General features: G+C 46.1%; 1 protein-coding gene and 1 non-coding gene across 4 annotated transcripts; both read left to right on the forward strand.

The window, feature by feature from the left end:
* Positions 1 to 36,315: 36,315 nt before the first annotated feature.
* LOC135012671 (signal transducer and activator of transcription 2-like) lies at positions 36,316 to 417,966 on the forward strand. 3 transcript variants are annotated; one of them, XM_063952570.1, is made up of 24 exons: positions 36,316 to 36,647; positions 53,583 to 53,677; positions 63,163 to 63,255; positions 82,433 to 82,508; positions 108,848 to 108,930; positions 134,336 to 134,472; positions 144,280 to 144,435; positions 146,318 to 146,410; positions 225,345 to 225,404; positions 262,096 to 262,116; positions 262,217 to 262,304; positions 264,554 to 264,610; positions 264,697 to 264,780; positions 273,968 to 274,066; positions 291,274 to 291,409; positions 293,240 to 293,289; positions 306,881 to 306,975; positions 316,373 to 316,512; positions 316,701 to 316,889; positions 392,876 to 392,921; positions 400,885 to 401,024; positions 409,805 to 409,976; positions 410,475 to 410,617; positions 415,320 to 417,966. In XM_063952570.1, exons 2-24 carry the CDS (start codon positions 53,672 to 53,674, stop codon positions 415,424 to 415,426), a joined length of 2,271 nt encoding a protein of 756 aa, XP_063808640.1. In that variant the 5' UTR covers positions 36,316 to 36,647; positions 53,583 to 53,671; the 3' UTR covers positions 415,427 to 417,966. The 3 variants fall into 3 exon arrangements, with proteins under 3 accessions (XP_063808640.1, XP_063808643.1, XP_063808644.1); XM_063952573.1 differs by lacking the exon at positions 225,345 to 225,404; XM_063952574.1 differs by lacking the exon at positions 53,583 to 53,677.
* Positions 135,880 to 136,007, forward strand: LOC135054247 (U8 small nucleolar RNA). The gene has a single exon (XR_010243449.1). It is a non-coding gene; the product is annotated as a U8 small nucleolar RNA (small nucleolar RNA).
* Positions 417,967 to 576,716: the final 158,750 nt, after the last annotated feature.

Raw genomic sequence — 576,716 nt, forward strand, 5'->3', positions numbered from 1 at the left:
CATTCAGTTTGCCCTTTATGTGGAGTATTTCATTATGTATGTAAGCCCTTATACAGATAACAGACAGAAATACACTAATTCTAGCAGCTGTTCATATCCATAACGCCAGTGCAGCTGATGCAGAGTGGCAGGCCAGTTAGTCACATTCACATTGCGTGCACAAACTAAAGGCTGATAGTCACCCGTAGGGAGAGTTGTGCACATCTGTGTGACAGCACTGCCCCTTGTGTTATTATTATTTGCCATTGTGCTTTACAGTTGGGTATAAAACAGTAATAACAGCTTACCAGTCTATCCATCCACTTGTGGAAGTAGTCATCACTGTCAACAGTCTATTACATGGTGCAAGAGATCTGTCCAAAATCAACAGGATCCCCAAATACACAAAGCTCTGATTAGACTGCAGTTCTCCCAACATGTGATCACCCCATTACAACCCATTTGCGTGCATTCAGCTGAAAGTGAAGATGTGTCTTACCTCTTTGTCTGTTATTACCCAGTCTTGCTTCATTGCTGTTTTGTTGGCAATCGTAAAGCACATTGTAATATGCTGGTGCTGTATGTAATTAAATGTTAATACAGGTTGAGTATCCCATATCCAAATATTCCGAAATACGGAATATTCCGAAATGCAGACTTTTTTGAGTGAGAGTGAGATGGTGAAACCTTTGTTTTCTGATGGCTCAATGTACACAAACTTTGTTTAATACACAAAGTTATTAAAAATATTGTATTAAATGACCTTTAGGCTGTGAGTATAAGGTGTATATGAAACATAAATGAATTGTGTGAATGTAGACACACTTTGTTTAATGCACGAAGTTATAAAAAATATTGTCTAAAATGACCTTCAGGCTGTGTGTATAAAGTGTATATGAAACATAAATGCATTCTGTGCTTAGATTTAGGTCCCATCACCATGATATCTCATTATGGTATGCAATTATTCCAAAATACGGAAAAATCCGATATCCAAAATACCTCTGGTCCCAAGCATTTTGAATAAGGGATACTCAACCTGTAATAAAATGTGACTGAGATGTGCATGGCTGCGCATAGCTGGTCTGGAGCATGTGCAGCGTTTAAAATCACTGACTTCATCTGCAAAGCGGACTTGCATGCAGCTGCATCCGCCCCTCTCTGTGTATTCACAAAACAGGAGGATTTATGTGCAGAATTCCCACCATCATGTTTGTTCCAAATTCCCAGAGCTATCTTATCAAAGTCAGGAGTCTCCAGGACTACAAATCACCACCAGCCAATCACAAGTTGGTCACTTTCCCATGTAGGCTATGACCAATTAAAAAAATAGAAAATATAGGAACATTTTCTTGTAGAACTAAGTGGCATTTAGTGATTCAGATACAAAAGCTGAATCTTGTATGTTTTCTTACATTTTTGATATAAGGGGGAGATTTGATAAAGACCCCTCTCCAATTAACTGGGACACTTGGTACTGTAGAGTCCCCAGACCGGGGATGGTTTCCACTATAGCAGTGGGCCCCATGCTCCGGTTCTCCCTGTTGTAGTGGAAGTCAGCCCATGCACTCTTCGGGGATTGGCTCTTTGCAGTGTACAGTTTTGCATTTATTTGGCTGAGTAAACAAATGAGACGCTAGTTGTACTGAAAATGTGATTATGTTATAGGAAAGATAAGGTAAAGCAGCATTCTCACTGGCGTACAAACACCTGAGAAAACTGTATTATTAGCGGTTGATCAGGACTGGGGCACATATTGGATAACGATTGATCACAGATACACTGTTGATGCTGATGTGCTTTCATCATTGCTCAGGTATATGCTTTTGTGCATTTGTTTTCACGCATGTCCGTTGTTTATCAATGCCTAATAGGGAATGTGTATTTTGCAAAAAAAATGGTGAGAAACATAGGCGTAGGTGTATGTGACTGTTGCCTGGTGTACAACAATCACATTTACTACGGATGCAAATTTGCATACATCTAGCACAGGTGTGTAAATATGCTAATTTTATGTACAGCTTTTTAAAGCATAATTTGCTCCCAACTCTGCCTCAGACTCAAGGTGTACCTTAGCTTCTATCTACACATTTCTATAACATATAACACAATACCACATCATTCTGCCTACTAGTTCTGTATAAAGTACTGTATATAGAATATGTCAATGTCTTATAATATACAGTTCTGTGCAATTAGGCAGGTATGGAAAAAAGCTGCAAAGTAAGAATGTTTCCAAAAATTGAAGTGTTATTCGTTTATTTCTCTTACGTCCTAGAGGATGCTGGGGGCCATATTAGTACCATGGGGTATAGACGGGTCCACCAGGAGCCATTGGCACTTTAAGAGTTTAACAGTGTGGGCTGGCTCCTCCCTCTATGCCCCTCCTACCAGACTCAGTTTAGAAAATGTGCCCGGAAGAGCTGGTCACAGCTAGGGGAGCTCTACAGAGCTTTCCTGGAAAAGTTTTATTTTATTACAGGCGGCTGCTGGCAACAGCCTGCCTGCATCGAGGGACTGAGGGGGGGAGCAGTGTCCGCCCTGCAGGGTTTTGAGCCACTGACTGCGCTGACTGGACATTGAGCTCCAGAGGGGTCAGATCTCGCCCTGCCACAGAGGAACGCTCACCCCGGCGGCCCTTGCAGAGCTGAAGTGTGGCGAGTGAGTCACTGTCCCCCCTTACAAGCGGGGGGTCAGTGTGAAGAGGGCGGCTTGAGGGTAGGAGCGCGGTATTAACCGCGCTCCCGGAGGCTCAGTGGCACTGCGGTGTTGTGAGGGGCACCCTGAGCCAGCGCCTGACTCTAAAACTGACTAAACCCAGCCTGTCGGGGATCTGTGGATCTCAGCCCAGCACCAAAATTCCTCAGGCCAGTATAATCTTCAGAGCGGGAAGACAGCGCCATTAAGGGGGCGGAGCTTCTCCCCAGAGCGGACCCAGCAGCGTTCAGCGCCATTTTCCTGCCTGCAGCTCACTGCCAGTGGAAGAACAGGTCCCTCCAAAGCACCTCCAGCTGTCTGTACGGTACCAGGGGGTTGTAGAAGGGGGGGAGGCTGTGTGAAGACTGTGTCACCTATTAAGGGACACAGTCAGCGCTGGTTTGGCGTCTCCCTATACCTATAATAGCGCTGTGTGTGGGTTGGCTCCAATCTCTGTGTCTCTCTGCCATTCTTGGGGGGGGAAACTGTCTACCCAGTACCCTGTGTGTTTGTGGGGTGTTTGGTGTGTATGTGCAACATGTCAAGGGACACTGTTTCATATGCTGCAGAGGATTTATCTTCCCAGGAAGACGCCATACCCTGTAATCAGGATTGCACTGTTGTAGCGCATATCCCAGCTAGAGAGCCAGAATGGTTGGTCTCTCTGAGGGGGACTATTTCTCAGGTTCTGCAATCCTCTATGGTTGTATGGTCTCATACTGCTTCTCGGAGTCCCCTGCGGTAAATTCTCACAAACGTGCACTTGCAAGTCTTATGCAGGATGACACAGACAACGATTCTGACACTGCAGACGGTGACGGGGATGTGTTGAGGGGGACAGCTTCACTTGCTAAGGGGGTGTAGTTGATGATAGAAGCTGTTAGGGATGTGTTACACATTTATTTTTATTTTTTCCCCCAAATATTTTTTATTAAATTCCTCCAAAATACAGTACAGAATTGAAAGAAAAAAACAGCATGTATATCAAACATACCAATACAGCAGTAGTCAGATAAAGATAATAAAAGTATACAGCATACGTAAGTAAGCGGAGGAAATTTTCTAATTTTCTAAAATAACCAACAAAAAACAAACTGTAAACCACCAGAAGAGCGGCAGCTAAGCTGCATTATATTGAGAACGGAGCTGAATACGACTGACAAAAAACTGACACTCAATTCTGGCAGTACAAATACAGAAGAAAAAAAAAAGGAAAAAAAAAATATCACAAAAACAGTATTCAGTGGAATAAACTAAGTGAATAAAAGCACCTACCAAGAGCCACAGGCCACCGATCCGTACATAGAAGTGTCCGTCCAATCCGCCAAGGGAGAAACAAAAGAAATATGGAGAGAAGGGGAAGAAAAGAAGAAGTGTGGGGAGAGGGACGTATGAGAGAAGAAAAAAGGGAGGGGGAGGATAGAAGGCTCAGTTAGTCAGAGAGTCCTGGCTATCAAGTTGTTGGAAAGAGTACCAAAAGTTGGATTGGAAACATTTATGTATTGCTAGTGTAGTGTGGGGAGGAAGGGTACGAATATATTTATCCCAGCACTTAAAGAGTGTAGGAGTTAGGGTTTCTTTATGGATAGAGGCCTCCAACCAGTCCATATTAAATAAAAAGAGTAACCTAGAAGTAGCCATAGAGAGTGTGGGAGGGGTAGGATGGATCCACTGTTGTAATATCGCTTTTTTCCCCACTGCTGAAAGTAGTACAATCAGCTTTTTATCAGTACGTGGAATCCTAGGTTGGTCCGTCAAGTGACCAAAGAGAGCCCAGGGAACAGTACATTGAAAGGGGATGCCTAAGGTTGAGGTGCCATAGTGATGTAAGGTATGCCAGAACTTTTGAATAGTGGGGCAGGCCCAGAGACAATGAAAAAGATCAGCTTCTACCGCAGGGCATTCATTACATCCAGCCCTATCTGATATACCCATTAAAAAACCCTGTTTAGGTGAGGTATATGCCCTGCGTAACAGTTTATAGGCCATTTCCTGATATATACTCGCCGATATTAGTTTAAGGGTCGCAAGGAAAGTGTCTAATAGGTTTTCTACTGTGAGTGTAGGAACTTGGGAGATCCATTTCGATAGATCAGGAAAATCGGCGTGAGAGTTTAGTTCCAAACGGATTCGGGCATAAATAGAAGATATGGAGTAAGTATTAGAACGTAAAAGAGAATCTAACGGGTTAAAAAAGTCTTGTTCCGTAAGGTGAGGGAGAACGGATGTAAGATAGTGTATAGCCTGGGAGTAATAGAATCCATGCAGGGGCGAGATTTTATATTTCTCAATAGCCTCCTGGAATGGCAGAGGAGTGTGTGAGGGCGTCATCAGGTTACGTAAAGTCATTAAACCAGAGGAGTGCCAAGCACTAAAAGGCAAAGAGTTTCCGAGCAAGGCTAGGGATACTGAACAATAATATTTAAGACCAAGAGCTTTTCTGTGTTAAACATTTCTGACGCTGCTCCTGAACAGGTAGATGAGACTTTTTTCTCTGACGTCCTAGTGGATGCTGGGACTCCGTAAGGACCATGGGGATATAGCGGCTCCGCAGGAGACAGGGCACAAAATAAAAGCTTAAGGATCAGGTGGTGTGCACTGGCTCCTCCCCCTATGACCCTCCTCCAAGCCTCAGTTAGATTTTTGTGCCCGGCCGAGAAGGGTGCAATCTAGGTGGCTCTCCTGAGCTGCTTAGAATAAAAGTTTAGTTAGGTTTTTTTATTTTCAGTGAGTCCTGCTGGCAACAGGCTCACTGCATCGTGGGACTAAGGGGAGAAGAAACGGACTCACCTGAGTGCAGAGTGGATCGGGTTTCTTAGGCTACTGGACACTAGCTCCAGAGGGACGATCACAGGTTCAGCCTGGATGGGTCACCGGAGCCGCGCCGCCGTCCCCCTTACAGAGCCAGAAGAGACGAAGAGGTCCGGTGAAATCGGCGGCAGAAGACATCCTGTCTTCAGACTAAGGTAGCGCACAGCACCGCAGCTGTGCGCCATTGCTCTCAGCACACTTCACACTCCGGTCACTGAGGGTGCAGGGCGCTGGGGGGGGAGCGCCCTGAGACGCAATATAACAGAATACCTTAGGTGGCAAAACAGAATACATCACATATAGCTCCTGGGCTATATGGATGTATTTTAATCCCCTGCCATTTTACACAAAAAAGCGGGAGATAAGGACGTCGTGAAGGGGCGGAGCCTATCTCCTCAGCACACAAGCGCCATTTTCCCTCACAGCTCCGCTGGAAGGACGGCTCCCTGACTCTCCCCTGCAGTCCTGCTTCAGAATCAGGGTAAAAAAGAGAAGGGGGGGCATTGTTGGCAGCAAATAACAATAATTAACAGCAGCTATAAGGGAATAACACTTATATAAGGTTATCCCTGTATATATATATATAGCGCTGGGTGTGTGCTGGCAGACTCTCCCTCTGTCTCTCCAAAGGGCTAAGTGGGGTCCTGTCCTCTATCAGAGCATTCCCGGTGTGTGTGTGCTGTGTGTCGGTACGCGTGTGTCGACATGTATGAGGAGGAAAATTATGTGGAGGCGGAGCAGTTGCCTGCGTTGGTGATGTCACCCCCTAGGGAGTCGACACCTGACTGGATGATTGTATTTAAACAATTAAGTGATAATGTCAGCAATTTGCAAAAAACTGTTGACGACATGAGACAGCCGGCAAATCAGTTAGTGCCTGTCCAGGCGTCTCAGACACCGTCAGGGGCGCTAAAACGCCCGTTACCTCAGTGGGTCGACACAGACCCTGACACAGATACTGAGTCTAGTGTCGACGGTGACGAGACAAACGTAATGTCCAGTAGGGCCACACGTTACATGATCACGGCAATGAAAGAGGCATTGAACCTTTCTGACACTACAAGTACCACAAAGAAGGGTATTATGTGGGGTGAGAAAAAACTACCAATATTTTTTCCTGAGTCAGAGGAAATAAATGAGGTGTGTGAAAAAGCGTGGGTTTCTCCCGATAAAAAACAGCTAATTTCTAAAAAATTATTAGCATTATATCCTTTCCCGCCAGAGGTTAGGGCGCGTTGGGAAACACCCCCTAGGGTAGATAAGGCGCTCACACGTTTATCTAAACAAGTAGCGTTACCGTCTCCTGATACGGCTACCCTCAAAGAACCAGCTGACAGAAGGCTGGAAAATATCCTAAAAAGTATATACACACATACTGGTGTTATACTGCGACCAGCAATCGCCTCAGCCTGGATGTGCAGTGCTGGAGTCGCATGGTCGGATTCCCTGACTGAGAATATTGATACCCTGGATAGGGACAATATTTTGTTAACTATAGAACATTTAAAGGATGCATTATTATATATGCGTGATGCACAGAGGGATATTTGCACCCTGGCATCAAGAGTAAGTGCTATGTCCATCTCTGCCAGAAGAGCGTTGTGGACGCGACAGTGGTCAGGGGATGCGGATTCCAAACGGCACATGGAAGTATTGCCGTATAAAGGGGAGGAGTTATTTGGGGCTGGTCTATCGGACCTGGTGGCCACGGCAACGGCTGGAAAATCCACCTTTTTTACCCCAGGTCACTCCACATCAGCAGAAAAAGACACCGTCTTTTCAATCTCAGTCCTTTCGTTCCCATAAGTACAAGCGAGCAAAAGGCCACTCCTTTCTGCCCCGGGGCAGAGGAAGAGGAAAAAGACTGCACCATGCAGCCGCTTCCCAAGAGCAGAAGCCCTCCCCTGCTTCTGCCAAGTCTTCAGCATGACGCTGGGGCTTTACAAGCAGACTCAGATATGGTGGGGGCCCGTCTCAAAAATTTCAACGCGCAGTGGGCTCACTCGCAAGTGGATCCCTGGATTCTACAGGTAGTATCGCAGGGGTACAAACTGGAATTCGAGGCGTTTCCCCCTCATCGTTTCCTGAAGTCTGCTTTACCAAAGTCTCCCTCCGACAGGGAGGCAGTTCTAGAAGCCATTCACAAGCTGTATTCCCAGCAGGTGATAATCAAGGTACCCCTCCTGCAACAAGGAAAGGGGTATTATTCCACGCTGTTTGTGGTACCGAAGCCGGACGGCTCGGTGAGACCAATTTTAAATCTGAAATCCTTGAACACTTACATAAAAAGGTTCAAATTCAAGATGGAGTCACTCAGAGCAGTGATAGCGAACCTGGAAGAAGGGGACTATATGGTGTCTCTGGACATCAAAGATGCTTATCTCCACGTCCCGATATACCCTTCTCACCAAGGGTACCTCAGGTTTGTAGTACTAAACTGTCATTATCAGTTTCAGACGCTGCCGTTTGGATTGTAGACGGCACCTCGGGTCTTTACCAAGGTAATGGCCGAAATGATGATTCTTCTACGAAGAAAAGGCATTTCAATTATCCCTTACTTGGACGATCTCCTGATAAGGGCAAGATCCAGGGAACAGTTAGAAGTCGGAGTAGCACTATCTCAGGTAGTGTTACGTCAGCACGGGTGGATTCTAAATATTCCAAAATCGCAGCTGATTCCAACGACACGTCTACTGTTCCTAGGAATGATTCTGGACACAGTCCAGAAGAAGGTGTTCTCCCGGAGGAGAAGGCCAGGGAGTTATCCGAGCTAGTCAGGAACCTCCTAAAACCAGGACAGGTCTCAGTGCATCAGTGCACGAGGGTCCTGGGGAAAATGGTGGCTTCTTACGAAGCGATTCCATTCGGAAGATTCCATGCAAGAACATTTCAGTGGGATCTACTGGACAAATGGTCCGGATCGCATCTGCAGATGCATCAGCGGATAACCCTGTCGCCAAGGACAAGGGTGTCTCTCCTGTGGTGGCTGCAGAGTGCTCATCTACTAGAGGGCCGCAGATTTGGCATTCAGGATTGGATCCTGGTAACCACGGATGCCAGCCTGAGAGGCTGGGGAGCAGTCACACAGGGAAGGAATTTCCAGGGCCTGTGGTCAAGCTTGGAAACGTCTCTTCATATAAACATTCTGGAACTAAGGGCCATTTACAATGCCCTAAGTCAAGCAAAACCTCTGCTTCAGGGTCAGGCGGTGTTGATCCAATCGGACAACATCACGTCAGTCGCCCACGTAAACAGACAGGGCGGCACGAGAAGCAGGAGGGCAATGGCAGAAGCTGCAAGGATTCTTCGCTGGGCGGAAAATCATGTGATAGCACTGTCAGCAGTATTCATTCCGGGAGTGGACAACTGGGAAGCAGACTTCCTCAGCAGACACGACCTTCACCCGGGAGAGTGGGGACTTCACCCAGAAGTCTTCCACCTGATTGTAAACCGTTGGGAAAAACCAAAGGTGGACATGATGGCGTCACGTCTAAACAAAAAACTGGACAGATATTGCGCCAGGTCAAGGGACCCTCAGGCAATAGCAGTGGACGCTCTGGTAACGCCGTGGGTGTACCAGTCAGTGTATGTGTTCCCTCCTCTGCCTCTCATACCAAAAGTACTGAGAATCATAAGAAGGAGAGGAGTAAGAACTATACTCGTGGTTCCGGATTGGCCAAGACGGACTTGGTACCCGGAACTTCAAGAGATGCTCACGGACGAACCGTGGCCTCTACCTCTAAGAAAGGACCTGCTACTGCAGGGGCCTTGTCTGTTCCAAGACTTACCGCGGCTGCGTTTGACGGCATTGCGGTTGAACGCCGGATCCTGAGGGAAAAAGGCATTCCAGAAGAAGTCATCCCTACTCTGGTCAAAGCCAGGAAGGACGTAACCGCAAAACATTATCACCGCATTTGGCGTAAATATGTTGCGTGGTGTGAGGCCAAGAAGGCCCCTACAGAGGAATTTCAACTGGGTCGTTTCCTTCATTTCCTGCAAACAGGACTGTCTATGGGCCTAAAATTAGGGTCCATTAAGGTTCAAATTTCGGCCCTGTCGATTTTCTTCCAGAAAGAACTGGCTTCAGTACCTGAAGTTCAGACATTTGTAAAAGGGGTGCTGCACATACAGCCTCCTTTTGTGCCTCCAGTGGCACCTTGGGATCTCAATGTGGTGTTGAGTTTTCTAAAGTCACATTGGTTTGAACCACTTTCCACTGTGGACTTAAAATATCTCACATGGAAGGTGTCGATGCTGTTAGCCTTGGCTTCAGCCAGGCGTGTGTCAGAATTGGCGGCTTTATCATATAAAAGCCCTTACTTGATATTTCATTCTGACAGGGCGGAATTGAGGACTCGTCCTCAATTTCTACCTAAGGTGGTTTCTGCATTTCACATGAACCAACCTATTGTGGTACCTGCGGCTACCAGGGACTTAGAGGACTCTAAGTTGCTTGACGTTGTCAGGGCCTTGAAAATATATGTTTCCAGGACGGCTGGAGTCAGAAAATCTGACTCGCTGTTTATCCTGTATGCACCCAACAAGCTGGGTGCTCCTGCTTCTAAGCAGACGATTGCTCGTTGGATTTGTAGTACAATTCAGCTTGCACATTCTGTGGCAGGATTGCCACAGCCAAAATCAGTAAAAGCCCATTCCACAAGGAAGGTGGGCTCATCTTGGGCGGCTGCCCGAGGGGTCTCGGCTTTACAACTTTGCCGAGCAGCTACTTGGTCAGGGGCAAACACGTTTGCTAAATTCTACAAATTTGATACCCTGGCTGAGGAGGACCTGGAGTTCTCTCATTCGGTGCTGCAGAGTCATCCGCACTCTCCCGCCCGTTTGGGAGCTTTGGTATAATCCCCATGGTCCTTACGGAGTCCCAGCATCCACTAGGACGTCAGAGAAAATAAGATTTTACTTACCGATAAATCTATTTCTCGTAGTCCGTAGTGGATGCTGGGCGCCCATCCCTAGTGCGGATTGTCTGCAATACTTGTATATAGTTATTGTTACAAAAATTCGGGTTATTATTGTTGTGAGCCATCTTTTCAGAGGCTCCTTTGCGTTTATCATACTGTTAACTGGGTTCAGATCACAAGTTGTACGGTGTGATTGGTGTGGCTGGTATGAGTCTTACCCGGGATTCAATATCCTTCCTTATTATGTACGCTCGTCCGGGCACAGTATCCTAACTGAGGCTTGGAGGAGGGTCATAGGGGGAGGAGCCAGTGCACACCACCTGATCCTTAAGCTTTTATTTTGTGCCCTGTCTCCTGCGGAGCCGCTATATCCCCATGGTCCTTACGGAGTCCCAGCATTCACTACGGACTACGAGAAATAGATTTATCGGTAAGTAAAATCTTATTTTTACAGACAATAAAAAGCCCCCCCTCATCTTCACGGTTTCCAAATAATTAAATGCTATCTTTGAAAAAGCCTGGGAATCTCTGGAGAAGAAATTCCAAATGCCTAAGAGGGTTTTGGTTGCTTTTCCCTTACCAGAGGAAGATAGGAAAAAATGGGAGTCCCCGACGATAGTCGACGCCTCTGTCTCTAGGCTGTCAAAACAGGTGGTACTGCCAGTCCCGGGATCTACCGCGTTGAAGGACCCGGCAGATCGCAAGGTGGATGCTACGCTAAAATCCATTTACATGGCTTCGGGGGCTATATTGCGGTCCACTACAGCCTGTGCTTGGATTGCAAAAGCTATTGCCAGGTGGTCAATCACTGTACAGGAGGAATCGACTACGCTGGATAGAGGTGACGTTGATTTGTTTTTACGTAATATTCAGGATTCTGCAGGGTTCCTGGTAGATTCTATGAAGGACCTGGGTTCCATGGCTGCGGGGATCTCCTCCATGTCCGTCTCGGCTCGCAGGGGTCTCTGGCTGCGCCAGTGGTCTGCGGACGCGGAATCCAGGTCAGGCTCTCTTTGGGGAGGCGCTGGATGCGTGGATTGCCACGGCTACCGTGGGTAAGTCTCCTTTTCTCCCCTCAGTTGCTCAGGCTACGAAGAAGCCTTTTACATCAGCCACATCACAGTTCTTTCGGCCTTCGAACACCTTCTGCAGAGGCGGTCGTGCAAAAGGAAAGAAACCTGATCCCGCAGGTTCCCAAAACCAGAAGCCTGCTTCTGATACCCCTAAGTCCTCCGCATGACGGTGGACAGCTAGGCCTGGAGGAAGGTCAGATGGGGGCGAGACTCCGGCATTTCAGCCACGTCTGGGTGTCGTCTGGTCTAGACCCCTGGGTGCTGGATATTGTGCCTATTAAAAAAGTTCACTGTATGTCATTATTTATTCTCATTTGTAATGGTGTTGTTGTTGTAAGGACCTGGACCGTTCGTATCGGTCTAACTATACCCGGTACATCTGTATAGGTGAGGGTCTGACAGATTGCTGCAATTTTTAATTTTTAATATCCTCAAAATTCTATATCTTTAAGGTATAGGTAATAGTTTAAACTTAGTTGTCATGAGTTTCTTGTAACTCTGTCTAGCCCTAATTAAATTGCCTATGTATGATACTGGCATAGGCTGCCGTTAGGCAGTGTTGTGTTCACACCCTATTAGTCATTCATAGCAGAGTAGGGCAGTTGGCAATATAACGGATCGGTCCATTAAACCCCCTATCCACATTAGTGTAATAATTAATTTGTTAGAGAGAACCACCCCTTAAGTCATGCACTGTTGAGGTTCTATTACCTAGTGCGGTAATACTACAGTTGCTTGTATGGGGTTAATCCATTCAGATCCCCTATTAACGTTACTGTGGTGGTTTATTTATTTATTGAGAGAGATCACACTGTAACTTGTTGGACCATACACTGTTGCAGTTCTATTATCCAATGTCGCAACCCTGTAACTCTACAGGGTTGCAACATTGGATAATAGAACTGCAACAGTGTATGGTCCAACATGTTACAGTGTGATCTCTCTCAATAAATAAATAAACCACCACAGTAACGTTAATAGGGGATCTGAATGGATTAACCCCATATAAGCAACTGTAGTATCACCGCACTAGGTAATAGAACCTCAACAGTGCATGACTTAACATGTTATGGGGTGGTTCTCTCTAACAAATTAATTATTACACTAATGTGGATAGGGGGTTTAATGGACCGATCCGTTATATTGCCAACTGCCCTACTCTGCTATGAATGACTAATAGGGTGTGAACACAACACTGCCTAACGGCAGCCTATGCCAGTATCATACATAGGCAATTTAATTAGGGCTAGACAGAGTTACAAGAAACTCATGACAACTAAGTTTAAACTATTACCTATACCTTAAAGATATAGAATTTTGAGGATATTAAAAATCAAAAATTGCAGCAATCTGCCAGACCCTCACCTATACAGATGTACCGGGTATAGTTAGACCGATACGAACGGTCCAGGTCCTTAATACAACAACACCATTACAAATGAGAATAAATAATGACATACAGTGAACTTTTTTAATAGATACAGTATCTTTTATTAGTAAATATTTTTCCATGTATATTTCACATCATTTTAATTGACTGATAATAAAAGTTAAATTTTAGATTCATCATATTTTCTCTCCTCTTTGTGCGCCAACCAAGAGACAATCTTCTCTAACTTTTTTTTTTTTTTTTTTGCTCTCAATCTCATTGTCTATGGCTGCACCCCCAACATATGAATGTGAATTAATATTACAATATATATATTAATGGGGCACTTACTATATCCAAAAGAACATTTACCGATCTTGACTAGTGCAGAAGTTTCCCCCCCTCCCCCTGTCCCCATTGATTATGCTGGATATTGTGTCCAGGGGGTACAGACTGGAGTTTCAAAATCTCCCACCTCACCGTTTCTTCAAGTCAGGCTTGCCAGCTCTGCTGGCGGACAGAGCAACTCTTCTGGAGGCCATCCAAAAATTGGTTGTGTCAGAGGTCATTGTTCCAGTTCCGCCTCAGCAGTGGAACAAAGGTTATTATTCGAACCTATTCGTGGTACCGAAACCGGATGGTTCGGTACGGCCAATTCTGAACTTAAAGTCTCTGAACCCTTATCACAGGGAGTTCAAGTTCAAGATGGAATCTCTGAGAGCTGTCATCTCAGGACTGACGGAGGGGAGTTCCTGGTGTTTTTCGACATCAAGGATGCGTACCTCCACATTCCCATTTGGCCACCGCATCAGGCATACCTCAGGTTTGCACTGTTAGATGATCACTATCAGTTTCAGGTGCTGCCGTTTGGCCTCTCCACAGCACCGAGGATCTTCACCAAGGTGATGGCGGAGATGATGGTTCTCCTCCGCAAGCAGGGGGTGAACATAATTCCGTATCTGGACGATCTCCTGATCAAGGCATCGTCCAGGGAGAGGTTGTTACGATCCATCGCGCTCACGACACAGCTGCTCAAGAAGCACGGTTGGATCCTGAACCTTCCAAAGTCTCATCTGGAGCCGACAAGGAGACTGTCTTTCCTAGGAATGATCCTCGACACGGAAGTGCAGAGGGTATTTCTGCCGGTGGAGAAAGCATTGGTGATTCATTCAATGGTCCGGGATGTCTTAAAGCCTACCCAGGTATCGGTTCATCAGTGCATCCACTTTCTGGGGAAGATGGTTGCCTCCTACGAGGCTCTGCAGTACGGAAGGTTTCATGCTCGACCCTTTCAGCTGGATCTCTTGGACCAGTGGTCGGGGTCTCACCTACACATGCACCAGAGGATACATCTGTCACCGAGAGCCAGGATTTCGCTCCTCTGGTGGCTACAACTTCCACACCTTCTGGAAGGCCGAAGGTTCGGAGTTCAGGACTGGATCCTTTAAGAGGTTGAGGAGCAGTTGCTCAGGGGGAAACCTTCCAAGAAGGGTGGTCGAATCAAGAATCCCTTCTCCCAATAAACATCCTGGAGCTAAGGGCCGTGTACAACGGTCTTCTGCAAGCAGCACACCTTCTTCAGGATCGGGCTGTTCAGGTGCAGTCGGACAACGTGACCACAGTGGCCTACATAAACCGACAAGGCGGCACGAAGAGCAGGGCTGCAATGTCAGAGGTGTCAAGAATCCTCCTCTGGGCAAAAAGGCACGCTGTAGCGATGTCAGCAATCTTCATTCTGGGAGTAGACACCTGGGAAGCAGACTTCTTCAGCAGACACAATCTCCATCCAGGAGAGTGGGACCTCCACCCGGAGGTGTTCAAGGAGGTAACCGGTTGGTGGGGGGTTCCTCACATAGACATGATGGCCTCCCGCCTCAACAAGAAGCTGGGAAGGTACTGTTCCAGGTCAAGGGACTCTCAGGCAGTGGCGGTGGACGCACTGGTAACACCGTGGGTGTTCACGTTAGTGCATGTGTTCCCTCCACTTCCTCTGATACCAAAGGTTCTTCAGTTGGTAAGAAGAACAAAGGTTCTGGCAATCCTCATTGCTCTGGACTGGCCAAGGAGGGCTTGGTATGCAAATCTGCTGGAGGATCCAAGGCCCTTACCTCTTCGAGAGGATCTGCTACTGCAGGGGCCATTCGCCTATCAAGACTTACCACGGCTATGTTTGACCGCTTGGCGGTTTGACGCCAGATCTTAGCTCGGAAGGGTATCCCGAGTGAGGTTATTCCTACCCTGATTCAAGCTAGGAATGGGGTAACGTCTAAACATTACCACCGTATTTGGAAGAAATAGGTTTCCTGGTGTGAATCCAAAAAATTTCTTGCGGTGGAGTTCCAACTTGGACGTTTTCTCCTATTCCTGAAAGCAGGTGTGGATATGGGCTTGAGATTGGGCTCCATCAAGGTCCAGATCTCTGCTTTGTCCATATTCTTTCAAAAACATCTGGCTGTCCTCCCTGAGGTTCAGACCTTTTTGAAAGGGGTTCTGCACATCCAACCTCCCTTTGTGGCACCAACGGCACCCTGGGATTTGGATGTGGTGTTGCAGTTCCTTCAATCAGCTTGGTTTGAGCCTCTACTGGAGGCTGACATCAAGTTTCTCACGTGGAAGGCGGTCACTTTGTTGGCCTTAGCTTCTGCCCGACGCGTGAATTGGGGGCTTTATCTTTATCTGATCTTCCATGAAGACAGGGCGGAACTTAGGACACGTCCACAGTTCCTGCCTAAGGTTGTATCGGCTTTCCATATCAACCAACCTATTGTGGTGCCAGTGGCTACTGACTCCTTAATTGCTTCAAAGGCCTTGGATGTTGTGAGGGCTTTGAAGATCTATGTGAAGAGGACAGCTTGTCATAGAAAAACTGACTCTCTCTGTTTGTCCTCTACGATCCCAAGAAAATTGGGTGTCCTGCTTCTAAGCAGTCGATTTCTCACTGGATCAGGCTCACTATCCAGCATGCATATTCTACGGCAGGACTGCCGTGTCCGAAATCGGTTAAGGCCCACTCTACTCGTAAGGTGGGCTCCTCCTGGGCGGATGCCCAGGGTGTCTCGGCCTTACAGCTTTGCCGAGCTGCTACTTGGTCTGGTTCGAACACGTTTGCTAAGTTTTTACAAGTTCGATACTTTGGCCTCTGATGACCTCAAGTTTGGTCAAGCAGTCTTGCAGGAGCCTCCGCGCTCTGTCTCACGTACTGGGAGCTTTGGTACATCCCCATGGCACTAATATGGACCCCAGCATCCTCTAGGACATAAGAGAAAATAGGATTTTAATTACCTACCGGTAAATCCTTTTCTCGTAGTCCGTAGAGGATGCTGGGCGCTCGCCCAGCGCTTTGTTTTCCTGCATTGGTTTTATTGTTCAGTTCTGCCTGGTTCCTAGGTAAGTTCTGCCTTGTTTACTGTTTCAGTACTGTTTCAGCTGTTGCTGAACTTTCCAGTATGTTAGCCGGTTTGTCTGTTGTGTGAGCTGGTATGAATCTCGCCACTATCTGTGTAATTCCTTCTCTCGAAGTATGTTATCTCCTCGGGCACAGTTTCTAGGCTGAGTCTGGTAGGAGGGGCATAGAGGGAGGAGCCAGCCCACACTGTTAAACTCTTAAAGTGCCAATGGCTCCTGGTGGACCTGTCTATACCCCATGGTACTAATATGGACCCCAGCATCCTCTACGGACTACGAGAAAAGGATTTACCGGTAGGTAATTAAAATCCTATTTTTTATCAATTAACAAAATGAAAAGAATGAACAGAAGGGAAATCAGATCAATATTTGGTGTGAACCCCCTTTGCTTCAAAACATCATCAATTCTTTTAGGTACACCTGCACACCGTTTTTGTAAGAACTTGGCAGGGAGATTGTTCCAAACATCTTGGAGAACTAACCACAGATCTTCTGTGGATGTAGGATTGCTCAAATCCTTCTGTCTCTTCATGTAATCCCAGACAGACTCGATTATGTTGAGATCAGGGCTCTCTGGACGCCATATCATCACTTCCAGGACTCCTTGTTCTTCTTTATGCTGAAGATAGTTCTTAATGACAATATTGCTAAGGTGGCGGCATCTCCTGATGTGCGGGAAAACGTCACACAGCTGAGCTCCCGGCCCCTCTATTTCTAAGGTAAAGGTGTCTCCTGTTATGTCGGATGTCTTCACACCACAGAGCATGTGACCTCCCGGCATGTGTACATGCACAGGAGGTATTCACGCTCTATTACTATGGCAATGGCCACAGAGGGGAGGCTTTATGTTAAACAACACAGATATTTTACTAGCGGTTGGCAGGAGGCAACCCTAATTTCTGCTATCAAGCAGAAATTGCAGTGCAATCGCAGTTTTTGCTTGATGGGTGGGGAGAAGGGAGGGGCGGTCAGCATGCTGGGTGGCCTTGCCCTGCGATGGGCGGCCCCCAGCATGCAATCACAAGGATTGCTAATTCTGCTACTTAGCAGAATTTGCAATCCTTACTAAATCGAGCCCATTGAGTACATAACTTGTGTGGTAGAGGTCGAGCATGGTATCAATTGATCCTAGGTATCGTGGTTACCAGTATGAAAACAAGAAAAAGAGAGCTAAAAGCAGAAAATGTTGGACATAATGGCATAAATCATAAAATAAGAAATTAAATGATCAGTCATTGGGGGTGATTCCGAGTTGTTCGCTCGCTAGCAGATTTTAGTAGCATTGCACACGCTAGGCCGCCGCCCTCTGGGAGTATATCTTAGCTTAGCAGAATAGCGAACGAAAGATTCGCAGAATTGCGAATAGAAAATTCTTAGCAGTTTCTGAGTAGCTCCAGACCTACTCACAGATTGCGATCAGCTCAGGCCGTTTCGTTCCTGGTTTGACATCACACACACGCCCAGCGTTCGGCCAGCCACTCCCCCGTTTCTCCAGACACTCCCGCGTTTTTCCCTGACACGCCTGCGTTTTTCCGCACACTCCCAGAAAACGGCAAGTTTCTGCCCAAAAACACCCACTTCCTGTCAATCACACTCCGATCACTTCAACGATGAAAATTCTTCGTTCGGACGTGAGTAAATCTACCAAGTTTTGTGCTAAAATACTTAGCGCATGCGCACTGCGTACCATGCGCATGCGCATTTTTGTCTTAATCGCTCCGTTGCGAAAATCGGCAACAAGCGAACAACTCGGAATGACCCCCATTGGCTTTCAAGGCAAATTAGCAGGGTTGTCAAAAATATGAGAACTGCAGAGTGTTTCGTGACATTAAAGGCAGCGGGTAGAAAAGAATCAGGGAGAGTCATAGTCCTTGCCCATAACTTCCTCATCCTTCAAGAAGCTCTGGGCATCTTTTGGAGAGAGGAAATCTTTCTTTAGATCACCACAGGATAAACGTAGACAAGTGTACCTATAAGTAAGCATTGATGCTGTTTTGAAGGCACAGGGTGGTCACACCAAATATTTGATTTAGATTTCTTTTCTGTTCACGGTTTTCATTTTGTTAATTGATACAAATAAACTATATACACTTCTATTTTTGAAAGCATTCTTACTTTGCAGAATTTGTTCCACACCTGCCTAAAACTTTTGCACAGTCCTGTATATTGCTAGATTTTTGTAGGATTCACAGAAGCTTGGAAAAATAGTTGATTAGAATTGCTAATTGTAGCATTGTCCACTTCTCCACTTCTTCACGGCTAATTTTGAGTTGCGAGCAAAATAATGAAGAGCAAATAACTTCAGGGGCGGATTTAGGGGTCAGGCCGCCCCTAGGCACATTATTGGCCACCGCCCCCAATCATGTCACTTTCCCCAAATGATTTTTCGGGGCCATTCCGGATGCCATCGAGACCACCAAAGCAGTCCCAACCTTACCCCACTACCAGCTTTTGGACCACAATTTGCTGCCCATTGTCCTACTCCCGTCAGTTGCAATATGAAATATATAAAAAATAAGTCGTAATGACCAACAAAAAAAGAACCACCTAGCCTCATCGGCCTGGTGTGCTGCCCCAAACAAGTGCCGACTCTAAGCACGTGCCTAGTGGGAAATCCACCACTGAGTAACTTAGCACCTGGGTAAAACCATGGCCCTCATTCCGAGTTGTTCGCTCGCTAGCCGCTTTTCGCAGCAGTGCACACGCTAAGCCGCCGCCCTCTGGGAGTGAATCTTAGCTTAGCAGAATTGCGAACGAAGTATTCGCAATATAGCGAAAAGATTTTTCTTTGCAGTTTCTGAGTAGCTCGAGACTTACTCTTCCAGTGCGATCAGTTCAGTGCTTTTCGTTTCTGGTTTGACGTCACAAACGCACCCAGCGTTCGCCCAGACACTCCCCCGTTTCTCCAGCCACTCCCGTGTTTTTCCCAGAAACGGCAGCGGTTTTTCACACACTCCCATAAAACGGCCAGTTTCCGCCCAGAAACACCCACTTCCTGTCAATCACACTACGATCAGCAGAACGAAGAAAAAACCTCGTAATGCCTTGAGTAAAATACCAAACTTCTTAGCAAATTTACTAGGCGCAGCCGCAGTGCGAACATTGCGCATGCGCAGTTAGCGGAAAATCGCACCGATGCGAAGGAAAATAACGAGCGAACAACTCGGAGTGAGGGCCCATGTTAGAAAGCAGGGCGGCAGGATTAGATGTGCAGAGACATTTGGATGTGAGAGGGGTGTGTCCAAACTGAAACCTAAACTCCTATGTAAAAATAAGGCTGTCCAGCATTTGTGGGCTACGTGCAAAAGCAGCCTGTCTTTACCCTGCATGCAGATTTATAAATTGTATTTGCTCCCCTTTCATGGCAGCATTGTTCCAGATACAAAGTTACTTGTTTCTCTTTCCTATCCTCCCAACTCAGAATCAGCCGTAAAGTGTTCTCTGACGTTTTGTAGAGCTGCAATCCAATATTCATTCAATGAAAATGCTTACTATAAACAGTTCTGTTTTACTTTTGTATGTTAACTTAATATTTGTTAATGTTTGAGTGAAATAAAATTATTTTGTTTTAATTTGGATGTTTGATATTTTGCTATGGGAAATGGAACCATCTGGCAGATAAAACCGTCACATGGAACACTGAGCAGGTATGCAATACTTCTGCTTCTGAACTCTTGCTTTCTTCCCAACATCCCCAATTTGATAATCTATACTCTTAAAGATAGTGAATGTACTTGTAGTATTGAGACACGACATAGGCAGCCTTGAAAAAGAAATGGCGATGAGCTCTGGATTCCGCTTAGCAACTTTATAGGCTTTGAGATTGGAAAAGGGTATGTGTGATGCTTATTGCTGCTGTCATCTCTTCCCTGGAGGGGGGGATTGCAGCTCTCAAGCAAGGGTGAGGTTTTCAGGAACAGCCCACGGTCTAGACAGCACTTGGTGAGATAGACCTGCGGGCGGGCCCAACACCCAAGGGGAGTATGCACAGAGCACAGGAAATTCCCAATATTTTAGACCTCCGATTATTTTATTGATGGTCACAATCCAGAGGAAACCTAGTTGAGCAAGAATGGAGATAGCAATGACATGAGAGCAATACATGTTACTAGATTGTAGATTGTGGAGTGCTTAGAGCTCAATTCAGCCCATTAAAGACCAGGTAAAGAAAGGCTTGGGAGTGTGAAGAAAAAGAAGATTGAGTCGATTAGCATTAATTGGCATCCTGGCAATAGTCAAACAAGACCCATTAAGCTGTTTGTAGATAGGAGTACTATAGGCAATAACACCTGTGTTCCATATAATCCATGTACTGGGTTACAAGGAGAAAGCATGGCTATGTCATTTTGATAAGTGTGCCAGCTCAAGAGGTTTCACTATTAGCATGTTGTTGCCAGTTGTCGTCATTTTCCATTTGTGCAAATGGCCTGATTCAGAGAAGTACACTAATGCAGCTGCAAGTGAGATTTTCTCCACAAGGCAACTGCAGATATCAGCAAGTGAAGCTGCCACACAGAAAATAGGATTTTAGTACTTACCAGATAAATCCTTTTCTTTGAATCCATAAAGGGCACTGGAGTACTCTTGGGATATGGACGGTGCAATAGCAGGGATAGGCACATTTAAATGTGTAACCCTGCACCCTCTTCATACTCCCATAATGCACCAGTGTTTTTACTGTGCCGAACAAGAGACAAGAGAGAGATGAACAGTGGAGAATTACATATGACATTATAAGATAACGAGCAACTAGAAAGTTGAAACAACAATAGATAACAATCACCTTAACATTCAAATTAGCAGGTGATAATGTGTTCCATAAGATAAACTGACAAGACAGGTGAAACTGCTCTGGGCGGGTTTCCAGTGCCCCCTATGGATTCAATGAAAAGGATTTATCTGGTAAGTACCAAAATCCTATTTTCTTTTTCATCCACTAGGGGTCACTGAAGTATTCTTGGGACGTACCAAAGTTTCCCCCTTGGGCGGGAGAGCTGATTGGCACCTGTAACACTAGACGGCCAAAGCTAGATGCTGATGCCGCAAAAGTATCAAACTTGTAAAAGCGCATGACCATGTAGCTGCACGACAAAGTTGCGTCATGGAAGCCCCACGACCTGCTGCCCATGACGTTCCCACAAAACGCGTGGAATGAGCTGCAATATATGCAGGCAGTTGTAGACTAGCATGAAAGAAAGCAAGCTTGATGAATGGTCAGCTTAATCCATCTAGCCAAGGTCTGTTTTGAAGCTGGCCAACCTACCCTGGCTGCGTCACAGAGAACAAACAATGTATCTGTTTTATGTACTGTTGATGTTTAAGCTACATAAATCCGAAGCGCACGAACCACATCCAAAGTAGCTGGAGTTCCTGAACCTTCTGAAAAAACAGGAACCACGATTAATTGATTGGTAGAAAAGTGGGATTCGTCCAAAGTTCCGCTCTGTCATAATGAAACACCTGATACGGTGCCTTGCATGACCACGCACCCAATTCAGAAACACGCCTTGCCAAAGGGAATGCTAGGAGAAAAAACTTTTTCCAATTAAGAAACTTGAAGTTCACTTGTAAGGGTTCAAAAATTGAAGACCGCAAGAAAATCTAAAACTAGATTCAAGTCCCATGGAGCTGTAGGTGGTATAAACGGAGGTTGAACTCTAAGTACACCTTGCAGGAAAGTTGAACTGTTGGCCAAATTGTCAAAGCAGATACCTGCACCTTTAGTGTCCCAAAACGCAGTCCTCCATCTAACCCCGTCTGTAAAAATAGTAAAAGACGGGATAACTTGAAAGAAGATGTCGGAAACTTCCGAGATTCACACCAACCAATATAAGCTCGCCAAATCCTGTGATAATAAGCTGCTGTAACTGGCTTCTTAGCTCGTAACATAGTTGGTATAACAGACTCTGGAATGCCCTCTCGTCTTAAGAGAGCGGTTTAAGCAGCCACTCCATCTAACGCAGCCGCACTAAATCGGGGTTAAGAAACGGACCTTGCTGCAGAAGGTCTGGACATAGAGGTAGCAACCACGGATCGTCCACGAGTAGGCTGCGGAGATCCGAGAACCAAAGTCACCGAGGCCAATGAGGCGCCACAAGTATGATGGTTGTGAATTCTCTTTGATCTGCCTTAGCACCCAAGGGAGCAGCGGAAATGGTGGAATAGATACACGAGGCTGTACGGCCACACTATCGTGAGGGCGTCCACTGCCTTTGGACCTCTTGTTCTTGACACCTACATTGGTATCTGGTGACTTCTGGCGAGATGCCATTAGATGCACCTGTTGGAAACCCCTCCACTGGACTAATATCTGGAACCTCTGGATGTAATGCCCATTCCCCTGGATGAAAATCCTGGCGAATGAGATAATCTGCTTCCCAGTTTTCTATGCCTGGAATGAACACTGCTGTTAATATCACTTGATGATGTTCGGGCCAATTCAGGATAGAGCAACTTGTTGCATGGCCATGCAACTTCGAGCCCCTCCTTGTTTGTTGATGTATGCGACTGCCGTCACATTGTGTGACTGAACCTGGACAGGATGAGACTGGAGAATGTGGACTGCCTGTCGCAGAACATTGAAAAGACCTCTGAGTTCCAAGACATTTATTGACAGTACTTTCTCACGGTCTAAACATAGACCCTGAAACTGACAATGTAGACATCAAACACCCCAGCCTCTGAGGCTTGTCTTGGTCGTCAGAGTTATCCAATTCCAGACTCCGAAGCTCTTTCTTGCGGAGAGATTGCTTGTTTGGAGCCAACAGAGTAGCGACACTCTGGCCCTTGGAGACAATCACACTATTTAATTAATCTGTCGATGGGACCCTGAGCACTGTGCTAGAAAATCCAGCTGAAAAAGACGTGAGTGAAATTTTCCGAACTGGATGGCTTCGAAAGACGGCACCTACTTTTTAACAGTTGAATGCACAAGTGCACCGAGAACAACTTTGTTCTAAGCACTAACAGTACCAGATGACGAATAGTTTGTGCTTTCACCTTTGCAAGGTTAAACTCGATCTACCGTATTGTGGATCATTCCCAGAAATTGAATTTGTTGAGACGGAATAAGGCTTGTTTTTTTTTTGTTTTTTTTTTACAATGACAACCCAACCATGCTGTACTAAGACATCGTACTTTAGCAATGCATTTTAAAGGAACATTTGTTGAGACAGAGCCTTGATGAGAAGGTCGTCTAAATACGGAACTATTATCACCCCGAGGGATCTGATATGAGCAATCATCACAGACATGACTTTTGTGAACACCTGAGGCACTGATGCCAAGCCAAACGGAAGTGCCTGAAATTGAGAAACCTTAGGAACGCCTGACGTGGCAGCCAAATTGGAATGTGTAAGTATGCATCTTTGAGATCCCGAGAAATCTTGAATTCCTGTGGTTCTAAACTTGCAATCACTGACCACAGCAAATCCATCTTGAATCTGTAGTAAGTGACGTACTGATTGAGCCCCTTTAGGTTCAATATTGGCCTGACCGAGCCGTCCAGCTTTGGTACCACAAAGAGATTGGAATAAAATCATTAACCTTGTTGACGTACTGGTACTGGACTCAAAACTGCTGAATTTATGAGAGATTGAATAACGGCCTGCAGAACTGCCTTCTTGTCTACTGACACAGGCAGTCCTTTCTTTGAAAAACCGATTTGGTGGTAGACAGTCGAACTCTATTATGTAGTCTTTGAACACTAAATTGCAGATTCACCCATCTGTGGATGTCTGAAACCATGCCATGTGAAATCTCTGAAGATATGCTCCTACTACCGAAGATCCAAGATTGCCTGTAAGGCCGTCATGCCACTAGTTTGTCTTTTGGCTTTGTTTTTGGACAACAGGTTGTGGTTTGTTGAAAACCACAATCTCTGCCATGTCTGTTATGTACGGTTGTTCCTCAAGCATGGCCTCGACAGGACTGAGGTCTGAAAGATCTGAACGCTGGACCGGAATTGGAGGTAACGTTAGGAAAACATATCCCCCCCCCCGGTAGCCTGAGCAATCCATATAAGGCAATGATTCAATACCACGCTTTGACTCAGTCTTGGCCAGCCAAAACAGCAACCAGATTGCCCTGTGGCCGCAACAGTAGAAGCCGAAATCTGAGAATTTTCTTGTCCTACATATATTGATGCAACTACTAAATACTTGGCCAATTCACAGCTGTGATCGGTTAGAAGTATAATGTAGGCCTAACCTGTACTGCCTTGCCCAAGCTAATACAGCTTTTCTAACCCAAACTCCAAATAGAGCAGGTCTAAGCAAAAACCTGCTGCCGCATACATGGATTTTTTTTTTAAACTTGGAAACCGAAGAATCCACAGGTAGCAGATTTTTCCATTTCTCTGGCATAGACTATGGAAACGGGTAATTCGCAAAACCCGTTTTTGCTCTGAATTTTGCCATGCTTCCTTCAACTGCTTATTGAGAGAATCTGACAAAAAAAGGAAAACAAACAGTCGCCTTTTGTCTTTCTGCAAATAGGACCTCATTCTTTGACAGAGGTTCTTCAGTTTCTGTAAAACAGAGAACCTCACAAGTGGCTCTGATGAGATTATCAATTCTGGAAGCATCAGGAATCTGCGCGACAGTGTCTTCACTATCTGACTCCAAGCCGCCATTCTTTTCCTGAGAGAACAGGTCTCTAAAGGCCCGTACACACTGGTGGATATATCGGCCGTTCTCCTGAACGGCCGATATATCGCGGGACCGTCGGCCAGTGTGTACGGCCGATACGTCTGTGAACTCCGTCGTTCAGACGTATTGCGTCGGCCCCGCAGCACAGCCGACAACCAATATATCTATCGATATATAGGCGCGTCGCTGTGTGTGTACGGGGCGGTCGGCCAACCGCCCGTACACATGCTGCGGCGGCCGGCGGTGATTGACAGCTGAACTGGGCGGGTGTGTGTCCATAGACAATTGATCTGCAGATATATCTATTAGTGTGTACCCACCTTTAGAGAATCGTCAGATTGTAAAAAGGACAGTATAGGGACTTAGAAACCCAATGAATACTGTGAGGCGTACGAGTCTTTATAGACTCTTGTAAACCATGCAAAGCACTGGTAAACTGTGGATGCTCAGAAAGCAATGATTTCGCATCAGTCCTTGCACAGTCTCTTCATGTGGTGGTCAATTTTGATGCCAAATCAGCCATTATTCCATCATCAAACAACACATTATCACAAACATTGAAGACAAGCTGCTTTTGTTTTGACCTTGCGGCTGCTTTTCTAGTCCTCTTCACACTGACAGACACAGTTATACAGTGACCTCGACTCAGTAATAAACTGAAGGGTTTGGGAGACAAACGCTTAGCTCTTTGCAGGGGCGGATTGGGACGCCAGATCAGTTTCCGCTTATCCGGTCCCGACGTCCCCTTAGTGGCCTTCACTCACCCCTGTGTTGGGCTGGCTGCCGCAATCGAGCAGCGTTGAGAGACCGCTTCTGCACATGCGCAGAAGCTTAAGCAGCCTCAGATGTGTGGCGCTACCTCCCGTCCCTCTGCTCTCACAAGGCAGGAGGTCCACACTGCCACCGCACTCCCTGTGTCCTGGGACCGGGCTGCGGCGTCCACAGCACGTCAACGTCATGGCAGCGCAGGCTGAATGTCTGCCTGCGCTGCATGTAGCAAAGAAGAGGAGAGCCCCAGGGAGAGTAGTGCAGCTGGTGCCTGCCTCAGCCCACCCACCACGCTGAACAACTGCCGCCGAATTGCCAGGATGCAGACGTCCGCTTTAAAACATAAGATAGTGGTGCGTCTGGCCTGGCTGATCCTAGCTCCTCTCAGCTTCTCCCTGGCCATCTCTGTCTCCTGCAGCCGCTTTTAAAAGGAACCTGCCACCATGGGCGAACCGCCCCCAGTCACAGCCATCCAACTAAAGGTAAATACACAGCTCTCTCCTCCTCACTCAGATCCCCACACACAGCCCTACCCTCCTCACGCAGCCCCCCGACAGCTCTCCCCCTTCCACTCAGATCTCCACACACAGACCCTACCCTCTATACACAGCCCCCCCCCCCACTCAGATCCCCACAGACAGCCCTACCCTCCTCACACAGAACCCCCACTCAGATCCCCACACACAGCTCTCCCCTCCTCAAACAGACCCCACCCCCTCACAGGTTCTTCCCCCTCCCACAGCTCTGCGTCTTCCCACTCAGATCCCCCAACACACCTCACTCCCTCTTACACAGCTCCCACCCTCACAGAGCTCTCCCCTTCTCACACAGACCCCCCCCCCCACACACACAATGCTCTGTGTTGCCCCCGCACTCAGATCGCCGCAAACAGCTCTCCTTTCCTCATGTAAATCATCGCTAAATGTATTTACAGCAGAGGATCTTACACACATGGATGAGATGGTAATGATATCCCGGCGGACGGGATGGCAACTGTCAATATACCAACAGCTGCATCCTGGCCACCAGAGTACCAGCAGCACGCCGAGCATAAAGAGTCCCCTCGCGGGCTTGCTGTGTTCGCTACACTGCAGGCGCAGTGGCTCGCTGCGCTCACCACAGGTTTTATTCCCACTCTATGGGTGTCATGGAAACCCACGAGTGGGAATAGCCGTATTAACTACATCCCACATGGATATATCAGCATACAGTATGTTTCCCTGCACATACAGTAGTGGCCTGTGTCAATTGCTGAGGGGATCAAATGAATAGTAATTTATTTTTTGAGGGGGTGGCCATGCCTCTCCATATTTTGCCACTCCCCACCAGTACTTAGATCCATATCCGTTCTCTGCTGACCTGACCCCACCCCCTATTTAGGGCTGCTTCCAGAAATTTCCCAGGCTGGTTTTGTATCCTAATCCGCTCCTGGCACTTTGCTACAACTATGTTTAATCAAAGTGTGCATCGCTGACCCTACTAACACCCCTGCCCCATCTGGTGGCGGCAGTTAGTAGTACCGACACCGTCACCTGCAACAAAGAAGCAGGAAGTTACACATAAAATGACGTCCATACATGTGGGTAAGCAAGAACATATACATACATATTGTTTCAAATGTTTCTAAACAATACAAATAGATATTTTTTCCCATATATAATGAGAGAACCCTTAAATATGGAACCCTCGTAATATGCTGGCTTAGGGAGCTTACCGAGCGATCCTTGTAATTATACATGTCCACAATCAAGCCCCCAATCCCTGCCGCTCACCCAGCGGGTATACGCAACAATCAAATAGCTAGATCACGCTCCCTGCACCTTCTGTGTGCCGGGAGTGGTGTGCGCTGCAAGCGGCGCCTATTTGGAGCTGAGACTCTTCACTGTGCACAGCAAGCTCACCTAATGTGGAGACCCCGTTCTCCCGGCGGACAGCGACGCTGTAAGCATGCGCCTGGTGCGGCAATACTCAGCGGCTTCCACTGCTATAGTGACAAGGGACCTCCCCTTCTTGCTTATCTTAAAGCCAGTGGAGTCTTCCCCTGGATGAATCTCTGCAGCTGGAGGAGATGGACGCGCAATCCCGGACCCTCACTTCTTAGTAAGTGGGGAAGGTATCGTGTGCTGTATGGCTGAACATTGCAGTGCTTCTCTGCAAGCGCCCACGTGTTGGCAGCGGCTGGAGGCAGTACAATCCCAGACCCACACTTCTCAGTAAGTGGGGAAGGGATTGTCTGTAAACAAAAAAAAAAAAATTTAAGTCGAGCTAAGTCCAGCACGTGCCTTTCCCTGAGAGGCACCAAAAAACACTGGCGAATTATGCGAGTATAGAGTGGGTGGATGGTTACATATTTAAATGTGCTTATTCCACCTATCGCACCGTCCATATCCCAAGAGTACTCCAGTGACCCCTAGTGGATGAAAAAGAAATGAAAAGAGACACCCGCCGGAGCAACTGCAACTCATTCACAGTTGCGTAAACATATGCAGCCTTTACACAAGCACAAGGAACATCGGGAATAAGGGTAGCCCTTTGTATACAGAGACCGGACCTGGCATTAGTCACGCAGGCACCATGTTGTTTTTATCTTAGAGCTCACAGCTGACGTCAGACACACGCCCCTAAAACAGCCATGACACTCCTGCGTTTTTAGAACCCTTCCCTGCTCACACTATGGCCCTCATTCTGAGTTGATCGCAGCAGGAAATTTTTTAGCAGTTGGGCAAAACCATGTGCACTGCAGGGGGGGCAGATATAACATGTGCAGAGAGAGTTAGATTTGGGTGGGTTATTTTGTGTCTGTGCAGGGTAAATACTGGCTGCTTAATTTTTACACTGCAATTTAGATTGCAGATTGAACACACCACACCCAAATCTAACTCTCTCTGCACATATTAAATCTGCCTCCCCTGCACTGCACATGGTTTTGCCCAAGTGCTAAAAAAATTCCTGCTGCGATCAACTCGGAATTACCCCCTATGTTAATAGCCCCAAACAGTCACTTCATATCAATCACTTTGCTATGGAATCCTCATTGCATGTGGGTTCGCATGCACAATGCAAATGCAGCATGTGCCCAGTCTGCAGATAATCGCTCAGTTTTGTGGAACATTAGCTTTGTGTACTTCTCTGAATCGGGCCCAAAGTTGACATGTTAGGAGAGAGGAGGTAGTAAGAGCGTGTGATGGCTAACTGACAAGTATTTCTGCAAGGATACGACAAGGCACAGGTGAGAGACCGAGGCTTGCATTAAAAGGTTACACAGTTACACCAGAAAAATATGTATAGGTATTGTTTGTGTCAGTGGCGCCGCCATGGCATAGTAGTGTGGGACCCCACTACTATGCCCCTAAGCGCACCCCCGACACACACACACACACACCTCCTCCTCCAATCTACCAACTCTGTCTAGCCTCAACTTCTTCTGTCTACCCCCTACCATCCTCTATTAACACCTACAGTCCTCTATTTACCCCTTCCTATCTACTTACCCCCATAGTCTTACACCCACCCCCTCCTGTACTTACCCCCACAGTCCTCTCTCTACCCCATCCTGTACTTACCCCCACAGTCCTCTCTCTACCTCCATAATCTCTCCCTTTCTCCATACACTTCCCATCAATCAGATTTTACTTCTCATTTATCTAGCGCCTTTTAGAAGATAATACTTGGAATCTGGTTGCTATGGGCAACATCCCATCTTAAATAGAACTCCCATCTTAGTAAATTTACCCCAGTGTGTGCAGTCTTCTTTTAACACAGCAGTGTGCTTGCACTGTCTACCTAACCCAAATGCCCCCTGACCTGCAGCTCAGTCTCCTTCCCTGGTGCCCCGGGGGTGCTGCTTTGCCCCCTGCCCGCTGCTCTCTCCTCTCCTATGACAACAGTGAGTGACCTGAGAGAGAAGGAGAAACAAAACTGAAAAGCGGGGAGTAGGTGGAACTTCTGCTCCCAGGACTACACCAGCCCTCTGCTTCTTCCTTCCCCCATGCGTAGTCCTGAGCCTCCCAGAGATCCAGTGCGCATATGTGGTCAGGACTCCACCGGAGGGAGACACACACATGACTCCCTATACACGAAGGAGCTCCCGGCGGCAGCTGTTAATTGACAGCTGATCTGCTGGAGTCTCCTCCGGTTCAAACCGCTGTGTGTGGGGACCACGGGACAACCACCGCTATTACTTCTGCTTTAATCTGGCCCTTTTTCCATTCGCAGTTCATTTGATGATTGGAGTGCTGCACCTTTTGATGTACGTCTACTGTTCATTGTGAGGGTACCCAGCAAATTGCTCTATGTAAGTGGCTGTGCTGGACCCATATGTGTAACACATATAGAAGTTATTACTTGATATGTCTGTCTCCTAGGATCTTCTCAAATTCTGCTATATGGTCAGCTTTATCAGTGAGAACTATCCCTAGAGTGGTATATCATAACTTTGTGGAGGTAGGAAGCACCTGCCCGGGAAAAGGGGGCGTGACCCCAGTAAAGGGTGTGTGGCTTCATGATAAAGCCGCACTCGTGAGCCAAGCCCCCATTTTCCGTCACTATGGAGGTATGGCCAGCGATCTGTGAGCTGCTAGCCATGCCCCCAGTCCCTCTTGTCTCCGTGCAGGGGCGTAACTAGAACTACAACTACTTTGTGGGCCCCATAGCAAAATCTTGGAAGGGACCCCCGACCCCCCCAGCCTTTGTCACTTCAATGCATCTTAGGGGCAGAGGCATGAGAGAGAAAGAGGGTGCCAGCGAGAGAGAGAGAGAAAGAGGCTTTTCTTGGAAAAAGAGGGAATGAGAGAAAGTGACAGGGTCAGGGAGAGAGAAAAAGAGTAGCAAGAGAAAGTGTTAGGGAGAGGGAGAAGGAGAGACACTACTTGACTACTGCAGAGGACGGGGTGGAAGCTTAGGCGGACGGGGCATGGGTGGACTCACGGATCGACAGCGCACCATATGGTGGCATAGACGGATGTTGGAAGCATTGAGGCACAGCCAGAGCACAATATGGGGGCATGGACGGACGGGAGGTGGCATAGACAGACAGAGCCATGGGTGGACAGACAGCACCATGTGGGGGCATAGACGGGAGGGGGCACAGATGGCAAGACCCTCTAACTATACAAGATGCAAATGTTATTGGTCTTGGGGGTGGAGAGGCAAAGTCAATCCAACTGCACCCTCTAAAATGTATTATTATTTCATATTATTTTTTTCTTTCTTTTTTTATTTTTACATATTGACGCTGCACTGGGTTCTGGTCCCGGCAGTGTACTTACTGGTAGGGAGGTGAAGCCGCTTGTTCTAGAGAATCCGGAAGCGTGGCTGCACCTACAATAGCGGCACCGGCTGATGGATGTGGCACTGTATAAGCACAATCGGCTTCCGGATTCTGCAGAACAAGCGGCTCCGCCTACCTCCTCCCTAACAGTAACTACACTGCCGGGTCCCGAACCCGCGCGGCAATAGTGATTAAAAATAAATACATGGTTCTTAGAGGGTGAAGCGGGATTGCCTTTGGGGACCGCCCAAGCCGCTGGGCCCCATAGTAGCTGCATCCTCTGCACCCTCCATTGTTACGCCACTGTCTACGTGAATAGACGCTGCTAAGCAGAGTAGCGAGTGACAGGAGCCTCCCAACTTGCACCCCCTCCCCCACCCCCCACACACACACTGCAGGATACTACGGCCCGCGGGTGGGACAGTAGGACAGTCACAAAAAAACTGGAAAATCGGGACAGTTGACAGGAGGGGTCGGATCCCCTTCAATATTTGAAAGCTTTTTCATGTTTCCCCACTCTTCAACACAACTTTTTTTAATGTCGGTGGTCACTTGGTAAGACACTACTTTTGGTGCAGAGTAGGCAGCACAGAACTCCCTTTATACAAGGCCTGTGTGCAACAAACACCCTACACCTGTTGTAAATACTGGGGAGTGCATATACACAGAGTTTAGTGTGCGTTTAAGGGGGTCTGGTACACTGCAGACAAAAGTGATTGGACACTGACAGCAAATAGATCAACGAGATTTTATTGACTTCAGTACTTTGTCCACCACATACAGTGATTACTGCAGACACCTTTCTTGGCAAACTGTCCACAAGTTCCTGGACAACAGCAGGAGATATGTTTTGTCAAAGTTGTGACTAACTGCGACAATGAAGGATGTTGAGTTGGACTAGAACGCACCTGTCGCTCCAGTTCATCCCAGATGTTCTCAATCGGGTTAAGATCTGTACTCTGAGCTGATCAGTCCATCCGGGTTACCAAATTTTTTGGATACAAGTACAGCGTCGCCCTGGATACATGATATCGCACAACCTACTATGATCCCCATTTCAAACTTTGTTAGCTCCTGCCGGCAAGCCATTTCGTTAGCAAATTATCTAATCCGTGCCCCTCTACCCGTTTTATACCTTCACTAACACGAGTCTGCTGAAGGAGCACACTGTTTCCACTTGCGCACGGGGGAGGGGGGTTTCCAATCACTTTTGTCTGCATAGTGTATAATTAGGGGTCACTTCCTGAAACATGTATCTTATTATTAATAAAGGGTAATGGACAATCTATTGTCTAGCAATGGATAGGCATCTACTAAATATAATCACACAGGAGTCCGCTTTGATGGAAAGTGCATGATATATCAGAGAGACATACCTCCCAACATGACCCCCTCCAGGAGGGACACAATGTTCTGCTTCTGGACTTTTCTCTTAATGTATGATTGCCAGCACCTGTGTTGAACAGGTTAATGGATAAGAAAGGTGTTTCAGCACAGATGATGGCACTCATACATTAAGAGAGAAGTCCAGGAGTAGAGCATTGTGTCCCTCCTGGAGAGGGTCATGTTGGGAGGTATGGAGAGAAGATAATGATTTCTCCAAACGCAACAGGAAACAAAGGTTCAGTTGGTGCAAAACACTCCTCTAGACCAGGCATTCCCAACCACGGTCCTCAAGGCACTCTAACAGTGCAGGTTTTAGTGATATCCAGTCTTCAGCACAGGTGACTTAATTAGTAGCTGTGCAATTTTGATTTAACCATCTGTGCTGCAGCCTGGATATCACTAAAACCTGCACTGTTGGTGTGCCTTTAGGACCGTGGTTGGGAATGCCTGCTCTAGACCATAGATCTGCAAACTCGGTCCTCATTACCCCACACAGTGCATGTTTTGCAGGTCTCCTCACAGAATCACAAGGGAAATAATTAACTCCACCTGCGGACCTTTTAAAATGTGTCTGTGAGTAATTAATACCCCTTTCATACCGCACAAATAACCCGGTATCGACGGGTCGGCGTGCAGTGTGAAAAGGGCATTGCCGAAATCGTGGGTCGTCTGACCCGGCAATTCAACCCGGGAATAAAGCAGTGTTATACCCGGGTTGAATACTGGGTCAGTGGCTGCGTAAATGGGCTCCCGGGTCGATGCGGCCCGGGACCCGTTTACTAAAGCAGGGAGAGGTGGCGCGGAGATGATCTCATCTCCCAGCGCCGCCTCCACCTCCGCCCCCCGCTGCTATGGCAACCCGCCCGGCATATTGCCGGGTCAGGGAAGCCTGCAGCAGCGCCAATGCCGGATCCCACCTGGGAAGGACCTGTTTCCAATTCCCGGGTGGGATCCGGCATTGGCAGTGTGAAAGGGGTATAATACACCTGTGCACCTGCTGGGTTACCTGCAAAACATGCACTGTGTGGGGTAATGAGGACCAAGTTTGCATACCTATGCTCTAGACTAGTGGTTCTCAAACTCGGTCCTCAGGACCCCACACAGTGCATGTTTTGCAGGTAACCCAGCAGGTGCACAGGTGTATTAATTAGGGCTGTACCACACGCGCCGGTTTCTCCCGGATGGCAAAAAGCTGGACAAACTTTGTCCGGCTTTTTGCCATCCGGGAGAAACCGGCAGAGTCTCTCACACACAGCGGCTTTGAGCCGTGTGTGATGCTGTGCGCATGCGCAGCATTAGACACGGCTTGGAAAAAAAACGTGTGTGAAAGCTCCCCTTCACACACACGGTTCACTGACTGCAAAGACGGCTCGGCGCCGGCCCGGCAGCCGGACCTTCCAGTGGATAGTTCCGGCTGCAACCCGGCAGCCGGGCCGGGGCCGTGCAGTGTGTAAGGACACTACTCACACTGTTCATTACAATGCCGGCACGGGAAAAAGCCATCCGGCTTTTTCCCGGCCGGCAAAAGCCGGCTCGTGTGTTTTAGCCCTTACGCACTGACACATTTTAAAAGGTCCACAGGTGGAACTAATTATTTAACTTGTGATTCTGTGAGGAGACCTGTAAAACATGCACCGTGTGGGGTCCTGAGGACCGAATTTGAGAACCTGTGCTCTAGACCAGAGGTTCTCAAACTCGGTCCTCGGGGGCCCACACAGTGCATGTTTTGCAGGTCTCCTCACAGAATCACAAGTGAAATAATTAGCTCCACCTGTGGACCTTTTAAAATGTGTCAGTGAGTAATTAATACACCTGTGCACCTGCTGGGTTACCTGCAAAACATGCACTGTGTGGGCCCACGAGGACCAAGTTTGAGAACCTCTGCTCTAGACTGATGCATTTCGACATGAACAGGTCTTTTTCAAAGCATCAAGATGCCATGAATTATATCACCATCTGGCAAGAGCATTTGGGCTGTATTGTGCAAGTTTATTGTAATTTTGAGATTACATTTTTAATATTTTTTAAATAAGATAATGTGCTCTATGAAGTTTTTATCTTTTTCTCATTGGGTATGGCTTCATGGGTCTAGAGAAGTTTACGTGTGTTACGAACGAGAACTCTTCGGAAGAGAAAGCACATTGATATGCCTACCTTTTTCTGAGTTCTAGTAAGTATACATCAAAGGGAGTGCATTTGGAGGTTTCCCCTATGGATAAAGGGAAATAACACTCACAGACCAACGCATGTGAACATGGGTGGAGGTGTTTCCAAATCATTAATAGTTACTGCGCAATATTTCTCTCTGTAGAACTTTCAAGTTGTGTACACGATAAGCGATGGTCGTCTCGATTTCCCTTGAACTCCCGGACAAACGATATAGGGGGTAATTCCAAGTTGATCGCAGCAGGAATTTTTTTAGCAGTTGGGCAAAACCATGTGCACTGCAGGGGGGCAGATATAACATGTGCAGAGAGAGTTATATTTGGGTGTGGTGAGTTCAATCTGCAATCTAAATTGCAGTGTAAAAATAAAGCAGCCAGTATTTACCCTGCACAGAAACAAAATAACCCACCCAAATTTAACTCTCTCTGCACGTTATATCTGCCCCCCCCCCCCCCTGCAGTGCACATGGTTTTGCCCAACTGCTAAAAAATTTCCTGCTGCGATTAACTTGGAATTACCCCCCATAGTGCATACACACTGTGCAATCTTATAAACGACCTAACAAGATATTGTGCATCATTAGGTAATTTGGCTTTTAACGATATATATATTGTAGTGTATACACACTGATCAATTGGCTCAAAATCAGTCATTATATCATCAGATTGCGCTGCATGCACGACCAACCTGAAGACGTGATGAACGACTCACGGGAGTGCGCGATAGCGCATACACACTGTAAGATGTGGACACGTTTAAAGTACCGGACGTTGGAATGGGGCGCATAATTAAAAAAAATTGTCTGATGTGCAAAGTTTGCTGCATCCTGCCCTTTGTGTCAGTTCTTTTGTGACAAAAATATTTACTTAATGTGCTTAGGGTTTTATTCAACTTGAATTTCAGTTTTGCTAAATTGCAACTGCTGACGATTGCATGTTGGGGGCCACCCAGCACAGGAAAAGGCCGACCAGCATGCAAATGCCCGCCAGCGATGCGATCACATCACTGAATTAAGGAAGCCCCCCTGTCTGTGCAGCCTGGCAGCGGGGAAGCAGGCGCAGAGCTCTGCCATGTTTTCAGTTGCAGCGTCCCCAAAAATGGCGCTACCCTGCCCCCGTTTGAGCCGACCCGCCCCTGCAGCACCGCGTCGTCAATCTGGCAGAGGCGATTGCATCTCACTGTGTGCACGCACAATGTGGCACGAGCACAGGACCATCAGTTTGCAATTTCATAACTGTTGCGTTGCATAATGAATTAGGCCCTTAGTACAAGTATACGTGACTTTGGGGTCTATTCATGAAGCAGTGAAAAGAGTGGAGAAGTAAGCCTGTGGAGAAGTTGCCCATGGCAACCAATCAGCTGCTCAGTACAACTGTATAGTATGCAAATTAAAAATGTTACGTCAATGCTGATTGGTTGCCATGGCCAAATTCTCCACTGGCTAGCTTCTCCACACATTTCACTGATTCATGAATAGACCCCTTTGTGTGTGTGGCTATGATGAGAATAAGACACCGTATTTAGGAAAACTTACAAAAGACCTGGAATTGCTACCCTTGATGGAGCGTCCAAGTTCTGCATAAGCCTAGCACCACACAACGTAAAAAGAATAGGTGCATGACAACTGACATATATGTACAGTATGTGGCAAAAAGGGTCTTTTTAGGAATTATATTTTGCTTTTTATTACTATTTTGTACTGGCATTCGCTATAACACAGCTGCCAGGCAGCGCCCACCACATGTGAAGGAAGTGTGAGGCATCCACAGCTGAATGTGCTGTCACTGCTTTATATAGAATGTTACCCTCACTAATACGGCAGCAGCTACAGAACAGCACATACACCCGTCAGGCACAGAAAAGTTCCCACCTTGCTTTCCTAATCCCACCGCAGCAGCAGCAGCGCATGATGGGAGGATGACCAGCCCGGGAATCGCTGTGTGAGGCCAATCATCTGCCCTCACTAGTGACCAGCCCCGGGAGGGATTTCCCGTGTGCCCCCGCCCCCTGTGCATCGTCCCGTGTTGGAGTTACTGATGCTGGCCGCTGATGCCTAGCAAGGGCAGATACTGTCGCCGCCGCCGCTACTGCTTCCTGCTGGTAGTGTGAGGAGGAGGAGGAGGACGGGTATCTGTGCCGGGCTCTCATACATATACGGTAATTTCATCATACTGACCCGACATGCAGCAGCTCGGGAGTACTGGTGCTGTCAGCGAGTGACGGGTGCCCTAGCCAGCGCCCTACCCCCTCTGCGCAGCTTCTGCATTCCGTGCCAGTCTGGGTGATAAGCCTTTTAGCCGGGCACTGTGCCCCCATACACTAACTCTCTGCAGGCTTACCCCATGCCCAGGTCCTGATAAAGTGTTCCAGCTGCCCTAGGCTAATACAGAAGTGAAAGTCTAGTTCCATAGGTAATGTGCCGTACTTAAATGAAACCAAGCGGACAGGTGGATCCGGCTAGGGACCGCCATGGTGTGCTATAATTCACTCATCACTCATTCAACATAGGAATATATGCTTTCCTTTTTTATATATACGACTGCTTAAGTATACATGAAGATCGGAGAGTTCTCCGCTCCAATGTACTGTACTACACCTGGCGTAACTGGCGGTGAATGTGTGTGGCCATCTGCTGGCAAGGAAGGGATATTACAGGTTCTCACTGTCTCAGTTTCGTTTCTCCTGAACTTTTTAGACTCTGCCAACACGGAGCTTTCTTCTCCATTCTGTAGTACTGTATTCTTATACTTCTATACGGAAATAATAATAAATCAGCTATTATTATTATTGTTATTTATTATTATTACTGTTATTTTATTATATATAAATGTTACAGTATATGTAAAAGTTTGAGATCATCAAAATTAAAATATATTTTTTCCTACACTTGTAGCCATAAGGAGAACATTTCCTTTACCTATCTGTCTTCCTGCCTTTGAATGATTAATTATAGACTTTTAGGGGTTAAGGAGCCTTGTGCTCAGGCCACCAAAATGACCATTTCTTATCACCGAATATCATGGTGATTCAGAGTTTGTTTTTGCCTGTTTATGAATGGCCAGGCACAGTGCAGGGCCGGCTCCAGGCATGTTCCAATAGAGCGGCCGAACAGGGCGCCGCACTTTATGGGCGCCGCTAGCTCTGGCCGCCATATTGGAGCCTGGAGCCGTCCCTACAGCTTCGCTTCAACACTGCAGTGTCTGTCGTGCACTACATGCAAAGCCCGGCGCCGGCCCGTGAGCCAACCAGAGCTCGCGGTCCGGCAGCTGAGGCTGATTGGCTGCCGGACCGCGAGCTTTGATTGGCTTGCAGACCGGCGCCTAGGATGAGAGTCCGGCGGCTGCAGCAGGTAATCCAATTCATACACGCGCCGCCACTTAGCATAATTTATTAGTCCTCCGGCTTATTATAATTACCGCGGGTGTGAGGCAAATACACCGGATTCTGGGTAGCTATAGAAGGCAGAGGAGGCTGGCAGCGGGCAACAGCCCTCACCCAGCCCGCTGCGGAGGGGGGAGCTGCCCGGCCAGTCAGGGGGTGAGGGCTCACGGGGCCCCTCCGGGCTCTCCTCAGGTGCGATGGGGCTACCCGCCCTGAACAATGAGAGCGGCTCCTGGATTATTACTATTATTACTATTATATACCCCCCTCACCCTTATTTCCCGGTCACACAGGTTTGGAAGAATTAGTGCTGTTTCCTCACCCATCATTATTACTATTATCCAGTATTATTACTATTATTATTATTTCCCCACCATTCATCTGCCCGTCTTATTATTATTCCAGCATCTTAGTAGCAGTAGTATTATTACTCAGCCATCTTATTAATATTGTTATTACTAGTAGTACTGTTACCCCACCATCCATCTGCCCCTGTTATTCTCAGTATGCCCTTATCCATCATCCTTATTATAAAATGCACCCATCTGCCCCTCAGCTCAATTATTATTATTATTATTATTATTATTATTATAATAATAGCCAGGACCACTGTGCCCCAAAACTCTCATTATCATCTGTATGCTCATGATCTATCTGCCCCCTATTAGTATTTACCCAACCATCCATCAATTTATTATTATAGTGAGCACCTATCTTCCCCCTTATAATTGTCCCTTGATATATGGATTGCGCTTTCATGTGTCTAGTGACCACTGGCTACTGTCCGAGTCGGTAAAGGGCGATCGGTTTGCTATACAGGATTATAGTTGAATAAAATGCATACGCTCCACTATCTTGGTCACAATCACCATAGGGGTAATACGTTCAGCTGTGTTTCTATTATAGTGTATTAAATAAAATGGCTTCCCCTGAAAATTGGTTATTCTCAGTGATTTTAGAAACAGTGTTGCTATCTAACACGGGTACAATCTAAGATACAAGTGTAGACTGGGTAATTGCGTGTATTTGTGTATAAACCTCTATGAATATAGTTTCATCAAAATTCACAAGCTTTTATTGTATTATGTGTTAATGTTCAATTAATATGTATTTGTAGCTGGTAGTCGCTTATATTGTAAATAAAGTATGTGGTTTTTTCCTGATACAAGGAGAATTGCTGCTCGTCATACACATTACGCAGAGTAGTGGGTAATGGGGGTAGTTCTGAGTTGATCGCAGCAGGAATTTTGTTAGCAATTGGGCAAAACCATGTGCACTGCAGGGGAGGCAGATATAACATGTGCAGAGAGAGATAGATTTGGGTGGGTTATTTTGTTTCTGTGCAGGGTAAATACTGGCTGCTTTATTTTTACACTGCAATTTAGATTGCAGATTGAACACACCACACCCAAATCTAACTCTCTTTGCACATGTTATATCTGCCTCCCCTGCAGTGCACATGGTTTTGCCCAACTGCTAACAAAATTCCTGCTGCGATCAACTCAGAATTACCCCCAATATGTGCTGTGGACAAATAGCCTTTGAATAATAACTACTGCATTATGTAATCGCTTTATCACCACCCTGTCCAATATGTGTCTGGCGTGTGTCTGTGTTTAATAGTAATGTATGTCCCTGTCTCTGTGTCTAACGAGGATGGATGACACTTTGGCCATTTGGAATGACCTTGGAACTCTGCTTATGCTCTTATTAGGAAAAAAATAGGTTCGCTTTTTGCTTTGTTGGTGGAGACTGACAACCAATAATTACAATGAGGCGCCCAGTAGGAGAAGGAATAGAAGATGTGGTTTTCCAGAAGCTTTGGACAAACTTTTAGCAGTCATAGTATGTCATGTTTATTCCAACACACAGGGCGTTTCAGAACGCAGCTGTAACGGTCCAGTATAAGTCCAGGAACGAATTCAATAAATACCATTATACATGTGAATTCAGGAGCTGTTAACCCTATACTGGCCTTTAATATCTAGAGTGACTGGTATTCAAGAATAGCCTGACACAGTGAGTCATAACTTTCATCCAAAGTGGGGCTTATCTAGTCTAAAATATATAAATATATATAGAGGGGGTGTGAAAATATATTTATTTATAGTTTGATGATATGAAGTTACAGGGCCACACCCACTTTTCCAGGAGGCCACACCCACTTCTCCAGGAACGCGCGCGCCTTCGGCGCGCGCATTGGGAGGGGGGCTTTTAAATTTTCTCGCTCAGGGTGCTAGTAGGCCTGGAGCCGGCCCTAGCACAGTGATATTGACTCAGATAAGAGCTCATCCTGGGGAAGTGGAAATAGTTAAGTGATAGCTAATGCCTGCTTACTAATGTGCATGCTCTGGAACCCAGCATCAGCAGGAGCAAGTATGAGCAGTGCAGAGATGGTATATGCAATTGCGGTCGAATTCCGGCTGGAATTCGACCGTTTTTAAATTTGACACAATTCGATAGTCAGACAGCCTCCCGCCGGGACCTGAATTCGACATATTCAATAAAAAACGGATTCGACAGTCCCGCTGTCGAAAAACGGACCAATTAACGGATAGTGTGCGTCCTGGATTCGACTTCATGGACGGCACAAATTGTTTAAAAAACCCTGAAAAAAAATGCGTGGGGTCCCCCCTCCTAAGCATAACCAGCCTTGGGCTCTTTGAGCCGGTCCTGGTTGTAAAAATAGGGGGGGGAAATGACAGGGGATCCCCCCGTATTTTCACAACCAGCACCGGGCTCTGCGTCCGGTCCTGGTGCAAAAAATACGGGGGACAAAAGACGTAGGGGTCCCCCGTATTTTTCACACCAGCACCGGCCTCCACGCCGAGTTGGCGTGTCAACATAAGTAAGTATGTGTGTGTCGGCGTGCATGTATGTAATAAAGTTTCTCTATCGTCCTAGTGGATGCTGGGGTTCCTGAAAGGACCATGGGGAATAGCGGCTCCGCAGGAGACAGGGCACAAAAAGTAAAGCTTTAGGATCAGGTGGTGTGCACTGGCTCCTCCCCCTATGACCCTCCTCCAAGCCTCAGTTAGATTTTTGTGCCCGGCCGAGAAGGGTGCAATCTAGGTGGCTCTCCTAAAGAGCTGCTTAGAAAAGTTTAGCTTAGGTTTTTTATTTTACAGTGAGTCCTGCTGGCAACAGGATCACTGCAACGAGGGACTTAGGGGAGAAGAAGTGAACTCACCTGCGTGCAGGATGGATTGGCTTCTTGGCTACTGGACATTAGCTCCAGAGGGACGATCACAGGTACAGCCTGGATGGTCACCGGAGCCTCGCCGCCGGCCCCCTTGCAGATGCTGAAACGAGAAGAGGTCCAGAATCGGCGGCAGAAGACTCCTCAGTCTTCTTAAGGTAGCGCACAGCACTGCAGCTGTGCGCCATTTTCCTCTCAGCACACTTCACACGGCAGTCACTGAGGGTGCAGGGCGCTGGGAGGGGGGCGCCCTGGGAGGCAAATGAAAACCTTTTTTGGCTAAAAATACCTCACATATAGCCTCCGGGGGCTATATGGAGATATTTAACCCCTGCCAGAATCCGTTAAGAGCGGGAGACGAGGCCGCCGAAAAAGGGGCGGGGCCTATCTCCTCAGCACACAGCGCCATTTTCCCTCACAGAAAGGCTGGAGGGAAGGCTCCCAGGCTCTCCCCTGCACTGCACTACAGAAACAGGGTTAAAACAGAGAGGGGGGGCACTAATTTGGCGTTAGAAATATATAAAAAAGATGCTATAAGGGAAAACACTTATATAAGGTTGTCCCTATATAATTATAGCGTTTTTGGTGTGTGCTGGCAAACTCTCCCTCTGTCTCTCCAAAGGGCTAGTGGGTCCTGTCCTCTATCAGAGCATTCCCTGTGTGTGTGCTGTGTGTCGGTACGTGTGTGTCGACATGTATGAGGACGATGTTGGTGAGGAGGCGGAGCAATTGCCTGTAATGGTGATGTCACTCTCTAGGGAGTCGACACCGGAATGGATGGCTTATTTAGGGAATTACGTGATAATGTCAACACGCGCCAAGGTCGGTTGACGACATGAGACGGCCGACAAACAATTAGTACCGGTCCAGACGTCTCAAAAACACCGTCAGGGGTTTTAAAACGCCCGTTTACTTTAGTCGGTCGACACAGACACAGACAGGGACACTGAATCCAGTGTCGACGGTGAATAAACAAACGTATTCCTTATTAGGGCCACACGTTAAGGGCAATGAAGGAGGTGTTACATATTTCTGATACTACAAGTACCACAAAAGAGGGTATTATGTGGGATGTGAAAAAACTACCGTAGTTTTTCCTGAATCAGATAAATTAAATGAAGTGTGTGATGATGCGTGGGTTCCCCCCGATAGAAAATATGGGCGGTATACCCTTTCCCGCCAGAAGTTAGGGCGCGTTGGGAAACACCCCTTAGGGTGGATAAGGCGCTCACACGCTTATCAGAACAAGTGGCGGTACCGTCTATAGATAGGGCCGTCCTCAAGGAGCCAGCTGACAGGAGGCTGGAAAAATATCATAAAAAGTATATACACACATACTGGTGTTATACTGCGACCAGCGATCGCCTCAGCCTGGATGTGCAGAGCTGGGGTGGCTTGGTCGGATTCCCTGACTAAAAATATTGATACCCTTGACAGGGACAGTATTTTATTGACTATAGAGCATTTAAAGGATGTATTTCTATATATCCGAGATGCACAGAGGGATATTTGCACTCTGGCATCAAGAGTAAGTGCGATGTCCATATCTGCCAGAAGATGTTTATGGACACGACAGTGGTCAGGTGATGCAGATTCCAAACGGCACAAAGGTGTATTGCCGTATAAAGGAAGAGGAGTTATTTGGGGTCGGTCCATCGGAACTGGTGGCCACGGCAACTGCTGGAAAATCCACCGTTTTTACCCTAAGTCACATCTCTGCAGAAAAAGACACCGTCTTTTCAGCTTCAGTCCTTTCGTCCCTATAAGAGTCATATCTGCCCAGGGATAGAGGAAAGGGAAGAAGACTGCAGCAGGCAGCCCATTCCCAGGAACAGAAGCGTTCCACCGCTTCTGACAAGCTCTCAGCATGACGCTGAGACCGTACAGGACCCCTGGATCCTACAAGTAGTATCCCAGGGGTACAGTTTGGAATGTCGAGACGTTTCCCCTGCGCAGGCTCCTGAAGGCTGCTTTACCAAGGTCTCCCTCCGACAAGGAGGCAGTATGGGAAAAAATTCACGAGCTGTATTCCCAGCAGGTGATAATTAAATTACCCCTCCTACAACAAGAAAAGGGGTATTATTCCACACTATATTGTGGTACTGAAGCCAGAAGGCTAGGTGAGACCTATTCTAAATCTAAAAAAAAAAAAATTTGAACACTTACAAAGGTTCAAATCAAGATGGAGTCACTCAGAGCAGTGATAACGAACCGGGAAGAAGGGGACTATCTGGTGTCCCGAGACATCAGGGATGCTTACCTCCATGTCCCAAATTTGCCCTTATCACTAAGGGTACCTCAGGTTCGTGGTACAGAACTGTCACTATCAGTTTCAGACGCTGCCGTTTGGATTGTCTACGGCACCCCGGGTCTTTACCAAGGTAATGGCCGAAATGATGGTTCTTCTTCGAAGAAAAGGCGTCTTAATTATCCCTTACTTGGACGATCTCCTGATAAGGGCAAAGTCCAGGGAACAGTTGGAGGTCGGAGTAGCACTATCTCGGATACTGTTACAACAGCAGGGGTGGATTCTAAAGATTCCAAAATCGCAGCTGATCCCGACAACAAGTCTCCTGTGCTTAGGGATGATTCTGGACACAGTCCAGAAAAAGGTGTTTCTCCCGGAAGAGAAAGCCAGGGAGTTATCCGAGCTAGTCAGGAACCTCCTAAAATCAGTGCATCATTGCACAAGGGCCATGGTAAAAAAATGGTGACTTCCTTCGAAGCAATTCCAGTCGGCAGATTTCATGCAAGAACTTTTCAGTGGGATCTGCTGGACAAATGGTCCGGATCGCATCTTCAGATGCATCAGCGGATAACCCTATATCCAAGGACAAGGGTGTCTCTCCTGTGGTGGTTACAGAGTGCTCATCTTCTAGAGGGCCGCAGATTCGGCATTCAGTTTTGGATGTTGGTGACCACGGAGGCCAGCCCGAGAGGCTGGGGAGCAGTCACACAAGGAAAAAATTTCCAGGGAGTGTGATCAAGTCTGGAGATTTTTCTCCACATAAATATAGCTAAGGGTAAATTTATAATGCTCTAAGCTTAGCAAGACCTCTGCTTCAAGGTCAGCCGGTATTGATCCAGTGGGATAAAACATCACGGCAGTCGCCCACGTAAATAGACAGGGCGGCACAAGAAGCAGGAGGGCAGTGGAAAAAACTGCAAGGACTTTTCGCTGGGCGGAAAATCATGTGATAGCACTGTCAGCAGTGTTTCATTCCGGGAATGGAAACTGGGAAGCAGACTTCCTCAGTAGGCACGACCTCCACCCGGCAGAGTGGGAACTTCATGGGGAAGTTTTCACATAATTGTAAACCGTTGGGAATTACCAAAGGTGGACATGATGGCGTCCCGTCTGAACAAAAAACGGGACAGGTATTGCGCCTGGTTAAGAGACCCTCAGGCAATAGCTGTGGACGTTCTGGTAACACCGTGGGTGTACCAGTCGGTGTATGTGTTCCATCCTCTGCTTTTCATACCTAAGGTACTGAGAATTATAAGACGTAGAGGAGTAAGAACTATACTCGTGGCTCCGGATTGGCCAAGAAGGACTTGGTACCCGGAACTTCAAGAGATGCTCACAGAGGACTTATGGCCTCTGCCGCTAAGAAGGGACTTGTTTCAGCAAGTACCATGTCTGTTCCAAGACTTACCGCAGCTGCGTTTGACGGCATGGCGGTGGAACGCCGGATCCTAAGGGAAAAGGCATTCAGGAAGAGGTCATTCCTACCCTGGTCAAAGCCAGAAAGGAGGTGACCGCACAACATTATCACCACATGTGGCGAAAATATGTTGCGTGGTGTGAGGCCAGGAAGGCCCCACGAAGAAATTTCAACTCGGTCGATTCCTGCATTTCTTGCAAACAGGAGTGTCTATGGGCCTCAAATTGGGGTCCATTAAGGTTCAAATTTCGGCCCTGTCGATTTTTCTTCCAGAAAGAATTGGCTTCAGTTCCTGAAGTCCAGAAGTTTGTCAAGGGAGTATTGCATATACAACCCCCTTTTGTGCCTCCAGGGGCACTGTGGGATCTCAACGTAGTTCTGGGATTCCTCAAAACACATTGGTTTAAAACCAGTCAAATCTGTGGATTTGAAGCATCTCACATGAAAAGTGAACATGCTCTTGGACCTGGCCTGGACCAGGCGAGTGTCAAATTGGTGGTTTTTTTCTCAAAAAAGCCCATATCTGTTTGTCCATTCGGACAGGGCAGAGCTGCGGACTCGTCCCCAGTTCTCTCCCTAAGGTGGTGTCAGTGTTTCACCTGAACCAGCTTATTGTGGTGTCTTGCGCCTACTAGGGACTTGGAGGACTCCAAGTTGCTAGATGTGGTCAGGGCCCTGAAAATATAGGTTCCAGGACGGCTGGAGTCAGGAAAACTGACTTGCTGTTATCCTGTATGCACCCAACAAACTGGGTGCTCTTGCTTTTAAGCAGACTTTTGCTAGTTGGATGTGTAATACAATTCAGCTTGCACATTCTGTGGCAGGCCTGCCACAGCCAAAATATGTAAATGCCCATTCCACAAGGAAGGTGGGCTCATCTTGGGCGGCTGCCCGAGGGGTCTCGGCTTTACAACTTTGCCGAGCGGCTATTTAGTCAGGGGCAAACACGTTTGTAAAATCCTACAAATTTGATACCCTGGCTAAGGAGGACCTGGAGTTCTCTCATTCGGTGCTGCAGAGTCATCCGCACTCTCCCGCCTGTTTGGGAGCTTTGGTATAATCCCCATGGTCCTTTCAGGAACCCCAGCATCCACTAGGACGATAGAGAAAATAAGAATTTACTTACCGATAATTCTATTTCTCGGAGTCCGTAGTGGATGCTGGGCGCCCATCCCAAGTGCGGATTATCTGCATTACTTGTACATAGTTACAAAAATCGGGTTATTATTGTTGTGAGCCATCTTTTCAGAGGCTCCGCTGTTATCATACTGTTAACTGGGTTCAGATCACAGGTTGTACAGTGTGATTGGTGTGGCTGGTATGAGTCTTACCCGGGATTCATAAATCCTTCCCTATTGTGTACGCTCGTCCGGGCACAGTACCTAACTGAGGCTTGGAGGAGGGTCATAGGGGGAGGAGCCAGTGCACACCACCTGATCCTAAAGCTTTACTTTTTGTGCCCTGTCTCCTGCGGAGCCGCTATTCCCCATGGTCCTTTCAGGAACCCCAGCATCCACTACGGACTCCGAGAAATAGAATTATCGGTAAGTAAATTCTTATTTTTACTTTCACGGTGTGCGTGTACTGTTTTTATTTGGGTATTTTTTTTTGCAGTAGAACTACAGGTACCAGCGGGCCTGTTCTTCCCCCGCATGCTGGTACTTGTGGTTCTCCAAGTACCAGCTTACGGGGGAGGCTTGCTGGGACTTGTAGTTCTGCTACAAAAAAACAATATTCTTTATTTTGTCACTTGGCTATCAGCCTCCCTTCCGCAGCCCTTGGATGGGGGGGGGACAGCCTCGGGCTTCACCCCTGGCCCTTGGGTGGCTGGAGGGGGGGGACACCCCTTGATTTAAGGGGTCCCCACTCCTCCAGGGTACCCTGGCCAGGGGTGACTAGTTGGGGATTTAATGCCACGGCCGCAGGGACCGGTATAAAAGTGTCCCCCGGCTGTGGCATTATCTCTCCAGCTAGTGGAGGCCGGTGCTGGTGTGAAAAATACGGGGGACCCCTACGTCTTTTGTCCCCTGTATTTTTTGCACCAGGACCGGACGCAGAGCCCGGTGCTGGTTGTGAAAATACGGGGAATCCCCTGTCATTCCCCCCCCCCGTATTTCTCTGACGTCCTAGTGGATGCTGGGTACTCCGTAAGGACCATGGGGAATAGACGGGCTCCGCAGGAGACTGGGCACTCTAAAAGAAAGATTAGGTCCTATCTGGTGTGCACTGGCTCCTCCCTCTATGCCCCTCCTCCAGACCTCAGTTAGAATATGTGCCCGGCTCGAGCTGGTTGCACACTAGGGGCTCTCCTGAGCTTCTAGTAAAGAAAGTATTTGTTAGGTTTTTTATTTTCAGTGAGATCTGCTGGCAACAGACTCACTGCTATGAGGGACTTAGGGGAGAGAAGCGAACCTACCTGCTTGCAGCTAGCTTGTGCTTCTAGGCTACTGGACACCATTAGCTCCAGAGGGATCGAACACAGGCCCAGCCTCGGTCGTCCGGTCCCGGAGCCGCGCCGCCGTCCCCCTTGCAGAGCCAGAAGCAAGAAGAACATCCTGGAAATCGGCGGCTGAAGACTCCGGTCTTCATTAAGGTAGCGCACAGCACTGCAGCTGTGCACCATTGCTCCCTATGCACACCACATACTCCGGTCACTGATGGGTGCAGGGCGCTGGGGGGGGGGGCGCCCTGGGCTGCAATTAGAGTACCTTACATTGGCAGACAGCACATAATATAGTCTAAAAAACTATATATGTGCAAAAATCCCCAGCCATAATATTAATATAAGAGCGGGAGAAGTCCACCGAGAAGGGGGCGGGGCTATCTCCCTCAGCACACTGGCGCCATTTCCTCTTCACAGCTCCCCAGGCTCTCCCCTGCAGTTTCCAGGCTCAAAGGGTAAAAAAGAGAGGGGGGGCACTAAATTTAGGCGCAAACTGTATATGAAAAGCAGCTATAGGGAATAATCACTTTGTGTTAGTGTAAATCCCTGATTATATAGCGCTGTGGTGTGTGCTGGCATACTCTCTCTCTGTCTCCCCAAAGGACTTTGTGGGGTCCTGTCCTCAGTCAGAGCATTCCATGTGTGTGTGTGTGTGTGTGTGTGTGTGTGTGTGTGTCGGTACGGCTGTGTCGACATGTTTGATGAGGAGGCTTATGTGGAGGCGGAGCAGGTGCCGATAAGTGTGATGTCACCCCCTGCGGGGTCAACACCAGAGTGGATGGATATGTGGAAGGTTTTACACGACAGTGTCAACTCCTTGCATAAAAGGTTCGATGACATAACAGCTGTGGGACAGCCGGCTTCTTAGCCAGTGCCTGCCCAGGCGTCTCAAAGGCCATCAGGGGCTCAAAAACGCCCGCTACCTCAGATGGCAGACACAGATGTCGACACAGAGTCTGACTCCAGTGTCGACGAGGACGAGACTAATGTACATTCCGCTAGGGCCATCCGTTGCATGATTACGGCAATGAAAAATGTGTTGCACATTTCTGACATTAACCCAGGTACCACTAAAAAGGGTATTATGTTTGGGGAGAAAAAGCAACCAGTGGTTTATCCCCCATCAGATGAGTTGAATGAAGTGTGTGAAGAAGCGTGAGCTTCCCCCGATAAGAAACTAGTGATTTCTAAAAAGTTACTGATGGCGTACCCTTTCCCGCCAGAGGACAGGTTACGTTGGGAGACATCCCCGAGGGTGGATAAGGCGCTCACACGCTTGTCAAAAAAGGTGGCACTGCCGTCTCAGGATACGGCCGCCTTAAAGGAGCCTGCGGATAGAAAGCAGGAGGCTATCCTGAAGTCTGTATATACACACTCAGGTACTATACTGAGACCTGCAATTGCTTCAGCTTGGATGTGTAGTGCTGCAGCGGCTTGGTCCGATACCCTGTCGGAAAATATTGATAACCTCGACAGGGATACGATTTTGCTAACCATAGAGCATATTAAAGACGTCGTCTTATATATAAGAGATGCACAGATGCACAGAGGGATATTTGCCGGCTGGCATCTAGAATTAATGCAATGTCCATTTCTGCCAGGAGAGTATTATGGACTCGGCAGTGGACAGGTGATGCGGATTCTAAAAGGCACATGGAGGTTTTGCCTTACAAGGGTGAGGAATTGTTTGGGGATGGTCTCTCAGACCTCGTTTCCACAGCAACAGCTGGGAAGTCGACATTTTTACCTCAGGTTCCCTCACAGCCTAAGAAAGCACCGTATTATCAGGTACAGTCCTTTCGGCCCCAGAAAGGCAAGCGGGTTAAAGGCGCGTCCTTTCTGCCCAGAGGCAGGGGTAGAGGGAAAAAGCTGCACCATACAGCCAGTTCCCAAGAACAAAAATCCTCCCCTGCTTCCATTAAGTCCACCGCATGACGCTGGGGCTCCACTGGTGGAGCCAGGTGCGGTGGGGGCCCATCTCCGGAATTTCTGCGACCAGTGGGTTCGCTCACAGGTGGATCTCTGGGTTCTACAAGTGGAATCTCAGGGATACAAGCTGGAATTCGAGACGTCTCCCCCTCGCCGTTACCTCAAATCAGCCTTGCCAGCTACTCCCCAGGACAGGGAGGTAGTACTGGCGGCAATTCACAAGCTGTACCTCCAGCAGGTGATAATAAAAGTTCCCCTCCTTCAACAGGGACGGGGTTACTATTCCACAATGTTTGTGGTACCGAAACCAGACGGTTCGGTGAGACTCATTCTAAATTTGAAATCCTTGAACACTTATATAAGGAAGTTCAAGTTCAAAATGGAATCGCTCAGGGCGGTTATTGCAAGCCTGGAAGAGGGGGATTACATGGTATCGCTGGACATCAAGGATGCTTACGTACATGTCCCCATTTACCCACCTCACCAGGTGTACCTCCGTTTTGTGGTACAGGACTGCCATTACCAATTCCAAACATTGCCGTTTGGTCTGTCCACTGCACCGAGGGTATTTACCAAAGTAATGGCCGAAATGATGATACTCCTTCGAAAGAAGGGAGTTATAATTATCCCGTACTTGGACGATCTCCTTATAAAGGCGAGGTCCAGGGAGCAGTTGTTGGTCGGAGTAGCACTACTGTAGCTTAGGAAGTGCTACAACAGCACGGCTGGATTCTGAATATCCCGAAGTCGCAGCTGGTTCCTACGACGCGTCTGCTGTTCCTGGGTATGATTCTGGACACAGAACAGAAGAAGGTGTTTCTCCCGGAGGAGAAGGCCAAGGAGTTGTCATCTCTGGTCAGAGACCTCCTAAAACCAAAACAGGTGTCGGTGCATCACTGCACGCGAGTCCTGGGAAAGATGGTAGCTTCTTACGAGGCAATTCCATTCGGCAGATTCCATGCACGGATCTTTCAGTGGGATCTGTTAGACAAGTGGTCCGGATCGCATCTTCAGATGCATCGGCTGATCACCCTGTCCCCGAGGGCCAGGGTGTCTCCGCTGTGGTCGCTGCAGAGTGCTCATCTACTCGAGGGCCGCAGATTCGGCATACAGGACTGGGTCCTGGTGACCACGGATGCAAGACTCCGAGGTTGGGGGGCAGTCACTCAGGGAAGAAACTTCCAAGGACAATGGTCGAGTCAGGAAGCTTCCCTACACATAAATATTCTGGAACTAAGGGCCATTTACAATGCCCTAAGTCAGGCAAGACCCCTGCTTCAAAACCAGCCGGTGCTGATTCAGTCAGACAACATCACGGCGGTCGCCCATGTAAACCGACAGGGCGGCACAAGAAGCAGTATGGCGATGGCAGAAGCCACAAGGATTCTCCGATCGGCGGAAAATCACGTGATAGCACTGTCAGCAGTGTTCATTCCGGGAGTGGACAACTGGGAAGCAGACTTCCTCAGCAGGCACGACCTCCACCCGGGAGAGTGGGGACTTCATCCAGAAGTCTTCCAGCTGATTGTAAATCGTTGGGAAAGGCCACAGGTGGACATGATGGCGTCCCGCCTCAACAATAAGCTAAAAAGATATTGCGCCAGGTCAAGGGACCCTCAGGCGATAGCTGTGGACGCTCTAGTGACACCGTGGGTGTACCAGTCGGTTTATGTGTTCCCTCCTCTTCCTCTCATACCAAAGGTACTGAGGATAATAAGAAAGGCCCCAACAGGAGAATTTCAGCTGGGTCGATTTCTGCACTTCCTACAGTCAGGAGTGACTGGGCCTAAAATTGGGATCCATTAATGTCCAGATTTCGGCCCTGTCTATTTTCTTTCAAAAATAACTGGCTTCACTACCTGAAGTTCAGACGTTTGTCAAGGGAGTGCTGCATATTCAGCCCCCTTTTGTGCCCCCAGTGGCACCTTGGAATCTCAACGTTGTGTTGGATTTCCTAAAATCACATTGGTTTGAGCCACTTCAGACCGTGGAGTTGAAATATCTCACGTGGAAAGTGGTCATGCTTTTGGCCTTGGCTTCGGCTAGGCGTGTGTCAGAATTGGCGGCTTTGTCATGTAAAAGCCCCTATCTGATCTTCCATATGGACAGGGCAGAATTGAGGACTCGTCCCCAATTTCTCCCTAAGGTGGTATCAGCGTTTCATTTGAACCAACCTATTGTGGTGCCTGCGGCTACTCGGGACTTGGAGGCTTCCAAGTTGCTGGACGTAGTCCGGGCCCTGAAAATCTATGTTTCCAGGACGGCTAGAGTCAGAAAAACTGACTCGCTGTTTATCCTGCATGCACCCAACAAGCTGGGTGCTCCTGCTTCTAAGCAGACTATTGCTCGCTGGATCTGTTGCACGATTCAACTTGCACATTCTGCGGCTGGACCGGCGCATCCTAAATCAGTCAAAGCCCATTCCATGAGGAAGGTGGGCTCTTCTTGGGCGGCTGCCCGAGGGGTCTCGGCTTTACAACTTTGCCGAGCTGCTACCTGGTCGGGATCAAACACGTTTGCAAAATTCTACAAGTTTGATACCCTGGCCGAGGAGGACCTTGAGTTTGCTCATTCGGTGCTGCAGAGTCATCCGCACTCTCCCGCCCGTTTGGGAGCTTTGGTATAATCCCTATGGTCCTTACGGAGTACCCAGCATCCACTAGGACGTCAGAGAAAATAAGAATTTACTCACCGGTAATTATATTTCTCGTAGTCCGTAGTGGATGCTGGGAGCCAGTCCCAAGTGCGGATTGTCTGCAATACTTGTATATAGTTATTGCTTAACTAAAGGGTTATTGTTATGAGCCATCTGTTCAGTGAGGCTTAGTAGTTATTCATACTGTTAACTGGGTATAGTTATCACGAGTTGTACGGTGTGATTGGTGTGGCTGGTATGAGTCTTACCCGGGATTCCAAATCCTTTCCTTGTAGTGTCAGCTCTTCCGGGCACAGTTTCCCTAACTGAGGTCTGGAGGAGGGGCATAGAGGGAGGAGCCAGTGCACACCAGATAGGACCTAATCTTTCTTTTAGAGTGCCCAGTCTCCTGTGGAGCCCGTCTATTCCCCATGGTCCTTATGGAGTACCCAGCATCCACTACGGACTACGAGAAATAGAATTACCGGTGAGTAAATTCTTATTTTTTACAACCAGGACCGGCTCAAAGAGCCCGAGGCTGGTTATGCTTAGGAGGTGGGACTCCACGCATTTTTTTCAGGATTTTTAACCCATTCCCACCCCTTCCCACTGAAAAACATGCTCTAATCTCTCCATATTATTTTAGTCAGTAAAAAAAAAAATATATTCTTTTAAAAAAATATATAAATAATACTTGTGGCACCTGATAGACAAACCAAGTACATAATCCCTTCTAATATAAATAGATATGCTATTAGCAATAAAAAAAACACAAAAAAAAACATGTTTTTAAAATTTTTATTAGATCCCGCCAGCAAAATGAGGCGGACTGAAATTGACGAAATGACTGTCGAAAAGCACTGTTGTCGAATCGACATTCTACAATTGAATATACTTTTATTGAAAAGCCACATTTTTACCATTGCAGACATGTCGAATTTGACTACTGTCGAATTGCAAAAAGTCGAATTTGAAACGGCCGTTTTTTTGTCGAAAAGTACTGTATTGCATTGTCGAATAATTTTTTTGTGTCGAAAATGCCCCGTTTTTCGACATTTGCGGCAATTCGACCGCAATTGCATATACCCCTTAAGCATTTCAATAACATCTCCACTTCTGACTGAATGGTCTGCAACAAGGTGTTCTTATGAAATCCCAAAGGGCATATAGTTATAATCAGGGGCTTTGCAGAGTTTGACAGAATGTTAACATATCTGTTTCTATACATATAATTTGCACCATGGTGGTGACAATACGTAAACTAGTGGGTGGTCTTTCACCTGGTGAAAGGCACCTCTAGTGAGCCAGTTGGTGTCCGTGCGCTGGCAGCAACTTCTACTGTCTGCGATTAACAGAATGAGTGCTTTCAGCGGAATGCCACTTTTCTGTCTTTCTGTAAGCCCTATGCTGCTTTCCGGTGCTGCAGACGATGCTTGTGCGCATGCCCTGGTCTGCCGCTGTTTGTGCACATGCGTTGGTCAATGCGCCTTCCAGGTCCATTGTGCATGGACCTTGCAGGTTGCGCAACACTGACAGTCCAGAACACCAGCCATCCGAAGTGCAGCACAGCGTGAGCCCTCTCGTCAAGTTGGTAGGAGCCGCCCCAGATTGTGATGTGGTGAATTTTGCACATATAAGTTTTAATGTAACACAGCAGTGCTGACAAAATGGTCATAGCTGTGAAAAACAACCATAATCCAGCAGGACTGCCATAATCTGTTTTTCTATTTAATTTAATTATTTTTATTATCCCAAATAAGGGTGCCAAATGTATTTTATTAAAGCATTGGTATATATGTGAGGGTTGTCTAACAGACCAATATGATCCCTGTCATTGCAGCATCTGCATGAGGCCTGATCAGAGCTGTCAGCAGGATTTATCCCATATTCTGAACCAGGAGCACCATATTGTTTTTAAAAGCTTACGAAATGCAGGTTTGATATACTGTATGATTTGCAATGTAACCAAGCGTGGGGAAAATGGAGAAGGAAAAAGTCACGTCTCTCACTAGTTTTAGTGTAGCATTTCTTAATATGTAATAATGGAAACATGGTGGGCTATTACATTTGATATGGGGGTAAATGTAATAGCCTGTGAACTGCAGGCATTGTCAGGTTAAACAATGTTGGTTTTGCACCTTAAATGATTGCTGCTTTAAAACATCAGACAGACTCGCCGGGAACCCGCTGATGCCTGCAGTTCACAGGCAATTACATTTACCCCCATGTAGGAAAACAGCTCTTTACAAGGCTTACCTGGATAGAGTGGTAATGATATCTTCTCATGCAGGGGGAGATTTGTTAAAGCTTAGAGAGATAAAGTACCATACGATCAGCTTCTGACAGAGTGCCTTACCTCTCTCCACTTTATCTCCCTCCAAGCTTTGATATATCTCCCCCTAAGTCATAAACTGGCAGCTACAAACTGTTTATTTTTACCCAGTGTGAAGGATAATTGTAGGATTAAAAGCTTGCTATGTACAGTATGTGTTATAGTAACACTTTGGAAAACATATTTCGGTAATTTTTGTATGAGTGACTTTTGGATACTACTATAAATAATGCAAGGAAACGGAAGGTGTAAATGGCTCTATACCACACAGTTATAGCCATTCATTCAGGGACATAACTAGAGGTGTGCAAGCGGCACCATCACTGCCCCATGGCACACACATCAGTCTTGCTTCTTCCTTTCCATGCCCCCCACTGTGTGCTTCATGGTACTGCCATACACTATGTACATGTATCACCTATCTTGTACCAACTATGACATTCTAGACTCTGAATGCTATCTAATTATTATTTGCATTAGAAATAAAACACAATGGGTATAATTGAATTCAAAGTGAGTTGAATAGCGCCAGGACTTAGCTCCCGGTGCTATTTAATTCAGCGCGCAGTGACCACCGCCGCCGCCGGGATTTCTTCTCTCATCCTCGGAGGGGTACAAGCAGAAATCCGACAAAAGTGCCAGCGCAATGCTGATTTCCGCCTTTACCACGGCGGAAACAGCGTTGCGCCGGAAACATCATCACGCTGGGTATTTAAGTTGGAGAATGCCGGTTCTACCAACAAAACACCCTGTTTAGTCCGGAAGAATGGGCATTCGCTAACTTACCATTGTGCAAAATTGAATAGCGCTGGGAACTAATTCTCAGCACTATTCAACTCTTTCAATTGAATCATGCTTATTGACATCAAGCTATCCAGTCCAGCCAAGTGACAGGCACATTTGGAATTGCAGTGTATCCTCCGACTTTTATAATTCTAGTATATTGAATAATAAGTACAGTCTTTGGCCGCATTGAATATACTATTCTCTATAGTGTTTCTAATTTTCTATTGAAGCAACAGCTACCAGCTGGTGCATTTCTGTAAATTAATACGTTGATTGAGTACATCAGGGTATCGAGATTACAAGTTTATTTATTGCATCATCATGTAATATTTTCACAAGGAATAATAATAGACACAAAAGAAATATAAATTATTTCTGCTGCAGGGTACACTGGGCTCCACAAGGAATGGACAATGGGGGTGTAGAGTAGGATCTTGATCCGAAGCACCAACAGGCTCAAAAGCTTTGACCTTCTTCCCAAGATGCATAGCGCCGCCTCCTATATCACCCCGCCTCCGTGCACAGGAGCTCAGTTTGTAGTTGGTGCTTGCAGTGCAAGCATGTGACAGGAAGAGCTGCTCACAGCAGCTCCAGAAAAAGCTTTTTCTGAGGAAAAAAGAAGACTACAAGGACTGCAGCAGAGGCACAGATTGTGCTGGATGTTAGTAGACATTGCCTGCTGCAGCTCCATCTCTCCCCCAGCGGCGCTGTACACTCCTGAGCCCTGGTTGGCGGGTAACTACAGCAGGAGGCTCTGGTGTTCTTCTTGTCAGGCACACACGACGGGGGATCACGTGGCCGCGCTTGCGGGACCCGGTCTTTATCGCGATCCGGCGCGGACAGTGGGAGGCGGGCCGCGCGCGCTGGCGGTGGACACTGTGGCAGTACAGGCGATCCCACTAGATCACCAGGGCATGGGACAGGTCAGGTTTTCTCTATAAACCGTTTTATTAGACCCCGCAGTACCCGGTGGTTTTGCCAGCAGGGAGATAGAGCTTGGACCTGAAGCCCCTCCCCCAGCCCCAGGGCGCCATTTTCTGCAAATGTTCCCGCCCTGGAGCTGCATATCTGTCTCTCCCTCACTCCCTGGCAGTGTCTGCTGCGCCATTATCCCTCAGCTCACTGTTCCTGGGAATGCTTGGGCAAATCCTCCTATGTAAAGCCGCCTGGTTGTCAGTGCTGTGACTTTACAAGACACTTAAGTATTCTACCTGCCTTTTTTAGTCAGTGTTAGTTAAGAAAGAGTGCACTTAGTCAGGGTTTCCTAGTACAAATACCCTGTGATATACATCCAGTTCTTACTCTGTACTGTTATATCTATTGTTATATAGCTGTGTAAGCTAGTCCAGTGCAGTATTATTGCTAGTAATAACCTCTGCATTGTACAGACTGTGACTATTTGTGTGTGCATTTGATAGCTGAGTGGTGTCCATTTCGTGTCTTTCACTCAACCTGCTATCCATATATTCTACAACCTGAGGAGGCTTGGTGCGTCAGGTTTTATCTAACATAGGATTTTCACAAAGATATACTGTATTACGTATTTTTCTCTGTGATTTAGTCACCATATCTCTCCTTTATCTCTGCTGGTGAGCAGGGGTTTGGGCTAGAGGTATTGTGCTGCTGACAAATTGTACTGTGTTACCTGATACTGCAAGTTATATCATGTCTGCTTCTGAGGGTAACAGTTCTGGGGCTGAACACACTGCCGGTGTTGCTGAAGCCACAGATACCTATGAGGAGAATATAGCAGCTTTGGGCTCTGGTTCTGGGGGCTCCTTGCCCCCCAGTGGGATAGTGGCAAATAATGACCCGCCGTGGGCCGCTTTTTCCACGCTTCTGCATACGCTAGTTCATAAACTAACACCCCCTATGGGACCCCCAATGCCGGTGCAACCGTTTGTGGTCCCTGCTGCTAAACCGCCGTGGGCGGACGATTTATCTGCTCAAATAAAGAAGTTGAACCAGTCCCTGACTACTAAAAAGTCTGACTGTCGCTCGCCTACATCCAAGGGGTCCTCTAATCGAGCGCTTGTCTCCTCACAATCCACTGCTGTCACTGACACCTCGTCGGATGAATACGGCACTTACACTGACCCCCACAGGTTCTGACTCAGATACGGCTGATGGGGAGGGTGGTTCACATGTGGGTGTTCCTGATCTTTTGGAGGCTATTAAGTTAATTTTACAGATTACGGATGATCCCGAGCCATCCGTTCCTCCTAAGAAACCAGATAGGTTCAAGCGTCAGAAGGTGATTAAACAAGTTTTACCTCACTCTGACCACCTAATTGATATACATCAGGAACCCTGGGAAAACCCGGGTACGAAGTTTGTGCCTCAAAAGAAGATGCTGGCTTTCTATCCCCTCGCGCCGGAGCTGTCTAAAAATTGGGAAACGCCTCCTCCAGTGGACTCACATGTGGCTAGGATGGTGGTTTCCTCAGCTCTACCGGTCACCACCGTCACGTCTCTAAAAGAGCCTATGGATAAACGTGTGGAGGGTTGTCTGAAAGCGATTTACACCCTCACGGGTGTTGCACAAAGGCCCACTATTGCAGCTACTTGGGCTTCAGAGGCCATTGAAGCAAGGGCCTTGGAGTTAGATGCTGAAATCTCCTCTGACCATGCTAGACAATGCCTGTCTTATATTGTCACAGCTTCTCGTTATATTAAAGAGGCGGCTTCTGATGCCGGTATCCTGGCAGCCAAGGCCTCTACTGCGTCAGTCCTGGCTCGCCGGATATTGTGGCTGAGATTCTGGTCTGTGGATCTGGACTCTAGAAAAACCCTGGAGGTACTCCCTTTTAAGGGAGATATTCTGTTTGGGGAGGATTTAAATAAGATTGTGGCTGAATTGGCTACTGCCAAAACTGCCTGTCTGACAAGTACTGCTCCTTCTGTGTCAAAGGCTAAAGGTACTTCCTTTCGCCCCTTTCGTCCTTCAGGTAAAGCAAAAGGTCGGGCCTGCTTGGTAAGCCTAAGCCCAAAAGAGCCTGGGCGGCCCATCAGCCAGCTTTCAAGGCAGATAAGCCTGCCGCATGACGGGCGGGCCTCCCTCTGGGGGATCCCATGGTGGGGGCCGGCTTCTAGGGTATACCCAGGAATGGTTGAAGACCACTTCAGATGCCTGGGTACGGGAAGTCGTCACGTGAGGTTATGCTATAGCCTTCAAAAACCGACCCCCTCATCGATTTTGCCAGACAGATGTCCCATTGGACAAGACAAAGGCAAACACTCTACATACGGTGGTACAGACCCACCTGGATACAGGAGTCGTAGTACAGGTGCCTCTTGCGCTGAGGGGCCGGGGGTACTATTCTCCTCTGTTTCTAGTCCCGAAACCGAATGGGTCCTCCCGGCCCATTCTCAACCTCAAGGCATTGAACAGGTTTGTGAAGGTTTCCAGGTTCCGGATGGAAACCCTTCGCTCTATAGTTCTGGCCTTGGAACTTGGGGACTTCATGGTCTCCCTGGATATACAGGATGCTTACCTGCATATTCCTATAGCAGTGTCTCATCAGCAATACCTGAGATTTGCGATTGGCAACTGCCATTACCAGTTCGGGCGTTACCTTTTGGTTTAACAACGGCTCCGCGAGTCTTTACAAAAGTCATGGCGGTGATGACGGTGGTACTCCGCCGTCAAGGGGTCAGGATACTGCCGTATTTGGACGACTTGTTAATCCTGGCAAATTCCCCAGAACTTCTCCTGCGTCATCTAGATGTGACGGTCCGGTTTCTGCAAGCCCACGGGTGGCTCATCAACTGGAAGAAATCATCCCTGATCCCTGCTCAGAGCATGGTGCATCTGGGAGCACTATTGGACACTTACAACCAGCGGTTGTTCCTGTCTCAGGAGAAAGTCCTGAAACTTCAGGACAGGATTCGTTGCTTCCTTTCTCGTCCGCAAGTGTCGATACATTCGGCGATGTAGGTGCTGGGCCTCATGGTTTCAGCATTCGACATGGTGGAGTACGCTCAATTTCACTCTCGCCCTCTCCAGATGCTGATTCTAGCCAAATGGGACGGCCTACCTCACCGGATCAGGTCTCAAATGATCTCATTGACTCCGGAGGTCTGTCTGTCGCTGCTCTGGTGGCTCCGGGACCAACAACTGTGTAGGGGCCGTCCTTTCTGGATATCCGACTGGGTCCTTTTGAGGACAGATGCCAGTGTAAGAGGTTGGGGCGCGTTTCTGGAGCAACACTCCCTTCAGGGGCGGTGGACCAAGGAGGAGTCCCTCCTCTCGATCAATATTCTGGAGTTGCGGACGGTCTTCAATGCCTTGAACCTAGGACAGCATTTAATTCAGAACCGTCCTGTTCAAGTACAGTCGGACAACGCCACCACAGTGGCTTACATAAATCATCAAGGCAGCACTCGAAGCCGCCTAGCAATGAAGGAAGTCGCACCGATTCTACAGTGGGCAGAACGCCATCTACCGGCCATATCGGCAATATTCATTCCGGGAGTCCTGAATTGGGAAGCGGACATTCTCAGTCGTCAGGACGTGCATGCCGGTGAGTGGGGCCTCCATCCAGAAGTGTTTAAACTCCTAGTGGAAAGGTGGGGCCTTCCAGACGTAGATCTGATGGCGTCTCGACACAATCACAAGGTTCCAGTCTTCGGAGCAAGGACAAGGGATCCTCAAGCAGCATTCGTGGATGCGCTGGCCGTACCGTGGAGGTTTCGGCTGCCGTACGTGTTCCCTCCGGTGTCGCTCCTGCCCAGGGTTATTCGGAAGTTCAAGCAAGAAAAAGGAATTCTGCTTCTCATAGCTCCAGCGTGGCCCAGACGGCACTGGTTCTCAGACCTGCAAGGCCTATCGTCAGAGCGTCCAATTCTACTTCCACAACGCCCAGACCTCCTCGTTCAGGGCCCCTGTGTCTACCAGGACCTAGCCCGGCTGTCTTTGACGGGCGTGGCTCTTGAAGCTTCCGTCTTGAGGGCTAAAGGGTTTTCTGAGGCGGTCATTCAAACTATGTTGCGGGCCCGGAAACCGGCTTCGGTTCGGATTTACTATAGGGTCTGGCATTCTTACTTTGTTTGGTGCGCATCTAACGATTATGACGCTTCCAAGTTTAGTATAGCCAAGTTGTTGGCTTTTCTTCGTCAGGGCCTGGACTTAGGCCTGCGTCTGGCCTCCCTCAAGGTTCAAATATCTGCCTTGTCATTGTGGTTTCAGAGAAAAATTGCGACCTTACCTGATGTGCATACCTTTACTCAGGGCGTGTTGCATATCCAACCTCCCTATGTCCCGCCTGTGGCGCCTTGGGACTTGTCGGTGGTTTTGGAGGCGTTACAAGAGTCTCCGTTTGAACCTCTTGGTTCAGCTGACCTTAAGTAGCTTTCCCTTAAGGTGGTGTTTCTGCTGGCTATTGCTTCAGCTAGAAGAGTGTCGGATTTGGGTGCCTTGTCCTGTAGTTTCCCATATCTGATATTTCACCGTGACCGGGCGGTTCTTAGGACTCGTCCCGGCTATCTACCTAAGGTGCTTTCTTCGTTCCACCTTAATCAGGAGATTGTAGTTCCGGCACTTGTTTCTCCTGATCTGTCTCCCAAAGAGCGGTCTTTGGATGTGGTACGGGCTCTCCGTATGTATGTGAAGAGAACTGCTCCTATTAGGAAATCTGATTCTCTTTTTGTTGTGTTTAGGTTTCACAAACGGGGCTGGCCTGCTCACAAGCAAACTCTGGCCAGATGGATTAGAATGGTGATTGCTTATGTGAAGGCTGGTCTCTCTGCTCCTGATCACATTAAGGCCCATTCTACTCGGTCTGTTGGACCTTCTTGGGCGGCCCAACGTGGTGCGACCCTTGAACAATTGTGCAAGGTGGCTACGTGGTCCTCTGTGAACACGTTCATAAGGTTCTATGCCTTCGATACTGCCGCTTCCCAGGATGCTTCCTTTGGACGCCAGGTTCTTGTGCCCGCTACAGTGTGTCCCCTCCTATAAGGAACTGCTTTAGGACATCCCCATTGTCCATTCCTTGTGGAGCCCAGTGTACCCCGCAGCAGAAAATGATTTTTATGGTAAGAACTTACCTTTGTTAAAACTCTTTCTGCGAGGTACACTGGGCTCTACAAGGCGCCCTCCCTGACGCACTTAGCTTCTTTGGGTTGGTATGGCATTAGCCGCTGACACTTCTCCTGTCGGGAGAGTGTGGTGTTTGTGGCAACTGGCAGTTGTCATCTTTTTTACTTGCTATTGCATTGGGCTGGTTAACAAAACTGAGCTCCTGTGCACGGAGGCGGGGTGATATAGGAGGCGGCGCTATGCATCTTGGGAACAAGGTCAAAGCTTTTGAGCCTGTTGGTGCTTCGGATCAAGATCCTACTCTCCACTCCCATTGTCCATTCCTTGTGGAGCCCAGTGTACCTCGCAGAAAGAGTTTTAACAAAGGTAAGTTCTTACCATAAAACTCGTTTTTATTTGGCTTTGATAAATAATGTAAGCACACAACCAATAATGTTCTTTTCAGGAATCTCTGATTCCACTTTGCTGCCATAGGTTCTATCACGTGACTTCCAAGACAAGACTGGGGAATTATGTCTCCGCGCCCCCCCCCCCCTCCAGACAGTTTACAGAGACCCTGTGTACTGTATACACCTTCTTCATGTAAAGAGAGAATCCAATACTGCATAAAATATGAACTGAAGTTTTGTGTTACAAAAATACTTTCACTATAATTGTGAATTGCTGTCAAATCACTCCTGTCATAGGGCCTAATTCAACGGCAGCGATTGCAGCCTGAAGCCCATACTGGAGTGCGCATGCTCAGTGGCCGCACATCACGTGCGCACCCAGTAAGACCCAGTGAGATGCGAAAGCATCTCAGTGGTGCGATTGCCTCTGCCTGATTGACAGGCAGAGGTTGGGCGGGAGGGGGCGTACCAACGGCGTTAGAATGCCATTGTTGGGGCGCGGTCCGGACAACGCAGGCATGTCCGGACCATAGCGGGGGCGGGCCGTGGCGGCTGCGTGATGTCACACGCAGCCGGTGCGAACCAGAACGTGGCGGGTAGGCACCTGCCAGCGCAGCTAGGCTGCGCAGGTAGGGAGCTACTTGGCGGGTGCGAAAGCATCATCACCGTGCGATGCTTTCGCACCCGTGCGGGGGTGCGACTCCTGGGCGTCCCCCCGCATGTCAGAGAAACTGATCGTAGATGTGCTAAATTTAGCACATCTGCGATCAGATCTGAATCACCCCCATAGTTTCTTACAGCTATCACATGTTATACAGAGAGATTAAAGTGATCTGTACACAATTCCTATGGAATTCTATGTTGATGATTGTTGGGCAGGTAGTATAACAGGAGGGTTCAGTATGAGAGTGATGTACATATCACTGGTAGGTGGGTTTCAGCAATGGAACAGAAAGTTGATATAATGCTTACATCTAAGGAAGAGAGCAGGGTACCCCAAAGCTAAATGACGGTTATATCTAGTTACGTGAAGGCCTGATTTAATTGAAGACATGAGGAATAGGTTTCTCACCTTGCTGGTATTGTACCACTTTTAATAATATGACAGGAATATGTGTGCGGTAGGAAGGCTGGCATTTGATTCCATATAAAAGTAGGCAAGCATACATGGAAATGGGGAGTACACAACTGGCATGTCTATCCCCTTTTCATTGCACCCCCTCATTTGGGCTGGCTAGCATGGCTGAGGACAATGTCCTACTGTACCTTGGTCTTTTATTAATCAACTAGACCAGAGGTTCTCAAACTCGGTCCTCGGGGGCCCACACAGTGCATATTTTGCAGGTCTCCTCACAGAATCGCAAGTGAAATAATTAGCTCCACCTGTGGACCTTTTAAAATGTGTCAGTGAGTAATTAATACACCTGTGCACCTGCTGGGTTACCTGCAAAACATGCACTGTGTGGGCTCCCGAGGACCGAGTTTGAGAACCTCTGAACTAGACAAATTGAAAAGGAGAATGCAAAACTGATACCTTATTGTCAAATCCCACCCAGATATATTTCCAGTATGATGGGCACATAAAAAAGGACCAGGAAATCTAAAATATGTCTATACATATTTGTGAATGTTATTTATATAGACTTATAAAGCTGTACAATGTGTACTTGAACTGCTGTCGGGCACTGGGAAAAGGGCATAAAATACCACTTTGTGGTTGAGTACAGCTTTTACAGAGGGTGCTTGATGCAGTGCAGCCATGTTCCATGCGTGGTGGCCCTCTATTGGGACCTAGACTGTTCTGGCACTTCATTATTTTGTGTTTTATATACTGAGAATGCTGTTTATCCACTAAACTGTATCATCCTTACAGTCACTGAGTAGGCAGCCGGTGGGGGCATCTGTGGAGAAGAGACAGCAGCGTCCGATTGAGCAGCTCATTAATAAAACAAAGAAAATGACTCTGGTGAGTGATCTTCCCTTCTGTGGTGAGATATATTTACTGTAACAGATTATCTGGTAAAACATACATTTTGCTTTGTTTCATCCTCAGGACAGTTTAATTTCTAAAAGGTCCTGTGGCATTTATAAAGTGCTGTGGAGTGTTCTAGCATTCTGTAAATACACGCTAATAATACTGCCACTTTTTAAAAAGAATTCTTTCTTCATAGTTTAACAGAACGTGTCAAATATTGTGAAAAATAAAATAAAAGTGAGTCTTTTTTCCCCCCATGATTTCTCCACATCATTCGTGGCCTAATGCCTGTTCTTGGTGTTTCTATATAGTTTAGTTTATGTTGTGTCCTTGCTGTTGATGCCCTGTATGATATGTGTGTAGTCTGACAGTCTGACAGACTGCTAGCCATTCCTACTTTCCAGTAGTCTAAACTAGTAGTGAAAATTTGAAGAATGGTGTTTTTATTGTAAAACTGGGATTTATTGACTGTAGAAAAACTGAGAGAGCATATTGGCAAGAAAATGTACAATTACTGCATGAATACATCATAGGGGCGTTCCTAACTGGGCATGGCTTACGTCATATGGTGCTGCTCCAGCCCTAACACCTTGTGCAGAGACCCTGTGGCTTCTGGCTGCCCTCCTTGGTCTGTCTCCTGCTCTCCTCCTACTTCTGTGTAGCTGTCATCTTCTGCTGGGGTCCCGCCATCCACAATACTGGATGGGCTCCTGATTCTTTCTGGTGTGCAGATGGCCTGCGTGACCAGCTGGGTTCCATTACTGCCTTACCTAGAAGTCCTGTAGAGTCGTTTGTCTCCTGCTCCTTCACATATCCTTCTCCCGGATTTCCACTTCTCCTCAAGGACGGTGGACGCTTGGTGCCCGGAGTGTGGTGGACTGCTCCACATCATCACTTGTGATTTGTACGTTTTTATAGCTCTCTCCTGTCTATCTACTCTGCAGTTACACTATTCTCTGTGCTCCTAAAGCTGGGTACACACTGGCCAATATATATCAGCTTTTCTATTGAATATATCACGTCGGCCCTGCAGCACTCAAGATGACTAATATATCCTGGCTGTCAGAATGCCGGCAGGGGGGCGAGCGCAACAAAGCCCCTTGCTGTTCACCGCACTGCGGGCTCAGTGGCTCGGTGTTCTCGCCAGAGGTTCTATTGCCGCTCTATGGGTGTCGTGGACTCCCAAGACTGGGGATAGTTCTGGGCCCCCTGCCAGCACTCTGGCGGCCGGGATCCCGGCATCATTATGCTGACCGCCGGGATGGTAACTGCATCCCTTTAGATGACATTCTCATCTTCTCCGATGACTTATCCTTCCACGGGAAACATGTCAGCACAGTTCTTTCCCAGCTACTGCAGCACAAACTTTACTGCAAGCTTGACAAATACCTCTTCGAACTGAACTCCATTCCTTTCCGACGTTTCATTTTCTCTTACGTCCTAGAGGATGCTGGGGACTCCGTATGGACCATGGGGTATAGAAGGGCTACGCAGGAGACATGGGCACTATAAAGAACTTTAGAATGGGTGTGCACTGGCTCCTCCCTCTATGCCCCTCCTCCAGACCTCAGTTAGATCCTGTGCCCAGAGGAGACTGGGTGCTTTCAGGGGAGCTCTCCTGAGTTTCTCTGTAATAAAGAATTTTGTTAGGTTTTTTATTTTCAGGCAGTCCTGCTGGCAACAGGCTCCCTGCACCGTGGGACTGAGGAGAGAGAAACAGACCTACTTCAGTGATAGGCTCTGTTTCTCTGTTTCTTAGGCTACTGGACACCATTAGCTCCAGAGCGATCGGAACGCAGGTCTCACTGTTGCCGTTCGTCCCAGAGCCGCGCCACCGTCCTTGCAGAGCCGGAAGATTGAAGCCGGGTGAGTATACGAAGACAGAAGACTTCATAGGCGGCAGAAGACTTCGGATCTTCACTGAGCCATTGCTCCCGCACACACACACAGGCACAGATGGGTGCAGGGCGCAGGGGGGGCGCCCTGGGCAGCCATAATCCTCTTGGCTGGCATTATAGGTATAATCAAGCTATGACAGTATGTTATACAACCCCCGCCAGGTTATTTGGTATTTTGAGCGGGACCGAAGCCCGCCGCTGAGGGGGCGGAGCTTGATCCCACAGCACTAACCAGCACCATTTTCTCCACAGCACGCTGCTGAGAAGCTGGCTCCCCGGACTCTCCCCTGCTGAACACGGTGACAGAGGGCTGTGAAGGAGGGGGGCACATAATTTGAGCGCAGTCAATATATTGATATAGAATGAAAAAAAAAAAGCGCTGTGTATTGCTGGGACTTGTGTTTCCAGGGTCATTGGCGCTGGGTGTGTGCTGGCATACTCTCTCTCTGTCTCTCCAAAGGGCCTGGTTGGGGGAACTGTCTCCAGATTAGAGATTTCCCTGAGTGTGTGGGGTGTAGGTACGCGTGTGTCGGCATGTCTGAAGCGGAAGGCTCTTCTAGGTTGGAGGTGGAGCAAATGAGTGTGGTGTCTCCGTCGGCACCGCCGACACCTGATTGGTTGGATATGTGGAATGTGTTAAATGCAAATGTGAATTTATTGCACAAAAGGTTGGACAAAGCAGAGTCCAGGGGAAATACAGGGAGTCAATCCCTGCCTTTCACTATGTCGCAGGGCCCTTCTGGGTCTCAAAAGCGCCCACTATCCCCAGCAGCAGACACTGATACCGACACGGATTCTGACTCCAGTGTCGACTATGATGATGCGAGGTTGCAGCCGAAATTGGCAAAAAGTATTCATTATATGATTATTGCTATAAAAGATGTGTTGCATATCACAGATGACCCCTCGGTCCCAGACACGAGGGTGCGCATGTATAAGGAAAAGAAACCTGAGGTTACTTTCCCCCCTTCACATGAGCTAAATGAGTTGTTTGAAAAGGCTTGGGAAACTCCAGACAAGAAACTGCAGATTCCCAAAAAGATTCTTATGGCGTATCCTTTCCCGGCTAAGGACAGGATACGTTGGGAATTCTCTCCCAGAGTGGACAAAGCGTTGACGCGCTTATCCAAGAAGGTGGCGCTGCCGTCTCCAGATACCGCAACCCTCAAGGATCCTGCTGATCGCAGGCAAAAGACTACGTTGAAGTAAATTTACACACATACTGGTACATTACTCAGAGCGGCGATAGCGTCGGCTTGGGTTTGTAGCGCTGTAGCAGCGTGGACAGATACCTTGTCTGCTGAAATTGATACAATGGATAAGGATACCGTTTTATTGACCTTGGGTCATATTAAGGATGCTGTCCTATATATGAGAGATGCTCAGAGAGACGTTGGCCTACTGGGTTCCAGAGCCAACGCCATGGCGATTTCTGCTAGACGAGCCCTGTGGACCCGACAATGGATGGGTGATGCCGACTCACAGAAGCATATGGAGGTGTTGCCTTACAAGGGTGAGGATTTATTTGGGGACGGTCTCACCGACCTGGTTTCCACAGCTACTGCAGGTAAATCCACTCTTTTACCTTATGTTTCCTCACAGCAAAAGAAAACGCCACATTATCAGATGCAGTCCTTTCGGTCGCATAAGTCCAGAAGAGGTCGGGGCTCTTCCTTCCTCGCCAGAGGTAAGGGTAGAGGGAAAAGAATGCCTGCTACGGCCAGTTCCCAGGAACAGAAGTCCTCCCCGGCTTCTACTAAATCCACCGCATGACGCTGGGGCTCCACTGAGAGAGTCCGCTCCGGTGGGGGCACGTCTTCGACTCTTCAGCCACGTCTGGGTGCAGTCGGACGTGGATCCTTGGGCGATGGAAATTGTATCCCAAGGCTACAAGCTGGAATTCGAAGACGTGCCTCCCCGACGATTCTTCAAATCGGCTTTACTAACGTCTCCCCAAGAGAGGGAGATAGTTTTAGCTGCAATTCAAAAGCTGTGTCTACAGCAAGTGATTATCAAGGTTCCCTTAATACAACAGGGAAAAGGGTACTATTCAACCCTATTTGTGGTCCCGAAACCGGATGGCTCGGTCAGACCCATTCTAAACTTAAAATCCCTGAACCTGTACTTAAAAAGTTTCAAGTTCAAGATGGAATCGCTCAGGGCAGTGATCTCCAGCCTGGAAGGGGGGGATTTTATGGTGTCACTAGACATAAAGGATGCATACCTTCATGTCCCCATTTATCCTCCTCATCAGTCGTACCTGAGATTCGCTGTACAGGACTGTCATTACCAATTTCAGACGTTGCCGTTTGGGCTTTCCACGGCCCCGAGGGTTTTCACCAAGGTAATGGCGGAAATGATGATACTCCTGCGCAGGCAAGGAGTCACAATTATCCCATACTTGGACGATCTCCTGATAAAAGCGAGATCAAAGGAACAGTTTCAGAAAAGCGTGTCGCTCTCCCTGAGAGTGCTGCAGCAACATGGCTGGATTCTAAATCTACCAAAGTCACAGTTGGTTCCAACAACTCGGCTGTCTTTCTTAGGCATGATTCTGGACACAGAACAAAAGAGGGTTTTTCTCCCGATGGAAAAAGCCCAGGAACTCCAGAACATGGTCAGAGACCTGTTAAAACCAAAAAGAGTGTCAGTCCATCAATGCACTCGAGTACTGGGGAAAATGGTGGCGACCTACAAGGCCATCCCCTTCGGCAGGTTTCATGCGAGGACTTTTCAGTGGGACCTTCTGGAGAAGTGGTCCGGGTCCCACCTTCAAATACATCAGAAAATAACCCTGTCCCCCGGAGCCAGGGTGTCTCTCCTGTGGTGGCTGCAGAGTGCTCACCTTCTAGAGGGTCGCAGGTTCGGCATTCAGGACTGGGTTCTGGTGATCACGGACGCGAGCCTCCGAGGATGGGGAGCAGTCACACAAGGAAGGAATTTTCAGGGACTGTCGTCAAGCCAGGAGGCTTGTCTACACATCAACATACTGGAATTAAGGGCCATATACAACGGCCTACGACAAGCAGAGAATCTTCTTCGCGACCTACCGGTTCTGATTCAATCAGACAACGTCACAGTCGTGGCTCATGTGAACCACCAAGGCGGGACAAGGAGCAGAGTGGCAATGGCGGAAACCACCAGGATTCTGCGCTGGGCAGAAAGTCACGTAAGCGCTCTGTCAGCGGTATTCATTCCGGGAGTGGACAACTGGGAAGCAGACTTCCTCAGCAGACACAATCTCCATCCAGGAGAGTTCGGACTTCATCAAGAAGTCTTTGCAGAGATAACAAGTCTTTGGGGACTTCCTCAAATAGACATGATGGCATCACGCCTCAACAAGAAGCTTCGGAGGTATTGTGCCAGGTCAAGGGACCCTCAGGCAGTAGCGGTGGACGCCCTGGTAACACCATGGGTGTTTCAGTCGGTCTATGTGTTCCCTCCCCTTCCTCTCATCTCAAAAATATTGAGAATCATAAGACGAAAAAGAGTACAGACAATACTCATTGTTCCAGATTGGCCTCGAAGGGCCTGGTATTCAGATCTTCAGGAGATGCTCACAGAAGATCCGTGGCCTCTTCCTCTCAGGGAGGACCTGTTGCAGCAGGGACCCTGCGTGTTCCAAGACTTACCGCGGTTACGTTTGACGGCATGGCGGTTGAACACCGAATCCTAGCGAGTAAGGGTATTCCGGAAGAAGTCATCCCTACTCTGATAAAGGCTAGGAAGGAAGTGACGGCGAAACACTATCACCGTATCTGGAGGAAGTATGTATCTTGGTGTGACGCCAAGAATGCTCCTACGGTAGATTTCCACTTGGGCCATTTTTTCTACTTTCTACAGACTGGAGTGGATATGGGCCTAAAGTTAGGCTCCATTAAGGTACAGATTTCGGCCCTATCTATATTCTTCCAGAAGGAATTGGCTTCTCTCCCAGAAGTCCAAACTTTTGTAAAGGGAGTGCTACACATCCAGCCTCCTTTTGTGCCCCCAGTGGCACCATGGGACCTTAACGTGGTGTTACAGTTCCTAAAATCTCACTGGTTTGAACCTCTTCAAACAGTTGTGTCTTACAGCCGCCGCGGCTCCCGTACTTGCCTCTCCGGGGGTGCTGGATCTCCGGGTGGCTGTCTTCGCTGGCGGTCTCCGGCTCCCGGCGCTCTGTCCACAGCTCATATTGTGGACGTTGCGGGTGACGTCATCAAGCGCTCCCCAATCAGACGCTGGCGGGAAGTTCAAATTCAGACGCCGGGCAGAGCTCCGGCGCCTGAGTATCATCTATTCTGCCTACAGAAGTTGTGATCTCCAGTGCTTCCGCATTCCTGTGGTTTCCAGCCCTCCCAGACGGACTCCAAGCGCCTCAGTGTCTTCAAGCGCCTCAGCGCCTCCAAGCACTTCAGTGCCTCCAAGCGCCTCAGCGCCTCCAAGCACCTCAGCGCCTCCAAGCACCTCAGCGCCTCCAAGCACTTCAGTGCCTCCAAGCACCTCAGTGCCTCCAAGCGCCTCAGCGCCTCTAAGCACTTCAGTGCCTCCAAGCACCTCAGTGCCTCCAAGTGCCTCCAAGCACCTCAGTGCCTCCAAGCACCTCAGTGCCTCCAAGCACCTCAGTGCCTCCAAGCGCCTCAGCGCCTCCAAGCACCTCAATGTCTCCAAGCGCCTCCAAGCACCTCAGTGCCTCCAAGCACTTCAGCGCCTACAAGCACCTCAGTGTCTCCAAGCCCCCAGTGCACTTTAGCGCAGTTTGTGCCTCCAGCACCTGGTATTCTTCACTGATTTATCAGCGCCTTTCAAGTTCTGTCTTTCAGGAGACCTTCAGCGTCCACGCGTGCCTCCTGTCTGCCGACCTAATCCTGCATGAGGAAAACTTACATTCGGCCATCTCTGCTACGGTCCAGTTGCGGTTCCTCTTCCCGGTCACCGGAAAAAACCCCGAGTCCACAACACTCCCAAACCAGGTCAGTGATAAGTTGAATTAAAGTTTCTCACTTGGAAAGTGGTCATGTTGGCCTTGGCATCTGCAAGGCGGGTGTCCGAATTGGCGGCCTTATCTCATAAGAGCCCCTATCTCATTTTCCATGAGGATAGAGCAGAGTTGAGGACTCGACAATTTTTGCCTAAGGTGGTGTCATCGTTTCATATGAACCAACCTATTGTGGTGCCTGTGGCTACGGGAGACTTGGAGGATTCCAAATCCCTTGATGTAGTCAGGGCCTTAAAAATTTACGTAGCCAGGACGGCTCGGGTTAGGAAAACAGAGGCACTGTTTGTCCTGTATGCAGCCAACAAGGTTGGCACTCCTGCTTCTAAGCAGACTATTGCTCGCTGAATCTGTAACACGATTCAGCAGGCTCATTCTACGGCTGGATTGCCGTTACCAAATTCAGTTAGGGCCCATTCCACTAGGAAGGTGGGCTCTTCTTGGGCGGCTGCCCGAGGCGTCTCGGCCTTACAGCTTTGCCGAGCAGCTACTTGGTCAGGTTCAAACACTTTTGCAAAATTCTACAAGTTTGATACCCTGGCTGAGGAGGACCTCATGTTTGCTCAATCGGTGCTGCAGAGTCATCCGCACTCTCCCGCCCGGTTTGGAGCTTTGGTATAATCCCCATGGTCCTTACGGAGTCCCCAGCATCCTCTAGGACGTAAGAGAAAATAAGATATTTTTTTTTTTTTTACTTTTTATTTACACCAGGAGAGACAGAGAAATATACAATACAGATTCAATTGCATAATAAAATGTGAAAATCAGTCTCCATGGTGGTAATTTTTCAAATAATTTTGTGCATATTTAAACAGATATACAAAAATTTCTCCCCATGCGGGGAGCATATACATGAAGAAAACAGGAACATCGGAGAGTAATGAGAGAGGGGGGGGGGGGGGGGGCAGATAGAGAGAGAGAGAGAGAGAGAAAAGGAACAACAGAGCCGTTCTATGCCATGAGAGAAGAGAAACGCCCAATGTATCTATGGAGAATGTACACACTATACAATGCATAAGTAGACATTTGGGCTACGTACCATTACATATCCAATATAGACCTGGGAGGGCAAGACTGTGTCCGGAGGGAGGGTCCAGGTGCAGCATGGCCAGAGATTTGGAAAACGGGATCAAAAGAATGATTTGATCCTTATAATGGGGGAGACATCGCAATTAACCAGGGACCCCAAACGAGCTCAAATTTGTGAGGACAGTCATGTAGGTAATAAGTGATTTTTTCCATATTAGCTACGAACCAGATATAATTATTCAAAGCTGGTATAGTGGGAGGGGCGGGGGCTTTCCAGTTTTTAGCTATTAAAGATTTAGCCGCTACTAAAATATGGGAAAACAATTTATTTAATAGAGGGTCAAGGTCTGGGTGTGGACGGGCCAATAGAAACATCCACGGGTCCAATTTAAGTGTAAGTCCAGATAAGGAGTTCAGTATATCAAGTACCTTATTCCAGTAGTTAACAATACGTGGACAGGTCCACCAAATATGGAGGAGAGTACCACGTTGACCGCATCCCCGCCAGCAGACTGGGGTGGCAGAGGGGAACATCCGAGATAGTTTGTCTGGGGTATAATACCACCGATAATACAGTTTATAGGATGTCTCCTTGAGTCGGGTAGAGATAGAGCTTTTAGCGATGCCCTCCCGTACTTCTTCCCAACAGGCTTCGTCTGGAGGGGGACCCAGGTCCCTCTCCCACTCCAGCTCATGGCGGGTCTGCGGCCCAGAGGAAGTCCCAACCAACATAGAATATATCCGCGAGATTAGTCCTCTGCTTATGGGTTTCGTAGTACATAGAGACTCAAAGGGAGTAAGGTCCCGCTGAGCATCGACCTGAGGCAGGGAGAGGAGGAAATGGCGAAGCTGAAAATATTCAAAGAAGGGAGGGGATAGTGAGGGAAATTTGGATTTGATATCGTCTATTGACATCCAGTGGCCTTGTAGAGAGAGATCATGTACCACAAGGATCCGGGCGTTAAACCAGGATGTAAACTTATAGGGTGAGACCCCAGCGGGGAAATCAGGGTTGACCCAGAGGGGTGTGAGAGGGGAGTGTGGAGAGGACAGATTATATTTCGTAAGGGATTTATGCCAAATAGATAGGTGGAATTTAAGGGAGGGAGAGGTGTTTTTTAGTGCCAGCAGATGTGGTTTGCCCAGGCCCCACAGCGAAGCCAATGAACGAATTCCCAAAGAAAGCGCAGCAAAATCGACCCAGGCAATAGAGCCGCGGGGCACAAAGGAGGCCACCATTTGACTTAGATGGCTAGCCAGATAATAAAATTTGACATCAGGAAATCCTCGACCCCCTTCTATGCGGGGGAGCCGGAGCACAGTAAAGGCTATCCGTGGGGGTTTGTCGTTCCAGACAAACTTCACGAATGAGGCCTGGGCATCCCTGATAATCTTCTCCGGTACCCTCACAGGTAGAGTTTAGAAAAGGTAGAGGAGTTGTGGCATAACTGTCATTTTAAGGGCAATAATCCTACCCAGCCAGGATATGATATATGTTCTCCATCTGTTCAAATCAGATTTGATCTTGGTCAGTAACCGCGGGTAATTTTCAGAATACAGGGCATTATAATGAGAAGTAATATAAACACCTAGGTACTTAATCTTATTGGTCTGCCACCGAAGGTCGTAGGAGGATTGCAGGGAGCGTTTGAGATCTCCAGGTACATGTAGTAACATGGCTTCAGATTTGATAAAATTTATTTTATAGCCCGACAGGGAACTATATTCCTCTATAATCTGATACAAGGCGGGGAGGGAAGACTGCGGCTGAGTAAGAGATAGCAGTACATCGTCGGCGAAGAGCGAAATCTTAGACTCCTGCGAGCCCACCTTCACTCCCCGAATTCCACCGGAGTTTCTTATCATAGCAGCTAGTGGCTCAATGACCATGGCAAACACCAGGGGGGAGAGAGGACACCCCTGCCTGGTCCCATTGGATAGCGGGAAGGAGGGGGACAGTATTCCATTAGTGAGAACCTTAGCTATAGGAGAGGAGTAGAGGGCAGAGACCCCAGTCAGAAATTCCGCTGATATCCCAAATACCTGTAGAGTCTGAAATAAGAATGGCCAAGAGATACGATCAAACGCCTTCTCGGCGTCGAGAGAAAGGATAATAGATGGAGTTTGCCTGCTATTCATCAATTGGATAATATCAATCGCTCTTCTAGTGTTGTCCCTGGCCTGGCGTCCAGGGATAAATCCCACTTGGTCATAATGTATCAGACCAGGGAGCACACCATTGAGGCGGGTAGCCAAGATCTTTGCGTAAATTTTGATATCTAGATTCAATAGGGAAATCGGGCGATAGTTAGCGCAATTTCGTGGATCTCTGCCCTCTTTGTGGATGACTATAACTCTAGCCTCCAGCATATTACTTGAGAATGGGGTGCCATGTAGTACAGCGTTGAACAGTACCCTGAGATGGGGGACCAACAAGGGGGCAAATTTTTTATAGTATGAGGCCGAGAAGCCATCAGGGCCCGGGGCTTTAGAAGATTTAAGATTTCTCAAGACGGCAGTTATTTCTTCTTCAGTGATATCTTTATTCAGCTCCGCAGAGTCGATGTCAGATAGTCGAGGGAGATCGGCCCGACGCAAGAATTCTGAAATTAAAGCGTCGGGGGGGCCGGGATCTGGATTAGTGGGGTTTAAATTATAGAGTTTAGTGTAATAGTCCCGGAACACCCTGTTTATACCCCCTGGGTCATATGTGACCTCACCAGATTCGGCGTGCACCGCCAGGATATTATTTCGTAATCGTTGTGCTCGAAGGCGGGAAGCCAGGATTCTATCAGCTTTGTCACCTTTCTCATAGAAGGTCTGGTTAAGCCTCTGAAGAGTCTTCGCCGTACGTTCCGACAGAGAGAGTGACATTGCAGTTCTAGCTTCCAGCAGGGGCTCTAGGTTAGCTGGGGTAGGAGTGAGTTTATGTTGGCGCTCAAGGGCTTGGAGTTTAGTAGAGAGGGAAAGGAAGCTAAGTTCCCGGGATTTTTTAAGCCTAGATGCCTGGCTAATCAGATGGCCGCGTAGCACAGCTTTATGCGCCTCCCATAGAGTAACAGGAGAAGTTTCCGGGAGGTCATTAAGAAGAAAGTAGTCAGCAAGGCAGCTTTTAATCTGGTTGGTAACTTCCTGGCTATGCAGTATGGAATCGTTCAGACGCCAGGAAACAGGAGGGGGGCGTGGGGCAATGGATTGGAGATCGGCAGTGATCGGGCAATGGTCAGACCAAATCATAGAGAGTATGCTAGCAGATTTCAGTTTAGAGGATAGATCCCGGCTGAGTAGGATCATGTCAATCCTAGAGTAGGACTTATGTACAGGGGAAAAAAAAGTATAGTCCCTGGTCAGAGGTTCAGTTAGCCTAAAAGAGTCAAATAGCAAGTGGAGTTTCAGAAGATATAGCAGAGCAAGAGATGCCGAGGTCGGGCGGGGGTGGTTAGAAGAGCGAGAAAAAGGAGGGGAGGACCTATCCAACGAGGCATCAAGCACCTCATTAAAATCTCCTGCAACGATGACCTCTCCTCTACTGAGTCTAGTCAAATGTGCACTCAGCCTCCTAAAGAATGTAGCTTGATTTTGGTTCGGGGCGTAGATATTAACAAGGGTACATAAGCTATCATTTAGCTTCCCAACTAGGATAAGCCATCTACCTGATTTATCTGCATGTCTGTCCAACAATTCAAACGTAAGGTGAGCAGCTATCAAGATGGAGACCCCCCTTTTCTTGTGTGTAGCATCACATGCATGAAATGTAAGAGGGTAAGCTTTGGATTTTAAATCAGGGTGAAGGGATTTCTTAAAGTGGGTTTCTTGTAGGAAAACCAAGTCACCTTTGGCCTGTTTAAGAGAAAGGAATAGCTTGGTGCGTTTGTTAGGGCTGTTCAAACCTTTGACATTATGTGAATAAACTTTAAGAGCCATGGCCAGCTAGTTTTCGAAACGCCTCATCACCTCCCCCCGGACACCGCAACCCTATAAGAAACCAGAACAAAAAACAGTGTAAGTATATGTGGCAATCGGCAAACACCTTTACAAGTTTGGACAAAAAAAAAGAAAAGAGTACTGAAACAGAAACAGGGGGAGCAAAACACGGGAAAAATAGGGAAGAGGGGAAGGTTGGAGACCAGAAGAAACTACATCTGGCCTAGCGTGCCGGTCAGGGGACAACCAAAAGGGGTCACTTAGTGACAACGACCGGACTAGGGTATAAGACCCAGCTGTGGGGACGCGGCCTGGCCGGGCCAGGTGCATCAAGGGTGATGGGCACTCACCATGGTGCCCCGAGTCTGGGAACCAGTATTAAAGGAATACAGGAGCAGGCAACAGTTCCTCATCCCCACTATCATATGGGGTAACTAGTAATATAAAGGTGGCTATCCAAGGCTGAAACAAACATTACCTTGATCGGGGGATAGCACTAACACATATTAAAACAGTAGATGGCAGTTCCAGCACAGAGGGATACATTTCCCTTAAGGGGAGCCTCTGCTCTATACTCTCTTCGAACATGTGACTAGGGTGATAAAAGCTAACTGGCTAGTTGGTTATACCATGTACAGGGGGAGTTGGGCGAGTAGTGAAATAGAAACAGGGGAAAATTACATCACCCCAAAATAAGCATACGTAGAAGTAACAGATTATATAAATGAAACAGTGTTTAAATATTTGTGTGTCCCGATTCTAGGGACCAGTGTTAAGGGTATAAGAAATTAAAGAACATTCCCTAAATCCTACTGCCATACAGAGTAACTAGTAAAATAATATCGACTATCCAAAACTGAGACAACTACAACCATATGTGGAGGATAGCACTAACAAACAGTAAATAGAACATAAGGTGTCCGCTCCAGCGCTGGGGGATGTATTTCCTAGAGGGGGAGCCTCACCCCTACAACCCCCCTGTATACACAGCCACGCTAACAGAAGCAAAGCAGCTAGCTGCATATGCCGGGTACAAGGGAGGTCGGGCCAGCACCGGAACGGAAGAAGAGAGAAAGTACATCTCCACAAAATAAACATGCACCGGGGTAACAAATTACAGAAATTGTATAATATTTAGACACGTGAGGCATCAGGTGGGGGGGCCGTCAAAGGTTGATTTCCGTGCAGACGGTACTCGCGACCAGTCTCGATTCAGAGAACGTCTCGGAGTGGCAGTTGACTCTATGGAAGAGGCCTCGTCCGTCCGCCGTGGAGACTCGGACAATGCCGTAGGCGGAGAAAGATCCAGGTCACGTAAGAGTCCTTTAGCTTCGGCAAGATCTCTAGCCGAGTGGAGTCGGTTATGGTGCCACACCAGAATACGAAAGGGGAAACCCCATCTATAACGGATTCCACTGTCCCGAAGAGCCGAGGTGATGGGTCGGAATTCTTTCCGTTTAAGCAGGGTGCTAGGTGCAATATCTTGAAATATTTGGAGAAAGTGTCCCAGGAATTCCAGCTTGGAGAGCTTCCTAGCCTCCCTGAGCATGTCCTCTTTAGTCGTATAGTAATGGCACCGCAAAATAACATCTCTGGGCTTGGCTGCATCTTGAGAGCGAGGGCGGAGGGCCCTATGTGCCCTGTCCAACAAGAGTTGGTCTACCGGAGTTGAGGGCGACAGGTGTACAAACAGTTTCTTAAGGTACTCGTGTAGGGAGGTCATATCAACGTCCTCAGGGACCCCTCGGATGCGAAGATTATTTTGTCGCGCCCTATTATCCTGGTCTTCTTGATTTTCTAGGAGTAATTGCATTTCCTGCTTTAGACCGTGGATTTCATCCTCTACTCCCTGCTGGAAGGCAACCACTTCATCTATTTTAGACTCTAAGTGGTCCGTTCTGTCTCCAAGGTCGGTAACATCAGCCTTAAGAGAGGCAATGGCCGTATGTACCTCTGCCTGTACCGCTTGTACTGATTTCCTCGTCTCCTGAATTTCATGGAAAAGCTTTTGCAGGTCTTTCCGGGTCAATGGGGAATGATCAGAGTCCTCCGAATCCGATACATCAGGTAGCGAGGGAGCCCCATGCCCCGTAGATTTATCCCTTGAGTAAGCAAATTTTTTCAGGTTTTGGCTCAAATCTCCCCCGTGTTGCTTTTTGCCACCTTTGGGCATGTTGAAACTTGCGTGTAGAACAGCTTTAAAAGATCACTGCATGACAGAGTTAGAAAAGTCCCGGTAGTGGAGACAATATACTTGCAAAAATGATGGTATAGAAGGTCCCCAGACTTAGGGCAGAATCCTGTGAATCACATTGTTGGAAGAGTCGTCTCTCTCAGGCAGCTGGAATCAAACAAAAAACAAAAAAGCCACCAGTAGATGGAGCTCCAAAGTCAGATATCATAAATAGCAAGGCAGCTGTGGCAGAGCAAAAATAGAAATATATATATATTTTTTTTACAATAGTAGCAGTGGAGGCTCTACAGGGTGAACCCCACTTGTAGCCAGCCGTACTGTGCAGTGCGGTCCAGTCCCCAGCGTAGGTAAATGTATAGGAGGGGTGCAGGATGGATGGAGCCAGGATAGGGAAATATGTGATTGGGGATGGAGATCTCCCTTTTTACACCCCCACTCCTTCTCAAGTGCTTCCAACCAGGTAAGGGGCCCCAGCCACGGACCAGCTACAGGCCAGGGAACCCCACTGTGGACACCAGCCAGAGGGAGAGGCAGGAGCACCACAGTGCCCTCAACAAAGATGGCCGCCGGCGTCCGGAGAAGACAGAGCCTCCAGGGCCCAGCACTCCACCAGCTCAGCAGGACGAGCTCCCCGGGTGCAGAAGGTGGAGGACCCGAAGGCGCCCGGCATGCGCTGCAGGACAGGGCACCCCACGGCCCACCACGGACAGCCGCGAGCCCACAGAAGCACCCGGCGGCTGCCTCCGTCACTACAGGTCCCGGCTCGGCGGGCGGAAGTAGGCCCCGGGACGGACGTCGGGGACGGAGTTCGCCTACCCGCCTCTCCAGGCGCTCACATAGGGGACGAACAGAGCAGCGGTGGAGGGAGCCGGGTACAGCAGGAGATCGGATGCCGGACAGAGCAGTGGTCCCCGCGGCGGGGAACTCCCGGCACCGGCCGTCCTCGAAATCGAGCCCCCGGCTTCTGGGGGGTGTGCAGGCCCCAACCTGCAAGGAGGCAGGAGGCCCCCTCCGGCTCCGGGACCCCACACACCAGGTACAGGGGGGATATGGGCGGAATGTAGGGAGCAGGTAGAGCTATATAGGTGCGGGAATAGGGACAGTAAAGGCTCTATAGGAGGCCGAGTGTGGGAGCTCTCCACATACACGTCCTCCCTGCTTGCCTGCCAGACCAGAAAATAAGATTTTAAACCTACCGGTAAATCTTTTTCTCCTAGTCCGTAGAGGATGCTGGGCGCCCGTCCCAGTGCGGACATATTTCTGCATGACTTGTATATAGTTATTACTTACATAAGGGTTATGTTACAGTTAAGATTAGTCGTTGGCTGATACTGTATTGTTCATACTGTTAACTGGTTGCGTATATTCCAGGTTATACGGTGTGGATGGTGTGGGCTGGTATGAATCTTGCCCTTGGATTAACAAAATCCTTTCCTCGTACTGTCCTTCTCCTCTGGGCACAGTTTCTCTAACTGAGGTCTGGAGGAGGGGCATAGAGGGAGGAGCCAGTGCACACCCATTCTAAAGTTCTTTATAGTGCCCATGTCTCCTGCGGAGCCCCTCTATACCCCATGGTCCTTACGGAGTCCCCAGCATCCTCTACGGACTAGGAGAAAAAGATTTACCGGTAGGTTTAAAATCTTATTATCTCAGACACTGATCTCCAAATGACCACTCGGCACATCCTCTGTCAGCCCCAACCAGGGAAGCACTGGGGCCTATTTCCGGCCCTGACATACGTGCGCACGCATGCGACCAGCATGGGGCGCGCGGACACTGCATAGGGAGGCATGCCGCGAGTCAGGGGGCGTGGACTCCCGGCACACCCCCATATTGCTAAGCAACTGGGCATGCGGACAATGCAAGTGGGGGCGTGACGCGTGTCAGGGGGTCGTGGACTCGAGGCACGCCCCCATATTAAGCGCAACGGAATTTGCTGCGCTATATAAGAAACTGTTAATAAATAAATATTGCTAAGCAACAGGGCACTACGGGCGGCAGCAGCGGGGGACGAACCAGAGAGCCGGGAGAACCAGAGAGCTGCACGCGGCCTTCCTAGCTCTCTGTGGACCGTCTCGGCCCTTCTGGCATTTGTCTTCTGGCAAATGCCAGAAGGGCCGATCCGGCCCTGGCCCCAACCAACAGGTCTCGGGTGATTTCTGTGATTCCTTGGGTTTGCTAATTGCTATTGGAAGTTTATATGCGTTATTCTCCACGTCTAACTCCCATCATGGCCCTGACCAAAAAGGAATCCAATTCTAGAGTTTGGCCCGAAGAGTCCATTACAGCTTTTCTTAAGTTAAAGAAAGCTTTCGTTTCCGCTCCTGTGCTGAAACAACCAGATGTGTCTTGTCCCTTCTCCCTTGATGTTAATGCCTGTGATGTGAAAGTTAGTGCTGTCCTTTCACAAAGGTCAGAGGATCAAAAGTTCCATCCTTAATGCTTCTCTTTTAACTAAGGGGGTAATTCAAATCTGTTCTCTGGGCTGCTTTTTTTGCTGCCCTGCGATCAGATAGTCGCCGTCTACAGCGGGAGTGTATTTTTGCTGTGCAAGTGTGTGATGCTATGTGAATGCCGAGCTGCTAAAATTCTGTGTGTGCAGTCTCTGCACAGCCCAGGACTCACTCCTACAGTGTGATTGAATCAGGCTGACTGGGGCCGGAACTGAGATCAGACGCCCTCCCTGAAAATGCTTGGGCACGCCTTTGTTTTTCCGAACACTCCCTGTAAACAGTCAGTTGCCACCCACAAACGGCCTCTTCTTGTCCATCACCTTGCGAACGCCCGTGCGTTTGGATTTTTCGCACCATCCCATAGCTGACCTGCGATGCCCTTTGTTGCTGTCCGACACTTGTGTGCATTGCGGTGCATACACATGCGCTGTTATGACCTGATCTCCCGCTGTGCTAAAATGCACAGCAGCGATCAGATCTGAATTACCTCCTAAATTCCTGCCAGCCAAACAAGAACACAGACACTTTAAGGAGATGCTTTGTCTCAAGCCAGGGACACGTCAGAGGCATCGGTAAAATACCGTTCTCATACAAACCTTTTAGCCAGAATGTCAAACAGAAAACAGCCACTACGAGAATCATCCTACTTCGTGACTAATGGGCTGCTCACCGCTCTTGCTTTGATGGGTATGCCGGCTTTAAAAAGACTGTAATATTAATCATTTTAAATAGAAAGCATTATTATATGTAGTAGAGGTTAATAAAATGCTGATTATTAATAAAGGTTTTGGTTTTACTGTATATAGAGAGAGTCTGTTTACCTTTGTTTTCTTCCCCACATCTCACCTTTTTTATTGGAAGTTTTCAAAACATTATAGGGTATATTCAATTAAAGTTGGATCCATACCGACATGCATTTGTCGGAATGGATCCGACAAGGGCTGTTCAATGACCATCTCAATCGGACTTTAGAAAAAGTCGGATTGAGATGAGGGAACTGAGAGGAGGAGACGGGGAGAGCCGCTGGGAGACACGGGAAATCAGCGGCTACAGCAGCATTTCGGCGTAGCAGGAGGATGTGGCAGCGCCGCCGGACCTCACGGCAGCATCCACCCGGCTCTAGCAAGCGGGACCTCGTTTGCTGGAGCCAGATGGACGCTGCTGTGAGCGGCGGCGGTGCCACATCCTGCTACGCTGCTGTAGCCGCTGCTCTCCCCCGTCTCCCCGCGGCTCTCCCCATCTCCTCCTCCTCCTCAGCTCCCTCATCTCAATACAACTTTTTTAAAGTAGGATTGAGATGGTCGGAAAGGGGGCCAAAACCTGTCGGATTTGGCCCCGTTTCCGACAGGAGCACGCAGATCGGTGGCTATGCTGCCGATCCATGTGCTTTCCGACAAGTCTGAATTGCCGACTTGTTGGATAATTCTGGGATGTATTGAATAGGTCGAAACCCCTTCCGACCTAAAAAAAGTAAAAAAACTGCCGTCTTTTCGACAGACGGCAGCTTTCGACTGCAATTGAATATACCCCTATATATTTGTTTTATAACTGAAGGTAATAACAGCTAGGCTACTCTTATATAGAGGGAGCACCATATGTACCGTAGATGCTTCTGTCTCTAGAAGATCCAGTGTTCTTCCCCAATAATTGTTATAACTGTCAGTACTGCACAAGAGCCAATGGGGTCTATTACTAAGCCTTGAAGAAAGATAAAGTGGATGGAGATAAAGTACCAGCCAGTCAGGTCCTAACTGTAATTTTTCAAACACGTTACATGACAGGTAGGAGCTGATTGGTAGGTACTGTACTTTATCTCTGTCCAATTGATATCTCTTCAGGCCTTAGTAAATAGACCCCTATGGATCAATGATTTGTTGTTTTTAGAAGCCACCATAGTTGTGAAGCAAAACACAGGCTGTCTAGATATGTTCTTACTTCATTAAAGACACCTCTTGATTACTTTGTAAGCAACAGATTAAACAAAGTAATTTTATTGAATAAGATTGTAAAAGAAGAATGGATACAGCACGCCCAATCCATATTTGATTAAAATTGGAAGGCTGCTAACTCTGGGTTAAACCAATTCCCCTTTAGAAAAATTCTATAAACCACTATAAGCAAAATGAGTAGCACCTTAACCAATCCTATAGTTCAAACATCCAACTCGTGTATCAAAAATAATATGTTTAATAGAATAAATAAGATTCAAATCAATTACATAGACAATCAACAGTAAAATATTACTGGATAGAGCTGTGTAAATATCACTTAAAATTATAAACAACAACATATACATGCATGAAGTTCCCTTCTGCTTGTGAGGAAAGAGGTCTTCTTGCATCACAAGCAAAAGGGTACTTTATGCATTTATATGTTGTTTATAATTTTAAGTGATATTTACACTGCTCTATCCAGTAAAGTTTTACTGTTGATTGTCTATGTAATTGATTTGTTTTTTATTCTATTAAACATTGTTATTTTTGATATGAGTTGGATTTTTGAACTACAGGATTGGTTAAGGCGCTATTGATTTTGCTTAAGGTAATTTTGTTGGCTGCTGCTGCATAAAGCACTTTCGTATATATTGGCCCCGTTTAAAAAAAAAAAAGTAGACTCCTATTTCAGTAAAAGTGAATATTACACATAATGTGTTTAATAAGCCTTCACAACATATTTCTTCTTTGTGTTGCAGTTTGTTGAGAACAAAATACAAGTTTTAGAGGACCAACAAGACACATATCTCTTCAGATATAAAACTTACATAGAATGTAAGTATTTTGTAATTTCACATCCTTATATGTTAAAAATATCTATTAAAAATACATCCTACATAATAAAAGGCTAATGCTGCTCCTCACTTTTTGTGGTGTGAAATCAAGTATTTTGTACTCTGGCACCACTAGATGGCGCTTGATGGAGTAATTCAAGTGTTGCTCCATTTGTGTTGTTCCATTCGTGTGCTGACATTACTGTTATGTTGTTCCCTCATTTTGACGTGCTGGTAACTAGTTTAATATAATAAAGCAATGGAAAGATGTTACCATATTTTTTCATGACAGAGAATTGCATAAATCTACTACTTAAATATGTTTAAAACATGGGTAGATAGACCTGATAAATTTCAGTATGAAACTGAATTTGTAAAGCATGGACTCAAAGGGGCTGATTCAGATACAAGTGATATGAGCAATGTAGCTTTGGAACTTTCGCATGACCGCAAAATTTTGCCTTATATCTCTTAGGGGCGCACAGAAAAATTAGCATTTGTAGCACAACCTTAGTTTTCAATGTATGCAGCCGCACATTACTACCACTCATTGTCAAGAATTGATAGGGGTCAATTCAATTCTGAGCCATGTGTTGTTACTTAGCTAATTTTCCTGCAAAATAAGCAGTTGTGGGTGCAGTGTGCTGCTATCACAATGTTCCAATTGCACATCGCACATAGGGGGTCATTCTGACCCGGTCGCACGCTGCGCTTCTTTGCAGCAAAAGATCGGGTCGGAACAGCGCATGCGTGGCGGCTGCATTGCTCAGGCGCATCGTTGCCCGGCGACGGCCGTCGCCAGGCAGCGATGCCGCTAGCGAAGAAAGCGGTCGCAGTGGGGACCGCAAGAAGATTGACAGGAGGAAGGCGAATCCGGGCGGGAACTCACCGTTTTCGGGGAGTGGTGAGTCCAATGCAGGTGTGTCCAGGCGTTTGGAGGGCGGATGTCTGCCGTCAATTCCGGGACCTGCATCGCTGGATCGATCGCACAGGGTAAGTAACTCTTGCCCTGGTCTTCTTTTACAGGAAACTTTTTTAGCATAGCAGGGCTGCGTAAGCGAACGCAGCCTTGCTATGCAGAAATTCACTCCCCCATAGGCAGCGTCTAGTTGATTGCACGAGCAGCAAAAAGTTGCTACGTGCGATCAACTCGGAATGACCCCCATATTACTCAGAATTGAATCGGCCCCAAACTGTCACAAATGTAGACCTGGTACAGTTGGCTTATGTCATTGTGTCTCAGATATTGCTGATGTACAGTACTTGAAATTTAAATGTTGGATTTGAGGAGTGGATTTTATCAAATAACTTCATATGGCCTCCCTGAATTCACATTTAAAAGATAAACCCATAACTGTGAGGTTTTTCCGGGTTTATGTGTGTCTTACCTCTTTGACAAAGGTGACTGTTTAAAACACAGTACACTGGTACCTAATAAGTCTCCAGATCAGAGAATGTACAATGTTCTCTTTATTTTACACAGCATACTATGTGACCATGTAAAAATAGTAAATGTAACTTTATACAGAAATTGCAGTAGTTTGAGAGCTCTCCAGCTCCTATGAATTCCACCAGAATCAGTATATACCCATCATATAGTCATGCTGTTGAGCGATGTCCCACTCTCGTGGTGTGTGACTTGCTGATTCCGGACATCTGGCAACCCTCTACCTACCATGGTAGGGACCAGTGGTCTGTCAGCCCCCGTCCATGGGGTATACCGAAATACACAAGTCCCACTGGGTACTCCAGGTCTTGGCTCAGCCTCCCAGGCTTACCTGCACACCACTAACCAACCTGCAGAACCCAGATGCCCACATATGTAGGTAAATGTATGAAGCAGTGATAACAGTGGAGAAGTGAGCCAGTGGAGAAGTTGCCCATGGCAACCAAGCAGCTGCTCTGTATAATGTTATAGTCAGCAAATTATAATTGTTACGTCAATGCTGATTGCCATGGCCAACTTTTCCACTGGCTCACTTCTCCACTCTTATCACTGCTTCATACATTTACCCCATGGATTCCACCAGCCTCTGTCTTCATGCTCCAGGTATGGTTGGCTATGACCTTCATTCCACAATCCTAATTCTGCCCCAACCAGACCTTTGTACCATCTAGGCCTCTATTTAAAATTGGGTCTCTGTACCGCTAAGGTCCCCTTTTTACTTTCAGATCACCCTCCTGCAACATGGACTACTCTGTACCTCCATCACTTTCTCTCCTCCTGGGGGGTCATTCCGACCCAATCACTCGCTGCAGTTTATCGCAGCGATCGGGTCGGAATTGCACATGCGCCGGCACATGCCGGACGGCCGAAGGGCGTCATTCAGTAGCGATCGCCTCTGCCTGATTGACAGGCAGAGGCAGTCGCAGGGCGGGAGGGAGCTGGACGGCGGCGTGGTCCGGCCAACCCAGGCGTGGCCGGACCGTTGGAGAGGGTGGGCTGCGCCGGCTGCGTAACGACTCACGCAGCTGCTGCGGCCACTGGCAGCGACGATCAACTCCCGGACAGCCGCAGGAGCTGCGCTGGCCGGGAGTTACTCCACAAATACAATAGCATCGCCGCTGTGCGCTGCTTTTGTATTTGTGCGGGGAGGGGGGCCGGACTGACATGCGAGGCGGACTAGCACTGTGCTGGGCGTCCCCCCACATGTCAGGGAAGATGATCGTAGCTGTGCTAATTTTAGCACAGCTACGATCAACTCAGAATGACCCCCCTGATACCTTGACTGACCAGCCTTCTATCTGCAAAACACTTAGCTGGGATCAGTACTAAATCCCTCGAAATACCGACCACACAATCCCGACAGGGGTGGTGAGCGGAACGCAGCCCCTTGCGGGCACGGTGCCTTGCTACGCTCTGCACACTAATTTATTCTCCCTCTATGGGTGTCGTGGACACCCACGGAGGGAGAATATGTCGGGATTGTGCCGGTCAGGATTCCGGCATCGGTATTTCGACCGCCAGGATGTTGACCGCATCCCACCTAGCTGCCTAATAATTGGTCTTCTGAGAACCTTGTTTGCCCAATATCCACATGTCCACTTACTGCTTATCCCACATTTTGCAATCCTATGTAGTGTGCCTAAGAAGGCTGTCTCACCTGGTACTCTCATGGGTGGGATGAACAATTTTTGGAGCACGCAATTCTATGGGCAACCTGTATTTTATAGGTTTTATTTGTAAATTATGTTAGGTTGATGCTTCATATCTCCACATATTACTTACTGTATGTCACCCATTGTAACCTATGTGGTTCAAGACCTGCCTCATCTAGTGCTTACATGGGTGGGATAAAGAATCAATGGAACCGATAATTATGTGTGTATCTTGTAGTTTGTATATTGATTACCAGTTATTTATATAGCGCACACATATTCTGCAGTGCTTTACAGAGAATAATTGTCCATTCACATCAGTATCTGCCCCAGTGGAGCTTACAATCTATATTACCTACCACATGTACACGCACACACATTCATGCTAAGGTTAATTTTTGTTGGGAGCCAATTAACCTACCAGTATATTTTTGGATTGTGGGAGGAAACCGGAGTACCCGGAGGAAACCCACTCAAGTACGGGTAGAATATACAAACGCCACACAGTTAGGGCCATGGTGGGAATTGTACCCATGACCTCAGTGCTGTGAGGCAGTAATGCTAACCATTACACCATCTGTACTTCCCATATTGCATGTTATATTCTATTTCTATCCAAAGTGTAATCGCATCACCATGTGTTGTTCATTCTACCCTTTGCACACTATGTAATGTGCCCAAGATGACTGTCTCAACTGGTGCATTCATGGGAGATGAGCAATCCATGGAATTTATAAATTCAGGTTTATCTTTTTTAGTTTGTATACTGAGGTTTTATTTTTGTATATGCCCAAAGTGTAATCACACCAAGGATGGCTGTCTAGCGTGGCACTTTTGTAGAAGGGGTGAACAATCTGAACAACAGATGATTCTCTGCTTTGTATTTTTACTTTTATATTTTACTTTGTACCTCACTAAACCATCCAATCGGTAGTAGCGTGGGCGGTGTGTACAAAGGGCAGGGACTTAATGCAAGCTTATGACCCGCACTTACTGGGAATTCCTTGTTCATGGGGAATAATTGCAATCCCCGATCTCTATCACGAATGGGGTTCAGCGGGTTACCCGCACATGGCGAAGGGTAGACACATGCTGGTCCGTTCAGTGTAGCGCGCGTGCAGCCCCGGACATCTAAGGGCATCACAGACCTGTTATTGCTCGTTCTCGTGTGGCTGAATGCCACTTGTCCCTCTAAGAAGCTGGATGCGGACCGCCGAGGGTGGTCGCATAGCTAGTTAGCATGCGGGAGTCTCGTTCGTTACCGGAATTAACCAGACAGATCGCTCCACCAACTAAGAACGGCCATGCACCACCACCCACAGAATCGAGAAAGAGCTATCGATCTGTCAATCCTTTCCGTGTCCGGGCCGGGTGAGGTTTCCCGTGTTGAGTTAAATTAAGCTGCAGGCTCCACTCCTGGTGGTGCCCTTCCGTCAATTCCTTTAAGTTTCAGCTTTGCAACCATACTTTCCCTGGAACCCAAAGACTTTGGTTTCCCGGAAGCTGCTCGGCGGGTCATGGGAATAACCCCCGCCGGGACGCCGGTCGGCATCGTTTATTATCAGAACTACGACGGTATCTGATCATCTTCGAACCTCCGACTTTCGTTCTTGATTAATGAAAACATTCTTGGCAAATGCTTTCGCTCTGGTTCGTCTTGCGCCGGTCCAAGAATTTCACCTCTAGCAGCACAATACTGATGTCCCCGGCCGTCCCTCTCAATCATGGCCCCAGTTCCGAAAACCAACAAAATAGGAGACCGGAGTCCTATGCCATTATTCCTAGCTGAAGTATCCAGGCGATCGGGCCTGCTTTGAACACTCTAATTTTTTTCAGTCAAGAGCATCGGGGAGGCGCCGAGAGGCAAGGGCTGGGACAGGCGGTATCTCGCCTTTCGGCGGACCGCCAGCTCGATCCCGAGATCCAACTACACGCTTTTTAACTGCAGCAACTTTAATATAGGCTATTGGAGCTGGAAATATTTTTATTTATACTTGCAACAAAAATTTTACAAACAGTGCATACGATGAAAAACAAAGTCATCACTGTAACTGTACAATATTATGGCACACACTCTAATCCCATTCGGGAAAGCCCCCACACTTGTAAAGTCCAAAGGGCTTATTAGGATAAAAACAGGGCCACTGCAACATAACGCAGAAAAACTTAACAACAATACAAACACATTTACAAATTACTATTTACACTTCAGCTAAAGAAGTAGTAAACAGGCTTACCAGACGTATGCAGAACCATATGCCGGCATACCGACAGCGTGGCGAGCGCAAAGGAGCCCCTTGCAGGCTCGCTGCGCTCGCCACGCTGTGGGCACGGTGGTGCGCCGTGCGCCACACTATTTTATTCTCCCTCCAGGGGGGTCGTGGACCCCCACGAGGGAGAATAGTTGTCGGTATGCCGGGTGTCGGGATTCCGGCGCCGGTATACTGTGCGCCGGGATCCCGACATTCGACATACAGAAGACCACCCCAAAAAGAGAAGTCAGTTGAAAATCTACAGGTAAGTGAAAAGATACTTAGCCAAAGCCAAAGAAGGGCTGGATGTCAGCTACCCACTAAGGGGGCTTCAGGTGGCGCCACAATCTGGACCACCTAACAGCCTCCATCCGCCGCTTCTCCAGATCCCGAATCTTCCACACCTCGTGCAGAATGTCACTCACCACCACTTCACAAGGGAAGACTTTCTGTCTGATGGATACCTGACACCGTGCATTCCCAGTGAAATACCTAACTAGAAAAAGAGTGGATAAATCAAAGTTCCTCACCCTTTTGAACGCTCCGTAAGCCCACTCAGGGTAACTGAGACCCGAAAAGGCACGGGATGCCCAGGGCCCTGGAAACTCTCTTGTAAACTTCCAGCACTCTCTCTCGCTCTAACCTCCGCCCCGTCTGGCCCTCCCGTCCGCGGTGGGGAGCCCGTCGGGCGAACCCTTCCGTGCGGTCGGCGCACAAGGCCCTCTCCTGGGGCTGGAGCCCTTCCTGGGCAGCCTAAGGACGGGCGAAGGCCCCGGCGGGTCCTTTCGCAGGAGCTTCAGGGAACCGGGCTATTCTACCCTGGACAGAGTCCCTGCCCTCCGCTCACCTCACTCGTCCCTACAGCCCAAGGGCGAGCTCGACCCAGGCTTCCTCCTTTCCTCCCCGAACCCCTGGAAGCGCCGGCGGGCCACGGGCACCCCGGTCCGCACTCATCTGTGACACTTCCGCACGGGAGGCCAGCCGCGCCCTCCAGCCAGGCCCGACGCGAGCGGCGGGAAGCGGTGGGCATCCCCGCGCCACCCGGCGGCCAGAGGCAGCTCAGAATGCGCCGCTCAGTAGGAAAACGCTGGAGCGCTACGTGCCCCCGGCCCCCTCGGCTGAACGGACGGGCAGGCGGCGCTTGGGCGGTCTCCGGCCACTGATGCGGCACCCCCCGCTGGCGCCATTGCAGGGGAGAATCCGTGTGTCCTCCTGCACAAAAATTAAGTGGGACGGAGATCCCGACCCGATGGATTGCGGGACACGTGCCCCGATCCCCACAGCAGCGCCCCTCCCGCTGGCCGCCTGACGCCACTGAGGGGAGATTCCATGTGTCCTCCCGAACAAAAGTCCCCCGGGGTGAAAGTGGATGGGACGGAGGATCCCTGCAGCGGCGCCCTCCTGCTGGCTGCCTGATGCCACTGCGGGGAGATTTCATGTATCCTCTCAGGGGGAAAAAAAATTCCCCGGGCGATAGTAAGTGGGACAGATGGCCCGGGCCGCCGGTTGAAGGAAAGAACGAAACGAGACAAAAAGAAAAAAAGAAAAATTTTAAAAAAGCACTCGCCCCAAACAGATGAAAAGTACCCGGGTCGCCGGATGCCCCTCCCCCTTATCCCCGCTGCAGCGCCCCCTGCTGGCCACCCGAGGGAAAACATGATTGATAAAAAAATAAAATAAAGAAATAGACAAAACAAAAAAAAACACCCCACCAATTTTAAATGCAAAGTTCCCGAGCAGCCACGGGTGGGCCCCGGTCCACGCGCGTGGCACACCCTGCTGGCCGCGAAAAATAAATAAAAATCCACCTTTGTGAATTTGCCATTAGTTCGGGCCGCCGGCGGTGGGGAGGCGTCCCCTGGTCTCTCCTCATCGGCGCCCCCTGGTGTGGGGAATAAATAAATAAAAGAAAACATTTTTTTTGTTTTTTTTAAAGACGAACCCGCACACCCCAGATGAATGAAAAGTACCCGGGCCTCAGAGCGCCGGTGGCCGGGCGTCACCCGGTCCCGCCACGGACGCCCACCACCGGTAAACGCTTGAGGGTGGGTAAAAAAAATAAAGGGGGAGGGGGGAGATAAACAAATGACAAGTACCCAGGCTGCCGTTTCCCCATCTGGAGTTGAGAGGAGAGGTAGGAGGAAGAAAAAAATAAAATAAAAAAAGGGGGCAAAAGAATACCACAAAAACAATTCTGTCAATAAAAAACAAGGAGAAACTACCTGGCCACAGAGTTTTTCTCCCCCGGTCCCCGCTGCGGCGCCCCCCCGGTACGGCAGGCTATTTGGAAGAGATGAGTCCTTCAATAAATGGAAAGGGAAGAGATAAGTAAAGACAAGATAGAATTGAAATTATATTAAAAGAAGAATCTGTCTACATCTACTACCTACATACAGTACATACATACGTACAGATAGAAAATGAAATAATGGATGGAAGAGAAGAACAAGCCGGGCTCTCGCCGGCTTCCACAACCCGGGCTCTCGCCGTCCGAACAACCCGAGGCTTCAGGCCAGAGAGGAAGGGTGCCTTCCGGCCCTTCCTCCCCTCCCGGTGGACCCGTCCCTGACTATTAAGCCCGGCCAGGAAGTCCACGTCGGCCCCCGGGCGGACCAGGGAAGAAACCCCCACCCCCCCGCCGTACTTGGAGGCGCTGACGCACTGGGTGGACGGGGCGCCTCCGGCCAAGTCCCTGGTCGGGACTTGGCTCGCTGGTGAGAGAGGGAGGGAGGGTGAGGCAGGGCCTCCCCCCCAGTCCAAGTTCCCCACCGGCGCAAAGCAGAGTTCGGGTGCGCGGCACCGGCGGGCTGCCCCGCGCGCCACCCCCACGGGTCGACAAAAGCTTGGCTGAGGGATGACTTTCAATAGATCGCAGCGAGGGAGCTGCTCTGCTACGCACAAAACCCTGACCCAGAATCAGGTCGTCTACAAATGATTTAGCACTGGGTGCCCAGCGAACATGCGATGCGCTGCAGGAAAGAAGCGGCCCACTTCCGTCCGCGCTCCGGTCCCGTGTTGAGCCCTGGCCCCCGGGGGAAATGGGCCTGGCTATCGCAGGCCAACCGTGGCTCAACGGCGCTGCAGTATTGTCGCGCTTAGGGCGGATTCTGATGCGTTCAGTCATATTCCCACAGATGGTAGCTTCGCCCCTCTCGTACTGAGCAGGATTACTATGGCGACAACACCTCATCAGTAGGGTAAAACTAACTTGTCTCACGGCGGGCTCACCCCCCGCCTCACCGGGTAAGTTAAAAAACGATAAGAGTAGTGGTATTTCATCGGCGGCGCCCCGTGGCCCCGCGGAAGGGGGCCGGGGGCCTCCCACTTATCCTACACCGCTCAACAGGGTCTTCTTTCCCCGCTGATTCCACCAAGCCCGTTCCCTTGGCTGTGGTTTCGCTAGATAGTAGGTAGGGACAGTGGGAATCTCGTTCATCCATTCATGCGCGTCACTAATTAGATGACAGGGCACATTTGGCTACCTTAAGAGAGTCATAGTTACTCCCGCCGTTCACCTGTGCTTCATTGAATTTCTTCACTTTGACATTCAGAGCACTGGGCAGAAATCACATCATGTCAGCACCCGCCGCGGGCCCTCGTGATGCTTTGTTTTAATTAAACAGTCTGATTCCCCTGGTCCGCACCAGTTCTAAGTCAGCTGCTAGGCGCCAGCCGAGGCGAGGCGCTGGCCCCCGCCGCGCCCCTCCCCCACGAGGGAATGGAGAGGAGGGTCGAGAGACGTGGGCGGGAGATTGGGGGGAGCCGCTGGGGAGAGGGGCCCGCCACAGCTGGGGCGATCTACGGGAAGGGCCCGGCGCACGTCCAGAGTCGTCGCCCCCCCAGGCTACAGAGGGGGGTGCCTTGTCCAACCGCAGCGCGTGCCAGCCCCACTTCGCGCCCCAGCCTGACGACCCAGCCCTTAGAGCCGATCCTTATCCCGAAGTTACGGATCTGACTTGCCGACTTCCCTTACCTACATTGTCCTAAAATGCCAGAGGCTGTTCAGCTTGGAGACCTGCTGCGGATATGGGTACGGGCCGGCACGAGAGTTACACCCTCTCCCCCGGATTTTCAAGGGCCAGCGAGAGCTCAACATACGCCGCCAAAACTGCAACGCCTTCCAAGACCCGGGCCTCCCTCTCGGGGCGAACCCATTCCAGGGCGCCCTGCCCTACACAAAGAAAAGAGAAGTCTCCCCAGGGCTCCCGCCGACTTCTGCGGAATCGGACGCGTCGCTGTACTGGACGCTGCGGGGGGCGCCCGTCTCCGCCGTTCGGGGATCTGAACCTGCCTCCCTTTCGATTGGCCGAAGGCGACGGAGGCCATCGCCCGTCCCTTCTGAACGGCGCTTGCCCATCTCTTAGGACCGACTGACCCATGTTCAACTGCTGTACACATGGAACCCTTCTCCACTCGTTTGAATATTTGATACTACCACCAAGATCTGCACCCGCGGCGGCTCCGCCCGGGCCCTTGCCCTGGGCTTCCGCGTTCACCGAAGCGGCCCTCCTACTCATCGCGGCCTTCGGTTCATGCCCCAGTTCTGCTTACCAAAAGTGGCCCACTGGGTGCTCGCATTCCACGCCCGGCTCCAGGCCAGCGAGCCGGGCTTCTTACTCATTTAAAGTTTGAGAATAGGTTGAGATCGTTTCGGCCCCAAGACCTCTAATCATTCGCTTTACCGGATAAAACTGCGTACGGGGGTCGTGCCTGCACGGAGTGCCAGCTATCCTGAGGGAAACTTCGGAGCGAACCAGCTAGATGCCCTGCTTCCCGCCGTCCCCGGGAGGGGGGGAGGGATGGTTCAACGGGGGGAGGGCGCGAAGGCGGTCATCTCCCACGGTGACTGCTCTTGCCGGGAGGGGGCCCCGCCCACTGCCTCCCGGCCACCTGCCCCCCCCCCTCCCCCCCGGGCCTTCCCTTCGCGGCGCGGAGGAAATGTGCCCTGCGGGGGCCGGGACCGCCTGGGCCGCGTCCCCCCCATCTGGGCCGACCTCCCACGAGGGGAGTAATACAAAGCAAGTAGATCCTCAGCCACAACTCCCAAAGTAAATAAGAGTAAATATATAGTAGCACGAGAAATTCCCATGGACGAAACCACCCTCAACATCCTATCCCAAAATGCCCCAACTATAGGACAGTCCTATAACAGGTGCCTAAAAGTGCAGAGATCATTGCATTTGGGATATAAGGACCTGCGCTGTCCACCAAACCAGTATAAGTGAACAGGGGGGTCAGATAAATTCTATGTAATATAAATAGTTGAATCTGGTGGAAATGTATGGAAGCAGCAGAGAGTCATGGACTCTCCGATCCTGTGGATCAGAGGTACACATCGGGTACATCATCTAGTGTGCACCCATGATATGCATACTCCCGCGGATCGCTAGCGTCATCCCTTGTCGGTCCTGCAGCAGGGTGCAGCATGTCACGAGGCTCCCCCCCGTCAGACCCGGCATTGGCAAGTGTATACACACTTGCAGCATGGTGCGTCCAGTCGTCCGTTGGATCAGCTGAGTATACACGTCATCTAGTGTGTACCCAGCTTAAGGCCCTGGTAAGCCTCCACAATGATGAGCTTCCAGAACAGAGTATACAAATGAGACAGTATTATGGGGGCCAATAGTAGAAAGAGGTTTCTTGAGTGGAGATTCCTGACCAGTAGGGGGAGCATTTAATTGAACCCCCGAGGGCATGTCTGAGCTGCAGGTAGCAATAAAATTGGGTGGAGGGAATACTAAAATCTAGTTGAAGCTGTGCAAACAATTACAGTACATCAGTGACATATACTGTAAGGACCACTTCCCACTTCTCCCTGGTTTGTAACATGGACAGCTGAGAGAGACCCCCAGCATTCAACATAGGGATAGCCGGTCCAAACCTTGAGCCCTAAGAACTTTAGAGAATATGGGGGGTATCCAATTAGAGGTGAAACAACATCGGGTGAAAAAAATGGACACAATTTTGTCTGATGTTTCACCGATTATTATTTTTTTTCTCTTCCTAGAGGATGTTTGGGTCCACATTAGTACCATGGGGAATAGACGGGTCCCTTGGGAGCCACGGACACTTTAAGAGTTTAATAGCGTGGGCTGGCTCCTCCCTCTATGCCCCTCCTACCAGACTCAGTTTAGAAAATGTGCCTGGTGGATCCGGTCACAGCTAGGGGAGCTCCTAGGAGTTCTTTTAGTTTTGTTGTTTTTTGAAGAGCTTAGGGAGAGGGAGGCTGCTGGCAACAGCCTCCCTGCTTCGTGGGACTTAGGGGGGGAGTAGTGTCCAACCCTAGAGGTTAATGGCCACTATCTCCGCTGACAGGACACTGAGCTCCTGACGTGATGATCGCAAGCCCCCGAGGCGACCACTCATTCCCACAGCACTGCTGCCACCCCGTAACAGAGCCAGAAGAAGTCGAGTGGTGAGTAGGACACAGGTGACTCGACAAGTGGGGAGCCGGTAAGAATGGCGGCATCAAGGTGGGAGTGCTGCGCTCCGGAGGGCTCAGAGGCACACTGTGCACCGCTGTGAGGGGTGCCCTGGTCCAGCGCAATACCCTACAAACTGGTCACTTGAGCTATCAGGGACTCTGTCTACTGCCAGCAGTGTATTACCTCAGGCCAGTATAATCTTCTAAAGTGCGGGAAGATGCGCCATTACATAGGGGCGGAGCTTCTCCTCAGAGCGGATCCAGCACTCACCAGCGCCATTTTCTCCCTGCAGTTCCACAGACAGAGACGCTGACCCTCCACATAAATCCAGCTGTCCTGTGCGGTACCAGGGGGTTATAGAAGGGGGGGGGGGGAGAGTGTTTTTTAATCACATAGCAACTGTATAGTCTATTTAGGTTACTCAGTCAGCGCCAGGCTTTTATTCTTTAACTGCCTACTGGGGCGCTGTGTGTTCTGGCTCCTTAACTCTGTGGCTTTCTGAAGGTACTTGGGGGAAACTGTCTGACATTTTCCTGTGTGTGTACATATATCTCACATTACCATGTCCAGGGACTCTGTATCTTGTGCTGCAGAGTGTGTTTCTTCTCCAGAGGAATGCATTCCATGTACTCAGGAATGTAATATAATGTCTCAGCCTGCTGAATCCGAACCATTGTGGGTGGCTTCAATTAAGGGAATGATATCCCAGATTTCATCTAGGATAACTCATAATGAGACTGAAACACAGGTTTTGAGGAAATCTGTAGAGGTTTTGTCGTGTTCTGTTCCCAATGCCTCCTTAAGATCCCCCGGTATATGCCCACAAAAACGTGCTCTTGCCCAGATAATGCAAGTCGACACTGATACCGACTCTGATACAGGAGACGGTGATGGGGATATACAGGGGGGTGAGGCATCCCTTGCTAAGGGGGTGCAGCTCATGACTGAGGCCATTAGGGAAGTTTTACACATTACCGACAAAGTACTTGTGCAGGTCGAGGAGGCTTACTTTACAGACAATAAGAAAGCCTCCCTTACCTTCCCTGCGTCTAAAGAATTAAACGCACTGTTTGAAAAATCCTGGGAAAACCCGGAGAAAAAATTCCAGATCCCAAAAAGGGTTCTCATTGCTTTTCCTTTCCCTGAAGAGGATAGGAAAAAGTGGGAAAACCCCCCTAAAGTAGACGCTTCTGTATCTAGATTGTCTAAGAAGGTGGTTTAACTTGTCCCTGGGTCTACCTCTTTGAAAGAGCCGGCAGACCGCAAGATTGAGACTCCGCTCAAATCCATATACACTGCTTCAGGCGTGGCACTAAGGCCCACTATCACTTGTGCATGGATTTCTAAAGCCATAGTAAAGTGATCAGGCACATTACTAGAGGATTTAGATACTATGGATAGAAGTGACATTGAAATGTCTTTACGTCACATACAGGATTCTAAAGGTTTCATGGTGGAGGCCATGAGGACCTTGGTCCTCTGAATGCACGGACATCTTCCATAGCTGTCTCGGCTCGCGGGGAACTCGGGCTGCGCCAATGGTCTGTGGACGCGGAATCTAAAAAGAGTGTGGAGAACCGACCCTTACCAGGTCAGGCTCTCTTTGGGGAAGCATTAGATGCGTGGATCTCCATGGCAACTGCTCGTAAGTCAACCTTTCTTCCCTCTGCTGCACCACAGACTAAGAAATCATATTCTACATCTGCGATGCAGTCCTTTCGGACCGCTAAAGCAAAAAAGTCCAAATCCCCACCCACTTTCTTTAGAGGTGGCCTGGGTTAAATCCCGGAAACCTACGCCTGCAGGTTCCCAGGAGCAGAAACCTGGTTCTGCTTCCGCAAAATCCTCGGCATGACGGTGGACCCCCCCAGCCTGGAGTTTGGGCAGGTAGGAGCAAGACTAAGATATTTCAGTCAGGTCTGGGCGGCCTCTTGCCTGGATCCCTGGGTACTGGAAATTGTTACCCAGGGGTACAGACTGGAGTTTCAAGAACTCCCGCCTCACAGATTCTTCAAATCGGGCTTGCCAGCTTTGCGGACATAAAGTGCTATCCTACAGGAAGCCATTCAAAAATTGCTGAGGTCAAATGTCATTGTTCCTGTTCCACCGCACCTACACCACAAGGGTTATTACTCAAACCTGTTTGTGGTACCGAAACCGGATGGTTCGGTAAGACCAATATAAACCTAAAGTCATTGAACCCCTACTTGAGGGAATTCAAATTCAAGATGGAGCCTCTGAGAGCGGTGATCTCCGGTCTGGAGGAAGTGGAATTCATGATATTCCTGATATCCCTTCCTCCCGATCTGGCCACCTCACCAGGCTTATCTCAGATTTGCGCTACTGGCTTGTCAGTATCAATTCCATGCATTGCCATTTGGCCTCTCCACGGCACCAAGGGTGTTCACCAAGGTGATGGCGGAGATGATGCTACTCCTCCGCACGCAGGGTGTGAACATAGGGGGTCATTCCGATCCGATCGCATGCTGCACTTCCTCGCAGTGGTGCAATCAGACGCTGGATACGAAGAAAGCGGTTACAGCGGCGACCGCAAGGAGATTGACAGAAGGAAGGCATTCTGGGGCGTCACCTGTCCGTTGGCGGCCGTTTTCGGGGAGTGGTAAGGAAAACGCAAGCGTGTCCAGGAGAACGGATGCGGATGTCTGACGTCAAAGCCGCCCAATCATCGCAGGATCCGTCACATGGGGTAAGTATGTCCAGGGCTGCTCTTATTTAACGTGAAACTTTTTTAGCATAGCAGGGCTGCACAAGCGTTCGCAGCCCTGCTATGCTAAAATACACTCCCCATAGGCGGGAATTAGTTGATCGCACCAGCAGCAAAAATTGCTCTCACTACTCAACTTCTCCAGGATCATGGAACAAACAATGGTCCAGGATGTCCTGAAGCCAGCCCGGGTATCGGTTCATCAGTGTATTCGCCTTCTGGGGAAGATGATAGCCTCCTACGAGGCTCTACAGTACGGTAGATTCCATGCACAGTCTTTCCAACTGGATCTCTTGGACAAATGGTCAGGATCTCATCTTCACATGCACCAGAGGATACGTCTGTCACCGAAAACCAGAATATTGCTCCTCTGGTGGATGCAAACTTCTCACCTACTAGAGGGCCGCAGGTTCGGGATTCAGAACTGGATCCTCCTAACCACGGATGCAAGTCTCAGAGGTTTGGGAGCAGTCACCCAGAGGGAAAACTTCCAAGGAAAGTGGTCAAGTCTGGAATCCATCCTTCCGATAAACATTCTGGAACTAAGGGCCGTGTACAAAGGTCTTCTACAAGCGGCACATCTTCTAAAAGATCAGGCCATTCAAGTTCAGTCGGACAATGTACTGACAGTGACCTACATAAACCGACAAGGCGGAATAAAGAGCAGAGCTGCAATGTCGGAGGTAACAAGAATCATCTTCTGGGCGGAAAAGCACGCGGTAGCGCTGTCAGCAATCTGGGAAGTGGACTTCCTCAGCAGACACGATTTCCATCCGGGAGAATGGGGCCTCCACCCAGAAGTGTTCGCAGAGGTGACAAGTCTTTGGGGCGTACCTCAAATAGACATGATGGCCTCAACAAGAAGCTTTGGAGGTATTGTTCCAGGTCGAGGGATCCACAGGCAGTGGCGGTGGACACCCTGGTAACTCCGTGGGTGTTGAAGTCAGTGTATGTGTTCCCTCCGCTTCCACTCATCCCAAGGATTCTCAAACTAATAAAGAGAACAAGAGTTCAGGCGATCCTCATTGCTCCAGACTGGCCAAGAAGAGCTTGGTACGCGAGCTTGGTACGCGGATCTTCTAGAGTTACTGCTGGAAGATCCGAGGCCTCTTCCTCTTCGAGGGAACCCTCTGCAACAGGGGCCGTTCGCTTATCAAGACTTACTGCGGCTACGTTTGACGGCATGGAGGTTGAACACCAGATCTTAGCTCGGAAGGGCATTCCGAACAAAGTTATTCCTATCCTGGTACAGGCTAGAAAGGGAGTAACGTCAAAACATTACCATCGGATTTGGAAAAAGAATGTGTCTTGGTGCGAATCCAAGAATTTTCCTATGGTGGAGTTTCAACTTGGACGTTTTCTCCTCTTCCTGCAAGCAGGGGTGAATGTGGACCTGCGCCTTGGCTCCATAAAAGTCTAGATTTCGGCCTTGTCCATTTTCTTCCAGAAACAGTTGGCTGCCCTCCCCGTGGTTCAGACTTTCTTGAAAGGGGTGCTGCACATCCAACCTCCCTTTTTGCCTCCAACGGCACCTTGGAACCTTAACGTGGTACTGCAGTTCCTGCAATCGGATTGGTTCGAGCCTTTGCAGGAGGTTGAGGTCAAGTTTCTTACTTGGAAGACTGTCACACTGTTGGCGTTGGCATCTGCTAGACGTGTGTCGTAATTGGGGGCATTGTCCTACAAGAACCCCTACTTGATTTTTCATGAAGATAGAGCTGAGTTCGGGACGCGTCAGCAATTTTTTCCGAAGGTTTCATATCAACCATTTTGTTGTGATGCCAGTGACTACTGACTCCTCAATTACCTCAAAGTCCTTGGATGTTGTGAGGGATTTGAAGATTTATGTGAAGACAACTTCTCGTCACATAAAGTCGGACGCTCTATTTGTCCTTTATGATCCCAACAAGGTTGGGTGTCCTGCTTCTTTCTCACTGGATCAGGTTTACTATCCAGCATGCTTATTCTACGGCAGGCTTGCCGTGTCCAAAATCTGTTAAGGCCCACTCTACTCGTAAAGTATGTTCTTCCTGGGCGGCTTCCCGGGGTGTCTCGGTTTTACAGCTTTGCCTAGTAGCTACTTGGTCAGGGTCGTACACGTTTGCTGAGTTCTACAAGTTCGATACTTTGGCCTACGGTTAGGTCAATCGGTTCTGCAGGAGCCTCCGCGCTCTCCCTCACGTACTGGGAGCTTTGATACATCCCCATGGTACTAATGTGGACCCCAGCATCCTCTAGGATGTAAGAGAAAATGATTTTAATTTCCTACCGGTAAATCCTTTTCTCGTAGTCTGTAGAGGATGCTGGGTGCCCGCCCAGCGCTTCATTCTCCTGCAGGTGTTACTTGGTTCAGTACTACCTTGTTCCTTGATTAAGTACTACATTGTTACTTGGTTAAGTACTGTTGTTCAGCTGTTGCTGACTTGTTCAAGCTGGTTAGCTTGGTTTGCCTTGTTATGTGTGAGCTGGTGTGAATCTCACCACTATCTGTGTATTTCCTTCTCTCGAAGTATGTCCGTCTCCTCGGGCACAGTTTCTAGACTGAGTCTGGTAGGAGGGACATAGAGGGAGGAGCCAGCTCACACTATTAAACTCTTAAAGTGCCAGTGGCTCCCAAGGGACCCGTCTATACCCCATGGTACTAATGTGTATCCCAGCATCCTCTACGGACTATGAGAAAAGGATTTACCGGTAGGTATTTAAAATCATATTTTTTTAATCAAGTGTGTTTTTTTTATTGATTTTCAAGAACAGCATAACAGAAAAGAAAAAACAAAGCTAAACCTACAAATAAACAATTACAAAATCATATTTGTGCTCTCCATGTGCCGTTCTCAAAATTTAACTAGATCGTATGTTAGGGAGGTATAATTATATATCAAGCGCATAGCCATCAAGTAGTACCACAATCTGTAGACAGAGAATAATAAAGGTTTTAGACTATAACAGCCAGCGACGATATAAAGCAAATATTATGACATCAGTAATTGAAAGGATACACCAATACCGTTCATCAGAGTATTAAAAAGAAAAGAAAATCAATTTACGTGCATAGATGCATGGGAGGTACGCTGGCCCGCACTGGAGACAGCCCAGCGCTATATACAACACATCCAGATAATATTTAAGGCGAGGGATCAATAAAGTGCAGAGAGTTCTTCCAAGAGCCCCACATATTAGGCAGTTTAATGTACATAAAACGCTCATGCGAGAGAGTAGTATTCACCAGGGCAACCCACTCAGCAAATGACGAATGGGCATGAGCCATCCAGTTGCGGGCTATACACACTCTGGCTAATGTTAAAGTGTTATTGACGTAAAGATGACAATCAAGACCAAATATACAAATACGTGGAGTCATCAACGGAATCTGTATACCTGTGTGACACACAGAAACCGTTACATCTTCCTAGAAGGCATACACCTGCGGGTACTGCCAGAGCAAGTGCCAGAACCCAGCAGCTGGAGCAGAACATTTTGGACGGTTATCAGAAGCCGAGTCTCCAAACTTAAATAAACCACAAGGAGTCCAATAGACCCTAAGTAGGATATAAAGCTGTATCTGCTGGAATGTAGCACTCGCCGCGGCCCCACGCGGGGAGGCCAGGATACAGTCCAAGTCCACATCATCAATTGTACCCAGATCTTGTTCCCATATAGCTCAGAGGGCGCTCAGCCCATCCGACCCAGAGGAGGGAGGAGTAGACAACAGAGACCCTTCCACGAGAAGGCAACGTACGGATTATTGTATGAACAGGGGATTCAGAGAGTGTGGAACAGAACCCTGGCACTGCGCTGTCAGTGCATGTCGGTGTTGCAAATACTGAAAAAAATGTCTAGGGATGGCATACGTAGTAGATAAAGAATCAAAACTATGGCGCACCCCATCTTGATAAAGTTGTCCCATGGCAGACACCCCAAAAGAGGTCCAGCCAGAGCTGCCCTCTAAACCATAAGTTTCAGAAAAAGACATATTGATCCAGAGTGGAGAGCAGGGGTCTGTTGTGGAATCTCACAGCAATTTCTCGGTTGCCGAGCCTGTTGTAATAATGGGGGAAGAGAGGACAATGAAGTATGTGCTAATAAAAACTGTAATGAAAAAATGTTAGGCTGTCTTTATCCAAAAGAGCCACTGGAAGGTTCCCATAATCCCCCGGTGTGACCCATTCACATAGTTGTACCAGCTTGGCAGCTATATAATATAGGTGTATATCCAGCAATGCCAGGCCACCCATCACCCTGGGTCTACAAAGTGTTTTGTATGCAATATGGGCACGTTTAGCTCCCCAAATAAAAGAGACAATATATCGAGAAATCAACAAAAATTGTGAGGCAGGGATATAAACTGGTGCATTCTGCAGTATATAAAGAAATTTGGATTGGATGATTATTTTAACAATGTTCACATGACACGTAACAATCAACGGGAGTTTCTGCCAAATTCGCGTCTTTACACGTAAATTATCAATCTGGGGGGTAAAATTCAAGGCGACAAAATCTTTAGGAGAATGAGAAATTTGAATACCGAGATATTTAGATTGGGTACACCATTTAAGGGGAAGATCGTAGGAGAGGGGAGGTAATTTAGAGGGGCTCAAACACCACCGATTTGTCCCAATTAATGCAAATACCCGAGAACCAAACTCCCATACCAATTCGAGAAGTGCAGGCAATGAATGGGATATAGCCTTCAAAAACAAGATCATGTCGTCCGTGTATAGACCAATTTTTTCCTCACGACCCACAATTTGAAGCCCTCTAATATTCGGCACAAGCCAGAGGCTCCACTGCAAGAGCAAAAAGTAGTGGGGAAAGAGGGCACCCCTGTCGAGTTCCCCTCCCCAACAGAAAGGACCCAGTGGTGAAGCCGTTGACCATAACCCTCGCAGCGGGACAGGAATACAGGCGTTTAACCCAGGACAAGAAGTTCGGACCTATCCCAAATCTTACAAGAACCTCCCAAAGATACACCCATTGTACAGAATCAAAGGCGCGGGCAGCATCCAGGGAAACAACTATCGCACCGTCCAACTCCTCACCCGCCAACTGCATATATGTAAATAATCGTCTGAGATTAACAGTGGTAGGTCTGCCCGGCATAAAGCCAGTTTGATCAAAATGGACCAGCTCTAACGCCACAGTATTAAGCCGGAGCGCTAAAAGTTTGGCAAGAATTTTAATGTCAGTTGACAGCAAGGAGATAGGACGGTACGAGTCTAAGGAAAGGGGATCTTTACCCGGCTTGGGTATCCGCACCACCAGCGCCTCGGCCATAGATGAGGGGAGAGTACCACCCTGCAACAAAGATTAAAAAATCAACAAAAGTTTGGGGGCAAAAAAATCCAGATGGGGCTTGACTACTGGGAAAGGAACTAATGGCATTTTCAACCTCCTCCGATGTGATGGGTGCTTCCAAAAGTTGCTGTGAATCGGTACTTAGGGCAGGAACCTCTATCATGTTCAAATAATCAGATAATGTCGAATGCGTGCACTGCACCCTGGACCGATAAACATCTAGACAGTGTGAATAAAAACTAGAAGCTATAGAAAAGGAATCTGTACCTGTTCCTTATACTATGCACATTGGTGGGGGTCAGCTCCTGTCTAGCCTAATAGGCCAGGAATTTTCCAGACCGATCTCCCTGAATATAGAAGTCATGGGTGCGAAACAATAAACATCTCTTTGATTTATCAAAAAGTAGATCCGTTCATTGGGGGTCATTCCGAGTTGTTCGCTCGGTAAATTTTTTCGCATCGCAGCGATTTTCCGCTTAGTGCGCATGCGCAATGTCCGCAGTGCGACTGCGCCAAGTAAATTTGCTATGCAGTTAGGAATTTTACTCACGGCTTTTTCATCGTTCTGGTGATCGTAGTGTGATTGACAGGAAGTGGGTGTTACTGGGCGGAAACTGGCCGTTTTATGGGTGTGTGCGGAAAAACGCTACCGTTTCTGGGAAAAACGCGGGAGTGGCTGGAGAAACGGGGGAGTGTCTGGGCGAACGCTGGGTGTGTTTGTGACGTCAAACCAGGAACGACAAGCACTGAACTGATCGCAGATGCCGAGTAAGTCTGGAGCTACTCAGAAACTGCTAAGAGAGGTGTAATCGCAATATTGCGAATACGTCGTTCGCAATTTTAAGAAGCTAAGATTCACTCCCAGTAGGCGGCGGCTTAGCGTGAGTAAATCTGCTAAAAGCAGCTTGCGAGCGAACAACTCGGAATGAGGGCCATTGTTCCTAAACAATCAGCCATTCCACTCGATCCGCTTGGAGGCCACTACGCAAATAAATCTGTTCAAGTTCACCACTCCTCCTCTCTAACTCCTCAGATTTCCTAATAAATCTCTTCACCTGGGCGACTCTGGAAATCAACGAACCACGCAGTAAAGCCTTATAGGCATCCCACACCAATGGGGCATTATTGCTAATAGGGTTATTAGTAAAGAACTCCTCCCGGCACACTTGTAGTTCAGAGGCTGCATCGATCGGTGTCAACCAAAAAGGGTTAAACTTCCAAAAGGATGCCCCTCTAGGTATATCAAAGCCCAGAGACAGCAATATAGGGGAATGATCAGATATCCCACTGGGCAAATATCTCACTGCGGATACACAGGGAAGTAATGAGTGGGTAAGCAGCGCCATGTCTATACGGGAGAATATTCCATGTGAACTTGAAAAACAGGAGAAACAGCTGACAGGGGTTTCGCAAATGCCAGATGTCCACAAGTCCAAACTCTGAGATCAGGCTTCAGGCGTGCAAAGGCAGTGGGTCCTGCATTTGTACTCTGGGAAGCAGGCCTCCACCTATCAGTAGACTCATCCAGAACTCTGGATATAGCTGGGACAGAGGGAAATTTCTGCATAAAGGCACACACCTTCACAAGAATTCCAGAGTTGTAGGGAGGCGGAATATATACAGCAAGCAATACAAATAGCAATACAGATGGGGAACCATGAACTGAGCCAGCTAGAAACGCATAACATTCCATTGGGTCAATTTGAACCTTAGTAGACACAAAATTCTAATTTGTATGTATCGGGAGCGATACTCCCCTAGAGTTAGAATGGAAGGTGGAGTTAAATGTCCACCCCACCCAAGGCTTCTTAAGTGAAAGAACTCGGCCGCCAATAAGGCAAACGAAACCCGGATTTTGGGTCTCAATGTATTTTAAAACCAGGGAACGCTTGACCCTATCATTACAACCACGAACGTTCCAGGAGAGAATGTTTACCATGGTGACGCATAGAATTGGAGTACAGAAACACTAAGCCAGCATTGCCCCGGCACGGAATCAGCCGCCCCCCACGCAAAAAGAACACATATACAGAGCAGCACGCATAATAAAAAACAATACAAAAAAAGCACATATAAAAAACACATGTAAGAAAAATAACAAAATCCAACCCCCCCTACCCCGCATACCAACCCAAACATAAGTACACCTAATCCCAAACATTACAGAGACTCTAGCAGAGAGTCAGATTATAAAGAAAAATTAACTAACTGCGGGGAAATGAAACCCCATAACCTATAGGACATGGAGTCTCCAGCCTAGCATCAGAAACCTGCCATTATCAAACATTTAACGGCCCTGGCAAGAAGCATTACTGCAGGTATCAAACAGGGAGATGTTTTACAATTAATGCTAGAAAAGGAAAACCATAAACAGAGAAGAAGCATAAAAGTCTGTCAAGGTGGAGCAGCACAGTGCTGAGGCTGTAGATCAATCCAAGCAGATGCTTACCGTGGTGTGTCAAAGAAATATGTGCGGTTGCCAGACATCACCTGAAGCCGCACAGTGTATAGCATGGAATATTGTAATTGAAGATCATGTAGCTTCTGTTTAACCTGTGTGAACTGCGAATGGGATTTCTGAACCTCAGTCGAAACACGTCCTGAAACACGGCCACCCTCTGACCGCCATGTTCCAACGCGCCTTTAATCCTAGCAAGACGTAGTATAGTATCTCTGTCCTTGTAATGAAGGATCTTAGTGATGAAAGTCCTGGGCTGTGCACCCAGAGGAAGGGGGCAGGTGGAAACTCTGTGGGCCTGCTCAACAGCAAACTGTGGAGTAAATGAGTCCTTTCCGAATGTGGACAATAACCAGTTTTCCAAAAAGAGCTCCGGCTGTGAAACCTCTGCCTTTTCGGGGTGGCCCACAAAGCGAACATTGTTCCGCCTGAGACGCCCCTCGATATCCGTCAATTTAAGTTTACACGCAGCCTTCTGTGATTCTAGGGAGGTTAGTCAAGCAGGAATAAGTGTATAGAAGTCTCCTAGTGTAGAAATGTGATTCTCCGTCTCCTGAACCCTATCCCCGAGCTTTTGCATATCTTGGCGTATAAAAGAAATGTCGACATGCACCTCTGCCATTTTATCGGCGAGAAGCTTCTCCGAATCCGTAATGGCTTGTAAAAGTTGAGACAGAGTGACTTCCGCAGCTTCCACCATGTTGGGAGATGGAGGAGAGGAGGCAACGTGAGACGGAGATGAAGATGCAAAGGAAACAGGAGTCCGTTCTTCGCGTGCAAACTTTGCCAGGCGGGCTGCAGCAGAGAGCGGTGGTGTCGCCGGACCATCAAGCCGACTCGGAAAATAGAGGTGTTATAAATCTCCAAGCAGGTAGGAATAAGAGGCACAAGTATAACAGCATTGGTCCAGTAGCGTGTAATAAATCCAGAAAGAATGAAAGGGTGGAGGGGGGGATGGAGAAACGGTCCCAGCTCCTGCACAGCCCTCCCCACAAATTAGAAATGTAGCAACGTGTCCCAGTTACAGTGTCTCCCTCAGTGTAAGAGACTCACCAGATATAATTTTTCAGGGCGACCAACAGCAGCGGGGATCATCCAAAGCACACTGCAGGATGAGCAGGTCCACTGATCTAGGCAGCAGAGTCAGACTCTGTTTATACCCCGCGTCTAAAATGGTGGCCGGCAGCTCCGTGATCCAGCAGCGGCGCAGACAATAGCAGAGTGGGGGATCCGCTCGAGCAGGCAGCAGCAGGGGACCCTGAGGAGATATCAGCCACAGCAGGAGAGTCAGTGAGCAGGTAAGAAAGGCGGGGTGGGCACCCCTTACTCAGCACAGGGGAGGCCACAGCGCTTCTTGCACTTGTTTAGGCAGGAGAAATTTGTGTCTCACAGGGCTGCAGGAGGATAATCAGGATTAGTAGGCTAGGGAGCTTTCAGACCCACTACTACTCCATGTCTAGCTAGGCCACACACCCCACCGATATATTTTTTACCGGCTATCCTATTTGATCGCCTGTAAAAAAAAAAAAACATTATCTCCCGAAAACACACGCATGAAAACGGGTCTGTTTCCGGGGAAAACCAAATCCTGATAATCGTGGCAACCTGCAGTATCTCACTATAAAATCTTTGTCTATAAGGGTCCACAGCACCCGTTCACTCCAAGCTGAAAGGATAAACACAACATAAACTAAATGTCATACATAAGTGGAAAAGTTAACAAAGTCGTAGACTTCCATATTCTAATAATACTCTAATGCCCCCTACACATTTGGCAATCCGCCGCCGAGCTGCCAGACGGCGGATTCAGCCGACGGGCGACCCGGCGGCGGGGTGAGGTGATGGGGGGAGTGAAGTTTCTTCACTCCCCCCGTCACCCGGCTCCATAGCAGTGCATGCTGATATGGACGAGATTGTCCATATTGGCTTGCATGCATAAGCGACCCGGCACTAACGATGAATGAGCGTGGGGCCGCGCATCGTTCATTGTTGGTGCCTACACACTGAATGATACTGAATGAGTTCTTGTTCATTAATGAACAAGAACGTTCATATTGTTCAGTTATATCTTCAATTGTGTAGGACCCATAACAAAGCAAGACGACCAGGCCAGAGGAAAATGTGTGCTGTTAAAAAGTGAGTTGCAGTACTGTTTTTATCTATACTAAACATAAGGAGCCAGTACTCCTAGTTACTGGCCCCTTGGTAAGAAGCCCACGGTAGACTCCAATATGGGATGGGGTACTCATCCATCATAGGACAATGCTACACTTGATCTTCGTGAAAAAGCAGAAAATCTATGCTTTTTGAAAATTGTAGGGCAACTATCTAATCATACAGTACTTGCTGCTTTGCTATGTTTATACAGAGCAGCAATGGAGATTTCACACAGTCTCCATTGTAAATAAAATAAAACATTCTTAAAACCCTAGGCATCCCATTAAACCTACGATTCTCTGAGGTAATTGTGGGTGTATGTGTGGGCAGAGACATGCATATATAGTCTGGCTGCATACCTGGCTAGAGGGACATATTGTATAAGGAGGAATCTGCATGTTTCTACCCACAGCTCCTTGAGTGAGGCTTTTCATATGTGACCTCAAACACCTATCCTCTTTATGCCTGGCATAATTTAGGCTTAGATGCTGCGACATAGGTAGAGATTACTCTGCTTGGGTACTGTTTCCTGTATTTTGCGTCTTAATTCACTAACCATGTACTAAGTAGCTAATAGACTACGAAATGCCTAATGATGTACAAAGTACTGTATTTAGGATTAGTATTTTTTGTTGCAAAGGAATTGGTAAAGTATCAGATTAAGCATAACTATGCTTAGCCATAAACTACTCCTATATGACCTCTTTTTTACTGAATTTGGAGTCTAATAAGGAACCATTTTTTGATTTATGCGTCTTAAACGTAATAATTAGAATTTCGTATCGCCAGTTTTCACAGTATTGAGAAATTAGAAAGTCACATCAGTGATTACTTTACTTTGAGCGGAGGTACCCCCAGCTACCTACTGCACATACGCATTGTGCAAGTGGCTATTACTAGGGAGGGATCCACAGACTACAGTGGCTAATGCCATCTTAAGGTGGTGTTAGCTAATGGGTCCAATCTCCCACTCTGCATTCTGGAGCTTGGTAAATTTCACAATATAGCAGCCATCATTGGGCCTAATTCAGACTTGATCGTAGATGTGCTAAATTTAGCACATCTACAGTCGGCTTACCTGACAGGCGGGGGGGACGCCCAGCACAGAGCTAGTTCGCCCCGTATGTCAGGCCCTGCCCCATCGCATAAGTACAAAAGCATTGCACAGCGGCGATGCTTTGGTACTTGAAGAAGAGTAGCTCCCTACTAGCGCAGCTCCTGTGCGCTGGAAGGGAGCTACTCATCGCTGTCCGGGTTGCAGCGGCTGCGTGCGACGTCACGCAGCCACCGCGGCCTGCCCCCCACAAGGTCCGGGCCTGCCCCCCCGCATGGTCTGGGCCAACCTGCGTTGCCCGGACCGCGCCCCTAAAACGGCAGCCAAACGCTGCCGGACTGCCCATCGTCCGCCTCTGCCTGTCAATCAGGCAGAGGCGATCGCAGGGCTGAGACGGCCGTTGGCTGTCTGGCATGCGCTGGTGCATGCGCAGTTCAGACATGATCGGCTGCTGTGCGAAAAACGCACAGCAGCGATCAGGTCTGAATTAGGCCTATAGACACCGATTGGGGCTACTATTGCAAATTAATATGGAGAAATATCGGAGATATCTGCTGCAGAACCCCTATCAAGGGGTATATTCAATTAAAGTCTGATCCATTCCGATATGTATTTGTCGGAATGGATCCGACAAACCGTATTCAATCCCATCCAAAATTCGACCCAGAGGTGGAGAGGGGGGGGGGGGGGGCTGCGAGCCGTGGGGGGACAGCCGGCGGCAGCCAGAGGAGATCGGCGCAATCTTTATTTATTGGGTTTTTATGAAGCAATGCTATTTTATAATTTTGAAAGGGAGACCATAGAGCCACCTTAAATGGCTGTGTTGAACTTTTTTGTAATTCCAGCATTGATTGGTCTCTTTTCTTCTGCTATAGTTTCTGAACAGTCTGCAGATCCAAATATGGAGAGAAAACTGGAGATACAAAACCAGCTCAAGCAGTTGATCGAAAACCGCAAGGTTAGATTAATTACATGAATACATAGATGTCATAGATATGAGATTACAGATGCATTCATTGTTTATAGTGCAGTATAGAAGTAGAAAGCAACTTGATCAGACATACAGATGTGTCCTCTTACATCTTTGCTCTGTGCACTACAAGTCGCGTTACTCATAACGCGTGAGTGCCGTACGACTCAGTAGCACAGAGCGTCTTTTTTCCCATTTTTTTTCCTGCGAAAATGGGGTGAATGTAATACATAGTTGTCTATCCTCCCGCATCCTGCAGGAGACTCCCGGTTCACCGTGGAGCCCCCCGCTGCCCCGGAAAATTAAATAATCCTCCCGGATTCCCAATTTTCCCAATTTCCCAATTTTCAGACTGCGCATGCATGACGCATGTACTGATACTTTCCGGCCACTGCGGAGTTGTGGGATGCGGCACTGCCATTGCAGGGGAGTAAGCGCTTAACACAAAGAACGGACTGCCTGCCTTCCCAGCATCACGCCACGCGCGCCCCCCCCACCCCCCTACCCCCTACCCACGGACGGTCACAGCTACAGAGAGGGAGAGAAGCACAGGAGACGGAGGCTGACTGCGTTAGGAGCTAAGGTACAGCCTCGGCTCACACTGCCCGAGACACACCTGACACAGTCTGCACAGTGCACTGCAGTGAGACTCCGTCCCACACGCAGCAAGGTGACAGCAGCAACTCTTATTCACAGCCCCCAGGACCTGCATGCAATATGTAATCACTATCTCCCTTTATTGCTGGCATTACCAAACCCTGCCCCCCCCCCCCCATCCAATCTCCTGCTCCTCTCTCTCCCTTCCACTTTCACTCGAGGTCCACAGACTTGACCCTATCTGCTCAACCTTCCTCACCCCCCACCCCATGTCACTGCCTTTTGCCCTGTGAATGGTCTCTGTCTCATGTTAATTGTTACACACCCTAGTCGGGTGTCAGATTTAGTGCAGCTGCAGTTCTAGCATGTCCTGCTGGAGAAATAATATATGTAAAATACAACCAGCGGAGACAGACCCTTAACCCCTGCTGCACATGGCCATGGACAAACAGACCTTCTAACAGGTTCATATTTACTATAGGGGAAATAATATTGATCTGTGATGTTTCAGGCACTTGAATGTAAGCTCCTCTATAGATCTGGCAAATGCACAATATAGAGGTTAATTTAATAGAAGCATAGTGCAATTGTGACTAAAGGTGCATACACACGGAGAGATTTTGGCTATGAGAGATTTTGACTAACTTTTCCCTTGAACTGGCAGTAGGAGATTTTGACTAACTTTACCAGAGATTTTGTCTAACTATGCAAGAGATTTTGGCTATGGGAGATTTTGACTATCTCATTTAAATAAGGGGATGAGTGTCATATATAGGACGATTTTACAGGGTGGCTGGTATTTAAATAGCTGAAAGTTAAAAAAAAAATTTGCGTGGGGTCCCCCCTCCTATGTAAAACCAGCCTCGGGCTCTTTGAGCCAGTCCTGGTTGTTAAAATACAGAGGAAAAAATGAGTAGGGTTCCCCCATATTTAGACAACCGGCACCGGGCTCTGCGTCCGGTCCTGGTTTAAAAAATACGGGGGACAAAAGACATAGGGGTCCCCCGTATTTTCCAAACCAGCACCGGGCTCCACTAGCCAGGGAGATAATGCCACAGCCGGGGGACACTTTTATATTGGTCCCTGCGGCCGTGCCATTACCCCCCCAACTAGTCACCCCTGGCCGGGGTACACTGGAGGAGTGAGGACCCCTTAAATCAAGGAGTCCCCCCCTCCAGCCACCCAAGGGCCAGGGGTGAAGCCCGAGGCTGTCCCCCCCATCCGTGGCCCGGTGGATGGGAGGCTGATAGCCTTTCAATAGTAATATTGTTCTTTACAGGAGGCCTACAGGTCCCAGCAAGCCTGCCCCAGCATGTTGGCACTTGGAGAACCACAAGTGCCAGCATGCCCGGACATAAAGGGCCCGCTGGCACCTGTAGTCCACCTGTAAAGAAAATATTTAAAAAAAAAACACAACACATTCTTTTAAAAATCCTTTATTAAACTGGGTCTTCACCTGGGGGCGGCGGCCTTTAAGCTCTTTTGCATGGCCGCCGCCTTCCCAGGGCTTCCGGCGTCTTCACCTGGGGGGGCGCCACCTCCCCAGGGCTTCTGGGGTCTTGCTCCGGCGTCTTCACCTGGTGGGCGGCGGCTGCTAAGCTCTTTTGCATAGCCGCCGCCCATCCAGGACTTCCACGACGTCTTCACCTGGGAGGCGGCGGCCTTTAAGCTCTTTTGCATGGCCGCCGCCTTCCCAGGACTTCCAGCATCTTCACCTGGTGGGCGGCGGCTGCTAAGCTCTTTTGCATAGCCGCCGCCCATCCAGGACTTCCACGGCGTCTTCAGGAGCTCTTCTCCGCTCCTCCTCCGCCGTCGGACTGACAGCCGCTGCCTCGCACTGACTTATATAAGTCAGCGGGAGGGGGCGGGGCGATGACGCGGCGAGCCGTGATTGGCTCGCGGCGGCCATCTTGAATTTCAAAAATGACGCTGAGGCGCCATTTTTGAAACTGGTACCGCTCCGCTGCCAAACTCTGCAATAGAAAGGTAAATTTCCCCCGCCCGCACCGCCGCCGCCCACACCGCCACCGCAACCCACCGCCGCCGCAACCCGCCGTCGCCCACACCGCCACCGCAACCCGCCGCCGCCCGCACCGCCGCCACAACCCACCGCCGCCCGCACCACCGCCGCCTGCACATCGCTATCGCTGGGAAAAATCGCTGGCCTCTTAAAGTGTTAGCGATTTTGACTAACTTTTGCAGCGACATAGCCAAAATTGACTTGCCTGCACTGACTATTTTTCCCAGCGATAGCGACCTAGCGGGGACGCGCATCGCTATCGCTGGCTGTGTACACACGGAGCGATCTGCACTAACTTTCTGAGCGATTTTGACTATATAGTCAAAATCGCTCAGTTATATCGCTCCGTGTGTATGCACCTTAAGTCCAACCCAGGGGTCTAGACTGCAACCCAAAATCATAGATGCCGACTGTTTTTCATCTGAGACCCCCGCTGTCCCACAAATTACCCTACGGCTCCTGGATTCCCTCCTGTCAGCATTTGGACCTTGGGTCTATGATGGTGGTATAAAGGGAATGGAGTCAGGAGGGGTCAAATACATCTAATCCGTGTAATGTAACTGTGATGTCGGCGTGTATCCCTGCCGTGTAATGTAGGTGTGATGTCAGTGTGTAGCCCTGCCGTGTAATGTAGGTGTGATGTCGGTGTGTAGCCCTGCCGTGTAATGTAGGTGTGATGTCGGTGTGTAGCCCTGCCGTGTAATGTAGGTGTGATGTCGGTGTGTAGTCCTGCCGTGTAATGTAGGTGTGATGTCGGTGTGTAGCCCTGCCGTGTAATGTAGGTGTGATGTCGGTGTGTAGCCCTGCTGTGTAATGTAGGTGTGATGTCGGTGTGTAGCCCTGCCGTGTAATGTAGGTGTGATGTCGGTGTGTAGCCCTGCCGTGTAAATGTAGGTGTGATGTCGGTGTGTAGCCCTGCCGTGAAATGTAGGTGTGATGTCGGTGTGTAGCCCTGCCGTGTAATGTAGGTGTGATGTCGGTGTGCAGCCCTGCCGTGTAATGTAGGTGTGATGTCGGTGTGTAGTCCTGCCGTGTAATGTAGGTGTGATGTCGGTGTGTAGCCCTGCTGTGTAATGTAGGTGTGATGTCGGTGTGTAGCCCTGCCGTGTAATGTAGGTGTGATGTCGGTGTGTAGCCCTGCCGTGTAATGTAGGTGTGATGTCGGTGTGTAGCCCTGCCATGTAATGTAGGTGTGATGTCGGTGTGTAGCCCTGCCATGTAATGTAGGTGTGATGTCGGTGTGTAGCCCTGCCGTGTAATGTAGCTGTGATGTTGGTGTGTACCATGTACTGTGCTTTCTATTTTAGTTTTCACCTGCCACTGCAGAACACACCCCTGAGTGACAGTAGATACGCCCAGAGGTGGAGATAGACACGCCCCTTGGGTGGAATGTGACCCGTTCCCTCAATGGTGCGCCGCGGGCATTAGAGTTCAAGCTATAATCTCCCTGAAACTACTTTTCAAAAGTAGGCAAGTATGATGTAATAGGGACCAAGTTGCTGGGGGTCCAGGATTTTATCCGAAATTGGCTGTATTTTTAAAGAGGCAATCCTTTACAGAGCCAGTAGTCACACCCACACAATAATGAAGAAAAAGAAACAAAAAATAGCAGCGCTGATGTACTATTAACACAAATGAAGGATTGAGTGATAAAAATTTCAAATTTAATATAATACTCATTTATACCACATTAAAAACATAGATACCAAGCTCATATGTCATATGAATTAAAAACTTAGGGTCTGAATATAACTGCCTAAAATATTGTGATCCGTTCCTGTGAAATAAACTGGATATGCAGATACTGGATGGTATAGAAGTGGACTGACAGCGCAGTCTCGCCAAACAACGTTACCAGAACCGCTAGAGGTGAAGTCCCTTGGATATCTTTGATGCAATTCAAGTGTCCAATAGTGGGGTCCTCATTAAATTGCGGTGTCCTCCTCTTAGGGATGGAAAATTGGCACACTCCAAAACTTTAGTCACCACGATTTTCCTGCTTAGATCAAAGTCCAGTTTTGGTCCGGATGTATACAGGCAGTGTAGAAGAGTTGAATATTGACCCAGAAAAGTTTTTGACGCGTTTCGCTGCAGGTATTGCAGCTTTGTCAAAGGATATTTGTGTAGCTGAGCTGGTCAGATATTTATACCTTTACTAATCACAAAACACTCTACAGCTGTTCACTCAATCCTTCCAATACATTCAAATATTATGCAAAACACTTCGATTTCAATTTAATCATATAATATATATAATCCTAGGACAGACTCAGGTCATAAAATTCTATTATTCAATTCATATCATAGAAAAAAGAACTTAATTTAGGAGAATCACATTCTGACTACTTCCGGGTCAGTCTACCTTGTGACACCGATAGCACATTAGCATATTCAGCTAGTAGCCACAATTTCTCTAACGTCCTAAGTGGATGCTGGGACTCCGTAAGGACCATGGGGATTAGCGGCTCCGCAGGAGACTGGGCACAACTAAAGAAAGCTTTAGGACTACCTGGTGTGCACTGGCTCCTCCCACTAAGACCCTCCTCCAGACCTCAGTTAGATTTCTGTGCCCGGCTGAGCTGGATGCACACTAGGGGCTCTCCTGAGCACCTACCTAGAAAGAAAGTATATTTAGGTTTTTTATTTTCAGTGAGATCTGCTGGCAACAGACTCACTGCAGCGAGGGACTAAGGGGAGAAGAAGCGAACCTACCTAACAGGTGGTAGTTTGGGCTTCTTAGGCTACTGGACACCATTAGCTCCAGAGGGATCGACCGCAGGACCCGACCTTGGTGTTCGTTCCCGGAGCCGCGCCGCGGTCCCCCTTACAGAGCCAGAAGCACGAAGAAGGTCCGGAAAATCGGCGGCAGAAGACTTCGGTCTTCACCAAGGTAGCGCACAGCACTGCAGCTGTGCGCCGTTGCTCCTCATGTACACCTCACACTTCGGTCACTGATGGGTGCAGGGCGCTGGGGGGGGGGGCGCCCTGAGGACAATAAATAACACCTTGGCTGGCAAAATATACATCATATATAGTCCCAGAGGCTATATAGATGTAAAATTACCCTTGCCAGTATCACAGAAAAAGCGGGAGAAAGTCCACCGAAAAGGGGGCGGGGCTTCTCCCTCAGCACACTGGCGCCATTTTCTCTTCACAGTGCAGCTGGAAGACAGCTCCCCAGGCTCTCCCCTGTAGTTTTCAGGCTCAAAGGGTTAAAAAGAGAGGGGGGGCACTAAATTTAGGCGCAATATATGTATACAAGTAGCTATTTGGGGAAAAAATCACTCCGTTATAGTGTTAATCCCTGCATTATATAGCGCTCTGGTGTGTGCTGGCATACTCTCTCTCGGTCTCCCCAAAGGACTTTGTGGGGTCCTGTCCTCAGTCAGAGCATTCCCTGTGTGTGTGCGGTGTGTCGGTACGGCTGTGTCGACATGTTGGATGAGGAAGGTTACGTGGAGGCGGAGCAGAGGCCGATAAATGGGATGTCGCCCCCTGTGGGGCCGACACCAGAGTGGATGGATAGGTGGAAGGTATTAACCGACAATGTCAACTCCTTACATAAAAGGCTGGATGACGTAACAGCTGTGGGACAGCCGGCTTCTCAGCCCGCGTCTGCCCAGGCGTCTCAAAGGCCATCAGGGGCTCAAAACAACGCCCGTTACCTCAGATGGCAGACACAGATGTCGACACGGAGTCTGACTCCAGTGTCGACGAGGTTGAGACATATACACAATCCACTAGGAACATCCGTTACATGATCTCGGCAATGAAAAATGTGTTACGCATTTTCTGACATAAACCCAAGTACCACATAAAAGGGGTTTTATTTTTGGGGAGAAAAAACAGCCACTGTTTTGTTCCCCCATCAGATGTATGAATGAAGTGTGTAAAGAAGCGTGGGTTCCCCCGATAAGAAACTGGTTATTTCTAAAAAGTTACTGATGGCGTACCCTTTCCCGCCAGAGGATAGGTCACGTTGGGAGATATCCCTTAGGGTGGATAAGGCGCTCACACGTTTGTCAAAAGGTGGCACTGCCGTCTTAGGATACGGCCACCTTGAAGGAACCTGTTGATAAAAAGCAGGAAGCGATCCTGAAGTCTGTATTTACACACTCGGGTTATATACTGAAACCTGCAATTGCCTCAGCATAAATAGTGCTGCTGCAGCGTGGTCTGACACCCTGTTAGATAATATTAATACGCTAAGACAGGGATAATAATATTTGCTAACATTGAGCATATTTAAGACGTTGTCTTATATATAAAGGATGCACAAAGGGATATTTGCCGGCTGGCATCCAGAATTAATGCAATGTCCATTCTGCCAGGAGGGTAGTAGAAACCCGGCAGTGGACAGGTGATGCTGCATTTAAAAGGCACATGGAGATTCTGCCTTATAAGGGTGAGGAATTGTTTGGGGATGGTCTCTGGGACCTCGTATCCACAGCAACAGCTGGGAAGAAAATTTTTTACCTCAGGTTTCCTCACAAAAGCCTAAAGAAAGCACCGTATTTTCAGGTACAGTCCTTTCGGCTTCAGAAAAGCAAGCGGGTCAAAGGCGCTTCCTTTCTGCACGGAGACAAGGGAAGAAGGAAAAAGCTGCACCAGTCAGCCAGTTCCAGGATCAAATATCTTCCCTCGCTTCCTCTGAGTCCACCGCATGACGCTGGGGCTCCACAGGTGGAGACAGGTGCGGTGGGGGCGCGTCTCGGGAACTGCAGGGATCAGTGGGCTTGCCCACAGGTGGATCCCTAGGTTCTGCAAGTAGTATCACAGGGATACAGGCTGGAGTTCGAGACGACTCCCCCTCGCCGTTGCCTCACATCAGCCTTGCCTGCTGCCCTCGGAGAAAGGTAGTACTGGCGGCAATTCACAAGCTGTACTTCCAGCAGGTGAAATCAAGGTACCCCTCTTTCAACAAGGCCGGGGTTACTATTCCAAAATGTTGTGGTACCGAAACCAGACGGTTCGGTGAGACCCATTCTAAACTTAAAATCCTTGAACACTTATATACGAAGGTTCAAGTTCAAAATGGAATCGCTCAGGGCGATTATTGCAAGCCTTTAAAATTTCAGGGTATCACTGGACATCAAGGATACTTACCTGCATGTCCCTATTTACCCTCGTCACCAGGTGTACCTCAAAATTGTGGTACAGGATTGTCATTACCAATTCCAGACGTTGCCGTTGGTCTGTCCCCGGCACCGAGGGTATTTACCAAGGTAATGGCCGAAGTACTTATCCCGTACTTGGACGATCTCCTTATAAAGACGAGGTCCAGGGAGCAGTTGTTCGTCGGAGTAGCACTATCTCGGGAAGTGCTACAACAGCACGGCTGGATTCTGAATATTCCAAAGTCACAGCTGGTTCCTACGACGCGTCTACTGTTCCTGGGTATGGTTCTGGATACAGAACAGGATAAAAAGGGTTTCTCCCGGAGGAGAAGTCCAGGGAGTTGGCGTCTCTAGACGGAGACCTCCTAATACAAATACAGGTATCGGTGCATCCATGCACGCGAACCTTGGGAAAGATGGTAGCTTCTTACGAAGAATTTCCATTCGCCAAGTCCCATGCAAGGATCTTCCAGTGGGATCTGTTGGACAAGTGGTCCGGGTCGCATTCTCAGATGCATCGGCGGATAACCCTGTCTCCAAGGGCCAGGGTGTCGCTGTGGTGGTGACTGCACATCTTCTAGGGGGCCGCAGATTCGGCATACAGGACTGGGTCCTGGTGACCACGGATGCCAGCCTTCAAGGCTGGGGGGCAGTCACACAGGGAAGAAACTTCCAAGGCCTATGGAAAAGTCAGGAGACTTACCTACACATAAATGTTCTGGAACTTTGGGCCATTTACTATGCCCTAAGTCAGGCTAGACCCCTGCTTCAACACCGGCCGGTGCTGACCCAGTCAGACAACACGGCGGTCGCTCATGTAAACCGACAGGGCGGCACAAGAAGCAGGATGGTGATGGCAGAAGCCACAAGGATTCTCCGATGGGCGGAAAATCATGTGTTAGCACTGTCAGCAGTGTTCATTCCCGGAGTGGACAACTGAGAAGCAGACTTTCTCAGCAGACACGACCTCCACCCGAGAGAGTGGGGACTTCATCCAGAAGTCTTCCAAATGATTGTACACCGTGGGGAAAGGCCACAGGTGGACAGGATGGTGTCCCGCCTCAACAAAAAGCTACAAAGATTACGCCAGGTCAAGGGACCCTCAGGCGATAGCTGTGGACGCTCTGGTAACACCGTGGGTGTACCAGTCGGTGTATGTGTTCCCTTCTCTGCCTCTCATACCCAGGGTAATGAGAATAATAAGGAGGAGAGGAGTAAGAACTATACTCATTGTTCCGGGTGGCCAGGAAGAGCTTGGTACCCAGAACTCCAAGAAATGATCTCAGAGGACCCATGGCCTCTGCCGCTCAGACAGGACCTGCTGCAGCAGGGGGCCTGTCTGTTCCGAGACGTACCGCGGCTGCGTTTGACGGCATGGCGGTTGAACGCCGGATCCTGAAGGAAAAGGGCATTCCGGAGGAAGTTATCCCTACGCTATTTAAAGCTAGGAAAGAAGTGAACGCAAACCATTATCACCTCATATGGCGGAAATATGTTGCGTGCTGTGAGGCCAGTATGGCCCCAAAAGGAGGAATTTCAGCTAGGTCGTTTTCTGCACTTCCTACAAGTCAGAGGTGACTATGGGCCTAAAATTGGGTTCCATTAAGGTCCAGATTTCGGCTCTATCGATTTTCTTCCAAAATAGAACTGGCTTCACTGCCTTAAGTTCAGACTTTTGTTAAGGGAGTGCTGCATAGTCAACCCCCGTTTGTGCCTCCAGTGGCACCGTGGGATCTCAACGTAGTGTTGGATTTCCTGAAGTCGCATTGAGTTGAGCCACTTAAATCCGTGGAGCTACAATACCTCACGTGGAAAGTGGTCATGCTGTGGGCCGTGGCGTCGGCCAGGCGTGTATCAGAATTGGCGGCTTTGTCTTACAAATGCCCTTATCTGTATTCTATATGGATAAGGCGGAATTGAGGACTCGTTCTCAATTCCTCCCTAAGGTGGTATCAGTTTTTCATGTGAACCAACCTATTGTGGTGCCTGCGGCTACTTGGGACTTGGAGGATTCCAAGTTTTCTGGACGTAGTCAGGGCCCTGAAAAGTATATGTTTCCAGGACGGCTGGAGTCAGGAAAACTGACTCGCTATTTATCCTGTATGCACCCAACAAGCTGGGTGCTCCTGCTTCTAAGCAGACTATTGCTCGCTGGATCTGTAGAGTCATCCGCACTCTCCCGCCCGTTTGGGAGCTTTGGTATAATCCCCATGGTCCTTACGGAGTCCCAGCATCCACTTAGGACGTTAGAGAAAATAAGATTTTACTCACCGGTAAATCTATTTCTCGTAGTCCGTAGTGGATGCTGGGCGCCCATCCCAAGTGCGGATTGTCTGCAATACTTGTAGATAGTTATTGCCTAACTAAAGGGTTATTGTTGAGCCATCTGTTGAGAGGCTCAGTTGTTATCATGCTTTTAACTGGGTAGAGTATCACGAGTTATACGGTGTGATTGGTGTGGCTGGTATGAGTCTTACCCGGGATTCAAAATCCTTCCTTATTGTGTCAGCTCTTCCGGGCACAGTATCCTAACTGAGGTCTGGAGGAGGGTCTTAGTGGGAGGAGCCAGTGCACACCAGGTAGTCCTAAAGCTTTCTTTAGTTGTGCCCAGTCTCCTGCGGAGCCGCTAATCCCCATGGTCCTTACGGAGTCCCAGCATCCACTACGGACTACGAGAAATAGATTTACTGGTGAGTAAAATCTTATTTTTCTGTGTATCTACCCGTGTTAATATATATTTCTCTAACGTCCTAGTGGATGCTGGGGACTCCGTAAGGACCATGGGGAATAGACGGGCTTCGCAGGAGACAGGGCACTCTAAGAAAGAATTTTGGATTCTGGTGTGCTCTGGCTCCTCACTCTATGTCCCTCCTCCAGACCCCAGTTTGAATCTGTGCCCGGACGTGCTGGGTGCTGTTTAGTGAGCTCTCCTGAGCTTGCTATAAGAAAGTATTTTGTTAGGTTTTTTATTTTCAGGGAGATCTGCTAGCAACAGACTCCCTGCATCGTGGGACTGAGGGGAGAGAAGCAGCCCTACTCTCTGCAGATAGGTCCTGCTTCTTAGGCTACTGGACACCATTCGCTCCAGAGGGATCGTACACAGGATCTCACCCTTTGTCGTCCGATCCCGGAGCCGCGCCGCCGTCCCCATCGCAGAGCCGGAAGACAGAAGCCGGGTGAAAGAAGCAAGAAGACTTCAAAATCGGCGGCAGAAGACTCCAGTCTTCACTGAGGTAGCGCACAGCACTGCAGCTGTGCGCCATTGCTCCCACACTACACCCACATACTCCGGTCACTGTAGGGTGCAGGGTGCAGGGGGGGGCGCCCTGGGCAGCAATTAGGACCTCTTGGCAAAAGTTGGACATATATACAGTTGGGCACTGTATATATGTATGAGCCCCCGCCATAATATTGTACATAAATGCGGGACAGAAGCCCGCCGCTGAGGGGGCAGGGCTTCTTCCTCAGCACTCACCAGCGCCATTTTTTCTCCACAGCTCCGCTGAGAGGAAGCTCCCCAGGCTCTCCCCTGCAGATTCACGGTAGAAGAGGGTAAAAAGAGAGGGGGGGCACATAAATTAGGCACAAAAACATAATATACAGCAGCTACTGGGTTAACACTAAGTTACTGTGTGATTCCTGGGACATATAGCGCTGGGGTGTGTGCTGGCATACTCTCTCTCTGTCTCTCCAAAGGGCCTTGTGGGGGAACTGTCTTCAGAAAAGAGCATCCCCTGTGTGTGTGGTGTGTCGGTACGCTTGTGTCGACATGTTTGACGAGGAAGGCTATGTGGAAGCAGAGCGGGAGCAAATGAATGTGGTGTCTCCGCCGACGGCACCGACACCTGATTGGATGGATATGTGGAAGGTTTTAAATGATAATGTTAATTCCTTGCATAAAAGGTTGGATAAAGCTGAAACCTTAGGACAGTTGGGGTCTCAGCCCATGCCTGGTCCTATGTCGCAGAGGCCGTGAGGGTCTCAGAAGCGCCCACTATCCCAAATTGTTGACACAGATACCGACATGGATTCTGACTCCAGTGTCGATTACGATGATGCAAAGTTACAGCCTAAATTGGCTAAAGCCATCCGTTTATATGATTATAGCAATGAAGGAGGTGTTGCACATCACAGAGGAAACCCCAGTCCCTGACAAGAGGGTTCATATGTATGGGGAAAAAAGGCAGGTGGCTAAATGATATATACACAGAGGGCGAATGGCGCTCGTGTATCTGGATATTTTTGTTTGGGCTGCAACCTATGGTTGAAGCACCTCCAAAAAATACTTCACTACGGTAATGTTAACAAAAGGTTTTCATAGGTGCGCCTGATGTGTGAAGTATATGTAACAAATGGTTTAATGCCTTAAACACTGAGCAGTCAGAAACCTTGAACTAATAAATAAATAGCAATATAGAGAAATGAGATGAAGAAAAAATGTCTTTATTTATAAAGAAATTTATGAAGAAAATTAAAATAGAATATTCGTGTGGAAAAAAATGGGAGGAAAAAAAAAAAGTTCCGGGGGAGGGGAGGATCAAAACAAATGCAGTACTGATTAATTTGTGGTCAAGGTATATGTTGTTTCACAAGTTGCTGGTCACTCCGGAATGGTGGCGTCCCACCTCTGGGTGAATCATGAAATGTGTGCAAAAAATGAAAGTCCAGAGCTTTAAGTAAATTAATATAAAGTTAATTATAATGAAAATTGTCTTAAGATCCGGAAAAGGTGAAAAAACGAAAAAATTAGAAAAATAATTTTGGGGTACCCCTGGATTGCCGCTGGCGATAAGGGTCGGGGTGTGGTGAGTGCTAGGTAATTAGGACTCCTGGACAGGCTGTGCCCCTCTATAACCCGGTCCACCCTGCTGTCGCTCTAAGAGCGCAGCACGGTGCCCCGGCAAGAGGAGAACAGTCGTGAGTCTTGGAGAGGGAGGTAGGGGCTGCTTCTAGCACAGTTAGTGCTGTCCGCCGCGCCTTCTCCTCTCCTACAGGGTCCCTTACCTTATCGCTCCTGCTCCGTCTCCTCGTTCCTCCGCCAGCGGTCTTTTCCGTCCCGGCCGCGGCCCGGCGATCTCCTGCACTTCCGGGTTGGGTCACGTGACCAGTCTCGGGTGCCTCTGGGTCCCGTCTGTTTCTCGTCGTCCTCTTGTTCTCTCTTTCCTCCGTCTTGGGTTTCACGCTCTGTCAGTTGGATGATTGAATCAAACAGTGTAAAAAAGCGGTGTGTGCTCCAACGCGTATCGGCCGGTATTGGCCTTCGTCAGGGAGTCTGTTTCCGCCATCTTTAGTGTGGGCTTTTTATGCCCACATCCAGCGGGAGTGGTTTTGGTTAATTGTTCCTGATTGGGGACACATGGAAAAGGGGAGGGGCGAGTTGATTGAATAAAAAAACTTGCAGGATATTGCTGGTGAGTAAAGGAGGAATTAATATACGGGGAATAAGTAAATGGAAAAAAATGATAATAATAAAAATAAAAATAAAAATAAATAATAAAGATAAAATTAAAAATAAAAATAAAATAATAATAATAAAAATAGGTGGCTAAATGAGTTAAGTGAAAAGGCTTGGGAATCTCCAGATAAAAAACTGCAGATTTCCAAACGGATGCTAATGGCTTATCCTTTCCCGCCAACGGACAGGTTACACTGGGAATCCTCCCCTAGGGTGGACAAAGCTCTAACGCTTATCCAAGAGGGTAGCCCTGCCGTCACAGGATACGGCCACCCTAAAAGATGCTGCGGATAGAAAGCAAGAGGGTACCCTGAAGTCCATTTATACACATTCAGGTACCTTACTAAGGCCGGCAATTGCGTCGGCCTGGGTGTGTAGTGCTGTAGCAGCATGGACGGATACCTTATCTGAGGAACTTGATACCTTAGACAAGGATACTATATTAATGACCCTGGGGCCTATAAAAGATGCTGTCCTATATATGAGAGATGCTCAAAGAGACATTAGCCTACTGGGCTCTAGAATAAATGCAATGTCGATTTCTGCCAGAAGGGTCCCGTGGACTCGGCAATGGACAGGCGATGCCGACTCAAAAAGGCACATGGAGGTTTTACCTTACAAGGGTGAGGAATTGTTTGGGGAGGGTCTCTCGGACTGGTCTCCACAGCTACTGCTGGAAAGTCAAATTTTTTGCCATATGTTCCCTCACAACCTAAGAAAGCACCGTATTACCAAATGCAGTCCTTTCGATCACAAAAAGGCAAGAAAGTCCGAGGTGTGTCCTTTCTTGCCAGGGGCAGGGGCAGAGGAAGGAAGCTGCACAACACAGCTAGTTCCCAGGAACAGAAGTCCTCCCCGGCTTCCACTAAATCCACCGCATGACGCTGGGGCTCCATAGGCGGAGCTAGGCCCGGTGGGGGCGCGTCTCCGAAATTTCAGCCACAAGTGGGTTCACTCCCAGGTGGATCCCTGGGCAATAGAGATTGTGTCTCAGGGATACAAGCTGGAATTCGAAGAGATGCCCCCTCACCGATACCTCAAATCGGCCCTGCCAGCATCCCCCTTAGAGAGGGAAATAGTGTTAGCTGCAATTCACAAATTGTATCTTCAGCAGGTGGTGGTCAAGGTTCCCCTACTTCAACAAGGAAAGGGTTATTATTCGACCATGTTTGTGGTACCGAAACTGGACGGTTCGGTCAGACCCATATTGAATTTAAAATCCCTGAACATATACCTGAAAAGGTTCAAGTTCAAGATGGAATCGCTCAGAGCGGTCATCGCAAGCCTGGAAGGGGGGGATTTTATGGTGTCTCTGGACATAAAGGATGCATACCTTCATGTCCCCATTTATCCACCTCATCCTCATCAGGCGTACCTCAGATTTGTGGTAAAGGATTGTCATTACCAATTCCAGACGTTGCCGTTTGGTCTCTCCACGGCACCGAGAATATTTACCAAGGTAATGGCGGAAATGATGGTGCTCCTGCGAAAGCAAGGGGTCACAATTATCCCATACTTGGACGATCTCCTCATAAAGGTGAGGTCCAGAGAGCAGTTGCTGATCAGCGTAGCACGCTCTCGGGAAGTGTTACAACAGCACGGCTGGATTCTAAATATTCCAAAGTCGCAGTTGATTCCTACGACTCGTCTGTTCTTCCTGGGCATGATTCTGTACACAGACCAGAAGAGGGTTTATCTCCCGATGGAGAAGGCTCAGGAGCTCATGACTCTGGTCAGAGACCTATTAAAACCAAAACAGGTGTCGGTGCATCACTGCACGCGAGTCCTGGGAAAGATGGTGGCATCATACGAGGCCATTCACTTCTGCAGGTTCCATGCGAGGACCTTTCAATGGGATCTGTTGGACAAGTGGTCCGGATCACATCTTCAGATGCATCGGCTGATCACCCTATCCCCCAGGGCCAGGGTGTCTCTCCTGTGGTGGCTGCAGAGTGCTCACCTTCTCGAGGGCCGCAGATTCGGCATTCAGGACTGGGTCCTGGTGACCACGGATGCAAGCCTCCGAAGGTGGGGGACAGTCACACAGGGAAGAAATTTCCTAGGTCTGTGGTCAAGTCAGGAGACTTGCCTTCACATCAGTATCCTGGAACTAAGGGCCATACACAACGCCCTACGTCAAGCGGAGACCCTGCTTCGCGACCAATCGATTCTGATTCAGTCAGACAACATCACCGCAGTGGCTCATGTAAACCGCCAAGGTGGCACAAGGAGCAGGGTGGCGATGGCGGAAGCCACCAGAATTCTTCGCTGGGCGGAGAATCACGTAAGCGCACTGTCAGCAGTGTTCATTCCGGGAGTGGACAACTGGGAAGCAGACTTCCTCAGCAGGCACGACCTCCACCCAGGAGAGTGGGGACTTCATCAAGAAGTCTTCACGCAGATTGCAAGTCGGTGGGAACTGCCACAGGTGGACATGATGGCATCCCACCTCAACAAAAAGCTACAGAGGTATTGCGCCAGGTCAAGAGACCCTCAGGCGATAGCTGTAGACGCACTAGTGACACCGTGGGTGTTCCAGTCGGTTTATGTATTTCCTCCTCTTCCTCTCATACCCAAGGTGCTGAGAATCATAAGAAAAAGAGGAGTGAGAACAATACTCATTGTTCCGGATTGGCCAAGAAGGACTTGGTATCCAGATCTGCAAGAAATGCTCACAGAGGACCCATGGCCTCTGCCTCTAAGACAGGACTTGTTGCAACAGGGGCCCTGTCTGTTCCAAGACTTACCGCGGCTGCGTTTGACGGCATGGCGGTTGAACTCCGGATCCTAGCAGAAAAAGGCATTCCGGATGAGGTTATTCCTACGCTGATAAAGGCTAGGAAGGACGTGACCGCTAAACATTATCACCGTATATGGCGAAAATATGTTGCTTGGTGTGAGGCCAGGAATGCCCCCACGGAGGAATTCCAGCTGGGCCGTTTCCTTCACTACCTACAGGCGGGAGTGACTTTGGGCCTGAAATTGGGTTCCATTAAGGTCCAGATTTCGGCCCTGTCTATTTTCTTTCAAAAAGAACTGGCTTCTCTGCCTGAAGTTCAGACGATTGTAAAGGGAGTGCTGCATATTCAGCCCCCTTTTGTGCCTCCAGTGGCACCTTGGGATCTTAACGTGGTGTTGAGTTTCCTGAAGTCACACTGGTTTGAGCCACTTAAAACCGTGGAGTTAAAATATCTCACGTGGAAGGTGGTCATGCTGTTAGCCTTGGCTTCGGCTAGGCGTGTGTCAGAATTAGCGGCTTTGTCACATAAAAGCCCCTATCTGGTTTTCCATATGGATAGGGCAGAATTGCGGACCCGTGCACAATTTCTGCCAAAAGTGGTGTCATCTTTTCATATGAACCAACCTATTGTGGTGCCTGTGGCTACTCGTGACTTGGAGGATTCCGAGTTACTAGATGTGGTCAGGGCTTTGAAGGTTTATGTAGCCAGAACGGCTAGAGTCAGGAAAACTGAGTCGCTGTTTATCCTGTATGCATCCAACAAGCTGGGTGCTCCTGCTTCAAAGCAAACTATTGCTCGCTGGATCTGTAACACGATTCAGCAGGCTCATTCTGCGGCTGGATTGGGGACGTTAGAGAAAATAAGATTTTACTTACCGGTAAATCTATTTCTCGTAGTCCGTAGTGGATGCTGGGCGCCCGTCCCAAGTGCGGACTTCTTCTGCAATACTTGTATATAGTTATTGCTTAAATAAGGGTTATGTTATGGTTGCATCAGGGTTGATCTGATGCTCTGTTGTTGTTCATACTGTTAACTGGGTAAGTTTATCACAAGTTATACGGTGTGATTGGTGTGACTGGTATGAGTCTTGCCCTGGATTCCAAAATCCTTTCCTTGTACTGTCAGCTCTTCCGGGCACAGTTTCTCTCTAACTGAGGTCTTGAGGAGGGACATAGAGGGAGGAGCCAGAGCACACCAGAATCCAAAATTCTTTCTTAGAGTGCCCTGTCTCCTGCGGAGCCCGTCTATTCCCCATGGTCCTTACGGAGTCCCCAGCATCCACTACGGACTACGAGAAATAGATTTACCGGTAAGTAAAATCTTATTTTGTATAGGTCTTTAATTTATACATTAATGTAATATAGAGAAATATAGATTCCGACTGGATCCCGAATAAACAATAACCATTTCCGGGTTCATATTTTCCTCTCGTTTCCGCTCCGTGGAGCGCATACTAGTTCCGCTATCTTGTGTGGATAAGGGAGCGGTTACCCACAAGCACTAATTACCGGTCTCGTGACCGCCTTGTAACTGGTCACGGGGCCGGAAACGAGAACGTTATCACCAGACCATACACTGTCACGTGACCGCCACACGGCCGATCACGTGACGGTAGGATGCTGACGCCGCACCGCCAATCATGGGGTTCTAAAAGATGTATCTATTTGGCAAAGTCCGTTGTTATGGCAACTAGCCATTCTTTTCTTCCGTTTACGGAAAAAATTCTCGGAAGTGTATTGATTATTATCCATACAGTTCCTAGCAATAGATACAGAGATGTTTCAAAAACAAAAATACAAATATACATATTTAATCTATCTATATAATAATAAATGCAATCATTCTTTCCTTGCTCATTTTACAGAGTCACTAGTATGGACTTTCTACATATTTCTACACAATATGGTTATATGGATTCAATACATTAAAGCACATACATTCTTACAGAAGGGGGACAGATAGATAAACAATATAAATAAACAATATCCTAGAACATGCTTTCATTTTTATTTTCATTTTCGTTATTTATATTTTAATAGTTCGAGACAACAATAGTTCATTAATCAATCTATATTTACATAGACGATGACACTATAGGTCCCACTAATTTAATATATTTATACTGGTTAATGAACCATAACTACATCAATATTCCAATAGGGGGTATAATTGATCTTGATAAAGCTAAATATTTATCTTACTAAAAACCCTTTAAGAGGTCAAAGAACACAGTACGCTATTGGCGTACGGAATACCGTAAGGGTACGCACGTTGCGTAACAATCGCTTAGCCGTAGTCGAGACGCTCAAGCGTCACGTTCGCTCACGGCCAAGAGATCACAGGCAGGCACGCTATTGGCTGCCGACTAACGTAATGATACGCTATTAGCGTAGCGGACGCTCGGGACCACGAGGAGATCACAAGCGGCGCTGACGCTCACAGTGTAAAACCTTTATTACTATACCATAAAACAGTGTATTATGCAGTAAACCTTGGTGTAGTGATAGGGTGTAAATGTAACACAGTGTAACCTTATTAACTTAAAAGCTGTTCGAGCGTCTCCGACGCTCTGAGAATACTTAGAAATATAAGAAATACACAGATACCGATCTTAGGTTCTAACACCTTCTATGAACGTTCTATTTGCAAAAGAATAATACAATACAAGTCATACACTACCAATATAACATAGACTAACTAACCAGATAACTACACTTAAAATACAATAACAGTACAATAACACTTTATGAGGAAAAGAGAGGGAAAAGGGGAGAAGAGAGAGAGAGAGAGAGAGAGAGAGATATGGCTCACAATAACAATAAAGACAATATGATTGCGGAGAAAACTTACGCTCAAGGGAAACAATCGCATGCGCCTCTGGATATCCAGCTCCCGATTATCAGCAATGAGAACCGTTGAAGAGAACAGAGAGCTGGATCAGATCGGCTTGTCCTTTTATACACTACACACAATACAGTACAATGGTCCCTACAATCTCATTGTTCATTGGACACAGGAATTCGTCTTCGCATTATAACAAAAGGTCATAGGTTGATTCATACAGGTGGGCTGTGACTATTTCCAACTGCTCAGGTGGGTGGGAAACTAGGTTTCCCGCCGCATGGATAATAAAGTGCAAATAATAGTAAAAGTCCATAAACTTCTAATGTCCATAACTATTCGCACGAGCGATTAATTCGCTTCAAACCAACACCGGAATATTGCTAATTAAATACTCTTCCGATGGATACTAAACTCCACTGTATAACCCTTGTCTGACCCTTCGTATCAAACAAAGAGGGATCTCTTTGTTCATGAACATGCTACATTAACTAAACTTTCAGATTCTATCAAAGGGACCATAATCTACAAAATACATTATATGGTTAAAATATGTAACGATCGAGTCGCCCGCTAGACGCACACAAACTCTACCGTAAATGCGCATACCGTGCGCCTGCGGGTGCACGCACCAGCGGGTATGCGTACGCACGGGAGAGCGTGGGCACGCGCAGCGGGGACACGCATGAGGTGCAAATATGGTAGTGTGCTTCATGATATTTTTCTGACTTTGACAGTCTCTAGGAAACCAAACTTTGAGTGAGGGGGAGGGAAAAAAAGGAAGGGGGGTAAGGGGGTAGGGAGGGTAAGGGATGGAGGGGGGGGGGGGGAGGGCATTCTCCAGAGGTTCAACTTCATATATACTCGAATTAAATGATGGTGTTTAATTCCACTGACTCATTAAGGCCCTCGGGGAAGATACTATTCATCTGGTACATCCAAAAGACCTCTTGTCTACACAAACTCCTGTATCTATCCCCACCGCGTTTAGTTTGAGGGATAAATTCAAGACCTATAAGTTTCAAGCATTTCGGGTCCCCCTCATGAGCAATATCATAATGTTTTGACACACTATGTGTCTGCATACGTTTGATGATATTCCTTCTATGTTCTAGGAAGCGTATCTTGAGTGCACGGGTTGTGCGCCCTATATATTTTTTATCACACCCACATATTAGCATATAGACAACATATGGTGTGTCACAGTTGATAAAACTTTTTAGTTCAAATGGTTTCCTAGTGATTTCTATAATAACCCTCTTTGTTCGATTCATTATATAATTGCACGTTATACATTTATTTTTTCCACATTTAAAGCACCCTTTAATTTTTTCTGAATGTTCTTTCAGCCAATCGCTGCCCCCTTCACCATCTCTCTTATTTTCTGTAATGGTCTTCAAGCAACTGGTGGCCAGAAGATTTTTAAGGGATTTGTTCTTACGGAAAATGAACCTAGGTTGGGAATTTAATATAGGAAGGAGTAAGGGATCTTGTCTCAAGATCCCATAATTTTTTTAAACGATTTTTCTGATCTCAGAATGACAGGTATTGTAGGTTGAGATGAAGGCTATTTCCTCCATTTTTCCTCTATTAGTATCCATAGTTTTTTTTGATATCAATAGATCATCCCTCTTTCTGTTCCTAACCTCTTCTAAAGCTGAATCCACTAATGATTTGGGATAGCCCCTACTAAGAAAGGCATCTGCATGGTCTTAGCCTGTATATTAAAGGAGGTGAGGTCAGAACAATTCCTACGGAGTCTGAGCAATTGGCTCTTAGGAATGCTCTTCTTCCAGGGCATGTGATGACTTCATTTTAAAAGTAGTCATCACATGCCCTGGAAGAAGAGCATTCAGCTTTAGAAGAGGTTAGGAACAGAAAGAGGGATGATCTATTGATATCGAAAAAAAACTATGGATACTAATAGAGGAAAAATAGAGGAAATAGCCTTCATCTCAACCTACAATACCTGTCATTCTGAGATCAGAAAAATCGTTTCAAAAAATTATGGGATCTTGAGACAAGATCCCTTACTCCTTCCTATATTAAATTCCCAACCTAGGTTAATTTTCCGTAAGAACAAATCCCTTAAAAATCTTCTGGCCCCCAGTTGCTTGAAGACCATTACAGAAAATAAGAGAGATGGTGAAGGGGGCAGCGATTGGCTGAAAGAACATTCAGAGAAAATTAAAGGGTGCTTTAAATGTGGAAAAAATAAATGCGTAACGTGCAATTATATAATGAATCGGACAAAGAGGGTTATTATAGAAATCACTAGGAAACCATTTGAACTAAGAAGTTTTATCAACTGTGACACACCATATGTTGTCTATATGCTAATATGTGGGTGTGATAAAAAATATATAGGGCGCACAACCCGTGCACTCAAGATACGCTTCCTAGAACATAGAAGGAATATCATCAAACGTATTCAGACACAGTGTTATGTTGTCTATATGCTAATATGTGGGTGTGATAAAAAAATATATAGGGCGCACAACCCGTGCATTCAAGATACGCTTCCTAGAACATAGAAGGAATATCATCAAACGTATGCAGACACATAGTGTGTCAAAACATTATGATATTGCTCATGAGGGGGACCCGAAATGCTTGAAACTTATAGGTCTTGAATTTATCCCTCAAACTAAACGCGGTGGGGATAGATACAGGAGTTTGTGTAGACAAGATGTCTTTTGGATGTACCAGATGAATAGTATCTTCCCCGAGGGCCTAAATGAGACAGTGGAATTAAACACCATCATTTAATTCGAGTATATATGAAGTTGAACCTCTGGAGAATGCCCTCCTTCCCCCCCCCCCCCCCTCCATCCCTTCCCCTCCCTCCCCCCTTACCCCCCTTCCTTTTTTCCCCTCCCCCTCACTCAAAGTTTGGTTTCCTAGAGATCAATTATACCCCCTATTGGAATATTGATGTAGTTATGGTTCATTAACCAGTATAAATATATTAAATTAGTGGGACCTATAGTGTCATCGTCTATGTAAATATAGATTGATTAATGAACTATTGTTGTCTCGAACTATTAAAATATAAATAACGAAAATAAAAATGAAAGCATGTTCTAGGATATTGTTTATTTATATTGTTTATCTATCTGTCCCCCTTCTGTAAGAATGTATGTGCTTTAATGTATTGAATCCATATAACCATATTGTGTAGAAATATGTAGAAAGTCCATACTAGTAACTCTGTAAAATGAGCAAGGAAAGAATGATTGCATTTATTATTATATAGATAGATTAAATATGTATATTTGTATTTTTGTTTTTGAAACATCTCTGTATCTATTGCTAGGAACTGTATGGATAATAAACAATACACTTCCGAGAATTTTTTCCGTAAACGGAAGAAAAGAATGGCTAGTTGCCATAACAACGGACTTTGCCAAATAGATACATCTTTTAGAACCCCATGATTGGCGGTGCGGCGTCAGCATCCTACAGTCACGTGATCGGCCGTGTGGCGGTCACGTGACAGTGTATGGTCTGGTGATAACGTTCTCGTTTCCGGCCCCGTGACCAGTTACAAGGCGGTCATGTGACCGGTAGTTAGTGCTTGTGGGTAACCGCTCCCTTATCCACACAAGATAGCGGAACTAGTATGCGCTCCACGGAGCGGAAACGAGAGGAAAATATGAACCCGGAAATGGTTATTGTTTATTCGGGATCCAGTCGGAATCTATATTTCTCTATATTACATTTATGTATAAATTAAAGACCTATACAAATATATATTAACACGGGTAGATACACAGAAAATTGTGGCTACTAGCTGAATATGCTAATGTGCTATCGGTGTCACAAGGTAGACTGACCCGGAAGTAGTCAGAATGTGATTCTATTAAATCTTCTAAATTAGGTTCTTTTTTCTATGATATGAATTGAATAATATAATTTTATGACCTGAGTCTGTCCTAGGATTATATATATTATATGATTAAATTGAAATCGAAGTGTTTTGCATAATATTTGAATGTATTGGAAGGATTGAGTGAACAGCTGTAGAGTGTTTTGTGATTAGTAAAGGTATAAATATCTGACCAGCTCAGCTACACAAATATCCTTTGACAAAGCTGCAATACCTGCAGCGAAACGCGTCAGATACTTTTCTGGGTCAATATTCAACTCTTCTACACTGCCTGTATACATCCGGACCAAAACTGGACTTTAATCTAAGCAGGAAAATCGTGGTGACTAAAGTTTTGGAGTGTGCCAATTTTCCATCCCTAAGAGGAGGACACCGCAATTTAATGAGGACCCCACTATTGGACACTTGAATTGCATCAAAGATATCCAAGGGACTTCACCTCTAGCGGTTCTGGTAACGTTGTTTGGCGAGACTGCGCTGTCAGTCCACTTCTATACCATCCACTATCTGCATATCCAGTTTATTTCATAGGAACGGATCACAATATTTTAGGCAGTTATATTCAGACCCTAAGTTTTTAATTCATATGACATATGAGCTTGGTATCTATGTTTTTAATGTGGTATAATTGAGTATTATATTAAATTTGAAATTTTTATCACTCAATCCTTCATTTGTGTTAATAGTACATCAGCGCTGCTATTTTTTGTTTCTTTTTCTCCTTTACAGAGCCAACCTGGTTTTGCCCCATACATTTATCCCATAGTTTGTTTTTTGTTTTTTCATATAACCTTCCTGAACAATACTGATGTGTCCTCTTACGTCCTTGCTGCAGTCACGCTAAACAGCCCTTGTAGTCGTGCCATGCCGTGGCTGGAATCTGTAGCTTCTGCTGATAAAATGATATGCGTTTGCATATCATTTTATTTGCATACAAAATGCTATGTTACAATGATCTCATGGAAAACACTGTAACGTAGCATTTTGGATGCAAATATAGTCGCAATCACACACAGAATAATGGCATGCCATATATCATTTTAATCAGCAGACGTTGCTTGTGTGTCCTATTTCTAAGACGCATTTTCGCAGAAAGAAAAAAAGCCAAAAAAGATGCTCGGCGCTACCGAGTCCCGCGACGGCATGTCACGACTTCAAGGGCTGTTTAGCATGACTGCAGCAAGGATGTAAGAGGACACATCTGTATTGTTCAGGAAGGTTTTAAACTATGGGGCAAACCAGGTTGGTTTTGCTCTGTAAAGGATCGCCTCTTTAAAAATACAGCCATTCTTGGACAAAATCCCGGACCTCCAGCAACTCGTACACTATTACATTCACCCCTATGTGTGAGACATTGAGTAAAACATCTGAAAATGTTTTTTCTGTACAGACTTTGTTTTTCCTCCCCTCTGCAGTTTATTATTTGTATTTGCTTAGTATATTTTGCATATCAGCAATCTATATATGAGCACAAGAGTACACAAACTACTGAACATAGATGCTTTGCAGCACTTGTACACTACCTCGGGACCTTAATTATGCCCATTAACTCTGGGAGCCAAATGTGATAGCCTGCAACTTGCGGGAGCCGGCATAATTCTAGCAAGATAGTCTTTAGATTTACGGTGGCAATTCGTTTAAAGGCAAAAACAACTTGGTTATAACTTTAAACTAATTGCTGCATCAATCTAATGACTACAGATTGTCCTGGCTCATTATACATTTATTCGCTAGCCGCAGGTGCACGCATCACAACAGCGTTAACATGCACTCTGCTGCGACTAGTCTCAGCGTGCGTACGCACCTTGCATTGTTATGGAATTTGGTTCGTATGCACATGCCCATGTGGGCGCTCTATTCACGATAAAAGTGCCGCGATTAGACGCTGACTGCTGTAGAATGAGAATAGACAGTGTCTCTCATCAGAATCATGCCGACTCCCGCAAGTCGTGGACTATTAAGTTTGGCTCCCAGGTGTTTCTGTACTAAAGGTCGATTTTCATTGGTTTTATTGATTTCAGTCGATGTCAATTGATGATTTCTGGTATTAATTTTTGAATGTTAGTAAATGTGCATGTTAGCCCTGGAAGTACAACATTGATTTAGAAAAAAATCGACAGAAATCGACCTTTAGTAAAGATGACCCCAGGTGTGAAAATGTGTCATTGTAGAGGAGAGGTGATGTGGTGACTCAGGCCAAAAAGGCAGGATTACACCAGATGTGACCAACATTAACCTCTGTAAACAATCGTCAGCCCGTTCTCCCGATATAGGGTGAATGGCCGTTGATTGTATAGATGTATATGCAGTGCCGATGTAGGAGTGTTAGGCGATAACCTGCTTATAACACTCTTGCAACAGTCAGGACCTGGAGGTCTCATCTTATGTGCTGCACAGCCGACCTCCCGATCCCCATAGATGAGCCGCTTACCCTACTGCTGCTGCCACCGCCTCACAGGAGATCACAGGGGGTCACGACTGAATACACACAGCACGGTTGATCGGGAGCGTTAAACCCAATCAGCTGGGGATCAGATAGGTGTGTACCCAGCTTTAGGCATAGACTACCAAAGCATTTCTAGAAAATAAATATTTTATGCAGCTTTATTAATTTAAGATAATATTTGTTACAAATGTAATTATTTGCATATAATATTTTTTTTTTTTTTAGTTTCACGATTGTCTTAAATATAGTGTCTCTAATGTGTGTTTGTCTGTTTTTGGGTGTTATAGGAAGTTCTCGACCAAATAAAAGAACTGCTTGAGCACTGTGAAACTTTTCTCAGCATTTTGGTACAAGAAATAACCATATGGCAAAGGTTGTCTTGCATTGGAGCTAACACAAATAGTCTCGAGCAAATAGAAGCTTGGTACGTAATAATAATTGATGGAAAGTGGTCTTTAAGCTGAAACCGCTAGTGGGACTTATTTTTTTTCTTTTTTGTTATTGATATAGGATTTTATTCAGTAAGGATTGCAATTTCTGCTAAAAAGCAGTTGCTGTGATCAAATAATTGCTGCCCAATAGAGAAAAAACGCCCATTGCAGAAATTGCGAATGCATTGCAATATGCAGGCTGATCGCAAAACATATGCAATTCCCAGAACACTGAAGATTTTTTCTATCTGCTCCAGGCAAGGTCATCCATAATTCTTGCGACACGAGACTGGAAGTGGTCATCAAAACATCAAAAGCCCTCCTTAAAAACGCCTGGGCATCCCTACGTTTTTTCAGACACACCCAGAAAACGGCAGGTTTCCACCCAGAAATGCCGGCTACCTGTCAGTCAAACAGCGGCTGCATTGCGATCACGATGTGTATGCAATTTCTGGCACTATTTTACTTGTGCATACGCAGTTATTTGATAATCGGACGGATTGCGATTTGCAAATTTTGCGATCCTTACTGAATGAGGTGCATAGTCTCTCATGGTCATACTACCTATCTTTCCTACTATGACTTTCCTGCTATACTACATGCGCACTACTAAACTAGATTGAGCACACTAAACTCAATCCATAACAGCCGGAAAATGGAGTGCACTCTGAGTTATTTTGGTGGTCACAGGAGACAGGCAGATGCAGGTGTCTTAAGGCAAGATGTTTATTGAGTCCCTTTGCTAAGGTGCTTGGGGCAATAACAGCATACAGATAATTTTCAGTAGCCAATTAGAAATTACACTACTACAGAGACACATCAGCCTTTTCTCCTTCATCCACTAGGGGCCACTGGAGCGTAGTTACAATGGGGAAATAGTAGGCAGTAATTGGGAGCTGGCACTTTAAAAATTCTCACACTGTGGCTAGCTCCTCCCCTACTATCTCCCCTCCAAGCCAGTCTTAGTTTAGTGCCCGAGGTAGCTGGTTCACTTGGGTTTAGCTAAAGAATTTTTTCTTTTTTCTTTATTATTTTATTTTTCTTCACACACACGCACGGACTGGCAGCTCTGCCACTACCAGTCTGCACCGCGGGAGCTGCCGGCGGGGCCTTGGCTGAGGGAGACGCTGAGCTCTCCTGAGTTGGCCGGACACCGCTGCGTGCGGCGCGTCGGGGCCACTCCATCCAGCAGAAGATTCCGGCAGCTGGGCAGCAGTAAGTATATGCGGCTGGACACCGCTGCGTGCGGCGCGTGTCGGGGCCGATCCACCAAGAACAGCAGCAGTGGTGAGTGAGCTGTACTTTATTTGTGGTGGCTATTTATGTTTTTAGAGCAATGCACTGTTTATTGTTGTACAACCCACTCCAGAAGGGCTCTCTGGGGCTGTAATGTACTGAGTGCTTCATTGTATCCTTACCTGTTCCTCCTTATGGAGAAACAGACATGATGAATGGGGGAGGCTGAGTATGTGATTATACAGATCCCCTGCACAACCCTGACTGACAACGGGGTGTGTGTCATTCTGATACCATGATCATAATGGGGCATTGTCTGTAAATTGGTGCGGCCCCCCCTCCGCTCCCCGCACGGATCCCTGCTCAGCGCGACTCACAGAGCCGGCACAGGGATCCCGCTGGAGCGCAAAGCAATTTTTAAATTTGGCGCCTTGTACGGAGGGGGCGGAGCTAAGTCCCGCTCTGTAGAGCGGGCTCAGCGCTCCCTGCTCCCCGGCGGCGACTCGCGCTCTATACAGCGCAACACTCCCCGGCGGCGGCTCGCAGATACAGGGCTCTGCTAGCTCTGTATAGCGGGCTCCCCGCTCCCCGGCGGTGACTCGCAGGTCCAGCGGAGGGTACAGGGCGCTTCCCGCTTAGGTAGATATAGTTTTGCAATAAGGCGCCATAACCGGGGGGCGGAGCTAACTCCCGCTCTGTACAGCGGGCTCAGCGCTCTCCGCTCCCCGGCCACTGTTATAGTGTAATGGCCATTTATGTGAGTTTAATGCACATGGTGCTGGGGAGAATGTAATATAGTCAGAGTGGCTCAGCACTAATCCAGTCATCCACTATATAGATTTTATCTCATAGCCCAGAGGAGTTTCACTCTGGCGGCCATTTCCTCCCTGCAGGGGAAACCTCTGCCACATCCAGGTACAGACCTGGCTTCATATTTGCAGTGTCTCCTATAGCCTAGTGGGCTAATCTTGCAGACAAATAGATAAGGTCCCATGTATATTGGATGTTCAGTTATAAGAGTTAACACCGCCTTGCCACATAACATTTCTCCCCAGCTTTTATCACTGGCTAACCGCCATTTGGGGTGACCATCCGGGTTCTCCTTCCCTTTATTATTCCTTTATGTCACTTGTAATTTGGGGAATGTGTGTGGCATCAGATAGTAGCGAGGACATCTGAACACAGGGACCAGGGTTGTGATCCCAACAAAAACCTACTTTAAAGCTCCTACTCTGTCACTGCAGGTTATACTGCAGACATTACATAGGGCTACGCATCTTTAACCCACCTTTTCTCCTTTCGTTCATATCACCTGGACAGTCAGAGAAATACCTGTTAGGTGGGGATTGTGCGGGGCAGCCATCTCTTCAGCCCTCAACGCAGGGCGGGGTGTTGCCTTCCCTTTATTATTCCTTGGTGTCACTAGTTACTAATGCTATTTGTAATTTGGGAATGTGTGTAAGGCATCAGACAAATAGCGCTGTAGCTCAGTACGCTAGTAGCGGGTATCTGAACAGAGGTTTGAATCCCAAAAAAAAAAAACAACTTTAAGGGGAGCTCCTATAGCCTAGGGCTAAGACTCCTGTCCCACAGCGCAGCGCTACTGGTTCAGGTCTCCGCTGCTCCAGAAAGTTTATTTGAATCGTGTCGGTCACACATGATAGTGCAGACCTTACATAGGGCTGTGTTTATTTAACCCACCTTTTCTCCTTTCGTTTGTCTCACCTGGGATAGTCAAAGAATTCCCTCTTAGGTGTAAAGTATGCGGTGGAGCCATCTGCTTAACCCTCCACGCACCTGCAGGACACTCCTGTTTGAACAGCTCAGATTATGCAGGTAATGTCACTCTTAACCAGAGACCTTGTACGTCATTTCACCTCTCCAGGTTTCTAAAGGAACCTTGCTAACCTTCCATGTTACAATACTGATGATGTCTGTTTTCTGTGGAATCTGAACCAGTGTCTCAGAATATCCAGGTGCATTATACAGCAGTTCGTCTGATACTGCAGGTAAAAGAGGCGGACACGTCAAGTCCATCAGGGTACAACGCCGATGACGAAATGACAGCGACTGGTCCAGTATCGGATGAGCTGGGCAGGCTCCGGTAGACACCCGAATACACAATTTCAGGTATCAAACAATGTTTGTTTTCCTATCCTTTCCCCGCAGACGACAGGAAATGGTATCAGAACCTCTCCAGGTATACCCCTCGATGTATCGCCGGTCCAAGAAGCTGCCGTTTTTTCCTGAGGCAACCTTGCTCAGGCATCCATCGAACGCACATATACGGCAGCGGGGTTCTACCTTGTCCGGAGCAGTTAGGTTGTGGAACAATTGTCCTCTAGGTTACAGGATGTTTCGCATCAGGATCAATTGATACTTTGGTACGGGTCAGAATCACGATTCTGCTTTATGTTCTTTGGAGGTCTTCACGTCTGCAGACTTGGAACCTGCATTTTCGCTTGGGCTGTCTTAACTCGACGACCTCTGGGGCTGCGACAGTGACAGGTGAACATGAAATCCTACGGGGCAGATGGTTCAGGGGAAGGAACTTTCTGCAGGATTTCTTGAACCATTGGAGGTAAGTCCACTTTGCTTTCTCCTACTACTGCCCCAGCTCCAAGACAGACCTTTACCGGTCTTTCCTTTAGATTTTTCCGTGCCCTTTCAAGCTTTCGACTCCACACGGGCGATATCTCCGTCGCCAGGGGATCTCAGGGCAAAAAGCTGAAGCAGAGGTTCAGCATCCTCGGTCCAGTCTGACTTTAAGTCATCCTATACACCTACTACAGGTCAAACCTTCCTACCACCTGGAGGGTCCCAGGGTAGGCTCATGTCGGGGTCCTACGGAGAGTACTGAGAAGGCTTGGGCGGTTACAGACTAAATTTTGGAGTACAACCGTCTCAGGAGTCAAGAGAGTCATACTGCAGTCGGCGCTCCATATGCTTCTAACCGCAAAGGAGGTTGATCCCTGTTTTTCAGATATCATTTGAATCGGGACAGTTCTCAGGCCTTTGTTTTCTTTTCACGTTCCGAAGCCTGTTGGCTCGGCCAGGCCTATTCTGGCCTTAGAATCCTTTCAGTCTGTGATTGCTAGTTTTGGACAAGATAGGGAGTTTTACGTGTCCCTTGTCTGCAGGGAGGCCTGTTTACTGATTTCCGTTGGGTTTCCTCAACGGGCTTTTCTCAGATTCGCATTACAGGATACTCATTTTCACTGTCAGTCCACTTCCATTCGGTCTCTCTTCCACTCACACAGGGTTCAGGAAGATCACAGAATAAATCTTTCCCAAGGGCAGAAAGTACGTTGGTTCCCTAATGGGACAATCTACTACTACTATCCCACTTTGTACATTAGGTGGCTTCTGAATATCCGGAGGATCCAGGAGCTTCTGGTTCGACACGGATCCAAAATTATGCTCCTCGTAGACATTTCTCAACACGGTCCGTCGGAGGATTTTTCCTTCCTCGGCACCAGATACTCTATTTCTTCAGTCAAGCTGCGACGCAATGAGTGGTCGCCTACATTCCCCTCTGAGCGGGGGACAACAATCTTCTTTCCAGGTCAAGCCGCCAGGTCAGACTCCCGGGTGAGGGGAGATTCCCCGGAGTTTTGTCAACTGGTCCGCTGTTGGCGGAGATTTCGGATCGACCTCAGGGCGTTCTGACTGACTCTTTAACCCTTTCCTACTCTCGGACGTGAGCTCTGGCGGCAGTAGCCGAGGATGCCCTCAGGGCTCCTGGGAGTTTTCTGGTTATTCTATCCTGCCTCCTTTTCTATTTCTACCTCTCTTTCGGTAACACAGGAGGGAAATATGCGTGCTAGTCCTCTCGGTGGCTCCGGTTGGGCCACGCATGACTTGAAGATACAGCTACACCTGTTGTCAGTAGAGGAGCCTTGGCTCCTACCTCGACTGGACTGTCTACTTCAACAGGGCCCTTTTCTTTATTCAATCTTACACTGTTTTCATTTAACCGTGTGACTGTTCACGAGACCTCAGAAGGGACGAGTTCCCTAGTTCGGTTAGGCCTACTGGGCCCCGATTTCAGAAGTCTGTTACCTCTTCTCGCTTTTGCCACTTTTGGAAAACTGTATGGGACATACTAAGGATAAAAGGGGTTTTCCCCTTCTTTCAGTTACCATTCAGCCGTCGTCTTTGGTTTCTCTGGGAGTTTTTGCTCCGCTGCGCTTCAAACCACATTGACCTGAATTTTAGGTCTCTGCCTTTTTCGGTATTCTTCCAAAAGAGATTAGCCTGGCGGCCGTAAGTTCGGGCTCTCTTTCAGGGAGTTCTCTATTGGCAACTCCCCCGGCTGAGCTTCGGCCTCAGCGGTCGTTTCTTCCAAAGGGGATGTCCGTTTTTCATATAAATCTGACACTAGTGTTTTTCGGTCCTCTTTGACTGTTGTCAGGGCTCGCCGACTCTCTCTACAGCGGTCTTAGGCTATTCGACGAAGGGTTTTTCTTCTTTGTTCTGTACGATGCTCCCGTACTAAATAGCCGGGGTCCCAGCATATGCTGGGCTGTTGGATACATCTGACCATCAGACAGTCTTCTTGGCGGTTGCTCAGGAGCCTCCGTTTTCCATTTCAGCGCACTTTATGCGCGTTGTGGGACCTTCGTGGGCAGCTGCCCGTGGGGTCTCCATGAATACTTTGTCGGGCGGACCGCCATTCGTTTTGTCAAATTCTACAAGTTTGACACTTTTGCGGCCTCTGCATCACAGTTGGCCGAGCGGTTTTACAGGACTCTCAGCGCTCTCCCACCCATTTTGGGAGCTCTGGGACGTCCCCATTGTAACTACGCTCCAGTGGCCCCTAGTGGATGAAGGAGAAATCAGGATTTTGGTACTTACCGATAAATCCCTTTCTCCGATTCCACAGGGGCCACTGGACGCCCGCCCAGCGCTGTTCCTCCTTGTTTTTTGCTTAACGGTTTGCAGATCACCATATGACTGCTTGTTGAGTTCGGGCTAGCCGGTTGTTTGTTAGGTTCTGTTCCAGGTTTGGTCTGTGTTATCCTGGTTTACAGGGCTTCATTAACCTCCTCTACCTTACGGTTTGTTTATTCCAGCTCTCCTCGGGCACAGTTTTACGTAGACTGGCTTGGAGGGGAGATAGTAGGGGAGGAGCTAGCCACAGTGTGAGAATTTTTAAAGTGCCAGCTCCCAATTACTGCCTACTATTTCCCCATTGTAACTACGCTCCAGTTGCCCCTGTGGAATCGGAGAAAGGGATTTATCGGTAAGTACCAAAATCCTGATTTTTTTTTTATAGTAAGAGAGCAGAAGGTTGTAATCCTGCCTCTAGACTTCTAGGACTAGAACACAAATCAAACTACTGTCTCATAAAATATAAAACAGCTTATATTTTAAGGGAACTGAACAATTGCCTTCTTCCTTTGATATATCTACTGCACAGAATTAAAGTATCTATGTGGTTTAAACACAATAGAATTTGCATGCAAGTTCATCTAATATACCTGCATGTTACACAGAGAGACACACTGAAGACCCCCTACTGTACATTTCAAAGAAAGTGCTTTAAAAAGAAAGAAAGGCTTGGACAGTCTACACCAAACCCTCTGCTAGTGCCAGGACAATTACCATGTCCCTTACTTTGTCACAGAAGATAGCAATTCCTATACATATTCCATACATTTAAGCATGCAATTCTACAACTGCGCACTGCATATTAAATAGATTATCAAATATACATTTACGGTACATGGGGGCTAATTCAGACCTTATCGCTAGGGTGCGTTTTCATACAGCGGGCGATCAGGTCTAAACTGCACTTGCGTATGCACCGTAATGCGCAGGCGCGTTGCACGGGTACAAAGCGGATCACTGCTCAGCGATGGGTTTGTGCGAAGGATCCATTCACACGGGTGTTCCCAAGGAGATTGACAGGAAGAAGGCGTTTCTGGGTGTCAACTGACCGTTTTCTGGGAGTGTTTGGAAAAATGCAGGCATTCACAAGCGTTTGCAGGCTGGGTGTCTGACGTCGGTTCCAGTCCCGGACAGGTTGAAGTGTTTGCAGCGGCTGAGTAAGTCCTGGGCTGCGCAGAGACTGCACAAAATCAGTTTGTACAGCTCTGCTACACATGCGTTCGCACACTTGCACAACTAAAATAAACTCCCCTGTGGGCGGCGACTATGCGAATGCAGGACTGCAAAACACCCCTAGCGAGCGATCAGGTCTGAATTAGCCCCATGGTGCCTAGCTCCGATAGTTCATATGACAATGGCCCTGCAGTCCAAGGGATTTAACCCCTCAGTGCTGTGGACGCCATCATGACCACATGGATCAGGTCTATGGCCACAGATATGCCATTCCCAAATCTAAATCACTCTGCACAGTTTAAATCTGCCACACCCACACTGTAACATGGTATTACCAGGGTGCAGCGTTACATATTCTTCATTGCTTTACTCCCAACTCAGAAACTGCCTTTAAATTTTAGACTGCATATACTTGCATCCAGGCCAGATGCATCTTTTGGGGGAAACCGGCACACAAGAGAGCACAGTAAGCTGACTATACTTACCATACTTCTAGAAGATAATTGGGGAACTAGAACCACAAAAAGTGCTCATATAAAATTACTTAAATTCCTTTATGCGATGTATGCATCATCCACTTTGCCTACCAGGGTCTACAGCTGGACAGAATGAATTTAACACAATAACTTAACTGACACCTGTCATACAGAATTTCCCATAAATAGGTTTAGAACTGATGAGTGAAAAGTCCATGAAGTTAGATTTTTAAATCCATTATCCTTGCCTTCTGTGGAATGACTGTACCCTATGTGTGCCAGAAATGTGCACCCAAGAAACGTTACTGGACCATAAAACACTTCACTGCGGGAAACTGTGGAGTTGTTTAGATTGGTCAAAAATAATTGGGGTAGAAAATGCAATGGCGCAAACTAGTGCATCAGCCAAATGTAATCAAGTGATGCCCAACCACTAAATGTACACAAATATAAAATGGTTTATAGATTACATCTTAAATCCAAATAAATAGTCAGTAGGATAATAGCCATAATCTCAGATGGTCCAATCAAAAAGTGTAATTAGGTCAGATCTGACCTCAAACATACATCCAGTGTAATTAAGAACTATCCAGCATAAAGAAGAACAAGGAGTTCTCGAAGTGATATGTCCCCCACAGAGCCCTGATCATAACATCTAGTCTGTCTGAGATTACATGATGAGACAGAAGGATTTGATCAAGCCTACATTCACAGAAGATCTGTGGTTATTTCTCCAAGATGTTTGGAAAAACCTTCCTGCCGAGTTCCTTCAAAAACTGTGTGCAAGTGTACCAAGAAGAATTGATGCCGTTTTGAAGGCAAAGAGTGGTCACACCAAATATTGATTTGATTTATATTTCTCTTCTGTTCATTCATTTTGCATTTTGTTAATTAATAAACTATTGACACTTCTATATTGAGTACATAACTTGCGTGGTAGAGGTCGAGCATGGAATCAATGGATCCTAGGTACCGTGGTTACCTGTATGAAAACAAGAAAAAGGGAGATAAAAGCACAAAACATTGGAACTAATGGCATAAATCATTACATGGGAAATTAAATGATCAGTCATTGGCTTTCAAAGGCTAATTAGCAGGGTTGTCAAACATATGAGAAATGCAGAGCGATTAGTGACATGAAAGGCAGCGGGAAGGAAAAGAATCGGGTTGAGTCATAGTCCTTGCCCATAGCTTCCTCATCCTTGAAGACGCTCTGGGCATCTTTTGGAGAAAGGAAATCTTTGTACTGATCACCACAGAATAAACGTAGGCATGCAGGATAGGGAAGAGCAAACATGTGCCGCTTTTTAATAAAAGTAGAGCAGATTTAGGAGAATTCTCATCTTGCTTTGAAAACCTCCACAGAAGAATCCCGAAAAAGGAGAAGGCAAGTGTTTCCCCTATTTATTTTTTAAATCCAATCAACAATTCATTCTTTTGGGTTTAATTGAGACCAAGAAAATTGATAGCTCAAGGGTGCCCTTTCAAGTTATCCTTGGTGGGACCCAATTGATGATCAGAGCTTGCTGTATTATTATATAATGACAGGGACTGCATCATCTTGGCAGTGAAGAAGATTAGGTGTTGGTGTGGACAGGAAGGGGAGCCACCCTGACCTGTTTTCTAGGTAATCTAATCTGTATATATATATAGCTGCACTCATAAGAGCCAGATCAGATTTATATAAGGAAGCTTAGGACTTTCACACTTTTGCATTTATTGCCATCCAATTAGTATATTGCTGGAATGCAGTTTAGCCTTTAAATACTGTAGTTGCTGGTTCCTGTGGGCAGGATGAACAGTTAGCCAATCTGATAGACAGCAGACACTAGTATACCATAGTTACAGCGTGAGCATCATTTTAAAGATCACAGTACCTTTTTATATACAGTGTATTAGTAGTCTATCCGCCAGTGACTTGGATATCTTAGATTGTTTCTTGCACCATATTGCCATGTCTGTTCCTGACTGTAAAATTACATGAAGATTTATAATATTTTCCTCCTACATTTTATAACTCAGGGTGACTGAGATTGTGAAAGTTTTCCTTCAGCTGAAATGTCTCCTGGGCATTCTTAGTGAGCTTTCAGAGAAGGTACCATATGATGGGGACCCCCTGACTGACCCTCAACAGCTGATGCAGAGACTACTTGCAATGCTGCGCTGTCTTGTACAGAAGTAAGTGCGCTAGACTGGCTAGGGGCAGTTGAGAATTTCCCATTAGGCACGTGCCATGGTGCAGCAATTGGGCTCATGTTTCATTACGGTCTGAAATTACCAGTAACTACAAAATATTTCTACTAATATACTGTATACCATCTTGCTTTGAGTATGAATGGGTAGGACATGGGCAGACTGCCCCGTAAACTGTTCTACTTAGTAAATATGTATACATAATTAAAAAATAAATGAAATGTCATAGCTCATGGATTGTTTTATTATTAGGTTATATCAAACTAAGCTACCAATCACCAAAATGAAGGCTTATATCCAAACAATGAAAATAATAGACTTGGGTGATAGGGGTAGCCAATACTGTTGTGCCTCGGGGGCACTAAGCCCTAAATCCACCCCTGTCTAGGGGATACCAATCCTTAGCTCTGGTCTATCCTGCAGATATATCCTCATACACCTAGGCTCAATACGTCATGCGGCACAAGACTCTGCAAGCATAGGCATCTTTTTTTGCATTTTCACCTGAAAATGCAACGTGATGTGACTAGGATGCACCAGGAGACGTTGATGATTAATCTGATATGTGACACTTGTATATAATCAGAGCAGTCTACTGGTGTGTCCTGTGACATTGTGACCAAGATGCTAGCAGAGTGGCCCCGGGACCTGGCACACTGAGAGGGGCTGTTTGGCAAGACTGCAGCAGTAGCGTATGAGGACATATCTGTAGCAGTTGTATATCATGCCATTGCAGGGGACCTAAAATCAAATAGAATTTAATGTGAATTACAGGAAGTTAAGCACCCCATTAATACCCGAAGCTGTATATTCTTGTTTCCTAACATTCGTATTGCTGAGCACTACATATGTTATATTTACATTTGTTCTTCCACTAAGCAATATGTTCTAAAACTTAGATATTCATATTATTTTCCTGAACACTTCTGTAAACTCTCTCTAATCCTGATGAAGATGCGTCACAGGGGGGTGTGGGCCGCACTCGGATATTACCCTTGCAAGGGGTGACACCAAAATACCAGCTCCTCCACAGTGACAGGAGGCGGGTGCTGCAGTGTGACATTAACCTGCAGCACTCTGCTCCTGTCACTGAGAAGGAGCCGGCAGTGCTGGGAGAGTCTCCCAGAGAGTGAGGTAATCAGGGGCTTCTCTCACAAGGCCATGTCCCCTTTAGTGATGTCAGTGGTGCTCCCATGAGGCCATGCCATTGTGTGAAACCATGTTCCCTTTTCGAAGGGGGTTTCTTGTCCGCACCAGGTGTCACCAACCCCAGTGCATCCACTATTCTGATACTTACATGTCCTGTAATAGAGTGATTTATTGATACTGCAGAATATTTCTGGACATGCACATTGTTAGTACAGGTTGAGTATCCCTTATCCAAAATGCTTGAGACAAGAGGTATTTTGGATATCGGATTTTTCCGTATTTTGGAATAATTGCATACCATAATGAGATATCATTGTGATGGGACCTAAATCTAAGCACAGAATGCATTTATGTTACATATACACCTTATACACACAGTCTGAAGGTCATTTTAGCCAATATTTTTTATAACTTTGTGTATTAAACAAAGTTTGTGTACATTTAATCATCAAAAAGCAAAGGTTTCACTATCTCACTCTCACTCAAAAAAGTCAGTATTTCGGAATATTCCGTATTTCGGAATATTTGGATATGGGATACTCAACCTGTACTTGATAAACAATTCTATATGTATCATATCTTTGTTGTGTAAAATGTTTTAAACAGCCTTTCTGCTATGAGTGTTGATTCTCTTCTCTGAGCAGATTTCTGTTTCATCATCAGTGTTTAGACATGTCCTTACATTTATCTACCTACTTCTGTACATTATTCCCATTAGATCATTTGTGGTGGATAAGCAACCAGTCATGACCGAACATTTGAATCATCCCTTGGTAGTGAAAACACGCACACAGTTCTGTGTGAGAGCCAGGTAAGTGGGGTGTAAGATTGGGATTGATGGGTACTGATATTGCTAAGGAAAGTTTATTAGCGCTGTGTGTGTTGTGTCATCATTTTAACATCAACCATCATGGAAAATATACATCCAAAATTAAACGTATCCTAAAATCATGATAGTATAAAAATAAGATGCATTTGTTTTAATAGTTTATAAGATGTCTGATAACCCGTCCTGGTAATTATAAACATTACTAAATTGGCACTCCAAAGAAAATTGCTTCAGGGTTAAAATACTTCAACCCTCTTTCTCGTTAATCCCAGAATGGGGATTATTTTCATTCATTTTATTTTTTAAAGCAATCTTTAAAAGGAGAACAATTATACCAGATGACATATCATTTCTTAAAATGATAAGATTGAGATTATAAAAGTGTGATTAAAGTCTCAGTCCACCGTCTCTAGTGCACTGTGGGGGTCATTCTGACCTGATTGCACGCTGCCATTTAGCGCAGTGATCAGGTCAGAAGTGCGCATGTGGCGCTGGCGCATGGCTGACAGCAGACTGCTGTTGTTGCCTAGCGATAGCCTCTTCCTGATTGACAGGCAGCGTCGGGAAAGGGCGGCACGGCAGTGTTTGGCCACCGTTTTGTAGGCGTGGTCCGGCCAACGCAGGCGTGGCCGGACTGCATGGGGGGCAGGCCGCAGCGGCTGCGTAACGTCACACGCAGCCGCTGCGACCTGGGCAGTAACGAGTAGCTCCCGGCCAGCACGCAAAATCTGCACTGGCCGGGAGCTACTCCTGAACTGCAAAAGCATCGCCGCTGTGCAATGTTTTTGTTCTTCGTGGGGGGTGGGCCTGACATGCGGTGCGGACTAGCCCTGTGCTGGGCGTCCCTCCGCATGTCAGTGTGCCTGATCGTAGCCCTTCAAAATTTTGCAGGGCTACGATCAGGTCTGAATTAGGCCCTGTGAGCAGCTCTTTGCTGTGTCTGCAATGTGACACTAAGGGGCAGATGTATTAAGACTGGAGAAGTGATAAAGTAGTGATAAGTGCAAGGTGATAACGCACCAGCCAATCAGCTTCAATATGTAAATTGACAGTTATGAGCTGATTGTCTGGTGCGTTATCACCTTCCACTTAACACTGCTTTATCCTTTCTCCAAGCTTAATACATCTGCACCTAAGTGTTCTAAAGGGCTAAAGTGGAAGGAGATAAAGTACCAGCCAACCAGTTCCTAACGATCATTTTTCAAACACAGCCTGTAACATGGCAGTTAGGAGCTGAATGGTTGGTACTTTATCTCCGTCCACTTTATCTCTCTCCAAGGCTAAGTACATAGACACCATGATCTTTCTACACTTTATCTCTCTCCAAGGCCTATTACATAGACCCTTAGGATACCAAATTTTAAGAAAAATACAACTATAGTCCTGAATGAGCATCTCAGTTGTGGTGGGCATATCATGCCATTTGGCGTATGGACAATCAGTAATTGAGGGCACATCTGTATCTCATATGTTCATTGCTACTTTGGGAAATATCAAGGCACCTACTGAAGTTGTCCACTGGGAATTTGACCAGTGATCGGTGGTATACTTTTACTGTTACATTTAGTAAAATGTTTTCAAAATGAAATAAGGGTAATTTATAAAATGCAGTAATTTCCAGGCCTGCAGATTTACACCCTGTTATTGGTCAGAGGACTGTGAGTAGTGCATATCTCCAGCTGACAGGAATGTGAGATTTGGGAATACTGGTGACCAGTAAGCCTCCTCCTCTCTTCAGCTAAAGTCCTAAATGGTGACACAGGAATCTCTTCTGCAAATAGATAGTAAGGAAGTGAATGTATCTATATAGTTACTTCTGAAATGTAACAAGTTAAATAAGGTTGAATGCAAAAGAAAATAGGTGTTACAGGAATCTGGAGACAGGTCTATGCTGGCAGTGTTACATTGCATAACATTCAAGTCTCTTATCTCCTCCCAATCCTGTAATCCATGTTGCCCCTTTGCTACCTTCAACTCCCCCCTACCTCTCTGCTTCTGATTTTACCACCTACTTTACTACCAAGGGCACAGCCATTAATAAGCAGCCTCCTTCTCCACCGCCACCACCCACACATCATTTCTGTCTTCTCCCCCAACACTGATGAAGTCCGTATCCTCCTCCCTCCACCAGCCCCCTTGACCCCATTACTTCTAACTTCCAACACTTCTAGCTTTGCATTGCTGTCACACGATTGGCTGATTAGATATTTGCAATAAGGAGCAGGTGTACCTAATGGCCACTGACTGTGCATTACATATTGCTGAGAACTATGTTAAATGTAACTTTTAGCTGTCATACTACATCTTGCCGGGTGTATTGCCACTCTTAAATTCACCAACTCAACACAAAGTGTCACCGGACATTGGATTCACCTGACAGATGTATAACATCCCAAAACCCATTATCTGAATAGTTGAGCATCAGATTTGTTTGTAGCCCCCAACACAGGGGCCGATTCAGACCCCGACGCTGATGTGCAAAATCGCTATGAATAGATTTCTGCACATCTATGGTGTACACGCATGTGCAAGGTCCTAAACTGCGTTCTCTTCAGAACGCAGTTTAAGACCTGTAGGGGGGGGGGGCGGGAGGGTGCGTTGACGCCATGTTTGCGGGTGACGATGCTCTGTTTTAGGGGTGCGGTCCGGACAACGCAGGCATGTTCGGACAGTTTGCGTGAGGTCACACGTAGCCACTGCGACCCTTTACATGGCGGGTAGCCGTCTGTCTTCGCAGCCGTCTGCCTCTAAACATGCAAAAGCGATGGTCTCGCATGTCTGCGGGAATGGGGGGGGGGGGGGTGAGTGAGCTGGATATGGCGTGTGGGGAGAGACTTGCCCTGTGCTGGGCATCCCTCCGCATGTCAAAGAAATTGATCGTAGATGTACGTTTTCTCGCACATCTACAATCAAGACTCAATTAGGCCCACAGTGATTGGCTACACATCAGATTAGGATTGCAGTTAAACAATTTAACCTGTCAACCTTATGCCAATGGTATCTTACTGTTAACAGTACACAGTACATAATACCAGCTGTTCACCCTAGTAATGGATTCTGCTATTGAAAACTGGGAACTTCAGAAGAATCTGCTGTGTTCCCTCATAAATAAAGGGATGCTTCCTCTGACCTCTACCAGGAATCCAGTGGTAATCATGTACAGCCCTGGGGTACGGGATATATGATCAGTTTGGGTATGGGATGGTGCTACCCTAACAGGATCATGTTACTTTGTACATGGTTTTAAAGCTTTCCATTCCAAAAAGTTTAAAAATAAACAAAGCAAAACAATAAAATCACATTATAAACTGTTGATAAGAAATTCTGAAAACTGTTTTGAAAACCTTAATTAAACATCAATCACATCTACCTGAGAGCAGCGAATAAATCATTTCTCTTTTGATAATGTCGATATTATCTTAAAACATAAAGCTATACCTTTAAACACACTTTTATCATGGAGCCGTTGCGGCCGCTAAACTTAATATGCACTCTACGTACCTTTTACGCTATTTGCGTAATGAGTCCCGTACCATGTACGGACTCTGCGTACAAACGCCGCGCTGGGGGTACAAAGTACACGCAGCGCGTACACACTCAATTAATACACTTTTAAACCTTATACAGTTAGGCAATGTAATACACTTTAAACCCTAGCAGGGAAAAGAGGACACAACACCGATTTGTAGTTAATCACTGGGTTCCGACACCACAGAGTAATATTTCTGAAAGGGGGTTAACAATACAAATTATGCACTACAATACAACAGAGTAAATGACTACAGTCAATGTACATACGTGAGAATATTCGCATGTGCTTCCCGGTCCGGTCCTCCGCTATCAGGTAGATAGCGTTGAGAGTCTTGTGTGCCCGGCCAGGCAGCAACAGGCTTTTTATACAATACTTCCAAAAGCAATACAATGGATACTGTAATCCCTTTGTCCATTGGACACAGGGATGCATCTTTACAGTACAGGAGAGGTCATAGGTTGATTTGAAAAGGTGGGCGATGTCTTTCTCAACTGTTCTTGTGGGTGGTCTCCTCTGGATTCCCGCCGCATACATAATATACAGTAAATACAGTTTTTCTCTGACGTCCTAGTGGATGCTGGGGACTCCGTAAGGACCATGGGGAATAGACGGCTCCGCAGGAGACTGGGCACACTAAAAGAAAGATTTGGTACTACCTGGTGTGCACTGGCTCCTCCCTCTATGCCCCTCCTCCAGACCTCAGTTAGATTTCTGTGCCCGGCCGAGCTGGATGCACACTAGGGGCTCTCCTGAGCTCCTAGAAAGAAAGTATATATTAGGTTTTTTATTTTACAGTGAGACCTGCTGGCAACAGGCTCACTGCAACGAGGGACTAAGGGGAGAAGAAGCGAACCTACCTGCTTGCAGCTAGCTTGGGCTTCTTAGGCTACTGGACACCATTAGCTCCAGAGGGATCGACCGCAGGACCCGTCCTTGGTGTTCGTTCCCGGAGCCGCGCCGCCGTCCCCCTTACAGAGCCAGAAGCAAGAAGATGGTCCGGAAAATCGGCGCCAGAAGACTTCAGTCTTCACCAAGGTAGCGCACAGCACGGCAGCTCTGCGCCATTGCTCCTCATACACACTTCACACTCCGGTCACTGAGGGTGCAGGGCGCTGGGGGGGGCGCCCTGAGCAGCAATAATATCACCTTGGCTGGCAAAATAACCACAATATATAGCCCCAGAGGCTATATATGTGGTAATTACCCCTGCCAGAATACAGAAAAAAGCGGGAGAAAAGTCCGCCGAAAAAGGGGCGGAGCCATTTCCCTCAGCACACTGGCGCCATTATTCCCTCACAGTTCCGCTGGAAGGATGCTCCCTGACTCTCCCCTGCAGTCTACACTACAGAAAAGGGTAAAAAAGAGAGGGGGGGCACAGATTTGAGGCGCAGTAAATATTATAGCAGCTATAGGGGACATAATTCAGTTAGTCCCTGCATTATATAGCGCTCTGGTGTGTGCTGGCATACTCTATCTCTGTCTCCCCAAAGGGCTTTTGTGGGGTCCTGTCTCCTTTAAGAGCATTCCCTGTGTGTGTGTGCGGTGTGTTGGTACGGCTGTGTCGACATGTTTGATGAGGAGACTTATGTGGAGGCGGAGCAGATGCCTATAAATGTGATGTCACCCCCTGCGGGGCAGACACCTGAGTGATGGACTTATGGAAGGAATTACGTGCAAGTGTCGACTCCTTACATAAAAAATTTGACGACAGGCCAAATACGGGACAGCCGGCTTCTCAGCCCATGCCTGCCTAGGCAATTCAATGGCCATCAGGGGCTCTAAAACGCCCACTACCTCAGATGGCAGACACAGATGTCGACACGGATACTGATACCAGTGTCGACGACGATGAGTCAAATTTAATGTCCACTAGGGCCATTCGTGGCATGATTGAGGCAATGAAAGAGGTTTTACACCTTTCTGATATAAACCCAGGTACCTCAAAAAAGGGTATTATGTTTGGGGAGAAAAAACTACCAATAGTTTTTCCCCCATCTAAAGAATTAAATAAAGTGTGTGTAGAAGCGTGGGCTTTCCCTGATAAGAAATTGGTGATTTCAAAAAAATTACTAATGGCGTTCCCTTTCTCGCCAGAGGATAGGTCACGTTGGGAAACTCCCCCTAGAGTGGATAAAGCGCTCACACGTTTGTCTAAAAAGGTGGCACTACCGTCTCCGGATACGGCCGCCCTAAAGGAACCTGCTGATAGAAAGCAGGAGGCTATCCCAAAGTCTATATATACACACACTGGTGTTATACTGAGACCAGCTATTGCTTCAGCGTGGATGTGCAGTGCTGCTGCTGCTTGGTCAGATTCCCTGTCAGAAAATATTGACACCCTGGACAGGGACACTATATTGCTTACCATAGAGCATATAAAAGACTCAGTCTTGTACTTGAGAGATGCACAGAGGGAGATCTGCCGGCTGGCATCTAGAATAAGTGCATTGTCCATTTCTGCTAGGAGAGGCTTATGGACTCTGCAGTGGACAGGGGATGCAGATTCTAAAAGGCACATGGAAGTTTTGCCTTATAAGGGTGAGGAGTTATTCGGGGACGGTCTCTCAGACCTTGTTTCCACAGCAACAGCTGGGAAGTCAGCATTTTTACCCCATGTCCCCTCACAGCCTAAGAAAGCGCCGTACTATCAGGTGCAGTCCTTTCGAACCCAGAAAAACAGGCGGGGAAAAGGCGGGTCCTTTCTGTCTAGAGGCAGAGGAAGGGGGAAGAAACTGCACCACGCAGCAGGTTCCCAGGAACAAAAGTCCTCCCCCGCTTCTTCCAAATCCGCCGCATGACGGTGGGGCTCCACAGGCGGAGCCAGGTACGGTGGGGGGCCGCCTCAAAAATTTCAGCGATCAGTGGGTTCGCTCACGGGTGGATCCCTGGATCCTTCAAGTAGTATCTCAGGGGTACAAGCTGGAATTCGAGGCGACTCCCCCCCTCCGTTTCCTCAAATCGGCCTTACCGACAATTCCCTCGAGCAGGGAGGCTGTACTAGAGGCAATTCACAAGCTGTATTCCCAGCAGGTGATAGTAAAAGTACCCCTACTTCAACAGGGACGGGGTTACTATTCCACACTGTTTGTGGTACCGAAACCGGACGGTTCGGTGAGACCCATTTTAAATTTGAAATCCTTGAACACATACATAAAAAAATCAAAGTTCAAGATGGAATCGCTCAGGGCGGTTATTGCAAGCCTGGACGAGGGGGATTACATGGTATCCCTGGACATCAAGGATGCTTACCTGTATGTTCCAATTTACCTTCCTCACCAGGAGTACCTCAGATTTGTGGTACAGGATTGTCATTACCAATTCCAGACACTACCGTTTGGACTGTCCACGGCACCGAGGGTGTTTACCAAGGTAATGGCAGAAATGATGATACTCCTTCGAAAAAAGGGAGTTTTAATTATCCCGTACTTGGACGATCTCCTAATAAAGGCGAGGTCCAGGGAGCAGTTACTGGTCGGAGTAGCACTATCTCGGGAAGTGCTACAACAGCATGGCTGGATTCTAAACATCCCAAAGTCACAACTGGTTCCTTCCACACGCTTACTGTTCCTGGGGATGATTCTGGACACAAAACAGAAAAAAGTGTTTCTCCCGCAGGAGAAAGCCAAGGAGCTGTCATCTCTAGTCAGAGACCTCCTAAAACCAAAACGGGTATCGGTGCATCACTGCACACGAGTCCTGGGAAAAATGGTGGCTTCATACGAAGCAATTCCATTCGGCAGGTTCCATGCAAGGACCTTCCAGTGGGACCTCTTGGACAAGTGGTCGGGATCGCATCTTCAGATGCATCGTCTGATAACCCTGTCTCCAGGGACCAGGGTGTCTCTACTGTGGTGGCTGCAGAGTGCTCATCTTCTAGAGGGCCGCAGATTCGGCATACAGGACTGGGTCCTGGTGACCACGGATGCCAGCCTTCGAGGCTGGGGAGCAGTCACACAGGGAAGAAACTTCCAAGGACTTTGGTCAAGTCAGGAGACTTCCCTGCACATAAATATTCTGGAACTAAGGGCCATTTACAATGCCCTAAGTCAGGCAAAACCCCTGCTTCAAAACCAGCCGGTACTGATCCAGTCAGACAACATCACGGCAGTCGCCCATGTAAACCAACAGGGCGGCACAAGAAGCAGGATGGCGATGGCAGAAGCCGCAAGGATTCTCCGATGGGCGGAAAATCACATAATAGCACTGTCGGCAGTGTTCATTCCGGGAGTGGACAACTGGGAAGCAGACTTCCTCAGCAGACACGACCTACACCCGGGAGAGTGGGGACTTCATCCAGAAGTCTTCCTACTGTTGGTAAACCGTTGGGAAAGGCCACAGGTGGACATGAACAAAAAGCTAAAGAGATATTGCGCCAGGTCAAGGGACCCTCAGGCGATAGCTGTGGATGCGCTAGTGACACCGTGGGTGTACCAGTCGGTCTATGTGTTCCCTCCTCTGCCCCTCATACCAAAGGTACTGAGAATAATAAGAAGGCGAGGAGTAAGAACGATACTCGTGGTTCCGGATTGGCCAAGAAGAGCTCGGTACCCGGAACTTCAAGAAATGTTATCAGAGGACCCATGGCCTCTACCGCTTAGACAGGATCTGCTACAGCAGGGGCCCTGTCTGTTCCAAGACTTACCGCGGCTGCGTTTGACGGCATGGCGGTTGAATTCCGGATCCTAAAGGAAAAGGGCATTCCGGAGGAAGTCATTCCTACGCTGATAAAAGCCAGGAAAGAAGTAACCGCAAACCATTATCACCACATTTGGCGAAAATATGTTGCGTGGTGTGAGGCCAGGAAGGCCCCCACAGAGGAATTTCAGCTGGGTCGTTTTCTGCACTTCCTACAGTCAGGAGTGACTATGGGTCTAAAATTGGGTTCCATTAAGGTCCAGATTTCGGCTCTGTCGATTTTCTTCCAGAAAGAACTGGCTTCACTGCCTGAAGTTCAGACTTTTGTAAAGGGAGTGCTTCATATTCAGCCCCCTTTTGTGTCTCCTGTGGCACCTTGGGATCTCAATGTGGTGTTGAGTTTCCTAAAATCACATTGGTTTGAACCACTTAAAACCGTGGATCTCAAATATCTCACGTGGAAAGTGGTCATGTTATTGGCCTTGGCTTCGGCCAGGCGTGTGTCAGAATTGTCGGCTTTGTCGTGTAAAAGCCCTTATCTGATTTTCCATATGGATAGGGCAGAATTGAGGACTCGTCCCCAGTTTCTCCCTAAGGTGGTATCAGCTTTTCACTTGAACCAACCTATTGTAGTGCCTGCGGCTACTAAGGACTTGGAGGATTCCAAGTTACTGGACGTAGTCAGGGCCTTGAAAATTTATGTTTCCAGGACGGCTGGAGTCAGGAAAACTGACTCGCTTTTTATCCTGTATGCACCCAACAAAATAGGTGCTCCTGCTTCTAAGCAGACTGTTGCTCGCTGGATTTGTAGCACAATTCAGCTGGCGCATTCTGCGGCTGGTTTGCCGCATCCTAAATCAGTAAAAGCCCATTCCACGAGGAAGGTGGGCTCATCTTGGGCGGCTGCCCGAGGGGTCTCGGCTTTACAACTTTGCCGAGCTGCTACTTGGTCAGGGGCAAACACGTTTGCTAAATTCTACAAATTTGATACCCTGGCTGAGGAGGACCTTGAGTTCTCTCATTCGGTGCTGCAGAGTCATCCGCACTCTCCCGCCCGTTTGGGAGCTCTGGTATAATCCCCATGGTCCTTACGGAGTCCCCAGCATCCACTAGGACGTCAGAGAAAATAAGAATTTACTCACCGGTAATTCTATTTCTCGTAGTCCGTAGTGGATGCTGGGCGCCCATCCCAAGTGCGGATTGTCTGCAATACTTGTATATAGTTATTGCCTAACTAAAGGGTTATTGTTGAGCCATCTGTTGAGAGGCTCAGTTGTTATTCATACTGTTAACTGGGTACAATATCACGAGTTATACGGTGTGATTGGTGTGGCTGGTATGAGTCTTACCCGGGATTCAAAATCCTTCCTTATTGTGTCAGCTCTTCCGGGCACAGTATCCTAACTGAGGTCTGGAGGAGGGGCATAGAGGGAGGAGCCAGTGCACACCAGGTAGTACCAAATCTTTCTTTTAGTGTGCCCAGTCTCCTGCGGAGCCGTCTATTCCCCATGGTCCTTACGGAGTCCCCAGCATCCACTACGGACTACGAGAAATAGAATTACCGGTGAGTAAATTCTTATTATATCTATATTCTGCTTCTGCACATAACTATCCACAGGAACATGCGATCTTCCTCAAACCAACACCGGAATGTTACCCTTAAAATACCCTACAGCTGGATACCAGACACCACCTTATAACCTTAGTCTGTCCCCTCCTATCATGCAAAGGTGAATCCCCTTGTTCTGGAATCATTTAAACTGTTGATACTTGCTGATGTGGTGCAGGGGGACTATGTGTACAATGTGCACTATTTGGATTAAATATGTAATGTTTTGATAGCCCTCCATGCGTTCACAAACTCCGCCGTAAATACCCACACCACGCGCAGGACCGCGGGAGCGACCATACGCAAATTGCGGATATGTGCACGCACGGCGGAACAAGTGCACGCGCAGTGGGCATGTGTGTATATTTTATACGTGCTGTGGTTTCTGTAATATTTTTCGACTTTGACAGTCCACCCTTTGGCAGTCAACAATAACTGCCACTATCTAATCACTAAACAGAAAAATATCAATACAATATCTATAGACGATTGGATGGTAGGAGAAGAGTTGTTGGCGGGAAATGTATGACCTAGTAGGATAGTAAAAAGCATGTATGTATGAATCCATGTCTGAGGGGCATGTATCATCGTACCGTATATGTTCTAGAAAAGCTTTGAGGTATTGCGAAGTATACATTAAATCCTTCTTATCCCGTATTAAGGGTCTGTAAGTGGGCCAACAAACACTACCAAGCTCTTTCCGGCTTCTTGTTCCAACAAATGGGGTGCACATTTAGTTGATGATACATGGAGGGGGAACATATGTGAGTGCTAGTATATGTGGATATCACCTGTCGACTATGTGTGTCACTAACTGGAGGTTGTAGAGATGAAGATAAGACAAAAATACATTCACATAACTTTTTCATAATCATTCTTGGGTATGGTCGATGTCTTTTCCGGATCGGTGTATCTGGGCAGAGGGGGAGACAAAGGAAAAACGGGTGAAAGAAACAGGCCATGGAATTCATTTGCAATCCTTATAACACTGTCTCTATGGATGGGTCGTAAATTAAATCTGCTGCTGTAACAATGCCCCCGCTCCTTAAACTCATCAAATTTGTGCCGTGCTTGCGCCGCGTTAGAATTCGAACACACCTAAATATCAAGCCAATAATTATGACGACTCCCAGGATACAAAGGAGAAACTTTCCTACACTCATAATAACATTTTAAGCCCACTCTCCTAATCCTGAGAACCAATTTCGTGGGTTCAACCATGAGACCCAGCCGGTCAGCTCATTACCCACAGCGGTCAGGGTAAGGTTGTGTCTCCTTCGGAACTCCCACTTCAACTGCAATATATCATCCATCTTTTGATCGATAATCTCTGTGGGGTCGTCAGTGCTGTTTGTAATATACGTGCAGCACTTCACACCATATTGAGTTGCCAAAGTGACACAGTACCCACCCGTCACGGCTGTGATATAATTGAGGACCATCCTGTGCTGGATCAGTTCTGTCTTGTAAGCTTGTAACTCCCTACCCGTATACCTAAAGGTGTCGTCATACATCTCAGTGATATTATCTATCAAGTTCGCTAGCGCATGGATATACCTATAATTTATAATTCCTCTGGCAGTACGGGTGATGTCTAATGCAAGAAGGAATTGAATCCCGGTGGATTCGTGGATCAAATCAGAGGCAACGATGTGTTCATAGTGAGTATGAGTATAAGGAGCCTGAGTACTGCGGTGAACATCTTTCATCTTATCATGGGTTATGGTCATGACCTCTGGCAACACTCTTCCAACATAACACAATCCCTCTGAGTTCGGGGCAAGCCACTTATACGCCTTCCTCCCACATATGAAATAGGCATCATCGGGGAGAGCATAGGGGACAGAATATGACATTACCATATTACAAACTTTCCAAGTGAAAAAACCCATCCCTAGTTCTCCCATCTGTTCAGTACAAGTATCAGGCTGGATGATATGAGCACAGTACCCTGGTGATACTTCTCCAACCCACATGGTCTTGCTTCCTCGAGTATACCTATACCGAAAAAATACCTTCCACTGTTGGCTATTTGGCGTACAAGTTCAGAGTCTATGGGTATCCTATCAGCTCTGTGCGAAAAGGCCATTGTCTGGTTATTCCATGTCACCTCCCAATTTCCTGGTTTTCAGTAATTGGAGATATTGAAACATAATAAGGATCTATCTACATGATACTGGTGGAGCTTCAAACTAGGGGGCCTAGAAATATTGAATTTCTTGTCCACCGGTCTCCCACCCCGTAATTCGAGTACCTCATCTATTGCTAAAGGGTACGGTACTAATCCTGACTTGCTCTGACCTTGAGGTACTTGTGAGCACACCCAGCATTCTGTCTGGTTTAAGACCTTACCCACTAGTGAGTGGTAATCACTCAATGGATGACGGTCCATGTTGATATTAAGGTTGGACTGACATCTCTGGATGCACCCATCCTCGACTATGTTCTCACAATTCTTACAAATGCAATTTTCCTCAGCTAATAACCCTTCACAGTGCCTCCGAGCTCCCTGACTACCAGATCGCTTTCTGATACTCGCCTTTGCTCGAGTGATGTGTTGCTCTTGAGATTCTACAAATCCATCCTCGCCATCAGAACCCATTCCAGATCCTTTCTCGACCTCTGTGGGACCCTCACCGAAACAGACTGTCCTGGTCAACAACAGGATTAACAGGAAAACCCGGAACGCAGTCTCTTGGGGTAAGTCCATCTTGTTAAAGGAAGAGAAGGGAAACAAGAAGGGGGAGAAAGAGAAGGAGAGAAGGAGGGTAGTGGGAGATGGAGAAAATAATAAAAAAGAAAAACTGGTGCGACAACCGCCTCTGGTCTTGTTGTTCTCCGCGCTCAGGTGCCGTCTCAAGAGTACTGCCTCTCAACCTTCCCGGAACAGACACTCCAGTGATACGATGTTCTCTACACTCTGCTCTTTGTCACCGGTTCTCTCCGGGTCAGCGACCTTCTTACAGTGGGACGAGTGGACCCAAGTCTCTCTTTCGGCAACCTTTAATGCTGTCGTGCTGGTTAGTAAGACTTGGTACGGTCCTTCCCACCTGTCAATGAGGCAACCTGAGCGTAGAAAATTTCGAATCATTACATAATCCCTAGGTTCAATGTCATGACAATTACTGTTCGGTAGGTCAGGAATCACCAGCTTTAGATTTCTATTTTGATTCCTCAGCTGCTGGCTCATCTTAACCAAATATTTTACAGTCACTTTGTTATTGCATTTCAAATCATCCTGGGGGTCTATCATTACATGGGGTTGTCGGCCAAAAAGAATCTCAAAGGGTGATAGGTTAAGGGGGGACCTGGGAGTGGTTCTGATGCTGTACAATGCTAGTGGCAAAGCTTCTGGCCCCAACAATCCAGTCTCAGCCATCACTTTGCTCAGCTTGTTCCTAATAGTGCTGTTCACTCTCTCCACCTTCGCACTTGCCTGTGGTCGGTACGGAGTATGCAGCTTGCTATTAATTCCCATCAGTTTGCACATAACCTGAAAGACTTCACCTGTAAAATGGGTACCCCTATCGCTTTCAATTATTCTAGGGATACCATATCTACACACAAATTCCTGCACAATTTTCTTTGCAGTAACCGTAGCAGTATTTGTGGCAGCAGGAAACGCTTCTACCCAATTGGAAAACACATCAATACAGACTAACACATATTTTAAATTTCTACAGGGTGGTAACTGTATGAAATCAATTTGTATTACCTGAAAAGGGCCGTCTGTCAGAGGGATATGGGATGGTTCTGTTGGTATGGAGTCAAATCCCCATAGGAAGGGGAAAAGAAAGAGAAACCAGATACATTTAAGGTGCACTCATCCAACTACTGAATCATTAATACAATTATTATTATTATGACACATATATATCCCCAGTAACAGTATCAAGTAAGGGCTTAAATGCTCAGTAACCTTAATTACTATAGAGGTTTGTTTAATTATATATTTATATGGGACTAAATTGTCCTTTATTGAAAACAGAGCGAAATATTAAAATTCATAGAATAAAGGACAGTAAATAGAAGGTGACAGAAAATAAACTAATGTGAATAAAGATTTAAAAACAAAGCTAATGTGTTTCTCCCTTCATATATTTTCTTGTGTTTATTACAGTTGTGCATTCACATACATATATTTGCGCAGCACTGTACCAGTGCTATACTTATATGAGACCTGCAGTTTTCATATTCATTTGAGCCTACTGTGCTGTGATAGAGGGAGATATGCTGTTTTACTAGAAAGTTGCAAATTGTTACATCCAATTGTAACCAAGTTAATTTTAAGTGAGAAAGTGTAACAAAAGATCTCCACTCCTGCCCCTAAGGCTGTGAAAATGGTTACTTAATTCTAATATTATAAATTAAGGAGTGACACAATGTTGCTAAATATGTAACTTATGCCTGAAACTCTAGAATGTCATATGGTGCAGGAAATGCTGATATAATATTGTGTTAGAAGGAACTAATGGGGATAAACCAGGGTGGGTAATTCCACTGACCTTTATTCAAAGCTATCTATTTCAATTATAATAATCTCTGACATCAATTACTGTTGTTACTGATGCTCAGATACATGTACAAGGTAAATGGATTACAATATATCCCATGTGATGTTAATACCACAGTGTTACACACCGTTCATGTAAGTTGGTATTGCGTATATATTTAAACAGCTATCCCACAGCATATAAATGGAGCTTCAGGTATATAAATGTGTTTACAGACTCCTCTCTACTATAAGCAGGTTTGGCTTCTATTACCACACTATAGGTCTCATAGGTATGCTGTATACCGTTGGCACAACATTAAACATGAATACTAAAACGGGAACACATAGCTGAAGCCTATGCGCATTTCACTCCTAATGAGCTTCCTCAGGGCACTATAGGAGGAAGCTCATTAGGAGTGAAATGCGCATAGGTATATGCTGTGGGATAGCTGACATTAATAATAAATAAGAGAGATCTTAGTGGTTAGAGAGGAGTTTGTAAACATATTCATATACCTGAAATTTATATGCTGTGGGAGAGCTGACATTAATAATAAATAAGAGAGATCACAGGTGTCAATGCCAGACACTGGATTGTCCCTGTATATAGTGGATATTTAATGTCATTGCACGTATACTGCAGTCTGCTGGTAAATTGGGGCATGATCCTCTGGGACATGTACAATTTATAACATATCTGATTGTGACTATGAATACTTAAATGTTACTAATATGCCCCGCATGGACATAATTTAATTTTGCAGAGTACCAGTAACGACCGCTGTTTAAATATATACGTAATACCAACTTACATGAACGGTGTGTAACACTGTGGTATTAACATCACATGGGATATATTGTAATCCATTTACCTTGTACATGTATCTGAGCATCAGTAACAACAGTAATTGATGTCAGAGATTATTATAATTGAAATAGATAGCTTTGAATAAAGGTCAGTGGAATTACCCACCCTGGTTTATCCCCATTAGTTCCTTCTAACACAATATTATGTCAGCATTTCCTGCACCATATGACATTCTAGAGTTTCAGGCATAAGTTACATATTTAGCAACATTGTGTCACTCCTTAATTTATAATATTAGAATTAAGTAACCATTTTCACAGCCTTAGGGGCAGGAGTGGAGATCTTTTGTTACACTTTCTCACTTAAAATTAACTTGGTTACAATTGGATGTAACAATTTGCAACTTTCTAGTAAAACAGCATATCCCCCTCTATCACAGCACAGTAGGCTCAAATGAATATGAAAACTGCAGGTCTCATATAAGTATAGCACTGGTACAGTGCTGCGCAAATATATGTATGTGAATGCACAACTGTAATAAACACAAGAAAATATATGAAGGGAGAAACACATTAGCTTTGTTTTTAAATCTTTATTCACATTAGTTTATTTTCTGTCACCTTCTATTTACTGTCCTTTATTCTATGAATTTTAATATTTCGCTCTGTTTTCAATAAAGGACAATTGAGTCCCATATAAATATATAATTAAACAAACCTCTATAGTAATTAAGGTTACTGAGCATTTAAGCCCTTACTTGATACTGTTACTGGGGATATATATGTGTCATAATAATAATTGTATTAATGATTCAGTAGTTGGATGAGTGCACCTTAAATGTATCTGGTTTCTCTTTCTTTTCCCCTTCCTATGGGGATTTGACTCCATATCCTTGTTTAAACCAGTTGGTAGCACCTTTATGAGCCTTTGAACCTTTTATGCGTGCATGTAAATCCCTATAATAGGGTTTAATGAGAAATAATTATAGGCACTCCAACATATTTCAACATAATTCATAAATCTCGGTGCGGATTACTCTCCAGACCTGGTGAAAGGCTTTGCCTGACCAGTACTGGAACTTTTGGATGGTTCTGTTGGTATTGATTTTCCAATATTCTTCCTCAAGCAAGTAAGACATGTCATTGCTCTCTTACCCGCATGAGAAGAGAATCCTGGCGCACACCAGTAGGCTCTCACCAGCTTACACATACCTTCTTTACCCAGATGAGTCAGACCGTGTGCCGCCTCAGCTAAGCTTGGAAGATATGCTCTGGGTGCCACTGGCTTACCCTGTCCACCTGTCCAGAGTCCTGAGGACTCCTGGCCATACCCCTTCGACCTCCAGACCGCCTTTTCCTGTGGAGAACACAAATTTTGCATTTCAATTAATTTTTGTGTGTTGATTGTGTTGAATGTCATTAGTGATGTGATATCTGTTTGTATGGGGGTGCTGGCTGCTGATTTAGCAGCTTCGTCTGCCCGGCTGTTACCAAGTGAGATTGGATCTTGGTTGTAAGTGTGTGCTTTGCACTTGATAACAGCCACTCTGTCTGGTTCTTGTATCGCTGTTAGAAGCCTTTTTATGTGGGATGCATGCGCTACAGGTGTGCCAGCTGCCGTCATGAAATTTCTGAGGCGCCATAGGGCCCCGAAATCATGCACTACTCCAAAGGCATACCTAGAATCTGTGTATATATTGGCTTACTTACCCTTGGCCAATTCACACGCTCTAGTTAGGGCGACCAGCTCAGCAACTTGTGCTGAGTGCGGTGGGCCCAGGGGTTCAGCTTCTATGATACCTCTGTCATCTACGACCGCGTATCCAGTACACAGGTCTCCCGAGTCCGTCTGTCTGTGGCAACTACCGTCAGTGTAAAAAGTGAAATCTACGCCTTCCAGTGGGTTGTCACTATTGTCAGGTCTTTTAGTGAAAGTCTGATTCAGATATTCCATACAATCATGCGTGTCAGTGTCTGCACTAAATCCTCCTTCACCATCATTCTCATCCTCAACCCTTTGTGCCTGTCCAGGCACACCCGGCAGATAAGTTGCGGGATTTAGTGCGCTGCATCTCTTTATGGTGATGTTTACAGGGGCCATTAGTGCTAATTCCCACTTTGTAAACCGTGCTGATGAGACATGTCTGGTTTGGGCGGAGTTCAGTAAGGCTGATACTGCATGAGGTGTATGGATTGTCAGGTTGTGTCCTAACATTACGTCTTCGCTTTTACTTACTAGCAAAGCTATCGCTGCAACACTTCGCAAGCATGTGGGGAGAGACCGCGCTACGGTGTCCAACTGTGCACTGTAGTAAGCTACCTGCCTGCTGGCATCACCATGTCTCTGGGTTAAGACACCTGCCGCACACCCAGCACTTTCCGTACCGTACAATTCAAAGGGTTTCCCATAATCTGGCATGCCTAATGCAGGTGCCTGTGATAGGCACTGTTTGAGTCTCTCAAATGCCAGTTCGGACTCATCTGTGTGCGAGATCCAATCTGGTTTGTTCGAGGAGACCATTTCTTGCAAAGGCAAAGCCAGTATGGAGAACCCTAGGATCCAGTTTCGGCAGTACCCACACATTCCAAGAAAGGTGCGGATCTGTTGCTGGGTTTGTGGCAGAGTCATGTCGCGAATCGCCTGTATTCTATCAGCGGTGAGGTGTCTAAGTCCTTGCGTCAAGCAATGTCCCAAATATTTTACCCTGGTCTGGCACAGCTGCAACTTTTCCTTTTGAAACCTTGTGTCCCGTATTAGAAAGGTGAAACAGAAGCTGTTTCGTGTCTTTCAAGGACGATTCGAGTGAATCAGAACACAGCAGTAAGTCATCTACATACTGTATTAATACTGATCCGCTCTCAGGTTGAAAGGATTGTAAACAGTCATGCAAAGCCTGGGAGAAAATACTTGGGCTGTCAATGAAACCTTGGGGTAGACGAGTCCAGGTGTACTGTACTCCCCTGTATGTAAATGCAAACAGGTATTGGCTGTCAGGGTGCAGAGGGACCGAAAAGAAGGCAGAACAGAGGTCAATGACAGTGAAAAATTTTGCAGTAGGGGGAATTTGCATGAGGATAACAGCTGGATTTGGCACTACGGGGAATTGGCTCTCAACTATCTTGTTTATCCCCCTTAGATCCTGCACTAGCCTGTAACCCCTCCCCCCACTCTTTTTCACAGGGAAGATGGGACTATTGGCAGTGCTGGACGTCCTGACTAGGATGCCCTGTTGTAGCAAGCGCTCTATGACTGGGTACACTCCTAATTCCACCTCTGGCTTCAGAGGATACTGAGGGATTTTTGGAGCTATCCTTCCATCTTTTATTTGCACTACTACTGGAGCTACATTCGCCATCAATCCAGTGTCTTGTCCATCTTTGGTCCAGAGGGATCCCGGTATTCGTGAGATCATTTCCTCTACCTTTGATGGACACCTGTCTATAACAGCAGAGTGTGACATTAGCCTTTGTGGGGTGTCTAACATATCCTGCACTTCCTGAACGTGATTCTCGGGTATATCCAAGAAGACACCCTCAGGAGTACAATATATGACACACCTCATTTTACACAATAAATCTCTCCCAAGTAGATTAGTCGGAGCCGATGCAGCCAGCAAAAAGGAATGCTTGGTCTGCAAAGGCCCTATCGTAATCTCCGCAGGTCTACTCAAAGGGTAGTGTTGCACTATTCCTGTTACTCCCATTGCTGAAATTGTTTTACCCGTGGTTTTCATACCTACCGTCGAATTTAACACTGACCTGGCCGCCCCTGTATCTACAAGAAAAGGTAATGCTCTACCAGCTACATCAACTGTGACCTCAGGTTCACTACCAAGGCTAGCAATCAACTTCACTGGCGGCAGACTACAGGTGTGGCCCAATCCCTATTGTATATTGTGACCCTCCCGCAGCGCACTGGCAGCTATCATATGTGAGGGGGGTAACTGTGAATTTTCGGAGGTTTGCCAGTCCCTCCTAGGTGGGTACCTCCTTGTTTCCCCTGCATGTGGCTCATAACTTCTCCTATGCGATCCCTGATCCCAATTATGTGTATTATTGTGTGGTTCATATTCTGGTCTAGGGGGTCGGTATACCTTATGTGTGTTTTTATACCTACAATTCCGTGCAAAATGTACTTCCTTCTGACAGTTATAGCATACTACTACACGTGACTTACCATCAGGGGTCTGGGGTTTTGGCTTATGCGGTTTTGTTGTAAGAGCATTTATACTTACTGTCATCAGCTTGTCCCCCTGAGACTCCCTGTGCTTAATGACGTTCCGGTCGTGCTCGATAGCGGACTCTCTTAATGCAGCCACCGAGATACCTCTCCAGTTAGGTAGAGAGGTTTGTACCCTTGTTCTTAATGTCTCTTTTAACCCGTCCAAAATACTGACACAGCTACCTCCCTGTGATGTACATTTTCCTTAATGTCCTCGATCCCAGTGTATCTAGCCATTTCCTGCAGTGCTCCGTGGAAATATTCAGATGCCATTTCACCTTCTTTTTGTCTTATGGAAAAGATTTTATTCCATTTGACAACAGTAGGGAAATATACTCCTAATTGCAGATTGATTTGTCGTACATTCTCCTGAGTGTACTCATCAGTGAGAGGTACTTCTGCGTCTAATTTACAATCAGTAATGAATTTCGCGGGGTCAATATTGGAAGGTAAACATACTCGTAGCACTGTTCGGCAATCTTTGTTTGTGGGTTCAGTGGCATTACCTAACTCTTTAATGAACCTCTGGCATGCGACTAGATCCTTTCTGGGATCAGGAAATTCTGACATAATTGACCTCAATTCTGTCCGGGACCAGGGACAATGCATGGCAATGTTCCTGACGGGAGTTACTCCCTGAGCGTCAGTCTTTCCATTGGGGACTGCGATCACCCTGACAGGATTTAGTTCAACTACGTCATTCTGAGTTGACTCCACAATCTGAGGTGCTATTGTCTCTGCATAATGTATGGTACTGTACTTACCTGTGGACACGACCTCACTTATCCCTCCTCTAGGGGGCCTTACTACTGCTCTTGCTGGTTGGGCCGTGCCCACCTGAGTATTCTGTATGGTGGCTGCTAGAGAGAGTGCCGATATCGTGCTGGGCTCATCTTCCTGCTCGCAGTCCTGAGGAAAATGTAAAATGGGATACAACTGGCACGGGTTAGCGTTAGTACATTTATCATCTATACTCTTATCGGATACCAATATGCCATTGTCTGTAGCCATTTTCTCCCCCATAATATACGGTGGTGGTGGTGCGGTTGCCATCATTTTCCTGCTAGGTTTGGAACCTGCTGCGTGAGCTAATTCTCTTTGCATATCGCCCTCTTGCTGCCATAAGTTTAAACAATTTGTGTGTCTGACCCTTTGTTTTCGGGATTTTATCAGACATAGCCTAATCCTTAAATTCTGCAATACCTCTGTTTCAAAACTGCCTACCTTAGGGAATGGTTCCCTATCTCCCGCAGTCATACGTTCCCATTCATTGCACAAAACTTGTGTGTGTGGTCCATACTTCTCACACATTATGAACCTCGCTGACCCCCTGGGCCCCGGTATGTCAACCTGAACCCTGGTTGAACGTTCCTTACTTGAGCAACTGGCCCCCATATTTTGCAGGTATTGTCCTTTCGGCTAATCCCACAAAAAACCAAAATACTCAATATAAGGCAGGGGTGGGGAACCTCCGGCCCGCGGGCCGTATAAGGCCCGCGAAGCCGTTTGCTCCGGCCCACCCGCTTCTGTCAGTGAGACACGCTGCCGCTCAGTCCGGCGGCAGCGTGTCTCAGCTGTCAGGACAGGGAGGAGAGCGCGGCTATGTCAGGTGGCGGCGGCGGCGTGTAGGACTTCAAACCAGCCGCCGGTTCGTGAGCCAATCCGAGCTCGGGGACCGGCAGCCAATCAGGAGCTGCGGCTGCCGGTCCGCGAGCTCTGATTGGCTCTCGAACCCGCGGCTGGTTTGAAGTCCTACACGCCGACACCCGCGCTCTCCTCCCTGTCCTGACACACGAGAAACGCCGCCGAATGGAGCAGCAACCAGCAGCAGCGGTAAGCAGCGCGGGGGGAGGGAAGGAGGGGCGGGGGGCATTTGTATACCTGGCACTGTGGAGGGCATTTGTATACCTGGTACTGTGGGGGCATCTGTATACCTGACACTGTGGGGGCATCTGTATACCTGGCACTGTGGGGGGCATCTGTATACCTTGCACTGTGGGGGGCATCTGTATACCTGGCACTGTGGGGGCATCTGTATACCTGGCACTGTGGGGGGCATCTGTATACCTGGCACTGTGGGGGCATCTGTATACCTGGCACTGTGGGGGCATCTGTATACCTGGCATTGTGGGGGACATCTGTATACCTGGCACTGTGGGGGCATTTGTATACCTGGCACTGTGGGGGGCATCTGTATACCTGGCACTGTGGGGGGCATCTGTATACCTGGCACTGTGGGGACATCTGTATACCTGGCACTGTGGGGGCATCTGTATACCTGGCACTGTGGGGGCATCTGTATACCTGGCACTTTGGGGGGCATCTGTATACCTGGCACTGTGGGGGGCATCTGTATACCTGGCACTGTGGGGACATCTGTATACCTGGCACTGTGGGGGGCATCTGTATACCTGGCACTGTGGGGGGGCATTTGTATACCTGGCACTGTGGGGGGGCATTTGTATACCTGGCACTGTGGGGGGCATTTGTATACCTGGCACTGTGGGGGGCATCTGTATACCTGGCACTGTGGGGGGAATTTGTATACCTGGCACTGTGGGGGGCATTTGTATACCTGGAACTGTGGGGACATCTGTATACCTGGCACTGTGGGGGGAATTTGTATACCTGGCACTGTGGGGGCATTTGTATACCTGGCACTGTGGGGGCAATTGTGGATCTGGCACTGGACTATTGGGGGCATATATGTATGACGTCCCATTTTAACTGGCCACACCCATTTTTGGGGCGCACGCGCCTCCGGCGCGCACACACAGTACCTCTAAGGGGTAGACCTACTGGGGGGGCAGAGTAATTTTTTAAGTTGAGAATTTTTGTATGGCCCCCGAAGGATTTTATAAATATCCAAATGGCCCTCGGTAGAAAAAAGGTTCCCCACCCCTGATATAAGGCAACGGTGAAAGTTCTCCGAGCGCTCTTCACCCGCTCACCGCCCACGTTGGCCAGTACTACCATACACTGTCGATAGCGAAGGCAATGTACCCAACTTAGGGCCCTATGTAACCTCTATTTACTGGAAGTTTCTGGGAATAACTTACCCTTTCCAGTAAATATAAGCTGTTGGAAATTTCCTGAGAGAGACCAGCGAAAACTCCCTAAACCTTTATTATACACAAATCACGCTTGCGTATGCCATATACAGCGCTAATGATACCGCGATTTTACGCAAAGCTCGTAAAAAGGTTATCACGTTGCGCTAAATATTGCACCCACGAACGCGCGGTCCAATCGCACAGCGTATAGGTACTTGTTACTTATCCGCCGTACGACCACTGGAATCGATTTTCAGGCTGCGAGACCTCAGTCGGAGCGTATAAAAAAAACAACTAAATGGGTAAACCTTCGCTAACCCCCTGGGCCGCGGTACTCTAACACAATTGGCTACCTTGCTCCTTTGTACTTCAATCTATAATAACGTGAGTCAGCTGCCTCACACCACCAAGTACCACTCGACGGGATCCCGAATTCCCTGGGTCCACTACGTTCTCTGTTACGTTTGCTCACTCACGTTCACTCATTCAAATACACTTTGGTTTTTCTGTACAGAAAATTATCTTTCTTTCAGTATAACAGCTTTATTACCAGAGGCAATACAGTAAAAAAGGTTTTATTTAAACTAAATCTTGGAAACCGAGCAATTTGTGCTAATGTAGCGTGGCTACTGTCCCGCCCCTAAACTAAACGATGCTATTGTGTAATTTGTACTTAGCGGTCGTACCCTTACGCACGTTGCGTAAACACGCGGCTGTGCGTATGTCTTTACGTTGCGTACGTAGTCCTGTACTTTGTCCGAGACACGTGTACAAAAACCGTACGTCCGCAATAGTACAAATCCCACACTTCTATAAATGTAAGCGATATTACCTATAATCGCTCACTTAACACAACACAGTTTCTTTCTGTATAAACCTTTTTAACTAGGCCAGACTGTGTTTGTGTTTTACGTTTACTTCCTTAATATTAATTCTATGTTTTAACTAAATAGCAACAAATTTCTCCGCACAGGTCTAAATGAATCTAGTAATCAGTACTTATGACAACAATGTGAGCAGGTATACAGAGTCAAGGAAAGAAGTTGAAAGCGCTGTCCACAATAAAAGAGTTTTTTATTTGATTAAAAATTATAAAATCACTATTCACATATATCCTTATCAATACTGATCTAAAGGTTTAGACATTGAAACATATTACAAACCATAGCTGTTTTCAGTGGTACCTATTAGTGAAACAGTTTAAACACAGTGGGTAACTTGCATTAAATTGACACACTCTGCATCCAATTAAACAATTGTGTTAGATGTCACACACTAATCCCCTCAGTGTTTATTCCTTTTGGATGGTTCACTCCTTTGGGCAGCCTCCTATAAACGTATTGGAAGGGTTAAATGCTGACAGTCCCAGACATATCCGGAGAGATATGTTCACCACAAATCTGAATTAAATATATATCCTCCCGCTGGGACAATATACATCCAAAGCCACAGATTGAGAGCACGCAATGTCAAATTTAAGGAGATAAAGTAGCTACTTTTCTTGGTACAATCCCTTAATTGGCGGCTATTGATACTGAATAAATTGCCGTTCTGACGGGCGTCCCCGTCTGGTGATAAAGTTACTTATATACAGTAGGACTCCTATTTAATAAGCATGCTCCACAGTTCATTCGTGAGTTCTTAATCAATAAATGGAGGCCGCATGCACGGCTGATCTCACCCCTGTTCTTATCGGCTACTGCTCCCGCCGGGCGTCCGTGGGTGTCTTAGGCAGCATCCGGCTGCTTCTCCTGCACCGAGACTCTCGCGGACCGCCTCTCCCAAAACAGTACCACAGAAAACTTGCAGTGGTGTGGTCTGTCGGGCTGGTTCGCTCCGGCGGTATCTGTCAGCGGCTGCGCGCTGCCTGCACAGCTCCCGAGATTTTGCCAGGTGTCTTGCCGACAGGGGGGAGATCAAGACTGTTTTCACAATAAGGTCCACATGCACAAGGGACACTCTTGACGCGTTTCTCAGCCGTATGTCTATGGCTGTTTCCTCAGAAGAATGTGCTCCCTTTCCTATTCACTACTTTTATCCTCAGTGAGAGCTCAATCAGTATCTTAATAGGGTCCTTCTGTTCATTAACCCTTTCGCTTTCAGGATCCATTCATATACCTGTAGTTGCTAACAGCAACCTTATAATTATTGATCCTAGAAACCTACACAGTATTAAAACATCTCTAATAACAACCTATATAGGAACTGTTTTGTCACACAGCCGACACACACTATAAGACATCCTCTAAATCACAAATAAATTATATAAAATAAACCATTTCACTTATAATAGATGTTTACTGCTTAGATCAGCCATCCAATAATTTATATCTATTAATAATCCGTATTGTCATGAACAGGCTATATACATTTAGCATCAAATTTCTACAATATATAGAGTTAAGAATGAAAGACAGACTATGAATCATATATAATTAAAAAATATATATATTGTGGAAATTTTTACATACCCCTATTTCCCACAATATAAGTTTAAAACGTAGGGAAATACCCATACTATGCATTTTACATGGACAAACACGTTATGGTAATTTATCAAGGACCCAGTTAACAATTATGGGTTCATTATAGACTAGAGACCCAGGTTCACATTACACCCATATTTAACATAGGGAATTGGTCAATTAGTAATAAATCCTAAACCAAATATCCACGTACCAATGTTATTAATATTAATAATAATAACAACCTCAATATTTAATATTAAATTAAAAATACTATAAAGGAACTAAAAAAGAGAGAGACTAAAAATGAGACTACAAAGGCAGGAATCCATGGGGTGTCTCTCTGTAATTAATCATATCAACCACATCCTTTGTAGAAAAATTGGAACCCTAATGGCTCATCACCTTAATCCCCTTTCAAACAGAGTGGGCAACTCAATAACGTAGATTGAATAGTATATATACACACATAGTATAATATATGTGAATATATAGAGAATACCAACAAGTACACCTTTAACTACACATTATTCAGTTCAATTGTATCATTAAGACCACATGGTACCAACGTCCCTAACTTGAAAATCCAAAAGGCTTCTTTCTTGCATAGCTCCCGATATCTATCCCCTCCCCGTGTTGTGGCTTTAATCTGTTCTATCGCCTTCACTTTTAAGTCCCTTAGGCTACTTTTCTCACAGTTCAAGATATGTCTTGTCAGACTATGTGTTTTAGAGTTATTTAATACCCCTCGTCTATGTTCCAAAAATCTGACATTTAGGCTACGTATCGTTCGGCCTAAATGTCAGATTTTTGGAACATAGACGAGGGGTATTAAATAACTCTAAAACACATAGTCTGACAAGACATATCTTGAACTGTGAGAAAAGTAGCCTAAGGGACTTAAAAGTGAAGGCGATAGAACAGATTAAAGCCACAACACGGGGAGGGGATAGATATCGGGAGCTATGCAAGAAAGAAGCCTTTTGGATTTTCAAGTTAGGGACGTTGGTACCATGTGGTCTTAATGATACAATTGAACTGAATAATGTGTAGTTAAAGGTGTACTTGTTGGTATTCTCTATATATTCACATATATTATACTATGTGTGTATATATACTATTCAATCTACGTTATTGAGTTGCCCACTCTGTTTGAAAGGGGATTAAGGTGATGAGCCATTAGGGTTCCAATTTTTCTACAAAGGATGTGGTTGATATGATTAATTACAGAGAGACACCCCATGGATTCCTGCCTTTGTAGTCTCATTTTTAGTCTCTCTCTTTTTTAGTTCCTTTATAGTATTTTTAATTTAATATTAAATATTGAGGTTATTATTATTAATATTAATAACATTGGTACGTGGATATTTGGTTTAGGATTTATTACTAATTGACCAATTCCCTATGTTAAATATGGGTGTAATGTGAACCTGGGTCTCTAGTCTATAATGAACCCATAATTGTTAACTGGGTCCTTGATAAATTACCATAACGTGTTTGTCCATGTAAAATGCATAGTATGGGTATTTCCCTACGTTTTAAACTTATATTGTGGGAAATAGGGGTATGTAAAAATTTCCACAATATATATATTTTTTAATTATATATGATTCATAGTCTGTCTTTCATTCTTAACTCTATATATTGTAGAAATTTGATGCTAAATGTATATAGCCTGTTCATGACAATACGGATTATTAATAGATATAAATTATTGGATGGCTGATCTAAGCAGTAAACATCTATTATAAGTGAAATGGTTTATTTTATATAATTTATTTGTGATTTAGAGGATGTCTTGTAGTGTGTGTCGGCTGTGTGACAAAACAGTTCCTATATAGGTTGTTATTAGAGATGTTTTAATACTGTGTAGGTTTCTAGGATCAATAATTATAAGGTTGCTGTTAGCAACTACAGGTATATGAATGGATCCTGAAAGCGAAAGGGTTAATGAACAGAAGGACCCTATTAAGATACTGATTGAGATCTCACTGAGGATAAAAGTAGTGAATAGGAAAGGGAGCACATTCTTCTGAGGAAACAGCCATAGACATACGGCTGAGAAACGCGTCAAGAGTGTCCCTTGTGCATGTGGACCTTATTGTGAAAACAGTCTTGATCTCCCCCCTGTCGGCAAGACACCTGGCAAAATCTCGGGAGCTGTGCAGGCAGCGCGCAGCCGCTGACAGATACCGCCGGAGCGAACCAGCCCGACAGACCACACCACTGCAAGTTTTCTGTGGTACTGTTTTGGGAGAGGCGGTCCGCGAGAGTCTCGGTGCAGGAGAAGCAGCCGGATGCTGCCTAAGACACCCACGGACGCCCGGCGGGAGCAGTAGCCGATAAGAACAGGGGTGAGATCAGCCGTGCATGCGGCCTCCATTTATTGATTAAGAACTCACGAATGAACTGTGGAGCATGCTTATTAAATAGGAGTCTGACAATGCTAAATTCCTTTGTCGTATAAACAACCCTTTATGAAGTCTAAGAACACTGTACGCTGTTTGCTTAAGAAGTACCGTAAGGGTACGCTATTTGCGTAACGATCGCTCCGCCGTAGGCGAGACGCTCAAGCGTCACGTTCGCTCACGGCCCAGTGATCACAGGACACGTTATTGGTTATGACTAGAGTAATGATTCGCTATGGCGTAGCATACGCTCGAGACCACGAGGAGGTCACCAGCGGCGCTGACGCTCACAACGCTATACCTTTATGTATAAACCTTATACCAATGAAATACACAGAATACCTTAATGTGAATACAGGGTGTAAGTGCAACCTTGTGTAACCTGACTAACTACAAGGCTGCTTGAGCGTCACCGACGCTCAAGTGAACACTTAATACTATAGAAAATACACAGGTACTGGTTTAGGTTCCAAAGCCTATTAACTGTATTATATCTAATATATTTGAAAAAGGGGATAACAGTACAAATGATACACTACAATATAACAGAGACTTCCTAACCACAGAACTAAACAATAAATACAAAAAGACAATACTACACTGACCTAAATGCAATACAATACAATACTATCTAATACAATACAATACTAGCCTAGTCTAGGGGAGATATGAGAGAACAGAACAGAGAGAGAGAGAGAGAGAGATGAGAGAAATTGGCTCACAGAAAGACAATGATTACGGAGAGAAACTTACGCACAAAGGGTATGATCGCCTGCGCCTCGATATCCAGCTCCCGGCTATCAGCAGATAACCGTTGATGAGAGAGTGAGAGCTGGATGTGGTCGGCCTGCCTATTTATGCCCCACACACAATGCAATCTCATGGTCCTACAATCCCATTGTCCATTGGCCGAAGGAATTCGGCCCTGCATCATAACAAAAGGTCATAGGGTGATTCATACAGGTGGGCTGTGACGATTTCCAACAGCTCAGGTGGGTGGGAAACTGGGTTTCCCGCCGCATACCTGAGTATGTGTAAATAATAGAAATGGACATAAACTTCTTATGTCCATAACTATTCGCACGAGCGATTAATACGCTCCAAACCAACACCGGAATATTACTAATTAAATACTCTTCCGATGGGTGCCAAACACTGCTGTATGATTCCTGTCAGACCCTTCGTACAATACAAAGAGGGATTCCTTTAAACAGGGACCTTCTATTTTAACCAAACTTTCAGAAATCATTAAAGGGATCATGATCTATAAACTACATTAATTGTGAAAATATGTAACGAATGAGTCGCACGCTACGACTACATAAACTCTACCGTAAATACGCATACCGCGCCTGCGAGTGCACGCTATCGCGGGTATGCGCCTTCACGGGAGAGCGTACGCATGCGCAGCGCGGACCAGTGTGCGGTGCAAATATGGCAACGTGCATAGAGACATTTTTCTGACTTTGACAGTCCACCCTTTGGCAGTCAATAATAACTGCCACCTTCTAAAATATTTAAGGAGAAAAATGTAAGTCAGGGGTTAATTGATTTCCATGGTTGGGTAGGGGAGAAGAGTGGAGTAGGTGTGAAGAGGGTATGACCTAGTGAGAAAGCAGAAGCATGTGTGTATGAATCCATGTTTGGAGGGTCATGTATCATCGTGCCGTACGTGTGGTAAATCAAGCTTCGAGGTATTGCGAAGTATACATTTGAATTCCTTCTTATCCTGTGGTACAGGTCTGTGGATGGGCTGTCAAACTCTACCGAGCTCATTTCGGCTGTGGTTGTAACAAAATGGGGATGCACATTTTAGTTGATGATACATGAATGGGGGAGGTATGTGGTTGCTGCTATCTGTGCCTGTATTCCCTATCGTCTATGTGTGTCGTTACCTGTGGGTTGTAGAGATGAAGATAAAGAACACTTACGAAAAATGCAATGATATTCTATGTCAGGGAAATGTACATCTGTTGTTGAAGTTGTGTTCGGTATCTGTTGAGAGTCGTCTTCTTTGCGCTGTATTGCTCCTTAGGCATGAGCAACAAGCTTTGTCAGTGCCATCAGATTTACAAAAATGTTGGGCTAGCGTGAGTTTAAAAATACTAGGGAAACTGGGGATCCATGGCAAAGTTCATCAAGTGTCCATATTTAAAGTTGTCAAATCTTCTTCTTTGGTGCTTGTCTGTTGTCTGTATAGCGTCTCGTCAACTTCCTCGTCCAAGGGGGTCTTTGTATCTTGGAGAAAAGCAGAAAAACAGGTGAAAGAAACGGACCGTATAATCGCATTTTCATCACATTCTGGTTTCTATCATTGGGTCATAAATCAAGTCCAGGTTAATTACAGTTTCCTCGCTCCTCAAGCTCATCACTCTTGTACTTTGTTTGCACCTCATTAAAGCCTGCCCGCATCTAAATATCAATCCAATCGATATAATAACACCCAAGATACATAGGAGAAACTTTCCAACATCCATTATGACTCCTTGAGCCCAGTCTCCTAAACCGGAGAACCAATTTCGCGGGTTCAACCATGACACCCAACCAGTCAGCTCATTACCTACAGCAGCAAGGGTGAGATTGTGTTTTCGACGAAATTCCCACTTCAATTGGAGAATATCGTCCATCTTTTGGTCTATGACCTCTACCGGGTCCTCGGTGCTATTTGTGATATACGTGCAACACTTTATGCCGTACTGTGTTGCCAATGTAACACAATATCCGCCTGTTACTGCTGTAAGATAATTAAGAACCATCCTATGCTGAACTAGTTCTGTTTTGTAAGCTTGAAGTTCTCTTCCAGTGTATCTAAACGTGTCATCATACATTTCAGTGATATTATCTAACAAATTGGCGAGTGCGGAAATGTATCTATAATTCATCACACCTCGAGCGGTACGAGTGAAATCTAACGCTACCAGAACCTGAATCCCGGTGGATTCATGGATAAGATCAGAGGCCGGATGCTCTAACCTTTCTGACAGTTGTCTTTTAACTCGGTGCTCGTAATGAGTGTGAGTATAAGGAGCTTGGGCACCACGGTGTATGTCCTTCATTTTGTCATGTGTAACAGTCATCACTTCAGGCAATACTTTTCCAATATAACACAATCCTTCAGAGTTTGGGGCAAGCCACTTGTACGCCTTTCTCCCGCATATGAAATATGCGTCATCGGGGAGAACATAAGGGACGGAGAAGGACATGACCATGTTACAAACCTTCCAGGTGAAATCTCCTGACCCTAATTCTTCCAACTGCTTAATGCACGTATCAGTTTGTACGATATGTGCACAGTATCCTGGTGATACCTCTCCAACTCTAGTAATCCTATTTCCTAAGGTATATCGATACCGAAAAGATTTTCCTCTACTGGCTATATGGCGTACGAGCTCTGTATCTGTAGGCATTCTATCTGCTCTGTGTGAAAAGGTCATGGTAAGGTTGCTCCATGACACTTCCCAATTTCCCGGTTTTCTGGGATTGGAGATGTTAAAACATATGAGGGACCTATCCACATGGTATTGGTGGAGCTTCAAACTAGGAGGGCTGGAGATGTTAAACCTCCGATCCACCGGTCTCCCACCACTTAGCTCAAGTACCTCCCCTAACGTTAAAGGAAATGGTACTAGCCCTGATTTGCTGTGACCCTGAGGTACTTGAGAGCATACCCAACAATCTGTTTGGTTTAACACGTTACCCACTAAGGAGTGATAGTCACTCAATGGATGCCGGTCCATATGGATATTAAAACTAGATTGGCATTTCTTTATGCATCCATCTTCAACCAGATTATCACAGAGCCTACAGATACAATTTTCTTCAGCTAACAATCCATCACAATTTCTTCTATCGGATCGTTTTCTGATACTCGCCTTTGCTTGTTGGTTTGGTTGATCTTGGAAAACTACGCCTCCATCATCATAATCGGAACCCATTCCAGAACCTCTCTCGACCTCTATGGTACTCTCGCCGGAACAGACTGCTCTGGTCAACATCATGGTTAACATCAAAATCCGGATCACAGTCTCTTGGGGCAAGTCCATCTTTGAGGAGGAAATAGAGAAGAATGAGAAGGGGGAAAAAGAAATTTTAAGGGAGAGGGGCTGGGAAGTGGAGAAAAACAATAAAAGGGAGAAGGGAGTCGACAACTGCTTTCGGTCTTCAAGGCTCAGGTGCCGCCTCAGTCCTCCTGGAACAGACACTCTAGTGATACAACCTCTACCGTCTGTTCCTTATCACGGGACTTCTCTGGATCAGCAACCTTTTTGCAGTGGGATGAATGGACCCAAGTCTCTCTCTCAGCAACCTTCAATGCTGTGGTGCTAGTCAATAAGACCTGGTATGGTCCTTCCCATCTATCAATAAGACAACCTGAGCGTAGAAAATTTCGTATCATTACATAATTCCCAGGTTCAATGTCATGACAATTACTATCTGGTAAATCAGGAATCACCAACTTCAGATTATCATTTTGATTCCTCAACTGTTTACTCATGTTAATTAAGTATTTTACAGTTACTTCATTGTTACATTTCAAATCATCCTGAGGGTTAATCATGACATGCGGTTGTCGACCAAACAAGATTTCAAAAGGAGACAGATTAAGAGGGGACCTGGGAGTGGTTCTGATGCTATACAAAACAATGGGTAAAGCTTCTGGCCACGTCAATCCTGTCTCTGTCATTACTTTACTCAATTTATTTTTAATAGTGCTGTTCACTCTTTCGACCTTCGCGCTCGCCTGTGGACGGTACGGAGTGTGCAGCTTGCTATCAATTCCCATCAACTTACACATTCCTTGAAAGACATCACCTGTAAAATGGGTACCCCTATCACTTTCAATGATTCTAGGGATACCATATCTACATACAAATTCCTGCACAATTTTCTTAGCTGTAAACATAGCGGTATTTGTAGCTGCTGGAAAAGCTTCGACCCAATTCGAGAAAACATCTATACAAACAAGTACATATTTCAAATTTCGACATGGGGGTAATTGAATGAAGTCAATTTGTATTACCTGGAAAGGGCCGCCGGCAGGTGGGATATGGGATGGTTCTGTAGGTATTGCTTTTCCAATATTCTTTCTCAGACAGGTAAGGCATGACATTGCTCTTTTACTCGCATGAGAGGAGAATCCTGGGGCGCACCAGTATGCTCTTACCAATTTGCACATCCCCTCCTTGCCTAGATGAGTCAGCCCGTGAGCTGCTTCAGCCAGACATGGAAGGTATGCCCTGGGGGCCACCGGTTTACCATGTCCATCCGTCCAGAGCCCTGAGGACTCCTGGCCATATCCCTTTGCCTTCCAGACTGCTCTCTCCTGTGTGGAACACAAATTCTGCATCTCACACAACTTTTGTGTGTTGATGGTATTAAATACCATCAGTTGTGTGGTGTCTGTCTGTATGGGGGTAGCAGCTGCAAGCTTTGCGGCTTCGTCTGCTCGGCTGTTACCAAGGGATACTGGGTCTTGGCTATATGTATGTGCTTTACATTTGATAACAGCCACTCTGTCGGGTTCCTGTATCGCTGTTAGAAGCCTTTTTATATGAGCTGCATGCGCTATCGGTGTGCCAGCTGCCGTCATGAAATTTCTGAGCCGCCATAGGGCTCCGAAATCATGTACTACCCCGAAGGCGTATCTGGAATCGGTGTAGATATTGGCAGACTTACCCTTAGCCAATTCACATGCTCTGGTTAGGGCGACCAGTTCAGCAACCTGGGCTGAGTGAGGTGGGCCTAGCGGTTCCGCTTCTATGGTGTCTTGGTCATCTACGACTGCGTATCCAGTACACAAGTCTCCCGAGTCTGACTGTCTGTGACAACTACCGTCCGTGTAGAACGTGAGTTCTGCATCTTCCAGTGGATTGTCACTGATGTCAGGCCTTGCGGTAAAATTTTGGGTCAAATATTCCATACAATCATGTGTATCTTCCTTTGCATTAAATCCTCCTTCCCCATCACTCTCACCTTCCACCCTTTGTGTCTGACCAGGCACACCTGGGAGAAATGTTGCAGGGTTTAATGCACTGCATCTCCTTATGGTGATGTTTACTGGGGCCATTAATGCCAATTCCCATCTCGTAAACCTTGCTGATGAGACGTGTCTGGTTTGGGCAGAATTCAATAAGGCAGATACCGCATGCGGTGTATGGATTGTGAGGTTGTGGCCTAGCACGACATCTTCGCTTTTTGTCACTAGCAATGCTATCGCCGCAACGCTACGCAAGCATGTGGGGAGGGATCGCGCTACCGTGTCTAGCTGGGCGCTGTAGTATGCAATTGGCCTGCTGGCATCACCGTGTTTTTGTGTTAGTACACCTGCTGCGCACCCAGCACTTTCTGTTCCGTATAGTTCAAAGGGTTTCCCATAGTCTGGCATACAGTACCTAGTGCTGGTGCCTGCGTTAGACATTGCTTGAGTCTCTCAAATGCTGTTTCAGATTCGTCTGTATGCGAAATCCGATCAGGTTTGTTTGAAGAGACCATTTCCTGCAAAGGTAGCGCCAATATGGAAAACCCTGGGATCCAATTGCGGCAATACCCACACATTCCTAGAAACGTCCTGATCTGTTGTTGGGTTTGTGGCAGTGTCATGTCTCTAATGGCTTGGATTCTATCAGCGGTCAGGTGTCTCAGTCCTTGTGTTAGACAGTGTCCCAAATATTTTACCTTAGCTTGGCATAATTGCAACTTGTCTTTGGAAACCTTGTGACCTGTGTCTGAAAGATGAAACAGGAGCTGTTTCGTATCCTTCAGGGATGCCTCCAATGAATCAGAACACAGTAGTAGATCATCCACGTACTGTATCAACACTGATCCACTCTCCGGTTGGAAAGACTGTAAACAATCATGCAAAGCCTGAGAAAATATACTTGGACTATCTATGAAACCTTGGGGTAACCGAGTCCACGTGTATTGGACTCCTCTGTATGTGAATGCAAACAAATATTGGCTGTCAGGGTGCAGAGGTACCGAAAAGAATGCGGAGCAGAGGTCAATAACAGTGAAAAATTTGGCAGTGGGAGGAATTTGCATTAGGATGACAGCTGGATTAGGCACTACGGGGAACTGACTCTCAACTATTTTGTTAATCCCCCTTAGATCTTGCACTAGCCTGTAACCCCTCCCCCCACTCTTTTTAACAGGGAAGATGGGACTATTTGCTGTGCTGGACGTTCTTACTAGAATGCCCTGTTGTAGCAAGCGCTCTATTACGGGAAAAACTCCTAACTCCACCTCTGGCTTCAGAGGATACTGTGGGATTTTTGGAGCTATCCTACCATCTTTTACTTGTACAACTACTGGAGCTACATTTGCCATTAATCCAGTGTCCTGTCCATCTTTTGTCCAAAGTGACTCTGGTATCTGAGATGTCATCTCTTCTACTTGGGATGGATTCCTATTTGTCATAATGGAATGTGACATTAATTTTGATGGGGAGTCTAACATGTCTCGTACTTCCTGAGCGTGATTCTCAGGGATGTCCAAGAATACACCTTCAGGAGTACAATAAATGACGCAACCCATTTTACATAGTAAGTCTCTTCCCAGGAGATTAGTTGGTGCCGATGCAGCCAGCAAAAAGGAATGCTTGGTATGCAAAGGCCCTATTGTAATCTCGGCTGGTTTGCTAACAGGGTAGTGCTGGACTACTCCTGTTACTCCCATGGCTGGAATTGTCCTACCAGTGGTTCTCATGCCCACTGTCGAATTTATCACTGACTTGGCCGCCCCTGTGTTTACAAGAAAGTTTAAAGTTTTACCAGCTACATTGATTGCAATCTCTGGTTCGCTTCCAAGACTAGCAATCAACTTAACTGGGTGCAGATTACAGGTATGGCCACACCCCTATTGGGTATGCTGACCTCCCTGAATCCCGTTGGCAGCAACTACTTGTGAGGGGGTTAGCTGGGAACTACCAGAGGCATGCCAATCTCTGTTCGGGGGGTATCTTTTTGTTTCCCCTGTATGTGGCTCAAAACTCCGCCTCTGTGGACCCTGCTCCCAATGTCGTGTGTTGTGTTGTTGTCTAGGGGGTTGAAAAGATCTTTGTACATTCTTTGTTCTACATTCTCGTGCAAAGTGTCCCGGTCTGTTACAAGAAAAACATGTTATTACACTTGCCTTACCCACAGGATTCGGTGGTACATACGCAGGCTGCCTTGTGGTCAGCGCCTGTATACTTACGGACATCAACTTATCACTTTGCGATTCCCTGTGCCTAGTGATGTTTCTGTCGTGATCAATAGCAGCCTCTCTCAATGTGGACACTGACAGACCTCGCCAACATGGCTGCGTGGTCTGTACCCTAGCTTTTAATGTTTCTTTCAAACCATCCATCAGTACAGATACTGCTACTTCTCGATGGTTTGGGTTGGTCTTAATGTCTTCTATACCAGTGTACTTTGCCATTTCTAATAGTGCCCGGTGAAAATATTCTGTTGCCGTTTCGGACTCCTTTTGCTTAATGGAAAATATTTTATTCCATTTAACAACGGCTGGGAAATACTCCTTTAGCTGTAAATTTATCCTTTTTACATTATCCTTGTTGTACACGTCTGTAAGCGGTACATCTTTATCCAATGCACAGTCAGCTAAAAATTTAGTTGCGTCAACATTGGAAGGTAAACAAGCTCTTAGCAGTATCTGCCAATCCTTGTTGTTGGGTTCTACAGTGTTACCTAGATCCCTGATGTATTTTTGGCTAGCAACTAAATCCTTCCTGGGGTCAGGAAATTCGGACACTATTGTTCTTAATTCCATTCTGGAAAATGGAGTGTACATGGCAATGTTCCTTATGGGAGTGGCTCCAGACACATCTGTTTTTCCATTGGGAACTGCTATTACCCTTACAGGAGCAATTCTAACAGCCTCTTCCTGTGTAGATTCTACTGCTTGTTGTGGTACAATTGTTTCAGTGTAGTGCATGGTGCCGTACTTACCCGTTGACACGACCTCACCTATCCCTCCGCTAGGGGCTTTCACTAATCTCGTGGGTGTCGCTGTGCCTACTGTGGTCTCTGCTATGGTGGCTGCAAGAGAGAGAGCTGAAATTGTTGCTGAATCGTCTTCTTGATCACACTCCTGAGGAAGGTTCAAAACAGGGTACATCTTGAACGGGTTAATACTTGCATGAGTTATTTGGTTAACATCATTAACATTTACAGGGTTACTAAGAGTTTGTGTTTTACAACCCAGTGCGTTTCTCTCCGCAATCAACTTCTCTCCTGCAATGTATGGTGGAGGAGGAGCTGTGGCTATCAGCTTCCTGACTGCCCCAGATCCTGCCGCCAGAGCCAAACCTCTCTGTATCTCACCTTCCTGGTGCCATAACTGTAAATAATCATGATGTTGAATTCGTCTCTTTGCTGATTTTACGAGACATATCCTCCTCCTTAAATTTTGTAACACTTCTGGACTAAAGCTACCTATTCTTGGGAATTTGTCCCTGTCTTGTACAGTCATTCTCTCCCATTCATCACATAAAGATTCGGTGTGACTTCCATATTTTTCACACATTACATATCGTGCCGACCCAACTGGTCGGTTCACAGAATCAACCTGAACCAAGGTTGATCGCCCCCTACCTGAGCAACTGGCCCCCATAGTCTGCAGGTGTTGCTTAGTCCTCCTTGGATCTCTGTATCAAGGTTTTCAGCAAGCCTTTACAGACAACCAAATTACTCCACAGTAGGCCGGCGGTGGCGGTTTACCGAGTACCCCACTCACTCGCCCACCTCGACCAATACGACCTGATCACACCGACGTGGTGCTGGCGTACTCGATACAGGGCCCCTATGGAACCTTCAGTTTACTGGAACATATGAGGGTTACCCGCAGGACACTTACTCTTTCCAGTAAAGTTGGGGTTGTTAGATAGTTCCTGAGTGACCAGCGAACTTCCCTTCCAAAAATAAAAAATTACACAAATCACGTCAGAATGTACAAATAGCGTTTGTGACCACTTTACTCTAATGGTATTAGGTCAGATTACTAACTACTGCACACAATTACGTGCGGTCCAATCGTTCAGTACACAAGCACTACTTGTTATGTACTGAAAGATCAATGGAATCGATGTTTCCGGCCGCGATTCCTTCAGCAAGAGCTTGTATGGCCTATATGGGTTCTGCACCAACACCCCAGGCGTTGTGCCACTGGACTTTTATAGCGGACCTTTTACCTTACGACCTCCTGGTCTTGTTACCTTATGACCTCCTGGTCTTGTTACCTTATGGTCCGCTATACTCTAATGCTCAAATATTATTTAACCAGGGATGCCTCCCTAGCCACCGTATATGTCACTTACACGTATGTCCCTTGACGAGTACCCGGCTTTCCTTTTGGTTCCACCTTAAAGTTGTATAAACTTATGTATACAAAACCACACTCACTCAACACATGTACACTTTGTTTCTATATCTATTTCTGCGCAGAAATTGTCTTCAGTCCAACAGTGTTACCAATTAGGAGCAGGATCTGTTAAACTAAATTTCAGATTTTTTTTTTTTTTCCAAAAATAGATTTGTGTTATTTACCGCTTCGCGTTATCTACCGCTGTGCGTTACTTATCGCCTTTGCGCTAATTCTCGCTTTGCGCTAATTCAACTTTTCGTGACGAGCTACGTGGGCGTAACCAGACGCTACGTTGCGTAATGTACGCTGCGTGCGTCTGCCTTTTGGATTGCGTACGCTAGTCTTTGTTAGCGACACGTGTACGCAATGCAAAGATCCACCGTAACACAATATATACTTTTATCAATGTAAATGATCCCTGATCATCTACCGCAATCCACACTGACTGCCTTGTCTCCTAGACAAATCGTGTGTTGTTCTATACTTTAACTATTACCTTTACTATGAAATAACAGCAAATCTCTTTTTAGCACTTTCTATCAACTATAAAAATTGGCAAACAGGAATAGTGATATACGAAATTGAAAAAGAAATGCAGATAAATGTATGCGTGCGTGTATACGCAAGACAGAAGAGAAATAAAACAGTTTTTAAAAGACACAAGCGTTTTGTTCTTACTTCCGGTTCCCGGATTCCTTCAGCACTCTTTATCTAAGCGAAGCAGACGCTTATCCCGTCAGCACTGGGAGACAACCTCCCACCCTTTGCTGGGGAATAATGTCTGCTGATCTACCTAGTGCAGATATGAGAAGGATAGGACGAGTCCCCAATTGACAATGCTAAATTCCTTTGTCGTATAAACAACCCTTTATGAAGTCTAAGAACACTGTACGCTGTTTGCTTAAGAAGTACCGTAAGGGTACGCTATTTGCGTAACGATCGCTCCGCCGTAGGCGAGACGCTCAAGCGTCCCGTTCGCTCACGGCCCAGTGATCACAGGACACGTTATTGGTTATGACTAGAGTAATGATTCGCTATGGCGTAGCATACGCTCGAGACCACGAGGAGGTCACCAGCGGCGCTGACGCTCACAACGCTATACCTTTATGTATAAACCTTATACCAATGAAATACACAGAATACCTTAATGTGAATACAGGGTGTAAGTGCAACCTTGTGTAACCTGACTAACTACAAGGCTGCTTGAGCGTCACCGACGCTCAAGTGAACACTTAATACTATAGAAAATACACAGGTACTGGTTTAGGTTCCAAAGCCTATTAACTGTATTATATCTAATATATTTGAAAAAGGGGATAACAGTACAAATGATACACTACAATATAACAGAGACTTCCTAACCACAGAACTAAACAATAAATACAAAAAGACAATACTACACTGACCTAAATGCAATACAATACAATACTATCTAATACAATACAATACTAGCCTAGTCTAGGGGAGATATGAGAGAACAGAACAGAACAGAGAGAGAGAGAGAGAGAGAGAGAGATGAGAGAAATTGGCTCACAGAAAGACAATGATTACGGAGAGAAACTTACGCACAAAGGGTATGATCGCCTGCGCCTCGATATCCAGCTCCCGGCTATCAGCAGATAACCGTTGATGAGAGAGTGAGAGCTGGATGTGGTCGGCCTGCCTATTTATGCCCCACACACAATGCAATCTCATGGTCCTACAATCCCATTGTCCATTGGCCGAAGGAATTCGGCCCTGCATCATAACAAAAGGTCATAGGGTGATTCATACAGGTGAGCTGTGACGATTTCCAACAGCTCAGGTGGGTGGGAAACTGGGTTTCCCGCCGCATACCTGAGTATGTGTAAATAATAGAAATGGACATAAACTTCTTATGTCCATAACTATTCGCACGAGCGATTAATACGCTCCAAACCAACACCGGAATATTACTAATTAAATACTCTTCCGATGGGTGCCAAACACTGCTGTATGATTCCTGTCAGACCCTTCGTACAATACAAAGAGGGATTCCTTTAAACAGGGACCTTCTATTTTAACCAAACTTTCAGAAATCATTAAAGGGATCATGATCTATAAACTACATTAATTGTGAAAATATGTAACGAATGAGTCGCACGCTACGACTACATAAACTCTACCGTAAATACGCATACCGCGCCTGCGAGTGCACGCTATCGCGGGTATGCGCCTTCACGGGAGAGCGTACGCATGCGCAGCGCGGACCAGTGTGCGGTGCAAATATGGCAACGTGCATAGAGACATTTTTCTGACTTTGACAAGTCCTACTGTATATAAGTAACTTTATCACCAGACGGGGACGCCCGTCAGAACGGCAATTTATTCAGTATCAATAGCCGCCAATTAAGGGATTGTACCAAGAAAAGTAGCTACTTTATCTCCTTAAATTTGACATTGCGTGCTCTCAATCTGTGGCTTTGGATGTATTATTGTCCCAGCGGGAGGATATATATTTAATTCAGATTTGTGGTGAACATATCTCTCCGGATATGTCTGGGACTGTCAGCATTTAACCCTTCCAATACGTTTATAGGAGGCTGCCCAAAGGAGTGAACCATCCAAAAGGAATAAACACTGAGGGGATTAGTGTGTGACATCTAACACAATTGTTTAATTGGATGCAGAGTGTGTCAATTTAATGCAAGTTACCCACTGTGTTTAAACTGTTTCACTAATAGGTACCACTGAAAACAGCTATGGTTTGTAATATGTTTCAATGTCTAAACCTTTAGATCAGTATTGATAAGGATATATGTGAATAGTGATTTTATAATTTTTAATCAAATAAAAAACTCTTTTATTGTGGACAGCGCTTTCAACTTCTTTCCTTGATTTATATTTAAATTATTGGGACTCAACAAACCCACTATTGAAAGCAGCAGTGCACAATTGAGAGGAGGTGTATTTTTAAGGAGCTGCACAGCTGACACACACAAGTGCTTAGCGCTTTCTAAAGTTTGAGGTTGCTTTTTTAGGTATACAGAGTACAGGTGTACGCTTGTGTTGTGTGCGCATTTGGCGCCAAACAGAAATTCACAGACTTTTTAAATAGCTTTGCGTATTTACTTTACGGGTCCCACCAGCATCCCTACAAACCATGCAGAGCAGACGCCATCTAATCAGCAATAAAATAGGATTTCCAGTGTATCCTGCGGCCAGAAAAAGGTTTACGTAGGATACCTGTCCGCCATTTGCTGATAGATAAAGTCTGCTTTAACCTGCTAGGCTGCGGGTATGTGGAAAAACCGGAAGATGCCCCCAATTGATAATGTCGATATTATCTTAAAACATAAAGCTATACCTTTAAACACACTTTTATCATGGAGCCGTTGCGGCCGCTAAACTTAATATGCACTCTACGTACCTTTTACGCTATTTGCGTAATGAGTCCCGTACCATGTACGGACTCTGCGTACAAACGCAGCGCTGGGGGTACAAAGTACACGCAGCGCGTACACACTCAATTAATACACTTTTAAACCTTATACAGTTAGGCAATGTAATACACTTTAAACCCTAGCAGGGAAAAGAGGACACAACACAGATTTGTAGTTAATCACTGGGTTCCGACACCACAGAGTAATATTTCTGAAAGGGGGTTAACAATACAAATTATGCACTACAATACAACAGAGTAAATGGCTACAGTCAATGTACATACATGAGAATATTCGCATGCGCTTCCCGGTCCGGTCCTCCGCTATCAGGTAGATAGCGTTGAGAGTCTTGTGTGCTCGGCCAGGCAGCAACAGGCTTTTTATACAATACTTCCAAAAGCTATACAATGGATACTGTAATCTCTTTGTCCATTGGACACAGGGATGCATCTTTACAGTACAGGAGAGGTCATAGGTTGATTTGAAAAGGTGGGCGATGTCTTTCTCAACTGTTCTTGTGGGTGGTCTCCTCTGGATTCCCGCCGCATACATAATATACAGTAAATACAGTTTATATCTATATTCTGCTTCTGCACATAACTATCCACAGGAACATGCGATCTTCCTCAAACCAACACCGGAATGTTACCCTTAAAATACGCTACAGCTGGATACCAGACACCACCTTATAACTAGTTATGAACGGGTTCGGTTCCTCGGAAACCGAACCCCCCCGAACTTCACCCATTTTACACGGGTCCGAGGCATACTCAGATTCTCCCGTATGGCTCGGTTAACCCGAGCGCGCCCGAACGTCATCATCCCGCTGTCGGATTCTCGCGAGATTCGGATTCTATATAAGCAGCCGCGCGTCGCCGCCATTTTCACTCGTGCATTGGAAATGTTAGGGAGAGGACGTGGCTGGCGTCCTCTCCGTTTTTATTCATTGTTGATGCAAATATTTGTGCTTGCTTTGTATTATTTAATATAGGAGGAGTACAGTGCAGAGTTTTGCTGATCAGTGACCACCAGTTTTATCCGTTCTCTGCCTGAAAAAAACGCTCCTTATCCGTTATCTGTGCTCAGTGTGTTGCATATATCTGTGCTCACACTGCTTAATTGTGGGGACTGGGGAGCAGCAGTATTATATAGGAGGAGTACAGTGCAGAGTTTTGCTGACAGTGACCACCAGTATACGTTGTCTGCCTGAAAAACACTCCATATCTGTGCTCAGTGTGCTGCATATATCTGTGCTCACACTGCTTAATTGTGGGGACTGGGGAGCAGCAGTATTATATAGGAGGAGTACAGTGCAGAGTTTTGCTGACAGTGACCACCAGTATACGTTGTCTGCCTGAAAAACACTCCATATCTGTGCTGCATTGTAGTATATAGTAGGAGTACAGTGCATAATTTTGCTGACCACCAGTATATAATATATAGGAGTACGGTACAGAAGGCCGCTGCTGTACCTACCTCTGTGTCGTCAAGTATACTATCCATCCATACCTGTGGTGCATTTCAGTTTTGCACAGTTTGCTGACCACCAGTATATAATATATAGCATTACGGTACAGTAGGCCACTGCTGTACCTACCTCTGTGTCGTCAAGTATACTATCCATCCATACCAGTGGTGCATTTCAGTTTTGCACAGTTTGCTGACCACCAGTATATATTATATAGCAGTACGGTACAGTAGGCCACTGCTGTATCTACCTCTGTGGCGTCAAGTATACTATCCATCCATACCTGTGGTGCATTTCATTTTTGCACAGTTTGCTGACCACCAGTATATAATATATAGCAGTACGGTACAGTAGGCCACTGCTGTACCTACCTCTGTGTCGTCAAGTATACTATCCATCCATACCTGTGGTGCATTTCAGTTTTGCACAGTTTGCTGACCACCAGTATATAATATATAGCATTACGGTACAGTAGGCCACTGCTGTACCTACCTCTGTGTCGTCAAATATAATATCCATCCACACCTGTGGTGCATTTCATTTTTGCACAGTTTGCTGACCACCAGTATATAATATATAGCATTACAGTACAGTAGGCCACGGCTGTACCTACCTCTGTGTCGTCAAGTATACTATCCATCCATACCTGTTGTGCATTTCAGTTGTGCGCAGTATATATAGTAGTAGGCCATTGCTGTTGATACTGGCATATAATTCCACACATTAAAAAATGGAGAACAAAAATGTGGAGGTTAAAATAGGGAAAGATCAAGATCCACTTCCACCTCGTGCTGAAGCTGCTGCCACTAGTCATGGCCGAGACGATGAAATGCCATCAACGTCGTCTGCCAAGGCCGATGCCCAATGTCATAGTAGAGAGCATGTAAAATCCAAAAAACAAAAGCACACTAAAATGACCCAAAAATCTAAATTGAAGGCGTCTGAGGAGAAGCGTAAACTTGCCAATATGCCATTTACGACACGGAGTGGCAAGGAACGGCTGAGGCCCTGGCCTATGTTCATGGCTAGTGGTTCAGCTTCACATGAGGATGGAAGCACTCATCCTCTCGCTAGAAAAATGAAAAGACTTAAGCTGGCAAAAGCACAGCAAAGAACTGTGCGTTCTTCTAAATCACAAATCCCCAAGGAGAGTCCAATTGTGTCGGTTGCGATGCCTGACCTTCCCAACACTGGACGGGAAGAGCTTGCGCCTTCCACCATTTGCACGCCCCCTGCAAGTGCTGGAAGGAGCACCCGCAGTCCAGTTCCTGATAGTCAAATTGAAGATGTCACTGTTGAAGTACACCAGGATGAGGATATGGGTGTTGCTGGTGCTGGGGAGGAAATTGACAAGGAGGATTCTGATGGTGAGGTGGTTTGTTTAAGTCAGGCACCCGGGGAGACACCTGTTGTCCGTGGGACGAATATGGCCATTGACATGCCTGGTCAAAATACAAAAAAAATCACCTCTTCGGTGTGGAATTATTTCAACACAAATGCGGACAACAGGTGTCAAGCCGTGTGTTGCCTTTGTCAAGCTGTAATAAGTAGGGGTAAGGACGTTAACCACCTCGGAACATCCTCCCTTATACGTCACCTGCAGCGCATTCATCAGAAGTCAGTGACAAGTTCAAAAACTTTGGATGACAGCGGAAGCAGTCCACTGACCACTAAATCCCTTCCTCTTGTAACCAAGCTCCTGCAAACCACCCCGCCAACTCCCTCAGTGTCAATTTCCACCTTACACAGGAAAGCCAATAGTCCTGCAGGCCATGTCACTGGCAAGTATGACGAGTCCTCTCCTGCCTGGGATTCCTCCGATGCATCCTTGAGTGTAACGCCTACTGCTGCTGGCGCTGCTGTTGTTGCTGCTGGGAGTCGATCGTCATCCCAGAGGGGATGTCGGAAGACCACTTGTACTACTTCCAGTAAGCAATTGACTGTCCAACAGTCCTTTGCGAGGAAGATGAAATATCACAGCAGTCATCCTGCTGCAAAGCGGATAACTCAGGCCTTGGCAGCCTGGGCGGTGAGAAACGTGGTTCCGGTATCCACCGTTAATTCAGAGGCAACTAGAGACCTTGATTGAGGTACTGTGTCCCCGGTACCAAATAGCATCTAGGTTCCATTTCTCTAGGCAGGCGATACCGAAAATGTACACAGACGTCAGAAAAAGAGTCACCAGTGTCCTAAAAAATGCAGTTGTACCCAATGTCCACTTAACCACGGACATGTGGACAAGTGGAGCAGGGCTGACTCAGGACTATATGACTGTGACAGCCCACTGGGTAGATGTATTGCCTCCCTCAGCATGAACAGCAGTGGCGGCACCAGTAGCAGCATCTCGCAAACGCCAACTCGTTCCTAACATAGTAACATAGTATCTGAGGTTGAAAAAAGACAATTGTCCATCGAGTTCAACCTATTTGTGGTGTCCTATGCATGATGATTTGACTAAAATTTCTGACTGATGCTGCTGTCAGCCATTGCATTTTATCCCTATTTATAGTAACTATAATGCATGACTATGCATCATACCCCTGGATATCCTTATCCAATAGGAATTTATCTAACCCATTCTTAAAGGTGTTGACAGATTCCGCCATTACAACTCCCTCGGGCAGGGAATTCCAAACACGTATTGTCCTTACCGTGAAAAAGCCTTTACGCCGTATTGTGCGGAATCTCCTCTCCTCTAACCTGAGCGAGTGTCCACGAGTCCTCTGTGTTGATCTAACCAAAAACAGGTCCCGCGCAAGCTCTGTGTATTGTCCCCTTATATATTTGTAGATGTTGATCATATCCCCTCTTAGTCTCCGCTTTTCCAATGTAAACATGCCTAGTCTTTCAAGCCTTTCCTTGTATTCCATCGTCTCCATGCCCTTAATTAGTTTGGTCGCCCTCCTCTGTACCTTTTCAAGCTCCAGGATATCCTTTTTGTAGTACGGTGCCCAGAATTGTACACAGTATTCAAGGTGTGGCCTCACTAGTGATTTATATAACGGGAGTATAATACTCTCGTCCCTAGCATCAATACCCCGTTTTATGCATGCTAATATCTTATTAGCCTTCTTTGCTGCAGTCCTACTTTGGGTACTACTGCTTAGCTTGCTATCTATGAGGACACCTAAGTCCTTTTCCAGTACAGAATCCCCTAATTTTACCCCATTTAGTAGGTAGGTGTAATTTTTGTTCTTGTTACCACAGTGCATTACCTTACACTTGTCTGTGTTGAAGCGCATTCTCCATTTGGCTGCCCATGCTTCTAATTTAACTAAGTCGTTCTGAAGAGACTCGGCATCCTCCTCTGTATTTATAGCCTTACACAATTTGGTATCATCTGCAAAAATTGACACCATGCTCTCTAGACCTTCTGTTAGGTCGTTAATGACAATATTGAACAATAGCGGTCCTAATACTGAGCCTTGCGGCACACCACTTAGCACTTCAGTCCAAGTTGAAAAAGATCCATTAACCACAACGCGCTGCTTCCTATTATCTAACCAGTTTTTGACCCAAGTGCATATTGTGCTTCCTAGCCCTGATTCTTGTAGCTTGTAGATAAGTCTCATGTGTGGTACAGTATCGAACGCTTTGACAAAGTCTAAAAAGATTACATCCACGTCTTTACCCTGATCTAGGTTTGCGCTTACTGTTTCATAAAAGCCAAGTAAGTTGGTTTGACAGGATCTGTCCTTCATAAACCCATGTTGATTCCTTTTAATGACCTTATTGGTTTCAAGGAACTTCTGAATACTATCTCTTAGAATACCTTCCAATACTTTCCCCACTATAGATGTAAGACTAACTGGTCTATAATTACCTGGTTCAGCTTTACTTCCCTTTTTGAATATAGGCACTACTTCCGCTATACGCCAATCTTTGGGAACCATACCTGATATAACTGAATCCTCAAAGATCAAAGATAGCGGTTTTGCCAGTTCAGAGTGAAGCTCCATTAGAACCCTTGGATGAATACCATCGGGCCCTGGTGATTTATTAATCTTTAAATGTTTTAATCGGTCACAGACTACTTCCTCGCTTAAATAAGTACCTATCAGTGTGATATTCTCATTATTGAGATTGTGTGTCAGTCCCTGAATTGGGTCCTCTCTAGTGAATACTGTAGAAAAAAACTCATTTAGTGTGTCCGCTATGTCATTATCATTTTTGCTTAAGACTCCCAACTTGTCTTTTAAAGGGCCTATACTCTCCTTTTTTAATCTCTTGCTATTAATGTATTTAAAGAATTTTTTGGGATTCGCTTTGCTTTCCTTTGCTACTAGTTTTTCAGTTTCTACTTTAGCCGCTCTTATTTCCTTTTTGCAATTTTTGTTACATTCCTTATAGTGCTGAAATGACTCTGCTTCCCCGTCAGATTTGTATTTTTTAAATGCTCGCCTTTTCTTGCCCATAAGTTCCTTAATCTTTTTGTTAAGCCACATCGGTTTATGATTTTTATTCCCTTTTTTGCTACTCATAGGAATATATTTGAGTGTATTTTTAGCTAGCAGGAATTTTAGTACCTCCCATTTCTCCGTAGTATTTTTTCCTAAAAACAAACCTTCCCATTCAATATCCCTGAAAAATACCCTCATCTTTTCAAAATTTGCTTTGCTAAAGTTTAAAGTCCTAGTTGAGCCAGTATAGGGCTGTTTGTAGAAACTGATATTGAATGTGACCATATTGTGGCAGGCTACGCTTTGTATCACCGCTTTACAGAAGAGGCACACAGCTGACAATCTCTTACGAAAACTGAGGAACATCATTGCAGAATGGCTTACCCCAATTGGACTCTCCTGGGGATTTGTGACATCGGACAACGCCAGCAATATTGTGCGTGCATTACATCTGGGCAAATTCCAGCACGTCCCATGTTTTGCACATACATTGAATTTGGTGGTGCAGAATTATTTAAAAAACGACAGGGGCGTGCAAGAGATGCTGTCGGTGGACCGAAGAATTGCGGGCCACTTTCGGCATTCAGCCACCGCGTACCGAAGACTGGAGCACCACCAAACATTCCTGAACCTGCCCTGCCATCATCTGAAGCAAGAGGTGGTAACGAGGTGGAATTCAACCCTCTATATGCTTCAGAGGATGGAGGAGCAGCAAAAGGCCATTCAAGCCTATACATCTGCCCACGATATAGGCAAAGGAGGGGGAATGCACCTGACTCAAGCGCAGTGGAGAATGATTTCAACGTTGTGCAAGGTTCTGCAACCCTTTGAACTTGCCACACGTGAAGTCAGTTCAGACACTGCCAGCCTGAGTCAGGTCATTCCCCTCATCAGGCTTTTGCAGAAGAAGCTGGAGACATTGAAGGAGGAGCTAAAACAGAGCGATTCCGCTTGGCATGTGGGACTTGTGGATGGAGCCCTTAATTCGCTTAACCAGGATTCACGGGTGGTCAATCTGTTGAAATCAGAGCACTACATTTTGGCCACCGTGCTCGATCCTAGATTTAAAACCTACGTTGTATCTCTCTTTCCGGCAGACACAAGTCTGCAGAGGTTCAAAGACCTGCTGGTGAGAAAATTGTCAAGTCAAGCGGAACGTGACCCGTCAACATCTCCTCCTTCACATTCTCCCGCAACTGGGGGTGCGAGGAAAAGGCTAAGAATTCCGAGCCCACCCGCTGGCGGTGATGCAGGGCAGTCTGGAGCGAGTGCTGACATCTGGTCCGGACTGAAGGACCTGCCAACGATTACTGACATGTCGTCTACTATCACTGCATATGATTCTCTCACCATTGAAAGAATGGTGGAGGATTATATGAGTGACCGCATCCAAGTAGGCACGTCAGACAGTCCGTACGTATACTGGCATGAAAAAGAGGCAATTTGGAGGCCCTTGCACAAACTGGCTTTATTCTACCTAAGTTGCCCTCCCTCCAGTGTGTACTCCGAAAGAGTGTTTAGTGCAGCCGCTCACCTTGTCAGCAATCGGCGTACGAGGTTACTTCCAGAAAATGTGGAGAAGATGATGTTCATCAAAATGAATTATAATCAATTCCTCCGTGGAGACATTCACCAGCAGCAATTGCCTCCAGAAAGTACACAGGGACCTGAGATGGTGGATTCCAGTGGGGACGAATTAATAATCTGTGAGGAGGGGGATGTACACAGTGAAAGGGGTGAGGAATCGGAGGATGATGATAAGGTGGACATCTTGCCTCTGTAGAGCCAGTTTGTGCAAGGAGAGATTGATTGCTTCTTTTTTTGGTGGGGGCCCAAACCAACCAGTTATTTCAGTCACAGTCGTGTGGCAGACCCTGTCGCTGAAATGATGGGTTCGTTAAAGTGTGCATGTCCTGTTTATACAACATAAGGGTGGGTGGGAGGGCCCAAGGACAATTCCATCTTGCACCTCTTTTTTCTTTCATTTTTCTTTGCATCATGTGCTGTTTGGGGACAATTTTTTTGAAGTGCCATCCTGCCTGACACTGCAGTGCCACTCCTAGATGGGCCAGGTGTTTGTGTCGGCCACTTGGGTCGCTTAGCTTAGTCACACAGCGACCTTGGTGCGCCTCTTTTTTTCTTTGCATCATGTGCTGTTTGGGGACAATTTTTTTGAAGTGCCATCCTGCCTGACACTGCAGTGCCACTCCTAGATGGGCCAGGTGTTTGTGTCGGCCACTTGGGTTGCTTAGCTTAGCCATCCAGCGACCTCGGTGCAAATTTTAAGACTAAAAATAATATTGTGAGGTGTTCAGAATAGACTGAAAATGAGTGTAAATTATGGTTATTGAGGTTAATAATACTATGGGATCAAAATGACCCCTAAATTCTATGATTTAAGCTGTTTTTGAGGGTTTTTTGTAAAAAAAACACCTGAATCCAAAACACACCCGAATCCGACAAAAAAATTTCAGGGAGGTTTTGCCAAAACGCGTCCGAATCCAAAACACGGCCGCGGAACCGAATCCAAAACCAAAACACAAAACCGAAAAATGTCCGGTGCACATCACTACTTATAACCTTAGTCTGTCCCCTCCTATCATGCAAAGGTGAATCCCCTTGTTCTGGAATCATTTAAACTGTTGATACTTGCTGATGTGGTGCAGGGGGACTATGTGTACATTGTGCACTATTTGGATTAAATATGTAATGTTTTGATAGCCCTCCATGCGTTCACAAACTCCACCGTAAATACCCACGCCACGCGCAGGACCACGGGAGCGACCATACGCAAATTGCGGATATGTGCACGCACGGCGGAACAAGTGCACGCGCAGTGGGCATGTGTGTGTATTTTATACGTGCTGTGGGTTCTGTAATATTTTTCGACTTTGACACTTTTGTATAGAAGACATGTCCTGGATGTCTACAGTGCTATAAAAAATAACGTATCTGGGGAGCCTCAGTCGGGGGCAAAGCATCTCGGGTGTCTCAGGGGTCGTTGCTGGTGCAGGGACATGGAGTAGGCATAGAAGGCACCACAGCTGGTTTACTATGGCAGTTACCTAAATTATTAAAGGTTTACATACATCTCAATTAATGTGACTATCTGAGGTGCAGGGTGGGTTCCTAGTGTCCTCTTAATAAGAGTACTGAAGAGCTGTTTCCACAGTCCTATAATAGTCCTGGTATCTAGTTTCCAATTAATCCTTTTTTTATTAATAGAAATTTTCCCCACTTGTGTCTGTTCTTGCAAACAGAATGGTGGGGTCCACAGATGCATCCACCTAATGTGTAATTAGATATTGCTTCTACTCAGTGGGATCTCTGACTATATGGTCTCCTGTATGTATCACTTATAGGCAGCTTTCTAAATCTGGACCACTGTATGATGATCAGGCTGATGTACCTGCATATCCAGGGTTCAGGCCACAATGTAGAAGCCTTCTAGTCTTCTAGTTAATTATCTGCTGATATCGGAATACTAATCATAGATGCCAGGCATGTGGACCAGTGCTAAGTAGTCAGGCCACAATCTCTTATCCCCTCTACGGAGTATGAGAACCAAGCTTGTGTGACATGATTAAAAGTCCTCAGTTACGGAATGGGTGTATTGTCGATAGTCATGAGGTAAACAATGACATTATGGACAGACGCTTGTTGAACCTGGCATGCTCACACACAGGGATGGTATTCATGTGACCAGCAGTCGGGAGACCGACAGTCACATGACCTCCACCAACATCCCGCCCCTTCACTTTCCCGACGGTCAGCATGACGACCAACAGGGACTATTTCCACTCGTGGGTGTCCACGACACCCATAGAGTGGGAGTAGAACCCGTGGCGACCACAGGTCGCCTCCGAGCCCGCCAGCGAGCCCTCAAGGGGCTTGCTGCACTTGCCTCTCCCCGCTGGAATCCCGAGGTCGGTATGCTGCCGGGATCCCAGCATCGGTATGCTGACCGGCAGTCCCCTGACAGCCGGGCAGCCATATCACACCCCACACACAGTGGTAATGTAAAGCATGGTAAATGTGTGGGCTTTAGAACATTAGACTTGATGGTAAAGCGAAGAAGTCTGGCTGAGCATCCTACTTCTGTTAGGGAGCTGATAAAGCTGTAAGGCGCTACCCAGGCAGTGATATCCGTGCCTTTTATAAAGGAGCAGCTTATAGTGATAATGACCAAGGTGCAGACTACCAAATGCACATCTGATATTGGCTGTAGCTGCCTGTCTCCATGGCTCCTTACCCCACCTGGGGTGTAACACCAGCAAGCTAGAGGGCAGCAGCTGGGGGGATCCCCAGTATAAAGAGTCCTTGCATAACACTCTAGCACAGAAACGTCTGCTATAAAAGTTGTTATTGGAGGCACTGAAAAAAACTAACCATATGCATGGATAGGGAAGGGACCTTTTAAGTCTCATTAGGGCAACGAAGCAATGTATTTTATATTATCAAACGTCATAAAGGGACCTACAGAGCGGGAAGCATCAATGGGTATTTTGTGGACAAACCTCTGGTTCCAGCGTGATCACTCAGTCTTTTCCTTAGCCGCACGAGGCAGCGACCAGAACCATTCTACAAAATGACGGTGTGTCAAGCCCAGGATCTGCATCGTCAGACGCAGACTTCCTGGACCCAACTGGCCCGTACCGATGGCCAGTGTGTGATCCAATGTAGCATCATTGTATGCAGCACTCTGATCACAGATGCATGCAGGAGGCATCTATATCCTACGGAGGCATCCTGCTGTATTTGCATTTCAATTGTATGGTATAGTACAGCTGCTTCCCTGCATCTGTGCAGTACCATACAAATTCGAATCTGACCCAGAGTTCAGCAGTACGTTGATGCCTAGTGAAAGTAGAGAGACCCAGGTAACTCACAGGCCATCAGAGAAACCACCAGTCCCCAGCAACAGCTGGTGTTAGAATGGTGTTGCACCTCGTTCTCACATCGGATTACCAGCTTGTGTCCTGTGGCTTCTACTTGCTTGACCCAATTGGAGAACTCAGGTGTACCGACCTGGCTACTGTTTCTGGGCTTTGTCTGTCTCTAATCCCTGTCTGCCTGCTCACCTGTGCACCTGAGCCTTTGACTTTGTTATTTTCAGACAGGGTAGTGTGGCAACTACCTGTCTGGTACGTGGGACTGAGGGGGGCCTGTTCCAACCTCTTAAAGGGTTAATGGCCCAGGATCCCGGCTGACAGGACATTAGCTCCTGAGGATGTTGTACCGCAATCGTATAGAGGCTGACGAACGCACTCACAGCCTTCCACAACCTATAACAGAGCTGAAAACACGAACATTGGTGAGTAAAAACCAGGTCCCCGCCGGTTCAAATGGCGGCATACAAGCACACTGATCACACTGCTCTGCATAAACAGAGCTACTGCAGCCAGCAAAGTGCAAGACCGGCTATTTCAGGCTGTTAAGAGTGAGGGAGCACTGCTTTCAGCAATAATATCAGTAGCTGCCAGTATAAACAACAAGGAAGCAGACGTGCCATTTACAAGAGGCAAAGCTTCTACAGAGAGAGACAGCACACAGCGGGCACCATGAACGCCAGAGCCTCCGCGGACCTCACAAATCCAAATTGTGATAAAGGTGAGGGATAAATGTGGAAATGCATCTAACATTAAAACCGAATCTTTGTTACAAGATTCCGGTATAATGCTGCCTTGCTAAGGTTTTTTATTAAACAAATAAGGCAGAGTGTGCTGATTCTCCATTCTCTGTGCCTTCTCCTGATAATTATCTGGGTAAACTAGTGTTTGGGACTTGTTATATTCCAGTGTGTGTGTGTGTGTGTGTGTGTGTGTGTGTAATTCTGCTGTGGGAGAAAGGAGGTCACTGAGGGTTCACAGATTTGTGAGCAGTGTATAAGTCTGCATCACAATCTTGTAGCAGGGGCACTAGTGGGGCTGTCCACATTGACAAATATTACCTCAGAACTGGCTGACGCCAGACAGGACAAGCTTTTGAGAAGTCTGTGAAGGAACTTTCCGCCAAAATCTGAACTTTCCGACACTTCAGTATTAATTGAAGTCCCGGGTTCCACCCTGTCGAAAAAATAGATTCCGACTTGCCGTAAAGGATAAGCGAATTTGACACTTGCCTGTGTGTATTCGACACGATCGGGTGGAAACAGGTCAGTTTCGACCATTCATTTCACCTATAGGGAAAGGCGGAAGTAAGTGGTCGGAATCAGGGGAAAATGGGCGAAAAAGGCCCGCTGTTAGAAATTGAAGTGTCGGATTCTCAGTGTTGAAGAGGATCCAACATTAATGTAATAAGACCCCTTTGTCTCTATAAAAGGAGATGAAAAAACTTCCCCTCACAGAAGTTCCAGTGACTCATGGCGCTCAAAAGAGATTACTGCAACAATGTAGTTGATCTGTGAACCCGGGCTCAAAATTCTGTTATCGTTAATGCCTAAAAGGCGCATGTAACACAGGTATTACACACGCTAGCTGTGAACGGAATTTATATCAAGAAACAACACCCCTTTTCAGGGAGTGGAAACGCTAAATTTGGCAATAAAGGTCTGGAGATTCCAGATAAGGACATGCAAGTGCAATCTGGGGTTTTCACAAACCACAGAAGCCGGCTGTTACCTTACAGTGTCCCCAAGATAACAAAAGAAAATTCCAAATCTAGGAATTTTTTTGTTATCATTCCCAATTCCTCTAGATTAGGAAATATGGGAAGATCCACTAATAGTGGACCCACTGGTTTTACGCCTATCAAAGAATATTAGCTTCCGGTCCCAGAGATTACCTAAAGCAAGGAGTCTTTAGACCGTAGAATAGAAACCACCCTATAATCTATACTATATAGCTACAGCTGTGGCCCTGCGACCTGTAAAGGTTGTATACTGGGTTACAAATCCCATAGAACCTGAACTAGTTCCAGGAACAATGGGTCACTCTAGCAACTCAGCAACCTATGTGTGAGACCTCTAGGAAGATAGCACTGGTTAACTCTCGAATGACAGGGTTGTCTCCGCCCATAGAGCCTTGTGGCTTCGTCAGTGGACAGAGGATGCTGAGTCCAAATGAGATGCAGAAAACCTTCCATATATAGGAGGTTTGTGTAGAATGGATCTAAATAATTGATTCACAAGTTACTGCTGACAAATCCACTGATTTCTCTTCAGCTCACCAGCTAGACGGCCTTATTATAAGCCATCCTTCCATTCTTGTCATATTACAGCTCAAAAGAGCACAATGCCTGTAAACACAAGAACCTTAGTTCCCTGTAAACACAAGAACCCAGGTTAGTCCCATTAAGAAGCCTCAAATATGGCCTGTAGCCACAGAAGGCAGGGGACAGAAATCAGCTATTACAGGCAACAGTGTCAAAACCTACAGCAGGTCGCTTTACCTCCAAGGAATTCGCTAGGGCAGTCAGCACGTGACTGGAACAAGGGAGATCCTGGTATCCTTTGATATCAATAATGCCTACCTCCACATTCCAATAGGACTATTCGCAAAGGTCATGGCGGAGATCATCTAGCGTTCCTACAGTTTACAATCAAAAAGGAACACTAACAAATTCCAGGCCTCACCCTTCAGTCCTTCATCAGCTCCGAAGGTATTACAAAGGGCATATAGCAGATGATGCTACAACTCCTATTTCAAAAAACATAGTATCTGGACGACATTCTAATAAGGGCGCTATCCAGAAAACAGCTACTGCACAACATCATTCTCACAAAAATGTCTACTAAGATATTACGTGGGGAGTCTCAATCTACAGAAGTCCCACTTACATCATACTCAGAGACTTCAGTTTCTGTGTACGGTTCTGGACACAGTATCTCAGAGAGTGTTCATCCTCTGGAAAAGGCCACAGAAATTCAGACGTTAGTACGGATATTCCTGAAACCACACTAAGTCTCTATGAATAGCTTGAAACTAAGGGCAATTTACAATGCTCAACATCAGGCCTTTCCTCAACTACATCAGGCAATTCACAATAATGCCACAGCAGTGGCGTACATAAACCTCCAAGGCGGAACAGCAGCAATAAGAATAGTATCCAAGATACTTCTCTATGCAGAAAGAAATGCCACCGCCATCTTAGCCATCTTCATAACAGTAGACAACTAGGAAGACACAACCTACACCCAGGGGCGTGGGGTCTTCATCTCAGGTCTTCTAACAGATAGTGTATCGATGGGGATGCCCACAGATAGACTTGATGGTTTCTCAAAAACAACAAGAGGCTTCAGTGTGCTTGTTCAAGAAGAAGAGATCCACAGGCGACATCAGGGGACGGCTAACGACGCCTTGGAGTTATCAAACAGTATATCTGTTCTCTCCTTTTCCTTTACTCGTGAGAATAAAAGAAGGAGAAAGTTCAGGCAATTCTAATTGGCCTAGATTGGCTACGGTACGCAGATCTCATCTCCCTGTTGGTAGAAGAGCCCTGGCCTCTGCCGCTTTGAGAAGATCTTCACTAAGACCTGTTCGTGTATCCAGACTTATAGCGGCTACGTTTCACGACACGGTAGTTGAAAGGGAGATCTTAGCCAGGAAAGGCATTCCAGGCGCAGTAATAACATCTATGCTGCAAGCCAGAAAGGTAGTCACATCACGTATTAGGTCATCTGTTATGGTTTCTACAGTCTGGCGTGGATATGGGTCTACGCCTAGGCTCGCTGGAAGTTCACATTTCAGCCTTATCAATTTTTTTCCACAAGTAACTGGCTATGCTTCCAAGAATCCAGACTTTCCTGAAGGGCTTATTACACATACAATCGCCTTTTGTACCACCTACCGCACCTTGGAATCTAAATTTGGTTTTAGATTTCCTACAATCTTCTTGATTTGAACCATTACAAATGGTAGAAGAAAAATATCGTAAAATAAGAATTTACTTACCGATAATTCTATTTCTCGTAGTCCGTAGTGGATGCTGGGGACTCCGTAAGGACCATGGGGAATAGCGGCTCCGCAGGAGACTGGGCACAAAAGTAAAGCTTTAGAACTACCTGGTGTGCACTGGCTCCTCCCCCTATGACCCTCCTCCAAGCCTCAGTTAGGATACTGTGCCCGGACGAGCGTACACAATAAGGAAGGATTTTGAATCCCGGGTAAGACTCATACCAGCCACACCAATCACACCATATAACTTGTGATCTAAACCCAGTTAACAGCATGATAACAGAGGAGCCTCTAGAAAAGATGGCTCACTACAGCAATAACCCGATTTTTTGGTAACAATAACTATGTACCAGTATTGCAGACAATCCGCAATTGGGATGGGCGCCCAGCATCCACTACGGACTACGAGAAATAGAATTATCGGTAAGTAAATTCTTATTTTCTCTAACGTCCTAAGTGGATGCTGGGGACTCCGTAAGGACCATGGGGATTATACCAAAGCTCCCAAACGGGCGGGAGAGTGCGGATGACTCTGCAGCACCAAATGAGAGAACTCCCGGTCCTCCTCAGCCAGGGTATCAAATTTGTAGAATTTTACAAACGTATTTGCTCCTGACCAAGTAGCTGCTCGGCAAAGTTGTAAAGCCGAGACCCCTCGGGCAGCCGCCCAAGATGAGCCCACCTTCCTTGTGGAATGGGCTTTTACAGATTTTGGCTGTGGCAGGCCTGCCACAGAATGTGCAAGCTGAATTGTACTACAAATCCAACGAGCAATAGTCTGCTTAGAAGCAGGAGCACCCAGCTTGTTGGGTGCATACAGAATAAACAACGAGTCAGATTTTCTGACTCCAGCCGTCCTGGAAACCTATATTTCCAGGGCTCTGACAACGTCTAGCAACTTGGAGTCCTCCAAGTCCCTAGTAGCCGCAGGCACCACAATAGGTTGATTCAGGTGAAACGCTGAAAACCACCTTAGGGAGAAACTGAGGACAAGTCCTCAATTCCGCCCTGTCCGAATGGAAAATCAGATGCGGGCTTTTACAGGATAAAGCCGCCAATTCTAACACGCACCTGGCCCAGGCCAGGGCCAACAGCATGACCACTTTCCATGTGAGATATTTTAACTCCACATATTTAAGTGGTTCAAACCAATGTGAACCCAAAAACTACATTTTGATCCCAAGGTGCCACTGGAGGCACAAAAGGAGGCTGTATATACAGTACCCCTTTCACAAACGTCTGAACTTCAGGGACTGAAGCTAGTTCTTTTTGGAAGAAAATTGACAGGGCCGAAATTTGAACCTTAATGGACCCCCATTTCAGGCCCATAGACACTCCTGTTTGCAGGAAATGTAGGAATCGACCTAGTTGAAAATTCCTCCGTCGGGGCCTTACTGGTCTCGCACCACGCAACATATTTTCGCCAAATGCGGTGATAATGTTTTGCGGTTATATCTTTCCTGGCTTTGATCAGGATAGGGATGACTTCATCCGGAATGCCTTTTTCCTTCAGGATCCGGTGTTCAACCGCCCTGCCGTTAAACGCAGCCGCGGTAAGTCTTGGAACAGACAGGGTCCTTGCTGGAGCAGGTCCCTTCTTAGAGGTAGAGGCCATGGATCCTCCGTGAGCATCTCTTGAAGTTCCGGTTACCAAGTCCTTCTTGGCCAATCCGGAGCCACGAATATAGTGCTTACTCCTCTCCATCTTATAATTCTCAGTACCTTCGTTATGAGAGGCAGAGGAGGGAACACATACACTGACTGGTACACCCACTGTGTTACCAGAGCGTCTACAGCTATTGCCTGAGGGTCCCTTGACCTGGCGCAATACTTGTCGAGTTTTATAAACATGTGGAAGACTTCTGGGTGAAGTCCCCACTCTCCCGGGTGGAGGTCGTGTCTGCTGAGGAAGTCTGCTTCCCAGTTGTCCACTCCCAGAATGAATACTGCTGACAGTGCTATCACATGATTTTCCGCCCAGCGAAGAATCCTTGCTGCTTCTGCCATTGCCCTTCTGCTTCTTGTGTCACCCTGTCTGTTTACGTGGGTGACTGCCGTGATGTTGTCCGAATGGATCAACTCCGGGTGACCTTGAAGCAGAGGTCTTGCTGAGCTTAGAGCATTGTAAATGGCCCTTAGCTTCAGGATATTTATGTGAAGTGATGTCTCCAGGCTTGACCATAAGCTCTGGAAATTCCTTCCCTGTGTGACTGCTCCCCAGCCTCGCAGGCTGGCATCCGTGGTCACCAGGACCCAGTCCTGAATGTGCGGCCCTCTAGAAGATGAGCACTCTGCAACCACCACAGGAGAGACACCCTTGTGCTTGGTGACAGGGTTATCCGCTGATGCATCTGAAGATGCGACCCAGACCATTTGTCCAGCAGGTCCCACTGGAAAGTTCTTGCGTGGAATCTGCCGCATGGGATTGCTTCATAGGAAGCCACCATTTTTTCCAGAACCATCTCATTGATGTACTGAGACTTGGCTCGGTTATAGGAGGTTCCCGACTAGCTCGGATAATTCCCTGACTTTCTCCTCCGGGAGAAACACCTTTTTCTGAACTGTGTCCAGGATCATCCCTAAGAACAGAAGACGAGTCGTCGGAATCAGCTGCGATTTTGGAATATTGAGAATCCAATCGTGCTGCCGCAACACTACCTGAGATAGTGCTACACCGACCTCCAACTGTTCCCTGGATCTTACCCTTATCAGGGAATCGTCCAAGTAAGGGATAACTAAAATTCCCTTCCTTCGAAGGAGTATCATCATTTCGGCCATTACCTTGGTAAAGACCCGGGGTGCCGTGGACCATCCATACGGCAGCGTCTGAAACTGATAGTGACAGTTCTGTACCATAAACCTGAGGTACCCTTGGTGAGAAGGGTAAATTGGGACATGAAGGTAAGCATCCTTGATGTACCGAGACATCATGTAGTCCTCTTCTTCCAGGTTCGCAATCACTGCTCTGAGTGACTCAATCTTGAATTTGAACCTCTGTATGTAAGTGTTCAAAGATTTTAGATTTAGAATCGGTCTCACCGAGCCGTCCGGCTTCGGTACCACAACAGTGTGGAATAATACCCCGTTCCCTGTTGCAGGAGGGGTACCTTGATTATCACCTGCTGGGAATACAGCTTGTGAATGGCTTCCAAAACTGTCTCCCTGTCAGAAGGAGACATCGGTAAAGCCGACTTTAGGAAACGGCGAGGGGGAGACGTCTCGAATTCCAATTTGTACCCCTGAGATATCACCTGAAGGATCCAGGGGTCTACTTGCGAGTGAGCCCACTGCGCGCTGAAATTCATTGAGACGGGCCCCACCGTGCCTGATTCTGCTTGTAAAGCCCCAGCGTCATACTGAGGGCTTGGCAGAGGCGGGAGAGGGTTTCTGTTCCTGGGAACTGGCTGATTTCTGCAGCCTTTTTCCTCTCCCTCTGTCACGGGGCAGAAATGAGGAACCTTTTGCCCGCTTGCCCACGAAAAGACTGCGCCTGATAATACGGCGTCTTCTCATGTTGAGAGGCGACCTGGGGTACAAACGTGGATTTCCCAGCTGTTGCCGTGGCCACCAGGTCTGAAAGACCGACCCCAAATAACTCCTCCCCTTAATAAGGCAATACTTCCAAATGCCGTTTGGAATCCGCATCACCTGACCACTGTCGTGTCCATAACCCTCTACTGGTAGAAATGGACAACGCACTTAGACTTGATGCCAGTCGGCAAATATTCCGCTGTGCATCACGCATATATAGAAATGCATCTTTTAAATGCTCTATAGGCAATAATATACTGTCCCTATCTAGGGTATCAATATTTTCAGTCAGGGAATCCGACCACGCCAACCCAGCACTGCACATCCAGGCTGAGGCGATTGCTGGTCGCAGTATAACACCAGTATGTGCGTAAATACCTTTTAGGATGCCCTCCTGCTTTCTATCAGCAGGATCCTTAAGGGCGGCCATCTCAGGAGAGGGTAGAGCCCTTGTTCTTACAAGCGTGTGAGCGCTTTATCCACCCTAGGGGGTGTTTCCCAATGCACCCTAACCTCTGGCGGGAAAGGATATAATGCCAATAACATTTTAGAAATTATCAGTTGTTATCGGGGAAAAACCACGCATCATCACACACCTCATTTAATTTCTCAGATTCAGGAAAACTACAGGTAGTTTTTCCTCACCGAACATAATACCCCTTTTTGGTGGTACTCGTATTATCAGAAATGTGTAAAACATTTTTCATTGCCTCAATCATGTAACGTGTGGCCCTACTGGAAGTCACATTTGTCTCTTCACCGTCGACACTGGAGTCAGTATCCGTGTCGGCGTCTATATCTGCCATCTGAGGTAACGGGAGCTTTAGAGCCCCTGACGGCCTATGAGACGTCTGGACAGGCACAAGCTGAGTAGCCGGCTGTCTCATGTCAACCACTGTCTTTTATACAGAGCTGACACTGTTACGTAATTCCTTCCAACAGTTCATCCACTCAGGTGTCGACCCCCTAGGGGGTGACATCACTATTACAGGCAATCTGCTCCGTCTCCACATCATTTTTCTCCTCATACATGTCGACACAAACGTACCGACATACAGCACACACACAGGGAATGCTCTGATAGAGGACAGAACCCCACTAGCCCTTTGGGGAGACAGAGGGAGAGTTTGCCAGCACACACCAGAGCGCTATATATATACAGGGATAACCTTATATAAGTGTTTTTCCCCTTATAGCTGCTGTATCTTTAATACTGCGCGTAATTAGTGCCCCCCTTCTCTTTTTTAACCCTTTCTGTAGTGTAGTAACTGCAGGGGAGAGCCAGGGAGCTTCCCTCCAACGGAGCTGTGAGGGAAAATGGCGCCAGTGTGCTGAGGAGATAGGCTCCGCCCCCTTATCGGCGGCCTTATCTCCCGTTTTTCTATGTATTCTGGCAGGGGTTAAATTCATCCATATAGCCCAGGAGCTATATGTGATGCATTTTTTGCCATCCAAGGTGTTTTTATTGCGTCTCAGGGCGCCCCCCCACAGCGCCCTGCACCCTCAGTGACCGGAGTGTGAAGTGTGCTGAGAGCAATGGCGCACAGCTGCAGTGCTGTGCGCTACCTTGTTGAAGACAGGACGTCTTCTGCCGCCGATTTTCCGGACCTCTTCTGTCTTCTGGCTCTGTAAGGGGGCCGGCGGCGCGGCTCTGGGACCCATCCATGGCTGGGCCTGTGATCGTCCCTCTGGAGCTAATGTCCAGTAGCCTAAGAAGCCCAATCCACTCTGTACGCAGGTGAGTTCGCTTCTTCTCCCCTTAGTCCCTCGATGCAGTGAGCCTGTTGCCAGCAGGTCTCACTGAAAATAAAAAACCTAAAACTAAACTTTTCACTAAGCAGCTCAGGAGAGCCACCTAGTGTGCACCCTTCTCGTTCGGGCACAAAAATCTAACTGAGGCTTGGAGGAGGGTCATAGGGGGAGGAGCCAGTGCACACCAGGTAGTTCTAAAGCTTTACTTTTGTGCCCAGTCTCCTGCGGAGCCGCTATTCCCCATGGTCCTTACGGAGTCCCCAGCATCCACTTAGGACGTTAGAGAAATAGAAGACAGTAATGCTGTTGGCCTTAGCCTCAGCCGGAAAGGTCTCAGAGTTAGGGGCACTATCATGTAAAAAAAGAACAGAGCAGAGCTCAGAACTTGTCAGAGGTTCTTCCCGAAAGTTATCTCTGCATTTCATATCAACCAACCAATCGTGGTTCCTGTTCTAACTGATGATTCATCTACTCCAAGATCAATGTATGTAGTACGAGCATTGACTATATATGTCTGAAGAACTGCTCGTATCAGAATATCAGTCTCTCTTTTTGTGCTATATGATGCAAATAATGTACGTTGCTCTGCTTCAAGGCAGATTGTTGCTCACTGGATAGGACTTACTATCCAACAAGCTTACACATCGGCAGCCTTGCCTATAACACAATCCACTACAGCCCACTCTACAAGGTTGGTGGGCTCCTCTTGGGTGGCTGCCCGGGGAGTGTCGGGTTTACAGTTATGCCGAGCTGCTGCATGGTCGAGTACAAACACGTTTATTTAATTCTATAGGTTTGCTACCCTAGCGTCAGAGGACACTCAGTATAGTCATTTAGTATTGCAGTGGTCTCAGCACACTCCCACCCAATTTGGGAGCTTTGGGACGTCCCCACTGTACTAACGTACCATTCTACTAATCCCCAGTGCCGTTTCTTGCGGCGTGCGAGCCGTGCATTCGCACGGGGCGCTCGCCGCGGCACTTCTCTGGCCCTCTGGCTCCCTGCTTTCCCCTCCTCCCGAGTACTCCGCTCGCGGGGGCGGAGTTTTGCGCAATGACGCTGTTGCGTCATGACGCAACCGCGTCATTGCGTGAAACTCCGCCCCCGCGAGCGGAGTGCTCGGCATATGTGTCACGCATGCAGGGGGTCGGGTGAGCAGTACCTTCCGGTGAGGCGAGGCATCTACCGTGAGGCGAGCACTCACTGTATTCCACTGTGTGGTTTGTGGACTACATTTCCCATAATGCTCTGCCCTTGATTCCTCCTGTGTGTGCATCATGGGAAATGTAGTCCAGGGAGACAGTGCTGACAGTGCGTGGACACTACGAACTGGCTGATGCCTCTCTCCCTCTCTCTCCACGCACCCCATGACTCTCTCTCTCCCCCCATGCCCCCACACTCTCTCACTCCCCTTGCCCTCCTCTCTCTCCCTCCCAATGCCTATCTCTCCCCTTGCCTCCTTTTTTTCTCCCTCTCCCAATGCTCCCATCTCTCTCCTCATGGCTCTCTCTCTCCATCTGTCGCTCTTGGGTGTGTGTGTGGGTGTGTGTAAAAGAGCCGTTTCTTGTGGCGGGCGAGACGTGCATTCGCACGGGGCGCCCGCCTCGGCTCTTGGTGGCTCAGTTTGTGCTCCCCCTCCTCCCCATCATTACTACTCCGCTTGGGGGGCGGCGTTTCATGAAATGATGCATTTGCATTGTGACGTCACGACGCAAACGCGTCATTACACGAAACTCCGCCCCCGAGCAGAGTACTGATGACGGGGAGGAAGGGGAGCCAGGACAAGGCGGGCAAGCCAAGAGGAGGGAGAGGCGTGACAAAGAGCGGGAAGCGGGATGGAAAAGGACCTCTGGCCGGCGGATGCCGCTGCAAACGTAAGTGTAACACCCTCTCTCTTTTTTTTTTCTCTCTCTCTCTCTCTCTTTGAAAAAGGGGACTCTGCCTGCTATAATGTGTAAAATGGGGACTCTTGCCTGCTATAATGTGTAAATTGGGGACTCTGCCTGCTATAATGTGTAAAATGGGGACTCTTTCCTGCTATAATGTGTAAAATGGGGACTTTTGCCTGCTGTAATGTGTAAAATTGGGACTCTTGCCTGCCGTAATGTGTAAAATGGGGTCTCTTGCCTGCCGTAATTTGTAAAATGGGGTCTCTTGCCTGCCGTAATGTGTAAAATGGGGTTTCTTGCCTGCCGTAATGTGTAAAATGGGGACTCTTGCCTGCCGTAATGTGTAAAATGGGGACTCTTGCCTGCCGCAATGTGTAAAATGGGGACTCTTGCCTGCCGTAAGGTAGTCTTTTCAGTCGGGGCTACGCCCATTGCAGTGAGGCCACACCCATTTTAACAAGGCCACACACCCTTACCGGGAGCGCGTGCCAGCGGCGTGCGCAAATTAGCTAGCTTTATATCTATGGGGGGGGGGGGGCATTATTTTTATGTCAATGGGGCGGGGGCGCATTTTTAAATCTCGCACTGGGAGCTAAATTGTCTAGAAACAGCCCTGCTAATCCCCTATGGATGTAAGAGAAAATAGGATTTTAAATACCTACCGGTAAATTATTTTCTCCTAGTCCATAGGGGATGCTGGGCGTCCACCTCTGTGCTTTGCTAAAATTCTTGCAAAACAAGTTAGTTTTAGGTGTGTGAAACTTGGTTGGATCAGCTTGCTATCCTTTCTGTTCTTTGGGATCAGCTTTTGCTATCCTTTACAGAGTTTACCTGTGTGCTGGTTATGATTCTCTCATTTCCAGCTTTATCTTATGGTTATGATATATATTTATACATGTGTATGTGGAAAATAATATATATGTATATGGCTATATATGTAGATTTATTTACATGTAGTAGATATTATCTCATTGTTATGTTCAGTTTTATTCTGTTCTGTTTTCCTCCTCTCAAAGTATGTTCCGTCTCCTTCGGGCACAATTTTCTAGACTGAGCTATGGGAGGGTGGCATAAAGGGGAGGAGCCAGCACACAGGATGTTGAAGTTTTAAAGTGCACCTGCTCCTCTGAACCCCATCTATACCCCACCGTACTAAAGTACCATCCCAATATCCCCTATGGATTAGGAAAAAAGGATTTACCGGTAGGTATTTAAAATCCTATTTTCAGACCTCTTTCTTGTATACCAGACATGCCTCTGTCTCACATAGGGAGGCCAATCCCTGTCCTGGGCCGTTTTTTCATTCCCGGTGATTCCTGGGATTGGCATGCCAGACGCCATGTGGCCACTCTGCTTGGTACTGCTGTGCTGCAGTCTCCAGTTTATGCGGTCGGACGTGTCTAATAGGGCGGGCTGGTGTGGGGCCACAGAGCTTGTATTCAGACATCACACCGAGCACAACTGTGTTGCTGGGCAGCATCTGAGCAGAGTGCTGCTGGTGCTCAGCACTGCCCGGCATAAAAACAAAAATGTGCATGCGCAAATTAATCCTGAAATATCTTCATTGGAGGCTCAAATCCTAGGATTGAAATCCTGGCAATTTTGGGCTAAAATCCCTGTCTGCTAGATTACCCCTCTCACCCCTGTCTGCTAGAGTACTCTTGCATCAGACCCGTGGCATGTATACTGGACATACCTCTGTCTCACACTATGCTAGTGTAGGGACTTGCAGATAATTGGGGTCACCGAAGGATGGAGTTTAATATTAAATGTTTAGATCAAAATATGAACAAAATCCCCATGCTGTTATTTGTTAGGTACACCCAGATGTACAGTATATTATTCTTGGCAACGGTAGCAAAAGTCTTTCTGTTTTGTATACATATATGGCATTAATACTGTCACGCATCTGGTAACGTATAATATGGGTAAAACTGAGCCCTCATAACAAAGTTCATCTTCACACATTTCTTGTTCAGTAATCCTAGGGATTTTAGATAATGTGATAATTTTTCTCTAGCATCCATAAGGGATATTGGGGAGACTTAGTACGATGGGGTATAGACGGGGTCCAAAGGAGCCGGTGCACTTTAAATTTCTTCACTGGGTGTGCTGGCTCCTTCCCTCTATGCCCCCTCCCACAGGCAGTTTAGAAAAAAGTGCCCTCAGGAGAGGATGCACATCTCTGCAGCTCTAGAGAGTTTTCTTCAATTTATTTTAAACTTTTATTATTTTCAGTATGTTGTTTGGGCAACAGCATACCTGCACCGTGGTAGTTAGGGGGGTGGGGTGGGGAGGTCACTGGCCTTGCGAGGTGTCAGAGCTGCTTCCCTGCTGCAGGACCACCATCCTGAGAGGTTGTTTGTTCAGCTGGGCACAACAAATGCCTGAAGGTGGCAACTGTGGTGAGTACAAGCCGGGGGCCCCGCTAGGAGGGCGTCCCCCGGTTCATGGTGCAGTTGAACGTGAGCGCATCATATGGGACCCGCTAGAGCCCCCCGTGTAAACTGGCTAGCGATGGCTTAAACTAGCACTTGTGTGATGTTTTTAAGCAAACTAGGAGACGTTGCTAGTATAAAAATCTCTGTAGTTCTGGCGCCATTGGGGGGGGCGGAGCTACCTCAGAGCGGGACCAGCGCCTGCCTCTGCTTATTGCAGCAAGCACACGCAGCTTCTCCTGACTCACAAGACACGCTGGAAAACTGGTACAGTGTGTAGCAAAGGGAGAGAGACGCTATTGTACGCAGTCTGTGTCCTATACAAGACAGAAATCATTAGTGTTTCACTGTGATATAGTAAGCTGACAGCCTCACTGGGGCTGTATAGCTGGGGTGTGCTGGTCTTCTCTCTCTCTGTGTCTCCTCTCACATACAGTAAGGGCAGGCTTGCTAAGTATTACTGTCTGTGTGTATGTCATTGTGATTACTGTAAACATGGGTAAACACAAACTATGCAGTGTTGTGCCACACCAGATTCTCTCCCTTATCATCTGATTCTGTTTCATGTGAACAATGCAGCCAATCTTCACAGCTCAGTGATAGGGCTGGGGGAGAGGGACCAGAGCCATCCTGGTTAGGGTCTCTTAAGACTATGATGTCTGATATGTCATCACAACTCACTGCTAATGTTCAGAAAACTCAGCTACTACAACAGGCTGTTGTAGACTTAGCTCCGCAGCAGATGTTACACAGCCCCCCTCCCTAACTCAGGACCACAAAAGCGTGGTTTACCTGCTCTACTCTCTGATTCAGATGAGGAAATACAGGAGGATGGGGATGACTTGAATCCTGTTAGTGGGGATTCCGCTTCTGCTCAGGGTATTGAACCCCTCATTCTGGCTATAAGGGACGTGTTAAAGCTCTCTCTAGAGGACGCTGCGTCACAGCAGTCGTTTTTCTTTACACAAAACAAGCCTGATTCTGCAGAGTTAGCTGCCCTATTTAAATTAGCCTGGAAAAATCCAGATAAAAAATACCAAGTGTCAAAAAGATTTTTGCACACTTTCCCATTTGCTCCTGAAAGTAGGAAATTCTGGGAAGAGCCCACGGGAGTTGACGTATCATTCTCTCGACTGTCAAAAAAGGTGGTGTTGCCTGCCCCGGGCTGCTTTACCAGAAAGGACCCTGGGGACAGAAAGATAGAGACTACACTAAAATCTATCTACACGGCAGCAGGTGTATCGCAAAGGCCGGTCATAGCGGGTTGCTTGATGACCCATGCCATTCATACGTGAGCTACTCCGATTCAGGAGGGCCTCTCCGGGGATATGCCTCTGGTCACTACGGTGACTCTCCTGAAGCACATTCTGGACACTGCACGCATCCTGTGTGACTCGCTCAAGGAAATGGGCAATATTAATGCTAGGACGTCTCCCATGGCAGTGTTGGTGCGCAGGGCCTTGTGGTTGCGTCAGTGGATAGCGGATGCAGAATCCAAGCGCAGTGTCGAATCCCTCCCCTTTTCTGGGAAATGGGTCTTTGGGGTTGAGTTGGATAAGTGGATTTCCAAAGTCACTGCAGGGAAATCTACGTTTCTTCCCTCAGGCCACGCTGGCTAGGCGTTCCTACCTGGGGCCGTCTGTTCAGTCCTTTCAGTCTGACAGATTTCGGTCTAGGGCCAGGGGTGCCTCCAATGCGACTAGAGGCACCAGAGGTAAGACAAAAAGACCTGCAAATACCGGTTCTCAGGAACAGCACCAGTTCTGCTTCCACTAAGTCCTCAGCATGACTGTGCCCACCCACCCCAAGGGGATCTCGAGGTGGGAGCTCGACTGCGTCACTTCAGCCGCGTCTGGGAGGATTCCTGCCAAGATACCTGGGTCAGGGACCTCATTTCTGAGGGCTACAAGCTGGAGTTCAATGGTGCTCCTCCCCAACGCTTTTTCAAATCAAGCTTACCAGCTTTGGAGGATACACAGGTTACGTTGCAACAGGCCATCCAAAAGTTGGTCCCGTCCCACGTCATTGTTCCAGTACAAATACCACAACAAGGCAGGGGTTATTACTCCAACCTGTTTGTGGTACAGAGGCTAGACTGTTCGGTAAGACCCATTTTGAATCTGAAGCCTTTGAGCCCTTACCTAAAGGTTTTCAAGTTCAAAATGGAATCCTTGAGAGCAGTGATTGCAGGCCTGGAAGAACAGGAATTCATGGTTTCCTTGGATATCTAGGACGCCTACCTTCATATTCCTATTTGGCCACCTCATTAGGCTTATCTGAGGTTTGCTCCGCTGGACGACCACTACCAGTTCCAGGCACTGCCCTTCGGCCTGTCCACAGCTCTGAGGGTATTCACAAAGGTAATGGTGGAGATGATGTTCCAGCTCCGGGTCCAGGGGGTCAGTGTTGTCCCTTACCTGGACAATCTTCTGATAAAAGCAAGATTCAGGGAGCTTTTATTGCTCCATATCGACCGCACTATCCAACTTCTGTCACATCCTGGGGATGTTACGGGATACGGTGGTCCAGAAGGTGTTCCCCGCAGGACAAAGTGAGAACACATCAGGAGATGGTCTGCATGGTTCTCCGACCTGCTCGAGTATCCATCCATCTTTACATAAGATTGTTGGGGAAGATGGTCACATCATACGAGGCGATCCAATGTGGGAGGTTCCATGTCAGAACATTTCAGTTGGATCTCCTGAGCAAGTGGTCCGGATCACATTTACAGATGCACCGAATGATACGGCTGTCACCTCAGGCCAGGATATCCTCCTGTGGTGGCTACAGTCCTCCAATCTCCTGGAAGGCTGGAGTTTCGGGATTCAGGATTGGATCCTCCTCACAACGGATGCGAGTCTGAGAGGATGGGGAGCTGTCACCCAAGGGGCGCAGTTCCAGGGCATGTGGTCAGCCCACGAAGCCCTCCTTCCGATCAACATTCTGGAACTTCAGGTGATCTACAATGCTCTGCTACAGGCCTCTCCTCTGCTCAAGGATCACGCGATCCAAGTACAGTCGGACAACGCCACAGCAGTGGCGTGCATCAATCGGCAAGAAGGGACAAAAAGCAGAACCTGCATGCGAGAGGTGTCAAAGATACTCCTCTGGGCGGATAGAAATGCAAGAGCAATCTCAGCTATCTTCATTCCAGGAGTGGACTACTGGGAAGCGGACTTCCTGAGTCGTCATGATCTCCACCCGGGGGAGTGGGGGCTCCACCGTCAGGTGTTTCAGTAGATCATCGACCAGTGGGACTGCCCTCAAAGAGACATGATGGCTTCTCGACTCAACAAGAAGCTTCACTGGTATTGCTCACGAACCAAGCAGTGGATGCACTGACGTCGCCTTTGCCTTACCATCTGGTCTACCTGTTTCCTCTGATTCCGTTGCTCCCAAGGGTGCTCAAGCGAATCAGAAATCAAGGAGTCCAGGCAATTCTGAGTGCTCCGGATTGGCCTCTGGACATGTCTGTCAAAGACCCTTGGCCTCTACCACTAAGAAGAGATCTTCTTCAACCAGGACCGTTCGTCTACCCGGACTTACGGCGACTTCATTTGACTGCATGGAGGTTGAGTGAAACATCCTAGCTCACAAGGGCCTTTCCAAAAAGGTTATTGCTACCATGGTTCAGGCCAGGAAACCTGTGACGTCAAAACACTATGATCATATCTGGAGAAGATATGTCTCCTGGTGCGAGGAACACGCATATCCACCTGCAGAGTTCCACTTGGGACATTTCTTACGTTTCCTGCAGGCTGTTGTGTTTAAGGGTTTACGTCTGGGTTCCATTAAGGTCCGGCTTTCAGCTCTTTCCATTTTCTTCCAGAAGAAATTGGCACTGTTGCCAGAAGTTCAGACCTTCTTGCAAGGGGTACTCCACATACAACCTCGTTTTGTGCCGCCTACGGCACCCTGGGATTTGAATGTGGTTTTGGAATTTCTACAGTCATCCTGGTTTGAACCTCTGATGACGGTAGAAGATAAGTACCTCACGTGGAAGACGGTGCTGTTACTGGCCCTGGCTTCTGCTAGACATGTCTCAGAATTGGGGGCCTTATCGTGTAAAAGTCCCTACTTGGTCTTTTACGAGGACAGAGCGGAGCTCAGGACTAGACAGCAGTTCCTACCGAAGGTTGTCTCTGCATTTCACCTGAATCAACCTATTGTGGTTCCGTCAAGTTCTGATGCTTCTGCTCCTCCGGAGGCATTGGATGCTGTGCAAGCCTTGAAGATCTATGTCAAGCGGACAGCTCAGATCAGAAAGACGGATTCCTTGTTCGTACTCTATGATGCACAGAAGAAGGGTTGTCCTGCTTCAAAGCAGTCCATTGCTCGTTGGCTTAGGCTTACTATCCAACAGGCCTATGTGTCGGTTGCCTTACCTGTTTCTAAGTCTCTGAAGGCCTATTCTACAAGATCGGTGGGCTCTTCTGGGCGGCTGCCCGTGGAATCTCTGCCTTGCAACTATGCCGAGCTGCTACCTGGTAAGGGAAGAACACTTTTGTGAAGTTTTACAAGTTTGATACCCTGGCCAAAGAGGATACCCAGTTTGGGCAGGCGGTGCTGCAGAAGTCTCCGCACATTCCCGCCCGTTCTGGAAGCTTTGGGACGTCCCCATCATACTAAGTCTCCCCAATATCCCTTATGGATGCTAGAGAAAACAGGATTTTAATTACCCAACAGTAAATCCTTTTCTTGTACTCCATATGGGGTATTGGGTGCCCGCCTCAGTGCGTTGACTTTTCTGCAGGTTCTCTTTTATGTGGTTACCTGTTCAGCTGTTGTTGTTACCAGCCGTTGTTGGTTGTTGTATGTTAGTGGTGTGCTGGTATATAAATCTCACCACTCATTGTTATTATGTTCCTTCTGTCATGCAAGTCCTTTCTCCTTCGGGCACTATTTTACCTATAGCTGCCTGTGGGAGGGGGCATAGAGGGGAGGAGCCAGCACACCCAGTTGAAGAAATTTAAAGTGCATCGGCTCCTTTGGACCCCATCTATACCCCATCGTATTAAGTCTCCCCAATATCCCTTATGGACTACGAGAAAAGGATTTACCGGTAGGTAATTAAAATCCTTTTTTTTTTTTTTTTTCCTTCAGCATTTTGATGATTTAACGGAGGAAGATATTAGTGGAAAGCGCAATCTGCCATTTTGACTGGGTCCCTGTAGAGGGGTATATTTCCGGAAGCCTAGCAAAATAATACCTTTTGTCTGGCATCGTACTCGTATTTCCGAATATGTTATGGGAAATGGAAACTTTTCCACTTTCAATTAGGCCCGGGATTACTATAGATTGAGCATCGCTCTCAAGCACCTGATAAAGGTGTGGGCATCAGTTGGGCATAAATGTCAGCAGTTGCTAGTACAGTTTAACAGCACAGTCCTCATGTAGGAGAGCAGCATCACTACTACAGCGCTTAACTAATGGATAACCCAGCTCTATGCTTATTGCTGCACCTACTTCTCCAATGCCCGGTATGACACGAACACTGCTTTTTCCCTGATATCGCCTGCACTGCTTCCAAACTAAAAGGATGCAGAATGTTTATATATTATTATATTAATAGGAATATGAAATAGACATTTGAATTGCAATTATTATTGATCTGTACTAGAAAAGTCTTCACACCAATGAAATCAATTCATTTAATAAACGTAGCGCTTCCACAAAGTAAAATGTGCTTTCCACTTATGGGCTTTACATAGCTAAAGAGAGGTGGTTAGCCCCTTCATCTCTCTGCGGTTGTCTCACTGCAGCAGCTGTGTTTGCATAACATGGCCAGCTTCATGTTAAACTATAATTTGGTGTCCTTATCATTTGTGTATGGTTGGGATAATACATCTCAAGTGTCAGACAGACAGAGTTTCAGCGTAGCCTGCAGACTTGTGCGCTGCAGCTGCAGTATTACCTTTTCTGCTCATGTACGTACACTATAGCTAAGCCTACAAATACTGCATATAGTATGCATAGTGAACACTATTTGTCTTACTCCAAAATTGGTCATTTTTTTTTAAAGTTATCTGCTTATGTTCCCAAGAAGTAAAGCTGTTAATTTAAAATTGTAAAGAGACTGTTAATAATAATAAAACTGCTTTTGCCGGCGATTTCCTTTTGTATATCTCCCAGCCAGAGCTTATTTTACACACGATATTGCTTAAATTGGCATATATCGGAAACGTTTCTGGATTCATTATCAGCACTGATAAATCACGAGCATTAATATTAGGTCCGATTACTCAGCCCTCCTGGAGTCTTGGGATTACTTGGTCTTCTAAGTCTCTAAGTTACCTGGGAATATATCTATCTGAAAACATCCATGATTTATATAGGTTGAATATAATCAGAATTATTCGAGAGGCTCTGGGGGAGCTATCCAACTGGAATCATTTATTATTATCATACAGGTTGAGTATCCCATATCCAAATATTCCGAAATACGGAATATTCTGAAATACGGATTTTTTTGAGTGAGACTGAGATAGTGAAACCTTTGTGTTCTGGTGGCTCAGTGTACACAAACTTTGTTTAATACACAAAGTTATTAAAAATATTGTATTAATGACCTTCAGGCTGTGTGTATAAGGTGTATATGAAACATAAATGAATCGTGTGTATGTATACAAACTTTATTTAATGCACAAAGATATTGAAAATATTGGCTAAAAATACCTTCAGGCTGTGTGTACAAGGTGTATATGAAACATAAATGCATTCTGTGCTTAGACTTGGGTCCCATCGCCATGATACCTCATTATGGTATGCAATTATTCCAAAATACGGAAAAATACGATATCCAAAATACTTCTGGTCCCAAGCTTTTTGGATAAGGGATACTCAACCTGTATTTAGGCAAACTTCCTTTAATTAAAATGTTAACATTCCCTAAGCTCTTATATCTTCTCCAGACTTTACCTATCCTATTGTCCACACAGGACTCATAAAGCTCATCAGTACCACCTTTCGTGAATTCATATGGCAAAATAAAAAACCCAGACTTTGTTTCGTAAAATTACAACAGACTCTGGCAAATGGGGGTATCAATTTGACAAATATAAAACTTTATCGCCATGCTAGTATTCTGTGCTGGGGGGGTAATTCCAAGTTGATCGCAGCAGGATTTTTGATAGCAATTGGGCAAAACCATGTGCACTGCAGGGGGGGCAGATATAACATTTGCAGAGACAGTTAGATTTGGGTGGGTTATTTTATTTCTGTGCAGGGTAAATACTGGCTGCTTTATTATTACACTGCAATTTAGATTGCAGATTGAACACACCCCATCCAAATCTAACTCTCTCTGCACATGTTATATCTGCCTCCCCCTGCACTGCACATGGTTTTGCCCAATTGCTAACAAGAATCCTGCTGCGATCAACTTGGAATTACCCCCTATATGCGTAATTCAGTGGCAGAACTTGTGAGTTGTGGGCCCAGGTGCAAAATATAATTTGGGCCCTCATCCTCCAACCCAAATTCATAATATGCAGGCAGAGGGTGACAATGTAAGGCAAGTGGAGGCAGAGGTTAACATAGAGAGACAGAAGGTGACAATGAAAGGCAAGGGGAGGTAGAGGGTAACACTAGAAGGCATATGGAGGCAGAGGGTGACAGGAAGAGACAGAGTGATGACAGGACTCTGCGCGGTGCAGAGAACAGGGTCATGTACCTTGGTGGGGGCAGGAACACAGTGGCCTCTGCTCTGTCTTTGACAGAGGTCCTCGCACATGGGCATCCCAAGTTTGGCACTCAGTCAGGTAGACACTGACAGTGTCCGTTACATCAGTATGTGGCTGTGATCATCAGCGCTGATTGGTGGAAGGACTCCTCTATCAGTCTGGCACACACATGGTCAGCCCTGCAGCCCTAAGGTAAGGGGCAGGTCTCTCAGGCAGTGGGGTCCACCCTGCTCTCTGCTCTGGGCCAATCATCTGACATTGCTCAAAATGGTCTGTAGGGTGAGGGGGGCAGGGAATAACTCTTTGCTGGTCTGGGCATCAGTGGGGCCATTAGTCATCAGGGGCTCCGGTTGCAATGCACCTGCTGCACCAATGGCAGTTCCACCTCATGCATGATGGGATCCATCACCCTGATTTTAACACTGATTCTCATATTGACCAGTTGTTTCTTCCTCAACAACATTTACTTTCTCTTTTACATATGCATAAGCAGTAACTTTCAGCTGATATCACAAATAATCCCCTCTTAATGTCAGCGTGGTGGTGATGGTGGTGGGGGGGTTCGGCATTTTACAAGGCATAGCATGGGGTTTGAATAATCATCACTCTTTATTTTTCCCATTTACTGCATGTGTCCCTAAGGGTATTTCTTTTATCATGACGCTGGTTGATGTCACCTCTCAACAACCTCTGAGGATAATAGTCCATTGTGGAAGAGTATGATATATATCACAGACGCAGGCTCGCAGGGGGCAATTTCCCATCACTATTACTTTTTACACACATCGTTTAATCATCTCAAATCACCTAGAGGCCTGTCCTCTTGGTTACAGATGTTTCCCAATATCATGATAGAACAACTTTAAACCCTCTCCTCCAATATGTATCGTGAAATGTTTTAGAATCTTCCACAATGGTTACTTCTCCCCACATTGCAGATTACGCATTGGTCTCTCTGACACAGGTGCATGTCCAAAATGTAATAGCTTAGAGGCCACTTTTTTCCATTGCTTGCGGGATTGTCCTCTCGTTTCTCATTTTTGGAGAAACGAGTATAATGGGAGTATCTCCAATTATTGGCTGAGTGGTTGATTCCTGGTATTTCCTCTCCATATATAAGATTATTGTATGACAGCAAGAAATCATTATTGATAGTGTCTGCAGGTGTGAGAAAATTTATTTTACATATGTGTATTCACAGGGACCCCCCCAATATGGCATTATTTCATGCAAAGTAATGTATGTCTACTGCTTTGACTGACTGGAAGCTACATTACATAAGGAAGCTAGTATAGAAAATTATTTTTATTTATGGCAAGGGTTTATTGACTCTTTGGGCGGAATTCAAATGTTTTCTGACGGCAGCCAGTAGATGGCACCCAAACAAAGCTATTCAAATGTAGCTCAGTTCGGGTGCCATGGTTGTCGATGTCTGCATTTCGGCAAGCACCCCCGACCTCTATAGGTGCGATCAGCATGATAAAGTGACACAATTGAATATCACTGCCACGCAGGCATGATAATTGAATTCTGCCCATTGTCTTCTGATATCAAGAAACATTTGCATAATTGTTTTCACTCTCTACCCAATACCCAATAGTACGAGACTCAACTATATATATATATATATATATATATATATATATATATATATATTTTTTTTTTTTATATATATATATATATATATATATATATATATATATATATCTCTTGCTCAACCATGCCTGATCTTTATTTTTCTCTGTTATATTTTGGCTTTTGAACTGCAATGTATTATTCCACAACTGGAATTGTTAACTCTGGAGTTTGTCTCTGTTTTAATTCTGTGGAGTAAATTGACTAAGGTGGGAGGTTTTTAGAACTGGCGATGTTGCCCATGGCAACCAATTCTGGGCACCTATAACCTTGAGCTCACCTAGTAGTTAAAAGGCCCGCAAGACTTTTGTTGGATTATGGGGAGCACAAGGGGATAAATGCTTCAATTTTATCGTGTAAGGTAAACATTTCATGCAGTGTCATAAAGTTTATCAAACTTTGTAGGCATAACTAAACGCTCCAAAGTTCTAATCACTGTCTTATAATAAACCCTTTCCTTATTAATGGCCATAACAGCCCTCATAAAGTGAGCCATCCCTTCTTGTTCCAGCTGGAGCCTACATTTGCCCGCATTGAAGGTCCTCTACACCTCCAACACTTCACCTTCTTCTGCTGGCCATGGGAACAGTTATTCCATCAATTTGTGTTTCTTGTCTGTAAAATTACATTGTATCTTGTGTATATGAATCTAAAGGTGTGTACACACCAGAACAATATAGGAACGATGTGCCCGATCCGGACACAACGTTCACGATATTGGGGGTAATTCTGAGTTGATCGCAGCAGGAACTTTGTTAGCAGTTGGGCAAAACCATGTGCACTGCAGGGGGGGCAGATATAACATGTGCAGAGAGAGTTAGATTATCCAGTGTGCACAATGTCGCTGACTATGCGTGCTCCTGCCGAATGCAGCCTGGCACCCGCCCCTCCCCCCCGGCGTCGCTCCCGACAACGGCAAGTCTGTATGTACTTGCTGTTGTCAGGTCGCATTGCAAACGATATTGAGGGTAATTCAGACCTGATCGTCAGGCTGCGTTTTCGTACAGCGGGCGATCAGGTCTAAACTGCACATGCACGTCGCGCGGGTACAAAGCGGATCGCCGCTCAGTGATGGGTTTGTGCGAAGTAACTATTTGAGCGGGCGTTCGCAAGGAGATTCAGAGGAAGAAGGCGTTTCTGTGTATCAACTGACCATTTTCAGGGAGTGTCTGGAAAAACGCATACGTGTCCATGCGTTTGCAGGGAGGGTGTCTGACGTCAATTGCGGTCCCGGACAGGCTGAAGTGTTCGCAGCGGCTGAGTAAATCCTGCGCTGTGCAGAGACTGCACAAAATCTGTTTGTACAGCTCTGCTACACATGCGATCGCACACTTGTACAGCTAAAATACACTCCCCTGTGGGCGGCGTCTATCTGATCGCAGCAGTGCAAAAATCGCTTGCTGGCGAACAGGTCTTGATTACCCCCATTGTGTCATTGCGATATCGTTCTCGATGCGTACATAGCCTTATATATAATACTTGCTTATGATGTTATAGATCAGGGGTGGCCAACCAGTCAGTGACAAAGAGCCAAAAAATCTTGTTAGGTACATCAAAGAGCCGACATCGAGCCGATGGCGCGCATGCAAAAATGGAATGTGGCCTTGTGCCTGCTAAACTACACCCCTGGTATAAAATACATTGAAAAGGCCAGAACGACATAAAATTAATTTTTTAAAGCCAGATCCATTGAAAAAGCCACTTTCACAAAATATAATTGAAAAAGCCAGATTCACATAATAAACTTCAGCTCCCCCGTGTCACTCCAGCCAGCTCTCCCATGTGTCACTACTGCCAAGACCCTGCTGTGTCACTCCAGCCAGCTCCCCCATGTGTCACTCCAACCAACACCCTCCTGTCACTCCAGCCAGCTCCCCGTGTCACTCATGCTAGCTCTCCCATGTGTTACTCCAGCCAACACCCTCCTGTCACTCCAGTTATCTCTTCCATGTGTCACTCTTGCTACCACCCTCCTATGTCACTCCAGCCAGCTCCCCCGTGTCACTCCAGCCAGCTCTCCCATGTGTCACTACTGCTAAGGCCCTGCTGTGTCACTCCAGCCAGCTCCCCCATGTGTCTCTCCAGCCAACACCCTCCTGTCACTCCAGCCAGCTCCCCCGTGTCACTCATGCTAGTTCTCCCATGTGTTACTCCAGCCAACACCCTCCTGTCACTCCAGTCAGCTCTTCCATGTGTCACTCCTGCTACCACCCTCCTATGTCGCTCCAGCCAGCTCCCCTGTGTCACTCCAGCCAGCTCTCCCCATGTGTCACTACTGCTAAGACCCTGCTGTGTCACTCCAGCCAGGTCTCCCATGTGTCACTACTGCCAAGACCCAGCTGTGTCACTCCAGCCAGCTCCCGAATGTGTCACTCCTGCTACCACCCTCCTATATCACTCCAGCCAGCTCTCCCATGTGTCACTCCAGCCAGCTCCCCTATGTCACTCATGCTAGCTCTCCCATGTGTTACTCCAGCCAACACCCTCCTGTCACTCCAGTCAACTCTTCAATGTGTCACTCCTGCTACCACCCTCCTATGTCACTCCAGCCAGCTTCCCCGTGTCACTCCAGCCAGCTCACCCATGTGTCACTACTGCCAAGACCCTGCTGTGTCACTCCAGCCAGCTCCCCCATGTGTCACTCCAGCCAACACCCTCCTGTCACTCCAGCCAGCTCCCCCGTGTCACTCATGCTAGCTCTCCCATGTGTTACTCCAGCCAACACCCTACTGTCACTCCAGTCAGCTCTTCCATGTGTCACTCCTGCTACCACCCTCTTATGTCACTCCAGCCAGCTCCCCTGTGTCACTCCAGCCAGCTCTCCCATGTGTCACTACTGCTAAGACCCTGCTGTGTCACTCCAGCCAGGTCTCCCATGTGTCACTACTGCCAAGACCCAGCTATGTCACTCCAGCCAGCTCCCGAATGTGTCACTCCTGCTACCACCCTCCTATATCACTCCAGCCAGCTCTCCCATGTGTCACTCCAGCCAGCTCCCCCGTGTCACTCATGCTAGCTCTCCCATGTGTCACTACTTCCAGCACCCTCCTGTCACTCCAGCCAGCTCCCGAATGTGTCACTCCTGCTACCACCCTCCTATATCACTCCAGCCAGCTCTCTCATGTGTCACTCCAGCCAGCTCCCCCGTGTCACTCATGCTAGCTCTCCCATGTGTCACTACTTCCAGCACCCTCCTGTCACTCCAGCCAGCTCCCGAATGTGTCACTCCTGCTACCACCCTCCTATATCACTCCAGCCAGCTCCCCCATGTGTCACTCCTGCTACTACACTCATATGTCACTCCAGCCAGTGCTCCCATGTGTCACTCCTGCTACCACCCTCCTATATCACTCCAGCCAGCTCTCTCATGTGTCACTCCAGCCAGCTCCCCCGTGTCACTCATGCTAGCTCTCCCATGTGTCACTACTTCCAGCACCCTCCTGTCACTCCAGCCAGCTCCCGAATGTGTCACTCCTGCTACCACCCTCCTATATCACTCCAGCCAGCTCTCTCATGTGTCACTCCAGCCAGCTCCCCCGTGTCACTCATGCTAGCTCTCCCATGTGTCACTACTTCCAGCACCCTCCTGTCACTCCAGCCAGCTCCCGAATGTGTCACTCCTGCTACCACCCTCCTATATCACTCCAGCCAGCTCCCCCATGTGTCACTCCTGCTACTACACTCATATGTCACTCCAGCCAGTGCTCCCATGTGTCACTCCTGCTACCACCCTCCTATGTCACTCCAGCCATATCTCCCATTTGTCACTACTTCCAGCACCCTCCCACATCACTCCTGCCAGGACCTTCCTGTGTCTTTCCAGCCAGCTCTGCCATGTGTCACTCTAGCACACCCTCATGTATCACAACAGCCCCCCCATCAACTCGTGCCATTGCAGCAGTCCCTAATGTGTCCTCTGTTTGCTTGTGGGTGTCTCACCTCTAGTATCTGACTCCTTCAGTTTTCAGTCCCTGTAGTGCTGCTGCGTGTCTGGCTGGAGTGCAGCGGTTTCTGTATCTGTTGTGGTCACATGATTTAGAGTGTTGGGAGCCACATTTGAATAAAGAAAGAGCCACATGCGGCTCAAGAGCCACAGGTTGGCCACCGCTGTTATAGATGGTTAATTGCTCTCTAAGAAGGTTAGGGTGAAAACATGGCAATTCAAAGGAATAAATTATATAGTTAATCAAACTGTTAGGCTGTTTTTCTTAATGTTAATTCCTTTTCCATCCCATTAGACTCCTTGTGAAGCTGCCAAACCTCTGCCACAACAGGAATGTCTCTTATGTATTAGACAAGTAAGTTATAAATTCCCATTCCAATCATGTCTACATTTTCAGGGGGAAATGTATCAAACCTTCTAAAGCAACCTGCTACACTCTAATGCCCTCATTGACGGCTCACTAACCTTCAAAAGGGCCACACAATACTCTTAATCTTATTAACGAAGTTAAATTAATACATTTCATCAGTAAAAGTGAAATCTATCTGTAATAACATATAAGTAGGCCTTATACTTACAAGAATTACAAGCAAACAACAGACAAATGTGATGAGGAAACAGGAAGGAGTTGGAGACTGCAAGTGAATGCTCTGAGGGTCACGTGATGCCCATCACTGGGGGTAATTCCAAGTTGATCGCAGCAGGAATTTTGTTAGCAGTTGGGCAAAACCATGTGCACTGCAGGGGAGGCAGATATAACATGTGCAGAGAGAGTTAGATTTGGGTGGGTTATTTTGTTTCTGTGCAGGGTAAATACTGGCTGCTTTGTTTTTACACTGCAAATTAGATTGCAGATTGAACACACCCCACCCAAATCTAACTCTCTCTGCACATGTTATATCTGCCCCCCCCCCCCCCTGCAGTGCACATAGTTTTGCCCAACTGCTAAAAAAATTTCCTGCTGCGATCAACTTGGAATTACCCCCACTGTTCTAAAGAGTGGAGAAGATTCCCATAGCAACCAGCCTGTGTCCAGCTAGCACTTTTCAAGTAGTTTCTAATAACTGAGGTTGAAGCTGATTGGTAGCTATGGACAACGTCTCCACTTGCTTGCATAATTAAATAACATGGCTGATTGAGTGTTTAGCTTTCCAACACCACTCCTCACACACCTCCAGGGGCTCATGTTTTGGGCTTTTCAAATAAGTCAACTGTGTATCATTAAAGAAATCCTGAAAAATGAGCTGTGAGAGAGGACGGAAGTTAAGAAACACAAGGGGATATTCAATTGTTTCAATTGAACAACAGACACCCAACCGACTTTTCAAACATTTGAATTCCCCCCATAGATTTACTTGAAGAACTGATTTATACCGCTTTCACATTGCAATGCCAGATCGCACCCAGGAATTGGAAATGGGTCCTTCCCGTGTGCGAACCGGCATTGGACCCTTTCAGACTGGCTTCGGTCGGGTTGCCATCGGGGGCTGAGGCAGAGCTAGCATGGGGGTCGGGTGCGGAGGCGGCGCTGGGAGATGAGATCATTTCCACGCCGCCTATGCTGTGAACGGGTCCCGGGTCGCATCGACCCGGGAACCCATTCACACTGTACCTGACCCGTGAATAACGCTTCTTTATTCCCGGGTTGAATTACCAGATCAGGCGACCCGTTAATTTGTCATTGACGCCTTTCACACAGCACAGCGACCCGTGTCGACCAGGCAATATACCAGGTTGATACCGGGTTATATGTGCCATGTGAAAGGGGTGTTATTTGGAGTCGGTCTGAGATTTAATTTTATTTAAACTGTGAACAGTATAAGACCAAGTAGTCTATTTATGAAGCATTGGTTTAGGAATAGTTTAATATCGGGCCTATTTAAGAATAGCTTAAAGAAGGAGGTATCTCCTGCAATAACCAAACTAATGCTGAAGACTGCAATTCCCATATTTGTCAATGGCACTGCAGTCTTGCCTAATTTATCTGAAGATGGTGGTAGCCATTGTCGCCTATGGAAAGAGCATCGCTGGGGAGGGATCTTCTGATCCCTACCTTAGCAGGATCCATGCTTCTCCCCTTCCTCTTCTCCTTCTCCCCTCTTGATTGTCCATGGCATTTAATGCAGATGAGAAATATAATGCAAACTGAGTAGACATGCTAGTAGTAGTAATAAAATCAGCGAGAAGTCACATGGTCAGTAGTTTTTTTTTAGGATTTTAAAACTCATCTAAATTGACAAAACAATTGTACCTATTGCCATCAGACAGAGTAGTGCCATCATCCCATACTAGTGAGGCATGGGGTGAGCATTGGACAGCCTGGACGGAGCCCGTCGGGGACAGCAAGCAGCATAATATGTGATGGGCAGTCTTGGGAACGCTGTTTGCCAGTCACATGATGTCAGTGTCATGATATGTCGACACTCAAAATAATTGGTTTTGGGAATATTTCGGTATTAGAATTAAAATATGAGAGACTCAACCTGTAATCTTCAGATTGTAGATAATTTATATAAAGTAAAGTGTGGAGAAAAGTGGCGGATCATGGGTGACAGGAAATGACAAACTTAACAATAAGATGAAAAAGAATAATTAAACCAATACACTACTTGATTTCTGTTTAGAAAAAATAGAAAGGGTCGCACAGACACCTATTGTTTTTATAAATGTTCTCGTAAATAAACTGCCTATGTCTTTTCCCGTTTAGTGGGGGTAATTCCAAGTTGATCGCAGCAGGAAATTTTTTAGCAGTTGGGCAAAACCATGTGCACTGCAGGTGTGGCAGATATAACATTTGCAGAGAGAGTTAGATTTTGGTGGGTTATTTTATTTCTGTGCAGGGTAAATACTGGCTGCTTTATTTTTACACTGCAAATTAGATTGCAGATTGAACACACCACACCCAAATCTAACTCTCTCTGCACATGTTATATCTGCCTCCCCTGCAGTGCACATGGTTTTGCCCAATTGCTAACAGAATTCCTGCTGCGATCAACTTGGAATTACCCCCAGTGTTACATATTATATATATATATTTGGTGTGTGTGTGTATATATATATATATATATATATATATATATGTGTTTGGTGTATGTATATATAGATATATATATATATATGAGAAATGGGGGGATGAGGGATATAAAAATGAGACATAAAAAATGGGACAAAAATACAATCACAGCTGAACTAAAACACTTAAAAGAAGGATATATAAAACTACAATAAGATCAAGTAAAAAGATTTTTCCTTATCTGAGCATGAGGTAAGTACAGGTCTTCCAACGCGTTTCGTCACTTAGACTTCACAGGGCTAGGGTAACCTGTTTCTAAAGTGCTGTTAATAATAGCTAATTCCTAAACAGGAAGTGATGTCACAATTGATCCCTAATTGTTACTACTATATATAGTCAGCTAGTCCCATTCCACCCTAGCCCTGTGATGAAGTCTAAGTGACGAAACGCGTTGGAAGACCTGTACTAACCTGATGCCCAGATAAGGAAAAATCTTTTTACTTGATCTTATTGTAGTTTTATATATCCTTCTTTTAAGTGGTTTAGTTCAGCTGTGATTGTATTTTTGTCCCATTCTTTATGTCTTATTTTTATGTCTCATTTTTATGGTAATAAATTGTTTTATTATATTTATTATTGGCAATTTTACCTCATTGATTGACACCGGTGGTCGCTATATATCCGTCATCCCCCCATTTCTACAGGGAATTACCACCCCTGTTTTTATTGAGGGACCCAGCTGACGCCCCACTAGCAGCACAGGGGAGTGTCCTATTATTTTGCCATTTTTACACAACATATCTGATCTATACCACATGTGGCGCAGTAATAATATTTTTCTTAATATATATATATATGTATATATATATAGGCAGGCGACGGCGCGGCACTCAGGGCTTGGAAGAAAAATCAAGACAAGCGACAACCACGTCTGCAACAACGTTTCAATCTTATTTAGAGTTTCATCAGGTTACCTAATCTAATCTAAATAAGATTGAAACGTTGCCTGCATCTTTCTTTTTGCGAGGGCACCGGGTCGGGTCAAGGTAACACTACATTCCTAGTGCCGGACACATTGTTGATATATATATATATATATATATATATATATATATATATATATCAATTTGGGAGGTGCTCCAGGAATAAAGTTGTGTATCATGAACCCAGGAGAAAGGAAGTATTCACTATAGCGGGCACACACGGACAATTATGCTCAAATACTTATAGTCAAATATATTTTTGGATAGATGACCACGAATTATAAAATATAGCTTTTATTAATTACATGTTAAAAAGGTTTGCGAAATATAGTGTACGTGAAAAAAGGGGTGTGTGAACTAATTAAAGGTGAATTAAAATGCTAACCCACTGTTGCAGTGATTGTACTCTATTTCAAGTATCAACAGTATTGTAATGAAATTATTGCTACACAGCTCCAGCAATTTTGAATGTCTGAGACTTGAATTAGGTGGATATTCTTATGTATTTAGGTCTCCTATGAATTACCAAGAATAAATATATTTTCATGGTGCTGGCAGTGTGCGCATCACTGCACAAGTGTGCACCTTCATATTTTAATTGAATGAAATCTGAATATTCTAAATCATATCAATGCCTCCTGATAAACTCATCCCAGACACTTGGGATTAATCTTTTACTGGCTATTGTAGCATTGCAATAATGACAGTGCTGTAATTTCTAGTTCAGCTGCTATATGCTGCAGTATGGCTCTGTTCCTTAATGTGCAATCTCCAAAACGGAGCAATATATCACAATTGGAAACTATTAGTATAGTCCGTTTGTATCAGGGTTCAAGGCCGCTTATAGTAATTAACACAGTGTGGGTGACCTGACGTTGCTATAGGTATCTGTAAGATAAAGCACCTGTATATAAATGATGCTGCTCCAGAATGTCAATTGCTATAATAATATGTGATAGATCTCCATCCAAATATGTGAATACTTCTTATTGTTCTTTTGATATCATTGGCTGTCTACAGGCAATTATCATCATATATGTTGAATACCAGCCAGTAAAGTAAATATAACAAGATTCGTCTATTCACATTTGTGTTTGCACATATTAATAAGGGTGATTAATCTTTTACTGGCTATAATACTATTGCAATAATGACGGTACTAATAGTTCAACTGCTATAGGCTGCAGTGTGGCTCTGTTCCTTAATATACACTCTCCAAACAGGAGCAATATATCACAGTTAAAAACAGTTATTATAGTCAATTTGTGTCAGGGTTCAAGGCCGCTTATTGTAGTTATCACAGTATGATTGATCTGACGTCGCTATTGGTATCTATAAGATATAGCACCTGTATCTAAGTCAGAGATTTTCAACCTTTTACAACTCGCGGCACACTGAACAAGATTTAAATATTGCCATGGCACACTCAAATATAATGGTGATGCATGGTGCAGTTACATGTCCTAGGATGTCATGTCGCAGCTTCTCTATAGGTAATGCCTGAGCCACATCAGAGAAAGCCAAAAGGGCCCAACACTGCCCGGGCCCAAAATTAGAACTGGCTCTGCAACCTCTAAACCCATCAGTATTAATCGTTCCAGGGCATCAGTAGCGGCAAAACACTGATGGACCTGGCTCTGCTTCTATGGCGGCACACCTGAAGACTGCTCAGGGCACACTAGTGTGCCACGGCACACTGGTTGAAAAACACTGATCTAAGTGATGCTGCTCCAAAATGTCTATTGCTATAATAGTATATGATGGATCCCCATCTAAATATGTGAATACTTCCTACTGTTATTATAATATAATTCACTATTTACACGCAATTGTCAGGATAATGATTACATTCCAGCCAGTAGAGTGAATGTAATTAAATCTGTCTAATCACATTAGTATTCACATATATTGATAAGGGTGAGACATAGACCTTTTTTAAGTTGACTGATGTAATGGTGAGGTTGATTTTACTTCACAGATCCCAGATCTAATCATTAAAGCAAGCATCCATATGTAATGTAAGTAAGGCGCATCTCAGTGTTCCTATAGCAGTCGCGGCTCCCGTCCAGGAACTACCCTGCTTGGCTGTATACTGTTATGATGCCGTCTTCGGCTTGTATGTATTAGATAGTGGTCAATAGCAGCGCGTCTCAGCGCTAACACGCTAGCCGAGGCTCCCGTAACCCAGGACACCCACTCGTAGTTAGATAGTACTGATAGGCGCTGTCTCCGGCCTTATATTTCGGCTATAGTTATCAGGGTGTTCAACGCTCATAAGGTAGTCACAGCAATACACACATTTAAATAAACATTTCAACAGTGGTTAGCTCATAAAACAACAAACACGTTTGCACGTGTATGCCTAACGATCATTTCGCAACATGGCTTATACCCCTTTTCCACCTACTGAGCACGGGTCGCAGCCGGGAGCCTGAGACGGGTACTACCCGGTTGCGGCCCGTGCTCAGCCCCCTTTCCCACTGCGCTCACCAACCCGGCATATTGCCGGGTTGGTGACGCTGCTAGTGACACAGCAGGGGCGGCGCTGGGCGGTCACATGATCTCCCAGCGCCGCCCTTCCATACAGTGTAAACGGGAGCCGTGTAGGATTCACGGGTCACTTGATCAGGGTTTTTGCGGGGGGACCCTTTTCCACTAGCAAAAAATATGGGTAAATGCGCGCCCCCGAAGCTAAGTAGCCAGTCTCAGCCTTCAATTGGTCACTCATTTTGATTGACACATGGATCCACCATTCAACATTTTCTAATGGGATTGACATATCAATATAAAATGAACAGCCAAAGTTTTAATGTGAGTTATTTTAATTCCTCATTCTTTATGCTAATACTACTATTATTTATTTAGTTTTATTATCTAATCATTATACCATAAGAACGATATTATAATGGACACAAGAGACCTCACATATGTTGAATATAAATACAAATGTGAACTGGATATAGTAGCACTAATTTATTGTGTCACTCTTAATTTATTTTGATTCTTGTTGAATATATCTAAATTGGTGTATTTAGTGTATATAATTATTGTGATTATTAAGTGTTTTAAATAAACATTTCAACTGTGGTTAGCTCATAAAATAACAAACACGTTTGCACGTGTATGCCTAACGATCATTTCGCAACATGGCTTAGTCGTAGGCAACCCGAATTCCGGGTTGAGGGAAGCTAAGTAGCCAGTCTCAGCCTTCAATTGGTCACTCATTTAGATTGACACATGGATCCACCATTCAGCATTTTCTAATGGGATTGATATATCAATATAAAATTATCAGACAAAGTTGTAATGTGAGTTAATAATACTTATTATTTTCACTAAATTTATGAGTTTATTCTGGGTAATGTAGATTGCTTCACTTAATGAAATTAACAATGGTTTGTTGTTGAAATGTATTAGATCTTACAGAGTTGCAACTATTCATTTCTAGTTTTATTATCTAAATCATTATACCATAAGAACGATATTATAATGGGCACAAGAGACCTCACATATGTTGAATATAAATACAAATGTGAATTGGCTATAGTAGCACTAATTTATTGTGTCACTCTTAATTTATTTTGATTCTTGTTAAATATTTCTAAATTGGTGTATGTAGGGGTATAATCAATTGCGGTCGAATTCCGGCGTAATTTCGACCGTTTTTGGATTCAACACTATTCGACAGCCGAAACCCTCCACCCGGGACCATGAATTCGACATATTCAATTCATAACGGATTCGACACTACCCCTGTCAAAAAACGGACAAATCGTCGAATAGTGGGCGGCCTGGATTCGACTTCCCGCCATTTGGAGTTCTATATAGGGCTTGTTTGCTGCGTGCTCAGCAGCCATTTTGTGAACCTGCAGAGTGGAGGTGCTGCAGAGCGAGCAAATTGGTTGTTTTTTTGCTGTGGTATCGTTTGTACACCCAGCAGACTTTAATCCAGGACAGACAGAAGACCTGTTACCGCGGAGGAGAGTCGTTTTTGGAGCGATTTCTACATTTGTTGGTAAGTACCACATGTGGTCTGGCGTTGCATGTAGGTGTTTGTGTAGTGTATGGGTGTTGTTCTGAGTGCTTGGCTACTGTTTTGGATGAGGTATGAGTGCAGTATGTAATGTTTGGGTGGTGGGGGGGTGCCATGAGGTGTACATGTGGCATTGCTTTGGGGCGTTTGGGATATGTATATGTGTGCAGGTATGTGTATATATGTCCTGTTTGTATTGCTGCAGGTCCTGCTTGTATCGCTGCATGTATTTTTTTTGAGTTTTGTGTTTGGGGTTAGTTTTTCACGTTTTTATTTTCATAAAATGTTTTTTTTTGGGTTATGCTTTAGCACTGGTGTACTACCAGCATGACATGTTGGGGTGCAGGGATGCATTTACTGGCTTTTTGGCTTGTTTGGGTGAGGTTTTGCATGTTTGTTTTGTGTCATGAGGTGTACATGTGGTCCACTTGTATTTGCTAAACATGTTTTTTAGTTCATGCTTTAGCACTGGTGTACTACCAGCATGAACTATTGGGGTGCAGTGATGCATTTACTGGCTTTTTGGATTGTTTGGGTGAGGTTTTGCATGTTTGTTTTGTGCCATGAGGTGTACATGTGGTGCCATTTTATTTGCAAGACATGTTTTTTGGGTCATTCTTTAGCACTGGTGTACTACCAGCATGACATGTTGGGGTGCAGGGATGCATTTATTGGCTTGTTTGGGTGAGGTTTTGCAATTGTTTTATTTTTATTTTATTATATATGTGTGTTTGGTCCTGCTTGAGCACTGGGGTCCCAGCAGCATGTCATGTTGGGGTGTCTCTAATAGCTTTTTGGTAGTTTTTTCATGGTTTTTTTTTAAGTTTGGTCATGCTTCAGCACTGCTGCACCCCAACATGTCATGCTGCTGGCACATTTACTTGCTTTTTGCCAGTTTGGGCATGGTTTTTTATGTGCGAATGTGTGTTTGGGCACTGTGGTCCCAGCAGCATGACATGTGGGGTTGCATGTAATTATGTAATGTGGGGTAAATTTGTAAAAATACTTTTTATTTTTACATCAGGGATGTCCAGGGACAAGCGCCACCGATCCCCCCCTCCCCCCCCCCTCCTTCTCCTCACCCCTCAGAAGAATTTTCCCTGGCCAGCAACGAGGAGTGGGAGCCGACCCAGGAGGAGCAGATGACCGAACAGGCATCCAGCGATCAGCCGCGGTCATCAAGAGACCAAAAGGAAAGGAGAAAGAAAAAGAAAAGGCCTAGACAGGTAATTACTGACAACACCTACAGACACAATAGCATCCAACTTGACACACCCATGGGCTAGTTTGCGCACTGCCAGGCACACCTACAGGTATCTTTGCGCAATGCCAGGGATACTGACACACTCCCAGGGACATACAGATCATTGTGTTAGTATTAATTGCATGTTTTTTTATCCCTAAAGGCAAGAAGCCAGCCAGAGGATCAGTCGGGGGAGGAAGCCTCTGGTGAAGACACAGGACGGAAGAATCCGCGTGGACCCAGATACATAGAGGCGGAAAACTGTGCCCTAGTGGATGGCGTCGACAGGTCCTACGACGTTCTGTATGGACCAAGGGCACAGACCACAGCAGCAAAGACAAAGCGAAATATCTGGGATGCCATCGCGAGACAAGTCACTGCAGTATCTGGAAACCGCCGGAGCACCAGAAACTACATGAAGCAGTACAGTGATTGCCATAGACAGACCAAGAAAAAGATGGGGATTCAGCGCCGACATGAGACAGCTAAGGGAGGTGGTCCGGCTCTCAATTTGAAGTGGCTTCCCTGGGAGGAAGTTATAAAAAGGCGCATGAACCCTGTCATGGTCCAAGGAGTTCGCGGAGGTGTGGACTCCAGCTGTCCTGCTGGCTTTCCCAAGGAGGAAGAAGAACCGCCCAGAAGACGGAGGGAGAAAAGCAGTGCAAAAGGAGGGGTGATGGTAAGAATACATTCAGATGAGCTGTACTAAACATTTTTGTTTTTATTTGCTAATATATGTGTTCTTTCCCCTAGACACGCCTGCCCAGAGGACATCGCCAGCGCGCGGACCATCACCTGCGCAGCAGGCATCAGCAGCGCGCGGACCTTCACCTGCGCAGCAAGCATCAACAGCGTGCAGACCATCACCTGCGCGCCAGACATCGTCAGCGCGCAGACCATCACCTGCGCGCCAGACATCAGCAGCGCGCAGAAAGTCACCTGCGTGCCAGACATCGTCTGCGACCACACCACCAGCTGGGCGCCAAACTACATCACCTGCGCGCAGGGCATCACCAGCTGGTGATCTCTAGAGGAGCTCTGGGACTGTGACACAAGAGCCTCAAGAAGACACTACCCTTGTGGACCCATCCCCTGTACTGTTTGAGTCGACAGGGTTAACGGACAAGACTTTGCTAGGGTTTGATGACAGCCGTGCAGACGCATCCAGCCATACCCAAGAAAAGTCTCCAGAATTGAGGACCAGTGAAGCTCCTGGAGCAGCGGCACCACAGGATGGAGAAGGTTTTTTTTTTTTGTTTTTTTTTGGGTGTAGGCGGTCACTATTTTTGTATAGGTTATTAACTTTATTAACTTTATTGTTGTGTTTTTTCTTTTGCAAACAGAGGTGCCACGGACCAGCAGCAGATTTGCGTCAGGGATTGGTCCCTACTTCAGGCCGGATCTCTTACAGGATGAGTCTGACGACGAGGTGGAAGTGCCAGCAGCCCGCTGTTTCTACATCCCTGTGTAAGTAATTATATAACAAATTGTGAACCTTCAAACATTTGTATGAATGTGTATTCTAATGTCTAATGTTCTTTTCAGCTGCACAAATGCAATTGGTGGCAGACATTCAGCAAGGGCTGGACCCCTCAAATGTTCAGAGGGTAAACACCCTGGCAGCAGAGATGAGTGCCCGCCAGGAGAATTATACGGTTGTCGTTGATTCCAGACTGGACGCCATTGAGAAGACAATGGAGAAGATGGCAACCAGTATGGTTGACATGCAGAAGGCTCTTGCCGATAGCACGGCAGAAACGAGAAAGACCAGGCAGGAAGATCACCGGTAAACTATGGACATCTTTCACGTTCTGGTCACATCCATCAACCGGCTGGTGGATAACACTGCATGCCAGGCACACAGCATTCAGAACATGTCGGAGAGCCAACGACATTCCGCAGCCAGCCACCAGGTCATCGCAACAACGCTACCGATGATCTACGATAAGCTCCCAGAGCTAGCTCATCAACACGCTGGTCAACCACCACATCCGCCACCACAAGCAACACTGACGCCTCCTGCCCTGGCTCCACCACAATCCTGGTATGGACAGTCACAGCTGTACCAAGGATATACAGGGATGTACCACACCTACCAGATGCCTCCACCACCAACACCGGCCGCAACATCTACACCAGCACAGCCACCAAGGCCGAGTCAACGCACTCCACAGCAGCCCAGGACGTCGTCACCACATCAAGAGGAAGAGGATCCGGACAGCCAACAACCACCATAAGCGCGGTCGTATTGTTTTAATATTTCCAATGTTTTTCATGTTTCTCTTACGTCCTAGAGGATGCTGGGGACTCCGTAAGGACCATGGGGTATAGACGGGCTCCGCAGGAGACATGGGCACTAAAAAGCACTTTAGATGGGTGTGCACTGGCTCCTCCCTCTATGCCCCTCCTCCAGACCTCAGTTAGATCCTGTGCCCAGAGGAGACTGGGTGCACTACAGGGGAGCTCTCCTGAGTTTCTCTGAAAAAGACTTTTGTTAGGTTTTTTATTTTCAAGGAGCACTGCTGGCAACAGGCTCCCTGCATCGTGGGACTGAGGGGAGAGAAGCAGACCTACTTAAATGATAGGCTCTGCTTCTTAGGCTACTGGACACCATTAGCTCCAGAGGGTCGGAACGCAGGTCTCACCCTCGCCGTTCGTCCCGGAGCCGCGCCACCGTCCTCCTCACAGAGCCGGAAGATAGAAGCCGGGTGAGTATAAGAAGAGAGAAGACTTCAAAGGCGGCAGAAGACTTCAGATCTTCTCTGAGGTAATGCGCCATTGCTCCACACACACACACACACACACACACACACACACACACACACACACACACAGCGGGCACTGAAGGGTGCAGGGCGCAGGGAGGGTGCCCTGGGCAACAATAATAAACCTCTAAGGACTGGCTAACATATATATATGCTGCGGAGGCAGTATATTAAATAATCCCCCGCCAGTATTGGAAATTTGAGCGGGACCGAAGCCCGCCACTGAGGGGGCGGAGCTTGATCCTCCAGCACTAACCAGCGCCATTTTCTCCACAGCACACTGCAGAGTAGCTGGCTCCCCGGACTCTCCCCTGCTGACGGTGACAGAGGGCAAAAAAGAAGGGAGGGGGGGGCACTTTTAATTGGCGCAGTGAGTGTATATATATATATATATATTTATATAAAAGCGCTGTTTTAACTGGGAATTTTGTTTCCAGTGTCAGGTGGCGCTGGGTGTGTGCTGGCATACTCTCTCTCTGTCTCTCCAAAGGACCTTATTGGGGAACTGTCTCCATATAAATATATCCCTGAGTGTGTGGGGGTGTCGGTACGCGTGTGTCGGCATGTCTGAAGCGGAAGGCTCATCTAAGGAGGAGGTGGAGCAGATGATTGTGGTGTCTCTGTCAGCAACGCCAACACCTGATTGGTTGGATATGTTGAATGTTTTAAATGCAAATGTGCCTTTATTACATCAGAGATTGGACAAAGCAGAGTCCAGGGATAGAACAGGGAGTCAATCCATGGCTTTGACTGTGTTTCAGAAACGTCCCCTGTCCCAAGTAGCAGACACTGATACCGACAGAGATTCTGACTCCAGTGTCGACTACGATGATGCAAGGTTACACCCAAGGGTGGCCAAAAGTATTCATTATATGATTATTGCAATAAAGGATGTTTTACATATCACAGATGACCCCTCTGTCCCTGACACGAGGGTACACATGTTTAAGGAAAAGAAACCTGAGGTAACATTTCCCCCATCTCATGAGCTGAACGAGTTATTTGAAAAGGCTTGGGAAACTCCAGACAAGAAACTGCAGATTCCCAAGAGAATTCTTATGGCGTATCCTTTCCCTGCGAAGGACAGGTTACGGTGGGAATCCTCACCCAGGGTGGACAAGGCGTTGACGCGCTTGTCCAAAAAGGTGGCGCTACTGTCTCCAGATACGGCAGCCCTCAAGGATCCTGCTGATCGCAGACAGGAAATTACCTTAAAATCAATTTATACACATACGGGTGCCTTGCTCAGACCGGCAATAGCGTCGGCTTGGGTTTGTAGCGCTGTTGCAGCTTGGACGGATACTTTGTCAGCTGACATTGATACCCTGGATAGGGATACCATTTTATTGACCTTAGGTCACATTAAAGACGCAGTCTTATATATGAGAGACGCTCAGAGAGACGTTGGTCTGCTAGGTTCGAGAGCCAACGCCATGGCGATTTCTGCTAGGCGAGCCCTGTGGACCCGCCAATGGACGGGTGATGCCGACTCAAAGAGGCATATGGAAGTTTTGCCTTACAAAGGTGAGGATTTATTTGGGGAAGGTATCGCGGACCTGGTTTGCACATTTACCGCAGGTAAATCTACTTTTTTTACCTTATGTTTCCCCACAGCAAAAGAAAACGCCGCAATATCAGATGCAGTCCTTTCGGTCGCATAAGTCCAGAAGAGGTCGGGGCTCTTCCTTCCTCGCCAGAGGTAAGGGTAGAGGGAAAAGACTGCCTGCTACGGCTAGTTCCCAGGAGCAGAAGTCCTCCCCGGCTTCTACTAAATCCACCGCATGACGCTGGGGCTCCACTGAGGGAGTCTGCGCCGGTGGGGGCACGTCTTCGACTCTTCAGCCACGTCTGGGTTCAGTCAGACGTGGATCCTTGGGCAATGGAAATTGTATCCCAAGGTTACAAGCTGGAATTCGAAGACGTGCCTCGCCGGTTTTTCAAATCGGCTTTACCAGCTTCTTCCCCAGAAAGGGAGATAGTTCTAGCTGCAATTCAAAAACTGTGTCAACAACAAGTGGTTGTCGAGGTTCCCCTAGTTCAACAGGGAAAGGGGTACTATTCAACCCTATTTGTGGTCCCGAAACCGGATGGCTCGGTCAGACCCATTCTAAATTTAAAATCCCTAAACCTGTACTTAAAAAAGATAAAATTCAAGATTGAATCGCTCCGGGCAGTTATCTCTAGCCTGAAAGGGGGGGATTTTATGGTGTCACTGGACATAAAGGACGCATACCTTCATGTCCCCATATATTCCCCTCATCAGGCGTACCTGAGATTCGCTGTACGGGACTGTCATTACCAGTTTCAGATGTTGCCGTTTGGGCTATTCACGGCCCCGAGGATTTTCACCAAGGTAATGGCGGAAATGATGGTGCTCCTGCGCCGGCAGGGAGTCACAATTATCCCGTACTTGGACGATCTCCTGATAAAAGCGAGATCGAGAGATCAGTTGCTGAAAAACGTGGCGCTCTCCCTGAGAGTGCTGCAGCAACATGGCTGGATTCTGAATCTACCAAAGTCACAGTTGGTTCCAACAACTCGGCTATCTTTCTTAGGCATGATTCTGGACACGGAACAAAAGAGGGTTTTTCTCCCAATGGAAAAAGCCCAGGAACTCCAGAACATGGTCAGAGACCTGTTAAAACCGAAAAGAGTGTCAGTCCATCAATGCACTCGATTACTGGGGAAAATGGTGGCGACCTACGAGGCCATCCCCTTCGTCAGGTTTCATGCGAGGACGTTTCAGTGGGACCTTCTGGACAAGTGGTCCGGGTCCCATCTTCAAATTCATCAGAAAATAAGCCTGCCCCCAGGGCCAGGGTGTCTCTCCTGTGGTGGCTGCAGAGTGCTCACCTTCAAGAGGGTCGCAGGTTCGGCATTCAGGACTGGGTTCTGGTGACCACGGTCACGAGCCTCCGAGGATGAGGAGCAGTCACACAAGGAAAAAACTTTCAGGGACTATGGTCAAGCCAGGAGGCTTGTCTACACATCAACGTACTGGAATTGAGGGCCATATACAACAGCCTACGTCAAGCGGAGAATCTTCTTCGCGACCTACCGGTTCTGATTCAATCAGACAACGTCACAGCCGGGGCTCATGTAAACCGCCAAGGCGGTACAAGGAGCAGAGCGGCAATGGCAGAAGCCACCAGGATTCTTCGCTGGGCGGAAAATCACATAAGCGCTTTGGCAGCAGTCTTCATTCCGAGAGTGGACAACTGGGAAGCAGACTTCCTAAGCAGACACGATCTCCATCCAGGAGAGTGGGGACTTCATCAAGAAGTTTTTGCAGAGATAACAAGTCTTTGGGGACTTCCTCAAATAGACGTGATGGCGTCACGCCTCAACAAGAAGCTTCAGAGGTATTGTGCCAGGTCAAGGGACCCTCAGGCAGTAGCAGTAGACACCCTGGTGACACCGTGGGTGTTTCAGTCGGTCTATGTGTTCCCTCCTCTTCCACTCATCTCAAAGATATTGAGAATCATAAGACGAAAAAGCGTGCAGACAATACTCGTTGTTCCAGATTGGCCTCGAAGGGCCTGGTATTCAGATCTTCAGGAAATGCTCACAGAAGATCCGTGGCCTCTTCCTCTCAGAGAGGACCTGTTGCAACAGGGACCCTGCGTGTTCCAAGACTTACCGCGGTTACGTTTGACGGCATGGCGGTTGAACACCGAATCCTACCTGGGAAAGGCATTCCGGAAGAAGTCATCCCTACTCTGATAAAGGCTAGGAAAGAGGTGACGGCGAAACATTATTACCGTATCTGGAGAAAGTATGTATCTTGGTGTGAAGCCAAGAATGCTCCTACTGAGGAATTCCATCTGGGCCGTTTTCTCCACTTTCTACAGACAGGAGTGGATATGGGCCTAAAATTAGGCTCCATTAAGGTACAGATTTCGGCCCTATCAATTTTCTTTCAGAAGGAATTGGCTTCTCTCCCAGAAGTCCAAACTTTTGTAAAGGGAGTGCTGCACATACAGCCTCCTTTTGTGCCTGCAGTGGCACCATGGGACCTTAACGTGGTGTTACAGTTCCTAAAATCTCACTGGTTTGAACCTCTTCAAATGGTTGAATTAAAATTTCTCACTTGGAAGGTGGTCATGTTGTTGGCCTTGGCATCTGCAAGGCGGGTGTCCGAATTGGCGGCTTTGTCTCACAAAAGCCCCTATCTGATTTTCCATGTGGATAGAGTGGAATTAAGGACTCGTCCTCAATTTTTGCCTAAAGTGGTTTCATCGTTTCATATGAACCCAACTATTGTGGTACCTGTGGCTACGGATGACTTGGAGGATTCCAAGTCCCTTGATGTAGTCAGGGCCTTAAAAATGTATGTAGCCAGGATGGCTCGGGTTAGGAAAACAGAAGCACTGTTTATCTTGTATGCAGCCAACAAGGTTGGCGCTCCTGCTTCTAAGCAGACTATTGCTCGCTGGATCTGTAACACGATTCAGCAGGCTCATTCTACGGCTGGATTGCCGTTACCAAATTCGGTAAAGGCCCATTCCACTAGGAAGGTGGGCTCTTCTTGGGCGGCTGCCCGAGGCGTCTCGGCATTACAGCTTTGCCGAGCGGCGACTTGGTCGGGTTCAAATACTTTTGCAAAATTCTACAAGTTTGATACCCTGGCTGATGAGGACCTCATGTTTGCTCAATCGGTGCTGCAGAGTCATCCGCACTCTCCCGCCCGGTCTGGAGCTTTGGTATAATCCCCATGGTCCTTACGGAGTCCCCAGCATCCTCTAGGACGTAAGTGAAAATACGATTTTAAACCTACCGGTAAATCTTTTTCTCCTAGTCCGTAGAGGATGCTGGGCGCCCGTCCCAGTGCGGACGTATTTCTGCAAGGCTTGTATATAGTTATTGCTTACATAAGGGTTATGTTACAGTTGAGATCAGTCTTTGGCTGATGCTGTTTTTGTTCATACTGTTAACTGGTTGCGTATATTCCAGGTTATACGGTGTGGATGGTGTGGGCTGGTATGAATCTTGCCCTTAGATTAACAAAAATCCTTTCCTAGTACTGTCCGTCTCCTCTGGGCACAGTTCTCTAGCTGAGGTCTGAAAGAGGGGCATAAAGGGAGGAGCCAGTGCATACCCATCTAAAGTCCTTTATAGTGCCCATGTCTCCTGCGGAGCCAGTCTATACCCCATGGTCCTTACGGAGTCCCCAGCATCCTCTACGGACTAGCAGAAAAAGATTTACCGGTAGGTTTAAAATCTTATTTTCCCTTTCTCTCCTTCCCATTAGTTTTTTTTTTCTTTTCTTACTATCGTTTCAAATTTGTGTTGGCCTCCCCCACCCCCGACCGGGTACTACCAAGGAGCTATCTGTCTAGACATACATGCGTGGGCATGTATCAGTATGGTAACTGATGAAATCTCCTTGTTGTTACATATATGATGGGCCAAAGAGCTATTCTGATACCACTTTTTTTTTTTTCCAAATAAAACTCCCTTTCTCTTTCATCCACTAGGGGACACTGGAGTCCTATACAGTAGGGGGTGTGAAGCTTGCAACCGGAGGTGTGGCACAATCTAAAATTAGCATTGTCTGCACAGCTGGTTCCTCCCCCTTCACATCCCTCCTCCCTCAGTTTGGAAAATTGTGCCTAGGAGGAAACAGGTACTGAAGGAGCTCCTGCTCCATTACAAAGAAAAATGAGGCTGCGTCAACCTAATGAAAAGGGGGACAAAGTCTTAACATTAGAGAGACAAGGGCCCTCATTCCGAGTTGTTCGCTCGGTATTTTTCATCGCATCGCAGTGAAATTCCGCTTAGTGCGCATGCGCAATATTCGCACTACGACTGCGCCAAGTATCTTTGCTATGAAGAAAGTATTTTTACTCACGGCTTTCTCATCGCTCCGGCGAACGTAATGTGATTGACAGGAAATGGGTGTTACTGGGCGGAAACACAGCGTTTTATGGGCGTGTGGCTGAAAACGCTACCGTTTCCGGAAAAAACGCAGGAGTGGCCGGAGAAACAGGGGAGTGGTTGGGCGAACGCTGGGTGTGTTTGTGACGTCAAACCAGGAACGACAAGCACTGAACTGATCGCACAGGCAGAGTAAGTCTGGAGCTACTCTAAAACTGCTAAGTAGTTTGTGCTCGCAATATTGCGAATACATCGGTCGCAATTTTAAGATGCTAAGATTCACTCCCAGTAGGTGGCGGCTTAGCGTGTGTAACTCTGCTAAAATCGCCTTGCGAGCGATCAACTCGGAATGAGGGCCAATGATCCCTACTAAAGGGGATCTGCATCTCTCCTCAGAAAACAGTGAGTACTGGTTGTATAAGGGCCTTAGAGAAAGGGGTCTTGTCACTAAAAAGGCATTGTCACAGTTTTTTTTATAACTACAGCCAAGGCTTGCAGTGCAGAACGTGGGAGCTACTGCTCCTTGAAGAAATACTTAAATAAAGAAGTCAGAGGCTTATACAAGGGCTGCGTCCACCTAAAGAAAAGGAGGACAAAGCTACAAACATTTTGAGAGACAAAGATCCCTTCTGAAGGGACCTGTATCTCCAGGAGATCCACAGCAGCCTGCTCTGTAAGTGTACACAGAGCCTTTATGCATGGGGGAGAGTCAGCCGTAAAATCCCCTTCCATTACCCTAATCAGTCTGTTATTAGTAGCGCTTTCTCAGCATAGAACCGCTCTACAGAGCGGCCAGAATCTGAAGCACCGCAGCGGGGAGCGCGGGCGGCGGCCAGAATAGAGCTGTGCTGCGCTGCTGAGAACGGGACACTCCACGGGCAGCGAGGCGCTCTGCGCTATCAGAAGTTCAGCGCCGCATAAGAACGGGAGCAAGCGGCTTCGCTGTATAGACTGCGCGGCGCACAGCACTGAAAAGTCCTCAGCGGTGTAACAAGGCTGAGGGGCAGTACGAACGGGCTTCTCCCGGCCTGAGGCTACCTAATGAAAGCGAACATGTCAGTATGATTTTTCAGTTGCGGCCATCTTACAGTGCATATTCAGGCGCCAAACTTAGATAGAGGGGGGTATACTCCTCCCCTCACTGAGACAGCCAGTTAGTTCAGGGGAAGGAAATTCTTCCTTTAGATGGAAGCTCCCTCTACTGGTGAAGTTTGGTAATTGATTTCTGCTGAAATGGATCTCCTGTACTTTCATTATTCCAACTTGTATTTATATTTTCAAGGGATATCTGTGATAAAGATCCTGAAGAAAATTAAAGGAAGCAACAGAGACAACCCCAACATATCAGCTAAATTACAGTTGGGTGTTCAATGGTTGCAATACGGCTGGTGTTTATATTTATGATTTATTTTTAATTTATTTTTTAATATATTACAAAATAATCCAGCCAGGTGACTCCGAATTTACCTTTACTTCCGTCATCTATCACAGTCTTTCTCTACCTAGTTTTAAGGGTGAAAGCGCTGATTAGTAGTCTGGTACGGGGTTTATTCAGCATGTCTAAACCACCAACCAAAACCTATTATGATTACACGAAGTGTAACAAGAAGAGCATGCGGGTTGGCAGCTCCGGGGTGTGCGACTCCTGCTTAGACAAGGACGCTCCACCTGAGAGCAGTGCTCCGTCTTGGTCATGGGAAGAAAACCTTGCAGATAGAATCTCCAAGGAGATGGCAGAATCACCCAAGCAGCACTCGGAATGGGCTGCGGGATTCTCAAAGATGATGGAAGAATTTCTCATCAGGTTAACACCGCCCGCACAAACTTATATATAAATACAGCTGGAGATTAATCTCAAACTGTATATATCTGGCGCTAAATACAATATATAATAAATTTGTCGGATGGTGGTCAATACAAAGATCGTGACATTGGAGCTGCTGAGCAAAACAGCTGGCTAGGCTGAACAACAAATTGAGACACAAATAAAGGAAAATGCTCTGCGCTCCAGAAATCACTTAAAGTTAATTAATTGATCAATTAAGTGCAGTCTAGCAAGGAGAATAATTGACTCAATGAGGCTTGACTTTTTTGAAAAGAAAATATTTTATCAGACAATTAATACCACAAAAACACATAAGACAGACAATACATAAATATATAGCAGTTTAAAAAATCAGAGGTTTCCACTTCTTGCATATGTGAACAGAAACACTGTATCTATCTTTATAAACGTGCTGTTTAAAACAGCATACAATGTATCTAAAGTGCAAAATAGATATCTTGAGAGAGAAGCTCTCTACAGGGAATGTCAATTGATTCTAACACTGGCGTCCCAGTGTGAAATCATATGAAATGTCCACAGAAGGCTCCACAGTAACTGATATGAAATTAATAGAGGCAAAACAAACAATAATAATTACCCCCGTGCTGGTTCCTGGAATTTATTGCAGGGTCCTGTATGCAATTGCACGAGGTGGATATAAAGATTTATAGTTGATGCCTCAGTGATAATTAGAAAGCAGACTTGCTGAAATGCTAATTCTCCGTTGAAGTAGCCGTCAATTGACCATAAGATGGTGACGTATAGGGAACTTCCCAGCAAGGGACGTGATCTGTTCGGCTAGCGGTAACAGCATGGAACGGCAAAGCCGCTGATGGCTGGTGCTGTAGTGGTCTCACGGCGGAGATCAACAAGGCCATGGGAGCATGGTCTGGACGTATTGTACCGGAAATTGAGGAGGAAATTAACTTGGAATAAATCACAGAGATAGAGGCAACTGGCGGAACACATACGTGAATCAGCTTCATACTTGTGTCAAGCCTCAAAGGATTTATGGCTTCCATCCCCTTTGGGGGTGACATGCTTTTCGCTAAGGGAAGTCCACCTTTCTACCTACTCCTTATTCGAGAACCAGTCCACAGGTTAGGAGAGGTTATTCGGGACCAGCGTTTAATTAATTTGGATCGTAGTCCTTTCGAGGCCGAGGCCAAGCACGTGGAAGCAGAAGTAGAGGCCGCTCACAGGCAACAACCAGAAAGCAGGATAAACCTGCTGACAAGACCAGGGCATGATGACCTCCCAGCTCACCTGGGGTCCCCCTTGGTTGGGCGCGCATCTGGAAGGTTTTCGGGATATCTGGGCCTAAACATCACCAGAACTTTGGATAAACAACATAATCTCCCAAGGGTACAAATGGATTTTCAACAGAGACCTCTCAATCAGTTTTTTACCACGGGATTGCCTCGGTGCCCTCAGAAAGCAAAAGCACTACTGACAGCGATTCAAAAATTGCTGCGGTCAGAGATAATTATTCCAGTTCCCACCTCTCAAAGAGGAACGGGCTTCTATTCCAGTCTTTTTGTCGTGCCAAAGCCAGACGGGACGGTCAGACCTATACTCAATTTAAAAGCTTTAAACCAGTTTCTAAGGATCTACAAATTCAAGATGGAATCAATCCAGTTAGTCATTGCAGGTTTAGAACAAGACGAGTTCATGGTATCCATGGACATAAAGGATGCATACCTGCATATCCCAATTTGGACTCCTCACCAAGCTTACTTAAGGTTTGCACTGGTGACGGATCACTACCAATTCAGATCCCTGCCATTCGGTCTATCATCAGCCAAGAATCTTTACGAAGATCATGACAAGAATGGTGGTAGGATTGTGACTGTTGGGGGTACCTAGACGATCTACTGATCAAAGCCTCATCTCGGGAACAGCTGATAAAAGATGCTCAGACATCTCATCAATTTCTCATTCAACATGGGTGGACTGTGAACTTCCACAAGTCCATCCTCATGCCAATTCAACGACTTCTGTTCCGTGGCCTAATTCTGGACACGGTACAATTGAGAGTATTCCTACCAGAGACCAAGTTCCAGGACCTACACAAGGTTAGGCTCAGGTATTAAGGACACAGACCGTTTCTCTACACCTCTGTGTGCAACTTCTTGGAAAGAGGGGGGCGTCGTTTGGCAGACTTCATTCCCGACCATTCCAGATGAACCTCATTGCTCAGGGAGCAGGTTCGCACTGGCTTCTACATCGAAGAATCCGACTTCCACGCATACGAACCTCCTTAATTTGGTGGTCGTTGCACAGGAATCTCGCAGCAGGGGTGCTGTCCTGCAGGAACATTCTCGAGCTGAGAGCGGTTTACAATGCGCTTTTCTTAGCCGAAGTTCTAGTCATGGGTCAACTCTTAAAGATACAGTCGGACAATGTCACAACGACGGCTTACATAAACCGTCAGGGAGGAACAAGAAGCAGGATGGCGTTAAAGGAAGCAACAAAGATCTTGTTGTGGGCAAAAATGCGAAACATCATCCTCTCGGCAGTGTTCATTCCAGGTGTGGAGAACTGGGAAGCAGATTATCTCAGTCGCCAGGACATGCATCCGGGAGAGTGGTGCCTACATCCACGGATTTTCGACATGGTGGTGAGGAGATGGGGTCTACCTCAAGTCGACCTAATGGCGTCTCGGCAAAACCATTGTCTGCCCCAGTGTGTCCAGGACAAGAGTTCCTGCAGCAGAAGGAGTGGACGCATTAACACCTCCTTGGTGTTACAGGAAGGTTTACATTTTCCCACCTTTCCCCCTTATACCCAGGGTTCTGAAACGGTTGAAACGAGAGTGAGTGTGGGAGATTCTAATCGCACCAGATTGACCCTGCAGGAGTTGGTACTCAGACCTGTGTGGGTTACTAGCGGAAGATCCTTGGCGGTTACCTCAGAGAGAAGACCTGCTATCTCAGGGACCGTTCCAACACAGACCTGAACAGGCTGCGTTTAACGGTGTGGCTATTGAAACCCGTATCTTAAAGATCAGAGGGATACCAAAAACGGCCATTCCTACGATGATTGCTGCTAGGAAGCCGGTCACAGCCGTGCACTACTACAGGATTTGGAAGAGGTACATGGATTGGTGTCAAGAACGTGGGTGGAATTCGACGAACTTCCACTTATCCAGACTTCTACTCTTCCTTCAGGCCGGTTTAGATGTAGGATTGAGGCTGGGCTCTCTGAAGGTTCAAATTTCGGCTTTCTCCATCCTTTTTCAACAGCGGTTAGCATCCTTGCCAGAGGTTTAAACCTTTTTACAGGGGGTTCTGAAAGATACAACCCACTTTTCGTCGTCCTACTGCACCATGGGACTTAAATTTGGTGTTGGATTTTTTGAGATCACCAACTTTTGAGCCGTTACCAAGAACAGACCTGAAATATCTCTTATTAGAAGGTCACATTATTGCTTGCCTTGGCTTCGGCCAGGCGGGTTTCTGAGTTGGGAGCCTTATCGTGTAAGAGTCCCTTTTTAATTTTTCATGAGGATAGGGCAGAACTCCGTACAAGAGCAGATTTCCTTCCTAAGGTTGTTTCGGGGGTTTCATGTAAACCAGCCAATTGTGGTCCCATCTTTCCAGGGTCTCGCAGATGGGAACGGGTCCTTGGATGTTGTCCGAGATTTACGGGGTATACTGTACGTACAAGTTACGTCGTTCTTCGGGAAGTCGGACCATTTCTTTATGTATGATGGGCCTAAGGAGGGTTGGCCAGCATCTTTGTCTAGATGGATTAGACTTGCCATTCGGCGAGCTTATATTTCCTGTGGCAAACAGGTTCCGGTTCAGACGGGGGCTCATACCACCCGATCGGTGGGTGCCTCATGGGCGGCTGCCAGAGGTGCTTCCACTACTCAACTTGGCAGAGCGGCGACGTGGTCCTTACAAGTTTGATACCTTTGCGTCCGGAGACTCTAAGTTCGGACGTTTAGTTTTGCAGGCCACCGACAGCACTCCCTCCCTTGGGGATAACTTTGGGACGTCCCCTACTGTATAGGACTCCAGTGTCCCCTAGTGGATGAAAGAGAAAAGAGGATTTTGGTACTTACAGATAAATCCATTTCTCTGAATCCTCTAGGGGACACTGGACGCCCGCCTCGGTGCTGTCAACCTGCTGTGTTCAAATAATTTGTACAAACAGCATAAGTTTTTCGGTTAAGAGTTTCTTGGATGCTGTTTGATATGTTGTACGGTTCGGTTCCTTGCCATGTGCTATAGCAGGGGTGGCCAACCAGTCAGTGACAAAGAGCCAAAAAACCTTGTTAGGTACATCAAAGAGCCGACATCGAGCCGATGGCGCGCATGCAAAAATGGAATGTGGCCTTGTGCCTGCTAAACTACACCCCTGGTATAAAATACATTGAAAAGGCCAGAACGACATAAAATTAATTTTTTAAAGCCAGATCCATTGAAAAAGCCACTTTCACAAAATATAATTGAAAAAGCCAGATTCACATAATAAACTTCAGCTCCCCCGTGTCACTCCAGCCAGCTCTCCCATGTGTCACTACTGCCAAGACCCTGCTGTGTCACTCCAGCCAGCTCCCCCATGTGTCACTCCAACCAACACCCTCCTGTCACTCCAGCCAGCTCCCCCGTGTCACTCATGCTAGCTCTCCCATGTGTTACTCCAGCCAACACCCTCCTGTCACTCCAGTTATCTCTTCCATGTGTCACTCTTGCTACCACCCTCCTATGTCACTCCAGCCAGCTCCCCCGTGTCACTCCAGCCAGCTCTCCCATGTGTCACTACTGCTAAGGCCCTGCTGTGTCACTCCAGCCAGCTCCCCCATGTGTCACTCCAGCCAACACCCTCCTGTCACTCCAGCCAGCTCCCCCGTGTCACTCATGCTAGTTCTCCCATGTGTTACTCCAGCCAACACCCTCCTGTCACTCCAGTCAGCTCTTCCATGTGTCACTCCTGCTACCACCCTCCTATGTCGCTCCAGCCAGCTCCCCTGTGTCACTCCAGCCAGCTCTCCCATGTGTCACTACTGCTAAGACCCTGCTGTGTCACTCCAGCCAGGTCTCCCATGTGTCACTACTGCCAAGACCCAGCTGTGTCACTCCAGCCAGCTCCCGAATGTGTCACTCCTGCTACCACCCTCCTATATCACTCCAGCCAGCTCTCCCATGTGTCACTCCAGCCAGCTCTCCCATGTCACTCATGCTAGCTCTCCCATGTGTTACTCCAGCCAACACCCTCCTGTCACTCCAGTCAACTCTTCCATGTGTCACTCCTGCTACCACCCTCCTATGTCGCTCCAGCCAGCTCCCCTGTGTCACTCCAGCCAGCTCTCCCATGTGTCACTACTGCTAAGACCCTGCTGTGTCACTCCAGCCAGGTCTCCCATGTGTCACTACTGCCAAGACCCAGCTGTGTCACTCCAGCCAGCTCCCGAATGTGTCACTCCTGCTACCACCCTCCTATATCACTCCAGCCAGCTCTCCCATGTGTCACTCCAGCCAGCTCTCCCATGTCACTCATGCTAGCTCTCCCATGTGTTACTCCAGCCAACACCCTCCTGTCACTCCAGTCAACTCTTCCATGTGTCACTCCTGCTACCACCCTCCTATGTCGCTCCAGCCAGCTCCCCTGTGTCACTCCAGCCAGCTCTCCCATGTGTCACTACTGCTAAGACCCTGCTGTGTCACTCCAGCCAGGTCTCCCATGTGTCACTACTGCCAAGACCCAGCTGTGTCACTCCAGCCAGCTCCCGAATGTGTCACTCCTGCTACCACCCTCCTATATCACTCCAGCCAGCTCTCCCATGTGTCACTCCAGCCAGCTCTCCCATGTCACTCATGCTAGCTCTCCCATGTGTTACTCCAGCCAACACCCTCCTGTCACTCCAGTCAACTCTTCAATGTGTCACTCCTGCTACCACCCTCCTATGTCACTCCAGCCAGCTTCCCCGTGTCACTCCAGCCAGCTCACCCATGTGTCACTACTGCCAAGACCCTGCTGTGTCACTCCAGCCAGCTCCCCCATGTGTCACTCCAGCCAACACCCTCCTGTCACTCCAGCCAGCTCCCCCGTGTCACTCATGCTAGCTCTCCCATGTGTTACTCCAGCCAACACCCTACTGTCACTCCAGTCAGCTCTTCCATGTGTCACTCCTGCTACCACCCTCTTATGTCACTCCAGCCAGCTCCCCTGTGTCACTCCAGCCAGCTCTCCCATGTGTCACTACTGCTAAGACCCTGCTGTGTCACTCCAGCCAGGTCTCCCATGTGTCACTACTGCCAAGACCCAGCTGTGTCACTCCAGCCAGCTCCCGAATGTGTCACTCCTGCTACCACCCTCCTATATCACTCCAGCCAGCTCTCCCATGTGTCACTCCAGCCAGCTCCCCCGTGTCACTCATGCTAGCTCTCCCATGTGTCACTACTTCCAGCACCCTCCTGTCACTCCAGCCAGCTCCCGAATGTGTCACTCCTGCTACCACCCTCCTATATCACTCCAGCCAGCTCTCCCATGTGTCACTCCAGCCAGCTCCCCCGTGTCACTCATGCTAGCTCTCCCATGTGTCACTACTTCCAGCACCCTCCTGTCACTCCAGCCAGCTCCCGAATGTGTCACTCCTGCTACCACCCTCCTATATCACTCCAGCCAGCTCTCCCATGTGTCACTCCAGCCAGCTCCCCCGTGTCACTCATGCTAGCTCTCCCATGTGTCACTACTTCCAGCACCCTCCTGTCACTCCAGCCAGCTCCCGAATGTGTCACTCCTGCTACCACCCTCCTATATCACTCCAGCCAGCTCCCCCATGTGTCACTCCTACTACTACACTCATATGTCACTCCAGCCAGTGCTCCCATGTGTCACTCCTTCTACCACCCTCCTATGTCACTCCAGCCAGCTCTCCCATGTGTCACTACTTCCAGCACCCTCCCACATCACTCCTGCCAGGACCTTCCTGTGTCTTTCCAGCCAGCTCTGCCATGTGTCACTCTAGCCCACCCCCATGTATCACAACAGCCCCCCCATCAACTCGTGCCATTGCAGCAGTCCCTAATGTGTCCTCTGTTTGCTTGTGGGTGTCTCACCTCTAGTATCTGACTCCTTCAGTTTTCAGTCCCTATAGTGCTGCTGTGTGTCTGGCTGGAGTGCAGCGGTTTCTGTATCTGTTGTGGTCACATGATTTAGAGTGTTGGGAGCCACATTTGAATAAAGAAAGAGCCACATGCGGCTCAAGAGCCACAGGTTGGCCACCGCTGTGCTATAGTATCATGTCCTATTCTCTCAGTCAAATTTTCCAAACTGAGGGGGGAGGAGCCGGCTGTGTAGACAATGCTAATTTTAGATTGTGCCACACCTCCGGTTGCAAGCTTCACACCCCTACTGTATAGGACTCCAGTGTCCCCTAGAGGATTCAGAGAAATGGATTTATCGGTAAGTACCAAAATCCTCTTTTTGAATTTGTAAATTAGGCTTTCACTGTTGTGTGAATTTACTATTCATTAGTGTTTCTTTTTGGCTTTTTCATAGGATTGGGCGAAAAATTGTTGTGGACAGCGTAGTTCGTATTGAGCGTACCAAGGTGAGTAAATCCATGTTTCAATGTATATATTCAAGAAACTTGGGTCATGCTGGACTGTGTGGTTCCACAAGTGCAGGCGTGTCAAAGTGATGAACACTGACACGACTCTGCCACTTTGGACCGCCTGCCCTTGGGAAACAACACAGTCCAGCAATGGGTCATGCTGGACTGTCTGGTTCCACAAGTGCAGGCATGTCAAAGTGATGAACACTGACACGACTCTGCCACTTTGGACCGCCTGCCCTTGGGGAACATCACAGTTCAGCAATGGGTCATGCTGGACTGTGTGGTTCCACAAATGTTCTTGAGAAAGGAATGTGAACATGACATCATTACAGTGCCTTTACTTAATATGGAATTTTTTTTTATTTTTTTTTTACAGATATCTACACAAGAAAAAGGAATGTATAAAGAAGAACAAACACTTCTTTTTTGTTTTATTACAATTTATTTTTTCATACAAAATAAAATTAAATTGTAATTTTCTTCAATAAATGGTTAAATTTAGAAGTTTTGTGTTTTTTCTATAAATTATTAGTAAATGAAATGTAAAATACGGCATTTCAGAGAAGCGGTGGTATTGAAGGTCTTCTGGTAGGCCGTCCATAGAACAGCTGGGGTACTGTCGTGTCACTTCACAGCACTTTGGGAAGGATACTCCGCAAGACCTGTGGAAGAGAATAGTATGAGGTTCCAGGTATTTGTAATAGTGTCATCGTTCGTGGAAAAAACAAGGGGGGTAAATTTACTAAGATGGGAATTCTATTTAAGATGGGATGTTGCCCATAGCATCCAATCAGATTCTACTTCTCATTTATCTAGCACCTTCTAGAAGATAATACCTGGAATTTGATTGGTTGCTATGGGCAACATCCCATCTTAAATAGAACTCCCAGCTTAGTAAATTTATCCCAAGGTACCAGCAACATTTGCAAACAAACAGGTTACATCGTCCTTTGTCCCAAATGCAATCCTCCAGCGGGTGAGCAACTACACATCCCATCATGCCCTGACACAGCGTAAGCATTGCTGTGTCAGGGCATGATTTGATATGCAGTTTGGCAAATGCAGGAGGGCCGCCGTTTGGACATAACTGGGTTACTTGGACAAGAGGGAGTTTTGGGCAATACATATCACCTGAGGGGGGGTGTCTGCTACATGGCGGAGGTTCAGGTCCACATCACAAGTAGGCCGTCCATGGTACAGCTGGGGTACTGTCGTGTCACTTTACATCCACGCTGGTTCCTGCAACTTGGGAAGGATACTCCGCAAGACCTGTGGAAGTGAAAAAAGGATTAAGTACCAGGTAATTTGAGAGCGTTTCCTCCACCCTGGGAAAGACCTAGAGGTCCCAGCAACACTGCGCATACACACAGGTTATTCAGACAAGATGGAGTTTTGGCCAATACATCTCCCCTGAGAGTGACTCTGTAACATGGCGGTGGTTCAGGTCCACATCACAAGTAGGACGTCCATGGTAGAGGGGGGTAAACTGGCCCAATAACTGCGGCAACCCAACAACAGGAAAAAAACTGGGGATAACAGGGCGTCAACAGGACGAAAATATTCCTGGGAAGGGCCGTCAACAGGACGTAAACTGTGCAACTCTGTAATACATAAATAAACATTATTGTTTGGAATATGACAATCTCAGTTTACAGGAAAATGCAAATATTACAAGTATACTCACAGGCAGTGGAAAAAAAAGTGTTGATCAGTGTCCTTCGAGAATCATCTCCTTCGTCCATACCCACCGGTGGAGAAGAAGAACAGTTCCCACGTCGGAAAGCCCTGCGACGAAGAGTCACCGGCAAACGGTTTGCGACACATATGTTGTGTAAAATACAACATGCATTTACCATGCCACAAACCTTTGCCGATGAGTACAAAAGAGCACCACCGGAAGTGTCTAAACATCTAAACCGGCTTTTAAGTACACCGAAGGCACGCTCAATTACTCCCCTCGATGCAATGTGTGTCTCTTGGTACCGTTCTTCAGCTTCACCGACAGGATTAGACAATGGGGTCAAGAGCCAAGATTTGTTGGGATAACCCGCATCGCCTATGGGAAAAAGAAAAATGGTGAATTACCTAACAGCCAGCCACTCTGCATTTTTCCTGTCTCGAAATCGTCAAACAGCGATGACTGGCTTAGGATGAAGAAGTCGTGAGATGACCCAGGAAATCCCACAAAAATATTGGTAAATTTCATATTGACATCACAGACCGCCTGTATATTCATGGAATGGAAGCGTTTTTGGTTCCGAAAACATTCTTCCGAATTCCGTGGCGGCCTGATGTGCACGTGGGTACAGTCAATCGCGCTCAGAACATTGGGAAATTTGTGTTCGGTGAAAAAGCCTAATTGGATCTCACGCCATCCGCTGACTGTATCTGGATATCTGATGAACTGGGTCGTAAATTTGCGGAAAGCCCTAATGACCTGGGTTATACAGCGCAACAGTGTCGGCTGTGAAAAACCGCATGTTTGAGACAAAGTAGGCTGGAATGTGCCTGATGCCAAAAAATGTAACGTAGCCAGCAGTTTCTGGAAACCGCTGACTGCGCGATTGGTCCATGCCCAAGGATCCAGGTCGGCCTCCAACAGATCGTATAGCGAATATATTTCCTGAGTCGATAAGCGATAATTTTGAATCACCTCGAACTCTGAGAGATCCTCCAGTTCACGCCTAGTGCGATACTGGCGTGGACGTGGAAATAAACACGCACTACTGACTCACCCAATGCAGACATTTGCTGACCTTGATCCTGATGTTCAGCAGCATTTTCATCCTGCATACTTGCAGCCAACATAAACATCACAATCTGGTCAGAAAAAGGCTCCATTATTGTAGTCAGTAAAAAAATAGGATATAAATGTGGTAAAACGCAGGGATTGTCCTAAAAAAACGATTCCACAAGAGAGCTGACTGTAATGGCTCCTCTCCCTGAAGTCTCAAAAACGGGAGTGAGGAGAGAGGAGTGGCTTTGGAGAAGTGTATCCTGGGTAAAACTGTGGAATCATGGGTACATTTCCCTCAGCCGAGTGCAGGAAAAAATATTCTTTTAAAAAATCAATTAAATAATACTTGTGGGTCATAAAAAGACAAACCAAGTAGATAATCCCTACAAATAGAAATAGATATGCTATTAGCAATCAAAAAAGCACCAAAAAATACTTGTATTTAACATTTCTTATCAGCTCATGACAGAAAAATGAGGCGGAATGAAATTGACGAAATGACTGTCGAAAAGCACTGTTGTTGAATCGACATTCTTCAATTGAATATACTTTTGTTGAAAGGCCGCATTTTTAACATTGCAGACATGTCGAATTGAAAAATTGTTGAATTGCAAAAAGCCGAAAATGAAACGGCAGGTTTTTTGTCGAAAAGTACTGTATTGAATTGTCGAATTCAATTCCCCTTAGTGTATATAATTATTGTGATTATTAAGTGCAGAAATATAAACTGAATAGGGTGCGACTAATTTATTGTCATTCCTTATTCATTTGATATGATTCTTATTTTTGTGAATTAGTGTTATGTTGTTGTAGTATAAAGTTATTATGATTGGTATGTATTATACAAACGTGACCAAATACCATATCAATTTCTTGATATGTATATTAAAAAATTAAGTGTAAGTGAAAATGACAATAAACAATAGTTGTACTCTGTGTGCAGCCACATAATCGTGTGCTGCTCATGAGTACATTACATAAAAATATAAATATAAGTGCCCATTCATGCGTGATGAGATTACTAATGAAAATGTGATGTCTCTTGTGGACAGTTTATAATCCAGTTGTCATACATCGTCCCTAGCAATGTTCTTAGAACATCTTAGTGTACTCAGAAATATGGTTTATTGTCCTTATTATTTGTTCAAATATGCTGAATCATTTATATGTTAATTTAATCCATATAGTTGAAGACCATTGAGTAGAAATGTCCATCGGCTCTCTCTTCTGAGTAATTCTTGTGTTACACTTCCTCCTCTTATCCCCAAATGTACCTGTTCAGTTCTGAATACTTTGAGGTCTGCTGTATTTCTGGCATGTTTTCATACAAATTTTTGGTTACCGTTGTTAATTGTTTAAACTTGTTATGATCTTTCTAACAATTTCTAATAGAACCCACATGTTTCAGCACTCGTTTCAATGGCCTGGTCGTCATCCCAACATACCTTTTTCCACATGTACACATGAGGCAGTAAACTACACCTGATGTTTTGCAGTTGATGTAATCTCTAATTTTGTATGTCTTGTACTTATCCTTGAATTTAATCGTTCTGGTCATGTACTCCCATGCCTTGCAACTCCCACATCTATATGACCCTGTGATGGTTCTGTTTTTGGATCTGCTTTGACCGTAATGACTCCGGACTATTTAGTCCCTCAAATTAGTGGCTCTCCTCCAGCTAATCGATGGTTTGGGACCCAATTCTTTAGACAAATTTGGGTCAATTGTTAAGATAGACCAATATTTGTTTAAAATCTCCTGGATCTCTTTCCACTCCGCACAGAAATCTCCCACGAATCTGATAATGTCCGATCTTTTTGTATCAGTTCGATTTGGATACAATAGTTGATTCCTGTCCATTTCCTTGGCTTAATACCTGTCTTTCTTGATAGCCCTTCTCGAATATCCCCTTTTAAGGAGTCTTTCATTCAGTTCTGAGGCTCTTTGTACAAATTCTATAATTCCAGAACAATTTCTCCTCATTCAGGGGAACGCTCCTTTAGGTATACCTTTCAGTACAGCGGGAAAGTGTGCACTAGATCTATGTACTATTAATCGCCGATTGTTTTCTAATATAGGTCTTTTCCAATTCGTCCATCCTCCATTTTCTTCACCCTTAGGTCCAAGAAGGTCACTTCTGACTCACTGATGTCACAGGTAAGTCTAAGATTAAAGGTGTCACTGTTGAGTATACTAATGAATTTTTTTCAGTTTGTCACAGGGCCCATCCCAAAGTATCAGCAGGTCATCTATATACCTCATCCAGATCAGGACATGCTGAGTGTACTGTACCATTGTTTCGTGGAAGACGATCATTTCCTCCCACCACCCTAGATAGATATTCGCATAGGCGGGGGCACAAGCTGCCCCCATACCTGTGCCCCTCACCTGCAAGTAATACTTCTCATCAAAGACAAATAAGTTTTTTTGAAGTACAAACGTTAGCAATTTTATTACAAAATTCTCCAAATTCGGTTCTCCCTTCTTTATTAATTAAATGGTCTACAGAATCAATGCCTTTTTCATGTAGGATGCTCGTATATAAAGATTCTACATCAAAAGTGACCAGTAGAACCTGCTTATCCACATGAATCTCATTCAGTTTACCAAGGACGTCCATAGTATCTCTTGTGTAGGACGGTAAGTTTGTCACAAATTTTCTTAGGTGAGTATCCAGAAATTGACTTGCTTGTTCTGTTAAGCCTTCCATCCCTGATACTATAGGACGCCCTGGTGGTACTTGCTCATTCTTGTGACTCTTTGGGAGTAGATAAAACGTGGGGGTCTTGGCTTCTTCCACTTCTAAGAATTTGAATTCCATTTTGTTTATTATGCCCGTCTCATAGGCCGTTGTTATCATCTGATCATACTGTTTCTTATAAACTTCCATGGGATTAGATTGTAAACATTTGTAACTACGTGTATCATTTAATTGTTTTCTTGCCTCGTTGAGGTACAGTACTTTATCCCAGATGACTATATTACCTCCTTTATCGGAGAGTTTAATTTGAACATGATCCCACATCTTAATTTCCTGAAGGGCTGTTCTTTCATCCTTGGTTAAGTTGTCAATCATGTGGTACCTGAATTTGTTTGTCTTCCATAATGTATCCAGATCCTTGGATACAATCTCTATGAACTTGCCTACATTTGGACAGATATTTCCCTGAGGATAAAAGGTTCCTTTCTTCTTACAGATAGGTCTTGTGTGTGGGCTAGGATTTTCATCCTGGTCTGCTAATTCATTTAATGTCTGGATGGCTTCAAGATCCTCTGCCGTAAATTCTTGGATCATTCGAAGATTACGTTGGTCATATGCTTGATCAGAGTTGTGTTTATTCATAGAATAAAATTTGTTTTGTATGTCTTGTTGTACTTATCCTTGAATTCAATTGTTCTTGTAATGTACTCCCATGCCTTGCAACTCCCACATCTATATGACCATGTGATGGTTCTGTTTTTGGATCTGCTTTGACCGTAATGACTCCGGACAATTTCGTCCCTCAAATTAGTGGCTCTCCTCCAGCTAATCGTTACAACTAATGTTTATTGTCATTTTCACTTACACTTAATTTTTTAATATACATATCAAGAAATTTATATGGTATTTGGTCACGTTTGTATAATACACACCAATCATAATAACTTTATACTACAACAACATAACTCTAATTCACAAAAATAAGAATCATATCAAATGAATAAGGAATGACACAATAAATTAGTCGCACCCTATTCAGTTTATATTTCTGCACTTCATAATCACAATAATTATATACACTAAATACACCAATTTAGAAATATTTAACAAGAATCAAAATAAATTAAGAGTGACACAATAAATTAGTGCTACTATATCCAATTCACATTTGTATTTATATTCAACATATGTGAGGTCTCTTGTGTCCATTATAATATCGTTCTTATGGTATAATGATTTAGATAATCAAACTAGAAATGAATAGTTGCAACTCTGTAAGATCTAATACATTTCAACAACAAACCATTGTTAATTTCATTAAGTGAAGCAATCTATATTACCCAGAATAAACTCATAAATTTAGTGAAAATAATAAGTATTATTAACTCACATTAAAACTTTGTCTGATAATTTTATATTGATATATCAAACCCATTAGAAAATGCTGAATGGTGGATCCATGTGTCAATCAAAATGAGTGACCAATAGAAGGCTGAGACTGGCTACTTAGCTTCCCTCAACCCGGAACTCGGGTTGCCTACGACTAAGCCATGTTGCGAAATGATCGTTAGGCATACACGTGCAAACGTGTTTGTTATTTTATGAGCTAACCACAGTTGAAATGTTTATTTAAATGTGTGTATTGCTGTGACTACCTTATGATCGTTGAACACCCTGATAACTATAGCCGCAATATAAGGCCGGAAACGGCGCCTATCAGTACTATCTAACTACGAGTGGGTGTCCTGGGTCACGGGAGCCACGGCTAGCGTGTTAGCGCTGCTACTGACTGCTATCTAATACATACAAGCCAGAGACAGCATCATAACAGTACACGCAATCAGCCAAACTGGGTAGTTCCCGGACACGGGAGCCGCGACTGCTATAGGAACACTGAGATGCGCCTTACTTACATTACATATGGATGCTTGCTTTAATGATTAGATCTGGGATCTGTGAAGTAAAATCAACCTCACCATTACGTCAGTCAACTTAAAAAAGGTCTATGTCTCACAATTATCAATATATGTGAATACTAATGTGATTAGACAGATTTAATTACATTCACTCTACTGGCTGGAATGTAATCATTATGATGACAATTGCTTGTAGACAGTGAATTATATTATAAGAACAGTAGGAAGTATTCACATATTTAGATGGAGATCCATCATATACTGTTATAGCAATAGACATTGTGGAGCAGCATCACTTAGATACAGGTGCTATATCTTATAGATACAAATAGCAACGTCAGATCAATCATACTGTGATAACTACAATAAGCGGCCTTGAACCCTGACACAAATAGACTATACTAACAGTTTTCAACTGTGATATATTGCTCCTGTTTGGAGAGTGTATATTAAGGAACAGAGCCACACTGCAGCCTATAGCAGTTGAACTATTAGTACCGTCATTATTGCAATAGTATTATAGCCAGTAAAAGATAAATCACCCTTATTAATATGTGCAAACCAAATGTGAATAGACGAATCTTGTTACATTTACTTTACTGGCTGGTATTCAACATATATGATGATAATTGCCTGTAGACAGCCAATGGTATCAAAATAACAATAAGAAGTATTCACATATTTGGATGGAGATCTATCACATATTATTATAGCAATTGACAGTCTGGAGCAGCATCATTTATATACAGGTGCTTTATCTTACAGATACCTATAGCAACGTCAGGTCACCCACACTGTGTTAATTACTATAAGCGGCCTTGAACCCTGACACAAACGGACTATACTAATAGTTTCCAATTGTGATATATTGCTCCATTTTGGAGATTGCATATTAAGGAACAGAGCCATACTGCAGCATATAGCAGCTGAACTAGAAATTACAGCACTGTCATTATTGCAATGCTACAATAGCCAGTAAAAGATTAATCCCAAGTGTCTGGGGTGAGTTTATCAGGAGGCATTGATATGGTTTAGAATATTCAGATCTCATTCAATTAAAATATGAAGGTGCACACTTGTGCAGTGATACGCACACTGCCAGCACCATGAAAATATATTTATTCTTGGTAATTCATAGGAGACCTAAATACATAAGAATATCAGGCTAATTCAAGTCACAGACATTACACATGTAATTGCTAACAGACAACTCCAGTTGATACAATTGTATCTGATTAAAAATTGCTGGAGCTGTGTAGCAATAATTTAGTTACAATGCTGTTGATACTTGAAATAGAGTACAATCACTGCATCAACAGTGGATTAGCATTTTAATTCTCCTTTAATTCGTTCACAAACCCCTTTTTTTTCACTTACACTATATTTCGCAAACCTTTTTAACATGTAATTAATAAAAGCTATATTTTATAATTTCTGTTATTTAGGCAAGGTTTCTCTGTCTAAGACTTCCTCACAGGAACATGATATTCCAGTCAAGACATAAAAAACAAAAAAGGCAACAGTGTGTAGTAATGTTACAATAAAAATTAAGAACAAGTTCCCCTTGTGTTCTGAAAGTGAGAGGTGATTCTGTAGATTTTCGTAGTTGGTATAGGGATAGAATCTCGCCACAACTCAAATAAATAAAACAGCGTACTGAAAACTCACTTGGAGTATGTTGTAGAAACACACATAAAGGTTTCTTTTAAAGTAACTGAACCCAAATGATAGTACCAATCAGGAAAATATTGCGTACCCAACTCACTTTGTCTGGGAGATGGGATCCACCTATGTTGGTTTCTTTATAAGCTGATTCACACTAAAAGGACTTAATCAGAAAAAGGTTTTATTCCAAATAAATAAAATGATAATAGAAAAGTCTAACATGAAAAATCCTATGGAAATCCATATGCAGAGCTAAATGTCCCAATCAGATGGAAAAAAGTGGCAGCGGTGAACGAATTAGACAAAAACAGGCATGTCCGGAGTCCGGACTCAAACCTGCACGGAGCCTCCAGCAAAACCTGCCACAATGGTAGAACAAAGCCTCTGGGATAGTCCTGAATACAGCCCACTGGTCTCAGCACCAATGAAGTATAAATGTTACATAAAGTAACTGAGGCATGAGGGAAAAAAATTCCTTGTACTGTACCTCAGTAGCTTTACCCATTCAAAAACAATAGATTGTGATGTATTTTGGTTCTGTCCACAAATGAGTGCCTCCTATATGTGTACATAAAAGGTATTTTTCAATTAAGATATAATTGTATTAGTTAATTTTGTCAACTTCCTATGCGTTATATTTAAGTACAAGGGTAAGAGTCTGTTTTCTCTGTTTGGTTATGCTAGAGTATATTAACTGGGACTTTTTTGTTTTAACAGGGACCCTCCGAATATCAAAGGGTAAGGCAAATCCCGCTATATTCCATGTGCTATGTCATACAGTATCTCACCGTTCCCTTTTTCAGTCTTGTATATATATTTATTTATTTTTTCTCCAAAGATACCGCAGATTTAAATTATCGGGGCCAGATGCCAAGACCATGGAAGATTCCCAGCAAGAGGGATTGGTGGTAGAGTACAAATATTTGGTATGTTCTGTAAATACTGCAGAAAGTAATACAGGTTGAGTATCCCATATCCAAATATTCCGAAATATGGAATATTCCGAAATACAGACTTTTTTGAGTGAGAGTGAGATAGTGAAACCTTTGTTTTTTGATGACTCAATGTACACAAACTTTGTTTAATACACAAAGTTATTAAAAATATTGTATTAAATGACCTTCAGGCTGTGTGTATAAGGTGTATATGAAACATAAATGAATTGTGTGAATGTAGACACACTTTGTTTAATGGACAAAGTTATAAAAAATATTGGCTAAAATTACCTTCAGGCTGTGTGTATATGGTGTATATGTAACAAATGCATTCTGTGCTTAGATTTAGGTCCCATCGCCATGATATCTTATTATGGTAGGCAATTATTCCAAAATACGGAAAAATCCCATATCCAAAATACCTCTGGTCCCAAGCATTTTGGATAAGGGAGACTCAACCTGTATATAGTTCTATTCATGAAGCAGTGAAAAGAGTGGAGAAGTGGGCCAGTGGAGAAGTTGCCCTTGGCAACCAATCAGCTGCTACTGTATGTAAAATTTTATGCAATGCACTTGATAGATGTTACTTCAAAGCTGATTGGTTGCCATGGGCAACTTTTCCACTGGTTCACTTCTCCACTGTTCTCACTGCTTTATGAATAAACCCCGTAATGACCAAGTGGTTGTTGCTTTGTTTTTTTCTTTATGTTAACAAGAGTCAGTTTGTTTCGTTCTCTTATCTAAGAACCAAAATTGAAATTAGCAGTTAATTCTTCACTTGTTTCTATTGTTTTTCTTACCTTATTTATTTATGGTAGCCAAAATAAAGTGCAAAGTGAGGTGAACTGCACTTTATTTTGGCTACATGCTATGAAGAAAAGGCATCAAGCCTTGAAACTTTGGCATAAGGCGTATATGTAATTTTGCAACCATATACTACATTTGTACCAGTCCGTGGAGTGCCACCTCTTTTTTTTACCAAGAGGGGTTACCTAGGTTCAGTCTCCGGATATACCCAGGCCACATGAGTTCTTAAAGAAGGTAACCCGGCAATTTACAGATCATCCAGCATGCCCAACTACACATATATCTATCTATTAATATCTACTCTATCTATCTATCTATCTATCTATCTATCTATCTATCTATCAGCAACTGCCTGGGGTGTTCAGCCAATACCTCTCGAAGGGTGGTATCCAACACATCCGAAGATATTGAAACAGGTGTACTCAGCAGGAACTTTTTGGACACAGAGTCCTATTTATTAAGCATACATCAACATTGAAGTGTCAATACATTGATGTTTCGCCTATCAAAGCATAGCCTTCAAGATACAACCCAGCAGTAGAATAGACAAACACATATCTTGTATCATGTATCTTTTTTTTTTTCTATATTATTCGCATGTAGAACGTTTTTAACTTAGTTTTAAATATATTCAATTTCAGTGACATACCTTGCTTTAAACAGACCACAAGGAGGTCTAGTTAAAAAGCTACATGGAATTGATTACAGAAGATGGACAAATGCATACTTTTCTTACATGCTTTCTGAAGGTGTGTCAGTGGTCCTATGATGGTTTAAGGCAGTAGAGAAGTCCATGGATACACCCAGAGACTGTCATTTGATTATACTGAACCAATGGTCTTTTAAGGAATTATAATTTATAACCTCCCTGTGACATTTAATTAAAAAAAAAAAGTAAAACATTTTACACAGAATAATAATGTACTCATCTTTAAGTCTGAAAATGGAGGTCAACAAGCCAGTTGTATTGGGTGTTAGATTGGGTACATGCATCCACACAAGGCCCATGTACAGTACATATGCAGCACTGCAGTGGGGGTGTCTTTAGAGATTTATGTACGACAACAATAGAGATGTATAGATGCATTGTCATACCATTAGCCATCCATTCGTTTTGATCTCCCAGCTTTGTTTGCATTATGTGTGTGTGTTGTTTATGAAACAGATTGCAGTAATAAAATACTAAACTGAAACGTTATTGTATAAAATATTGAATGCTATAAATAAAATATGGAAGGTTATAAATAAAATATTTAATATTCTAAAAATCCCTCGATATTCTCCATGAATATGCGAACAGTGATCCAGTCTGTTTAAAAAAAAAAATGCGTATAGATGAAGTTTTTTCTAATAAATACATTGAAGTATTCCGTGTGAGTACCATTACACATAATACCTTTCTGCAACAATATAACATTTTTATTTCCCATTAGCAACTGAAAGCTGAGCAAGCTGGGAAACGTGTAAAAGGAGGTAAAGGTGCGACTGATGTAAGTATTCTGCTCTCAGATCTCCTGGCGATCCCCTCTTGTATGTTTTAAATCTCGGGTTTATTCATTATTATTTTATTTTTTAGGGTTCATCTACTGTCATGGAAGAGCTTCATATAATTACCTTGATGACGCAGGTTGAATATGAGGGTGTAAATTTGATTTTAGAGGTACTGTGTGGTTCTCTCCATTTATTTTGTTTTATTTTTAGCTGACTGTCTCATAATATTTTGTTAGGACTGTTTTATGTTCTCTCTCTCTTTCCATGTTATATGAATCCTGCTTAAGGGTATGTGCACGAGTGTTCCATTATTCAATGTTATAATCTGTCTTCTATATGTTTTGCATTTGGAGGTCTCATGACGTGAGATTGATGGGAGATAGAGACCCAAATTCAATGGTGGAATTAATGCCTTTGAAGATATTTTGGGTGGTTTATTTAGAAGTGGACACATTTGTGCTTCCAACACTAATTTGGAAAACACATACCTCAAGATATGTTTCGCTCAAAAACATTAGCATTCGTACCAGAAATAGTATGTGTGACACCTAGATGCTGCCTGTAGAGAAAGTCAGATAATCTAGATGGGACTATACAGTCAGACCCCAGTGTTCCTGGAGGCCAATGGGGGTTAGGATACCAGGGTTTTTACCTGCAGGAGGCAGGGAGAACCCTACAACTCGGGATGTATTGAGAAGCCAGCAAGACTTTGAGACATTGTGATGCAGACTAGCTGTCTGTATAGTAAGGGGTGAATAAGTGAGATAGTCCCCTACACAGAGGCTAGGCTGATTATTAGTTTCTCTGGCATAAATAAGGGATACTGGGGTGAATTTAGTACGATGGGGTATAAAAGGGGTATAGAAAGGAGCCAGTGCACTTTAAATTTCTTCCACTGGGTGTGCTGTCTCCTCCCCTCTATGCCCCCTCCCACAGGCAGTTTAGAAAAAAGTGCCCTCAGGAGAGGATGCACTCTCTGGGAGCTCCAGAGACATTTTCTTCAGTTTTGTTTAAACTTTATTATTTAGAGTATACTGTCTGGTCAACAGTATACCTGCACCTTGGGAGTTAGGGGAGGGAACGGTAACCGGCCTCTGTAAGGTGTCAGAGGCGCTTCCCCGCTGCAGGACCACCATCCTGAGAGGTTGTTGTTTCGTGGGGCACGGTGCCCTGGCGGTCGTAACCGCAGCACGCCGCACACCCTTAACGCTGCCTGAAGGTGAGAAGAGTGGTGAGTACAAACTGGGGTCCCCACTAGGGGGTCCCCCGGTTCTTGGTGCGGTGGCAGACTGGACCCTCCACGGGGGGGGACATGCTTCAGCCCCCCTGCGCAGAACTGGCAGCGTTTGTGCAAAACTAACTAGTAGGTGTGTTTTGTGCACTGTGGGAGACTTGGCCAGTATAAACATTATCAGCGGCATTATAGGGTGCGTGGCTTGTTCAGAGTGGGACCAGAGGCATTTTGGTGCCTTCCTCTGCATAAGCAGCAGCTAGGACACTAAGCTCCTCCAGAGACCTGGGAGATACTGGAAACTGGTACCGGGGTGTACTAGCGGGGGAGAGCCGCTCTTGCACACAATATAGTGTCTTTAGGAGGACACACAATCCTGGTTACTGGTACTGTATATAGGTGGTCATTCAGAGTTGTTCGCTCGTTGCCGTTTTTCGCAACGGAGCGATTAGGTGGAAAATGCGTATGCGCATGGTACGCAGCGCGCATGCGTTCAGTAATTTAACACAAAACTTTGGAGATTTGCACAAGCTCGAGCGACATTTTTTCATCGCTCAAGTGATTGACAGGAAGTGGGTGTTTCTGGGCGGAAACTGGCCGTTTTCAGGGAGTGTGAAAAACGCAGTAGTGGCTGGAGAAACGGGGGAGTGGCTGGCCGAACGCAGGGCGTGTTTGTGACGTTAAACCAGGAACTAAACGGACTGAGGTGATCGCAATCTAGGAGTAGGTCTAGAGCTACTCAGAAACTGCGAGGAATTATTTAGTAGCAGTTCTGCTAATCTTTCGATCGCTATTCTGCTAAGCTAAGACACACTCCCAGAGGGCGGCGGCCTAGCGTTTGCAATGCTGCTAAAAGCAGCTATCGAGCCAGCAACTCTGCATGAGGGCCATAGATTTATTTCAGCTTGCAGTTGTTACTACAAGCGGGGGGGGTGCTGTCCTCCTCTCTCTCTGAGTCCCCATCGCACACGCAGTGAAGCAGGCTTGTTATACTTGTCTGTGAGTTTTGTATGTGTGTGTGAGTGTTCACTGTCATTATGGTTAAACACGCTATATGCAAAGTTTGTCATATCAGATTTTCCCCTTCTAGTGACCATTGCAGTCAGTCTTTTCAGGTCAGTGTGGAGACTGGGGGGAGGGTCAGGAGCATTCTTGGCTCGGTGACATTAAGACTATGATGGCTGACATGTCATCCCAATTTGATTCAAACAACACTACAACTGCAACAGGCGATTGCAGACCTTGCAGCAAAGGCTGATGACAGACATCCTTCCCTCCATAGTTCAGGGCCACTTAAGCGTGGGCTGCCTGCTCTTCTAGCAGATAAGGAGGATATTCTGGGAGAGGGGGAGGAATTAGAGCCTGATATAGAAGATTCCACTCCTACAGAGGGTATATAACCCCTTGTTCTAGGTCCCTTTAGAAGAGGCTGCTTCTACGCAGTCGTTTTTCTTGGGCAGAAAAAAGTTAACATCACCTTCCCTGATTCTCCAGAATTAGATGAGGTCTTTAAACAAGCCTGGAAAAATCCTGATAAAAGATATCAGGTTACTAGAAAGTTTTTACGTTCTTTCCCATTTACACCAGAGGGTTGAAAATTTTGGGAAGAACCCCCAGCTGTTGATGTTTCTGTCTCCCGCCTCTCTAAGAAGGCAGTGTTACCGGCCCCTGGGTCTTTTCAGCTCAAGGACCCAGGGGATAGAAAAATAGAGACTACGATAAAATCTGTTTACACGTGTGACTCTCTCTAGGAAATAGGTTCTAATAATGCTAGAACTACTACCATGACTGTGTCAACACGCAGGGCCTTGTCGTTGCGTCAGGGGATTGCCAACGCAGATTCCAAGCACAGTGTGGAGAGTCTTCTTTTTTCAGGGGAATGGCATTTTGGGGTTGATTTTAGATATATGGATTTCTAAGGTCACTGCGGGGAAATCCACATTTCTCCCCTCTGGGGCCCCTCCAGCTAGAAGCACCTACCCAGGGCCGTCTACTCATTCCTTTTGGACCTCTAGATTCAGGTTAAGAGCCAGAGTTGCCTCCAATGCGGCACGAGGCACCAGAGATAAGCCTAGAAAAACAGCTGCTACAGCTGTTTCCCTGGACCCAAACACTAGTGCAGCTTCCACAAAAACTTCAGCATGACAGTGCCTCTCCACCCCGGGAGGATCTCGAGGTGGGAGCTCGTCTACGTCACTTCAGTCACATCTGGGCAGACTCTTGCCAGGATACCTGGGTAACGTAACTCGTTTCCCAGGGTTACAAACTGGACTTCGACAGCGCTCCTCCCCAGCGATTTTTTAAATCGGGCTTACCAGTTTTGGAGCATTCCAGGGTTAGGCTACAACAAGCTATCCTCAAATTGGGCTAATCCCAGGTCATTGTTCCAGTTCTTCTGTTGCAGCAAAGAAGAGGTTACTACTCAAACCTGTTTGTGGTACCAAAACCAGACTGTTCGGTAAGAACCATTCTGAATCTCAAATCCCTGACCCCTTACCTCAAGATGGAGTCTATACGGGCGGTAATTGCAGGCCTGGAAGAACAGGAGTTCATGGTCTCTCTGGATAGAAAGGATGTTTATACTCCACATCCCGATTTGGCCCCCTCACCAAGCTTTTCTGAGGTTTGCCCTACTGAACGCTCACTATCAGTTTCAGGCGTTACCCTTCGGCCTGTCCACAGCTCTGAGGGTCTTCACGAAGGTAATGGCGGAAATTATGTTCCAATGCCAAGTCCAGGGTGTCAATGTGGTTCCTTATCTGGACGATCTTTTGATAAAGGCAAGATCAAGAGAGCTGTTATTACTCCATATAGGGGGTAATTCCAAGTTGATCGCAGCAGGAAATTGTTTTGCAGTTGGGCAAAACCATGTGCACTGCAGGGGGGGCAGATATAACATTTGCAGAGAGAGTTAGATTTGGGTGGGTTATTTTGTTTCTGTGCAGGGTAAATACTGGCTGCTTTATTTTTACACTGCAATTTAGATTGCAGATTGAACTCACCACACCCAAATCTATCTCTCTCTGCACATGTTATATCTGCCTCCCCTGCAGTGCACATGGTTTTGCCCAACTGCTAACAAAGTTCCTGCTGCGATCAACTCAGAATTACCCCCTCAGACCGCACTATCCATCTTCTGTTGCGACATGGGTGGATCCTCAATTTCAAAACTGTTGGGGAAGATGGTACCCTCATACGAGGTGATTCAGTATGGACGGTTCCATGCCAGAACGTTTCAGTTGGATCTCTTGAGCAAGTGGCCCGGGTCAAATCTCCAAATGCACCGGATAATACGCCTGTCGCCTCAAGCCAGGATTTCCCTCCTGTGGTGGCTACAGTCCACCAACCTACTGAGAGGTCGAAGTTTTGGAATCCAGGATTGGATCCTCCTCACGACGGATGCAAGTCTTGCGAGAATGGGGAGTGATCACCCAAGGGGCTCAGTTCCAGGGCAGGTGGTCAGCCTATGAAGCCCTACTTCCAATAAACATTCTGTAACTTTGGGCAATTTACACTGCTCTGCTTCAGGCCTCTCCTCTGCTCAAGGATCGGCAATCCAGGTTCAGTTGGACAATGCCACGGCGGTGGCTTACATAAATCGACAAGGAGGAACAAAAAGCAGAGCCTGCATGTGAGAGGTGTCAAAGATACTCCTCTGGATGGAAAGAAACGCAAGAGCCATTTTCATTCCAGGGGTGGATCACTGGGAAGCAGATTTCCTGAGTCGTCACGATCTCCACCCGGGGGAGTGGGGTCTCCAGCAAGTTTTTCAACAGATCATTGATATGTGAGGTTGCTCACAGACAGACTTGATGGCCTCTCAGCTCAACAAGAAGCTTCCCTGGTATTGCGCCAGAACCAAGGACCCTCAGGCGAGGGCAATAGATGCACTGACGTCTCCTTAGCCTTATCAGTCGGTTTACCGGTTTCCTCCGATTCCGTTGCTCCCGCGGGTGCTCATACAAATCAGGAATCTGGGGGTCCAGGCAATTCTGATAGCCCCAAATTGGCCTCGGAGGGCATGGTACGCAGATCTTCTGGACATGTCCTTGGCGGACCCTTGGCTCCTGCCACTGAGAAAAGATCTTCAACAACAAGAGCCGTTCGACTACCCGGACTTACGGCGTCTTTGTTTAATGGCTTGGAAGTTGAGCGGAACATCTTGGCTCGGAAAGGCCTTTTCAAGAAGGTTATTGCAACCATGGTCCAGGCCAGAAAGCCGGTAACGTCAAAACACTATCATCATATCTGGAGGAGATATGTCTCCTGGTGCGAGGAATGCACATTTCCACTGGCGGAGTTCCATTTAGGACATCTTTTATGCTTCATGCAGGCTGGTGTGGATAAGGGCTTGCATCTGGGGTCTCTCAAGGTCCAGATCTCTGCTCTCTCAATTTTCTCTTGCCAGAGGTTCAGACTTTGTTGCCAGAGGTTCAGACTTTCTTGCAAGGAATTCTCCACATACAGCCTCCATTTGTGCCGGCCACGGCACCCTGGGACCTGAATGTAGTGTTAGAATTTCTACAGTCCTCCTGGTTTGAACCTTTGACGTCAGTGGAAGATAAGTACCTCACGTGGAAGACTGTGATGTTGCTGGCCCTGGCTTCTGCTAGGCGTGTCTCCGAATTGGGGGCTTTATCGTGTAAGAGTCCCTACCTGGTCTTTTACAGGACTAGACAGCAGTTCCTGCTGAAGGCTGTCTCTGCGTTCCACCTGAATCCACCAATCCAACCAATTGTTGTCCTATCTAGTGCTAGCACTTCTGCTCCTCCAGAGTCATTAGATGCTGTGCGAGCAGTGGCGTCAGAAGGTGGGTGCGGGGGGTGCAGCCCGCACCCAGGTGTCACCCTCGGAGGGGGTGACACCAAAATGCCTTCTGCTCTCACACTCACAGAAGCCGGGTGCTGAAGTGTGACAGTTGCTTGCAGCACTCGGCTCCTGTGAGCCAGGCGCTGACACTGCACATCTACTGTTCAAAGGGGGCAGCCCAGCTTCTTCGGATGATGCTAGGCTGCCCCCGGAGTGCTGTTACCTGCTTCCTCCGTGAGGCCACGCCCACCCAACTTAGGCCACGCCCCTTTTCGTCCACGAGCGCGCTTCTGCGCGCAAGAGGATGCAGAGTGCGCACCGGGTGTCACCAGACCCGGTGACGCCTCTGTGTGCGAGCCTTGAGAATTTACGTCAAAAGGCTCGGATCAGAAAGACGGATTCATTGTTCGTGCTCTATGATGCGCAGAACAAAGGTTGTCCTGCTTCTAAGAAGTCCATTGCTCATTGGATTAGGCTGACTATCCAGCAGGCCTATATGTTGGCAGCCTTACTTGTTTCACAGTCTCTGAAGGCCCACTCTACAAGATCAGTGGGGTCTTCCTGGGTGGCTGCCCGTGGAGTCTCGGCCTTACAATTATGCCGAGCTGCTACCTGGTCGGGGAAGAACACCTTTGTGAAGTTCTACAAGTTTGATACCCTGGCCAAAGAGGATACCCAGTTTGGGCAGGTGGTTTTGCAGTCGTCTCCGCGTGTTCCCGTCCGTTCTGGATGCTTTGGGACGTCCCATCGTTCTAAGTTCACCCCAGTATCCCTTATGAATGCCAGAGAAAATGGGATTTTAATACCTACCGGTAAATCCATTTCTCGTAGTCCATAAGGGATACTGGGTGCCTGCCTCACTGCGTTGACTTGTCTGCAGGTTTTTTCTTTTACATAAGTTACCTGTTCAGCTGTTGCTGTTTGTTCCAGCCGTTTGCTGGTTGTTTTATGTTATGGTGTGCTGGTGTGTGACTCTCACCACTCATTGTTATTCTGTTCTTTCTCTCAAGTATGTCCTCCTTCGGGCACTATTTTGCTTAACTACCTGTGGGAGCGGGCATAGAGGGGAGGAGCCAGCACACCCAGTGGAAGAAATTTAAAGTGCACCGGCTCCTTTGGACCCCTTCTATTCCCCATCGTGCTAAGTTCACCCCAGTATCCCTTATGGACTACGAGAAAGGGATTTACTGGTAGGTATTAAAATCCAGTTTTCTGATTAATTTATGCTGACAGCCATCAAGCATTATTCTTTTATTTACCTGAAAAGCTGTGTGTGGACCCTGATTAACGCCTAGACACTGCACTGACCAATCTCCCGAGCTTATTACCCCAGATTGACACAAAATGCAAAAGTTGTATAAAAAGTAAATACAAATTCAATTAAATACGAACATCACTTGTTTTTACCTTGTCAAAATCAAAAGAGAAAGTTATTTCTTGCAATTGACCAAATGGAAATGTCAGGCAAGTAATACGAATAGACAGCCGTAACTCTACAATATACATGCAACACTAAAAATATAAATCAATACGCAAGCAGCCAATCAGAAGTGATTAGGGCTACTAATTATCATTATTGCGTATTGCTGCACTTGTCCTACAGCACTCACAAGAGATACTCTTCCTAAAAGGCATATGCATCCACATATAGATGTATCACAGTTATGTGAACACTCCCTTCCTATACTTAGCTATTGCTCGTCAGCACCTGCCCACCACTGACCATTACAGTGACCATTACAGACATTTAATTATGCGTGTTAGAAGTTTACATGTGCTTTAGAATGGTATCCGGACTATAGATCTACACTAAAAAGGTCTACAGTCAATAGGTCTACCACTACTGTTAGACATGCATTAGGTCGACAGGGTCAAAAGGTCGACATAATGGTCGACACACATATGGTAGACACAATTTTTTAAAGTTTTTTTTTTTTCCATTTATTTTGGCTTTTTCATACTTCACCATCCACGTGGACTACGATTGGGAATATTAACCTGTCCTAAGCATGGCGAACGAAGCAGTACACTAATGGGGCCTGTTTGTGGCAGAAAAGTGACACAACACCCCAAATTTTTTTCCAAATAATTGTGTCTACCTTTTTTGGCGTCGACCTTTTCCATGTCGACCTTTTGACACTGTCGACCTAATGCATGTCTACCATTGGTGGTAGACTTATTGACTGTAGACCTTTTTAGTGTAGATCTAATAATCCACACTCCTTTAGAATTGTGTAGTTTAGAACTTTGGGGTCTATTTACTAAGCCTTGGATGAAGATAAGGTGGACAGAGATAAAGTACTGGCCAATCAGCTCCTATCTGCCATGTCACAGTCTGGGTTTGAAAAATAACAGTTAGGAGCCGATTGGCTGGTACTTTATCTACGTCCACTTTATCTCTACCCAAGGCTTAGTAAATAGAGCCCTGTGTATCTTCGGTGGGGGGCAGTTGATGAGTTCAGGGGAATGGAAATATGACTAAAGAGAGTGAACAGAGAACAGTATGGGCATTCAATGATTTAGAATGTAAAGGGACACCCTACAGCTGCATAGTGATAAATCACTACATTTCTGCAGCAAGGACCTTTATATGGTGGCTTTTCAGTCCTACCTTTGCTCACAGGGTATCCAGAGCATGATGCATATTTTTACTTAGGTAGGATCCAGCCTATTTACAGTGCATTTTTTCTTTTGTTGGAGTGTCTCCATAGAAGATGTGGATTCTTGCTGTACCGATAATGAGCAAAATAAAGCAACTGGCATTTCTGTAAAGGGTGCAGAGTATGCGTTGCACATGTGCTCGTGCCATGCACCACACACACTACAATCAGAGTGGTATGCCTACAGCGGGATCCCCTTCTAACCTTTGCAGGTAGCATCATCTTTTGTGTATTAAATTCAGATAGGTGGCACCAGCAGGTTATAGATATGGCTCTGGCTCAGTGCAAGGTTCTTTACTATCTTTTGCGTATGCGCCATCTACTGAAAATATCACTTGATAGATGGTATCAGCTGCAAAAGATCAGGAGGGAGGGGTGGGCACTGCACAGGGGGGTAGAGGGTGCTGCACACATCCCCCCAGGCATTATTATGCCTCTATGGAGAGCCTATCTGCACAAGGCTATGTCAGCCTTGGAAATAGACACTGGTCAAAACACTGTCATGTCCATTGCATACTCACGTCATTGTGCCTCCTGGAGTCGAGTGACTTATTTTGCATAGATCTCTTCAGGGATTTGGTAGTTCATTATTTTCCAAAACATCTTTCATTGTTGAACGTTGTGCTTGCATATGAGTGTGGCCTTATGTATTTCAGGCTGCCACGCTGCCTTTTGTGGTGATCTCCCACCTCTCCCAGCTTGTAGGAGCGTTTGCATCAGTGCTTTGGTTCAACTTACTGAGCTCAGACCCTAAGGTAAGAATCCCTCTGAAGTGAAATATGCTATAAAGAACATCTGCAGATGGAGATAAAACTATTCTATACAGCTTTATTTCTGGGCTTTATCATCTGCAGCGGACCTAGAACAAATGCTTGGTATGGAGAACTAGCCAAATAAATAATAGGATACACATTGTGTGTAGCAATGGATGCCTTAAAGCAGCTGTGGAACAGTATATTTTTCCCAATCTCTCAGCATATACTGTGATATATATTCTAATAATAATTTTGATAGCATAAAGCAGGAATACACTGTATGATAATTTATTAATTTTATTTATTACCAGTTATTTATATAGTGCGCACGTATTCTGTAGCGTCAATTTTTTTGTTGGGAGCCAGTTAACCTACCAGTATATTTTTGGATTGTGGAGGAAACCGGAGCACCCGGAGGAAACCCACGCAAGTACGGGGAGAATATACAAATGCCACACAGTGGGGGGCGTGGCTTGGCAGCCATCACGACTGGACGTGTCTCCCTGAGGCTCTACTCCACTCGGCTAATTAGTTACCTTTAATCCCCCTCTATTGCTGCCAGTTATACCCCATATGGTGCCCCTTCCCTAGTTCTACCTACTGTGCTGTCGGGGTGCGTGGTCGCGGAGCCGGAAGAGACCCCCTGTCCCTCTGCGGGTTGCGGCCTCCCCGTACACCTCCAGCCGGGACCTCGATTTCCCCCAGATCCGGACCGGAAGCTGCCGTGGGAGGACCCGCTCCACGCCTGACGCCGCTGCATAACTGCCTAGTGCCTCTCCGGAACAACCCGCGGGTCTCTCCGATCTGCTGCTGTGGGACGGAGCGGCGGAGACCCGAAGATCAGTTGCCTTGTCTCGCCGAGCAGCATCCCGGTCCCCCGCAGGAAGGTCGGAGCTGCGGTGCTTGCGCTGCACGGCCCCGGGGACCTGGTGCGCGGTGGCTCTCGTCTGCAGCTCCCCTCTGCCTCTCGGCCGGCTCCCTCTCCGCCTCACCTGGCTCTGGGCATCGGAAGAGGAGACGATCCGCTGCCCTCTGTACCCCACCCGCTGGAGCTCCTGCTGCGGCCTCATAGGTCCTGTGTCCCCTCCACCAGTGGCGCCAATCTTGCCGTGACAGACCCGCTTCTCAGCGGCTCCAACCCAGGAGCGCTGTCAGTACCCCGGAGTTTCCCCTCCCCCGCTATATAAGAGCCTCCTTCACTGGGGTTCAGTCTGGTCTCCCGTTTACTCTGGTGCTCCTGGGAGTCAGGACCCACGCGGGATTTGGGAACCGCAACCTGGGGTTTTCATGCAGTCCCGCTGGTGCCATCCTGCCAGCTAGGAGACCTGTTTGTGGGACCTTTACTGTATCACTCCCGGCTGTTGGAACCTGATCCCTTGGCACCCCAGGAGTCTGCAGGTTTATGCCGGAATTCAACTCATTCTTCACTCTCAAGCCTATTATGCCCACCTCTTGAGCTGTCTCAGATTTCTACAGAACGGTCTCACAGATCACCGTAGCGGCTGACCTCCTCATAGGAAGGTTCGACCTCACAAGGACACCCTGATTTGGGCTCGAAGTCGCTGCTGGCCGGGGCTTCCTGCGCGATCTGGGTCTCTGACATTTCTGCCGTGGTGAGTAGTGGCATCGACTGCGTGAGCTGCCCGCACCCGCCGCTGTCTATTGCCACTTTCACCCCTCTTAGCCTCACATGAAGATTCACATATGGTAATTTAGTGTATGTGGGACGTCTGGGTACCCCTCTCATTACTCTCACCTGTATTCATTCGTCTATGTACTTCTATGCTAGTCTAGGACCTCAAGTGCTTGTTCTTGCCCGGTCCTTATCCCCACGACAGTGAAATCATACTTCATCAGACTGCTTTGCTATGGCCAACAGAAATCGTCGACCCTCGACGGGGGCTGCTTCCACATTCTTTGGCCCCAAGCGAGGGAAAAACTCGTCTCAACAGCCTGCATCGCCAAAGATCGCTCCCGTCTCCTCATCTCTGTCAAGATTGGACGATCCCATTGCTTCCGACCCAGACCAGTATGATTCTCTCGTCCAACGTATTGCAGCCACTTTTAGATTTGAATTGAGAGCAGCCATTCAAGATTTGAGATCAGATCTCTCCTCGCTGGGCTCCCGTACGGACGCCCTGGAACATAAAACGGATGATCTATGTAACTATCAGGACGTGGTTACCCAGGATGTGTCTGACGTGTGCTCGGAAGTGGAATCGTTGCAGGAGCACGTTGAAGACTTGGAGAGTAGGTCCCTACGAAAAACAACCTGCGGATAAGGAATGTTCCGGAATCTGTAGACAACTCAGCTTTACAAGATTATTTACTTGGCTTGTTTCGGCTTCTTCGTCCCGATCTCACAGATGATCAATTTTTGCTGGACAGAGCACACAGAGCCCTCCGGGCGAAGCCCCCCCGATCAACCTCCAAGGGACATTGTCTTACGGATGCATTTTTACCACGTCAAAACAAAAGTTCTAGATGCGTGTCGAGGGGTTCCGGCGGTCCTGTACAAGGGTTCTGAATTGCTCGTATTTCAGGACCTGGCTCCCTCCACTTTGAGAAAGAGACGGGAAATGCTGCCGGTCACAAAAGCCTTGCGTGATCGGAAGATTCTGTACAGATGGGGTTTCCCGTTTTCACTCCAATTCGCATTCAATGGTAGAACCCAGGTTGTGAAAACTGACGATGGTCTGGACTCCCTTAAGAGACTGGGAATCATATCGCCCTCTACCGAGTCCCCCTCACGCAGTCAAGTTCGGGGCTCGAAATAGAGTGCACCGCCACAAGCTGAATGGTCGACTGCATAGATGGCCTCCTAGCGTGTCCTTTGCTCATTGCTTTCGAAATGTTTCACTGTACTTGACTAACCTTTTTTCTTACAGGTTCTAAAGGTGCCCCCTCCCCCCCACCCCGTTTTTTTCTTTTTTTCTCCCCCTTCCTTTAGCGGTTATTATACTATGTATGCTCTTGTCACGGCAGTTACCCCTCGGGGTTGTTTTCTAATTTTGCTATGATATTATGTTTTACAAGATCCTACGTATATAACCCACTAAGTTTCTAGTATGTGACACTCTAACTGGATTTACTATGACTTCTCTTGTTGCTAGTTTAAGTACATGTATATCCACACGAGACGTAAGGATCAATTCAGCCTCGCCCATTTCTGTCTTCCTCTGCAATGTCTTGCTGTTTCGCAGTCTGGAATGCAGAACTAATCTTGACTACTACAGCCAAGACGGGTATAGCATTTGGCTAGGCTTCGGAAGAGTCGCATTAGGCCGCTCTACACTCTATTGGCTATTTGGTCCACTCAGTCCCTTTTTTTTTTGTTTGTTTGTTTCTGTTATGATTGTTTACGGCACCACGTTAGCTATAGGGGCCTACCCAGCCCCACCCGTATTTACTTGCGTTTATTATGTCAGCTTATGTTACCGACTTGACAGCTGGATTGGTTACAATGTTTTGTCTCACTGTTGTGCTGCTGGTCCACCCCCCACATCGCAGTGAACCCCATCTTCGTAGATGGAGCTTCTCAACTGTGATGTTTGTCGAGTCCTTGAGACTTCGACCATACTTTGTTGTACGATTGGTCTGTAGACCATCCCCTTTTGGTTTCCCTGACTTTCCCAAGTGTGCACTACCCTTTTTTCTCCCTGTGCATTCTCACTCCTGGTTTAGATTTCTAAGGCGTATTGATTATCTGTCATTCTTTTGTTATCCACCATGAGTCTGAGTATCTTGACATTAAACGTTAACGGTTTAAACTCTCCTCGCAAGAGGACTATGGCAATTACATTTTTTAAGAAACAGAGGGCTGACATAGTCCTCTTGCAGGAGACACACTCAAGACTGTCCACCCATCCTTGTCCTCTCGGGCTTACCCCCGGGCTTTTTATTCATCGACAGATAAGAAGCAAAAAGGGACGGCAATTCTCCTACACCATGGGCTCTCTTGCTCCGTTGATCAGTCTTTTGCTGACCCGAAGGGACGATTTAATATCCTAGTACTGAATCTGGGGCAGTCATACCTGACGGTGGCCTCAGTCTACGCCCCGAATCTGGAGCAGGGTGCCTTCCACAAAGACTTTTTTACATGGCTATCTAAACTCTCCAAGGGTCGGGTGGTGGTTGGGGGTGACTGGAACGCAGTGCCGGATCTTCACTGGGACCGCTCCAACTCTACGAAGCCGAGCCCTGTCACAATTAGAGAATCCAAATGATTGGCCGACTCCCATCTCCTCACAGGGATTATTTGATGCCTGGAGAGTCTTATACCCCTCCGAGCGTACCTATACTCACTATTCAGTCCCCCACAGAGTCCATTCTAGAATCGATCTTTTCCTTATTGATGGTGGTTCCACCCAAGGACTGTCTAAGGCCCGGGTAACTCCTGTAGTTTGGTCTGATCATCTAGCAGTTTCGCTACAGTTGTCCTCGTCGCAGCCCCCACCTTCCTTTTTCCGGTGTAGATTTAATTTTTCGCTCCTCCTGAGGAAGGAATATGTAGAACAGATGAGGAAATCATTAGATGATTTCTTTGAATATAACGCCACTCCAGGGGCCGCCCCTGCCATAATCTGGGAAGCCCACAAAGCTTCCATTCGAGGGCATTTTATCTCCCTGGCAAAAGCACAGAAACTGAAAGATACACGAGCTATTGAGAGTCTAGAGCGCCAGATCGAAGCTCTTACGCGCATGCATCAACAGAATCCTAAACGTTTGACTTATAGAAAACTCTTAGCGCTTAAAGGCCAGTTGCACCAGATTCTCACTGTTAAAGCTGCCAAAACAATGAGATGGTTGCAGTATAAATTTTATGCTAAGGGCGATAAAACAGATTCTCTCCTGGCCGCACGGCTTCGTTCACGAAAACAGAGGAGTAGGATACTATGCCTCATGACGCCCAGAATACCCCAATCTACGACCCTCAAAAGATAGCTAATAGCTTCCAGGAGTTTTATCGAACTCTGTATAATCTACCCAACCCTGTTGAATCTGCGGATTTACAAAACCGCATGGATGCGTTCCTTTCTAGCTGCTCTCTACCAAAGCTGTCGGCAACGCAACTCCTTTCCCTTAATATGGAAATCACTAATATAGAAATTGATTCCGTAATTAAATCACTCAAAAACTCTTCGGCCCCGGGCCCGGACGGGCTCCTGGTATTGTATTATAAGAAATTCAGGCAGTCCCTTACTCCCTTCCTGAAATACTTTTTTAATGATATTTCTCTAACGTCCTAAGTGGATGCTGGGGACTCCGTAAGGACCATGGGAATAGCGGCTCCGCAGGAGACTGGGCACATCTAAAGAAAGCTTTAGGACTATCTGGTGTGCACTGGCTCCTCCCCCTATGACCCTCCTCCAAGCCTCAGTTAGATCTCTGTGCCCGAACGAGAAGGGTGCACACTAGGGGCTCTCCTGAGCTTCTTAGTGAAAGTTTTAGATTAGGTTTTTTTATTTTCAGTGAGACCTGCTGGCAACAGGCTCACTGCATCGAGGGACTAAGGGGAGAAGAAGCGAACTCACCTGCGTGCAGAGTGGATTGGGCTTCTTAGGCTACTGGACATTAGCTCCAGAGGGACGATCACAGGCCCAGCTTGGATGGGTCCCAGAGCTGCGCCGCCGGCCCCCTTACAGAGCCAGAAGGCAGAAGAGGTCCGGAAAATCGGCGGCAGAAGACGTCCTGTCTTCAACAAGGTAGCGCACAGCACTGCAGCTGTGCGCCATTGCTCTCAGCACACTTCACACTTCGGTCACTGAGGGTGCAGGGCGCTGGGTGGGGGCGCCCTGAGACGCAATAAAAACACCTTGGATGGCAAAAAAAATGCATCACATATAGCTCCTGGGCTATATGGATGCATTTAACCCCTGCCAAAATACATAGAAAAACGGGGGATAAGGCTGCCGATAAGGGGGCGGAGCCTATCTCCTCAGCACACTGGCGCCATTTTCCCTCACAGCTCCGTTGGAGGGAAGCTCCCTGTCTCTCCCCTGCAGTCACTACACTACAGAAAGGGTTAAAAAAGAGAGGGGGGCACTAATTAGGCGCAGTATTAACTATACAGCAGCTATAAGGGGAAAAACACTTATATAAGGTTATCCCTGTATATATATAGCGCTCTGGTGTGTGCTGGCAAACTCTCCCTCTGTCTCCCCAAAGGGCTAGTGGGGTCCTGTCCTCTATCAGAGCATTCCCTGTGTGTGTGCTGTATGTCGGTACTTTTGTGTCGACATGTATGAGGAGAAAAATGATGTGGAGACGGAGCAGATTGCCTGTAATAGTGATGTCACCCCCTAGGGGGTCGACACCTGTGTGGATGAACTGTTGGAAGGAATTACGTGACAGTGTCAGCTCTGTATAAAAGACAGTGGTTGACATGAGACAGCCGGCTACTCAGCTTGTGCCTGTCCAGACGTCTCATAGGCCGTCAGGGGCTCTAAAGCGCCCGTTACCTCAGATGGCAGATATAGACGCCGACACGGATACTGACTCCAGTGTCGACGGTGAAGAGACGAATGTGACTTCCGGTAGGGCCACACGTTACATGATTGAGGCAATGAAAAATGTTTTACACATTTCTGATAACACGAGTACCACCAAAAAAAGGGGTATTATGTTCGGTGAGGAAAAACTACCTGTAGTTTTCCTGAATCTGAGAAATTAAATGAGGTGTGTGATGATGCGTGGGTTTCCCCCGATAACAACTGATAATTTCTAAATGTTATTGGCATTATATCCTTTCCCGCCAGAGGTTAGGGTGCGTTGGGAAACACCCCCTAGGGTGGATAAAGCGCTCACACGCTTGTAAGGGCTCTACCTTCGCCTGAGACGGCCGCCCTTAAGGATCCTGCTGATAGAAAGCAGGAGGGTATCCTAAAAGGTATTTACACACATACTGGTGTTATACTGCGACCAGCAATCGCCTCAGCCTGGATGTGCAGTGCTGGGTTGGCGTGGTCGGATTCCCTGACTGAAAATATTGATACCCTAGATAGGGACAGTATATTTTTGCCTATAGAGCATTTAAAAGATGCATTTCTATATATGCGTGATGCACAGCGGAATAATTGCCGACTGGCATCAAGTCTAAACGCGTTGTCCATTTCACCAGTAGAGGGTTATGGACACGTCAGTGGTCAGGTGATGCGTATTCCAAACGGCATTTGGAAGTATTGCTTTATTAAGAGGAGTTATTTGGGGTCGGTCTTTCAGACCTGGTGGCCACGGCAACAGCTGGGAATTCCACGTTTGTACCCCAGGTCGCCTCTCAACATGAGAAGACGCCGTATTATCAGGCGCAGTCTTTTCGTGGACAAGCGGGCAAAAGGTTGGGAGAGGAAAAAGGCTGCAGAAATCAGCCAGTTCCCAGGAACAGAAACCCTCTCCCGCCTCTGCCAAGCCCTCAGTATACGCTGGGGCTTTACAAGCAGAATCAGGCACGGTGGGGGGCCCGTCTCAATGAATTTCAGCGCGCAGTGGGCTCACTCGCAAGTAGACCCCTGGATCCTTCAGGTGATATCTCAGGGGTACAAATTAGAATTCGAGACGTCTCCCCCTCGCCGTTTCCTAAAGTCGGCTTTACCGATGTCTCCTTCTGACAGGGAGACAGTTTTGGAAGCCATTCACAAGCTGTATTCCCAGCAGGTGATAATCAAGATACCCCTCCTGCAACAGGGAACGGGGTATTATTCCACACTGTTGTGGTACCGAAGCCAGACGGCTCGGTGAGACCGATTCTAAATCTAAAATCTTTGAACACTTACATACAGAGGTTCAAATTCAAGATGGAGTCACTCAGAGCAGTGATTGCGAACCTGGAAGAAGGGGACTACATGATATCTCGGGATATCAAGGATGCTTACCTTCATGTCAATAATTTACCCTTCTCACCAAGGGTACCTCAGGTTTATGGTACAGAACTGTCACTATCAGTTCAGACGCTGCCGTATGGATGGTCCACGGCACCCCGGGTCTTTACCAAGGTAATGGCCGAAATAATGATATTCCTTCGAAGGAAGTGAATTTTAGTTATCCCTTACTTGGACAATTCCCTGATAAGGGTAAGATCCAGGGAACAGTTGGAGGTCGGGGTAGCACTATCTCAGGTAGTGTTGCGGCAGCACGATTGGATTCTCAATATTCCAAAATCGCACCTGGTTCCGACGACGTGTCTTCTGTTCCTAGGGATGATCCTGGACACAGTCCAGAAAAAGGTGTTTCTCCCGGAGGAGAAAGCCAGGGAGTTATCCGAGCTAGTCAGGAACCTCCTAAAACCGAGCCAAGTCTCAGTGCATCAATGCACAAGGGTTCTGAGTAAAATGGTGGCTTCCTACGAAGCAATCCCATTCGGCAGATTCCACGCAAGAACTTTCCAGTGGGACCTGCTGGACAATTGGTCCGGGTCGCATCTTCAGATGCATCAGCGGATAACCCTGTCACCAAGGACAAGGGTGTCCCTCCTGTGGTGGTTGCAGAGTGCTCATCTTCTAGAGGGCCGCAGATTAGGCATTCAAGACTGGGTCCTGGTGACCACGGATGCCAGACTGCGAGGCTGGGGAGCAGTCACACAGGGAAGGAATATCCAGGGCTTATGGTCAAGCCTGGAGACATCACTTCACATAAATATCCTGAAGCTAAGGGACATTTACAATGCTCTAAGCTTAGCAAGACCTCTGCTTCAAGGTCAGCCGGTGTTGATCCAGTCGGACAACATCACGGCAGTCACCCACGTAAACAGACAGGGTGGCACAAGAAGCAGGAGGGCAATGGCAGAAGCTGCAAGGATTCTTCGCTGGGCGGAAAATCATGTGATAGCACTGTCAGCAGTATTCATTCCGGGAGTGGACAACTGGGAAGCAGACTTCCTCAGCACGACCTCCACCCGGGAGAGTGGGGACTTCACCCAGAAGTCTTCCACATGATTAAAAACTCGACAGGTATTGCGCCAGGTCCAGGGACCCTCAGGCAATAAGCTGTAGACGCTCTGGTAACACCGTGGGTGTACCAGTCAGGGTATGTGTTCCCTCCTCTGCCTCTCATACCCAAGGTACTGAGATTGATAAGATGGAGAGGAGTAAACACTATATTCGTGGTTCCGGATTGGCCAAGAAGGACTTGGTAACCGGAACTTCAAGAGATGCTCATGGAGGATCCGTGGCCTCTACCTCTAAGAAGGGACCTGCTCCAGCAAGGACCCTGTCTGTTCCAAGACTTACCGCGGCTGCGTTTGACGGCATGGCGGTTGAACGCCGGATCCTGAAGGAAAAAAGGCATTCCGGATGAAGTCATCCCTATCCTGATCAAAGCCAGGAAGGATGTAACCGCAAAAACATTATCACTGCAATTGGCGAAAATATGTTGCGTGGTGCGAGGCCAGTAAGGCCCGACGGAGGAAATTCAACTGGGTCGATTCCTACATTTCCTGCAAACAGGAGTGTCTATGGGCCTGAAATTGGGGTCCATTAAGGTTCAAATTTCGGCCCTGTCAATTTTCTTCCAAAAAAGAACTAGCTTCAGTCCCTGAAGTTCAGACGTTTGTAAAAGGGGTACTGCATATACAGCCTCCTTTTGTGCCTCCAGTGGCACTTTGGGATCTCAATGTAGTTTTGGGTTCCAAAAGTCACATTGGTTTGAACCACTTAAATCTGTGGAGTTAAAATATCTCACATGAAAAGTGGTCATGCTGTTGGCCCTGGCCTGTCAGAATTGGCGGCTTTATCCTGAAAAAGCCCTTATCTGATTTTCCATTCGGACAGGGCGGAATTGAGGACTCGTCCTCAGTTTCTCCCCAAGGTGGTTTCAGCGTTTCACCTGAACCAACCTATTTGTGGTGCCTGCGGCTACTAGGGACTTGGAGGCCTCCAAGTTGCTAGACGTTGTCAGTGCCCTGAAAATATATGTTTCCAGGACGGCTGGAGTCAGGAAATCTGCCTCGCTGTTTATCCTGTATGCACCCAACAAGCTGGGTGCTCCTGCTTCTAAGCAGACTATTGCTCGTTGGATTTGTAGTACAATTCGGCTTGCACATTCTGTGGCAGGCCTGCCACAGCCAAAAATCTGTAAATGCCCACTCCACAAGGAAGGTGGGCTCATCTTGGGCGGCTGCCCGAGGGGTCTCGGCTTTACAACTTTGCCGAGCAGCTACTTGGTCAGGAGCAAATACGTTTGTAAAATTCTACAAAATTGATATCCTGGCTGAGGAGGACCGGGAGTTCTCTCATTTGGTGCTGCAGAGTCATCCGCACTCTCCCGCCCGTTTGGGAGCTTTGGTATAATCCCCATGGTCCTTACGGAGTCCCCAGCATCCACTTAGGACGTTAGAGAAAATAAGAATTTACTTACCGATAATTCTATTTCTCATAGTCCGTAGTGGATGCTGGGCGCCCATCCCAAGTGCGGATTGTCTGCAATACTTGTACATAGTTATTGTTACAAAAATCGGGTTATTATTGTTGTGAGCCATCTTTCAGAGGCTCCTCTGTTATCATGCTGTTAACTGGGTTCAGATCATAGGTTATACGGTGTGATTGGTGTGGCTGGTATGAGTCTTACCCGGGATTCAAAATCCTTCCTTATTGTGTACGCTCGTCCGGGCACAGTATCCTAACTGAGGCTTGGAGGAGGGTCATAGGGGGAGGAGCCAGTGCACACCAGATAGTCCTAAAGCTTTCTTTAGATGTGCCCAGTCTCCTGCGGAGCCGCTATTCCCATGGTCCTTACGGAGTCCCCAGCATCCACTACGGACTATGAGAAATAGAATTATCGGTAAGTAAATTCTTATTTTTGTCTGGTTCCTCTTTTGATGGGGCCACTACTGCGGCTGAAATAGTTGTTATTCCGAAGCCCGAGCCTACTAATTGCAGTAATTGTAGGCCCATTTCGCTGTTAAATTCAGATTTAAAATTATTTGCAAAGATCTTGGCTAACCGTCTCGCTGGAGTGATATCACATCTGGTCCACCCAGATCAGGTGGGTTTCATGCCGGGTAGACAAGCCTATGACAACATTACAAGAGCAGTCGATACTATCCAATTTATAAATTTCTCTAAAACCCCCTCTATGGTCATGGGCTTGGACGCGGAAAAGGCTTTCGACCGCATCTCTTGGCTATATATGCATAGGACCCTGGCACAATTTGGTTTCAGGGATAATTTCCTATCGGGAATTAATGCACTATATAACTCCCCCACGGCCCGCGTCCTAGCCAATGGCTGCTCCTCCCAACCCTTCACGATATATAATGGCACTAGGCAGGGGTGCCCCCTGTCCCCGCTAATTTTTGCCCTCATGGCAGAGCCCCTAGCCTCCAAAAGACGTGGTTGCCTGGACGTCTCAGGTATCACAGTTGGCCCTGATGAATATAAAATTTCCTTATATGCGGATGATATCCTTCTCACTGTCTCTAATCCGCTTATCTCCCTCCCCAACTTGTTTCAGATTTTACAGGATTTTAGTATCATCTCCAACTTCAAAATTAACGACTCGAAATCGGAAGTTTTAGATTTCTACCTCCCTGGTCCACTTAGACAGTCCTTGGCCTTGAGCTTCTCCTTCAGATGGAAACATCTCCATATGAAGTATCTGGGAATCTACCTGACCAAAGAGTACTCCCAACTGTTTACCTCCAATTTTCCTAGACTTCTCAACTTGATTTCAGCGGATCTCACACAGTGGTCGGGACATTTTATCTCCTGGACAGGCAGAGCGAATGCTTTAAAAATGATTTTTTTGCCCCGACTGCTTTCTCTTTCAAGCCCTTCCGATTATGATTCCCTCACATGTTTTTATTAAGTTACAGAAAAAGCTGTCTTTGTTCCTATGGGCTGGCAAGAGACCTAGAGTCCGGCTTAAAATTTTGTACAGTGGGGCCAAGGAGGGAGGTTTAGGGGTCCCAAATTTGAAGCTTTACTACTATGCTGCTCAATTATCGCAGGCCACTCAATGGCATGTGGATAGCTCCACCAGGCGTTGGGTACAGCTTGAATCTGCACTCACGCAGCTGACTTCGGTTTCCACTTTGCTCTGGATTCCCCGAGCTCAGCAGCCCCCCAACTTGACCCGTTTCCCATCTGTTGCTTTAACGCTCACTCTATGGGATAGGCTTTGTAAGACCTTTTCGTTGGTCCCCTCCCCTCCCACGGTTTACCCCCTTTGGGATAATCCATCATTCCCTGAGCGTATTGGCCACCACAGTTATAGAAACTGGAAGTCTCACAATCTACTGTTTATTAATGATATAGCTCCATTACAAGGATTTCCAGATTTTGACGCCCTCCGGGACAAATTCAACTTATCGCACCAATGTTTTTTCCAATATTTGCAGCTGCGTAGTTTTCACTCTGCCTGGTCTCGGAGAGTTGGAGTATGGTCCGGATCTGCTTTGGAACGGCTCTGCCTCCGTCGGCCACCGTCCAAGGGTCTTATCTCTACGCTATATCAGATAATGCTTAAACACAAACAGCCCCCTTTGGCCAAACATGAGGTTGCCTGGGAAACAGATTTCCAGGAACAGTTGGGTACTGACACATGGGTCCAAATTGGACGAAGTATTGTAGCCTCCTCAATGGCAGTGAGACATAGAGAAAACTCATATAAAATCTACGCGAGATGGTATTTAGTTCCATCTCGACTGAAGTGTATGTTCCCTAATTCTTCGGGCCTTTGTTGGAGGGTTTGTGGGATGGAGGGCACCCTGCTCCACATATTTTGGGAATGCCCAAAAATGTCCCCGTTATGGAGAGCGGTCAAAAGATTGGTCTTTAATGTCACTAATACTAGGATCCCCTTCTCCCCTTCCTTTTTCCTTCTCCCATGGGATATCCAGGGTCTAGAGATAGCGGATCAGAGACTAATCTGGCACATCACCAGTGCGGTGAAGTGCAGGATAGCGTTTCACTGGAAATCCGACACCATTCCATCCATGGCTGCAATTACAATGACCATCTGGAACACCTATCAGATGGAATTCCTGTCTAGTATAGTGGAGAGTAGATCCTCCACTTTCTCTAAAACGTGGGCAGCGTGGTTACGTTTTCACGATGCTCCCCCCCCCCCCCCCCCCCTTTCACCTGTGGTTTGTAAAGATACAGGGCCTCATATGTTCCTCTGTTATACCTTTCACATGTGTTTTTCAGTTGATTAAAGTGTTGTCTCCAAGCGTTGATGCCATTAAGACAATGCTTATCTCTTGTTGGTTAGGTTTTACGATTATGCCTATAAACTATTTTCTCCACTTCTCATTGGAGTGTTGGTGCACGTTTCCCCCCCCTTCCCCTCTTCTCCCCGCCTTCTCCCCCTCAATTCCCCCCCCTTTAGATGGTTTTTGCTTTATTACTGTTATTATTGCAATTTTGCAGAAATGTCAATGCTGTATTACCATTGCAAAATCTTCCAATAACTTGTTTTATTAAATAAAAACAAATGCCACACAGTGCCATGGTGGGAATTGTACCATGACCTTAGTGCTGTGAGCCCATCCGTATGATAATCCTGAAAACCAGCCGCTCAAACAACTGGTTTGAAAGATTATCATTCAGTGTATAATCGTTCAAAGCCTGAAAACTGCTGAAAAATGACCTGGCTCGTTTGGTTATCCCTGTCTGTTCCTACTGAATTTGTTTGAGCCAACGTCATGTTATGAATGCTCCTCCCAGTTGGCTTGACTGCTGCTCCCTTGTGCAGTCTATTGCAACCTTAACAATTCAATGTTCTTGGTGGAACTGATGTATCTTCAATACACTAAAAACTGTTCTGGTTAGGAAGCGGAAATAATGCTTTAGGCCAGTGGTTCCCTAACTTTTGTGAATTTACGGGACCCTAGAGTATCAGATTCACGGCACCCCAGGGCCAAAGGTTTCTTATTGAGACATTTACAAAGAAATATTAATCTAAGTGAAATTGTGTTTATATCTCACCCTTAGACTCAGTTATGTGGTGAGGGACAGGATTCACTTCTGTCTGTCCACATATTTTATGACTGGAAGCCACTAGCACTGGTTTTGCCTATTAAATTGAACATAAATAATTTGAATTGGTCCTGGGCCACCAATCCAAGGCACTCCTGCAAGTGTCCTGAGGCGCCCCAGGGTGCTACGGCAGACAGTTTAAGAACCACTGCTGTAGGCATTATGTGTCTTTTCCCCTGTCTGTAAGATTCGCTTTTGCCTATCTATAATTTTTGCTTCAATAAACTTTGCAGTAAATAAAATGTCAAAAAGCAGGCACTGTATGGGTATGGTGCTTACCAATATTGTGGTATTGTCAAGCAGACGTCTGCCGAACTGAATTGTACATAGCGACTCCCAGGGCTTAAAGTGGTCCTGGAGAGGTGGGGGAACTCACCTCGCCCGCAATCCCTTCTGCTTATTGCGCGCCGCAGAAAGGGGTGGGGCCTCACAAGGAAGGGGCGTGGCCACACAAAAGTACCACCAATTCAAAATAATGCTTCACGGTAGCACAATCTTTTTCACATTGCCCGCCCCACATACTAATGCCCTTTACACACACAATGACCACAATAGCAAAGCCACTTACACACACAATGCCCACAGCAGTGTCCTCCCCCTCCTAATTTTAGATTTGGTTCACAATGTATATGTTGAACAACCTTTGCTCACCTCTCTTAGGTCTTCTATGTGTCCCTTCTGCTTTCTTGTTTCCTTTGACTGTCACTCTCCTCATGTGTCCATACATTTTAGCGCTGTGTGTAAGAAACAGCATCGGCGTTCCCCCCCATATTTAAAATAGGACCAGTGTCAAAAATTTAGGGGGAAGGGGCGTGGTCACAAAATAATTCCAATTCATATTACGCTGCACAGTAATCTCCATTATTCAAATGACGCCGCACAGTAGCGCCACTTACACACAGTACACCAGGTAGAGCCCCTATCAGGCATTATGCCAGGTAGAGCCCCCTTTTACACAATACGGCAGGCAGAGCCCCCTTTTACACAGTATGGCAGGCAGAGACCCCTTTTACACAGTACGACAGGCAGAGTCCCCATTTTACACAGTACGGCAGGCAGAGCCCCATTTTACACAGTACGGCAGGCAGAGCCCCCTTTTACACAGTACGGCAGACAGAGCCCCCTTTTACACAGTACGGCAGGCAGAGCCCCCTTTTACATAGTACGGCAGGCAGAGCCCCCTTTTACACAGTACGGCAGGCAGAGCCCCCTTTTACACAGTACGGCAGGCAGAGCCCCCTTTTACACAGTACGGCAGGCAGAGCCCCCTTTTACACAGTACGGCAGGCAGAGCCCCATTTTACACAGTACGGCAGGCAGAGTCCCCCATAACACAGTACGGCAAGCAGAGTCCCCCATAACACAGTAAGAGAGAGAGAGCATCCAGCACCCCCCTGTTTGCCCCAGCACTACACCCCCTCTGTCACATAGCATCCAGCACCCCCACAGTGTCAGTAAGCATTCAGCACCTCCCTCTGTGTCCCCCAGAACTGCTCCACCTCTGTGTCACACAGCACAGCCTCTGTCACCACCAATACAGTACCGTCAGATCCCATCCCCTCCCCTCTCCTCCCTCCACAGTGAACCGTGAGTCTCCTGCAGGAGGCCCGCTGCTCAGCCTCACAGTAATCTCCGGCGGCTCCGGGGGGGGGGGGGGGGGGATAAAGCCCGCGGCTCACACTCCGGCGGCTGCGCGTGGGGGGGGGGGGGGATCGGGTGTTAAAGCCAGCGGCTCACACTCCGGCGGCTGCAGGGAAGGGGATCAGGCGTTACAGCCCGCGGCTCACACTCTGGCAGTTGTAGTGGGGGGGATCGGGTGTTAAAGCCCGCGGCTCACACTCCGGCGGCTGTGGTGGGGGGGGGTCGGGTGTTAAAGCCCGCGGCTCACACTCCGGCGGCTGAGGCAACGGGGGAGAGAGAGCACTTTGAATCTGGCGCCGATTGTGCGCCATTCACGGCTCCTGAACCGCCAGCTAATGAGAAGCTACCACTTGGCAGCTTCTCATTGGCTGGCGGTCCGCGAGCCGTGATTGGCTCAGGCTTGAAATAGCCGCCCCTACTTCTGATTGGTGCTGCAGTCGGTCCACGAGCCGGGATTGGCTGGTGGCCGCTGCCACCTTTAAAATGCAGCTGGGACCTGATGATGTGGCCGGTCGGAGGCGGAAATGGTTCCGCCTGCAATTAAAGGTGACGGAACGCAGTTCCGCCCCGTTCCGGCCCACTTTAACCACTGGCGACTCCAGGTACTAGGCTCCCCTTCACCCTAAGGGGTCTATTTACTAAGCCTTGAATGGAGATAAAGTGGACGCAGATAAAGGAACAGCCAGTCAGCTCCTAACTGTCATTTTTCAAACCCAACCTGTGACATGACAGTTAGGAGATGATTGGCTGGTAATTAATTTATCTCCGTCCACTTTACCTCCATTTCCAGCTTAGTAAATAGTCCCCTCAGTAGAATGTGAAAGTTTTAAGTGAGTTTCTTTAAATAGTTTGTTTTTTCTTCAACTCAGGGGTTCTCCACTCCAGTCCACAAGTAACACCAACAGGTCATGTTTTGTGGTTTTCTTTAATCAAGCACAGGGGAATTTATTTTGCTGGTCAGTAATTATCTCAAATGATTCCACAGGCAGAAATCTCAAAAACGAAAACTTGAGCGTTGATGTTAAAAACCACTGCTTTATATTATCAGTATATTCCTCACATTGATGGTGGTTACCTGATATTATTGGTACACTGTTGACCACCATCCGTTTGAGGAATATAATGATAATAAAAGGAGAGGAACATACATACATAAAGAAGCGCAGAAATAACCTGGTTTCTTGACAGCACATCTTCTTATCATTTGCAGAAGGAGAGATGTGTAGCAGACTGCCACCCACAATCTTCATCTTTACTTTGCCTATTCACTACCATAGTGTAAGAGAAGGAAACGGGTATAAATTAAATTGGGTTGTCTAGAAATGAACAATTTGTTTAAATAAGTGCAGGGACCTTCATGACAGCTGGTACAAAGGAAAAGGATGGCGTCACCCTTACCAATTAATGAGACTTAAATTGTATTTTGAAAAGTAAAGCAAATATGGTAACTGATGCCATGGGTAACACCATTATTTTTCTTTACATTTTTCATAAACGATCCAATAATATATTATAGCCAATTTATTCACCGCTAGTCAGTTATACAGAAGACATTGTTAAACAGGAACATGTCCTATGTTTTTCATTTTTTAGGATGTGACTTTTTTTTCCAAGCCTCCAGCAGCCCCATGGAGCCAACTGGCTGAGGCCCTCAGCTGGCAGTTCTCATGCTGTACTGAGCGAGGGCTGGACTCAGACCAGCAGGAGATGCTGAGAGAGAAGTTGTGTGGTATGTTTATTCTTTTTGTTCCCATGTTTTGTCTTCTTTCTGTCCCTTTAACCACATTTATTGTGTAAAGCAAAAAGTCTTACATTTGGGACTTAGGATACATTCATATCATCAATATTTTAAGTTCAGTTATAGGGCCTTACATAGTTCATGGGCTCAAGTTATAAAGTAATAAAACTAAACAGCGAATTACAGTAGCAAACATAAGTTTACAAACAAAAGGAAAATAGGATAGTGCAGATGTACAAATGCCTTGTGCACAAGCCCCTTATTTCTTACAACCCACTTGCTAGACACTTCAGCCTCATTTATAGGATCACATGAAGAGAGGCAGTTTGATATTTGGGCAGAGGATAGCACTGCATACATATCAGATCTTGTCAATCTTGTCCTTCAGAGGTAGGATGTAAGACATGGGTCTTCAACCTGTGGAACTACACATCCCAGCATGCCCTGTTACAGTTTTGCTATTAAGGCATGCTAAAACTAAGAAAGGGCATGCTGGGATGTGTAGTTCTACATCAGCTGGAGGGTCACAGGTTGAAGACCCATGATGTAAGATCTTTGGCATTTATGGTGATCGGAGTTGTTGGTGTTGGAGTCCTTAGAATAGGGTTCAATGTACTGAAAAGTTGTCCAACATTATTGGCCTTGGCCTACCCTGTAAGAGGTAACAAACTCCATGCCAGGCCAGTCTGTAAATGCATGTATGCAGGAGCTGGCTTGCAGTTCAACTTTTCCACTTAATAAACTGATTGTCTGTAAATAGTATAGCATGGTAATAGATTGCTTTTTTCATCTCTAAAAAGCTTATCGCTAACTTACTGCTCTCATCAGGGGGTGGGTACAAATTACCCGGGCCCAGGTCCCCTCCCCCTTAACTGGCAGCAGCAGCTCTTCTTCTCAGCCCAGCACACGCTGCTGTATGCTGGGCAGTAGTGTGGCTCTGGACATGCTTTAAATACAATTTGTTTCAGTATTATTTTCTAAGGGTACATGACCACACCTCCTGTGAATAGCCCATGCCCCCTGAAAAGTACCTGGGCCTAGCCAGGCTCTCTACTGCCCTTCTGCTCCACGGGAGGTTTCTGTCCTCCCTGAGCTCGCCTTAGGACACCTGCGTTACGGTTTGACAGGTGTACTGGCCCAGTTAATACAGGTCACACACGTTGTGACAGCATCAGCCATATTAGGCAAATAATCCATCATCATCACAACGCTGGGTACTACTTGAATAGAAATTGATTTCTTTATTATATGGGAAGTATATTACAGTACCAATGTTTTCAAATAGTGAAAATGTTGGAGTATTGCTAGAACGTTTGTTGTGCAATTTTGCCCTTTCATTTCCTTTCAATAAATATTTTGAGTTCCTACAGACATGTTCTCATACACCTAGCCTCAATACACCATGCGGCACAAGGCACCTGTCACCAGTGCAACTCACCCTGCTCAGAGCATCTTTTTTGTGACTTTTTCGCCCTCTTCACGATTTATTTGATATGTGACACTTGTGTGTGTATACAAAGCACAATGGAACTTGGCGTGGAAAAAGTCACTGCATTGTAGAACTTCGCATACATACAGACATACGCACACAGATATACAGGTGTCGCATATCATATTAATCAGTGTAGTCTCGTGAAAGCAGTTTGCATCCGTTTGAGAAAGACGCAGTTTCGGGCAAAAAAGATGCCAGTCACAGGCCGAGCCGTGCGGGACCAGGCGCGCCAAGATGGGCTGCAACTGCAGCAATAGTGTACGAGGATACATCTGTATGTTGTACAACTGTGTATTTGGTGGATTTATATTTATATGTATTTTTTAAAGGGAATATACCTCAAGAGGACTGCATTGTGACATGGAAGAAATTTGCAAAGGTAGAATCCCAATTTTTGTAAATCGTACACTGTAATAATCAGCTGCTGCTATGTTGATATACGTGTGGTAGAAAAAGCGGATAATATGCTGAGGCAGCTAGTGCCGTAACAGGCTTCTCTGAGCCCTGTGCTGGTCATGCCCTCTAACTGATGATATCACGAAGGTGCACGGTCACCGATGCTGGTAAGTGCAGCACGGCCTAGAGTGTCCTCAGGACACTCTAGGTGCTGCACAGACTGCAGGGTGCCTGTCTGGAGCATCTAAATGACACTCCGGGCAGCACTGCAGCAGAGATTGTGGCTGCAGGGTGTGGTTCCTCCCGGTCGCTCCTGCACCCATGGCTCCTCTCCCTAGTGTCATTAGTGCATCCCATTACTGTGTCCAGCAGGGATCGGGCAGCCCAGTGGCACCCCCTCCTGGCATCTACAAAGAGCAGCAGCAGCCACCAGGTAAAACCAGCGCTGGCCATCTGCCCCCATAGATGATCTCGGGCAGCTGCAGAGGAGCACAGTAGAGCCTCCTTGTCACAACTGAGGGCTGGTGAGGGTATCTGGAAGCCTCAGTTGTAGGGGCTGACGGATACCGGAATTTGGGTGGTGTAAGTAGACTCCTAGACATGCGCTAAGACAGTAGCAATGAATTACCCGAAGGCGTGACCACGACAACTGAAGGTATCTTTCAGGGATTTTATTAAATAAAAGTCATATAAGGTGCAAAAGAATAATAAAACGTCACAAGTGGTTATTTGGAGCACAACTGGTCAGACCAGTAATCCGGAATGTGAAGGAAAGTTCTGTATAATGCCTGGGGACCCAAGGGAGGAAATTACGTGATGTTGGGAACAGTAGGTGAAGCTGTAAATAATACTGGGGTTCATGGTTAAAGTATAAATGAAGCTGGGGTTCGCTGGAAAACTGTAGTTGAAGCCAGGGTTCACTGGAAAACTGTAATTGAAGCTATGGTTCGCTGGAAAACTGTAATTGAAGCTAGGGTTCGCTGGAAAACTGTAATTGAAGCTAGGGTTCGCTGGAAAACTGTAGTTGAAGCTAGGGTTCGCTGGAAAAGTATAATTGAAACTATAGATTACTGGGAAGTGGCTACTGGGAAGCCAGAGCATGTAATGCTGTTAGCACTGGGTGCAGGAATAATGGTGACAGGGTGCACCACAGGGCAGGAACACAGGGAGCTGGAATATCACCGGAGAGGAAACCACCAGGGAGTCAGGCTAATGCAGAGAGAGTCCACAGAGAACTGCACACTGGAATCACAGGAGACAATTGAAGCACTGACAACCCACCAAGTGCTGGGACAGGATATTTATACCTGCAGGATAACAGGGATTGGTGGGCAATTAGGCTCCGGTTCTGTCAGCACTGTGGATAGGTGAAATGATATCATGTGATGCAAACCCAACATGGCTGCGCCCATAGACGAATACAGAAGGGGAATTAGGAACTTAGAACCCATGTGTGAGGTAACAATGGCGGCGGAGGCCACAACAGCAGAAGTCCACGCGCCCAGCGCGTTCAACGGCCACAGAGATGGAAGCGGCGGCCGGAGCACACGGAGGACACACATCCGGCTGGGAACCACGGGCGCGGCAGCGACAACCACGACGGGACTGAGAACGCTGCACCACCGCCAGTGCAAACACGGAGGAGGCCCGCTAAAGCCAGCGCTGCAAGCCACACAAACTACGGCCCGGCCCTGGCTCGCTGAGCCAACCTCAGGAAAGCACTTAACCGGTAAGAAACGGCGTCTAGTTACCCGGATCGTGACACTCCTTATGTGACACATTTCTTTTTCAGCAAGGCTAGTAACACTGGTAGGTTTAAAAAGTATGCTCCTCCCCTCTACAACCCATTCCAGTCTTCTTCAGGTGCCTCATGGAGTAGGGCATGTTTAGGGGGTTATGCAGCCCTCATGGTAGCTTATTAATTTTTCTCTGGCTGGGTCCACAGGTTATCCACAGGATAACATTGGGATATGCCGGAGCGACAGCGGAAATGGCACCAAATGGTCACAAGCTTTCTGGCCTCCCAGGATGCATCGGGGCTTCTCCATATAATCCCGCCCACTGACTCAGTCAAATCAGTTTTTTGTTTGGTGCGGCAGGAGCCGGACCATGGTCACTAGGCTGCTGTTAATAGCAGCCTGAAGCTTTTATTATTTTATTTTTATAGTCTTACTATGTTTTTTTTTTTTTTTGAGTGACTTTTCTTAACAGCGTCTTAAACGCATACTAGAAAGACAACTCTCCACCGGGTCGCAACAACGCTTACCTTCGCGGTATAGTGCTGTCTCGACGGGCGTCTGTGTCTGATGATTCTTGCAGGTCCAGCAGACGTAACCAGGCTGTGGCCGGAGCATGGGGAGAAGGTAAGGCATCGGTTTCCTCTTACTAGGGGTTCCGGACACAGCTACACTATATTGGAGGAGACTACAAACAGTGTGTTGATGCGCCGCCACTCTTAAGTGCAACAGCCCTATGCTTTAGGGATCATAGGCGCCAGGACTAGGTTGAGGCCACGATCCTTAGAGTTTAAGTTAACAGGGGGAATTAGATGCTCTCCTGGCCGGCCCTCCCCCAAGTTCATGACCAGTTTCTGTGCGTCTCCCGTCCATGAACTAATGACCTCACTTCCGTCTCAGACGCTACCACGAGGGTACTCGGTCGCAGCTTAGACGCTGCGGTTGTGTACACTAGAGTTGCCGCCTAGACCGAATCGCAGGCCGTAGCGTCTGCATACACGTAGCATTCACTGAGCGTCTGTGTCCGTTAGTGAGCGTCTGTGTCTCTCATCAGTTATCGGAGCGACAGTGTACACCAGTAGCGTCTGAATCCACTCAGCGTCTTGCAAGCGTATTGATGGATATGGAAGTGTGATGAGTCTCCCTGTATCCCACTCTATGGAGAAATGGGTTATACAGTACTAAAAATTCTCTCTACTTGTTAGTATGAATTGTTAATTTTTAGTACATATTGCATATGAGGCTTGTATATTACTGTTGTTTTCTGCATGATATGTCTGAAAAACTGGTTAAAAACAGAAATACAATTTTCCTACTTACTTGTAAGTTATTATGATGGTGATTGTGTTCTCATATGACAATGTTTAATGTTTTAACATGTGACTAACTGCTAGTATGTGTGCTGACTTTTATATGTTGTCAGTTCTGTTCTGAACCTCAATTCAGGTGCACGGTTGTGGTCAGATTGATCTCACTTCTATATATTTATATATAGGTGATTTTCAGTCACAAATTGTATAGTCATAAAAACAGATTATTACCATGTCTGTGAGCGGCAAAAGTGACGAGGAAAACTTATCAGGCACTCCTACATCCTTAACATGTTTATCTTGTAAAACAGGGTTAATTGGAATAGGCCAGTTGGTCACTTATGAGGGGTTATGTGCAAACTGTTTTGCTTTTCAGCAAAGTAAAAAGCAGGAATTGGTGCAACAACCAATAGAGCCACCATGGAGTATGTTTGCGCAGACTTTGTCTTCAATAGCAGAGATTAACTCCTGCAGCTCCACCCCAGGGAATAGGTTACACTGTTAACCCATACATGCAGCTCCCACCCTATGGTTTGGTTCCAGTAGCCTCTACAAGTAACCAGGCTATTAACCAGGGTACAGGTAAGACTAAAATAGATACGTTTATGTTACAGACTACACAGGATGATACAACAGATGATGATACAGTATATTCAAATACTCCATATGATGATCAGTCGCAGAGTTTCAGCTCAGAGGATGTAGCTGAACTTATTGATGCAATGAAGGCTATTCTCTCTTTGGAGGAATCAGCCAAAACAGTGTCAAAATCTAAAGCACCTGTGTTTAAACGAACAAAAACAGTTAAGACTGAATTCCCGGCGTCCGAGGATCTAATGGAAATGATGGAAGAATCCTGGGCGACGCCCAGTAAAAAATATAAGATTACGAAAAAATGGGATTCTTATTATCCATTTCCAGCTGCTGATTGTTCAAAAAGAGAAGTTCCTCCTAAAGTAGATGCACATGTACTGCGACTCGTGCATAAATCTGCTTTACCATTATCATCTACCTCACTAAATGATGTCACAGACAGAAGGGTAGATAGCTTCTTGAAAAATATATTTTCTCTCTCAGGAGCAGTGGTAAGGCCTGCTATGTCTTCAGCCTGGATGGCAAGGGCAATGGTAGAATGGATGGAGGAACTAGAGAATGGCCTCTCCCCTCCTAATAGGGAGCAATGGCAAGGCAAAGCAAAAGCGAAAGAGGAGTCTAAGCAACCCCAGTTCAATAGATCAGCCAGGGGTAGGAAGCAATGGGCTAGTAGAAAGCCAGCTTCCAAGCCTGAACAGAAACCATCAGCCTGAGGAGACGGGCCTCTGTCTGGAGGATTCAGGGTTGCGGGCCGACTCCTTCATTTTGCACACATATGGCAACAGTCGACGACAGATGCTTGGGTGCAGAAGGTGGTATCTCTCGGTTATGGGTTCCCATTCAGGAGGCAGCCTCCTCAGGTTTTTTTGCACCAGCCCGTCTCGTATACAGTCGAAGGCCAATGCCCTGTAAAAAGCAGTTCAGAAATTGCTTCAGTCGGGTGTGATTGTCCCGGTACCCCCATCACAAAGGGGACAGGGTTTTTACTCCAATCTATTTTTTATTCAGAAGCCAAATGGGTCATTCCGACCAATTCTCAATCTCAAAATGTTAAACAAATACATTTGGATTCCAAGGTTCCACATGGAGACGTTACGCTCTATAGTGTTGGCTATGGAACTGGAAGATTACATGGTATCTCTGGATATACAGGATGCTTACCTACATGTATAGCAGTAAGGTGTGTGTATTCTGGCGCGGTCTAAAGTGTCAACCCAATCTCACTCCTCTTGTGATTTGCACAGCCACAAATCACACACAATAAAGATAAATGTAAGGGTTTGTTGAGGGGAAATCAAAGGCGATACTTAATACCGAAATGAAGTGAAAAATTATAAAATAAATCAGTATACGTCACATGGAATCCCAATGAACTGATGTGAATGTTGATTTTTTCTTATCCAATGTCTATGATTAATTTTTCTTATTAGTTCAGACAGATCTCCAACGTGGAATACATAGGAAGCAAAATGAAAGAGGGGCATACAATGTGTAGCAATGTTTGTTATGAAAATAGCATAAAAATAAGTCCAGTGACTTCTCCAACGGAAAAGAAACTCTGTAAGGTGTGAATCTTGATAGATGAGAAAGGGACAGTTCCTCACCACCTTTTCATATAGAGATGAACGTACCAAAACTCACTTAAGGAAATATATCGCCATACATATCAAGGTATCTTTATAATTTCTAAGAAGAAAACAGCAAAAGAGGTCGAAAATTCGTTCAATTGAACGTACCACACTCACTTTCTTGGAATGCAGGTATCCTCATATAAAGGTATCTTTAGAATGGATGCACGTGAGGCCTTCTCTTTTTCAAAAAAGGGGTCATTTATTGTTACAAATAAAATTAAAATTACATAAGAATTTTTCTCCTTATATGTTACCATAAAAAAGGTATAGATACAATAGGTGGGTCAGATTGAATGAGACTAACAAAGGTGAATTCCGGACTATCACCTAGGTAACACCAATGTACTATACCTTCAAAACTTTGGGTGGCAACAGGAGAACGCAGTAAAAACATGGATAAATCACTGTCTGGGTGCACCAACGCCGTTTCGACCCACAGGTCTTTTTCAAGGTGTGTGCCCAGACAGTGACAGACAGGATATTTATACTCTAAAACAGGAAGTAGTAAGGAAGCATGGGTAATATTTTTACCAAAATATCTGGCTACCAGTTTTATCTTTACAATCTTAATTCCTATGTCTGTGACCAGTACTTATATTGTCTATCAATGCTTTTCAATATTTTAATGGTATAAACTGTTTAAAAAGGTCTGTTATAGAATCGCGGGAGCCACACTTCCGCGTTCCAACATGCGTTCCACTGAACCGGAAGTGGCCCGCGATTACGTTTCTGCTGTGGTCTCCTAGTGTATTCCCACTACCATCAATGCTGACAAAGTTACACAGCGGTTCGGCATACATGATCAGTGTCTGTTAAAAACAAACTTAGATTCTGTGATAGATGGTCTCTTCCGTGATCTATTGTCTACGGAGGCCGCACTTCCGCGTTCCATTGTGCGTTCCACTGCCCGGAAGTGATCTAGACGATGTCAGTTTCCACTATACTACAGAAATATAAATAATATTGTATATAGTGATCATCATTTTCTTAATAAGTTTATATATTTAGAATAATTCAATGGAGGGGAATCAAATCTCCCTTGTAGTGGACCCATTTTCACTGTATCTATTATATTACACACCACAAGAGATAGAAAAAAACTTAAAAGGAATCTTGTATGAATATGTATGGCTTTTGCTTCTGTGTACATTTCCCATAATCTCTTTTTTTATAAACATAACATCCTATGAATCATTTTATATACAGGTTTGAAAAACATAACAATACTGTGTAATGGGGAATTTATAAATCTCCATATAATATGAGATAATATAAGATGACATCATTTTCCTGTGGAAAGGAGACCAACATCGTCTAGAAGAATTTTGTTCCCATCTGAATTCCAATGACAAGAATATTAGATTAACATACAACATTAGTAAAGAAGAAATACATTTCTTGGATCTAACAGTATATATTAAAGATAATGCTATCCATACCAAAGGGTATACAAAACCCACGGACTCAAATAGTTTTATTCCTTTTTCAAGTCAACATCACCCACACTGGTTAAGGGGCATCCCAAAAGGACAATTCCTAAGGCTAAAGAGGAATTGCAGTGAAAACCATCACTATGAGACCCAAAAGAACGCTATGATAAAGAAATTCCTGAAAAAAGGATATAATTCAGAACTTCTACAAAAAGCGGAAGAAGAAGTGGAAGCTATAGACAGGAAAGATATCCTGAAAAAAGAAAATATAAAGTCTAAATCCAATCAGACAGACTGGGCCTTTATTTCAGAATTTGGGGCCAATTACAAAAAACAGGAGCAGATCATCCGACAACACTGGCATCTCCTTTTAAGAGATCCTGTGTTGAAAGAAATCATTCCGTCTCAACCAAAATTTATTTATAGGAAAGGAAAAAACCTTAAAAATACTTTGGTACAAAGCGCCCTATCTGTGGATTCCACCAATCCTATACGTACGAAGGGATTTCACAGATGCGGCACATGCATAGCATGCCGAACCATACAGTCAGACACTTCAAAAATTACCAGCTTTACCATTAATAATGTGGATTATAAAATTAATACTTTCATTACTTGCCACACAACTAATGTTGTGTATTTGGTAAAATGTGAGTGTGGCCTATTATATGTGGGCAGAACAAGTAGGGCTCTTAAAATCAGGATAGCAGAGCATATACGTAATATAAAGAAAGGCCTACAAACACACTCACTCTCTGAACATTTTTCCAAAAAACATAATTGTTCCACTTCTAAAATACTGTTCTTTTTGGGTATTCAGCAAATTAGATCCAATTGGAGAGATAGGGACATTGAGACCAATCTCGCTAAGGCTGAAATGAGCTGGATCTTTAGATTAAACACCCTCTCCCCCTGTGGCTTAAATTCGGATTTCGAATTAAAATGGTTCATGTAAATGTCTTTACAAATTTGTAATTATCATTTCCCTCATCTATGGCTATTATATGGAGATTTATAAATTCCCCATTACACAGTATTGTTATGTTTTTCAAACCTGTATATAAAATGATTCATAGGATGTTACGTTTATAAAAAAAGAGATTATGGGAAATGTACACAGAAGCAAAAGCCATACATATTCATACAAGATTCCTTTTAAGTTTTTTTCTATCTCTTGTGGTGTGTAATATAATAGATACAGTGAAAATGGGTCCACTACAAGGGAGATTTGATTCCCCTCCATTGAATTATTCTAAATATATAAACTTATTAAGAAAATGATGATCACTATATACAATATTATTTATATTTCTGTAGTATAGTGGAAACTGACATCGTCTAGATCACTTCCGGGCAGTGGAACGCACAATGGAACGCGGAAGTGCGGCCTCCGTAGACAATAGATCACGGAAGAGACCATCTATCACAGAATCTAAGTTTGTTTTTAACAGACACTGATCATGTAGGCCGAACCGCTGTGTAACTTTGTCAGCATTGATGGTAGTGGGAATACACTAGGAGACCACAGCAGAAACGTAATCGCGGGCCACTTCCGGTTCAGTGGAACGCATGTTGGAACGCGGAAGTGTGGCTCCCGCGATTCTATAACAGACCTTTTTAAACAGTTTATACCATTAAAATATTGAAAAGCATTGATAGACAATATAAGTACTGGTCACAGACATAGGAATTAAGATTGTAAAGATAAAACTGGTAGCCAGATATTTTGGTAAAAATGTTACCCATGCTTCCTTACTACTTCCTGTTTTAGAGTATAAATATCCTGTCTGTCACTGTCTGGGCACACACCTTGAAAAAGACCTGTGGGTCGAAACGGCGTTGGTGCACCCAGACATTGATTTATCCGTGTTTTTACTGCGTTCTCCTGTTGCCATTCAAAGTTTTGAAGGTATAGTACATTGGTGTTACCTAGGTGATAGTCCGGAATTCACCTTTGTTAGTCTCATTCAATCTGACCCACCTATTGTATCTATACCTTTTTTATGGTAACATATAAGGAGAAAAATTCTTTTATGTAATTTTATTTGTAACAATAAATGACCCCTTTTTTGAAAAAGAGAAGGCCTCACGTACATCCATTCTAAAGATACCTTTATATGAGGATACCTGCATTCCAAGAAAGTGAGTGTGGTACGTTCAATTGAACGAATTTTCGACCTCTTTTGCTGTTTTCTTCTTAGAAATTATAAAGATACCTTGATATGTATGGCGATATATTTCCTTAAGTGAGTTTTGGTACGTTCATCTCTATATGAAAAGGTGGTGAGGAACTGTCCCTTTCTCATCTATCAAGATTCACACCTTACAGAGTTTCTTTTCCGTTGGAGAAGTCACTGGACTTATTTTTATGCTATTTTCATAACAAACATTGCTACACATTGTATGCCCCTCTTTCATTTTGCTTCCTATGTATTCCACGTTGGAGATCTGTCTGAACTAATAAGAAAAATTCATCATAGACATTGGATAAGAAAAAATCAACATTCACATCAGTTCATTGGGATTCCATGTGACGTATACTAATTTTTCACTTAATTTCGGTATTAAGTATTGCCTTTGATTTCCCCTCAACAAACCCTTACGCTTTCCTACATGTGCCTATAGCACAGTCTCATCAATGTTACCTCAGGTTTGCCACCCTCCAGCAACATTTTCAGTTCCAAGCCTTGCCCTTCGGGCTAGCAACAGCACCCAGGGTGTTTACCAGAATTATGGTGGTTATGGCAGCTTATCTCCGCAGACAGGGTATAAGAATATTTCCATACCTCGACGATCTTTTAATCCTAGCACATTCATAGGAATTACTTTTGAGCCATCTTCAACAGACAGTAGTTTATCTACAAAGACACGGGTGGCTCATAAACTGGGAAAAGTCATCTCTGAATCCGTCACAGCGGATGGTTCATTTGGGGGCCATATTGGATTCAGGCCTACAGAGAATTTTCTTACCAGAGAAAAAGATAGACAAGGTGCAGGTCATGACTCAGGAGGCGTTGCACACTCAGACAATGTTAGTCCATGCAGCAATGCGACTGTTCGGGCTGATGGTGTCAACCTTCGACATGGTGGAATATGCACCGTTCCACTCCAGACCACTACAACACCAAATGGAATGGAAATCATCAGACAATAAAAAAACAGATGATAAAGTTTCCGGTAAACGTAAGAAGGTCTCTAGCTTGGTGGCTACAGAGGGACCATTTAAACAAAGGGAGACCCTTTTGGATAAAGGAATGGCAAGTCCTGACAACAGATGCCAGTCTTCAAGGCTGGGGAGCGGTACTCGAAAGCTTTTGGTTCCAGGGAAAATGGACCATAAGGGAAAGTCGCCTGCCAATAAATCTGTTGGAAATACGGGCCATTTATATGGCTCTAGTTTAGGCAAAGGACAGTCTGCAAGGAAGACCAGTCCAGATTCGCTCAGACAATGCAACAGCAGTAGCGTACCTCAATCATCAGGGAGGAACTCACAGCAAAAGATTGATGGAGGAAGTAACTCCCATACTAAGGTGGGCAGAACTCCATCTTGCTGCATTGTCAGCAGTGTTTGTTCCAGGTGTACTGAACTGGGAAGCGGATTTTCTCAGTCGACACACCATTCAGGAAACCGAATGGGCATTACACCCAGAAGTGTTTCAGACTATAGTGAACAGATGGGGTCTGCCAGAGATAGACCTCATGGCGTCTCGTCTAAACAACAAAGTTCCGAGGTACGGATCAAGAACAAAGGATCCCGGAGCGATCTTTGTAGATGCACTGTCAGTAAAATGGAAATTTCATCTGGCATATCTGTTCCCTCCAATCTCTCTGTTACCCAGAGTAGTGAGGAAAATAAAGCAAGCAAAGGGAGCCATAATTCTAGTAGCTCCAGCTTGGCCAAGAAGGCATTGGTATACAGATCTACTAAGGATGTCCGTGGAAGCACCAATACTGCTCCCTCAACGTCCAGATCTGCTAATGCAGGGTCCTTGTTGTCACAGCCATCTGGATCGTCTGTCTTTGACGGCGTGGGTGTTGAAACCTCTTTCCTAGAAGCTAGAGGATTTTCAAAACAAGTAATTCAAACTATGCTTAGAGCAAGAAAACCTTCTTCAGCTCGTATTTATCATCGAATATGGCAAGCCTATATTCATTGGTGTAGTGAAAAAAGTTTGAATCCAAGATCTTTTAAAGTATCCAGGATTTGGGATTTTCTTCAAGCAGGATTGGATAAGGGGTTGAAGGTAGCTTTCTTGAGGGTTCAAGTATCAGCATTAACTGTATGGTTTCAGAGAAAGATTGCTGACTTACAGGATGTGTGTACTTTCTTTCAGGGAGTTGTACATGTTCAACCTCCATTTGTTCCTCCTGCAGCTCCCTGGGATTTGAATCTGGTTCTTAAAATCCTTCAGGGACCTCCGTTTGAAGCACTTAAGAGAGCAGATCTTAAATGGTTAACGGCTAAAGTACTCTTTTTATTGGCAGTGGCGTCAGCTAGAAGAGTATCAGATTTAGGAGCACTGTCATGTAAGTCTCCTTTTCTAAGTTTTTTTCCATATAAGGCAGTTCTCAGAACTAGGCCTGGTTATCTTCCGAAGGTGGTTTCAAAGTTTCACCTTAACGAAGAGATTGTAGTCCCAGCTTTTCAGGTATCGGGACTGTCTGTGGGAGAAGCGTCGCTGGACGTGGTCCGAGCATTAAGAATCTACGTAGATCGTACTAGTGCCATCAGAAAAACAGATTCTCTCTTTATCCTCTACGGATTTCATAGAAGAGGATGGCCTGCTAGTAAACAGACGCTGGCAAGATGGCTCCTAATGGTAATTTCAAAAGCTTATTCTCGTGCTGATCTCCCTACTCCGGCTAATGTCTCTGCTCACTCTACACGTAAGGTAGGTCCTTCATGGGCAGCACAACATGGTGCTTCAGCAGAACAGATTTGTAAGGCAGCCACATGGTTTTCCATTAACACTTTCATTAGACATTATGCCTTGGATACTTTTGCCTCTCATGACGCTGAATTCGAGCGAAAGGTACTCCTGTCTAATCAGGAGCGTCCCCACCACTAAAACTGGCTTTGGGAATCCCAATGTTATCCTGTGGATAACCTGTGGACCCAGCCAGAGAAATATACGTTATGGTAAGAATTTACCGTTGATAACGTGATTTCTCTTCTGTCCACAGGTATCCACAGGGGTCCCACCCTGACGCACCTGATTTGAGGATCTTTACAATCACTAAACCTCTTCCCTCTTGCATGGAAGGGTGTGCATGTGTGTTCTTATCGCCTGAATAGATTTCTACCTAATGCTCCTGCCTAATCGCTGTGGAAAGAACTGATTTGACTGAGTCAGTGGGCGGGATTATATGGAGAAGCCCCGATGCATCCTGGGAGGCCAGAAAGCTCGTGACCGTTTGGTGCCATTTCCGCTGTCGCTCTGGCATATCCCAATGTTATCCTGTGGATACCTGTGGACATAAGAGAAATTACGTTATCAACGGTAACTTCTTACCATAACGTATATTTTTCTGTTTCTTTTTACATCGGGTCTGTGCGCTGTTATAACAGTGCAGTGAGAGTGCAGCAGCTGCAGAGTGCTGGAGAGGGCTTGCCGTTTTCAGCCCTGGGGAAGGAGGAGCTGACCAGCAGGTTATTCCCCCAGTGTTCACTGGTCTCTACGGAGACCACCTGGATCCGTGGGGACTGCGGCGCACACTTTCACTCTTTTAGAGAGTGCAGTAGGGCAGCTCAGTCCTGAATGGCTGCGCCATTCTTCCGAGTTTCTGTGCAGCGACTCCCTCACAGGAGTGCGCCTTCCCCAGGCTTTTCCCCATAACAAGGGAAAGATTGCCTGCACTAAATATTGTACTGAGACTGCAATTAACCTCGTTGTCCCTGATGCACCTATATCTGCATTTAACCTGTTATCCTGCACCTGTTCCTGCCCATTAATAAATCTACAGCTGCTTAAGTCATTGAGCGTGTGGGAACACATCCATCACACATCTGCTGACACCTATTAGTGTCAAAATGGTCTGCCAATACTTCTTAAATAGAACCATCACAAAAGCTGTATGGCGGAGTCCACCATGGAGGACTACTGTAGCTAAAAATTGTTAATACTGTTTTTTTTGGCCAGCTGAACCTAGCATAGAGTTTATATGCCAAAATTGTAAATACCAAGGGGGTCATTTCGAGTTGATCGTAGCTGTGCTAAATTTAGCACAGCTACGATCAGTAACTCAGACATGCGGGGGACGCCCAGCACATGCCCCCCTCCCCTAAATTTAGCACAGCTACGCTCAGGCACTCAGCCCAGCACATGCCCCCACCCCCCCTCTAAATTTAGCACAGCTACGATCAGGCCCCCCGCAGAAATGCAAAAGCATCGCAGAGTGGTGATGCTTTTGCATTTGAGGTGTAACTCCCGGCTGGCTGGGAGAACTTCTTCGCTGCCCGGGTCGCAGCGGCTGCATGTGATGTCACGCAGCTGCCGCAGTCCGCCCTCCCCAACGGTCCGGCCACACCTGCGTTGGCCGGACCGCGCCCCCTCCCGCCCAGCGTCCGCCTCTGACTGAGATCTGAAGCAAAATGAATGGGAAATGGTTTCCAACGGCCATTGTACTGTTATTTATGGGGAACATTTTTTATTTAAGCAACATTTTAATATTTTTGGTTATTCAATTCCTGCTAGTTTATTATGATACCAAAAAGTTAACTTTCAGTGACAAAAAATAAATAAATAGTACAAAGATATCCATTTGTGTTGTATTCATGTATTTATATTGCATAGAGTATACCAGCATGTCAAGTTTTAAGTAGGTGTGAAACCGTTCTGAGGTTTTATAACACCCTTTATTCATTTTTAACAGAAAAACATGCCCAAATGTGAATTTACCTTTTGGGTATGGTTTCATGCAGTTGTGGACCTTGTGAAAACGCATCTGGAAAACATCTGGAATGTCGGGTATGTAGAAAGGGGGCTGGGAATTTGCAGTGTGTACCTTTTTTTGATGAGGTCCTGCACTTTGACTATCTGGTATTGGTGTCACTAATGGTTTTGGTATTACTAATAAATGATAGACAGACCACTTTTTCTGAAGTATTAAACTTGCTAATTAATAAAGAATATTTGGGAACATATACAGTTAAGTGTTCTCAATTTTTGGACTCTCTTCAAAATTTGTTTGCAAATATTCTGCAGAGTAAATGTCTTGGCATAATGCTCCATAGATAGAATCAGGGGTGACTCCATGTAGCTGCCTGGTCTGCAGTTGATTTCAGGTCTATCCAGACTTTGTTCCACTGCATATGCATGAAAAATCTAAAGCCCCGTACACACGAGGAGAGATGTGTGCTGAGCGAGGTGGGGCGGACGGGGGGCCGTGCATCGGTATCGCAGTGGGGCATACACACGGAGAGATCCGTGCTTAAGTGCTAAGCACTCTAGTCAGATTGCTTAGAATTTAAGCACTGATCTCTCCGTGTGTAACTCCCTTAACTGGGAAGGAAGGGAGGGGGGTGGGTGCATGCACACAAAAACCATCTTCTAGGGACTGCATTGGCCGGGGAACACTGGAGTGGTAGATGCACAAGTGGCTTCCCATTGGAAGCACTTTCTGCTACTGGCAGTCCCAAGGGGGAGAAAACACTACCTCCCCCCACCCGACACACTAACAGTCCAGAGTGCAATTAGAAGAAAGTGCTTCCAGTGTGAAGCCCGCCAGTGCATGGACTGGAGGTTACCTGGGTGTGGTGGGTGACTCAACTGGGGGCTGCATCCACCACTGGATAGAAGTAGTCTGATTTGGGCTCCTCTACTCCTAGAACTTTAGTTATGAAATTGTGACATCCTCCATTCGTCTCTCACCACTGAGAAATACTAGCTCCCAGTTGTAAAGTCTGTTTGATTTCGCTAATTTGCTCCTGCTCTGGTCATAAATTGAAGCAGATGGTGAGGAATGGTGAGGTTTTTTTCCCTCCTTGATACTTGTGAAACAGCGAAGAACAAGGCAAAGAGATTAAAATACCCATATTCCAGTTTGGCTGCCACACCAGAAGTTCCAGTACATAATTCTAGTTCTCCTATACTTAACATATATATATCTATATACATACATATATATATATATATATATATATATATATATACAGTATATATAATCATATTATAATCTATTTAAAAATACCAGAACTAACTTGTATGGGGTGGCCAGAGATTATTTAGCAGAGGTTTATTGTTCTCAGCACTTCTTTGGCTATTTGATGATTCTCCTTGTATGGATTTTAATACGGCTGCACACAGGGGCGTAGTTACATCCATAGCAAATCCACCTCACAGTTCAACAATATTGTTCACCAATTGAGTGATTGATTATACGAACAGAAAAGCAGTTATCACTATAAAGAAAATCAGAGGAGTTTAGTATGAGTTTCCAGCGGTCAGGATGCCGGCAGTCAGTATAGCGACGCCGGCATCCCAACAATTGAAATCCCGACAGGGGTGAGCTACCTATGTTCTCCCCTCCCCCCTTACCCTCCCTTCCCATAGCTTAACCCTAACCTCCCGCTTTAGTGCCTAACCCTAACCTCCCCCTATTGTTGACTAAACCTAACCCTCCCCCGTAGTGCCTAAACCTAACCTGCCCCCGATGGTGCCTAACCCAAACTTCCCCTCCCTGCAGCCTAACCCTAACCTCTCCCCTCCCGCAGCCTATCCCTAACCTCCAGGGGTGTGCCTAACCCCACCCTCGGCCCTACATCTAACCCTGCCGCTATACTCATGGACGGGATGCCAGCTGTCGGGATTCCATCATTGGTGTCCTGACCTTTTTGGGATCCCGGCGTCGGGATTCTGACGGGTGTCGGGATTCCAGCATCGGGATATTGACAGGTGTCGGGATTCCGCCGTCGATATTCCAAACAGCGGGATCCCTACAGCTGGCATCATACCTGGATCCCAGTCAGAGATCTGGACCTGGCAAACATGCAGTGTGGAAGCCAATTAAAGCATGCAATTACTGGATTGATTTGATTTATTGATTGACTGACTGACTGATTAATAATTATAGATTAAGCACCGGTTAAGAAAAACGGTTATAGCTAGAAACAAAAGAAAACCAGAGACATGGGCCTTGCAAACCAGAAGATCGTCAACAATACCCTAGTAATTACAGCCAGTAAAGTACAACAAAAAGAAAAGTGCATGATGGAATTTTCCTTGGGCTCTCCCACTCTTATGTTGGATATTAAAAAGGACATGCACAGTTTAACAAACCAAGCACTTCAGTGACAGGGACTGACTCTTTTGTGGCTAAAGTGCTTTGTTTGGGGCTCCTCATACTAAGCTACCAATGGGCTTAAGGTGGCTAACAGGGTTGTTGTTGTTCATCGTCACATTTGGAACATGTCTGACTCCTCATGTTTAGAAATGGTGGAAGGAGGCTTCCCTAGGATCACAGTGTCAGAAACAGAAATGTCAGACTTAGCAGTTGTGGACACCCTTAGACCCTCCTCAGGGATTTGTGAAGTTTGTGAACACACAGTTTGTCTTTCAGCCTTAGGGGGAAATTCACTTGGGTGCAACACTTTTCCCGCAGAAAGCGTGTGGATTACCACAGGTATGCACGCTCACGATACCCATGGTAACCAATTAATAAATATATTTATGTGGGGTTTTCTGCTTTGAAAACCCCACAGTGTGAGAAAAAAAAAAATACTCAGCTGCTCCGGATGCAACAATGACATCTGTGCCCAGCTGTTGCATCCTTGGATTGCTGAACTGACTCTTGCATGAAGAAGGAAGCCAGCCAGAGAAAGTAAAAGTAGCATATGCGTGGAGGGGGTTGCAGGGTAGCGGGCGTAGTGTAGTGTGTGCGGGGAGGGGGTTGTAGAGTAGCAGGCGTACTGTAGTGTGTGCAGGGAGGGGGTTGCAGGGTAGCCAGCGTAGTGTAATGTGTGCGGGGTTGTAGGGTAGCAGGCATAGTGTAGTGTGTGCAGGGAGGGGGTTGCAGGGTATCCGGCGTAGTGTAATGTGTGCGGGGTTGCAGGGTAGCGGGCATAGTGTAGTGTATGCTGGGAGGGGGTTGCAGGGTAGCGGTGGTAGTGTGTGCAAGGTGAGAGGTAGTGTAGAATGCAGGGATGGGGTGCAGGGGTAGTACATACCTATCTGTGCCGGCCAGTCCCTGGGAGCTGTCTGCAGTGCTTGGAGAAGAGAACCGGAGGAGGAGGCAGTGCTTAAGAAGGTGAGTAATTGGAGTAATTAAGCTACAGATAGAGCCACGCTAACTGTGGCTTTATCTGTGCCTGGGCATGCCCGCCCGGCGCGCCTACCGACGCGCGTGCATGCTTCCCATTCACTTGAATGGGAGTGTCTCTGTGCGCTCCTGGCGTGACTAGGCAGATGGATCGCCTAGTCACGCCAGGAACGCTGGTATGCGATTGAGCCACATCAGATGAGCACAGCTCCATCTTTAATTGTAAGCTTCCAGTTGCTTAATTAGTCAATAGGGGGATAGCCACAGCAGTTCTAGAGCAAGTCCCGACCATTTTTCCTGAAACAAATATGGATTTTAGGAAAATTGGTCATTCTCTGGGGCTGCAAGAAAAAAAATCACTGCAGCTCAAAAAAGAAAAAACTTGCACACAATTGAATAGCAAAAATATTGCACCCATGGATAAACCCAGTAGGTGCGAGATTTTTGCTATTTTCGCTTAGGGAAGCCAAACCCAGCCCATTTTTTTTTCCAATCCCAGGATTCAGGATTGATTAAAAAAATCTCAATCCTGGAATTTCCGGGATCCCTGGATTGAATTATACTTCAATTTAGCAATAGTATACGGGGGTGGGATTCAATTTCAAGTTCACAAAAAAAAGGCCTGTTTAGACTTTTACTCACTACACATAGAGGGATCCCCGAGGTCCAGGGGCAGCCGCAGCACAGGTCCCCGGCATCAAGTCCCATACCCTCAGACAGTTTAGCACAGTGATGGTATCACTTATACCCCTTTTACACTCGCAGGAAAATCACGGGATATTGCACGTGAATGCGCATCATCCCGGGATTTTTCTCAGTGTGAAAGGGTACAGGGACAATTTCCCGGGACGAGCATCCCGGGATTTCAACCCAGGTCTCGACCTGGGTTGAATCCGGGACCGTCCCGGGAAGCTGGGTAGTGTGAAAGCGCACGTCCCGGGATTCACTACCCGGGACTGTTAAAAGGCCTCCGATTGGAGCTTTCTTGGGCTCAGAAAAGATGATGTCCTGGATGCGTGTGAGGAAGGCAGCATGGCGACCTGGACAGACCAGGAGGTTAGAGAGTTGCTGAGCATTAGGGGAGAGGAGGAAATAATGAGGCAGATCACAGGCACAGTTAAAGATGCAGTGATTTATAAAAACATCTCCAAGATGCTGGAAGCCAGAAGAATCATCCGCACACAGCAGCAAGTGTTAAAAAAAATGAAAACTCTTAAAAAGCAGTTCCTGAAGGTGCATGACAACAACCGGAAAAAGAGCGGGGTTGGCCGTATCGACTGGCAGTACTATGACATCTGTGCAAATATCTTTGGAAACACCGCTATATGCAGTCCGGTGAGTCTGTCTTCCAGTTCACAGTACACTGCTACAGAAGGCACTCCAGAAGAGACACAGACAAGTAGTGACGTCTGCCCGTCATCACCCTTGTTAATTGATGACACACCCAAGGACAGCGACACATCCTCCCACCCGTCCGTCAACACATCTCAAAACGACGACAGCATAGTGCAACCATTGAAGACGTCGTGGATGCTCAGACCAGTGACAGTGGGACTGTACAAAGTGCCGTCACCCCAACTTTACAGAAAAACAGTAAGTACATGTTTAGAAATTAACAAACATAGCACAAATCCACAATTGTTAATCATCTGGTTATGTGGGTAGTATGAGTGGCCGGTGTGGCGGCAGCGTGGCAAGCGCAAATGAGCCCCTTGCGGGATCACTGTACTCGCCACACTGCTGGCACGGTGGCACGCTTTGCAATTTCTGCCCCCACCCAGGGGGGCTTTGCATTTTTATATATAGATCAGTGTTGCAGAGTAGCTAGTGTGTAGGTGGATTAATGCCACAAACACGTTTGCTAATGCTGCTATTTTTATATACGCTCATTTTGTATTTCTTCTCTTCACAGTTTACACCTTACTGCCTAGAAGGAAGAAACTGAGCAGAGCGGAGCAAGTGGCTAAAGCCATGTCAAATGTCCTTGTTGACCAACTCCGAGAGATGGACGCTGCAATGTCCGCACAGGAGGATGCAAGGCTCGACAGGTTTCTAGAGGCACAACGCCAAATGCATGATGCATTTCTTTCCCAAGTTATGACAATGCAGGAATGCATGAGTAGAGAGCAGTATGACCGTCACAGGGAAATGCACCAAATGAACATGGCGTTCTATGAGCGTATGACCAATACCTCAAGAGCACCAACCCAACACCACAACTCACAATACCCTGAGCAAGGTTTTTCCTCATTTAATCCTGGCCCATACTATGCCACAAATACTGCACCATCTAGTGCGCAAAACTCTGAGTTTACTGTATTGCGCCATTTGCAGTGAAACACAGTGACATTTCTTGTTGTTGTTATTTATTGTTAAATAACCACAGTGTGGTCAGTGTTTATGCACAACTGTTTGTGCATTCTTTAATTGTTTTTCTATGTTCTGTTTTGTATAGTGTCTACATTAAAGCACTTTTTATTTATTTTTTACACAGTAATAATATACTGCAGGGACACTGTGGTTTATGGTGTTGTATCTACAAGCCTACCAGTGTTTTTTTTTTTTTTTTATGCCAATGAAAAAGTGATTGCAAATCTATGCATAACATACCCAACTGTGCGTGACAGTAGACCATGTTTTCAGTGTTTTTTTGGGGGGGGGAAATCATAAAAAATGAAACCAAAGATCAAAGGTGGAATACAAAATTTAAAAAAATTCATTCACCAAACATGTTGTGCTGATTCTTAAACACTATTATACCAGTGCTGCAAGGTTGGATGTAATAGTGTGACGTATTTGTTCAGCAGCGGAGTTTGAGGCAGTCACAAACAAAGCACCTTCCACAAGTGGGTTTATAACCTCAAGGTCCTGCACAGTCCACTCAGGAAGGAATACCTCATTTTTCAGTTCACAGATGTTGTGCAGTATACAGCACGCAGCTACTACATTAGGCATAGTCTTTAGGTCCACATCATTGCGCTTCATTAAACAACGCCATCTTCCTTTTAACCTGCCAAAGGCGTTCTCAACCACCATCCTTTCTGAACTCAGGGTGTGAGTATAGGTTTGTTGCTCTGGGGTTAACTGGACCTGTTGGGTGTAGCCTTTCATAATCCAGGGGCGTAAAGGGTATGCAGCATCCCCGATGATGTGGACAGTGATCCCCACCCCATTCACAATCTTTGCACACTCTTTGGGGTACAGCCAGCCACCCTGCTTCTCCTCTACGATGTTGTACAGGTCAGAATTGGCAAGAACTCGGGAGTCATGAGATCGGCCTGGCCAGCCAATAAACACATCTAGGAAACTAAAGAACAGTAAAATTTAAAAAAGTTAGAATGTAAAACTCACACATGCAACTCATCCCACCAACCCAAAAATAAACACTTACCAATATTTGTGGTCCACAAAAGCCTGTAATATGATGGAGTGCCAGCCCTTCCTATTAAAATAGTCAGCATGGTTGTCACGTGGGGCAATAATGGGGATGTGTGTCCCATCAATCGCTCCTCCACACTGCGGATAGCCTCGCTATACAAATCCTTTGATGGTATCCTGTAAGCGCTGTCCTTGTGGTAGAGATATGAAGCGCTTGTATATGGTAGATACAATTGCTTTAGTCACCTGGTGGACTATGACACAGCAGGTGGAGATCGCAACACCGAACAAGCATGAGACTGAGCGGTACTCTCCTGGGGTAGCATACCACCACAATGCAATAGCTAGCCTCCTGCGTGCCTCGATGGGTCTCCTAAGCCTGGTGGTCTGCATGTCAAGTGCTGGGGTAAGTAATTCCAGGATGTAGTTAAAGGTTGCACGAGACACACGGAAGTTAGCCATCCACTCTTCATCCTGGTAAGCTTCCACGGTCCTCAAAGGCTTCTCCGTGCCGGCGATCTCTGGGCCAAAATGAGCGGTTAGGCCCCATACTCACGCTCAGGATGGTACTCATCCTGGATGATATGAAGGCTCTCCTCCAGCGCAAATATTGGCAGCGACCAGCAGCCCTATCCACCATAAATTGCGCCCTCCTCCTCCTCATAAAATATATGTGCAGTATACTGCACAGTGTGACAAGCTGCATCATGCTGTCACTGGCTGTATGAAACATCTGCAAAGCAGAAAGAATCATGAGCTCAGGCATACACACTGGTAGTCTGTCGGCCATGACTGCAGCAATGCTGTGAGCAGGCCCCACCCCTCCCTTTGTTGACTATTGTGACCTCATCTATGTGAGCCAGAAAAAGGCCATTTCTAATGACATACATATGCATTTGCAGGGATATCCCGGGATCAGTGTAAATGGGGCTGTCCCGGGTCGATCCCAGGTCTTAGTGCAGTGTGAAAGGGGTCAGTCCCGGGAATGCATCCCGGGAGTGACCCGGGTGTGCGAGTGTAAAAGGGGTATTACTGTCACCACACTTGGCCAACCCTGAGTACGCTTCCCCACCCACCTCCGTAACGCATCACCTGACCAGGAAGCACTTAAGGGAGTGAGGAACCGGCAACCTTCCTGTGAGAAACCGCTAGCATGACTTTTAACTTGGGTGCAAAGATCTCACTAGCAGTGCCTTAATACATGTTGCACAGGCACCTGCTGACAGAATATCCTGCAGCGCTGACACATTGATGAGGTTGTGGGGTAAATGTATGAAATGGCGACATGGGGGAGAAGTGGTGTCAGCCCACATTATCTGCGCGATACCACTTCTCCCCCATGTATTACAGCGACGGTGGTTGCTCAGTGACGGGTTCTAGCACTGACCGTTCCGACACCTGCAGCTATTTATTTCGACAGCTGCAGGTGTTGTTGCCCATACACCACAGCCAGGGACAGCGCTGTCCCTGGTTGTGGCATGTTCTGGCTCTGGACCGCATGTGATATCTCACGGATCTAAGAGGGGGAGTTTTCATTCCACCTCTCCGGCAGCCGAGATGTTAACACATCTCGGTGCCAGTGCTTCCCGCTTCACCTCAGCAAAGAGGCAGAATGTGCAGAAAATGCAGTTCAAAATGTGCAAAGCTTGTAGAGACCTAAATGGGCTCTTAACTGTAATAACTTATTATCTATTATTTATAGAACACCTATATATTACACAGAGCTTTACAGATAGTGCTTAAGTCTCTTCTCCGCTGGAGCTTACAGTCTAAAAGCTCTATCACTCAAACATATACATACACACACACACACACACACACACACACACACACACACACACTAGGGTCCGTTTTATCAGATGACAACTAACTTACAACTATGTTGTTAGATCTTTTATCTTTAATTGAAGTTAAAGTTCTTTCTTCTACGTATTAAATGGGGACAAGCACTTATGTTATACATTAGTATCTGGCGGTTTTTACATTTGTAATTGGGAATAAATAAAATATGCACAATACCAAAGGAGCAAATTTCTTTTAATAGCCACTGTATATCTTTTTATTTTTCTTCGATTATTTCAAACCTACTGTATGTACACATTTATGTTGAATTACTATTGCTTGTATGTGTATGTTTATCTTTGTATGTACTGTTTTTACATGCATGCATCTATGTTCAGATTACATGTCAGTTTCTGTCTCTTGTACGTTATGTGCTTAAATGTAAAATAAATAAATAAATAAACACCCACCTTTTGTAGAATTTAAAAACGACCCTCACTAAGTGCCTTGAAATAACTTCACAGAAAGGGTAGCGGCCAAGTGGAATAACCTCCCATCTGAGGTGGTAGAGGCTAAGACTGTAGAGTAATTTAAACAAGCATAGGATAGGTATAAGGATATCCTTACAAAGAAATAAGGATCAAATAAGGTTTGAGATAAAAATATGGTAAAAAAGGTGCACACTAGATGGGCCAAGTGGTTCTTGTTTGCCGTCAAATTCTATGTTTCTACGTTTAATGTGGCTATCTTCATGCGTTTTAAACTAAATGTCCACCACGTTCTTCCTTTCTAACCTGTACCTTACAGAGTTCTCTACACTGTAAGTAACCTGTTTCCGCTTTACAATTATAATGGGTTTTATTGTGTTATGGTTAAATAAAAAAGTATTTCTGACTGCTTCCACCGCGAATAACTTTCTCTCTTACCTTTGTGTTGTCATTATCACAGCTATGTGATGGGATTTGTGAGTCGCAGTAGGGCGGAAGCTCTTCTGAAGACCATGCAACAGGGTACTTTCCTGCTCCGCTTCAGTGAAAGTCTTTGTGATGGAGGGATTACATGGTCGTACGTGGATCATCAGCCTCATGGTGTGTGATACAAGAGCACTGTAATCAAGTAATATCAACAAAAGTCTTATTTATAACCATAGTTTGGATCAACATTATTCAGACCTGTTGTATCAGACTATTAATCAGAAATAGTCATTGTACTACCTACTGCACATGGCTGGTCTGAGATGCAAATAGTAACTCACCCCTGAATTTTCATGTCACAGGAACCTATAATATCCATTCTGTGGATCCATTCAAAAAGAAGGAGTTGAAGGAAATATCCTTTACTGAGTGCATCCGCACCTACCATGTTTTTCCTCAAGAAAACCTCAGAGAGAACCCACTTAAATATCTATATCCAAACATACCCAAGGATGAGGCATTCGGGCCATACTATAAGCAAACAAGTAAAGGTAAGTACCCGTAACGGGTCCATTCATAAAATCTTTTATACAAGAGAGTTTAAACTGAACACACTTTTGGATGGTTGTCCAGATCATTGATGTACCGACCACACTTTTGGAGCACCACTAAATCTAATATGCTTGTGATGTGTGAGAAAATGATTGTTTAACACCTTATGGTTTTAAAAGAATTTGGCAAAGAAAAGTGATAAGTACATTAACCACTTAACTGGCTAATTTATTTTCCCAAGAAATGCTCAACAATTGTCAGGGTTTTTTATATCCAATACGATTTTATAAAAAAAAATATTTTCTCTTTCATCCACTAGGGGACACTGGAGAACTAGACAGCTGGGGTGTGAAGGATGCGGACCGGAGGTAGCACAATGTGTTAATAAAAAAAAATGATGCACAGCTGGCTCCTTCCCCTTCAATACCCCACATCCCTCCAGTTTTGAAAAAATTGTGCTGGAGGTAGCAGCGCAGGAAAAGAGCCCTGTTTCCATAAGAGTTTTTTTCTTTCTAAATATTCAGTGGGCCAATCCAATCTATATTAAAGGAGGGTGAAGGCTTACAAAACAATACTATCCGAATATGTTGGATCGGCCCACTGAATATTTAGAAAGAAAAAATATCAGTATCCGTGAGACAAAGATCCCGGTGGAAGGGATCAGAATCTCACTCAGAAGATCCACAACAGTGAGTAGCTAAAAGGCGTTAAATCCCCTTAGCAGGCCCAAGTGGCTTTCTCCCCGCTGGCAGTTCAGTCAAAAGGAGTATAACATCACCGCTGAGGCAGCCAGATCATCGGCGGAAGCGGTGTGCCGGGAGCGGCGGTCAGAGGACTGGGGTGTGCGACATGTCTGGCAGCCGCGCAGCTAATGAGCAAGAGGTACGGGGGTGAGAACAGGCAGAGGATTGCGACAGGAGGCGTGTATTAGGCAGAGACGCCGCTAAGGTAACTTATACCCCTTTCACATCGCACAAATAACCCGGTACCGACACGGCATATTGCCGTGTCGAACCGGATCAGTGTGCGATGTGAAAGCACACTGGCCGATTTAGCGGGTCGCCTGACCCGGTAAATCAACCCGGTAAAAAAGAAGGGTTTTACCCGGGTTGATTACCGGGTCAGGTGCGGTGTGAATGGGAGCCGTGTCGATGCGACACGGTTCCCATTCACAAGATAGGGAGAGGCGGCGCTGGAGATGAGCTCATCTCCCGACGCCGCCTCCACCCCCGCCCCTGCTGCTGCTGCGCGCTCCGTTGTTATGGCAACCGACCCGGTATATTGCCGGGTCGGAAAGCCAGCAGCGGAGTGCAAATGCCGGATCCCACCCGGTAAGTACACGTTTGTCTTACCGGGTAGGATCCGGCATTTGCAGTCTGAATGCAGCATTAGTGTTTGGACGGCTATCTGTGTGCGTGCAGGACGTGGGGGCTTCAGAGGATTCATGCTCCTCGCGGTCTGATTAGCAGGAAGTGACTGTAAAAGTTCAGTTGCGTCCATCTTGATTTTCCTATCTGGTGCGCAGGCAGAGCGGGCATTCCGCAGTGAGGAAGGTGGACATGTTAGAAGTCCTTGTCATGCATAGAGTGTTTTTACTGCTGCCATATTAGTATTAACCCCACATGTGCAAGGGACAGTGTGCCCTACTGGCATGTGCTCTGGGAAAAGCAGAGATTTATCAGAGTGCTCTACTGTTAAAGATCTTTTTAAAATGATGTTATTTAAGAGTATATGTTTGTCTTCCAAGGGACACTGCTGACAGGCCCTGCGGAGGAGAAGCACCAGAATTCTCAACCCGGTCAACTCGTGCTGTATCAACAGTTGGTGGTGTTGAGGTTGTAAACGTCAGGCTAGTTTAATTTTTATTAATTTATTTCTCTGACGTCCTAGTGGATGCTGGGAACTCCGTAAGGACCATGGGGAATAGCGGGCTCCGAAGGAGATTGGGCACTCTAAGAAAGAATTAGGACTACCTGGTGTGCACTGGCTCCTCCCTATATGCCCCTCCTCCAGACCTCAGTTAGAATCTGTGCCCGGCCAGAGCTGGATGCACACTAGGGGCTCTCCTGAGCTTCTAGTAAAGAAAGTATTTATTAGGTTTTTTATTTTCAGTGAGATCTGCTGGCAACAGACTCACTGCAACGAGGGACTTAGGGGAGAGAAGCGAACCTACCTGCTTGCAGCTAGCTTGGGCTTCTAGGCTACTGGACACCATTAGCTCCAGAGGGATCGAACACAGGCCCAGCCTCGGTCGCCCGGTCCCGGAGCCGCGCCGCCGTCCCCCTTGCAGAGCCAGAAGCATGAAGATCTTCACGGAAATCGGCGGCTGAAGACTCCGGTCTTCATTAAGGTAGCGCACAGCACTGCAGCTGTGCGCCATTGCTCCCTGTGCACACCACATACTCCGGTCACTGAAGGGTGCAGGGCGCTGGGGGGGGGCGCCCTGGGCAGCAATTAGAGTACCTTAAAGTGGCTAATCACACATAATATAGCCTAAGAAGCTATATATGTGTAAAATACCCCTGCCACATTATTATTATAAAAGCGGGAGAAGTCAGCAGAAAAAGGGGCGGGGCTATCTCCCTCAGCACACTGGCGCCATTTCCTCTCACAGCTCCGCTGGAAGGACGCTCCCCAGGCTCTCCCCTGCAGTTTCCAGGCTCAATAGGGTAAAAAAGAGAGGGGGGGCACTAAATTTAGGCGCAAATACTATATATATATATATATAGCGGCTATAGGATAAATCACTTGTGTAGTGTAACTCCCTGCATTATATAGCGCTTTGGTGTGTGCTGGCATACTCTTTCTCTGTCTCCCCAAAGGACTTTGTGGGGTCCTGTCCTCAGTCAGAGCATTCCCTGTGTGTGTGCGGTGTGTCGGTACGGCTGTGTCGACATGTTTGATGAGGAGGCTTATGTGGAGGCGGAGCAGGTGCCGATAAATGTGATGTCACCCCCTGCGGGGTCGACAACTGAGTGGATGGATATGTGGAAGGAATTACGCGACAGTGTCAACTCCTTACATAAAAGGTTTGACGACATAGCAGATGTGGGACAGCCGGCTTCTCAGCCCGTGCCTGCCCAGGCGTCTCAAAAGCCATCAGGGGCTCAAAAACGGCCACTACCTCAGATGGCTGACACAGATGTCGACACGGATACTGACTCCAGTGTCGACGACGATGAGACTAGTGTACATTCCAACAGAGCCACCCGTTACATGATTACGGCAATGAAAAATGTGTTGCACATTTCTGACAACCCAGGTACCACAAAAAATAAGAATTTACTTACCGATAATTCTATTTCTCATAGTCCGTAGTGGATGCTGGGGACTCCGAAAGGACCATGGGGAATAGCGGCTCCGCAGGAGACTGGGCACAAAAGTAAAAAGCTTTAGGACTACCTGGTGTGCACTGGCTCCTCCCCCTATGACCCTCCTCCAAGCCTCAGTTAGGATACTGTGCCCGGACGAGCGTACACAATAAGGAAGGATTTTGAATCCCGGGTAAGACTCATACCAGCCACACCAATCACACCGTACAACTTGTGATCTGAACCCAGTTAACAGCATGATAACAGAAGGAGCCTCTGAAAAGATGGCTCACAACAACAATAACCCGATTTTTGTAACAATAACTATGTACAAGTAATGCAGACAATCCGCACTTGGGATGGGCGCCCAGCATCCACTACGGACTATGAGAAATAGAATTATCGGTAAGTAAATTCTTATTTTCTCTAACGTCCTAGTGGATGCTGGGGACTCCGAAAGGACCATGGGGATTATACCAAAGCTCCCAAACGGGCGGGAGAGTGCGGATGACTCTGCAGCACCGAATGAGAGAACTCCAGGTCCTCCTCAGCCAGGGTATCAAATTTGTAGAATTTAGCAAACGTGTTTGCCCCTGACCAAGTAGCTGCTCGGCAAAGTTGTAAAGCCGAGACCCCTCGGGCAGCCGCCCAAGATGAGCCCACTTTCCGTGTGGAATGGGCTTTTACAGATTTTGGCTGTGGCAGGCCTGCCACAGAATGTGCAAGCTGAATTGTACTACAAATCCAACGAGCAATCGTCTGCTTAGAAGCAGGAGCACCCAGCTTGTTGGGTGCATACAGGATAAACAGTGAGTCAGATTTTCTGACTCCAGCCGTCCTGGAAACATATATTTTCAGGGCCCTGACTACGTCCAGCAACTTGGAATCCTCCAAGTCCCTAGTAGCCGCAGGCACCACAATAGGCTGGTTTAAGTGAAATGCTGAAACCACCTTAGGGAGAAATTGAGGACGAGTCCTCAATTCTGCCCTGTCCGTATGAAAAATTAGGTAAGGGCTTTTATAGGATAAAGCCGCCAATTCTGAGACACGCCTGGCTGAAGCCAGGGCTAACAGCATTACCACTTTCCATGTGAGATATTTTAAGTCCACAGTGGTGAGTGGTTCAAACCAATGTGATTTTAGGAAACCCAAAACTACATTGAGATCCCAAGGTGCCACTGGAGGCACAAAAGGAGGCTGTATATGCAGTACTCCCTTGACAAACGTCTGAACTTCAGGAACAGAAGCTAGTTCTTTTTGGAAGAATATTGACAGGGCCAAAATTTGAACCTTAATGGACCCTAATTTGAGGCCCATAGACAGTCCTGTTTGCAGGAAATGCAGGAATCGACCCAGTTGAAATTCCTCTGTAGGGGCCTTCCTGGCCTCGCACCACGCAACATATTTACGCCAAATACGGTGATAATGTTGTACGGTTATATCCTTCCTGGCTTTGATCAGGGTAGGGATGACTTCATCCGGAATGCCTTTTTCCTTCAGGATCCGGCGTTCAACCGCCATGCCGTCAAACGCAGCCGCGGTAAGTCTTGGAACAGACATGGTCCCTGCTGGAGCAGGTCCTTTCTTAGAGGTAGAGGCCACGGGTCTTCCGTGAGCATCTCTTGAATTTCCGGGTACCAAGTCCTTCTTGGCCAATCCGGAGCCACGAGTATAGTCTTTACTCCTCTCCGTCTTATGATTCTCAGTACTTTTGGTATGAGAGGAAGAGGAGGGAACACATACACTGACTGGTACACCCACGGTGTTACCAGAGCGTCCACAGCTATTGCCTGAGGGTCCCTTGACCTGGCGCAATATCTGTCCAGTTTTTTGTTGAGGCGGGACGCCATCATGTCCACCTTTGGTTTTTCCCAACGGTTCACAATCATGTGGAAGACTTCTGGGTGAAGTCCCCACTCCCCCGGGTGAAGATCGTGTCTGCTGAGGAAGTCTGCTTCCCAGTTGTCCACTCCCGGAATGAACACTGCTGACAGTGCTATCACATGATTTTCCGCCCAGCGAAGAATCCTTGCCACTTCCGTCATTGCCCTCCTGCTTCTTGTGCCGCCCTGTCTGTTTACGTGGGCGACTGCCGTGATGTTGTCCGACTGGATCAACACCGGCTGACCCTGAAGCAGAGGTCTTGCCTGACTTAGGGCATTGTAAATGGCCCTTAGTTCCAGGATATTTATGTGAAGTGACGTTTCCATGCTTGACCACAAGCCCTGGAAATTTCTTCCCTGTGTGACTGCTCCCCAGCCTCTCAGGCTGGCATCCGTGGTCACCAGGACCCAATCCTGAATGCCGAATCTGCGGCCCTCTAGGAGATGAGCACTCTGTAACCACCACAGGAGAGACACCCTTGTCCTTGGAGACAGGGTTATCCGCTGATGCATTTGAAGATGCGATCCGGACCATTTGTCCAGCAGATCCCACTGAAAAGTTCTTGCGTGGAATCTGCCGAATGGAATCGCTTCGTAAGAAGCCACCATCTTTCCCACGACCCTTGTGCATTGATGTACTGACACTTGGCCTGGTCTTAGGAGGTTCCTGACTAGGTCGGATAACTCCCTGGCTTTCTCTTCCGGGAGAAACACCTTTTTCTGTACTGTGTCCAGAATCATTCCTAGGAACAGCAGACGTGTCGTCGGAATCAGCTGCGATTTTGGAATATTTAGAATCCATCCGTGCTGTCGTAGTACTACTTGAGATAGTGCTACTCCGACCTTTAACTGTTCCCTGGACCTTGCCCTTATCAGGAGATCGTCCAAGTAAGGGATAATTAAGACGCCTTTTCTTCGAAGAATCATCATTTCGGCCATTACCTTGGTAAAGACCCGGGGTGCCGTGGACAATCCAAACGGCAGCGTCTGAAACTGATAGTGACAGTTCTGTACCACAAACCTGAGGTACCCTTGGTGAGAAGGGCAAACTGGGACATGGAGGTAAGCATCCTTGATGTCCAGAGACACCATATAGTCCCCTTCTTCCAGGTTCGCTATCACTGCTCTGAGTGACTCCATCTTGAACTTGAACCTTTTTATGTAAGTGTTCAAGGATTTCAGATTTAAAATGGGTCTCACCGAGCCGTCCGGCTTCGGTACCACAAACAGCGTGGAATAATACCCCTTTCCCTGTTGTAGGAGGGGTACCTTGATTATCACTTGCTGGGAATACAGCTTGTGAATGGCTTCCAATACCGCCTCCCTGTCGGGGGGAGACGTTGGTAAAGCAGACTTCAGGAACCGGCGAGGGGGAGACGTCTCGAATTCCAATTTGTACCCCTGAGATACTACCTGCAGGATCCAGGGGTCCACTTGCGAGTGAGCCCACTGCGCGCTGAAATTCTTGAGACGGGCCCCCACCGTGCCTGAGTCCGCTTGTAAGGCCCCAGCGTCATGCTGAGGACTTGGCAGAAGCGGGGGAGGGCTTCTGTTCGTGGGAAGAGGCTGTCTGCTGCAGTCTTTTTCCCCTTCCTCTGCCCCGGGGCAGATATGAGAGGCCTTTTGCCCGCTTGCCCTTATGGGGACGAAAGGACTGAGCCTGAAAAGACGGTATCTTTTTCTGCTGCGAGGTGACTTGGGGTAAAAAGGTGGATTTCCCAGCCGTTGCCGTGGCCACCAGGTCCGATAGACCGACCCCAAATAACTCCTCCCCTTTATACGGCAATACTTCCATATGCCGTTTGGAATCCGCATCCCCTGACCACTGTCGCGTCCATAATCCTCTTCTGGCAGAAATGGACATCGCACTTACTCTTGATGCCAGAGTGCAAATATCTCTCTGTGCATCTCGCATATATAGAAATGCATCCTTTAAATGCTCTATAGTCAATAATATATTGTCCCTGTCCAGGGTATCAATATTTTCAGTCAGGGAATCCGACCAAGCCACCCCAGCACTGCACATCCAGGCTGAGGCGATTGCTGGTCGCAGTATAATACCAGTATGTGTGTATATACTTTTTAGGATATTTTCCAGCTTCCTATCAGCTGGTTCCTTGAGGGCGGCCGTATCAGGAGACGGTAACGCCACTTGTTTTGATAAGCGTGTGAGCGCCTTATCTACCCTAGGCGGTGTTTCCCAACGCGCCCTAACCTCTGGCGGGAAAGGGTATAATGCCAATAATTTTTTAGAAATTAGCAGTTTTTTATCGGGGGAAACCCACGCTTCATCACACACCTCATTTAATTCATCTGATTCGGGAAAAACTACGGGTAGTTTTTTCACACCCCACATAATACCCTTTTTTGTGGTACTTGTAGTATCAGAAATGTTCAACACCTCCTTCATTGCCGTGATCATGTAACGTGTGGCCCTACTGGAAAATACGTTTGTTTCCTCACCGTCGACACTGGAGTCAGTGTCCGTGTCTGTGTCTGTATCGACCTGAGGTAACGGGCGCTTTAGAGCCCCTGACGGTGTTTGAGACGCCTGTACAGGTATTAACTGATTTGCCGGCTGTCTCATATCGTCAACAGTCTTTTGTAAAGTGCTGACACTATCACGTAATTCCTTCCATAAGACCATCCAGTCAGGTGTCGACTCCCTAGGGGGTGACATCACTAACACAGGCAATTGCTCCGCCTCCACACCATTTTCCTCCTCATACATGTCGACACAACGTACCGACACACAGCACACACACAGGGAATGCTCTGATAGAGGACAGGACCCCACTAGCCCTTTGGGGAGACAGAGGGAGAGTTTGCCAGCACACACCAGAGCGCTATATATATACAGGGATAACCTTATATAAGTGTTTTTCCCTAATATAGCTGCTGTATATATTTATATGCCAATTTAGTGCCCCCCTCTCTTGTTTTACCCTGTTTCTGTAGTGCAGGACTGCAGGGGAGAGTCAGGGAGCCTTCCTCCAACGGAGCTGTGAGGAAAAAATGGCGCCAGTGTGCTGAGGAGATAGGCTCCGCCCCCTTCTCGGCGGCCTTTCTCCCGCTTTTTTATGGAAAAATTGGCAGGGGTTAAATGCATCCATATAGCCCAGGAGCTATATGTGATGTATTTTTTTGCCAAAAAAAGGTGTTTTATTGCGTCTCAAGGCGCCCCCCCCAGCGCCCTGCACCCTCAGTGACCGGAGTGTGAAGTGTGCTGAGAGCAATGGCGCACAGCTGCGGTGCTGTGCGCTACCTTATTGAAGACAGGACGTCTTCTGCCGCCGATTTTCCGGACCTTTTCAGTCTTCTGGCTCTGTAAGGGGGCCGGCGGCGCGGCTCTGGGACCCATCCATGGCTGGGCCTGTGATCGTCCCTATGGAGCTAATGTCCAGTAGCCTAAGAAGCCCAATCCACTCTGCACGCAGGTGAGTTCGCTTCTTCTCCCCTTAGTCCCTCGGTGCAGTGAGCCTGTTGCCAGCAGGTCTCACTGAAAATAAAAAATCTACTTTAAACTTTTACACTAAGCAGCTCAGGAGAGCCCATTAGCCTGCACCCGTCTCGTTCGGGCACAAAAATCTAACTGAGGCTTGGAGGAGGGTCATAGGGGGAGGAGCCAGTGCACACCAGGTAGTCCTAAAGCTTTTTACTTTTGTGCCCAGTCTCCTGCGGAGCCGCTATTCCCCATGGTCCTTTCGGAGTCCCCAGCATCCACTAGGACGTTAGAGAAAAGGGTATTATGTTTGGGGAGAAAAAGCAACCAATGGTTTTTCCCCCATCTGATGAGTTGAATGAAGTGTGTGAAGAAGCGTGGGCTTCCCCTGATAAGAAATTAGTGATTTCTAAAAAGTTGCTAATGGCGTACCCTTTCCCGCCAGAGGACAGGATACGTTGGGAGACATCCCCTAGGGTGGATAAAGTGCTCACACGCTTGTCAAAGAAGGTGGCACTACCGTCTCAGGATACGGCCGCCTTAAAGGAGCCTGCAGATAGAAAGCAGGAGGCTATCCTGAAGTCTGTATATACACACTCAGGTATTATACTGAGACCGGCTATTGCTTCAGCATGGATGTGTAGTGCTGCTGCTGCGTGGTCAGATTCCCTATCTGATAACATTGATACCCTCGACAGGGACACTATATTGCTAACCATAGAGCATATTAAAGACGCAGTCTTATACATGAGAGATGCACAGAGGGATATTTGCCGGCTGGCATCTAGAATTAATGCAATGTCCATTTCTGCCAGGAGAGGATTGTGGACTCGGCAGTGGACAGGTGATGCAGATTCTAAAAGGCACATGGAGGTTTTGCCTTACAAAGGTGAGGAATTGTTTGGGGACGATCTCTCGGACCTCGTTTCCACAGCAACAGCTGGGAAGTCGACATTTTTACCCCATTTTCCCTCACAGCCAAAGAAAGCACCGTATTATCAGGTACAGTCCTTTCGGCCCCAGAAAGGCAAGCGGGTTAAAGGCGCGTCCTTTCTGCCCAGAGGCAGAGGTAGAGGGAAAAAGCTGCACCATACAGCCACTTCCCAAGAACAAAAGTCCTCTCCCGCTTCCTCTAAGTCCACCGCATGACGCTGGGGCTCCACAGGCGGAGCCAGGTGCGGTGGGGGCCCGTCTCCGGAACTTCAGCGACCAGTGGGCTCGCTCACGGGTGGATCCCTGGATTCTACAAGTGGTATCTCAGGGGTACAAGCTGGAATTCGAGACGTCTCCCCCTCGCCGTTTCCTCAAATCAGCCTTGCCAACAGTTCCCCCAGACAGGGAGGCAGTGCTGGAGGCGATTCATAAGCTGTATTCTCAGCAGGTGATAATCAAGGTACCCCTCCTTCAACAAGGACGGGGTTACTATTCCACAATGTTTGTGGTACCGAAACCGGACGGTTCGGTGAGACCCATTTTAAATTTGAAATCCTTGAACACTTATATAAGAAGGTTCAAGTTCAAAATGGAATCGCTCAGGGCGGTTATTGCAAGCCTGGACGAAGGGGATTACATGGTATCACTGGACATCAAGGATGCTTACCTGCATGTCCCCATTTACCCTCCTCACCAGGAGTACCTCAGATTTGTGGTACAGGACTGTCATTACCAATTCCAGACGTTGCCGTTTGGTCTGTCCACGGCACCGAGGGTATTTACCAAGGTAATGGCCGAAATGATGATACTCCTTCGGAAAAAGGGAGTTTTAATTATCCCGTACTGGGACGATCTCCTTATAAAGGCGAGGTCCAGGGAGCAGTTGTTGGTCGGCGTAGCACTATCTCGGGAAGTGCTACAACAGCACGGCTGGATTCTGAATATTCCAAAGTCGCAGCTGGTTCCTACAACGCGTCTACTGTTCCTGGGGATGGTTCTGGACACAGACCAGAAAAAAGTGTTTCTCCCGGAGGAGAAAGCCAAGGAGTTGTCATCTCTAATCAGAGACCTCCTGAAACCAAAACAGGTGTCGGTACATCACTGCACGCGAGTCCTGGGAAAGATGGTAGCTTCCTACGAAGCAATTCCATTTGGCAGGTTCCATGCAAGGATCTTTCAGTGGGATCTGTTGGACTAGTGGTCCGGATAGCATCTTCAGATGCATCGGCTGATAACCCTGTCTCCAAGGACCAGGGTGTCTCTGCTGTGGTGGCTGCAGAGTGCTCATCTTCTAGAGGGCCGCAGATTTGGCATACAGGACTGGGTCCTGGTGATCACGGATGCCAGCCTTCGAGGCTGGGGGGCAGTCACACAGGGAAGAAACTTCCAAGGACTATGGTCAAGCCAGGAGACTTCCCTACACATAAATATTCTGGAACTAAGGGCCATTTACAATGCCCTAAGTCAGGCAAGACCTCTGTTTCAACACAAGCCGGTGCTGATCCAGTCAGACAACATCACGGCGGTAGCCCATGTAAACCGACAGGGCGGCACAAGAAGCAGGTTGGCGATGGCAGAAGCCACAAGGATTCTCCGATGGGCGGAAAATCATGTGATAGCACTGTCAGCAGTGTTCATTCCGGGAGTGGACAACTGGGAAGCAGACTTCCTCAGCAGACACGACCTCCACCCAGGAGAGTGGAGACTTCATCCAGAAGTCTTCAAAATGATTGTAAACCGCTGGGAAAGGCCACAGGTGGACATGATGGCGTCCCGCCTCAACAAAAAACTAAAAAGATATTGCGCCAGGTCAAGGGACCCTCAGGCGATAGCTGTGGACGCTCTAGTGACACCGTGGGTGTACCAGTCGGTTTATGTGTTCCCTCCTCTGCCTCTCATACCCAAGGTACTGAGAATAATAAGAAGGAGAGGAGTAAGAACTATACTCGTGGTTCCGGATTGGCCAAGAAGAGCTTGGTACCCAGAACTTCAAGAAATGATCTCAGAGGACCCATGGCCTCTGCCGCTCAGACAGGACCTGCTGCAGCAGGGGCCCTGTCTGTTCCAAGACTTACCGCGGCTGCGTTTGACGGCATGGCGGTTGAACACCGGATCCTAAAAGAAAAGGGCATTCCGGAGGAAGTCATTCCTACACTGATTAAAGCTAGGAAAGATGTGACCGCAAAACATTATCACCGCATATGGCGGAAATATGTTGCTTGGTGTGAGGCCAGGAAGGCCCAACGGAGGAATTTCAGCTAGGTCGATTTCTGCACTTCCTACAGTCAGGGGTGACTATGGGCCTAAAATTGGGTTCCATTAAGGTCCAGATTTCGGCTCTGTCGATTTTCTTCCAAAAAGAACTGGCTTCACTGCCTGAAGTTCAGACTTTTGTAAAGGGAGTGCTGCATATTCAGCCCCCTTTTGTGCCCCCAGTGGCACCTTGGGATCTCAACGTGGTGTTGGATTTCCTAAAGTCACATTGGTTTGAGCCACTTAAAACCGTGGAGATAAAGTACCTCACGTGGAAGGTGGTCATGCTGTTGGCCTTGGCGTCGGTCAGGCGTGTATCAGAATTGGCGGCTTTGTCATGTAAAAGCCCTTATCTGATTTTTCATATGGATAGGGCGGAATTGAGGACTCGTTCCCAATTCCTTCCTAAGGTGGTATCAGCTTTTCATGTGAACCAACCTATTGTGGTGCCTGCGGCTACTCGGGACTTGGAGGATTCCAAGTTGCTGGACGTAGTCAGGGCCCTGAAAATATATGTTTCCAGGACGGCTAGAGTCAGAAAAACTGACTCGCTATTTATCCTGTATGCACCCAACAAGCTGGGTGCTCCTGCTTCAAAGCAGACTATTGCTCGCTGGATCTGTAGCACGATTCAACTTGCACATTCGGCGGCTGGACTGCCGCATCCTAAATCTGTAAAAGCCCATTCCACGAGGAAGGTGGGCTCTTCTTGGGCGGCTGCCCGAGGGGTCTTGGCTTTACAACTTTGCCGAGCTGCTACTTGGTCGGGTTCAAACACGTTTGCAAAACTCTACAAGTTTGATACCCTGGCTGAGGAGGACCTTGAGTTTGCTCATTCGGTGCTGCAGAGTCATCCGCACTCTCCCGCCCGTTTGGGAGCTTTGGTATAATCCCCATGGTCCTTACGGAGTTCCCAGCATCCACTAGGACGTCAGAGAAAATAAGAATTTACTCACCGGTAATTCTATTTCTCGTAGTCCATAGTGGATGCTGGGCGCCCATCCCAAGTGCGGATTGTCTGCAATACTTGTATATAGTTATTGCCTAACTAAAGGGTTATTGTTTGGAGCCATCTATTCGAGAGGCTCAGTTGTTGTTCATACTGTTCACTGGGTATAGTATCACGAGTTGTACGGTGTGATTGGTGTGGCTGGTATGAGTCTTACCCGGGATTCCAAATCCTTTCCTTATTGTGTCAGCTCTTCCGGGCACAGTTTCCCTAACTGAGGTCTGGAGGAGGGGCACAGAGGGAGGAGCCAGTGCACACCAGGTAGTCCTAATTCTTTCTTAGAGTGCCCAGTCTCCTTCGGAGCCCGCTATTCCCCATGGTCCTTACGGAGTTCCCAGCATCCACTACAGACTACGAGAAATAGAATTACCGGTGAGTAAATTCTTATTTTTTTTAAACTAATTTTTTAATAGGATTCCAGCTGTGTGACTCTTATTTTTCATTGCTCCCTATATCCCTACTGTCTTTCTCCTTCTATTCTAATAGGTTGAAAGCACTGCTGATTAGTGTTTGTGTTTTAACATGGCGTCTAAAGCACCAACCAAGACCACAAAGACTTGTTATATATGTTCTAAATGTGAGAAAAAGAGCACTAATGTTGGCACTGCGGGGTGTGCGAAACATATTTGGGCATGGACGCTCAACCTGGGAGCAGTGATCCTTCTGTGTCATGGGAAAATGCCCTGGCAGATATTTCCAAGGAAATGGCAGAATCCTGCAAGCAACATTTACAGTGGGCTATGGGTTTTTCCAAAACTATGGAGGAATTCCTAACTAGACTTACTCCGCCTGCACAGGTAGAAAAGAATGTGCGTAAAGCGATAAAGAGACTCCTTCCTCTCCTTCAGGAAGAGGAGGGGGGTCTCTTAGTGGATGAGAATGAGGGGGAGTCAGTTGAAGAGATAATTGATGTCAGTCCTCAGGAGGAGGACACTGAGGTCAAGGGGTTAGAATATCTTATTGAAGCGGTTAAACCGGTCCTTAACTTCAAAGAGGACGAAGTTAAGGAGCCTGAAGTCTTTGATCTATATGAGACTCAAAAACCACAAGCAGCAGTTTTTCTGATTCCTCAGACTCTCCAGGATCAAATTGGAGAAGCATGGAAGCAGCCAGATAGACGCTTCCAATTACCCAAGAAGTTCACGGTTAATTACACGCTACCCAAGAGAGTCATGTCCAAATGGGAAGTACCACCGTGTGTGGACTCCTTTCTGGCTAGATTGTCAAAGAATACAATCTTACCGATACCAAACGTGACTACACTAAAGGATGTGTTAAATTGTAAGTTGGGTACACTTAAATCCATCTTTGTGGTTGCAGGAGCATCACAAAGACCTACGATTATCAGTGCATGGGTCAATAAAGCTATTGTCACGTGGGCTGGACAAATAGTGCAAGCAGTGGCGGAAGATAATAGTCAGGAAGAGATAATTCGTCTAGCGGAACATATCCGTGAGTCGGTCACATACATTTGCCAAGCTACAAAAGATGCTAGCAGGATAGCGTCACACATCGCAGCTTCGGCTCTATCGGCCAGACAAATTTTGTGACTCAGAGAATGGCAGGTGGACTCAGATTCAGAGAAGGCAATGGAGGCGATCCCCTTTGTGGGGGAGGCCTTATTTGGTCCTGAATTGGACAAGCGGATTTCCCAGGCCATGGCAGGGAAATCTACTTTTCTCTTACGTCCTAGAGGATGCTGGGGTCCACATTAGTTCCATGGGGTATAGACGGGTCCACTAGGAGCCATTGGCAGTTTGAGAGTGTGTGCTGGCTCCTCCCTCTATTCCCCTCCTACCAGACCCAGTTTAGAAAATGTGCCCGGAGGAGCCAGTCACAGCTAGGGAAGCTCTACAGAGCTTCTTTAGTAAAAGTTTATTTTAGAGTTTGTTATTTTACAGGGAGGCTGCTGGCAACAGCCTCCCTGTACCGAGGGACTTAGGGGGGGGGGGGAGTAGTGTCCGCCCTGCGGGGTCTGAGCCACTATCTCCGCTGACAGGACACTGAGCTCCTGAGGGGATCGAACGTTCCCTGCCACAGGGGATCACTCACCCCGGAAGCATGTCGCCACCCCCTTACAGAGCCAGAAGATCAGAAGATGGCGAGATATGGCGGCACAAGGGTTGGAGCGCAGATCTGAGAGGCTGCGCTCCGGGAAGGCTCAGCGGCACACAGTGTTGGCGCTAATGAGGAGCGTCCTGAGCTAGCGACTCAATACCCTACACTGGTCACAGACGCTAACCGGAGACTGAATCCCCAGGCTACCGTCAGAATCCTCTGTACTGAGACGCTCACAGGGGACGGAATTCCCCGCCTTGCGACGGAGTACTCAGGCCAGTATAAAGAATTTGTGCGGGAAGACGCGCCATCTTCAAGGGGCGGCGCTTCTCCTCAGAGCGGACCCAGCAGCGTTCAGTGCCATTTTTCTTGTTGTATTTCCTATACACAGACGCTGACAGAGCTGTCCCTCCAAGCAACTCCAGCTATCCTGTGCGGTACCAGGGGGTTGTAGAAGGGGGGAGGAGGCATTGAATTAGTTCTGTGTAACTATTACAGTACACGGTGGGCACTGGTAAGGGGTGTCCCTTGTCTAAGCAGCGATGTGTGCGGGTTGGCTCCAATCTCTGTGTCTCTCTTGCCATTCTCAGGGGGGAAACTCTGTTTAGCCGTGTGTGTGTGTGTGTGTGTGTGTGTGTGTGTGTGTGTGTGTGTATATAGAGTGTTTGGGGTCTCCAGTTAGCTATGTCCAGGGACTCTGTGTCATATGCAGCGGAGGATATGTCCTCCCAGGATGATCTCATCCCATGTAATCAGGATTGCAGCGCATTTACCAGCAAGGGAGCCTGAGTGGTTATCCTCTATCAAATCTATGATTTCTCAGATTTCTACTAGGGTTGCTCAGAATGAATCTGCAACTCAGGTTTTACAGAATTCTATGGCAGTTTGGTCCGGTTCTGTTGCCTCAGGGCCCCCCTCTGTTGGTTCCCATAAACGTGCTCTTGCCCAGATTATGCAAGACGACACGAATACAGACTCTGACATGGCAGACGGTGATGGGGATGTACTCAGGGGGGCCGCATCTCTTGCTAAAGGGGTGCAGTTGATGATAGAGGCTTTTAGAGATGTGTTGAATATTACTGACACAGCTCCTGAACAGGTTGAGGAGGCTTACTTCACTGATAATAAGAAAGCCTCACTAACCTTCCCTGCATCCAAAGAATTAAATGCTATTTTTGAAAAAGCATGGGAAAAGCCAGAGAAAAAATTTCAGATTCCTAGAAAGGTTCTGGTTGCTTTCCCCTTCCCAGAGGAGGATAGACAGAAATGGGAAAACCCACCCATAGTGGATGCGTCTGTATCCAGACTCTCGAAAAAGGTGGTTTTACCTGTTGCAGGATCTAACGCCTAAAAAGAATCTGCTAATCGCAAAATTGATACTACGCTCAAATCCATATACACGGCTTCTGGGGCGATACTACGCCCTACTATTGCTTGTGCATGGATTTCCAAAGCTGTATTAAAGTGGTCAGGCACATTACTTGAGGACTTGGATACGATGGATAAAAGTGACGTTGAATTTTTTACGTAACATTCAGGATTCTGCAGGATTTATGGTGGAATCCATGAAAGACCTGGGTTCAATGGCTGCAGGAATTTTTTCCATCTCTGTCTCAGCTCATCGAGGACTGTGGCTGCACCATTGGTCTGCCGACGTGGAATCCAGGAGAGGTGTGGAGACCCTACCCTACACAGGTCAGGCTCTCTTTGGGGAAGCGTTGGATGCGTGGATCTCCACGGCTACAGCGGGTAATCTTCCCTCAGCTGCTCCTGCTACGAAGAAACCGTTTTCTTCAACTGCATCACAGTCCTTTTCGGGTTACTAAACCGAGAAAGGCCAAACCGTCCAACACCTTCTTTAGAGGTGGCCAACCAAAATCCAAGAAACCTGCTGTGGTGGGTTCCCAGGAACAGAAACCTGCTTCAGGTATGACAAAGTCCTCCGCATGACAGTGGACAGCGCGGCCTGGAGGTGGGCCGGTGGGGGCGAAACTCAGACATTTCAGTCACGTCTGGGTATCGTCCGGCCTGGACCCCTGGGTACTAGATATTGTGTCCCATGTCAGCGTCCGGAGTCTTACCGGTACGCTGGGGCCGCAGGGCTGGCTTCCTTGGCGATGTGCGAGCAGCGGCGGAGGTGGGCTGCTGCGCCAGATCCGTGGGCAGCAATAGCGGCGGTGAGGGGGTCCGCTCGTGGCGGCGGGTCGTCGCTACAGTGGGTCGCTCTTGCTGAGCCATTGCTAGGAGACCAGGGGCAGTGAGCAATGTGGCTTTGCAAAAAGGTCTGCATTACTGGGCGCCGCCATGTTGGAGACCAAGTTTTGAGCATAGTTCCTGTCTATTCCAGTCAATCCAGGGGAAGCTCTCCCTATAAAAGGGGGCTGGTTTAGGACAGGGATGCCAGTGCTTCAAGTTACAACCCTGTTGTAGGTGCTTTAGCCTGTGCTCCCAGGATTCCTGCTGTTTTCTGGTTCCTCCTGATCCTGCTTGGTCGGTTCTCTGTTGCTGCTGCAGCCCTGCCGTTCCTACCCTGCTACTGCCTGTGGAAGCGCCCCTGGAAAACCCGGTCCAGTAAGACTCTTTGGGCACAGTCAGCCCCGGGTCTTCTGCCTCGTCTTTCAAGCCACACTCCACAGATCTCCTTCACCAGCCACGCCTTTGTACCACCGACCACCGCCTGCAGATCATTATCTTCAGCCTCGTTTTCCAAACCACAGTCCTTGTCTCCAGCCACGTCTTCAACCATCATCCACAGTTCATCATCTACAGTCTCGTCTTTCAAATCACAGTCCACAGTTCTTTGCCTCCAGCCACGTCTTAACCTTCATGCTCCAGCCTCGGTTTTCTGCCTCAGCCCTGTACTTAATAAATACTTTCCATTGACTCTCAAATCCCTCCTACGTTCTTCATTGCTCCGTGTCCCATGCGAAGGAACTATATCCAGCCCCCTCATCTGGTTCATTCACAGCCTGCTACCTTCTCGGGCAAATCTCAGCTGCCGGATCCTCAAACTCTGCTTGACGTGACATCCCAGGGGTACTGGCTGGAATTTCAAGATCTCCGTCCTCATCGGTTCTTCAAATCAGGCTTGCCTGCTTTGCCGGCAGACAATGCTACCCTACAGGGAGCCATCCAGAAGTTGGTGGAGGCACAGGTCATTGTACCAGTCCCTCCACAAATGCAAAACACGGGTTACTATTCAAACCTTTTCGTGGTACTGAAACCGGATGGTTAGGTCAGGCCCGTTCTGAACTTAAAATCACTAAATCCCTTTCTGAGGGAGTTCAAGTTCAAAATGCAGTCTCTAAGGGCGGTGATATCAGGTCTGGTGGAGGGGGAATTCCTGGTATCCCTGGATATCAAGTATGCGTACCTCCACATTCCGATTTGGCTGCTGCATCAAGCTTATCTACGATTCGCACGGTTGGACAGTTATTTTCTGTTCCAGGCCCTGCCATTCGGCCTCTCCACAGCACCGAGGGTTTTCACCAAGGTGATGGCGGAAATGATGGTTCTCCTCTGCAGACAGGGGGTGAACATATTTCCATATCTGGACGATCTGCTGATAAAGGCATCGTCCAAGGAGAAGCTGTTACGATCCATAGCTCTCACGACCCAGCTTCTCAGGGATCATGGTTGGATCCTGAATCTTCCAAAATCACATTTGGAACCAACCAGGAAGTTGTCCTTTCTGGGAATGATCCTCGACACGGAGGTGCAGAAGGGTGTTCCTTCCAGAGGACAAAGCTTTGGTGATTCAAGCAATGGTCCGGGATGTCCTAAAGCCAGCCCGGGTGTCGATTCATCAGTGCATTCGCCTTCTGGGGAAGATGGTAGCTTCTTACGAGGCACTGCTATATGGAAGGTTTCATGCTCGGTCCTTCCAACTGCATCTCCTGGACAAGTGGTCGGGATCCCATCTTCACATGCACCAGAGATTACGTCTGTCATCAAAGGCCAGGATTTCGTTCCTCTGGTGGCTGCAATTACCTCACCTTCTGGAGGGCCGCAGGTTCGGGATTCAGGACTGGATCCTTCTAACCATGGATGCAAGTCTCCGGGGGCTGGGGCGCGGTCGCTCAAGGGGAAACCTTCCATGGAAGGTTGTCAAGTCTGGAAGCCGGCCTGCCGATAAACATTCTGGAATTAAGAGCCGTCTACAACGGTCTTCTCCAAGCGGCCCATCTTCTGAGAAATCAGGCCATTCAAGTGCAGTCGGACAATGTAACAACAGTGGCCTACATAAACCGACAGGGCGGAACGAAGAGCAGAGCTGCAATGTCAGTGGTAACAAAAATCATCCTCTGGGCAGATAAACACGCGTTGGCGCTGTCAGCAATCTTCATTCCGGGAGTAGACAACTGGGAAGTGGACTTCCTCAGCAGACACGACCTCCACCCAGGGGAGTGGGGTCTCCATCCGGAGGTTTTCAAGGAGTTCTTTGGGGCGTACCCTAGATCGACATGATGGCCTCTCGTCTCAACAAGAAGCTTCGGCGGTATTGTTCCAGGTCGAGGGACCCGCAAGCAGTGGCGGTGGATGCCCTAGTGACTCCGTGGGTGTTCCAGTCGGTGTACGTGTTTCCTCCACTTCCACTCATTCCAAGATTTCTCAAACTCATAAGAAGAACAGGAGTTCAGGCAATCCTCATTGCTCCGGACTGGCCAAGAAGGGCTTGGTACACGGATCTTCTGGATCTACTACTGGAAGAGCCGATGCCTCTTCCTCTTCGGGAGGACCTGCTGCAGCAGGGGCCGTTCGCCTATCAAGACTTACCTCGGCTATGTTTGACGGCATGGAGGTTGAATGCCAGATACTAGCTTGGAAGGGCATTCCGAACAAGGTTATTCCTACCCTGATACAAGCTATGAAAGGAGTAATGTCAAAACATTACCATCGTATTTGGAGAAAATACATATCTTGGTGCGAATCCAAGAGGTTTCCTGCAGTGGAGTTTCAACTGGGACGTTTTCTCCTCTTCCTGCAAGCAGGTGTGGATATGGGCCTGAAGTTAGGATCCATAAAGGTCCAGATTTCGGCCCTATCCATTTTCTTCCAAAAACAGTTGGCTGCCCTCCCTGAGGTTCAGACTTTTTTTTTTTGAAGGGCGTTCTGCACATCCAACCTCCCTTTGTGCCGCCTACGGTGCCCTGGGATCTCAACGTGGTGTCGCAGTTTCTCCAGTCGGACTGTTTTGTGCCTCTACATGAGGCTGAGATTAAGTTTCTCGCGTGGAAGGCTGTCACTTTGTTGGCCTTAGCCTCTGCTAGACGTGTGTCTGAGTTGTGGGCTTTGTCATGTAAAAGCCCATACTTGATCTTCCATGAAGATAGAGCTGAACTTCGGACACGTCAGCAGTTTCTTCCGAAGGTTGTGTCTGCATTTCAACCAACCTATTGTGGTGCTAGTTGCGACTGACTCCTCAATTTCATCAAAGTCCTTAGATGTTGTAAGGGCTCTAAAGATCTATGTGAAGAGGACCGCTCGTCACAGAAAATCGGACTCTCTATTTATACCGTATGATCCCAAGAAAATTGGGTGTCCTGCTTCTAAGGAGACGATTTCTCGCTGGATCAGGTTCACTATCCAGCGTGTGTATTCTACGGCAGGCTTGCCGTGTCCTACATCTGTTAAGGCCCACTCTACTCGTAAGGTGGGTTCTTCTTGGGCAGCTGCCCGGGGTGTCCCGGCTTTACAACTCTGCCGAGCGGCTACTTTGTTGGGGGTCGAATACGTTCTCAAAGTTCTACAGGTACGATACTTTGGTCTCTGAGGACCTAAAGTTTTGTCAATCAGTTCTGCAGGAGCCTCCGCGCTCTCCCTCCCGTTCTGGTAGCTTTGGTACATCCCCATGGTACTAATGTGGACCCCAGCATCCTCTAGGTCATTTAGAGCTCAGTGTCCTGTCAGCGGAGATAGTGGCTCAGACCCCGCAGGGCGGACACTACTCCCCCCCTAAGTGCCTCGGTACAGGGAGGCTGTTGCCAGCAGCCTCCCTGTAAAATAACAAACTCTAAAATAAACTTTTACTAAAGAAGCTCTGTAGAGCTTCCCTAGCTGTGACCGGCTCCTCCGGGCACATTTTCTAGACTGGGTCTGGTAGGAGGGGCATAGAGGGAGGAGCCAGCCCACACTCTCAAACTGCTTAAAATGCTAATGGCTCCTAGTGGACCCGTCTATACCCCATGGTACTGATGTGGACCCCAGCACCCTCTACGGACTACAAGAAAAGGATTTACCGGTAGGTAATTAAAATCCTATTTTCTGCCTACTGCGTATCCTAGAACCACGCCACCGGTAAGAAAGTACTCTGGTCCAGTGTTTAAATCATTCAGGTCTCAATCCTTTCGAGCCAGATGTAGAGGTTTCGGAGGTCAAGCTCATGGGAGCAGAGGCCATTCGCAGTCCATTGCTGAAAACAGGATTCTCAGCCTGCTGACAAGACCGTGGCATGACGGTCAACCAGCTCACCTTGGGTCTCCTATGGTGGGCGCACGGTTGGAAAGGTTTCAGGACGCTTGGGCCGAAACCTCACCAGAAGTCTGGATCAACAATATTGTTTCCCAGGAATACAAAATAGATTTTCTGAACCGGCCTCACAGTCAGTTCTTTACAATAGGCATACCTCGGTGCACTCAAAGAGCGAAGGCATTAGACACGGCTATTCAAAAGTTACTTCTGATGGCAGTAATTATGCCGGTTCCAGTTTCTCAAAGAGGAACAGGATTTTATTCAAATCTTTTTGTAGTACCGAAATCAGATGGTTCTGTCAGACCAATCCTAAATTTAAAGGTGTAAATTAATTCCTGACCGTTTACAGATTCATGATGGAATCGATACAGTCAGTCATTGTGGGTCTCGAACAGCAGGAATTCATGGTGTCGATGGACATAAAGGATGTGTACCACCAGGTTTCAATTTGGTCTCCACACCAAGCTTATTTATCATTACCAATTCAGAGCTCTACCATTCGGCCTATCATCGGCCCCGAGAATCTTCACGAAGATCATGGCAGTCATGGTAGTGAAATTGAGATCGTTAAGTTAACGATAATACCGTATCTGAATGACCTTATCAAGGCCCCCTCTCAAGACCAGTTGATCCAGGATGCTCAGATCGCTCATCAGTTTTTGATTTGACACGGTTGGATTGTGAACTTAAAAAAATCCAATTTACAACCGACACAGAGAATTCAGTTCCTGGGTCTCATCTTAGATACAATACAAATGAGAGTGTTCCTTCCAGAGGACAAGATTCGAGACATCAAGGAAATGGTACAACAAGTACTACAGCACCAGACGGTCTCTCTACATCTTTGTATACGCCTTCTAGGAAAGATGGTAGCATCTTTTCAAAGCGATCCAATACGGCAGACTGCATTTCAGATCCTTTCAGCTGAATCTAATTGCTCAAGGGGCAGGCATGCATCTACTCCTTCACCGAAGGATTCGCTTGTCACCTCAGGCCAAGACCTCGTTGATTTGTTGGTCGGTCCACAAGAACCTAGGAGCGGGAAAGAGGTTTGGAATCTGGGATTGGAAGATTTTGATGACGAATGCCAGTTTCAGAGGATAGGGAGCAGTACTAGACAGCCATCAGTTTCAGGGCAGATAGTCACCATATGAGAGCTGCCTACCAATAAATGTCCTGAAACTAGGAGCCATTTACAATGCACTTCTTCTTGCGTAAGACGTAGTACGAGTTCAGCACGTGAGAGTACAGTCGGACAATGTGACGGCAGCAGCTTACATAAACCGTCAGGGAGGAGCAAAAAGCTGCATTGCCTTAAAGGAGGCTACAAGGATTCTGTCTTGGACAGAAAAGCACAACATAATCCTATCAGCGGTCTTCATTCCGGGTGTGGACAATTGGGAGGCAGATTTCCTCAGCCGTCAGGATATGCATCCAGGGGAGTGGTGTCTACACCCCCAGGTCTTTGACGCAGTGGTATGGTGGTGGAGATTACCGCAGGTAGATCTAATTGCCTCTCGAAACAACTACCAGCTGCTGGGATATGTGGCCAGGATGCGAGATTCAGCAGCAGAGCTGGTGGACGCGCTGGCGAACCATTGGTCATATGAACTGGTATACATCTTCCCGCTGTTCCCTTTGTTACCAAGAGTGTTGCAAAAGGTGTAACAGGAACGAGCGTGGGTAATTTTGATAGCACCAGACTGGCCTCGAAGAAATTGGTACTCAGACCTGAAGGGATTTCTGGCGGAAGATCCTTGGAGACTGCTGCAGAGGGAGGATCTGTTATCACAGGGCCCATTTCTTCAGCCAGATCTGAACCACTTACGTTTGGCGGCGTGGTTCTTGAGACCAGGATACTAAGAGACAAGGGTATCCCGAAATCAGCTATTCCTACTATGTTAGCGGTAAGAAAGCTGGTCACTGCAGCACACTACTATAGAATCTGGAAGAAATACATGGACTGGTGCCAGCATAAAGGTTGGCACCCCAGAGAATTCCACCTTACTAGATTGTTGAGGTTTGGATGGAGGTTTGCGGTTGGGATCCTTGAAGGTGCAGGTCTCAGCCCTTTCGATCCTTTTCCAGCAACATCTGGCGTCCTTGCAGGAGGTCCAGACATTATTACAGGGAGTGTTAAGAATACAACCACCTATTCGTCCACCCACGGCCCCGTGGAATCTAAATTTGAGCTGGAATTTTTAAGATCTGACGTTTGCGAGTCTTTGGGAAGGGCAGATATAAAATATATGAGCTGGAAAACAGTCCTGCTTCTCGCATTAGCATTGGCAAGAAGGGTTTTGGAATTCGGAGCCCTGTCATGTAAAAGTCCGTTTCTATTTTTTCACAGACATAGAAACATAGAATTTGTCGGCAGATAAGAACCACTTGGCCCATCTAGTCTGCCACTTTTTTTTTTTTTTTATATTATTTTTATCTCTAACCTTATTTGATCCTTATTTCTTTGTAAGGATATCCTTATGTCTATCCCATGCATGTTTAAATTGCTCTACTGTCTTAGCCTCTACCACCTCTGATGGGAGGCTATTCCACTTGTCCACTACCCTTTCTGTGAAATAATTTTTCCGCAAATTTCCCCTGAACCTCCCCCCCTCCAGTCTCAGTGCATGTGCTCGTGTCCTATTGCTTCTTTTCATTTGGAGAATGTTTCCCTCCTGGACTTTGTTAAAACCCTTGATATATTTGAAAGTTTCTATCATGTCCCCCCTTTCCCTTCTCTGCTCCAAACTATACATATTGAGATTTCTTAGTCTTTCTGTGTATGTTTTGTGATGTAGGCCATGCACCATTTTAGTTGCCCTCCTTTGTACAGTTTCTAATGTATTAATATCCTTTTGAAGATATGGCCTCCAGAATTGAATACAGTATTCTAGATGAGGCCGTACCAATGACCTATACAGTGGCATTATTACTTCTTTCTTTCTGCTGCTGATTCCTCTCCCAATGCAGCCAAGCATCTGACTAGCCTTCCTCATTGCCTTGTTACATTGCTTACCTGCCTTTAAGTCATCTGAAATAGTGACTCCTAGATCCCTTTCCTCCTCAGTAGTTTCCAGTATAGTGCCATTAATACTGTATTTAGCTTTAGGATTTTTGAGACCCAAGTGCATGATTTTCCATTTTTTTGGCATTAAACTGTAATTGCCAGACTCTTGACCATTCCTCTAGTCTACCTAGATCCTCAATCATTTGTTGTACCCCACCTGGTGTGTCTACCCTGTTGCATACCTTTGTGTCATCTGCAAAAAGGCATACTTTCCCTTTAATGCCATTTGCAATGTCACCAATAAAGATATTAAAAAGCACTGGTCCAAGTACAGATCCCTGGGGTACTCCACTGGTAACATTTACCTCCTGTGAATGCACTCCGTTTACCACAACTCTCTGTTTTCTATCCTTCAACCAAGATCTTATCCATTCAATAATCCTAATATCCAATCCCAAACTTTCAAGTTTATTTAGCAGTCTGCGATGTGGAACTGTGTCAAAAGCCTTACTAAAGTCTAGATAAGCTATATCCATGGCTCCACCTTTATCCATCACTTTAGTCACACAATCAAAAAAGTCAAGGGCGGAGCTCCGTATGAAGGCGGAGTTCTTACCTAAGGTGGTTTCTGGGTTTCACATAAACCATCCGATGGTGGTCCCCTCCTTCCGTGGATTGTCAGAGGGAGACTTGTCCTTGGATGTGGTCAGATCCTTACGGGTCTACGTACAGGCTACTGGTACTATCAGAAAGTCAGACGCTTTGTTTGTACTGTATGATGGCCCCAGGAGGGGTTGGCCAGCTTCAAAACAATCTTTGGCTAGATGGATAAGGCTAACCATCAAACAAGCATATATATCAAGTGGTATGAGAGTTCCCTTTCGAGTGGGTGCTTATACCACCAGATCAGTGGGAGCTTCGTGGGCTGCAGCGAGAGGAGCTTCCACTGCCCGAATTTGCATAGCCGCAACGTGATCATCTGCACACACGTTCACTTGTTTTTACAAATGTGATTCTTTTGCAGGCTTCAGATAGCACTCCCGCCCATGGGAGTATCTTTGGGACGTCCCCAGCTGTCTAATTCTCCAGTGTTCCCTAGTGGATGAAAGAGAAAAGAGGATTTTGGTACTCACCGATAAATTCATTTCTCTGAATCCACTCGTGGACACAGGACGCTCACCTCGGTGCTGTCAGCCTGCGTGTTCTGGTAAAATTAGTTCAAACACGTTGTTTCAGGTGTTAGTAGTTCTTGGTTGCTGTTTGACGTTGTGGTATGGTTGGTTCCTTCCCGTATGGCCTTGATCTTTCATGTTCCCTCTTTTGCACCCCCCCTTCCTCTGTCTGTTGTTTGTCTGTGACCCCTTCACCTTTCTAGCACCTGATATATAATTATCTCCAGGAATGACCGAGCAACTGCCATTGTTTGTCTGCATGTTCCCTCTTCTCTCCGTCCATTTTTCAAATTGGAGGGATAGGGCGACGTGAAGGGGGAGGAGCCAGCTGTGCATAAGTTTGTTTTCTTTTATTAACACATTGTGCTACCTCTGGTCTGCATCCTTCACACCACAGCTGTCTAGTTCTCCAGTGTCCCCGAGTGGATTCAGAGAAAAAGATTTATCAGTGAGTACCAAAATCCTCTTTTTTTTCTTTTTTTTTTTCTAAAACAACTGTACAAACATCGATGGTTGGTACATCAATGATCTGGACAACCATCACGTAAGGGGCTGCTTTTTAACATTTTCCTAGCAGCCCCTAATGCCTGCTGCCACGAGCGGGGGGTGCTGCTAGGGTGACTGATTTGCAGCACGGAAATTACAGAGTGGAGGTAACCATAAAGCAGAGGGACCATGAGGTGAGATTTATGATTGATCGCATCACATGCGACCATGCCAGGCAAGTGGTTGTTGAAAAAAAAAGAGAATAAAAAGCACTGCATTCATCAATCTATTAAAAAATAATGTAGGAATAATGCTGTAGTTATAATAAAATTGTTAATTTATTAATATATTAAGATGTTAAATAGAAATACAAGTAAAAAAAAAAATGGTATGTTAGACTATCATACACTTCATTTATATGTTCAAAACAAGTAAAACAATTGAAAATCATAAGACCCTCCTTCCAACAAGCCACATATAAATGATCCCACCTCGGTTGAGAAATTAAACTCAAGCGACCAGGTTCTGTGATACAGTGTGTTAACTATAGAGTCTGACACAGGACATATAAAAAAAGGATAAGCTTTTCTTTATCTAAATTACAACAATGAAAACATGCAAGTAAGTAACAAGTTATACTCTGTTCCAATAAAGCAAGAACAAATTACAATACTTACAGTAGCTCCTATCTCAGACGCTTTAAGACCTGTCCCAGATGATGGTCATCGATTAAGTAGTTTGAATAAGAAAGTTCAGTCAATTCTCCAGGGTCCCGTCTAACAACTTTAACACCTTTATCTCCCGTTAAAAGCTGGAGGGAATTTGTAGAAGTCCTAGATTTGCTTAAGACAAGAATACACTAATGTTGTTTTAACAGCTATTACATTGGGTCTGTGAAGCTACAGTAGGTGCAGTAGTTGTTTACATAAGATAATTTATCTTATGACTTGACAGGTGTCCCCTTTCACCCACTTATGAGTACACTACCCAAAACATCTTACTAGACAGATTCCATCTGAGATACTGATAATAGAGTGACTGTGTGTATAACGGTGGGCGTGGCTAGGAGCTCCCATTGGGTTAGCGGCAGGTCTATCACACCCAGTTCACAGCTGATTTGCCGAGAAACGCCCTCCCACACAGGTTACATCCAATGGGAGGCTCTGCCCTTTGCTGCTGTGTGTTCCCAGAGCAGGATTAACAATGGGGCTGATGGAGCTGCAGCTCCAGGTCCACACCCCAAAATAGGCCCACTGCATCTGCAGCAACATACCCTCCAACAATTTACACATAAAAATCTGTACAAACTTGAAAAGGAGGCGTGGCCACAGGTAAAGTGGTGTGGCCACGCCCCCTCTCCTATACTTTCAGTGGAAGTTTGGAGACAAAAATCGATACAGACCATAAAAAAAAAAGGTACTGTATCTGCTAAAAAGGTACAGTTGGAGGGCATGCCACTGCATCTGCAGCAAGTCTCTGCGCTGTAGATGGGGAAAAAAAAATCCTTTTACTGCAGCGTCCTATGTCCTGCTGCCAGTCCACCTGCCCCCTCAGGCATCAACAATCCCCACTCCCTAGCTGCGGCGCAGTTGGATCAAAACGTGCTGCGGCCACGGGCATAGATGTGTATGAAAGCGGCGCAGCGGAAGGCATTCATAGTCCTCCATGCGCCACATACTCTTTGAGCTACTGGAGCCTCCTCTGCGTGTGATGTCACAGAAGTGCCTCCCTGCCACAGCCGCGCCCAGAGGCCCTGACTTCGTAACACAGCACCTGGGCTGCTGGCCTGAAAGCCTGGAGATGGCTAATGTAACGGATAGAGTGGTTGATATATCGGAGGGTAATATCTGGACGCTGAATCAATGTAAAAGGTGACAGTGCTGTGCAGTGCAGTGGGTATGCAGTGTCACTGACACTGCACAGCACTCTCACCTTTTACATTGATTCAGCGAGTCAGTATTGTTAGCGCCGCTGTCCCAACACACCGCATTACAGGGAAGTAGACACACTAAATAAACTACAGCTCCCAGCAGCTCATAGCACCGAAGCGTTCCGGCGCTAAGGGCTGCTGGGAGCTGTAGTTTATTAAGTGCATCTTCTTCCCTGTAATGTGGTGTTCTGGTGCACCAGCGCTAACAATAGTGACTTGGCTGATATGCAAATCTCTGGGAGAGCCACTGCCAAAGGGAGGACAGCAGCGTAGCTGCTTCCAGGAGGAGAAGCATTACCCGGCCTACCCCACTTGCAGTACCACCGGGCCCCATCTGCGTCACCCCCACACACCCCTCCACCATCCGTGGTGGCTCCGGCCCTCCATCTCCGCCCGCAGCACCCCTGCTCCCGCTCCTCCCCCACCCACGGCACCACCGCACTTGCCCTCCCTCACCCGCAACGCGCTGCCTCCCTCCGGACCCCAACCACGGCACTCAAGCACCTTCCCCTCCCCATCTGCGTCACCCGCCACTCCCCCAACCACAGCACATACTAGGTGGTTCATGAGGCCCAGCATGCGCTGTTCACGCCGTTGCAAGGGGCTACGACCCCTTAACCATCGCACGCCCTTTATCCATGCAGTATTTAACCACTCACACAATTATGATTGGAGGTAATACTCCATATAATACAAATATTGCTTGCCACAAGGGCGTGCAAGGGTTAAGGGGGCGTAGCCCCTTACGACGGTGTGAAGAGCACCCGTAGGGTGCAATAAATCACCTAGTTTATTAAAATCAGCCAGCCTAAAATCTATCTACACTCCTTACTCACTATGTCTTTCACACTAGTTCAAAGTTGAAAGACAGCTTGTAACTTAATGTGAGACTATATTTCTAACTGGTGCCTATATGTCTGCAAAGCACTAATCTTAATAAAAAGTACATATATAAAGTAGAGATGTGCGGCGGGGACTTTTCATGTTTTGGTTTTGGATCTGGGTCCCCGCTCGTGTTTTGGATCTGGATAGGTTTTGCCAAAACCACCCTTTCGGGTTTTGGTTTTGGATCTGGATGATTTTTGAAAAAAACATAAAAATAGCTAAAATCACAGAATTTGGGGGTAATTTTGTTCCTACGGTATTATTAACCTCAATAACATTCATTTCCACTCATTTCCAGTCTATTCTGAACACCTCACAATATTGTTTTTAGGCCTAAAAGTTGCACTGAGGTAGCTGTATGACTAAGCTAAGCGACACAAGTGTGCGGCACAAACCACCTGGCCCATCTAGGAGTGACACTGCAGTGGCAGACAGGATGGCACTTAAAAAAAACTAAGCCCCAAACAGCACATCATGCAAAGAAGTAAAAGAGGTGCAATGAGGTAGCTGTATGACTAAGCTAAGCGACACAAGTGTGCGGCACAAACACTTGGCCCATCTAGGAGTGGCACTGCAGTCCCACTGCACTAATGGCGGATACCGGACGCACGTCTAACACCAACATAGCTGTCAAGGCCTCAGTTATCCGTTTTGCAACAGGATGACTGCTGTGATATTTCATCTTCCTCGCAAAGGACTGTTGGACAGTCATTTGCTTAGTTGATGTGGTACCAGTGGTCTTTCGACTTCCCCTCTGGGATGACAATCGACTCCCACCACTGGACTGGATTTATACGGCAGTACCACTGGACTGGACTTATGCGGCAGTATCACTGGACTTATACGACAATATCACTGGATTTATACGGCAGTACCACTGGACTGGATTTATATGACAGTATCACTGGATTTATACGGCAGTACCACTGGACTGGATTTATATGACAGTATCACTGGATTTATACGGCAGTACCACTGGACATATACAGCAGTATCACTGGGCTTATACGGCAGTACCATTGGACTGGACTTATACGTCAGTGTCACTTGATTTATACGGCAGTACCACTGGACTGGATTTATACGGCAGTATCACCGGATTTATACGGCAGTACCACTGGACTGAAATCATACGGCAGTATCACTGGACTTATACAGCAGTACCACTGGACTCTACTTATACGTCAGTATCACTGGATTTATACGACAGTACCACTGGACTGGACATATATGGCAGTACCACTGGACATATATCGCAGTATCACTGGATTTATACGGCAGTACCACTGGACTGGATTTATACGGCAGTATCACTGGACTTATACGGAAGTATCACTGGACTTATACGACAGTACCACTGGACTAGATCTCTACGGCAGTATCTCTGGACTAGATTTATACGGCAATATCTCTGGACTTATTTGGCAGTATCACTAGATTTATACGGCAGTATCACTGGACTGGATTTATACAGCAGTACCACTGGATTTATACAGCAGTACCACTGGATTTATACAGCAGTACCATTGGACTGGACTTACACGGCAGTATCACTGGACGTATACGGCAGTACCACTGGACTGGACTTATACGGCAGTACCACTGGACTGGAGTTATATGGCAGTATCACTGGACACATACGGCAGTATCACTGGACACATACAGCAGTACCACTGGACGTATACGGCAGTACCACTGGACGTATACGGCAGTACCACTGGACGTATACGGCAGTACCACTAGACGTATACGGCGGTACCACTGGACGTATACGGCGGTACCACTGGACGTATACGGCGGTACCACTGGACTTATAGGGCGGTACCACTGGACTGGATTTATACGGCAGTACCACTGGACTGGATTTATACGGCAGTACCACTGGACTGGATTTATACGACAGTACCACTGGACTGGATTTATAAGGCATTACCACTGGACTTATACGGCAGTACCACTGGACTGGACTTATACGGCAGTATCACTGGACTTATGCGTCAGTACCACTGAACGTATACAGCAGCACAGGGACACCCCCTCTGGACTGATGTAGCACAACACCACTGGACTGGACTTATACAGCAGCACTGGACATATGGCAGCAGAGGACACCACCACTGTGACTGGACTGATGCAGCACAGGAACACCACCACTGGACTGATGCAGGACAACACAGTACCACTGCAATGGACTGGACTTATACAGCAGCACTGGACAAATGGCAGTAGAGGACACCACCACTGTGACTGGACTGATGCAGCACAAGACAGCACTGGAATGACACACATAAGACAGAGCAGGTCGCCACACCACTTTCCCGCACAGAGACACTGAGGAAAGAGACACGTCCTCTTGCTACACTCTCCAGGACTGGAGTGAAAATGGCGGCGGCGCACGGCTCCTTATATGGAATCAAAAACCCACGAGTATCCGTCAGCGGGATGATGACGTTTTACCTCGTTCTGGTTTCCAAGTCTGGCAGGAAGTCCCGAGCCAGACTCTGATCCGGGCTCGGGACGTGATGTTCGGTAGGGTTCGGTTCTCAGAGAACCCGCCCATCTCTAATATAAAGCAATGAGGTCATACATATACAAAATGGACTTACAGATGGACAAAATGTTGTAAAAAAAAAATAGTTGCAAATATCACCCCATACACTCTGCATACTGAAAGTTGGTATTCCGAACATGCTTCTGCGGAACTTGACTCTGACCAAGTTATGCAACGGAATCTATCTTAAAGTTACTGCTCTGCAGAGGAACCTAATTGAGGCAGAGATTCTTACATGATGCGGCACAGGCGAGACTGTGTTTATGCCATTTATACCCCTTAGTCCCATCAATATTCCTTTTTAATTCAAGTGCCTGCAGTTTCTTGTAAGCGTCTGCTTCGCTATGATGATCAACAAGTCACAGGTGCAGGCGTAGGTCCCAGGACCAGCTGCTTCTCCCATGGGCAGTTTTACATGGCTTGCTTACGAGTTAGTAGTCCCAAGCATGTTGATGTGTTAATCCCTGAAGGAAAAACTGCAATGATTGTTTACAAATAAATTTTGCGACCATTGCGTACAATATAAATTACATTACAATACTGTCTTTGTAATATTAGTTATACCTATATATTATATATTTTCATATATATTTATAGCTATACAGTGTGTGTGTGTGTGTGTGTGTGTGTGTGTGTGTATGTATATATATATATATATATATATATATATATATATAGGGTTCAAACTCAACAAGATGTTTTGAGTGTTTTCATTAACGCTACGAGTGCCGCATCTGCAAGTATATATATATATATATATATATATATATGTGTGTGTATATATATATATATATATATATATTCCAGATAGATTGTCCACACTCCCATCTGAATAATTAACAACAACGGGGTGTTCCTCAAGATAGCCTCCAAAGGCTTCGTATAAACCAGATCCTCCGATCCCAACAGAGGGGACTCACCAGTCCAAAGAACCATACAAAAGGTTTTATTTGCACATCAAAGTCACCAACATAGTGTCGACGTTTCGACCCAGCGGGCCTTTCTCAAGTCAGTCGTAAGAGACATCCAGTCAGCATGCCAGATGTAAGCATACTGACTGCCTACCGGGCCCCCTTATATAGCACTCTGTAATTAGTTAATTACCTAATTACCGGAAGTTGAATGAACATACATATACCACATTCCAATATCCAATATATCCACAATATATACAAATCACACAACATCTGTGACATCGGCTTGAAACTGACCACCATAGGACACACATACACAAAATAACATACATAAAGAAACAAATACGATTAGAGTCAGCTGTTCGCTGCACCCCCGGTGATACTGGAAGTACATCATTTGCGTTCCACCGGTCATCGAGTTTGTGTTCCACCACCGATGATCTAGCGGCGGCGCCATTCAGAAAAGTGTAATACTCTATTTACAAAGCAAGTAATGTATACTGTGTCACCTCAATATCTTTATAGTACTTACATCCATCAAGGCTATATGGGCCAACAGCGATGTCACCGAGCAGTGACCAGCTCAATTACGTCACTACCCGGAAATACGTCATGTGCGTTCCACCAATACCCTGGTCTGCGTTCCACCGCATACACCTTACAGGCGGAGCCAGACCAGGAATGACTGGGGTGTTATTACTTGTATAAACAACTGTACAGTATACTATACAAACAATGTCCACTTTACATACTGAAAAAAGATTAGTAGCATATATGTACTAATATGTTAAGATGGCACTAGCACACAACTTATATATCAATCCATATAGCAAATATAGAGGATCTAGCCTCATATCCATCCATCGTGTGTCAGTCAGCACATGTCACAGTGTTGATCAAGCTAAATAAAGGGGCCCGATAGAGACCAACCACAAATCACTATATTAGTGAACTCCATAACAATAAATATCACACATAATACAAAATATTAGTCTAAAAAACCCAAAAGCTAGAAAAATTAAAAAACAAGAAAAAATTAAGATCATTTTTTTTTACATTTTTTTTTTGAAATTTTCTTTAAAAAAAATACAATAACATTTGGCCTTTCACAATCAAAACTAATAGGAATCAAATAATGATTCCCATATGAACACAAACTACTCATTATCCAAGCTCCACTAGTGAATGAAGATGTTGAACGGATTATGTTCATTTAAACCACGAGGAGCAATAGTGTCAAAATTGTGGCTCCAACGTGATTAACACTTTTTCAATGCAAGGACACGATCTCCACCCCTCAATGACTCGGGTATCTGTCAATGACCATACAGCGAAGTGAGGCAACTTGATGATTTTGTTGAAGAAAGTGCTTGGCCACAGGTTTGTCAGTCTCACCTGTATCAATGGCTGTCTAATGGAATATCTATGATTGGCCATTCTGTCCCTGAATGGTCTCTTGGTCATGCCGATATAATAAAGACCACAGGTACAGATCACCAAATAGACTACTAAAAGCACCTGTACACGTCAGATTGTGCTTAATCGGAATTTTAGTGCCATTATGTGGGTGGCGAAATTCCTTGCCACTTATGGAATTACAGGTGGTGCCCTTGCACTTAAAGCAGCCAGTCCTTCCAGATCGTAACCAATGTGAAGACCCATGTATTGGCTGCATAGTAGGGCGCATAAGCAACTGGCACAAATTGGGGCCCCTCCTATATGCACACATCGGAAGTTTAGTTCCACGTAGCTTCAGACTTGAATCCGTAGTCAATATTGGCCAATGTTGATCATAGATACTCTTAGTAATATGTGAAGTATGGTCATATGTGCTAACATGTATCATTCGATTCTCAAGAACATCTTTAGAGACTTTATCCACAGGATGTCTGTAGCGATGATATGCTTTATTGATACATCTTTCTTAAGTACTAGATGAGTACCCTCTCTGTAGAAACCTGGTTTTCATTTCACTAATCTGGGTAAGAGCAAGTTCACTAGACAAGTTTATTCGGCGCACCCTCAGACTTTCTTTCAGTGTTGGAGGATATTGACTGGTTACTTACAAGTAGTGTTACGATCTGTATGTTTACGAAACAACGTGGTACATAATTTCTCTATCGTCCTAAGTGGATGCTGGGGTTCCTGAAAGGACCATGGGGAATAGCGGCTCCGCAGGAGACAGGGCACAAAAGTAAAGCTTTTACAGGTCAGGTGGTGTGTACTGGCTCCTCCCCCTATGACCCTCCTCCAGACTCCAGTTAGATTTTTGTGCCCGGCCGAGAAGGGTGCAATTCTAGGTGGCTCTCATAAAGAGCTGCTTAGAGAGTTTAGCTTAGGTTTTTTATTTTACAGTGATTCCTGCTGGCAACAGGATCACTGCAACGAGGGACAGAGGGGAGAAGAAGTGAACTCACCTGCGTGCAGGATGGATTGGCTTCTTGGCTACTGGACATGAAGCTCCAGAGGGACGATCACAGGTACAGCCTGGATGGTCACCGGAGCCACGCCGCCGGCCCCCTCACAGATGCTGAAGCAAGAAGAGGTCCAGAATCGGCGGCTGAAGACTCCTGCAGTCTTCTTAAGGTAGCGCACAGCACTGCAGCTGTGCGCCATTTTCCTCTCAGCACACTTCACACGGCAGTCACTGAGGGTGCAGGGCGCTGGGGGGGGGGCGCCCTGGGAGGCAAATGAAAACCTTTAAAAAGGCTAAAAATACCTCACATATAGCCCCAGAGGCTATATGGAGATATTTACCCCTGCCTAAATGTACTAAATAGCGGGAGACGAGCCCGCCGAAAAAGGGGCGGGGCCTATCTCCTCAGCACACGGCGCCATTTTCTGTCACAGCTCCGCTGGTCAGGAAGGCTCCCAGGTCTCTCCCCTGCACTGCACTACAGAAACAGGGTATAACAGAGAGGGGGGGCAAAATAAATGGCAATATATTAATATAAAAGCAGCTATAAGGGAGCACTTAATCATAAGGCTATCCCTGTCATATATAGCGCTTTTTGGTGTGTGCTGGCAGACTCTCCCTCTGTCTCCCCAAAGGGCTAGTGGGTCCTGTCTTCGTATAGAGCATTCCCTGTGTGTCTGCTGTGTGTCGGTACGTGTGTGTCGACATGTATGAGGACGTTATTGGTGTGGAGGCGGAGCAATTGCCAAATATGAGGATGTCACCTCCTAGGGGGTCGACACCAGAATGGATGCCTTTATTTGTGGAATTACGGGATAGCGTCAACTCGCTTAAGCAGTCGTTTGCCGACATGAGGCGGCCGGACACTCAATTAGTGCCTGTCCAGGCGCTTCAAACACCGTCAGGGGCTGTAAAACGCCCCTTGCCTCAGTCGGTCGACACAGACCCAGACACAGGCACTGATTCCGGTGGTGAAGGTGACGAATCAACCGTATTTTCCAGTAGGGCCACACGTTATATGATTTTGGCAATAAAGGAGATGTTACATTTAGCTGATACTACAGGTACCACTAAACAGGGTATTATGTGGGGTGTGAAAAAACTACCAGTAGTTTTTACCGAATCAGAAGAATTAAATGACGTGTGTGATGAAGCGTGGGGTGCCCCGATAAAAAACTGCTAATTTCAAAGAAGTTATTGGCTTTATACCCTTTCCCGCCAGAGGTTAGGGAGCGCTGGGAAACACCTCCTAGGGTGGACAAAGCGCTAACACGCTTATCAAAACAAGTGGCGTTACCCTCTCCTGAGACGGCCGCACTTAAAGATCCATCAAATAGGAGGATGGATAATATCCAAAAAGGTATATACACACATGCAGGTGTTATACTACGACCAGCTATTGCGACTGCCTGGATGTGCAGTGCTGGGGTAGTTTGGTCAGAGTCCCTGATCGAAAATATTGATACCCTGGACAGGGACAATATTTTACTGTCGTTAGAACAAATAAAGGATGCATTTCTTTATATGCGTGATGCACAGAGAGATATCTGCACACTGGCATCACGGGTAAGTGCTATGTCCATTTCGGCCAGAAGAGCTTTATGGACACGACAGTGGACAGGCGATGCGTAGAGGAGTTATTTGGGGTCGGTCTATCGGATTTGGTGGCCACGGCTACGGCCGGGAAATCCACCTTTCTACCTCAAGTCGCTCCCCAACAGAAAAAGGCACCGACCTTTCAACCACAGCCCTTTCGTTCCTTTAAAAATAAGAGAGCAAAGGGCTATTCATATCTGCCACGAGGCAGAGGACGAGGGAAGAGACAGCAACAGGCAGCTCCTTCCCAGGAACCGAAGCCCTCCCCGGCTTCTACAAAAGCCTCAGCATGACGCTGGGGCTTCGCAAGCGGACTCGGGGGCGGTAGGCGGTCGTCTCAAGAATTACAGCGCGCAGTGGGCTCACTCGCAGGTAAATCCCTGGATCCTGCAGATAATATCTCAGGGGTACAGGTTGAAATTAGAGACAGAGCCACCTCGCCGTTTCCTGAAGTCTGCTTTACCAACGTCCCCCTCAGAAAGGGAGACGGTTTTGGAAGCCATTCACAAGCTGTATTCTCAGCAGGTGATAGTTAAGGTACCTCTTCTACAACAAGGGAAGGGGTATTATTCCACTCTTTTTGTGGTACCGAAGCCGGATGGCTCGGTAAGGCCTATTCTAAATCTGAAGTCCTTGAACCTGTACATAAAGAAGTTCAAGTTCAAGATGGAGTCACTCAGAGCAGTGATAGCGAACCTGGAAGAAGGGGACTTTATGGTATCCTTGGACATCAAGGATGCGTATCTCCACGTTCCAATTACCCCTCACACCAGGGGTACCTCAGGTTCGTTGTACAAAACTGTCACTATCAGTTTCAGACGCTGCCGTTTGGTTTGTCCACGGCACCTCGGGTCTTTACAAAGGTAATGGCCGAGATAATATTTCTTCTTCGAAGAAAAGGCGTATTAATTATCCCATACTTGGACGATCTCCTAATAAGGGCAAGGTCCAGAGAGCAGCTAGAGATGGGTTTAGCACTATCTCAAGAGGTGCTAAAGCAGCACAGATGGATTCTGAATATTCCAAAATCCCAATTAATGCCGACAACTCGTCTGCTGTTCCTGGGGATGATTCTGGACACAGTTCAGAAAAAGGTTTTTCTTCCCGAAGAAAAAGCCAAGGAGTTATCTGACCTGGTCAGGAACCTCCTAAAACCAGGAAAGGTGTCTGTACATCAATGCACAAGAGTCCTGGGAAAAAATGGTAGCTTCTTACGAAGCAATCCCTTTCGGCAGATTCCATGCAAAGGGATCTGTTGGACAAATGGTCAGGGTCGCATCTTCAGATGCACCTGCGGATAACCCTGTCGCCGAGGACAAGGGTATCCCTTCTGTGGTGGTTGCAGGAGGCTCATCTATTGGAGGGCCGCAGATTCGGCATGCAGGATTGGATCCTGGTGACCACGGATGCCAGCCTGAGAGGCTGGGGAGCAGTCACACAGGGAAGAAATTTCCAGGGAGTGTGGTCGAGCCTGAAAAAGTCTCTTCACATAAGCATTCTGGAACTAAGAGCAATCTACAATGCTCTAAGCCAGGCGGAACCTCTGCTTCAAGGAAGACCGGTGTTGATCCAGTCGGACAACATCACGGCAGTCGCCCATGTAAACAGACAGGGCGGCACAAGCAGCAGGAGGGCAATGGCAGAAGCTGCCAGGATCCTTCGCTGGGCGGAGAATCACGTGATAGCACTGTCAGCAGTATTCATCCCGGGCGTGGACAACTGGGAAGCAGACTTCCTCAGCAGACACGACCTTCACCCGGGAGAGTGGGGACTTCATCCAGAAGTTTTCCACATGCTATTAAACCGTTGGGTAAAACCAATGGTGGACATGATGGCGTCTCGCCTCAACAAAACACTGGACAGGTATTGCGCCAGGTCAAGAGATCCGCAGGCAATAGCTGTGGACGCGCTGGTAACACCTTGGGTGTACCAGTCGGTATATGTGTTTCCTCCTCTGCCTCTCATACCAAAGGTATTGAGGATTATACGGCAAAGAGGAGTAAGACTAGTGGCTCCGGATTGGCCAAGAAGGACTTGGTACCCGGAACTTCAAGAGATGGTCACGGACGATCCGTGGCCTCTACTTCTGAGAAGGGACCTGCTTCAGCAGGGTCCTTGTCTTTTTCAAGACTTACCGCGGCTGCGTTTGACGGCATGGCGTTTGAATGCCAGATCCTAAAAGGAAAAGGCATTCCAGAAGAAGTCATTCCTACCTTGATAAAGGCAAGGAAGGAAGTCACCGCGAAGCATTATCGCCGTATTTGGCGAAAATATGTTGCGTGGTGCGAGCAGCGGAGTGCTCCGATGGAGGAATTTCAACTGGGTCGTTTTCCTACATTTCCTGCAATCAGGATTGTCTATGGGTCTCAAATTGGGATCTATTAAGGTTCAAATTTCGGCCCTATCAATATTCTTCCAAAAAGAATTGGCCTCAGTCCCTGAGGTCCAGATTTTTATCAAAGGAGTACTGCATATACAGCCTCCTGTGGTGCCTAAGGTGGCACCGTGGGATCTAAATGTAGTTTTAGATTTCCTCAAATCCAATTGGTTTGAACCACTAAAGAATGTGGATTTGAAATATCTCACATGGAAAGTGACTATGTTACTGGCCCTGGCTTCGGCCGGGAGAGTATCTGAACTGGCGGCTTTGTTTTATAAAAGCCCTTATTTAATTTTCCATTCGACATAGGGCAGAGCTGCGGACGCGTCCGCATTTTCTCCCTAAGGTGGTATCAGCGTTTCACCTGAACCAGCCTATTGTAGTGCCTGCGGCTACAGACGACTTGAAGGACTCCAAGTTGTTGGACGTTGTCAGAGCCTTAAAAATATACATTTAAAGGACGGCTGGAGTCAGAAAATCTGACTCGCTGTTTATACTGTATGCACCCAACAAGTTGGGTGCACCTGCTTCTAAGCAGTCGATTGCTCGTTGGATTTGTAACAAAATTCAACTTGTACATTCTGTGGCAGGCCTGCCACAGCCTAAATCTGTTAAGGCCCATTCCGCAAGGAAGGTGGGCTCATCTTGGGCGGCTGCCCGAGGGGTCTCGGCATTACAACTCTGCCGAGCAGCTACGTGGTCAGGGGAGAACACGTTTGTAAATTTTTACAAATTTGATACCCTGGCAAAGGAGGACCTGGAGTTCTCTCATTCGGTGCTGCAGAGTCATCCGCACTCTCCCGCCCGTTTGGGAGCTTTGGTATAATCCCCATGGTCCTTTCAGGAACCCCAGCATCCACTTAGGACGATAGAGAAAATAAGAATTTACTTACCGATAATTCTATTTCTCGGAGTCCGTAGTGGATGCTGGGCGCCCATCCCAAGTGCGGATTATCTGCAATACTTGTACATAGTTATTGTTAACTAATTCGGGTTATTGTTTAGGAAGCCATCTTTCAGAGGCTCCTCTGTTATCATACTGTTAACTGGGTTTAGATCACAAGTTGTACGGTGTGATTGGTGTGGCTGGTATGAGTTTTACCCGGGATTCAAAATCCTCCCTTATTGTGTACGCTCGTCCGGGCACAGTACCTAACTGGAGTCTGGAGGAGGGTCATAGGGGGAGGAGCCAGTACACACCACCTGACCTGTAAAAGCTTTACTTTTGTGCCCTGTCTCCTGCGGAGCCGCTATTCCCCATGGTCCTTTCAGGAACCCCAGCATCCACTACGGACTCCGAGAAATAGAATTATCGGTAAGTAAATTCTTATTTTGGATCCCTCCCTCCATACAGTAACATCCAAAAAATTTACGATTTCAGATCCATAGTGTATTTAAATCTGATAGGCTCTTCCAATGTGTTAAGGGACTCTATCATATTAATCAGTTCGTCCCCAGTGCCAGACCAGAGCAGAAATATGTCATCAATAAATCTTACAGAAGGAATTTGTGCCCATATTGTTGAAATACATGATTACGTTCATATATAGCCATATAAAGATTGGCATATGCAGGCACCAAATTTGAGCCCATTGCTGTATTATTGATTTGGGCTCCGCTATGATGATCAACAAGTCACAGGTGCAAACACTCAGTGCTGCAGGCGTAGGTCCCAGGACCAGCTGCTTCTCCCATGAGCAGTTTTACATGGCTTGCTTACGAGTTAGTAGTCCCAAGCATGTTTGTTTTAATCCCTGAAGGAAAAACTGCAATTATTGTTCACAAAGAAAGTTTGCGACCATTGCGTACAATATAAATTACATCACAATACTGTCTTTGTAATATAAGTTATACCTATATATTATATATATTCATATATATTTATAGCTATACAGTGTATGTGTGTGTGTATGTGTGTGTATATATATATATATATATATGTATATATGTATATTTGCAACAAGAACAGTGTCTTACCTGTTTGTTGATTTTAGTGCTTCTCCCTGCAACAGCTGGAGGCATGTGACTGATCAAAACAGAGCAGATGTGAAGAGCTCCCTTTTAAAGATAAGGTGGGAGTGTCATTTGCCTGTCAGTCTGGGAGGGGAGGAGGAGTCTAGGGTATATAAGGTCTATCTGGGTCATTTGTCTGTATGACTAATGCCGGAAAAGCTGGATGGTGATTAGGTAGTAGGTCTCTGCTAGTGAATAACAGGGCTGTGAAAATTTGCTCTGTGGTGGTTACTGGTCTACAGCCATCCTAACGAAATAAACCAAGTCTACAGTCAGTGTGTGCTTCAATACAGCTTTGTTTCAAAAGTGGTGTCAGAAGAGGGATGCTAAGGAAAGCTAGTTTCTGCTCCCCAACTGACAAAGAAGCCAAATGTAAGGAATATTGAAAAAACTTGTTAGTGGGCAGCAGCAACTATTCTAGCAGCAGCTGATACCGATGCAATGCAACAAGAATTGTGGTATGAACAGGTGCTGCTGCAATGCCAGCAACAACAGCCAGATCCTAAGGAGGAACCCAAGCTTCAGAAAATGTCAGCTGATGACGACAGATGCCTACTTAGCCACCTTCAAGAGGATGGCAAATAGGGCAAAATATCCATGAGAAGCTAGTGGCATGCTTCAGAATTGGGTAATGCAGGCAGACCTGAAACCCCTTGAATAACACGCCACACTGGTGGAGAGATTTGGGGCACTGATGAGCCAAGACACGTCCTGACGGAGTGCCTGACACTGCAGGAATCTATGGACTGCTCCCAGCCCAGGAGATGGGGCCAATGTACCGCGGGTGTACTCCAGAAGGGCAACGGGTTATTTCAGGTAACCATCTTCGTTTGTGTATTCACGGGACATCTGAGGAATACAAGAGGACCCTCCTTCCAGTCACCCTTAGGAGCCAAACTGTGTGGACCATGGTGCCGATATCTCCTAAAATGGTATATCCACTTGGTATGTTATTTTCCATTATTCAAGGTGATGTTACAGCAAGTCCAGCCGGACATACCAGCAACTGATTCACCGGCCGGGACTTTGGTTTTAATGTATATGCCCAAGGAAGAGCAAGAGCTACTCCTCAGGGCATCAGAATTGCTGTTTCAGGAAGCTGCTCTAGTAACTGCAAGCAAGGTGACATGGAAAACGCACCATTTGAAGAACACAGACTGACCGTTCATGGTCTTCCTGGGGGAGATCACAGGTGTAACCTCTCAAAGTGCTACTGGCAGATTCCTCTTATGTTTGGAGCCACGGAAAATACAGCTTTTTCTACCCATGTATGCCTTTTCCAGTACAAAGTCCTACCTAAGGAAGCCAGTCTCAGACCATTTTCTCAATTCCGGGATTTGGGATAAAAAAAAATCTCATTCATGGGATTAAATTTTACTATATGGAAGAAGGTGTGTGTGTGTGTGTGTGGGGGGGGGGGGTTACATTTCAAGTTCAGACTAAAAACCAAGACAATATCTTGTTAAAAGCCCATTTGGGCTGTCACTCACTATGAGTAGATGGGTCCCCAAGGTCCACAAGCAGCGGCAGGCAGCCCCACAGATACACAGTGGTGAGACCCACTCCCTCAGACAGTGTGGCGCAGTGACAGTGTCTCTCACTGTCACCACACTCGGTTATGGCGCTGCCTCGGAGGTTGCACACACAGCAGGTTCACGCTGTCTAACGACGTGCTTGCCTTTTGCATTTGTCAGAGCAGCAGAGCCCAGGCACTGCCTCAGCAGCAGCTGCAGGACTAAGTATCTGCACTTCCTCCTTCTCCTGTCCCTCAGTCCTTATACCCTCCCACCCCCCCGGAGTCCCGACCAGGAGTGGGCCTATGAGCATTTGTGCTCCTCTCTGTCTGGTGACAGACTGCAGTTTATTATGCTGTCTGACAGACAGGTACAGCACAGGCCAGACGGCCGCTCAGCACTGCTGTCACTGTGCTGCAGCGGTACTCTTCTGCTTGGGTGAGTGCTTGGAGGGGCGGGCCATGTGGGGCTGTGCAGAGTGACCTCTGACATCATGTCAAGCCGTGTACAGCCGGGGGCAGGGCAGCATCTGAGCGAGTACAGCAGTTGCTCAGCGCTGTCCAGCATAAAAAAAAAGAAACCACACGTGCTCACTAATACCGAAATTCAAATCCTGCCAATTTTAGGCCAAGATCCCGCTGATCTTGGGATTGGCCTACCTAGTCCTACCCTTTGGTTTGCATGGGGCGCCAGTCATTTTCCATAGGGTGATGAACAACGTACTGAAACACCATACTGTTTATGCGACAGCCTATCTAGATGACATAGATATACACTCACAAGATTGGGTATCGCATCTTCCCAAGGTTGAAGCAGTACTGGCCTCAATGAGATATGCAGGTTTCACGGCTGTCTGTGAGAAATATGCAGTGGCCCTAAGAGAAGCTAATTATTTGGGTTACGTAGTTGGACAGTGTCAGGTGAAACCTCATATAGGAAAGGTTGAGGCAGTCAAAAACTGGTCGAAGCCTAAAACGAAGTCGCAGTTGGGAACCTTCCTGGGTTTGGTAGGTTACTATAGGCGATTTGTCAGTCATTTTGCAGTAGAGTGGCTCCATTTGCAGACTTGCTAAAAAAAAAAGCACGGTACCAATCAGCTGGAGTGGACCAGTCTTGGTAAAACTACATGTACAGATCTCCGTCTGGCCCTTTGTACATCTCCAGCACCCGCAGTTTTTTCCTCCACACTGACACCTCTGATGTTGGCTTAGGTGCAAGTCTGTGGGAAGTAGAACGCCCTGTACGGAATACATACATTTACTGGCTGCTGGGATCCCCGCTGTCATTATCCCGACAGTGGGGTCCTGGTCACCAGTATGCCGGCAGCGGGGCGAGCGCTAGAAAGCCCTTTTGCGGGTATGGTGGCTCGCTGCACTCGCCACCAGTTATATATTCCCTTAGAGGGAGAAAAGCCTGTGGCGATGGTATTGCAGGAGCTGCATTTCACCGCCTGTCGGGATTCCGGCATCAGCATTGTGACCGCCGGGATCCCGACAGGCAGTCTCGTGATTGCCTCCCTTTCAGTACTATTTGTTGGGGAGAGAATTCTCCTTAATCATGGACCATGCGCCATTACAATTGATGCAAAGAAACCGATAGGTAAACGCCAAGGTTACCAGGTGGTTCCTTGTGCTACAAAGCCTTCAGTTCACAGTGTAGCATAGGCCTGGGATACTACACGAAACTGCAGATGCCCTGTCCCGAAAATGTGCGCTCCTCGCAAGTTCTGTCTCATCTGACTTTTCCACGCTAGGGGGAGGGATATAATATTAATAATAATAATTTTATTTATATAGTCTCTTTCTCCAATAGGACTCAAGGCACTTAACAGATACATAGCATAATATAGTACAGAAATAATGAAGTACAGAAAAGCTTTTCATAAAATACAGAGAGCATGTAAATACTAAAGGGATATTATGGAAATGTTTGAGTAAACAGGAAAGTCTTGAGTCTATTTTTAAATGATTCTATAGTTGGGCCCTCTTGCACTATGCGGCGGAAGTGAGTTTCATAGAGTCGGAGCCACATGACTAAAAGCTCGACCTCCAGATGAATTTTACAGAAGATTCTAGGTACTGTTAAAAGTCCTTCATCTACAGCTCACAGTAATTGAGTGGAATAATCGAGTGGGGCAGTATGGAATCAGAAGCTGCTTCGGGTACCTTGGGCCCTGCTCATGTAGTGCTTTGAACTCAGTAAGCCAATCTTGAAGATGATTCGCCATCCTACAGGCAGCCAGTGAAGGGAGTAGAGGATGGATGTTATGTGGCTAGAATGGGGCTGGTTGGTTAACAGCTTGGCAGCTGTGTTTTACACCAGCTGTAAGCGGTACAATTCTTTTGCTGGGAGACCAAGGTAGAGAACAATACAGTAGTCTAATCGAGATGATACAAATGCATGTATGACTTTTGGCAGATCATCTGAGGGAATTAAGTGCTTGATTCTGGCTATGTTCCTCAGGTGAAAAAATTAGGATTTGACTGTGGCTGAAGACACCATCCAGGACAACGCCAAGATTCCGCACGTGATCAGTGGTTTGTAATTTTGAATCCCCAAGTGTAAGTCCAGTTGGTTGGCTATGCTGCAGTCTTGTCCTTTGATGTTGCGGTCCTATCATAAGGACCTCTGTTTTATCTGGGTTCAGTCGCAGCCAACTGGCACTCATCCACTCCTGGAGCTCAGCTAGACAGCCATTTAGGGTTGTTAGTGGGTTATTAGTGCCTGGAGCAAAGGACAAGTACAGTTGTGTATCAGCTGTATAGCAGTGGTAGACCAGGCCATGGCGTCTGATTATTTCACCCAGTGGGAGCATGTATACTGCAAAAAGCATGGGGGATATTATAGAACCTTGTGGAACACCACATGACAATGGCACTGATGGTGATGAGTATACTCCAGACGATACTCTCTCCTGCCTGTGAGAAATTATTTGAACCAGTTTAGGACTGTGCCATCCAGTTCACAAAAATGTATCACTCGCTCAATCAGAAGCCCATGGTCCACGGTATCAAATGTTGCAGAGAGATCCAGAAGTATTAAAATTGATCAGTCACCTCTGCCTCTTGCCATTAGAAGATCATTTAACACACCAAGGCTGTCTCGGTGCTATTCTCCTCCTGAATCCTGATTGGAACGGATCACAAATGTCAGGCGGGTTTCCAGTTCCAGTTTCCAACCATTTTCTCAATAACCTTTCCTAGAAAAGGAACGTTTGATACCGGTCTGTAGTTGGTCATGCAGTCGGGATCTAAATTAGTTTTTTTTAAGAAGAGGTCTAACAATTGCTTCCTTTAGAGGTCCAGGAAAAATGTCTGTCTGCAAAGAGCATTGAACAATTTTTGCAAAGACAGGACCAATTATATCCATACAGCCTATTAGAAGCTTGTAGACAACAGCCAAAATTGGGCGCTAATGATTTATATTGGATAATAGCCGCACGCTCCTAGGGCCTGGTTTTTCTGACCCCAATTAGATATATCAGAAAGAAAAAGAAAAAAATGGAACTGCGCATATCATCCAAAAATGAGACATTTATTCAATAACATAATAAAACATAAAAAAATTAAAAGGAAAAAATTCCCCCAATTACCGGCCGGTAACGCAATAAAATTACTGTTCAATATTCATATCATACAATAAGCCCCTATATCACAGTAATATACTTTCAAGCACCTAAGAACAATGGTCTGATTCTTGCATCCGTTTACAGGTGACTACTATAATACAGCAGGCGTCCTTGCCATATTGAATATACTAAATTGTCCGTGGGACTATTTCAATAAGCAGTAAAATTGTATCTATCCTTCGATTGTTTTCCCCTTGCACAGCCGGGGTTTAATTATGCAATAGCAGCAATGTCCCATAGGTTAACTGATGCAGAGACAGAACAGCAGTGTGAGCTTATATTTGTTAGTCTCTTTTAAGAGAAGCAGAATTAATTGTTAATAGGCAGTCTCTGATAGCAGGCAGTTAGTACAACACACGGATCTGGGAGTGAATTTCCCTAATCCCCTTAGCACTGGGGTCCGAGTGTCAAGGTGTTAATATAGCATTATGCAGTTGCTCATACCACCAGCAATTTTTTGCCCACAGAGGTGTCCTATTCAGCAGTTGAGCCGGCCGGCTATAGACTCACGGTCATCCACATACGCGTTTCTCCGCTTTTCTCTGACCTCAGCGGCTTCCTCAGTGTGTATGGAGCCTCTCTGTAAATCACACGCTTAAATGCCAGCATCGTCTCTCTGTTCCGGTCCTGCGTGCGCACATCCGCCGTGCGCCGCGCTCCAAGTCTCCTTTTAGTTTGTATATAGCAGAGGTTCTCAATGTCCACTATCCTCAGTTATAACCAAGCCTCGCTTTCAGCCCGGGATAATGTGTATATTCAATATGGCAGGGACGCCTGCTGTATTATAGTAGTCACCTGTAAACGGATGCAAGAATCAGACCATTGTTCTTAGGTGCTTGAAAGTATATTACTGTGATATAGGGGCTTATTGTATGATATGAATATTGAACAGTAATTTTATTGCGTTACCGGCCGGTAATTGGGGGAATTTTTTCCTTTTAATTTTTTTATGTTTTATTATGTTATTGAATAAATGTCTCATTTTTGGATGATATGCGCAGTTCCATTTTTTTCTTTTTCTATTAGAAGCTTGATTGACGCAGGGTCCAGATCACAGGTAGTGGGATGCAAAATCCGAGCAATTTCAGCAATGTCCTTTACATCCACTGGGTCAAAGCTGGTCTATAAAGGTAGGTCGCTTACATTGGCAGGCTTTGTAGTTTGGCATTCCTTTGATGGCACTGTGGAGATTCCAGCCCGGATGGTGGATATTTTATCTGCGAAGAAGTTTGCAAACTTGATGCATCTTGCCTTGGAGAGCGTTTCATCATGCTGGCTTGCAAAGCATCTTGTAAGAAGCCAGCTCCCTGCCTCATCAGCCCTAGCTGGCGTCTATGGGCGGCAGCCCCCCTCCCTCCACATAGGTAGCCGTTTGGGTGTAACACTGGGAAGAGACTAGTAGAGAGTCAAGACAGTTAGGAAAGCACGTGGGCTTTATTGAGCAGGTGTATTTTAAAGGCTTTTTATCATTTTCATATGAAAATGTGTGTGTGATAACTAGTTAGATCAGTTATGATGTGGGGGTCCTTGCAAGTCTTAAAGCAGGTAGTGTATGCATGCAAATGTGCTGATTGAAGATCTGTGTCTCTTTCAGTTAATCTATGTGGATATTTTGTTATATGGTGTAATCAACAATAGACTATGGTCTGTGAGCAATACCACAAAGATCATCAGCCTTGATTCCCTTGGCGCTCAAGATTACAGTCCAAAGGTCCTCTAACTCACAATGGGAGTCATACGATCAGAAGCCTTTAAAAGACACAAAACAACACCTCATAGGGCAATATAGCCAATTCTTCTATATGAAAGAAATATTGATAAGTGAGGACTCCTACCCCTTGGAGTGGTCTACTTTTGGGTAGACAATACCGCATGTGATATATCTAGTAATACGGCCCACACTGGAAACTCCACGTGTTCATCCTCCAAGAGAAGAGATAATCCCACAATAGTATAATACTGTTTTTAATAAAAATAAGCAATAAAAGACAATAACAGTGATGCTAGCCTTTCACCCGGTGAGTGGTCTACTCCAATAAGGGCAGACAAATGAGCATAAGAATGGAAAGTCCAGGCGTCCCTGCAAGCTTCAACAAACACCAGGCTCGGGTCAGGACCACTGCTTTCTCCTTCCGCCAACGCGTTTCGATACTTCCTGTATCTTCGTCAGGGCATGAAGGAAGTGATGGCTCCTTGGGTATTTATACCCTTTATAATCATTGTCTAAAAAACCTATTACCAGACATAGACTACTAACTCTAAAACAATCCTATAATAACAATATTGCACAATCCCATATCAGTGGTCAGTCCATGATTTCAAACTCTCTCGAGTCATGGTGATGGATTAACTTTAGCCGGTTAAAGTTAATCCATCACCATGACTCGAGAGAGTTTGAAATCATGGACTGACCACTGATATGGGATTGTGCAATATTGTTATTATAGGATTGTTTTAGAGTTAGTAGTCTATGTCTGGTAATAGGTTTTTTAGACAATGATTATAAAGGGTATAAATACCCAAGGAGCCATCACTTCCTTCATGCCCTGACGAAGATACAGGAAGTATCGAAACGCGTTGGCGGAAGGAGAAAGCAGTGGTCCTGACCCGAGCCTGGTGTTTGTTGAAGCTTGCAGGGACGCCTGGACTTTCCATTCTTATGCTCATTTGTCTGCCCTTATTGGAGTAGACCACTCACCGGGTGAGAGGCTAGCGTCACTGTTATTGTCTTTTATTGCTTATTTTTATTAAAAACAGTATTATACTATTGTGGGATTATCTCTTCTCTTGGAGGATGAACACGTGGAGTTTCCAGTGTGGGCCGTATTACTAGATATATCACATGCGGTATTGTCTACCCAAAAGTAGACCACTCCAAGGGGTAGGAGTCCTCACTTATCAATATTTCTTTCATATAGAAGAATTGGCTATATTGCATGAGGTGTTGTTTTGTGTCTTTTAAAGGCATCTGATCGTATGACTCCCATTGTGAGTTAGAGGACCTTTGGACTGTAATCTTGAGCGCCAAGGGAATCAAGGCTGATGATCTTTGTGGTATTGTATTGTGTTATGGGAGTGTAGGTGACGCTCCGCATCAGCCGATTCACATAGGCAGCTACTTGCGCACTGGTCAGGTTTTCAATTTTCTTTTTGCATATTGTCTGTGAGCCACAGAACGTTATATAATTCCATACTGTGAATAACTATACTGACCTAGCATAGTCAGGAGGCTATTATAGTCTGACATTTGTAATTACCTTAACACTTAACCTGTCTTATTCTGACAAAATGTGAGGGAGTGAAACAGAAAACAGTTTATCTGTATATACTGTATCTAACATAATTTAATATATTTGTATCTATAATATTGTGGATCTTGTTTTTAATCTGTTTTTTTAAACTATGATTTGATTTCACCCATACAACCATCCTAGGATTTGTACACAATTCAACAAATTTCCTGTCTGGATAGTAAGAATGACCCTAATATTTAGTGTTGCTTAATAGAAATGGTATTTGTACTTCTTATAATGAGCACATCATTATTTGATCCATAGTATAGTTGAATAGCTGGAGCAGAGTGAGATCATCTAGATCACAGGTTCTCAAACTCGGTCCTCAGGACCCCACACGGTCCATGTTTTGCAGGTCACCTGTAGATTTTTAAAATGTGACAGTTGGTCATAGACAGTGCAGCTGCCGGGTGACATGGAAAACGTGAACCGTGTGGGGTCCTGAGGACCGAGTTTGAGAACCACTGATCTAGATTATATACAGTTCTAGACATTGCGGAGCTCAGGGCGAAAGTTTCCTTCGGCGCGTCCCCTCCCCCTCAGGTTAGCCAGTGAGAGATATAGTAGAACAGGTCAAGGAGTGGTACAGTATAAGTGCAATATCACTTGCTGTTATGTATATAAACATCTAGTACACAAAAGTCAGTGGTGCTCCTAGAGTAGGGAAACTTGTAAGCAGAAGCCAAGGGGAAAAAACTCTTCTTTCTGGGCACTCTTATACAGTATTAACATTAAACTTTTAACATTTAAAATATAATATTTAGAAAGTGCCTCAGAAAGGATAGTCGTCTTTTCCCTTGACTTCTGCTAACATTGTGAACATGTCGACATTATAACCACAGGATTGGGCAGAGGGGGCCCTGGGGTCGGTGTACAGTTGTGCTCATAAGTTTACATACCCTAGCAGAATTAGTGATTTTCTGGCCATTTGTCAGAGATTATGAATGATAACTCACAAACTTTTCTTTCACTCATGGTTAGTGGTTGGGTGAAGCCATTTATTGTCAAACAACTGTGTTTACTCTTTTTAAATCATAATGACAACAGAAACTACCCAAATGACCCTGATCAAAAGTTTACATACCCCAGTTCTTAATACCGTGTATTGCCCCCTTTAACATCAATGACAGCTTGAAGTCTTTTATGGTAGTTGTGGATGAGGCTCTTTATTTTCTCAGATGGTAAAGCTGCCCATTCTTCTTGGCAAAAAGCCTCCAGTTCCTGTAAATTTTTGGGCTGTCTTGCCATGAACTGCACGTTTGAGATCTCCCCAGAGTGGCTCAATGATATTGAGGTCAGGAGACTGAGCTGGCCACTCCAGAACCTTCACTTTATTCTGCTGTAGCCAATGACAAGTCGACTTGGCCTTGTGTTTTGGATCATTGTCATGTTGGCACGTCCAAGTACATCCCATGCGCAGCTTCCGGGTTGATGAGTGCAAATTTTCCTCCAGTATTTTCTGATAACATGCTGCATTCATCTTGCCATCAATTTTGACCAAGTTTTCAGTGCCTTTGTAGCTCACACATCCCCAAAACATCAGCGATCCACCTCTGTGTTTCACAGTAGGAATGGTGTACCTTTCATCATAGGCCTTGTTGACTCCTCTCTAAATGTAACGTTTATGGTTGTGGCCAAAAAGTTCAATTTTGGTCTCATCACTCCAAATGACTTTGTTCCAGAAGTTTTGAGGCTTGTCTCTGTGCTGTTTGCAGTATTGTAAGCGGGATGCTTTGTGGCATTTGCGTAGTAATGCCTTTCTTCTGGCGACTCGACCATGCAGCCCATTTTTCTTCAAATGGCTCCTTATTGTGCATCTTGAAACAACCACACCACTTTTTTTCAGAGTCCTGTATTTCAGCTGAAGTTATTTGTGGATTTTTCTTGGCATCCCGAACAATTTTCCTGGCAGTTGTGGCTGAAATTTTTGTTGGTCTACCTGACCGTGATTTGGGTTTCACAGAATCCCTAATTTCTCCGGCTGGGTCCACAGGTTATCCACAGGATAACATTGGGATATGACGGAGCGACAGCGGAAATGGCACCAAATAGTCACGAGCTTTCCGGCCTCCCAGGATGCTGGAAAGAGTTGCTCCAACAACTCCCCACCGGGTCGCAACAACGCTTACCCAAGGGTATTAGTGCTGTCTCGACGGGCGTCTGTGTCGGATGGTCTAGCAGGTCCAGCAGACGTTACCAGGCTGTGGCCGGAGCATGGGGAGAAGGTAAGGCATCTATTCCACTTACTAGAGGAATTCGGACACAGCCGCTCTGTATTGGAGGAGACTACCAAACAGTGGCTGATGCGCCGCCACTCTTAAGTGCAACAGCGCTATGCTGCAGGGATTATAGGTGCCAGGACTAGGCTGAGGCCGCGATCCTTGTGGTTTATGTCAGCAGGGGGAGTCAGACGCTCTCCTGGTCGCCCCTCCCCCCAGTTCATGACCAGTTTCCATGCGTCTCCCGTCCATTAACTTATGACCTCACTTCCACTCAGACGCTACCACGAGGGTACTCGGTCTCAGCTTAGACGTTGCAATTGTGTACACTAGAGTTGCCGCCGAGACCGGGTTGCAGACAGGAGCGTCTGCATACACTCATTGTTCACTGAGCGTCTGGGTCCGTTATTGAGCGTCTGTGTCTCATCAGTTACCGGAGCGGCAGTGTACACCAGTAGCGTCTGAATCCACTCTGCGTCTGTTGGGCGTATTGATTAATTCTGGAAGTGGGGTGAGTCTCCCTGTATCCCACTCCAACTGCGTAAGGGTTATACAGTACTAAAATTCTTTCTACTTGTTAGTATGAATAGTTAATTTTGGTACACAATGCATATGAGACCTGTACAGTACTGTTGTTTTCTGCATAACATGTCTGAGAAAACTTGCGATAATAGCTGTTTAAAAAACAGAAGTGCAGTGATTGTAATCCTACATACTAGAAAAGTATTCTGTGGTTGATTATATTCTCATATGACAATGTCTAATAATTAACATGTGACTGACTGCTAGTGTGATTGTTGACTTTTATATGTATGTCAAGTATTGTTTCTGATCCTCAGTTCAGGTGCACGGATTGTGGTCAGATTGATATCACTTCTATATCCTTAGAGGTGATTTTCAGTCACAGAGAGTGTAGTTTTTGTAAGACGGATTATTTACCATGTCTATGAGCGGCAAAAGTGACAAGGACACTTTATCAGGGGCTTCTACACCCTTAACGTGCTTATCTTGTAAAATAGGGATTTTTGATGAAATAACCCAGTATGTTGCTTATGAGGGGTTATGTGCTGTTTTGCGTATAAGCAAACTAAAAAGCAGGCCCTAGTGCAGCAACCAGTAGAACAACCATGGGGTATGTTCGCACAGACTTTGTCTACAATAGCGGACAGATTACCACCTGCAATTTCACCCCCGGGAATAAGAATTTTTCCATACCTAGACGATCTGTTAATCCTGGCTCAATCCCAGGAGTTACTCTTGGGCCATCTCCAACAGACAATAGCTTGTCTACAAAGACACGGATGGCTCATAAATTGGGAGAAGTCGTCCCTGAATCCATCACAACGGATGGTTCACTTGGGGGGCCATATTGGATTCAAGTCTACAAAGGATTGTCTTACCGGAGAAGAAGATCTCCAAGGTACAGGTAATGACTCAGGAATTGTTGCACAGTCAGACAGTTTCAGTCCATGCAGCAATGCGACTGATGGGTCTGATGGTGTCAACATTCGACATGGTGGAATATGCGCAATTCCACTCCAGACCCTTACAGCTCCTCATTCTAACCAGATGGGATGGAGGACATCAGACAATAAAGAGACAGATGATAAAGCTTCCAGTAAGCGTAAAAAGGTCACTAGCTTGGTGGTTACAGACGGACCATCTAGACAAGGGGAGACCCTTTTGGATAGCAGATTGGCAAGTACTGACAACGGATGCCAGTCTTCAAGGCTGGGGAGCAGTGTTCAAAAATGTTTGGTTCCAGGGAAAATGGACCACGAAGGAAAGTTGCCTGCAAATAAATTTGTTGGAAATAAGGGCCATATATATATGGCTCTAGTTCAGGCAAAGGACATTCTGCGGGGAATACCAGTCCAGATCCGTTCAGACAATGCAACAGCAGTAGCGTACCTCAACCATCAGGGAGGAACTCACAGCAAAGGACTGATGGAAGAAGTAACTCACATACTAAGGTGGGCAGAACTTCATCTTCCGGCATTGTCCGCAGTGTTTGTACCGGGAGTGCTAAACTGGGAAGCGGATTTTCTCAGTCGACACACCATTCAGGAGACCGAATGGGCATTACACCCGGAGGTATTTCAAACTCTGGCAGACAGATGGGGTCTGCCAGAGATAGATCTCATGGCTTCCCGTTGGAACAACAAAGTTCCAGCATACGGGTAGAGAACAAAGGATGCCGGGGCGATCCTTATAGACGCACTATCAGTGAAATGGGAATTTCATCTGGCATATCTGTTTCCTCCAATCTCCCTGTTACCCAGGGTAGTGAGGAAAGTAAAGCGTGCGAAGGGAGCCATAATTCTAATAGCTCCAGCCTGGCCCAGAAGACATTGGTACATAGATCTGCTAAGGATGTCCCTGGAAGCTCCAATTCTGCTTCCTCAACGTCCAGATCTACTGATGCAGGGGCCTTGTTGTCACAGCCATCTGGAACGGCTGTCTTTGATGGCGTGGCTGTTGAAACCTCTATCCTGAAATCAAGAGGTTTTTCACAACAGGTAATTCAAACCATGCTTAGAGCAAGAAAGCCTTCTTCAGCTCGGATTTATCATCAAATATGGCAGACCTATGCTCTTTGGTGTAACAAGGGAGGTATGAATCCAAGATCTTTTAAAGTATCCAGGATTTTGGATTTTCTCCAAGCAGGAATGGATAAGGGTTTAAAAGTGGATTCTTTGAGAGTTCAAGTATCAGCATTAACTGTATGGTTTCAGAGAAAGATTGCGAACCTGCGGGATGTGCGTACTTTCTTTCAGGGAATGTTGCACATTCAACCACCGTTTGTTCCTCCTGCAGTACCCTGGGATTTAAATCTGGTTCTTAAATTTCTTCAGGGGGCTCCGTTTGAACCACTTAAGAGAGCAGATCTTAAATGGTTAACGGCTAAAGTTCTTTTTCTACCGACAATGGCGTCAGCTAGAAGAGTGTCAGATTTAGGGGCACTGTCGTGTAAGTCTCCTTTTCTGATCTTTTATCCAGATAAAGCAGTTCTCAGAACTAGATCTAGTTATCTTCCGAAGGTGGTCTCAAAGTTTCACCTAAACGAAGAGATTGTAGTCCCAGCTTTTCAGGTATCGGGACTGTCTACGGGAGAAGCGTCACTGGATGTAGTGCCATCAGAAAGACAGATTCTCTTTTCATTCTTTACGGATTTCACAAGAGAAGATATCCTGCTACTAAACAGACGCTAGCAAGATGGATTCGAATGACAATTTCAGAAGCATATTCTCGTGCTGATCTCCCTGTTCCGGCTAATGTCTCTGCACACTCTACACGTAGGGTAGGTTCTTCATGGGCAGCACAGCATGGTGCTTCAGCAGAACAGATTTGTAAGGCAGCCACATGGTCTTCCATTAACACATTCATTAGACATTATGCCTTGGATACTTTTGCCTCTCATGACGCAGAATTTGGGCGAAAGGTTCTCCTGGCTAATCAGGAGCATCCCCACCACTAATAATGGCTTTGGGAATCCCAATGTTATCCTGTGGATAACCTGTGGACCCAGCCGGAGAAATATACCGTTATGGTAAGAACTTACCATTGATAACGGGATTTATCCTATGTCCACAGGTATCCACAGGGATCTCACCCTGACGCACCTGATTTGAGGATCTTGACAATCACTAAACCTCTTCCCTCTTGTATGGAAGGGTGTGCATGTGTGTTCTTATCGGCTGAATAGGGTTCTACATGATACTCCTACCTAATTGCTGTGAAAACAACTGATTTGACTGAGTCGGTGGGCGGGATTATATGGAGGAGCCCGATGCATCCTGGGAGGCCAGAAAGCTCGTGACTATTTGGTGCCATTTCCGCTGTCGCTCCAGCATATCCCAATGTTATCCTGTGGATACCTGTGGACATAGGAGAAATCCCGTTATCAACGGTAAGTTCTTACCATAACAGTATATTTTCCACTTCTTAATTAGAGTTTGAACACTGCTGATTGGCATTCTCAATTGCTTGGATATCTTTTTATATCCCTTTCCTGTTTTATACAGTTCAATTACCTTTTCCAGCAGATCCTTTGACAAATCTTTTGCTTTCCCCATGACTCAGAATCCAGACACGTCAGTGCAGCACTGGATGAAAGATGCAAGGGTCTTTCAGGAGTCCAGAAATTCACTGACCTTTTATACACACACACTGATTACAAGCAAACAGATCACAGGTGAGGATGGTTACCTTTAGTAGCCATTCAAACCCATTTGTGTCAACTTGTGTGCATGTTATCAGGCCAAAATCTCCAGGGTATATAAACTTTTGATCAGGGTCATTTGGGTAGTTTCTGTTGTCATTATGATTTAAAAAGAGTAAACACAGTTGTTTGACAATAAATGTCTTCACCTAACCACTAACCATGAGTGAAAGAAAAGTTTGTGAGTTATCATTCATAATCTCTGACAGATGGCCAGAAAATCACAAATTCTGCTAGGGTATGTAAAGTTATGAGCACAACTGTATACATCCCCAGAATGGCAGTGGAGACATCTTACATACAAGGCAACAAGAAATCCCAGAACAACGTGGTCTGTTGTGCCCCTATATCCAGCTCCCCGGTACCTGCAGGAGGTCTCGGCTTGGAGGCTGTACCGCTTCCGCATTCTCCTCTCTGCTTCAGGCTCTTACTCCAGCAGCAGTGATCCTCTCCAGGACAGGGTCCTCAGCTGCAGCCTGTCTTTCCTTCCCGTGTCTGCCCACTGGCGGCGCTGGGCTATTGAGAGCTTGCTGTGGCAAACAGGTGCCGGCGGGATGATTGCAGCCGTGCCCCCAGGTCACAGCGCCCCAGGTAATAGACCTGCTTACCAGCCCCTAGGACCGCCCATGATTATATATTAAACCGTGCATAATATATATGAACCTACAGTTCATACTCCTTCTAGCTACTCTACTCCGTTCATAACATCAAATCTGTGAGTAACCAGGATATTTAAATATGATTATTGCCACATTTTTTATAAGAATTTGATATAATATTAATCTATATCATGTTGTGTTAAAATATAATTATTACTAAGGTATATGACAAATCATTATTTAACACAGAGATTCAATCCGAATGATGACAAAACATATAAATAAAACACACAACGGGACTTTTTTGTTTTTGTTTCTAATATATTTTATTAAGATGAGACATTACAGAAATGACCTGCGTAGAATTGTCAAGCAATAACAGAAATAAGTAAACTGGAAACAAAAGGCAAACATTGAGCAAATATGAGGACTAGTCAGACATATAGGGGTGGATATAATGGCTTGCGAGATGGCCGGAGCTCCGAGACTCTGGTCGAACTCGTACGTTTGTTTAAAGCAGCAAATGTTTACAAGGCAAAACCTGGTTGATTTTGCCTTGTAAAGGTTTGCTGCTGTAAAAAAAGTTTGAGTTTGGCTGGAGTCTCGGAGCTCCGGCTGTCTCGCAAGCCATTACATCCGGTCCATAGTCTCATCTAATTTTCCTTTTTTTCTTTAGAATATTGAAAAGCAGAACAGAAATAAAGAGAAGCAAGGAAAGAGAGATACGGGGGGGGGGGGGGGGGGGGATAGGTGAGGGGGGAGAGGGGTAGCTCGACTGGTCAGGTCCATGACTATTTGGCTGGGCTGTCTAGGTCCATGACTATTTGGCAGGGCTGCCTAGTGTTGGGGTCAATATGTCAAATAAACACTATAAAAGTGATAAATTGAATGCAGAAGTGCCCTTCAATATGCTAGTAGTATATTCCATACTGTAGTTTGGATATGCCCTATGACTGTAATTTCACCTATGGTAGGTGTCTCAGTTGACTTCCATGCTGAGGCTATGATGCATCTGGTCGCCAAAACCATATGACTAAATAATTTACTCTGGTGATGAGAGGCCTCCGGGACACCTACAGGAAGAAGAAAATATTTAGGACTAAAGGGGATCTGGATACCTAGGATGTAGTTAGCCAGAGCACCAAGTTCCTTCCATAAGGGTACTAGTTTTAAACTAGTTTTAAACAACACCAGATATGTAGAAACATTATGTCTGTCATATTGCACCACCAACACAAAGAGGGGTGTAGTATGTCTGACCGGCGGTCAGGAGACCGCCGGTCAGCATACCGACGTCGGGATCCCGGCAGCATACCGACACCGGGATCCCGGCGGGGAGGGGCGAGTGCCGCAAGCCCCTTGCGGCCTGCGGTTGCCACGGGTTCTATTCCCACTCTATGGGTATCGTGGACACCCACGAGTGGAAATAGTCCCTGTTGGTCGGCATGCCGACCATCGGGATAGTGAGGGGGCGGGATGTCGGTGGAGGTCATGTGACCGCCGGTCACATGAATACCACCCCACAAAGAGGATATTTCAGTGTGCATTTTTGTTGAGCCAAATAGGTACGTAATACTATCTATAAAATAACTTGCATGCATTTTCTTTTAGTTGCGCACAAATGGAGCTTGAAGCAATATTAGAGTAGATATCTGTCCAGTCACCATTATATAAGGATTCCCCCAAATTTATCTCCCAAGCCCTTCCATGGGAATATATGTCTGTCGGGGTTGGGGGTGAAAGTAGCGTCTGTAGGGTAGAGATAAGTCCTTTGGGGGATTTCACCTGAAGGGATAAGTCTTCTACAAAAGTAAGAGACCTATTATTAAGTTGGGGCAGCACGGATGGTGTAATGGTTAGCATTGCTGCCTCACAGTACTGAGGTCATGTGTTTCAGTTCCCATCATGGCCCTAAATGTGTACAGTTTGTATATTATCCCCCACCACCACCACCCCTGTGATTGTGTGGGTTTCCTCCGGGTACTCCGGTTTCCTCCCACAAACCAAAAACACACTGGTATGTTAATTGTCTCCCAAAAAAATTAACCCTTGCATGAATGTGTGTGTGTACATTTGGTGGGGAATACAGATTGTAAACTCCACTGGGGCAGGGATTGATGTGAGTGGCCAAATATTCTCTGTAAAGCGCTGCGGAATATGTGTGCGCAATATAAATAACTGGTAATAAACAAATAATAAATGAAAATGTTGGATTTGTAAATACTGGGAGAAAAATTTATGAAGAATTGAAAATTTGGTCTGAATATCTGAAAATGTGGTTAAGGATAAGTTCTGTGTGATGTCGTTCAACAATCCTATTCCTCCATTCTGCCAGCATGTAAATGCAGCTGAGTGACAGCCCTGCAAGGTTGTTGAATAGCGGAATTAGAGGACTAGGATGTGGGGCGATTTTATATTTGTGGTTAGCTAGATCCCAAACATCTAAAGTGTGAGAGATGACAGGGTGGTTAAGGACATCCCGAGCATGAGCCGATCTAGAGAACCACAATAGAGAAGAAATTGAGTGCAATATAACAGCATTGGTTTCTATCAAGAGGATGTAGTCATATGACCGGCGGTCGGGATCCCGCTGGTCACTATACTGATCCAAGAAATATGGTGCCCCCTCCCCAGGTTTCAAGGTCCTTCTCGAATTGTGCTAGCTATTTGGGGTAATTAGCCTGGAAGATTTATCTATAGTTTTTGGTAATGGAGACTCCTAAGTATGTTAACTGGCGCCTATTCCAACAGAATTGGAAAGACTGTTCTAAAGTATCTTTAGTGCTTTGAGGGATGTAGAAAGAGTGCACCAAATTCCTCTATCTCTCAAAAAAGATGGGGCATGGAGTGGACCGGGTCAGATATCGTGAGTAGGACATCGTCCTCAAAGAGTGCTATTTTGTGTTCAGTGGACCCAATCTTAATATGCTTTATGTGTGGATTAGCACTGCAAAGAGCTCTATTGTCAGGGCAGAGATGAGGGGGATAGGGGACAGCCCTGCCGTGTCCCATTAGAGATCGGAAATGGGGCAGACATTACTCCGTTGGCTAGCACAGTTGCTCTGGGACTGCTATATAGAGCGGCCACTCCTTGGAGGGAACCGATCAGAAAAGCCTACATATTGCAGGGTGTGAAACATAAAAAGCCATAGAATCCGGTCAAACGCCTTTTCAGCGCCCAACCCTAATACCATGGTTGCCAATTTCTGTTTATGGATTTCATGAATCAGATCAATTGACCGTGACGTATTGTCGAGCCATTCTATAAAACCGACCTGACCTGGGTGAACTAGTTTATGGAGTAAAGGGCCCAATCTGTTTGCCAAGAGTTTTTGCATAAATCTTTGTCTACATTCATTAAAGAAATGGGCCTGTAATTAGCTACTGATTCCGAATCACATTTCTCTAACGTCCTAGTGGATGCTGGGGACTCCGTCAGGACCATGGGGAATAGCGGCTCCGCAGGAGACAGGGCACAAAAGCAAGCTTTTAGGATCACATGGTGTGTACTGGCTCCTCCCCCTATGACCCTCCTCCAAGCCTCAGTTAGGTTTTTGTGCCCGGCCGAGAAGGGTGCAAGCTAGGTGGCTCTCTTAAAGAGTTACTTAGAAAAAGTTTTTAGGTTCTTTATTTTCAGTGAGTCCTGCTGGCAACAGGCTCACTGCATCGAGGGACTTAGGGGAGAGATTTTCAACTCACCTGCGTGCAGGATGGATTGGATTCTTAGGCTACTGGACATAGCTCCAGAGGGAGTCGGAACACAGGGCTCGCCCTGGGGTTCGTCCCGGAGCCGCGCCGCCGACCCCCCTTGCAGACGCTGAAGATGAAGAGGTCCGGAACCAGGCGGCAGAAGACTCTCAGTCTTCATCAGGTAGCGCACAGCACTGCAGCTGTGCGCCATTGTTGTCAGCACACTTCACACAGCGGTCACGGAGGGTGCAGGGCGCTGGGGGGGGGCGCCCTGGGCAGCAATGTATAATACCTGTATGGCGAAAAATACATCACATATAGCCCTTGAGGCTATATGGATGTATTTAACCCCTGCCAGATATCTAAAACTCCGGAGAAGAAGCCCGCCGAAAAGGGGGCGGGGCCTATTCTCCTCAGCACACAGCGCCATTTTCCCTCACAGAAAGGCTGGTGGGAAGGCTCCCATGCTCTCCCCTGCACTGCACTACAGAAACAGGGTTAAAACAGAGAGGGGGGGCACTGATTTGGCGATATGTATATATATTAAAATGCTATAAGGGAGGAACACTTATATAAAGGTTGTCCCTGGATAATTATAGCGTTTTGGTGTGTGCTGGCAAACTCTCCCTCTGTCTCCCCAAAGGGCTAGTGGGTCCTGTCCTCTATCAGAGCATTCCCTATGTGTGTGCTGTATGTCGGTACGTGTGTGTCGACATGTATGAGGAAAATATTGGTGAGGAGGCGGAGCAAATTGCCTGTAATGGTGATGTCACTCTCTAGGGAGTCGACACCGGAATGGATGGCTTATTTATGGAAATTACGTGACAATGTCAACACGCTGCAAGCCGGTTGACGACATGAGAGGGCCGGCGAACAAATTAGTATCTGTCCAGGCGTCTCAAACACCGTCAGGGGCTGTAAAATGCCCATTTACCTCAGTCGGTCGACACAGACCCAGACACGGACACTGATTTCAGTGTCGACGGTGAAGAAACAAACGTATTTTCTTTTAGGGCCACACGTTAAGGGCAATGAAGGAGGTGTTACATATTTCTGATACTCCAAGTACCACAAAAAAGGGTATTATGTGTGAGGTGAAAAAACTACCTGTAGTTTTTCCTGAATCAGATAAATTAAATGAAGTGTGTGATGATGCGTGGGTTTCCCCCGATAGAAAGTTATTGGCGGTATACCCTTTCCCGCCAGAAGTTAAGGCGCGGTGGGAAACACCCCTCAGGGTGGATAAGGCGCTCACACGCTTATCAGAACAAGTGGCGGTACCATCTACGGATAGGGCCGTACTTAAGGAGCCAGCTGATAGGAGGCTGAAAAATATCCTAAAAAGTATACACACACATGCTGGTGTTATACTGCGACCAGCGATCGCCTCAGCCTGGATGTGCAGAGCTGAGGTGGCTTGGTCGGATTCCCTGACTAAAAATATTGATACCTTTGACAGGGACAGTATTTTATTGACTATAGAGCATTTAAAGGATGCATTTCTATATATGCGAGATGCGCAGAGGGATATTTGCACTCTGGCATCAAGAGTAAATGCGATGTCCATATCTGCAAGAAGATGTTTATGGACACGACAGTGGTCAGGTGATGCAGATTCCAAACGGCACAAAGATGTATTGCCGTATAAAGGGGAGGAGTTATTTGGGGTCGGTCCATGGGACCTGGTGGCCAGGGCAACTGCTGGAAAATCCACAGTTTTTTACCCTAAGTCACATCTCTGCAGAAAAAGACACCGTCTTTTCAGCCTCAGTCCTTTCGTCCCTATAAGAGTCATATCTGCCCAGGGATAGAGGAAAGGGAAGAAGACTGCAGCAGGCAGCCCATTCCCAGGAACAGAAGCCCTCCACCGCTTCTACCAAGTTCTCAGCATGACGCTGGGACCGTACAGGACCCCTGGATCCTACAAGTAGTATCCAAGGGGTACAGATTGGAATGTCGAGAGGTTTCCCCCCTCGCAGGTTCCTGTAGTCTGCTGTACCAATGTCTCCCTCCGACAGGGAGGCAGTATTGAAAACAATTCACAAGCTGTATTCCCAGCAGGTGATAATAAATTTACCCCTCCGACAACAAGGAAAGGGGTATTACTCCACACTATATGGTGGTACTGAAGGCTAGGTGAGACCTATTCTAAATCTGAAAAATGTGAACACTTACAAGGGTTCAAATCCAGATGGAGTCACTCAGAGCAGTGATAGCAAAGAACAAGGGGACTATATGGTGTCCCGGGACATCAGGGATGCTTACCTCCATGTCCCAAAATTTGCCTTTTCTCACCAAGGGTACCTCAGGTTCGTGGTACAGAACTGTCACTATCAGTTTCAAGACGATGCCGTTGGATTGTCCAAGGCACCCCGGGTCCTTACCAAGGTAATGACCGAAAGGAGGATTCGTCTTTAAAGAAAATGGATGACCTCCTGATAAGAACAAGGTCCAGAGAACAGTTGGAGGTCGGAGTAGCACTATCTCAAGTAGTTCTACGACAGCACGGGTGGATTCTAAATATTCCAAAACCGCAGTTGTTCCGACGACACGTCTGCTGGTCCTAGGGATGATTCTGGACACAGTCCAGAAAAAGGTGTTTCTCCCAGAGGAGAAAGCCAGGGAGTTATCCGAGCTAATCGGGATCCTCCTAAAACCAGGAAAAGTGTCAGTGCATCATTGCACAAGAGTCCTGGTAAAAATGGTGGCTTATTACGAAGCGCTTCCATTCGGCAGATTTCACGCAAGAACTCTTCAGTGGGATCTGCTGGACAAATGGTCCGGATCGCATCTTCAGATGCATCAGCGGATAACCCTATATCCAAGGACAAGGGTGTCTCTCCTGTGGTGATTACAGAGTGCTCATCTTCTAGAGGGCCGCAGATTCGGCATTCAGGATTGGATGCTCGTGACCACGGAGGCCAGCCTGAGAGGCTGGGGAGCAGTCACACAAGGAGTGTGATCAAGTCTGGAGAATTCTCTCCACATAAATATACTGGAGCTAAGAGCAAATTTATAATGCTCTAAGCTTAGCAAGACCTCTGCTTCAAGGTCAGCCGGTATTGATCCAGTGGGATAACATCACGGCAGTCGCCCACGTAAACAGAAAGGGCGGCACAAGAAGCAGGAGGGCAGTGGCAAAACTGCAAGGATTTTTCGCTAGGCGGAAAATCATGTGATAGCACTGTCAGCAGTGTTCATTCCGGGAGTGGACGACTGGGAAGCAGACTTCCTCAGCAGGCACGACCTCCACCCGGGAGAGTGGGAACTTCATCGGGAAGTTTTCCGCATGATTGTGAACCGTTGGGAAAGACCAAAGGTGGACATGATGGCGTCCCGCACGAACAAAAAAATGGGACAGGTATTGCGCCAGGTCACGAGACCTTCAGGCGATAGCTGTGGACGTCCTGGTAACACCGTGGGTGTAACAGTCGGTGTATGTGTTCCCTTCTCTGCTTCTCATAACCAAGGTATTGAGAATTATAAGACATAGAGGAGTAAGAACTATACTCGTGGCTCCGGATTGGCCAAGAGGGACTTGGTAACCGGAACTTCAAGAGATGCTCACAGAGGACTAATGGCCTCGGGAGCTAAGAAGGGATTTGCTTTCAGCAAGTACCATGTCTGTTCCAAGAGGAACCGTGGCATCGGCCTTTAAGAAAGGACCTGCTCCAGCAGGGACCTTGTCTGTTCCAAGACTTACCGCGACTGCGTTTGACGGCATGGCGGTTTGAACGCCGGATCCTAAGGGAAAAGGCATTCCGGAAGAGGTCATACCTACCCTGGTCAAAGCCAGGAAGGAGGTGACCGCACAACGTTATCACCACATGTGGTAAAAATATGTTGCGTGGGTGAGGCCAGGAAGGCCCCACGAAAAAAATTCAACTAGGTCGATTTCTGCACTTCCTGCAAACAGGAGTGTCTATGAGCCTCAAATTGGGGTCCATTAAGGTTCAAGTTTCGGCCCTATAGATTTTCTTCCAGAAAGAATTGGCTTCAGTTCCTGAAGTCCAGACGTTTGTCAAGGGAGTATTGCATATACAGCCCTTGTGTGCCTCCAGTGGCACCGTGGGATCTCAACGTAGTGTTGGGATTCCTCAAATCATATTGGTTTGAACCACTCAAATCTGTGGATTTGAAATATCTCACATGGAAAGTGACCATGCTGTTGGCCCTGGCCTCGGCCAGGCGATTGTCAAAATTGGCGGCTTTGTCTTACAAAAGCCCATATTTGATTTTCCATTCGGACAGGGCAGAACTGCGGACTCGCCCCCAGTTTCTTCCTAAGGTGGTGTCAGCGTTTCACCTGAAACAACCTATTGTGGTGCCTGCGGCTACTAGGGACTTGGAGGACTCCAAGTTGCTAGACGTTGTCAGGGCCCTGAAAATATATATATATATATAATTCCAGGACGGCTGGAGTCAGAAAGTCTGACTTGCTGTTTATATTGTAGGCACCCAAAAAGCTGGGTGCTCCTGCTTCTAAGCAGACTATTGCTCGTTGGATTTGTAGTACAATTCAGCTTGCACATTCTGTGGCAGGCCTGCCACAGCCAAAATCTGTAAATGCCCATTCCACAAGGAAGGTGGGCTCATCTTGGGCGGCTGCCCGAGGGGTCTCGGCTTTACAACTTTGCCGAGCAGCTACTTGGTCAGGGGCAAACACGTTTGCTAAATTCTACAAATTTGATACCCTGGCTGAGGAGGACCTGGAGTTCTCTCATTCGGTGCTGCAGAGTCATCCGCACTCTCCCGCCCGTTTGGGAGCTTTGGTATAATCCCCATGGTCCTGACGGAGTCCCCAGCATCCACTAGGACGTTAGAGAAAATAAGATTTTACTTACCGATAAATCTATTTCTCATAGTCCGTAGTGGATGCTGGGCGCCCATCCCAAGTGCGGATTGTCTGCATTACTTGTACATAGTTATTGTTACAAAAAAATCAGGTTATTATTGTTGTGAGCCATCTTTTTTAGAGGCTACTTCATTGTTATCATACTGTTAACTGGGTTCAAATCACAAGTTGTACGGTGTGATTGGTGTGGCTGGTATGAGTCTTACCCGGGATTCAAGATCCTTCCTTATTGTGTACGCTCGTCCGGGCACAGTACCTAACTGAGGCTTGGAGGAGGGTCATAGGGGGAGGAGCCAGTACACACCATGTGATCCTAAAAGCTTGCTTTTGTGCCCTGTCTCCTGCGGAGCCGCTATTCCCCATGGTCCTGACGGAGTCCCCAGCATCCACTACGGACTATGAGAAATAGATTTATCGGTAAGTAAAATCTTATTTTTAGTATAAGGAGGTCCTCGGGTTGTTAAAGAGGCTTATTAAAAAAGGAGCAAGGACTGCAGAAAATTTCTTGTAGTACTGGGGAGTGAACCCATCAGGGCCTGGGGACGCAGATGCTTTAAGCTAGCCTTAATAGCGCCGAGAATCTCCTCTTCCATGATATCTGCATTTAGCTCCAGCAGCTGTTGCTCAGAAAGACAGGACAGCTGAGAAATCTCAGTTTCCAGTAGCGAGATTTCATTCTGCGCTTGCTTTCGATGATATGATGATATGATGCTTTACTAATAAGTCTACCACTGATCGTGGCTTCCCAAAGTACTCCGATATAGCAGATTTGATATCTCGGAGTGTAGACTGGACCTGTTACAGGTCCCCAGATTTAAATATTCTCCAGTCTACATTCCGACGAAAATAACGCTGGAAGAACTGTGTAATTACATTCCACTTTAGCGCACTTGGGAATTTGTGTTTATTCTTGTATGCTTTTGAGGTCTCCCAACAAAGATCTCTCCCGTGGTGCCGCTTCTAGGTTGGCGCGAGATAAAGATACCACTGTGTTTAATATATATATATATATATATATATATATATATTGTGACAAGAACACTGGGATAGTGTTTGAGGGCAGGTATATTTGTCCCAGGTTCTTGTCTTACATGTTTTAGAAAATGTTAACTTCTAGGAAAAATGCTTTTTGTTTTGTCTGAACCTTTTCAGTTTGCTGTAAAAGCTGGGTAAAGGCTCTGAGAGAGAGATAAGGCGAGTTCTAGACATTGGGCCCAGTTCGGGTCTTTGGCCTCACAGAGGGCTAATCAGGGTTTCAGCTGTGTAAGAGTGATATAGTGCTTCTAACCTGATTAGTATGGGCAGACTGCCTGGGAAGGCTGAGGGATCTGTGTGTGAGAGACACGCTTTCTGATGCAAGTAAGCTATACAGTATGTACTGAAGAACTCTGTGTTTTGTTTAGTGACAGTTAGGAATATCTTATGTTTAGTTAGTGCCGGACAGGCAAGGTATTTTTATTTTGGGGTTTGTTTTATTTTCTGTTTCAATAAAACTGGCCGGGGTCAGTTGTACCAGAAACTGGACTTGTGTTGTTCCTCAGCTGCTGCGTGCTACCATATTCCCCAGGAAAAGGCGCCTTGCACCCCTACAGTGTTACAACTTGGTGGAGAATGCGAGCAACCCCGTTCTGCGCATAAGTGAAAGCAGCAGCTTTGTGAGGCCTGCAGAAAACGGTGGTTTATGCAGATACAGCCCAGTGTGAAGTTACTGAGACTCACCCCTGAGGGTTTGATATATGTCTTGGGTGAAAGCAGCTACAAAGCCGCCTGAAAAATCTGTCGACATGGAGGATCTGCTTAAAGCCTTGCTGCAAGCTACAGCGGCTCAGCAGGAGGCCAACCGACAGCAGCAGGTGGCAATGGAGGAAAATAGGAGACAGCAGCAGGTGGCTATTGACGAACTTTACCGGCAACAGCGTCAGGATAGAGAGGCCTTAACAGAAGTGGTGCAGAGCCTTGCAGCCCGGATTGGAGATGTGGCCGTCAGTGCTCCGACCAGCTCTAGTTCTATACGGGCCAGTCACTTCTTGCAGAAAATGACAGAGGCTGACGATGTGGAGGCCTACTTGACCACATTTGAAAGGACTGCAGAGCGTGAGAACTGGCCAAAAGCACAGTGGGCCAGTCTGCTGGCACCTTTTCTGTCAGGTGAGCCCCAAAAAGCGTACTTTGATTTAAGCCCTGCTGAGGCTCGGGACTATGATAAACTAAAGACTGAGATCCTGACCCGCCTGGGAGTCACGCTGTCAGTACGAGCACAACGGGTGCACCGTTGGGTGTACGCCATGGAGAAGCCTCCGCGCTCTCAGATGCACGACCTTATTCAGCTAACAAAAAAATGGCTACAGCCAGAGACATTAACTGGTCCCCAGATGGTTGAAAGAGTCGTCATGGACCGCTACTTGAGATCTTTGCCCATGGTCCTGCGCAAGTGGGTGAGCCATGGAAACCCGGGTACTGCTGACCAATTAGTAGACATGGTAGAGCGGTATTTGGCAGCAGAGGAACTACTGATGACCACCCAGCAACCCATAGATCCTCGACAGCGCCCTTCAGTAAAGACTGGTAAGACTGTTCCGTGGGAAAACGTTGCTGGGCGGTTAAGAGAACGCAAGGCTGGAGAGACTGTAAACACTGGCCCTGGAGACAGGCCAATGGGGCTAGAACGGTCTATGTTGCCCAAACGGGTTGATAATCGTGTGGTTAAATGTTTTAGATGTGGTATGCCAGGTCATGTTGTTGCCAATTGCCCAGTCATGCAAGAACCCATGCAATGTGATGCTGCCTTTGAATGTCGCAGAATGTCTTTCTTTGCTAGGTTAGCCTGTACTGTGGTACCTTCACCTGAGCTGGAAAAACAAATGTGTGATGTGTTCTTAGAGGGTAACCGGGTAGAGGCCTTGCTAGATTCAGGAAGTTTAGTTACCCTCGTGAAAGCTGGGTTAGTGAACCCCTTAAAGGTCCAGCAAATACCTATTGGGGTAACTTGCATACATGGGGATACCCAACATTATGCCACTGCTGAGGTGAATATAGAAACTTGTTGTGGGTCAGCAATGGTTAAAGTGGGACTGGTCCCTACCTTGGTGCATGAGGCCATAATAGGGAGGGATTTTCCTCATTTTTGGAAACTGTGGGAATCACGGTTATCAACAGATGTGAGAAGTAAAAAGCCAGTTGATAATACCGGTGATTTTATGGATGTACGTGGGTCTTCGGAACTTTCTGGCCCTTTGCCTTTTGCTAGTTTGGCTGGGGAAGTGACAGATGGGGAGTCCAGTGAGGACCCTCTTGCCGGGAACAGAGACATAGTAGTTAGAACTGAAAGCGTGCCTGACCTGGAGGTAAAGAAGGATCTGTTTGCGTCTGAACAGTTAAAGGATCCTACCTTAATAAAGGCTAGAGAGAATGTTAAGATTGTTAATGGGGAACCTGTGGTACCAGGTGACAGGGTTACGTATCCCCACATGGCCATCTGTAATGAGCTCTTGTACCACATTGTCAAAAGGGGTGAGGATGTGGTAGAACAGCTGGTAGTTCCCCAGCCTTATCGGAGAACGGTACTAGATTTAGCTCATAGTCACGTTACCGCAGGACATTTAGGGGCAGAAAAAACCACTGAAAGAGTTTTACAAAGGTTCTTTTGGCCAGGGGTTTATAAAGAAGTGTCTGAATATTGTTCTTCCTGTCCTGAATGCCAGTATCATGCCCCTAGACCCCATTTCAGGAGCCCACTAGTTCCCATGCCTATTATAGAGGTCCCGTTTGACAGAATAGCCATGGATCTCGTGGGGCCCTTGTTAAAGTCTGCTCGGGGCCATCAGTATATCCTGGTAATTATGGACTATGCCACTCGATATCCTGAGGCTGTCCCTTTACGCACTATCACAACCAAGGCGATAGCTAAGGAGCTGGTGCAGGTATTTAGTAGAGTGGGAATACCAAAAGAAATTTTGACTGACCAAGGTACTCCATTTATGTCAAGGATCATGAAAGAATTGTGCAAGTTATTTAAGGTCACTCACCTCAGGACGTCCATCTACCATCCCCAAACTGACGGGTTGGTGGAAAGGTTTAATAAAACATTAAAAAGTATGTTAAAAAAGGTTGTTGAGAGAGATGGGAAAAACTGGGATTGTTTGTTGCCCTACTTGTTAATGGCCATCAGAGAAGTTCCTCAGTCCTCTACGGGGTTTTCTCCGTTTGATTTGTTGTATGGTAGACACCCCAGAGGGTTGTTGGATATTGCCAAAGAGACGTGGGAAGGACAGCCCACTCCTTATAGAAGCGTTATTGAGCATGTAACACAAATGCAGGATAGGATTGCAGCCGTGGTACCTGTTGTCAGAGAGCACATGGAACAGGCCCAAAGTGCTCAACAGAGGGTCTATAACCGGAGTGCCAAGATACGGGAATTTGCTCCTGGAGATAGAGTTCTTGTTTTGGTACCCACTGTGGAAAGCAAATTCCTAGCTAAATGGCAGGGTCCATTTGAGATTAGGGAAAAAGTGAATGAGGTTAATTACAAAGTATACCAGCCGGGAAAGAGAAAACCCAAACAGATTTACCATGTTAACTTAATCAAACCCTGGAAAGATAGGTTGTCTCTGTCAGCGGAGCCTTGCCCTTCGGTGTCTTCACCCCGGTTGCTTCCCGCAGTGAAGGTGTCAGAGACATTATCAGCTGATCAGAACAATCAGGTTAAAGAATTTCTCATCCAAAATAGGGAGGTATTTTCAGAGCTGCCTGGCCGAACGACCATAATAAAACATGACATTGTCACAGAACCAGGGGTCAGGGTTCATTTAAAGCCATATAGGATTCCTGAAGCTCAGCGAGAAGCTATTTCTAAGGAAGTTAAAACCATGTTAGAACTTGGAGTCATAGAGGAGTCTAACAGTGAGTGGTCCAGTCCCATAGTGCTCATCCCGAAGCCCGACGGTAGCATACGCTTCTGTAATGACTTTCGTAAGTTAAATGAGGTGTCCAAGTTTGACGCATACCCCATGCCCCGTGTGGATGAGCTTGTAGAAAGGCTGGGAACAGCCAGGTTTCTCACCACATTGGACCTGACCAAAGGTTACTGGCAAATACCTTTATCTGATAGCGCCAAAGAAAAAACAGCCTTTTCGGTTCCGGAGGGGCTGTACCAGTATAAGATGTTACCCTTTGGGTTGCATGGGGCTCCAGCAACCTTTCAACGGGCGATGGATAAAATTTTGAGGCCCCATAGAAAATATGCAGCTGCCTATTTGGATGATGTGGTAATTCACAGTACAGACTGGGGGTCCCATTTGGTTAAAGTACAAGCAGTACTGGACTCAATCAGAGAGGCAGGGTTAACTGCTAACCCAAAGAAGTGCTGCCTCGCAATGGAGGAGGTCAAATACTTGGGCTTCACCATAGGCAGAGGTCTGATTAGGCCCCAATTGAATAAAGTTGATGCTATTCAAAACTGGCCTCGTCCAGTGAATAAAAAACAGGTAAGGGCTTTTTTGGGAATTACTGGGTACTATAGACGGTTTATTCCTAATTTTGCGACCACAGCGGTGCCGTTGTCAGACCTTACCAAAGGGAAGCAGTCAAATGTGGTGAAATGGAACCCTGATGCAGAAAAGGCGTTCCAAGCGTTAAAAGTGGCTTTGTGTTCACAACCAGTGTTGATAACACCAGATTTTTCAAAAGAATTTGTGGTACAGACAGATGCCTCAGAGGTAGGGATAGGTGCTGTGCTGTCCCAAACCAGAGATGGGGACGAACACCCTATCATTTATTTGAGTAGGAAACTCAATGAGCATGAAAAAAGGTATGCCATTGTGGAAAAGGAGGCTTTGGCCATTAAGTGGGCACTAGATACCTTGAGATATTACCTCTTGGGTAGACAATTCAGACTAGTGACAGACCATGCCCCTTTAAAATGGATGTATGTAAATAGAGGCAAGAATGCTCGTGTAACTAGATGGTTTCTAGCATTGCAGGACTTTAAGTTTACTGTCGAACATAGACCGGGAACACAATTGGCCAACGCAGATGCATTGTCTCGCATCTTCTGTTTGGGGGCTACAAGTGTTCCGGCCCCTAGGTCGAAACAGGGGAGGGGGATATGTGACAAGAACACTGGGATAGTGTTTGAGGGCAGGTATATTTGTCCCAGGTTCTTGTCTTACATGTTTTAGAAAATGTTAACTTCTAGGAAAAATGCTTTTTGTTTTGTCTGAACCTTTTCAGTTTGCTGTAAAAGCTGGGTAAAGGCTCTGAGAGAGAGATAAGGCGAGTTCTAGACATTGGGCCCAGTTCGGGTCTTTGGCCTCACAGAGGGCTAATCAGGGTTTCAGCTGTGTAAGAGTGATATAGTGCTTCTAACCTGATTAGTATGGGCAGACTGCCTGGGAAGGCTGAGGGATCTGTGTGTGAGAGACACGCTTTCTGATGCAAGTAAGCTATACAGTATGTACTGAAGAACTCTGTGTTTTGTTTAGTGACAGTTAGGAATATCTTATGTTTAGTTAGTGCCGGACAGGCAAGGTATTTTTATTTTGGGGTTTGTTTTATTTTCTGTTTCAATAAAACTGGCCGGGGTCAGTTGTACCAGAAACTGGACTTGTGTTGTTCCTCAGCTGCTGCGTGCTACCATATTCCCCAGGAAAAGGCGCCTTGCACCCCTACAGTGTTACAATATATATATATATATGTGTGTGTGAAAGAGAGGGTGCAAACAGCGCTAACCACTAAATTCAGATTCCCGATTCAACAAATTAATGCACCTCGATATTATGAACTTCTTAGTAAACTATACCATAATATATAAGAAATGTGTATAAAAATAGTGATCAATGATAAATAATGAATAAAAAATTAATAATTAATAACACCCCTTGGTCATACAGGTGTCGCGACCAGATTTAAAAAAAGTCCAATTCACAAGAAGACCAATTAAAAATATTCTAGTAGTAAATCAGTCGCGCCTTCAGTGTTTATAACAGGTAATTCTGAGGATATCGTGATTGAATTACCTGTTATAAACACTGAAGGCGCGACTGATTTACTACTAGAATATATATATATATATATAAATAAAATCTCCCACAACGGGGGGATAGGGTGGTGGTGGATCTGTGGTCAGAGAACATATAAAACATGTTTGATATGCCGTATGGGCCATAACATTATTGCTAAGGGTGAGAGAGAAAATGTTGGGAGAACAAACCAGACAAAAAACCCTTAAAAACATTAAGAATCATAAGGAAGGTTATCAAGCATTATAACGTAGAGAGAATGCAGCTTTAAGTGCACAGTGTCGTAAGTAAACTATAAAAAGACATCACTGAGAGTAACTCCAAAATCAGGTAAAAAGGTAAAGCCAGAGGAGAGTGCCTCTTCAGGACGGGGTGGAGATGTCCTTTCGGCCCTGGTGCACCTGTGTCCAGCCTGCTTGAGGACAACAGCTACGTCAAGATTTAGAAGATTCCAACAGAGGAGCAGACATGGACGGTTCCGGAAGGATGCGCAGTTCCGAATGTTCTGGCCTTGTTCAAGCGTTTTAGTCGTGCGGCCAGTATTGTCCGCTAAAACCTGAAGTTGGAAGGGAAAGTTCCAGTGGTATTTCAAGTAATTTTGTCAAAGTATCTTTGTGATAGGCTGCAGGTTTATTTTCTGTATAGTAGACGTTGCTAAGTCTTGAAATAATTCGATGTGCATATCTTATAGGCAATAGTGGGAGTGTCACAAGTTTCTCATTCGTTTGAAAGCAATGTAGTCTAGTGACTATGGGGGTCATTCCGAGTTGATCGCACGAAGCTACTTTTTGCAGCCCATGCGATCAACTAGGCGCCGCCTATGGGGAGGGATTTTTTGCATAGCAAGGCTGCGAACGCTTGTGCAGCCCTGCTATGCAAAAAAGTTTTGAGCAAAAGACGACCAGGGTCAGACTTAATTACCCTGTGCGACAGATCCAGCGACGAAGGTCCGGAAATTGGTGTCAAACATCTGCCCTCCAAACGCCTGGACACTCCTGCGTTTGCCTCACCGCTCCTTGAAAACGGTCAGTTGACGCCCCGGAACGCTTCCCGCCTGTCTGTCTTCTTGCGATCGCCGCTGCGATCACTTTTCCTGCTGGCGGCATCGCAATGCGGCCACCGTGCATGCGCAGTTCTGACCCGTTCGCACCGCTGCGACAAACCAGCATGCGAACGGGTCTGAATGACCCCCTATATCTCTAGGTTGTCGATCAGGAGGTGATTTAGCGCAGAGTATGCAATGTGCTCTGTCTAAAAGAAGCTCACTTTCTTGAAGATCAGGGAGGATATGTTTGAAAAGATCTTTAAGTAAAGCAGGCAACACAGCAGAAAAGATGGATTCAGTTACGTCCTAATCCTGAGATTGTTCCTGCATTGTCTATTTTCAAAGTTCTTTTGTTTCTCTTTAAGGTCGTTGACTTTGGTTCTTAAGAGAGAAAGCTTCCTATCTACCACTCTTTGACAGCGACATAGCTCTTCTGCTTTAGATTCCAAGGCATCTGTTCTTGTACCTATAGAAGCGAGTTCAGATTTGGATTTTTGAGACGCATGATTTTGCATTTTTAGCATTAAACTGTAGCTGCCGCATTCTTGGCCATTCTTTTAGTCTACCTACATCCTCAGTCATTTGTTTTACTTCTCCTGGTGTGTCTACCCTGTTGCATACCTTTGTGTCCTTTGCAAAAATGCAATACCATTTGCAATGTCACCAAGAAAGATATTAAGCGCTGGTCCAAGTATAGATCCCTGGGGTACTCCACTGGTAACATTTCTTTCCTGTGAATGGACATTTACTACAACTCTGTTTTCTATCCTGCAAAAAAAATCTTATCCATTCAACCATCTTATATCCAATTATAGGCGAAGAAACATTGGGTGTGAAAAAGTCAGTTTTTCACGATTTTTCCTGATGTTCCACCCATGTTTTTTTTACAGACTATCCAATTTGGTCACCTGTAAAAAAAAAATACATTATCTCCCGAAAACACACAGGTTCAGTGAAATCTGTGTTTTTTCGGTAGCTGTTTCCAAGGATTTGGTTTTGTCTGTCTGAGGTAGCTGAAACAAAATCCCTGAAAAGCCAGAGTGAGCTGTGGCTTTATTGGGCTAATTGGGTAACCCAAGGCAAGACAATTAGCTGTGGTAATTAACCGCGGCTATTTAAATACCCTTTAGAGTCCAATCCCATGCTTTCAAGTTTATTTAACAGTCTGCGATATGGGACAGTGTCAAAAGTCTTACTAAAGTCTAGATAAGATACATCTATGTACCCTCTTGAGCTATTACTTTAGCGTCACCCAGTCAAAAAGTCAGTAAGATTTGTTTGACATGATCTCCCCCAAGGCAAATCCATGCTCTTTGGGATCTGGTAAATTGATGGATTTGAGATATTCTACAACTCTTACTTTTAAGAGTGTTTCCATAAATTTGCCTGTTACTGATGTACAGATGTGTACTTTTACCACTTTGCTCATAGCGCAGCATGCAAGCCTCCCAGCCATAGCGTGAATGCCACAAGAGAATCCACGCTATGCAATACACAGTTTACCGGCTGGCTGGCGAATGCTCCACATACGAAAACTACAGTACTGGAAACAATATTGTGTCAGTGGACGGTGATTCCTGGCCAATCACGCTCAGGCAATGTAAATAGTCACTGGGCTTGGCACCTCCTCCCAAGCTTAATTTCTATGGTACTGTATGCCACCAAACTGCATTGGACTTAAACTGCTATAGACTTTGTAGTGTACCTTACTGTAGCAGTTACATAAACTGATACACATACAGTACTGTAACGTCGGTGGTTAAAAGACCCATTTACAACGTGATTTAAATTCATGTTCAATAATGCTTGGGTACTACATTGAACTCTCATCACCTCCCCCCACCATCATTCACTTCTGTTCAATGCCACCAAATGCTGACCCCGGGGTAGGGGTAAGGTGAGCGCCTTACATAGCCAGCGCCTCGGGTTTGAGGTTCAGAAAAAGACTGTCATTTCGTAAATCTTTATATATTTTTTTAATCTTCAATACAGGATTAACTAAAGAATGAAATCATTTGGTGTGCGAGTCCTGTGATTTATAACAATACATATCTGCGTTTGCATGAAGACACACGCCCAGCATTAAAGACAGAGCAATTCAAGTTCAATATTCTTAAGGTACTCTGCGGAACTCAATACATTTCTCCAAACTTGTAAATGGCAGTTTAGAGTCTAATGCAGCTGGGTAGCATAACATAGAGAGGAAAGGAGGGGGAAAGTGCAGAGCAATGCATAAAGTTGAGCAGGGCACTATAAGAGTACTGAACCTGAAATGCTCTCTCATGCGTCTTTACAACAGGCGTCTTTACAACATGTACCACAGCCTTAACTGTGTACAATACAATGTCTATAACAGTTTAGCATAATATGCAGCTGGGTGGCATAACATAGAAATGACAGGTGATGGCAATTTGGGAGCAATGTATTGAGTTCCGCAGAGTACCATAAGAATATTGAACCTGAATTGCTCTGTCTCTATTAATGCTGGGCGTGCTTCATAAGCTTCGCTGGCTATTTGACGCATGCAGCACATCATAGGTATGTCGAAATTAAGTCCTTTTCGATTACCTTTAGTCCAATTGCAGAGTGATTCCACACAGGTTTTACAAACTTTGTGAGGCTCCCATATCTTGTCTTGCTGGCTTATGTGATTGTTTTATGAATACAGTTATATCTTTTCTTTTTTTCCCAACACCATATTTGCCACAAATATAACAAAAAACATCAGGGTTGTTGTACACCATCTACAAAAAGAACTAATTTTTACGAAGAAAGCGTTTTGTGTCACACATTCGGTGCAAACTCCCAATGAAAGTCGAGGACATACTGAACAAAACAGGCCCAACTGGCGGGAAATCGGTTGTGGTGGGACAGAGACAGGGCCAAACAAAGGAACAGGAGGTGTGCTAACTGCGTCACTCGGCCCTCTCCATTGCTCCTCTCTGTATGCTGGGAGGAGGCGTGTCCCTTTGTAGTAAAACAAGTTTTTTCATGAAAAATCATAACAGGAAAAATCAATAATTTCCTGAGACACCAGATCTGTTCTTTCACCAGTTTACTTTTCCATTTTCTAATAGCATTTCATTTATTCTTTAGCATTATGTTAAATGTAATGGTAATGGAAATACTCCTGTCCCATTTCTAAGGTGAAAGCCCTGTGAGTGTCTTTGATTATGTGACCTGTTTGTTTTCAGATGAACAAGGCTACAGAAAGCGCAGACTGATTATGGTTTCTGAAAGGTAAGAAAAGCTATTTCTCTTTTACATACATGAAACCCTCAAGAGCTCTCTGCTTAACCTATGCATATACTCTACATATTTCAGGCATTTAAAGCAGCAATATTCATTTAAGGCGTTTGCTAATAGAATTTCAGAATTCTGGCTTTGCAGAAAATAAAAATAAACATGAGAGGTGCACTATATTATTTAATGTGCAATTGTGCCTATTTGTCTGCTATACATAGATTGTACATTGGCACATGACCCTGTTCTGTTTTCATTGTTCATCCGCTTGTCTGCAAATATAAAAATCTGTGTTGGGCGCTGTAAAACCGTTCTGTGTCAGCCCCGTTTTCTGGCCATGCTGAAGCCAGAGGAAGCATCCTTGACCGTAGCTTCACGGTCTTCAGCAGCATGAATTTCCCATCCTGAGGGTTGCTCACATGACCGATATTTACGCAGATGATCCATTGCTGCTGACTCAAACCCCCGAAATGCAATCTGGTACACATTATGGGGTTTAAATGGGGCACCCTAGAGAGCACATGCTGCAGCCCTAATCCATGGGCAGCCTCACTGGAACAAAGGCTTCTGACATAGAGCAAACAGGGTAAAAATAAGATTTTTCTCACCGGTAAATCTATTTCTCGTAGTCCGTAGTGGATGCTGGGACTCCGTAAGGACCATGGGGAATAGCGGCTCCGCAGGAGACTGGGCACAACTAAAGAAAGCTTTAGGACTACCTGGTGTGCACTGGCTCCTCCCACTATGACCCTCCTCCAGACCTCAGTTAGGATACTGTGCCCGGAAGAGCTGACACAATAAGGAAGGATTTTGAATCCCGGGTAAGACTCATACCAGCCACACCAATCACACCGTATAACTCGTGATACTATACCCAGTTAACAGTATGAAATATAACTGAGCCTCTCAACAGATGGCTCAACAATAACCCTTTAGTTAGGCAATAACTATAAACAAGTATTGCAGACAATCCGCACTTGGGATGGGCGCCCAGCATCCACTACGGACTACGAGAAATAGATTTACCGGTGAGTAAAATCTTATTTTCTCTGACGTCCTAAGTGGATGCTGGGACTCCGTAAGGACCATGGGGATTATACCAAAGCTCCCAAACGGGCGGGAGAGTGCGGATGACTCTGCAGCACCGAATGGGCAAACTCTAGGTCCTCCTCAGCCAGGGTGTCAAACTTGTAGAATTTAGCAAATGTGTTTGACCCCGACCAAGTAGCTGCTCGGCAAAGTTGTAGAGCCGAGACCCCTCGGGCAGCCGCCCAAGAAGAGCCCACTTTCCTCGTGGAATGGGCTTTCACTGATTTAGGATGCGGCAGTCCAGCCGCAGAATGTGCAAGCTGAATCGTGCTACAGATCCAGCGAGCAATAGTCTGCTTAGAAGCAGGAGCACCCAGCTTGTTGGGTGCATACAGGATAAATAGCGAGTCAGTTTTCCTGACTCCAGCCGTCCTGGAAACATATACTTTTCAGGGCCCTGACTACGTCCAGTAACTTGGAATCCTCCAAGTCCCAAGTAGCCGCTGGCACCACAATAGGTTGGTTCACATGAAAAACTGATACCACCTTAGGAAAGAAATGGGAACGAGTCCTCAATTCCGCCTTATCCATATAAAAAATCAGATAAGGGCTTTTGCATGACAAAGCTGCCAATTCTGATACACGCCTGGCCGACGCCAAGGCCAACAGCATGACCACTTTCCACGTGAGGTATTGTAGCTCCACGGATTTAAGTGGCTCAACCCAATGCGACTTCAGGAAATCCAACACCACGCTGAGATCCCACGGTGCCACTGGAGGCACAAACGGGGGCTGACTATGCAGCACTCCCTTAACAAAAGTCTGAACTTCAGGCAGTGAAGCCAGTTCTATTTTGGAAGAAAATCGATAGAGCCGAAATCTGGACCTTAATGGAACCCAATTTTAGGCCCATAGTCACCCTGACTGTAGGAAGTGCAGAAATCGACCTAGCTGAAATTCCTCCTTTGGGGCCTTCCTGGCCTCACAGCACGCAACATATTTCCGCCATATGCGGTGATAATGGTTTGCGTTCACTTCTTTCCTAGCTTTAATTAGCGTAGGGATAACTTCCTCCGGAATGCCCTTTTCCTTCAGGATCCGGCGTTCGACCGCCATGCCGTCAAACGCAGCCGCGGTACGTCTTGGAACAGACAGGCCCCCTGCTGCAGCAGGTCCTGTCTGAGCGGCAGAGGCCATGGGTCCTCTGAGATCATTTCTTGGAGTTCTGGGTACCAAGCTCTTCTTGGCCAATCCGGAACAATGAGTATAGTTCTTACTCCTCTCCTTCTTATTATTCTCATTACCCTGGGTAAGAGAGGCAGAGAAGGGAACACATACACCGACTGGTACACCCACGGTGTTACCAGAGCGTCCACAGCTATCGCCTGAGGGTCCCTTGACCTGGCGCAATATCTTTGTAGCTTTTTGTTGAGGCGGGACGCCATCATGTCCACCTGTGGCCTTTCCCAACGGTGTACAATCATTTGGAAGACTTCTGGATGAAGTCCCCACTCTCCCGGGTGGAGGTCGTGTCTGCTGAGAAAGTCTGCTTCCCAGTTGTCCACTCCGGGAATGAACACTGCTGACAGTGCTAACACATGATTTTCCGCCCATCGGAGAATCCTTGTGGTTTCTGCCATCGCCATCCTGCTTCTTGTGCCGCCCTGTCGGTTTACATAAGCGACCGCCGTGATGTTGTCTGACTAGATCAGCACCGGCCGTGTTGAAGCAGGGGTCTAGCCTGACTTAGGACATTGTAAATGGCCCTTAGTTCCAGAATATTTATGTGTAGGGAAGTCTCCTGACTTTTCCATAGTCCTTGGAAGTTTCTTCCCTGTGTGACTGCCCCCCAGCCTCGAAGGCTGGCATCCGTGGTCACCAGGACCCAGTCCTGTATGCCGAATCTGCGGCCCCCTAGAAGATGAGCACTCTGCAGCCACCACAACAGCGACACCCTGGCCCTTGGAGACAGGGTTATCCGCCGATGCATCTGAAGATGCGACCCGGACCACTTGTCCAACAGATCCCACTGGAAGATCCTTGCATGGGACCTGGCGAATGGAATTTCTTCGTAAGAAGCTACCATCTTTCCCAGGGCTCGCGTGCATTGATGCACCGCCACCTGTATTTGTATTAGGAGGTCTCTGTCTAGAGACGACAACTCCTAGGACTTCTCCTCCGGGAGAAACCCTTTTTATCCTGTTCTGTGTCCAGAACCATACCCAGGAACAGTAGACGCGTCTTAGGAACCAGCTGCGACTTTGGAATATTCAGAATCCAGCCGTGCTGTTGTAGCACTTCCCGATATAGTGCTACTCCGACGAACAACTGCTCCCTGGACCTCGCCTTTATAAGGAGATCGTCCAAGCACGGGATAATTATTTCGGCCATTACCTTGGTAAATACCCTCGGTGCCGGGGACAGACCAACGGCAACGTCTGGAATTGGTAATGACCATCCTGTACCACAATTTTGAGGTACTCCTGGTGAAGAGGGTAAATAGGGACATGCAGGTAAGCATCCTTGATGTCCAGTGATACCATGAAATTCTCCAGGCTTGCAATAATCGCCCTGAGCGATTCCATTTTGAACTTGAACCTTCGTATATAAGTGTTCAAGGATTTCAATTTTAGAATGGGTCTCACCGAACCGTCTGGTTTCGGTACCACAACATTTTGGAATAGTAACCCCGGCCTTGTTGAAGGAGGGGTACCTTGATTTCACCTGCTGGAAGTACAGCTTGTGAATTGCCGCCAGTACTACCTCCCTTTCTCCGAGGGCAGCAGGCAAGGCTGATGTGAGGTAACGGCGAGGGGGAGTCGCCTCGAACTCCAGCCTGTATCCCTGTGATACTACTTGCAGAATCTAGGGATCCACCTGTGGGCAAGCCCACTGGTCCCTGAAGTTCCCAAGACGTGCCCCCACCGCACCTGTCTCCACCTGTGGAGCCCCAGCGTCATGCGGTGGACTCAGAGGAAGCGGGGGAAGATTTTTGATCCTGGGAACTGGCTGTCTGGTGCAGCTTTTTCCTTCTTCCCTTGTCTCTGTGCAGAAAGGAAGCGCCTTTGACCCGCTTGCTTTTCTGAAGCCGAAAGGACTGTACCTGAAAGTACGGTGCTTTCTTAGGCTGTGAGGAAACCTGAGGTAAAAAAATTTTCTCCCCAGCTGTTGCTGTGGATACGAGGTCCCAGAGACCATCCCCAAACAATTCCTCACCCTTATAAGGCAGAATCTCCATGTGCCTTTTAAAGGCAGCATCACCTGTCCACTGCCGGGTCTCTAATATCCTCCTGGCAGAATGGACATTGCATTAATTCTGGATGCCAGCCGGCAAATATCCCTCTGTGCATCCTTCATATATAAGACGACGTCTTTAATATGCTCTATGTTAGCAAAATATTATCCCTGTCTAGGGTATTAATATACTCTGACAGGGTATCAGACCACGCTGCAGCAGCACTATTTATGCTGAGGCAAATGCAGGTCTCAGTATAGTACCTGAGTGTGTATATACAGACTTCAGGATAGTCTCCTGCTTTTTATCAGCAGGCTCCTTCAAAGTGGCCGTATCCCAAGACGGCAGTGCCACCTTTTTTTGACAAACGTGTGAGCGCCTTATCCACCCTAGGGGATATCTCCCAACGTGACCTATCCTCTGGCGGGAAAGGGTACGCCAGCAGTAACTTTTTAGAAATTACCATTTTCTTATCGGGGGAACCCACGCTCTTTACACACTTCATTCACTCATCTGATGGGGGAACAAAACACTGGCTGCTTTTTCTCCCCAAACATAAAACCCCTTTTATGTGGTACTTGGGTTCATGTCAGAAATGTGTAACACATTTTTCATTGCCGAGATCATGCAACGGATGTTCCTAGTGGATTGTGTATATGTCTCAACCTCGTCGACACTGGAGTCAGACTCCGTGCCGACATCTGTCTGCCATCTGAGGTAACGGGCGTTTTTTTTTGAGCCCCTGATGGCCTTTGAGACGCCTGGGCAAGCGCGGGCTGAGAAGCCGGCTGTCCCACAGCTGTTACGTCATCCAGCCTTTTATGTAAGGAGTTGACATTGTCGGTTAATACCTTCCACCTATCCATCCACTCTGGTGTCGGCCCCACAGGGGGCGACATCCCATTTATCGGCCTCTGCTCCGCCTCCACGTAACCTTCCTCATCCAACATGTCGACACAGCCGTACCGACACACCGCACACACACAGGGAATGCTCTGACTGAGGAAAGGACCTCACAAAGTCCTTTGGGGAGACAGAGAGAGAGTATGCCAGCACACACCAGAGCGCTATATAATGCAGGGATTAACACTATAACCGAGTGATTTTTCCCCCAATAGCTGCTTGTATACACATATTGCGCCTAAATTTAGTGCCCCCCCTCTCTTTTTAACCCTTTGAGCCTGAAAACTACAGGGGAGAGCCTGGGGAGCTGTCTTCCAGCTGCACTGTGAAGAAAAAATGGCGCCAGTGTGCTGAGGGAGATAGCCCCGCCCCTTTTTCGGCAGACTTTTCTCCCGCTTTTTTCATGGATTCTGGCAGGGGTAATTTATCACATATATAGCCCTGGGACTATATATTGTGATGATCTGCCAGCCAAGGTGAATTATATTGCCCTCAGGGCGCCCCCCGACCCCCAGCGCCCTGCACCCATCAGTGACCGGAGTGTGAGGTGTGCATGAGGAGCAATGGCACACAGCTGCAGTGCTGTGCGCTACCTTGTTGAAGACAGAAGTCTTCTGCCGCCGATTTTCCGGAACACTTCTTGCTTCTGGCTCTGTAAGGGGGCCGGCGGCGCGGCTCCGAGACCGAACATCGAGGTCGGGTCCTGTGGTCGATCCCTCTGGAGCTAATGGTGTCCAGTAAGAAGCCCAAGCTACCACCAGTTAGGTAGGTTCGCTTCTTCTCCCCTTAGTCCCTCGCTGCAGTGAGTCTGTTGCCAGCAGATCTCACTGTAAAATAAAAAACCTAAAATATACTTTCTTTCTAGGAGCTCAGGAGAGCCCCTAGTGTGCATCCAGCTCAGCCGGGCACAAGATTCTAACTGAGGTCTGGAGGAGGGTCATAGTGGGAGGAGCCAGTGCACACCAGGTAGTCCTAAAGCTTTCTTTAGTTGTGCCCAGTCTCCTGCGGAGCCGCTATTCCCCATGGTCCTTACGGAGTCCCAGCATCCACTTAGGACGTCAGAGAAATGACATTAGCATTGGCACTTTACTATATTTTGTTTTTGAAATTGACCGTCAGGAAGCTGTATCACATGAAGGGCCTGTTTCAGAGTCGCATGCTATGCAGATGTTCACAAAACTCACTGATGTTTTTGTGTATAAATATCCCTAAAAACTCCTTTGCTGCACGCATTATACAGAGTGTACACACAAAGGCGCTGTTACAATTGAGACGCACAGTATCGGAAAAAATGCTGTGTATTCCTGGACAGTGACTGGGAGGTGGGTAACGGAGGCATGGAGATGGCCTATATCGTGGGCATGTTATGGGAGCTGTAGTGTCTGTGTATAGATGCTCACTCGCTCACATAGGAGGCCATACTCAAGTGGAACATCTATACCTACCACATAGCTGGTGCAAGTTTCAATGGTACAACCGATGGTGGCGAACCAGGCACTATTACAGTTACATTCTCTGAGCAACACTATATTATACCCCACAAAGTAATGCCCCTTGCACCGTAATAAGTCTCCACAGTAATTCCCCTGACACCATATTATGCCCCACACAGTAATGCCCCTGACACCATATTATGCCCCCACAGTTATTCCCCTGTCACCATATTATGTCCCAGTACCTACTCTCATGGGTTTTGTTCGTTGTCAGGGGTTTTGCTCGTTGTCAAGGGAATGTCCGCCGCCATTACGGGTCTGGTGGCGGGAGCTGCCTGCCCCTTTCAACCATTTGAAAATATCTCTCCCAAAATGGCCAACGCCTCCCCTAGCATTTAAAATAACTGTCTCCTCTGATACAGCCTCCATTTTTGGAGGAACATTTTCAATACTAAGAGCGAGGGCACTCTCGGTAGCGGGCAGCATGCAGCCCGGGCACTCCACTCTCTGTTAGAGCATCCGGGCCCGAGACAGTTATGCACCCAGCACTCCCCTGATGGCGACCCTGATTACAGTACCTGGAGATGCTCAGTAAGGGCATCTTAGTCCTTGCACATTCACATGCATGGATGTAAACCACGGAAGGGCGTGTAGCAGCATTTGCATAAAGTCACAGATGGGCAACCGTCAAAAAACATTGCCTCGTCTGCATCCACCTTTGAATTGCACCCAAAATGATGTTCTTGCAAATATTTTTATATACAGATGTGTCATTGCTGCAGTCACACCAAACATCCCCTCTCGGTGCACCAGGTCCTGTGAGGCTCTGCTAGCATTGCCTGTTGTTTTTTTCCAAAATTGCATTTTTGTCGCTATTTGATATGACACCTGGGGAGACTGCTGATTAATTTGATATATGACACGTATCTGTGTGTGACTGAGTCTCTGAATCTGTTCACAAAGTGGTACAATGTAGCAGCTGCAGCATTTGTCCAATTCAAGTCCTGTTCTGCTCTGTATACAGACTCAGTCACACAATATACAAGTATCATATATCACATTAATCAGCACAGTCTCCTCATGCGTACTGGGTGCATTGCATTGCAACTAAGATGCATTTTCAGCCAGAAAAGATGCCCGACGTTAGCAAAGTTAGACGGGACCTGCGGCTCACTCACGCCAGGCATCTCACGCTGCATGACGTATTGAGGCTGGATGTATGAGGACACATCTGTATCATATGTAGTACAAATTCAAAACTTCATCCATTTGAGTAATTTCTGGAATGTTACATCAATATCATTAACATTGCCAAGTCTGTCTCTAGTGCCATACAGTTTTTTTTTTTTTTTGCTTGTAGTCTCTCGAACGACTCCCATGTTAGTACTGCTTCAGGAACACCCCTGCATTACCCTGAAACTCCACATAATGACCACAGTATATCTGTCGATGGGCTTAAAGTTACTAAAGAGGATATTTCAATGGACCAGCTGCTAAATGGTGAGTTTGTTCTACATGAAAATCTTGAATGCATAAAACATTAACATTTATATAATTAAAATAAACTTACATTACAGATAAAAAAAATTATGTCACCAAGTTATCTTCTGTGTTGTGCTCTCTTTTGGATGGACTGCCTTCAGGCCGCAGAACAGTAGAACTTTGTGGTGTGGAGGAAGCCAGCCTGGAGCTAAGTGTAGCTTAGTACAGTCTGGTAGCTAGGGTGGAAGGAGAGTCCAGCTGTCAGCATAGAGCCCTATCTCCCAGGCTGGTACCTCTATGCTGCAGTGCTCTAGGGCAGTGGTTTTCAACCTCGGTCCTCAAGTACCCCCAACAGTTCATGTTTTCCAGGTCACCTAGCAGGTGCACAGGTGTATTCATTACTCACTGACACATTTTAAAAGACCCACAGGTGGAGCAAATAATTTCACTTGCAATCCTGTGAGGAGACCTGGAAAACATGAACTGTTGGGGGTATTTGAGGACCGCAGTTGAGAACCACTGCTCTAGGGGAAGCAAATTTGCAGAGAGGAAAACACATGAATAGTGTGCTCATTAAATACTCTCTCCCTGATAAATAGGGTCACAGGAAACAGTTTTAGCAGTAAAGCATTGAAATGATGTTAGGGGACCTGGTGACTGATCCACTTTTAATTGTACGACTGTATAAAGCCATAATCAAATAGCTGCCTGCCCATATTATAGGAGTTTGGATGCAAATACGCTGTTACAGATCATCAGTGATGCACAGAAACTGTCTGTTTATGATAGCAACCCTATATCTTTCCATTTGTTTGTAAAGTACTGGCTGGTACTGACTTAGTCTGGATATACAAATGTCAACCAGGTCTACTGCTACTACTGGAACACTTGGCAGCAATGATCTCACCTATACAGCTGTATTCTATTCAACAAAATAGTGCATCTGAAGACTGGCAGCTTGAGTATACTGAAAGTTTGCAGTGTAATTATCTGTAGTTGGCCAGTTAGCCATTAACAGTGTCTGCTTTTTTTATTGTATCACTTTTGTTGTTCCTTGGGCCCAATTCAGACCTAATGGCCGCCCACAGAGAGTGAAAACCCGCTCCGTGCAAGTATGCGAATGCATGTGTGCGCCGTGCACCATCTAATTATTTTTTCAATCTGTACATAGCCCAGGACTTACTCCTACAGTGCGATACAAACAGGCTGATCGGGCCTGGAGCTGACGTCACACACCCGCCTTGAAAACGTTTGGGAACGCCTGCGTTTTTTCTGACACTCCCAGAAAATGCCCAGTTACCACCTACAAACATCCTCTTCCTGTCAATCACCTTGCCAACGCCTTGCGATCAAAATTTTCGCACCATCCTGCCGCTGTTAGGCGTCGCGCCTGCGCTATTGTCAATCGTTAATCGGCCACTGTGCAAATTCGCACAACATCGATCAGTTCTGAATCGGGCCCCAAGAAGCACAGATATTCTCCACGAAAGATAGCATTACAGAAACCCAGGGGCTTCCTTCTGATAAAATCTGGTAATTTTCTCCCATTAAAGACAGATTGACAGGGAACAAATCAGGGCCGAAACTAGGATTTTCGTCACCCGGGGCAAGGCGTTAATACTGGAACTCACCCACACAGCGTCGCAGCCAGCTGTGCGCAGACAGGTGGGTCAGAGACACTGCCCTGAGAGCCATCTGCTGTCTCACTGGAGCAGCACAGCACTGCTGGTAAAAAACAAAAACCCTGCTCCTCTGTAACTCCTCGTGCCCCCTCAAATCCTGCCCCCCCCCTCTAGTTGTGGCCCTGAACATATTACAAAAATGTTTGCACCTCTGGAAGGTAAGGTTTAATAATACACATTACAATCCATGTCTTTTCCCCCCCACTGTCTTCTGCAAGTAGATAGTCAGGAGCAGCCAGGGAGTAGATGAACCTGGATCCTTAGTTTTAGAAAAATGCAGATGTGTTAGGACCATTATCTGGGCATGCCAAAGTCACCCACTGTGAATTTGCTTGCAGTTTCAGCATCCTAGGAGAACCACTCTGTCTGAGACAGCACAGACTTACTCAGAAGTTCAATGGTCGACTGATGTGCGTCTGATGTGTTCGATATTTATGCATTTGTACATAAGCGGCTTATGTGTGATACCGGCAGTGGCCTTCTGTATGCATAAGACAGCGTCTGAGTCATTAGCATATTTTTTAAATTGCACAGAGAGCAAAATAACATATGTGAATGCATTTCTGTACATCTCTAAATCAGGCCCTGTATTCCTAAAATACAGATGATTAGGCGATGCCTTCAAATAGGGATGAGTATTTGATTAACTGCATAATGTAGAACTTTACAAAAAAAAACACAAAAGATATAAAGCCAAATTAAGAGGTTAAAAGTACAGGAATAGAAATGTGCCTAGCTTGGCAGATGAACATGTGTTTTCCTTAGAAAGATCTGTTAATACTAAGGAAGGGGCATCTCAAAGTAAGGATGGTGGAATTGAATAAAATTACGCAGTGTTTAACCCTGAAGTAGTGGAATTATCAATCATAGATTTCAGCAAGACTATGGGTGTTTAGGATTACCCCTGACTCAGAAGAGGATGGCTTCAGGAAAGGCCACACAACTTAAAGTTTACCTTATCCATAAAGTAATAAATTATCTTTTAGAGAACTATGGGGTCATTTGGATAGGGGACCCTCTAACTCAACATGTTAGATACCATGTTTCCTTCTTCGCACTTACTGTTTCAGAAAAGCCAAGTAAGTTGGTTTGACATGATCTGTCCTTCACAAATCCATGTTGATTCCTTTTAATGACCTTATTGACTTCAAGGAACTTCTATACTATCCCTTAGAATACCTTCCAATACTTTCCCCACTATAGATGTAAGACTAACTGGTCTATAATTACCCGGTTCAGCTTTAGTTCCCTTTTATAATACTATTGGCACTACTTCCGCTATACGCCAGTCTTTGGGAACCATACCTGATATAACTGAATCTTTAAAGAGCAAAAATAGCGGTCTTGCAAGTTCAGAGTGAAGCTCCATTAGAACCCTTGGGTGAATTCCATCGGGACCCGGTGACTTATTAATCTTTACATTTTTTAGTCGGTCACAGACTACCTCCTCACTTAAATAAGCACTTATCAGTGGGACATTGTCATTATTGAGATTGTGTTAGTCCCTGAATTTGGTCCTCTCTTGTAAATACCGTTGAAAAAAACTCATTTAGTTTGTCGGCTATGTCATTATCATTTTTGACTACGACTCCCAACTTGTCTTTTAAAGGGCCTATACCAGTGATGGCTAACCTTGACAGTCCAGCTGTTGTTGAACTACACATCCCAGCATGCCCTGCATCAGTTTTAGCATGGCTAAATAACAAAACTGTAGCAGGGCATGATGTGATATGTAGTTCAACAGCAGCTGGAGTGTCAAGGTTAGCCATCACTGGCCTATACTCTCCTTCTTTAATCTCTTGCTGTTGATGTATTTAAAGAATTTTTTGGGATTCGCTTTGCTTTCCTTTGCTACTAGTTTTTCAGTTTCTACTTTAGTCGCTCATTTCTTTTTTGCTTATTTTGTTACAGTCCTTATAGTGCTGAAATGACTCTGCACTTCCGTCAGATTTGTATTTTTTGAATGCTCGCCTTTTCTTGGCCATAAGTTCCTTTATCTTTTTTTTAAGCCACATTGGTTTGGGATTTTTATTCCTTTTTTTGCTGCTTGTGGGAATACATTTGAGAGTATTTTTAACCAGCAGTGATTTTAATATATCCCATTTCTCCGTAGCATTTTTTATTTGAAACAAAATTTCCCATTCAATATCCCTTAAAGCTTCCCTCATCATGTCAAAGTTGGCTTTACTAAAGTTTAGAGTCCTAGTTGAGCCATATAGGACTACTTATGAAAACTGATATTGAATGTGACCATATTGTGGTCGCTGTTCCTATGGGCTCCCCTACTATAATATTTGATACCAATTCCCCATTGTTTGTTAATACCAGGTCTAAGATTGCATTGTACCTAGTAGGTTCCTCGATTGGTTGAACTAAGTAGTTATCATTTAGTGTGTTAAAAACATGTTACCCCTAGCAGTATCACATGAATCGTTTATCCAATTTATCTCTGGGTAGTTAAAATCTCCCATCACTACTATGTCTCCTACTCCTGCTGCTCTTTCAATTTGCTTCAGTAACAATTCCTCATCAGACACATTAATACCAGGCGGCCTATAGCATAAACCCAATACTAACTTTTTTATTCCTTTACCCCCGCTTGCAATTTCTACCCATAACGTCTCAACAGTGTCTACAGTCCCCTCCTGAATATCTTCCCGTATATCAGGTTCTAAAAACGCCTTTATGTAAAGACATACCCCTCCATCCCATTTATTTAACCTGTCTCTTCTGAACAGCGTATAACCCTCTAGATTGACTATCCAATCATGAGATTCGTCCCACCAAGTTTCAGTAATGCCTATAATATCATACTGTTTGCTTGCTGCAAGTATTTCTAGCTTGCCCTTTTTACCTATAAGGCTTCTAGCGTTTACATACATACAATTAAGATAAGTATTTCCCCTTGTGCTAGGGACATCATTCACTTTATGCAGTATCGATAACCCGTAATCGTTATTAGTGTTTTGATAAAACCTTTTTTAGTACCCATGTTAATACCCTTACCGACGGCTCTTTCCCTCCCCTCTATTCCTCCCCCATTTCGTTTACTACCGCCATCCCCTCTATTCTCACTGCATGATCTGTAGTTTCTAGCAAAACCCTCCTCCCAGGCTCCTATCTTTCATCCCAGCTGCGCCAGGGGGACCGCTCCTCTGATGGCTAGAGGGAACAGTCTCCTCCGGCACTGTCATTTCTCTTACGTCCTAGAGGATGCTGGGGTCCACATTAGTACCATGGGGTATAGACGGGTCCACCAGGAGCCATTGGCACTTTAAGAGTTTAACAGTGTGGGCTGGCTCCTCCCTCTATACCCCTCCTACCAGACTCAGTTTAGAAAATGTGCCCGGAGGAGCCGGTCACAGCTAGGGGAGCTCTACAGAGCTTTCTTAGTAGAAGTTTATTTTAGAGTTTTTATTTTACAGGGAGGCTGCTGGCAACAGCCTCCCTGCAACGAGGGACTGAGGGGAGCAGTGTACGCCCTGCAGAGTCTGAGCCACTGTCTCCGCTGACTGGACACTGAGCTCCAGAGGGGATAGATCGCTCCCCGCCTCAGGGGAACGCTCACCCCAGCAGCATGCCGCCACCCCCTTGCAGAGCTGAAGTTGTGGCGAGTGAGTCACCGACCCCCCTAACAAGTGGGGGGTCGGTGTGAAGATGGCGGCATCAGGGTAGGAGCGCAGTATTAACTACGCTCCGTGATGGCTCAGCCTGAACCCTACACTGAACATAAAAGCCTGTCGGGGTCTGCGGATCTCAGCCAGCACAAAATCCTCAGTAAAATCTCAGAAGAGCGGTAAGACAGCGCCATTAAGGGGGCGGAGCTTCTCCTCTGAGCGGACCCAGCAGCGTTCAGCGCCATTTTCCTGCCTGCAGACGGATGCAAGTGGATGAACAGTCCCTCCAGAGCAACTCCAGCTATCTGTACGGTACCAGGGGGTTGTAGAAGGGAGGGGAGGCTGTAAAAGACTGTGTGTCACGATCCGGGTACTGAGACACCATTTTCTACCCGTTAGGTGCCTCCTGAGGTTGGCTCAGCGGGCCAGGGCCGGGCTTTAACTAAGATTATTGCTCGCAGCAGTGGTTTTAGCTGACCGCCTTGGTATATGTACTCACGGAAGTGCAGCGCTCTCGGTCCCGCCGCAGCGGAAACCACCGCGCCTGAGGCCCTCTTCTGGATGCACGTCCTCCATGTGTGTCTGTGGCTGCTGCGCACCGCTGGGCGCATGTAATTCTGCTGCTGCGGCCTTCGCCGCCATTGTCACACGTTCTCACAGTAGTTAGTTCCCCTTCTGTTCCATTCTATGGGCGCAGCCATGATGGACTATATCACATGTCATTATTCCACCTATCCTCTATGCTGCTGGAGCCCAGGTATTATGGTCAGCCAATCCCTGCTGGCCATCCGGTATAAATATGCTGTCTCCACACCCAGAAGGTTGGCAGTGCTTCAATTGTCTTCAGTGATTCCAACCTGCAAGCCTCACTACAGACTCTCTACTGCGATTCCATTCTGCAGTTCAGCCTGACTTCCCTGGTGATTACACTCTGCAGTGTAACCCGACTCTCCAGTGATTAACCCTCTACAGCAGGGGTTCTCAAACTCGGTCCTCAGGGGCGCACACAGTGCATGTTTTGCAGGTCTCCTCACAGAATCACAAGTGAAATAACTAGCTCCACCTGTGGACCTTTTAAAATGTGTCTGTGAGCAGGGCAGTCTTAACAGCAGTGTAGGCCCCTGGGCACAGCAATGCACTGGGCCCCCTACCTATCCTCCAGCAGTAGGGGTGGGGGTGGGGGGGTGCTATCAGCGGCAGCTTTGATGTCCCATGGGCGGTAGGGGGTGTTCTATCTTCTGCTCAGCATGTAGGACCTGGAGCAGTAATTTCTGCTAATTACTCCTTTACTGCACAGATGGGGCTAAACTGTAGAAGGGGGCATTGGGCTCAATGAAGAAGCCCTGGTACATGACTTCCAGGGTGGTAGGGGGTGTTTAATTCATAGGGGAGGGGTGGATAGTGGAGTGGGCTTAATATTTATTGTTTTCCGGTGGGAGGGCAGCTTGCTTTACTGCAGATATCTCAAGTTCCTGAAAATATATTTCTTAGATTTGAATGGGATAAAAAACTAGAGAGTCCCATCTTTCAGGAGGTACTGGGGACTTGAGGATCAGAGTTCAGGAGCCAGAGCAATTCACCAACGAAAATCTAAAACTGCATATTAGGCGTGTGGAGCTGGAGCAGGGACCAGTTGCTTGAAGGCTGATATCTCTGGTTCTGTGCATAGTAGAGACAAGCTGCCAGTGTCCACTGAAAGGGGATAGTCACAGCTTTTGGATTATACTCTCAGAAAAACTCTAAGTCAGACAGAACCTGAGATATCTGACTGGGAAGAGCAATTAACAGGCTTAGATGGGGACCTCTGCTTTCAAGTCAGATATCTCCAGTTCCCCAGGGCCGATTTTCAAAAATCTGGTACCCCTGGAAAGAGGGGACCCTCAGCTATCAGCCTAGGACCCTTATACTCCTGGGGCCCTTGGGCAAGAGCCCACTGAGCCCATACGAAAAGACGGCCCTGTCTGTGAGTAATTCATACACCTGTGCACTTGCTGGGTTACCTGCAAAACATGCACTGTGTGCGCCCCTGAGGACCGAGTTTGAGAACCCCTGCTCTACAGTCTACCCTGATTAATCTGTGTCCGAACTCTGGCTTTGCAGCAGCCATCCTCCATTTACATTCACAGTGTTCCTGTGAACCCCAGCTTTATTCCTCAATTATCTGCGAACCCCAGCTTCATTTCTCACTTACCAACGATCCCCAGCATCACTCCATGTTTCACCTGTGCTTCTAAGTACAATAGTGCACACCACTTATACTCATGCTTGCCTACCTGACCCTCTCCATGAGGGAGAAAATGCTCTGTTCCTGGACTTTCCTGGTAATGTATGATTGTCATCACCTGTGGTGAGCTAGTTAATTGATAAGAAAGGTGTTTCACCACAGGTAATGGCAATCATACATTACCAGGAATGTCCTGGAACAGAGCATTTTCTCCCTCATAAGGAGGGTCAGGTAGGCAAGTATGCTTATACTTAAGATTACTGGTCAACCAGTAAATATTTCAGAGACTCACTTGTTACTGTTTCGTTGGTTGCACATTATCTGACTTTTTATTTAATAAAAGCACCTAAAGATATTATGTTGTCATTTTGGGGTATTGTGTGTAGAATTTTGAGGGGAGAAATTATTTTATTCCCGTTTGGAATAAGGCTGTAACATAACAAAATGTGGAAAAAGTGAAGCACTGTGAATACTTTCCGGATGCACTATATAAGAAGCATTATACAATAACAACCTCACAGCATTTCACCCAGCCCATTCAATGTCCACCTCTCACAACACTGTACTTCCCACTCCCTTTAAATGTCCACCTCACAGCACCACATACTTCCCTGCCATATATCCATGACACTGGCGGAACTAATGATTTTTAGCCAGGTGCATCAATATGCATTGGATGCTTTCCCAAAGCTGTATACAAACACATGTATGTATGTATGTATGTATGTATGTATGCATGCATGCATACATAGTATTCACTGTGGGATTATTTTGGACAGGGTGATGACCACTGACGGGCACCTTCCTACCTCTATGTCTGTCTGTTTTTACCCAGTTTTGTTCTATTACTGTTGTTCTAATTGTAAAGCGTAACGGAATATGCTGCGCTATATAAGAAACTGTTAATAAAAATAATTTGTATAGTATTTTGAAGGACAACATTTTGGATGCATTGTTGAAGCTGATTTTATATGTACATCAGCAAATTAACATTAATGTAAATAATGGTACATTTTATTACTGTAATATATTATAATTCCCCCAATTCGGATTATGCCAAACATAATGCCCAAAACTCAAATACCGAACAATAGTGCCCCTTATTCACATTATGCCTAATAGTGTAACATTGCTTCCTTTTGAGAGTTACATTTCTTTTAAACAAATTAAAAAAATTGGATATGACGATCCAGATCAGTACAGCAGAAATCATTCATAATGACATAAATTACCAATAACTAAGAGAAGGCCTGATTATGCTTCTTTTCTATTCAGGGAGTCAAGAACAAACCATTCTGGTAGACAGTGTACAAGACAATATTCATATTATGCATCCAAACACCATTTTCGTTCCTTTCGGGGGAAGGACAGAAAGCAGTACAGAAATGCACAATGCTTGTGGATGGATACAATCTGCCACCATTCCAGTAAGCAGCAGTACATCAAGGTATGTAAATGACTGCTAACTACTCAGGTTCTGTGAGTCCAGGCTATTGTACAGAAGGGATACAAAGTAGAGTTTTCTGTGGATCCAACCAGGGATGTTTTTCTACAATCACAAGTATTTAATTAAGGTTTCTGAAAGGTAAGGACACTAGTAAGAAAAACATTCATCAGAACACTTACCCGTTTATCTCTTACATGTAATAAATGTTACATCTCAATCTCTTTTGGGGGGGTGGGGTTGTTACAGGGAGTATACTCGTGCACAGGATAGGGACCTATACTTTTAAGTACCATATTGCAAATTAAAGTAGAATAGAAAAAAAGTTGTATCCAGTAAAAACAATTAGATTCCTAATTTTTTAAGGAAAAAAGGTTCTGTCCATGGAGGTGCTCCCATAGAGAATAATATATATATATATATATATAGAGAGAAAATAAATTTGCCATGTCTATCAATACTGTGATACAGGTTTTTAAGATTTTCTTTTTCCCATTGTAGTAAGGTGGACGACTCTCAGACTAGTATTTCTTCAGGAACAACCCTGCATTACACTGAGACTACACATACTGACCACAGTATATCGGTAAATGGACTTGAGGTTCCCACAGAGGAGGACCTTTCAATCGACCAGCTCCTTAATGGTGAGTTTGCATCAATTAAAATATTTGATTTCATTTGACATTAATATAATTCATAGATCAGCAAGTAAATAATTTCTAGAATTAGAATAATTCTCTACTGTGTTGTTCTCTGTCCTGGATGCACTTTCCTAAGGCTGTGGAGCATGGGAACTTTGTGGTGTGGAGGAAGCCAGCCTGGACCATAGTACAGCACAGTACAGTCTGGAAGTTAGGGTAAAAGGAGAGTCCAACTGTTGGCATAGAGACTTCTCTCCGAGGCCAGTTTCCTCTCTGCTGCAGTATTCCAGGGGAAGCGAATCCTGGAGAGAGGAAAACACAAAGACTGTGCTCATTAAGTAGTATATTTAGTGGGTCTTTTAAGCCAATAATTACAGTTATCGCATTTGTTTTAATATTATTTATTATTTTAATAGTTATGTTACTTTTTTGAAAATGACCAATAAAAATTACTCAACTGGAAAAAAAAAAAAAAACATGCATGTGTGGCGGCCATTGCTGGAACCCTCTCCCATTAATTTCAGCAAAGAAGCCAATCGTTCACCACAACTAATGCCATCCGTGCTTGGTAAATTTGACAATAAAGCAGACCCTATAGAAAACTGTGGGGGCTGCTTTTACCATCAAACAGTGCCGTAACTAGACATTTTAGCGCAAGAAACAAAATCAGTGTTCCTAAAATTCCTCCCCCCCATATACAAAACTGGGGCAGTGCGTGCCGTTGGCGTGCGCAAGAACATATAGGGGCATGGCTTCATGGGTAAGGGACGCGGCCACAGAGCTCCATTTTACACATAGCATCAGGCAGAGCTCCCTTTTACACATTACGTCAGGCAAGGCTCCCTTTTACGCAGTACAGCAGGTAGAGCCCCCTTTTACACATTAGGCAGGTAGAGCTCCCTTTTAAGCCCCTTTCACATCTCCAATGCCGGATCCTACCCAGGAATTGGAAACGGGTCCTTCCCAGGTGGTATCCAGCATTGGAGCCTCAGCGCTGCTTTCCCGACCCAGCAATATGCGGGGCAGGTTGCTGTAGCGGCGGGGGGTGGAGCCGGTGCTGGGAGATGAGCTCATCTCCGCGCCGCCACTCCCCATGTAGTAAACGGGTCCTGGGTCGCATCGACCCGGGAACCCGTTTACAGTGCCACTGACCCAGTATTCAACCCAGGAATAACCCTTCTTATAACCCGGGTTGAATTACCGGGAATTCTCCAAGGCCCCTTTCACATCGCACACTGGGCCTAATTCAGACCTGATCGTAGATGTGCTAAATTTAGCACATCTACGATCAGCTTCCCTGACATGCAGGGGAACGCCCAGCACAGAGCTAGTCCGCTCCCGTATACACTGCACCAGGTAGCCTCTTGTATACACTGCACCTGGTAGCCTCTTATACGCACTGCACCAGATAGCTTTTTATACACACTTCACCCAGTAGTCCCTTATACATCCTGCACATAGTAGTCTACCCCCCCCCCCCCCTTCCCCCGTTACTTTAGGACAGGCAGGGGCAGATCTTCTGCCACCTCTGATCCGGCTCCTTCGGTCTTCAGCACCAGGCTGCCAGGGTCCTCCTGCAATATTCTCTCGCCGCCCGGGCTCGTCCTTGACTCCGCTGCCAGGGTCTTCTCTCTTCTCCGGCAGTCTGTGTCAGCGTGTGCTTCCCTGGTGTCTGGTAGGGGTCCTTCTCGGGTCCTCACCTCCGGGTAGGCATCCTCTGAGGTGCCTTTGCTGCCCCTGCCTGGCCAGCGCTGCTCCTTTTCTTCTCCTCCGGATGGGTGGTCTTCCGCGAAGTCCGGGTTCCCTGGCTGGTCCTCCGGTTCAGCGCTGCTGCAGCTCCTCTCCATCGGTGTCTCCCTGTCCTCCCCACGCAGTCAGGCAGTGACTCGGACAGCTTTCTTCCTTACAGGGGTCCTCTGTGGTTTCTACTCCTCCTGGCGCTGCACACTCCTGTCTGGGCACCTGGCGGAGATGGTGGGGGGACGCGTGCCAGACTCCACTGTGCGGCGGTGGCGGAGTGGCCAGGCGGGTGTTGCCGGTGGTCCTGCGCCTCCAGTGCATCTGTGCTGTGTGCCAGGTATCACTGGCACACACCTAGTTACAGTCCTGCCATCAAATATGGAAGACCACAGCAGAGATCTCTGATATCTGCTGTGGTCTCCTGACATACTGTATATGCCATGGATACTCTATATTTGCCGGTACCTCCCGAAAACATTAATTGATAAATATGCCCCTAAATGCTCTCTCCATGGTAGATTGGATCACTAGGCATAGCTTAACATAGAAACATAGAATTTGACGGCAGATAAGAACCACTTGGCCCATCTAGTCTGCCCCTTTTTTAATTTGCTGATTAGCAGTAAATCCTGACTGGATAAAGCTGGTCTGTTCATATAGTAGGAGTTTGGCTGTAAGTACACTGTTACAGGTCATCAGTGATGTTATGCTGCACAGAAACTGTCCTTTTATGGTAGCGACCCTATATATTTCCATCAGTTTGAAAAGTACTCGTTGGTACTGACTTATGCCCAGATTTATCATGCCTTGGAGGGTGATAAATAGCACGGTGATAAAGTACCAACCAATGAGCTCCTGTCATTTTTCAAACACAGTCTGTAACATGGCAGTTAGGAGCTAAATGGCTGATAATTTATCACCGTGCTGTTTATCTCCAAAGGCTTTATAAATGGGGGCCATAGTTTGGAAGTTCAAGTGACAATCAAGTGTACCGTTACAGCTTTAACACTTGCAGCAATGATTTCACCTATACAGCTGTTATTTTATTAAACAAAAGTGTCCTGAAAGCCTGCAATGTAATTGCTTGTATTGGCCAGTTAGCCATTAAAAGTGGCTCCTTTTATTATTTTGGTAATTTGCCAATCATCGATGTCTGCCGATCGGCATCAGGCAATCACAGCGCTGATGAATGGGCCTAGTTCTAGATTTCTTTTTATTTGAGGGGGATTTCGTTTAATAAAAGTTATTAAATAAATTGTATTTCTTGATTACGATTGTATAAGCTAAATTAGATGAAAATGGTAAAAAAAAAAAAAGCACTTTAAATGAACATGTGAATGATACACCTATAAATATGTACTTTTCTATTTTTCCTTGCATTTCCTGGTTATTACGATACCTAATACATGTAGTTTTTTATGTTTGTTTCATGGAAAAGTGAAGTAGTTATAACTGAGTTTGGTTGTGTTCTTTTCTTGTTTCATTGCATAAAGGGGATACAGTAGATCAGGAAAGACTTTAGGGTACAAGTTCTATCCCTGACAGTAGAAATATATTAAAAGGACATTACAAATGTATTCTGATTTATGGACCAGCTACTGTATATACAGTCAAACCGGGATAGGTGGGAAACCTATTGCTGGAGCTAACTGTGAGGTCGCAGCATTTTTTCACCAAAAAGCCTCTGTTAGTAACGACTGTCAAACCTCTTTCACTGAGACTAATTTTTTATTCGGAATAATCACCTCTATAACTGAGACGATTGCTATTAGGACCTCTTCAAGTGAGATTAGTGCAGTTTATTTACCTCTATAATTGAGACGAACGTCTTTAGAACCTCTATAACTGGGATTAGTACAGGTTTTGACAAGTCTCTACTTGCGATCAGTGATGTCAGAAGGGACACTGAAACCAAGCATGTACATATTTTATTTACCATTTAAGCACCTCTATAAGTGAAACAAGTACTGTTTGAAACTTCAAGTAAGAACCTCTATAGGTAAGGTCTTCAACCTGGATAAGTGAGAGACCTCTCTAAGTGGTGCCCATACACTTATGAGATTATCGGTACTAGCCTTCGATTTCGACCACATCTGTGAGAGAAATCGAAGGATTGTTTGCACATTTTAGTACCTTTTGACGCGATGCGCGGGCATGTCGGTCGAATATCGCGTCTCAAGATATTATGTGCTGCACATAATATTTATCGAATCGCAGTGCAATCGTATGTGTTTCTAGAAACACATCGCATGGTAATCTTTTTGGCAGTTCAGGTGCGATTTCGGGGCATCGCACAAGTGTATGGGCACCATTAACGTGCCATCCCTTAAGATGCCACTTAACCAAGTTCGACTGTTTGTTCTTTCTAGCTATGAAATCTCTGCTTCAATTGTTCAAACACTTAGCATATACAGTAAGAAAAGGTTCTTGTCTGCCATACACACAAGGTGGGTAGCTGGGTGTAAATGGGTTAATCTTCACTGTAATACAGTAGCTGAAAAAAAGTTATTATGGAAATAGCATAAAATTTAAAATCTTTAAACATACTGTGAATAAAGCAAGAGGAAGTGCGTCTTATATTTTCAGGATTTTAATAACATAATAACATAGTATCTAAGGTTGAAAAAAGACAATTGTCCATCGAGTTCAACCTATTTGTGGTCTCCTATGCAGGATTATTTGGTATAAAATTTTGACTGATGCTGATGTCGGCCGTTACGTTTTATCCCTCTTTTTTATAATAACTATAGTGCGTGACTATGCACCATAACCCTGGATATCCTTATCCATTAGGAATTTATCTAATCCATTCTTAAAGGTGTTGACTGAGTCTGCCATTACAACTCCCTCAGGCAGGGAATTCCAAACAACACATAATGTCTATGGTTTGTGTCTGTTTTGTCCTATAGGGATCTGCTCAGTATGGAACTTATAGCCTTACGTATATTTTATTTTCTCCATCTAGAAATACACATGGAAGACTTTCTGATGCATCCAAACTTTGATCCTATGATCTCAAGTCTGTCTGGGGAATATTATGAACTGTCTTTGACATCTGACTTTGACCAGTAGGACACAGCTGAATGCCCTATTCACCAACACCACTGCCCTCTGAATGGGAGCTTATTTCTACCCTCATTTACTTTATGCATATTGGAGATTAAATGTTTCATTTTGGAAAAGTTAAATGAGCTTTGTAGAGAGAAAATGTATTTATAAAAGAACATTAGAATTAACGCCCAAGGGGCCCTGTGTACAGCGAATGTGTCCTCATACACCACGTTTTAATACGTCATGCGGCGCAAGATATCTGGCGTGACAGAGCCGCACTAACCAGTGTAGCGTAGCAACTTTTTATTTAAATTCGCATCCTAGATGTAGCGAACTACCACCCAACACGCCAGTCCAGGGAGTTTGGTAAAAATAGTCTCAGCCAGTGGTGGTTCCAGAGGTGGGGCTTAAGCACAGTCCAAAATACAAATAGCGGAGCCACACCAACTGCCAGTGAGTCCCGGCCGGCTATGTTTAGCAGCGTTGCGGGGGGGGAGCAGTTGGGTGGCTCCCGCTCTGGAGCCACCACTGTTCTCGGCTATTTTTATTTGCAGCAAAAGTAAAAATAAATCAAACATAAATCCTAGCCTGTCTGGCTCCGAGTATACGGTAAGTTTCTCTCTTTATGGGGGCTCATGTAATAGCCTGTCAGCCGTAAGTTTGCGGACATTCTGGAGGGTCTGCCTATATTTTTAAAGCTGCAATCATTTTAAAGGCAAAACCAAACTACCTCAACTGGGCCTAATGGATGGAGCTCGCCCTCACTCTTCATCTGTAACACCAAGAACCCTTATCTGGCTTTTGACAAATATACCTGTCCTCAAACACAATTCCAGTGCTTTTATCACAGTAAATAATAGCTATATAAATTTGATTCAGTTAATTAAAATAATAAAGTAAAATACTAAGGGAGTTATTCAATTTGTCCCGAGGGTGCTGGGTGATAATTATCGGCGCTGGGGGCTATTTAATTCCCCCCCGATAAGCTGGCGCGTGCAGCGGCTTATCGGGGGTTTTGCCTCACCTGCCTCCGGCAGGCGTAGCAAAATGCCCGATAACAGACACGTTTCATCCGAAAACGAGGCTATTTCACCCGAAAACACACAGGTTTCACTGAACCTGTGTGTATACGGATGAAAAAGCAGATTTTACCGGCCGAGCAAATTAAATAGCCTGACCGCAGCACCCGAAGAAACATCAGGGGTTTTTACTCCCGATGTCCCTTCGGGCCAAATTGAATATCCCCCTAAGACCGTTAAGTTGTTAAAATGAATTGCCACAAAACTGAGTTTTAATTTAAAATTTTTTTTTCCAATGGCATCTGCTGGACATCTGTTCCAATAGGGCAGTGGTACCCAGTCCTCAAGGAGCACTAACAGTTCGTGTTTTCCAGGTCACCTGTGGATTTTTTAAATGTGAGTTAGTCATACACAGTGCACCTGCCGGGTGAATTGGAAAATGTGGACTGTTAGTGCTTCTTGTGGACTGGCTTTTGGAACCACTGATATAGGTAATAACAATCTGTCTTGAAATAAATCTGTCAATAAGTGAAATGACTGATTAGGCTAGTGGGCGGCAGTAATTGCCATTCTGTATCTCAGCAATACTGTACATAAGGTTGGAGAAACCGCTGGTCTCTCTGGCATACTGTATGAACGCTATATTATGTAACACAAATTTGGGAATACCCTTCTAGGTGCTTCACCGCTTAATAAATAGACCGCTAACTGAGCAACTGCTCTTCAGCTGCCATTAGCACTCTTGGTTTTTTGTAAGGTGTCTTGGGGCACTTTGCTTCATATGGTTCCTCCTACGACTTCTGAGTAAATTTGGAACTCTGTGAACACAAATCTATATTTTTATACTCTACAGAAGCTTTGAAAAACAATTATTTTTTTCCCTTTCACGAGTACTGCAAATTGTAGTATTGTGCCACAATCCATTAGCTACAGAAAGTACTGTATGTTTCCTGCATTCTCATAGAACTGTAGTTTACTATCCACTGTAAGGGCCCGATTCATACCCGATCGCTGCTTGTGTGAACTCGCATGATTATCGAATTACTGCGTATGCACTGCAATGCACAGGTGCAACGCCAAACAGTGACAGAATGGCACGAAAATTTCGATCTTTAGGCGTATGCAAGGTGATTGACAGAAAGCAGGCATTTGGGGGCGGTAACTGCCCATTTTATGGGTGTGTCAGGAAAAACGCATGCGTTCCAAAGCATTTTCAGGAAGGGTGTGTGACGTCCGCTCCAGACCCAATCAGCCGGTTTGTGTCGCACTGTAGGAGTAAGTCCTGGGCTGCACACAGTCTGGAAGAATAATTCGATGGTGAGTGAGATGCAAACAGCGTAAACATGCATTTTCACACTTGCATGGGCCGGGTTTCCACTCTCTATGGGCAGCGGCTATCTGATCGCAGACCTCTGCAAAAACGCACAGCAGCGATCAGGTCTGAATTAGGGCCTATGTACAGAATGAATTTCAATTTTTATTGTATTACAAGTTACAACTGGTAATATTCAAATTAAATAAAACAAATCTTATGTCATTATAGTATGGTGTATTATTAGGAATAAAAATATATGGAACAACTAACAAAATCTCTGCTGCTGCAGTTCTTCCCAACAAGCCCAATCATATTGATTTTGCCACAGAAAACATATTTACTGTTCCAGGTCAGTTGGGGGTACACTTGTTTATGGGTATGGCAATTATTATTTTTTTTTTGTAGTTTGACACCACAAAAAGTGACAATATTACCACAGAATTTGTGCTGTATGAGTATGGCACTGGAGTATCTATAATGGGTGCAGTGTGTGTGGTGCACACAGGCCCCTGAGTCCAGAGGTGGCCCCTACCGAACACGCTGCACCCATTCTCTAAATACTCATCCCTTCAGAGTCCCGCGCCAACATCCGAGGCGGTGTTAAAACACAGCAAAAATGGCACAGCAGCCACATTCACGGGGTTCTGCGCATGCGCTGTACAAAAATCACTGGGAAAATGTCCGCTGCGCCATTGTCACGGAGATCTGTGCATGCGCAGTAGAGTCTGAGCGTTCTAGTGCTCAGACTCTCAGCGCTGCCAGCAGAGAGGAGGGGGCTCGAACGGAAGAGGCTGCACCCGGGCCTCCTCCTCTCTTAAGGTGCCCCTGGAGTATGGTTGCATGAATTTGGTGCACTTTTGGACCCCTGAATTCACAAAACTTCTGTTGTCTGCGTGATAGAGGGAGAGGCTTAAGCTGTGTACAAACCTTAACAATCGTGAGAATGTTCTTTTTGATTTCAACCCTATCTTTCAATATCATAGGTGTGTACGTACAGTACGTACCGTCTATGCTCCTCCAGCACCAGTGCAGCCTCTGTGGGCATGCATGTTAAACCTGTTGGTGGATTGCCTTGTGTTCTCATGTAAACTTTCCAACATCAGTAAATGAAATACAGCCTTGTTGTTTTAAAGAAACACCCTTCATTATTGTTCACATGTTTATCTGTTCTTGAGTAGTGACACTGTGCAAAACATGTTTTCTCTGACGTCCTAAGTGGATGCTGGGGACTCCGTCAGGACCATGGGGATTAGCGGCTCCGCAGGAGACAGGGCACAAAAGTAAAAGCTTTAGGATCAGGTGGTGTGCACTGGCTCCTCCCCCTATGACCCTCCTCCAAGCCTCAGTTAGATTTTTGTGCCCGGCCGAGAAGGGTGCAATCTAGGTGGCTCTCCTAAAGAGCTGCTTAGAGTAAAAGTTTGTTAGGTTTTTTATTTTCAGTGAGTCCTGCTGGCAACAGGCTCACTGCTACGAGGGACTTAGGGGAGAGAAGTGAACTCACCTGCGTGCAGGATGGATTGGCTTCTTAGGCTACTGGACACCATTAGCTCCAGAGGGAGTCGGAACACAGGTCTCACCCTGGGGTTCGTCCCGGAGCCGCGCCGCCGACCCCCCTTGCAGATGCCGAAAAGTGAAGGTCCAGAAACGGCGGCAGAAGACTCTTCAGTCTTCATAAGGTAGCGCACAGCACTGCAGCTGTGCGCCATTGTTGTCAGCACACTTCATAGCAGCGGTCACTGAGGGTGCAGGGCGCTGGGGGGGGGCGCCCTGGGCAGCAATGATAGTACCTTATTCTGGCTAAAAATACATCACATATAGCCCCTGGGGGCTATATGGATGTATTTAACCCCTGCCAGGTCTCAGAAAAACGGGAGAAGAAGCCCGCCGAAAAGGGGGCGGGGCCTATTCTCCTCAGCACACAGCGCCATTTTCCCTCACAGAAATGCTGGTGGGAAGGCTCCCAGGCTCTCCCCTGCACTGCACTACAGAAACAGGGTTAAAACAGAGAGGGGGCACTTATTTGGCGATATATATATATATATATTAAAATGCTATAAGGGAAAAACACTTATATAAAGGTTGTCCCTGTATAATTATAGCGTTTTTGGTGTGTGCTGGCAAACTCTCCCTCTGTCTCCCCAAAGGGCTAGTGGGGTCCTGTCCTCTATCAGAGCATTCCCTGTGTGTGTGCTGTGTGTCGGTACGTGTGTGTCGACATGTATGAGGACGATGTTGGTGAGGAGGCGGAGCAATTGCCTGAAATGGTGATGTCACTCTCTAGGGAGTCGACACCGGAATGGATGGCTTATTTAAGGAATTACGTGATAATGTCAACACGCTGCAAGGTCGGTTGACGACATGAGACGGCCGGCAAACAAATTAGTACCTGTCCAGGCGTCTCAAACACCGTCAGGGGCTGTAAAACGCTCATTTACCTCAGTCGGTCGACACAGCCACGGACACTGACTCCAGTGTCGACGGTGAAGAAACAAACGTATTTTCCTTTAGGGCCACACGTTACATGTTAAGGGCAATGAAGGAGGTGTTACATATTTCTGATACTACAAGTACCACAAGAAGGGTATTATGTGGGGTGTGAAAAAACTACCTGTAGTTTTTCCTGAATCAGATAAATTAAATGAAGTGTGTGATGATGCGTGGGTTTCCCCCGATAGAAAATTATTGGCGGTATACCCTTTCCCGCCAGAAGTTAGGGCGCGTTGGGAAACACCCTTTAGGGTGGATAAGGCGCTCACACGCTTATCAAAACAAGTGGCGGTACCGTCTCCAGATAGGGCCGCCCTCAAGGAGCCAGCTGAGAGGCTGAAAAATATCCTAAAAAGGTATATACACACATACTGGTGTTATACTGCGACCAGCGTTCGCCGCAGCCTGGATGTGCAGCGCTGGGGTGGCTTGGTCGGATTCCCTGACTGAAAATATTGATACCCTTGACAGGGACAGTATTTTATTGACTATAGAGCATTTAAAGGATGCATTTCTATATATGCGAGATGCACAGAGGGATATTTGCACTCTGGCATCAAGAGTAAGTGCGATGTCCATATCTGCCAGAAGATGTTTATGGACACGACAGTGGTCAGGTGATGCAGATTCCAAACGGCACATGGAAGTATTGCCGTATAAAGGGGAGGAGTTATTTGGGGTCGGTCCATCGGACCTGGTGGCCTCGGCAACAGCTGGAAAATCCACCCTTTTTACCCCAAATCACATCTCAGCAGAAAAAGACACCGTCTTTTCAGCCTCAGTCCTTTCGTCCCCATAAGGGCAAGCGGGCAAAAGGCCAGTCATATCTGCCCAGGGATAGAGGAAAGGGAAGAAGACTGCAGCAGGCAGCCCATTCCCAGGAACAGAAGCCCTCCACAGCTTCTGCCAAGTCCTCAGCATGACGCTGGGGCCGTACAAGTGGACTCAAGTGCGGTGGGGGGTCGTCTCAAGAGTTTCAGCGCGTAGTGGGCTCACTCGCAAGTGGACCCCTGGATCCTACAAGTAGTATCCCAGGGGTACAGACTGGAAATTCGAGACGTCTCCCCCTCGCAGGCTCCTGATGTCTGCTTTACCAACGTCTTCCTCCGACAGGGAGGCAGTATTGGAAACAATTCACAAGCTGTATTCCCAGCAGGTGATAATCAAAGTACCCCTCCTACAACAAGGAAAGGGGTATTATTCCACACTATATTGTGGTACTGAAGCCAGACGGCTCGGTGAGACCTATTCTAAATGGGAAATCTTTGAACACTTACATACAAAGGTTCAAATCAAGATGGAGTCACTCAGAGCAGTGATAGCGAACCAGGAAGAAGGGGACTATATGGTGTCCCTGGACATCAAGGATGCTTACCTCCATGTCCCAAATTGCCCTTCTCTCCAAGGGTACCTCAGGTTCGTGGTACGGAACTGTCACTATCAGTTTCAGACGCTGCCGTTTGGATTGTCCACGGCACCCCGGGTCTTTACCAAAGTAATGGCCGAAATGATGATTCTTCTTCAAAGAAAAGGCGTCTTAATTATCCCTTACTTGGACGATCTCCTGATAAGGGCAAGGTCCAGAGAACAGTTGGAAGTCGGAGTAGCACTATCTCAAGTAGTTCTACGACAGCACGGGTGGATTCTAAATATCCAAAATCGCAGCCGTTTCCGACGACACGTCTGCTGTTCCTAGGGATGGTTCTGGACACAGTCCAGAAAAAGGTGTTTCTCCCGGAGGAGAAAGCCAGGGAGTTATCCGAGCTAGTCAGGAACCTCCTAAAACCAGGAAAAGTGTCAGTGCATCATTGCACAAGAGTCCTGGGAAAAATGGTGGCTTATTACGAAGCGATTCCATTTGGCAGATTCCACGCAAGAACTTTTCAGTGGGATCTGCTGGACAAATGGTCCGGATCGCATTTTCAGATGCATCAGCGGATAACCCTATCTCCAAGGACAAGGGTGTCTCTCCTGTGGTGGTTACAGAGTGCTCATCTTCTAGAGGGCCGCAGATTCGGCATTCAGGATTGGATGCTGGTGACCACGGAGGCCAGCCTGAGAGGCTGGGGAGCAGTCACACAGGGAAAAAATTTCCAGGGAGTGTGATCAAGTCTGGAGATTTTTCTCCACATAAATATACTGGAGCTAAGGGCAATTTACAATGCTCTAAGCTTAGCAAGACCTCTGCTTCAAGGTCAGCCGGTATTGATCCAGTGGGACAACATCACGGCAGTCGCCCACGTAAACAGACAGGGCGGCACAAGAAGCAGGAGGGCAATGGCAGAAAGATTTTTCGCTGGGCGGAAAATCATGTGATAGCACTGTCAGCAGTGTTCATTCCGGGAGTGGACAACTGGGAAGCAGACGTCCTCAGCACAACCTCCACCCGGGAGAGTGGGGACTTCATCGGGAAGTCTTCCACATGATTGTGAACTGTTGGAAAAGACCAAAGGTGGACATGATGACGTCCCGCCTGAACAAAAAACTGGACAAGTATTGCGCCAGGTCAAAAGACCCTCAGGCAATAGCTGTGGACGTTCTGGTAACACCGTGGGTGTACCAGTCGGTGTATGTCTTCCCTCCTCTGCTTCTCATACCCAAGGTATTGAGAATTATAAGACGTAGAGGAGTAAGAACTATACTCGTGGCTCCGGATTGGCCAAGAAGGACTTGGTACCCGGAACTTCAAGAGATGCTCACAGAGGACTCATGGCCTCTGCCGCTAAGAAGGGACTTGCTTCAACAAGTACCATGTCTGTTCCAAGACTTACCGCGGCTGCGTTTGACGGCATGGCGGTTGAACGCCGGATCCTAAGGGAAAAAGGCATTCCGGAAGAGGTCATTCCTACCCTGGTCAAAGCCAGGAAGGAGGTGACCGCACAAGATTATCACCACATGTGGCGAAAATATGTTGCGTGGTGTGAGGCCAGGAAGGCCCCATGAAGAAATTTCAACTCGGTCGTTTCCTGCATTTCCTGCAAACAGGAGTGTCTATGGGCCTCAAATTGGGGTCCATTAAGGTTCAAATTTCGGCCCTGTCGATTTTCTTCCAGAAAGAATTGGCTTCAGTTCCTGAAGTCCAGAAGTTTGTCAAGGGAGTACTGCATATACAACCCCCTTTTGTGCCTCCAGTGGCACTGTGGGATCTCAACGTAGTTCTGGGATTCCTAAAATCACATTGGTTTAAACCGCTCAAATCTGTGGATTTGAAATATCTCACAGGGAAAGTGACCATGCTGTTGGCCCTGGCCTCGGCCAGGCGAGTGTCAGAATTGGCGGCGTTTGTCTCAAAAAAGCCCATATCTGATTGTCCATTCGGACAGGGCAGAGCTGCGGACTCATCCCCAGTTTCTCCCTAAGGTGGTGTCAGTGTTTCACCCGAACCAGCTTATTGTGGTACCTGCGGCTACTAGGGACTTGGAGGACTCCAAGTTGCTAGATGTTGTCAGGGCCCTGAAAATATAGTTTCCAGGACGGCTGGAGTCAGGAAAACTGACTTGCTGTTATCCTGTATGCACCCAACAAACTGGGTGCTCTTGCTTCTAAGCAGACGATTGCTAGTTGGATGTGTAGTACAATTCAGCTTGCACATTCTGTGGCAGGCCTGCCACAGCCAAAATATGTAAATGCCCATTCCACAAGGAAGGTGGGCTCATCTTGGGCGGCTGCCCGAGGGGTCTCGGCTTTACAACTTTGCCGAGCTGATACTTGGTCAGGGGCACACCCTGACTGAGGAGGACCTGGAGTTCTCTCATTCGGTGCTGCAGAGTCATCCGCACTCTCCCGCCCGTTTGGGAGCTTTGGTATAATCCCCATGGTCCTGACGGAGTCTCCAGCATCCACTTAGGACGTCAGAGAAAATAAGAATTTACTTACCGATAATTCTATTTCTCGTAGTCCGTAGTGGATGCTGGGCGCCCTTCCCAAGTGCGGATTGTCTGCAATACTTGTACATAGTTATTGTTACAAAAATCGGGTTATTATTGTTGTGAGCCATCTTTTCAGAGGCTCCGCTGTTATCATGCTGTTAACTGGGTTCAGATCACAGGTTGTACAGTGTGATTGGTGTGGCTGGTATGAGTCTTACCCGGGATTCAAAATCCTTCCTTATTGTGTACGCTCGTCCGGGCACAGTATCCTAACTGAGGCTTGGAGGAGGGTCATAGGGGGAGGAGCCAGTGCACACCACCTGATCCTAAAGCTTTTACTTTTGTGCCCTGTCTCCTGCGGAGCCGCTAATCCCCATGGTCCTGACGGAGTCCCCAGCATCCACTACGGACTACGAGAAATAGAATTATCGGTAAGTAAATTCTTATTTTTCCCCCCAAGCAATAAAAAGTGATCATTGCTTGTCAAGCATGTTATGTGCTAATGTATTGCAATGGGCTAAATGCATAAACTCTGTACACAATCAGCCCATTATAATAATTGTTTTAATCTGCAATGAGTGTAGCCTGAAATCAGGAGAGTGTGTATGGTGGTACAATCCTTTACTCCTGATTTCTCTAGCATCCATAAGGGATATTGAGGGAAACTAGTACGATGGGATATAGACGGAGTCCAAAGGAGCCAGTGCACTTTAAATTTCTTCAGCTGGGTGTGCAGGCTCCTCCCCTCTATGCCTCCTCCCACAAACGGTTTAGAAAAAAGTGCCGTCAGGAGAGGATGCACATCTCTGCAGCTCCAGAGAGTTTTCTCCAATTTCTTTTAAACTTGTATTATTTTCGGTATGCTGTCTGGGCAACAGCATACCTGCACTGTGGGAGTTAGGGAGAGGATGGTCACCGGCCTTACGAGGTACAAAGCCGCTTTCCCGCTGCAGGACCACCGTCCTGAGGGGTTGTTGTTCAGCGGGGCACTGCGCCTTGGCTGTCACAGCCGCAGCACGCCGCACACCCCTAACGCTGCCTGAAGGTGACATCGGTAGGGAGTACAAACCGGGGGCCCCGCTATGGGGTTCCCCCGGTTCAAAGTGCGGCTGACCACGGGCGCAGCATACGGGACCCTCCTGGTGGGGTCCAGCTAAGATCTCCTGTGTAGAACTGGCACAAAAGGCTTGACTAGCACTTGTTGTGATGTTTTAAACTATGAAGGAGACTTTGCCAGTATTAATATTCATTATAGCTCCAGCACCATTAGAGAAGCGGAGCAACCCAGAGCGTGAACTGAGGTGTTTTGGCGCCTTCATCTGCTTACAGCAGCCATCTACAGCACACACAGCACTTCTGCCTCACAAGACATGCTGGAAAACTGGTACAGGGTGTAGCAAAGGAGGAGAGCCGCTTGTGTACACTATCCTGATCCTCTGTAGGACTTAAATTGCTAGTGTTTACTGTGTTTAGAAAGCTGACAGCCTCACTGGGGCGGTGCAGCTCAGGGTGTGCTGGTGTCCCCTCTCGCATACAGTAGGGCAGGCTTGCATTATAACGGTGTATGTTATTGTTCTTACTATGAAATATGGGTAAACACAAGCTGTGCAGTGTATGTCAGGCCAGATTCTCTCCATTCTCTAATGACTCTGTTTCCTATGAACAATGCAGTCAATCTTCTCAAATCAGTGAAGGGGCTGGGGGAGAGGTTCCAGAGCCCCACTGGTCAGGGTCTCATAAGACTATGATGTCAGATTTGGCTTCCCAGCTCATTGCTAATGTGCAGAAGACTCAACTACTCCAACAAGCTGTTGCAGATTTAGCTGCTAGGGCAGATACAAAGCCCCCTTCTTCCCCTCCCCCCCCCCCCCCCCGTCATGCAGGGCCACAGAAGCGTGGTTTATCTATTCAGATGCTGATATTCCAGATGATGGGGATGACCTGGATCCCATTAGTGGGGATCCCGATTCTACTCAAGGTATTGAACCCCTCATTTTGGCTATAAGGGATGTGTTAAAGCTCCCTCTAGAGGATGCTGCATCACAGCAGTCGTTTTTTCTTTGTACAAAACAAGCCTAATGTCACTTTCCCTGATTCTCCAGAGTTAGACGACTTACTCAAACAGGCCTGAAAAAATCCAGACCACAAAATTCCAAATGTTCAAAACATTTTTGCGCACTTTCCCATTTGCTCCTCAAGGTAGAAAATTTTGTGAGGATCCCCCTGGGCTGGATGTCTCAGTCTCTCGCCTGTCTAAGAAGGCGGTGCTGCTTGCCCCAAACTCCTTTACTATGAAGGATCCTAGGGATCGAAAAATAGAGACTACCCTAAAATATTTATATACTGCAGCCAACCTTTCACAAAGACTGGTCGTTGCAGGTTGCTGGATGACCCACGCTATTCATTCTTGGGCCACGCAAATTCAGGGGGGCCTCTCAGGGGATATGCCCTTAGTTTCTATGGCAACCCTCCTGAAGCATATTCAGGACACTACCCGTGTCCTCTGTGATTCCCTCAAGGAGATGGGGAACATTAATGCTTGGACGTCTGCCATGGCAGTTTCGGCATGCAGGGCCTTGTGGTTGCAGCAGTGGATTGCGGACGCAGAATCCAAACGTAATGTCGAATCCCTCCCCTTTTCTGGGGAATGGCTTTTTGGGGTTGAACTGGATACATGGATTTCCAAAGGTACGGCTGGGAAATCCACGTTTCTCCCCACTGGGGCCCCGACGGCGAGACGCTCCTATCTGGGGCCGTCTGTCCAGTCCTTTTGATCTCGCATGTTTCGATCAAAGGCCAGAGGTGCCTCCAATGCAGCTAGAGGCACCAGAGGCAAGTCCAGAAAACCTGCAAGTACCAGTTCTCAGGAACAGTACCAGTTCTGCTTCCACTAAGGCCACAGCATGATGGAGCCCACCCAGCCGAGGGGACCTCGAGGTGGGAGCCCGACTGCGTCACTTCAGCAGCGTCTGGAAGACCTGCCAAGATGCCTGGGTCAGAGAGCTCGTTTCTCAGGGCTACAAGCTGGAGTTCGACAGTACTCCCCCTCCCCCCAACGATTTCTCAAATCAAGCTTACCAGTTTTAGAGGATATGCAAGTTACGTTGAAATAGGCTATCCAAAAGTTGGTCCAGTCCCATGTCATTGTTCCAGTCCCACTACTGCAACGCGGCAAGGGGTTTTACTCAAATCTGTTTGTGGTGCCGTAGCCGGACGGTTCGTCAGGCCCATTCTGAATCTGAAATCCTTGAATCCTTATTTAAGGGTGTTCAAGTTCAAAATGGAATCCCTGCGAGCAGTGATTGAGGGCCTGGAAGAACAGGAATTTATGGTCTCCTTGGATATTAAGGACGCCTATCTCCACATTCCGATTTGGCCTCATCCGGCGTACCTGCGGTTTGCCCTGCTGGACGATCGCTTCCAATTCCAGGCACTGCCCTGCGGCCTGGCTACAGCCCCGAGGGTATTCACGAAGGTGATGGCAGCAATGATGCTTCAACTCCGGGTCCAGGGGGTCAATGTGGTCCCTTATCTGGATGATCTTCTGATAAAGGCAAGATCCAGGGAGCTTTTGCTGCTCCATATCGACCGCACCATCTGTCTTCTGTCCGACCATGGGTAGATCCTCCACTTACAGAAGTCCCACCTGTAGCCAACTCAGAGGCTCCTGTTCCTGGGGATGTTGCTGGACACTGTGGCTCAGAAGGTGTTTCTACGGTCCGCATGGTGCTCCGTCCTACTCGAGTGTCCATACATCTTTTCATAAGATTGTTAGGAAAGATGGTTGCCTCATACGACGCGATCCAGTAGGGGAGGTTCCATGCTGGAATATTTCAGTTGATTTCCTGAGCAAGTGGTCCTTCTCGCATCTCCAGATGCACCAGATGATTCGGCTGTCACCTCAGGCCAGGTTTTCCCTCCTGTGGTGGCTACAGTCCTCCAATCTCCTGGAGGGCAGGAGTTTGGGGATTTAGGATTGGACCCTTCTCACGATGGAAGTGAGTCTGAGAGGATAGGGAGCTGTCACCCAAGGGGCGCAGTTCCAGGGCAAGTGGTCAGCCCACAAAAGCCGCCTTCCAATAAACATTCTGGAACTTCAGGCGATCTACAATGCCCTGCTTTAGGCCTCTCTTCTGCTCAAGGATCATGCGATCCAGGTACAGCCGGATAACGCCACGGCGGTGGCGTATATCAATCGACAGGGAGGGACAAAAAGCAGAGCCTGCATGCGAGAGGTGTCAGATCCTCCTCTGGGCGGAAAGAAATGCAAGAGCCATGTCAGCAATCTTCATTCTGGGTGTGGACAACTGGGAAGCAGACTTCCTGAGTCGTCGCGATCTCCACCAGGTTGAGTGGGGGCTCAACCATCTGGTGTTCCAGAAGATCATCGACCGGTGGGGTTGCCCACAGACAGACAGGATGGCTTCTCGTCTCAACAAGAAACTTTCCTGGTATTGCTCACGGACCAGGGACCCTCAGGCGAGGGCAGTGGACGCACTGGCATTGCCTTGGCCATACCGGCTGCTCTACCTGTTTCCTCCGATCCCATTGCTCCCAAGGGTGCTAAAAGGTATCAGGAATCAAGGTATCCAGGCAATTCTAATTGCCCCGGATTGGCCTCGGAGGGCGTGGTATGCGTATATTCTGGACATGTCCGTCGAAGACCCTTGTCCTATACTACTCAGAAGAGACCTTCAACAAGAACCATTCGTCTACCTGGACTTACGGCAGCTTCATTTGACGGCATGGAAGTTGAGCGGAACATCCTAGCTCACAAGGGCCTTTCCAAGAAAGTTATTGCAACCATGGTTCAGGACAGGAAACCTGTGACGTCAAAACACTATCATCATATCTGGAGAAGATATGTCTCCTGGTGCGAGGAATGCACGTATCCACCTGCAGAGTTTCACTTGGGACGTTTCCTACGTTAACTGCAGGCTGGTGTTGATAAGAGCTTACGTCGGGGTTCCATTAAGGTCCAGATTTCAGCTCTCTCAATTTTCTTTCAGAAGAAATTGACAGTGTTGCCAGAAGTTCAGACCTTCTTACAAGGTGTACTCCACATACAACCTCCCTTTGTGCTGCCTACGGCACCCTGGAATTTGGATGTTGTGTTGGAATTTCTACAGTCCTCCTGGTTTGAACCTTTGATGATGGTAGAAGACAAGTACCTAACGTGGAAGACGGTGATGTTACTGGCCCTGGCTACTGCTCGACGTGTCTCGGAATTGGGGGACTTATCGTGTAAAAGTCCGTACTTGGTCTTTTTTACGAGGACAGAGTGGAGCTCCGGACTAGACAGCAGTTACTGCCGAAGGTTGTCTCCGCGTTTCACCTGAATCAACCTATTGTGATTCCATCCAGTTCTGACGCTTCTGCTCCTCTGGAGGCATTGGATGCTGTGCGTGCCTTGAAGATCTATGTCAAACGCACGACTCGGGTCAGAAAATCGGATTCCTCGTTTGTGCTCTATGATGTACAGAAAAAGGATTGCCCTGCTTCAAAGCAATCCATTGCTCGTTGGATTAGGCTTACTATCCAACAGGCCTCTGTGTCGGCAGCCTTACCTGTTCCTAAGTCTCTGAAGGCCCACTCTACAAGATCAGTGGGCTCTTCCTGGGCGGCTGCCCATGGAGTCACGGCCTTGCAACTATGCCAAGCTGCTACCTGGTCGGAGAAGAACACCTTTGTGAAGTTCTACAAGTTTGATACCCTGGCCAAAGAGGATACCCAGTTTCGGCAGGCGGTGCTGGAGACGTCTCCGCATGCTCCCGCCCGTTCTGGAAGCTTTGGGACATCCCCATCATACTAGTTTCCCCCAATATCCCTTATGGATGCTAGAGAAATTAGGATTTTAATACCTACCGGTAAATCCTTTTCTCATAGTCCATAAGGGATATTGGGCGCCCGCCTCAGTGCGTTCACTTTTCTGCAGGTTCTTGTTCTATAGTTACCTGTTCAGCTGTTGTTGTTACCAGCCATTGCTGGTTGTTTTATGTTAGGGGTGTGCTGGTATGTGAATCTCACCACCTTTTGTTATCATGTTCCTTCTCTCATATATGTCCTTTCTCCTTCGGGCACGTTTTTACCTATAACTGCCTGTTGGAGGGGGCTTAGAGGGGAGGAGCCAGCACACCCAGTTGAAGAAATTTAAAGTGCACTGACTCCTTTGGACCCCGTCTATACCCCATCGTACTAGTTTCCCCCAATATCCCTTATGGACTACGAGAAAAGGATTTAGCAGTAGGTATTAAAATCCTATTATTTTGGTCAAATGGCAATTGAAGGTTGCAAGTAACATTGTATAGGTGTGTACACACACACCGGCACTGTGGACGGGACTTCCTCATAGGAGTTAAGTCAATCGGACCATTGCATCGAAAATGTGATTGTATAGGTGTGCTCACAGCTTTACTGTGTGCGACTTTGCAACCTCCGGAGATGCTACGCTCCTAACTCCTGCAAGCTTTAAATAAAAGGCAAGGCAAATTACAAAAACTACAGAAATGTAAAAAATAAATTTCAATGGATTTCAGTTGGACAGAGCAACATTTATGGCTGCTTTTTACCAAGGATTCTCCTGTTCATCTTCCCTCCAATATTGCTTCTACGTCTAACATCCTTATACATGGTCGAATCACATTATTATGACCACCAGCTAATATCTAGAGCAGGGATGGGGAACCTTTGGCCCTCCAGCTGTTGTTGAACTACATATACCAGCATGCCTTGCTATAGTTTTGCTATTTGGCCATGCTGAAACTGTTGCAGGGCATGCTGGGATGTGTAGTTCAACAACAACTGGAGTGCAGAAGGTTCCCCATCCCTGATCTAGAGCATGGGTCTTAAACCTGTGGCCCTCCAACTGCTGTGAAACTACACATCCCAGCATGCCCTGCCACAGTTTTGCTATTTAGGTATGCTAAAACTGAGGCAGGGCATGCTGGGAAGTGTTGTTCCACAGCAGCTGAAGGGCCGCAGCTTGAAGACCCATGATCTAGAGTAACCGGTGTGCGGCACGGGCAGCAGCTAGACAGGCTGATCTGTTATTGTAGACACACGCCTGGTAGCCCACAGGTTCATGTTGACGGAGAAACACACAATAATAGACCGGCGCAGATGCAATGAGGGTATAAACAGAATAAGATGGTACTCTATATATACTGTAGGTGTAATCACCGGTTGATGGTATCTTATGTATATTGGTATAATAACCAGATGATAATATGCTGTCCAAAGTTACATATAACGATAGTCAGCTCTCTTTCTTATCTGTCCGATAGTCTCCGTGTTAGCCCAGCCATATACACACTTCCCCTTCTGTGTCTCAATGGTACTTTAAATATTGCCCTTTACATATAAGACTTCTTTGTGACCGGCTTGCAGGATCTGCTGGGTCCCTGTAAATTACACATCAGTGCCACATTGCTCTATGCTACCATATGCTTCATCTGATGAAGAACCATTGAGACACAGAAGGGGAAGTGAGAGTACGGCTGCGCTAACACGGAGAAGACTATCGGCGCGATAAGAAAAATAACTGATTATCATAATAATGCTGGCCAAAGTTACATATAATCATCTGGTTATTATACCAATATACATAAGATACCATCACCCAGTGATTACACCTATATATACAAAGTACCACCTTATTCTGTTTATACCCTCATTGCATCTGCGCCGGTCTATTGTGGTGTGTTTTATATGTACAGGGTGACTCAGGTCTACACCCAAGTCCGTGCTGCATTTGTATAACTGGAGCGCATAATTTTGTCTATTTCATGTTGACGGTGAGCTGCTCCACTATAGTGTGTCGGTCGGCCCTCGCGCACCTTCGTAGCCGCCATTCATCTCTCACATCAATGGCATGTAGTGCTCTGCAGTTTCCACGTCGGTTATTCACAAAAGTGCCATTTGTCTAGTCGTGATGCACCTTCACCACAGCAGCACGCAAACAGTTCACAAATTTTGCTGTTTCAGAAATACTTTCACCCTTGGCCTGAAAGCCGATGATCATCCCTTTTGGCAACTCTTGATAAATTGCCCCTTTTACCCATGACAGCAATGAGTGATGTGCAGTTTAAGGGACGGAGCAAAGCTGCTGCACATGCCCAGTGGTAGCATCTTCTTCTACCGAGTTTGCTGTGTATGGATCTGATTCCTCAATCAGTGCACTGGATCAGAGAGTAGCTACCAGGAAAAAGAGACAGAAGCCTTACCACGAGGTGGTAAAATGTGTGCTTAGAAAGTGAAGTTCTATCTCTGACATGGGGTAGGTTTTTGTCTAACCAAAGATTGATTCAATTGTTGCATCTGGGTAGGCAGAGTATCCACCCAGGGTGGAATTACCATAGGGACAATGTGTGGCTGCAATGGCACAGGAGGTCCCATAGAGGGCGTAAGGCGTGTCACAAGCATATTGCATCTGGGTAGGCAGAGTATCCACCCAGGGTGGAATTACCATAGGGACAATGTGTGGCTGCAATGGCACAGGAGGTCCCATAGAGGGCGTAAGGCGTGTCACAAGCATATTAAGCATATTTGAAAACGCCGCCCAAGGTGGCTCCTAATTGGTTACAGGAGCACCGGACTGGCTGGGAGATGTATGGCACATGTTACACAGACCATCCTTCAAAACTTCCCCCTTAGGCAAATACAGCTGGGACACACTGAAAGTGAAATCCACACCGCAGATACAGGCACACACAGTGACAATGCAGATAATTATTTTAGTCAGACAATAAAACCACTGGACTAGCTAGAAAGATATATATATATATATTAATATATATATATATATATATATATATATATAAAATCAGGCGGATTTACAGAGGAGACCTTGCCCTGCAGTCCCGGAGACCAGCTGCAGCTACTGTGAGAAGATGGCACCCTGCGTCTCAGTCAGGGAGTGAGGGAGAGTGTGAGGCAGCTCCAGGGCAGGAACACCAACAGTAGATGGCACCCGGAGCTGGAGGAGGGACTACAGGTCAAGCGCCTTATCCCCTGTGCTGGTCCTCACCACCTGGTACTATGGAGCCTTATTAAGCATGGATAATGTATTATCCGACCTGTGCTCCCCTGCCCTGGTGGATATAGTGGGGTCCCTGTACGGCCACAGTATCCACGCCAGCATTGCGTCTCCAGAGGCTGTGACCGGAACGCGATTTAATGGGTCCCGCCTGGGGGGACACACTTACCTACTCCCTTAGTAGCAGCCACACGATCAAGGAGAGCGTCTGCGGTGCTGTGCCTAGGAACTGGAGCGTCTCTGCAACAAGTACCCGATGACAGCCAGCGGGAGTATGCAACGTCGCTGGGGAGGTGATGTAGCTGCAGCACAGTATGGAATTTGGACATATGAAGTGTTGCAGCCCTTGAAGTCTTCTGGATCAAGATCCATCTCTACACCCCAATGTTTTCCCTGTGGAACACAGTGTAATCCGCTGCAGAAATGGAGGTTTTTTTTTAAACCGAAAAATTAGTCAAAGCATTATGTTTTGTAAAATTAATCAGCCAGCCATTACCATTCATCACAATGAAACACTATTTGTGTACAAAGTGTAATGGTAAAAAATGTTTTATTCATAAGTCAATTTTTTTTTCCATTATAACACAAACACAAAGAAAAGAAATACGATGCCAAATGGCACAGCAACAAGCACCTGGCTGTGCAGAAAAGAGGATTACAGTACCCAGTAGTCAGTTACCACCATCTCTGCAACAAACACAGCAAAAAGCTGGTCTCAGTACCCTGGCTGAGGAATATGTGAGCCAAACAGAAGAAGAAACTTCCCAGTACCCAGACACAACAATCAGGCCCACAAACAGAAGAGGAAGCAGACTCAAGTTCACAGGCTACAGCATTGCAGCCAGGTAAAGAGAAGAGAAAACGCCAACCCCCATTTGGCAGGAGGGAGTTGGATATTCTTGTCCTGCAAGCCATTGACAGAATTCACTAATCACCAAAAACATAAGCGCTGGAACCAATGACCGCATCTGGAGACAAATCACCGTCTGCCCCTTTCTTTGGCCGGCTGAAGGGGTTGTTCTTCAGAGTGGGATCTGGGAGGGGCCTGCCCAGTGAGATCTTGTTTCTAAGCAGGTTTAGGGGATGGGGCAGGTGTTGTAGTCTCCCTGAGAGTTTGGCCATGAAGGGCTGCGATGGTCTGTGGGCAACAGTGGCGGAGATCTCAGACACACCTTGGCCAATAGTAGAGGAGTTCTCACAAATGCCTTGACGCATAGTGGAAGTGAGCTCATGGACCACCAGGAGCATCTGGTCTTGGAAGGTGGTGTTGTTTTGCCCTTGGTGTTCAATTTGGACCAGAAGCTCCTGGAGAGTGGGTTGTGGGGATGCCTCAGTGTGTTCCCGGGATGGTGGGCTTTCTGGACCCACACTGGAGGTGTCATCATTATCACCTTCCCCAGCCTCAGTGAGCTGTACCTCCTGTGCTGTGATTGGAAAAGTAGACAAAAAAAACCAAAAACATTAGTAATCTTTTTTTTTCGGTTTCTAAATAATTTTCAAAGTTTACCTGGCAAAGCATGTGGAGACTCAACGGCAGGCATGTCTGTGTCCATTTAGGACACGCCTGCCACCTCCTCATCTGCCACACAGGCTTGCTCCTCCAAGGCCGTGTATTCAAGACTCGCGGGAATTCTACCTAACCCTGTTTCCCTCACAGATCTCCACCACGCAGACATGTTGTTCTTCAGCCAGCACTTGAAGTCAGCCCAACTACAGATGCATTAAAAAAAATTGCATCCATATTTTAATTTGCATTATTACATTGTTTACATTTTTTTAAATTTCCATTTTTAAGATTCTGTCTGTCTACTTTAACATGTTTTTTTTCTTGTGCTGAGATATTGGTGCAATTGTATACTTCAAACAATAACAAATATCATATCCTACATTACTTTGGACAACTTCTACTTGTACACATACATAGCAGTAAATATTGTAAGATTTAATTTGTACTTCAAGATGGAATTTGCCACATAGCAACCAAACATTAAACTGCTAATTTCTCTTGCACCTTCTAGAAGGTTATATACGTAATAGTCTTGGTTGCAATAGGCAACATCACATCTAAAAATTAACTACCATCTTAGTAAATGCACACAATAGTGTTTTTGAGTGTAGTGTTCTTGGGGTGTGCGGACACTTGGGGCCACCACATTTACCGCATCAGTGATTTCTCTCTAGATACGGTCCTTGGTTCCAATGGACATGTTCTTAGGTCCATAGTGAAATCTGTCAATGGCTTGTGGGACAAGAATCTCCAACTCCTTCCTGCCAAATGGGGGTTGGTGTTTTCTTCACTCTTTCCCTGGCTGTGATGCAGTAGCCTATGAACTTGCCCCAGCTTCCTCTTCAGTTTGTGGGGCTGATTGTTGCATTTGGGTACTGGGACCAGTTTCTTCTTCTGTTTGGGTCACATCTTCCTCAGCCAGGGAACTGAGACCAGCTTCTTGTTGTATTTCCACAGTAGATGGGGTTCCTCACTACTGGGTCCTGCTCTTCTCTCCTCTGCCCAGCCAGGTGCTTATTGCTGTGCCATTTGGCCTCGTCTTTTTCTCCTTTGCTTTTGTCTAACAGCTTCATACTGTGCTTTTAGTTTTTGAAGCTCTTGTGTGATCTTACTGAGTCCATGATGCTGGTAGCATGTGTGTATGGTTCAGTGGGTGTTGTTTTATACCTGTGTATGCATGCTTAACCGAAATTCACACAGGTGATGCATACACAAATGGTACATTTGCTTTGATTGGCTACATTTGCTTTGATTGGGCAACAGTGGCGGAGATCTCAGACACACCTTAGCCAATAGTAGAGGAGTTCTCACAAATGCCTTGACGCATAGTATAAGTGAGCTCATGGACCACCAGGAGCATCTGGTCTTGGAAGGTGGTGTTGTTTTTCCATGCTCTAGCCCAGAGGTTCCCAAACTGTGTGCCGTGGCTCCCTGGGGTACCTCAGGACACTTGCAGGGGTGCCCTGGGTTGGTGGTCCAGGACCAATTCAAATTATTCATGGTCAATATAATAGGCAAAACCAGTGCTGGACGCTGCCAGTCATAAAATATGTGGCCAAACATGCGCAAATCTTGTCCCTCACCACACAACTGACCCTAAGGATGACATATAAACGCGATTTACTTAATGTAATATTATTTTCTAAATATCTCAATAAGAAATTTTTGGCCTAGGGGTGCCGTGAAAAAAATTCTGATATTCTAGGGCTCCGTGATTCAAAAAAGTTTGGAAACCACTGCTCTAGCCATCTGCGGTTTGTTGGTATATGGAGGTTAAGGAAGGTGTAGTGTGCTGTGCTGAGTGGTGGAGAGAGGGTTTGAAAGGTAAGTGTTTGTTTTTTTGTTTTTTTATGTATGTAGTGTATTTACTCATATTTCCCTGGAGTAATTTTTATTTTCTTATGTGATATGCAGAGTTGTGCTGATTTATGTTTACATTTGCTTTTTGTGCTGGTAAGTATGTGGTATGGTGATGGTTGTGTGTGTCCGCACAGCATGTATTTGCAACACATCCTTGTGAAGTGTGTTTTGGGATGCGGTGCATTTACGTGGTGTATTGCGGTCACACAGCGTGTAGGACAAACAATGTATGTCGTATTTGTTTTTGTCAATGGGTATTTATGTTTGTATTTAAGGATGTTTGTAGTGTGATTGACTTGACTGATATCCCAAAAAAATTTCTTTTGTCATTTTATCTCAAGGGAGCATCAGTTTTCTAGGGTTTTTTTTTTTTTTTTTTTTTGGCAAAGTAGCCTTTTTTTGGTTTATATGCAGGCCTTTTGCCTTTTTGTAAGTTTATATATATCTGCTGGTAAGTATACACATGTTCATAGTGTTGGTGTGTTTTGTGTGGTGGGATGTTGTTTTCTCTTAGTGTGCTTATTAAGTGTTTGGTTTTATTCTTCTCAAGGGAGCATCAGTTTTCTGTTTTTATGGTGGGGCAAAGTAGCCATTTTTTGGTTTATATACAGGCTTTTTGCCTTTTTTTAAAGTTTTTTCATATATATATATATATATATATATATATATATATATATGCTGGTAATTATACGCATGTTCATAGTGTTGGTGTGTTTTATGTGATGGGGTGTAGTTTTCTCTTAGTGTGCTCATTATGGTGTTTTTTTTCTTCTTCTCAAGTGAGCATCAGTTTGGTTTAGTTTTTTCTGGCACAGTAGCCTTTTTTTGCTTTGATTCAGGCCTTTGTATATATTTTATATATATATCTGCTGGTAAGTATATGCATGCTCATAGGGGGTAATTCCAAGTTGATCGCAGCAGGATTTTTTTTAGCAGTTGGGCAAAACCATGTGCACTGCAGGGGAGGCAGATTTAACATGTGCAGAGAGAGTTAGATTTGGGTGGGGTGTGTTCAATCTGCAATCTAAACTGCAGTGTAAAAATAAAGCAGCCAGTATTTACCCTGCACAGAAACAAAATAACCCACCCAAATCTAATCTCTGCACATGTTATATCTGCCTCCCCTGCAATGCACATGGTTTTGCCCAACTGCTAAAAAAAAATCCTGCTGCGATCAACTTGGAATTACCCCCATAGTCTTTGTGTGCTCTGTCTGGAGTGTTGGTGTATCGTTTTAGTGTGCTTAATATGTTTTTTTTTTTTTGTGTGTGTGTTTCTCTCCTCAACGGAGCTTCTTTTTGTTTTTTTGCCAAAGTAGGATTTTTTGGTTATTTTCCGCCTTAATTGCTGTTATATTTTGTTGGTGTTTTCGTCTGGTAAGTATATTCATGCTCATTGTGTTTGTTTGGTCTGTGTGTGTGGAGTATTTTTGTTGTTTATTTATATTGGTTTTAAATGAAAATGTAAACAATGTTCCTTTCCTCCTGTTGTACACAATTTAGAAATGGGAAACACCACACCTGTAAGTGGATTGTAGGCATTACATTTGGTTGTCAAGAATTTTAGGTATCAATCATTGGTTTATGAATTAACACTCTGATAAATGTGTATTTCATTTGCCTACGGCAGCATACCTGTATGCCTTATACAGCCAACCCCAACCCGCCCGTCATCCTTGAAGGCAAAGGAGGTGTGCAAGGCCAAGTATCTTTCGAACCCCTGTCACTCTTTTTGGAATGCTAGCGTTATAGGCTGCCCCCTCATGTCATCCTACAAACTCTCTTAATAATAGAGAGTGATCTAGAGAGTACAATTCGCAATACTACAGCAATTCCACCACTGACACAATTCATGGCTGTCTTACATTTTTGCACCTCAGAGTCCTTCCAGCATATAGTAGGAGTCCTGGGAGGCATCTCCTAGGCCTCATTCTACAGGATCCTGAGGCGCCTCCTGGCTACCTTCCTGAAAAGAACTAAACAGTTCATATCAATGCCATTGGATGTGGAGTCCCTAGCTGTGGTGAAGCACCAATTCCATAAACATGGTTGCTTCTCACACGTTATTGGGGTAGTGGATGGTACACACGTTCCACTTGTGGCACCATCACATAATGAAATAATCTTTAGGAATAGAAAAATGTTCCATTCTTTGAATGTGATGGTGGTTTGTGGCCCATGGGGGTCATTCCGACTCATTCGCACACAGCGTTTTTTTGCTGCGGTGCGAACGGGTGCGGCATGTGCGGCGGCCGCTGTGTGCGTGCGCAACGTTACCCGGCGACAAGGGTTGCCGGGTTATGTCGCGGCAACCGACGGAAGCGGTCGCAGCGGCGACAGCTAAGAAGATTGACAGGAAGGAGGCGTGGATGGGCGGAATGACCACCAGTATCTCCAGATCCTTTCCCTGAATGCCAGGTACCCAGGAAGTGCCCATGATTCTCACGTGATTCGGCAATCAGGGATATGGCAAAAATTATTTATGTTGGAAGGGCAAGACGCGTGGATCTTGGGTGAGTTTGAGCCACATCATGTAGTAAAGTTACAGTATTGTTGGTGTGTAATTGATAGGCATATTTTTTTAATTTTGTGTTTTTGCAGGAGATCGTGGATATCCTTGCACCCCATGGCTCATGACTCCTTGCAGCACACCAACACAAGGACCACAATCTGCATTTAATTCTGTGCTTACAGCCACCAGAAAGGTGGTGGAGTGCACGATTGGATTTTTAAAAGGCCGTTTTCGTGTGCTCCACCGCACTGGTGGTGACCTCATGTATTCTCCAGAAATGGTTAGTAAGATAGTGGTCCTGTGTGCAATACTGCACAATGGGGGTAATTCTGAGTTGATCGCAGCAGGAAAGAGTTAGATTTGGGTGGGGTGTATTCAAACTGAAATCTAAATTGCAGAGTAAAAATAAAGCAGCCAGTATTTACCCTGCACAGAAACAAAATAACCCACCCAAATCTAACTCTCTCTGCAAATGTTATATTTGCCCCCCCCCCCCACCACCCTGCAGTGCACATGGTTTTGCCCAACTGCTAAAAAATTTCCTGCTGCGATCAACTTGGAATTACCCGCATTATTGCTGTAAGAAGGCGTGTTGACCTGGCCCAATACCTAATTTTGAGCCCAGAGGATGAGGATCCGGGGTTGGCTGTACATTCTGGCGCGGCAGTGAAACACAACGCGGCCATAGAATAGTGGCACACTTTTTCAGGTATGTTTGCGTTATGAACAGGTCAGAAAAGAGTTTGTGTGTAAAATTCCAGATTAAAAATGTTTAAAGTTTGACTATTTAACAACGATAACGAAACCTTTTGTAAGGACATAAATAATGGTAGATGTTAAGTTAACAAATAAACATTATTACTACATTTGTGTGTTAAATATGCCTATTTACAGCAACGTTAGTTGCTGTACCTAAAATATATTGAAGATTTTTTTTAATCTGATTAAGCATGTCATGAGTTAATGAACACCATTACTGTACAAGTAGTGTTTTGTAGGCAACATAGTTGTTGTTTTTTTTTTAAACAATGAAGCAATGTATGTATAAACCAATTACAATTACTATGAATTCTCAAAATATGATGCTGCATATGTGTAGTTTGCTTGTAAAGCATTTATGTGTCCTAAGAGATTTTTACATTGTTTTTTCCCCCCCAATATTTTCAAACACATATAATCAAACAAAAACATCAATCCTGCAATATTTAGTTGAGTGAGGAACAGAGATGTTTGGTAAATTCTTTGCGAATTCACAACTTACAGTAGCATACACTCGCAATTGCATTCGCAACTGAATATACGGACCACACTGTTAATGTGCATTAATAGCAATAAAGGTTATTTGTATTTATGAGCATCACAGCTGTTGACCAATCAATAGCAGGCAGACAGTACAAATATTTGCATTATTAAAAATGTGTTTTCATTTACAATAATAATAACAATAATAATGTTAGAATCATTTTATTAAAAAAAAAAAAAAAATATGTTATAATGTGGCTTATTGAGTAGGGAATGTGTATTTTGTATTGTAACCTTATGTTTTCTTTAAAACATAAATGGTGTTACTCTCTCCTTATTCAGAGCAGAAAGGTGAAGTGGGAGCCCCCCTCAACCTCCCTCTCCCCCTTAGCCTCCATCCCACACTCAAACTAAACTGTTGCAGGGCACGCTGGGATGTGTAGTTCAACAACAGCTAGAGGGACAAAGGTTCACCATCCCTGGTCTAGGTCCTGGGTCAGCAAACTGCGGCTCTCCAGCTGTTGTTGAACTACACATCCCAGCATGCCCTGCAACAGTTTTAGCATGGACAAATTGCAAAACTGTTGCAGGACATGCTGGAATGTGTAGTTCAACAACAGCTGGAGAGCCTCAGTTTGCTGACCCAGTACCTAGACCAGGGATGGTGAACCTTTGGCCCTCCAGCTGTTGAACTACACATCCCAGCATGACCTACAACAGTTTTAGCATGGACAAATTGCAAAACTGTTGCAGGACATGCTGGGATGTGTAGTTCAGCAACAGCTGGAGGGCCAAAGGTTCACCATCCCCGACCTAGACAGTGAGCTGTTGAAGTGTGCTTTGTACATTGCTTCTATATTGCATAAGGGCTGAAATTATTTATATTTTTTAAAAACATTCTTTACAGATGCTGACGTTGGAGATCGAAATGCGGGAATCCGTGTAGTCAGCATGCACGCACCCTCCGGGAGGACATTCTTGTTTTGTTTTTTTTAAATCAAACTTTATATATTCGTTTGTTCTATTATTACAATTTTAAAATAAAAATTGTGTGTGTTGTTTTGTAAAAGGGCAATATCATATATGTAGAGATGTAGCATCACTTGGAAAGTTATAAAATGGAAAGTGATAAAGTACCAGCAAAACAACTCCTAACTGTCATTTTTCAAACACAGCCTGTGACATGGCAGTTAGGAGCTGATTGGTACTTTATCACTCCCCATTTTAACACTTTTTAAACAATGAAGCATATATGCAAAAGTGTTTAATGTGTATATAATGTGTATATAACGTATGTCATACATTCATGGTTTATTCAATAACATAATAATTGACATATGGTTCATTTTCTTTTAATTTTAAATGTAATACATTTCTGGGTAATGGGCAAATAGGACTACAAAGATATTATTATTATTATTATTATTTTAAACATTACATTTTTATTGAAGATTTTTCACACAGAAATGGGGAACAGAATAAAGAGATAAGGGAAACATAGGGGTAGCCCGGAATGGTTACCAAAATCAAAGCACAATTAACGCACAGTTGGATCACTATACAATCGGTTACATTGTGCGTTCAGAAACAAGAAGAAGAAAAAACACAGAAAAGAGATAACACAAACAAAAAAAAATTGTCTGATATCACAACATTCTTAAAGAGGTCAGTCTAGGTAGGGTGAAGCACAGATAAATCAATTGAAGAGCTATAGACGGTTAGCCTACCTTCTCTCTCCCCTATAGTCGGACCAACCTAACCATTTCAGGTGAATAGAATTAGCTGAGGAAGAATATTTAGCTTCCGCTGTTTCAAAAATGAAATGTTTGTGAATCTTATTTTGAATAGTCGCTAAGGAAGGAAGATTCTCAGATTTCCACAATTGGGCTATAGCAGCTTTAGTAGCTATCAAGATAACTACAAAGATATTAAACTTATGTTTGTTGCCTTAATTGCTGAATTTTATTGAGCAATTAGGTTGTCAAACTCTTCATCTTGCAGCGTTTGATCACTTAATTGTTCAATCACATTACAATTCCTTAGGGTGATTGTTTTTTTAGATGTAAAAAACAAAAAACATTGTGCAATTATTTGCAAGCTAGCGAATGAAACACACATGTACGACAAACTCCATGTTGCAAATTATGCAAATAGCAACCTTGCAAACGCATCGCTCCCATTCGAAGCAAAATAGTATACACCTCTTTTGTGCACCGCTGCTCATTTTTGTGCAGTCGTACATGGTAGGCGTGATTTTCTGTCTGTTCACACTCTTGCGTTCTGTTCGCACACTTGTCAACGCTGCTTGCGTGCTCATTGATCAGTGATCAGGTCTGATTTACCCCCTAGGTTCTTCTACTGTTCCCCCAGATGCCAACACTTGCTCCTATGTTCTGCAGAGTGAGAGACTGTGTACTGCATTTGGAAACCCCCCTCTAGAAATCCTGCATTTTCCACTGCCCTGGGACCTGCCTGTCATACTGCTTTCCATTCTTTCCTTTGGTCTCCCTCTTTTATGCCAACTGGTACAACTGATTTAAGCCTGTTCTTCCTTACTTGTTTATGGTATACTGTGGTCTTGTATTCTAAGGAAAATGTTTTGACCTTTTGCTTAATACTTTATTTTTTATTGTATATCCTAATTTTGTCCAGAGTTAATCCACTAAATACATATTATATTAACTATTTTGCATGCATTTCATGTAAGTTGTAAATTGTTTGTGCAGCTCGCCATCTAGTGGTTCTTTGTACACATTACAACATCATCAGGTTTACTTTCGTGTCTGTCATTATATATACCAGCATTGTATTTTTATTATTTATTACAGAGCCGGCCCTAACCAATATGATGCCCTAGGCAAGATTTTGGCTGGTGCCCCCTAGCACCACTGCTAGTTCTGCAGGAGATGCCTGGCATGAGTCAGCTGGCAGCTCTGTAACGTCGGGCGCCTTTTGGTTATGAAAATGCATCTTATTTGCATTACTATGTGGCTAGGATGCACAAGCAGCTTCTGATGATTAAAATGATATGCAGCAAGCCTATATTCTTTGTGCGACTGCAGCTGTATCTGCATACGAAATGCTACATTACAGTGATTTCCAGGAATACACTACAACATAGCATTTCGTATGCAGATACAGCCGCAATCACACACAGAATATAGGCATGCCGCATATCATTTTAATCAGCAGAAGCTGCTGGTGCCCCTAAGCATACCAAATGCCCTAGGCATTTGCCTAGTTTGCCTATGCCTAAGGCCTGCTCTGATTTATTAACACTTTCTTGTATAACGCAGCATATTCCATTGCGCTTTACAATTAGAACAACAGTTATAGTACAAAACTGGGTAATAACAGACAGACATAGAGGTAGGAAGACCTGGCTTGCAAACTTACAATCTTTATATTGCTTTAGTACATTGCTCTAGTATACACTTCTTATCTAATCGTAGACTATACTCTGATACCTATTTTGGCCACTGCTGTGTCTGTTTATTTGTAATACCTGTGTGTTTACACCGAATGACAGCTCGCGATTGGCTGCCAGTCCGTGAGCTCGGATTGGCTCATGGCCTGCTTTGTATTAAGAATATGGCCGCGAACTGCGGCTCTGCTTCTTCCCTCGGCAGGCAGCTGACCTGGGTCCCTGATCCTGACTACAAGCACCGGGGCCCCACCTCAGTCCGGGCCCGGGACTGCAGTACCCACCGTCCCCCCTTGATGGGAGGCCTGGTTTACACTACTATGGACTCTTTAATGTAGTTCCAACCTTTTTTTTTTTTAATCTCGGGAGGCCCGGATAAATAAAAACATACTTGGCTACTCTCCTGGAAGATGCTGTCGATTTTTCGGCTTGTTCCCCACGCACCCCCGGAAGAGTAGGCAGATCACCCTCATCCCACCTGCATCCTAGTGAAGCGAGCGGCAAAGGAATGTAATCCTGGTTATTGCAAAATTTTACGGAGATGGTGGGGCTAAATGCTGCAGATTCTGACATTTTAGACCCACCTCTCCCTGTGTGGACCCACAAATCTCTGCAGTTTTACATTATGGGGGTGGGGTCTAATGATGAAAGAACCTGGCCCCGCCCCCCAAAGTGACCAGCAGCATCTACTCTCTGGAAAGGAGACACAAAAATATTCAGTTGTGCACTATCCCAAAATATACGTTAGCCCCACAGTACTATAGGATGCAAGAAAAAATTGTCGTATTTGTGGCCATCAGAGCCGGCCATAGGCATAGGCAAACTAGGCAATTGCCTAGGGCATTTGATATGCCTAGGGGCATCATCAGCTTCTGCTGATTAAAATGATATGCGGCATGCCTATATTCTGTATGTAGCATTTCATATGCAGATACAGCCTCAGTCTCACACAGTATATAGGCATGCTACATATCAGTTTAATCAGCAGAATCTGCTTGTGCATCCTAGCCACATAGCAATGCAAATAAGATGTATTTTCATTAAAAAAAGGTGCCCGACGTTAGCATTGATGCAAGATTTGTGAGGACACATCTGTATCCAAATGAGGTTAGGCTCTCAGCGCTGATCCCAACATTAGAAGTGAAAATTTATAAAAAAGGTCACAAACACCGTTTTTGGAGGAGGGGCGCCCAAGATGGCTGCCTCACCTTTTGTATGCTCCTGATCATCTCCATAAAACAGCTTAAATTCACCACAACTGACCTATGAATCATCATAAATATCCAAGGACTTACCTTTAACTTGTACTACTCTACGCGGGCATCTCATCAAAACCAACGGATTGCATTCCTGCGCTGAGATACACACTGGATTGAATCCTGGACTGAATCCTCTGCAAACCTCCACTGAGAAATCCTTCAGTTTAGCAGCTGCTGCACTCTGCATTGGACATTGCCCAGATAAGGTACTGTGGATTACAACCTATCTTTGGCTACATCTAGCCCCTCACTTAGACATCATCCACCTCTGTTCTCTGAGCAACTAATAACTGACTTATTGCATTAATCTACTAATATCAGTATATTCAGGCTCTGAATTGCTGAAGGCTCACTGTTTCAACTCAGGATCCATTTCCCAGGACATGTTATCACTTCCCCCCACACACAAGAAACCTACTTCAAAGGCCTCTCACACTGAGACTTTTCACACCTACACAGTAGGAATTGGCTTCTAACACCTTCCCAAAAGTCTGCCTATGCTAGGATAATTGATTAAATCAGCAGCTATTTTATTTATCACTTGCTTCAAATATACCCAATAGGTTATAGCAATAACTTTGTTCATAAACCCATTAGAATTTTGGATCAAATACCGATTGGGGGAAAACAAAACACAAAAAGGAAGAAAAAAAAACAAAAACAAAAAAACACTGCTTTCTCTCCCTCTCTCATCATCATATGCAGCTCAAACTCATAGTAATCTGTCATTGATGACCAAATGTATACATATTGCTCCAGCTTCATTCTTTCACTCCGCCCACCACGTTCTGCAGTTCCTATCACACCATCACAGGCTTCTATTCTCCAATCCCTTGGCATTTTAAAAAGAAAACACAGGCGCATTCGTGGGAAGCGAGCAGGCAGGAAACTTATTTCCCCCGGTAACCATCTACGTCCTTTGCCCACCTGCTCACCCCCATACACAAAGAACAATCAAATAGAAGTAATACCCAAAAGACGGCCCTATGTTTGGAAGGACAGAACTGTCAACTCTCGCTTTGTGACCCCCATACCCAGAGCTCCTGCACTTAACATAAAGAAAACTGAAGGCCCTCTGGTATGCCCAATCAGGTCAGTCCTTTGTAATGCCAGATCTATAAGAAACAAGACTGCAACAATTGCTGACCTTTTTGAATCTGCAGATCTAGCCTGTATTACAGAGACCTGGCTAGACGAAAATGCAGCACCTATATTGGAGGCTGCGGTACCAACAAACTACTCTGTCATCCACAACCCAAGACTGGACCGCAGGGGTGGCGGGGTGGCTATCTGCTTCAAAAAAGAACTTAAACTTAGGGTCCACCCTATTGAAATTACTCGCTCATTTGAGTGCATTGCTGCCCAGAGTTCGACAGGATTAGGTTTCAGAGTACTTCTCATCTACCGGCCACCTGGAGATGGAAAGATATTTCTACAAGAAATTGCAGACACTGTTGCTGGCCTGGTTCTGGAACATCAAAGATGGCTCATCCTCAGGGATTTCAATGCATGGGTGGATGATGAGCTCTCACGCCTTGGCCAAGACCTCCTGTGCACAATGAATGGTCTGGGCTTCACACAGATAATTCCCTCTGCCACACATAAAAGTGGTCACACTCTTGATCTTGTCTTTCAGATTGGATTAGAAGTCACTGACCTAAAAATAAACCCAGTCATCTGGTCAGACCACTACTCCCTCTGGTTCTCAGTTGCAACCCCTCAAATAAGATCTCTGCCCGTGGAGTTGACCAGGTACCGTCCAAGGAGGGGTATGACTCCCCAGGCTCTTGCAGCAAATATGGATCTCTCTGCTATACTGGGTGCCTGTGAAGATCCCTGTTCCCTAGTCCGTTATTATAATAGGGATGTTAAGGCTGCAATTGATATTATCGCCCCTGTGCGTATAAGACCTCGTAAACCACATCGTCAAGCTCCATGGTACGACAACAGTGTTAGTGAGCTCAAGAAAAGGGGGCGTAGACTGGAAAGACGATGGAGGAAGACTAACCTAGTGGATGACAAAATAAAACTAATAAAGCATAACGAAGAATATCAATCGACAATCACTCGCAAGAAATCACAGTTCCTGTCAAATGAGATCACAGCAGCAAACAATAGGCCAGCTCAACTTTTCCGCACAGTGGAGATGCTTTGCAAGCCAGCATGCCTGCAGACTGATGAGACCCTTTCCCAAGCAAGATGCAACGAGTTTGCAAACTTCTTTGCAGATAAAATATCCACCATCCGGGCTGGAATATCCACAGTGCCATCAAAGGAGAGCCAAACTACAAAGCCTGCCAATATAAGCTACCTGCCTTCATGGACCAGCTTTGACCCAGTGGATGTAAAGGACACTGCTGAAATTGCTCGGATTTTGCGTCCCACCACCTGTGGCCTGGACCCAGCCTCAACCAAGCTTCTAATAGGTTGTACGGATATAATCGGTCCTGTCTTTGCAAAAATTGTTCAATGCTCTTTGCAGACAGGCATTTTTCCTGGACCCCTAAAGGAAGCAATTGTTAGACCACTTCTTAAAAAACCTAATTTAGATCCCGACTGCATGTCCAACTACAGACCGGTATCAAACCTTCCTTTCCTAGGAAAGGTTATTGAGAAAGTGGTTGCAAATCAACTGGAAACTCGCCTGACAACCCATGATATTTATGATCCATTTCAATCAGGATTCAGGAGAAGACATAGCACTGAAACAGCCCTGGTGTGTGTGTTAAATGATCTTCTGATGGCAAAAGACAGAGGTGACTGTTCAATATTAATCCTTCTGGATCTCTCGGCAGCATTTGATACCGTGGACCACGGGCTTCTGATTGAGCGACTGATACACTTCTGTGGTCTGGATGGCACAGTCCTAAACTGGTTCAAATCATTTCTCACAGGCAGGTCACAGAGAGTATCATCTGGATTATACTCATCACCACCAGTGCCATTGCCATGTGGTGTCCCACAAGGTTCTATACTATCCCCCATGCTTTTTGCAGTATACATGCTCCCATTGGGCGAAATAATCAGGCGCCATGGCCTGGTCTACCACTGCTATGCAGATGATACACAACTGTACTTGTCCTTTGCTCCGGGCACTGATAACCCAGTAGCAACCCTGAATGGCTGTCTAGCTGAACTACAGGAGTGGATGAGCGCCAGTTGGCTGCGACTGAACCCGGATAAAACAGAGGTCCTTATAATACGACCGCAACATCAAAGGACAAGACTGCAGCATAGCCAACCAACTGGACTTACACTCGGGGATTCAGAATTACAGACCAGTGATCATGTGCGGAATCTTGGCGTTGTCCTGGATGATGGCTTGACACTTAAACATCAGATATCAGCCACAATCAAATCCTCATTCTTTCACCTGAGGAACATAGCCAGAATCAAGCACCTAATTCCCTCAGATGATATGCCAAAAGTCATACATGCATTTGTATCATCTCGATTAGACTACTGTAATGCCCTCTACCTTGGTCTACCAGCAAAAGAATTGCAACGCTTACAGCTGGTGCAAAACACAGCTGCCAGGCTGTTAACCAACCAGCCCCGTTCCAGCCACATAACACCCATCCTCTACTCCCTTCACTGGCTGCCTGTAAGATGGCGAATCCTCTTCAAGATTGGCTTACTGAGTTTCAAAGCATTACATGACCAAGGCCCAAGGTACCTGAAACAGCTTCTGATCCCATACTGCCCCACTCGATTACTGCGATCTGTAGATGAAGGACTTTTAGCAGTACCTAGAATCTACCGTAATTCATCTGGGGGTCGAGCTTTTAGTCATGCGGCTCCGACTCTATGGAACTCACTTCCCAGCACAGTGCGAGAGGCCCCAACTATAGAATCCTTCAAAAGTAGACTCAAGACTTTCCTGTTTACTCAAGCATTTCCATAGTGTCTCTTTTAGTATCTTCATGCTTCTGTATTTTATGAAAAATGTACTTCATTATTTTTCTGTACTATATTATGCTGTGTATCTGTTAAGCGCCTTGAGTCCTATTGGAGAAAGAGCGCTATATAAATAAAATTATTATTATTATTATTATTATTTTCAGGGGTTTCCCATAAGTGTCTCTCTCCTTTCTTATAGACTGACACTTACTTTTTAACCCCTTGAAGCGTTCATCAAAAGGTTTCTTTTTAAAACGTCCCTGATTCCTTCAATCACGTTCCCACTGTCAAGACCCGACTCAGCGCATCAGCAGTGATACAGACACCGTGAAGATATAAAATGGGAAAATTCCCAGCAGGGATATTTAATATACAAACAGTGATAAAATGTATCAAGATAATAGCACGTCCTATTAAAACATTGTAACAGATGGAGAGGATCGTACCCGCTGAAGATTGAGGCTGTGCGCTACCGCTGAGAAGATCCGGAATATCTCAGCGTGCTGTTCTGGCAACAGCCTCAGGCATGCAAGCGGGCTGTGTTCTCCTCACGTCACAATCCAAGTCCTGCAGAATCAACGCGTTTCGGGGTACCGCCCCTTTCTCAAGATCCATTACAGGTGACTCGGTCCTCCATAAAAATACCCAGTCCTACATCCTGATTGGTTGGGTAATCCATTACAGGTGTTTTCATCAATCACACCATCCTTTCATGCACATTTAAAGCTCCTTTTAATTTGCTTCAGAGTATTTGCATATTTAATTATATGGAATTAATCTATAGGAGATATTCTATAAATTGCACATATAATGGATTGGTACAAAATAATTTAAAATTATATTAACATACATTTTACATTAGGATACAATTCTAACCTACGCAATATTCACAATCATTCATTGTTATATAATTGTTATAAATGTGCGCATATATCCATCATGCAGTCACCATAATATGGGGATGGAGAAAAGAGAAGAAAAAAAACATATCAGTAACAACACAAAAACTACTCATAAAAACCATTTTGTCTCAAAGTCTTTATTTAACCCCTCGGGCACTAGTGTCTTTGCTTCAAAAATAGTTCTCATTTCAAGTTTGGCTAGTCTTTCAGTTCTATCATTGGTTCTCCAATTAGGGTCAACTTTCTTGATACCAGCAAAGAATTTAATGCATTTTGGGTCACAATTATGTTTGTTCTTAAAATGCATAGATACATTGTGGTTTTCATAACCCCTCTTTATATTGCGCACATGTTCTGCTAACCTTTCTTTCAATGTACGTATAGTACGTCCTATGTACTGCATGCCACATTGGCATTCCAAAATATATATTATATATTTGCTGTGGCATGTAATACATTCTCTTATGGATACTTTCTTTCCTGTATTGTTAAAAATAATTTCTGTAATTTTCCGATCTGTTTTGCATACTTTACACATTGGGCAATCCCCACATCTTTGAAATCCCTGTGTTAGAATGCGGGTTTCTTTCTTAGGTTGAGATGTGACACTGCTCACTAATAAATCTTTTAAACTGTCAGCTCTCCTATATACAAAGCAGGGGGTTCTGGAGATGAATTCTTTTAAACATGGGTCAGCATATAGAACTCCCCAATGTTTTTTGATGATCTGTTCCAATTCTTTGTGCTGATTGGTGTACCGGGTGATAAAGGGGATATCATGTCTGTTTTTCCTAGTTGTTGTCTTGCCCTTGAGTATACCTAACCTGTCCATTTTCCTACATTTATCAATTGTGTAATCCACATGTTGTTCGTTGTAACCTTTATAAATTGTTCACGCATACTCACTGCTTGGACCTCAAATGTTTCTATACTTGTACAATTCCGGCGTAACCTCTGAAATTGACTATTGGGTATGCTTGTAATCCAATTAATATGGTGATTACTTTTATGGTGATTACTTTCAGAGTTTATATAGGAGTTACAATCCGTGGGTTTGCTATAATTTTTGGTATATAGTTGACCCTCCTGTACATATATTGTAAGATCTAGGAAATGTACACTTTCATTACTAATCTGGAAAGTGAGTCGTATGTTCCTATCATTATCGTTCAGATGTTTGCAGAATGAATCAAGGGAAGACCTGTCCCCTTTCCAGACGAAGAGGATATCGTCTATAAACCGGCTGTATAGCACCAGGCTGGCACCAGTCTGTTGATGACCCCATACAGCTGTATCTTCCCAATGCGCCATAAACAGGTTGGCGTAACTTGGTGCCAGCCTGGTGCCCATCGCTGTGCCGTTGCATTGGAGATAAAAATCGCCACTATAACAAAAAAAGTTATTTTTAAGGATCATGGAGATACCTTCAAGTATGAACTGTTTATGGGTGGCAGAATGGTCGCTCTTATTAAGAAAAAATTCAGTCCCTTCCAAACCTTGTTCATGCTGGATGCTAGTGTATAATGCCGTTACATCAGCTGTTACTATCCAATAGTCTGGTTCCCATTTAATTTCAGATATTTTGTTAATAATAGATATGGTATCCTTTAAATAGGATTTCGTATCCATTACCAAAGGTTGTAACTGGTGATCAAGATAGCATGACAAATTGGAGGTGATGGAATTAACTCCTGCCACTATTGGGCGCCCTGGTGGTTTACTTAAGCTTTTATGAACTTTTGGCAATATATACAAAACCGGTATGGAGGGATTATCTATTGTGATGTATGTTGCTGTATCTTCTGTGATGGTGTTGTTGGAAGTGTACATATTCAAAAAGACTTCCAATTTTTTGGATACACTTTCACTAGGGTTCCCACGTAATTTCTTATATGTATTGCAATCTGCAAGCTGATTCATTATTTCCATGTGGTAGTCATCCCTGTTCAGGATGACTACCCCTCCCCCCTTATCTGCCGGTTTGATAATTATTTGATCATTACTTTTAAGTGTTTTTATTGCCTCCCTTTGTTTTCTGCTTAAGTTTAGATTCCTACAAGGTTTGAAAGTAGTTTTCTCAAGATCTTCCTTCACTAACTTTTCGAAAGAGTCCATAAAACACCCTTCTTATGTTGGGGGAAGAAAGTGGACTTCTTTTTGAATATTTTAACTGAAGGGTCATAAACTTCAGCATTTTCAGTTTGTTGTTCAGAAAAAAACTTTTTCAAAGTGAGTCTCCTAATAAATTTTTGGAGGTCTACGAAGGTTTCAAAATTGTCTACTTTATTAGAAGGAGCAAATTTTAAACCCCTCTCTAAAACATCTTTCTCATCCTCATTTCTCTATCGTCCTAAGTGGATGCTGGGGTTCCTGAAAGGACCATGGGGAATAGCGGCTCCGCAGGAGACAGGGCACAAAAAAGTAAAGCTTTACTAGGTCAGGTGGTGTGCACTGGCTCCTCCCCCTATGACCCTCCTCCAGACTCCAGTTAGATTTTGTGCCCGAACGAGAAGGGTGCAATCTAGGTGGCTCTCCTAAAGAGCTGCTTAGAGAAAGTTTAGTTTAGGTTTTTTTTCTTTACAGTGAGTCCTGCTGGCAACAGGATCACTGCAACGTGGGACTTAGGGGGAAAGTAGTAAACTCACCTGCATGCAGAGTGGATTTGCTGCTTGGCTACTGGACACCATTAGCTCCAGAGGGATCGAACACAGGCCCAGCCGTGGAGTCCGGTCCCGGAGCCGCGCCGCCGACCCCCTTGCAGATGCTGAAGCGTGAAGAGGTCCGGAAACCGGCGGCTGAAGACTCCTCAGTCTTCATAAGGTAGCGCACAGCACTGCAGCTGTGCGCCATTTTCCTCTCAGCACACTTCACTGGGCAGTCACTGAGGGTGCAGAGCGCTGGGGGGGGGCGCTCTGAGAGGCAAATATAAACCTTATACAAGGCTAAAAATACCTCACATATAGCCCATAGGGGCTATATGGAGATATTTAACCCCTGCCTGACTGGAAAAATAGCGGGAGAAGAACCCGCCGAAAAAGGGGCGGGGCCTATCTCCTCAGCACACGGCGCCATTTTCTGTCACAGCTCCGCTGGTCAGAACGGCTCCCAGGTCTCTCCCCTGCACTGCACTACAGAAACAGGGTAAAACAGAGAGGGGGGGCACATTAATGGCTATATATATATATATTAAAGCAGCTATAAGGGAGCATTTAATATAAGGATATCCCTTGTATATATAGCGCTTTGTGGTGTGTGCTGGCAGACTCTCCCTCTGTCTCCCCAAAAGGGCTAGTGGGTCCTGTCTTCATTAGAGCATTCCCTGTGAGTTTGCGGTGTGTGTCGGTACGTGGTGTCGACATATATGAGGACGATATTGGTGTGGAGGCGGAGCAATTGCCAAATATGCAGATGTCACCCCCCAGGGGGTCGACACCAGAATGGATGCCTTTATTTGTGGAATTACGTGATGGTTTATCTTCCCTTAAACAGTCAGTTGAGGACATGAGGCGGCCGGACAATCAATTAATGCCTGTCCAGGCGCCTCAAACACCGTCAGGGGCTGTAAAACGCCCTTTGCCTCAGTCGGTCGACACAGACCCAGACACGGGCACTGATTCCAGTGACGACGGTAGAAATTCAAACGTATTTTCCAGTAGGGCCACACGTTATATGATTTTGGCAATGAAGGAGACGTTACATTTAGCTGATACTACAGATACCGTAAAACAGGGTATTATGTATGGTGTGAAAAAACTACAAACAGTTTTTCCTGAATCAGAAGAATTAAATGACGTGTGTGATGAAGCGTGGGTTGCTCCTGATAAAAAGTTGATAATTTCAAAAAAGTTATTGGCATTATACCCTTTCCCGCCAGAGGTTAGGGCGCGCTGGGAAACACCCCCTAAGGTGGACAAGGCGCTCACACGCTTATCCAAACAAGTGGCGTTACCCTCTCCTGAGACGGCCGCACTTAAGGATCCATCAGATAGAAAGATGGAAGTTATTCAAAAGAATATATACACACATGCAGGTGTTATACTACGACCAGCTATAGCAACTGCCTGGATGTGCAGTGCTGGAGTAGTTTGGTCAGAATCCCTGATTGAAAATATTGATACCCTAGATAGGGACAATGTTTTACTGTCGTTAGAACAAATAAAGGATGCATTTATCTATATGCGTGATGCACAGAGGGATATTTGCACACTGGCATCTCGGGTGAGTGCTATGTCCATTTCAGCCAGAAGAGCCTTATGGACACGACAGTGGACAGGCGATGCGGATTCAAAACGTCACATGGAGGTTTTGCCGTATAAAGGGGAGGAGTTATTTGGAGTTGGTCTATCAGACTTGGTGGCCACGGCTACTGCCGGGAAATCCACTTTTTTACCTCAAGTCACTCCCCAACAGAGAAAGGCACCGACCTTTCAACCGCAGCCTTTTCGCTCCTACAAAAATAAGAGAGCAAAGGGCTTGTCGTACCTGCCACGAGGCAGAGGAAGAGGGAAGAGACACCAACAGGCAGCTCCTTCCCAGGAACAGAAGCCCTCCCCGGCTCCTGCAAAAACCTCAGCATGACGCTGGGGCCTCTCAAGCGGACTCGGGGACAGTGGGGGGCCGTCTCAAAAATTACAGCGCGCAGTGGGCTCACTCGCAGGTAGACCCCTGGATCCTGCAGATAATATCTCAGGGGTACAGGTTGGAATTAGAGACGGATCTTCCTCATCGTTTCCTGAAGTCTGCCTTACCAACCGTCTCTTCCGAAAGGGAGAGGGTGTTGGAAGCCATTCACAAGCTGTACGCTCAGCAGGTGATAGTCAAAGTACCCCTATTACAACAAGGAAAGGGGTATTATTCCACTCTATTTGTGGTACCGAAGCCGGATGGCTCGGTAAGGCCTATTCTAAATCTGAAGTCCTTGAACCTCTACATAAAAAAGTTCAAGTTCAAGATGGAGTCACTCAGAGCAGTGATAGCGAACCTGGAAGAAGGGGACTTTATGGTATCCTTGGACATCAAGGATGCGTATCTACACGTTCCGATTTACCCCGCACACCAGGGGTACCTCAGGTTCATTGTTCAAAACTGTCACTATCAGTTTCAGACGCTGCCGTTCGGATTGTCCACGGCGCCTCGGGTCTTTACCAAGGTAATGGCCGAGATGATGATTCTTCTTCGAAGAAAAGGCGTATTAGTTATCCCATACTTGGACGATCTCCTAATAAGGGCAAGGTCCAGAGAACAGCTGGAGACAGCTTTAGCACTATCTCAAGAGGTGCTAAGACAACACGGGTGGATTCTGAATATTCCAAAATCCCATTTAATCCCGACAACTCGTCTGCTGTTCCTAGGAATGATTCTGGACACGGTTCAGAAAAAGGTTTTCCTTCCAGAGGAAAAAGCCAAGGAGTTATCCGATCTGGTCAGGAACCTCCTAAAACCAGGGAAAGTGTCAGTACATCAATGCACAAGAGTCCTGGGAAAAATGGTGGCTTCTTACGAAGCAATTCCATTCGGCAGATTCCATGCAAGAATATTCCAAAGGGATCTGTTGGACAAATGGTCAGGGTCGCATCTGCAGATGCACCTGCGAATAACCCTGTCACCAAAGACAAGGGTGTCACTTCTGTGGTGGTTGCAGAAGGCTCACCTATTAGAAGGCCGCAGATTCGGCATTCAGGATTGGATCCTGGTGACCACGGACGCCAGCCTGAGAGGCTGGGGAGCAGTCACACAAGGAAGAAACTTCCAGGGAGTATGGACGAGTCTGGAAAAGTCTCTTCACATAAACATTCTGGAACTAAGAGCAATCTACAATGCTCTAAGCCAGGCGGAACTTCTCCTGCAAGGAAAGCCGGTGTTGATTCAGTCGGACAACATCACGGCGGTCGCCCATGTAAACAGGCAGGGCGGCACAAGAAGCAGGAGTGCAATGGCAGAAGCTGCCAAGATTCTTCGCTGGGCGGAGAATCACGTGATAGCACTGTCAGCAGTGTTCATCCCGGGCGTGGACAACTGGGAAGCAGACTTCCTCAGCAGACACGATCTTCATCCGGGAGAGTGGGGTCTACATCCAGAAGTCTTCAACATGTTAATAGACCGTTGGGAAAGACCAATTGTAGACATGATGGCGTCTCGCCTCAACAAGAAACTGGACAAATATTGCGCCAGGTCAAGAGATCCACAGGCAATAGCTGTGGACGCACTGGTAACTCCTTGGGTGTACCAGTCAGTGTATGTGTTTCCTCCTCTGCCGCTCATACCAAAGGTATTGAAGATCATACGGCAAAGAAGAGTAAGAACAATACTAGTGGTTCCGGATTGGCCGAGAAGGACTTGGTATCCGGAACTTCAAGAGATGCTCACGGACGAACCGTGGCCTCTACCTCTGAGAAGGGACCTGCTACAGCAGGGTCCCTGTCTTTTTCAAGACTTACCGCGGCTGCGTTTGACGGCATGGCGGTTGAACGCCAGATCCTAAAAGGGAAAGGCATTCCAGAAGAAGTCATTCCTACCTTGATTAAGGCACGGAAGGAAGTCACCGTGAAACATTATCACCGCATTTGGCGAAAATATGTAGCGTGGTGCGAGGATCGGAGGGTTCCGACGGAGGAATTCCAACTGGGTCGTTTCCTACATTTCCTGCAATCAGGATTATCTATGGGTCTCAAATTGGGATCCATTAAGGTTCAAATTTCGGCCCTGTCAATATTCTTCCAAAAAGAATTGGCCTCTGTCCCTGAGGTCCAGACTTTTGTCAAGGGAGTACTGCATATACAGCCTCCTGTGGTGCCTCCGGTGGCACCGTGGGATCTAAATGTAGTTTTAGATTTCCTCAAATCCCATTGGTTTGAACCATTGAAAAAGGTGGATTTGAAATATCTCACATTGAAAGTGACTATGTTACTAGCCCTGGCCTCTGCCAGGAGAGTATCTGAATTGGCGGCTTTATCTTATAAAAGTCCTTATCTAATCTTCCATTCGGATAGGGCAGAACTGCGGACTCGTCCGCATTTTCTCCCTAAAGTGGTATCAGCATTTCATCTGAACCAACCTATTGTGGTGCCTGCGGCCACTAGCGACTTGGAGGACTCCAAGTTGTTGGACGTTGTCAGAGCCTTAAAAATATACATTGCAAGGACGGCTGGAGTCAGAAAATCTGACTCGCTGTTTATATTGTATGCACCCAACAAGTTGGGCGCACCTGCTTCTAAGCAGTCGATTGCTCGTTGGATTTGTAACACAATTCAACTTGCACATTCTGTGGCAGGCCTGCCACAGCCTAAAACTGTAAAAGCCCACTCCACAAGGAAGGTGGGCTCATCTTGGGCGGCTGCCCGAGGGGTCTCGGCATTACAACTCTGCCGAGCAGCTACGTGGTCGGGGGAGAACACGTTTGTAAAATTTTACAAATTTGATACCCTGGCAAAGGAGGACCTGGAGTTCTCTCATTCGGTGCTGCAGAGTCATCCGCACTCTCCCGCCCGTTTGGGAGCTTTGGTATAATCCCCATGGTCCTTTCAGGAACCCCAGCATCCACTTAGGACGATAGAGAAAATAAGAATTTACTTACCGATAATTCTATTTCTCGGAGTCCGTAGTGGATGCTGGGCGCCCATCCCAAGTGCGGATTATCTGCAATACTTGTACATAGTTATTGTTAACTAATTCGGGTTATTGTTAAGGAGCCATCTTTAAGAGGCCCTTTCTGTTGTCATACTGTTAACTGGGTTTAGATCACAAGTTGTACGGTGTGATTGGTGTGGCTGGTATGAGTCTTACCCGGGATTCAAAATGCCTCCCTTATTGTGTATGCTCGTCCGGGCACAGTACCTAACTGGAGTCTGGAGGAGGGTCATAGGGGGAGGAGCCAGTGCACACCACCTGACCTAGTAAAGCTTTACTTTTTTGTGCCCTGTCTCCTGCGGAGCCGCTATTCCCCATGGTCCTTTCAGGAACCCCAGCATCCACTACGGACTCCGAGAAATAGAATTATCGGTAAGTAAATTCTTATTTTAATGTATAATCACTAAGGTTATATACCGTAGTGCCGCCATCTTTCTTCTTCTGATCTATTGTTTCCCCCCCTTGTCACAAGTCTGAGAGATAGACCAGACACCCCAAGACCAAACCATAGGAGGATCACAACTAGGAATCGTGACGATAGGGTGCGGCGTTTTTTAGGGAAGTAGTGGACGACCAAACCAACCACCCCAAGAAGCATAGAAAAAGGGGGGAAAGGGGGGGCGTCCACTTAAAACTCTCAAGAAAGAAACGGAACAGAGTTAGAAATAACAAGGGGAGTAATACCCCAGCAATTAATATGGAAACAATAGATCAGAAGAAGAAAGATGGCGGCACTACGGTATATAACCTTAGTGATTATACATTAAATGAGGATGAGAAAGATGTTTTAGAGAGGGGTTTAAAATTTGCTCCTTCTAATAAAGTAGACAATTTTGAAACCTTCGTAGACCTCCAAAAATTTATTAGGAGACTCACTTTGAAAAAGTTTTTTTCTGAACAACAAACTGAAAATGCTGAAGTTTGACCCTTCAGTTAAAATATTCAAAAAGAAGTCCACTTTCTTCCCCCAACATAAGAAGGGGTGTTTTATAGACTCTTTCGAAAAGTTAGTGAAGGAAGATCTTGAGAAAACTACTTTCAAACCTTGTAGGAATCTAAACTTAAGCAGAAAACAAAGGGAGGCAATAAAAACACTTAAAAGTAATGATCAAATAATTATCAAACCGGCAGATAAGGGGGGAGGGGTAGTCATCCTGAACAGGGATGACTACCACATGGAAATAATGAATCAGCTTGCAGATTGCAATACATATAAGAAATTACGTGGGAACCCTAGTGAAAGTGTATCCAAAAAATTGGAAGTCTTTTTGAATATGTACACTTCCAACAACACCATCACAGAAGATACAGCAACATACATCACAATAGATAATCCCTCCATACCGGTTTTGTATATATTGCCAAAAGGTCATAAAAGCTTAAGTAAACCACCAGGGCGCCCAATAGTGGCAGGAGTTAATTCCATCACCTCCAATTTGTCATGCTATCTTGATCACCAGTTACAACCTTTGGTAATGGATACGAAATCCTATTTAAAGGATACCATATCTATTATTAACAAAATATCTGAAATTAAATGGGAACCAGACTATTGGATAGTAACAGCTGATGTAACGGCATTATACACTAGCATCCAGCACGAACAAGGTTTGGAAGGGACTGAATTTTTTCTTAATAAGAGCGACCATTCTGCCACCCATAAACAGTTCATACTTGAAGGTATCTCCATGATCCTTAAAAATAACTTTTTTTGGTATAGTGGCGATTTTTATCTCCAATGCAACGGCACAGCGATGGGCACCAGGCTGGCACCAAGTTACGCCAACCTGTTTATGGCGCATTGGGAAGATACAGCTGTATGGGGTCATCAACAGACTGGTGCCAGCCTGGTGCTATACAGCCGGTTTATAGACGATATCCTCTTCGTCTGGAAAGGGGACAGGTCTTCCCTTGATTCATTCTGCAAACATCTGAATGATAATGATAGGAACATACGACTCACTTTCCAGATTAGTAATGAAAGTGTACATTTCCTAGATCTTACAATATATGTACAGGAGGGTCAACTATATACCAAAAATTATAGCAAACCCACGGATTGTAACTCCTATATAAACTCTGAAAGTAATCACCATATTAATTGGATTACAAGCATACCCAATAGTCAATTTCAGAGGTTACGCCGGAATTGTACAAGTATAGAAACATTTGAGGTCCAAGCAGTGAGTATGCGTGAACAATTTATAAATAAAGGTTACAACGAACAACATGCGGATTACACAATTGATAAATGTAGGAAAATGGACAGGTTAGGTATACTCAAGGGCAAGACAACAACTAGGAAAAACAGACATGATATCCCCTTTATCACCCGGTACACCAATCAGCACAAAGAATTGGAACAGATCATCAAAAAACATTGGGGAGTTCTATATGCTGACCCATGTTTAAAAGAATTCATCTCCAGAACCCCCTGCTTTGTATATAGGAGAGCTGACAGTTTAAAAGATTTATTAGTGAGCAGTGTCACATCTCAACCTAAGAAAGAAACCCGCATTCTAACACAGGGATTTCAAAGATGTGGGGATTGCCCAATGTGTAAAGTATGCAAAACAGATCGGAAAATTACAGAAATTATTTTTAACAATACAGGAAAGAAAGTATCCATAAGAGAATGTATTACATGCCACAGCAAATATATAATATATATTTTGGAATGCCAATGTGGCATGCAGTACATAGGACGTACTATACGTACATTGAAAGAAAGGTTAGCAGAACATGTGCGCAATATAAAGAGGGGTTATGAAAACCACAATGTATCTATGCATTTTAAGAACAAACATAATTGTGACCCAAAATGCATTAAATTCTTTGCTGGTATCAAGAAAGTTGACCCTAATTGGAGAACCAATGATAGAACTGAAAGACTAGCCAAACTTGAAATGAGAACTATTTTTGAAGCAAAGACACTAGTGCCCGAGGGGTTAAATAAAGACTTTGAGACAAAATGGTTTTTATGAGTAGTTTTTGTGTTGTTACTGATATCTGTTTTTTTTCTTCTCTTTTCTCCATCCCCATATTATGGTGACTGCATGATGGATATATGCGCACATTTATAACAATTATATAACAATGAATGATTGTGAATATTGCGTAGGTTAGAATTGTATCCTAATGTAAAGTGTATGTTAATATCATTTTAAATTATTTTGTACCAATCCATTATATGTGCAATTTATAGAATATCTCCTATAGATTAATTCCATATAATTAAATATGCAAATACTCTGAAGCAAATTAAAAGGAGCTTTAAATGTGCATGAAAGGATGGTGTGATTGATGAAAACACCTGTAATGGATTACCCAACCAATCAGGATGTAGGACTGGGTATTTTTATGGAGGACCGAGTCACCTGCAATGGATCTTGAGAAAGGGGCGGTACCCCGAAACGCGTTGATTCTGCAGGACTTGGATTGTGACGTGAGGACGTGAGGAGAACACAGCCCGCTTGCATGCCTGAGGCTGTTGCCAGAACAGCACGCTGAGATATTCCGGATCTTCTCAGCGGTAGCGCACAGCCTCAATCTTCAGCGGGTACGATCCTCTCCATCTGTTACAATGTTTTAATAGGACGTGCTATTATCTTGATACATTTTATCACTGTTAGTATATTAAATATCCCTGCTGGGAATTTTCCCATTTTATATCTTCACAGTGTCTGTATCACTGCTGATGCGCTGAGTCGGGTCTTGACAGTGGGAACGTGAGTGAAGGAATCAGGGACGTTTTAAAAATAAACCTTTTGATGAACGCTTCAAGGGGTTAAAAAGTAAGTGTCAGTCTATAAGAAAGGAGAGAGACACTTATGGGAAACCCCTGAAAATAACCTCCAAAAACGGTGTTTGTGACCTTTTTTATAAATTTTCACTTCTAATGTTGGGATCAGCGCTGAGAGCCTAACCTCGTTTGTTTGCATATGTTGGTAATTGGTGCAGGTGTACACCACGAGGGAAGGACCAGCTGCTAATCTAGAAGGCGCAGTATAAGAGAACAAAACGTTTTTGTTTAGTAACATCTGTATCCAAGCAGAGGCAGAGGTCACAGTGTTAGTGGAAGTGTGAGTGCTGTGTGCATGTGAGTGGGTTGGTTGTGCAGTAGTGTTCGGAATATGTGTAAGGAGCATTATGTGTGTCATGTAAAAATGCATTAATAATGTGCAACATATGTGTAAAGGGCCACTATGTGTGTCTTTATGTGTATAAGGGCAATTTTAATGTGCGGCATATGTGTAACAGGGTACTACTGTATGTGTGTCATTATGTGTATAGGGGCACTAATAATGTGCAGCAAATGTGTAGGGGGGCACTATGTGTGTCATTATGTGTATAAGGGCACTAATAATGTGCGGCATATGTGTAAGGGACATTATATGTAAAAGGGCATTAATAAAGGTTGTCATAATGTGTAAGGTGCATTATGTTTATAAGGACATTAATGTGTCTCATATGTGTAAGGGGCATTACTGTGTGGAATTGTGTATAAATGCATTACTAATGTGTGGCATTATGTGTATAAGGTGCTCTACTATGTGGCGTTGAATATAGAAAGGGCACTACTGTGTCGTCTAATGTGAATAAAGAGCAATAGGGTGTGGTGTAATGTCAATAAGGAGCAATTCAGTGTGATGTAATGTGAATAAGGGGCTCTACTGTGAGGAGTAATGTTTATAAGGTAAAGTGATAGTACTGTGGGATGTAATATGAATTATGGACACTATCGCATGATCAAATGTGAATAAAGTTGCAGTACTGTGTGGTGTAATTGGAATTGGGGTTACTATTGTGTGGCCATGGCCCTTCCCAGCAAGAAGATGCCCCTTTTTGGGCTGTGCGTCAAATGTGCGAACTGTTCCTATTTAAAATATAGGGGTACAAGGACTGCTATGGGTGAGGGGTGATGGTGCTGGGAAAGAGGGGCAAGTTCAGAGGCAGAACCAGCGGTGGTGCTAGGGGGCACCAGCCAAAATCTTGCCTAGGGCATCATATTGGTTAGGGCCGGCTCTGGTGGCCATGAAGTGCCAGCATTCTGTCCCACTGTGGAAATTGCTAAGAATTGATTAAGACTGAGAATTTGCTCAGAAACTGAGTTCTGCATTTCTGCAATGATAAATGGACCCCTAAGTCTGGTGTTGGGGACACCCTTTACCAGCCTCCTCCCCGCAAACCCATTTCTTTCATATCGTATTTAAGATCTGTGTTTGTGTGCATTCCTTCTAATATACAACCCAGGTTTAATGCACAAATACATTACACTCAAGGGGCATACTACAATCCATACTTTTTTTCTCGTGTTTCCTTTATATGCCTTCACTGAGCTCCCATCATTCTTCTGCCCCTAGTGCATTTATGACTCACTTACATCAGGCATGGTCCCCAAAGACTGGTGTGTAGCGGAAGTAGTGCCGATATTGGAAAAGGGAAATAAATCTCATGTATGCAGGGGATGTAGTTAATATCCCGGTGGTCAGAATACCGATGCCAGGATCCCGACCACCGAGAATGCGACAGCTGCGCCAGGGCCATTCCCACTCATATTAAGTTAGCAGTTAGGTTGTTGCGGATTTCCTCAGCACTGCCACTACTTGTCTCACCCTCGTAGGCTGCTGCTTCTACCGGAGTATCACATCATTCCACTCCAGTAAAAAGTGTTCTTTCTGTATTTATTTTGTGGAGGATACAGCAAGCAGCAACCACATCCGGCACCAGGGTGATGGCAATGTCGTTACGCTTTATTAGGCACCACCAGTGACCCTTCAGTCTACCAAAGGCATTCTCCACCACCATCCTGACCAAGCTGAGAGTGTGGCTGAAATGCACTTGTTCCAGAGAGAGTAGGAGATGCTGTGTGAAGCCCTTGATGAGCCATCGTCTCAAAGGGTATGCCGCATCTCCAATAAGGTGCACCGGGATCTCCACCCCATCAACAAACTTTGATTTCTGTAATGGTAAAAAAAATATTAAAATATAGTATAGATGGTAAATATATGTTGAATTGGTAGTTTTAAATAATCTCTATACTGTATGTTGATGGTGTATATATAGTGTATATGCGCTCAAGGGTACTTTCTATAGTGCACATATAATCTTCAGCAAAGTACAGGCAATATTTAGGAATACCAACACTGGTATCCCAGCCATCTAAATCCTTACCAGGCGTGAGGTAAGTATCCTAACCATCCCCCCCTCCCCTGCCACCTAACACTCCCTTCCCGCAGCCTAACCTGCCCCCTTGGTGCCTAACCCTACCCTAAATCCATACCCACCTTCGGGATACTGGCTGTGAGGATCTTCATCGTAACGCTTTTCCAAATAGCATGGTGAAACACAACAGGGGTGTCAAACTTGCAGCCCTCCAGCTGTTGTGGAACTACACATACCAGCATGCCCTGCCACAGTTGCAGCACTCTCAGATAGAAAATTTGTGGCAGGGTATGCTGGGATGTTTAGTTCCACAATAGCTATAGGGGTGTAAGTTTAACACACCTGCTACACAACATAATAGGCCGGCCATATACCACAACTGCAATCTATTGTATTATTATTTTGCTGTGAAAATTTACATAAGAAAAAGAACGGGATATATTTCCCTCTCATGGGAATAACCAGCTGTGTTGCTTCTCCTCCGCAATCTGGAACAAATCTGAGTTGCTAAGTACCCGGGAGTCATGAGCATGACCCGGCCAGCCGATAAAGACTTCTGTCAAACTGACCAGTATATGTATTAGCTGTGTTTAACAATAGGGATGCGGTTATGTGACCGGTGGTCACTATACCGATGCCAAAATCCCACCTTGGGGAAAGCCCGACAGTCGGCATGCCGACTGACAGAGACTATTCTCACTCATGGGAACAGAACCCGTGGTGAGTGCAGCGAGCCACAGAGCCCACTCCGTGACGTGTGCAGCGAGCCTGCATGGTGCTTTGTTGTGCTCCCTCCGCCGGCAATCTAAGCACTTGGATCCTGGTGTCGGTATGTTGACCTGCAGTATCCCAACTGTCGGTCACCCATACCCAACCCTAACAATACACATCACGGGCCCAGCATATCATTTATATTAAAACACACCTTAATACTTACTAATACTTATGATCCACTACAACCTGCAGGATGATGTAGTGGCTGTTTTTTCTATTATAATAATCAACTGAGTTATCTCTGGGGGCAATAATGGGTATGTGGGTCCCATCTGGCCACGTCGTAGGAAACCTTTTATGGTATCATCCAGCCGGTCACCTTGTGGTAAGGAGATGAAGCGGTGGTAAAGGGTTTCCAGCAATGCCTGCGTCACTTCCCGCACTAGCACACACACCGTCGATATGTCTACACCAAACAAGCAGGAGATGGTGCGGTATTCCCCCGGGGTTGCATACCACCACAACACAATAGCTAGTCTGCTGCATGGCTTGATGGTCTTGCGGTAGTTGGTGTTCCCCTAGTGAGTACTGGAGTGAGAAGTTCCAGCAGGTAGTAAAATGTAGCACGCAACATCCGAAAGTGTGCCATCCACTGCTCTGGCTGAAAAGCTTCCACTGTCACCCAGAAAGCTTGTCCATGCCTATGGCTCTCCTCCTGTGCAATTTCCGGTGTCAAGAATTAGCCCACTCCGCCAGAAATTGCTCTATTCTCCTCATAAGGTGGTACAGTGCAAGCAGCTGCATCAGGCTCTCATTTGCTGTGAAAAACAGCAAGAACTCAGGAACCCTGGGCTAATCAGCAGTAACTCGTCGGCCATGATTAATGCAATGCAGTGAACAGTTACTACCCACTTTTCATGACCTCATCTCTGTGCTATAAAAACAGTCCATTTCTTATGACACACAGTCTATTGCAGGGCTGACCTGGGTTCTGTCTGAAAGGGGTCGACCCGGGAATAATCCGGGTTAAATGTGCTGTGCGAAAGGGGGTTAGGAACTGTAACCCGGGCTTTTTATGGTTTGACAAAAATGGGAAAAACCCAGGATTTTGAGATTTTTCTGTCTGAAAGTGGTATCCGTATGTTCATCTAACATATGAAGAATTTGCTGGGAGTTTACAGAGCTTTTCTCTCCCACACTCAGTTCCCCTAAATAAATAAAGTGTGGCAGAAAAGCCACCGACAATGTGCATAGTACAGAGTACACCCACATTTATTTTACCTGCTTGTAGAGACACTTGGGCCTATTTATTAACATTATTTTTACTAAAATAATGTAAAAAAAGGTGTTTTCACACCCTTTTCACATTATTTTAGTATGACTCATGTATTAAAGAACTTTTGAAGCAGTTTTTGTGAAAAACTGCTCCAAACCCTTTAATGCACTTTTTTTTTTAGGGACCCCACATCGTATTCCCCATGCTTATAATGGGAAATGTGATATGGCCAAATTTTCAAAAAAAATTTTTTTAAATTAAAATAAGACAGCAGTGTGCCCTGTGATATTAACGCCAGCGCAGTCTGGTGTAATCACAGTGCAGCACTGCGGTATGCAACCTTTTTGCGCAACTTTCTCTGCGCCCCAACAAAGAAAGCTGTGCGGGACCGGGCTCCAGTGATTAGCTCTGTGTGTCCGATAGACACACAAGCTGATCACATATAAAATAAAAATATAATAGTTACCAGTCCTAGGAGCCAGGGATCGATGCAAAGCGGCAGCTCACTTTACAGCACAGGGGTCACACACAGCAGCAAGATCCAGTGCCCGGCAGCAGACACCGGCTCCTGGGACTGGTAAATATAATTCCGGGGGGGCTCTTTTGTGACGCCGGGGTAGTAATGACGGGGGGGATTCCGACGGTGGCGGTAGCGACAGACGGCGGCACATGCGCAACAGGACATCTGGGTATTTTTTAAGAAAAGTACCTCAATGATGCTGAGGAGAGGCATCGCAGGGACAGAGCTTTCTCGCAAGCTCTGTCCCTGCATGCGGTAATTGATACATCCATGTGATGTACTTAATTATCGCATTTCGAGTTTGTCCGATATTATCACACCACATCCGTATTATCAGATGTGGATGGGGATAAATCGACCCCACTGGCTGTAAACGCAAAATCAACACACATTTTAGACTAACTTGCAATGCGATATAACAACCTATCTGGAATTTCATAAAATTTTAATAGGTTAAACAAATAAATGTATACTTACTTAATATGTGTCATTTGCTGGATTGTTGTGGGACTGTTATTGGTGTGAGGGACCCCAGTGGATTTGGTAAACAACAAAACAATTGAAATAATTTACACAAACTGAATCCTATGAGGTAATAACATGTATGGTTTAGCTTATTGGGAAAGTCATTTGTTATATAATTGATGCCATTATGGATATGCCATGTTAGTATTATTTTTTAAGACTATGTGGTCTAGACTCCTAGACTGAGTGGGCCGAACTGACTGGCTGCATCTTACGTGAGCTCTCCGTCCAGGCTGCTCTTTTGCCCTATATCACCAGCTGCACCAGGACCGACACCCCGGCCTTTTCACCTGCGGGGTCCGGAGATACTGGGGGCGATGTGGTGCTGTTTCCCGGCTTGCCTCTGCACTCTACTCACCGCTGGAGTCAGCACACGCTGTGTGTGGTGTGTGACGGTGGCCATCTTGGATCTCGGACGCGTCTGAAATTCGTCTGCCGGAGGGCACAATAGCCCTGCCTGTGCCCCGCTGTAGCTGCCGTGCAGGTCTGAGGACCCCCTGCCTCCTTCTCACGATCCCTGCAGTCTGAGTTTGCCTGCCTCTGTTAGCAGTGGGCGCTGTGTGCGGTGGGTGGCGGAGATCGCCTCTGCTCTCAGCTGTGCATAGAGCCTCCTCATCAGGGACCACCAGCTCAGCAGGTACCGCATTGGTCGCTGCCTGCTCTCACTAATGGCTGTGCTTGGGAGTGGAGGGCTCTCTCCCCCCTTCCCACCCTGCTCCACACAGGCTGTCTCCTGCTATAGTGCCTGAGGGCATTCTACTACACTGCACCCTGCCTGGCTATCCTTTGCCTCACACCAGAGGCTGTGTTAAGGGGCACAGGGCTCTCCCCTTCTCTAATCTACACAGGCTTTATTCATACCTGCAAACAATTAACCCACGCTGCACCCTGTGCTTCCCATACCTCACAACAGAGGTTACGGCAGAGCCGGATTAACAATGGGGCGGGTGGAGCTGCAGCTCCAGGCTCGCCCATGAAAATAGGCCCACAGCAGGAAGGAAGATCCGTTAGAGACAAAATAATATTTTTTTTCTCACCACCAGCGGCTGACCGAGACTCTATCTCCTCTCTCTGCCCCCGCCCCCGGAGAACCTCTCCGTCCATAGAGTCCGGCGACGCAGTAGAAGGTTTCACAAGCCCTCCCTGTGCCGCATAGTGTGCCTCCTGCTTCACTGTACCATGTGACGTTGCGCCGCATGATGTCACATATGCGCCACCATGCAGGGCTCTGCAGTCAGTCTGCTTGAGTTCCGCTGATGACCAGTGAGGACGGGAGGTGCCACTCGATCCTGTCATGAACTGCTGGAGTGCTGCCTATTGCACCTTCCTATCACTGCCTTTGAAGACCGGTGGACAATGTAAGCATGGAGGAAGCAACATGAAAGGAAGTGAACTTTATGGTGGTGAGACATAAACGCTATACATACAGTACAAATGGGGGAACACCATAATGGACACACAGGGGGGCTAATAATGGACACAGGGGGGCTAATAGTGTAATAGTGGACACAAATGGGGACTAATAATGGACATGGGGGACATAATAATGGTCACAGGGAAGGACTAATAATATTCACGGGGAGATATACAGAAATAATAGACACAGAGGGGGACTAATAATGGACATGGGGGAGACATAATGGACACAAGGAGGACTTGTAATGGTCACAGGGTAGGACTAATGATTGTCGCGGGGGGGCTAATAATGGACATGGGGGGGGAGACATAATAATGGCACAGGGAGGACTGGTGTAATGGTTAGCATTACTGCCTCACAGCACTGAGGTCATGGGTTTGATTCCCACCATGGCCCTAACTGCGCAGAGTTTGTATATTCCTCTGGGTACTCCGGTTTCCTCCCACAATCCAAAAATTATACTGGTAGGTTAATTGGCTTCCAACAATATTAACCCTAGCGTGAATGTGTCTGTGGGTACACGTGGTAGGGAATATAGATTGTAAGCTCCACTGGGGCAGGGACTGATGTGAATGGGCAAAATATTCTCTGTAAAGCGCTGCGGAATGTGTGTGCGCTATATAAATAACTGGTAAATAATTGTCACAGGGAAGGACTAATAATGGACATGGGGGAGACATAATAATGGACACAGGGAGGACTAATAATTGTCACAGGGAAGGACTAATAATGGACATGGGGGAGACATAATAATGGACACAGGGAGGACTAATAATTGTCACAGGGAAGGACTAATAATGGACATGGGGGAGACATAATAATGGACACAGGGAGGACTAATAATTGTCACAGGGAAGGACTAATAATGGACATTGGGGAGACATAATAATGGACACAGGGAGGACTAATAATTGTCACGGGGGGCTAATAGTGGACACAAAGGGTGGACTAATAATGGACACAGGAGCAGATTAATAATGGACATGAGGGGAGACATAATAATGGTCACAGGGAAGGACTAATAATTGTCACGGGGGGACTAATAACGAACATGGGGGGAGAAATAATTGTCACGTGGGGACTAATAATGGACATGGGGGAGACATAATAATGGACACGGGGAGGACTAATAATGGACAGAGTGGGGGGCATAATAATGGAAACACAGTGTGGCATAATGGACACAGCGGGGGCATAATAATGGAAACAGACGGGGCGCATAATAAAGGACACAGTGGGGGGGCATAATAATGGACATGGGGCATAAAAGTGGAAACAGATGGGGGGGGGGGGCATAATAATGGACCCAGAGGGGGAAAACAACACAGAAATCAAGAGTAAGCGGTTACTCCTCACTAATAGCACCTATTCCTGGTGCTATAGAGTATACTTATCTTAAAATATAAAATTGTTATATAATGACAGTTAGACTGCAGCTAGTCAGATGGTCTGTTGCTGAACTGATCCTACACAATACTCAATAAAAAAATGGGAAAAATTGCACAAAATATTTTTGTTATATATCTACCTGTTGTTAAAATGTATAGAAGGCTCCTCTTTATACAAATAAAACAATATTATCCTGAACATATATAAAACCTGTACAAAATTCACCAGACATAAATTTATATAAAATCACATAAATATCAAAGCCCTTGTTAGCTAAATTATCTTATTCATATAGGGGTGTATTCAATGCATGTCAGATCCTTTCCAACGGAAAGGATCCAACAATGCAGTATGTCGGATTTGGCCGTTCTCAATAATGTTAATCTGACTTTTTTAATGTCGGATTGACATTGTCGAAAACCGGGCTAAAAGCTGTCGGATTTGGTCTCAAATCCCACAGAACACGTGGATCCGCGGCTAATCCGCTGTTCCACATGTTTTCCGACAAGTCAGAATTGCCGACCTGTTGGAAAAACAGCAGCCCCATTGAATAGGTCGAATCGATATTCGACCTGAAAAAGTTGGAAACTGCTGTCTTTCCGACATGACGGCAGTTCTGACAAGAATTGAATACACCCCATAGGGTATAAATGCTTTCAGCCATTGTAGGAAAATTTTATTATAATAAGAGTTCATACAAAAAATCCACTGCCAGCCACACTGGCACCCGACTCGCTTGTGGATTGTTGCCCTGCCGAGTAAATAGGTTAATGAGCCAGGATGAAGATATCCCTACAGATACGTATCTGTTGGAGATCACTATATCTACTTAATGTTCCTGAGTGCTACCAAACGTACTTGAAGTGGGGTGCTACTACGGCCGGAGGTTTGTGCAACACGACAATACATATATATATACATTATATATGTCTGTGAATTTCGTGTAGGATTGAAATGTGTTCAGGATAATAAAAATTGTTTTATTTGTATAAAGTGAAGCCTCATCAATTTTCTCAATAGGCAGATATATACCAACAATATTTTGCGTAGTCAGTTTTTTTCCTCTTTTGTATTAGGGACACAATCAGTGGTGCCGAGAGGGAAGGGGGGGGTTTACAAATTACCCCGGGCCCAGTGAGGGCCCAGGCCCCCTCCCCCTTACCTGGCAGCAGCAGCTGCAGCTCTTCTCCTCGGCCCAGCACACTCTGCTATGTACTGGGCTGCAGTGTGGCCATGGAGGTGCTTAAAATACTATTTTTTTCAGTATTTTTTCTAAGGATACATGACCACACCTCCTGTGATTAAGCCACACCCCTTGAAAAGTACCTGGGCCCAGCCCAGCTCTCGACTGCCCTGGACACAATGCAGTACATTCAGATGAGAGGGTAGCACAATAAACAACATTCAGATGAGAGGGGAACTGCTCTGCCAGGCACATAGGCGTGCGCAGCTAATTTTATTAGGGGGTGCACCGCAGGAGGGGCGTGTCCGGCACTATGTTACATTCTAGCAGTAAAATCACATGGCTTAATCTAATTTCTCCCTAGTTCCTAATAATAAAGTAGATATAATACACCCCAGAGAAATAAAATGAAATATAATGGTGCGACCACCGGCCGGTACGGACTGTCCGCTATAGCATAATCCTGAGTGCTAGCTGCCGCTGCAGCCTATCGCTGCTTACACTTCCCCAACCTATCCCTGACCCAGTGGCGGAACTAGAGAGTGGTGGGCATAGGTGCATATGCATTCTCCTCCCCACCCCCCACCCCTTGCACACACACCACGCCCCTAAGCACCTACACCCTAATCTTGAGTGGGACATTCTGAGAAGTACAGGAGATTTAGGGGGCCGAACATTTGAGTTTAAATATAACAAAAGTAACGTTTAAAATATACACATATGCCATCACACTCCTCCTCTGCAGGACACCAGCATTTGTCATACATGTCCCCATGCTCACCAGCTACTGACAGTAGTGCCCATATTTCACATTGTGCCACACGGTATGAGCCAAATTCACATTATGTCACACCGTATGAGCCGAAAAAACATTATGCCACAAGGTATGAGCCAAAATATATATTATGCCACACAGTATCAGCCGAAATTCACATTATGCCACGTTATGAGCCGAACATTCACATTATGCCCAGCGCCGGCCCTAATCAATTTAATTAGCATCTCACTGGCTCCGAACGCCTTTGCCTGATTGACAGGCAGAGGCGGTCGTGGGGCAGGAGGGGGCATGCCAATGGGGGGGAGGCGTAGTTGTACAGGCAGGGATCTACTTGCCAGGTACAAAAGCATCACTGCCGTGCGATGTTCTGTACCTGTGCGGGGGGGGGGCAGGGCCTGTGCAGGGCTACATTTAGCACATCTACGATCAACTCTGAATTACCCCCAGTGTTCCTCCTGCTCCTCATAGATCATGTATGCTGCAGCAGACATAGAACAGAGGGGTGGGGTCAGAACTTTGGGGCCCCTGAGCCTCAGAACATGGCTGTACTCTTCACATCTGCATGTTGCCGAGCCTGCTAATACACACAGACACACACTAACAAACACTGTCAAATACACTGACACAAACCTTATGTTCTCCTTCCTGACCAGGCTCCATGGGATGGCTGTTGTTGTTACAGAGCCACCTGGCCCAGCAAGAGAAAGCAGGGCTGTACAGTGCACACAGATTGCCGGGCTCAGAGAAAGTTGGGGGCGTGGCCTAATCGCGGGTCCCCGTGACCACGCCCACTTATAGAAAACCCTTTGAAATCAGCAGCAACTGGCCAGCCGGGGCAGGGAGAGGAGGCAGCGGCGCACAGGACCTGCAGCAAGCTGGGTTCACTGTACTGTTATGTAGCAGGCGTGGCGTGTGGGGGGTGCCTGTGCGCACCAGGCACCCCCCGTGCGCACGCCTATGGCCAGGCACCATGTAGTTGCTGCCGGCATGCAAAACACTTGAATTCCTCCCATAAAGGTTAGGAGCAGCGTTAGCCTTTTATTATATAGGATATTCTATGTGTATTTATATATATACTGTATTTGTGCCTTTTTTGTTGTTGCTTTTTATAAACCCCCCTCCACTCCATTTAAATTGGGCTACTTCTGTGTCCCAGGCCAGTGTTGGATAACAGCAACAGCTCAAACTAAGAAGCTTCTGCGTAATACATGCGGTGGGAGGAGGGATGAATAACAACCGGTCCACTGTGAGGTAGGGTAATTTAAGAAATAAAAATGTTATACAATTTTCTTTTGGTGTTTTAATTTTTTTATCAGATCTTGGAAAGGGTATTTGTGTCTCTGTTATGTGGTCAGTGCATAATGGTGAGTGATGGTGGTATTTGTGTGTCTGCTGTGTGGTCAGTGCATGATGGTGAGTGATTGGTATTTGTGTGTCTGCGGTGTGATCAGTGCTTGATGGTGATGGGTATTTGTATGTCTGTTGTGTTGTCAGTGCATGATGGTGAGTGATGGGTATTTGTGTGTCTGCTGTGTAGTCAGTGATGGGTATTTGTGTATCTGCTGTGTGTTTAGGCATGATGTGAGTGAGGGGTATTTGTGTGTCTGCTTTGTAGTCAGTGATGGATATTTGTGTGTCTACTGTTTGGTCAAGGCATGATGGTTAGTGATGGGTATTTGTGTGTCTGCTGTGTGGTCAGGGCATGATGTGAGTAAGGGGTATTTGTGTATCTGCTGTGTGGTCAGGGCATGATGTGAGTAAGGGGTATTTGTGTATCTGCTGTGTGGTCAGGGCATGATGGTGAGTGATGGGTATTTGTGTGTCTGCTGTGTGGTCGGGGCATGATGGTGAGTGATGGGTATTTGTGTGTCTGTTGTGTGGTTAGGGTATAACGTGAGTAAGGGGTATTTGTGTGTCTTATGTGGTCAGGGCATGATGGTGAGCAAGAGATATATCAGTGTGTCAGTTACAGGGTCAGGGAGTGGTTGTAAGATGAACTAAAGATGGTTAAATATGGGGTTAGGGAGTGATGGTGAAGGAGGGGTATTTCAGCATTTGAGGGATGGTATCTGGGATTAGTAGTAGGTAAGATGTTCTGTATACAGCATTGTATCAAAGGCAGCAATATTTACACCTGTGTCTGCACAAAGGTGGTGCGATACAGTATGTGCCTATCACAATAGGTTACTATCAGTCTGCTATCAGCCAACCAAAATGTGTGTATATATAGCAGAGGTGGCGATGAAGGCAGCACTCATACGGACTTTCAAATATAATAATGCAAACTGCAACAGAAAATGGATTCTATCATTTCATTCTCACTGGCTCTGGGATCTATTTAGATAAGCTCCTTTCACTTACTAATTGTTCTATGAAGATGGACTAAAACGTCTAAAATGTTAGAATCTGCAGTATTTGCTGTTGCAGTTTGCATTATTATATTTGAAAGTCCATCGTCACCTCTGTTATTATATCAACTGTGGATGGCACTGCCGAGGTTCAGAAACTCAATATGCTGCGGTGGAAGGTTCTGGCGTCGGCGTCCTTCTCATCGAAAGCTCGTGGGGTAATCGTTTTGGTACAGCAACACTTACCTATTGTTATACAGAATATTACTGTTGACCCCAATATGTCTTTTGTCATGTTTTGATTGAGAAACAACAAATTTGTATACTGTAATGTTTATGCACCCAATATTTATTATAGGAACTTTTTCCAATCTTTGCTGACTCCTCTGACTCCTCACACTCATTTGCAGATAATCATGTGTGGAGATTTTAATCTCATCTCCTCAGCTCAACTTGATAAACAAATTCCTAGAGAATGAGATGAAAGTGGTGGCAAAGCAATTACACTTCTTGGATATTTAAAGTGTTTTACACCCAATTGATAGAGAGTTCACTTGTCTCTCTGCGGCACAAGGAACTATGTCCCATATTGACTATATTTTAGCTTCACACTCCATTTTGCCCTATATACCCAAAGTTGAAATTGAACCAATTTTCCTTTCAGACCATGCTGTGGTCTGGCTGGAATTGTGTATAGCGTGAGAAAAATGCCAAGTCATATCTTGGCATTGCCCCTCTACTGTAGCCAGTTCCCCAACAATTAGACAATCTATCAATACTGCTTAGGAGGATTTTCACCGCCATAATGCTGTGTTTTGTACAGACGACCCATTGCTCTATTAGCAATCCTCCAAAGCCACTATTCCAGGCCATATTATATCGCTCACTGCCCACTCTAAGAAGAAACTTCTTCAAGAATATATACAGGCCCAGAGTAAGTTAACAGATGCTTTTCATCTCTATAAGGCAGCCCCCACTTGTACTAATAAACAATCTTACAGTGTAGCTAAGACTTTATTTGATTGGCTTTTGTCCAAAATGGAGGCATACTATACATTTCACAGGGAATATCGGTTTCATAGGTTTGGGAACAAATCTAGTAAATTATTAACTAACTTATTGAGAGGCCAACGTCCCCTGGCCACCATTCATCCATTAAAGAAGCCTGATGGCTCTCTGTCCACCTCTAATGCACAAATTGCATCTATACTTACTACCTACTATCAGTGCCAGATTAAGATCCACATGGGCCTGGAGCTGAAATTTATGAAAGGCCTATTTTATGCCGCCGCAGGGGATGCGAAAACGCTGAGGGAGTGTGACTAGTAATGTGGGGGGTGTGGTTGATGTGAGGGTGTGGTCTGCACAGGGGATGTGTGAGTAGCGCCTACATTGAAGAACCTCAACATCCCTCCCTTTTTCGCTTATATCAATAGTGTAATGTGAGAATCTACAAATGAACAAAGGGAAACATCTCTTGTTAACATGACCATAATATGAATAATGGTGCTTAGTGATGACGTAAATATGAAATCTCTCAATGAAAGGGGTTACAGGTCGCTTAGTGATGTCATGAATGTGAAATCTTTCTATATGTAAAAAAAATAAAAAGACTTTACATTTTTCATAATAGCTATACTGAAAAGGTATATCAAGAAGGGTGGATAGAGGGGGTGGGGTTGAAGAGAGGACAGGGCAGAACAGGGGGAAGACCTAGGTGACCCAGCATATAGTAGTATGTGTGTGTATATAACACACACAGATACATACACAGACATAGGTGGTCATTCAGAGTTGATCGCTCGCTGCCGATTTTCGCAGCATAGCGATCATGCTAAAATCCGGCTTTTCTGCGCATGCGTATGAGCCGCAGGGCGCACGCGCTAAGTACTTTCACGCAAAACTATGCAATTTTACACAGGGCCGAGCGACATTTTTCAGTCGCACTGCTGATAGGTGAGTGATTGACAGGAAAGAGGCGTTTCTGGGAGGTAACTGAGCGTTTTCCGTGAGTGTGCTAAAAAACGCAGGCGTGTCAGGATAAAATCACAGGCGTGCCTGGGGAAACGGGGGAGTGGCTGGCCGAACGCAGGGCGTGTTTGTGACGTCAAACCAGGAGCTAAACAGTCTGCAGTGATCGCAATCTAGGAGTAGGTCTGGAGCTACTCAGAAACTGCAGGGAAATATTTAATAGCAGAACTGCTAACCTTTCGTTAGCCATTCTGCTATGCTAAGATACACTCCCAGAGGGCGGCGGCCTAGCGTGTGCAATGCTGCTAAAAGCAGCTAGCGAGCGAACAACTCGGAATGAGGGCCATAGTTAGTTAGATAGATAGATAGATAGATAGGAGATACAAACCCGAATTGCTCATCTCTAATACATAGCTAAGGTAAAATGTATTGGGGGTTCCTGGGCAGTGACTGGGGGATGCACCCTCTTATGGAGATGTTATAGCAATGTCACTGAAGTGGTAGCGGAATCAGATGATTAATCGCTAATATTGGAGGCCGTAGTCTGATAGAGGTCTGCACCTAGCATGGGGCAGGTGCAGGTTTTGAAAGATGCACCAAGAGGAATTACAATGTCTAAAGAAGCTGAAAGTGGACATGTCAATGATGGCGTATTTACACGCATGGCTTTACACCAGGGAAGGGCTTGTACCAATATTAGCATAAAGTCGCACACGCTACAGCAGCAAAAGATGCACACACGGACAAGTCCAACTTGGAAGCGCTTTGGCTTTTATTGAGGGGGGTTGGCAATACACAAAAAAGGGCCCACAAACAGTATATAAATACGACAGGCAGCACACTCGGTTTGCTCCCTTTCCCCCCCAAACAAAGAGTATTTACTATACACAAGTATTTTCTATATCCAGCCCTTACATGTACTGTGTGGTAGTAAGATCCTGGCAGCCATCCGCTGCCATTAGCTAAAGGTGGATGCCTTTTCTCCTACTCCTTGCGCTGGTGATGCCATGGCTGTGCCGATCCCTCGCACAGATGACACCTGACGCCTCTGCAGCTTCTGACTTACCGCCAGCTACTGGGGTGTGGGGTGGAGACGTGGCAGAAACCTATTAGCCGTAGCGCAGAGCAGCATGCTAGTATAAGCTGCAGTGCGTCATGGGGTGATAGAGGTTGGTCGCAGTCACAGCCAGGCAGTGATTACCTGTACCTAGAGCGCAACTCCCGAGACCCACTTGTTTTATAAAATCGAGTTCTCGATCCTAATTTCAGGGTAAAATACACTCTTAAATAAATACATCTATATGTATGAAAAGTTATTTAAAGCAATATGCACTCCTCCCACAGTCTCATCAGTGGGGTGCTACCTGTAATGTCACAAACGGGGGTGGTATTCATGTGACCGGCGGTCAGCAGACCGACGGTCACATGACCTCCCCCAAAATCCCACCCCCTCACTATCCCGACAGTCGGCATGCCGACCAACAGGTGCTATTTCCACTCGTGGGTGTCCACGACACCCATAGAGTGGGAATAGAATCCGTGGCGACCACCGAGCCCGCAGCGCGGCGAGCCCGTAAGGGGCTTGCTGCACTCGCCCCTCCCCACCGGGATCCCGGAGTCGGTATGCTGCCGGGATCCCGGCGTCAGTATGCTGACCTGCGGGCAGGAGACCATCAGTCAGCCATACCACACCCCACAAACGGTATAACCACGTTTTAACACCATGAGAAATCTCCAGTTATGAGAAAACAGCGGACTTTCATATTTATACCACTGAGCTGGTTGTCAATCTCAAGACACATTGGCATCCAACAGGAATATACAAACAAAAACATTGGTCTCTCAAAGGGTGAAATAAAACACACTAGACCCCAAAGGAGAGAGGGAAGGGGGGACTTAATGGCCTCAATAGGAAAACACATTGGCCCTGTACTCACTCCCACCGCGGCCTGTGCTCTATCACACTGATGCACTCCCTGTCCCTGCTGTCTGCCCTCTATCACACTGACACACTCCCCCCCCCCCCCCACAGCCTACACTATCACACTGACACACTGCCTCCCCCCCGCAGCCTACACTATCACACTGACACACTGCCTCCAACCGCGGCCTGTGCATTATCACACTGACACACTCCCTGTCCCCGCTGTCTGCCCTCTATCACACTGACACACTCCCTCCCCCCCCCAAAGTCCTACGCTATCACACTGACACACTGCCTCCCCCCCGCAGCCTACACTATCACACTGACACACTACCTCCAACCGCGGCCTGTGCACTATCACACTGACACACTCCCTGTCCCCGCTGTCTGCCCTCTATCACACTGACACACTCCCTCCCCACCCGCAGCCTACACTATCACACTGACACACTGCCTCCCCCCCGCAGCCTACACTATCACACTGACACACTGCCTCCAACCGCGGCCTGTGCACTATCACACTGACACACTCCCTGCCCCTGCTGCCTGCGCTCTATTACACTCACACACTCCGCCCTTACCGTAGCCTGCACTATATCACACTCATACACTACCTGCCCCCGCTGCCTGCACTCTATCACACTGACACACTGCCTGAGCTCTATCACACTCACACACTCCCTCCCCCCGTGCTCTATCACACTGACACACTCCCTCCCCCCGTGCTCTATCACACTGACACACTCCCTCCCACCGCGGCCCGCCCTCTATCACACTGACACACTCCCTCCCAGGCGGCCCGCTCTCTCTCACACTGACACACTCCCTGCCCCTGCTGCCTGTGCTCTATTACACTCACACACTCCGCCCTTACTGTGGCCTGCACTATATCACACTCATACACTACCTGCCCCCCGCTGCCTGCACTCTATCACACTGACACACTGCCTGAGCTCTATCACACTCACACACTCCCTACCCCCATGCTCTATCAAACTCACACACTCCCTCCCCCCGTGCTCTATCACACTGACACACTCCCTCCCACCGCGGCCCGCTTATTATCACACTCCCTCCCACCGCGGCCCGCTCTCCATCACACTGACACACTCCCTGCCTCCACTGCCCACACAGAGCGTCACACTGACACACTCCCTCCCACCGCGGCCCGCTCTCTATCATACTGACACACTCCCTCCCACCGCGGCCTGCTCTCTATCACACTGACACACTCCCTGCCTCCACTGCCCACACAGAGCGTCACACTGACACACTCCCTCCCACCGCGGCCTGCTCTCTATCATACTGACACACTCCCTCCCACCGCGGCCTGCTCTCTATCACACTGACACACTCCCTGCCTCCACTGCCCACACAGAGCGTCACACTGACACACTCCCTCCCACCGCGGCCCGCTCTCTATCATACTGACACACTCCCTCCCACCGCGGCCTGCTCTCTATCACACTGACACACTCCCTCCTCCCCTCCCCCCCCCCCACGGCCTGCGCTCTATCACACTGACACAATCCCACCCACCGTGGCCCGCTCTCTATTACACTAACACACTCCCTCCCCCCTGCGGCCTGCGCTCTATCACACTGACACACTCCCTGCCCACTATCTCACACACTGCCCCCTACCGCGGCCAGCACTCTATCACACTCATACACTCCCTTCCCCAGCGGCACGCTCTTTATCACACTCACACTCTTCTTGCCCCCGCGGCCTGCGCTCTTTCACACTCAAACACTCCCTGCCACCATGCATGATGCAGTGTCACACTCACATACTTTCTCACCCTTGCTCTATATTAAACTCTACCCCCTGCAGAAGCTCACACACACTCACTCACTCACTCACAATCACCTCTACTCACTCGGTCTTCAGTGCAGTCACTGTCCCACTGGCTGGGCCGGACGTGGATGTGCAGCAGCTTCTCTCCCTCTCAACAGCAGCAGCACCAGCCATGTTAGCAGCAGGCAGCCTGGGTCCCGTGTAGCTCCGCCCTCTGGGTCCCTTGTAGCCCCTCCCCCTGCTGAGTTCCTGTATCAATGTATCCCCTGCCCAAGCGGCTTCCTACTGGTATGTTGAGCCGCTCGGTGAGAAATGGACCAATAGAGGTCCATCTATACTATTTTTACGTCTACACTGCGGGCAGGAGGGAGCGGTGCTTCAGACTGTCACTGGCATGCTGCTGCTGTAGCAGGAAAAAAAAATCCTGGCTGCAGCAGCAAATCAGATGCTGTGGGCCTAGTTTGATGGGAGGGCCTGGAGCTGCAGCTCCACCCGCCCCATTGTTAATCCGGCCCTGCCTACTATACAGCATTATATTCCTCCCCCCTTCACCCTTATGCGATACCTCGGCCTTTTGGGCTTGTCTTCCCATCCCTCAGATATCTGCTGACCACAGTAACTCTTTAACTGCCCCCATTACAGAGCATGAAGTCACAAGAGCAATATCAGGCCTCAAAGCGGGCAAGGCTCCCGGCCCGGACGGTTTTACGTCTGACAATTATAAGCTACTCTCCACGAAAATTTCACCGATACTCGTGAAGGTCTTTAATACCATACTTTCCTCTGGAAAGATGCCAACGTATTTCAATGCTGCAGTACGGCGTGTACTACTCAAACCGGGGAGGGTTCCTATTTGGGTTTTTTCCACAAAAGACATAGAAAAACAATGCAGTACAATAAAAAGTGCAGATTTAATATATGCTTGGTACAGGTAGGCAACAGAGGGTAAGACTAAGCATTGAAAACCACCACTGACGCCGTGGGTAAATTTAAACAGCGTGGGAAACCATGTCAATGCAGCTTCACAACAACAGTAGTACATATTGTTAAAATTCCAGACCCAAAGTGCAATATACAATATAAAATCTGCACACTAATACATACTAACGAAATTAATAATACAGCAACAGAGAAAGAAAAAGAGCAGGATAACAGAGACCTGGATATGAATTAATAGGGAGGAGGAGGGGGGGGTTGCAGATGCTAAAACCTGTGAAGCACGGCACACACATAAGTAGCGAAGGGACCAACCCGTTCCGTGCCAATGGGAAGGGAACGAGTGTCACCTAGGGGCCAGAAGGGGATTATCACCAATAGAAATACATAATTTGCGATAAGAATCCCAACTAAGGGAGTCAAATATTTTCAGTACATGGAGTTGTTGGGGAGATGGCAGAAAGTCAATATGTGGTCCCCACTTCTTGTAGAAACGCAGAGCATTGCGGTCAATGTCTGGGAGAGTAGATTGACGCTCAAAATATAACGTAGTTGTAAGAAGGGACTTGAGGTTAGCAAGAGAGGGAGAAGTTCGATATATCCAATGATTTAAAATTAATTTATTTTCCAAAGTCAGCAAAACATACAGAAACGGAACATAATGAGCTTGAGAGGGGGTAAGCACCAGGCTGTAGTGTTAAGGCCAAGGAGCGCTACTGGGTCCAGAGGGAGCGTGACCTGGAAAGTAGATCTTACATACCACAGTATCTTATTCCAGAACCTTTTAATCTTTGGACAGTGCCAGAAATTGTGCATAAAAAGGGCATTCGGTGCTTTACACTTGAGACAGTGTCCAGAGTCTGTAGAGACCATATATTTATGCTGTCCTGGGGCAATATAAGCCCGATGTAAAAATTTAAAGTGGATTTCCTGAATCTGAGCAGAATGCAGGGCTTTCAGGACCACTCACTTGACCATTTAGATAACATAGGGCGCCAGAGAACATCAGGCTTGCTAGGTAACAAATCCTGGTACAACCAGCTGACTTTGTATGAAAGAGTCGGTAATGTGACCAATAAGGGGGACAGAGGGTCCATCCTCCACTCGTACACAGGAGGGATGGGGAGAGATTGTACAAAATTACGAACTTGGAGAAACATAAAGAAATCAGATGAGGGCACACCGTGTCTCTCGGCTTATTTCGCAAATGACAGTACAAGTCCACCCGGGTCAAATACGTCACGAATAAGGGCAATGCCCCTAGACTGCCACGCAAGGAATTTGGTATTGTCAAAAGGTGGAGTGAAACAGGGGTTTCCGCAAAAAGGAATAAAAGGGGAATATTCTGGGTTTCGGTGTAGAGCTTTATTTATGGCTCCCCAAGAGCGGTAAGTATCCCAAAAAAGAATATTAGAACGCGCCAGAGACGGGAGAAGGGTTTTTGGAATGTGTAGCAGCGCTCTGAGGTCGTAGGGATACACAAGATCTTGCTCTACATCATACTTAACATATGAGGAAGTGCCTAACAGCCAATCCGAGATATACCTAAAATTCACAGCTCGGAAGAATGCCAAGAGGTCAGGGACAGCCAGCCCACCCTTAGCGCGAGGAAGCTTAAGCTTAGGAAGGGAGATCTGAGATCTCTTATGGTTCCAAAGGAATCTAGAAAACAGTTTATCATATAACAATAAATCTTTGCTAGGGGGCTGGATAGGGATCATCTGGAGGAGATAAGAGATTTTAGGGAACACAATGCTCTTCAGGATGGCTACTCTCCCTAATAGAGAGACAGGTAGAGAGGACCAGGTGGATAGCAACTGTGACACCTTGTTAAAAACCTCTGTATAGTTGGCCGAATATAAATCTGAGATATTTACTGGAAAATATATACCCAAATATTTAAGTTTCGTAGTATTCATCTGGAATTGAGTAAGGACAGGTGAGGAGGTGCGCGTACAAGCAGCCGGAGTGAGTGGGAAGAGTTCAGACTTGGAAGCATTAACACGGTACCCTGCAAAGGAACCAAACTCAGAAATGACTTGCATAATTGGTGGGATAGAGGATTTGAAATAAAGAGGAGCATATCATCTGCGAATAAACTCACACGAAGCTCATGGTCACGGACCAGAACTCCAGATTATCCGGGAAGGTGACGCAACTTAATAGCCAAGGGCTCTATGGTGATGGCAAATAACAGTGGGGAGAGGGGGCAGCCTTGTCTGGTGCCCCTGTGAAGGGGAATGGGTGCAGATAAGTAGCCATTACACATAATACGGGAAGAGGAGGGGGAATATAAATTTTGGAGCATGTTGATCAGGTCCAGCGGAAACCCAAACCTCTCCAGCGTGATATGAAGGTGATCCCAAGTAACAAGGTCAAACGCCTTTTCCGCGTCCAATGAAAGGATGTATTGGGGGTCTGGGTCTCCGCTGGAGTGCAACCAGCTAGCCGCTGCAAGAACTTAACGGATATTATTAGTGGAATGCCTACCCGAGATGAAACCGGTTTGACCAGATGAATAATTGAGGGAAGCACTCCCTTTAATCTGTCAGCAATAATTTTTGTAAAAAGTTTATAGTCAACACTGAGGAGAGAAATGGGGCGGTAGGAGCCGGGGAGATGGGGATCCCTCCCGGGCTTGGGAAGAAGACGGACCAGAGCATCATTAAAGTATAAAGGGAGGGAGTGAGAGGTTAGAATTGCATTAAACACCAGAACCAAAATATCCAGCAGTTTAGGCTGGAGCATTTTATAGAATTCGCCAGAGAACCCATCAGGTCCAGGGGCTTTTAAGGGTTTTAAATATTTGATAGCAGCCTCCACCTTCCGAGCAGTAATCGGGGAGCAGAAGCCCTCAGCAACCGAAGGCGGGATTTGAGGTAGGGAAACAGAATGCCAGAAAGAAGTTTTAGTGGGGACATCAACAGGGGAATGGGCATAAATGTCCGTGTAAAATTCTGAGAGGAGTTGCGCCATATCTACAGACTTAGTAGCCAACGAGCCATCACTGCGTTTAAGCGACTGGATCACCGAGGAAGGCACAGATCCCCGCAGAAGATTAGAAAGGAGACGGCCTGTTTTATTGCCAAATCTGTAAAAACTGTGGTTTTTGTGAAAGGTATGACGATCTCCCATTAGTGCTAATACAGTGTTGAATTGGGATTTACATTCTAAGTATGTTTTCTTTGAGGCAGGAGAGGGAGACTGTTTAAATTGTTGGTAAGCATCCGTTAAGCATCGTTGAGATGTTTTAAATTCAGAAATAAACTGTTTCTTTCTCGAGGAAACATATTCCACAAGCCTACCCCGGAGAACTGCCTTGGAGGTCTGCCAAAACAGTAAAGGATCAGTCTCAAAAGTGCTTGCATTATCCAGTCTGAACTCCTCCCAAAATGCCTCCAACCTATTCCGAAACTGCAATGAGGAGGTAAAGGAAGTCGGGAAACGCCAACACTTAAAAGAGCCACGATTTAGCGAAGTAGTTAAGCAAACCCAGACCAAAGCATGATCAGAAAGGGATATCGTTTCCATCTGAGCCTCACTACTTTGAGGGATCAGAGAATCCGACAGCAATACAAAATAAATTCTGGACAAGGTGCCATGGGCAGCCGAGAGACACGAGTACTCCCTATCAGTAGGGTGAAGGAATCTCCAAGCATCAGTCAGATGTAATTGCTGAGCGAAGAAGGGGGACACCTAGGGCAAGGGGAAGGCGTGCATGCGCAGAGGAATTCGAGTCCATATAAGCGGAGACCACAACATTGAAGTCTCCGCAACCAATCATTGGGAGAGACATAAATGGACACAATTTAGTAATAAGACTCTTGAAAAAGGAGAAGGGAGGGGGAAATGTGGGCATGGAGGTGAGGGCCAAGATAATATCAAACAGGAGGAGGTTGAGCACAAAACAGGTAGCATGGACATATAACTTCACAAGAACAAACATGTATACATGGGAACGAATAACAGAGAATGCACTTATGTTACTCCAGAGGTACATATACATCAGCTATAGGACCAGCGTGGATGTGGTGAACAAGTCCAAATAGATCAACAGAGGATCGCATAGTCCGCAAGTTTAGGGAAAGAAAAATATGCGGCAACAGAGCAACAAGGGGAGAGGAGAGTGCAAGATCAGATTCAGGAGAGCACAGCTATTTCAGCGATGGGTCAGAGGTGACAGCTTCCGAAAGATAAGCAGCAGCATCCCCTGGAGTATGAAAGTCCTTAAAGGATGTGCCGTCAAAGATCCTCAGGCGCGCAGGGTAGAGCAGTGCGAATTTTCGGCCCTCCTGGACCAATTTAGAGCATATAGGTGAGAATGCCTTGCGGAGTCTGGTGAGCTCCGGAGAAAAATCCTGGAAGAGTAACAATTTGGCATCTTCCCAAACAAGATCCTGTACACGACGGGAAGCCGACCAGAGAGCCTCTTTATGGAGAAAGTTGAGACACCGGAACAGCACAGCACGCGGTCGTGATGAAGTGGAGGAGGGGCGGGTGGGGCCGTTCTATGTGCATGTTCCACCACTAGGTCCGAGCAGACATCTGGTATTCCAAGAAGATCAGGAAGAGTATGTCGGAGGAAATGATAAAGAGCCTGTCCCTTAACCGATTCTGGAAGCCCGATAAGCCGAAGGTTATTGTGAAGCGACCTATTTTCCAGGTAGTCGATCTTTGACCATACCAGGTTTTCAGATTTCTGCAGTTTAGCAGAGATATCAGAAAGTTCGGCGATTTGTTGGAAATTCTCACCAGCAGTATGTTCCACTTGTAAAACACATTTAGACAGCTGTTTGTATTGACTTTTGATATCCAAGACAGCCTGCTGTAATGCAGCAGCATGCAACTGTGTTTGTTCCTGGAATATAGGGTGGACAGTTTCTTTTACCGCCCTGACAATGTCAGCATAGGATAATGGGTGCCCAGGTACATCTAAGGGTGATGGGGTCCCCGCAGCCGTGGAGCCCACCAGGGCAGGAGAGCTGGAGGAGAAGAGGGCTGCAGGAGCAGCGGGTGCAGCCGCTGAGTGGGCTCCGGCGTCTATGGAGGCCGCGGCGGCCATTTTAGAAGCGAGCCGCGGACCTCAGACCTGGCGCGGGAGTTCTTTCCCTGCATCACGGGGGCCAGAAAACGGTCCATACAGAGTGGCCGGAGCTGCAGGGGGTGAGCGGGTATGGCAGGCCACTCAGTGGACGCCCAGAACGGGCGGTATGGGGTTGTTAGTGGCGGCAGGCACTGGAGCTACACGAGCTGCGTGTCACTCCATGCAACGCCTGAACCGGAAGCCAAGGATTTTTCTTTCCCTTCTTAATTTAGATTATAAACTCTTGCCAAAAATTTTAGCTGACCTTTTGAAACTGATTTTACCCACAGTGATATACTGGGATCAGACAGGTTTTATCATGAATAGGAACCCAGTTGTGAACATATGTAGGGTCCTTGCAGTGGTAGAGGACGCCTGGTGTACCATGTCAAACACGCCAAGGGCCACACTTTCTTTGGATACTGAGAAAGCATTTCACATGGTGCACTGGGACCACTGATATGATTCCTTGACACGCTTTGAATTCCCCATGCAATTCATCTCATTCCTTCGCACGTTGAATACTACCCCGTTTTCTCAAATAATATGCAATGGATTGCTTTCAGATGGCTTCCCAATACTGAGGGGTACCAGGCAGGGTCGCCCCTCCTATTTGCCGTGGCCTTAGAGCCCTTGGCTGTTGCTTTGAGGCACTCCCCCTTATATCAGGGTATTCAAATTGGGAATATTGAGCTCCATCTTGCTTTATTCGGAGACGATATGTTACTGTTTTTATCTAACCCTAGTCACTCCATTCCTTTAGCGTTTGATATCATAAAACAATTCAGTATGTTCTTTGGATATAAAATCAACATTAACAAATCCAATATGTTGATCCTTAAAGGCCCTCCCCCTTCTCTGCCACCGAGAGACCAACTGGATGCTATCAAAATAATGCCAACGCATTTAAAATATCTAGGTATTAATGTTCCTCACACAACTTCACTTTTGCATAAACTTAATTACATGCCGGTGCTACTTGCCTTATCGAAATCACTGGATAATTGGCAAAACCTACCTCTTTCTTTTCTAGGTAGAATCGAGGTCATTAGGTCCATGATATTACCAAAACTCAGCTATATAATGCAAATGTTGCCCATTACTCTTTCCATTTCGAGTATTACTGAAGCCACAAAATTGTTTAGGAAGTTTATCTGGCAAACCAAAAAACCCAGAATTTCAAAGAGTAGACTCCAACTACCCAGACGTGAGGGTGGATTGGGTTTTCCAGAAACTATTCCCGAGCATTCCTCTTCCGATATATTATGGATTGGTTCATGGAGAGTAGTGTTTTACAATGTACAATCTAGATTGCACCTTATTTTATCCCTACGTGCCGAGTGCACTGTTACACGCACCCCTGAATCCCACCTTCCAGCAAACCTTTACCACCATATTTTTCTCAAAGATACCTATGATACCTGGTGGGCAATAAATAAATCCCTCCATCGACCCCCAACCTATTCAGCCTGGTTACCCCATGGGGCAACCCTATAGCTTAGAGAACTCTTTTCTATATAGATTTCAACATAAAGGTCTCAGAAAAGTGACATAAGTATTTGATCCGGGAGGTCTGATACTGTCTTTTCAGATTTTGAAGGACACTTATGATCTCTCCCATCAATACTTCTTCACCAACCTTCAGATCAAATATTACGTTAACTCATTATCTCTATCAAGAGCTGACTAAATAATCTTAGATCCTCAGTCACCTTTGTTTAATTGTTTTTCCAGATCCTCTTTTAAGGCTAGGAATCTTTATAGTTTGCTTATAGAATCTCAGACATTGGGTACGTGGCAATCGATCACCCTAATGTGGCAGAAAGATATACCTACCTTACCATTGGATAACACACTGTTTTAATGTTTTAAATGTTTTGAAAAGATAATGAGAACGGTTAGATCAACTGCATTGCAAGAGGTCCATTTCAAAACCACTTACAGGGCTTACATTGCTCAAAAACAAAGAAGCTTCTATGTGCCTGATGAATCTTGATTATGTTTGAAATGTTTGCACTCATCAGCTACTCTGTTTCATAATTTCTGGTCGTGTAGATATGTTCAACACTTCTGGAACAAAATACTTGTATTTAGAAATGTATCCTTCTCCCTCAGAGTTCCCCTGGACCCTGTTCCCCTTCTGCTTGCAAATTTTGATAATTGGCAGAATCCCCAGTCACACCGCCCTTTTTTCTCCTTTTTAACAATTTTTAACAATTCTTGTGACAGTTGCCAAAAAGGTTATGTTACAGTCATGGACCTCCAAATCTTCTCCCACCCTCTCTAAGGTACACGGTTTACTAATGAAAAACGTATACTTTGATCGGTTTTAACTTTACCAAATGCACAAGAAGGGGGTCCGAAGTTTTTTTTAGAAAATGGGGACCATATATTGCTACTGACTGTTATGTGTGCAGCAGCTGCAAATCTGTCAGTTCTGCTTTCTGCATTGATTAGCACCTGGATCCGGCTGCTTCCTTCTGTTGTTCTCGTTTCCTAGCAACTGATCACCTGGACCTCATTACCTGCAACTTCAGCCTGACTATCTGTGTCCCCTGCAGAGCACAGTGGTGTCCGATGCTGGGGCAGTGTGTCTGTCCCCAGTGCCTGTCAGTAAGCGGCACTGGGCAGCGGCGCTTTAAACTTGGCGCCAATTTGTCCGCCACTGAGAAGCACCGCCCTCAGGATTTCAAACCCGGCGCCGTCCGCGAACCAATCACGGCTTGCGGGGCGCCGGCCAATCAGAAGAGGCCCCGCCCCCGGCATCTGATGTCAGACGCCGGGCGGGAGCCGAACACAGAAGAAGCCGCGCCGAAGAACGGTGACGAGTCGGGAGGGAGTTCCTGAGGCTGCGGAAGAGGCCAGAAGACACCGGGCTCCTGGGAGATGCCCAGCGGCGGCTGGACTCGGAGAGGCGACGGCAGCACCGCTAGCCAGGACGGGCCAGCAGCCAAAGAGTGAAGAGGAGCGACGGCGAGGCCACCAGGGGTGGGAAGAAAAGAGCTGATGAAGCTCCCCCCTGGTGCCTCTCCCACCGGGTCAGGTAAGCCATTTTCAGGTGCCCCTGCTACCCCCTCTCCTCCCTAGACCACCAGGGATCGGGCACTAGGCCCGTAGGCACAGTCAGGCCCTCCCGGCCTGTGGGTAAATAGTCGGGCCCTCTCGGCCCGTGGCCACATATAGTCGGGCCCTATTAGTCGGGCACTAGGACCGTGGGGAACAGTCAGGCCACAGGCCTGTGGCACTAGGTAGGCGGGCATTAGGCCCGAGGGGAAATATCAGGCAATAGGACTGTGGGGCATTAGAGGGCATTAAGCCCTAGTTCATTTATGGACGCTTAGGGTTATAAGGTGACCCTGGGCATTAGGCCCAGGTCACCCAATCGGCCACATGTTAGGCGGGCGCAAGGCCCGTGGGAAAAAGTCAGGCCTCTGGCCTGTGCACAGTCAGGGGGTGTTAGGCCCAGTACAATATAGTGCCCATCACAAGATTCTGGGCAGTAGGCCCAATTAAGCAGCAAGGGGAGGTGGGCAGGCTGTACGGCGCCCACTTCCCGGTAATGCAAGTAGGTTTTTCCCCTGTGTGGAGGAGCAGTCAACCTCCACACTCATAGCCACAACAGTGTTGAGGGCCAAGGAAGGGCTGGCCAGCGGCAGGTAGGGATTTGAAGGGACAGCACCGTTATATCTTGTACTCTGATATTGTTATGCATGTTGTTACCGTGCAGGGCAGAGTGTTTGTTTTAAAGTTTGTGCATAGAGTTTGTGTTGCACCACCCACACTTCAGCTAGTTTGAGGGCTCTGTTCATGTAACTAGTGTAGCGGACGCACACTAGGGTAGTTCTTGGCCCTGCATGGCTGTTTTCTCTTTGCCTCCTTACAGGGACCTGTAAGTGGAGAAGATCGGAGTGCAAGACTTGTGACGGTGAGTAACATATGTCCGTGTGTTCCTTTTGTGTGTGTTTGTCCCTATCTGTCTCCCTTCCTTCAGGGCGAAGGGTGAACCTTGCACGCAGGTGCAAGGTTGAATTTACACCTGGTGCGAGAGTACCGGTGAAATTCGGGCTCTGAGGCCGTGCGCCGAGGATGACCTTCACCTAACCTGAAAGCTCTATTTTTCTGTTTCAGAGGGCGCTTCGGTCCACAGTTAGGAGGAATGGCACTCAGCAATCTCCTTCGCCCTAGGTCATCGTGTCCGGGTCCGACTGAAGGTTCCAGGTCCGTCAAAGGTTCCGTGACCTGAAGGTGAGAGAGTGCGGCGCCTGGTGAGTGATGAGTCTATACCTGCACGGCAGCAGGCACTACACCGCACCGCCACTATCTAACATATCCACAAACATACCACCGTGCCAGTGATAGAGTTCAGTATCAGAGAGAGTCAGTATCTAGTCTGGACTCCTTAGAGCCTGTTTTTGTGAGCTCAGCACGTGGCCATTGCATGCTGTGCAAGTTCCCAGTATTTCTGCCAGTCCTGCACCCAGTTCATCTTGGACCTGTATCCAGTGGCAAACGCAGGATTTGCATGGGGGGGGGTTTCCAGAACTGGGTGGAGCCAATCACGGGGGTGGGGACTGAGGTGACCCAGTATATGCTGGGTCCGTAAAACTAGTGTGTCTGTGTATATATATATATATATATATATATATATATATATATATATACCATGTAAAGAAGGCGGCACTCAGAGACTTGAAAGTGCAAAAGAATATTTAGTAAACAAGCTGCAGAGTTACATCAACGTTTCGGGGCACGCAGCCCCTTCATCAGGATGATGAAGGGGCTGCGCGCCCTGAAACGTTGATGTAACTGTGCTGCTTGTTTACTAAATATTCTTTTGCACCTTCAAGTCTCTGAGTGCCGCCTTCTTTACATGGGATAGTGATGGAGGTGGAAACCTCATAGGATGGCACCTGAGCCAGAAAGCCCACGGAGGCCTTCCGAGTGCCGGCTACTACAAGGGTATCTATCTATATATATATATATATATATATATATATATATATATATATATATATAAATAATACATATCTACACATATATATACCGTGTATGTATATATATATATATATATATATATATATATACACACACACATACACACACACATTCATAATCACATACATAGCATACTAAACATGCATACACATATATATATATACATACACATACAGTACACGTATATATACACATGTATATATCATATGTGTGTGTTTATATGTATGTATGTATGTATTGTATATACATGTGTATATATGTATGCACATGGATATATATGTACTATAATTAAAATAAAGTAAACTTTTACTGCACTTACAAGTGCCACCAGGAAGACAGCAGGCAGCAGAGGACGCTAGACAGCCATTAATAATAATCATGCAGCAAAAAAAAAAATAAAAAAAAATAAAAAAAAAAAATTATATATATATATATATATATATATATAGAAGCAAAACGGCCGGCACTCCCCCTGCTGCTGCAGAAACTGCTCCGGTGCCCTCCATAAGATGCAGGCATCCAAATTGTAGAAGGAAGAATCTGGCGGCACTCAGGAGACTTGTATCAAACAGTGTAAATGTTTATTGGAGCAACATCCAACAATTGTTTCGGGCCTCCGCCCGTCGTCAGGGATGTGAATCACATACAGAACATACATTTTATACCACAGTGAAGACCTCCCCCACACATGTGCAATACATTAATCATCTCACCTGTGGGTCACTCACCTTGACAAACGCCAAACTGTTAGCCGCCGCCACGAGCCGTTCCGCTCATCAGCTGCCGCACAGTGGATGACGTCATCAAGGAGCGCCCACAGAGAGACAGAGATCAAGCATCAGAATCGGTTACCTAGGCAACCAATATAACAAAACGTGTTTAAACAAACATTAGTGTATTCAACAAAACCTAAATACAGACAAGTTTTAAAAAAAACATGTAGTGAAAACATGAATATCAGTTCATAATAAAAACAAATAAACAAACTATGGGACGCAATATTATAAATTTTCCCAAGAATAAAGAATTAATCAATGTGGCATGTAAATAAACACATACGATCATGTTAATCACGGCATTGATTGGGTGCTGAATCCTTCATTTAGTAGTCTAAATGATACATAATAAATACAAAAATATATTCTATATGCAATAAAGATCTATAAAAAACTATGTAGCCCATGTTGTTCATTTAGGCCTTTAGGGGCCAATGTGTCCAGTCTAAAGATCCAACGACACTCCAATTGGAGCAATTTCTTGCCCCTGTTTCCACCCCTAATTGATGCCGGTACATGATCTATAAGCCTACTCCTAATACTCGCAATGCTATGCAATTGCTGCGCACAATGGCGGGCCATGGGTTGGTCACTAGATCCTGATTCCAAGGCTGCCCTAATGGCCGACCGATGGTTGGCCATCCTCTCTTTAAATTGACATTCTGTCTTGCCCACGTAGTACAATCCACATGGGCAAGACAGTACATATATTACAAATCTTGACGTACAGGTAAGGGGGAAGTTAATAGTGTATTTTTTACCCGATCTTGGGTGTGAGATATAATCACCCACTAACATAGAGCGACAGGTGACACAGCCAGTGCATCTGAAGCATCCAGGTTTACGTGACAGAAAGTGTTGTTTAGGTTTGGCCTTCACAAGCTCTGTTACATCAACTTTTACCAGCAAGTCCTTTAGATTTTTACCTCTAGAATATGCAGGCATTATTCTAGTGTTAAGTAGACCTGGAAGATCTTTATCAGTATTGATAATAGGCCAGAATTTCTTAATTTCCCTTTTAGTGTTGTTACTTGCTTCAGTGAATCTATTGACCCAGGGAATCTTTTGTACCCCATTATCAATCTCAGTCTTACTTATTAAAGATGTTTCTCTAGGAATCTCAAGGACCCTTTGTTTGGTGGCCAATAACCTCTTGTAATCATAACCCCTTTGCTCAAACTTTGATACCATATCATCCAATGCTCCATCAATCTTAGAGGGATCACTTGTAATGCGACGCACCCTGAGCATCTGGGAATATGGTAAACCATATTTTAATGAGGGGGGATGGAAGCTATCCGATTTAAGGATAGTGTTGCGATCTGTATCTTTAACGTATAATGATGTAGATAATTGATTGTCAGTATGTGTAATACATACATCCAAGAAATTTACAGTTGACAAACTCATATCATACGTGAATTTTACAACACTAGAAGATGCATTATGACCATCAAGAAGATTCCTCAAACATTCCATTGGTCCACCCCATATGATTAACAAATCATCTATGAACCTAACGTACATAATGATGTAATGACTGAAAGGATTAGTTAATAACAGGGGTTTCTCCACACAACACATGAAGGCGTTGGCGTACGACGGGGCCACATTCGACCCCATCGCACAGCCAAGACGCTGTAAATAGAAATTTCCATTAAATAAGAAATAATTCCTGGTCAACACCAAAAATAGTAATTCCAGAAAAAAATTCCACTGGGGGGCCAACATAATAAGGATTATCTGTAATAAGTGATGCAACCGCTGATATACCCAAATCATGGGGAATGCATGTATATAGCCCAACGACATCAGCACTACAGAAAACTGTGTTAGGTGCCAATTCACCCAAGCTATCCAGACGAGCAAGAAGATCGTTTGTATCTTTGAGATAAGACAATGATTGTTGTACACATGGATTCAGTAGGGCATCTAAATATACTGAGACTGGCTGGAATAGGGATCCCCTGGCCGATATAATCGGTCTGCCAGGGGGTTTCTCACTATTTTTATGTAACTTGGGCAGTGTGTAAAACATGGGCACCATTGGATAAGAGGTTTTTAAAGCAATAGATAATTCATTAGAAATCCATGTTTTATCTACAGCCCTAGTTAGCACACTGTCCAATTCACTTTTATAATCCATAGTAGGATCTCTCATCAATCTCTCATATACATTGACATCTGACAACTGTCTTTCACATTCTGAAATGTAATCTGATAGGTCCTGAACGACTATGGCTCCGCCCTTATCGGCGCTTCTAATAACTATGTCAGTACGAGACTGAAGATTTTTAAGTGCCTGCCGTTCAGGGCCTGTCATATTGTTACAACCTTTTATATGCTGATTACATTTGTTACCAAGATTGTCCATTAATCGTGAAAAAGTTCTGATCGATGGACTATTAGAAATGGGTTCAAATCTTGATTTAGGTTGCAGTTTTTTAAGCTGCCTGGGAATGTCCGTGTCAGTGTTGAACACTGTAGTTGTTTGGGTCTTAAAGTGTTCACGCAATTTCAATGTCCTATTGAACTTAAACGACTCAACCTTCCACTGAAAGGGATCATGGCGAACAGTAGGTATAAAAGAGAGCCCTTTAGCAAGGACCTTATATTCTAACTGAGATAGTGAGGTTTTAGATAAATTAAAAACCACTTCTCTTACTTGCGTGTCTTGGTTTTTGTTCTGCCTTTTTCTTTGGCCCCCTCGCCGCGTCCTTTTGGTGGCCTGCCAACAGCAGCTCGGGTAATTGCCCCTAAAGGGCGCTCTTGCTGTGAAGTGCTTGTCAGTTGTGGATCATTGTCGCTAATAGAGGTGCGACAATGATCCACAACTGACAAGCACTTCACAGCAAGAGCGCCCTTTAGGGGCAATTACCCGAGCTGCTGTTGGCAGGCCACCAAAAGGACGCGGCGAGGGGGCCAAAGAAAAAGGCAGAACAAAAACCAAGACACGCAAGTAAGAGAAGTGGTTTTTAATTTATCTAAAACCTCACTATCTCAGTTAGAATATAAGGTCCTTGCTAAAGGGCTCTCTTTTATACCTACTGTTCGCCATGATCCCTTTCAGTGGAAGGTTGAGTCGTTTAAGTTCAATAGGACATTGAAATTGCGTGAACACTTTAAGACCCAAACAACTACAGTGTTCAACACTGACACGGACATTCCCAGGCAGCTTAAAAAACTGCAACCTAAATCAAGATTTGAACCCATTTCTAATAGTCCATCGATCAGAACTTTTTCACGATTAATGGACAATCTTGGTAACAAATGTAATCAGCATATAAAAGGTTGTAACAATATGACAGGCCCTGAACGGCAGGCACTTAAAAATCTTCAGTCTCGTACTGACATAGTTATTAGAAGCGCCGATAAGGGCGGAGCCATAGTCGTTCAGGACCTATCAGATTACATTTCAGAATGTGAAAGACAGTTGTCAGATGTCAATGTATATGAGAGATTGATGAGAGATCCTACTATGGATTATAAAAGTGAATTGGACAGTGTGCTAACTAGGGCTGTAGATAAAACATGGATTTCTAATGAATTATCTATTGCTTTAAAAACCTCTTATCCAATGGTGCCCATGTTTTACACACTGCCCAAGTTACATAAAAATAGTGAGAAACCCCCTGGCAGACCGATTATATCGGCCAGGGGATCCCTATTCCAGCCAGTCTCAGTATATTTAGATGCCCTACTGAATCCATGTGTACAACAATCATTGTCTTATCTCAAAGATACAAACGATCTTCTTGCTCGTCTGGATAGCTTGGGTGAATTGGCACCTAACACAGTTTTCTGTAGTGCTGATGTCGTTGGGCTATATACATGCATTCCCCATGATTTGGGTATATCAGCGGTTGCATCACTTATTACAGATAATCCTTATTATGTTGGCCCCCCAGTGGAATTTTTTCTGGAATTACTATTTTTGGTGTTGACCAGGAATTATTTCTTATTTAATGGAAATTTCTATTTACAGCGTCTTGGCTGTGCGATGGGGTCGAATGTGGCCCCGTCGTACGCCAACGCCTTCATGTGTTGTGTGGAGAAACCCCTGTTATTAACTAATCCTTTCAGTCATTACATCATTATGTACGTTAAGTTCATAGATGATTTGTTAATCATATGGGGTGGACCAATGGAATGTTTGAGGAATCTTCTTGATGGTCATAATGCATCTTCTAGTGTTGTAAAATTCACGTATGATATGAGTTTGTCAACTGTAAATTTCTTGGATGTATGTATTACACATACTGACAATCAATTATCTACATCATTATACGTTAAAGATACAGATCGCAACACTATCCTTAAATCGGATAGCTTCCATCCCCCCTCATTAAAATATGGTTTACCATATTCCCAGATGCTCAGGGTGCGTCGCATTACAAGTGATCCCTCTAAGATTGATGGAGCATTGGATGATATGGTATCAAAGTTTGAGCAAAGGGGTTATGATTACAAGAGGTTATTGGCCACCAAACAAAGGGTCCTTGAGATTCCTAGAGAAACATCTTTAATAAGTAAGACTGAGATTGATAATGGGGTACAAAAGATTCCCTGGGTCAATAGATTCACTGAAGCAAGTAACAACACTAAAAGGGAAATTAAGAAATTCTGGCCTATTATCAATACTGATAAAGATCTTCCAGGTCTACTTAACACTAGAATAATGCCTGCATATTCTAGAGGTAAAAATCTAAAGGACTTGCTGGTAAAAGTTGATGTAACAGAGCTTGTGAAGGCCAAACCTAAACAACACTTTCTGTCACGTAAACCTGGATGCTTCAGATGCACTGGCTGTGTCACCTGTCGCTCTATGTTAGTGGGTGATTATATCTCACACCCAAGATCGGGTAAAAAATACACTATTAACTTCCCCCTTACCTGTACGTCAAGATTTGTAATATATGTACTGTCTTGCCCATGTGGATTGTACTACGTGGGCAAGACAGAATGTCAATTTAAAGAGAGGATGGCCAACCATCGGTCGGCCATTAGGGCAGCCTTGGAATCAGGATCTAGTGACCAACCCATGGCCCGCCATTGTGCGCAGCAATTGCATAGCATTGCGAGTATTAGGAGTAGGCTTATAGATCATGTACCGGCATCAATTAGGGGTGGAAACAGGGGCAAGAAATTGCTCCAATTGGAGTGTCGTTGGATCTTTAGACTGGACACATTGGCCCCTAAAGGCCTAAATGAACAACATGGGCTACATAGCTTTTTATAGATCTTTATTGCATATAGAATATATTTTTGTATTTATTATGTATCATTTAGACTACTAAATGAAGGATTCAGCACCCAATCAATGCCGTGATTAACATGATCGTATGTGTTTATTTACATGCCACATTGATTAATTCTTTATTCTTGGGAAAATTTATAATATTGCGTCCCATAGTTTGTTTATTTGTTTTTATTATGAACTGATATTCATGTTTTCACTACATGTTTTTTTTAAAACTTGTCTGTATTTAGGTTTTGTTGAATACACTAATGTTTGTTTAAACACGTTTTGTTATATTGGTTGCCTAGGTAACCGATTCTGATGCTTGATCTCTGTCTCTCTGTGGGCGCTCCTTGATGACGTCATCCACTGTGCGGCAGCTGATGAGCGGAACGGCTCGTGGCGGCGGCTAACAGTTTGGCGTTTGTCAAGGTGAGTGACCCACAGGTGAGATGATTAATGTATTGCACATGTGTGGGGGAGGTCTTCACTGTGGTATAAAATGTATGTTCTGTATGTGATTCACATCCCTGACGACGGGCGGAGGCCCGAAACAATTGTTGGATGTTGCTCCAATAAACATTTACACTGTTTGATACAAGTCTCCTGAGTGCCGCCAGATTCTTCCTTCTATATATATATATATATATATTTTTTTTTTTTTTAGTGGAGGGGGGTTTCTGGGTGCTCCACTGGTATCTACTACAATTACAGACCCTCCAACATGACCTGCCCCACTAGGTACAAAATGCTCTGTTTCTGGACTTCCCTCTTAATTTATGATTTCCATCACCTGTGTTGAACTAGTTTAATGATAAGAAAGCTGTTTCTTTACAGGTGATGGCAATAATAAATTTAGAGGTAAGTCCAGAAACAGAGAATTTTGTACCTAGTGGGGCGGGTCATGTTGGAGGGTATGCAATTATATATCCAGTGTGTCCTTCTGCCATGGAATCCCTGCTTTAAGATATCAGTGCACAATTCCAGCCAGTCTTGCACCTTGCCTCAGTAATCCTGCACCTGTCCAGTTTTGCAAACAGCAGTCTAATCACACAGACCTTTCTGCAAGTTCATCTCCATTCAGTACCTGCAATTCTGTATCCAGACTCCAAACAAACCCCTGTGAATCCTGCCAAATTCCAGCTCTGCTATCCAGAAGGGTTACGGTCATTAGGTCGACACTCATTAGGTCGACCACTGAAGGCGACAATGCCATTAGGTCGACATGGTCGTTAGGTCGACATGTGCTAGGTCGACATGTCAAAAGGTCGACATGCGTTTTTCACCTTTTTTTATTTTATTTTTTTCATACTTAACGATCCACATGGACTATGATTGGAACGGTAATCTTGCCTGAGGGGACACAGTGCACTAATTTGGATTACCCGTCACTTTACGGAAAAAACAACACCAAAAACAGTCAAAAACCTCATGTTGACCTAGTACATGTCGACCTAATGACCATGTCGACCTAATGCATGTCGACCTTCCATGGTCGACCTAATGACTGTCAACCTAAGTTGTGTTTATCCAACGACCCATACCCTATCCAGAACTTACAGCCTGCAAGTTTAACTTTCCCAGCTCAGCTCTCATCAAACCTCTGCCATTAGCCCTGCTGTGTCAGTCACTCTGCAATTAACCCCTGCCTTACCAGCTGCCTTTCTCCAGGTAAATTATCCTGTTAATACCTTGTGGACTCCTGTGTAGATACCAGGTGACCCAGGCAGGGGTCCGCGACCTGCACAGCAGGTTCCCTGGTGAACACCCCCGGTGTGTTAAACTCTGCGCCTCTGTTCTGGGTCTCGCCAACCACCTGGTGTCTGCTTCCAGAATACAGGTGCTTCCTAACATTATCACTGGCCATTTACTGGAGAATAGTAAGAGGGGTCCTGCTCTGGTCCAGGCAAATATAGTCCGGTGCAGGCAAATCCAGTCCGGTCCAGGAAAATCCACTCCGGTTCAGGTAAATTCAAGTCCAGTCATGTCTAATCCAGTCCAGTCTCCCACTTCAATCCAGAATCCAGGAAGTGAATCCGGTCAGATTTTGCACAGCAAAGTGAAAGTCTGTGAAGATATGCTTAATCTTTTGTCACAAGCCTTCCTAGGGCTCACAATTCGTGTAGATACTCTGCAGCAACAGATTCCTGCATGCAAAAAATTTCTATCAACTCCAATCTTTGTCAGTCTTGTGGACAAAGAGCAGAGGTGTAGCTAGGTTCCATGGAGCCTGGAGCAAGGGTATGTTTCTGCGCCCTCTCTCCTGTACTGGATTGGGTGCATGTTACATGACTAAGGCGTGCAATAAAAGTATAGGGGCGTGGCTTCATGGGAAAGGGGAGTGGCCACAGAATAGTACCAATTCAGATTACACCACACAGTATCGTCTGTTATTCACATTACACCACTCAGTAATACCCCTTATACACTTTATGCCCTTATACACGTTACACAACACAGTAAAGCTGCTTATACGTGTTATGCCACAGTAGAGTAATTTATATGCAATCATGATACCACAGTAGAGCCGTTTATACATGTCACACCACAGTAGTCGCTTATATATGTTATGCCACAGTAGAGCCGCTTATACATGTTACTCTGCAGCTTCTAATGCAGAGAGAGGTGCTGCAGCAGCAGCTGGGGCAGAGAGATGTGCTGCAGCATCAATGTAGAGAGAGATGCTGTAGCAGCCAGGGCAGATAAAAGTGCTGGGGCAGAGAGGTGCAGCTGCAGTAGCTGGGACAGAAAGAGGTGCTGGAGCAGCTGGGGCAGAGAGTGGTGTAGCAGGAATGAAGTAATCCCCCTTCACAGCTACAAGCTGACAGTGAAACATATAAAGAGGATGGCAGAGCTCTGGTATGTGCTGGCTGTCCGTGTCTCCTGCTGTCGCCTCTGGCCTGCCCTGTTCCCTACCTAGTATCCGAGTTAAGTCAGTGTGCACCCCCTTGCTTTTCCTCCTCTTCTATGGCTGACTGTCCCTCCACCCATGGTATAGCGGGCGGAGAGAGGGGGGGGGGGGCAGGCGGCAGCATGCCCTTTAACTTTTCCGGCACCCGGAGCTCGCGCTCCATGGGAGCACCCTCGCTACACCCCTGACAAAGAGTAAAGAGCACCTCTGAAGTTGACTGTTCATGATCTCCTCAGTTTGCCAGCAGTGGGAGTCCTAAACAACTGAGGATGTTCTAATCTCTTTTACAGCAATTGTTTAAACCACGTTCTGAATTAAATAGATTACTTTCATAAATTATTGGAAGTTCTTCGGACACCGTGAGAGTCGCTTCCGTACTTAATGAAGCAGAAGAGGCTGCCGACTCAGGTACCTCTAGTTGCGGGGCGAATGCTCCAGAGGTGATGGAAAGTAGATTCCAGAGTTTTTGGTGCCCCAAACTTTCTGAGGCTGAGCGCCAGTGACGACAGGAGCTCCTGCTTTGCATATACTGCGGGAACGCTAGTCACGTCATAAAGGACTGCTCTCTCCGCAGGTGAGGAAAAAGTGACAACTCTTGACTAATTAAGGTCCAGGCCGATAAGTCCACTCTAACGGTCATTTCAAACTCCCTAACTTCCAATGAAGGTCCCAAAGGTTCCCAAAAAGGAGAGTCCAGTCTACAACTGGGGTCCCTTGACCCGAAGCCCCAAGTTAAGACTTGTGAACCAATTGAGGCTTTGTAAATCCCTCTATTCCAGGGTAAACCCTGGTTCTTCAGCTCTAGGAAGTGCATCCAACACTCCAGCCCCAGGTGGGGGCTTTGAGTGTCCAGCCCCAGGTGGGGGCTCCGAGTGTCCAGCCCCAGGAGGGGGCTCCAAGTGTCCAGCCCTAGGGAAATATCTGATGTCCTGTCCGATGTTCAGACCCAAGATGGTGAAAGCTATGTTCCTGCCTCAGAAGATGAACCCCTTTATCCTCAAGCGAGGCATCCGACTTCGTGATCAATTATTTGATCCCTGGAGGGGAAGTCGATATCCAGGCATTAGGAGAAGTACTCGACATTCCTGCTTTTGGCTTTACCCCAGAAAGCGTAGCTGATATTTTAACTCCAGAAGGGAAGTTCAATGTTAAGACTCCAGAGGGGATGTGTGATGGTCAGACTGTGGCAGGAGCAGTCAAGCCTGGAGCCCCTGAGGGGGCATACGATTGCATAGTCCTAGAAAGAGCATTGGATTCATCAGTTCCTGAGAGTGCATCAGATATTCCTGAAACCCATGAAAGGAAGGTTCCTCTGAAGGAGGGAGTTCCAACCAAGATCCCTGAAAGGGTGACTCCCGTTGAGGCCTCTGAAAAGAGGATTCTAGTTGTGACCCTTGAAGAAGTAGCTCCTGTCGTGACCTCAGCAGGGGAAGTTCCAGCTGAGAACTCAAAAGTGGTGATTCCAGCCAAGACCTTTGAAGGCCTCTGAAAAGGAGATTCAAGTAGTGACCCTTAAAAAGGTAATTCCTGTCATGACCCCTGCAGGGGAGATTCAAGTTGATTCTTCTAAAGGAATAATTCCAGCCAAGATCTCTGAAGAGAGAATTCCGGTTGAGACCCCTGTAAGGGGAATTCCTGTCTTGACCCTTGAAGAGGAAAGTCCTATTGAAATTTCAGGAGAGGAAATTTCTGTTGTGACTCCAGAGGGAGGAATTTCAGTCAGGACCCTGGGAGGAGTTAATGCTGTTGAGTCCCTTGAAGGGAGAATTCCAAACGTGACCCCAGGAGGGTGGTTCATGCTTTGTCCTTAGGACTTCTGAAAAGACTTCTGATCTAGCTTCTAACCCTATAAAATCTGGGAAGAAACTCCAACCACAAAGTTCACAGACTCCTCCTAAAGACCAAGATCCAGATCTCTTCTATGGGAAACTGAAATAGTATCACAAATTAATGCTACAGATTATGGAGACGGCTCCACTCTGTACCTCTCCGGCAGAGATTTGTGTTACTAATTCTTATGTCTTTCAGAGGGAAGGCAAGAAAATGGGCTAACCAGTTAATCGAGTCCAGTGATCCTGTTCAGCAGATCGTGGATGCCTTCAGCCGGGCGGTGATCAGGAAGTTTGGGGGTCCTGAGTTAGTACCTTCTGAATCTCCTGAGAGTTCTAGGTCTTTGAGCAAGGATTCAGGTACTAACAAGAAAAATCAAGTTTCTAAGAACCAAGTGTCTAAGAACTGTCAGTCTCAGGTTGTTCACAGCTCAGTACCATCTTCACCTAGACTACAAGTCCGGATATTAACTGCTGGCTATGCCTCTCTGTTTCAGTCTTCTGAAGTTATGAATAAGCATGACCACCAATATCCAGTGTCCAACCAATCTGTCAAGAGCCCTACCTATGCTCAGTCTTGCCATACTTCTTCTCCAGTGCCATCTGTTACAAAGAAGAAAACCGTAATCCTTCCTTTGGATGTGGACTCCAACTCAGATTACAACTCTGAAGCCGATGAAATTCCTTTGGTTGAAGGTACCTTCAGTTCAGACAATATATTTGGCATTACTGTGTTCACACCTAAACAACCTGGGAAAAAGAAAAAGAAATTGTCTCGTTGGAAAAATTGAGTCTGTCTTGTCAATCCTTGTTCTTGCTTTGTTATCAGTTCCCCTTGGTCCAGGTGGGGTGTCCGGGGGGTAGGTAGGTGGTACTGTTATGTGTGCAGCAGCTGCAAATCTGTCAGTTCTGCTTTCTGCATTGATTAGAACCTGGATCCGGCTGCTCCATTCTGTTGTTCTCGTTTCCTAGCAACTGATCACCTGGACATCCATTACCTGCAACTCCAGCCTGACTATCATGTGATTGGTCTGTCTCCCTTTAACTAGGGAGTATCCACGTGCCAGTGATAGAGTTCAGTATCAGAGAGAGTCAGTATCTAGTCTGGTCTCCTTAGAGCCTGTTTTTGTGAGCTCAGCACGTGGCCATTGCACGCTGTGCAAGTTCCCAGTCTCCTGTGTCCTGGTAACTGGTCCCAGTATTCCTGCAAGTCCTGCACCCAGTTCATCTTGGACCTGTATCTACTACAATTATATAGCGGGTGTGTCCTTCTGCCTTGGAATCCCTGCTTCAAGATATCAGTGCACAATTCCAGCCAGTCTTGCACCTTGTTTCAGTAATCCTGCACCTGTCCAGTTTTGCAAACAGCAGTCTAATCACACAGACCTTTCTGCAAGTTCATCTCCATTCAGTACCTGCAATTGTGTATCCAGACTCCAAACAAACTCCTGTGAATCCTGCCAAATTCCAGCTCTGCTATCCAGAACTTACAGCCTGTAAGTTTGTTTCCCTCTGTGACCCAGCTCAGCTCTCATCAAACCTCTGCCATTAGCCCTGCTGTGTCAGTCACTCTCCAATTAACCCCTGCCTTACCAGCTGCATTTCTCCAGGTAAATTATCCTGTTAATACCTTGTGGACTCCTGTGCAGATACCAGGTGACCCAGGCAGGGGGCCGCAACCTGCACATCAGGGGCAGCGAAGCCCAAATCCCCTTGCGGGGTTCCCTGGTGAACACCCCCCGGTGTGTTAGACTGCGCGCCTCTGTTCTGGGTTGCACCAACCACCTGGTGTCTGCTTCCTGAATACAGGTGCTTACTAACACTGACTTTATTCACAGCAATTGCAAACTGAAACTATGTTCGCATGAGGACTCTTTCCCACTTCTGAAGTACCCTATTAACATGCACTCTGTCAATGTTATATGATTGTAGAGTTCCACTACGCAATATCGGATTCTCGCCTATCTTGGGCCATGCATGTCTACTGCCCCGATGCTAGATGTTCTTTATTATTACTCAGTCCTTTTTACCCAATTCCATATTTATGAGTTGTCTATTCAAACAAATACTTGATGCCAGAATATCTCCCTCCTCCCTCCCTATCCCCCCTCCCTCACTTCTCTTCTCTTTACTGTTTTTGACCTGTGTTTGTTTGATTTTGACTTTTATTATATTGGCTAGTCTGATGTAATGACTTGCCTTTCTTTAATTGTCATACGTCACACTCGACTCATGGCTCACAATGTTTTATTAATGTGCAAAATTTCATGATATATGTCATCTCCCATTATTAATGACATTTAACAGTTTCACCTTCTGGAAATTCATCTCATGGTAGCGATAGATTTCTTCCATAGTACTTGCCTTTATATGTACGCATGTACACCTGCTATGTTTTTTGACAATGTAATTTCCTTTTGTAAAAATTCAGAAAATCTTCAATAAATATATTTAAGAAAAGAAAAAGTATACAGAGCATCTGATTGGTTGCCATGGGCAACTTCTCCACTGGGTCACTTCTTCACTTTTATCACTGCTTAGTACATGTCCACCAAAATGTCCAAATGAGACAATACAGGATAACGCATTTCATCCATCAGAGGCCTAGATCTGTATTAACAATTTGCAATTAATATTGTGGACCAGCATAACGGAAAAGAGGCTAAATATTGTAGCAAGAATTTTTCTAAAGGACTCCTGGACAGACATGAGGAATTGGTAAAAATATTTCCTGACATTTATTGAATGCTTTTTTAATTAGTGCACATATTGTGCTAACTGACCATTTGCAGTATTTTAATGCTAATAATACAGAAACCATTTTAATAATATTACTATGTAATGATGTTTTGGTTTTTATACACTGCTCAATAAAATAAAGGGAACACTTAAACAACACAATGTAACTCCAAGTCAATCACACTTCTGTGAAATCAAACTGTCCACTTAGGAAGTGTCAAAGTCAGAAAAATATCACGCTACACACTGCCATATATGCACCTCATGCGAGTGCCTGCTGCGAGTGCATGAGCTCTCCCGTGCGTGCGCATACTCGCTGTTGCGTGCACCCGCAGGCGCACGGTATGCGCATTTACGGTAAAGTTTATGTGCGTCTAGCGGGCGACTCAATCGTTACATATTTTAACCATATAATGTATTTTGTAGATTATGGTCCCTTTGATAGAATCTGAAAGTTTAGTTAATGTAGCATGTTCATAGACAAAGAGATCCCTCTTTGTTTGATACGAAGGGTCAGACAGAGGTTATACAGTGGTGTTTAGTATCCATCGGAAGAGTATTTAATTAGCAATATTCCGGTGTTGGTTTGAAGCAGATTAATCGCTCGTGCGAATAGTTATGGACATAAGAAGTTTATGGACATTTACTGTATTTTGCACTTTATTACCCATGCGGCGGGAAACCTAGTTTCCCACCCACCTGAGCAGTTGGAAATAGTCACAGCCCACCTGTATGAATCAACCTATGACCTTTTGTTATAATGCGAAGACGAATTCCTGTGTCCAATGAACAATAAGAATATAGGGACCATTGTACTGTATTGTGTGTAGGGTATAAAAGGACAAGCCGATCTGGGCCAGCTCTCTATTCTCTTCAACGGTTCTCATTGCTGATAATCGGGAGCTGGATATCCAGAAGGCACATGCGATTGTTTCCCTTTGTGCGTAAGTTTCTCTGCAATCATATTGTCTTTATTGTTATAAGCCATTCTCTCTCGTTCTCTCTCACTTTCTCTCTCTCTCTCCCCTTTCCCCCTTTAAAAGTAATTGTATCTTTATTGTATTTTATGTGTAGTTACTTGGTTAGATATTCTATGTTATTTTGGTAGTGTATAACTTGTATTGTATTATTCTTTTTGAACGTTCATCCATTTCCTTAAAAGGCGTTAGACCCTTAGACCGGTATTTGACTGTTTATTATATTGCTAAGGGGTTCTCTGAGCGTCACATACGCTCATACAGCTTTTAAACTAACAAGGTTACACTGTGTTGCATTTACATCTTATCACTGCACAAGGGTTTACAGTATAAGTATATTGTTTATGGTATAGTTAAAAAGGTTTAACACTGTGAGCGTCAGCGCCGCTTGTGATCTCCTCGTGGTCCCAAGCATCCGCTACGCTGATAGCGTATCATTACGTTAGTCGGCAGCCTATAGCGTGCTTGCCTGTACGCTCTAAGCCGTGAGCGAACGTGCCGCTCGTGCGTCTCGACCACGGCTAAGCGTTAGATACGCAACGTGCGTACCCTTATGGTATTCCATACGCCAATAGCGTACTGTGTTCTTTAACCTTTTAGAGGGTTTTCAGTAAGATAAATATTTGGCTTTATCAATTGGCGGCTCGTCCGTCCTTCACATATCTGCACTAGGTAGTTTCAGCAGACATTATCGATCAGCAAAGGGCGGGAGGTAATATTCCTCGTAGTGCTGACCCGATAAGCGTCTGCTTCGCTTAGTAAAGGGTGCTGAAGGAATCCGGAACCGGAGGTAAGAACAATACGCTAGTATCTTTTAAAACTGTTTTTTTTCTGTTCTGTCTTGCGTACGCACGCACGCACGCATACATCTGCATTTCCTTTCATTCGTGTATTTTCACATATCACCCTCTTGGTTGCCATTTCACAATTGATAACGTGCTAAGAAAGATTTGTTGCTATTAGTAGTTAAAGAGTAAAAGTAATATATTAAGGGGTAATTTGTAAAGCACGCACACGGCTTTGCCTAAAGATACAAGGAAAGACCTGTGTGGTGCTCGGTAGATGATTACAATTAAAGATCATCTACATTGATAAACGTGTTAACTATATTTCTGTGGACATATCTGGCTGGCATACACGTGTCTCTAACAAAAGGGTGAGACAAGCGTACGCAAATCAAAGGCCGACGCACGCAGCGTATATTACGCAACGGAGCGTCCGGGTACGCCCACATAATTAAAATCACACGATAGTATTATTTTTAACAGGCGAAAAGGAGGCAACGCGATAAATAGCGCAAGTCAATTTTAGTGTCCGAAATTTTAAGCTAATAGATCCTTCTCCAATTTGCGACTCATCTGGTCTAGACTATTTACTGAATGAAAGGAATTTCTGCGCAGAAATAAAATTAAAGTGTACATGTGGTGAGTGTTTGTATATATAAGTTTTTACAATTTTTGGGTTGAACCACAAGAAGTCGAGTTCTCGTGAGGTACATACATGTAAGTGACGTGCATGGTGGCTGGGGAGGCATCCCTTGTTCAACATAAATTTGAGCATTAGAGTATAGCAGACCAGGAGGTCTACTGTAGCACAGACCAGGAGGTCCGGAACAGACCAGGAGGTCTAGGTACAGCAGACTAAGAAGTCCGCTATAGAGAAAAGTAGCACAACACCAGGAAGGGTTGGTGCGGAACCCATATAGGCCATTAAAGCTCTGGCTGAAGGAATTCGCAGCCGCAATTTTCGATTCCACTGGTCGCTCCGCACATAAGATTAGTTGCTTATGTGCAGAACGATTGTACCGCACGTAATTGTGTGCATTAGTTAGTAACCTGACCAGTACCATTTGCGTACGAAAGGGGTCATAAACGCTATTTGTACACTCTAACGTGATTTGTGTAATTTTTTTTTATTTTAAGGGAGGTTCGCTGGTCACTCAGGAACTATCCAGCAACCAATAGTTACTGGAAAGGGTTAAGTGCTCTGCGGATCACACTTGCATGTTCCAGTAAATAGCGGTTCAGGTCGCAGGGGCCCTAGGTCGAGTACGCCAGCGCTAAGGCAGTGTGTGGGCGTATTGGTCGGCGTGGGCGAGTGAGTGGAGTACTCGGTAAACTGCCACCGTCGGCCTACCCCAAACATCTTGGTTTTGTAAGGGTTCGCTGAAGACCCTGATTTGAAGGTCAGAGGTAGTGAAAGCAACACCTGCAAGTATGGGGGCCAGTTGTTCAGGTAGGGGGCGATCAACCTCGGTTCGGGTTGATTCAGTAAACCGGCCAATCGGGTCGGCAAGGTATGTAATGTGTGAAAAATACGGTTCACACACAGAGGTTTTATGTGATGAATGGGAAAGAATGACTGTGCATGACGAGGAGAAGTTTCCCCGGGTAGGTAGCTTTAGCCCAGATGTGTTACAAAATCTTAGGAGAAGGATATGTCTCATTAAATCAACAAAGAGACGGATCAAACATTATGACTACTTACAGTTATGGCAACAGGAGGGTGAAATTCAGAGAGGATTGGCTCAGGCGGCTGGATCTAACCCTATCAGGAAACTGATAGCTACGGCACCACCGCCACCTTACATAACGGGAGAGAAGTTGGTTGCAGAGAATGACGCACTAATGTGTAATAAACAGGCACTTAGTAACGGTATAAATGTTAAGGATAATATGAATAAGATGAGTAATGCAAATATTAACCCGTGCAAGTTGTACCCTGTTTTAAACTTTCCCCAGGAGTGTGATCAAGAGGACGAATCAACAACACTATCGGCACTCTCTCTAGCAGCCACCATATCAGAAACAGCAGTGGGCATGACCCAACCCGTAAGATTAGTATCCAAGGCCCCTAGCGGAGGGACAGGTGAGGTCGTATCAACGGGTAAGTACGGCACCATACACTATGCTGAAACCATTTCACCACAAGCTGTAGAATCTACTCAGAATGATGTTAGTAGACTTAATCCCGTTAGGGTAATAGCAGTGCCAAATGGGAAAACGGATACTTCAGGAGTTACTCCTGTCAGAAACATTGCCATGCACTGTCCATTTTCCCGAATGGAATTAAGAGCAATAGTGTCTGAATTCCCTGATCCTAGGAAGGATCTAGTTGCTAGCCAGAAATACATTAGAGATCTAGGGAATACTGTAGAGCCCAATAACAAAGACTGGCAGATATTGCTGAGGGCATGTTTACCCTCCAATGTCGACTCAGCACAATTCTTAGCTGACTGTAAATTAGATGAGGATGTACCCCTTACGGATGTGTACAACCAAGACAATGTAAAGAGAATAAATTTACAGTTAAAAGAGTATTTCCCAGCTGTTGTCAAATGGAACAAAATTTTCTCCATTAAGCAAAAAGAGTCTGAAACAGCTGCTGAGTATTTTCATAGAGCACTACTGGAAATGGCTAAATACACAGGCATAGAAGACATTAAGACAAATGCAAATTATAGAGAGGTAGCAGTATCTGTGTTAATGGATGGTTTAAAGGAGGTATTGAAGACAAGGGTACAGACCACGCAACCATGTTGGCGAGGTCTGTCGGTGGCTACTTTGAGAGAGGCTGCTATTGATCACGATCGAAATATCACCAGACACAGGGAGTCACAAAGTGATAAGTTAATGGCCGTAAGTATACAGGCCCTGACCACAAGGCAACCTTTGTATAAATCTCCAAACCCTGTGGGTAAGTCAAATGTGGTAAAATCATATCAACCCCCTAGACAACGACATGACACACGAAATTGGGATCAGGGACCGCAGAGACGGAGTCATGAGCCACATGCAGGGGAAACAAAAAGGTATCCCCCAAAAAGAGACTGGCAAGTCTCTGGTAGTTCCCATTTACCCCCTTCTCAAGTAGTTGCTGCCAGCGCGATTCAGGGAGGTCACCATACCCAATAGGGGTGTGGCCATACCTGTAATCTGCAGCCAGTGAAATTGATTGCAAGCCTTGGAAGTGAACCCGAGGTCACAATTGATGTAGCTGGTAAATCATTAAACTTCCTTGTAGATACGGGGGCGGCCAAATCAGTGATAAATTCGACAGTGGGCATGAGAACCACTGGTAAGACAATTCCAGCCATGGGAGTAACGGGAGTAGTCCAGCACTACCCTGTTAGCAAACCTGCAGAGATTACAATAGGGCCTTTGCATACCAAGCATTCCTTTTTGCTGGCGGCATCGGCACCGACTAATCTCCTGGGAAGAGATTTATTGTGTAAAATGGGGTGCGTCATTTATTGTACTCCTGAAGGTGTATTCTTAGACATACCTGAGAATCACGCTCAGGAAGTGCGAGACATGCTAGACTCCCCATCAAAATTAATGTCACATACTGTTATGATAAATAGGAATCCATCCCAGGTAGAAGAAATGACATCCCAAATACCAGAGTCACTTTGGACTAAAGATGGACAAGACACTGGATTAATGGCAAACGTAGCTCCAGTAGTTGTGCAAGTAAAGGATGGTAGGATAGCTCCAAAAATCCCACAATACCCTCTGAAGCCAGATGTGGAATTAGGAGTATACCCCGTAATAGAGCGCTTGCTACAACAGGGCATTCTGGTAAGAACATCCAGCACTGCCAATAGTCCCATCTTCCCTGTGAAAAAGAGTGGGGGGAGGGGTTACAGGCTAGTACAGGATCTAAGGGGAATTAACAAAATAGTTGAGAGTCAGTTCCCCGTAGTGCCAAATCCAGCTGTCATCCTTATGCAGATCCCTCCCACTGCAAAATTTTTCACTGTTATTGACCTCTGCTCCGCCTTTTTCTCGGTACCCCTGCATCCTGACAGCCAATATTTGTTTGCATTTACATACAGAGGAGTCCAATACACATGGACTCGATTACCGCAAGGTTTCATAGACAGTCCAAGTATATTTTCACAGGCTTTGCATGATTGTTTACAGTCTTTCCAACCAGAGAGTGGATCAATATTGATACAGTATGTGGACGATTTACTCCTGTGTTCAGATTCACTGGAAGCGTCCCTGAAAGATACGAAACAGCTCCTGTTTCATATTTCAGACACAGGACACAAGGTTTCCAAAGACAAACTACAATTATGCCAGCCTAAAGTAAAATATCTGGGGCACTGTCTAACACAAGGACTGAGACACCTGACCGCTGATAGAATTCAAGCAATTAGAGACATGACTCTGCCACAAACCCAGCAACAGATCAGAACGTTTTTAGGAATGTGTGGGTATTGCCGTAACTGGATCCCAGGGTTTTCCATTCTAGCATTACCTTTGCAGGAGATGGTTTCATCAAACAAACCTGATCGGATTTCGCATACAGACGAATCCGAGATGGCATTTGAGAGACTCAAACAGTGCCTAACGCAGGCACCAGCATTAGGTATGCCAGACTATGGGAAACCCTTTGAGCTGTACGGAACAGAAAGTGCTGGTTGCGCGGCAGGCGTCCTAACCCAAAAGCACGGTGATGCCAGCAGGCCGGTAGCATACTACAGCGCTCAGCTAGACACAGTAGCGCGATCCCTCCCCACATGCTTGCGAAGTGTCGCTGCGATAGCATTGCTAGTTACAAAAAGCGAAGATGTAGTGCTAGGACACAACCTCACAATTCATATGCCACATGCAGTATCAGCCTTGTTGAATTCTGCCCAAACCAGGCACGTCTCATCAGCGCGGTTTACAAGATGGGAATTGGCATTAATGGCCCCCGTAAACATCACCATAAGGAGATGCAGTGCATTAAATCCTGCAACATATCTCCCAGGTGTGCCTGGACAGGCACAAAGGGTGGAGGATGAGAGTGATGGGGAAGAAGGATTTAATACAAGGGATGACACACATGATTGTATGGAATATTTGACCCAAAATTTCACGGCAAGGCCTGACATCAGTGACAACCCACTGGAAGATGTAGATTTTACTTTCTACACTGACGGTAGTTGTCACAGACAGACGGACTCGGGAGACTTGTGTACTGGATACGCAGTCGTAGATGACCAAGGCACCATAGAAGCAGAACCGCTAGGCCCACCTCACTCAGCCCAGGTTGCTGAACTGGTTGCCCTAACCAGAGCATGTGAATTGGCTAAGGGAAAGTCAGCCAATATCTACACCGATTCTAGATACGCCTTCGGGGTAGTCCATGATTTCGGAGCCCTATGGCGCCTCAGAAATTTCATGACGGCAGCTGGTACACCGATAGCGCATGCAGCTCACATCAAAAGACTTCTAACAGCGATACAGGAACCTGACAGAGTGGCTGTTATCAAGTGTAAAGCACATACATATAGCCAAGACCCAGTATCACTTGGTAACAGCCGAGCAGACGAAGCTGCTAAGTTAGCAGCTGGTACCCCCAGACAGACAGACACCACACAATTGATGGTATTCAATACCATCAACATACAGAAGTTGTGTGAAATGCAAAATTTGTGTTCCACACAGGAAAAGGCAGTTTGGAGGTCAAAAGGATATGGCCAGGAGTCCTCAGGACTCTGGACAGATGGACAGGGTAAACCAGTGGCACCCAGAGCATACCTTCCATGTTTAGCTGAAGCAGCACATGGGCTGACTCATCTGGGCAAGGAGGGAATGTGCAAGTTGGTAAGAGCATATTGGTGCGCCCCAGGATTCTCATCCCATGCAGGTAAGAGAGCAATGTCATGCCTTACCTGCTTGAGGAAGAACATTGGAAAGGCAATACCAACAGAACCATCTCATATCCCACCTACAGGCGGCCCTTTTCAGGTAATACAGATTGATTTTATACAATTACCCCCTTGTCGAAATTTGAAATATGTACTTGTTTGTATAGATGTGTTTTCAAATTGGGTTGAAGCATTTCCTGCGGCCACAAATACCGCTATGTTTACTGCTAAGAAAATTGTGCAGGAATTTGTGTGTAGATACGGTATCCCTAGAATAATTGAAAGTGATAGGGGTACCCATTTTACAGGTGATGTCTTTCAAGGAATGTGTAAGTTGATGGGAATTGATAGTAAGCTGCACACTCCGTACCGCCCCCAGGCGAGTGCGAAAGTAGACAGAGTGAACAGCACTATTAAAAATAAATTGAGCAAAGTTATGGCAGAAACAGGATTAACATGGCCAGAAGCTTTACCCATTGTACTATACAGCATCAGAACCACTCCCAGGTCCCCTCTTAATCTGTCCCCCTTTGAAATTCTGTTTGGTCGACAACCGCATGTTATGATTAACCCTCAGGATGATTTGAAGTGTAACAATGAAGTGACTGTAAAATACCTGGTTAACATGAGTAAACAGCTAAGGAATCAGAATGACAATCTGAAGTTAGTGATTCCTGATTTGCCAGATAGTAATTGTCATGACATAGAACCTGGGGATTATGTAATGATACGGAATTTTCTACGCTCAGGTTGCCTTATTGACAGATGGGAAGGACCATACCAAGTCTTATTGATTAGCACGACAGCATTGAAGGTTGCCGAGAGAGAGACTTGGGTCCATTCGTCCCATTGTAAGAAGGTTGCTGATCCAGAGAGGTCCCGTGATAAAGAACAGACGGTAGAGGAAGTTGTATCACTGGAGTGTCTGTTTCAGGAGGACTGAGACGGCACCTGAGCATTAAAAATAATAAGATCGGAGGCAGTTGTCGATCCCCTGTTCCCTTTTATTGTTTTTCTCCACTTCCCATCCCATCTCCCTCAATTGCTTCTTTCCCCCTTCTCATCCTTCTCCATTTCCTCCAATAAGATGGACTTGCCCCAAGAGACTGTGATCCGGATTTTCCTGTTGACCATGATGTTGACCAGAGCAGTCTGTTCCGGCGAGAGTACCATGGAGGTCGAGAGAGGTTCTGGAATGGGTTCTGATGACAAAGATGGAGGCGTAGATTTCCAAGAACAACATAATCACCGAGTAAAGGCGAGTATCAGAAAACGATCTGGTAGCATTGACAATAGAAGAAATTGTGAAGGATTGTTAGCTGAAGAGAACTGTATCTGTAGACTCTGTGACAGTGTAGTTGAGGATGGGTGCATCAAGAAATGCCAATCCAGTTTTAATATCCACATGGACCGGCATCCATTGAGTGACTATCACACCTTAGTGGGTAAAGTGTTAAATCAGACAGATTGTTGGGTATGCTCTCAAGTACCTCAAGGTCATAGCAAATCAGGATTAGTGCCCTTCCCGTTAACTATAGGGGAGGTACTTGAGCTAAGTGGTGGGAGACCGGTGGACAGGAGGTTTAATATCTCCAGTCCTCCTAGTTTGAAGCTCCACCAATATCATGTGGATAGATCCCTAGTATGTTTTAACATTTCCAATCCCCGAAAGCCGGGAAATTGGGAAGTGTCATGGAATAACCAAACCATGACCTTTTCATACAGAGCCGATAGAATGCCAACAGATACAGAAATTATACGCCACATAGCCGGTAGTGGAAAATATTTCCGATATAGGTATACCCTAGGAAGTAGGACCATGAGAGTTGGAGAGGTATCGCCAGGATACTGTGCACATATCATACAAACTGATACGTGTACTAAACAGATGGGAGAATTAGGGTTAGGAGATTTCATATGGAAAATGTGTAATATGGTAATGTCCTACTCCGTCCCATATGTTCTCCCCGATGATGCATATTTCATATGCGGGAGGAAGGCGTATAAGTGGCTTGCCCCAAACTCAGAAGGGTTATGTTATATTGGAAAAGTACTGCCTGAAGTAATGACTGTATCACATACTAAAATGAAGGATATTCACCGCAGTGCCCAAGCTCCTTATACTCACACTCATTACGAGCACATCGTTAAACGGCACCTGATAGAGAGAACAGAGCATCCGGCCTCTGACCTGATCAGTGAATCCACCGGGATTCAATTCCTAATCGCGTTGGATATCACTCGTACCGCCAGAGGAGTGATAAATTATAAATATATATCTGCGCTTGCAAATTTATTAGACAACATCACTGAAATGTATGATGACACATTCAGGTATACTGGAAGGGAGCTCCAAGCTTATAAAACAGAACTGGTTCAGCATAGGATGATTCTCAATTATCTCACAGCTGTGACGGGTGGGTATTGTGTCACCCTAGCAACTCAGTATGGAATAAAGTGCTGCACGTATATCACAAACAGCACCGAGGACCCGGTCGAGGTCATAGACCAAAAGATGGACGACATTCTGCAATTAAAATGGGAGTTCCGAAGGAAACACAATCTCACCCTTGCCGCTGTGGGTAATGAGCTGACCAGTTGGGTGTCATGGTTGAACCCGCGAAATTGGTTCTCTGGTTTAGGAGAATGGACCCAAGGTATTATCATGGATGTAGGGAAATTCCTTTTGTGTGTTCTGGGTGTCATCATATTAGTCGGTCTGATATTTAGATGCGTTCGGGTTTTAACAAAGTGTAAACGTAGCGCCCGAGTGATGAGTTTAAGGAGTGAAGATACTGTAATAACAACGACTGATGTGATTTATGACCCAACGATAGAGACAATGCTGTGATGAAAATGTGATTCCACGGTCCGTTTCTTTCACCCATTTCTCCTTTGTTTTTCTCCAAGGTAAAAAGACCCGCTTGGAAGAGGATTTTGACGACCTTGTATGCAGACAACAGATGGACTAAAGAAGAATTTGACAACCTTTTACACAGACAACTGATGGACTATGCCATAGACCCCCATATCCCTAGTACTTTTAATTTTACGCTAGCCCAACACTTTTTGTAAGTCTATGGACATTGATAAAGCTTTGCTTGCGTTTATTGGCAAAAGCACAAAGAGACTACAGTCAACATGTACATCGAGACAAGACAAGACAAGACACAAGACAAGACCTCAATCGGCAAATGTATATTAAACTCACATAGTTTATCACTGCATTTACCATAATTGTTCTTTATCTTCATCACTACAACCTTCAGGTAATAACACACATAGTCGATAGGGAATATAGGCACAGATATCAGCACTCACATATTCCCCCATTCATGTATCATCAACTAAAATGTGCTCCCCCATTTTGTTGCAACCAAAAGCCGAAAAGAGCTCGGTAAAGTTTGACAGCCCATCCACAGACCCTTGATACGGGATAAGAAGGAATTCAAATGTATACTTCGCAATACCTCGAAGCTTGATTTAAAACACGTACGGCACGATGATACATGACCCCCCAAACATGGATTCATACACACATGCTTCTGCTATCTCACTAGGTCATACCCTTTTCCTACCTTCTCCTCTCCTCCCCTACCCAATCATAGAAATGTATTTACACATGACATATATTTTTCTCTTTTTGAAATGTTTTAGAAAGTGGCAGTTATTGGTGACTGCCAAAGGGTGGACTGTCAAAGTCCGAAAAATATCACGCTACACACTGCCATATATGCACCTCATGCGAGTGCCTGTTGCGAGTGCATGAGCTCTCCCGTGCGTGCGCATACTCGCTGTTGCGTGCACCCGCAGGCGCACGGTATGCGCATTTACGGTAAAGTTTATGTGCGTCTAGCGGGCGACTCAATCGTTACATATTTTAACCATATAATGTATTTTGTAGATTATAGTCCCTTTGATAGAATCTGAAAGTTTAGTTAATGTAGCATGTTCATAGACAAAGAGATCCCTCTTTGTTTGATATGAAGGGTCAGACAGAGGTTATACAGTGGTGTTTAGTATCCATCGGAAGAGTATTTAATTAGCAATATTCCGGTGTTGGTTTGAAGCAGATTAATCGCTTGTGCAAATAGTTATGGACATAAGAAGTTTATGGACATTTACTGTATTGTGTGTAGGGTATAAAAGGACAAGCCGATCTGGGCCAGCTCTCTATTCTCTATTTAACGGTTCTCATTGCTGATAATCGGGAGCTGGATATCCAGAAGGCGCATGCGATTGTTTCCCTTTGTGCGTAAGTTTCTCTGCAATCATATTGTCTTTATTGTTATAAGCCATTCTCTCTCGTTCTCTCTCACTTTCTCTCTCTCTCTCCCCTTTCCCCCTTTAAAAGTAATTGTATCTTTATTGTATTTTATGTGTAGTTACTTGGTTAGATATTCTATGTTATTTTGGTAGTGTATAACTTGCATTGTATTATTCTTTTTGAACGTTCATCCATTTCCTTAAAAGGCGTTAGACCCTTAGACCGGTATTTGACTGTTTATTATATTGCTAAGGGGTTCTCTGAGCGTCACATACGCTCATACAGCTTTTAAACTAACAAGGTTACACTGTGTTGCATTTACATCTTATCACTGCACAAGGGTTTACAGTATAAGTATATTGTTTATGGTATAGTTAAAAAGGTTTAACACTGTGAGCGTCAGCGCCGCTTGTGATCTCCTCGTGGTCCCAAGCATCCGCTACGCTGATAGCGTATCATTACGTTAGTCGGCAGCCTATAGCGTGCTTGCCTGTACGCTCTAAGCCGTGAGCGAACGTGCCGCTAGTGCGTCTCGACCACGGCTAAGCGTTAGATATGCAACGTGCGTACCCTTACGGTATTCCATACGCCAATAGCGTACTGTGTTCTTTAACCTTTTAGAGGGTTTTCAGTAAGATAAATATTTGGCTTTATCAGAAGCAACACTGATTGACAATCAATTTCACATGCTGTTGTGCAAATGGAATAGACAAGAGGTGGAAATTATAGGCAATTAGCAAGACACCCCCAATAAAGGAGTTGTTCTGCAGGTGGTGACCACAGACCACTTCTCAGCTCTTAAGCTTTCTGGCTGATGTTTTGGTTACTTTTGAAAGCTGGCGGTGCTTTCACTCTAGTGGTAGCATGAGACGGAGTCTACAACCCACACAAGTGGCTCAGGTAGTGCAGCTCATCCAGGATGGCACATCAATGCGAGCTGTGGCAAGAAGGTTTGCTGTGTCTGACAGCGTAGTGTCCAGAGCATGGAGGCGCTACCAGGAGACAGGCCAGTACATCAGGAGATGTGGAGGAGGCCGTAGGAGGGCAACAACCCAGCAGCAGGATCGCTACCTCCGCCTTTGTGCAAGGAGGAACAGGAGGAGCACTGCCAGAGCCCTGCAAAATGACCTCCAGCAAGCCACAAATGTGCATGTGTCTACTCAAACGATCAGAACCAGACTCCATGAGGGTGGTATGAGGGCCCGACGTCCACAGGTGGGGGTTGTGTTTACAGCCCAACACCGTGTAGGATGTTTGGCATTTGCCAGAGAACACCAAGATTGGCAAATTCGCCACTGGTGCCCTGTGCTCTTCACAGATGAAAGCAGGTTCTCACTGAGCACATGTGACAGACGTGACAGAGTCTGGAGACGCCAAGGAGAACGTTCTGCTGCCTGCAACATCCTCCAGCATGACCGGTTTGGCAGTGGGTCAGTAATGGTGTGGGGTGGCATTTCTTTGGGGGGCCGCACAGCCCTCCATGTGCTCGCCAGAGGTAGCCTGACTGCCATTAGGTACCGAGATGAGATCCTCAGACCCCTTGTGAGACCATATGCTTGTGCGGTTGGCCCTGGGTTCCTCCTAATGCAAGACAATGCTAGACCTCATGTGGCTGGTGTGTGTCAGCAGTTCCTGCAAGACGAAGGCATTGATGCTATGGACTGGCCCGCCCGTTCCCCAGACCTGAATCCAATTGAGCACATCTGGGACATCATGTCTCGCTCCATCCACCAACGCCACGTTGCACCACAGACTGTCCAGGAGTTGGCAGATGCTTTAGTCCAGGTCTGGGAGGAGATCCCTCAGGATACCATCCGCCACCTCATCAGGAGCATGCCCAGGCATTGTAGGGAGGTCATACAGGCATGTGGAGGCCACACACACTACTGAGCCTCATTTTGACTTGTTTTAAGGACATTACATCAAAGTTGGATAAGCCTGCAGTGTGTTTTTCCACTTTAATTTTGAGTGTGACTCCAAATCCAGACCTCCATGGGTTAATAAATTTGATTTCCATTGATAATTTTTGTGTGATTTTGTTGTCAGCACATTCAACTATGTAAAGAACAAAGTATTTAATAAGAATATTTCATTCATTCTGATCTAGGATGTGTTGTTTAAGTGTTCCCTTTATTTTTTTGAGCAGTGTATATTGGGGGATATTCAATCACCCGCACATACTGTTGGGTGCAAAGTATCGCCATGGGAGCCTATCTAATTAGCCCGATAAGCCAGCGTGTGCCGCAGCTTATCAGGGATTTTGTTTCACCTGCCTCCGGCAGGCGAAGCAAAATCCCCCAATAACAGCCCCGTTTTCATCTGAAAACGGGGTTATTTCACCCGAAAACACACAGGTTTCACTGAACTCGTCTGTTTTCGGGTGAAAATGCACTTTTTAACGGACGAGCTAATCGAATAGCCCGATCGCAAAACCCGAAGAAACATCGGGGGTTTTTACACTCAATGGGGTATATTAACTAACATTCGTAATTTTCGGAAAAAGGTCAAAGTTCAATCATGAATGACATCGAAAGTGTAAAACTGCAACTTTTTGAATTTATTACGCCTAATTTACTAAGCTGTCGTATTCGGATTTTTCATTTGTTCCGATGTCGATGTCATTCGTGTTTTTTCCCCGTTTTTTACGGCAGTGATTAGCAAAACACTGCCGACTTTATCACAATGAATCTCGGCCGGATCTGTGTGATCCGTGCTGGGGTTCATTTTTTTTTTTTTTAAATAAACACTGTAAAACGGAGAAAAAAAATGCGTGGGGTCCCCCCTCCTAAGCATAACCAGCCTCGGGCTCTTTGAGCCGATCCTGGTTGCAGAAATATGGGGGGAAAAATGACAGGGGTTCCCCCATATTTAAGCAACCAGCATCGGGCTCTGCGCCTGGTCCTGGTTCCAAAAATACGGGGGACAAAAAGAGTAGGGGTCCCCCGTATTTCTAAAACCAGCACCGGGCTCCACTAGCTGGACAGATAATGCCACAGCCGGGGGTCACTTTTATATAGTGCCCTGCGGCCGTGGCATCAAAAATCCAACTAGTCACCCCTGGCCGGGGTACCCTGGGGGAGTGGGGACCCCTTCAATCAAGCGGTCCCCCCCCCAGCCACCCAAGGGCCAGGGGTGAAGCCCGAGGCTGTCCCCCCCCATCCAATTGGCTGCGGATGGGGGGCTGATAGCCTTTTGTGAAAATGAAAAGATATTGTTTTTAGTAGCAGTACTACAAGGCCCAGCAAGCCTCCCCCGCATGCTGGTACTTGGAGAACCACAAGTACCAGCATGCGGCGGAAAAACGGGCCCGCTGGTACCTGTAGTACTACTACTAAAACAATACCCAAAAAAAGACAATACACACACACCTTGAAAGTAAAGTTTTATTACATGCATCCACACAAACATACATACATACTTACCTTATGTTCACACGAGGGTCGGTCCTCTTCTCCAGTAGAATCCATGGGGTACCTGTTGAATAAATTCTACTCACCAGATCCAGGGTCCCAGGCTCCTCGGATAATCCTTTTGTAATCCACGTACTTGATTAAAAAAAAAAAACGGAGAGCCGAGCCACGCACTGAAAGGGGACCCATGTTTTCACATGGGTCCCCTTTCCCCGAATGCCAGAAACCCACTCTGACTGATGTCTAAGTGGGTTTCTTCAGCCAATCAGGGAGCGCCACGTTGTAGCACCCTCCTGATCGGCTGTGTGCTCCTGTACTGTCTGACAGGCGGCACACGGCAGTGTTACAATGTAGCGCCTATGCGCTCCATTGTAACCAATGGTGGGAACTTTGTGGTCAGCGGTGAGGTCACTTTCGGTCAACCGCTGACTACAAAGTTCCCACCATTGGTTACAATGGAGCGCATAGGCGCTACATTGTAACACTGCCGTGTGCCGCCTGTCAGACAGTACAGGAGCACACAGCCGATCAGGAGGGTGCTACAACGTGGCGCTCCCTGATTGGCTGAAGAAACCCACTTAGACATCAGTCAGAGTGGGTTTCTGGCATTCGGGGAAAGGGGACCCATGTGAAAACATGGGTCCCCTTTCAGTGCGTGGCTCGGCTTTCCGGTTTTTTTTTTTAATCAAGTACGTGGATTACAAAAGGATTATCCGAGGAGCCTGGTACCCTGGATCTGGTGAGTAGAATTTATTCAACAGGTACCCCATGGATTCTACTGGAGAAGAGGACCGACCCTCGTGTGAACATAAGGTAAGTATGTATGTATGTTTGTGTGGATGCATGTAATAAAACTTTACTTTCAAGGTGTGTGTGTATTGTCTTTTTTTGGGTATTTTTTTAGTAGTAGTACTACAGGTACCAGCCGGCCCGTTTTTCCGCCGCATGCTGGTACTTGTGGTTCTCCAAGTACCAGCATGCGGGGGAGGCTTGCTGGGCCTTGTAGTACTGCTACTAAAAACAATATCTTTTCATTTTCACAAAAGGCTATCAGCCCCCCATCCGCAGCCAATTGGATGGGGGGGACAGCCTCGGGCTTCACCCCTGGCCCTTGGGTGGCTGGGGGGGGGGACCCCTTGATTGAAGGGGTCCCCACTCCCCCAGGGTACCCCGGTCAGGGGTGACTAGTTGGATTTTTGATGCCACGGCCGCAGGGCACTATATAAAAGTGACCCCCGGCTGTGGCATTATCTGTCCAGCTAGTGGAGCCCAGTGCTGGTTTTAGAAATACGGGGGACCCCTACTCTTTTTGTCCCCCGTATTTTTGGAACCAGGACCAGGCGCAGAGCCCGATGCTGGTTGCTTAAATATGGGGGAACCCCTGTCATTTTCCCCCCCATATTTCTGCAACCAGGATCGGCTCAAAGAGCCCGAGGCTGGTTATGCTTAGGAGGGGGGACCCCACGCAATTTTTTTTAAGAAAATAACCACTTTCCCACCCCTTCCCACTGATATACATGCACGGATCTCATGGATCCCTGCATGCCTATACAATCACGGATTAAAAAAGCAGGTCTGTTTTTTTTTAGCACTTTTTTACGAGTTGTAATTTTTCACGGCAGTGTTTTATTTTTTTTTGCTTTGCACTTCTTAGTAAATGACCGAGATTCATACTTAAACAGCCGCGTTTTGACCGATGGTGTATTCATTCGTAATTTTTTTCTTGGACTTCCAAAAAATTACGAATGCCCTCATCACTGCCGTGATTATTGCTTAGTAAATTACCGAGATGACACTTTGATGAAAAAACGGCATCTCGGTCAAAATCGGGACCTTAGTAAATATACCCCAATGTCTCTTCGGGGCTAATTGAATATCCCAGCTTGTATCTTCATGAATAGCAATCTGTTTATAATTCATGAATTAGACTATATAAATGGAATGAAAAGTTACTATTTGCACCATATTGGGTATTAATCACTGTTCATTTGTATATACTGTACTCTATATACCCGTGGTTCCCAAACTGGGTGCCATGGTGCCTCAGGGTACTTTACAGGGGTATAAAATCAAATCCCCATAGGGGGATTTGATTTTATATCCTTGTTTAAACCAGTTGGTAGCACCTTATGAGCCTTAATCCTTCCGTCTCACATATACACATGTGAGATCTTGAAAATAAGAATTTACTCACCGGTAATTCTATTTCTCGTAGTCCGTAGTGGATGCTGGGTACTCCGTAAGGACCACGGGGAATAGACGGGCTCCGCAGGAGACTGGGCACTCTTAAAAGAAAGATTAGGTACTATATCTGGTGTGCACTGGCTCCTCCCTCTATGCCCCTCCTCCAGACCTCAGTTAGGGAAACTGTGCCCAGAAGAGCTGACATTACTAGGAAAGGATTTGGAATCCAGGGTAAGACTCATACCAGCCACACCAATCGCACCGTACAACTTGTGATAACTATACCCAGTTAACAGTATGAACAACAACTGAGCCTCATTCAACAGATGGCTCATAACAAAACCCTATAGTTAAGCAATAACTATATACATGTGTTGCAGAAAGTCCGCACTTGGGACGGGCTCCCAGCATCCACTACGGACTACGAGAAATAGAATTACCGGTGAGTAAATTCTTATTTTCTCTGACGTCCTAGTGGATGCTGGGTACTCCGTAAGGACCATGGGGATTATACCAAAGCTCCCAAACGGGCGGGAGAGTGCGGATGACTCTGCAGCACCGAATGAGCAAACTCAAGGTCCTCCTCAGCCAGGGTATCAAACTTGTAGAATTTTGCAAAAGTGTTTGATCCCGACCAAGTAGCAGCTCGGCAAAGTTGTAAAGCCGAGACCCCTCGGGCAGCCGCCCAAGAAGAGCCCACCTTCCTCGTGGAATGGGCTTTTACTGATTTAGGATGCGGCAGTCCAGCCGCAGAATGTGCAAGTTGAATCGTGCTACAGATCCAGCGAGCAATAGTCTGCTTTGAAGCAGGAGCACCCAGCTTGTTGGGTGCATGCAGGATAAACAGCGAGTCAGTTTTCCTGACTCTAGCCGTCCTGGAAACATAGATTTTCAGGGCCCGGACTACGTCCAGCAACTTGGAATCCTCCAAGTCCCGAGTAGCCGCAGGCACCACAATAGGTTGGTTCAAATGAAACGCTGATACCACCTTTGGGAGAAATTGGGGACGAGTCCTCAATTCTGCCCTGTCCATATGGAAAATCAGATATGGGCTTTTACAGGACAAAGCCGCCAATTCTGACACACGCCTAGCTGAGGCCAAGGCCAACAGAATGACTACCTTCCACGTGAGATACTTCAACTCCTCGGTCTGAAGTGGCTCAAACCAATGTGATTTTAGGAAATCCAACACTACGTTGAGATCCCAAGGTGCCACTGGAGGCACAAAAGGGGGCTGAATATGCAGCACTCCCTTAACAAACGTCTGAACTTCAGGCAGTGAAGCCAGTTCTTTTTGAAAGAAAATAGACAGGGCCGAAATCTGTACTTTAATGGATCCCAATTTTAGGCCCATAGTCACTCCTGACTGTAGGAAGTGCAGAAATCGACCCAGCTGAAATTCCTCTGTTGGGGCCTTCCTGGCCTCACACCAAGCAACATATTTTCGCCATATGCGGTGATAATGTTTTGCTGTCACATCCTTCCAAGCTTTAATCAGCGTAGGAATGACTTCATCTGGAATGCCCTTTTCCATTAGGATCCGGCGTTCAACCGCCATGCCGTCAAACGCAGCCGCGGTAAGTCTTGGAACAGACAGGGCCCCTGCTGTAGCAGGTCCTGTCGGAGCGGCAGAGGCCAAGGGTCCTCTGAGATCATTTCTTGTAGTTCCGGGTACCAAGTTCTTCTTGGCCAATCCGGAACGATGAGTATAGTTCTTACTCCTCTCTTTCTTATAATACTCAGTACCTTTGGTATGAGAGGAAGAGGAGGGAACACATAAACCGACTGGTATACCCACGGTGTCACTAGAGCGTCCACAGCTATCGCCTGAGGGTCCCTTGACCTGGCGCAATATCTTTTTAGCTTTTTGTTGAGGCGGGACGCCATCATGTCCACCTGTGGCCTTTCCCAACGATTTACAATCAGCTTGAAGACTTCTGGATGAAGTCCCCACTCTCCCGGGTGGAGGTCGTGCCTGCTGAGGAAGTCTGCTTCCCAGTTGTCCACTCCCGGAATGAACACCGCTGACAGTGCTAGCACGTGATTCTCCGCCCATCGAAGAATCCTTGTGGCTTCTGCCATCGCCATCCTGCTTCTTGTGCCGCCCTGTCGGTTTACATGGGCGACCGCCGTGATGTTGTCTGACTGAATCAGCACCGGTTGGTTTTGAAGCAGGGGTTCTGCTTGACTCAGGGCATTGTAAATGGCCCTTAGTTCCAGAATATTTATGTGTAGGGAAGTCTCCTGACTCGACCACTGTCCTTGGAAGTTTCTTCCCTGAGTGACTGCCCCCCAACCTCTGAGGCTTGCATCCGTGGTCACCAGGACCCAGTCCTGAATGCCGAATCTGCAGCCCTCGAGAAGATGAGCACTCTGCAGCCACCACAGCAGAGACACCCTGGCCCTCGGGGACAGGGTGATCAACCGATGCATCTGAAGATGCGATCCGGACCACTTGTCTAACAGATCCCACTGAAAGATCCTTGCATGGAACCTGCCGAAGGGAATTGCTTCGTAAGAAGCTACCATCTTTCCCAGGACTCGCGTGCAGTGATGCACCGACACCTGTTTTGGTTTCAGGAGGTCCCTGACCAGAGATGACAATTCCTGGGCCTTCTCCTCTGGTAGAAACACCTTCTTCTGTTCTGTGTCCAGAATCATGCCCAAGAACAGCAGACGCGTCGTAGTAATCAGCTGCGACTTTGGGATATTCAGAATCCAGCCGTGCTGTTGTAGCACTTCCCGAGATAGTGCTACTCCGACTAACAATTGCTCCTTGGACCTTGCCTTTATAAGGAGATCGTCCAAGTACGGGATAATTATAACTCCCTTCTTTCGAAGAAGTATCATCATTTCGGCCATTACCTTGGTAAATACCCTCGGTGCCGTGGACAGACCAAACGGCAACGTCTGGAATTGGTAATGACAATCCTGTACCACAAACCTGAGGTACTCCTGGAGAGGTGGGTAAATGGGGACATGTAGGTAAGCATCCTTGATGCCCAGTGACACCATAAAATCCCCCTCTTCCAGGCTTGCAATAACCGCCCTGAGCGATTCCATTTTGAACTTGAACTTCCTTATATAAGTGTTCAAGGATTTCAAATTTAGAATGGGTCTCACCGAACCGTCTGGTTTCGGTACCACAAACATTGTGGAATAGTAACCCCGTCCCTGTTGAAGGAGGGGAACTTTGATTATCACCTGCTGAAGGTACAGCTTGTGAATTGCCGCCAGTACTACCTCCCTTTCCTTGGGAGCAGCTGGCAAGGCTGATTTGAGGTAACGGCGAGGGGGAGACGCCTCGAACTCCAGCTTGTATCCCTGAGATACCACTTGTAGAACCCAGAGATCCACCTGTGAGCGAACCCACTGGTCGCTGAAGTTCCGGAGACGCGCCCCCACCACACCTGGCTCCACCTGTGGAGCCCCAGCGTCATGCGGTGGACTTAGTGGAAGCAGGGGAGGATTTTTGTTCCTGGGAACTGGCTGTCTGGTGCAGCTTTTTCCCTCTACCCCTGCCTCTGGGCAGAAAGGACGCGCCTCTGACCCGCTTGCCTTTCTGAGGTTGTGAGGGAACCTGAGGTAAAAAAGTCGACTTCCCAGCTGTTGCTGTGGATACGAGGTCCGAGAGACCGTCCCCAAACAATTCCTCACCCTTATAAGGCAAAACCTCCATGTGCCTTTTAGAATCGGCATCACCTGTCCACTGCCGAGTTCATAATACTCCTGGCAGAAATGGACATTGCATTAATTCTAGATGCCAGCCGGCAAATGTCCCTCTGTGCATCCCTCATATATAAGACGACGTCTTTAATATGCTCTATGGTTAGCAAAATAGTATCCCTGTCAAGGGAATCAATGTTATCTGAAAGGGTATCAGACCAAGCAGCTGCAGCACTACACATCCATGCTGAAGCAATTGCAGGTCTCAGTATAGTACCTGAGTGTGTATACACAGACTTCAGGATAGCCTCCTGCTTTCTATCTGCAGGCTCCTTTAAGGCGGCCGTGTCCTGAGACGGCAGTGCCACCTTTTTTGATAAGCGTGTGAGCGCCTTGTCCACCCTAGGGGATGTTTCCCAACGTAACCTGTCCGTTGGCGGGAAAGGGTACGCCATTAGTAACCTCTTAGAAATCACTCATTTCTTATCTGGGGAACACCACGCTTCTTCACACAATTCATTTAACTCATCAGATGGGCTGCTTTTTCTCCCCAAACATAATACCCTTTTTAGTGGTAACAAGGTTAATGTCAGAAATGTGCAACACATTTTTCATTGCCATAATCATGCATCGGATGGCCCTTGTGGACTGTACATTTGTCTCATCCTCGTCTACACTGGAGTCAGACTCCGTGTCGACATCTGTGTCTGCCATCTGAGGTAGCGGGCGTTTTTGAGCCCCTGATGGCCTCTGAGACGCCTGGGCAGGCGCGGGCTGAGATGCCGGCTGTCCCAAAGCTGTTACATCATCGAACCTTTTATGCAAGGAGTTGACACTGTCGGTTAATACCTTCCACATATCCATCCACTCTGGTGTCGGCCCCGCAGGGGGCGACATCACACTTATCGGCTCCGGCTCCGCCTCCACGTAAGTGTCCTCATCAAACATGTCGACACAGCCGTACTGACACACCGCACACACACAGGGAATGCTCTGACTGAGGACAGGACCCCACAAAGTCCTTTGGGGAGACAGAGAGAGAGTATGCCAGCACACACCAGAGCGCTATATAACAGAGGGATTTACACTAACACAAAGTGAATTTTCCCCCAATAGCTGCTTATATCACCTTTTGCGCCTAAATTTATGTGCCCCCCCTCTCTTTTTTACCCTTCTTGTAGTGTATACTGCAGGGGAGAGCCTGGGGAGCGTCCTTCCAGCGGAGCTGTGAAGAGAAAATGGTGCCGGTGTGCTGAGGGAGATAGCCCCGCCCCCTCCGCGGCGGGCTTCTCCCGCTTTTTTAATAATGTTAATGGCGGGGGATTAGGCACATTTACAGTTTATAACTGTATTATGGTGGTCATTCCGAGTTGTTCGCTCGCAAGCTGCTTTTAGCAGCTTTGCACACGCTAAGCCGCCGCCTACTGGGAGTGAATCTTAGCTTCTTAAAATTGCGAACGAAAGATTCGCAATATTGCGATAAGACATCTCTGTGCAGTTTCTGAGTAACTCGAAACTTACTCTGCCAGTGCGATCAGTTCAGTGCTTGTCGTTCCTGGTTTGACGTCACAAACACACACAGCGTTCGCCCAGACACTCCTCCGTTTCTCCAGCCACTCCCGCGTTTTTCCCAGAAACGGTAGCGTTTTTTCACACACTCCCATAAAACGGCCAGTTTCCGCCCAGAAACACCCACTTCCTGTCAATCACATTACGATCATCAGAACGAAGAAAAAACCGTGAGTAAAATTCCTAACTGCATAGCAAATTTACTTGGCGTAGTCGCAGTGCGGACATTGCGCATGCGCACTAAGCGGAAAATCGCTGCGATGCGAAGAAATTTACCGAGCGAACAACTCGGAATGACCACCCATGTGCACATTTGCCAAAAAGGTATACTTCTTGCAGCCCAGGGCGCCCCCCCCCCAGCGCCCTGCACCCACCAGTGACCGGAGTGTGGTGTGCTGTGGGAGCAATGGCGCACAGCTGCAGTGCTGTGCGCTACCTTATTGAAGACCGGAGTCTTCAGCCGCCGATTTTCTCCTGGTTCTTCCGTCTTCTGGCTCTGCAAGGGGGACGGCGGCGCGGCTCCGGGAACGGACGATCGAGGTCGGGCCCTGTGTTCGATCCCTCTGGAGCTATTGGTGTCCAGTAGCCTTAGAAGCACAAGCTAGCTGCAAGCAGGTAGGTTTGCTTCTCTCCCCTCAGTCCCTCGTAGCAGTGAGTCTGTTGCCAGCAGATCTCACTGAAAATAAAAAACCTAACAAATACTTTCTTTTCTAGTAAGCTCAGGAGAGCCCACTAGGTGCATCCAGCTCTGGCCGAGCACAGATTCTAACTGGAGGAGGGGCATAGAGGGAGGAGCCAGTGCACATCAGATATAGTACCTAATCTTTCTTTTAAGAGTGCCCAGTCTCCTGCGGAGCCCGTCTATTCCCCATGGTCCTTACGGAGTACCCAGCATCCACTAGGACATCAGAGAAATAAGGGTTGAAATACACATTATGGAAGGCACCCCAACTCTGTAATATAAACTGTATTAATCCATCTCAGTGAGGGTTACTCTCCTGATTTGGTGGGAGCTGTATGCTTGACCAATATCGGAAATTTTTCTACTTTACAGGGGTGCCTTTGGTTAGTGGTCCAGGACCAATTTACATAATTTATGGTCAATGTAATAGGCAAAACCAGTGCTGATGGCTGTCAGTCATAAAATATGTGGACAAACAGAAGCAATCCTGTCCCTCACCACACCATTGAACCTAAGGATGACATACAGTATAAACACAAATTACTTAATTTAATATTTCTTTCAAAATTTTTCAATAAGAAACTTAAGGGTGCTGTGAAAAATATTGTCATACTCTAGGGCACCATGATTCAAAAAAGTTTGGGAACCACTGCTATATATAATATTTGGCTTAAATGAATAATGACATTGTGGGGATATCGGGATTGGGTTTTTGGCATCTTTACATGGTTTTTGCGCACACACAGACACACACACACACACACACACACACACACACACACACACACACACACACACACACACATATTTGTATTGCACAAAGCAGACCTAAAAATGTCTAAACAGTACTCCACATTGAGCAAGGAGGAATAGAATAGTTCTACCCAGCTTGTCTACGCTAAAAAATACTGTCATTTTGATACAAAAGCTATTGTACTTTGCCAGAGAACTTGGCGTCCTTGAATTGTGTGACATCACCAAAAAGATTTTCCACTGCACATCTCCCATGTTGCACATTGTCTTTGCTGACCACTTTCTAATTTCTAGACTGATCGATGCTTATTGCTGATTGGCTGTGCATCACAATACATACAAGATAAGGATTTCAATATTTCAACACAGGCACACATTCTGAGCATTTCTTTGTTTAATAACGAACACAATTATTCACTGTTACAATAAATACAATTTCAGTACAAAAAAATGATAAAATCAATAACAATAAATATTATGCTATAAATATAGTTATGTATAAATAGATGAATAAATAATATAGTTATTATATAAAACGTGTCCATCATACTAAAAATGTTCAAAGGCTGAAGATACAAAAATGTACCCATTCAGTAGTAATGCCACCACATTCTGCATTTTATAATGGATTACAGCATTAGCCTATATCAAGGGTTCTTAATCTGTGGGCTGGTATCCAAAAAGTTGGACAACAGGTTGCAAAACTCTTATCCAACCATTATCCCAACCATAAAAGTTTAAGTATCTTTGATAGTCACAATATCTAAATACTGTAGCTGATATTGAATTAAATATGCTGTGATTAAAAGTGACATAAAAGCTGCCAAAAAACGGCAGAACTATTTATTGATTACCGCTGCCAATCACTTATCCTGCTACCAAACAGAATAGGCATTTACCAAGGTTGTGATGAAACCACAGGCTTCCCCATACCCTCCTATAACAGCACGAATCCCTACAGTTGGAGACAAAATGCCACTTTGGCCATAATATTTAGGAGGTAGACGAACAATAATAGTGAGATTGCAGCCATTGATTTACTATGAATCAGTGACATGAATGAAGCAAGAGACAAACCCTGCTTAGAGAATTGATAAGCTGCAATAACATGGCCATTAGGTTACAAAAGTCATGCCTCAGCAAGGCCTCTGTTTGCTAGAGAAAATATAGGCTGGATGTAATACAGTGCAAGAGCTCAGAGATTCCAGCTGTACTTGTATTTTTTTTTTTTTTTTAAAGCGTCAATCATTTACAAGGCAAAACCAGTACGAGTTTGACCAGAACCTCGGAGCTCTGGCGAGACCCACTGCATTCCATCCGGCCCATAGGCTGTATGAATGTTGGTTTGGCCTAGAAAAGGGGTCGCCTCCAATATGTGCAGCCAAGGATATATATGCATTTATGCCTTGCTAGTTTACCACTACCTACATATTATTGTTAACAGGTAACACAATTACCATAAAATATACTGGGGGGTTTTAAAAAAACCCCACACATTATGGAATGTAATTCAATAATATTTGAATTCCAAATACAAAATATATATAGTGGTTATAAACACCACAACAAATGGAAACATCTGAAAAGTGTATACATACAGTATACTCATTATCATATTTTAGTTCATTGACTGCATTTGTAGAACAGATGCACATTTTATAGATCCTATAGATCTTTGTTCTCCCTGCATTGAAGGTACATATCAAACTATGAAATAACTAATATTTCATAATACTAAGTATAGTGTAGCTGAAATGCTCAGGCCCCTATGCTACAGTGTGGTGGTTGGGATTCCCAGGAGAGAAGACGCGTGCAATGAGGCCGGTTACAGACACCAGAGGGAAGCTGATCGTATCGATCACATATTGATCTGTTATGTCGTTTTCTTCATAAGGGGTTAAATCTGTGTCTTCATATCCACGTTTCTGTGAAGAACAAAAAAACAATATTAACAACTTGTGAGACTACAGTATGCACATGAGTACATACTAAGTGCACATGGTTGTAGAATCCAGCCACATGTTATCGTAATTGCTATGCAGCCTGTCATGCTTGTCTTGATTTGTAAAATGAATTAATTTTTTTAATAGACACTTTATCGAAATAAAAGCATTTATTCTTATAACTATAATCAGTGGAATATTAAAACTGCCATCACCCTGTGGAGGGGATTGATCAAAGCTTGGAGAGAGATAATGCACTAACCAATCAGCTCTGTCATTTTACAGGCTGTGTTTGAAAAATGACAATTACAATAGGAGCTGATTGGTTAATACTTTTGGCCAGATGTACTACGTGTCGTATTTTGGATGCGTGTCATCTCACTACTTATTGGGTACATATTGGCGTTAATAACGTTGGTATGAACCTAGAATTGCAATTACAATTCTTCTGAAAAGAGCCGTCCTTTGTTATGATAAGACTTCATGGTTTATGACCCAGGATTTTTATCTGCGCATGCACCAGATGATGTGCGCGCCTTGGGAGACACTGGGAGGGATCCGATTGCATAATACTTGCATCATAACCTGCTGGTGGATAACCTGCTGCTGATAGAGTCAGAAGGAGCTTTTATTATGACACTTGTAGCCAAGTGAACACCAGTCTCTTACATGTATTACCTATATGTAACATCATCACACTGCCACTACTGCACTATTGCATTCTTCTGAACCACAAGAAACAAGTGTGGAATGGGGATTCATGTTGATGTCAACCAGTAACTTAGCTGTACCCAGCAATTAATTTGGTCTTATAATATAGCCATTCTTGGGGACGCATGGGATCGATTTGTGTCTTGGTGGCCCACCTCCCACTGCTTAATGCTGTGCTTGTGCATATAGCAGTGGGGGAAAGGACATGATGAAGCAATTCACCATTCATCCTGTCCTTAACCTCCCAGATCCAGGAGGCCGACCTCTATCTGGGAGTCTGTGAGAGCATTTGGGAGTCTACCCAAGTTTCTGGATGAGATGGGCAAGTAAAACTATAGTACAGATTGTTCTCCTACAGTCTGGTCTAGCAACAAGTGACAAAGAGAAGTGCTCCCTCTTTATACTACCCCTCTTATAGAGTCACTCCGCCCTACCTAAAGGTATATTTTCTGCATACAAATTTATTAAAATGTATTAATTCCATTATGTAACCTGCATGCAATGAATCCACTGATTTTAAATAAAATTTGAATATATTCATATACAACTCTATTTTAAAACATAAAAATACGGTAGTACCAATATCAAGTGTATTTATAATCACATCGTTACAGTATAACCTGCATCTGTAATGATTTGATTTGCTGTCTTGCACAACTCACTGTGACCACTAGATGTCACAACTTGCACTATGTGTAGACACTAGTGTAAAGAATTACTGACTTGTTGAGTTTAGTGGTGACTATCGACTGCACCACCATCGATGGCAGATAGTTATTTACAATCACACACAGACCATCAAAAGTGAGCCATCGATGGTTTGTGTTTTACACCCGTAAATGTGCAAAATGTGTTTGTGGTTCACAATGAGGCTCAGCCATTGACATACTGTACCATCAGTAGCTGGCCTCACATGATCAAAGCATTCACCATCAGCCTCTGACCATCTATGATTGCTAAGCCATCAATAGCTGATGGACAACCTGAGTTGAGTTAAGCTAGGAAATGGCATTAGAGCAAGTGTATCCTGTGGTATGTGAAATAAACTATAATAATCAATGCATCATCATTGTTCAGATAAAAACTTAAGGAGACACATTAATAAATATTAGGCATGTTATAAGTCCAGTATTGGGGCTTGTGCTCAGCTGATTACTAAGAGCTCGTAGCAAGATTTAAGGATAGAGAAATGTTTTTACATTTTTTAAAAATTACGGTTCTTATGATTGAGGATCTACTGCCTATTTTTAATATGCAAATTATAGCTCAGAATTCCATATCTGAATTTACACTATTAGAACCATTAAATCATAAAAATAAAACAGTGATGCGGCCTGTACTAGGTAAGGTACAGTCTAATTAGATATATACGCCATGTAAATATTCACTCTTGCCATTTCTTTTACATCAACTTTATATGTTCACCTTTGATTAAGCTTAATGTCATTCGAGTGAACCTGTCATGCTCACACAGTGGAATCTTGGGAACACAGTCATGCAGCTTATTAGGTGGTAGTAACATCACTCAGGGACATCACTTGTTGTTTGTGAATTGATAAGCTAAGAAAATAGCTTATTCCACTGTGTGTAGGTAAAGGGTCCATTTGAAAAGTTTTAATATAACTTAACAGCAACAAACGTTTAACACACAATACAGTATGTTTGATAAAATCCTTACCTGTAGACATGGCAGCAGCTCAGAAATAATCTCTTTAATTCCTTTAATGATCTGTTGTTTAGAGGCATCTAGAACTTCTATCTTTAATTTCGATAGTACGCTCTGGTAATATGACAGTATGTGGAAGATGCGTTTCAGACAAGTCTGTAGAAGAGATGAAACATAAACTCAGGCAAACCTTTACATCAGATGGGATAGAATTGTGGGGGCAGTTGTCCCCCACTTGCAGGTGGTCCAACTTGCTCCCGCACCCTCCCTCTCTCTCCTGTGCTTGTCATGTGTTCCTGAAATACTTTTGTTTCTGTGTTTTTGTTTTTAATCATTATCTCACAAACCACTCACATGAGATTCAGTAGTTTTTTTTTTTTTTTGGTTATAAATAGTCAGTCTCTCCCAACATAGCTTGTTGGAGAATACAGTAATTTCCTATTCTGGATCCTACAACATACGTGGAAAGGTTCTAATCAGCTACCAAACTTCTGGCTTTCTTATTGGAGTGCATCATGGTCTAATACCATATTATCACATGGGGACATATTATCACAGCCACAATTAGGTACATACTGTTCCTGTGTCTGAGCTGTGATTTGTTGGACATTATAATCTCTGTGAGGATCACTAGGACCATACCTATGGATTTATGAGGACAGAGCATAAATGAAAAAGATAGATTGTTCTATACTCCATCCCACATTATTCCTCCATTGCCACAAAGTTGCAAGCAAAATTGTGATTCTCTCTTATCATTGATAATCCCTTTTCAGTCTACATTGGGATGCTTTTGGTTCCATTCAAACATGGTTGAAACCAGCTTTGATAGAGGGGCAATGTGATATGACTGGCAATCTGCCTGCAGTGTTTTTCACTGCTGTGATAAATTGGAAATATTGACAAACTCTATCCAATTCCCAATTGAATTGAGTCACGTTATTCTTTAGTTATATAATGCAGTAATGAGTAATAAGCAGATGTGTAGTTTTGTCTAACGGTTTTCCCAAATGCCTATAACAAAGGAAATAAATGGTCAAAATCCTGCTCTTGGCACAAGGGGTTGGTGAATGGAAAGCCTGTTAGAATTCATGGCTAATTCATTATTAATGTTGATAGGTGTTTCTATGAGAACACATTTATTTCCTGTACTCTTCAATTACCTGTGGGAAATTCTGAATGTAAACAGTACTAAACCTGACGAGCGCAGTCCTTGAAAACAAACACAATTACTCAGTGCTACATGCCTCAGTTATGTCACTAGTTCCTTATGAACTGACTGCTATCGCATGAATATTGCTTCAGGCTACAGAAGGACTGCCCTCATTGTGTGTAGACTAGAAGCATTCTTTAGTATCCTAGCCTGGCTGTATAGGACATAAGACAGATAGGTACAGTACATCATACTCGTTTTATATTCCTTATGTACCTTTTCATTTGTAATGAGATGTTCAGGTCCACAGTTATGGTGGCACTGAATCCTGGGAATCTGATTTACCACATCCTTCGTGGCTTCCTGCAAAAGAGAAAAAAAGGGTTATTTTAAACCTTGTATTATATTGTTTTATTTTGTATTTGTGATCAATATATAGACAGTAACCTATGTAACTGAGCAATGCACAAGCATTCACTTTTATTGTTTTATCTATTTTATATTATAAATGGCATCATTAGCTGACAATTCATTTGTAGATCATAGATATATTTGTTTTTTAGTTACTAAGGGGGACAAGACATATGTGTAGGAGACCCCCTGATCTTTCAAAATCAGTAACCACTTTAGAGAGATAATAGAATATAATAATAATAATAATAATAATAATAATAATTCTGAATTATTATGTACTGTACATATTTTTGCTGCTCTTAATTTATAAAGTTGCATTCTTTTTAGCAAAACAGCTAATAAATACTTTATAACTATAAAACGGAAATTATTTACTTTTTGTGCTAAAAGTACTATAACAGTTTTCTAGAAGTGCATCAGGCTGTAGAAAAGAAATGTGAATGTATAATATATAATATTCACGAGAAACAGTGTTATCTAGTAACAACTTCTTTGCCACTAATTACATTTAAAGTGCGCATGGGCTTACCTCAGGGTTGTATAGAGTCCTTGCCAGATCATAAAGGTTCCTTGTGCGGTTTTTGATCTTGTCCCATGAACAATTAGGAGAGTGCTTAGCAGGTACAGGACTAGAGTTACCCATATACTGGGACAGCAGTAAGAAAACGACCAGTAATAACCCATGATATCTGAAAAGCATTTTCCACAGGATCAGATTAGATATGTGTTGCTAAAATAAGAGAGATCCTCCACAGAGCTCGAGTTCTAGGCTCTAAGAATGACTTTAGTGTAATATATACTGTTCATTGTGAGTCACACAGCTGATAGGGGCATCCCCTGTGTGTGTAGCTCAGGTGTGGGGCAGGCCCACTGATTCTACACAAACTATCTAGTGACACCATGCCTACCAGAGAGAGAGAGGAGGCTGAATCACCCAATTGTTTGATAGGGGACACTTTTTGTTGTTGTTATTGCATTGCACAACAGCCCAGAAATTCCATCCATTTAGGTCCTTCTAAGACAAGCCTTGTTTCAGTTTCTGCTCTTTCAACGAGAAGTGCTGCAAGAGAAAGCTGAAGCCACCTCTTCTCTAGGACCCTGACATTACCGGTACAAAATAAATAAATAAATAAATAAATAAATAAAAAGGCATTAGTTTATTATTGGGAGGTGTAATAAAGGTGATCAGACTTTCTGTAAAAAGTATTGGTCCATATAAGTGATATAATGAAGTACAATTGGATCAACAATAAAGGTAGCCTCAAAACCCCCATACATCTGGCTGCAGTTTCCCCAGCCATTGACGATCATCGATCTGACGGGGAATTGGTGAAATTCTTCATGTTAAAAATCCCAGATTTTCTGATCTGGGAATCGAGATCTTTAAACCTGTTGAATATTCCTGATCCCCTAGCATCCGGAAATCAGCAATTCGTCACAGATTTAGGGGGGCTTTAGCCAAGGGGAGGAGACCCTGACAAGATTAAATGTTGTGAAGTGGGAGACGTTCCATGAAAAGTAGATTTCTACAACATTAACATATTTCCAAAAATTCCAATAATCCAAGAAAAAACAAAACAAAACTGCTGTATGCATTCAGATATGTACAAAGTAATTTCAGGCTTTTACATACAGCTTATTATTAAACACAGCTAAATATATACATCATCATATATCAAATGTATTAAAAATGCAAACACAATAACATAAAGGGATATTGTAATTACATACTTAAAACCCAAACACAGTTTTTTGAGTCAGTATAAGACTTTATCCACCTGGATCAAGCACAAGGGATTGAAGTTGTGATGCCAAAGGGGTACGGTCTCCCCAAAACAGCCAGAAGATGAGCTACCCTTTAGCCAGATATTATTCAGTATTTCAAAGAGAGGGTGTACTAATGTCCAGAGTATGTATAGATTAAAAAAAGGTTAATTATAACAAAATTAGCAGTCATTTACTGTGATGTACTACTGATAAAAATGTGTCCGCTCTGGTCAACATAGTCCATTATGTCTATGGGGAATTTCCTTTAGATTAACTAGGATTGTTTTTTACATTCTACACTTATCATAATGCATGACTAGGCATTAATATTACATCGCAATACTTAGCAAATACTAAATAGTATTTTATCTCCCGTTAAGCATCTATTATTTTTGCCACTAATAGATGTATCCTCATACACTATTGCTGCAGTCGCGCCAAACACCCCCTCTTGGCGCGCCAGGTTCCGCGTGACTCGGCTAGCGCTGGGCTTTTTCACAAAAAATAAATTTTACCAGGAGACTTGTATAACTTCTGGATCTGTATAGGAAATGCTACGATGCAGCGACCGCAGTCCACTTCCGTTGTGCATCTTATACGGGGGGGGGGGGGGGGAAAGGGGGGGTAATTCAGATCTGATTGTAGATGTGCTAAATTTAGCACATCTACGATCAGTTTCTCTGACATGTGGGGGGATGCCCAACACAGGGCTAGTTCGCCCCACATGTCTGGCCCTACCCCCCCTGCAAGAGTGCAAAAGCATTGCACAGCGACAGGTCGTGCACACTGGCAGGCTGCTAGTTGCCGGGTCGCAACACCTGCGTGTGATGTCACACTGCCACCGCAGCCCGCCCCCCACTGGTCTGGACATGCCTCCCTTGTCCGGACTGCTCCCCGTCAACGGCGTTCTAACACCGTTGGCATGCCCACTCCCGCCCCGCGACCGCCTCTGCCTGTCAACCAGGCAGAGCCGATCGCAGCCCTGAGATGCTTTTAGGGTGTGCACTCCGCAAAAGGATTCAGACTGCGATCGCTGCCGCTACAGCAATCCAGTCTGAATTAGCCCCACAGACTCCGTTGTACATAGATATGCAAGTGCTGCGTATCAAATGAATCCGTGCAGTCTCCTGGTGCCTCCTAGTTGTGTTATATTGTGACTATGACATATTTGTGGGTGAAAAAGATGCCAAGCACTGGCACACTCTCACGGGACCTGGTAGCTAACTTGCGTCAGTTGTCTCGCACTAGTTGTATGGGGGCACATCTGTATCGCCATAATAGGAAATTATTCTTATGAAAGAATGTATCAATAATATCTTGCAGGGACATGGGCTCTGATTAGGGCACGTACCTGCGAAGAGAATAAAGGGCAAGATGGTGCTAGCCAGTGCTTTATTTGTGGTTGCGGTGGCACTCAGGGTACACACTAACAAAATATTTTCAAAGTCTAATTTTTAATTCTTAGAACTTGTTCCAGGAATGTGAAAAACTCAATAAAATACTTTCAGAAAAAAAGTTTGGGATGTAATGAAGTCCTTCCCTTGTATATGATTGACCCTTTAAAAAAACATCAGCTTTCGGCCAGCATCCCATATGGTAACCAAACTCTGACTTCATTACATCCCGGACAAAGTAACTGCACTTATTCAGAGATTGGAGGCTACTGTACTATAGATTTCTGATCAATTTGTAACTTCGAGTGAGTACTGGGAATTTTTTTTCCATACAAATAGCAACACTGGTGTTCGCTATCTAGGGGCAAGCAAAGAAAAGCTATGGTTTGATACATTGGGAACTGTATTTGTGATTGATATCAGATATCCCTTTCAATACATACTCCCAATAAATAATTAGCAATCCAATGAAAATGTATGCTTTTGGAGGAGTCACCTCAAAAATAGTTTGATGCATCAGTTTCTTAACTTGAAATAAGGTATAGGGGCAGATATACTGTACTAAGCCTTGGAGAGAGATAAACTACCAGACAATCAGCTCCTAACTGCCATGTTAGCTGATTTGCTAGTAGTTTTATCTCTGTATACTGTATCACTCTCCAAGGCTTAGTACATCCGCCCCACCATAATTTTGCCATACTGTAGCTTAGAAACTATAGATCAGAGATGCTTAAACACTGTTCTAAAAGCAAAAAACAAATCTGTATAATTGGAAAAGGTCTGGTAGAGGTTGTGTCTGTGGGGAAGCATGACAATCCTCTGCACAGGTAACTCTGCAAAAAACAAGCTGTTTAAGGCAAGCTCATAGCAACTAAATAGATGTTACGTTCATTTTCTAAACGGTGTTTGGTCTTCACTTTCAACAAACTTTATTTAATTTGTGTAAGATTTCCATTACATCTCATGTACTTGAGAGTGTATATTCCATGTATTAATTATGGTTGGTCATATAAAGTAAATTAGTAATCAGTAGATATTTTTCTCTTCAAAAAACACACACTACCTAAAACATTAACTACACACACAGTATGAATGAATATTACACACTTATTATGTATAGTGCCATTGTTGTTCATGGGTGTGGTATGGAGGGTTGACCACACTTAGATCAACAGTGTCTAGATCGACCAGTATTGGTCGACAGGGTCTCTAGGTCGACAGAGTCTCTAGGTCAACATGTTCTAGGTCAACAGGTCAAAAGATCGACATGAGTTTTTTTTTCTTCGTACAGTGACCGGGAATTTTAATTAGTGCACCGTGTCCTCTCGCATGGCTTGCTTCGCTCGCCATGCTTTGGGCAGGGTGGCTCGCTCCACTACTGCTACACTTGGCACAGGTTACTATTTACAATTGTAATCCACGTGGATCGTTAAGTATGAAAAAGTTCAAAAAAGAAAAAAATTGTGAAAAACTTATGTCAACCTTTTGACCTGTCGACCTAGAAACCCTGTCGACCAATAGTGGTTGACCTAGACATTGTCGACCTAAAGGGGGGTACACATGGGAGATTTCTCCTGGAGATGTGTGCTGAGCGATCTATCACAGACTGCTCAGCGCACATCATCTCTCCCCCCGCTCAGCACACTGCGTTGTGTGCGGCGGCGGGGAGACCGCTCATTTCACACAGCGGTGAAATAAGCGATCTCACTAGATTGGGCATGCATGCATGCATGCCCAATCTAGAGCCGGCGATAGCGCCGCGCGGGGCCGCACATACACCTAGAGCAATGTGTTCTTCATTTCTAATCAATCTAGTCAGATTGCTTAGAAATTAAGTGAACATCGCTCCGTGTGTACCCCCATTAAGTGTGGTCGATTTAGAGACCAGATACCGTTGTTCATATGTATTTTTGTAATAAGTTTCAGGCTGTGTGTACAATACAAAAAGGCTTTCTTATCCCCATTAAAACACCACTGGCTGTAAGAATCTCTCTGTAGACAAGTCACGGACAGGCATGGAGAGTGAGGATTTTACACTACTGAATGGGAAGTCAAAAGAAAAGTACACAGGGCAGAGCTGGATGTAAATAATAGTATCGGTAAAACTTGGCAGCTGCCATTTGTTTTATTGTAAATCTGAAAGCAAATATATTAAGTGTTTTCAATATTGGTATTGAGCATTTATCACGATCCAGCTGTATACTGTAGAATCGGACTGTCCAGGCGAGGAATGTTGGCACACTAGTTACCATAACATACTCCACATTATTTAATATAGCAGGGTGTTTACTTACTGATTTTGTGGTTCTATGTCTATGCTCTCCACTCTTTATGACTATTCATGTAGTAATTAAGGAAACTACATCCTGGCCAGTTTCATTACTAACTGGAAAGAGAAGCAATATTCATTCATATTCTGAATTTCCCATGGGATAGTACTATTCTGAATCAAACGGCCAAGTACAGATTGTTCTGTACTAAAAGGTGCATCTCACAGTTCTGACATCATTACTATGAGATTCACAATACAAAACATGACTGATCTCAGTCAAACTGTAACCGTATGCCAATTGCATCATATATTACAGCATTGCATGTGTATGATGGCAGCTTCAAGAAATGTTGCAGCAGGTCAGAATGGGACAAAAGTATACCTAAACTTGTAATAAAATGGAAGAAAATGTATTAGATAGATAGATAGATATATAGATAGATAGATAGATAGATAGATAGCCGTTATTTTGGATATTGAGTTGTTTTCCACGAACTCTGGCTATACAGCAGTCTATCCATTTAGATCAGAGGGTCCAAACTGCCCACAGGCCAAGCAAGCGTGCCACCTTACAGTACATATGCAATTAATATTGCAAGGGACAGCTCTTCCAATAAGAGCTGTCCTTCGCGATCCCCGGCGGCTCCCTGACTTCCAGGTTTCGGCCCGTGGAGTCATTCTGCGCATGCATAGAGTGTCGAGGCAGCCGCGGGGCATGCTGGGTGGGAATCCGATTGGATCCCTCACACCAGCGCTGCGGAGAGAAGCCAATAGCAAAAGCTGGCGATCCCCTCCGCGGCGCGGACCCTGCAGTTGGGGATTAGTACGTTAAATGCAGTAAACGGAAGAAACTAAGGATGACATATAAAGACAATTTTCTTAAGTTAATATTTATTTCCAAATTTCTCTTTGAACTACAGTAGGGGTGTTTGCACACACATACACACACAACATGCACCCCGCACTCAAATGGACCTGCAGCTTTAACTTACTCCGTTGCCCTCCTTGGTTCATGTAGACCAGATGTTCACAAACTTTTTGGAATCCTGGTGCCCTGGTGCATCAGAATTTTTTCACAGCACCCCTACTGTAGCATTTCCAATTAACACTCACTAAGTAGAAAAATGCTATAAGTACATATAGGTTTAACGGTACACACTATTGGTTGCTTCTCTTTTGCATATCACTGTGATGATATTGGTCTGAGGACCGAAGATTCCTATCTGAGATAAGAGCTTGTCCCATTTTTTTTCACTAAATTTAATTCTATGACCCCACCATCCTTTTCTGGGCATTATTAGGCGCTGATTACTTCTATTTTTTACACATTCTAATCGCTATAATTTGTTATCAGCTGCCACCCACGTTTGTGAGGAATGCATGTGAAAATATTTTAATTATAAGAAAATATTTTAATATTTTACTACAGATTATACTTAATCCACATGAGCGCACACTTATACATTTTGACTATATATATATATATATATATATATAATCTGTACAAACACTTTTACTACTGTATTTGCATGTCCTTCAGATTCGATACACCGGAACTAAACAAATTGCCGGATTTTCTGAGTAGCCGTCTGGTTTTGTAGGAAACACACTAACGGCACACTAATCTCAAAATAATATCTTCTGGAAATGATTGTATGCAGAGACAGAAATAGATCATTTTCTTTTGTCTCTTCTTTAAGCCTCTCACTGCTACAAATAGAACTAATCTTTAGATTGTGAATGATGAGCACTGCTGCAGAATCAGAACACTGGAAATGCCAGAAATACATATTACAGCCTATTTTCCGACTACAGTTGTTTAAACAGACATATGTGATATTCGTATATGTATGATAAAACTGAAAAACAAGAAAAATATTATTATATTATATTATATAGAGTGACCATAGTATCCCTTTTACCTGGGACGCTCATGGATTACACAGGTTCTGTGGCTGGCTGACTTCAAGCCTACATTTCAGCCAAGTAAAGGGGATAATATGGTCACTCTATATTCCCTAGTTCCAACTATCAGGCAACTTTAATGACAGTGGGATGTACTATAGGGAAAATGTTGGCAAAACCCGTTCTCGGACTTTGGCCACATTTTCCATATGTACTAAGCCCTGGATGCCGGGGCTTCTGTGAGGAGGATAGTGCCAGCTTTTGCTGGCATTACCCAAAAGAATGCTATGGGCTTCTTTCCACAGGTGGGGGAGGGCCAGTTGTGGGGGTGACATGGATTGGGAAGAGGCGGGTGTGGGGATGATGCGGGTGGGGGAGGGGCGGGTGCGGGGGTGCTGGAGGGATTACGAAGCCATCGCAGGTGGGGGAGGGGCAGGTGCAGGGTTGCCGCAGGTGGGGGAGGGCCGGTTGTTGTGGTGACATGAATGGGGGAGATGTGGGTGGGGGGGAGACGCGGGGGACGGAGGGGTGGTTGCAGGGGTGCCAAGGGTGGGGGAGGGGCAGGTGTTGGGGTGCCACAGGTGGGGGTGGGGAAGGGGCGTGTGCAGGGTTGCCGCAGGTGGGGCGGATGCGGGGGTGGGGGAGGTGCGAAGAGCCCGGAGGGATTCTGAAGCCATCACGGGTGGGGTGGTTGTGAGGGTGACATGGGTGGGGGAGGGGCGGGTGTGGGGATGCCACGGGTTGGGGAGGGCCAGGTGTGGGGGTGTCATGGATGGGGGAGGGGCGGGTGTGTGTGGGGTGCTGCTGGTGTGGGAGGGGTGGGTTTAGGGGTGCCGTGGATGGGGGAGGGGCGGTTGTGGGGGTGATGTATGTGGGGGAGTACGGTTGCGTGGGTGAGGGAGGGGCAGGTGCAGGGTTCCTGCAGGTGCGGGGGTGCTGGAGGGATTCCGAAGTCATTGTGGGTGGGCGAGTGGCTGGTGCGGGGTTTCCGCAGGTGGGGGAGGGCCAGTTGTGGGGGTGACGTGGATGGGCGGGTGTGGGAAGGATGCAGGTGGGGGAGGGGTGGTTGCGGGGGTGCCGCATGTGGGGGAGTGCCGGTTGTAGGGGTGACGTACATGGGGAAGGGGTGGGGGTGATGCGGGTGGGGGAGGGGTGGGTGCGGGGGTACCAGAGGGATTACGAACCCATCAAGGGTGGGGCGGGTGCCGCATGTGGGGGAGGGCCGATTGTGAGGGTGATGTGGATATGGGGAAGCGGGTGGGGAAGGGGTGGTTGCGGGGCTGCTTTGGGTGGGGGAGGGGCGAGTGTTGGGGTGCCACGGGTGGGGCAGGTTTGCCACAGGTGGGGGAGGGTCACGAGTGGGGGTGCTAGAGGGATTCCGAAGCCATCGTGGGTGGGGGAGGGGCAGGGTTGCCGCAGGTGGGGGAGGGACGGTTGTAGGGGTGATGTGGATGGGGGAGGGGCGAGTGTGGTGGGGTGCTGTAGGAGGGGAGGGCCGGGTTCAGGGGTGCTGCGGATGGGGTAGGAGCGGTTGTGGGGGTGATGCATGTGGGGGAGGGCGGTTGCGTGGGTGGGGTAGGGAGCGGGTGCAGGGTTCCCGCGGGTGCCAGAGGGATTCTGAAGTCATTGTGGGTGGGTGAGTGGCGGGTGCGGGGTTGCCGCAGGTGGGGGAGGGCTGGTTGTGGGGGTGACGTGGATGGGGGATGGGCGGGTGTGGGAAGGATGCGGGTGGGGAAGGGGCGGGTGCGGGGGTGTCGCATGTGAGGGAAGGGCCGGTTGTGGGGGTGACAAGGATGGGGAAGGGGCAGGTGTGGGGGTGATGCGGGTGGGGGAGGGGTGGGTGAGGGGGGTACCAGAGGGATTACAAATCCATCGCGGGTGGGGTAGGTGCGGGGGTTGCCGCATATGGGGGGAGGGCCAGTTGTGAGGGTGATGTGGATGTGGGGTAGGGGTGGTTGCGGGGGTGCTGTGGGTGGGGGAGGGGCGGGTGTTGGGGTGCCACGGGTGGGGGTGGGGCGGGTTTGCCACAGGTGGGGGAGGGTCGAGAGTGGGGGTGCTGGAGGGATTCCGAAGCCATCGCGGGCGGGGGAGGGGTTGCCGCATGTGGGGGAGGGCCGGTTGTGGGGGTGATGTGGAGTGGGGGAGGGGCGAGTGTGGGGGGAGGGGTGGTTACTGGGGTGCCACGGGTTGGGGAGGGGCGGGTGTGGGGAATATGAGGGTGTGGGAGGGATGGTTGCAGGGGTGCTGCGTGTGGTGGAGGTGTGGGTGCGGGGGTGCCACGGGTGGGGCGTGTGTGGGGGTGCCACGAGTGCGGCATGTGCAGGGGGTTCCTTGGATGGGGGAGGGGCAGGTGTGGGGGTGATGCGGGTGGGGGAGGGCGGTTGCAGGGGTGGCACGGGTGGGGGAGGAGCGGGTGTCAGGGGTAGTGGAGGGGCGGTTGCGGGGGTGCCATGGGTGGGGGAGGGGTGCTGCGGGTGAAGGTGTGGCGGTGACGCGGGTGGGTGCGGGTCTGCCGCGAGTGGTGGAGGGAGTCTGAAGCCACCATGGGTGGGGTGAGAGGATGCCACGGGTGGGGCGGTTGTACACACACACACACACACACACACACACACACACACACACACACACACACACACACACACACACACACACCAGGGGCACCTGTGCACATACACACAACAGGGGTACACAGCACCACCCCACAACACATCTGAACACATTTATTTATTTATTTATTATCCTTTATTTATATGGCGCCAGTGGCGTCACAAGGCGGGTGCGGGGGGTGCGGCCCGCACCCGGGTGTGACGCCTGGAGGAGGGTGACACCAAATGTCAGCTACTCCGCACTGACAGGAACCAGGTGCTGTAGTGAGAAAGTCTCCTACAGCACCCGGCTCCTGTCACAGAAGAGGAGCCGACAGCGGACGGAGACTGGCTCTGGGGGAAGCTCTGCATCTCCGGAGATGCTAGGCGCGCCCCCAGAGTGACGATTCCGGGATCCCCGCGAAGCCACGCCCCCTTAGTACAAGACCACGACCCTTTCCCCCCGCGATCGCGGCAGGAGATCAGGGGAGCGCACCGGGTGTCACCACACCCGGTGACGCCTCTGCATGGCGCCACAAGGGTTCCGCAGCGCCCAATTACAGAGTACATGAATAATCAAACCGGAAAACAGCAACTTACAGTTGATGACAGTATAGGACAAGTACAGGGTAAATAAACATAGTTACATCAGCAGATGACACTGGAATAAGTATCAGGTGGCAGAAGACTGCTGGAGTTGATGCAGTTGAAGATTATTAAAGTAAGAAAGTATAAGCACATGAGGGAAGAGGGCCCTGCTCGTGAGAGCTAACACATACCCACAGCAGGGGCACACAGCTCCAGCACTGCGAGCATGGGGTCCGTCGCCACACTGGGAGAAGGGAGACAGGGCAGCTGCTGCGGAGTGAGAGGGGGGATCGGTAGCTCACTTACATCAACAGGCCAGAGGAGCATAGATTAGGGCAGCCAGGTGCTTCCAGCATGTGGCCGGACAGTGCTGATCCGCGGGCAGCACCGATGGGGGTGGGAGCAGTGTGTCCGCCAGGACATGCCGTTCTTCTAGTAACTGTCACCCCCCCCCATTATGACTGTAAGTCTGTGCAGCAGCGCTCAGCGCCAGGAGCAGGAGTCCCACCCTCCATGTGTAGCACAGGCCACCGCTCCTCCCTCTGCTATGTGGCTGTGCGGCTATGCGATTGTGGAGTACTGTAGTTTAATTAGCAATGTGTTGGGGCCCTTAATGTGTGGGTGCCCCAGGACGGGCGCCTCTGTGGCCCCTCCTATAATCCGGCCCTGGCTCCTGTCCTATCCCTGCCATATACATAGTATACATACTTACATCTCCTCTCTGTGACTCATGTCCTAACGCAGCTGTGGACTGGGTGTGATAGACCTGCCGCTGACCCAATGAGAGCTCCTAGCCACGCCCAGTGTTATCCACACAGTCACAGAGTGACAGATCTGGGCAATTGTATAGGAGATGTGCATAGATGCTTTAACATTGGTAGTATATTTGTTATTTACTTTATTGCTAGTAAAAGTGCAATTGTGGCTTTCAGTTCAGTGTGTGAGCTCCCCACACAACCACAGAATGATGGGAACTGGACCAGGGAAGCACTAAGCAACTCACAGGGTCAGTAACGTCAGACAGGTGAGCAAAACTCCATTGCACTAACAAAATGTATTTGGTAAATATAGTGAAATATGATAAGTAGACCCTCAGACAACTTACTAATGGAATACCATCATGCATCCCCTTTGCCTGTTAGATAATTTTATAGTGGGAGTGCACAAAGTATTTTAATACCTGTTTGCAAATAGCACAATTCATACCCTTTCCACATTATTTTGGTATCACCTAAAGGTACTAAAATTCTTCTTAATGCCCTTAAACATACCTTCCAACTTTCGAGTGTATGCAGTCGGGACATGCCATATCGGAGCAATGGCTGCAGGCAGAAAAAGGGGCCTCAGGTGGAGGGGGTGGGGGGAGTTAGCAATGCCACCACCACTTTTGTCATTTTGGGGGCATGCCCAGTGCTCGGTCAGTGGTTGGGCAGCCCCCGGCTCCACTCCCTGCATTAATGCCATCTATTAAGTGATCACCGGCTGCTTGGCAGAGCGAGCAGCGGTGATCACTGGCTCTCCCAACTGCCTCTCCCCACACCCGCGGGACACTGCGGCCCAAGTGTGGGACAGTGTCCAATTAGCAGGACAGCTGGGAAATATGATTTCAATTCTTACATTTATTTTAGTTATCAGATCACAAATTGTAAAAATATACCAGAGGGAGCCCTGTGATAATAAATCCACCTGCAGATGGTGTTATACAGGCTTCCCCATGGTTCCCTGCTCCTGTTCTGACAGGCAAGAAAGAGCAAGGAGGTGGCTGATTATTGAAGAAAATAAAAAGTTTTAAAATATTAAATCATACCTGCACACTGCTGCAGACAGGGATCGGTGTCCATCTCCTTGTTTCTGTGACCCCAGTCATCTGATGCTGTGAAACTCCCAGCCAGCATCTCGGACACTGACCCCTGACTGCAGCAGCGTGCAGTTTAGATGGAGAGAGGAAAGGGGGGGGGGGGGGGGGGGGGTGGAGAGGTGTTGTGAGGGAGAGAAAGTGGATTGCGTGGTGGTGGGGGGATTTGGATTTTGGACACCCTGTTACAGTCTCGGGTATTTTTTATGAAAAGGGATTTGCAGGGACAATGCTTACTTGCAAGCTCTGTCCCTGCATTCAATATCTGATTCATCCTTGCGATGTATTCAAATATCACAATGCGAATTTGGGAGAATTATTACATCCCATCCACATGTGAGAACAGTAATATGCAATTGCAAATATATAAAATATGCAAGTATAAAAAAAGTAGTTCTATTGCTGGGCATACACCTATAGAGTAAAATGTGTGTCAGACCGACAGACCAATTATCTCACACGTTGACAACATCCAATATTGTTGTCATACACAGTCAGATTATGGCAATGATATATGCTTTCAGCCTGTCAACATGTCAGGCAGTTAAAATAGGAGCACCAATTATTGGATATGTTGGATTGAAAGGGTTAAAGCTCGTCTCTGCTTCAATGTCATAGAATTGCTTGTGTTATAGAACTTAATGTTCCAGCACATTCCTTGCTACTGTCCTTGTCTCTTATCTTTTTCTTATACCGTGTGAACAACCTCCCTATTTGAAATACAAACTTGCCCATATATGCATATCCTTCCACTGCGGCAGTTCCTAGCCAATCATGTTATGTTAGCCCCTTTTTGTGTTCTGTCCAATTAGTTATTGACTTGGGATATACACGCCCTAAATCCTTTCTTTTATATACTTTTGTTAAACGAACAATAAACAGTGTGAATCTTTACTGCTTGTGTTGTGCATGTTCCTTGTGGCTAAAGGTTTACACTCACAGACGTCTGAGAGGCCATCACATCGAGGGTTAAAGAATATAGGGACATATCCTTTCAAGTGGGGGCTACGTCCGCGATTCAGTGATCGTCCCTGGATGGTAAAGATAGAGAATTTATTGTCTGTCTTTGCCATACGGGATTGCGGTCATACACTGAAGCTGAATCCGTGTCAGTGTTCTGGGAACACGTGACCAAACATCTTTAATGTCTGGGACTTAAAGATACGTCTGAGAAGGGACCAGGGGTCCAAGCGCAATTCTCCAAAGACGTTAGTATCTGGGATACTTAAAATAGACCTGGGAGTCTATACATAACGTGACGTTAGTATCTGGGATACTTAAAAATAGACCTGGGGTCTATACGTAACGTAGAGAATACCTCGATTTGATCGTCTATATATTCTTGTATGTTTGTAGTGAGATAAGTTCTTATATTTGGTCCAGACGGCTGGTAAGTTTTCGTCTGCCAGATATCTTTACTCAAACACTTTTCCTGCTTCCTGTTTAAAACGCTGTATTTTTCTGACATCTTGTACGAATGGTAAGTATCGTACACGTCAAAAGATTTCATGTTCTCACTATACAGATAATATTGTGATATTGTCAATGACTAATTAACTGGTTAGCTGATGCATGTATAGTAAGTAGAGTGTTGTACATTTTAGATATTTTCTTTTAAAGTTGTACTGTTGATTTATATTACTGTCTGACAATGGGCTCTAGTCAGAGTAAAAAAAACTACATATCCCCCGCCCCTCCCTGGTGAGACATGCAAGATGTATGTCGCCCGCAACTCTACCTCAGAGTATTACTTAGTTAACCCATGGGTGGATAATTTAGCGGGATGGACAGAGAAAGCAGGACAGGACCCATTCCTACGGGAAGGCAGTAATTACCTTTTCTATATGGAGGATTAAAAAAAAAAAAAAAATGTCAGTTCCCAACAGCACAGAAGCGAAGCAGTGAGAAACTGTAAGTCTTTGAAATCCCTCTCGCCTCCCCCTTGCATTCCAATGTATCCTGCGCTCGGAGACACAGATCTCTTGGCAGCAGTAACCCTTTCACACCAGATGGGATCGCCTCCAACTCCACTGCTGGAGGGTGCGTCCACTAGCTCTATCCCTAACGCACCAGTAGCCCAGAGTTTAGATAATAGTAAAACACTGTCCCAAGCCCACTATTACCCTCGATGGCTGTATATCTTATTTGCGCAAAGCTTGCAAAGGACGCAGCTATACACATATGAGAAAGAGGCTGCAGGGTGTTTTGATGTAAAGAAACCTGCGCCCACTCATAACTATCAGAACTCCGGACGCTTTGACAGACAGAACCAACCCCGCAGTCAGGAAAGATTCCAAAGACCCCGCGCACTGACGGGGCCCGGAGGAGGGTATCCCAGCCTTTATTCAACTCACCCGTCATAGTAAAGATTCACCTCTGCTGCCACTTATTATAAATGGAAGTAAAATTCCCTTTTTAGTGGACAGCGGTGCAACAACCAGTGTTTTGTGTTCTGACCTATGCAGTATCCCCTCTCACCAGAAAAGATAGAAGGTCTCCGCCCCATGATACAGCAATTCTTACAACAGGGTATTCTCAGACATATTGTATCACCATACTGTACTCCTGTGAACCCTGTTGCCAAAGCTGATGGCAGTATAAGATTTGTACAGGATCTCAGAGCGATCAATCAGCTAATTGTCCCAATTGCACCAATTGTCCCAGATGTAAACTCACTCATTTCTGCAATCCCTGCAGATGCTGCGTTCTTCTCTGTAATTGATTTGAAGAATGCCTTTTTTCAGCATACCTGTAGATTCACAGACACAATTACTTTTTGCCTTTTCTTTTGAGGGTAAACAACTTACCTGGTGCAGATTATTGACGCACCTGTTGTCTCCAGGCCACATTGGGGCCCTGGCAACCTCACCATGGTTCAGTCCTGCTACAGTATGCAGATGATCTGCTGCTCTGTAGTCAAACTGAGGAGGCCTGCCGAGAGGATGGTGTTTCATTACTAAACTGGCTTTGTGAATGTGGACACAAGGTGTCCAAAATAAAAATGCAATGGTGTAAAAAGCATGTTGATTACTTAGGTTTTGTGCTCACTCAGGGAGAGAGGAAAATCAGTCCACAACGCATACAGTCTGTATTGGGCCTGGTCACCCCAACTACCCAGAAGGAACTACTGTCCTTCCTGGGTATGGTAAATTACTGCAGACAGTGGATATCTGATTGCTCTTATTATGATAACATTTTGAGACAAGCCACACTGAAGGACAAACCTAAAACTGTACAATGGTCACAAGAAATGTTAACTGCATATGAAAGTTTAAAATGTATGTTGATGAAAAGTCCGGCACTTGGCCTCCCCAATTATGTACTACCTTTCCATCTATATGCAAGGGACAATTGTAAAACCATGGCGGGGGTGCTCACACAGTTTCATGGAGGGAAGTTGCGCCCCGTGGCATTTTTTTTCCAAAGTCATGCCAGTGTCTGTGCAAGGTATGCCTGCCTGCCTCAGGGCTTTGGCAGCCTGTGCAATGGTTGCAGAAATGGCCACTACCCTCACTTTAGGCCACATCACAGTACTCCACACCACACATGATGTCCTGGCAATACTTAAAGGCTTACACACACAGCACATGTCAGCACAACGCCTTAGTGGATATGAAGTACTCCTTTTGAGTAACCCTACCCTTACCATCAAGTACACTGCTAGTTCTTCTGGCCCTGCACCCATTCTCAATGCCCTTTTAGGCTTGAAAGGTCCCGAGGATGAACCACCCGACCTACATGACTGTGCTGCTTCCATTGAAGCTGAAACTTCTCCCAGACTTGACATGTCTCCCGTTCCCATACCAGGCGCAGACATAGTTTTTGTTGACGGCTCCTGTAGTAGGCCCAATGACAATACATACCAGGCTGGCTCTGCTATTGTCACCCTCCCTGACACTGTGTTGGAAGCCCTACCAACACCTTATCAGTCCGCGCAAGCTGCAGAACTCATTGCACTCACTAGAGCATGTCCCTCCCTTGACAACGTCCATCTGCTCACTCAACTTCAAGCTGCTGCGACTAATACTGATCTCTCCGACTGGACTTACCCAATTCTGCAGAAAAAAATCCTAAATCAGGATTAATCTGCAAAGAGGGGAAACCCTGTATACCCCAGTCCAGTGCCCCTTTGCTCATTGCCCATTACCATGGTGTTAGTCACCATAGTAAAGCCACAACACTCCTCCTACTAACCAATGATTTTTATGTTACTAATGCCAAATCACTTGTGGACCAGTATGTTAGCAGATGCATCACTTGCCTCAGGAACAACCCTAACAACCCTAATAAAGCTAAACACCAGCATCTTGAATACCCCACCACCCCTTTTACACACTTACAAATTGATTTTACCCATATCCCTGGTACAGGTAAACAAGAATATGCCCTGGTCATTGTAGATATGTTATCTCGCTGGCCAGAAGTATTCCTAACTAAGTCAGAGGATGCCAAGATAGTAGCAAGAATCCTAACACAGAAAATCATCCCTAGATGGGGGTGCCCCCTGCAAATAAATAGTGATAAAGGCTCAGCCTTTACAGCCAAAATCACACAGGCCTTAGTAAAAGCTCTGCAGGTGGAGTGGAAGTTTCACATCCCGTACCACCTGCAGAGTTCAGGGGTCGTAGGAAGAATGAATAGGACCCTCAAAGACAAACTAAGGAAGGCCACAGGAGGTACCTTCCACAAATGGAAGCAGGTCCTTCCCATTGTCCTAGCAGAAATCAGAATGACCCCACAGAAAACTCTAGGATACTCACCCTTTGAAATACTAATGGGTAGACCCTTCCCCACACCCTGGGCTAAGAAACCGTTGATGATACAGGAAGGAGATCTAGAATTTATAAGAGAAGAGTATGTCAGGTCCCTGATAACAAAACTGAATGAAATTGAACATGAGGTTGTTTGTAAAAACCCTTTGAATCCACAGGAACCTACACACCCCTTTAAAGTCAGAGACAGAGTCGTGGTGAAGGTGCTCCCCAGGAACAAGAGCCCAGGAGACTTCACCTATGGTCCAGAGACAGAGGTCGTAGCAGTTACCCGAACAGCAGTCCTGACAGAGGAAAGTCCTACCTGGATCCATGCATCCCGAGTAAAAAAGGTTCCTAGACCAGACCTAGAGAGGGAAGCAAGTGATTCCAGTGAGGTACGAACCGGGGCAGACAGCCCTGACCTCCCACCTAGCGAAGACAGAAGAACAGAAAACGATGAAGAACCTGCCCCCTATCTTTACCCTGGGGACTATCTTGATAGCCCTACTGGCCCATTTTCCCCTCTCAATGACTGAGGTTGATATAACTCAGAATAAGGGAAACTGACACTATGGTATAACTCTTCCACCACATACACCGCAACCTACATACTAGATTATTTCCAATTCCCCCAACTAGCTGCTGTCCAAAAGTCTGTTGACTACCAGATCCGCGCTGACACCACAGACAACCTAAGCCCCGAGGTACCCTATATTTGCGTTACAGGCCATAACTGGGGAAATGATTGCAGCTCATGGTCCGCGGCTGCCTGGAACACAGGTACCCCATGGGGCTATAAGCCCGCTGAAGCCTTAGATGAAAAGGATAAACACGGAACATCATTAACCCAACGATTAACCCTTCTTAAAATGCCCAACAATTACTGCAACTCCCGCTCAGGCTAAAAATTGCGCCATTGGTGTGCAGAAAGACGTAAGCTTTGCAAGAATCATATAGTATAACAATAATGATTCTAAGAGGGGATTGAAAGGGTTAAAGCTCGTCTCTGCTTCAATGTCATAGAATTGCTTGTGTTATAGAACTTAATGTTCCAGCACATTCCTTGCTACTGTCCTTGTCTCTTATCTTTTTCTTATACCGTGTGAACAACCTCCCTATTTGAAATACAAACTTGCCCATATATGCATATCCTTCCACTGCGGCAGTTCCTAGCCAATCATGTTATGTTAGCCCCTTTTTGTGTTCTGTCCAATTAGTTATTGACTTGGGATATACACGCCCTAAATCCTTTCTTTTATATACTTTTGTTAAACGAACAATAAACAGTGTGAATCTTTACTGCTTGTGTTGTGCATGTTCCTTGTGGCTAAAGGTTTACACTCACAGACGTCTGAGAGGCCATCACATCGAGGGTTAAAGAATATAGGGACATATCCTTTCATGGATATACTGGAAGATTACCGCATGTCTGACAGACAACTGCTTGGACATGGATGGAATATGCTGTTCGGTTATGGGCCTGATCAGCTGATTATATTGGCTGACTTTGGTGATACCTGGACAGTGTACTGTATGCGCAGCATGTGTGATTATGACATTATGATGTGGAGGGTTAGGTGAGTCACTGATATTACTAGTAAATCTGGCAAGTACTTCAACATGAATGGACAGCCAGGCAGTGGTTATCTGGAGAACAAAAGAACTATGGTTAGTGCTTCCATTAAAGACAAAAAAAAAACACACTAGTGTAGTTTGGACAAACATTACAATTAAATATACCAGGGAGAACATGCTCATTGACATCAGTGAGTTTTACTTTCTTTGATTCTTATTTCCTCTTGTCTTGTCGTTATTACTACTGAGATGTTTCCTGGAGATATGTCTGGAGAAACAGCTTTTGCTGATGGGACGTTAACATGTGATGTCCACAAGAGGGCGCTTCGGGCTCCTTACTTAGAACATTAGCACGTTAAGTGCAGACAGGAAATTAAAGAAAATAACAAGATGTGGTTGTGAAGTGTGATTTCTTTACGCATTTGTGTCTGCCTTTATAAATGTGACGTAGACTGTTGACATAAAGCTGGGTACACACTAGATGATTTTTTCAATGATTTGTTCAATTCTGACAGATCGGAACGACAAATCGTTCAAATCGTCCAGTGTGTACGCACTACTTGCGTACTCCTGCGGTTGTTAGCGACGTCTTCTGCATACCTGCATGCAGCAAAATCTGACAATCTGGTCTATGACAGCATACTCCCGGATGTGGACCTTGCGCATTGTGTACACACTAAGGGGGTCATTCCGAGTTGTTCGCTCGCAAGCGGATTTTAGCAGATTTGCTCATGCTAAGCCGCCGCCTACTGGGAGTGAATCTTAGCATCTTAAAATTGCGAACGATGTATTCGCAATATTGCGATTACACACCTCGTAGCAGTTTCTGAGTAGCTTCAGACTTACTCGGCATCTGCGATCATTTCAGTGCTTGTCGTTCCTGGTTTGACGTCACAAACACACCCAGCGTTCGCCCAGACACTCCCCCGTTTCTCCGGCCACTCCTGCGTTTTTTCCGGAAACGGTAGCGTTTTTTCCCACACGCCCATAAAACGGCCTGTTTCCGCCCAGTAACACCCATTTCCTGTCAATCACATTACGATCGCCAGAACGATGAAAAAGCCGTGAGTAAAAATCCTAACTGCATAGCAAATTTACTTGGCGCAGTCGCAGTGCGGACATTGCGCATGCGCATTAAGCGGAAAATCGCTGCGATGCGAAGATTTTTACCGAGCGAACAACTCGGAATGACCCCCTATATTGTTTGTCCGGGAGTTAAAGGGAAATCGTTGACGACATTGCATCATTTGCTGGTTGTCTAATGTGTACCCAGCTTAAGTGTTATATGTAGTCACACACTACAATAATAAAATCAGCCTCACAGCACTGTAAGGATAATGATTGCATGAGGTTTGACTTTGTCCGTAACTACTGACCTTTTCCAGTACATTGCCAACAATAAAAGGGCAGTGAATGTAGAGCATATTACTGTGTATAGATTTAAAGGTAAATGTTTATTTTCATAAAACACATTGGCCCTCATTCCGAGTTGTTCGCTCGCTGCTAATTTTAGCAGAATTGCTAATAGGCTAAAATCCGGCAGTTCTGCACATGCGTATGCACAGCAGGGCGCACGCGCTAAGAAATTTTACACAAAACTATGCTATTTTACTCACGGGCGAACGAAGCTTTTCAATCGCTCTGCTGATCGTAGTGTCATTGACAGGAAGTGGGTGTTTCTGGGCGGAAACTGGCCGTTTTCAGGGAATGTGCTAAAACAACGCAGGCTTGCCAGGTAAAAACGCAGGAGTGGCTGGAGAAACGGAGGAGTGGCTGGCCGAACGCAGGGCGTGTTTGTGACGTCAAACCAGGAACTAAACGGACTGAGGTGATCGCAATCTAGGAGTGGGTCTGGAGCTACTCAGAAACTGCAAGGAAATTGCTTTCGTTAGCAATTCTGCTAATAATAGCAGAATTGCTAATCTTTTGTTAGCAATTGCTAATCTTTTGGGGGTGATTCCGAGTTGTTCGCTCGCTAGCTGCTTTTAGCAGCATTGCACACGCTAAGCCGCCGCCCTCTGGGAGTGTATCTTAGCTTAGCAGAAGTGCGAACGAAAGATTAGCAGAATTGCGAATAGAAATTTCTTAGCAGTTTCTGAGTAGCTCCAGACCTACTCAGCCAATGCGACCAGCTCAGTCCTTTTCGTTCCTGGTTTGACGTCACAAACACACCCAGCGTTTGCCCAACCACTCTCCCGTTTCTCCAGCCACTCCTGCGTTTTGCAACTCGAACGCCTGCGTTTTTCCGCACACTCCCATAAAACGGCCAGTTTCTGCCCAGAAATACCCACTTCCTGTCAATCACACTACGATCAGCACAGCGATGAAAAAGCTTTGTTATGCCGTGAGTAAAATACCTAACTTTTGTGTAAAATAACTAAGCGCATGCACTCTGCGAACCTTGCGCATGCGCAGTAAGCGACTAATCGCAGTATAGCAAAAATCGTCAACGAGCGAACAACTCAGAATGACCCCCTTTGTTAGCAAGTCTGCTATGCTAAGATACACTCCCAGAGGGCGGCGGCTTTGTGTTTGCATTTCTGCTAAAAGTAGTTAGCGAGCGAACAACTCGGAATGAGGGCCATTGTCATTGTAAAAGCTGGATTGTTCGTTCTTCTTGAACCCATTTTTCTTTCTTCTGCAGAGAGGTAAAAAAAGGAGATAAAGCAAATATTCAACTCATGTGAGTTTAACTGTGCCCTGGGTGGTGGTAACATTAATGAGAACTCCACTTAAATGCTGCCTTTCATTAATTATTATCAATAAATGTGCATTGCTCACTTATTACTCGTAGTTTTCATATGTTTTCCAAAGGTGTTGGGAACTGTCCATAAACTGGTTGAGACAGGGGTCAGATGAGAGTACATGGGTTTCTTTATAGCTCTATAGATATATACACCCGGCGCTGTCACCCTCAAAGTAAGAGCAGCTGATCTCGGGGAACTGATCCCAATTACCCCAAACTGACAACCAACAGAATGAAAAATAATACAGCGCTTCTTACTTTGCAAAAAAAACCTTTTTACTTTTATATATACCATAAAATAATACACATGTATCACAATTAGATACCGGCCAGTATTAATTATCTAAAAATTACAAATAACACATTAAGAATATATATAGCACATTTCTACCAGTAATATGGATTAATCAAATTTCCACACTTAGCACATGCATGCAGTTAGGCTTTATCACAGTCTCAATGAGGCTCTTATTTTAATGATTTCTAACTTTCAGTGTCCCATGGTAACATGCATAGTCAGATTAATTAGTGGTTAGTAAGTCCGCATGCAAAATCGTTGCAGAGTGTTAGTCAAACAAGCAGTATTGAAACAAGCCAGTGATCTGCTTTATAATGGATACATCCATATATTGTAGCACCCAAACTAGTTGTTAGTGCAATTGCATGTAATTTATTCTCCAGCTGTTAATCAGATACTCCGCAAATCATCAGAGTAGCTCCTATGAATGGCAGCACCAGACACCAGGATCCAAAAGTACACCTAGAGTACAACTTAGCTCTGTACCCAAAAAGTATGCCTCGCCTTAGATTGCTGTACGCACGGCAGCTTCTTTATGGATGGTACTTGGTGACTTGATTCCTGTGCAGCGCTCTTTTACACTTTAAAGGTGCTTCTCCTCAGTATTGCAGCAGCCGGTTCTCCAACACTCCAAAATGTAGCAGAAAGCTACAATCTCCAATAGTGATGAGCAGGTTCGGTTCCTCGGAATCCGAACCCCCCCCGAACTTCACCCATTTTACACTGTTCCGAGGCAGACTCGGATCCTCCCGCCTTGCTCGGTTAACCCGAGCGCGCCCGAACGTCATCATCCCGCTGTCGGATTCTCGCGAGATTCGAATTCTATATAAGGAGCCGCGCGTCGCCGCCATTTTCACTCGTGCATTGGAGATGATAGGGAGAGGACGTGCAGCGTTCTCTCAGTTGTGTTCAGTGTGCTGCAAATATCTGTGCTCAGTGTGCTGCGAATATCTGTGCTCAGTGTGCTGCAAATATCTGTGCTCAGTGTGCTTGCAAATATCTGTGCTCAGTGTGCTGCAAATATCTGTGCTCAGTGTGCTTGCAAATATCTGTGCTCAGTGTGCTGAAAATATCTACGTTCTCTGCCTGAAAAACGCTCCATATCTGTGCTCAGTGTGCTGCAAATATCTGTGCTCAGTGTGCTTTATTGTGGGGACTGGGGACCACCAGTATTATATAGTAGGAGGACAGTGCAGAGTTTTGCTGACCAGTGACCACCAGTATTATACGTTCTCTGCCTGAAAAACGCTCCATATCTGTGCTGCATTATAGTAGGAGACTGTGCATAATTGTGCTGACCACCAGTATATAATATATAGCAGTATGGTACAGTAGTCCACTGCTCTACCTACCTCTGTGGCATCAAGTATACTATCCATCCATACCTGTGGTGCATTTTAGTTGTGCGCAGTATATATAGTAGGAGGACAGTGCATAATTTTGCTGACCACCAGTATATAATATATAGCAGTACGGTACAGTAGGCCATTGCTATTGATATATTACTGGCATATAATTCCACACATTAAAAAATGGAGAACAAAAATGTGGAGGCTAAAATAGGAAAAGATCAAGATCCACTTCCACCTCGTGATGAAGCTGCTGCCACTAGTCATGGCTGAGACGATGAAATGCCATCAACGTCGTCTGCCAAGGCCGATGCCCAATGTCATAGTAGAGAGCATGTAAAATCCAAAAAACAAAAGTTCAGTAAAATGACCCAAAAATCTAAATTAAAAGCGTCTGATGAGAAGCGTAAACTTGCCAATATGCCATATACCACACGGAGTGGCAAGGAACGGCTGAGGCCCTGGCCTATGTTCATGGCTAGTGGTTCAGATTTACATGAGGATGGAAGCACTCATCCTCTCGCTAGAAAAATGAAAAGACTTAAGCTGGCAAAAGCACAGCAAAGAACTGTGCGTTCTTCTAAATCACAAATCCCCAAGGAGAGTCCAATTGTGTCGGTTGCGATGCCTGACCTTCCCAACACTGGACGGGAAGAGGTGGCGCCTTCCACCATTTGCACGCGCCCTGCAAGTGCTGGAAGGAGCACCCGCAGTCCAGTTCCTGATAGTAAAATTTAAGATGTCACTGTTGAAATACACCAGGATGAGGGTGTGGGTGTTGCTGGCGCTGAGGAGGAAATTGACAAGGAGGATTCTGATGGTGAGGTGGTTTGTTTAAGTCAGGCACCCGGGGAGACACCTGTTGTCCGTGGGACGAATATGGCCATTGACATGCCTGGTCAAATTACAAAAAAAAATCACCTCTTTGGTGTGGAATTATTTTAACAGAAATGCGGACAACAGGTGTCAAGCCGTGTGTTGCCTTTGTCAAGCTGTAATAAGTAGGGGTAAGGACGTTAACCACCTAGGAACATCCTCCCTTATACGTCACCTGGAGCGCATTCATCAGAAGTCATTGACAACTTCAAAAACTTTGGGTGACAGCGGAAGCAGTCCACTGACAACTAAATCCCTTCCTCTTGTAACCAAGCTCCTGCAAACCACACCACCAACTCCCTCAGTGTCAATTTCCTCCTTAGACAGGAAAGCCAATAGTCCTGCAGGCCATGTCACTGGCAAGTCTGACGAGTCCTCTCCTGCCTGGGATTCCTCCGATGCATCTTTGAGTGTAACGCCTACTGCTGCTGGCGCTGCTGTTGTTGCAGCTGGGAGTCGATCGTCATCCCAGAGGGGAAGTCGGAAAACCACTTGTACTACTTCCAGTAAGCAATTGACTGTCCAACAGTCCTTTGCGAGGAAGATGAAATATCACAGCAGTCATCCTGCTGCAAAGCGGATAACTCAGGCCTTGGCAGCCTGGGCGGTGTTAAACGTGTTTCCGGTATCCACCGTTAATTCACAGGGAACTAGAGTATTGCTTGAGTTACTGTGTCCCCGGTACCAAATACCATCTAGGTTCGACTTCTCTAGGCAGGCGATACCGAGAATGTACACAAACGTCAGAAAAAGAGTCACCAGTGTCCTAAAAAATGCAGTTGTACCCAATGTCCACTTAACCACGGACATGTGGACAAGTGGACCAGGGCAGACTCAGGACTATATGACTGTGACAGCCCACTGGGTAGATGCATTGCCTCCCGCAGCAAGAACAGCAGCGGCGGCACCAGTAGCAGCATCTCGCAAACGCCAACTCGTTCCTAGGCAGGCTACGCTTTGCATCACCGCTTTTCAGAAGAGGCACACAGCTGACAACCTCTTACGGAAACTGAGGAACATCATCGCAGAATGGCTTACCCCAATTGGACTCTCCTGGGGATTTGTGACATCGGACAACGCCACCAATATTGTGCATGCATTACATGTGGGCAAATTCCAGCACGTCCCATGTTTTGCACATACATTGAATTTGGTGGTGCAGAATTATTTAAAAAACGACAGAGGCGTGCAAGAGATGCTGTCGGTGGCCCGAAGAATTGCGGGCCACTTTCGGCATTCAGCCACCGCGTGCCGAAGACTGGAGCACCAGCAAACACTCCTGAACCTGCCCCGCCATCATCTGAAGCAAGAGGCGGTAACGAGGTGGAATTCAACCCTCTATATGCTTCAGAGGATGGAGGAGCAGCAAAAGGCCATTCAAGCCTATACAGCTACCTACGATATAGGCAAAGGAGGGGGAATGCACCTGACTCAAGCGCAGTGGAGAATGATTTCAACGTTGTGCAAGGTTCTGCAACCCTTTGAACTTGCCACACGTGAAGTCAGTTCAGACACTGCCAGCCTGAGTCAGGTCATTCCCCTCATCAGGCTTTTGCAGAAGAAGCTGGAGGGATTAAAGGAGGAGCTAAAATGGAGCGATTCCGCTAGGCATGTGGGACTTGTGGATGGAGCCCTTCATTCGCTTAACCAGGATTCACGGGTGGTCAATCTGTTGAAATCAGAGCACTACATTTTGGCCACCGTGCTCGATCCTAGGTTTAAAGCCTACGTTGGATCTCTCTTTCCGGCAGACACAAGTCTGCAGAGGTTCAAAGACCTGCTGGTGAGACACTTGTCAAGTCAAGTGGAACGTGACCCGTCAACAGCTCCTCCTTCACATTCTCCCGCAACTGGGGCTGCGAGGAAAAGGCTAAGAATTCCGAGCCCATCCGCTGGCGGTGATGCATGGCAGTCTGGAGGGAGTGCTGACATCTGGTCCGGACTGAAGGACCTGCCAACGATTACTGACATGTCGTCTACTGTCACTGCATATGATTCTGTCACCATTGGAAGAATGGTGGAGGATTATATGAGTGACCGCATCCAAGTAGGCACGTCAGACAGTCCGTACGTATACTGGCAGGAAAAAGAGGCAATTTGGAGGCCCTTGCAGAAACTGGCTTTATTTTACCTAAGTTGCCCCCCCTCCAGTGTGTACTCCGAAAGAGTGTTTAGTGCAGCCGCTCACCTTGTCAGCAATCGGCGTACGTGGTTACTTCCAGAAAATGTGGAGAAGATGATGTTCATCAAAATTAATTATAATCAATTCCTCCGTGGAGACATTCACCAGCAATTGCCTCCAGAAAGTACACAGGGACCTGAGATGGTGGATTCCAGTGGGGATGAATTAATAATCTGTGAGGAGGGGGATGTACACAGTGAAAGGGGTGAGGAATCAGACGATGAGGAGGAGGTGGACATCTTGCCTCTGTAGAGCCAGTTTGTGCAAGGAGAGATTGATTGCTTCTTTTTTGGTGGGGGCCCAAACCAACCAGTCATTTCAGTCACAGTCATGTGGCAGACCCTGTCGCTGAAATGATGGGTTCGTTAAAGTGTGCATGTCCTGTTTATACAACATAAGGGTGGGTGGGAGGGCCCAAGGACAATTCCACCTTGCACCTCTTTTTTCTTTCATTTTTCTTTGCATCGTGTGCTGTTTGGGGACTATTTTTTGTGCCATCCTGTCTGACACTGCAGTGCCACTCCTAGATGGGCCAGGTGTTTGTGTCGGCCACTTGGGTCGCTTAGCTTAGCCATCCAGCGACCTTGGTGCACCTCTTTTTTTCTTTGCATCATGTGCTGTTTGGGGACTATTTTTTGAAGTGCCATCCTGTCTGACACTGCAGTGCCACTCCTAGATGGGCCAGGTGTTTGTGTAAGCCACTTGGGTCACTTAGCTTAGTCATCCAATGACCTTGGTGCAAATTTTAGGACTAAAAATAATATTGTGAGGTGTGAGGTGTTCAGAATAGACTGGAAATGAGTGGAAATTATGGTTATTGAGGTTAATAATACTATGGGATCAAAATGACCCCCAAATTCTATGATTTAAGCTGTTTTTGAGGGGTTTTTGTAAAAAAACACCCGAATCCAAAACACACCCGAATCTGACAAAAAAATTTCAGGGAGGTTTTGCAAAAACGCGTCCGAATCCAAAACACGGCCGCTGAACCGAATCCAAAACCAAAACACAAAACCCAAAAAATGTCCGGTGCACATCACTAATCTCCAACAGGTGAGTCTCACAAACGCGTTTCTCCACCTACCCTCCGGTCTCAGCGCCTTCCTCAGTGTGTATACCTTTATCGTGCTCCCCGTTCATATTGTGCCTCATTACAGTGCCCCTGTTCATATTATATAATATTAAAAAATGCCCTCCAGTTCATTTTATAACACATTACAATGAGCAGTTCCACTGGCATACCTAGATATATTGCAGGCCCCAAAGGAAAAGTTTTAAAGGACTCTTATGTACTACAACATGTAACTTTGACAGGGAAGGTGGGCCCCTCTCAGCTCTGGGCCCCATAGCAGCTGCACTGCCTGCACCTATGGTAGCTACGCCCAGGGGCGGATCCAGAAGAAAATGATGGGGGGGGCACCATGGAAGGGGCAAGTACATTTGTGTGCGGCTTCGGTGCATGTGAGGTGGCGCTTCTTATACAATGCCCACAGTTGTAGCGCTCATTATGCAATGTCCACTTTACTGGTAGTGCCCCTTATATAGACCCCATAGTAGTGGTGCCCCTTATGCAATGCCCGTATTGCCCCCAGTAGTAATGTTGCCTGCTGTAATGCCCCCAGTCATTTAGCACCCTAGTAGTTATGCCCCCAGTGGTAATGCCCCTGCAGTTATGACCCCAGTAGTTTACCCCCGCCCCCTTTAGTTTAGCCTCCCAGTGGTAATGCCCCCAGTAGTTTGCCTGCATGTAGTTTAGCCACCAATAGTAATGCCCTCCTGTAGTTTGCCCCATTGTAGTTTAGCCCCTGTAGTTATGCCCCCCTTGTAGTTTAGCCCCCAGTAGTAATGCCCCCAGTAGTTTGGCCCCTGTAGTTATCCCCCAGTAGTTTGGCCCCTGTAGTTATGCCCCCAGTAGTTTGGCCCCCTGTAGTTTAGCCCCCAAGTAGTAATGCCCCTGTAGTTATGCCGCCAGTAGTAATGCCCTCCTGTAGTATGCCCCCAGTAGTTAGCCCCTTTGTAGTTGGCCCCCAGTAATGATGTCCCCCAGTAGTTTGCCCCCAGTAATAATGTCCCCCAGTAGTTTGCCCCTAGTAGATGCCCCCCAGTAATAATGTCCTCCAGTAGTTTGCCCCCAGTAGTAATGCCCCCTAGGAGTTTGCCCCCAATAGATGACCCCCCAGTAGTAATGCCCCCAGTAGATGCCCCCCAGTAATAATGCCCCCAGTAGATGGCCCCAGTAAAAATGTCCCCCAGTAGCTGCCCCCAGTAGTAATGCCCCAATAGATGACCCCCCAGTAGTAATGCCCCCAGTAGATGCCCCCCAGTAATAATGCCCCCAGTAGTTTGCCCCCAGTAGTAATGCCCCCCCCAGTAGTAATGCCCCTTGTTGATGCCCCCCCCAGTAGTAATGTCCCCCCCGTAGTTTGCCCCCAGTAGATGCCCCCGCTGCACTAAGGAAGAAAAAACCATCATACTTACCGAGCCCCGTTCCCGCTTCCAAACCGCTACAGTCCTCCTTTTGGCTTCCGCTCCTCAGCACTATGAGAGAGACGTCATGACTGACGTCTTTCCCATAGCGCACGCTGCACAGTGACAGCGCTGGAAGCCGGAGCTCAGTACTGAGCTCCTGCCTTCGGCTGCCGCTGTGCAGGGAGACGGGCGCCCGCTGGTAACACAATCTCAGCGGGCGCCCGTCATCTCCCTGTGCGGCGCCGGGAGGGGACGGGGGACGGAGGCCACAAATGACAGGGGGGGCACGGGCCCGAGTGCCCCCCCCCCCTGGATCCGCCACTGGCTACGCCCTTGTATACAGCCTTGTCCTCACTACAGCTGGGGACACATAACGGGAGATACACCAGCCATCATACATCTCCCCCTTGTCTCCTATAATGTCAGTTCACTCATCTAAAATACTCCATGCTGTAATGACCATTCTGATTATCCGATTCTCAGCAGGTTGTTTTGTCCCAGCTCATTTCAAAACTGGACACACTCTAGAAGATCAAGAGCCAAAAATAGATAACATTAGTCACACCTTAAAAACACATGCACCGTGTTCACATTATTTTAGTATCACCTGGCTGCTGTAAAGGGCTTTTAGAGCAGTTTTCTTAAAAAAAAATACTCCAAACCCTTTATTTCTGATTATTATTTTTTAAGTAACCGAATTGCATTTCCCATACTTATAGTGGGAAATGCAATCTGGCCCAATTTACAAAAAATAAAAAATGAAAATAAAAAATAAAAAAATACAACAGTGAGCCCTGTGATAAATATGCCATCTTCAGACGGGATCAGTACTAATTTCCGCCGGTCGGAATCCCGGCGGTCGAAATACCGACGCCGGAATCCCGACCACACAATCCCGACAGGGGTGGTGAGCGGAACGAAGCCCCTTGCGGGCTCGCTTCGCTCGCCACGCTGCGGGCACGGTGCCTCGCTGCGCTCGGCACACTATTATATTCTCCCTCTATGGGTGTCGTGGACACCCACGGAGGGAGAATATGTCGGGATTGTGGCGGTCGGGATTCCGGCGTCGGTATTTCGACCGCCGGGATTCCGTCCGGCGGCATCCTGACCGCATCCCCTTCAGACAGAGTAATCACAGGGCTCACTGCAGTTCCTGTACTTCTGCACAGCTTTCTCTGACTGCAAGCAGAGAAAACTGTGCAGAGAGCCGATCACTGTGAAAAAAAAAAAAATCATACTAACCTGCCCAGGGACTGTTGATCAGTGCTTCGGGGAGGACTGCCAGTCGTCGGGGCTCCCTGATACTCCTGTGACCCCGGTGCAGTAAAATTATACTGCAAAGCAGCAGGGAGCCTCGATGAACGATCCCTGCCTCTGGTCAGTATGAGGTGATTCAGACCTGATTGCTGTGCTGCTAATTTTGATGTCCTGCGTTCAGATAGTCGCTGCCCAAGGGGAGTGTAAATTCGCCCATGCAAGTGTGCGATCGCATGTGTACGCCATGCTACAAATGTCCCTCAGTCAGCGGACAGCTTCAAATCCGTTCGCACCACAATCACCATCGAATGACTTTACCACTGTGTGCAGTCTGTGCGCAGCCCAGGACTTTTTCCTCCAGTGCGATGAGAACAGGCTGATAGGGTCCGGAGCTGACGTCACACACCCTCCCTGAAAATGCTTCGGAATGCCTGCGTTTTCCCTGACATTCCCAGAAAAGGGTCAGTTACCACCCTCAAACGGCCTCTTCCTGTCAGTCAGCTTGCGAATGGCTGTGCAATTGACATTTTCACACCAGCTTGTCACTGTTCGATGATGCCTGTTGTTTGGCGATGCGCATTGCAGTGCATATGCATGCACACAGAGCCGGCCCTAACCAATTTGATGCCCTAGGCAAGATTTTGGCTGGTGCCCCCTAGCACCACCGCTGGTTCCGCCTCTGACCTTGCACCTCTTTCCCAGCACCATCACCCCTCACCCATAGCAGTCCTTATTTTGGTGTTTGTACCCCCTTTATTTTAAATAGGAACAGTTCGCACATTTGGCGCACAGCCCAAAAAGGGGTGTGTTTTTGCTGGCAAGGGGCATGGCCACACAATAGTAACCCCAATTCCAATTATGCCACACAGTAGTGCAACTTTATTCACATTTTATCATGTGATAGTGTTCATAATTCATATTACATCCCACAGTAGTATCCCTTTACCTTATAAACGTTACTCCTCACAGTAGAGCCCCTTATTCACATTACATCACACTGAATTGCTCCTCATTCACATTACACCACACCCTATTGCTCTTTATTCACATTAGACAACACAGTAGTGTCCTTTCTATATGCAACGCCACATAGTAGGGCACCTTATACACATAATGCCACACATTAGTAATGCATTTATACACAATTCCACACAGTAATGCCCCTTACACATATGAGACACATTAATGTCCTTATAAACATAATGCGCCTTACACATTATGACAACCTTTATTAATGCCCTTTTACACATAATGTCCCTTACACATATGCCGCACATTATTAATGCCCTTATAGACATACAGTAATGACACACATAGTGCCCCCTACACATTTGCTGCACATTATTAGTGCCCCTATACACATAATGACACACATACAGTAGTACTCTGTTACACATATGCCGCACATTGGGGGTCATTCCGAGTTGTTCGCTCGTTATTTTTTAGTCGCTAATGCGCATGCGCAATGTCCGCAGTGCGACTGCGCCAAGTAAATTTGCTATGCAGGTAGGTATTTTACTCACGGCATTACAAGGTTTTTTCTTCGTTCTGGTGATCGTAATGTGATTGACAGGAAGTGGGTGTTTCTGGGCGGAAACTGGCCGTTTTATGGGAGTGTGTGAAAAAACGCTACCGTTTCTGGGAAAAACGCGGGAGTGGCTGGAGAAACGGAGGAGTGTCTGGGCGAACGCTGGGTGTGTTTGTGACGTCAAACCAGGAATGACAAGCACTGAACTGATCGCACTGGCAGAGTAAGTCTCGAGCTACTCAGAAACTGCACAGAGAAGTCTTTTCGCAATATTGCGAATCTTTCGTTCGCAATTTTGATAAGCTAAGATTCACTCCCAGTAGGCGGCGGCTTAGCGTGTGCAAAGCTGCTAAAAGCAGCTTGCGAGCAAACAACTCGGAATGACCCCCATTATTAATGCCCTTATACACATGACGACACACATAGTGCCCCTTTACACATATGTTGCACATTATTAATGCATTTTTACGTGACACACATAATGCTCCTTACACATATTCTGAACACTACTGCACAACCTACCCACTCACATGCACACAGCACTCACACTGCCACTAACACTGTGACCTCTGCCTCTGCTTGGATACAGATGTGTCCTCATAAATCTTGCCTCAATGCTAACGTCAGGATCCTTTTTTTAATGTAAATGCATCTTATTTGCATTGCTATGTGGCTAGGATGCACAAGCAGCTTCTGCTGATTAAACTGATATGCAGCATGCCTATATACTGTGAGACTGTTGCTGTATCTGAATATGATATGCTACATACAGAATATAGGCATTCCACATATCATTTTAGGTCTGAATTGCTATGTTCAGGTATGTTTAGGTATGTTCAGGGTGGTGTCGCAAAGCTGCAGTGGTTGTAATTGCGACGGGTGAGGGGAGGTGTCAGCGGAAGCACATGCGCAGCACATACTCTGGTTTTATGTGTGCAGAGAGGCAGTCCAGGGACAGAGCTTTCTTGCAAGCTCTGTCCCTGCATGCAATGATTGATACATCCATGCAATGTAATAAATTATTGCATTGCAGATTGGGACAATTTTATTACACCACATCTGCGTCCTCAGATGGTGATAAATTGGCCCCTTCGTTTATGTCTAATGCTGATACAATACAAACAGCATAAATGGTAAAGCATAGCATCTCAGATACCCTTGTAGTGATGTCACCTAGCGACCAATTCAACCAACTTGTGCAGAGCATTTCCTGTCACTAGTAGTGTAGTCCTGTCTCTCAGACTTCTGGACTGTTCAAAATACTGAAGCTCTGGGATTGGGATAGGAGTCAGTGGATGAAAGGCAAGGTGGGGGTGGTTGGGAATTGGACAAAGGGCCTGATTTGTATATGTTAGGTTTTGCCCAGCCACAGAGTTTATTTATTTATTTATTTATTATTTATTTTTTGCTAATTAATTTTATTGAAAATTTTCAAAGATACAAACTTCAAATAGTTATATCAGAAATACAGCTTCAAAAAATTCTCTAAGCTATGCACATGAAAGAGACCCGTAAAGGGATTGCAACATATACGCTAACATATCGTATCTCAAAAAACATAACAAGAATTACAACTACTTAAATCAAAAAGGAAGAGGGAAAGGAGAGATGGAGAACAAGAAAGAGAAAGCAGAGAGAAAAGGAATAAAGTTACTCCTAGGATAGGGGGGGTATTATCTCCTCCCAACTCAGAGAGCCCATACGTGTCTTCAGGGGACTACTGGAAATTAATAGAAAATGGGGTATCTCTTAATGAGAAGATTTATAATGGGTTGTCTCTTTATATTCCATAAAAACAGGTGATCTCAACTTGCGCTTACAATAGAACAGTGGCTGCCAGTGATGTCAATACCGAGCCTTCATCAAAGAGCCCAAAACACATACATAAATTGGAAAATGATATCACACGGCGCTACCATCCAGGATATGCATATAAATATACAACCATTTACATAAATATGATTGTATCTTTAGGCCTCCAGTGTCTGAAATTCAGAAGGAGAACAAATAATGGTGCAGTACAATAGACAGAATGAGCAAATAATGAATTTTTATTGGTCCCACTCACAATTGAGCAAATGGATTATTTGCATACCATCCTCATATGGCATATATCTTCAATCTTTGAGTCTTCTTCTTTAGAACTAAAACTTTAAATAGTTATATATAGTGCAATACTATTTTTTTAAAAACACGTATTTAATACCAAAATGCACTCACATAGATAAAAACAAAGTAGGCATATCACCAATATTGGACAATCTCCCCATGGAGCACCATACGATCCAAATTGACACTAGATGTTTAAGGTCAAAAGAAGGTCCCTCTAAGGCTCCGGAAACCATAGAAAGATAGTCCCTCTGGATACCGCTGGTACTGCCACTGGATAAGTCTACAAAGGATTCCCTGCTGCTTAAACGCGTTTTCGGACACCAATGTCCTTCCTCAGAAGCATAAGGGACATGCTGTATGTGTCTCTATTTATACCCTATCTCATTGCTTTCAAAATTAGCGCCTCCTGACGCTCCCACCGGTTTCGCCGTCATAACCGGAAGTGCATCGCCGGAAGTGACGTCTATGCGTTCCACACGCGATCATCTTCTTCCTGTTTGCGTTCCACCGCCTGTATCTCGGCGGTTCTCAATGAGACATCAATAGAGACATATTTAAAATATTGTAAACATGATTTCTTTTATAATTAATTGTTAAATAACAATACCAAAAAAGGATAATAAGAGTATACTGGAGAGAAAAATAAGAAAATTTCATATATATACAGTACACACAAGGATAAATTCACAAATGATTTCATTGGAGAAATGTAGAAGAGGCTTATAACAATTTACAGGAACCATTTTAGCTCTAAGTCGCTATTCAACCCCTGCGGCATCAAGGTTCCTAGATTGTGTATCCAGCGCATCTCCGACCTGGCTAGACGGGTACCGAGCCATGGGCTCCAAGTAGCAGTAAAGGATGCGTTTCTCACTTCTAGTGACGAAATGAGGTCCTCCATTGCCATATAATGATCTAGGTGGGCGTTCCTATTTATTATTTATTAACAGTTTCTTATATAGCGCAAAATATTCCGTTGCACTTTACAGTTAGGACAACAGTAATAGAACAAAATTGGGTAAAAACAGGGTTCAATCACCAAATCAAACATAAGGGGTGAGAGCGGTCAACCTTGTCAAGTGTCATTGTGGATATAAACTACTTCTGAAGAGGACCCATTCACAAATACTCTTATTGCCATATGGGCATGCAGGGCCCCAGTGCCACTGAGAAAGTTTCCAACTAGGCCGAAAGGGTTAGAAACATAAGCTGCCATGATATTCTGTCAAAGGCCTTCTAAGTACCCACATAGAAAAGAAATGTGGGATTATACTGTATTGTTTCATTATTATATTTTTACTGGTAATGCAAGGTCCATGCTGGTGGTGAACATCATCATCATCATCATCATCATCATCAAGATTTCAGAATGTGAGTTGTGGTGCTTGTTTCATAGGAATCAAAGTTTTTGACTTCCATATGCAGTGAAGCCTAATTTCGGACAATGGGGGTCATTCCGAGTTGATCGCAGCCAGCAACTTTTTGCTGCTGCTGCGATCAATTAATCCCCACCTATGGGGGAGTGTATTTTAGCATAGCAGGGCTGCGATTGCTTGTGCAGCCCTCCTATGCTTAAAAATTTTCCTGCAAAACAAGACTAGCCCTACAGCTAATTACCCAGTGCGACAGATCCAGCGATGAAGGTCTTGGTCCTGACGTCAGACATCCGCCCTCCGTTCGCCTGGACACACCTGCGTTCTTCTTACCACTCCCCGAAAACAGCCTCCAAAAGTGAGTATTCGCCCCGGACTGCATCTCCGCTGTCAATCTTCTTTCGGTCCAGCGCTGCGTCTTTTCTTCACGCTAGGCGCTCCGTTGCCTGGCGACGGCGCGCAATGCACACGTCGTGCATGCTCAGTTCTGACCCATTTGCACCGCAGTGAACAACCGCTGCGTGTGAACGGGTCAGAATGACCCCCATTGGATCTTATTCAGCATCAATTGCAGTTTTGCTAAATTAGCAAAACTGCAACTGCTTGTTGTGATCGCATGCTGGGGGTCACCCAGCAAAGGGCAAGGCCGCCCAGCATGCAAATAGCCGCCAGGGATGAAATCGCAATTCGACTGTGATCGCATTGCTGCCAACGCAAATTAAGGGATGACCCCCTGCCTGCGCAGCCTGGCTACGAAGGCAGATGCAGGTTTGTCATCTCACCTGTTGACGTGGCCGTGTGAGACGTCATGCGGCCAATCCAAAAACGGGCCAGACAGCACTCAGCATTCTGGATGCCCCGCTCCTGCAACACTGTGTCACCGCCCCACGAACGCCTGAAAATCATCAGCTTGCGATCGCATCTCAGGTGCAAATCAAAACTGAATAGAGCCCATTGTCTCAAATTTGCTCATATCATAAGCTCGCAAGAGCAGGGACTTCTTTCCTCATGTGCCTTTCCATTTCTTACTTACACTATCTTATACTCCATACTCCCTTTAATGGCACCTAAACCCTGGTTTTCTATACCTGTCCTATATTGTCTTGAACTGTAAGTGCTGTTTTCTTGTTTGCTCATTTGGTTATATACTGTGTAATGGGCGCTGCGGATCCCTTGTGGCGCCATATAAATAAAGGATGATAATAATAATAATAATAATCATCATCATAGGCTGTAATCTGGGGAGAATAATGTGTAATGGTTGTAAGCTAGGTGGCTGTAGATTGTTATCTGTTTAGGCCCTATATTTTAGGATCCTCCTTCACAGGATTGCAAAGATAAATGATGTGACCATAATATCTTCAGTACAGTATATATCTCATAAAATTGCCAGTCACTGCATTGGGACAGACACTTAAAGAGACTGTGGTCATGGAGGAATGGACACTTTTCAGGGGACCTGCCTAGACTTTCATAAGTTCTAGCTTGTCCCTCAACCACCTTCCCTCCAAACACCCATTCTTTGCTGTGAAACCCGTGGCAGGTGTATATGGAACCTTACAGTTACAAAAACAAGGATTTTTGGAGGGTAACCCGCACCAAGTTTATCTTAGTTCACATATATATGTTCATGTAGGGGGTACCTTATCTAAATATCCAGTTATCTTGGATATTTGGATAAATATGTCACTAAGTATGAAATGGGATGAATAAAGGTTTAAATGGTAATACTGACTAGCTTGAAACCTAATGTCACAAAAAAATCCCAGAGGACGAGGGAGAAAGAAGTTAGTTGCTGCTTGGGTGCACACAATCCCCAACTGAAAAAGTTAGTTAAAATATAAACTTTATTAATATTCAAAAAGAATGTCCCCAGTTTTAGTATAAAGTACTGGCTTAAATGGCCATATATCATGTCAGTAGAAAAATGTATATGTTAAATTCTTATTTATGGATTACAAATATTCTTTATTATAGGTTGTGACCGGACGGTTCCGTACGAAAGACCTTACCACTTTCGCGTCCCGTCCCCAGTACACAGATTGGAAGTTTAGGTCACACAGGACCTGGCCACATAGGGGATTCCCACTTACCGTCAGTAACCGCCTGTTACTGACTCCACCCACTGCACCGTGGGCGGGTTTATGCTGCCACCACCAAACTCCTAACCTGCCGTGGCGTTTGGAACCACGGTTCTGCTCTGTATGTGTCGACACGCTGCCTTACCACACCTGTGTGGTGTTGACGAATCCCCACTAGTCGCTGACTAGGCCTCTACCGGTAGCTGGCGGAAGGCGGAACTTGGAGATGCTGGCTCACCCTGGACAGCCGGTGAATGGGGCTATGTTTCTCATAGCCCTGTAGGTCACAAGATGACGCAATCTTCTTGAGGCAGATGATGTTTTGATGCCATCAAATAGTTCTGAAAAGAACTCAGCAATACAGCAAGATATTACAGCAGAAAGAAAATGGTATAATACACTTTTCATGGGGCAACTGCCCTCCTTTTATCCTACTCCAATACACAATACCACAGGGGGTAAGTCCGCCCTGTGGTTTACAACCAATCAATGTTTACCCATGGGCCGTGCATGCCTTGGTCACATGCACAGCTACCATTGTCCTCTATGGACAGTGGGGAGTGGTCACTCTCCTTTGACTGTCCCATCCTGGAGGATCAGCATACGCCCCTGTGCTGTTCAGTCTAGGTTGGGGGAAGTTTTCCCGCCTAAACTGACTTCCAGAAACCTGCCCAGTACCTAGCTCACCATCTGCAGCCTGGATTCGGGCTCCAGAGCTGGGCAGCCTAGATCCCCGGTCAGGGTTCCCTGGCCATTACTGGTGATCCCTATGGAGTTCCAGAAAACCACTCAGCTTGTTTTAAAGCTGAGCTTCTTCTCTCTCTTCCAATGCCACTTTCAAGTCTGAGGCTGGAAGGGAAAGCATTCCGTTTTTGGGGAAAAGGTCTGGGAGAATCCATCAGCCTGCACAGCCATGGATTCCCCCCTCCTGGAACATACAACCAAGTAAGTGCAATTTACCTTTAAATACATTTAAAATACACTGTACATTCCCCTCTAAATATGCACTGAGCCTGTGCCCTGCACAGGCTCCACATACTCAGAAACTGCAGTGCCTCATAACACACTATATTTTTATAAATGCATAAAACAATGTTTTTTGTTTTAAATACTGTGCCCAGCGCTCAGCGCTGGGCTCCCCTAGCCCTGCAGCCTGGCTGCTAGGGCTCTCTCAGTGCTGGAGGGATGGGGCTGGCTTCCTCCATCCTCCAGCATGCCACTGGGGTCCAGGGAGCTGGCTCTCCCTGTCCCCCCAGAGTGGCACTCATTCACTGGCCTCGCCGCAGCCCACTGGAGGTGATCTGGGCTGCGGCGCACCCCCCTTATGCAGCCTGGCTGCCCGGGATGCTCGTCCCGGCCGCCGGGCTCTGTCTCTGTATGGAGCGCTGAGGCGCCGGGAGCGTAGCTCCTGGTCCCCAGTGTCCTACACACACCCACGCCGCTAGGGAGCCGGCTAGCCCGGTCCCCCCCTGAGCGGCGCACTCTGGTGCCCTCGCCGCGCAGGGAGCTGGCTAGCCCGGTCCCCTGTGTGCGGTGCTGAGTTCTGTGTCTTCGCCACAGCATCCGGCGGGGATCCCCTGCTGCCCAGGACGTTCGTCCTGGCTGCCGCGGCTGGCCACCTCCATTGGTGCTGAGGCACCAGAAGCAGAGCTCCCGGCCCCCAGCAGAGGCACGCACAGAGCACGCTGCAGCGGGAGCTGAGCTCCCAGCCACAGCGGCTCACCCTTCTCCCGTGGCACACACACACAGGTTAGTGCGCCGGGGGCTGTACTCACCACTGCCGTTGCCGGGAGTGGAGCTCCCGGACTCCGGCGGTCAGCGGCTCTCCCTTCTCCCCACGATGGGCACACACAGGTCAGCACGCCGGGGGCTTCCTCACTGCCGCGGTCGCCAGAGAGGTCCGGGACCGCGGCACACATTTAAACTACATTATTAAATCACACGCCGCCTAGCGCCCACAACATTTAAAAATGGCGCCAAGCGCCCATTGTCCCCATAATGGCGTCGGGCACTAGGGGTAACCCCTTCAGTGCCACGGTCGCCAGTAACCATGTGGCCACTAGGGTGGTCCGGCCACATAGGTGTTCAAGCTAAATATTCAAATTTTCTACGAAAAATAATAATAAATGTGAAAGAGCTGAAAAAATAAACAAGTGAATAAAGATTCAAAAACAAGAGCTAATGTAGTCCTCAGTTTTGTATTTCTTTATGAATTGCACATTTATGAGTGTGAGGAAACCACGCTCAGCTGAGATGGTGGTTACCCTCGGTGGGATTCAATTCACTCGTGCAGATCAGAATATATAAAAAAAAAGTCTTTATTATGACAGCACAACACCATAAGATGTTCACACGGTACAGGATAATTGTTATCATGGTATGCGGTTAGCATACCGCCCGTTGGGATCCTGGCTGTCTCAACACCGATGCCAGAATCCTGTGTCGAAGTCAAAAATATGACATAGAAAGAACATACAGACTCTACACATATAAGTCGCTATACTTGCAAATACGCGCAGCGAGCACAGCAATATATGGTAACACACGCATTTACACGGACATGCCACAGAGATGGATTCGACACTTATTTCATACAGCACATAATTATAATAATATCAGGCGCCAGACATCATAATGATTTAAAATTATAATAATGAAGTAATGTCATGTATGTGTATTATTTGAACGAAGCAAGTTAGGCCTGTCATATTTGGTATTAAAGCAAGCAGATTAATGTATCATTTGATACTTGTTATTAAGTTGTAGGACATTGCAACAAATAGTTATGATTAAATGTATGAAAGCTAAAATCACTTTTATCGTATATGGTAATAAGATGCGCCTGGCATCTGCAGTATATATTAGAGTGGGCATTTTAAATATTTGTTAGAAAGCAATTTGGTATTTACAGATGGGGGCTCATCCAGGATATCAAGGGCTTAATGATGCACTGTACATTACAAACGCGGCTGTGATCAACCGGCTCCGATGGACGCAACGCTGATGAATAATATCCACGTGTACTGTTGTGTTATCAGTAAGCCGATGATATGAAAAAAATTCAAGGGACAATGTGTTTCTCATAATATTTAAGATGCTAAAGCGTATTTTTATTGTTGCAAAGCAAAGTTGAAATAAGTCATATTGTGTTTGATTCAGATTGGATTGTTTATCTGTTAAGTGCATTTAAAAGTACATTAAAAAGTTGCTGCATAGCCTTGATAGTTTTTTTTTTTTTTTTTAACTCAGGCCTAAAATAACTTCTGGTGCTTGTATAATGTGTGAATTCTTTGTGACAAAGGAAGCCGCATGGTCTGTCCTCCATTTTGGACTAACCACATGGCCTGTCCACCATCTTGTGTAAACCTCATGGATGTGGAAGGGGGAGGAGCAGTGGCCATTTTAGGAAGGTCATTTTCTAAATAGCTGATTTTCAGTCTGCTCAGAGCAATCAGTTTCCTTTGTCACATCAAGCACCATTTATGAGTTACCAATGCATTTATTTAACCCATGCCATAGTCAATTACAAATAGTTTCAATTGGGCCTAGTGAGAGTAAATGGTGAGATAATTTTTTTTTCTTTCCTTCTTGTCTGTGCGTAATTACTTTACATCAAGTGGGGAGTTGCACACAGAAAAAGGAAAGAAAAAGTTGGTTTTGTTTTTTTTCCTTCCAAGACTTGTAGAATCTGCTTACTAGGGAGGGTAGCCATTGAAATGCAAATTAACCTGTGTAACAGCTTTTTTTTTTAGCAGTGAAAAGCACATAGCTTTGATATACAAATAAGAGGTAAGGTGTCACATAGAAGGCCAGTGAATGATACATATATATAATATTATTATAATTATGTGTATATTTATATCAGTGTATGTTCTGCAAGATAGCTATCCAATCTGAATCATATCATTTAAATTATAGATTATTGCAGTCATTACAGATCTGTGTGAAATCGGATACATTTGTTGCTATATAGGTAAATTAGAAATAACAGTATTTTAAGGAAGTAAGTATAAAGACACAAACGCAGGTCTGCATAAAAGTTTATACAGAACAAGTTGTGTCTAGTGGGAAATAGTAATTAGTATTGTTCACATTTATAGAGCTGTGTGATTTGTTTTATTGCAGATGCAGGGTTTTGTACACGTGTCTCGGACAAAGTACAGGACTGCGCATGCAGCGTAAAAGACACGCACGGTCGCGTGTTTACGTAAGTACAAATTACACAATAGTGTCGTTTAGTGTCGTTTAGTTAAAAGGTGGGACAGTAGCCATGCTACAATAGCACAAAACTACCCAGTTTCTAAAGCAGATTAGTATAAAACTTTTGTTTAAACTGTATTGCCTCTGGGGGTAAAGCTGCCAATCAGAACGAGTAAAAAATTTCTGTACAGAAAAACAAAGCTTATTTGAGTGACTAAAAGTGGAGTGAGTGGAGCTGAACCCAGGAACTGAAGTGGTCTAAGTGGCGGGAGTGGTAACACTGGGTTAGTAGAGGCCCAGTGGCATAGGGTTCGCTACCTTGCGTGATTAGAACTAAGTGGTCTTAGTGATCTGAAGTGGTCTAAGTGTCCCATACAACTAAGTGATCTGGAGTGGTCTAGGTCAGGTGGTCTACAGCAATCGTAGGGCATATAGATAACTAGTATCTATAGGCTGTGCTATTGCATCGCATGTCCGTTTGTTCTACACAGCACAATGTGATACCATTGTGTCATATGCGCTGTGGAAAAGCATATGCAGACGTGATTGTATAGACAGAGGGGTTTTTCTTTGATAACATCGGGAAATCTCCCTGGTGGGCTTCCACTGGAAAGGGTGAAGGATAGTTATCTAATTTCTCTGTTTTTCACCCTACAAACAATTCCAGTAGAAAGATACCAAAAAGGAATTTTTCGCTGCCTCTCTCAGGAAAATATTCCAACAGAACCTCCACCGAAAGAAATTACGGTACTGTAAGGTTTGATAGGAGCCCTAAGTTGGGTACATCGCCTTCGCTATCGACAGTGTATGGTAGTACCGGCCAACGTGGGCGGGAGTGGGTGAAAGCGCTCTGAGAACTTTCACCGTCGCCTTATATTGAGTATTTTGATATTTGTGGGATTAGCCGGAAAGGCAAGACCCACAAATTATGGGAGCCAGTTGCTCAACTAAGGGACGTATGGTAGGCAGGGTTCAGGCAGAAGAGTTGGGACCGAGAAGGTCAGCAAGGTTTATCATGTGTGAAAAATATGGTTCACATGCTGAAGTTTACTGTGACGAATGGGTACGTATGACTGACAACGATAGGGTATCATTCCCTAGGGTGGGAAGCTTTGAACCAGAGGTACTGCAGAATGTAGGTATTAAAATATGTCTGATAAAATCCAGAAAACAAAGGGTCAGACACACAAATTGTTTACACCTGTGGCAGCAAGAGGAGTTGGTGAGTTTGGTCCTAATATATTGCAGGTGGTATGTCTAAACAAAGTCATATAAGACAAGAATGGAAATATAAGAACTGTTTGAACTTGTAGCAACAATAAACAAGTAGGAAGAAAAAAGAGAATGCAAGCACACCGTCTTATGTAGATGTGGAAGCAGTTACGGCCAGCATACAAACTATAGAAAATAATAAAAATATGAAAAATATGACTGTAACCTATATATGTACTAATGAATGTTGAAGTTTTATTTAGGAGGAGAAGGTGACCTGATTGTTTTCAGCCATTTCTCATGCACCCAGAGGAGTAACCAACCGGTAAAAGAAGAGCAGTAGCCTGTGGGGGAAGTGGCTGAGACCAGTGGAACAGGTAAGTATGGTATCATTCGTGTACATATATAGTAAAACCCAAAAATAA

This window comes from Pseudophryne corroboree, chromosome 2, assembly GCF_028390025.1.
Source record: "Pseudophryne corroboree isolate aPseCor3 chromosome 2, aPseCor3.hap2, whole genome shotgun sequence".
Lineage (NCBI taxonomy): Eukaryota > Metazoa > Chordata > Amphibia > Anura > Myobatrachidae > Pseudophryne > Pseudophryne corroboree.

Excerpts from the sequence above, each read along its gene's own strand:
- LOC135012671 (XM_063952570.1), top strand. Across the intron at positions 401,025-409,804 it reads AATGGACCAGCTGCTAAATG|GGAGTCAAGAACAAACCATT; the intron begins GTGAGTTTGTTC and ends TTTTCTATTCAG. Across the intron at positions 410,618-415,319 it reads AATCGACCAGCTCCTTAATG|AAATACACATGGAAGACTTT; the intron begins GTGAGTTTGCAT and ends TTCTCCATCTAG.